This window comes from Lynx canadensis, chromosome A2 (assembly GCF_007474595.2).
Source record: "Lynx canadensis isolate LIC74 chromosome A2, mLynCan4.pri.v2, whole genome shotgun sequence".
In the NCBI taxonomy this organism is placed as follows: domain Eukaryota; kingdom Metazoa; phylum Chordata; class Mammalia; order Carnivora; family Felidae; genus Lynx; species Lynx canadensis.
This window is the reverse complement of record NC_044304.2, coordinates 52,493,146-53,069,861: the sequence shown is the minus strand read 5'-3', so window position 1 is coordinate 53,069,861 and position 576,716 is coordinate 52,493,146. Positions and strand designations below refer to the sequence as shown.

The 576,716-nt window shown below is 42.2% G+C and overlaps 4 protein-coding genes across 13 annotated transcripts; 2 read left to right on the top strand and 2 right to left on the bottom strand.

Moving 5' to 3' along the window:
- Positions 1–54,671: 54,671 nt before the first annotated feature.
- Positions 54,672–103,921, top strand: TAMM41 (TAM41 mitochondrial translocator assembly and maintenance homolog). 5 transcript variants are annotated; one of them, XM_030307422.1, is made up of 8 exons: positions 54,672–55,048; positions 57,589–57,771; positions 60,373–60,465; positions 67,580–67,730; positions 81,153–81,298; positions 91,050–91,215; positions 92,477–92,539; positions 103,785–103,921. In XM_030307422.1, exons 1-8 carry the CDS (start codon positions 54,914–54,916, stop codon positions 103,859–103,861), a joined length of 1,014 nt encoding a protein of 337 aa, XP_030163282.1. In that variant the 5' UTR covers positions 54,672–54,913; the 3' UTR covers positions 103,862–103,921. The 5 variants fall into 5 exon arrangements, with proteins under 5 accessions (XP_030163282.1, XP_030163280.1, XP_030163281.1 ...); XM_030307420.1 differs by having other exon boundaries at positions 54,672–55,102; XM_030307421.1 differs by lacking the exon at positions 103,785–103,921 and adding an exon at positions 96,016–96,728 and having other exon boundaries at positions 54,672–55,102.
- A 49,464-nt stretch (positions 103,922–153,385) lies between these two features.
- VGLL4 (vestigial like family member 4) lies at positions 153,386–321,953 on the top strand. Of its 3 annotated transcripts, none has more exons than XM_030307417.1 (6): positions 153,386–153,697; positions 168,488–168,564; positions 279,526–279,715; positions 313,382–313,604; positions 318,606–318,729; positions 319,148–321,953. In XM_030307417.1, exons 2-6 carry the CDS (start codon positions 168,501–168,503, stop codon positions 319,417–319,419), a joined length of 873 nt encoding a protein of 290 aa, XP_030163277.1. In that variant the 5' UTR covers positions 153,386–153,697; positions 168,488–168,500; the 3' UTR covers positions 319,420–321,953. The 3 variants fall into 3 exon arrangements, with proteins under 3 accessions (XP_030163277.1, XP_030163278.1, XP_030163276.1); XM_030307418.1 differs by lacking the exon at positions 153,386–153,697 and adding an exon at positions 154,723–154,772; XM_030307416.2 differs by lacking the exons at positions 153,386–153,697; positions 168,488–168,564 and adding an exon at positions 239,510–240,120.
- Positions 321,423–570,970, bottom strand: ATG7 (autophagy related 7). Of its 4 annotated transcripts, none has more exons than XM_030307412.1 (19): positions 570,911–570,970; positions 554,514–554,686; positions 553,708–553,762; positions 545,613–545,730; positions 543,660–543,737; positions 539,914–540,030; positions 538,143–538,292; positions 528,441–528,529; positions 526,459–526,580; positions 522,653–522,743; positions 521,801–521,945; positions 518,144–518,302; positions 511,089–511,283; positions 509,419–509,622; positions 507,629–507,744; positions 502,473–502,548; positions 489,095–489,175; positions 451,654–451,776; positions 321,423–322,999 (listed from the first exon to the last, which is right to left on the bottom strand). In XM_030307412.1, the coding sequence occupies exons 2-19, from the start codon at positions 554,671–554,673 to the stop codon at positions 322,967–322,969; spliced, it is 2,112 nt and encodes a 703-aa protein (XP_030163272.1). In that variant the 5' UTR covers positions 554,674–554,686; positions 570,911–570,970; the 3' UTR covers positions 321,423–322,966. The 4 variants fall into 4 exon arrangements, with proteins under 4 accessions (XP_030163272.1, XP_030163274.1, XP_030163275.1 ...); XM_030307414.2 differs by having other exon boundaries at positions 554,514–554,683; positions 570,911–570,958; XM_030307415.2 differs by having other exon boundaries at positions 539,888–540,030; positions 570,911–570,937.
- On the bottom strand, positions 377,209–416,465 carry LOC115527251. The gene is given in 3 exon segments (XM_030334757.1): positions 377,209–377,493; positions 377,495–377,680; positions 416,220–416,465. Coding segments are annotated over 3 exon segments (717 nt in total).
- Positions 570,971–576,716: the final 5,746 nt, after the last annotated feature.

Sequence of the window (576,716 nt, the reverse complement as noted above, 5' to 3'; positions counted from 1 at the left end):
TCAGGGTTGTGAGATCCAGTTCCATGTCTGGCTCTGTTCTGGGCATGGATCCTGCTTAAAATCCACTCTCTTGGGGTGCCGGCATGGCTCAGTTGGTTAAGCATCTTACTCTTTTTTTTTTAATGTTTTTAAATTAAATTATTTTTGAGAGAGAGGGAGACAGAATGAGAGTGGGGGAGGGACAGAGAGAGAGGGAGACACAGAATCTGAAGCAGGCTCCAGGCTCTGAGCTGTCAGCACAGAGCCCGACACAGGGCTCGGACCCACGAACTGTGAGATCATGACCTGAGCTGAAGTCAGTTGCTTAATCGACTGAGCCACCCAGGCACCCCAAGCATCCGACTCTTGATCTCAGCTCAGGTCATAATCTCAGAGTTCATGAGATGGAGTCTTACGTTGGGCTCTGCACTTTCAGTACAGAGCCTGCTTGGGATTCTCTTTCTCCTTCTCTCTCTCTGCCCCTCCTGTCTCTCTCTCTCTCTCTCTCTCTCTCTCTCTCTCTCTCTCTCTCTCAAAAATAAATAAATAAACTTTAAAAAATTCTGTCTCCCCTTCTCCTTCTGCCCCTCCCCTGCTCACATGCAGTCTCTCGAAGAAAAAAAAAACACTTTCTCCAAAGCCTTGCAAGCTTTCTCTGAATAGAACATCAGGATGGAGTTAAATCCTGCTCTACAAGAGCAGCTCTGATGGCAACTGGAATACCAATACCCCAGCTCTGTTCGCTTCTTGGGTGGGATAACTCTGAAGATGAGAGTTTTACACTCACTTTACCATTTTTTCCCCAGCAAGATAAGCCCCATTCACCCACAATGATAGCTGGCTTGACAAAACGTGCTCTTTACTGTCTACCTTCCTTTACTGTCTCACTTCCCCATTCTTCAATCTTTATCTCAGGGTCTGCTTCTGGTCAGATCTAAACTAAGGCAGCCCCCATTCCCAAATCTTTGAAACAGACAACTAATGCCTTCTCAAACGTATGTAAAGTGCTGTGCAAATGAAACTTCCAATTCTTTCTTTCAACTGGATTGCTGCCCATAAACATCTCATATAGAAATTCTGGAACTGCCACCACTTTGCTGGACAGATCTTGGTACCTCTCTTCCCCAACACACACATTTCCTTACCCAGAGCCCATCTTCAGTCTGTAAGCTTCCTCTAAGGCCCAGGGAAGGTCTACTTCAAAGCAGGAAACTTTCTAGTCATTGCTGGCTGGGCTCCATCCGATAGCCCAGAAGCAGATCAGCACTTTTTATTTCTGTTCATTGTCAATGTCAGGTCCTCTTGGCAGGCAGGATCATGCCCCTGTCTGTCAGTGGTGAGAGCTGTCTGAGCCCTCTGAGAAAAATGGATCACAACTTCCCACAGTATAAAGGGAGAGCAAAAGCAGAATTATGAATGTAGGAATTTGGAGCAAAATGACCCCAGGAGCAATGAGATCCGATTGGAGCCATACTAGAAGGAATCCCCACTGCCCAAAACTCTGTTCCCACAGACCACATTACATGTATGAAATCCCACTGATGAGGGAGCATAGGGCAAGCTGATATCCTGCAAACCACCCTCCTCCCAGGTAGGATACGTGTATATTCCTCAGGCACTCTAGGCTACCCAAGAACAAAGGAAAGGACAGAAAACAAATGGCTAAACTGATAGAGTCTCCAACAGTTTACAATTATTTCATCAATAGCCTAATCTCCAGGAACTCCCTACTATCTTAATATTGCTTTGCTAGAGGGAAAAACAATCTTAGCCTGCCAATACCTAGGCCTCCAGTAATCTGTAAATCCTCTTTAGCGTAGGAAAATCCGTTTAAAAAACTTTCTCTTGATTTTACCTCCCCCAACTCCACAGTATATAAGCAGTCACTCTGCACAACCCTGTGCAGCTCTTTCTGCCCGTGGGTCCTGTCCCCATGCTTTAATAAGTCACCTTTTTGCACCAAAGACATCTTCAAGAATTTTTTTTGGCCACCAGCTCCGAATCCCACCATCACCCCAAAACTCCATCCACACCATTAGAGAGTTGTGCCAGATTATGTTTTCCAAAGTCAGTTGCACTAATACATATCTGTCCCACAAGATCTTATAATATGACATTGGCATTCCTCCTTTGAGAAGTGGGGTCCATGTTACCATCCCTTGAAACTGAGTAGACTTTTGGTACCACCTCAATCAGTGAAATGAAGAAGAAACAACACTAGGTCATAAAAGGTAATATGCATTCTATCTTGTCTCTTTTGGGATACTTGCCCTGGGAACCCAGTTATTAAATTGAGAGGACATTCAGACTGCATGGATAGGCCAGAAGTAAATGTGCCAGCTGCCGCCAACCAACACCACCCACCAGATATGTGAGTACCTGTGTCTTCAGATGATTTCTGCCCTAGACTTTGAGTCTTGCAGCTGAGGACCAACACATCATGTAACAGAGTAAAGACTTCTCTCTGCCCTGAGTTCCAGATTCACAGAAATTGTGAGAGATAACAAATGATTATTATTGTATCAAGCCACTAAGTTTTAGGGTTATTTGTTATATAACAATAGATTACAAATATAGTTTACATTAGAGAACAACCTCTCTAAGTGCAAACACACTCAGATGGGGAAACATATGAAGCTAGGTATAGTCATTCACACATCAGTATGAATCACTCATACTTGGCACCATTCCCCCATCCCTACTGGAAAAGAGGTAAGATTGAAAATCTTAGGAAATGAGAGTTAGCATCAGGATCTAGGAAACTGAAGAAGCCAAAATAGTTATGGGATATTTTGTAGGAAGAAATCTGGACTTAAAGCCAACAGGACTGGGTTGTAGTCCTAATTATGCCCCTTTCTGACAGAATTTTTTCTTGTGTATACAATAGGCTCTGCTACTTATTAGCTATGTGACCCTGAGCACAACCTCAGTTACCTTATTTATAAAGCACCCTAAAATGAGCTTGGGTGGCTCAGTCAGTCAAGCGTCCGACTTCAGCTCAGGTCATGATCTCAAGAGTCCATGAGTTCAAGCCCCGAGTTGGGCTCTGTGCTGACAGCTTAGAGCCTGGAGCCTGCTTCGGATTCTGTGTCTCCCGCTCTCTCTGCCCCTCCCCCGCTCACACTCTGTCTCTCTCTCTCTCTCTCTCTCTCTCTCTCTCTCTGTCAAAAATAAATAAACATTAAAAAATGTTAAAAAAATAAAGCACTCCACAATAATACCTACCTATCTCCCAAGATTGCAACTGACTCTGGAAAACACAATAAGACAATTATTATGAAGGCAAATTGTCCACGTAACTTAAGAAAGCTGCAGGATGTGGTGGATCCAAGTGGGACTCAGCAGATTTGGGTTTTAGTTCAGGCTCCCCCAGTAATTCACTCTGCATCCTTGGCAAAGTCATTCCCTTCTCCGTTGTAGCCTCCACAAAGTTCATGCAAATGTAATACTCACCTCAAGACCCAAGCATCCCTGGTGCGAGGTCTTCAGCTATCAGAGCTAGCAGAGGGTTTCAGAGTCTCAAAGTCACCAGTCTAGTTACCAATGAAAGGTCAAGGGGCACCTGGGTGGCTCAGTCAGTTGAGCGACCAACTTCGGCTCAGGTCATGATCTCTCGGTTTGTGAGTTCGAGCCCTGTGTGGGGCTCTGTGCTAACAGCTTAGAGCATGGAGCCTTCTTCTGGTTCTGTGTCTCCCTCTCTCTCTGCCCCTCCCGCCCTCATGTTCTGTCTCTCTCTGTCTCAGAAATAAATAAAAACATTAAAAAAAAAAAAAAGAAAGGTCAAGGTCAAAGCAAGGTCAAGTCAGGGTCAAGTTAGCAAGGTACAAAGCCAATTATCAGACATGTTTAAGGGGGTTCAAGGTGAGTCCCATTGTCTAAATATACCTTTACAGCTATGAGAGACCAGGGATACAGCTCATAACTGGTAATGGGACCATCTATACCGTTCATGTATATTTATTAGATATATTATTTAATATTATAAATATTAATACATCAATATATTATGTATATAACATATATTATAGATATACAATTTAGGAACTTAGACTTTGGAGCCAAAACACCTGAGTTCCATATCCCAGTTCTCCTACCAAATAGCTATAGCAATCTTGGGCATTTTAGTTAACCTTTCCATGCCTCATCTGTAAAATGGAGGTGATAATTACAGCACTCTTGGTAGGGTTATTGAGAAGATTCCATGAGCATGGGAAGTAGGAGTTCTTTCACACCTAGGAAGCTATCCTTCAGTGCAGCAATTTTGGCTGATATTCCCCAAGTGAGGAAAATGATGGTTATAGAGACAATTTTAGGAGGCAAATTCACAGGTCCTTTAACTTAAAATCACATGTCCCCACCTTTCAAAAAAAATCACTTTTCAGTGCACTTTTGCACCCTCTTCAAAGCACCCTCTTCAATGCACCCACTTCAATGCACCTTCTGTCTAGACTAAGGGGAAAGTGTCAGTTTGGTGCTATAAAGTCTTTAACACCTCTCTAGTGCTTGCTAATTTTCTAATCTTCCTCTCTAACAATGCAAAGTTCAGGGCCTAGAGCTCAGAGCCTCCCCAGGTTACAGTGTGTAGCTACAATTTAATAACAATTTGCTTTTGTTATGGTTTATTATATTTATTTTTTTATAGTTACTTTCTTTTTTATGGGAGTGATTTATAGTAGTGACTTAAAGTTTTCTTTTAAACTTCACAGGTGCCTGGGTGGCTCAGTCAGTTGAGCGCCTAACTCTTGATTTCAGCTCAGGTCATGATCCCAGGATCATGGGGTCGAGCCCCACATCAGGCTCCATGCTGAGTGTGGAGCCTGCTTAAGATTCTCTTTCTCTCTCCTTCTGCCCCTCCCCCTAATCACACATGTGCATGCACTCTCTCAAAAAATAAAACAATAAAGTTTTCTTTTAAATTTCAAATGTATTTTTTAAAGTAAATCTATTTTTAAATATTAACTAGTATAGATGGTTCTTGGATATGGAAAATATCATGAAGGTGATACTGAAATGATTGAAGTTTGGAAAACATGGCATTACTCTGCAAAGGGCAGACATGGCATCTCCAGGAAACTATGTGGATCTACTAACAACTAAAGCACATCCTCTAGCCCCAATTTGTGTCCTCACAGTTTCCTGTTCTGTTTCCCAGGACCTCAGGGAGTTATGCTCTCTCCTATCTTTTCAAATGTCGCCAGGATGTAAATTGGTACAAACTTGGGATAATTTGGCAAGTACATCCTCTATAAATAGTGATTCCATTTCTAGGAATTTAATAAAATAACCATAGATGTGCTCAAAGATAGATGGTTGGGGATATTTGTGGCCATATTATTTATGATAGGAAAAAAATGGAAATCATCTAAAGGGCCAACAACAGGGAACCAGCTTAGCAAATTATAGTATCTTTTTTTAATGGACTGATCTAAAAACAGTCATATGACATTCTTACCAATTGCTCTCAAAGGACTTTAGATATGTTAGCTCATTTAATCCTCACTACAATTCTACAGGGTAGATGTTGTATTTATTAGCCCTGTTTTACAGGTGAGGAAACTGAAGCACAGAGAGATTGTCTTGCCTAAAGTCACACAAACTAGAAGGTGGCAGAGCTGACAGTTGAACCCAGGCCATCTAGATCCAGGGTCCATGCTCTTACCCACTATGCTCTACTCTTTTCATTGAAGCTAATGTTATAGATTAGAATATATTAACATGGAAAAGCATTCCCAAGGTATTAGTAAGTAAAAAAGCAGGCAGAGGGGCTCCTGGGTGGCTCAGTCAGTTGAGCATCTGGCTCTTGATCTTGGCTCAGGTCATGACCTCACAGTCTGTGAGTTGGAGCCCTGCATCAGGCTCTGCACTGACAGCCCAGAGCCTGCCTGAGACTCTCTCTCCCTCTTTCTCTGCCCCTTCTCTGCTCTTGTTCACTCTCTCTCTCTCTCTCTCTCTCTCTCAAATAAACATTAAAAAATTATTTTTAAAAAAAGCAGTCAGGAAAAAAAAGATCTGGAAAAACATATCATTCATCAAAAAAGATTATTTCTGGTTGGTGAGATTATACATTTTTGTTGTTTGGGTTTTTTCTTATATGTGTTTTCCAGGTTTTCTGTTTTGAATGCGTATTACCTTTATAACAGAAATGAAATTTACAAAAAGATGACTTTCTACTGATTTCTGCCATTCCTTGCTGTTTCTAAAAACAAAGCAATTGGTCCTTCATGATGACAATAAAACTGATGATGGTGATGATAATAGCCAATATTTAATGAGCTTTTTGTATGCTAGAGAATTGGTAACCATGGTTTCATTAACTCATCCTAGCCAGGACCACTGTGTCTAGGCTGTGCACTGCACAATTCCAGGGAATAGTACTCATATATCACCTGCATGGTGGACTATGGTCTGAATGGTGCTGCTTGGAGTTATACAACATGGCCACCCTGTCAACAACATTGAGAGGTAGATATTCTGATAATTCCCGTTTTGCAGAAGAGGAAATTGAGGCACCAAGAGGCTAATTAACTTCCCCCTTGTAACCCAGCTCCATGAGGGCAACCAGTATTGAAATTCAGGCAGTCTGACTTCAGGTCTATTCTCTTACTTTCAGTTACAGAGGGGAGATACACAGGGCATGATGACGAAGAAGACAAAATAAAATCTGGACATCTAGACAAAGATTACAGAAACAACAGAGGCATTATGGCAACTTCAAAAGAGCACTGGCCTGTGTGGCAGGACATCCACGTTCTAGTCCCTGCTCTGTCCCCATCTACCTATGTGACTTTAAGTAGGTTCCATTTTTCCCCCTGTGGGCTCAGCTTCCCCATCTGTAAAATGAAGGAATTATACAAGATGATCCTTAAGATCTCTTGCAGTTCCGAGAGTCTACAATTACAGATGGCATCCCAATATGGGCCCAGAATCGTGCCCTCCCACTCAGCATGGACCATTCTCCCTCCTGCTCGCTCAAGGCAGTGTCTCTCAAGCTGACCTACTTTGTGTGTGAGGGAGAGAAGGGCAGAGAGGAGGGTTAAGAGTGGGGTGAATAACCAAAGGTTTGCCCTCCTGCGAGGGTCAGGCTGCTCTCCAGCCAGTGCCCCATCTCACCTGCTTCTGAGGCCTCTCCCCCCTGCTCCACAGAATGCAGCAGGCTGAAAATATCTGACAGGGCGGTGGTGCTGTGTTAATGCACTGCTTTTAGTTTTTAATCATGTTAGTGATTCACCAGGGTGTTTTTCTGACTTTCCAAACGTGCTTTGTTAAAGTCATTATTGCAGGATCATCAGGATGTTTATTAAACAAAAAAGCAAAGTGCAAAACAGTGTGTATAGGGTGAGAAAAATAATTTAAATATACATTTGTGGAGAGAGAACAAAAATGAATAACCAGGAGGAAACCTGAGAGGCTGGTAACCACTTGCCTCCCAGGAGGGAAAACAGGTGGGGATGGAGGTGGGGTGCAGGTAGGAGGGAGGCTTCATGCTGTTTGAATGTGCATATATTATTACCTAGGTAATTTTTTGACAATCAACAAGAGACTTTCCTCCTCTATTCTGACTCTGCTTTTTCCAAGATATTCCTGGCTGTATTAGTTTGCTAGGCTGCTATAGCAAAGTACCAGAGACCAGGTGCCTTAAACAACAGAAATTTATTTTCTGACACTTCTAAAGGCCAGAAATCCAAGATTGAGCTGTCTGCAAGATTGGTTTCTTCTGAAGCCCCTCCACTTGGCTTGCAGATGGCCACCTTCTCTGTGTGTCCTCACGTGATCTTTCTTCCTTCCTGGGTCTTTGTATCCTAATCTCTTCTTAAAAGGACACCAGTCATATTGGATGACGGCCCACCCTAATGGTCTGATTTTAGCTTAATTACCTCTTTAAAGATCCTATCTCCAAATACAGTCACATTCTGCTGTACTGGAGAGTTAGGACTGCAATAAATGAATTGTGGAGGAAATAATTCAGCCCATAACACTGCCCTGCACCAGTGAACTCACCCCTTCAGATCAGTGGCCCTCTGAGGAACAGGTTTTTACATTCATTTAGAGTACAGGTTTTTACATTCATATAATTTTAATTGAGCATCTCTTGTGAGGGGAACACTGTTTTGGAGTTGGGGATAATATCAAATTGAGTTAGATTTCCTTCTTTCCTGAAGATAAATAGGGAGACAAGAAAGAATGCTAGATCCTGGCTACCTACCTCTTACTAGCTGAGTTAACCTGGACAAGATTTTTAGCCAACAGTTTTACCACGTGTAAAATGCAGGTCCTAATACATACCTCAAAGGGTTGTTGAGAGGACTGAAGGACAAAGGCATGTAAAGTACCTGGCCTAGAGTAAGTGTTTAGGATGTGGCATTTATAGTTTATCTCATCTCCCACCTGACCTGTGGGCTCAGGGAACAGGGCCCACAGCTTTTTCATCTTGTGGTTCTGGAGTGTAGCAGTGGACAGCTGAGAAGTTTCGCTGAAGCAATAGCCCAGACTGATTTGGGAGTCCATATGACCATACCCAAGAGGGACTTTTAGGAATATCTGAGGGGCCACGTTCACAAGCAATTTAAAAGAAAAAAAGTAGTAATGTTAATATGACCTTCTTGGGAACCACAGACTGATGTAAAAATGAGTAATTTGGGGGAGTTTTACTGACACTATCAAGAAAGAAGTGCTCTTTTTTCATCAGGGTTGCTAAACTGGAACTTCTAGTGGTTGCTTTGCCACTGAGAGGGGAAAACATACCTGGGATCCTGGTTACATTTTTAGAGTACCTGGATCCAGCCTTGCCTAAAGCCATTTGCCCTGAACATCTTGGTTATGTGAACCAATAAGCTTTCCTTTCTTTCTTCCTTCCTTCCTTTCTTTTTTCTTTTTCTTTCTTTCTTTCTTTCTTTCTTTCTTTCTTTCTTTCTTTCTTTTCTTTCTTTCTCTTTCTTTCTTTCTTTCTTTCTTTCTTTCTTTCTTTCTTTCTTTCTTTCTTTCTTTCTCTGTTCATTTCCCCTCCTCCACATCCTGGAAACCACCAGTTTATTCTTTATATTTGAGAGTCTGAGTTTGTTTGTTGTTTTTTAGATTCCACATATAGATGAAATCATATGATATTTGTCTTTCTCTGTCTGACTTATTTCATTTATCATAATACCCTCTAGGTTCATCCATGTTGTTGCAAATGGCAAGATCTCATTCTTTTTTATGGCTAAGTAATATTCCATTGTATATATATACACACATCTTCTTTATCATTCTTCAGTCGATGGTCACTTGAGTTGCTTCTAAGTCTCAGCTATTGTAAATAATACTGTAATAAAGATAGGGGCGCATATATCTTTCTGCATTAGCGATTTCATTTCTTTGGGTAAATATCGAGCAGTGGAATTACTATTTTTTAAATCTACTTTTTATTTTTTGAGGAAGCTCCATGCTGTGTTCCACAGTGGCTGCACCAATTTACATTCCCAATAACAGTGCATGAGGGTTCCTTTTCTCCACATCCTCACCAACACTTGTTATTTCTTGTCTTTTTGATACTAACCATCCATTCTGATTAGTGTGAGGTGATATCTCGTGGTTTTAATTTGCATTTCCCTGATGCTGAGTGATGTTGACTATCTTTTCATGTGTCCATTGACCATACGGATGTTTTCTTTGGAAAAATGTTTACTCGGGTTCTCTATTTTTTCATTGGATTATTTGGGAGGTTTTTTTGGTGATGAGTTTTATTAGTTCTTTACATATTTTGGATATTAACCTCTTACTAGATATATCATTTGCAAATATCTCGCCCCATTCAGTAGGTTGCCTTTTTGTTTTGTTGGTGGTTTCCTTTGCTGTGCAAAAGCTTTTTATTGGAGCACCTGGGTGGCTCAGTCAGTTAAGCATCTGACTTTGGCTCAGGTCATGATCTCATGGTTCATGAGTTCAAGCAAATACTTTTTAAAAAAATGTTATTTACTTATTTCTGAGAGAGAGAGCACGCAAGGGGGAAGGGGCAGAGAGGGAGAGAGAGAGGGAGACACAGAATCTGAAGCAGGATCCAGGCTCCAGGCTCTGAGCTGTCAGCCCAGAGCCCCACGTGGGCCTTGAACTCATGAACCATGAGATCATGACCCAAGCCAAAGTTGGACGCTTAACTGACTGAGCCACCCAAGCACCCCTAAAAAAAAAATTTTTTTAATTTTTTTATTTTGGCGTAGCCCCAATAGTTTATTTTTGCTTCTGTTTCCCTTGCCTGAGGAGACATTTCCATAAATACCTTGCTAAGTCCAATGTCCAAGGGATTACTGCCTGTGTTTTCTTTTAGGAGTTTCATGGTTTCAGTCTCACATTTATGTCTTCAATCCATATTGAGTTAATTTTTGTGTATGGTGTAAAAAAGTGGTCCAGTTTCATTCTTTTGCATATGGCTGTCCAATTTTCCTGGCACCATTTATGGAAAAAACTCTCTATTCTCCATTGTATATTCTTATCTCCTTTGTTGTAGATGAGTTGGCCATAAAAGCGGGGGAAGTGTTCCTTTCTACTTAAGTCAGTTGTGTTGGGTTTCTGTCACTTACCAAACTGAGGAATTACATGTACAGGATTAGTTCTCAATGACTTCTCTCCTCTTGTAACTCAAATCCTTTGTTCATAGGCTTAGAACTAATCACTACTAAAAATCAGTTCATCAAACAACTTACATGAGGATAGCCCTTTGGAGTTTACAAATTCCTTTCACATATCCAGGTGTGTGTTGTGTGTGTGTGTGTGTGTGTGTGTGTGTGTGTGTGTGTGGAGATAGACATTGAGGATGAAATGAGAAATTGAGAAATGTGTGGTAACTACTCCTGCCAGGTGTATCCACATGCTGATTCTGATTCAGCCAGGACACCTAGCTGCAAGGTGGCTGATTTTGGGCTCTGGGCCAGTGGTACACTGGAGCTGGCTTGTACCAACTAATAGGAAGATTTGTTAAATATCTGGGAATTATCTGCAAAATTTCTGCTTGTTGTTAAACTGTTGGTAGCCTGATGTTGGCCATGGTGAGAGTATTTATTCCATGAATATCACCAAACACTACAAATCAAGGGGGGAAATGTTTGGAGGGTCCATTTACTAGCAAACCACAGGCCCTGCCCTTGGTTCAACAGATCCCAAAGTGGCCAGTAAGAATGACTGCTTAACAACAAAGATACCTATATTCCACCTCATAGTACTTTCTCCTCCATAATCTCATCTGGTCCTTCTAGCAATGCTGTAAAGTAGAAATTATTATTCATATCCTACTCATAAGGAACCCAAGGGCTATCTTTCTTGTGATCAGGTAGCAGAGCTAAGAAGTGAACTCAGTTCTTTGGACTCCATGCCTAAGGTTGTTTCCCTAACACCCCAGTAGGAGGTGAATGAAATATCGAAACAGGGTATAAACAAGTAATTTGGTCACTGGTATGGAAAAGCTGTTACTACAAAAAGAGCCTTTTAACAATGTATTTCTGAACAGAGGTGGCCAATTAGCAAGGCAGTTGCCCAGGAGTTAGCAATAATACTACATATTTGATCTGCTGAGAAAACACAGCATCACTTCTAATAAATTATATACCTCACATTTGTGCAGAAGTTTTTGGTTTACAAAGCCCTTCCAAATATGTTGCCTCAGTAGATCAAATCCTTTAAAATTTGGGCCCCATGTGGCAGACTGATTAACCCACAGCCCACCACCAACACTCTTCTCCCTTAGCTGCTTCCACTAAAAAAAGTCTGGAAAAACTAAATAATCACTTTTTAAGTCTCCTTTAGAAACCTACAGTCTTGAGATCTAGTTCTGGCTATTGAGACTTATGCAGAAGTCTGCTTTCCTGATGAAAAGAATTGCCTTTCCCTCTTTTTCTTGCCTGAAATAAAGACATGGTATCTGGCTCTGCAACAGCCATATTGTAACCATGAGGTGACAAGACAAAAAGCTAAGCATAGTAGAACAAAAGTATGGGTCCTTGGTGTCATTATTGAGTTGACACCTAGCTGCTTCTTCTGAATCTTTTGTTATGTGAGAAAAATAAACCACTGTTATTCAGGTATTCTGTGCTTTTTTTGCAGGGCAAAATTCCTACTACGACTAGCAATTCTGCTTCTAGAAAATTATCATAAAAATTATCTACAACAGAAAAACTAGAGTCTAACTATCCAACAATAGGTTGGTGAAATAGATGGTGGGGTGGCCATATAATGTATAATATCCAGTTATTGAAAATTGCATTGAAAACAAGGGATTTTTAACCTTGTGTTCTTAAACAGGTACCCTTAAATTATACAGAGACATTTTTGTGTGGATGCATATGTGCATTTTTCCAGGTAAATAATTCTTATCATATTCTCAAAGGTTTCCAAAAACACTTTAAGAATCACTATTACAAATTAATATTTGTAGACATAGAAAGATGCTCATAGTATATTTGAGAAACAGACATTTACAAAATAATTTCTGCAATACTCTTCCAAATGGGAAAAATTACAATTACATTATAAATATAGGTATGTATGGTAGTGAGCTAAAAGCTACAAAATACATCCTTAGGTGTAAAAAAAAATAGCCTTATTTATTTCTTTAAACTGAACTTGTCTTAGGCTCCTAGCCCACATTCCTGCTGATTGTAGAAAACTTAACCTTGCGATTCATAGCAACTCAGACACTTCCTGATTTCAGGTGGGCAGTTCAAGATCCTCCCCATTTCCTGTTCCCTCCTGTTTCTCCACTTCTTCCATGGTCAGATGCCTTGCCCTGGAGTTCAGAGGAGTGGCATCTGGTCTTGTGCTACCCTCTGCTCTTCCCTGGCCTCTGCAGTTATCTTCCCTGGTCCTCGTTATCAAGTTCTGGCATCTGCTGCTAACGTCTATAGTTCTCTCCTGGCTGTTGGTTGAAAAGCCTACACACTCCTGGTCTACCTTTTCCCAATTTGTTCTCAGCCTGTTTGGTCCCATCACAGGGGGTCACTGGGGAACTCTTAGATGCTCTCCCTCATCTGAAGGGATGCCTTCGGCCCTGCCATCCCTGCTCAGCAACATCACCCCCTCAAGGTACTAGGTTTGAGATGGAGTGACTTTAATGAACTTACATCCTGGGAAGAGAGGCTCAGGTGCCTTCTGCTTTTTTATTCTCGTGAAACCCATTTAGAATTCCTAATACCCACTTCCAGTCTCAGGTGTGGGCCTGAGTTCTGAGCCCCTCCTCCAAATCCAGGTAATAGGTCAGTTCTGTTTTCATCCCTCCAATGCACCTTTTCTCCTCCAGATAGTCCAACCTATATCTTTTTTTTTTTTTTGCACCCTCATTCTTCTTCATTCTGGGGTTTATCCTCCAAACATTCATCTGAGGTTCCCAGGTTTGTTCTTTTATACATAAAGTCAGGCTGTTGCAAATCCAGAGGTAAACATTTTTTTTATTCCTGCCAAAAAACCCTGACTCTTTTGTATCAAAGGTACTTCCACTTCCAAACTTTTGTCTCTGCTATAGGTTTTTAAGTCCCCTTAGGATTGGCCAAGAATTTGGCTTTTTATTTTTCTAGAATCCTTATTTTCCCTCATGAGTAATGCCTGGAAAATGATCAAATGCTGGGCACAGAACACAAAAGGTACAGGTAGCATGTGTTAGGAGGGAACAACCTCTTAATAATTCAAAATAGTTTTCTGCTACATATACTTTGGAAAAAAATCTGAAAATATGCACACTGAGATGTTATTGGTTATGATCTCTGGATGCTAGGAGTGTATTAATGTAACAGTTATGATAGAAGTTACAGAGAATCCAACTAACAGTGGCTTAAAATAACAAGGGTTTATTCTTCTCACAAAAGAAGTCTGGTTGTAGGTGGATGCTAGCATTGGCTCAGCAACACAACATTGTCACGGGGTAGCATCTGTGCGGTTCTCTTGGCCTTTCCCTGTGGTCTCAAGATGGTTGCAACTCACACATTGCATTCCACACTCAAGAAAGAAGGGATGGCACAAATTCCATCTGTTCATCTGAGCTGGAAAAGCAAAGCCTGACACTTTCATCTCATTGGACGGAACTGGGTTGCATGCTACCTCACGTTCAAGGGAGACAGAAAAAAACGGGGCAGAGGCAGCGGTGGGGGGAGTGGTGAGGAGGGGGACGGGGCGGGGCAGGTTGGCTTCAGGTTAGCCAGCCCATGGTGCCTACCACAAAGGATATTTATGTTGTTTCTAATTCGTGCTTCTTTCTGTCTTCCAATTTTTCCGCCATTGACAAATGTGTTTATAATGAGTGCTATATTTTTTTTTTTAATTTTTTTTCAACGTTTATTTATTTTTGGGACAGAGAGAGACAGAGCATGAACGGGGGAGGGGCAGAGAGAGAGGGAGACACAGAATCGGAAACAGGCTCCAGGCTCTGAGCCATCAGCCCAGAGCCCGACGCGGGGCTCGAACTCACGGACCGCGAGATCGTGACCTGGCTGAAGTCGGACGCTTAACCGACCGCGCCACCCAGGCGCCCCATGAGTGCTATATTTAAATACAAATAAATAATACTTAGAAATCAAATACACTGCCTCATTTGTTTCTTAAAAATGTTTATTTATTTTGAGAGAGAGAGAGAGAGAGATCGTGAGCATGTGCAGGAGAGGGACCGAGAGAGAGGAGAGTGAGGGAGAATCCCAAGCAGGCTCCACACTGTCAGTGCAGAGCCCAACATAGGGTTTCATCCCATGAATCATGAGATCGTGACCTGAGCCGAAATCAAGAATCAGACACTTAGCCAACTGAACTACCCAGGCACCCCTGCACTGCCTCGTTTGATCCTCCCAACTCCCTGTCCTAGATAATCTTACCCTTGTTTTAAGAGAACATAAAACTCGGAAGTAAAATGACTTTTCCAAGGACGTATAGCAAATTACTCATAACAGTGAACAAAGAATTCAACTACCCAGATTCTAAATACTCTGATTTTTGCTATTAAAGATCAGGAAGTTTAGGGGCACTTGGGTGGTACAGTCAAACAACTGGCTCTTGATCTCGGCTCAAGTCATGATCTCACGGTTTGTAGGTTCAGACCCGCATTGGGCTCTGTGCTGGTGGTGTGGAGCCTGCTTGGGATTCTGTCTCTCCTTCTTTCTGCCTGTCCCCTACTTGTGTTCGTTCGTTCTCTCTCTCTCTCTCTCTCTCTCTCTCAATAAATAAATAAATAAGTAAATAAGATCAGGGAGTTTACACATGAAACTTCACGGTTACACTAACAAAGAGGCAAGTGAAGATTAATTAAGCACAACACAAAAGCCCGATTTCCCACCTTCCAAGCAACATTTAGTGGGGTTCCCATTAAGCCTATACTGACTTCCCATGCCTCTCTACCTGCATCCTGCCTCTCCTTTCCTCTCCGCTCCCTCCTCATATTCTCTGCCTAACCTTCCCAACTGCCATCCCCAGGAAAGTGTCTTCAGCTACATCTGAGTACAATTCCTGATTCCACCCCTTACAACCTATGACATCTTGAGCAAGTTATTCAACTCTCTGGGCCCCAAATTCTTCATTTGTTAAATGAAAATAGTATCACTTATCTCACAGGCTAGTTTAGTAATTTTACGAAACAGCATGAGTGAAAGCTTCTCGTGTGGTATCCGATGCTTAGTACATGCTCAATTAATCACAATAATAGTCATTCTTGCCATAATACAGAAGTTCAACAACTTTTGAAATCTCAACTGTGGGTAAGCATGTGCCAAAGTAGAAGGTCATCAACTCTGCTTTTTGTCAACAGAGCAGTTACTTGTATGATGGGCACCCCTCAGGACTTTAAGCAAGTGGATTTAGGAGCAGACTTTGAGAACTCAGTCTGCTAAGTAAAGGAATTTCTTAGTAGCATATAGTTTTGAACACAAATGGTTGAAATCATGGCTTGGACATTTAGAAGCTGTAGGTAGGAGTGCCTGGGTGGCTCAGTTGGTTAAGCGTCTGGCTTCAGCTCAGGTCATGATCTCACGGTTCGTGAATTCCAGCCCCGCAAAGGGCTCTGTGCTGACAGCTCAGAGCCTGGAGCCTGCTTCGGATTCTGGGTCTCCCTCTCACTCTGCACTTCCCCTGTTCGTGCTCTATCTCTCTCTGTCTCAAAAAAAAATTAAAAAAGTAAAAATAAATAAGTTAAAAAAAAAAGCTGTATGTCAAGTTACCTAATGTTTCTGTGCCACAGTTTGCTTGGGATAATAGTACTTAATCTTATAGGGTTGTGGTGAGGATTCAGTGGGTTAAAATATATAAAGCACCTAGAAGGGTGCCTGACACTTTGTAGGTGTTACATAACTCTTTGCTATTTATATTATTGTCATATTGTATTGAATAGCTACTATGTGTCCAGGGTGGTGAAGCCAGAATTTACACTCAGCACTGATTCCAAATCAGCACTCCTAACCACTAACCTGCCTTTTAGGGAGGAGCGTTCAGATTAATGGCAGGCGTTTTGTTTTGCTGAATGGAGATGTAAGTTTGAACCCAGAGCTGTTTTGCTTGGACAACAAAGAGACTATAAACTGCCAAGAGGAGTATTTGTTTTCATTGTTAACACTCAACAGCATTCAGCCTCTTCTCTAAATTCCCTTTACCAAATATTTGAGGAATAACATTTTGAAGTAATGCCAAATTATTAGCCTGCCTGAGATAGACATCACTTGTGTTCACCATTATCTGGCCTTGTTTTTCTCTTTCTGAGCACCCAACACAAGTGCACTATTCAGCCCCTTTGCAACTATGCAGGGCTACATGCCTAGTTCCAGACCACAGGCTATACGCATAGGCCACATATGTCACTTCTAGGCCGAAGCATCTACAAGTAGATGTACATTCTCCTTGGTTTTCTCTCCCCTTGCTATGACAAATAAAGAGGTCTTGTGTTGAGAGAAGGGAGCCACAAAACCAAAGTGGCCCGACTCAATGAGTGTTGTCACATGGAGAACACTGCCCTAGGGGGTTGGATGGGGTCTCAGTGAACTTTGACTAACGAAGAAATAAATTTTTCAGAATAGCCCAAAAGTAAAACAACCCAAATGTCCATCAAATGATAAATGGATAAATTAAATTTGGTATATCCATGCAATCAAATATCATTCAGCCATAAAAAGAAATACCAATACATGCGACAAGGTGAAAAAATCCGGAAAACATTATGCTAAGTGAAAAAGCCAGACACAGAAGGCCACATATTGTAGGATTCCATTTATCTGAAATGTCCAAAAGAGGCAAATCCACAAAGAAAATAGATAAGGGGTTGCCAGGGGCTGGGTTGGTAGAGGGAATAAGGAGAGACTGTTAATGGGTACAGTTTCTTCTTAAGGTGATAAAATGTTCTAAAATTAGATAAGGGGTCATGGTGGCACAACTCTGTAAATAGACTAAAAGCCTTTAATTGTGTGCTTTAAATGGGTGAATTTTATGATATACGAGTTTTATCTCAATATAGTTGTTAAAAAGAAATTTTGTTATGTTCAACCACAGAGATTCCATGGCTAATTTGTTACTACTAAAGCATAATCTGGTTAATTCTAAATAAAACACTGCCCAGGGTACCCACATGTCTGTAGTCAGCTTTGGCTGTAGCAAAGTATGAATAAAGTAGTACAGGAACAGAGAGCAGGGGTCAACTAACTCTACCTGGTGGCAAGATTTGAGCTCTGCATTGAATAACAAGTAAAATAGTCCTCTCCTCCCCCAAACTAGATGATGGATAGATGGATAGACAGATAGATGCCTGGTGGGTGGGTGGGTGGATGGATGGATGGTTGGATGGATGAATGGATGGATGTGAGTCACTTATGATAAGATACAGACTCACTGAAAGAAGATATTGAGGAAAAAATATGCAGGCTGTGAGACACATATCATCAAAGGGTCTTAAATTCCTGCCCAATATGTTAGGACTGGATCCAATCAGAGGGGTTTTTAACAGATGGTCGGAGTGGGAATATTTGTATTTTAGATCACTCTGGCTCCGGGGAAGACACTGGATTCATGTCAGTGAAACCCTGGGTCGGAAGTTGAGAGCTTGAGTTTGTCCGTCCCATGGACACGTCTTGCTATTGGGCCTACACACATGCTGGTACCTCTGCTGGGACACTGTCCCCTTGCCTCCTGGCCTGGTAACTCCTGCTCATCCTTCAAGCCTCAGCATCAAAGCCACTTCCTCCAGGAAGCCTGCCCTGGATCCAGAGTCTAGGGTCCCTTAGACTATGTGGGCCTTCCTGCACTTGTCCCAGTTATAATCAATTACCACTCGTGGGATTACCTGCAGATGGTTTGTCTCCCTCACTGAACTCTAAGCTCCAATGAGCCATGCTTGCCTTGTTCATGGCTATATCCCCACTGCCTGGCACAGTGTCTGGCCCATCTCTAGTGCTCAATAAATATCGGGTGAATAAACCAGCTGAGCAGGTACATGAACTGGTAGATGAATCTGGAATTCTAACAGCTGGCTTAAAGGTGAACTTTCTTCTTCTTGAAGCAAGAACGTTCGTGAATTGAACGTCCATGAAAGCAGGGAGTGGTGAAGAGATTGGGTTTTGGAGATAGCCTGGCTTAGTTGTGCCTCAGCTGTGCAACTTAGAGTAAGTCACTTTCCTTCTCTGAAATTCAGTTTCTTTCTCTATAAAATGGAGACAGTATTTGTCTCATTCAATAGAGTGTTCACAAAGCAGCTAGCACTGTGTCACACAATAGTAAACCCTCAATATATGACAATAATAACAAAAATAGAGCTTAATTTTCTCAGTCCTGACAATAGTACTTTGAGGATTATAATTCAGGGTTTCCCAAACTTGCCTGGTTATATAAGAATCACCTGAAGGGAACATGGTATTCATACAGATTCACTGACTCTCACCCTGGACATTCTGATTCAGGGGGACTGATGAGGTAGGGGTGAGGCCTAATGAATCTATATTTTCATCACACACTCCAGGTGACTCTTCTGATCAGGTAAGTTGGAGAAACACAATGGGTGCGTATAACCCCTATGTTACAGATGAGGAGAGCGAGACTTACAGGAGTGCTTCTCCCATGCACTTCAGTGCACAGGAGATTTGGTAGTCTGGGGTGAGGCCTGAAGTTCCCAGGTTTTAGCAACCTTGCAAGTGATGTCAACACAGCTGGTCTGAGGACCACACCAAGTGGAAGAGACTAGGCTGGAGAGTCAGCTTACCGGTCCTCAGAGAGCTGCATTAGAATTGCTAGAAATGCTCACTCCCAGGGTTCTGCCCCCACAGATTCTGATGCAATTAGTAAGCCTGGGTATTGGAATTTTCTTTTTTTTTTTTAACATAAATTCTTTTATGTTTATTTATCATTTTGAGAGAGAGAGAGAGAGAGAGAGAGAGAGTGTGTGTGTGTGTGTGTGCACGTGGGGTAGGGGCAGAGAGAATCCCCAGACAGGCTCCATCCACACTGTCAGCACAGAGCCCGATGTGGGGCTGGAACTCAGGAACTGTAAGATCATGACCTGAACCAAAATCAAGAGTCAGACGCTTAACCCACTGAGCCACCCAGGAGCCCCAGGCATTGGAATTTTCAGGACCTACCTAGATGATTCTACTGAATAGCAAAGTTTGAGAACCACTGATTTAGGTAAAAATCATAGTTTAAATTCATTGAGCTAATAAGTGGCCAGGGTAGGATGTGATCCCACAGCCAAGCATCTTGTGAAAAGAGTATACAAAATGGCAACTGATACTATTATCACTAATATTATCATTATTTGAGGGGGGGTTCCCAGAAATAGGGCACAAAGAGGTAGCATAGGCAGGGGCCCCAATCTTGAACTTGCAAGCAAGAAGTGGGCCAGGCCAGTAGCACAAGCAGGGTGTAGTCTAGGAGAGAGACACCTGCTCTTACTCCACCAGCTGTTGGCAGACAAAAGCAGACAAATGTGGATGTAGCCACTTCCCTCTCCCTCTGGCAACCTTCCAAATGGCACCAGCAGCTGAGGGCTGAACTCACCTCACACCCACACTTACAGTCTTTTGACGATGAAGACAAAAGCCAGGCTGCCCCAGCCCTGAGATGAGAGAGGCATGATTGGACAACCTTGAGAAAATTGTAGCAGCCCCTAACTCAATTTCTTGCTAATTATCCAGGCAAAATGTCTCCAAGGGACAGACGTCCTTGGCCTGATGAACTAGAATACCAGACCACCAGAGACAGACAAACATTCTAACCACAAAATTCATTTGGAAGACTCAAAGCAGAGAAGGGATGTCAAAGAAAGCCAGCTATAATTTCAGAAGCCATGAGAGGTACCACCTGACACGAATGATAAAAAGAAAAGCTGTTATTTTCCGATGGCTCGCTGTGTGCCGGGCCCCATGCTAAGTATTCTCCGCACGTTATCTCATTTAGTCCTCTCCACCACACTATGAAGTCGGTGCTCTTGGCCCCTCTGAACAAGTAAAGGGATTCAAGTTCACAGGCCGGGAGGTCACACAACTAGTAAGTGGCAGTGCTGGGGTTTGAACTTCATCCCAGCTCCTAGCCACTTTATATTTTCCTTCTCCTTCTTCAGAGCTGAGCTTGCTTCATAGATCACTGCCTGCTTTGGCCTTTACACAAAGAAAGACATATTCTTCCTCCAACTAAGCTGTGTAATAATTATCCCTGCTGAGTTGGGGAGACACAAAGTCCAGCTGTTCTCTGTTCTCTGTATAGAAGGATGTACCCAGAGTCACATCCATCTCTCCAAGAGTTTTTTCTCTAGTGAGGAAAGGGACAGACTTTGAGATGGCTTGAAGGTCCCAAAGAGAGAAACAAATGAATTCAGTACTCAGCTTTGAAGGGCTCCGGCACCAGAGAAAGAGAGATCCTTCAGGAGCCACTAGTCTTTGGTTTTTTATCAGAGCTTTCTGCTGTTTTAATATGCCCTGGGGATCTGGAAAGACAAGCCCTCTATTCTAAAGGCTTCATGCAGAAACAATTACAGGTGTGGTCATTTAATTTCCTATCTTAGAAAAAGGAAAGAAAAAAAAAAGACCAGGTGACTTTCTGAACCAGCTGGCAGGTTTTGGTTCTAAAGAACAGGGTTGTTACTCGTTCTTATTTTGTGCTCTCCACCGCAGGGCACGATATGGTCCTATGTCCTCTACCAAGGTGATTCCCAGGGTACAGCATTATCTACCTCCTATCTGATCTCTGAAGCCTGAAAACCCTTTCACTTGAGGACAAAAGGTTTTCTTCCATAATTAGAGACAAGGCCTTCAGGCAGATAGCCAGGAGAAAAACATGGTGAAGTCTTTCCAACCTGTCCACCACCAAAGACCTAGAATCATCACGAATCCTAAGTCTGCTTTTTAGCAACTCACAACTAAGAATGTTTTAGTAAAAGAAACTAAGCAAAAAGCTGGTAGCAGTCTTCAATTTTAGGCTGTTAGCTAGCTAACAAAATAGTGAGCAAAGACTTTGAATTGCCTTTTTTTTTTTTTTTTTAACTTGCAAGCTAATGAGGAAACGTCTTCCCTCAAATTCAGAGCTAGCTAACAAACCAGTGAATAACTGGAATCCTTGGTGGATTTCAAGCTCTTTTGTTGGCTCAGATGCATCTTGGTTTGGAAACTCTCCAGCTAGCAAGCATACAAGCAAATAGTTTGGGAGACCATCTTGATTCGTTGGTTTGTTGTTGTTGTTGTTGTTGTTGTTGTTGTTTTAGTCATTCTGGCTACAAAACCTAGATACTAAACTTCCCAGTTCCTCCCTAGTTATAAAGCTTCTCCTCACCAGCTTAGGCTGCAAATTGTCATATAATAGGAATAATAATAGCCAATTTTCATAGAATGCTTATAATTCACCAGAGATAGTTTTACGGGTTTTATATATATTAACTCATTTGCTCCTTGGGACAGTTCTATGAGGTAGGTACTATTTTCATTCCAAATTACATGTGAAGAAACTGGGACACAGGCATTAGGTTTTAACTTCTCTAAAGACACAGACAATAAGAGGCCAAGTCAGGATTTGAATCCAATCCATCTGATTCCAGAGCCCACACTCTTTTAAAAATTTAGTTGTAAATGGGGCGCCTGGGTGGCTCAGTCGGTTGAGCGTCCAACTTTGGCGCAGGTCATGATCTCGCTGCTCGTGAATTCGAGCCCTGTGTCAGGCTCTGTGCTGACAGCTCAGAGCCTGGAGCCTGCTTCGGATTCTGTGTCTCCCCCTCTGCCCCTCTCATGGTCTCTCTCTCTCTCTCTCTCTCTCTCTCTCTCTCTCTGTCTCTCTCAAAAATAAATAAACAGGGGGCGCCTGGGTGGCGCAGTCGGTTAAGCGTCCGACTTCAGCCAGGTCACGATCTCGCGGTCGGTGAGTTTGAGCCCCGCGTCAGGCTCTGGGCTGATGGCTCAGAGCCTGGAGCCTGTTTCCGATTCTGTGTCTCCCTCTCTCTCTCTGCCCCTCCCCCGTTCATGCTCTGTCTCTCTCTGTCCCAAAAATAAATAAACGTTGAAAAAAAAAAATAAATAAATAAACATTCAAAAAATTTTAATTGTAAACATTTTATAGAAGGATAACAGAAATTAGGAAAGTGCATGAGTCATAAGTGTACAGCTTCAAGAATTTTCACCAGGTGAATATTGCCTACTACCAAAACCCAGATAAAGAAACAGCCCAGAAGTGCCCTCCAGCTCAGTTTCAGTCTCTAACACCCACCCCAGGGTAACTTCTTTTCCCAGTGCCAACTATCTAACATCCTACCATCTTTGCCCCTTTTTGAACTTTATATAAATCTAGTCGTATAATATGTACCCTTTTGTGTCTAGCCTCATTCATTCCTCATGTTTGAAGAATGTAGTTAATGTAGCTATAATGTAGTTGCCTCTCTATCCCATTCTGTTGGTATATCCTTGGGCCAATGCCACACTGTCTTAATGACTATAAGCTTTATGTTACAACTTCACATCACACTAGTAACATAAAACTCTAGTAGGTAAGACAACATTGTTCTTCAAGATTGCTTTGGCTACTCTTTTTTTTTTTTTAATTTTTTTTTTCAACGTTTATTTATTTTTTTGGGGACAGAGAGAGACAGAGCATGAACGGGGGAGGGGCAGAGAGAGAGGGAGACACAGAATCGGAAACAGGCTCCAGGCTCTGAGCCATCAGCCCAGAGCCTGACGCGGGGCTCGAACCCACGGACCGCGAGATCGTGACCTGGCTGAAGTCGGACGCTTAACCAACTGCACCACCCAGGCGCCCCTCTACTCTTTTTTTTTTTTTTTTTTTTTTAATTTTTTTTTCAACGTTTATTTATTTTGAGACAGAGAGAGACAGAGCATGAACAGGGGAGGGGCAGAGAGAGAGGGAAACACAGAATCGGAAACAGGCTCCAGGCTCTGAGCCATCAGCCCAGAGCCCGACGCGGGGCTCGAACTCACGGACCGCGAGATCGTGACCTGGCTGAAGTCAGACGCTTAACCAACTGCGCCACCCAGGCGCCCCTCTACTCTTTTTTTTTAACAAATTTTTTTAATGTTTATTTATTTTTGAGAGAGAGAGAGAGCACAATCAGGGGAGGGACAGAGGGAGAGGGAGACACAGAATCCAAAGCAGGCTCCAGGCTCTGAGCTGTCAGCACAGAGCCCGACACGGGGTTCAAACTCACTGACTGTGAGATCATGATCTGAGCTGAAGTCGGACACTTAACTGACTGAGCCACCCAGGCACCTCTGCTTTGGCTATTCTTAATTCTTTGCCAAATTTGTCAATCTTCACCAAAATACCTGTTGGAATTTTTTAAAGTTGAGATTGCACTAAAATTATGAGTAAACGTAGTGAGAATTGTCATGTTTACAACAATGAGTCTTCCTAATGAAATATCCCTCGGGTTTTTTGTTTGTTTGTTTGTTTGTATGTTTGTTTAGATCTTCTTTAATTTCCCTCCATAATGTTTTGGGTTTATTTTTTGTTTTTCTTTTTAGATCTTATATATCTTTCATTGAATTTATTCCTAGATAGCTGGTGCCTTTTATGCTGTTATAAATCGATTTTTAAAAATTTCATTTTCAATGTGTTGCTAGAAATAAAATTATTTTTGTATATTGATCTTGTATCCAGTGATCTTGCTAAATTCACTTATTAATTTAATCATTTTGTGTAGATTCTTTTGGATTTTTTTTTTAATTTTTTTTTTCAATGTTTATTTATTTTTGGGACAGAGAGAGACAGAGCATGAACGGGGGAGGGGCAGAGAGAGAGGGAGACACAGAATCGGAAACAGGCTCCAGGCTCCGAGCCATCAGCCCAGAGCCTGACGCAGGGCTCGAACCCACGGACCGCGAGATCGTGACCTGGCTGAAGTCGGACGCTTAACCGACTGCGCCACCCAGGCGCCCCTCTTTTGGATTTTTTAATGTACACAATTATAATATCTAAAAATGATGATGTATTAGTTGCTTCCTTTCCAATAACTATGCTTTCATTCTTTTTTATTAAAAAAAAATTTTTTTAATGTTTATTTATTTTTGAGAGAGAGATAGAGCATGAGTGGAGGAGGGGGAAAGAGAGAGGGAGACACAGAATCTGAAGCAGGCACCAGGCTCCGAGCTGTCAGCACAGAGCCTGACGCGGGGCTTGAACTCACAAACCGCAAGATCATGACATGAGCTGGAGTCAGACACTTAACCAACTGAGCCACCCAGGTGCCCCTATGCTTTCATTCTTTATGTGTATTTATTTATCAAGTTAGGAATGCTTTCTGCCCCAAAGAACGGAAAACCTGACCTTTGTGGCATAAACAAATAGGAGGCTGTTTCATTTTGCTTTGTTTTGTATTGTTTTGTTTTGCCTGAGTCAGCTAATGGAGATTCTAAATAAATGGCTGCTGCAGCCCCAGCCATCAAAGCCACATTCATGCAGGAAGAAAAAGAAAGGGATCCATGTTTATACCCTGAACACTTTCCCAGATGTCCCCAGAGCAGATTGCCCCTAAAGGCACAGTGACCAGTATTAGGTCACATGCTCATTTCAACTTCAAGGGAGCCTGGGAAAGAGGGGCCATGCAATTATTATAATTGACTTAGCCCGGATCCATAATCTGGGCCAGACACATTGCCTCTTTGAACAAGATGGCAGTTCAGTTACCAAAGAAGAGGGAATGGTATTGGGTAGACAATTAGTAGTGTCTACTATAAGTTAGATAGACTTATCTCTACCATCACAGGCTTCTGCCTGCTCTCTCACACACCCACTGAGGATCTCTGAGTCCCCTCTGGACAACACCATCTTCTGCCACAACTGAAGCGTCCAGGAGGTCAGGCTGCCCTGTAATGTAGCAGACAAGTGGAGTGAACACTTCTCATCTCCTTTCGTGCTACCCTCTGTTAGAACTGTTGCAGAGTAATGCTGCTCATGCGCAAAACATCACAGACTTTTTAGTAAAACAGAGCAATTACAATCCTCTTCTTTGCAAGGACCTCAACACAAGTGTCTAGATCTGAACCCAGAACCAATTGAGACCCACCACACTCTACTCATGACCCTATCTGAAGAGCGTAATTTACTAGCGAGTCAAGCTCATTATGTTAGTTGCCTCCTCTCCTTAGGATGAGCTCTTTCCCAGGAAATACTGGTATGCTAGGGAGTCAGGATTTGCATCTGAATCCGCACTCAGGCTTGAGCTGGGACTTTGGCTACACACATGAGGAAGCTAAAACCTAGGAAACCATTTGGTTTTGCACACTTTTCAAACTGGATGACAAAGCAGTTTTGAATTTTTTTAGCTAGCTAGTAAGCTGAAAAAGCTGGAGTTTAGACCCAATCCCAGCACTACTTGGCATATTCAATCTGGTTTTTTTTAACCTTTTTAATGTTTGTTTTTATTTTTTTGAGAGAGAGAGAGAGAGAGAGAGAGAGAGAGAGAGAATGAGTGGGGGAGGGGCAGAGAAAGAGAGACACAGAACCCAAAGCAGGTTCTGCTCTGAGCTGTCAGCAGAGCCTGATGTGGGGCTCGAACTCACGAAACATGAGATCATGACCTGAGCCAAAGTCAGACACCCAACCACCTGAGCTACCCAGACACCCCAGCAAATTTAATCTTAAGCAATTTCTCTCCTCTCCCTGAGCTTCGGTTTCCACATCTGAAAACCTAAAGGAATCGGACCAGAGGACTCTCATGTTTAGCTCAGCTCAACTCTTTTTGGAGCCCACCCCACAGGAATGTGCTAAAGGAACCTGAATAACCTAGGAGGCAGCCCTAATATTATCCCCATATTAAAGATGAGGCAAACTGTGAGTCACCACAGTAAGGCAACTATCCCTTGATGGCACAGCTAGTAAGCGGCAGATCGGTATTGGAACCCAAGTTGGTCCAACTCCATCCTTACCTCTAGACCACTACAACATGCGACCTCTACCAACACTGGTCCCACACTCCCTGAGCATGGAGCCTCTGGAGTCACTGTGCAAAACCTTGGCTGCAGGAAAGACATTCTTGCTTCTGGGTGAGTTGAAACAGCTCCCAGGTGAGGGGGAGGGCTGCCATCCACCTACCCATCCTTCCTTTGCATTGTCTGCCTACATGATTACAATTTTCTGCTAAGCTTTCAGCTTTCATCTGCTTTCCCCTACCATGCGCTTTTTATTTTGTGATTTCAATATAAATGATTTCCTGACAGTTGTCATTCCCTAGCTTGCTCAGCCTGCTATAGAAATCAGACTGCCCAAATCCACCGCTAAGTTGAACAGAGGAAGCATACATACCCTTAGTTCTAAGGATCCAGAACTGAGGTAGCAGGCAGTCTACCACACTTGCCACCTGTGTCATCCACTTAGTGGTGCATCTTGGGGCCTGCCACACAGGAGGCCTGTAAACATATCCACGTGTGACTGTTCTCTTCCTGTAGTCTCCATTGGAGGCTATAGATACCTGCCGATAACTCCAGCTTGGAAACTTTTTGTGAGAACTTAGGTCGTATTTGTTGACCTGCCTCAGTTTTCCCAAAAGCAATCAACCTTTGGGAGGACAATAAGCAGAAAAGGCAAATGGGAGTATTCAGATTACTGCCCATTCTCTGAAGCAAAGGCAGCCAGGGTCTCAAACTTGAACTCACTGACTGCTGCAGTTTCCTAAGGGAGATTCGCAGAAATGTACGCAATACCCACTCCTTACACTGTTGACTCCTGTTCTAATCAGTTTGGTAGTCCACACAGGAGCAGAAGAACCTCCTTTTGGGGCACCTTGGTGACTCAGTTGATTAAGCATCTAACTTCGGCTTAGGTCATGATCTCACGGCTCATGGGTTCGAGCCCACGTCGGGCTCTGTTGCTGATAGCTCAGACCCTGGAGCCTGCTTCGGATTCTGTGTCTCCCTCTCTCTCTGCCCCTCTCCCACTCACTCTCTGTCTCTCTCAAAAATAAATAAACATTAAAAAATTAATTAAAAAAAAGGAAAAAACTCCTTTTGCCCCTTTCACCTGAAGCTCTCAGCCACTGCTTCTGAAAGACTCTTTGGTGAAGAACCATTTTTTCCCTTGATATGTCACGGACTAATAATTTTATAAAATGTAATAAAAGTGAATTATCTAGAGAAAAAATAAGAAGAAATACATCCAAAATAAAAGCCTGAGTGTTTTATTATTAGATTCAATAGATTCAATAAATTCAATAGATTCAATTAGATTCAATAGATTCAATAAAATTACTCTGTCAAATTGCGATGAAAAATTTTAAACACTTACTCTCAATTTCTGCTCTTACCTTGTCACAGACCAGTTTCTAGTAGCTTGCAGATGAGCTCTGGTCCATGGACCATGATTGGACAGCACTTAGTCAGATCACAGAGGGCAGATATTGGCACCAATTCCCTCTCCCACAACTGCAGCAGACATTGCTAATTGATCACAACCCTCATTCTTGAACTCAACCTCAGATTCCTTCTCAACACATTCATCTACTCCCCAAACAGATTGGGTGTGCAAAATGAGAACTGTTTGCCATCCCTGTTCTCTTTTTCCAGCCCCATGCTTTCACCCTGGCTCCTCTGACTCTGTGCAGAGCTGCTGTCCTGAGCCGTCTACTCTACCCCTATTTCCCACTATTCAGCATAGGTAGGTCTCCCAAGGGGCCAGAGCCTGCCTCTGGGACACGTGGCCCCAGCAGTGGATTCAGCAGAAGGAAGAGAGAGAAGTGCGATCCTGAAATTTCAAGGATAGGAAAAGTCCGGAGAATTCCTCCCCCATCCCCAGCTAGTTTTATTTATGATCACTTTACACCCCCCTAGCAGCATTTATTAATCATGTGCTTTGAATCTTTTACTAGAGATACCATCTGTAGAGCAATGTATCAGATGTTATTTTAGGCGGTTATTTTTGTTATCTCAATCCATCATACAAGATCCCTATGAAACAGCCATTATTATATCCCCTTTTTAAGAGTATGAAACTCAGAGATGGAGAGTGATGAAGTCATGCAGCTGTGACAGAGCTTAGATTCAAAGGTCTGTCGCATTCTGAGGTCTGTTTTCAGATTTCCTCTATCTTTTCACCTCCATCCAGACCCTGCTTTGGAGCTGGAGAAGACCAGCTTGAGCTCCTTGTAGAGGTGACACTGTGCAGCCCACGATCTTCCCCAAGTGGTACCACAAGGCATTACAGGCAGCACTTCCCCTCCCCACCCCTAGATGACAGTGGAGGGCAGACCAAGGCAAGCTGCCTTTACCTCAAAGATCACATATTGATGTGTATTGAGGAACTACAATGTCCACTCGTATAGTACGTGAGTGTTGTTAAGGCAGTTGATTAGACATTATTCATTTGCTTCTCTGGTTCCTGGAATCTTGACATTTTAAGGTGGGAGGCTACTGAGTGTCCAGCTCCAAAAAAGTGATGGAATGACTCAGTATTTTATCAAAAGCATTGGCTGGAGAATTCACCCATCTGGCCTCAGCAATCTGGCCTCCTAGACAAATGAGGAAATAAATAAAACAAAATAAGAAAATGGGAATAACAACTGCTACTATTTATTGAGCTCCATATGCTGAGCACTGTGATAAGCATATATATATATATGTATTCCTGTATATATATATATATATATATATATATATATATATATGTATTCCTGTGTGTGTATATATATATATATATATATATATATATATTCCTAAAATCCAAACAACATTCGTTTGCATTCCTTCAGTGAAGGGGAACTTTTTGTACTTTAGTAGAGTGATTTTTCAGAAGATCCTGAAATCGTGTGGTATAGAAACAGATGAATAAGGTGAATGATAGAAGTGAATCATTGCCGTATTTGACCCAAAATGAAGTGATAACTATGGAATAATACGATCAATTTCTTATGTGTCACAGAAACTAGCTCTTAAGACTGCTGCAGAGGGGGCCCTAGAAGATTCTGAACAGCAGCAGCCCTCCAAAAGAATATTTGTGGTCAAGGTGGCATTCTTTTCCCCTTTTAGAAAAAGCAGAATTTATTTGTTGCCCAAATTGTAAAGGCCATTTCCCTTTACTATAGAAAATAGAAAAGAAAGTCATCTGCAATTTCCTGTCATTGTTTTTGTTGTTTCCCATTTCGTTGTTACTAAAATTATGATGCAATTTTTGTATTAATATATTTTTTGCACATCCCTGATTATTTCCTTAATATAAATTTCTAGTTGTGGAATTTCTACATGAAAGAGTACATCTAGTTTTATTTTTATTTTAAAGTTCGTTTATTTTGAGAGAGAGGGAGAGAGAGCACACACACAAGCAGGGGAGGGGCAGAGAGAGAGGGAGGGAGGGAATCCCAAGCAGGCTCCGTGCCATCAGCACAGAGCCCGATGGGGGGCTTAAACTCACAAACCTGTGAGATCTTGACCCCAGCTAAAATCCAGAGTTGGACGCTTAACCGACTGAGCCACCCAGGCACCCCAGAGTCTGTATATTTTTAAAACTTTCAAAATTCATTGCCAAGTTGGTAATTGAACAATGTTATTTTGACTATTAATATGATGGAACTTTTTATAGGTTTATTTCTTATTTGTATTTGTCCTTTTGTGAGTTGCCTATTCATAATTTTTGATTAATTTCACATTGAAATATGTATCTCTTTCTTTTTCTTTTTGTTACACATACTTATGTACTAGGAAAGCCCACCCTTTTGGTGTCCTATAGTTCACTTTGCCTAATTTGTCACTTGCCTTTCAATCTTTAATGATTTTTAAATTACATTTTTCTGATGTTTCAATTTTTTTATTTTTGAGACGGGGGCAGGGAGGGGCAGAGAGAGAGGAAGACAGAATCCAAAGCAGGCTCCAGGCTCTGAGCTGTCAGCACAGAGCCTGACACAGGCTACATCAGATCTAAATGATATCTGTCTTTGCTTGCATACTCTAAGAGGCTTTTCCTATATGGAGATAAATATTCATTAAGGTGACTGCTTTGCAGGGAACATGTTTTTGGATTTATAAGCACTGGTATATTGTTTTTGAAGTCTCCATGCTTTATAGTCCCAATTTTTAACATATTCATTCAATCTTTTTTTTAAAACTACTATCAGATCAGCACCTTTACTTGCCAGGCTCTGTGATGACTGTTGGGGCTGCTGTGATGAATGTTTTAGGAGCTTGGAAATCACCCTCACCCCACTGTACTCTGGCCAGAGTCAAACTTGACAACCCAGGAAGCAGCAGGAAGAAGAAAATGGGGTGGCTCTCCTTGGCTTCTTCTCCTTGACATCAGTGTGTCTCTTAGATTCAGTGGTTCCTGGAGCTCCAATCTAGGTCTTTTTTTCTCACTCTCATGAGGTGCCTGGAATATCATCTCCAATGACTGTGGGGGTATGAGGACCTCCGTATTATCCTCCCAAGCATCAGAGCTCTATATGCTGTGTTCATCAACACCTGTGGTCCCACGGGGATCTCAGACTCAACACAACCCAAATAGAGCTCATTACCTTACCGATGAACCTCACCTCCCTCGTTCATCTCAGTTAATGGCCCCACTATGTACCCAAGTGTCAAGCAGCAACCTGGGCCACCCCTCATTCCTAGCCTCTCTATCTCCTGTTATCTGATCAATCACCAAATCCTGACAATTCTACCTCCTAGCATAGTTCATCTCTGTCCCCTTCTTTCAAACCCACTACCATGACCTTACTCTAAGCTCTCTCATCTCTCACCCAGGTAACTGGCCCAGCCTCCTAACCAAACTCCATGCTTCCCATCTGGTGCCCTCCCAACCTGTCTTTCACATAGCAGCCAGAGTGATCATTCCAAACAGCAACTCTGGCCATGTCATGTCCTCCTCCAGTTGGTTCTCAATGGCCTCAGGATAAAGTCCATCCCCTTAGCCTCCCCTACCAGACCTCCTCTGATGTGGCCCCTGACAACCTCTCTAAACTCATCTGTCACGTTCTTTGCCTATCCCTCCCTCCTCATTCCAACTACATAAACTGGTCCTAAATCCCTGAATGTACCAAGCAAAAGAAGGCCTCTAGGGCTTTTCAAATGCTATTTCCTCTGCTTGGAACTTTTTCTTCCCACATCTTCCCCCAGTTAACTTCCACTTTTCCACAGGGCTCAGTTTAAATTTTTTTGTTTTTTCAACGTTTTTTATTTATTTTTGGGACAGAGAGAGACAGAGCATGAACAGGGGAGGGGCAGAGAGAGGGGGAGACACAGAATCGGAAACAGGCTCCAGGCTCTGAGCCATCAGCCCAGAGCCCGACGCGGGGCTCGAACCCACGGACCGCGAGATCGTGACCTGGCTGAAGTCGGACGCCTAACCGACTGCGCCACCCAGGCGCCCCCACAGGGCTCAGTTTAGATATTAAGTGAAATCCACCCCCATGTCCAATGACTTGATTAAGTACCCCTCCTCTTGGCTTGCACAGTCTCCCTTCTTATTTATCTTAAATACTGTACCACAACTGCCTGTTTACTTGTTTGTCTTCCTGTCTAGACTGGGGCTGAGCAGCATGGGTTATACATTGCACAACTCATCAGACACAATGATGTAAGGAGTGACCCCTGAAGTTATGCAGTGTACATCCTATGGAACTGTATCTGGAAGCCCTACATGTGACCTCATGGAGGAGCAGAACTATATGTTGTTTACTCTTGTATGACACATGTGTTCCAAAGATAATTGTTGAATTAATGGATTGATGGATGATGAATGGGTTGATGAGAAGGTGGATGGATATAGAACTTGCTCCTTGGTCTTCGTGTCTCCTGGCCAGTGAAATCCACATCCTCTATTATCCTTGTCATCTCCTATCTGCTCTGCTTTCTTCTAACCAATCCACCATATCACCCTGCTTCTAAGCAAGCAAGTACCTTATTTATGGGAGTTAGTTCTTACATTGCCTAAAATCAAGACTCATTTCTCTTTATTGTTGCCCCAGGTCCTAAGAGTCTCCTGAAGGTTTAATCAGGAATGACTGATCACCTAGGTTTAAGTGGGTTTTTGTGTTTGACATTATGAAAAGTTAACCAGACTCTGTGCTGTGCTTCCTATGGCATAGAAGATTTAAAGAGGAAACAACTTAAATCTTCCTTCCCCACCTCTCCCCGCCCTCCGTCCTTTTTTTTTTTTTTTTTACTGTTTAAGGAGAAATTGCCTTTGGAAAATTACAGGGTTTTTTCCCTGCATCCTTGAAAAAAACAAAGAGTTTATGAGAATTATAATCAAGAGACTGTACCTAGGAAACATTTTAAGATGCACTATACAGATATGCAAAGTGAATTAAGCCAGACTCAAAATGCCAGATATCATACAATTCCATGCATATGACATTCTTGCAATGGCAAAACTATAAGGTCAGAAAGCAGAGTAGGAGATGCCAGAGGTTGAGAGTTTGGGAAATTTGGGTGGGGGATAGGGCTCTTCTATATCTTGATTATGGTGTAGTTACACAACTATATTTGTGACATTTGTCAATACTTAACAGAACTAAACACTACAAAGGTGAATTTTACTGCATGTAAATTATGCTTTAATCTTTTTAACTGAAGAAAGTTGTACCTTTAACAACAATGTAAATGTGAAGAAAACAGAAGGTAATGTACAGTAAATTCAGTTCTATGAGTCTCTACTTTTTACCTCTGGAAATCCACCAAGAATGTCATTCTAACTCATCCTTTTGATTATCCTCTCTCTACCCCTCCCTTTTTTCCAACTAATACAGACTTGGGTTTGCAGTTTGCATTGCCACTTGCCAGCAGATGAATCCTGGATAAATTGCTCAACCTCACTGAGCCTTGGTTTCTGGGTTTCCTTATCTGTAGACTGGGGATAATCATACCTATCTCTCAGGAAGTTTCAGTGGGTACTAAAAAAAAAAAAAAAAAAAAAAAGCCAACGTAAGCAAAAGCAGGTACCATGTCCTGGGAAAACCTGTGGTGTAGGTAGAGTGCTGCTGTATACATCCATCCATCCACCCACCCACCCATCCTCTACTGATCACTTCCAGATGAGAAGGGAAGAATCAGTAAACTCACTTTGTTGAGGATCTACTGGTACTGTGGAAAATACTTTCATGTAAAGTTTCTCACTCAGGGGCACCTGGATGGCTCAGTTGGTTAAGTGTCCAACTTCAGCTCAGGTGAGGATCTCAGAGTTTGTGAGTTTGAGCCTGCATCAGACTCTCCACTGTCAGCGCAGAGCCCACTTCAGACAGATCCTCTGTCCCTCTGTCTCTCTGCCCCTCCCCCACTCACACACAGGTTTTGTCTCTCAAAAATGAATAAACTTTGAAAAAAGTATTTTTAAATAATAAAAACAGTAACGTTTCTCACTCAGTTCTCCCAACCTCATGAAGAAATTCAGATTCTGAAACATCAGATTTCACATCCAGGAAAAGGAATCAACGGGATGCAATTTTTCTGAGTCCACTCACTCCTTCAGTGGTACATCTGAAGGCCATCTCAGAAGGATTAGGAGTGTCCATGGAAAAGCTAAGAGGAGTCATTGCCATAGTTACCCCATGTCCCGCACAATGCAGCTGGACAAGGACTGAGCAAAGTCTTGGGGGTGCAGGTAGGCACTACTCCCACAGGGCCCCTCTGGGTGCTGTTGAAAGAGGTCCTCATTCCTCACCAGCAAGAGACAGCAGAGCCCTTAAAACAGAGGTAGGGTAGCCCACAGACACTGATTCATTTCTCAAATTCTTCTGGTTGCAGGTAAGGGAGAGCATTCACACTGGTAGAAGCTGGATGGTGAGCAGAGGTTGGCTCAGCTCCTGTCCATGTGGTCCCTTCAGGTCCAAACCCACAAATTCTCTGCCTCCTCATGCCCTCTCTGTCCTTCTCCTCTCCTGGCACAGAAAATCATCCTGTAGTTTTGAGGACAAGAAGCCTTGGTCTGAATCCTCAAATTCTTCTCTCAAATGTGCTGAATATGCCCTGAGTTCTTTTCATTCTCTTGAAAGCCTAGGCTTTGGGAACTCAAAAGCCAGAAGCAGCACTCTTTCCTCTGCCAACGCATCCCTTTCCTAGGATAATTTGTCCCAGAATAATCTAGCTTGGTGGTTAGCATCAACCACATCAGCACTGTTACAAGTACAAATTCTCAGACCTTCTGAGGGGGAAGCTCTGGGAGTAGGGCTCAGCAATGTTTTAACTAGCCCTCCAAGCCATTCTGACACAGGATGTAATTTGAAAACAATTGCTTAGCTGATGGCTGAAGGGTGAGGTAAGGTAGGTTAAGAAAGGGTAGAGGAGTCATATGCTAGGGGTTTACCCAAGGGATACAGGAGTGCTGATGCATAGGGGCACTTGTACCCCAATGTTTATAGCAGCACTTTCAACAATAGCCAAATTATGGAAAGAGCCTAAATGTCCATCAACTGATGGATGGATAAAGAAGTTGTGGTTTATATACACAATGGAATACTATATGGCAATGAGAAAGAATGAAATATGGCCTTTTGTAGCAATGTGGATGGAACTGGAGAGTGTTATGCTAAGTGAAATAAGTCATACAGAGAAAGACAGATACCATATGTTTTCACTCTTATGGAGATCCTGAGAAACTTAACAGAAGACCATGGTGGGAGGGGAAGGGGAAAAAATGTTACAGAGAGGGAAGGAGGCAAATCATGAGAGACTCTTAAAAACTGAGAATAAACTTAGGGTTGATGGGAGGTGGGAGGGAGTGGAAAGTAGGTGATGGGCATTGAGGAGGGCACCTGTTCGGTTGAGCCCTTGGTGTTGTATGGAAACCAATTTGACAATAAATTTCATATTAAAATAATTAATTAATTAATTAATTTAAATTTTTTTTAATGTTTTATTTATTTTTGAGACAGAGAGAGACAGAGCATGAACGGGGGTGGGTCAGAGAGAGAGGGAGACACAGAATCTGAAACAGGCTCCAGGCTCTGAGCTGTCAGCACAGAGCCCAACTCGGGGCTCGAACCCACGGACCGTGAGATCATGACCTGAGCCGAAGTCGGACGCTCAACCGACTGAGCCACCCAGGCGCCCCAATTAATTAATTAATTTAAAAAAATAAACTCAAAAGAAAAGGGTCAAGGAGGAATTGAAAATACTAATGGCAACCAAAGAAGTTACTGTATGACATAGTGAAAGGGCGGGCCTATGCAGGCCGACTCCATCTTGTTCTGTGTCCTTCACCTTGACCACACCTCCTCCTCTTGAGTAATCCCCCACTCACCTGCCTAACAGGACTCGGACCCTTCCCCAGCCAATCGGCTGAGGCCACAGCCATTACCTCACCAACTGTGCCTAGGCCCCAATAAAACCTTTGTCCTTTTGAAACTCGCTCTCTCTCTCTCTGGTATCTCACCGCTGCATCCATGCAGGTAGGGGATTGAGCTGGAGCTAGGTCGAATAAAGGCTCTTTGCTTTTGCATCGGACTCGGCTCCCTGGTGGTCTTTGGGGATCACGAATTCTGGGCATAACAATAGGTTCTCCTCTTCTAATAATAACTAATAATTGTATTTGGGTTTTTTTTCTTTTTTTTTTATGTTTATTTATTTCTGAGACAGAGAGAGGCAGAGCATGAGTGGGGGAGGGGCAGAGAGAGTGGGAGACACAGAATCAGAAGCAGGCTCCAGGCTCCGAGCTGTGAGCACAGAGCCCGACGCGGGGCTCGCACTCACAAACCTCGAGATCATGACCTGAGCCGAAGTCGGTCACTCAACTGACTGAGCCACCCAGGCGCCCCTAATAATTGTATTTGTAAGGACAACTGTATTTGACTACTTATGATGTACCATGCACTAAAACAACAGATTTACCTACACTGCTCACAACATTGTGATGTAAGCACTATTATAACTTCCTTGCCAGGTGAGGAAACTGAGGCCTGGAGAGAGGATTAGGAATTTGCCTTTGGTTATACAGGAAGTAGTGGGGACAAGATTGGGGTCTTGTGGGTGGGGGTAGGGAAAACGGGTGAAGGTGGTCAAAAGTACAGACTTTCGATTATAAGATAAATAAGTTCTGGGGATGTCATACACAGCATGGTGACTATAGTTACTAATACTGTGTATTATATTTGAAAGTTGCAAAGAGAGTAGATTTTTTTTATATTTATTTTTTTGAGAGAAAGAGACAGAGAGAGAGCCCACAAATGGGAGAGAGGGGCACGGGGAGAGAGAGACGAATCTTAAGCAGGCTCCATGAGCAGCACAGAGTCCGACGACTCGGGGCTCTATCCCACAACCCTGGGGTCATGACCTGAGCCCAAACCAAGAATCAGAGGCTCAACCAACTGAACCACTAAGGCATCCCAAGAGGGTAGATCTTAAAATCTCTCATCACAACAACAAATCTGTAACTGTGTGGTAATGGATGTTAACTAAACTTATTCTGGTAAACACAACACATACGTAGAACATATCATTTATGGCTACAATGTTATATGTCGATTATATCTTAGTAAAAAAAAATTGGGATCTTGTAAATATGACTCAAGAGCTCCATTTTAGCACCAACTTAAAAAAAATTCAAGTTACAGGGGTGCCTGGGTGGCTTAGTTGGTTGAGCATCTGACTCTTGATTTCAGCTCAGGTCATGGTCTCTTTGTCATATCGGGCCCTGCATCAGGCTCTGCGCTGACAGCAGGAGCCTGCTTGGGATTCCCTCTCTCTCCTTCTCGCTCTGCCCCTTCCATGGGTGTGTTTGCTGTCTCTCTCTCAAAATAAATAAATAAATAAATAAATAAATAAATAAATAAATAAATAAATGTTTTTAAAAGGGTCATCTGAAATAAATAAATAAATAAAATATTAAAAAGTAATCTGTACATTATAGGTACCATATTGGTAAAATAAAACCTATAAAACATTATCTATAAATGCATATATATACTTTACATGAATATATTAGATCTATCAGTAGTTATTTATTCACAAGAGAAAAAACTAGAAGGCTCAGCATCCAAACGTTAGCAAGGATTATCTCTGTGGTGGAGATCTAAATGATTGTAATTTTCCTCTATTTGCTGCTCAGGACTCTCATATAATACCCATAAATTACTTTTGTAATCAGAAAAAGAATTATTTTAAAAATCTGAGGCTTTCTGACTCCAACACCAGAATTCTCTCATAGCAAACTGTCAGTGCTTATTTTAAAAAGCCTTTCTTTTTTCCTAGCTTTTACCAATAAGCCAGTCTTGTTTTTCTGTCACATGTATGACTAACCACTTAGCTCATTCCACATCATCCAAGAAGGAATCAAACCTTCCAACAAGGAGCCTCCTGCAAAGCTGCCAGATGATATCTCTGATTCAGATTTTGCCTGCAATCTTGTTGTTCTAAATAAAGACTAGAAACACACTTTGCCTTTCCCTGGATAATAGTTGAGCTCTAGTTAATTATGGAATGCTCCTCTCTACATTTTTGACTATAAGTACATGAGAGGTAATGTTCCCTCTCAGCTTCTTAAAGGATTATGGAAACACACAGACCTAGGTTCAAATTCTAACTATTTCCATTTCTTACCAACCCTTGCCTTGGGCAAAATGCTTAACTCCCCTAGGCTTTAGTTCTGTGCTAAAATTAGAGAAAGTGGGCCACCTGGATGGCTCAGTCAGTTAAGCATCTGACCCTTGATCTCAGCTCAGGTCTTGATCTCAGGGTCTTGAGTTCAAGTTCCACGTTGGGCTCTGCATTGAGCTCCACCTTGAGCTCTGTGTGGGGCATGAAGTCTACTTAAAAAAAAATTAGAGGCATCTGGGTGGCTCATTCGGTTGAGTGTCCGACTTTGGCTCAGGTCATGATCTCATGGTTTGTGAGTTCGAGCCCCTCGTTGGGCTCTGCGCTGACAGCTTGGAGCCCAGAGCCTGCTTTGGATTCTGTGTCTCCCTCTCTCTCTTTCTGCCCCTCTCCAGCTTGTGTTCTCTCTCTCTCTCAAAAATAAACAAACATTTAAAAATTATTTTAAAAAATTAAAGAAAGTAATGAATGGCGTTCAATATTATGAGGAACCAAGAGGAAATAAATGTGAAATTTCCTAAAGTGCCTCGCACAGAGTAACCCTCAATCTTAGTTTCCTTCTTTCTGGAAGATTCAGAGTTTGATTCTGCTAATTGCTATTGCAGGGCTGGTTACTTAGCCTTTTTCAGGCTCAGTTTTCTCATCTGTTAATGAGGATAAGACTTCTTTCACCTTTATGCTGAAGCAGTGAACACAGATGTGAGCTGTCCAGATGCCCCTTAAAAGAAGAACTTTTTGTCTCAGCTGACAGCTTCTGAGGGGTTGGCTTCAGGGGGTGTCCTCATCCAAAGATTAATTACAGTGGGGATTGGAGAGTGCGCTCATCTTAGCCCGCTGTGTTGTGGTCCTGGTAGGTCTGGCCAAGGCTCTCTTATGTCTGCATTACAGTTTGACTTCTCCCTCTGCTCAGTCTACCTCCTCCCTTTCCCTGCCACAGCCAGTGATCCCTATTAAATATCCTGCGTGCCAAGTCTTATCTCAGCAACCGCTTACAGAGAATCCAAATTGTGACAGTTGGGATCAGAATGAATCTCAGAAAACAGGCAATAGCTGAGGGGTTTAGCCTAAATCGCTCATCAATGAAGACCCCACCACTAATGGCAGGTGCAGTACAGACAGCCCCCAGCCCAAGGTGATAATAGCCCAATTGTTAAAACATTCACCTGTAGTGAATTGGGATGGCATGTACCACTGGCAACCACAAGCTGGTGTGATCTATCAGGTGTTCAGACGTATGGGCACGTAGTAGCTATGAGGACAATGGGATTGGGTGGGGGAATACTTTCCTAATGCTGTCATAACAAATTACCACAAACGTGGCATTTTCAAACAACAGAAATAGATTCCTTCACAGTTCTGGAGGCCAAATGCCCAAAATTGAAGGGTTAGCAGGGTTGGTTCCTTCTGGAGGCTCTGAGGGAGAATCCGTTGCATGCCTCTCTCCTCATGGCTGCTGGCAACTCATGGGGGCTTTGCAACTCCAAACTCTACCTCCATCTTCACACTGTACCTCCATCTTCTTCCTTCTGTACCAATGTGTCTCAAATATCCCTCTCCCTTCTCTTAAAATGAGCTATTAGATGTAGGGCATACCCTAAATCCAGGATGATCTCATCTCAAGATCCTTAACTTAATTACATCTGTAAAGACCCTGTTTCCAAGTAAGGCCACATTCTGAAGTTTGGGGTACACATATCTTTTGGGAGTCACACTTCAACCTACTATAGATGGTTATTACATAACACCATTGATGCCTTTCATAGAGATCATGAGAAGCTGCTGGATCAGTAGGCAATTGAAATCCACCTGTGAAAGCCAAGGGACCTCCTGATACCTTACAGAGGGGCTCTCATCTCCTCCCCCAGGAGGGCAGGAAGCCAAGCACCAGGCCCAAGACCTAATAGAGGCCCAAGTTCCAGGGAAGATTAACTGCTCAGTCAAGGCAGATATGTCAAGCCAAGGTCAGGGCCCAGGTTTGGAAAACATGGGCCCCTGACACTCAGGAAAGAAGTATCTGTTCTAGACCTCCTCTAGAAGCCCCGAGCCAGCATAAGTGGTCCACCCCTTCTTAGTAAGAGCACTCCCCTTGCCTCTTACTTGGAAACCATGGAGAGGCTTCTCTATAACAAGACAACAAGTACCTCCACTTAGGATCTGTCCCCACCTCCCATCCAGGCTATCAGGTCTATAGCTAGGTGACATGGTGGACTAGGTAGGGGAAGAAAAGGGCAACATCTCAAAAGAGCTGTAAGACCTAGCAAGCTTGTATTTCCAAAAGCTAGGGAAACACAGGTAGGATTGAATTCTAAGAATGTTTGATCAAGGGGGCTTATGATCAAGAACATAAGATTGGATTCCAGAGTATTTATTGATTGCCAAGCACTCTCCCCAGATACAGAAATTAACACCCTGGCAGAGAACTCCAGGAGATGGTGCAAATTCGCCCTGTAGATGGTTCCTGAAAGCATGGAAAAAGTGATGGCTCATGCTAAGTGAGGTTCCAATTGCCATGGCTGACCACAGAAGAGAATATTAAAATGCTCAGGGAAATGGATATACTATGACAGACCAAAGCCTTGCCAGAAGATTGTGTTTCATGGGAAGGCCCAGAGGATACATCATTTACCAAGACTTTAAGAATGGGTTGGTGAGGGGGACACTGGCATCACTAATAATTCAGTGATGAATGGCTCTCTTCCATAAGCCAGGACTGGCAGTAGGAAGGAAGGGTAAGAACTAGGCTCATTGATAGCAGCAGAGGTAATACGACCCCAAAATAGAGGCCAGGTGGTGGCATTTAATCGCCAGAAGCCAGGTGGATGCAATTATCATAGTGAACAGCAGGGTCGGAGTGGCAGCCAAGGGGCCTGACCCACAGAGCTGGTTAATAGTGCACAACATCCTTGGGCAAAATAGATGGGCAGCTTGTACAATCAGAGGAGATCAAGGGGGAATGATCTTAGGCTTAGGACAGTTGTCTCAAGAAAAAGCTTGATCCTTTGCCCAGTTCCAGACCTGAGCCAGTTTTTGGTCCTTGAATTTACTGACTGAATGGGAGGCTGGGTCCTCTGGAGGAAGGACCCTTGTAACACCACGGCCTGTATGCACAGTAATGATTCCCAGTCCTTTCCTAAAGGGATCTGCAGCCATTTACTCTGGTAACTGTTCTCTGGGAAAGGTGAATACACAAATATGTTGAGGACTGTTGAACACAGGGCCTGAGCTGACATTGTTAACTGTAGCCCTGAAGCGGCATTCTCCCCGATAGAGTTGGGGCACAGGGGGACAAGAGAATAAATAGAGTCCTGTCTCCAGAAACCAGAACAATGAGTCAGTATGCTTTCAGAAGTCCTTCATGATCTGGTTTCTGCTATCTCTCCAGACTTATCACTCGGCACTCATTCCACATAACTAAGCTACTCGCACTTCCTCAATATTTCATCTTCTATCCTCATATCTCTTTCAATCTCTGTCTCTGTGTCTCATCTCTCTTCTCTCTCTTCCACAACCCCGTTAAATGTCTCCTTCTGTCCTTGTCTCTCTGTTCTTTATCTCTTTTTATGTCCCTCATCAATCAGTCTCTCTCTGTCTCTGTCTCTCTCTGTCTCTCTCAGTCTTTCAGTCTCTCTGTCTCTGTCTGTCTGTCTGTCTCTCTCTCTCTCTCTCACACACACACACACACCAGGCTCTGTACACACGTATTCACTAGTCTCAAATGCTTCTCTCTCCCCCTGCCTTTCTTCTTGCTAACTTCTCTTTGTGCTTCAAACTCTTTTCAAGGATCACCTCTGAGACTCAGGGAAGCTGACTTCCTTATTCTCTCTGTGCTTGCCTCAACCACAACATAAACTAGACTCTGGAATAATTAGGACTCCCCAAATTCATCTGCATATTCAGTGCAATCCTTATCAAAATCTAAGCTGGTTTCTTGGCAGAAATTGAAGAGTTGATTCTAAAATTCATGTAGACATTCAAGGGATCCGGAATAGGCAATGCTATAGTAATCAAGATGGTGGGGTACTAGCCTAAGGATAGACATATAGATCAGTGGAATAAAAGTGACTGTCTGGAAATAAATCCTTACCTCTATGGTCATTGATTTGTGACAAGGGTGCTGAAATAATTCAAAGAATCTTTTCAACAAATGGTTCTGAAACAACTGGATAGCCACATGCAAAAGAATCGAGTTGAAACCCTACCTCATCATACACAAAAATTAATGCAAAATGGATCAAAGGAGCTTAAACTGTAAAACTCCTAGAAGAAAAACCTTGGATAAAATTTGAAACCCCTTCCCATCATGGAAATGCAAATCGAAACCAAAGTGAGATACCATTTCACACTTGCTAGGATGGCTGGAATCAAAAAGATATAATAAGTATGGCAATTCCTCAAAAAATTAAATAGAATTACCACATGATTTAGCAACTCTACTTCTGGGTGTATGCTCAAGAGCGTTGAAAGCAGGGACTCAAACAGATATTTGTACACCCATGTTCACTGCAGCGTTATTCCCAACATCCAAACAATGAGAGGAGGCAACCCAAGTGTCCATTGACAGATGAATGTGGTCCATACATACAATGGAATATTATTCAGTCTTAAAAAAGAAGGAGATTCTGACACATACTACAACATGGATGAACCTTGGACATTATGCTTAAGTGAAATAAGTCAGTCGCAAAAAGGTAAATGCCGTATGATTCCACTTATGTGAAGTACCTAGAGTAGTCCAATTCATAGAGATGGAAAATAAGATTGTGGTTTTCAGGGGTTAGGGGAGGAAGGAATGGAGAGTGAGTGTTTAGTGAGTACAGAGTTTCAGTCTGGAATGATGGAAACATTCTGGAGATGGCTGGTGGTGATGGTTGCACAACAATGTGAATGTACATAATGCCACTGAGCTGTGCACTTAAAAATGGTTAAAACGCTAAATTTTATGTTAGGTATATTTTATCACAATAACGAAAAAGAATGTTTAAAGTTGCCTACACTTACCACTGTGTTTTTAAAAAGATAGCAGGTTGATCATCTAAGGTCAAAATCCTATTCAAGACACGTTACTAAGTTTGGAGGCACTGGGAAGGTCCATGCACCTCCTTGAACATCATGGCTTCGCTCAAAAATAAGGTGGGGCGCCTGGGTGGCTCAGTCGGTTAAGCGTCGGACTTCGGCTCAGGTCATGATTTCACGGTCCGAGAGTTCGAGCCCCACATCGGGCTCTGTGCTGACAGCTCAGAGCCCGGAGCCTGTTTCAGATTCTGTGTCTCCCTCTCTCTCTGCCCCTCCCCCCGTTCATGCTCTCTGTCTCAAAAATAAATAAACGTTAAAAAAAATTAAAAAAAAAAAAAGGTGTGTAAAAAGCGCCTGGGTGGCTCAGTCGGTTAAGCATCTGACTTCTGCTCAGGTCACCATCTCGCAGTTCATGAGTTTGAGCTCCGTGTCGGGCTCTGTGCTGACAGCTCAGAGCCTGGAGTCTGCTTTGGATTCTGTGTCTCCTTCACTCTCTGCCCCTTCCCTGCTCACACTGTTTCTCTCTGTCTCTCTCTCTCTCAAAAATAAATAATAAAAACAGTAAAAAAAAAATTTTTTTTTAAATGAGGTGGGTAGGATTAGACCAGTGCTACTATTCTAGTTTAGAGCCTCAGGACCCCTGTGGACTCCAAATGCAATTTAAAAGATCCTCTGGTTACACTCAATATTTCAAAATAAAACCTAATAAAATTATTCTTTTACCTTCCGAAAGCCTGCCCAGAGCAATAAAAAACATCAGGCTTCACAGGTTATTAGTTATAATTTTTATAGAGGAGGGAGGGAAGGATTTAAGCTGCTTATGTAATGGTGCTACTGCTGCAGGGGGAGGGGACTGTCACCATGGAAGCTAACTGGAGAAGTATTTCAGAGCCAGCAAAGGGCACAGCAGTTTGAGCTCGGGCCACACCACCTACAGCTGGAGGAGAAGGGAAGGACGTCATGCCTTAATGGGCACAGGTACCTATGGCAGACAGAAACATCATCACAGATGAAGTAGTGTCTTCAGGTCCTGTGTCAACTGGAGTCAGGCTCAACAGCTGGGAGAGAAGAGGAATATGGCACCTGTTACAAGGCAGCTGGAAAGACCAGAGACACTGGTCTCTGACCACAGACACTGACACTCTTGATTCCCTAAATTAGCAGTTCTCAAACTGTAGCTTGCCACAGAATCACCTGGAGGGCTTGTTAAACCAAAAGGTGCTAGGTCCTGCCCATCCCCTCCACCCCCATATATTGTTACAATAGACATGGGGGGGGGGACCAGAGAATTAACATCTAACAAGGCCTTAGGGAATCCGGAAGCTGCTGGTTTGAGGACCACACTTTCAAAACTACTGCCCTACTGTATCCATCAGGATCCCGTATGCTATGCTATAGTACTAAATAACCCCCCAAATCTCAGGAGTTTAACACCATGAAAGTTTAGTTCTTGCTCATGTCTCAGTGCAGTGTGGTTTGGCTAGCCTTCTCCCCTATCATACTATGCCAACTTACCTACAGGGAAGAAAGAGTATGGGAAAGTGCATGAGATGCTTTTAAAGGGCAATGCCTAGGTGAGTTTCACATCACTCCTTCTGCCTCCTTCTGCGATTGGCCAGATCTCAATCATAAGACTCCAACCTCACTGAGAAGTGTAATCTTCCTGGGTGCCCAGAAGGAAGGAACAAGTGTGGTAAACACACAACATTATTTCTGCCAACCAACTGTCCATTCCCACTGTTCCTCCCCGCCTTCTTAGGTGCAGATTATTTTTTAATAGAGATATATTTAACATATAACAGTGTTTATTTTTTTTAATGTTTATTTATCTTTGAGAGAGAGAGAGACAGAGTGTGAGCAGGGGAGGGGCAGAGAGAGAGGGAGACACAGAATCTGAAGCAGGCTCCAGGCTCCGAACTGTCAGAACAGAGCCCGATGCAGGGCTCGAACTCACAAACTGTGAGATCATGACCTGAACCAAAGCTGGACGCTTAACCAACTGAGCCACCCAGGCGCCCCACATATAACATTGTTTAAATTTAAGGTGTACGCTTGTTGGTTTGATACATTTATGTATTTTAATATGATTGCCACTGTAGTGATAGCATTTCTATCATGTCACATAATTACCATTTCTTCTTTGTGATTGGAATAATTAATATCTACTTTCTTAGCATGTTTGATGATTATAATACAATATTTTTGTCTTTATTCACTGTATTGTGCATGAAGTCTCTAGGACTTATTTACTACTAGGTGCAGTTTGTACCCTTAAACACCATCTTTCTTATTCTCCTCCCAACCCTGGTAACCACCATTTTACTCTGTTTTTACAAGTTTGGCTTTGTATACTCCACATATAAGTGATACCATACAGTATTTGTCTTTCTCTGTCTGACTTATATCACTTAGTATAATGTCCTCAAGGTCCATCCATGAATGAACGGCTCTTTCTCATGAATGAATAATGTTCCATTATATGTATACACCACATCTTCTTTATCCACTCACCTGTTAACAGGCACTTAAGTTGCTTCCATATTTTGGCTATTGTGAATAATGCTGCAATAAACACAGGAGTGCATATATCTCTTCAATATTCTGTTTTCATTTCCTTTGGATATATACCCAGAAGTGGAGTTGCTGGATCCATACTAGCAGACTTTATTTCTATCCAAGGAATTTACCCCTTCTCCAGAAGGGGGGAAAGCTCCCTCAGCTCTAGGAGATTGTCTATTAGACTAAGATAATCCACCTTGCTCATGATTAATTCAGGTACTTAGACTCAAGCCAATGAGTGCATGTCAGTCTTTTGTCAACTGTTATTGGTCCAGGGGGTGAGCATGTGACCCAATCAGGCTAAAAGGAATAAGGAGGACAGAGAGAGACTTGGAATGAGGAAGCATGCTGCTTCAGTTGACACCCGCAACCATCTTGAAACCAAGAAGCCAAGCTAAGAAATAGAATCTAAAACAAGATGAGAAAAGTGGAGCCAGAGCCCTTTACTATACCTGAAGTCCACTTTACCTCTGAATTTATTTTAAGCCACTTTGAGGCCAGACCTACTGTGTGTAGCACAAATTAGCCAAATGAACACATCTCTCAAAGCATAAGAGTGGGAACAGAAATGTTTTGTTTGCTAATCCTGTGACCTTACTCTTACCCCAAGGGTTCTACAGATGAAGAAATGGGTTACACTTAATAAATGCATTTTGTGTGGTAGAAATTATTTCAAAAGGTAGATCCCACAGAGTATAGCTATAGCAGATTGTAAACTTTAAGGAGACAGAGACTAGGTCTCTTCTTTTCCCTTTTATAGACTCAGGGTCCAGCCAGTGCTTGGTGTGCACACACACACACACACACACACAAGCACACGCACACACACACACACACACACAAATCTATGTTGAATGAATACATCATGAGAAACTCATAAAAATGGGTCCTTGGTGGTGAGAAGGTTGGGAAATTATCTAAGCATTGTAAACACAGAAACAATGTAAGGTTTCAGTTAAATAAATGTGTGTAAAATGCCTACCACAGGGTCTGGCATCTAGTAAATAAATGGACATCGTCATTTATGTTACTGGAGTTAACTAAGCCATTCCATCTTGAAGGTTCCTTTCAATTCTATGTTATTCCAGGACACGTAGTTCAGTGATGAAAGAATATAGATTTTTAAGGGCACCTGGGTGGCTCAGTAGGTTAAGTATCTGATTTTTTATCTCAGCTCAGGTCTTGATCTCAGGGTCGTGAGTTCAAGCCCTGCATTGCGCTCTGTACTAGGTGTGAAGCCTACTTACAAGAAAAGAAAGAGAGAGAGAAAGAGAGAGAGAATATAGACTTTATTCATGATTTTCTAAAACTAGAACAACCCAATCCAAATTCCATCAGCAGGTGAATGGATAAATGAATTGTGGTCTAGCCATAAAACAATACCAATTGGCAATAAAAAAGAACAAAATTTTCTCTCTCTCTCTCTCTCTCTTTCTCTCTCTCTCTCTGTTACACACACACACACACACACACACACACACACACACATCATGGATGAATCTCAATAGCATTAATGTTAAATGAAAGAAGCCAGAGACAAAAACCTATATTCTATATGATTCCATTACATGGCATTATATAATATTTTTAAAAAGGCAACACTATAAAGACAGAAATCATATCGGTGGTTGACAAGAGCTGGTGATACAAGTAAGAGATAAACTAGAAAGGATCATGGTGGAGCTTTTTGGAGTAGTGATGAAAATATTTGATACATTAGTTATAGTGGTGTTTACACAACTATGTATTTGTCAAAACTCATTGAACAGTATACTTTTGAAAAGGTGACTTTTATTATAATTGAATTGTACCTCAATAAACTTGACTTTTTAAAAAATGTAGCATGTAGATTGTGTAGATTGTACTCATACAGATTCAGTTTCAAATTCTGGCTTCATCACTTGTGGTGTAACCTTAAAGATATTTCCTTAATCTCTGAGGGCCTGAGTTTCATCATCTAAATAATATCAGAGGGGCTTTTGTTCCAGTTAAGATGGAATTAGCACACTACCGTCTCTCACCCACTGAATGCAGCTATAAAACCTAAAAATGATGCTTGAAGCAAATATTTGAGGTCTCTGAAAAATAAATAGTAGCAAATTAGGAAAGAAGACTAGAATTTTGATTAAACTAAAAGACAGTTTGCCCCCCCCCCTTTTTTTTTTTGACAGAGAGAAGTCCTCTAGTTATGGCTCTAGGAGCAGGATAAGGGTGTCACCTGAGGGTTTTTCTTTTCTTTTTTTTTTTTTTTTCCTCATCTCCTTTGCACTAGTCTCCAAGCAACTGTGTAGCAATAGCAGTGACAGCAGTAGCAACAGGGACTCACAGGAACCTGAAACTCTGAGAGATGTGGGACACCTCCTTTCTGATCAGAAGAGATGTGGTCCTAGAGAGGTAAGGCACACCTACTTATTTTTCTCTTTCTTGACCCCAGATGTGGTGTACTAATTGAAAGTGAGCAGCAGAACAGGATAGATAAGTCCCCATCTTTCTGGTCTGTGCCAGAAAATATTTTAAGTGATAAAAGAAAGAAACTACTAAAGAAACATGAATAAATGGAGAGACTGACATACAATATTCATGGATTGGAAGACACAACATAGTAAAGAAGTCAATTCTTCCCATATTTATCTATAGATTTAGCATAATTCCAGTACAAATTCCAGTGGTATTTTTGCAAATATAGACAAGCTGATTCTAAAATGCAGGGAAAGGCAAAAGAATTAGAATACAAAATAATTTTTTAAAAAAAGAATAAAATTGAATGAATCACACTACCCAATTTTAAGACATTATAAACCTCCACTAATCAAGACAATGTGGCAATAGAGGAGGAACAGACATATAGATTAATGGAACAGAATGGAGAGTCCAGAAATACACCACATAAACCATAACCAATTGATTTTTCACAAAAGTGCAAAGGCAATTCAACAGAGAAAGAACAATCTTTTTAACAATTATTGCTGGGAAATTTATACACACCTACTTAAGAAAATAAACCTTGAGTTAAACTGCGCAATTTATAGAGAAATTAATTCAAAATGGATAAGATCTAATTGTATAACCTAAAATTCTAAAACAGTGAGAACAAAGTATGGAGAAAAAGCTTTTTGGTCTTAGGATTAAGCAGAGTTCTTAGATGTGACACCCAAAATACGGTTTTTAAAAGAAAAAATTATCACCTATTGATAAATCAGACTCAATGAAAAGTAAAACTTTTCAAAAGAATAACAAGATTAGTTACAAAGTAGGAGAAAGTATTTGCAAATCACATATCTGACAAAGAACTTGTAACCAGAACATATAAAGAACTTTCAAAACTCAACAGGAAGAAAACAAACAATTCAACAACAATAACAAAATAAGCAAAAGATTTGACCAGACACCTCACTGAGATGGATATAGAAATGGTGGTGAATACTACACAAAAAGATGTTTTGGGGGTGAGGGAACTGTTCTATATCTTAATTGTGGTTAAAATCTATAAATGTGTTACAATTCACAGAGCTATGCATCAACAAAAGGTCAAAAAGCCATGATACTTTTAAAAATAAAAGTAAAAGAAAAAATAACATCATACTACGAGTACTTTCCTCATTGGGCTTTGGTGTTTCATCCATGGAAGTAGTAATAAAGAGGTGTGTGGGCATTAGCTGTAGTATTTCTTCTTCAATCATTTCCATCCATGAGGAGCCCCAGATGATGCCCAAAGTAGTAATATACCAGGCAAAGGGTCACATGCTCAAACCCTGGAGATTTGGAGAGTAGCATCCTAAACAAGAAGATCATTCAAAGAATTTTGTCAGTTTGGAGTCTAAACAAAGACATCCTCAGAATAAAAGGCATAGATATTCTTGGGTTTTTACAACCACACATTACACCTGTAATTCATGCTTCTTCTTAGTTTCTCTCTTAGGTTACGGCATCCTCTTGTGCCTTCAGGCAAAAGAGGTCTTGATTGGTTTGGGACCATGATATGATTCTCTGGCAGCAAAGGAGTGCTTGGCACCAATGTTTCTAAATTGATGCCATGAAATACTAGTTCCAAAAGATGTTGAGAGAGGAGAGGGGGAAGGGAGAGGAGGAGGGAGGGGGACAAGAGGAAGACATAGTCTGGGAAACTGAAAAGTGCTATGTGCTCTGTTTTTCTTTTAGAGATTCACAATGCATATTGATCTATTAATGCTCTGAGAAATCCCACAGCAAAGAAATCTATTTGCTTCTATTTAATCCAGTTTCCCAAACTCAGCTGACCATGATTTTTTTTTCAAATAACTCTGAATAATAATAATTCAGTGAAAACCCACTTTGGGACATGCTGCTCTACACCAAATCTAGATTATAGACTTTGGTGGCTAAAGATAGACTTGGTATACAGTGATTAATTCTTTCTCCTCTAACTGGGGTCTTTGCCAACTCAGTTTCTCCCAAAATTTAGGGCCAGTTTTACAAAGAGATAAAGTAGACAGTTGCTGACTTGCTTAAATTTCAGGGACAATAGGTAATAATAATTAATAATAATGGCAAACACATACACAATATCCACTACATATCAGGTATTTTCCTAAGCACTTCATTTATGTTAACCACTTTAGCTGTTATGACAATCCTGTGAGGTAAGCACAATTACTCCCAGTTAGAAGGAGGTGCTATTTGAGCTAGGATTAAGAAATGAGGAAGATTTCAGTGAGAGAGTGAATGAGTGAATGAATGAATGAGTGAACAAATCCCTTAGGAAAATGAACAGTTTCTGTTATTTTTATGGTGCAAGAGGAAAAGGATTAGACTTGGATGCTGTATTGGCAGGGGCTGCTATTAGCTCTGTGCCTTCGGGCAAATCACTTCGTTTTCTACACTTCAGTTTATCCATCTGTAAAATTGGAATAATAACCATTCATTTCCCAGGATTTGTTTTAAGAATTAAATAAAATCATGTCCGGAAAAGTGCTTCATGTGAAATGCTAAATGTCATAAAGATGTTAGGTTTAACGACGCTTCTTAATTCCTCTTGTACATTGTCTCTTAAGAATTCAATGAGATGAGGGGCGCCTGGGTGGCTCAGTCGGTTAAGCGTCGGACTTCGGCTCAGGTCATGATCTCGAGGTCCGTGAGTTCGAGCCCCACGTCAGGCTCTGTGCTGACAGCTCAGAGCCTGGAGCCTGTTTCAGATTCTGTGTCTCCCTCTCTCTGACCCTCCCCCATTCATGCTCTGTCTCTCCCTGTCTCAAAAATAAATAAACGTTAAAAAAAAAAAAAGAATTCAATGAGATATTTGAGAGCTTACTCTGTGGCAGGCATTATTCTATGTACTTTCTGGATACCATTCATCCATTTACTGTCCCAACAATCCTATAATGTAGGTGTTATTACTATGGCCATTCTGTAAATGTGGAAATGAAGGCACAGAATGCTTCTCGGTTGTCTTGCCAACCATCACACCGCTATTAAATCTTAGGGCCAGATTCAAACTCAGGGGGTACATGAGCATCCCTGATGAGAGACTAAAGATAGTAAATGATGTCTTCAGTCTGAGCCAATTATTCTACATCAAAAATCAGCTGAGAATGGACAGATATGACAAGGTGAACTTCCTTTGATGGGCAGAGATCAAGACCCCTCTTCTTCACTTCCATCACCAGACAAATAATAAACGTGTGACTGATCATAAGAAACACAGAGCTTGGATTTTTCTCTCCCAAAATATTTTCTGTCCTTTACTTAAACCACTGATTAGACGAAAAACTAAGGTATAAAAATAATGAGATTTCACAAGGCCTTTTAAAAAATGGAAAAGGTGAGCCTTGTCCTAGTGAAACCCAACCTGACAAGGTCATTGTTAATGATACAAAACCAACAGCTGGATGATAAATCAGAAAAATGAGGCCCAACATTCAGTCAAATCAGGTGGCATTTATCTGCAGTGTAAAGGGCTCTCTAACATTTGTATTTCATTGGTATGAGAGTTCCAACAGAACCCTAAAGTGATTATATAGAACACCAAGGCTTTTTAAGAGTTTCTAACTTAGCAAGCCATGGTAATTTAAAAGGGAACGGATGAACTGCTAGAAGCGAGGAGCTTTCTGCTGAAGAATACAAATGTGTTCTCTGCTATTGCTTCTGCCTCTTTCTGGGGAAAAGCAAAACACACACAGGAATGTGATGGAACTTTCCAGCTGGTGGTTTTGCATTATCAGGAAGGAAAGTGTTTGTGAAAATGAAAATTACTGATAATTAGTTGTGAATGCCTGTAAGGGAGAAAAATGGAGAACATTGCAGAATCTTCATTTATATCAAGGGCTGACCCTCATGGGTGGCAGTGTGAATTGGTACAACCTTTCAGAGGGGGTTTTAGCAAGGCGCTGACACTTTGACCCAGCAATTCCACTTCCAAGAATCTACTTTATAGTGATATTTGCACATGTACACAAAGGTCCTTGTATGAGGATGTTCACCGTAGCATTGTTTGCATGTTTGAAAAATGGAAATGAGCTCTGTCAATATGAAAATGTTTAAACAAACGATGGCATATCCATAGTTTAGAAAAATTTGCTGCTAGTAAATGGGATGACATAGATCTATATATTTGACACAGAAAGATGTCCCCAGTATGTTAAGTGAAAAGGGCACATTGCAAAATACTATCTGTCATATGATTCCATTTAAACATGTTTTTAGTGTTGGGGCACCTGGGCAGCTCAGTCGGTTAAGCACCTGACTTCAGCTCAGGTTATGATCTCAAGGTTTGTGAGTTTGGAGCCCCGCGTCAGGCCCTGTGCTGACAGCTCAGAGCCTGGAGCCTGCTTTGGATTCTGTGTGTATCTCTCTCTGCCCCTCCCCCGCTCATGCTCGTGCACTCACTCTCTCCATTAGAAATAAAATAAACATTAAAACAATTTTTTTAATGTTTTTAATGTTAATATGTATGTAGAAAAATATCTGGAGGAATATGTACCAGAGATTACCAGTGGCTGTTTCTGAGGGATGGTATACATGTTTTTGTAATGTTTACATTTTTATTTGCAAAGAACGGGGAGGGGGGGAATACAAAACAAAGTTGAATTATTTCCTGGAGGGAATAACGAAAGAAACACAGCTGGTGGAGATTTATTCACTGTATTTGGGTGAAAGGTTTTAGTGTAATTCTGCAGTGAGTGTGTTTCAGATTCTGACAATCTGGGCAAGGGTGCTATTTAGTCCGAATGCTATTTAGTCCGGTGCTATTTAGTCCAAAATGGCTGTGCTCGCGCTGGGAGACTGAGACACACTGTGTCTCCCTTCCGCTGCCCTTATTCTGGTCTCTGGGTTGTACCTCTGGCTATTGCTGCTGCTCCTCAAAACCTTAGCTGACAGATTTCCCTTTTGCTTCTCTTGCCTCACAGGTCGGCCATTTTAGAAGGCACTAAAACATGATGGTAAACAGCTTGGCCTTTGGAGTTCCAGAGCCTTGGGTTCAAATCCCAACTTCTCCACTCTCCTAACCTTGTGACTTTGAGAAATTTGCTTCTCCTGTTAGGCTGTCTGTTTCCTCACGTGAAAAATGAGTTTAGAGAACCTGCCTACTGGGGTCTTTGGAATGATGAAAAGAGGTAAGTATAGAAAGCACTTGGGAATTTATCTTGATGAGCCCGCAGTAATATTTGGAACTGTTAAATCACCATAATGAACACCTGAAACTAATGTAACACGGAATGTTAACTACACCAGAATTAAAATTTTTAAAAAAGAAAGTGCTTGGGAATGATAAATAAATGAACAAATATTACCTATAATTATTGTCATCATGGCCTATCAGTCTCTTTGTAAAACTTCCTTTCATCTATCTTCTGCCTGATAAAATCCTACCCATTCTTCAAGCCCCCGCTCAGATGCCATCACTGCAAAATCTCCTCTGGTCTCTCCCCACAGAGCCAGAACTGATTAACGCTCCCATATCAGAGGTCTCGCCAGATGCTGGGTGCCCCAGCTTCATTACTGCATGTTACGAGTTCTGGATTTGCTTGTCCCTCCCCTTTATAGACCCTGAGATCCTACAGAGTTTGAATTCACATAATTACTTTTCAAATTAAATTAATCTCATCCTTGCCTCTATCATCCGCCAGGCATCTTTAGTTCCCAGTGAAACTATGGTAACAACATCCTAACTGCTCTCCCTCCCCCTGCTTACCCCGTTCTAATCTAAACTAACATTCAGCCCTGGATTTTAGCTCCCCTTTTGCCACAGGCTATTGTGATCCTAAGCACATTGCTTTCTCTCTCTAACATGTTAGCTTTCTCATCTGTAATGTGGAGATAGTAACTTCCTGCCATCCGGTAGTAGAGGGGACTCCTTGAAAACTGCATGTGAAAGGCATCAACATTACCTGAGTTCACCTATTACCACTTACACTTTTTGAAAGGCAATGTATGTCAGGGAAGAAGAAACAAGTATCTAAAAAGTCTATGTCCTGGAAGTTAAAGTACATCCTGAATGGCCCTGTGATTTTTATCAAGTTTCTCTAGTTATACATAAACAGGTGAGCTCTCACCTGGGGTCCTATTTCCTCCAGAAATTGCATTTGATGTGCCCTCTGTGAGCCCAATCCCAGAGGCAAAGGGGCAAAGGCTCTTCATCACCCTTAGAATGAAATACAAACCTCAGAGAACATTGGTGCAGTCCTTACCATGCATGAACACTTTCATACCCATCACTGGATTTGAAAAGAGCTTTAAGGGAGAAAGAAAAAAAAAAATCACAGCTAAATCTTAACAGTGATCATCTCTGGATGGTGGAAATGGACATGATTTTAATTTTATGTGTGATTTCCTAAACCCTCAAAATCTTCAATTTTGGAGCTGGGTAGAGACGATGGTAATACAACATTGTGATGTACTGCCACTGAATTGCACATAAAGTGTACACTTTTACGTTAGTTGTGTGAATTTCACCTCATTAAAAATATTCTTCAATACACATGCATGATTTTATAGCCATTTATTGAAATGTGTTTGAGATGAGAACGAACACGGATTCTTAAGGCTCAAAAGCAGTTCAAGTAGCTGACACTCTCCCGCACCCGTCTTTCCAAGTCACTTGCCTAGGCGGCTAGCCTGCAGCGCGCTCCTCCGACCACCAGGGGTCTCCGCGGAGCCCTCGCGTCCCCACCCGCGGAAGAGCGTCATCTCTTGCGCCTTTGAAGCGCGTGTGCTGCCGAGAGGCGTGGTCGGGTTTGGCAGGTCGGCCGGCCTGACCGCCGACCACCCGGACGACGCCCCGGCTCTTCTCGGTCCTGGGCTGGGGCTGGCCTGTAGCCCCGAGCCCTCGCCTGTCCCTCCACTTCCCACTCCCGGCTGCAGTCTTCTGCCGCTTCCAACTCCCCACCCTTAACTGCCTGCCCCGGTATCTGCCCCCCCCCCCCAGCAGCCCTCCGCCCTGCTCTGCCCCTCCAAGGGCCGTGTCTCTGAGCTCCGACCCCATGGCGCTTCAGGCGCTGCAGAGCTCGGGGGTGGCCTTCCGCAAGATCCTGTCTCACTTCCCCGAGGAGCTGAGCCTGGCTTTCGCCTACGGCTCCGGGGTGTACCGCCAGGTGGGGCCCAGTTCAGACCAGAAGGTGAGCCTGGCCCCGGGGCAGGCCCCACGTCGGGAATCGGCCTCATCTCACGAGGTGCCTTTTGCCTTGGATCCCTCCAGAGCCCTAGAGCTGCCTCTACTACGAGCACTCCACATATCAGCTAGCAAAGTGCAAACTGTGGGAAAGTGTTCCTGGTATAATGACATCATGAGCTGACTTTTGGAGGATAAGTAGGAGCCCACTTATCTCCGGTCTAGAACAGGAGATGCAGTTATGGGGAGGGGAAAGCTGATGCAGAGGCAAGATGGAAGGAAGGAAATATTTGCCTGGTGCTGGTTCAGCGTACTCAGCCTTGGCAGAACATTGGAGTTTTCCGAGAAACTTTAAAATGCTGATGCCTGGGTTCCACTTGCGGAGATTCTGATTTACTTGGTGTAGGCTCAGACCTGGGCTTCAGATATTTTAAAAAATACCCTGCTGATTCTGATAACGCAGCCAAATTTGAGAGTCACATGTATCGCTGTGGGAAAAAATACAATATGAGCCTCTTGACTTCAGGAAGCTGAAGGGCCAGGGCAGACTCAGGGAAGTTACCAGCAAAAGTTAGTGAGTGACCAGTATATTTACCAATGCTCAGAACATTTAACAAGAGTCTATTTAGAACTAGGAGTTGTTACTCTTTAAAGTTGGCTGAGCGCAACAGGAGTGAGGGTACGGTGTTCCTTGTGTTGCAGTCCCTCCCCCCCCCCCCACCCCTCGTAAATAAAATGGAAAAAAGTTTGCTTTCAAGGTGGAGACAAGATTCAAGACCTTGCAGCGAAGTGGCAGGCAAATATTTTCATTGAAATGGGGCTGTTAATGACTCTCTCCGCTAAGGCTTTAGAGCTTTTGCTGAATTAACATAAAAGGAAATGGAGTCTAAATAGAGATGTTGTCTGGTGAACTGGATTTTTACTTGTGGCAGTTCATGCACAGCCTAACAATTCACTGTCTTCTTTAATAAACTAAGGAAAAAGAAGTGTGCAGATTGTGATAGGGCCCCTCTTGGATTTGGACACCTGGCTCTAATCTGTCCTTAGGTTAAAGTTTGTTCACTTCCTGGTGGAGCCATCTATGCTGTTGCTTGGGTTTCCTTTTTCTCAACTATACTGTATTTAAGTGATACTTTGCTTTAAATTGACAATATGTGAAAAATTATAGATTGTAGGAAATTCTATAGATTATTATAGGCTAGTTATTTTTTCTAACCTGTATTAACATAATTATACATTTTTAAAAAACATGTCCACCCCAGATCTTCAGTTTCACCAGTGGTTTGTGGATTACATTTTGAAAAACTTAGAGCAGGCCTTAGCCTCCTGATTTAATAGCCACTTCTTCATTTTTGCATGAAGATTTTCCTTTGAGTAGACCTGGAATTTCCTCCAAGAACAGGCCCTTTCTTCCCTTTCCCTCACCCTCATTCCCTACAAGATAACAAGTCTTATAGATTCCAACAGGAAGTTTCAGATCAGTCCCTACCCTCAGTGCCTTACTTAGTATCTTTTTCATTTCTCACTGGGAATTTTGCAATTAACCGCCTGTGTGGTTTCCCGGCCTTTAGTCTGTCTACCTCCAGGGAGCTCTTCTGTAGGAAATTTTTTTAGCCTGGCAACCAGCCTCGGTCTCTGGTCTCATCACCGCCCCCAGCTTGTGTTCTATTCCAGCCACATCAAACTCAATGCAGCATCAGGAACATGGCCAGCTCTCATATCTACAAGAATGCTTTCCTTTAACAGGACTCCCTTCCCTTCCCCATCCTTCTAATATTTCCACCACGCCTGCTTAATTCTTGCACATTCTTCAGGACTCAGATTTATCAGAGTCTTGAAGAATATGATTTTATAGCAAGATTTCTGCTTCCTGTTCTGACCCCACTGTAAGTGAAATTAGTACATTTTGCATTCCTCTGTCAAGTTCATTTAGTGATAATTTGTCTCCTCCCCAGTAGACTTTTTTTAATCTCTACCCCCGGATCTATCAGAGCTCCTTGTAGGTGCTCAGTGAGTGGTTGGTGAATGGCTAAGAATTAAAATAACTTATTTCCCTTTCTATAATATTTTACAGAGCTTTGTCATACTGTGTTGTTTGATCCGGAAGAAGAGTGGGACACATTTAGATGAAAGGCCAGGTGGCATAAGGTTCAGCACAAAGAATTTGTAACCAGACTGTGTCTGCCACTCACTGGCTTTGTGTCCACAGGCATGGAACTTACTCTGTGCCTTGGTTTCTTTTTCTCTAAAATTAGGATGATAACAGTACCTATCTTGCAGGATTATTTTGAAGATAGAATGAATTATGGTGCATATAATTCAAAGTATTTGGAAGAGTACATGTTGGGCAGGACAGTACTGCTGTTACTATGTGTATTGATGAAAACAAGCTCAAACTGGTACCAGAGACTTGCTTACATTTTTGCTGACAGCTTCAGGTCTTCTATTTTATTACTCATAATGGCATAGAATGTTGGAGCTTTCCGCTCTATTTAGGTGCCTTTCTAGGAATCAAAACTAAAATCGTTCTCTTTTCTTCATTCCCAGAATGCCATGCTGGACTTTGTTTTCACAGTAGATGACCCTGTTGCATGGCATTCAAAGAACCTGAAAAAAAATTGGAATCATTACTCTTTCCTAAAAGTTTTGGGGCCCAAGATTATCACCACTGTACAGAATAACTATGGCGCTGGAGTCTACTATAATCCATTGATCATGTGTGATGGTAGGGTAAGTGACTTCGGACCTTTGTTGTAACTTGGGTGGTTATTAAATTAAATATTAGAATACCAGCTGAATATATATGTTCTTGCAATTAGGAACTGTTCGCATTCCTGCTGGGTAAAGGTGGTTGAGAGTAACTGTCTTTAAGTTTTGCCTTTGGCCAGTGGTTCTCAAATTTTAATGAGCATCAGACCCACTAGGGTGCCTCTTGGACACACAGATTGCAGTTCCCCATCTCCAGAGTTTCTGATTCAGTAGGTCTGGGGTAAGGTTTGAGAATTTGTATTTTTCTTTTCTTCTTTTCTTTTTTAAAAAAAATTTTTAATGTTTATTTTTGAGAGAGGGAGTAGGGGAGGGGCAGAGAGAGAGGGAGACAGAGAATCTGAAGCAGGTTCCAGGCTCTGAGCCGTCAGTACAGAGTCCAATGCGGGGCTCCAACTCATGAACCGCAAGATCATGACCTGAGCCAAAGTCGGAGGCTTAACCGACTGAGCCACCCAGGTGTCCCTGTATTTTTTCTATTGAGATATAGTTATATAGCATTGTGTTAGTTTTAGGTGTACAATGTAATAATTTGATATGTGTGTGTATTGCAGGATGATTACCACAATAAATTTAGCTAACATTCATCACCACACATAGTTACATTTTTTTTTCTTATGATAAGAACTTTTAAGATTACTGTCTTAATAATGAGGATTTGCATTTCAAACAAACTTCCAAATGATGCTGATGCTGCTGGTCTGGGAAACACTTTGAGAACCGCTAGTTTGGTCAGTGGGAGGAATAGGCAGGCCCATTAAGGATGAGTGTGAAGATTAGTCTTATCTATATGGAGGGACAGATACTCCCAGGAAGAAGTTGGAAGTGAAGAGGGTAATTGGGAGAATGTGGTGCCACATGATAGGAACCTCCTGGTGCCAGGAAGTGGGTGGAATTTGAGGATGCAGATAAGATGCACAGATCCCAGCAGAGTGTTGTCTGACAGCAGGAACCCTGCCAAAGGGTCTTTCACATGAAGGGGGCCAGTCTCTAAGAGAGCTCCCAAGACCTGGGCAGGACCGCAGCCTGAGAGGACCAATGGGGGACTATGTCACATCCCTCCCAGAGATTAGCTGGGCTACTGTTGACATACAGGTTCCACCAGCTATGTCAGTTCTGCTTCATGCTGCTGATTGCTTAGATCAATCCTGCTTTGATGTGCCCATAAATCATCCCTGAGGATCTCCTTGAAGTGCAGATTATGACTCACTTGGTCTGGAATGGAGCCTGAGATTCTGCATTTTTTGACAAGCTCCCAAGTGATGCTGATGCTGCTGGTCAATGGATCACACTTTGAAGGGCAGGAGGTTGGAGTATTGACCTGAGAAGGATTTTGAAGACCTGTCTGATCTTGGCGGGAATGGGCACTATGATTGGTGATGTCTGCATAGCCTCTGGGCTAGATGTATACTTTTCTGGTTGAGGTCTAATCCTGCTCCGCCTGCATTTTGCAGTTGAAAAGATGAAGGTTCAGAGAGTGAACATGGCTTTCATAAGGTCATGCGACTCGTTAGTGACAGTTAGTGACTTTCAGGTCAGTGGTGTTTCCATTACCTCCCAGCTGTTACATGCCTGCAGCAAGAAGGGCTTTTTCTGCAGTATTGCAGCCAGATCAGAGGGGAGATTGTTGCTCGGTGCAGCTTTTTGCGTCTGCTTCAGTCATGCCAAACGCATAGCTTTGTTCTTTCTCCATAATTAGTATTATGCTGAGCCTATCTCTAATTAGTGGTTTCAAACAATATTACAAGCTCCAGTAACCAAATGTTGGGGCATAATTATATGCCAAAGAGACTGTACTTTTTAATTGAAATTCTTTAGCTACTTTTTAGATATTCGTAGCCTGAGAAGGCTGTTTGGATACTGAAGTTTAGCAAAGTGAGTCTGAAGTTATTCATTGAAGCAAATGGGATTTTGTAACCTGGAACAACTACATTTAGGGTTTGTACAAATTGGTTTTGAAATGAGCTTAGCCATAATTCCATGTGTTTAGCTCTGATAAAGAGGTTTAATTTTTGGAGATGTGGCTTTGTAATTACAGTAGCAAAAGGGAAGTTCACCATGTAAAGGAATTTGGTGAAAACTTCTAAAGAAAATGTCTTGTATTCTGTGATGAAATGAATGTTGGAAGCCCAGACTGAAATTCAGGGACCTAGTTTTTACACTGCTACCATGGTTATGCCATTTATTAGGTTTCTTATTTCTCGGATGAGAACCATGAACTATATCTTGGCTTCTCACACTGTCTGTGGTACAGACTCAGTTTTTATTTCCAATCCAGGGAGGACCAATAGGTACTGGACAGCACCTAAGAGCTGTCGTGCCTTTAACATCACAAGAGCCTGAGTAAAGATAGTGGTTACTTCACCTCACATCACTGAGGGGACAGATCAGTCTTGGAAACTAATCCTTTGTGACAGACTTTGTATTTTCACAAGGTAGATCTTAAATGGCTTTGGAAATCTAGGTGCTACTCTGCTCAGAAATTTATTACCTTAGGTTTTGCATTTGCAAAAGCAATAGTATGGTATTTTGCCCTCCTTGATGCCCATTTCTCTTCTTTTCCAGCTTATCAAATATGGGGTCATTAGCACTAGTATTTTGATTGAAGATCTCCTCAACTGGAATAATTTATACATTGCTGGACGACTCCAGAAACCGGTGAGCAAGTTTTTATTGGCTGCCACAGTTAAGGATGTCTCTCCTCTCTGAACCTAACCCTGCTTTCGTCTTTGTGATTGCATTGAGATGGAACTCCAAGAAACAAAAATGCATTTCAGATTCCTTTAAGTCCTTATAGAATTCAGTGCCAAACAATATCCAGATATTACCCACACTACCCCTGCCCGCTCTCTAAAGATAGTCCAGTTGTCTGAATGGATCAGCCTCAGAGTCAGTACCTATAGATGGCAGTACCTTTGGATGGCAGAAGAGGTGCTCAGTGCCTCAATGGAGCCTCTATCAGCATGACCCAGATCACCATTTCGGAATGTAAGTGCCACAGGGCAGTTTTTGTCCACTGACGTATCCCATCAGTGCCTGGGACAATGCCTGGCACACAGTAAGCGTTCAGCAACCATTTGTTGAATAAAAGAATAAACCAGGTAGTCATTCAGAGGGGAGTAGATTCTGATCCACTTTCTTACTCTCCTCAGGCCAGTAGTGAGATCCTGCGATAAGTCCTTCCCTCATTTGGGATTCTACTAGAGGAGGCTATGGGGGGAAGGCTTCCCCCTGGGCATAGGAAAAAAGTGGAAAGGACTTGAACTTTTGACATGTATTTACATATTACATTTCTTCTTTTTTGCTGATATATAGCCTATTTTCCATGAAGGAGTCTTTTCATAGTTTAAGAACTGTGTGACATATTCACAGTTGCTAATGTCACAGCAAGGAACGGTTTTTGTGCTGTTAGAGAGTCTCAGGCCCCACAACAGGGTACATGGATTGTTCTCAAATGTTTCCCATAAGAGGGACTATGCTGCTCCCTTTTTTGTCATTTACGGCAAAAATTAAAGATTTATACAACCTTAGCTCACTTGGTTGTGCCATAAAAATCTCTCTTGATATACATGGGCAGTCACAATTCTCTTGCCTTGCTTCTGGGCTTAGAATTTAATAGTGCAGCTCATTAGAACATCCAGAACCACTTGATCAGGGCAATAGTTACATGGGTAAGTCTATATATGAAAATTTGTCAAGCTGTTCCCTTTAAACTTGTGCACTTCACTAAAAACATTTAAGTCCAGAAGCAATAGGCTTACTGAAATAACTTCATATTTATGTAGATGAATTTCTCATTTCTAAGCTGCATAATTAATAAAGACAATCTAGTAAAGCTGGATAATCAGTAAAATAATTGAACAAATAGATGTAATTGAAAATTTGTGTATGTTAATTTTCTTTCCATTTTTTCTTTTTTAATTTACAAAATGTGTAGCCTGATGGAAGAGTAATGCAAGTGGAATTAGAAGCCTTGGGTCTTATTCATTCATGCCACTTATTAGCTGTTTATGTGAACTTGGGAAACTTGTTTGATCTTTTTGAACCTCAGGTAATTTATCTAGGATAAATACAGTGCTTGTCCTGCCTGCCTCACGAAGGCAGTGACGAGTAGAAGCAGAACGGAAATGCTGGAAAGAACATGGGTATTTTAGACTCAGATCTAGGGCTTGGATCCCAGCTCTGACACTCCCCAGCTATGTGACCCTGCACCAATGACTTAATTTCCCTGAGTCTTGGGACATCCTCATCTGTGTATGAGGCTGACAGACACCAACCTTAAAAGGGATTTGAGAAATGCCTAAATCTAAAATGCCTGGCACTGGGCGCCTGGGTGGCTCAGTTGGTTAAGTGTCCAGCTGCGGCTCAGGTCATGGTCTTGCAGTTCATGAGTTTGAGCCCCACTTCAGGCTCTGTGCTGACAGCTCAGAGCCTGGAGCCTGCTTTGGATTCTGTGGCTCCCTCTCTCTCTGCCCCTCCTCTACTTGCACTCTATCTCTCTCTCTTTCAAAAATAAATAAACATTTGTTAAAAAAAAAAAAAATGTCTGGCACTTAGTAGATACTCAGGAAATGATCTTTACTTTCTCTTTGTCCTTGCCTATCTCAGTTATTTTGAGATAAAGTGAGATACTGAATGTGAAAATGTTGTATTATGCTCTGTACTATGATTTGTGCTTACAATATTTCCATTTTTTTTTAAATAAGCTTTAGAAAATGAAACACCATGAAATCTCAGAATTTAAGCCCTGAAATGACCTCAGATTTCATCTAAATGTCACATATCCTGGTAAAATAAAACCAGCAACTCAAGACAAGTAGTAGCTGCTACACCCATCTTGATAAAAATTGCATTTCTCATCTAACTTGAAAAAGAAAATGTTATCAAGAATGATGACTATTCTTCAGGCTTATTAAGTTTCTAACTCAAGAAAACTAGGCTATCTTAAGAATCACTTGAAAATAACACATGGTAAAAAATAAAATCAAAAATTATAAATGGGCAAATTAACTTTCACCCATTAGGCAGCTTCCCTATCACCTAGAAATCACTGCTAACCAGAGAATTCGGTGATAACTATCTTTAAACCAATGATTTTTGCCACTAGGTGGCAGCAAATAGTAATGAAACTTGAACAAATCTGATAAAAAGAGGGTTGATAGCATTGTGGACAAAAAAAAAATAATTGAAGATCTTAGAATTGTGAGAATACGAGTGCGAATTCTTTGCTTTTATGTATTTTCAAAGAAGTATTTATGTTAAATGATATTGTCTAAAGCTCTAAAATTGTGTTCCATATTGCAAATAGAACTTCTCAGTTCATGTCTTTAAAAGGAATATACAGAGGGTATGTGGGAATTCACTGTACTTTCCAGTCAGTTTTGCTATAACTCTAAAACTGCTATAAAAAATAAATTTTATTAATAATAATAAAAAAAGAAATATAGGAGCGCCTGGGTGGCTGAGTCAGTTGAGTGAATGGCTCTTGATTTCTCCTCAGGTCATGATCCCAGAGTTGTGGGACTGAGCCCAACAACAAGTTCTGTGTTGAGCGTGGAGCCTGCTTAAGATATTCTCTCTCTCTCTCTCTCTCTCTCTGTCTCTCCCCCCCCCTCTCTCCCCCTCTCCCCCCCTCCCTCCCTCCCTCTCCCTCTGTCCCTTTCCCCCACTTGTGTGCGTTCTCTCTCTAAAAATATATATATAAAAGAAATAAATATAAAATATAAAAAGATGGACATTTCTGGAAAAAATTGAGTGTAAATTAAATTTCTATTATACTTTACCATTAACTTACCTTGTAATTGAGGAGATGAACTATTTTTATTTCTAGGGCAGCTTTAAGTTTCCGAGTCATTTCCCAAGTCATATTTCTATGAAATATGAAATTTAAAGTATTTAACAGAATCTTGTGGCCAATCCTTTTTTAGGTCAAAAGAACTCTAAAGTAAAATTAAGTCATTCCCCTAATTTATTTAACCTAAGTCTGGGTTTTTGTATATCTATGTTTAGATAATTTGGCTTGAATTTTTAAAACATTCACATTGACATACAATGTCAATATTTTGCTAGTAATATAGCTTTTTTATAACAAATTATTGACATATAATTCATATATCATACAGTTCATCCACTTAAAGTGTTCAATTCAGTGGTTTTTAGTATATTCACAGTTTTGCAGTTATTACCATATTGTAAATTTATTGATTTGCTTTTTGCAGATAGAAAATTCCCAGTGGTATTAAAGATCCCTGAAAGAGAGTTGGAAAACCTGACTTACTGGTTTGGGCTCTGCCCAGTTGTGAGCAAATGTTTGCGTCCCTAGCCTTTGAAATGCAAAATTTGAGCCATTAATATACTTATTCAGACAACTAAGTTTTTTCTCTGTGGTTGCTAAAGGAATAAAAAAAATAATAACACCACATTGCTGACCCTGGAAAAGCCTGCAGTCCAACAGGCATATAATAAGGTTTCAACTAGCTCGAATGTTCAGTGTTTCTTCTTAGTCCTCAAGCAGTAACCATTTAGAAAAATTAGTCTTTCTGGTCATTTGGAATGGGAAACTTCTGTGAGAAGTGTCATTTGGTTGAGTGTTTGAACACTAGGTAGGGCTGTGTTCCTTGTGAACTGTAACTTCACTTTTTGCAATTCAAGGACTGTCTCCCTGTGACCGTATTATAGAGGAAACCACATGTGACTCTCTTTTTTTTCTGTTTTGAAAGGTACTCACAAATCTCTCCGAGTTGGGCTTTTGAAAGTCCCTTCAAGCATTGCCCCTTCCTCTTCCCAGTAAAGATTTTTCTCCTTGGCAGTAGTGCTAATGCTATCTGTGTGGTTCAGGTCGGGGCATTCCCAGTAAGATACAAACAGCTATTCACAAATCTGAGGACTTTCTTTTTTTCCCAGGCCTCTCTGGCAGCGTCCCAAGAGTTCGCTGGCTTTTCACTCTGAACCACAAATAACAGTGCTGCTGAGACAAGTTCCTAGGTCACCTTACACTGGAGAGCCAGATCAGCACAGTAGCAGAGTCTTCTGAATTGACATTTTTCCTTTGAGTAAGGATGCTTTTATTTTTACTCTCTTAACCTTAAACAGCAAACAGACTGCTTTTCTACAACCTAAGTAGAACAGCTTTCTTAGAGAACAAGTGTATTGCTTTGAATAGGAACGTTTTCCCCAAAGTTACTCTTTGCATCTGTGATTGGTTAGCATCTCAGAATAACCTCTGTTTTTATTTTCTGTAAAAGCCACCAAAAAGAGAGAGGATGAAGAATTATTGAGCAGGACCTGATGAATGAGGATGACAAATAGGGTTTTGGAAGTAAACCTGTGTCACAGGGTTGTAGAAAGAGCTCTGGATAAATCAGGGACCTATGTCCTCTCTTGGGGTGCTTCTCAAGGGGGAGTCTTTTAACCCTCCGGGCCTCAGTCTCCCCATTAGTAAGATAAGGAGGTTCCCCTTCTAGATCCATGATTCTATATGGAATACAAAGTTCATGAAAGTTATTCAAGGAATAAATATAGGTGTTATTATAGCACCCTAACATAGCTTTTAATCATCTTTTCAAGATAAATTAACCAGCACCAAAAAAAAAAAAAAAAAAAAAAAGTTAGCCAGAACAGATTCCTAACTAAATGCATGAGAATAATTCAAAATATTTAGAGCAGGATTTGCCAAGTATAAGGGTGTTACCCTGATTTTTGCCATCAACTCATTATGCAACCTTGGGCAAGTCAGGCTACTGGACTGCACCTTCGTTTTACTTTCTGCAGATGATTGCAATAATGCTAAACTCACCCAAGTGCTGAAAGGCTTAATTAAGGGCTATTAAGTGCTGTAATTACAAGGGAGGAGTTGGTAGTAGTGAATAAAGTGGCTTACCTACCATTTGAGACGTTTGGATGTTATAAATATGCCCTTAGAAAAAAAAGTAGGGACAAAAGGTGAAAGATAGAAGTGAGGTTCTTAAGTTTATAAAATAGTTATGTTTCATAATGCTGTTTTTTACAATTAAAAAAAGAAACTCTATTTTGAGACAGACATCCCTCCTTTATCCTTGCCGTCCAATAAAACTTCAGAGTTTCTCATAGTGTATGTCTTTTATGTGCCATCTTAATTTTTCTCAGAAATCATCTTCCTTTGACAAATAAAAGGCAACTTAAGCCCTATTCTCTAGAATGGGAGAAGATTTGGTGACAGCGCCACATTGTGTACGGAAAGCGAATCCATTTTGCTTGTGTGAGAGTCTTTATTAGGGACTTCTAGACCCCTGCCTTGTTTAGAAAATCAGTCCGAAGCAGCCTGATGGTTTATGGATCATGCTGGGAGTGTAAATTGGCACAGCCACTCCGAAGAGCAACTTGGCATTTCTGCTTCTAAGTATGTACTTGAGAGCAGTGGTTCTCAAAATGTGGTTCCTGGACCCGCAGCATTAACATTACTAGGGACTTGTTAGAAATGTACATTTTCAGGCCTGACCCAGGCCCACTGAATCAGAAACTCTGGGGGTGGACCTAATAATATGCATTTTCACAAGCTCTCCCAAGAGATTCTGGTGCTTATTAAAGGTGACAACCCCTCGCCCAGAGAAGCTCTTGAGTCACGCCGCAAGAAAGACCCAGAAGGAAGCTACGGGTCCATATGCAGTATCTCATGATCTAACCAACAACCTTATCAATTTGGTTCTGTTATTAACCCCATTTTACTGATAAGGGATTATGGCCATAGTCACAGAGCTAGTAAGAGGTGGAGCTGGGTCTTGAACACATTTTCTTTCTCTCCCCCCCCCCCCCGCCCATATTCCTTTTTCATTTATTTATTTATTTATTTTTAAAAAGCTGGCCAACCAATATCATCAGTTCCCATACTTTTTAATGTTTTCACACCTGTGAATACCCCAAACCTGGGCATCCCTGTCCTAGATCCCATTCCCAGCCCCCTGCCATCATAGCCTTGTTGAACACATTTTCTTGACTTTACAGTGCAGTCTTCAAAACAGAGAATCTCAGAACAGACTGGACCAATGTGTAGTTTAATGGACTTGGTGGAAGTCAAAGAGAGCAGCTTCTGGTGGGTGTATTCAGAAGAAAAATCCTTTTTATTGACCAAGTCACTCACTAGTACATGAGATAGTTTGCATTTATCATTTCATTCGATCTTTGAAACAATTCTTTGCTGCGTATTTATCCTCATGTTGTAGATGAGGACTTAAGTTCAGAGAAGTTAAATAATTTGCCCAAATTCACACAGCTAGTAAATCCCTAGACCAGAACCTACACCTATCCCCAAAGCCATCTGCTTCTACTGTCGCTAATTTTCTTTCCTTTTTCCTTAGTGAAGTTCAAAATAAAGCATGAAGTGCTTAGGTTATATATGGATAAGAACAAAGGTGAGTTCTAAATAAAGGAGTTAAACGCCTTTCTCTACCATGAAATTAAGTAAAGAAGACTGAGACTATAAAATTGTAAAATATAAAATTTCCCGAAGGACATGCATTCCTTTTATACTGACTTCTTTTTCAAAACCCATGGAGAGTTTATTCATTTGAGAGAAATTTTTCTTTCTTTTCTTTCTTGTATCTGATATCTTTGGTTTAGCATCAAATGCAAGCCTCTGGGATTGCTTATTAGAATAGCAATTATTTTGTGTTTGCTGGCCTAATCTTCTAAGATCTTTTGGGCTAAGGGTTTGGGACAGCTCCAGTACATGTGTAAACCCGTAGCTTGAGCAATACTCTACTGCAATTTTTCTTCTGAATGTTCTGTTTTTTTTCAGGTGAAAATCATAGCAATGAATGAGAATGTTGCTCTTAGGTCAGCCCTTGATAAAAATCTGAAGAGTGCTGTGACCACGGCTTTCCTCATGCTACCCGAAAGCTTTTCTGAAGAGGACCTCTTTATAGAGATTGCTGGACTGTCTTATTCAGGTTAGTAGATCTGGTGCTCACGTTTTCTGCAAGGAGATTTGTTGTGCAGACCAACATTCCACTCCTCACACTACACAGGAGGCATGGCACCCTTCGTCCTGGATCCCATCACTTCCCGTGCACGTTCCTGCAAGAACCCCCATGATTTGCCTCCAAGGTCTCTCCTTCCCACATCTGTATATAGATCACCCCAGGGTAATCTTGCTGTTGTTGTTGTTACTGTTCATTTTCATTTTGAAACAATTTCAAACTGACAGAAGAGTTTCAATAATGATATAAAAAACTCCCATATACCCTTTCCCCAGATTTGCCAATTTTAATGTTTCACCACATTTGTGTTGTCATTCTCTTTGTACCAGTGGTTTTCTGACTCTAGTGTGCATCAGAATCCCCTGGAGGGCTTGTAAAAACAGACTCCTGGGCCCACCCACACACAGCTGCTTTGGTAGGTCTGGGGGATGGAACCTAAGAATTTGTATTTCTGGAAAGTGGATGATGCCATTGCACCTCTATGGATCCCACTCAGAAAACCACTGCTCTCTCTGTATCTGCAAATACTGTATTATGGTTTTTTTTTCTGAACTATTTGAGAGTAGTTCATTCATATCCTGTCCCCATCAGGCCAAATGCTTCAGTATATGTTTCCCAAGAACAAGGATGTTCTCTTACGTAACCACAGTACAGTTACCAAATTCAGGAAGTTTATCACCAATACAGTACTTTTATCAAATTGAGGATCCATAGTCCATATGTTATTGCTGGTCACAGTGATGTCCTTTTTAGTGTTTTTTCCCCCCTCAAGTACATGATCCAGTCAAGGATCACATTTATTAAGATGTCCTCTCTCTTTTATCTTTTAATCTGAAACACTTCCTTAGCCTTTTTTTGTCTTTCATGATATTCACATTTTGAAGTCTCAGACCAGTGATGTTTGTGCCCTGACAAGCAGAGTTTTCTCTCTTCTAAGCAATCCATGGGGAGACATTTGAAGATCATGAATATATTCTGCTTCCTGTCAAACTTTCCTTCCTAGATTAAGCATTCAGTGAAGATTCTTGCTTGAACCAGTCTTTACTATGATGGTTACAAAGTGGTGACTTTCCAGCTCCACCTCTCCTTCCACATAAAGGAAAAGCTTTCCCTTCTTCCCCATTCATTACTTTCTTTATCAATCTTAACTTCCTTTCCCTTTCTCCTTAAACCAGTTGTGTTCCTCAGATATGTCAAGGGCCCCTTTCAGAGGGGAAGGGGAAAGCTGAGAAAATAAAGCCCCTGGCCCCTAGCCCCTGACCTGGCCACAACCTGAGGGGAGTCCCCCTTCCTGTTTATTGTAGTAAGGATCTATGTAAAACTTCATTTACAAAAGAGTAGTCTGCTACTTTTAAAATAGTTTGAAAACCACTGTCTTAAATAAATGTCTTCTTTCCCAGCTTTTAAGTGTGAGTCAAGGAACTATGCCCAAAACACTGCAAAAGCAGTTTACTCATTTTCTGAATCCCTGTACAGATAAGATTTCATGGAAATCTAATGCTGAAAGAGACCACTAAGGCCTGTTCTTCAGTCTTTTTTTTTTCCCCGAAAGGCAGCTTGCAGGACTACAGCTGCAGTTGCAATACTGGGGAGAAAGGAAGTGACAAAACCTCCGTCTTGGTCGCTTCCAGCTCCACGTGGCAGCAGCCCTGCCTTTCGGCAGAAAGTGGAGGAGCAAAGGCTGGTGCGGCTAAGTACCAGGATGAATGGGCCTGCACGCCACATGTGGGCAAAAGGGGCCCCCATGCTCCCCTGTGAAGAAAGATGGACCCAGAGCCTTTTTTGAAGGGCTAACTTGGTGGGAGAGGTGCAGAGCCGATTTCTGCTTTGCCCACATCACTGCCGCTCTTCCATTTTCTCCCCATAATCAACATCAGCAGAGTGTTGGCTGGATTCTAGGAGTTCCTATACATTCTGAGCATTGACTAAAGAAGTTTATCAAGTGACATAACTGCCTGCACCTATGAGCAGACTTTAAGTTAGCATTCAAGCTGCAATCAGTCTTCAGCTGACTTTTGCTTTGTCTCCTGGAAGGGCCGTGATTTATACCCCTCTCTTCTCCTGTACTGTGAAACAGGTACTGGGTGTTCAGTGAGTACTTGCTGACTCATAACAGTATCATTCTCTGTTTTTGCTTCTTTTATAATAATTATTATACAGCAGTATAGCAGTGCTATACCAGACACAGATAGGTAGGTGGGTAAGTAGACAGATGAGTAGGTAGGTGGGTCGAGGGGAGGTTAGTTATATAGAAAAGTCGATCATTTATTCCATCATTGAAACCTCACACAACAAGCCTGTTTGTTCAACAGACATTTCCAGTGTGCCTTCCATGTGGCACACACACTGCCCCAGGTCCTGGGTATACACTGGTGAGCATGACATGAGTGAGACTCCTCAAGGAGTTCATGTTCTCTTAGGTAGAGCCAGACAGTAAAGAAGCAGTAAGGTCATTTCAGAGAGTGGTAAGCGCAATGAAGAGAAGAAAATAACTCAAGATGAGGGCCACCGTAACGGTGGATAGTCAGGGAGGACCCTCTAAGGTAGTGATGTCTGAGCTCATATCTAATAGTGGCATGGAGCTTGCCCTGGGCTCCCAGGAGAAGGGCAGAGAGAGAGAGAGTGAAAGAGAACGTGCTTCCTATGAGGCAGGTCCTCACCTTGGTGTGCCTGGCTCCAACTTTCTCAGCTTCCACTTTTTCCCATTTCTTATCTGGTCTCCTCTTGCTCTCTTATCGTTATATTATTTATTGCTTAACCCAGATTTGGATCTGAGAATTTGACCAAGGATCCCACATTACTCATTTCACGGAGGTTGGCTTCTTTTTACTGCAAAATGTAGGACACAACCTTTGGCACATGTTCTCCAGAGGGAACTGAATCCAGCTTGGTGCGGTCCCTAGCTTATATGTGAGACACTCTGCAAAGAGCATTCTATTAGCCAGTTGTTAGAACTGGGAACATACTTTTCCATTAGGACAACATTATATGATGGTTGTTCCTAGGCCAGGACACAGCACAATTAATGGTTACCTACTCTATAATATAATGGAATTAAAGTGGAATAGTGAGGATAGGGAAGGATCTAGGCCCTGCAGGTAGATACCTTTCACAGGTATGAGACCTGCCTCAGGCCATGTGTTGAAAGGCAAGCTTTTCCTCTTGCCTTTCCTAGACTTCTGAGAACCCAGTATCCTTGAAATGATTGGATTCTAACCTTTCTGCAAATCACCTAAATCTCCCAAGCCCCCGGAATATTTCAAACTTTAAATTATCCACCAATCTCATTTTTATTTACAGCTTTGACATTTATTTTGCACCGTTTCCATGTGAGAGACAATATGTTGTTCCTAACCTGCGTAGGTCAGCATTTCTCCCTGGAAGGGGGTGGGGATGGGGAGACAGGAAACAGCATCTCTCCATATTATTGGGCAAGTTTCTGCCCGTAGTTACTAGCAGAGACAAGAGCTGTCTGTATTACTAGTAGTAATAATAACCCCTTACAATTTTATATAGTATTTAAGGATCACTTTGCCTTGGGGGTCGGTCTTGATGGCTTTGTTGTAAATGATGGTGAGAAAGGAGTAGGTGGAAGATGAGAGCCTGAAAATTGGGAAGGCGAAAGCTTTCTAATCCTTCACTTATTCTTAGAAGTCAGCATTTAAGTAAACAGAAAAGGAAAACCAAATGAGCTTTAAAGGGTCACCTTGACCTTTCTCATGTAAGTACAAACTATTAAAATGACTAATTTTACATAATGATCCTGGTTTAACATTTATCAAATGAATCAGCGTCCCATACCTCATGAAGAATTAAAGCTATAATTTCTGCTCTAAGGAACTTCACATTAATAAACATGCAGTCATAGTGAGTCAGTGATAGGCTTAAAAACAACACGTGTAAAAAAAGCAGGGAGTGTGAAAGAACACAGCTTGTTTAGGGAAGAAGGAATAGATAGATGTAACTGAAGTCCGTGGCTCATAGTAGGAGAAAACAGTAGTCATTATTATGTGCCAGGAACGACGCTCAATATTTTTGATTGAATAACTAGTTTAACCTTCACAATAACCCGTTCCTTTGACTGTGTGCTGATTTATTGCCCAATTTTAAGATTAGAAAACTGAGGGCCAAATCTGTCTAAGGTCATTTGTCTGGTAGGTTAGTAGGTAGTGGAGCTAGAATGTTATTTATTTATTTATTTATTTATTTATTTATTTATTTATTTTTAAATTTTTTTTAACCTTTATTTATTTTTGAGACAGAGAGACAGAGCATGAATGGGGGAGGGGCAGAGAGAGAGGGAGACACAGAATCGGAAGCAGGCTCTAGGCTCTGAGCCATCAGCCCAGAGCCCGACGTGGGGCTTGAACTCACGGACTGCGAGATCGTGACCTGAGCTGAAGTCAGATGCTTAACCGACTGAGCCACCCAGGCGCCCCTATTTATTTATTTTTTAAATGTTTATTTATCTTGAGAGAAAGAGAGAGTGAGGGAGGGGCAGAGAGAGAGAGAGAGAGAATCCCAAGCAGGCTCCACACTGTCAGTGCAGAACCCAACATGGGGCTTGAACTCACAAACCCTGAGATCATGACCTGAGCTGAAATCAAGAGTTAGATGCTTAGTAGGGGTGCCTGGGTGGCTCAGTCAGTTAGGCATCTGTCTTCAATTCAGGTCATAATCTCACAGTTCCTGAGTTCAAGCCCCATGTCCAGCTCTGTGCTGACAGCTCAGAGCCTGGAGCCTGCTTTGGATTCTGTGTCTCCCTCTCTCTCTCTGCCCCTCCCCTGCTTGTGCTCTGTCTCTCTCTCTCTCCGTCTCTCAAAAATAACTAAACGTTAAAAAAAAGAGTCAGATGTTTAACTGACTGATCCACCCAGGCTCCCCTGGAGCTACAATTTTAGCCCACACTCTTCACCATTGAACTTCACTGCCTCTCTGGTATTTTGGAGAAGAGGTTGTGCCCTGGCCAGGCCAGGCAAGGCATTGAATACAAAGGTAAATGAAAGTGGAATTTGACACCCTGTACACAAGCAGGAGCCACAGGTTTCAGGCATTGCAAGACGGTGGGAGATTCATTGCTGTGGAAAGATCATTTTGCCAGCACTGTGCAGGAGGCAGAGAGACTAAACCAGGAAAAAGTCTTACTCAACAAATAATGATGAGAGTCTCCTATGCCAAGCACTCTTTAAGCTCTGGGAATGAAGGAAGTAATTAAGGCAGGCATTGTCCCTGCCACTGTGGGGCTTTGATTCTGGTTGAAAAGTCAGTCAGCAAACACATGGCAGCACTAGAACAGGGGAGGGAGGCGAATGTGTACATGTTACATTAGTGTAACCAGGGAAGGCCTCTGGGGGAGATGGGGGATGACATCTGAACTGAGCACCACAGATGAGGACCCATGTGGAGGGCCCCCTCCCACCATGAGAGCCGTGCAGGCAGACAGCAAGATAGTTAGGACTGTGTTCGCATTTGGCCGGCCGTGCATCCCCAGCCTCTGGGACAATGCCATGGTACATAGTGGGCACCCTGCACATCTCTGTTGGGTGGATGGACAGGGCGTGAATGGTGATGAGGGCTGGAACTAGAGCAGCACCTCAGAGAAACGTACAAATTCAAATTAGTGTCAAGTCCTTAACTTCTTAAATCAAGTATCTTATTTTGTACCTTGCTTTTTTTTTTTTTTTTTGAAACATTGTATTACTTCACCGAAAGCAGAATTAGTGAAGCGTTTAAGAGCTGAGACTCTAGAGTCAGAGGCCTGGGTTCGAATCTCAGCTGCACTCTTAATTTTTTTGTTTTTAGGCAAGTTTCTTAGCACCTTGTGACTCAGTTTCTTCATTTCTAAAGAAGGGTTTTATATGGATTAAATTAAATCATACATGTAAATGTACTTAACACAGTGGTTGGCACACAGTAAATGCTCAGCCATTGTTATCTTAGATACGTGGTGTTTATAGATGCTAACACAGCCACTTGAGGTTGTAGACAAAAGAAAGAGAAAGATGGCAGTCAGTCCTGACTTTGAAGACTAGCTTTGTAGAAGTGCTTGAACCTCTCCGAGCCCATTTTCTTTTTGTAAAACAAAAAGAACTGTTCTATAATAAGGTTTTCAATGAGATAATATATATAAAAGTCCCAACATCATACCTCATTGATAGTTGGTTCTCAGAAAATGATTACTGTTATTATTCATTACTGTTATCGTGTATCATTGCTGGCCGCGTAAGTTTTTCTTAAGTTGAGACACCATTATTTGCTCGTTCAGTGGTAGATGGACACTCAGTTTGGCTCCATTTATCATTTTATTAATAATGACACTGCTGTGAATCACTTTGGAGAAATTACTTTGTAGGGGAAGGGGGCAGAGAGGGCCATGAACTTCCTTGGATATGTTCTCCAAAATGGAATTATATTGTTAGTTATAAGAATTACAAAACTTGTTACATGTTGCCAAATAGTGCTTGTCAAAATTAGGAGGCGTTAGAGTTCACTTACATCAAGTGGATTATTTGGCTCTTTCCTGTCCTTGAGAAGTAAAAAACACCTTTAAGCACTCTTGTGTAAAAGAGAGAATGGGTTTCTTTCAATGCCAGGTTGTCTGAATTCAGGCTCAGCTACTTCTAGGAATAAGACAAAGCAAGGAAGTTGCCAGTTGAGTGATTCTTGGAGGAAAAAAAAATTAGTAATGGGTGCCAGCCCTGTAAAGTGTGAGTAAACATCCTCATTTCTGGACCCTGGTAAGAGCCAGTGAAGAAACTTTCTCTGGAGTGAGAGTTATTAAGTTTTATTCTATGAAAGTCACACCATCTGAAACCTTGCAAGCAGTGTCACTGGATAACTTGCATATTAGAGATTGACTATTTGAGTAATTTGGAAGCATATTTCTCTCTGCTTGCCAAGCTTGAGCTTTTGCTGAAGCCTCAGTTGGAACTCTGTGCTTAGTCACTTGGTAATTTCTGAGAAAGCAGTACTCCAGAAGGGATATTAATTGTCAGTAATAGCTAATGTTTTTGGATTACTTACTGTGTGTCAGATACTGTTCTAAGTGTTTTACATGTATTAACTCATTTAATCCCTGAATCTTATAAACTAGCTACTATTATTGCTTCCATCTTACATTTGAGGTAGTGAAGCCCAGAGAAGCTAAGTAGCTTGTAAGCTTGGATTTAAACAAAAGTGGTCTGGCTCTAGAACCTTTGCTCTTCTACAAAGAATCTGTGGTGGCGGGTGTGATTCCTGGTTCATACGTGGGACAGTCTTCCCCCAGGCCTCAGGGCCCTGGATGTGGCTCCCCACCTCCCTCCCTCCCCCTCCCCCACACCCACCTTGTCGTCTTTTTCTGCTTGTGTTTTTTCCACAGCACTTCCTGTTGTCTGATACACTCGTTATTTTATTCACTTGTTGGTTTGTCTTTGGTCTCTGTTCCACTACTAGAATGTAAAGGGCAGAAATGTTTGTCTTTTTTGGCTCACTCTACCCCATGCTTATAATGGTACCTGACACATACTAGGTGAATGAACAGATAAATGGCTGTGATACTGGTGCCTTCCTGAACCAATATCGTAAACCCGATTCCTCCCTGTCTCTTTCTACAGTCAGCCATTTTGTGTTCACTCAAGTATGAAAAGAAAGTATGATTCAAATTTGTATCACCAAGTGCATCAGCTGTTTATTCTTATCTCATTCTCTTCCACATTATGAGTTAGTGGGATATGGTGCCTTTTCTGCCACCATGGAGATATTTTGGGAGTTGCAATTTGAATGGTGTGTTAGACCGCCTCCTAGACATGCTGTCTTAGTCATCTTAAAATAGGTATTATTTTGTACACATGCAAAAGAATGAAGTTGGACTCCTAACTCTTATTATGTAGAAGATTAACTCAAAATGGATCATGGATATAAGAGCTAAATCTATAAAGCTCTTAGAGTGACTTTGGGTTAGGTAGTGGTTTCCTAGATAGATACCAAAAGCACAAACAACAACAACAAAAAAATAGATAAATGGGAAAAATAGATAAATGGGAGAAGAGATTTACAAATCATGTATCTGATAAGGAACTAGTATAAAGAATTCTTGGAATGCAATAAAAAAACAAGTAACCCAGTATAAAAATGGGCAAAGAATTTGAATAGACATGTTTTCAAAGAAAGTATACAAATAGCAAGCAAGCACATGAAAAGATGCTTGGCATCATTAGTCATTAGAGGAATGCCAGTTAACGCCACAGAAACAGTGCTTCATACAATGGCTATAATCAAAAAGACAAGAACAAATGTGGATGAAGATGTGGAGAAGTTGAAACTTGCATGCATTGTTGGTGGGATTATAAAATGGTGAAGCTGCTTTGGAAAAACAGTTTGGCCGTTCCTGAAAATATTAAACATAGAGTTACCATATGGCCCAGAAATTCTACTCTTAAGTATCTACCTAAGAGAAATGAGAACACATATCCACACGAAAACTTGTACACAAATGTTCATAGCAGCATTATTCAAAAAAAAAAAAAAAAAAATAGCCCAAAAGTAGAAACAACCCAAATGTCCCTCAGCTGAGGAATGGATAAAAAAATGGGGTATATCTATCCAATGGACCATGATTTAGCCATGAACAGGAATGAGTATTAATACATGGTACAACATGACAAACTTTGAAAACATAACACTAAGTCATAAAAGACCATTTATTGTACAATTCTATTTACATAAAATGTGCAGAATGGGCAAATCTACACATACAGAAAGTAGATTCGTCTTTATCTAGGGCTGGGGTTGGAAGGGTGGAGGGAGACAGAGAATGGCTGCTAATGGGTACAGGGTTTCTTTTAGGGAGGCCAAAATGTTCTAAAATTCAATGTTATATAACCCTCTAATATATTCTAAAAATACTTAAAAAATTGAATTGTATATTTTACATGTGTGAATTGTATGGTATGTGAATTACATCTCAAAAAACGCTGTTAAAAAAAAGAATATTATTTTGCCATATCAACATCCAATTTGGGCTCCTTTTCTTAAACACTACCACATAAGAAATTCCACTTCCGTAACCCTCACTGAAATGATCTGTTTTCACAGCACTTGCTGCCTCAAGCAGGGCGTATATCTTTATATCTCTGATGTCTGGCACAGCTTCTGGTACTTACTAGCCACCCAAATATTTATTGAACTGAAATAGCGGCAGTGTTGCAGTTAGTTTAAGAGGGAAAAGTTAGCCAGTTATTATCTTCAAGGACTCAGGGCCTCCTCTGCCCTCTATCCTTTCCCCGTCCCAAATACATTATCACAGCAACAGTACTGTCTACTTTCCTATTTATGAAGCATTCTCTACTGCCTTAACTCACTTAAATCTAAAAAGGACTCTGTGTGGCACCTGGGTGGCTCATTTGACACTGACACCCAGTGAGTGTCCACCTCTTGATTTCAGCTCAGGTCACGATCTCAGGGTTGTGAGATCAAGCCCTGTGTCAGGCTCTGTGCTAAGCATGGGTCCTGCTTGGGATTCTCTTTCTCTCTCCCCACCACTGCACATGCTTGCACGTTCTCTCTCTGTCTCTCAAATAAAAAAATAAAAATAACCTTGTGAGGTCAGTATGATTGTTATAGCCATTTTACAGAGAAGAAACCGACTCGGAAAGGTTAATCTCCAGTCCCCCTGAGACCCTGCCAGACTTGAGAGCCAGGGCCTTACCACTGTATGCTGTAGCCTCTTACATCCCTACCTTGGTAATAAGGCCCCTGACCACTGGAGGCATGCTAGAATCACAGAGCAGGCTGACTGCAGATGCTTCACAAGTCTCTGGGTTTGTTTCATTTCAAAGTTGAAGAGAAATTATCCTTTTGGTTACCCATTGTTACTAGACTGGCAGTTCTCTGGCTGGAGCGGTCAAGATTTAAACTTATCAGTCGAGGTATAAAATAAAAGCAGTCGGTTTTTCTCAGTCCCTGTGTTTTGTTGCAAACGTCTCTGGAGGTAAGAAAACTTGATTCTTATGATCAAAGTGCTGGGTCATGCTGTGCCCACGATTTTATTCATGTTGTTCTGAAGAAGCAGGTCATAAGCCCATTCACTTGCTCTTCCCTGTGGCTGACCTAGTTGTGCTGCACGGCAGCTGGACAAATTCAGTTCAGCAGATATTTACTGATGGTGCCTTCCCTGTGCCAGGCAGCGCACAAGGAGCTGGAGATGCAGGGGTGGAGAAGCCCCAGTCCTTGCTCTCAGAGAGTCCCTAGTATTTTCCAGGTCTTTCCTTTAATCACGACATGCCATTGTTCTTTTGGCGAGGATTTGCATTAGTCGGCTTTTACATTTTAGTAAAATACAGCCACTCTTTCAGAAAGTTACTGTCTAACATACAAGAACACTTCTTGGAATGCACAGAAAGAGAAGAAATGACACAAATGTGTAGAACTCAGCAATGATGCAAACTGATGTTTCACTTCAGAGCCAGCCAGGTTGGATTCAGAGTTGGATGATGTCCTATCCCTTCAAAGATCGATAGAATCCATTTATAGGCTCTAAATAAAAGCATAAGGATTTACACAAAGGAAAGTTAACCCAGCTCCTCCCCATTCACATTTGCCAAGTTAGCACGTCAGCATCCCATGCATCTGCTTAAAAATGCTAGAGGTGCGCCTGGGTGGCTCAGTCGGTTAAGCATCCGACTTTGGCTTAGCTCACGATCTTGTGGTCTGTGAGTTTGAGCCCCGCGTACCGCTCTGTGCTGACAGCTCATAGCCTGGAGCCTGCTTCGGATTCTGTGTCTCCCTCTCTCTCTCTGCCCCTCCCCTGCTCGTGCTCTGTGTTTCTTGCTCTCAAAAATAAATAAAATATAAATTTTTTTAAATAAATAAATAAATAATAAAAATGCTAGAAGTAATGTGCCAACATTATAGAAGTGAGGGAAATGGAGGAAAATTGCAAAGTAGTGTAACACTAGTCACCTAAAATATCACTCCCCTGATACTGAGAGGTGGCTGGACCTTTGCACCTCAATCTCTTCATCTATAAAATTGGGAATACTTAGTACCTTCTTTAGAAGGCTTTGCCAGGACTAAACAAAGTAACAGTGCAAAGCACACACATACCACAATAAATGTGTACTTATTAGAGCAAAAAATAACATTTTTCTGTAATCTTTTTGTCTTGTTTTCCCTGTTTGTTTTTTACCAAGTTTTCTTGTACTTTTGTTTCTTAGTTTCTTGCTTATTATATGATCATTTTCCATCTCACTGTGTGTGACTACTGTAATTCTTTAATGGCCATATGCTTCTGTGGTAGGGTGTGGGTGTACCACTGTAATTTATCCATTCTCCTGCTGTTGGACATTTGGGCTGCTTCCAGTGTTTCGGTATTATAAATGGTGTCTCAGTGAACAGTTGTATGTATGTAGCATATTCACTTACTTACTGGGTCATTTCATCTCCGTCCTTGTTGCCCTGATGCTAAATGGGGTATAGAATACTATCTACCTGAGAGGATAGGGATGTGCGGATTGAACGAGGTAATACAGCAAAGCACTCGCAACAGTTCCTGGCCCTACCAGATGCTCAGCAGACATTACCACCTGACCTCTGTTTGGGTCTGTTTCTTTAGGCTCACTCTCCAGAGATGGGGTTGTCTCATTCCCTGCTTTCCGAAGGATTTTACCAGTTTATGAAGTCGATAATATTATATGAAAGGACCGATTTCTCTGCACTCTCTCTGGCAGTCATCCCAAGATGTAACTATGTTAACTCTCTTTCCCTTTAAAATAGTGAAAAAAATAAGTTTGTTCCTATTTGGGCAGCCTGTTATGACCGGAACGCATTTCTGCTCACCGCCCTGAACAGATCTGATGTGCCAAGATTGGGTTCCAGAGGCTGTTTCTAAGTCTGTTTTCATGAAGCTTGCAGTCCCCCGCTGCTTTCCATAAAATTGTAGCATAAATTGGTCTTCAGAAGCTTCAAAACCCAGCATATTTTATTCCTTACTGAAGTACATACTATTGGGTGTCTTTATTTTTTTCCAAAACAAAGCAAAAGTTTGCTCTAGGAATACCTGTAGTGGCCCATAAGAATTTCAATGATCCCTCCTCTCCTGTCTCCCCAGAGGAAATAAATTGGCAAGGTTCACCGTATGTTTGGGTTTGCCCAGTTTTTACTTATCCTAGTGTAATTATTCATCATGCCACCTTCACTCTCAGAAGCAACCTGGTTTGGATGATGAATTACACTGTCACCTCTTCCCCAGGAATTTCTCAGCAGCTGGGGTATCTCCCTACACTTGCTACCTCACCATTTACATGGAGGACTTTCTCCCTGTCCAACAAAAGCTTCAGCCACAGTGCTTTCTCCCAGGTAACTGGGAGGTCCTCACATGTGCCCAGCCTGTTTTGAATGCACATTAGCCCAGTAGGCGTTCCCTCAAGTTTTCACATTTTATCATCTCCCTCCCCTCCCCCATCTTGCTGATAATTGTCATAGGCAGGCCAGGGCACTTAAATTTATGTCAAAAGTAGTGTTATCCTTCAGAACTATATATTCTGCAGCTCAATTCATCCTCACATTTACCTTACATGTAGGTAAATGTAACATTCCTCATTCCTCACCAGTTGCAACTTAAAAAATGATACCTGCTTTCAAGAAGTTCATCTTAAATGTAAACCTCTTCTTACTAGAACTTTTAACAGTGCTCTTGCGCTCAAATATAAGGTCCTTTTATATTCATCAAGTATCTCAGAGGCACTCATGCAAACGCAGGAAAAAGGTTCAAGCTGAGTAAGCAGTAGCAAGTAGCAATAGCAAGGACGCATCTAAGGAGACACACAATCCCCAGCTCCATGATTGGTCCCAGGCAGAGTTTTGTTCACAGGATGAACCATCATAAGTATAGGACCTTCTACATTGGAAAAACAAAAACAGGGAAGCCTGGGTGGCCCAGTCGGTTGAACGTCCGGCTTTGGCTCAGGTCATGATCTCACGGTTCGTGAGTTCAAGTCCCGTGTTGGGCTCTGTGCTGACAGGTCAGAGCCTGGAGCCTGCTTCAGATTCTGTGTCTCCCTCTCTCTCTGCCCCTCCCCCACTCATGCTCTATTTCTGTCTCTCTGTCAAAAATAAACATTAAAAAATTTAAAAAAAAACAAGAACAAAAACAAATCCGCTTCTCAATGGTGATTACCTTTTGTGCTTAGGTAACCAGCATAAAGGGCTTTATGATTTGGAGGCTCTCTTTTCCCCTAACAAGCATCCGCATTCCTTGGGTAATGTATTCACGGCTTCAAAGAGGAAAAGCAAATGTTTTGAATGTGGGATGCTGCTATCTTGAGCTAGTGCAGGATGAATTTGGGGCTGTAGTTTATAGATTAGGATGTGGACTCTCAAGGAAAAATTTGTTTTTCCATTTGTTTTAACCAGGCGACTTTCGGATGGTGGTTGGAGAGGATAAGACAAAAGTGTTGAATATTGTGAAGCCCAACATAGCCCACTTTCGTGAGCTCTATGGCAGCATACTGCAGGAGAATCCCCAAGTGGTGTATAAAATCCAGCAAGGCAGACTGGAGGTAAACTGTGTGTGGGAAATAATTTACATTATTCCTAAGGCAAGAGCTATTTTAAGAGGAAGAAGTAAGGGTTAGAACAGTATGACTAGTGTGATAACATTTGCAGTTTAAAAAGTAAGTTTCATATGGAAACATACTCTTCTGTGTATTTGGAATAATGCTAAAAAGTAACACAAGAGACTAGTAATAAGAGGCCACCTTTGGGGAGAGGAACCAGGGCTGACATGGGAGAGGGACCTGTCTTCACCACGCTTATCTTTTTTTGCCATTTGAAATTCTTATTATGCATACTAATTACCAATCAAAAATGAGTGAAAATAAACTCTCAGATTTACCTTCTTTTCGTCCCCAATCCCATTTGTGTCCCCAGATGTAACCTTACTGACAGTTTGGCATATATTCTCCCAGATCTTTTGTGTGCATTTTTGTATTTATTTGTACATATACACCTGTATGAAGAAGTTTGGTCTTTGGTTTTGTTTTATATAAATGGACTCTTACTTACACATATTATTTTGATGCTTATTTTTTCCCCAGTTGTTATGTTTATTATGTCTTGGAACTTTCCTTTTGAAATATCAAATAAAACTTTCAGAGTATCTTTAAAAATTATATTATTAAGTATTTGAAAATAAGTGTTAAAGAACTTTCCTTTGAGGAAAGTGATTTGGATTTAAGGGTTTTTTTTTAAACTATAAAAAACACAGGTTTTTATTTTATGTTTAGCATAAAGAACACTGTATTTTACCTTTTTTTTTTTTAAGAGACAGAGAGGGACAGAGCACAAGCAGGGAAGGGGCAGAGAGAGAGGGAGACTCAGAATCCCAAGCAGGGTTCAGGCTTTGAGCTGTCAGCATAGAGCCCGATGCAGGGCTCAGACCCACGAAAGTGAGATCATGATGTGAGCCAAAGTCAGAAGCTCAACGACTGAACCACCCAGGCACCCCTGCATTTTACTTTTTTTTAAAAAAAATTTTTTAACATTTATTTATTATTGAGAGACAAGGAAAGATAGAGCATGAGCATGGGAGGGGCAGACAGAGGAGGAGACACAGAATCCGAAGCAGGCTCCAGGGTCTGAACTGTCAGCACAGAACCCGACTAGACCTCTCAAAGCTGAGATGATGACCTGAGTCGGTTGGATGCTTAACCTACTGAGCCACCCAGGCACTGCCCCCCACCCTGTATTTTACTTTTTTAATGCTCTTCCTCTTCCAAATAAAAGGGACACCTAATAAGGTTTTTTTTTTAATTTTTACTTTTGTCAACATAATGCATGCATATTTTTTTTTTTTAAGTCTACTTATTTATTTTGAGAGGGAGAGAAAGAATCCCAAGCAGACTCTGCACTAGCAGCACAGAGCCTGATGCAGGGCTCAAGCTCATGAACCACGATCATGACCTGAGCCGAAACCAAGAGTGGACACTTAACTGACTGAGCCACCCAGGCACCCAACATTCACGTGGTTTAAAAACCAAGTGGTACCTCACAGTTTATAATGAAAAGTAGCGGTTCCCTCCTGTGCACTTTCCTACTCCTCAGTGCTGCTTCCCAGAGGTGAGGGCTACCCTCTCGCTAGAAGGCCCGATGTTTACCTCCATGTCTCTAAACAATATGATTTGACTGTTATTTCTTGCTTTCCCCTCTTTTATGCTGCATTTTTGTCACCCGTCTATGAAAGAAGAGGATTTTTTTACTCTTATGCCACTCCCATCAACGTGCACTCACGCATGTGCGTACGCACCCCCACTGCCCCACACTTCCCTTGCCACCTCACTTCCTCTTGCTTCACATATAGTTATTTCATAATTTTTGGTTAGGTTAATATTCAATATTTATTATGAGAACTTATTTTTCTTCATTGCTGAGGTATACTACTATGAAACTTCCTTTCCTGAACAAATTTGTTTTTCTTGGAGTTAATAATTGTCTCATTTTCTTCATTTGCTTGGTTTTCTGTGTACCTATCACTAATTCATACCCTCTTATAAATCTTTATAGCTTCTCCCCTTATAGACAAACATCACGCATTTTCCGTTTCTTGTTTTTCTTGGGGACATTTCTTCCTGGAGCCCTGCGTACCCTGTCTTTTCTGGACTGGTTGTTTTCTAGGCTTGCTGCACAGCTCTTCTCCTGGAACGTCTTTTCATTATCACCCTGGGGATTTTTTCTGCCTCTCTTCTTTGGTAATTTTTTATTTTCTGCATCTTTTATCTTCCTCTTTCATGGTAACACTTTAATTTTGGTGAATTGTACCTTCTAGTACCTCTCTAACATCGGTTGCGAGGAAGGTAAATTTTTTGAGACTATGTACATCTGAAAATTCTACCCTTGCACTGACTGATGGGGTACATATCACATTCTAGGTTGGAAATAATTTTCCCGTAGACTTTTTAAGTCGTAGCTTCACTTCTTCTAGTTTCTGAGTGTTGTGTTAAAAAGTCCAGCGGCAGGGGTGCCTGGGTGGCTAAGTTGGTTAAGTGTCCAACTCTTGGTTTTAGCTCATGTCATGATCTCACAGTTCTTGGGATCAAGCCCTGCATCGTGATTCTCTCTCTCCCTGTCTCTCTGCCCCTCTCCTGTTCATGCACATTTTTTTCTCTCTCTTTCTCTCTCTCTCAAAAATAGATCAATAAACTTAAAAAAAAAGTCCAATGACATTCAGATTGCCTGTCCTTTAGATGTGACCTTTTTAGCTCTTGGACAGTGTTTAGGATCTTTTCCTTTTTTCTAATGTTCTTAAATTTCATGATGGTTTGTCTTTATATATGTGTTTTTCACTATTATTCTGGCATTTCATGAACCTTTTCATCTGGAAATTCATGAGCTCCAGTTCTAGGAAATTTTATTATTTCTATAATAATTTTCTTCATACCCATTTTCTTACTTTGTTCTTCCTGGAATTTCTGTTAACTGGTTGTCAGACCGCCTGGTTTGATCTTTTTTGTTTCTCTTTCCTCTTTCCTGTTTCTTTGGGGATTTTGTTCTGCTTTCCAGAAGGATTTTTCAAATTGATCTTGTAGCACTTCTATTGAATTTTTAATTTCCTCTGAATGTTCTTTTTTCTTATAGCATCCTGTTCTTGTTTTACAAATGCATTAGCTTTCCTCAGCCCTTTAGTAGTCTTTATTATAATTTTTGAAGTTCTATCTTTGTCCCTACATTGTCTCTGTTTCTCTTAGATACCTTTTTCATTTGATTCACCCTTGTCTGCTGTTAGAAGCTTTCCTCAAATGTTTGGATATCCTTTGTGTCCTGTTTTTAAAAAGAGAGGCACTCTCTGAAAATGCAGACTGGAAGTTCTTTGTGATGGACAGGGCTCGTCAGCTATGGGCTTCATTGCAGGATTATGGGGCAAGAGGGACCTGGCTGTTTCATTAGAGGACCCCAAGTATTGGTATCTGTAGGATTTATCCAAAGGGACATCATCTACTCCCTGATTCGGGATCAGGAATGATAACATGCCTACCTGCCAACTTTCAGGAAACTTTTGGGAAACTGAGCAAGGGGAAAGGGCTGGGAATTTTCTTTGACTGTGAATATAAACGTTTCCAAGTTCCTCACTATGGCCTGTGAAAGTCTGCATAATCTAAGTTCTCATTGTTCTCTTCGCCTGGGGAAACTTAAGGGGGTAAGATGAACTACAGTTCCCAGGCTGCATCTGGTCTGAAGCTGTAACTGACACCCACCCGCTCCGTCAGTTACTACCTATTCTAAATTCCCCTCACCCTCATCTGGCATTTGTGCTGGGCTCAACCTGGTGGCCCAGACCTTCATCCCTGAGGGGCCTGAGACCCGGTTACCGTGTCCATCTCAGGCTATGGTTGCTGCCCTTTCCATCTACCACCAACATTGGGCAAGCGATGCTGAGAGATTGTGCCAGCAGCCCTACCCCTGATGATGAGGATCTGTTACTTCTGCCAGTATGGTGACTCCTTTCAGTGTCTGCTGGCATGGGATCTGAAGGCAGTAGGTGGCAGTCCTAGCTTCAAGTTTAAAGTCCTAAAGTTATGGAGATGGGAAGCGCACATTTCCCAAGTGGGTCACTGGGAATGTTGGTAGGCAAGGCCGTCTGTTACACGCCTTGGTTCCCAGACCTGTGTATTCCATCAGTTGAGAACATAGTACTAGATAGCGGGCATTGCTTTAGGATGTGCACTGCACCCCGCATGCTCACAGAGTATCGTCTCCAAGCTGCTGCCTCAGCTGTTCTTCATTGTTCGGCCATAGCATTTTTTACCGGCAGCACTATTGGCATTTTAGGCTGGATGATTCTTTGTGATGTGGGCCCCAAGTTTCCCCTTTTTGAGAACTGCTCTATGAGTCTGGCAGCCTTGGTGCAGTGTTTGGTAGGAAGAGTGGAGCCATGGTCCTGTGCCATTGCTACATCTGTGTACCTCTTGTGCTCTAAAGTGGGTCCCCTAAGTGATGTTACACAGCACAACCATGTTGGGGAAGCAAGTATTCTGTAAGCCCTGGAATGGTGCTGGCTAGGTCCTGCGGGCAGGAAAGGCAAACCCATACTCAATATATGTGTTATTTCCAGCGGAGATGAATTGCTGCCCCTTCCCATGTGGAAGGGGTTCAATGTAGTCAGCCTCCACCAAGTGGCTGGTTATTCTCAAGAGATGGTCCTATTTTCAGGATCTCAGTGTTGGCTTCTGTTGCTGTCAGGATAGAGTTTCCAAAGCAGCAGTAGCTAAGTCAGCCTTAGGCCTAGGCAGAGCCTCTATCCCCATCACCATGGCTACTCTTTCGAGAAGCCAGATGCCAGCACTGGGATGACAAAGGCTGTTGAATCAACTGGCTGAGTTTTTCTTTTGGTTATTGTTGGTTCTTTTGTGAAGGATGCTCATGCTGGACATTAACATACAATACAAAGATCCTCACACCTTGTGCCCACCTCCAGTAGGTCCATCCACATGCCTCTTCTTCCCAGTTTTTTGTCTTCAGTCTTCCAATCTTTTTCCTTTTAGGTGCAACCAACCAATGAACCATGCTTTGGTCCCCATGAGTCTTTGTATATTCTTACCTGGGCCCACTTTTCCATGTTATGTGCATGACCAGGTACACTCCCTGAAGCATACCCATTTGGGAAGATTTTCCCTTAATGTCTTTCAGGGCCATCCCTGAGTGAGGCTGTAATGCATCATTTTTAGTTTGTACATGCCAAGTCAAATCCTCCATGAAGCAAGCTCATCCCTTATCTTCCCCCCAAATCCAATCACAAGGGAACCTCCCTGTAGCCATATGCATGACCCAATGGGAAAGTAGAACGGTATGCACTGGAACAACTGTGCTGTACTCTACGTTGTACAGCTGTACACAGTTGTGCCAGTGCACAGTAGATATTATGGGGGCCTAGGCTTCCTGTTTGTGGAGCTCACTACTTCTGGCCTTACTTCTGTCCAATGCTAGTATAGCCCTTTCATCCTCAGTGCAATACTGTTGAGCCTGCCTGACCTTAAGACTTGATGGATACAGGAGGTTCCAGCTCGTGATGGGCAGTTCTTGATGCATGGTGACTTGGTGACCCATGGTTAGGAGCTCCATCTCTCCATCTCTTGTATCTAGGAGCTGATTTCAAATGGTGTATGATTCTTCACTGCATATGGCAAGGCCTTGCCCCAGAACCCTAGCAGTCCACATTATGATCTCCTCAAGGGAGCCTACCACAAGCTTCCTGTGGCTTCTTTTTATACTGAAGATACACTTCATACTATAGAGTTTACAGGGTGTGTGGCCCAAGGGGTGGGGCCGCTTGCACTGCTGCCTGGATCTTTCGTAGAGCTCTTTTCTGCTCTGAGCCTCACCAACCTGACATCCTTTTATATCACTTGGTAAATGGGTCTGAGCATGACACCCAAGTGTGGAATATGCTGCCTCCAAAACCTGGAGGGCCTACCAGGCATCATGCTTCAATCTTAGCAGTGAGAGGTGCGAGATGCAAGAAACTGATCTTAACTTTGGGGAGGACGTCCCAGCATGCTTCACACCACTCAACGCCTAAACACTGATGTGTTTAAACTACTGATGTGGTAGGCTCCTGAAACTTCTACCCTCTGGAGTATGTCTATCTATCAAGGATTCCAGTGTGCTTACCCCTTGTTGTTTATCAGGTAACAGTAGCAACATACCATTGATGTAGTGGACCAGCATGAGATTATACAGAATGTCCAAATAGTCTGGTTTTCTTGGGCTATCTTATGACAGAGGATGGGAGAGTTAACATAGCCCTGAAGCAAACCATAAGAGATACTGTTGTCTGTCTCATGAATGTGAAGCTGCTTCTGATCCAACTGCCCAGTAAGAATGGAAAAGAATGCATTCCCCAGGTCTTGGCCCCATCCAGATACCTGCAGTTCTGTTGACTTGCTCTAGCAGACTTACCACATCTACAGGAGATGTAACAGGGACGTCTACTTGGTTGAGTTGTGGTAGTCTACTATAATCTTCCAGAACCCATTTGGCTTTTGTGAGGGCCAGACTTAATGGAAATATGATGGAGACCAATAGGGTTCTCCAAAGAAACAGAGCCAGTCTGTGTGTGTGTGTGTGTGTGTGTGTGTGTGTGTGTGTGTGTGTGTGTAGAGAGAGAGATTGAGATTTTAAGGAATTAAATTGTGGGGTCTGTCAAGTTTGAAATTTACAGGGAAGAGCCAGCAGGCTGGAGACCCGGGAAGAGTAGTTTTAAGTCTGAGGGCTATCTGGAGGCCGAATTCCTTCTTCCTCAGGAGACTTGAGTCTTTCTTCTTATAGGCCTTTGATTAGATGAGGCCCACCTGCATTCTAGAGTGTAATCTGCTTTACTCAGAGTCTACTGACTTAAATGTTAATTATGTTGGACCAAGCAACTGAGCACTATAGCCTAGCCAAGTGACACAAAATTAAACATCACACCCCTGCATCTTTAGGTTTACAGATGGCATTAATCTCTGCCTTTCCTCCTGAAATGTGTTGGGTTTTTTTAGTTACTCTGTTGGATAAGAGGTAAAAACGGCAGCTTCAGAGGCTTCCACTCGCTTCCATATTATGACAACTCCAGAATGCCATCATGGAATATGCTTTTTAGGACCATTCCTGGTACCTGTTGGTAGGATGGGAATTGAGTGGATCTGAAGCAAGCCCTCATCTGATCCTGTGGTGGCGCTGTAGAGCTAGATGGCCCTTCCTAGTTATCCTAGCTTGGGGAAGAGAGGCCAGTGGTACCCCTTCATCTTCTCATCTTGGGATCCAATAAGCTCCCTTTGGTTGAGGATAAGTCTGAGAGAGACTGTAAGAGAGGGATCCAGCCGATTTTCCCAGCAGCTAGTGGAATGAGTACCTTGGCTCTTTAGCTCATCTGCTTTTTTAAAATGTCAGTTGTATTGAGATGTAATTCACATACCATAAAATTCAGTGGTTTTTAGTATATTTACAGAGTTGTGCAACTGTCACTACAATCTAATTTGACAACATTTCCATCAGTCCAAAAACATCCTTGTTAGCAGTCCCTAGCTCCCGTTCCCCCCAGGCAACCCCTAATCTGTTTTCTGCTTCTGTGGATTTGTCTGTTCTGGACACTTCACATAAATGGAAACATACAGTATGTGGTCTTTTCCATATCTGTTTTTAAAATGCAGTTTGACTCTCACAATTTAGCTTAATGCTTTCACTACCATGTTTTAATGGAGAATCAAAGAGTAAAGATAATTACACAGAATTTAGCAATTTATTTGAACATGTCACCTAATATTTTGTCTCTTGACACATGCCTATAAGCAAAAATTCCAGTGCATTCTTTTCCTCAAGAGAAAGCAGTAGCAAATACTTTTTTTTTTTAATTAAAAAAAACGTTTTTATTTATTTTTGACAGAGAGCAAGAGAGAAAGAGCGCATGTGAGCCAGGGAGGGACAGAGAGAGAGGGAGACACAGAATCCAAAGGAAGGCTCCAGGCTCTGAGTTGTCAGCACAGAGCCTGATGTGGGATTGAACCATGAGATCATGACCTGGGCCCAAGTCAGATGTTTAACCGACTGAGCCACCCAGATGCCCTGCAAATACTATTTTTTAATTCCTCATATTACTCAAGCCATTTGGCATCTCTGAAATTCCTGAAAGTTTCATAGATAAACCCTTACAGAAATATAAGGTCTTTTTGGCTAATCTCAATTCTTAGCCCCAAAATATGAGTCCATAAATGTTATTTCTAGCAAATCTACAAAAGTGTCCACATTTTTTGTCCTTTGTCTAAGCAAAGCTAAACAGTGGTCAAATCCTGTGAATTTAGAACCATCTTAATGATGAATATGAAATATTCAGGTTAAAAAAAAAAACCTTTACTTTTACTGGAGCCACAAGATAATAGTATTTTCTTCTTATTTGCATTAATTTTATAGAAAACTAGAAAATCCAGGCATTAATACTCAATAAATGCTTGTGGAATGAAAAAAGGTGGTAGAATGAGTGAATTCTAATTGTTAAGATGTTAGTCATATCTGGAAAATCTGAATCTAAAATTGAATACATTTGTCTAATTTTTTTCTTATTGTTCTCTTAGTCAAAGTTAAAACCTAAACATTTGTTGAAAGAATACAAGATAGATTCTTACCTGGAAAATAATGGATGAGCTGTTGAGGGCAGGGTTACTGGTTCTCACCTTGGCAGGCAGTCAAATGTTTACATGATTTTGTAAAAACTTAGTTCCATGGAGCAAAGTATATTAAACTGGAGTTAGGGAAGCAAGGTGTGGCCTCGGCTCTGTGGCTAACTTTTGATTCAAAGTAAAGTCTGATGCATAGTTTTGTATGTTTTGTTTCTGTATTTGTCTTTCAACTTGATGTATTTAGAATTCTTGGGAATAGAAAACACTGGTTTCTATTTCTTACCTAATCCTAGGTAAGAAATAATGACAACTAAGTTTTATTGATGCAGGTATACATTCCTTTATTCAACCAATGTTTTTTGACTACCTCCTGTGTGCCGAGAGATTAAAAGTGAATAAGCTTAGTCCTTGTCATCAATTTATTCCTACAGCTTATGAAACACAGCATGGTAAGTCAAAGGCCCAGAAGGCAGGAGACATGAGGTTAGAGCACCTCTCTCTCCTACTGGCTGTATAATCCTGGATGTGTCACTCAGCGCCCTGCCCCTCTGTTTAAAATGGAGAGAGAGTTTGAGTGCCTGGATTTGCTGAACCTCAGTGAATGTTAACTGTAGCCTCACTTCCTTTAACTGCTGAATTTAAGACAAATAGAAATTTTAAAACTGAGAGTGAGAAATTGATCCTTGAAAGAGGCTTCTATTCTTTTCTCATGTAAAAATGGACTATGATAGGAAAAGAAGTGGCTTTTTTGAAGGAACATAGGATCTGAACTCTTAGGCATTCAGTTTCAGAAAAGGAGTAACTTGGGGCGCCTGGGTGGCGCAGTCGGTTAAGCGTCCGACTTCAGCCAGGTCACGATCTCGCGGTCCGTGAGTTCGAGCCCCGCGTCAGGCTCTGGGCTGATGGCTCGGAGCCTGGAGCCTGTTTCAGATTCTGTGTCTCCCTCTCTCTCTGCCCCTCCCCCGTTCATGCTCTGTCTCTCTCTGTCCCAAAAATAAATAAACGTTGAAAAAAAAAAAAAAAAAAAAAAAAGGAGTAACTCTCCTTAGTATGCCGCCCAGGGTATGGGTTCATGTATGTTTGTGTGACTTGAAAGCCATATGTCCTTGAATCTTTATAGAATTCAAAGAACTTACCATAGATATTATCTTTTTTTTTTTCTTAGATAGATAAAAGCCCAGAAGGACAATTCACTCAGCTAATGACATTGCCCAAAACCTTACAGCAACAAATAAATCATGTTATGGACCCTCCTGGAAAAAACAGAGATGTGGAAGAAACTTTATTACAAGTTGCTCATGATCCAGACTGTGGAGAGGTGGTGCGACAAGGTATGTTTATGAATTTGACGTTGAGGAAGTGCTGGCCGTGGGTAAAAAGCAAACTTTATGACGGAGACATATTCTTTATTCTTTTTTGCTTAATTGAGATCAAGAGACAGATTGTCCCAGGGAAGAAGAAAGCACTAACAATCTGGGGTTTTTCCAAATCTAAATTGTCATTTGTTTGAAGTAGGGTGGCGTAAGTACTTCTGTTTTCAGATTCCTGGGTCCTAAATCACTGTCAAAGGGGGAAACAATGTTTGTTTCGGTTCCAAGAGCATAACTTCTAGAAGTTATTCCAAAGACTCCTCTGTGTTCTTCACGGTGGTCTGAGAAGGAAGGAGACTGGTGACATTTTTAGTGCTTTTGTAACATCAGGAATACAGCTTTCATCAGCCAACTCCCCTTCGATGTGTCTCTGTGTGTTCACTAGATTCCCTCTGACGTGGCCCGTAATATGTTCCACATATTATCCCCAGGGCCTTCCTCATGTTTACCCAAAAATCTTATCTTCGGAGACCCACTTCCTTTTAGAGGTGTTAAAGATAATGTAGAAAGGCAGTCAGTAAAGAAATAGTTACGATTGAAAACAACTCCCTCCCCCACATACCATATTTTCCTGTTTTACTGAGTACATATTTTATGAGCTCCTCAAGGATGCGGGCTCCTGCGCTAGATGCTCTTGACCGTGATGGTACTGAGCGTTAACTCCAGTGGGCGGACCCACGTACTCTCTCGGGGACCTGCCCCAGGCTGTCAGAGCATGCATTCAGGTTACCATGTACCTATTCTGAAGATGAGTGAGGAGGCATATTGTTTGTTCTTTCCCACTTTAACATGATTCTGGTCGCAGGAGTCCTGTATATGTTTTCAGAATGAAAGCTCTTCTCCTAGGCAGAAACTTTGGGGTTTTTCTTTTAAGTCATTTCAAATCTTGGGGTTGAGAACCAGCAGCCTTAAGCAGATTTAAAGTCATAAAATGACCTCTGAGGGTGACTTAATCCACCCCTATTAATAAAGGTGAGGAGGACCAGGCCCAGAGGGGACCAGGCGTTTGCTTGTGCTCACAAGTTGGTGACATGGCCGGCGGCTCCGGGCTTCTGGCCCTCAATCCTGATACCCTTCCCACTGTCGTTCTGTGACACCAGGACAGAGATGGATTTGCTCATTTTATTGGATAACTGGAAAGAACATTTAGTTTTAGGTTTTAAAAGTGTTAAGATGACTAACATCTGGCTTTTTTGGCCTCCTTGTTGGTTTTTTCTCACAGGGCTTTCAGCAATTGTGAGACCTTCTAGTATGAAACAGAGCACCAAAGGCATTTTCACTGCCGGTAAGAACTTTGGAAAATCTATGCTTGATGTGCCTCCTGGATTGAGTGGCCTCAGCACTCCTGATTAAAACATAAAGCTTTATCTGTATCCTGCAAGTACTTCTGAAGTGCTAAATTTTGATGGGCATGAACTAGGACATAGCAATGGCGTACAGACAGACAAAACGGGACTGTCATCTGGTCTAGAGAAGTCAAACCATGGGAGGTGATGTTGGAAGCCTTGCTCCCCTCTCAGTTCTCTGAACAACTCCTCATATACAGCTTGTCCCCCGGCTTTTGGATTTCTGAAAGTTGCCTGTGCATATTGTTGCAAAAGCGGCAGTACCTTGCCCTTCCCCCCACTGCCCCTCTCCAGAGACCCGTAGTGGGTGCTTTGTCTGCCCTGCCCGTTTTCTCTGTAGTGGGTGCATGCTGCTGCCTCCCTCCGTTTCAGTTCCAGGCATCATCTGTTGACTGCTCGCTCTGGCAGGTTAGAATTTGGCTCTCGCACCCACCCTGCCCCACACACTCACCACTCCCATCCCTTGGTCCTAAGGTAGTTGCTTCGACGAAGTCAGTTGCCTGAGTTTACAGCATATGACTCTGCTATTGTGATTCATAGGTGAGCCACATCATACGCTTTGCTTTCCCTGCACCACTGTCTTTTCCCACGTAGATCATCTCCCATGTCTTGCAAGAGGGATCCCGTCTCCTGACTCTTGTGCCTTTTGTTTTTGCGGTGCCCGCTCTCATTTTGGGGAAGCACGCCATCCAGTCATTTCCTAAGAAAGGATGCAAGGAGGCAACTCTGGAGACCGTATACAACTCGAAATATCTTTAGCTTACCCTCACATGGAATTGACACTTAGGCTGGAGAGAGATAGAAATCATTTTTTAAAGAATTTCAATATTATTATTCCAATTGTCTTCCCACTTGAGGAGTGCTATCGAGGCCCAACGCCATCCTGCTTCTCAGTCCTTCATGTGTGTTCTTTCTGGAAGCCGATTAGGTCTTCTCTTGCCCCAGGGCTGTAACATTTCTCAGGGATATACTTTGATAATGAATCTGTTTTTATCTATTTTACTGGGTACTCATTGCCCTTTCATTTTGGAAACTCAGAAAAAAAGAATATAAGAAAATGTTCTTTTATTGTTGCTTTAAGTTCTCATCTGTTTTCTCTCTTCTCTTTCTGGAACTCCTTTTTTTCAGATATTGGACTCCTTTGGTTTTGAAGAGCCCTTTGGTTTTCTTTCATCTGTGTTTTTGTTTTTGTTTTTATCTCTTTATCTTTTTGCTCTGCTTTCTGGGAGATTTTCTCAACTGTAGTTTCCAACCCTTCTATTGAGGTTTTTGTTTGTGCTATTATATGTTTTAATTGCCAGGAGCTCTTTCTGTTTTGTTTTGTTTTGTTTTTTATTCTCTGAATGTACATTTAAAAACATTTTTTTTTTAAACATCCTGCTATTGTCTTATGGGCCTAAGCATTTGAACATAGCTTTGGATATTGCTACACTGCCCTCCAGAATGATTGTATCAATCTATAGTCCTACTAGCAGTAAAGGAGAGTTCTCATTCCCCCCCATTTTCTCCAGTACTTGGTATTGTCAAATGATGGACTTTCCTAGTTCAGTCTTTTGTGATGTGACCATCTACTGAGCCTCTCTCATGTGCTAGCCATGCAGGATACAGAAGTGAACACAACACCATCCTGCCTTCAAGGAGTTCATAAACTAGATGTGTACATTTGCAGTAACAAGGGATAGATGGCACAGAGCTAACCCAGAGAAGTGAGTAATCTTCCAGCCTGATTCTGATCCCTGGGCTGAGATTGCCAGGAAGCTGGTGTGGTCACACCTCTTAACCTCTCACCCCAGCTGCCTGGATACCCAGCACAGCGTTTGGCCTCGAGGACACAGTGTTGCCTTCCTGAATCTTTGGGAAGATTCAGCCAAAAATTCAACAAAGATTTAGTAGCACATGTGCCAAATCTACTCAGCTAAAGATTTTGCTACCACTCAGGAGTGTATAGCTTTGCATTTCTAATTAAGATATTTAATCTATGATCCTGCTGGCTTATCCTAGCAAGGTGAAGATGAGGTGTCTTTGTTTGCTTGGGTGGTTCAGGCTATTAATCTGTGATTTGCATGATTGCAGCTTCTTGGGTGGGGCTGAATGCTTTTTTTTTTTTTTTTTTTTTTTTTTGAGCCTCTGGTGCTTTAAAGAATTATTAGACTCATGGATTTTTTTTTTTTTTAGTTGTGATCATGTTTTAAAATTTTTCTTTTAGAAATTAAATTAAAATTTTTACAGATGAAAGGACAGGATGTCTGAGATTTGCTTCAAAATCAAACATGGTGGAGGGAAGTGGGTAAGGGGTAGATAACACCAGATTGGCCATGAGTTGATATATTGTTGAAGCTGGGTGAAGAAATGAGACATACTGTAATATTCTATTATAGTTTGAATTTTTCTCTAATAAAGCATTTTTCTAAATCCATCATCATCTTGAGCATCAACCTGAAATGAATCTTTGGTCCTCTTTCCACTCATTCTTTCCAGTGGCCAGCAGAGGGCAGTGGGTGACACCTAACAGAAGCCACAGCCCAGTGTTTCCTTGTGGCTGTCCTAGTGCCCAGTGCTGGTTCCGCTGAGTGCTCACTGCCTGCTTCCTTTTCCTTTCTAAAGATGCCTTATCGGGGGGCGCCTGGGTGGCGCAGTCGGTTAAGTGTCCGACTTCAGCCAGGTCACGATCTCGCGGTCCGTGAGTTCGAGCCCCGCGTCGGGCTCTGGGCTGATGGCTCAGAGCCTGGAGCCTGTTTCCGATTCTGTGTCTCCCTCTCTCTCTGCCCCTCCCCCGTTCATGCTCTGTCTCTCTCTGTCTCAAAAATAAATAAAACGTTAAAAAAAAAAATTTAAAAAGATGCCTTATCGGATTGTGGAAGCGCAGAGTAACAGAATGTATGCAGCCTGCTCTGAGGGTGCAGAAATTGTGAAGTGTTGAGCATCCCTTCAAGGTCTATGGGTTTACTGACCTCACACTCTGGCTTCTCTGGTTTTACGGTGGTTTGGGGCTGTGATGAAGGCAGCCCAGGCCAAGGGCAGGGGTTTATGAGCCCCAGAGACTAGGGTTCATATTCCAACTTAAGTACTGTGCCTTGGGCAAGTTACCTAATTTTTCTGAGTTTTAATTTCATAGAGATAATTATACCTGCCTCACCAGCTTGTTAAAATTACATCGTAGGATATATAAACACATCCAGCACTGTGCCTGGTCTTTCCCTTTTTGCTATTATCACCTAAAAGGTTTCGTGACCCCTCCTTAGAATATGCGTCTTTGCACTGTCATATTCAGATGGCATGAGCCCATCCATTAACCAGGTCTCCAGTGGGAGTAAACTACAAACAAAAGGGCCTGAGTGGCTGGTTTACTGTTTGTCTTCCCTCTCATTTCACATCAAGCTTCTGAACCTCTATGCTTCTGTACGTTGTTCTTTAGAAGTCCTTTTGTTGTGGTCATGGCTGTTGTTCTGCTTGCTGCACTAAGACAAAATCCACCAAGTCCTACCTGTGTTCAGTTTTTCAACTAGCTGGTGCATCATGTGCAGGTGAGAATCCCAGTGTATTTGATGGAGTTTGTATTCGTTATTAGCCATTCTCATGCCTCCCTTCGTAGCCTCCCACTGGGGGGAGGGGTGAAAAGGAAGGTTCAGACTTCCCCCTTAGCTAATGAATACCTTTTATATTGAAATATGCTTAGCTTCAGAGGTACATAGCTAACCAAGGAGCTAAGCTTCGGGTCAGAAGACCTGGACTTGTGTTGCAGTTATTCATTTGTTGCCTCTGTAACCTTGGTATGTTAATTAGCCCTTCTTCCTTGAAATGGAGGGGTTACTATACCCAGCTCAGTACATGTTCTGAGAGGGTCCAGTATGTACCTAGTAGGTGCTTTATAAACTTGGGTGAGTCTAGATCTAAATTTCACTCTATTCCTAGGAAAGATAGAGGCCAGGCATCTATAACCAGCCCAAAGGATTGCCTTTTCTAACAAACTGTTTGATAGCACGATTGCCTGTTCTCATGTGGTCTTACTACCTCCAAAGCCAAACACTGTTTTCCCCTTTTAGACTAACTCACCAGCAGCTCAGGAGAAGTGAAAGGCCATTTAGTCTCCTGATACTGGCCTGCTCCTCTTTTCATGGTGGCAGCAGATGGCATCACATCTCAGACTGGTCACAGAAGACCAGCTAAGCAATCTGTCATATTCTTTTTTTTTCTTTTTTTTTTTTTTTTTTTTTTTTGAGAGAGAGACAGAGCACAAGCAAGGAAGGGGCAGAGAGAGAGGGAGACACAGAACCCGAAGCAGGTTCCAGGCTCCAAGCTGTCAGCACAGAGCCTGATGCAGGGCTCGAACTCGTGAACCACAAGATCATGACCTAGGCCGAAGTCAGACGCTTAACCAAGTGAGCCACCCAGGCGCCCCACAATCTGTCATATGCTGATCAGCAGCAGCCTTCCCGTTAACAACCTGCTTCAGTATTCTGGTATGGGAATAAGAGAGAGATGGTGGAATATAGTGATGAGAAGTAAGCAGAAGCCAGTGAAGGGGGGCCTGAAAAGCCAGGCAGAGGAATTCAGAGTTTATTTTGAGGGCAGAGGGAAGCCACTGAAGGATTGTAGCAAGACCTCGATGGCTACAGAGAATAGAGAAGAGAGGGAAAGGAGATAAAGCTATTGCTCGGGAAACTGATTAGCTCTGGTTGCAGCCAGTCAGTGGAGGAGTTAGGCAGTCTGAACTCAGGTCATTGCAGGCAGAGAGGAGAGATGTACACAATATTGAGAGGGCAAGTTACCTGTTCCAGATGATTGGAGGGACATGGGAAGTGAAGGAGAGAGAGGAGTCAAACAGAACTCCCAGGTTTCTGGCTTGGAAAGCAATGGATGTTGCTGCCATTCTCAGAGGTGGGGGCAGTCAGGGAGGATGATGAGTTTAATTTCTGAAATCTTGCTTTATTTTTCCCCACCTCACTTCCTGGTCAGTCATAATTGACTCTGGAGACAGATACCTATTTACCTCTCTAGCTTCAAAGGATTCAACTGAATTAACAAAACAGGTTTAGTCTTGTTCCTAAAAAGTTTCTGACATACCTGAGGGGTTCCTTACCAGCCCTTTCCTGGAACACAATAGAATGATCATTGATTATCCTCTGCTTCTGATTTCTTATTACTAAAACACTTCTTCCATTTTTTGGTACCTACATATTATATAAGAAGAATGTATAATAGTTATGGGTTTTTTTTTTTCCAGCTTATTATTTAACCCAAGAGTCCTTAAAATAAGTTGTACTTCTGCTTCAAGAGATTTTCTTCGTAGATAAGGTCTATGATTGGAAAATAATTGGAAGACTGTTTGGGGGCTTGCTGATTTTCCCTCATAAATATCTGAAAAGTAGAATTATGGGAACGGAGAGACCTCTCACAACCTACTCCTGTTTCTGCCTCACATTGCTTCCTGGAGAACTGTGTCTGTCATCAGACCCGTCTTGTTTAAAGTCACATAGGGATTCATGGTCTTACATGTGAGTAACTTTGCTGCAGGTCACATGGAACAAGATAGAAATCAACAGAAGTAAAACTTTAGGAGCCATATGTTGAAGTAGATTTCTATATGCTTCCAAAACAGATCTGACTTTAGATACTAATCAAAATCCATAATGACTCACTTTAGGTAGATAAGAATCTGTCTAAAGACACGGTATCTAAAGAGATATTCCATCTTTATCCTTTGGAGAAGGAGCAAAGACAATGACGGTGGTTCTAAATGTCTTCCCCCAAGACACATTCTAAATACAGACTTCCTAAATCACCATCCTTTTCTATAGAAAGAGAGCAGAAACCAAAAGTAGGCTTAAGGTAAGCCAAATAGAATTCTGTGGATTGTAAAGTGTAAGAGCAGAAACCATAACTGTTATCCATACCAGTATTCCCAACAGCTAGCTCGGTGTCTAGTATTATATAGATGCTCAATAAATACTGGCTCAGTGTATTTCAGTGACCGAATAAATCAAAGATTCGAGGCTTTTGGTAGTAGAAAAAGAATCTCCATATGTACAGAAAATGCATATATCAGAAATTTGGTGAATTTTCACAAAGTGAACACTCATGAACCTAGACCCAGATGAAGAAATAGAACAGAACCATCCCCCAGACGGTGTGCCAGTCAAGGTCACTGTTCCTCCAGTAGTAACTAGTGTTTGACTTCCAATGCCTTGCTTCTGTTGTGCCCATTTTGAACTTTAAGCAAATATGTAGTCTTCTGTATCTTTCACTCCCCATTATATCAGTGAGATTCAACATGGTGGTGGGAGCAGCAATAGTTCATTTATCCTCATTGCCGCGAGCCCACTGTATGATTATACCACAGTTTACCCACTCTATGTTAATGGTTTCTTGGGTTGGTTCCACTCTGGGGCCATTATAGGTAGTGCCACTGTGAATGTTTCTGTACCTGCCTTTTGGTGAGCAAACCTGTGCATTTCTCCTGGGTGCATACTTAGGGGTGGAATTACAAGATCATAAAGTATGTGAATGTTCAACTTTGGTAATACTGCCTAATAGTTGTCCAAATTACACTCCCACTAACTGAGCTCCTGGTGCAGCTCCTCCTCACTTGATACTATGTCTTTTTCATTTTAGGCACCCTGATAGGTGAGTAGTGGTATCATATTGGAGTTTTAATTTACATTTTTCTGATGGCTAACGAAGCTCGGCATTTGTTCCATGTTTATTTGGATATCCTCTTTTGTGAAGTGCCTATTCTAGTTTTTTTGCTCATTTTTCTACTAAATTGTCTATCTTTTCGTGTTTTTCATTTTTTTTAATGTTTATTTTTGAGAGAGAGAGAGACAGAGACAGAGACAGAGAGACAGAGCACGAGCAGGGGAGGGGCAGAGAGAGAGGGAGACCCAGAATCCAAAGCAGGCTCCAGGCTCTGAGCTGTCAGCACAGACCTGGATGCGGGGCTCAAATTCACAAGCCGTGAGATCGTGACCTGAGCTGAAGTCAGATGCCCAACTGAGTGAGCCACCCAGGTGCCCCTGAATTGTCTACCTTTTCTTACTGAATTCTCTGTAAAGTCTGGATACAGGTCTTTTGTCTGATATGCATAGCGCAAAAGTCTCCCACTTGGTGGTTGTCACTTCACTATCTTGATGGTGTATTTTTTTTAATTTTATTTAAATCCAAGTTAATTGTATATAGTGTAGTAATAGTTTCAGGAATAGAATTTGGTGATTCATCACTTACATATAACATCCAGTGCTCATCCCAACAAGTGCCCTCCTTAATGCTTATCTCCCATTTAGCCCATGCCCCCCACCCACCGCCCCTCCAGCAGTCCTCAGTTCTCTGTATTGAAGAGTCTCTTATTGTTTGCCTCCCTCTCTGCTTATATCTTATTTTTCCTTCCTTTCTGTTTTATTTCTTAAATTCCACATATGAGTGAAATCATATGATATTTGTCTTTCTCTGACTGACTTATTGCTTAGCATAATACACTGTAGTTCCATCCACATTATTGCAAATGGCAAGATTTCATTCTGTTTGATTGCTGAGTAATATTCCATTGTATATATACAGAACAGTAAAACATGGCTACATGGTGATGCTCATGTACTTTAGGTATTCTTTATCCATCTTCTTTATCCATTCATCAGTCGATGGACTCTTGGGCTCTTTCCATACTTTGGCTATTATCAATAGTGCTGCTATAAACATTGGAGTACATGTGCCCCTTTCAATCAGCACTCCAGTATCCTTTGGATAAATACCTACTAGTGCAGTTACTGGGTCACAGGGTAACTCTATTTTTAATTTTTTTGATGAGCCTCCATACTGTTTTTCAGAGTGGCTGTACCAGTTTGCATTCCCACCAGCAGTGCAGAAGTATTCCCCTTTCTTCACATGCTCACCAACATCTGTTGCTTCCTGAGTTGTTCATTTTAGCCTTTCTGACAGATGTGGCGTGGTATCTCTTTGTGGTTTTAATTTGTATTTCCCTGATGATGAGAGATGCTGAGGATCTTTTCATGTCTGTTAGCTATCTGGATGACTTCTTTGGAAAAGTGTCTATTCATGTCTTTTGCCCATTTCTTCACTGGGTTATTTGTTTTTTGGGTGTTAAGATTGATAAGTTCTTTATAGATTTTGGGTACTAACCATTTATCTTATATGTCATTTGCAAAATATCTTCTCCCATTCTGTCAATTGCCTTTTAGTTTGTTGATTGTTTCCTTCACTGTGCAGAAACTTTTCATTTTGTTGAGATCCCAATTGTTCCTTTTTGCTTTTATTTCCCTTGCCTCCAGAGTCATGTCTAGTAAGAAGTTGCTGTGGCCAAAGTCAAAGAGGTTGTTGCCTATTTTCTCCTCTAGGATTTTCATTGTTTCTTGTCTTACATTTAGGTCTTTCATCCATTTTGGGTTTATTTTTGTGTATGGTGTAAGAAAGTTGTCCATGTTAATTCTTCTGCATGTTGCTGTCCAGTTTTCCTAACACCATTTGCTGAAGAAGCTGTCTTTTTTTCCATTTTCTTTCCTGCTTTGTCAAATGTTAGTTGGCCACACATTTATGGGTCCATTTCTGGGTTCTCTATTCTATTCCATTGATCTATGTGTCTCTTTTTGATTACAACTTTGTAATACAGCTTGAAGCCTGGAATTGTGATGCCTCCAGCTTTGGTTTTCTTTTTTAACATTACTTTGGCTATTTGGGGACTTTTCTGGTTCCATACAAATTTAGAATCATTTGTTCTAGCTCTGTGAGAATGCTGGTGTTATTTTGATAGGTATTATATTGAATGTGTAGATTGCTTTGAGTAGTATTGACATTTTAATAATATTTGTCCTTCCAATCCATGAGCATGGAATATTTTTCCATTTCTTTGTGTTTTCTTCAATTTCTTCTATAAGCTTTCTATAATTTTAAGTGTATAGATCCTTTACTCGATGGTATCTTTGGATGAAAAGATGCTCTTAATTTTTTTCAGTCCAGTTTATCAATGTCCTTTATGGGAGCAGCTTTTGTGCCCTGTTTAGGAAATGTTGCCCACTCCCAACCTCATGCACTGTTATTCTTCTACCTGAATTGCAGTTAGAATATTAAGGCCGAAAGAATTCTTTGTTCCAATCTGTTGGTTCTTAACCTTCTGCAAATCCTGGCTCCCTGTGAAAATCTGACAAAAACTGCACACTCTGCACAGAAGTGCACACGTGCACACACACAGCAAACTTTCCTACAGTTTCCTCCTCACTTTCCTACAGACTGACGTTGTTAGAGAACCCTGAACTAGTCCAACCAGTCTTTTTGCAGATGGGAAAGTCAAGTCGCAGAGAGAGTGAGTCACAAACTGTAAGTTTGTGGTCCAGCTGCAACTAGATTTCAGGTCTCTTGACTCCTATTCCAGTGCTCTTTCTAACACAGTTCCCTCCTGCAGTCTTTCTGAGACTCACTCTGTCAGAGCCATCAAAGGGAGAGACCATTTTCAACGAAGAGAGGTTTCTGTGCAGTAGCAGCAAACCATGGCTACATGGTGACGCTCATGTACTTTAGGTATTTACCTTAAATGTTATGCTCCAAGGAGTCTGTATGTAAGGTTTGTGAAGTTGCGCTGGGACTTATCATGGTTGATGCATCTTCCTCTAGCTGTGACTCAATGCCCTGGGGTTGCTATGTTGAACCTTACTGTATGCACCACCTGTGTTCTGCTTAGTGTCTTGATTGGCTCCGGCTGGAATATTAAAAAAAAGAACCTTACGTAATAAGTTTCCAGTCTCAATGCTCAACTGGGTGAGGTTCACCAAAGTGGTTGCTCCAGGGAGAAAATTAAAAGAGGTGGAGGCAGGGAAAGGAGCTCTCAGTTTCTTGACTACGCTATGTCAGTTTGCAAATAATCAGTAGAAAAGCTGGGCCAGAGTTTATAGAAGTATTCGCTAACAATTTTCCTGATATGCTGCCTTTTTACCCACCACTGCCTGCAGTAGCTTCTTCGAAAGTTCTGAGTGGACTGGGCAGCTTCCAGGTAATACGCCCAGGTATTTTCAAGAGACCACTCAAACCCCCATAGTAGGAGTCTCCAGAGTTAATCCTGTTACTCATCCACAAAGCTTAAGGTGCACTGCCAGAAGTGTGTGTTTCAGACTTGCAACACACACCACAATTTGTATCTCATGATGAAAAAGACTGTTGGGATCTTTGGGCCACACCCTGAAACACAGACTAAATGATCTCATCCTCAGCACAAAGGAAGTTGAGCCCATAATACCGTCTGCAAATTGGATCCTATTAGATCTGACAGACAAATAGCATCCCATTATTCTATCCCATTTTACTTCTGTCCCATTGGCCCCCAGAGAGCCTCTCCTCCGGTTTCATCAGGTACTTGTGATTAAGTAGGTGGGGAGCTAGAAGGTCACATATCTGGATGGGGTGCATCTGTCACATCATTTCAAAAGCGTTTGCCGAATACCTGCTATGTGCCAGGCACTGTACTAGATGATGGGGATACAGGGACAAATGAGGCATGCTCCCTGTCCTTAAGGAGCTCCCAGTCTAGGCAGAGGGACAGCTCAGTAAACTGACAAGCACCACGCAGTGTGGTAAGTGCTGTACACGTGGCCAGCACAGGTGCTGTGGGACCAGGAGGACCAGCATCTGAATCGGCCTGGGGCGTCCAGGAAGGCACTTCTGCAGAAGGAATCTGAAAGGGGGATGGAGCGAACAGATGGAGAGGGATGGAACTGATACCCGTTCTGGGCAGGCCGGTGGGGTACTCAGTGACACAGTGGCAGGGAGCTGGGGGTGGTTGGGATGCAGGCACTGGGAGTCAGAAGGGGGGCTGCGGATGTCCATTTACATGCAGAGTTTTGTCTTTGTTTTCCTTTCTCGTTTTTAAAAGAGCTACTGAAGTCAAAGGCTGACGATAGACTTGATAGGCTCGTAACTCGAAAGATTCACTTATCCCATTAACTCAGGTACCTTTGGCATTCATGTCACTGTGGCAGTAATGCCTAAATCAGAATCTCTCCCCCTTATGTTGACCATGGTGATCCTTAATCATCTTAGGCTCCCAGGTCTCCTGGGCCCCACCAATCAGCCCATCACTGCTGCCTTCCAAAGACAGGTCTCTGATGAGAATATCATGGAAGCTCTAGCAGAGTATCTGGTCATCAAGCCCCAACTTTCTAACCATCTCTTCTTTTTGTCTTTTAGGCATGAAGAAAACAGTGGTTTATAGTTCACTAAAACTACACAAAATGTGGAAAGGATGGCTGAGGAAAACATCCTGATTTTGCTTGCTTTTATATGTTATGTGTAGTTGAATAAAGTGATCCTTTTTGACAGAACAGCGTTTGTCACTTTGACCCCTTGCTTGAATTTGAAGATACCTTGGTTTGTATAATATTTGATTTTGAGGGGCGCCTGGGTGGCGCAGTCGGTTAAGCGTCCGGCTTCAGCCAGGTCACGATCTCGCGGTCCGTGAGTTCGAGCCCCGCGTCGGGCTCTGGGCTGATGGCTCAGAGCCTGGAGCCTGCTTCCGATTCTGTGTCTCCCTCTCTCTCTGCGCCTCCCCCGTTCATGCTCTGTCTCTCTCTGTCCCAAAAATAAATAAACGTTGAAAAACAAAAATTTAAATAAAAAAAAAAATTTGATTTTGAAACGTATGTGTTAGACATTTATCCAGGGGGGACCCAAATGCCTTTGAGGACTTACCATGAAAAGAGAAGAATCCTCTTTACATACAAAACCATCTGTGTCCTGCTCACATAGGAGCTTTAGCTGTGGTCTGCGTTTTGGTACGTGAGAGTCAGTGAACGGAGAAATTATGCGTACGGTTGTGGACATGCAGCCCACGGGTGACAAGCAGGGAAGTGTGGCTACCTCTGTCTCTCAAGTCTCCTCTTCACCTGGCTTTTTCCATTGAGAGCTCACAAGTGTCATGTCAACATTTTCCTAGACCTAGGCTTTTTACATTTCTCTTTGTTCTCCTAGAAGGTGTATGACAGTGACTTGTGGGTGAGGAACCTGTGACCATCCCTTGCAGAGCCTTCCCTATCATAACAGGAATGTTTGAGTAATAGGCAACCCACCGCAGAGGGCCTTGAACAACAAACAATACATTAGCTCAAAGAACTGAAAAGCTAACGGTGTGGTGGGCTTCAGGGTTGGTTTGATCCAGCAGGTTGACAGGATCGCTCAGGACTGTTTCTCTCCAACTCTTCTCTCTGCCTTTTGTGGTGTTGGCCTTATGCTGAGGCTGGCTCCCCCTCAGTTCTGAGACTGCTGGCAACAACTTCAAGGGCTATATGCTCCCCCATTTGCGTTTGGGGAGACAGAGCGGGTTCCCTTCAAACTTCCTCTTAGGAAAGCAAGAAAACTTTCCAGCAGCTCCCAGCAGGCCTCCGTCAGGTTTCATGGGCCCTAAGTGGGTCACTTGCCCATCCCTGAGCCAGTAAGTACAGAAGCATGGCTGATAAGCTTAGGCCTGAACCACTTGCTCCAACTCAAGAGCCAGCTGTCCCTCAAGCTCATGGGCTGTGGGGAAGGTGTGGACGCCTGGACCTTTCCTGATGAGGTGACCCAAATCCTCATTCCTGAAGGAGCTGTGTCCTTATTGGATTGTTCTAGTTAACTCTTGTTAACTTTTACTGTTGAGCATGGCTCCAGGTTTTACATATTGAACAGTGAGAATTTGATAGCGCTTACTATTCTGCAGAACATTTCTCATGACTCTTATCTTCATAGCAATACTATCAGTAGGCACTATTATCCAACTTATAAATGAGGAAACTGAAGCTCAGGTTAAGTAATTTTCCCAAAGTCACACTGCTAGTTAGATGGGAAAGCCAAGATTTCAAATCCAAACATTTGAATAGTCTGAATTGAGCTCAGTACTCTTAACCACTGTGCTATTCCACAACTGAGCACACAATAGGTGCTCACTAAAGGGTAGTGTTATTGTTGATATTACTTCCATTTGACTGATACCTGTCTTTTGGAGACTCTTTTATTCACTGCCCTGCAAAACTAACCAGTTAACTAAATAAAGCTTAAATAAAGAAATTTCTCTGATTTCTGTCCAGAATTCTTTAAAACACTGTTCCAAAATTTACAGTCATCTAATGAAAGGCCTGATCCCCAAAAGAGTGCTTCCTCACAAATTGAGAGTCATGGCTTCTAGTGATAACATTTCCCTTTATTACCCAGGTGACCTTGGAAAACGCTTTGGATTTGGTGACCATAGCCTCATGATCAGATTCCAGGTCAGCTGTACCACAAATCAGCCAGGTGACATTGGGCCCTCTCTGAAGGATTTGATGGTTGAGTGTTCACACTCCGCTCAAAGGTGAGCAGGCTTTGGGAGACTGGAGAAAACATAGTTGGCTAAGACCATAAATACAACAGTATCCAGCACTGGTGGGCTGCCTTGGCCCACAATCATATGTCAGAACCCAAGTGACCCCTAGATGAATGTCAAAATGTCCATGTGGTCAGAGATATTCCTTCATACTTTGTCACAGAACTTCTTAGTAATTCTGTAGCTCCCTGGGGGGTTGCTGAGGGGTCTCTAGGGCCAGAGTCTTGGATTGCACTACCAGCTCAATCATGAATTCCTTTTAGGTACTATGTGGCCGATGTGTCTTCAAGCCCCATGTCTCCCTCCTGAGCCTTGCCCTTCTGTTGTCCTGGAGCTGGCCGTCACCTTAACAACCAGATACCGCTGCATTAGACTCAGAGAAGATGCTCATTGCTCTAGACACTGTCCTACCAAAAAGTTACTGAGCTAGTCTAACCCACAGAAATTCCCATTCTCCAAATCCCAACTTGTGGTAAGGAGCAAATGAATTAGTTTTATAGGCACAAGTGGGTATCTGTGAAAGTACTTTTAACAAGTGAAGGATTGAATGGAACAGGGAAAATGACCTGACATTTCTTCAAGGCTGAAACACCAGGTGTGATACATGAACTGCTTCATTTAATCCTTAGGCTACTTCTACAACATAGATATGAGCCCCAGTTTTTTTACAACCAAGGAAACCCAGGGTAAAGTAGTTAAATATCAGGCCCACTGGCCCATGGCTCCATAACTAGTACATGGCTAAGTTGGGACTTGAATTCAGGTCTGTCCCACTTAAAAGACTATTCTCAAGTATCACATTCCACTTCAGGTCTTGCCTGTAAGCTGTGGATAATCCCTGGATTGTCCAGATTGTTTCTATGATTATTATCAGTTATCACTGGCCATGGAGCTAAAGACACCTGGTATGGTTTTTTTTACACCATTTCTCTTCTGTTTCTTCTGAGATCAAGTGGAACAACAGAAAATTCCTTCCTAGAATGAGCTGCTTCTGGAGAGATGATGCATGATATGTCAGAATTTATGGTGAACTTGGGAGACCATTTACTTCTTTCACTTTACAGGCGGGACAAGTAAGTCCCAGAGAGGCGGTGACTTCCAAGGTCACATATATTTGTCGACAGCCTACTAAAACTTGCCTCTCTACATCCTACTTAATTCCCCTTTCACTTAAGCCTGATGTTCCACCCACCCAGCATGTAGGTAAATTATAACAAGGCCTTGGATTTCAGTAGCTTTTACAAGATAATGAGGAACAAAATCTCTCAGCTCAATATTATTTTCAAAAATTACAGGACACCCCACCTAAATGTAACTTCTAACCCTTAACTTGAGTTTTATTGTCCTCAATCCCTTCTTGTATAACTAACCTACTCTAACAATTGGGCAACAGATACAGGAAAGTCTTTCCCTGGGATTTCAGGTTACAATGGGTTATGTGGAAATAGATTGGAGGTTATGGCAAGTGAAAAAGCAGGAAAAAGGCTTAAATCTCTCAGGGAGGAGAATTTAATTCAACTGGTATTAATTCAATATTGCTAAGCAATGTTGGGTTGGAGGGAGAAGGAATGTGCTGAGTTGACCATACTTATGATCCTGCCTTCAGTAAGCTTACGGTATATCAAGTAGGGAGGACAGAATTTATCCTCATAACACAAGATGAGAAGTGATCATTGCATGAAGACCATTTCATTCATTCATTAATTGAGTCATTTAACAAATACTGTGTGTCAGGAACTGAAGCACCAATAATGAATAAGACACTGTCCCAAATCTAAGGATCTTACAATGCAGTGAAGCAGTCAGGTAAGTAAATTGGGAATTATATTATCCAATAAATGCTTAACTATAGGGGTAACTATAGGGTGCTATGGAGATACATAAAAGTAACAGCAAATACCTGTTGAGCCCTTAGAATAGTGTCAGGCGCTATTTTAAACACTTGTCATAGATTTATTCATTTAATCCCCATCACAGCCTTATGTAATAGGGACTCTTCCTATTCCCTAATTTATGCCTGAGGAAACAGAGGCACAGAGGAATTAGGCCTTGCATGCCATTTCAAAGCTGGTAGATGACAGCCAGGATTCAAAACTGGGCCATCAGTTTGCAGAGTCCTGCCTCTTAATCTCTTTGCTAAACTATCTTTCAATCACTTAGTGTTCATCCAGTCTGAAGAGAAGGACTAAGTGGTGTTCAGCCCGTTGCTTTATGAACAAGTAGGAGTTACCCTGCAGAGAAGGAAAGACTATCCCGGGCACAGGGAAGTGCTCATCCAAAAGCCCTGAATGGAGACATCACAATGTGTTTAGGGAACTAAAGCTAGCTCAAGATGAATAAAATGCCAGGCAGATACTGTACAAAACTGAGGCTGGAGAAATAACAGAAGTCAGATCATAAAAGGTCTCCTAAGGCCTCTTAGTGTTATTAATCATTATCCCCGGAGCAGTGGAGAGCCAGTGGGGGACTGGAGAGTGGCCAAACTGGATTTGCATTTTATAAAAATCATTTTGTCTGCAACATGAAGAATGGATTAGAAGGGACAAGACCAATCATCCGAATGAGAGATAATGGCAACCTAGAGCAGACTCATTGAGAAGGGACCAAAAGGGACGAATTCAAGTGATGTTCAGGAAGTGGACTCAGTATAACTTGGTGGTTGAATATGAAGAAGGTGCCAGGGTTCTGGCTGGGGCAACTGGGATAATGGTGTGCTATTTCTCAAACTGGGGATTCAGGAGGAGGTGCAGATTTGGGGTGGCATGAAGACAGTGATAAATTCAGGTCTCGGCATGCTGAGTTTGGAATGTCTGTGGGAGATGTTCAGTAGACAGTTGGCCACACAGGTCAGAAGCTGGAAGTGTAACTAGGAGAGTTGGCAGGTAGTAGATTGTGGGAATGGACGAGATTCCCCTAGGAAGTCTATAGAGTATGAAGAGAAGAGAGCCAAGCTCACAACACTGGGAAACACCAACATGAAAGAGGCAGGGAAAGAAAGCTAAGGGGTAATGGACAGGTCAGAAGAACACCAAAAGAACAAGGTGTCGGGTCATACAGGGGACGGTGAGGAAGGATTAAATTGTATTACTGTTCCCCAGAATAATCCGTTTTCCTTCCCTGCAGTTCCCCACCCTATGGGAGGAGTAATTTTCTTCTCTCCAAGGACATCAGTTTGGCCTTATGACTTTTTTTTGGCTAATGAAGTGGGAATGGGAGTGATATGTGTCACTTCTGAGCAAAATTTTAAGAGCCAGCCCAGAATTTACCATGTCTCATTTTCCCTCTGCCACAGGACTGGCAGTGTTCCAGATAGAGGCTACTCCATCGGCCTGGGTCCTCATTCAGTTGGGAGGATCAAAAAAGGTTTCATGCATTCAGTTGATTTCTTAATTTTTGGCAAGGGCACCCAGACATAAATGAGGGAAAAATGATTTTTTTCAACAAACAGTGCTGGGACAAGTGGATATCCACATCAAGAGAATGAAGTTGAACCCTTACCTCCCACCATGTATGAAAATTATCTCAAATGGATCTAAGCCTGAATATAACAGCTAAAACTATAAAACTCTTAGAATAAAAGATGACTAAATCTTCATAACCTTGGATTAGTCCATGGCTTCTTAGACATGACACCAAAAGCACAAGCAACAAAAGAAAAAAAAATAGACAAATGGGATATCATCGAAATTTAAAACTTACGTGCTTCAAAGGACACCATCAAGAAGGTGAAAAGGCAATCCACAGAAAAATGAGAGAAAATATTTGCAAATCATATATTTGACGAGGTACTTGTACCTAGAATATATAGAAACACTTATAATTCAATAATAAAAAGATAAGTAACCATGTTTTAAAATGGGCAGAAGATCTGGATACACATTCCTGCAAAGAAGATACACAAATGGCCAGTAAGCACATGGAAAGATGCTTAACGTCAGTCATCAGGAAAATGCAAATTGAATCACAACGAGATACCACTGTATACCCACCAGGGTGGCTATAATCAAAAGATAGAAAATAGCAAGCATTGATGAAGGTGTGGAGAAATTGCAACCCTCATACATTGCTTGCAGGAATGTGAAATAGCACAGCTGCTGTGGAAAACAGGCTGGCAGTTCTTCAACTGGCTAAACATAGAGTTACCATATGATCCAACAATTCCACTTATAGCTATAAAGCCAAGAGAAACGAAAACATATGCCCACAAAAAACTTGTACAAGAATATGCATAGCACCATTATCCACAATAGCCAAGAAGTGGAAATAACCTAATATCCATCACTGATGAATGAATAAATAAAATATGGCATATCCCACACAATGGAATATTATTCAGCATTAAAAAAGATTGAAGGGGCACTGGGTGGCTCAGTCGGTCATAGGACTTTTGATCTCAGCTCAGGTCATGATCTCAGGGTTCATGAGGTTGAGCCCCACATCAGGCTCCGAGCTGACAGTGTGAAGCCTGCTTGAGATTCTCTCTCTCTCTCTCTCTCTCTCTCTCTCTCAAAATAAATAAATAAACATCTAAAAAAAAATAATGAAATACTGACAACATCCTACAACATGGATGAACCTTGAAAACATTATGCTACTATGGAGAGACAGAAATTAGATTAATAGTTACCCATGGCTGGAGGTGGGTAATGGAGGGCTTAGGAGTGACAGCTAAGGGATGCAGGGTACCTTTTTGAAAATGTTTTTGAAAATGTTCTACAAGAGGGGTGCCTGTATGGCTCAGTCAGTTAAGCGTTGACTCGGTTTCAGCTCAGGTCATGATCTCGTGGTTTCATGAGTTCAAGCCCCACATCAGGCTCTGTGCTGGCTGTGCAGAGCCTGCTTGGGATTCTCTCTCTCTCTCCCTCTCTCTCTCTGCCCCTCCTCTACTCATGCTGTCTATGTCTCTCTCAAAATAAATAAACTTAAAAAAAGAAAAAAAAACATTTTAGAAAATGTTCTAAAAGTGATTTTGGTGATGGATGGTTGCACAACTGTGAATATACCATAAACCATTGAATTGTACTTAAAATTCAATAGTTTAAATACATAAATGGTAAATAGAATGGTATGTGAATTATATATCAACCTTCAAAATAAAAGAAGGTTTCATGGAGGAGAAACCCTTTGAGATGGTCTTGAAGGAACGAGAGAAGTTGAGTGGATGGAGAAAGAGCAAGTAAGAACGAGCCTAAAGGCTGGAGAAGTAAGGAGGTGACAAAGAGCAGGTAGTAGGACATTTTTGGTTGTTTTTTTTTTTTGCTTGAGAATTTAGGGTTTTGTCTGAGGGTCTCCCACCAGAGCTGTGTGTCATCTTTTAAGCCAAGCTAGACTTCAGGACAAGGAGACAAATCAAAGGGTATCACATTCCCTTTGTTCCCTCTCCAATGCTATGCCAAAGATAACCTGGATGTTAGCTACACTGCTTACCGTCCTCTACCAGAAGATAGGATTCCTCAGCCTGTCCCTGGCCCAGGGTTGCTCTCAGAAAGGTTGTTGGGACCTTTGAATTGGGAATCTACAAACCTCACTGCATGAGGAAGCATGGCTAACAAGACGGGCCACGGTGACATCCACTCTTACTTACCTCATTTGTATGTTGAGTGGCAGGTGGCAGGTTTCTCCCTATTTTCTTTTTTTTACAGAAATTGGGGACCCAAGTATCGTTCCTAAAACCTGGAGCGACTTGTACCAGGGAACTTGCAGTGATTACATATTTTCCTCCTTTGTGCAGATAAATAGCCAATCATCTGACGAGAGGCCCACAGACTTCAGGGTCCTTGTGCAAGTATGACACAGAAAAATGTCAGTCTGTTAATACAGCTGCTGTCCTTATGAAGGGTAACCTAACACGGGGTAGAAGTGTTAGGAGGATTCCTCAGGAAACGGGCTCTGAGAAGGGAATCTGCCTGCAGGAGGAGTATGGAAGCATGCTCTCAAGAGTGATACCTGTAAGAAAGTGAGGGCAGAGGCATCTGGGTGGCTCAGTCGGTTAAGTGTCTGACTTTGGCTCAGGTCATGATCTCAGCATTTGCGAGTTCAAGACCCACATCTGGATCTCTGCAGTCAGCACAGAGCCTGCTTCAGATCCTTTGTCCCCCTCTCTCTCTGCCCCTCCCCAGCTCTCTCTCTCTCTCTTTCTCTCAAAAATAACAAACAGGGGCACCTGAGTGGCTCAGTCAGTTAAGCGTTCCACTCTTGATCTCGGCTCAGGTCATGATCTCACAGTTCATGTGTTTGAGCCCCACGTTGGGCTCTGCATTGACAGTGTGGAGCCTGCTTGGAGTTCTCTTTCCCTCTCTCTCTGCCCCTACCTCACTTGTGCTCTCTCTCTCTCTCTCTCAAAATAAATAAATAAACTTAAAAAAATTTTAATATAAAAATAAATAAATAATAATAACTAAACATTAAAAAAAAAAGTGAGGGCAGCAGGATCAGGCAGAGGGACGAGTTGAGCTGGGATGCAGCTGTAACAGGGGCCTCAGCCGTTCCTTCAGGAAGCTCTGGAGCTGGGTGGCTTTGCAGGGTGGTCCCAAACTGAGACAAGGCAGTCAGGACTTCTTACTAACGCAACAACAAGTTATTGGATGTGGGGCCTACCCTGATCAAGGCAACTTCCTTTGGCTGGTGGCAAAGCCCACAGAAAGACCCAACTGTGAACTGTCAGCTGGAGGAATGTTTGCTGTGTTTCTGGAGGGAATCTGAATGGTGCTGAAGTCAAAAGGGCCTTCCGGACCTTTTTCAGCTGATAAAACTTCAGAGCCCCCGTAATGTAGAAGAAACATTCAAACATTAAATGTTTATATGTTAACACTCTTTTATTTTTTTAAGCTGGCTCCACACCCAGTGTGGACCCCAATGTGGGGTTTTAACTCATGACCCTGAGATCAAGACCTGAGCTGAAATCAAGAGTCAGATGCTTTGGATGGAACTGGAGGGTATTATGCTAAGTGAAATAAGTCAGAGAAAGACAGGTATCATATGATTTCACTCATATGTGGAATTTGAGAAACTTAACATGACCATAGGGGAAGGAAAGGAAAAATAAGATACAAACAGGGAGGGAGGCAAACCATAAGAAAGTCTTAAATACAAAGGACAAACTCAAGGTTGATGAGGGTGGGGAAAATGGGTGATAGGTATTGAGGAGAGCACTGGTTGGGATGAGCACTGGGTGTTGTATGTAAGTGATGTATCACAGGTATCTACTCCTGAAGCCAAGACTACACCATAGGGTAGCTAACTTGACAATAAATTAAAAAAAAAAAAAAGAGTCAGACACTTAATTGACTGAGCCACCCAGGTACCCCATTTGTTAACATTTTTCTTGAGCACTTTTTTCTAGAGGTCTCATAGACCTCCTTTCCAATATGGTGGCCACCAAACACATGTAGCCATAGAGCCCTTGAAATATGACTGGTCCAAATTGAGGAGTGATGTAAGTATAGAGTATACACCACATTTCAAAGCCTTTGTATGACAAAAGGAATGTAAATGTCTCATTAATAATTTTTTTACATTTATTGCATATTGAAATAATTATTTTGAAAACATTAGCCAAAATATATATTTTTTTTAATTTTTTTTAAGGTTTATTTATTTTTGAGAGAGGGAGACAGAGTGTGAACGGACGAGGGGCAGAGAGAAAGGGAGACACAGAATCCGAAGCAGGCTCCAGGCTCCAAGCTGTCAGCACAGAGCCCAACACGGGGCTGGAACTCATGAACCGTGAGATCATGACCTGAGCGAAGTTGGACACTTAATTGACTGAGCCACCCACATGCCCCCAAAATATACTTTTAATGCTAATATTAATACCAATTTCACCTGTTCCTTTTTACTTTTTTTTTTTTTAACATGCTACTAAACAGTTGAAAATTAACATGTGTGCCTCCCATTGTATCTCCACTGGGCAGTGCCCTCATGGATGTTTTCTGACAGTCTATATACTGGCTTCTTTCTGCAGTGGGAAGAAGGCTCTTTCTCTCTTCATTTGATGGCTGGTAAGAACTCTATTCATCTCTTCCAGCCACCCATGCCTTGCCCATAGTAAACTCTCACAAAAGCTGGTTCAGGAAAATGATGAAGCAAGAACATCCCATTTTGTTTCACTTTTGTCTTTCAGATGCTGCTATGCAATTTTATTGGATTCTTAGCTTCGTCACAGATGGGAAAGAAGAAAGACGGGGTGTGTCAAGGGTGTGTGAAAGACAAGGGAGCTTATTAGGAGGTCATGATGTCCTTCAAAGAAAGCAAGTGGGCGAAGATCCCACAATAACAATGGTTACTATTTGTACAGAGACTTAACAGCGACAACCATGTCTCTGAATGCATTTTCGCGGCCATTATCTAATTTAATCCTAACAACAGTACTGTGAGATTTGTATTTTCATTACCTTCATCTTACAGGTGAGGGGAACCTGTCTCTCCAAACTCTGGTTTACATAACCTGCGTGACCCTGCGGGATTTGTGTTTTTGACCCCTGTTCCTTGTCCAATTACATGTTCTTTATATTGAAAAACTGTTTGGAACCAAGTGAGTAGGGTTCCAGTCTATGTCTTAGTTCAAAGACCTTGATGGGACTCTTTAATCAAATGCACTTAAATTGTAACTTTAATACTTATTTAGACCTGATTTGATCCCTGCAATAGAAGATTCCATATAAGTTTTTCTCTTGTAAGCACACTCGAGTTGTTTAACACAACCTTATTATGCATCTTTCTTAACTCAGAGTTAATTTTAAGGTTTCCTTTTTGGGAAGACCAGATGCTGCAAATTATTTGTGTTTTTTTTTTTTTTTTTTGAATTCTGGAGCTATTCCAGAATATGAAGCTAATGGAAGCAGATAACTGTGAATTCACTGGGAGATGACCCCTTTCCAATTCTGCAGGTCAGGGAGGGGTTTGAGGTCATCTTTTCACTATTTTCATTAGGAGTACAGTCACAGCTAGCACAAATGCCGCGATGTCAATGGTTTTATTTAACTAGAACAACAAACATATGTTTTCCAGATATTTTTATTCAAGACCAAAAAAGCAAAAGATCTTTTTTCCAACAAAAGAATGAGAATTTTAGAAATGTTTAACTCACTTATAAATGTAAAATACGTTTGTTTTTAAAATATGTACTAACCAGGCTGTTTTCATCAGGTTGGCATGTGAACCTTAAACTATGTGATTATTTTACACATGATTACATATGTCCATATGATTATGCAGCTAACACTCTTCTCTGTCTCCTTCCTCTTTATTTGCAAGACAGAAGAGAGTGCCTCCTTACTTTCCAATTCCCAAATATTTCCACACAGTATTAACTTATTAAAAGGAAATACGTAATTTTTCTATGAAAAGCTTCTTAACTCAGAAAGTCACCACATAGTTGAAAGGGAAAGATGTGGCCTCTCGGGATAGTCAGACCCAGGCTCAAATCCCAACCCTACTGCTTATCAGCTGAGTGGCCCTCCTTTATCCTCCAAAAAGTTGGGCTTCCTTTTCTGGAAAATGAGATAACTACCTTGCAAGGGTTGGCATGAGTCTCAGATTGACCAACTATGGTAGCATTTTATCTGCTGTAAGATTACAGGCATCTTCCCCAAAGAATCCCACTGATCACGAAGCAGCAAGGTAGAATGGCTCCAAATCTGAAGGACCACAGGAGAAAGAAGGTAACACTGCCTGAGTACCTCCTGCTCTCCTGCACTTCACCTAAGTACATCAATCTCTCTACAATAACCCTGCCAGGTAGGTGTTCATGTTCCCATTTGCACTCTGCCCTTCTCACTATGCTTCTTAGATTTAAGTTCAAGTTTCCATTATGCCAGTTAATCTATGGGTTTGAGGACAACATTTATTCTAATGCTCAGTTTCCTTATCTGTAAAACTGCATTAGTATTAATTTTGACCTCACATAGTAGCACCTCAGCCCCTTTAGGGAGACGCCCAAACACTTCATAGAGCTACATGAGCTCTGAATAAAAAAGCAAAAGCTCCATTGGTTACCTTTAGGATTGAATGGGACAACATGCATAGTAACACATAGCTCACAAGAGGAGCTCAGTAAATAATCATGACATCTGGATCTGAATTAAGTTACCTCCACTAGCATAGTGGCATGATTTTATTTTAAGACTTCTCTGGGGCACCTGGGTGGCTCAGTCGGTTAAGCGTCTGACTCTTTCAGCTCAGGTCGTGGGAGTTCAAGCCCCGCATCCGACTCCACACTGACAGCCCAGGACCTGCTTGGGATTCTATCTCTCTCTCCCTCTATTTCTGCCCCTCCCCTGCGCTCTCTCTCTCTCTCTCTCTCTCTCAAAATAAATAAATAAACTTAAAAAGAATTCTTGGGGCACCTGGCTGGCTTAGTCAACAGGGCATGAAACTCTTAATTCTCAGAGTTGTGAGTTCAAGCCCCACTTTGGGTGTAGAGATTACTTAAAAATAAAATCTTTTTAAAAAATAAAGAAAGAAATCTCCAGGATGGTGGCAGGGAATATGACAGAAAAGAAGATGGTGAGCAGGATTCTAAAGCCTGCAGGGAATGTAGGGGAGGTCATTTGGAGATAGTAATAAGAAAAGTATTCTGGCTCACCAGTTTGGACCTCAAAGGGCAAGAGGTAAGGTCCAGGGGCAGTCTTGGGAGCCAGGAGATTGCAGGCTCTGCCCTTGGGCCTGTGGTGTGTGGTTGCTTCGTGGAACATGCTCCTGCTTCTGCCCATTGCACAACTAGTCAGCCTGTGCTAGCCTGGCCATCTAGTTACTAGCCACTCTGGAACTCAATTACTGCTTTTTTTGGCAGGATGGGGAGCCTGCCTAGGTCAGCTTGGTTTGATAGGGAACTTTCCAGGTGCACATTTAAAGGGAAAGAATACTTTCTGATTCCCAGGGAAGAAAAGAAAACAACTGCCTGAGCTGGGATGGTAGCAAGAAGTGGCAGGAGAACTCTCCCTTGCTCTGTTTTGTCCAGGAAGTTTTCCTGTGCATACACAGAACATTCACAGAGTCAGAGGACAAGGGTGCTCAAACCTGTTTTAGGTGGCAGAGCACCTGCAAGGCAGCTTCCTTTGCAGAGGATGATGAAATACTGGCATTTCTGTGCCTCGTTATACAAATGATGACTTAGCTCCAAATACATTGGTGGATTTCGCTTGTAGGTCAGGCTAGAAACACCTGCTTAATTAATTGTGCAGACTGTTAGAGAATAAAATCACAGCCATAAGCGTACTGGCTCACAGGAGGAACAAGCTATTGAGCCACTCAGGGTCCAGTTTCCAAGTGTCTCCACGACATTCATTGCCAATATCCACTTGCCAGTAGGTTTGGATATTCTACTAGTACTTGATAGTAGTCATCAAAGGAAAATGTTGGGAGAAAAAAATTAACAAAGTACTAGCCTTTAGCTTTTTTTTTTTTTTAAAGCAAATTGGAAAGAAAAAAAAGATCACACGTAGGGTACTTTGGAGTCAGAGAGACCTGGGTTTAAATCAAGATTATTAGCTATGTGACAGTGGGCAAGTTACTTAATCTCTTGGAACTCACTTGCTTCCTCTTCTTTAAGAAGGAGATAATACCTCCTTGGCAGGATTGTTCTCAAGATTAGCATTCGTGTATGTGAAGTCCCTAGCACAGTGCCAGGCCCACAGTAGGAAGCTTAATATAGGGCAAGTATTGTTAGTGTTAATGGCATCAGAATGCTTCGTCCAGTTGCTAAAACATCATTGTTCCATCAGTGGGGAGAAACTAAGCTGGAAAAGGCCTAGAGACGATTGAGTTGTTTCCCCCCATGCAACAGATGAGGCGACAGAGACTCACAGAGGAGCCCAACGTCACACAGCAAGTGTGCCCTGAGCCAGGCATAGAATCCCAACTCCCAGTGGCCTCCCCGCCATGCTGTACTGTTCTCTTCTGCCAACCCAGAGCCTTTCTAAAATGCCCCACGTTGTCCCTGGAGGCCACCGGCTGTGGCATGTATTCTCTTCTGGTGGCCAGCCAAGAGGAGACAATGTGCAGTGACTCACCAGGTGAGCCAGTCCTCAGTCCCTAGTTACTGCTCGTGTTAAAGAAAACACTCCTGACGGCCCACATGTTTGTGTTTCTTGTTATGTGTATTCTTCCTGCTGTGGCTTGGCTGTTTGCAGAATTTGTCAAGGTAGGTGCCTTGTCCCCACACAAGGCCGCAGCTCAGGAAGCTGATATGGTGGCCACTTGGAGCAGGGAAGGGCCCAGGTCCTCTGGCTGGGCTGAGCTGAAGTGTGGGGGAAGCTGGCTGCCAGCCTAGGGGCTCCAGAGAGCAGATCTGGGCAGAGAGAAAGGGACCGGGAGTGGAGGGAGGCGTGTCAGCACTTGTCTGCAAGTCACTGGGGAGAGAGAGAGAGAGAGAGAGGAGAGAGAGAGAGAGAGACACCTGGTACAGGAGGAGCCCGAAGCAACACAAAAGAACCCACGTGCACTTTGGGGACCATACCCAGTTTTCACTACCTTGAAGACCCTCTTTATTATTTCAAAGACTGCTTGATGCCTTAAAAGATTTTGGTCGTTTCTCCCCCTCCCCTCCCCTCCTGCTCTTGTGATCCCATCCTGGACACATGCCACTCCTGTCCTCCACCTTCCTGATCTGAGGCTCAGCTGGGGTGGCTGGCCCGCCAATCATGTTCATGAATTTCTATTATGTCACTGGCAGCCAATCACAGTGGCTGATTAGTATGTGATAACCAGTGTTACTACCTTGGGTTGACATAATCCTAGCCGAGAGCAAAGAAGCTTGACAGTTTTTGTCAGCAGGCAGAACTTTGTAAACGGCTGTTTGAAAGCCTGCATATTTTTATAAGGCCACTCATAAACCTTCTCCGTGTCTCCACCCCATGCTGGCTATTGAGTCATCTGCACACCAGGGTGAAAAACGGATATGCAAAGCCTGCAGCAGACACTGAGAGACCAAGAGAGGCACTTGCTCCTAGCTTTGCAGCTCCTGGCTCAGTGTGAGTTCTAGGAGGTGCCCTGAACACACTCTTCTTTACTTAAATTAACTGGAATCAAGCCTTCCTGTCTCAGACCAAATGATGCTTTGCCAAGACTTTGTACCTTATTACCCGAGCTTCTCCTTGCCTGGGCTGTGGGTTCCTTGGGAGGACTGTCACTAGTATAGGCTCTGTATCTACCCCCTCCCTGACACAGGGCCTGCAGAGAACTCCAGTGGCCCAAATGAGTGTCGGGCTTTGGCGCCTGCCTGGTGTACTGCCTGGCCTTGTAAGAAACAATGGCTGGTGGGTGGGAAGCAGAGTTCTATTTTCCAGCCCAGCCCATATTGAGGCTTGACTCTTCTTGAAGTCTGAAGACATCCTCTGGCTCAGTTAAAAAATCATACTTCCTTTGCTCCATTTTGATTTTCACCACTAATGGGAGAACTTCTGGATAGTCTGGAGTCTACTTGCTCTCATTCTTCCCTTCGTCTAATCCGTGAGGCAATAAACCACAGCCCCCCAGACACATCCGTTCCTCCTCTTTTTAGCAATAAAGTTGTATTAGGACACAGCTAGGCTTATACATTTGGGTATTGTCTGTGGCTGCTTTCACGCCTCAAGAGCAGAGTTGAGAGGTTGTGACAAAGATCATATTTCGGCAAGGCTATGTGCTACTTGGCCCTTTACAGAGTTTGCAAACCTCTTAATTTATCTCGCTGGCTGTCCCCAGAGGGATCTCTCAAGCTTCAGATGTGATCATGCCATTCTTCTGCTTCAAAACAAAGACAAACATTTTCAAAACTGACAGAGCATAAGCAGAACTTATTGGTGTGGCTCTACACAACCCGCCCATGCTACCGTCCATCCCTCCTGTGCACCCTTCACCTCTGCTCTTGCTCGCCTCTGACATCACCAGTCATGCCTTTGTCCACGGTGTGCCTGATGCCTAAAATGACCTTCCACTTTCTCCATCTGCCAAACCTCTGAACATCCTTTCTTTTTTTAAATTTTTTTAACATTTATTCATTTCTGAGACACAGAGTGCAAGCAAGGGAGGGGCAGAGAGAGACAGGGAGACAAAGAATCTGAAGCAGGATCCAGGCTCTGAGCTGTCAGCACAGAGCCCAACATGGGGCTCGAACTCACGAACTGTGAGATCACGACCTGAACTGAAATCAGACGCCTAACTGACAGCCACCCAGGCGCCCCCTCTGAATATCCTTTAACACTAAATTCAAATGTCACCTCCCCTAAGCCCCCTTCCTACATACCAGCAGAATTAATTGCTCCTTCCTCTATGCTCCCACAGCTCTTTGGACAGATGACTGCCATTGTATTGACCAAATGGGATTGCGTGATGTGTTTATGTGTTTGTCTCCACCACTAGGCAGTGAGCTACTAGAGATCGGGGACCTTGTCTCATTGCCTTTCTGCCTCTGACAGGAACGAAGATGAATCATCTAGATGTTACAAGTAAGTCAGAAACAGACCTTTATAAAAGTACCAGGAACCTGACTGTAACGACTTATCTAATGCCATCACTCATGATTAACTCTCTGGTTTCTTCTCATCTCTGTACTTCCTGGTAGCCGGAATATCATAGGTGCTCAGAAAATGTCTTAATGAGTGAGTTTGTAAGTGTATACTATATATATATATATATATATATATATATATATATTCCTTCTATTCTAACATCAAAATGCACGAAACATATTGTCACATTCACTTTATCATCAAGTACATTCAGGACTTTTAAAAGTAGTGTACCTCCATCCTGGGCATGTGGGTGGCTCAGTCAGTTAAGCATCTGACTTCGGCTCAGGTCATGAACCCTCACTTGGTGAGCTCGAGCCCCATGTCGGGCTCTGTGCTGACAGCTCAGAGCCTGGAGCCTGCTTCAGATTCTGTGTCTCCCTCTCTCTCTGCCCCTCTCCCACTTGCACTCTGTCTCTCTCTCTCTCTCTCTCTCTCTCTCAAAAATAAATAAACCTTAAAAACAAACCTTAAAAAAAAGTAGTCTACCTCCATCCAAAGATATGCAAATGGCCAACAAACACATGAAAAGATGGTCAACCTCATTAGCCGTTAGGACAATGCAAATAAAAACTACAATGAGATACCACTTCCCAGCCACTGGAATGACTATAATAAAAAAGACAGATAATAGCAAGTGTTGATGAGGATGTGGAGTAGTTGGAACCGTGTACATTGCTGGTGGGAATGTGACATGGTATGTAGAATGTTGTAGAAAACAGTTTGACAGTTCCATAAGTTACCAAGTCACACAGCAATTCCACTCCCAAGCATATCCTCCAGAGGAATGAAAACATGCCTCCACACAAAAACATGCACAGCAATATTCATAGCAGCATTATTTATAATACATTTCATAGCAGCACTGCTTAAAATAGCAAAAATGTATACACAATGAAAATGTCCATTGACTGATGAATGGGTAAATAATATGTGGAATATTCCATACCATGAAATATTAGTCAACCTTAAAAATGAATGAAATTCTGATACATGCTACAAGATGTATGAACCTTGAAAACATTATGCTAAGAGAAGCCTGCCACAAAATGCCACGTAGTGTATAAACTGCCCTTGTATAGAATGTCCAGAATGAACAAAACCATAGAGACAGAAAACAGATTAGTGGTGGCCTGGGTTGAGTGCGGATGAGGGTGGGGAGGAGATAAGCAGTAACTGCTAATGGGTAGGGAGTTTCTTTTGGGGGTGATGAAAATGTTACGGAATTAGACAATGGTGATGCTTGTATAGCTCTGTGAACGTACTAACACCATTGAACTGTGCACTTTAAATGGGTTAATTTTATGGTAGTGGATTATACGATGTGGGTGTGGTTGTTTTTTTCAAGTACTCTGCATCAAGTGAGAACCAAAATTGGTGAATTCTATCAATTCAACATCCTGGTTGGGAAATTGTACTATAGTTTTGCAAGATGTTAGTTACCACTGGGAGAAACTGGGTAAGAGGTACATGGGATCTCTCTCTATTATTTCTTACAAGTGCATGTAAATCTACAATGATCTAAAAGTAAAAAATTAGGGGTGCCTGAGTGGCTCAGTCAGTTAAATGTTGGATTCTTGGTTTCAGCTCGGGTCATGATCTCACGGCTCTGAGATCAAGCCCCACATTGGGCTCCACGCTGAGCATGCTTGGGATTCTCCCTCTTTCTCCACCCTTCCCCCACTCATGCTTTCTCTGTCTCTCAAAATAAACAAATAAATAAACTTAAAAAACAAAACAAAACATATTCTACCTCTTTCCTATTTCTCTCCTCTCCAAATAAGAATTTCCTTAATGCTCCTTAAATGATGTTGCTATGGGATGGCATCTTTTACTTGTTAGGAACCACAGGCCTGGCTCACAGACCCTATGAATTTTTCAAAGTGTTGGAGGCAACAAAAATATTAATTAACTCCAAAAAGTGAAAAGAAAACCTAAAATCATTAATGAATGTTTAAATGGCTACCTAATATGATCTTACATCAAATAGTCAGCTGCAACTCCACTCGTTTATTTCTGTATGCCTGTGTGTGTGTGTGTGTGTGTGTGTATTATATACCCCTAATATTTAATGTGGGATATGAGAAGGATTCAAAAGCAGAGGTGACTTGGTTTTGAATCTTGTCTACCTCTTGTAGCTCTGTGGCTCTGGATAAAATTTTAACTTCTTTGAATCTCAATTTCATTTTCTGTAAAAAGAAAATTGTAGTATCTACTCCATAGAGTTGTTGTGAGGGTTAAAATTACACGAATAACCAATTCATGTAAAGGCTCAGTAGAGTACCTGCCCCAATGTAAGGGCTCAATAAACGGTAGTTATGATGATGATGATAATACCACGCATGGCGATGTGTGCACTGTTGTCCCTGCTGTATATCTGTAGGCGACTGGCCTGGTGGTAAGAACCCTAAGCCCAGGAGGTTCTCAGGCCCACTCGATAATGGGTTTGTATTTAACCAGAGCCAGAGAAAAGGCCTCTATTGTCAGTTGTGCTAGAGGATCAATAGGAAGAGGAGAGCAAAGGCCTGGTTACATTGGAGGCTCAAACTAATATTATTTTAAATGAAAGCCACAAAAGCTTGTGGGAAAAAACAGGAGGGGTGAGGCCAGCTAAGGTTTGCACCCTGAGGTCGGCGGGCGGTTGACTGAGTCACAAAGCAGTTCATACAAATCGTGATCTGATACTTTAACTGTATTTTCCTTGCTGAAACTCAGGATATGTATTCTAAAAAAGCTATTTTTTAGAAATGTGTGTGATTTGTGTTGTCTTCTATATGAAAAGGTTTGTATATGATTAAATCAAATGTGGCTAGACATCTACTTTTTATTGAAAAGTGTCAGATTATGTGACACAGGCACCTGCCTGGCACACGTGAGCTTTAAGGTTGTGTAAGATTGTGTGACCTTTAGGATAACTGTTTGGAGCATCTCTGCAAACATGCGTCAGGGCCTGGCACCTCACTCAGCACCAAGTTTGCAGAAGAGTCTGTGTCGTCTGTACATCCGGTACTGTACCTATAAAATGTAACAAACAACAGCAAAACCCACAGGAAAAAAACAGAGAGATCTGTAATAAATAAAAATCAGTGATTCTCCAAATGTTTTGTCTTAACAATCAAAGATAAGATTAAAACAAGAATGATAATGAAGGTCATCTTCACGTTTCTGGCGCTTTTGATGTGTTGTTTTAGAAAAACAATGTGACAGTAGAAATAGCGCTGATATTCTAGGCAATACAAAGATTAGAAATGAAAAGATCTGGGGGCACCTGGGTGGCTCAGTTGGTTAAGCGTCTGACTCCTGATTTCGGCTCAGGTCATGATCCCAGCGTTGTGGGGATTGAGCCCCATGTCGGGCTCTGTGCTGAGCGTGGAGCCTGCTTAAGATTCTCTCTCTCTCTCTCTCTCTCTCTCTCTCTCTCTCTCCCCCTCCCTCCCTTCCTCCCTCTCTCTCTCTCTCTCTCTTCCTCTGCCCCTCTCCCCAAATCATGCCTCCCCCACTCAAATAAAAGAAAAAAGAAAATAAATGAAAAGATCTGGGGTGTGGTACAGGTTCTGACCCTTACCTATTATGTGACTTGGCTAAAGTCACAAATAACCCAGGATCACAGAATTGTATTATTATTTTGTATTGTGTTGTTTCACATTTTAGGTCAAAATTAGAGCAGGAAGTAAAAATTCCAGAACAATGAAGGACATCACGGAATGAACTTAATTTACCAATTTTTTTGTGTTCTGTCTTTTCAGAGCTTTAAGAGCTTCAATTCATAGAAGAGAAATCTGTGTCCACATTGGGAGGCAAATGCTCATCAAATAATAGTGCCTGAAGTGCTAGGTAGGGAGGGGTCATGCAGCAAGGGCTGGGCAAGGTGAAAGGCCAGACTCAGGCAACCAGAAACTGCTAGACAGGGAAGGGGTGCAGCAGGGGCACTGGAAAAGTTGAGAGGATCCCCAGAATTCCCAAACACTATGAAGAAAATCAATGCGGAGGCACCTGGATGTTTCAGTCAGTGGAGCATACAGCTCTTGGTCTCAGGGTGATGGGTTCGAGCCCCATGTTGGGTGTAGAGATTACTTAAAAATAAAATCTTTAAAAAAAAAAAAAAGGAAAGAAAATCAATGCTAAAACACAGAGCCAAACAAAATCAACAACCAGGAGATTAATCTATTCCGGGTAAAATGGAAATAATAAAGCCACCTGAAGATGACTTTAAGATGATCATGTCTACAGTCCTCTAAGGGATAGAGGGAGAAACAGCATCTATTATTTGTAAAAGGACAAGACATTAAAAAATAAAAATGGAAGAAGTGAAAAAGTAGATACAAAAGAGAAGAAAATGCTGAAAATAAAAATAAAACCATTTATAATGAAGTATTAATAAAAAATAGGGGTGCCTGGGTGGCTCAGTTGGTTGAGCATCTGACTTTTGATTTGGGCTCAGGTTGTGATCCCAGGGTTGTGGGATCAAGCCCCACGTTGGGCTCTGCACTGAGTGTGGAGCCTGCTTAAGATTGTCTCCTTCTGCACCCTCTGCCCTCTCCCCAACTCACATTCTCTCTCTCTCTCTCTCTCTCTCTCTCTCAAAAAACAAGCAAACAAAAAGAATAGAAAAGGCAGCTCCTCAATCAGTGGTAGAATACCAGAGGAAATGCTGAGTTGCTTTAAGGACTATAGGTGCCACCAGGGAGGGAACTCCTTAACATGTTTTGGAATGTTATACTCACTAGCTCTTGGGTTGTCAGATAAGGCAGTAGGTTGGCTTCCTGGCTTTGGGGAGAAAAGTAGGCAATTGCTTGCATTACAGGGAAGAAAACAAGCTTTGTTTGACAAGGAAGTTATTTCCTTAAATTGAAAAGCTTCCTGAGAGGACAGCAACTTACCCATCCAGAATGACTATAATTGCATGTTCTGGAAATATTATTATTGGATCCGTCATCTTTTTAATTTTTTTATGTTTATTTATTTTTGAGAGAGAGAGAGACAGACAGACAGACAGACACAGAATGAGCAGGGGAGGGGCAGAGAAAGAGGGAGACACAGACTCCAAAACATGTTCCAGGCTCTGGGCTGTCAGCACAGAGCCTGATGAGGGGCTCGAACTCATGAACGGTGAGATCATGACCTGAGCTGAAGGCAGACATTTAACCAACTGCAGGCAGCTTGGACTGTGCTATCTCTTGCCCTTCAGATCCTGTTTTTTCCTTCCTGTGCAGATCTTATTCCTACGCAACCTTTAGACCTCAGTTAGGTATCAATTCTGCGGAGAAGCAGACTGGGTTGGAGCCTTTGTTGTATGCTCCCATAGTTCTCTGTACGCTGCCTTTAATAAACTCTAGTAAACTCTAGTTGCTTCCTAAATATCTTTCTTCCCAACTACACTCAGACCCTAACCAACTGGGACTATATCATTCTTCTTTTTTTTTTTTTTTAATGTTTGTTTATTTTGAGAGAGAGAGAAAGAGCACACCGTGAATGTGAGCAGGGGAAGGGAAGAAAGAGAGACAGGGAGAGAGAACCCCAAGCAGGCTCCATGCGGTCAGCACATGGGGTTCAATCTCATGATACCACGAGATCATAACCTGAGCCAAAATCAAGAGCCTGGCGCTTAACTGATTGAGCCACCCAGGCGCCCCAGGACTGTATCATTTTTATTCACTAACATATCCAGAGAACCTACTCAGTGACTAGACCTATGAGACACTCTCAGTGAATACATGTTCCCTGCATGAATGATTTGCACACTACCCTTAAGTGGTGACATACCCAGTGATTGAAGGGAAGTGACACAGAATTGCTTCTAAATCGCAGAATCAGAGCAAAGATTAAACGACCCCGTGATTTACTTCTACGTGACTTTTAGACAGAGAGCTCCTGATGGTCTGAAGAATAGGTTAAAAAGCATTGTCATTTTGCTGCCTGTAGCCGGCAGTTAATCAAACCCCAGTGGGGCCCGATTCCCCTGCGGGGAATAAACAAGGTGACATCATGGTGACACACTCCCGAGGGATTGTGCAAGTTGTCAGCTGTGCAAGTTGCTGGTTGGAAGAGGCTGTCCTTGCTGTCTTGGGCCGCTAATCATCTTTGGAAGGCTTATGATTCCGTGGGTCTCCAGAGATAGGTGACAAACTTGTGACCCTCCGGATCCAGCCTGTCCCTCTGGGGTGGTGCCCTCCACTGCACATGCAGAGACCAGGAGAACAGTGCCTCTGCTCACTGGTTTTCAAACCTGCATACACTCAGGACTTCCCCTCCCTTGAATTTCAATGTAACAGCTTACATCCTTTTAACAAATCTTCGTTGTTTGTCAGACTTTCCCACTTTCTCTCTGTCATTTGATCATGGATCTTATATTCATTGAAGAAAGAATACAGTTTGAAATTGCAGTATTCTGTGACATACTTTATATATACAAACAGACTCAGTTTCCTGATCTGGGCAAGTATTTTAACCTCCTTATACTTTATTTCTTCTCTGTGAAGTGGAATAGCAATAATGACTTCATAGGATGCATGCCAAGGTTAATTAAATTAATACATATACAGAGCTATAACCATAACCAGCACACAGGTAATCACTAAATGTTTAGCCATTTCTATTACTATTGTTATATTTCATGAAAGGAAATGTGGTCTATTTGAAAGAACATGGGCTCTGACATCCCGAAAATTGGATTTCTATCTTGGATCTATCAGTTACTGGCTGTGTGACTTCAGCGTAGGTATTTAATTTCTTGGAGCCGCGGTTTGGTCATATATAGGATAGTGATTAATACTACCAACCCCTGAAGAGTCTTTGTGAATATGAACCAAGAAACTAGCTGGAAAACGCCCAACAAAGGCCAGGCACAGGGCGGACGCCCAGTAAATGATCGCTCCTGCCTATGACTCCGCATGGAAAATGCATCACTTTCAATACATAATAAATGAGAATTGCATTGACGCTGACCAGTAAGAAGAAGTCAAGAAAGAAGGGAAAGGCAGTGCTGTCAGATACTGCTGGTAGCATCCTACAAATAGTAGCTCTCCAATGACTCTGAAATTAAAACCAACGTCTTTTGAGTATCTCAAGGGCAAGAAAGAGATTTAACATTTACTGAGTACCTCCTTTGTGCCAGGCACTTAAAAAATTTTTTTTAACATTTATTTATTTTTGAGAGACAGCATGAATGGAGGAGGGACAGAGACAGAGACACAGAATCTGAAACAGGCATCAGGCTCCAAGCTGTCAGCACAGAGCCCGATGCGGGGATGGAACCCACAAACCTCAAGGTCATGACCTGAGCCAAAGTCGGGTGCTTAACTGAGCCACCCAGGCACCCCTACTTGGTGCCAGGCACTTTATATAAGTCCATTTGAGCCTCAGAAAGACCTGCGAGGAAGGGATTATCACTCTATTTTGCTAATAATAAGACAGAACGGTTGCTAAGGTCTCAGTGAGTAAGCAGTAAAGCTGGAGTTCTAATCCAGGACCACGTGATGCCCAACACGGCCTTCTCCCCCCCCCCCCATTATAAAATACTCAAACATCTAATGTCCATCGTAAGGACAGATAGATAGTAGCGAGGAGATGGGCAAGAGAGTGTGTTTTATGCAGGTGGTGAGAACAGTGTGGCATATTAGAGAAGCACGAGCGAGCAAATGCTTTACAGGAATGGAGGTATCCGCCCAGGGAAGGTGAGAGAGGAGGAGTCAGGAGAGGTGTATGGGAGGATGGCAGGTCGTGAGGGTCTTTTGCAGCACCAGATCCCTTCACAGTGACAGAAGTGACACATCATCAAGCAGCCTTACCACGGGCCATTGAGTACACATTGGTCGCAAACACATGGGAAATGGTCCTTGTCTTCAAGTTCAAGCTCAACGTTCGCACCTGTTTCCTGAGTGCTCAGAGTGCTGGGGGCTGGTTCTCCTCGTCTCAGTTCGTTTTCGCAGCTCCTCCACAGGAATGTGTCCTCTGACACGGGTGCTTGGACCCCTGTGCAATCCCCTCACGGCCCCTGGTCCCTTAGCCCTTTCACATTCCCTCTCCAGGAGCCCACTCTTCCTAGTTTCTGCCTGGAGCCTCAGGATGGAGCAGCGAGTTGCCTTGGAGCCGTAGATCATGTCAGGGAGGTGCCTGCCAGTTCCAGACTTTCCACAAAACCATGAGAACGCCCCTCTCTGCCTATCTCTGATGTCCACATGTTGTTATGCTTCCTCCTCTCCTCTCTTTCTCTTCCCTCAATCCCTTTCCCAAGGTTTCCTTTTGTTATCCCAACCGAGGCATCTGCCAAGGCCTGGAAGGACAGTGCGGGGGAGGAAGGCAAAGAAAGTGGATCCCACCACCCCACGAGCAGTCAGACTTCCCCAATTGCATCCGGGGCAGACTCATGTGTTAGAGCAGGTTCACCCTGGCGGTCAGTGTGAAGAGCACATTTAAGAAGACTGCCGGGAGAGGGACTCATTAGGGGGCTGTTGCAGCCATCTATGGAAGAAGAGCTGTGGTCATCCAGTTTAGCACTGCCATCTGGATTAGGCGGGATAGTGAGGGAAAGAGACATGAAAAATATTTTGGAAGTTAAAAAAAATTGGTAATTGATCGGCTGGAGGACAGGTGGGAGAGGGAGTGAAACTCAAGTTTCTAGGTTGGGTGTCTGTGTAGCAGCAGTTAGTCATCACCTGGGCTGGAGAGACAGCACGTGGAGCAGATGGAAGAGGGTGCTGCAGGATGGCTTTGCACAAGTCAGAGGAGCCTGTGGGACAGACAGATGGAGGGTCCAGCCTGCGTTTGATACAAGAGTCCAAGGCCCAGGGTCCCCACCCACCCAGGTAGAATGAGAGCGGGGGCCAACGAAAGAAGCTGGGAGAATAGTAACACACAAGGCTCAGGTAGAGAAAAGGCAGTTCAGAAAACAACCATAGAGACATGCAGGAAATATATGAGGAGAACCTGAGGCTTCCCAGTGTGTTGAGAATAAATCTGAATTCCTTACTGCTGCCCACAGACCCCAGAGAGATCCTGCGCTGTCCACTTACCTCCTTGTCTTTTGCACTCCCTTCCTTGGATCAGACACTTGACCTTCCTCTTTATTTGGGTGTGTTAAGTACATTCCTGCTTTAGGTCTGCTCCTTCTGACATTCACCACCTTCTAAGGCAGTCTTAAAAGAATTTTTTTACTAAGGTGTGATTGACATGTAAAAAGCTTTACAGACTTAGTGTGTACAACTCAGTGAGTTTGGGAATAAGTGTACATCTGTGACCATTGCCACCATCAAAGCCATAAATATATTCATCACCTCCCGAAGCTTCCTCTGCTTCCCTTTATTATTTTTGTTTGTGGTAAGAACACCTAACATAAGATCTATCCTCTTACGTCCAGATGGCTAACAGGCACATGAAAAGATGCTCAATGTTACTCATCGTCAGGGAAATACAAATCAAAACCATGATGAGATACCACCTCACACCTGTCAGAATGGTTAAAATTAATGACACGGGGAATAACGGATGTTGGTGAGGATAAAGAGAAAGGGGAACCCTCTTGGACTGTTGGTGGGAATGCAAACTGGCGCAGCCACTCTGGAAAACAGTGTAGGGGTTCCTCAAAAAGTTAAAAAATAGAACTACCCTATGACCCAGCAATTGGACCATTAGATATTTACCCAAAGGATAAAAAAATACAGATTCAAACGGGCACATACACCCTGATGTTTTTAGCAGCACTATCAAGAATAGTCAAACTATGGGAAGAGCCCAAATGTCTATCAACTGTTGAATGGATAAAGAAGATGTGGTATACATGTACAATGGAATATTATTCAGCCTTCAAAAAGAATGGAACCTTGGCACTTGCAACAATGTGGATGGAACTAGAGTATATTATGCTAAGCGAAATAAGTCAGAGAAAGACAAATATGTGATTTCACTCATATGTGGAATTTAAGAAACAAAACAGATGAACATACAGAAAGGGAAAAAGAGAGAGAGAGGGAAACAAACCATAAAAGAGTTTTAATGATGGAGAACAAAGTCAGAGTATGAAGGAGAGAGGTGGGCAGGGGATGGGTCAAATGGGTGATGGGCATTAAGGAGGGCACCTGTTGTGATGAGCACTGGGTGTTATATGTAAGTGATGAATAATTCAATTCTACTTCTGAAGCCAATATTACACTATATGTTAACTAACTAGAATTTAAATAAAATTTTTTAAAGAAAGAAATAGAATATTAATAGTACCTTTGATGCCACTGTGTGCTTTCATTGGCTGCATGCTCCTCTTCCCTGTCCAAATGTAAGTGTGCCCTGAAGGCTGTATCATTAGTTTATTTGTTTTTACTTACATACTACAGGTCTGTATATATGCATATTCATACATATATAAAATCCATAAGCTGTATATTATTTACTTTTACTTGGTTTTGGCCTACATAAAAATTAAATCATTCAGGGAGCATGTGGGTGGCTCAGTCTGTTAAGCGTCTGACTTCAGCGCAGGTCATGATCTCACAATTTGTGAGTTCGAGCCCTGCATTGGTCTTTTTTGCTGTCACCATGGATCCTGCTTCAGATCCTCTGTCCCCACCCCTTCTGTCCCTCTCCCACTCTCTCTCTCTCTCAAAAATAAAAAAATTGAAAAAAATGAAATGATTCAGTGGGTACTCTTCAAAAAAAAAAATCTATCCTCTTAGCAAATTTTAAGTACACGCTATAGTACTGTTAGCTATAGGCACTATGCTGTATGGTAGGTCTCCAGAAATTATTGATCTTGCATAACTGAAAGCTTTGTACTCTCTTACCATCACTTCTGCCATTTCGTCCTCTCCCAGCCCCTGGCAACCACCACTCCAGTCTCTCCTTGTATTAGTTTGATTCTTTTTGATTCCCTATATCAATGGAATTACGCAGTATTTGTCTTCCTACATCTAGCTTATTTCACTTATTATAATGTCCTCCAGGTCCATCCACATTGGCACGAATGGCAGGATTTCCTTCTTTTTAAAGACTGAATAACATTCCATCATTTATATATATCACATTTTCTTTATCCATTCACCTGTCGATAGACATTTAGGTTGCCTCCATATCCTGGCTCCTATGAATAATGTAGGGCAGCCATTTTTGACCATCCTAATGCAAATCTTTATTCCTATAGCTTCCTCTTGATTTATTTCCTCTATAGCTCAAGGCACTGTCTGAAATCTTTGGAACATTTACTTGTTCATTTGCCTTTCTCCACATCTCCCATTAAAATAGAAGCTCCATAAGGACAATGAGCTTGTCTGCCATGTCTTAGCACCTACCTGAGTGTCTGGCACCTAGTACACACTCAATAAATTTCTGCAGAATGAATGAATGGACCAGAAGAGGGTGATGCCATAGGAGCCCAGGACAGTGGTTCTCAGTCAGGACTGTTTGCATCCAAGTCACCCACGAAGCCTTGTAAATGTACAGATGCCCGCCCCCTGTGCTAACCTCATACCCACAGAACTTGAATCCCTGAGCATTGATAAGCATAAAATTCTCCACTTTGATGTACTCCGATGAAAGCCAGGCTTGCGAACCTTTACAGTGAGGAATTTCAAGAAGGATCAACAGTGGCAAAGTCTACAAGGAGTTTCAGTGAGCAAAGGACTGAACAACATTCAGACTTGATGTGCCTTGGGGTTAAGCCAGTCAGTTCAAAGTGTAGAGGAAGCTGCTCAGGAGGAAATGTGCCGATTGCCTTCTAGGACCTACTTACCTATGCTGTCCTGATTGTCCTTTGGGGGATTCATTCTTCACTGTTCTTGACCATGTGGTTTGGTGGGTCTGACCCCACCAGAGCAAGGGCTTGCTGGTCACAGTGATGTGCTGCCTCGTGCAGCATTTGACTCAGGGCTCAACATATGACCAGATCACAGCCAAGTATGTCTAAGAAGATGCTTGCTTTTAGGCTTCTGAGTAAAAGTCTGTTCTGGAAACTCCTAGAAGAGACTCTTCCTCTTCCTCTGGATGTTGTGATATAAGAGTATACAACTCGGACCCGCAGTAGCCATTTTACTACTGCCAAATAGAATGTGGAGCCTGCAGATAAAACAGGTCCACAGAGAGAGAGCTGAGGAAGAGTGTAACTGGAGCCTCAGTGACAGGTGGGCTCTCTGGAAACAAGCCCCGTCTGGAGCCAGTTCCCTCTGAACGCTTCAGTTACAAGAGCAAATAAATTCTTCTCATGGGTGAAAAAGAGTCCTGACCAGTACGACTATTATGTCAGCCTGTGCATCTGGTGAGTTGAGAGTGAACTGGGCTTTAGTTTCTTTATGTTCAGACTCGGCAATAGATTTTATTGAAGTAGGATGTCAATCCAAGCCACAAGTCTTTAGTCATCAGAATGATTTGAGTGATCAGGACATCTGTCACAACTGGTCGATATTTTCAGAGGGTTAGAACATAGGTCTAAAAGGGTTGGAAGCCTACTGTGGACTTGATTCTGGAAAGGAGATCTTTTACAACTGCCTCGATACAGAGAAAGCTTTTTAGAAATAGACATTCCCTGAAGTCTTTGTTCACGTGGGCACAAACTGTTGCCAAGATGTTCCAGTATCCAATATGGCCACAGTAGTCTTAAAAGCCAAAGTCAATTTGGGGCCCCTGGGTGGCTTAGTCAGTTAAGCATCTGACTTTGGCTCAGGTTACAATCTCACAGTTCGTGAGTTCAAGCCCCACTTCGGGTGAGCACGAGCTCCACTTTGGGTAAAAACACGAGCCCTGCTTTGGGTGAGCTCCCCTTCTCTCTCTGTCTCTGTGTGCCCCCTGCTCACTTGTGCCTCCTCTCTCTCTCAAAAAAACAAAACAAAACAACCGCAACAACAAAAAACCCAAAGTCAATTCTTGCCATCCTCAGAAACCAAACTTAAACAAGCAGATCCAGCAGACCTCAAGTTACTTTGGGTGTGAATGAATACCCTACCTTGCTTCATATCTCAATGCTGTACATCCATTTTGGGTTGTGTGTTTATGTGTTTATGTTTTGATTCATAGCACTTCTCATGTTATGGAATTAGTTTGTGTTGAACACAACTGTAAATAGAAAGACATAAATGGCTGAAAGAGAAAAAACTGCCAACAGATCCTGACCAACTGTAGGAACCAATGGACTAGCTAGTCCATTGTCGCTGTGTCTTACCTATGTAGGTTGGAGTTACAGAGAATTCAGGGTCCCTCCTGGGGACCCTAGTCATTGTAAAGCAAAGGAAACAGGTTTGGGTGGTCAAGACTCAAGGTATATGAATATAGGATTCTGGTTTCCAGGTGTGTTGTCAAAAGAATATGAGGTTCAAGTCCTAGTTCAATTGCTTATTGGCTGTGTGACAAGTAAGTTATTTAGCAAATCTGAGCCTCTTTCCTCAATTCTAAGCATGGGTGAAATGAAATTTGCTTCCTAGGGTGTTAAGGGTCAAATGATAATATATGTGTGAAAGTGCCAAGCAGGACCCACCACCACAAGCTCTCATTGTAATATCAAAATAATTGTCATCGGTTCAAATCTCATGCTTTCCACTGTACCATCCAGATGACTCCTCTGATAACTCCCACTGAGAGAACTCTCAAAAAAAAATGTCAATCTCTATTTCTTTTCTTTCTCATTTTACTATTGCAAATAAAAGTACAAAAAACTTAACATTACTATGAGACACTCTTATTACTTTAAGGCTGAAGAGTTGGGATCTAGTGTTTGATATGTAAATACTGTGTCCCACTAACATTTTTAAACTTTATTGAAGTATCATCTACATCTATTTCAAGTGTATGGCTCAAGGACTTTTGACAAATGCATACACCTATGAAACCAGCAATCAAGATAGAAACTATTTCCGCCACTCCAGAAAGATCCCTCATGCCTCTTTGCAGTCATTCCCTCTGGCCTTATCCCTGGTAACCACTGAACTCTTTTCTATCACCATATATTAGATTTGTCTTTCTGGAATTTCATGTAGATGAAATCATACAGTATTTAGTCTTTTATATCTTGGGCTTTCTCAGCGTAACGTTTTGAGATTCTTCTATGTTGTTACACGTATTAGTGGTTCATTCTGTTTGTTGCTGAGGAGTATTCCATTGTATGGATATATTACAATTTGTTTTATATTTATTTACCTGTTGCTGGACATTTAACTTGTGTATGGTCTTTGACTATTATAATCAAAGCTGTTCTGACATTGTGTACAAGTCTTTGTAACATTTCATTTCTCAGGTATATATCTGGCTTTAGTTAGAATTGCAGGATCACATGATAAGTGTATGTTTACATTTTTAGATGTTTATAAAAAGGGTTAAACAGAGTATGAGAACTCTAATTGCTTTATATCTTTGCCAGCGCCTGATAATGTTTCAGCCATTCTAGTGGATATAAAGTGGTTAACTCATCGTAGTTTGTTACTCCTTATGGGGCGCCTGGGTGGCTCAGTCAGTTAAGCGCCCGACTCTTGGTTGTGGCTCAGGTCATGATCTCACGGCTCATGAGTTTGAGCCCCAAGTCGGGCTCTGCACCGATAGTGTGGAGCCTGCTTGGGATTCTCTCTCTCTCTGCCCCTCCCCGACTCTTACGTGTGTGTGTGTGTGTGTGTGTGTGCGCGCGCGCGCACACGTATCTTAAAAAAAAAAAGACAAACAAAATTTATATCTGAACTATTTTTTAAGTGTAAAGTTTTGTGGCATTAAGTACATTCATACTGTTGTGCACCATCACCACAATCCATCTTCAGAATACTTTTCATCTTGCAAAAATGAAACTCTTTCCCCATTAAACAATAACTCCCATTCCCTGGCAACCATGATTCTACTTTCGGTCTCTAAGAATTTGACTGCTCTAACTACCTCAAGTAGGTGAAATCATATAGTATCTGTCTCTTTTTTAATGCTTATTTACTTATTTTGAAGGGGGGGGCGGGGCAGAGAGAGAGGGAGAGAGAGAATCCCAAGCAGACTCTGCACTGTCAGTGCAGAGCTCAATGGGGCTGAAGTTGGATGCTTAACTGACTGAGCCACCTGAGCACCCTGGTATCTGTATTTTCGTGCTGGTTTATTTCACTTAGCATAGGGTCCTCAGGTTTCATCCACGTAGCATGTGTTAGAATTTCCTTCCTTTTTAAGTCTGATAATATTTCTTTGTATGCATACACCACATTGTGCTTGTCCATTCATCCTCCATGGACACTTAAGTTGCTTCCTTCTATCTTCTGGCTGTTGTGAATATTGCTGCTATAAACATGGGTGTACAAACATCTCTTTAAGACCCTCCTTTCAATTTGGGGGGATATATTACTGAACGTGGGATCTTTGGATCGTATGATCGTTCTATCTTTAATTTTTGGAGGATGGGGCACCTGGGTGGCTCAGTCGGTTGAGTGTCCGACTTCAGCTCAGGTCATGATCTCGCGGTCTGTGAGTTCGAGCCCCGCATCGGGGTCTGTGCTGGCAGCTCAGAGCCTGGAGCCTGCTTTCGATTCTGTGTCTCCCTCTCTCTCTGCCCCTCCCCTGCTTGTGCTCTGTCTCTCTCTCTGTCAAAAATAAATAAACATTAAAAAAAAAGTTTTAATTTTTGGAGGAAGCACCATATCGTTTTCCACAGGGGCTGTCCCACCTCACATTCTCACCAACAGTGCACAAGGGTTCCAATTTCTCCACATTATTTCCAACACTTGTGGTTTTCGGGGGGGGGGGGGGGTGTTGTTGTTGTTGTTGTGTTTTGGTAGCAGCCATCCTATTGAGTGTGACGTGGTAGTTCACTGTGGTTTTGATTTGCTTCTCCTTAATTATTAGTGATGTTGAACATCTTTTCATGTGTTTATTGGCCATTTATGTATCTTCTTTAGAAAGATACCTATGCAAGTGTCTTGCCCATTTTTAAATTGGATTGTTCTAAACTGTCCTTCTCTTAGTAATGTTACTCCATTTTATAGATAATGAAACTCTAGCTCAGAGTGGTGAAGTGACCATGACAGTACTGGTCACAGGCGTTGTTTTTACGTCATCAAAGATAAAGATAAGCAATCATTTGAATATTGGTTGAGCAAATCCTAAGGGCAGTAGAAGTGTGACAGAGGTTAGGGATGTGGGCATGGTTCTGAGAGAAACAGGTAAGTAAACAATCTTAATACAGTATGAGAAGCGCCATAAATGGGGAAGTACATGAAGCCAGTAAAGTATATTTGTGAAACTGGAAGTGGCATGTGTGGGATAGCTGGGGCACTTGGTGTAAGAAGTGACTGGCCAGAGAAGAGGCTAGAGAAGGAGGTTGGTTGGAGTTCTTAGTTGCAAACAATAGAATCTACCTAACCTTATTTAAGCAGAAAATAAATTTTTAAAAGAGTATTAGGTAGTTCGCCTCTCCATGAGGGGCATAGAGGGGGGCTGGGAGGCCAAGGGACCAGGGAAAAAATGCCCAAACCACCTCACAGGAGTTTCACCAAAGACACCACTGCCACCCCCCTTACTGGTATAGTCACTGCTGCTCACTGGCTGCAGTGATATGGACACCCAGACCTCCATAATTGCTTCCCTCCAAAAGCTGATTTCCACTTGTCTTACCCTAAAAGTCTCTGGAGTACCTGGGTCCTCACACAGCACACATGTGAACAAAATCTCATACGTGTCTGATGGATGGAGCCTAAGTACCTCAGATACAACTTGGGAAAAGGAGTCTTTCTGGCTTCTGTCTTCAGTAGTCAGGACTTATAAGGCAGGGAACATTTCAATCCTAGGAAGGGGTTCAAAAAGTAGTGGGCATGTTCACACACGAAGTTGTACAGGAATGTTCATAGGCATCTTTACTTGTGATAACCCCAAACTGGAAATAGCCCAGCTGTCCCTCAGTGGGGGAATGGTTAAACTGGTACTCATCACTCAGTGGTGAAAGGAAGGGAAAGATTGATACACAAAACAACTTAGGTAGCTCTCTGGAGGATATGCCAAGGGAAAAAAGCCAGTCTCCAAAAGTGTGGTACACTGTGTTAGTCCATCTCTAGAACATTTTCTTTATATATTTTTTGATTTTTTAATATGTATTTATTTTTGAGAGAGAGAGAGTGCACATGAACATGAGTGGGGGAGGGGCAGAGAAAGAGGGGGACAGAGGATCTGATCTGAAGCGGGCTCCATGCTGACAGCAGAGAGCCCAATGTGGGGCTCGAACTACAAACCATGAAATCATGACCTGACCTGAAGTCAGACTTTCAACCGACGTGAGTCACTCAGGCACCCCTTTTCTAGAACATTTTAAAATGACAAAATTTTACTCTCTCTCAAAAAACAAAAACAAAACAAAACGGGTACCTGGGTGTCAGTTGAGCGTCCGACTCTTGGTTTGGGCTGAGATTGTGATCCCCGGGGTCATGGGATTGAGCCTCTCCTTGTGGCTCTGTGCTGAGCATGGAGCCTACTTGGGATCCTCTCTCTTCTCTCTCTGCCCCTCCCTGCTATCTCTCTCTCTTTCTCTCTCTCTCTCTCTCTCTCAAAAATAAAGAAAGAAACTTAAAAAGTAAATAAAATGGCAAAATTTTAGAAATGGGGAATAGATTGGCGGTTGCCGAGGGTCTGGGATAGGGGGAGAGGGCACAGTGTTGGGGAGGTAAGTGCGGGGATAAAAGGATCCTCATGGTCATGGAAATATTCTGTGTCTTCACTGTGGAGGTGGATATGTGGATACCTACACATGATAAAATGGTAAAGAATTAAACACACACAAGTGCGTACAGGCAAAAAGTGGGGAGTGAATCAGAGTGGTGGACTGCATCAATGTCAATTTTCTGGTTACGATGTTGTACCGTATAGTTTGCGTTGGAGAAAAACCAGCAAAGGCGCATGAGATCTCTCTGTATTATTTATTACAATCACATAGGAATCCACAGTTATCACCACAGAAATTTTTAAAAGTGAAAAATCAAATAACACTAGGGACTTCAGACTTTAAGAGCTGTGGGGAACTGTTGAAGGATTTGAAGCAGGAGTGACGCATGGCTTCATTTAGCACCCATGCTCTGTCCAATGGTAGGATAATGTTATCCTGCTTTAAGTTGCAACTGTGACATTTAAAAAATTTTTTCTTAACATTTATTTTTTGAGAGACAGAGAGAGCATGAGCCGGGGAGGGGCAGAGAGATAGATGGAGACACAGAATCCACTCCAGGCTCTGAGCTGCCAGCACAGAGCCCGATGCAGGGCTCGAACTCAGAAGCCGTGAGATCATGACCTGAGCCGAAGTCGGATGCTTAATCAACTGAGCCACGCAGGCGCCCCCAAAACTGTGACATTTTAATTTAAAATAAAATTTAAAAGACTTTTCTTTACTTTTAACCTGATGTGGTTTCCCAGTGTCCAGAAAGGCAACTGTAGGCCCAATATGCAAGCTCTGGTTCCTTCTGCAACAGAAATAATAAGGATTTATTCTTTCCTTCCTTCCTCAAGCATTTATCAAGCATCTGCTATGGGTCAGGCTCTGTGCCAGGCACATAGATTCAGCAATGAGTAAGACGGTCCTGCCTTTGAGACACCATGTTGTTAGACTCAGGGAGAAAAGTGGCTCCAACAAGAAAGGGATTGAAAGAAAGAAAGAAAGAAAGAAAGAAAGAAAGAAAAGGATTTATTTGAATATCGTGTGAACTGAAGCCAGGGGACAAAGGTCCAGGGACTGTGCAGTGGCCTCACAATGTCACCAACGTCCAGGCTGCTGCTGTGTTTTTTTCCCTGCCATCCTTAGCATGCATCTCCCAGCCTCAAGCTTACCCATGGCTGCAAGCTGGGCAATGCAGCCTGGCTGGTATAAGCAGGAAGGGAGAGCAGCAGACTGCCTGTCAGCCCAATCATCAAGCACCCCCAAAGCCCATCAGCCTCTGTTTGCATCTCATTGACTACTCCTGTTGGCAAGGGAGCTGGGAAATCCCCGCTTTCTTGTTGGGACAAGGGGAAAATGGAGAATGACTGGTAACTAGCCTTCTCAGGAACTAATTAAGAGACAATACAGTGTGACAACCGCCTGTGTGTGTAATAGAAATGTGACATAAAGGCTGCAGAGCCACACTTCCAGCCTTGAAGCAATCAGGGGAAGCTGCACAGAGGATGAGACTTTTTGAAGAAATGCCCAGTAGGGGGGCCGCACTGCATGTACCGAGGCATCAGAGGGCCTGTCACGTTTAAGACGGAAAGTAGGGACACATGGGTGGTTCAGTCGGTTGGGCGTCCAACTCTTGATTTCGGCTCTGGTCATGATCTCATGGTTTGTGAGATGGAGCCCCGCATTGGGCTCTGCACTGATAGCGTGGAGCCTGCTTGAGATTCTCTCTCTCTCTCTCTCTCTCTATCTGTCTCTCTCAAAATAAATAAATAAACATTTTTAAAAAAAAGACAGAGAGTGAAGTCTGATGGTGCTAGAGCATAAGGTATTTTCAGGAGTGTTAGGAAAAGAGGCTAGGAAAGTAGCCTGGGACCAGAACAGGAAGAGCCGTGAATGTTGTGCTAAGGAAGTTTGGACTTGGTCCTATAAAGCAGTAGTTTTTAAACTTTAGCTTGTTTCGAGATCACCCTAGGGGGCTTGTTGAAATACCGATTCCTGGGCCACACCACCAGAGTTTCAGCAGGAGTATGTCTGGGGTGGGGCCTGAGAATTTGCATTTACTTTTCTAACAAATCCCTGTTGATCAGGGGACCCAATGAACCACAGGTATAAACAACAGGAAATGGACAGTTTCTAAGTAGGGGAATGATGTGATCAGGTTTTTTGTTTATTTCTTTGTTTTTTGTGTTTTTTTTTTAAATGATCATCAGTGAAATTAACCTGGAATGAGTAGTTTCCTGCAGAGTGTAAATCTCGCAGACACAACAACTCCCTATGAACACGGCCCTAAAAGGTAGGCAGATGTCCCTAGGGGCCTCACACTGCTCAGCACAGGTGCTTTTAAAAGCAAAGGGTAACATGTTGAGAGGATCTGAGCTAGGTCTGTCTCTGGGACCAACTGGTATGAAGTGGGGCAAATATTCCAATTTGAATGTCAGGACACCTATAACAATGAGCATCATTTATGATTGTTACACAATCATCTTGTTTAACACAACTGTCCTGAAAGATAGGTATTATTGTTCCATTTTACAGGTAAGAAAATTAAGGCTCAGCTTACAACTTGCTCACAATTCCAAGACTATTAAAGGATTCAGAACCAGAATTTCTTTTAACTCAAAGCTTATGCTCCTTGACTACTTTGCCATGGGATTTCTGAAACTTAGGTTTGCAAATGTATTCTTGGGAATTGATGAGAATTTTGTAAGAGAATTTTTAAAATTTAGTATTCTTGAGGTTAACCTTTAAAACATTGATATAAGCAAATATTGGGTTATTTGGAGGATCCTTCTAGCTGATTGAGCCCCTGCATTTGTGGTTACGTTTGCAATGGCATTATGGCCAAGTAGAATAATTTTAATGGTTCCAGCCAAAGAACCAAAGAACATCAGCAGTCTTCATTAGCAAATGGTGCACCCATGCAAAAAAAAAAAAAAAAAATATAGCAAATGACCTCAAGATAAGCTATATGAATGAAGTGCTCACAGTGGTTTGAATGGAGAAAAGAGGTAGAATTAAGTCATCAAGTGGCCCATGGTAGTAACAAAATGAGAACACATGAGCCCAGATCAGTCAGTTCCATTTTCACATTACTAATAGCCATTTAGTTTCATAAAACAGCACCATCTGTCATATTAGGTCAATGCTGTTAATTTCAGCATTGGTGATTTTGCAGCATTGCTTGTATTTACCTTGCTAATGTGTTTGTGTTCTCTAGTTGCTTAAGAACTAGCTCCAAGCCTCTAAGGAGTTTATGCTTGGTTTTATGGTGTACATATTTGAGTGACATGAGAGCAAAAATAATGCACATCAACTCTGGGTGTCCAGAATTTTTGTTCTTTATTGGGGTCTGCAAATTATTTAGTATTAAGCCAGGGCTCTAGCTTACAGTGAACAGAAATGGTCTCTGGTAATATAAGCAGAAACGGAGTTTACCAAGTGGGGTATTGGGTGGCTGAAAGCCAGGTGGGACAGACTCAGAACGTGGTAAAAGCCAAAAAGGGTGGGCAGGTCTTCCTTGAGGCAGTGGGGCCAAAAGCACCTCTGACTCTCGCAGCAGTGGATTCACCACTTTGCCTGGGCACTACCATTCCAGGACTCATGACATTGCCACCCACCAAGATCCCCCATGTTCCCCAGGAACATCCGGTTGGCTGAGCCTAGACCTCGCCCTGGCATCTGCTCACCTCCTGGCTGCCAAGGAGGGGCCATGGGGCACCCTTTGACTTCCATAGTCCCAGCCAATGTAGAATTTCCCCCAAATAGGAGGGACCTCTAGATGCTGGGGAGCCAAAACCTAGTCGATAGCCACAACTCACATTTTCCTATAAAAAAGAGAAAATGGGACCAATTCCAGGGATGTCAGCATTAACTAAGACGACCTCATGAACATCAACTGTAGAGCCCTGCCCACACGTTTGTGGTCACTGCTGAGCACTGTCCAGCGAGTCCCTCCATGATTAAAAGCAGTTCCGAAAGGCCCAGACTCCACCGTGGGTATTTCTGTTTCGTGGCTCTCACCACAGTGGGCAGATCAAAAGGGAGCCACGCAAGGTAACTTAACAAGCCTGAGAAACTTCCCCACGAGAAAAGGTGTCTTTTTTTTCACTTACGCCAGCTTCTTCTAATGTTATAAAAACCCGCTGATAAAAGGCTTCTGGCTCAGTTTCTGGAGTATTCAGAAAACAAAGTATTTATCATTGCAGGATTTTAAGGTTCCCATCCTCCTGAGCTAATCACACAACTGGTCGTGCTCTGAGCACCAGGGATGGGAAGTGTTTGCTCAGGTCTCTCTGATGGCGCTTGCTAAAAATGCTTCCCGGTGGGCACACTTCACATGTGGCTGCAATTAACTGTGAAGTAAACCTGCTGTAAGCGGAAACACTGAGCAGTCTATGCTCCATGTTGTGAAACTGTAACCCTTACTTACTTTGGTTGCAAATACTCCACTTTGAAAGTGTTTCATTTTGGGGGTTGCACAGGAAGTTATTGCTTGCGTGTTGCTTTCCTTGCAAAGATTTCTGCACTAGGAAACAGGTTTGTTTTTCTCCCTCCTTCTCCAGTTACATGAAGGTGTAGGGAAGAAACCAGTTACATGGCCGGCCAACCCCCCCACCTCTCTGACCTCATCCTCTACCGCTCTTCTCTGTTCCCACCTACTCCAGCCATACCGGCCTCATGGCTGGTTTTGGAACATGCCAGGTACTTAACTCTTCTGCCTCTGGGCCTTTGCATTTGCTCTGCCCTCACCTGGCACCATCTTCCCCCACACAGACACATAGTTTGCTCCCTGACCTTCCCTCAGGTTTCTGCTCAAGTGCTCCTTTGTATAGAAGTCTCTCTGCTTCTAGTAACTCCAGGGCCTGACTTCCCTGGTACTTTCTCATTTACCCCACCTATCATTCTCTAGGGCAGGTGTACTTCCCTGTTTATGATTTTCTCCTACTAGAATGGCATCTTCATGAGGCACGGACTATTTGCGAACCACCAGTATCCAGCACACACTAGACACTCAATAAACTACGTGTTGAATGAGTGAATGCACGTAATAGTAACAGCTATCATTTCATGGGTAATAAAATTACAATGATCTCTAAAGAGGGGTGAAGTTGTGCTATTGCAGTTAATGCTTTGAGTGTCAAGTGTAACGAGGGGCCCATACCTGTATGAGGAGGTGTTAGAATCAGAAGCCACTGGGTAAAGGGGAAATGCAACACTTAAATCTTTAGTCTTGACCCTTCCTTTGAAGCCCAGACTCACATACCCAGCTGCCTTTTTCAACATTTCCTTTTGGATGTTTCAAGGCAACTCATACTACATATGTCCAAAATGGGTCTCTTGATATCTCCTGCCCCTAGTATAAATCTGCTCCTCCCCCAACTTCCCTTGTCAGTTAATGACCACCTTCCACCTTTGCTCAGGCCAAAAGCTAATGAGTCATCCTGGGGGCCTCACTTTCTTTCAACCCCTGTATGTAACCCACCAGAAAAATTGCCAACTCTACCATGACAGAAATGGCCACTTGAACACCAAGGATCTATGTTCCTTTCCAGTAGTGTGGAACTGTTGACCAGAAGTGGCTGCCTACACGGGGACCACATTTCTTGGCTCCCCATCATTGAGGTGAGGCCATGTGACTGGTTCTCACCATTAGGATTATGTGGGAGTGATCTGTGCGTAGGCCCCTGAAGAAGCAAGCTTGCCCTCTCTGTGCTCTCTTTCTCCATCTGCTGGACGAAGAAGACCCTGCAAAGGATTCTGAGGTCCTAGGGCTACAGAATCATAAGACTGAGAGAGATCCTGGATCCCTGAGTCACAACTTGCAGAACAGCCACTTGTTCTTCTAGAACACCGTTTGGACTTTGTGTAAAAAACCACTCAGCTTTTGGGTCAAATGTTATAATAGCTGACATTGCCTTAACTGATACATCTATCAACAAAATATATCTCAAATTTGTTCCCCTGCCTTCCTCAATCTCGTTTCGTTTTGAAACACCATCCCCTTTCATCTGAAAGATTGTGAAAGTCTCCTAACTCATCTCCTTGTTTCTATCTCCCTGCCAGCTAGAGACTGTGTGTTTGTCCCCCTGCAGATTCACATGCTGAAACCTCATCCCCATGTGATCGTGTTAGGAGGTGGGGCTTGTAGGAAGGTGATGAAGTCATGACAGCAGAGTCCTCATGAATGGGTTTAGTGCCCTTATACAAGACCTCGGAGAGCCCCCTTGCCCCTTCTACCATGTGAAGACACAGCAAAAAAATGCCCACCTAAGAACCAGGAAGCTGGTACTCACCAGACACTGAATATATTGGACACCTTGATCTTGGACTTCCCAGCCTCCGGAACTGTGAGAAATAAAAGTTTGTTGTTTAAGCTCCCTCATCTATGGTATTTTTGTTATACAACCCAAAAGGACTATTCTCCACATAACCATCAGAGAGGTCTTTTTAGAACTCAAACTTGTATTACCCCTTTCCCTAAACCCCCTCAAATGGCTTCCTTTTGCATTAGAATACAGTCTGAACTCCTTGCTATAGCCTGTCTACTTTTAAGTTAAGTTAACTTATGTGACTTAAATTATGCTTCCTGGCTAGTTGTGTCTCTTTCTGCCTTCTCCTCAACACCTCCCCATTTAGAACATAAGCTTCTTCAGGGCAGGACCTTGTCTGTTTCAATGATAGCCACAGCTTTAATACCTAGAATGGTAAGTGGCAAACCGAAGGTGCTTACACAGAAGGAATGGAGGGAGTGAACAAGCTTCCTGTTCTTTGGAAAGCTCCCACTCTGGAAGGGGAAAAAACACCCTTGCCCTTTTTTCCTTCTGTGCAGAAATCGTGTCTATTTTGGACCCAAACCCATTTCCCCCACTGCCAAACAGCACTGGAAAGATTATGGTGCCTCTTCATATATGTAATTCAGAAGAATATTAAACTGTAAACATAATATAATCAAGACATAGTTTGCCCAAGATGACTATTTATTTATATATATCAAATTCTTTAAAAAATAGTTTTGTACATTGTGGTGCCCTAAATACAAACACAGTCTGCTTCCAGGGGATTTCAGCACTATATGCAGTAGAAGCACATTAGACTTGGAACTGGAGCCACTTTCATTGCATCTGTGACTGTTCTAAAGTATACAAATACATTAAAAAATATACATATATACAAGCAGGGTGCCTGGCTGAATCAGTCAGTAGACTGTACAACTCTTGATCTCGGGGTTGTGAGTTTGAGCCCCATGTTGGCTGTCAAAATTACTTAAAAAATAAAAGCTTAAAGAAATATATACATTAAATATAGATAATATATAAATTATACATATAAATATCTACAACATATAAATAAATACATATGTGTATATGCCCACCTAAGAATATTTATATTCTTATGTATATATTTATATATACACAAGCTCATAGAAATTCATCAGCTCAAGGAGGCTTGACTTGGATTTTAAAGCTGTCTTACATAATCATAGGGTCAAACAGATGAATGAGGAAGTGGAAAAACAGCCACTAAGTAATTTCACTATTTTTAAAAGTACTTAATAATGCTTTAAAACAAATAACCCTGAATCTTTTTTTTTTCCAGTTAGGGCTTCTTTTTTTCTCCAGTTTTATGGTGGTATAATTGACACACAGCACTGTCTCCCATAATGACTTGACTTACACACACATATTGTGAAATAATTACCACAATATTTAGTTGACATTCATCATCTCATATAGATACAAAAAAAAAAAGAAAGAGAAAAAATTGTTTTTTTCCCCCTGTTTTTCTTGTGATGAGAACTCTTAGGATTTACTGTCTTCACAACTTTTAAGTACATACCATACGACCGTGCTAGCAATGGTCATCAAGTCAGGCATCCCTAGTGCTTATCTTATGACTGGAAGTTTGCATCTTTTGGCCCCCTTACTCTGATCATTCCCCAATTCTGTCTCTGGCTGTCACAAATATGTTCTCTTTTTCTAGGAGTTTGGTTTCTGTTTCTTTCTTTCTTTCTTTTCTTTCTTTCTTTCTTTCTTTCTTTTTTTAAATTGTTTTCCTTCCTTCCTTCCTTCCTTCCTTCCTTCCTTCCTTCCTATTCCACGTATAACTGAGATCACACAGTATTTGCCTATTAGTACTTGTCTTTTTTTTTTAATTTTTAAAATTTATTTTGAGAGAGGCAGAGACAGTGCCAGTGGGGGAGGGGCAGAGAGAGAGGAAGAGAGAGAATCCCAAGCAGGTTCCACACTGTCAGTGCAGAGCCCGATGCGGGACTCGAACTCACAAAACCATGAGATTGTGACCTGAGTTGAAACCAAGAGTCCGATGCTTAACCGACTGAACCACCCAGGCGCCCCTGTCAGTGCTTGTCTTATCAACACCTTTCTAAGTAGGAATGTATAGGAGAGGAGAGAAAGATGGTGGGACTGAGGTTTGAACTCTGGTCTGGCTGACGCTGGTGTCTCAGCAATTATCATGTGCCAAGTGTTTTTCCATCCTTTGACAAACAATGTCAAAAATGATGCTAGAACTTCAGTAAATTTCAGTTCCATATTGTAGCCCATAGGGGATGGCCCACCAAGAGGAGATATTTCCCTTCAGAGGTGAAGTGTTGGTTTACAAGAGTAGATATAATAGTTTACCTAGAGAATCTTGAAAGGGTCTTTTCTGGGAGAACTTAGTGGTATCATTGAAAGGTTGTTGAATCAGAATCAGGACAGCTGGTTCGAATCCTGGCTCTGCACTACTGAGGCAAATGTTGTGTCCTCTCTGAGGCCCCATTGTTTCATCTGTAGAATGGGGTCACTAACATCTTCCTCACAGGATCAAATTGCACTAAATGGGAATGCTCAGCAACGTGGCTGGCACGTAGTTGTCATCCAGGAATGTTATCTCCTTCCTTCCTTGTTTACTTTCTCCCTGCCTATATATAGCACATGCTTGTAAGAGTTGAATGCAAAGGAAGAATTGGAGGCAAGAGAGACAAGTCAATCTTGGTTGGAAGAATTTCCCTCCTAGGTGGTGGTGTCCTCCGAGTGATTCTACACTCAGAGGAAAACCACACGCTCATTTCTTTTTTTTTTTAAGTTTATTTATTTATTTTGAGAGAGAGAGAGAGCACGCAAGTTCGAGAGTCGGGGAGAGGCAAAGAGAGAGGCAGAGGGAGAGAGAGAATCCCAAGCAGGCTTTGCACCACCAGTGCATAGCCCGACGCGGGGTGCGAACTCACGGACCGCAAGATCATTCCCTGAGCCGAAATCAAGAGTCAGACGCTTAACGGAATGAACCACCCAGGAGCCCCAACACATGCTTATTTCTGGTAAGTTCCCCAACTCTCAGACTCTCTCTGTCTGAGAGTTCGCTAGTTACCAGTGGTCAGACTCTCGACGACCTTGAATCCAGCATCTACAACATTCTTTTCTCAGGAAAATGGCTTTTATTATCTCCTGCTCCGGCCCACTGGTTTGTCTCTAAGAAAGATGGCAAGCATCTATTGGCAAGATGAATTGTTTCTACAGTATTTGAAGGAAAATTCCTTGTGTGAGGATAATTCCCGTCTTTGGATCAGTTAAGACAGATATCACTCAGAGATCCGAAGTCTGAGCAGTTGTTCTGGCACAAATCTTGTGGTGCTTCAGGGTACTCCTTCAGAACCATGCTGTGAAAAGAGCTGACATTCAGAAAAATGCTCACCACTGACTCCTTGCAGGTTTCAAATGGTACCTCCCCGAACCTTGGAACATTGCCCTCACTGAATTCCACAAGCAGTTTGAGGCTCGGGTTACTACCACTCAAAATGGTCCCATCACTGGACTCCATCCAGTTGGGTGAAGGGTAAAATTCATGTTGGGTCATGGTGGTGGTGAGGGTCACTTCTGGGCTCGCAGGTGGTTGCAAGAAAAGAAAGAAAGGGAATTCACTGAGTGCTTATTTTGCGCCTGGCCCTGTTAGATGCTTTCATATATATATCTGCCTAGAAATTCTGCAAATGTGTTAACCATTCGTAGCTCTGTTATTTACCACATTCTGATCCTGTGACCATAGCCCCAAAATCTGAGCAGTAGAGGACTTAGCAAGCCAGATCTTGGTTTGAATTCTTACTGCCTTCACTAGAGTGACAGCTCAGTGAGCAATGTTTGTTCACTGCTGTGTCCCCAGTGCCTGCACATAGTAGGACCTCAATGCTTATTTGCAAAGTTGGGATGCTTAGCCTTTTTAAACCTTTTGTTTTCTCAACAATCAAAGTAGGAAAAGTAAAACCTACATCATAGGATTGTTTAATTATACTTTTTATTTTGAGATAATTATAGATTTGCATGTAATTGTAAGAGGTAATACAGAGAGATCATATGTATCCTTTCCCCAAGTGGTAACATCTTGCAAAACTACAATATAATATCACAACCAGAATATTGACCTTGATCAATCTATTGATCTTGTAGGATTTCCCTTCTAGGATTTTTATGTGAATTAAATGCAATTATATAGGCATAATGCTTAGCACAGAACATGCATATTGTAAACATTTAATCATGGTAGCTAATCTCTTCCTGGGAGACAATATGGTGTAGACCATGCTTCTTAAAGGGTGATGTGAATATGAATCATCTGAGGAGTTTGTTGAAATGCAGATTCTAATTCAGTAGGTCTGGTTGGGGTCTAAGAATCTGCATTACCAGCAGGCTCCCAGGGGATGTCTGATGTGGAGTGACAAGCCAACCACATGGACTCCATAATTAGGTTGCCAGGTTCCATTCTAGTTGCACCGTTATTATCTTTAAGAACTTGGACCAAGTTATTTAACATCTCTATGCTTCAGTTTCTTCATTTGCTTAAATATGGGGATATTTACAGCCCTTACCTCAAAAGGCTGTTGTGGGCAGATAATTGTCTTAAAGGCACTTAGAACAGTGTCCAGATCATAGCCAGTGCTCATTAAATGTTAGGTATCATTATTAACTTTATTTATTTATTTGTTTATTTTAATGTTTATTTATTTTTGAGAGAGAGAGTGCAAGCAGGGGAGGGGCAGAGAGAGAGAGAGAGGGAGAAATAGAATCTGAAGCAGGCTCCAGGCTCTGAGCTGTCAGCACAGAGCCCGATGTGGGGCTTGAACTCACGAACCGTGAGATCATGACCTGAGCTGAAGTCGGACACTCAAATGACTGACCCACCCAGGTGGCCCCAGGTATCATTATTACTTTAGATAATTTCTTATTCTGTATTCTTGCACTGAAATAAGATCATTTGAGTTTTCCACTGGTTACTTTGGCCTCTGGAAAAGTAGAAATTTACCTGTTCACACTCTATGAGTAAAGGGAAGTTATGGCTAGAAGGGATTTTTAGAGCTCTTCTAGATCAGAAATGGCAAACATTCCAACACCAGTTCCCATTCCCACATGTCCACAGCAGACATCACTAATCAATCTTGACACTCTTCTTTCATTAAACCTCAATTGTGGCTTCAGAGTCCTTCTCAAGAGAGGACTCCAGACAGAGCTGGTGCTCAAGATAACACCTGTTTGCCAAACCTGATCTGATCTAAGCTCTTCATAGATGTGGAGACTTAGACCCATAGGTATAAAATGACTTTCATGGGCTCACACTGTCACCTAGAGAACACAAACCTTCTGAACAAGAACGCAGGTCTTCTGTCTCCTCGGTGCTCTTCGTGGAACAATTTGGACTGAAGAGAAGAAAAGAACAGGAGAAATTCATGTGAGCACATTATAAGCAATGGGCCATGGGGTAGTAAAAGACATTCTTCCTCGTTAGGTTAATGCATCGAGAAGAAGAATGAGTCTATCTGCACTATGAGCATTTCAGATTAGCAGCCATTGCTGTTTCCCCAATTCCCCCTTGGAAGTATGACATGGGAGGACAAATTGGAAAATAAATTACTTATTGGTAATTTGGTGTGAAAAACCCCATGTTTTTATAATACTGAGTAATTGGAGAGCCTTCACAAGTCATAAGGAGCACATGGAAAACAAAGACCTTATTCTCATTTAAATGAACTCCTGAGGGTCTTTCAAAGTTGCCTTGGTAAGAGACTTGGTGCTGCCCTCCCCCCTCCGCCTGCTAGCAGCTCTGTTATATACCCTGTAGTTCCCACTCTCCCTGCCCTATCCTTTCTCCTGCTGGACCATGCCTGACTTCACGGACTTTCATGGACCCTCATGGACAACACACTTCAACATAGATTAGATTGATGCCATTTTTTTTTAAAGTTTATTTATTTATTTAGAGACAGAGAGAGAGAGAGAGAGAGAGAGCAGAGTAGAGGCAGAGAGACACGAAAAGAGAGATCCCAAGCAGGCTTTGCACTGTCAGCACGGAGCTGGATGGGGGGCTCAAACTCATGAACTGCAAGATCATGACCTGAGCTGAAATCAAGAGTTGGACACAACCAAATGAGCCACCCAGGCACCCCAGATTGATGCTGTTTCTATGGATTAGTAGAAAGAAGAATCAGATCATCTCTGAACAATTTGAACTCTGAAGATACAAAGGGATTCCACTACCAGGGAAGCAAAAGCCAAAAGGACCTATACGGAGTCAAAGTGATAAGGAAGTTCCTTGGTGGAGGGGTGAGAAGGAATTAAACACAGGAGGCAGCACAGAGAAACAGAGGAAGACTGACCAATGACACTGTGGCCTGTTGAAGAAGCAGGATAATGGTCCATAGAGGTTCTTCTGGTTCTTGGCACTTTCTTTTCCTTTTAATTCTTTACTGTTTTAATATAATAATTTCAAACACATACAAGAGTAGACAGAACAGTATAACAACACTCTCCCCTGTACCCATCACTTGGCTCCAGCTAAGATCAACTCAGGGCTGATTTTGTTTCTCCTCAATCTCCACTCACCCACACTCTTGATTATTTTCATTCTCTTTTTTAAAAAAATAAATTTCTAGGGGACACCTGGCTGGCTCAGTCGGTAGAGCATGAGACTCTTGAGCTCGGGGTTGTGAGTTCAAGCCCCATGTTGGGTACAGAACTTACTGAAAAAAATAGATTTCTGTAGTGTTTATAAAATCCTTGATTTGAAACACATTCTCATTTAGTGGTCAATGTACAACCTATCTTTGTTTTTCAGGTAGCAACTCAGCAATTTTTGTTTTGTTTTTGTTTTTAGAAATTTGTTTTTCCTATAGCTCCTTTTTTTTTATTATGGTACAATACAGATAACAAATTTTACTATTTTAACCATTTTTATATGTCTGGTGCAGTGGCATTCACATTGTTGTGCAATCATCATTTAAGTAGTTATTTTTCCTAGTGAACCTGTGTACCCACAGCCCAAAGGTAAGAACTTGACAATAACCTCCATTTAGGCAATGGTTCGCTCCCACCCCTACCATCCAGTCTCTTCCCTAGGTAATTACCATTCTGAATCCTTGGATCATCATCCTCTTACTTCCTTTGTATTAGTTTTATTGCAGGTGTATATATTCCTACAATTATTTTTCATTTTATTTATAACATTACAAATAGGATATTATGCTGCGTACGATCTTTTGGAACTTACTTTTTTTTCACATAATATTGTCCAGATTTATCCCTATTGTTACAGGTCGGTGAAAGTCATTTGTTTAGGGTGTTAATATCCCATTATGTGAATATTCTATGTACCTGACATGTTCCAGGTCCAGTCCACCTATATCTTGATGGCACACCCCCTTTTTCTTAGGATACTGAGTGTGTCCTTCTTCTGTACAACTAAAACAGCCAGACTAAAACAACCATGCTTAGATGTTGCCAGAGGGAAGTCACACTAATGCTGATGTAAGGGAAGCAGTGAGATTAATTCGTGGAAAGGTCGAAGACTGGTCACATCCATGAGAAAAGGCCCTCTGTCCCCATGATTTATCTGCAGAGTAAGGTTTGCTCTGAGCAGTGATGGAAATTAAAAAGGCAGCTTTAGGACCTCCACACTGACCCCAAATGGAAATCATTTAGCAGCATACAAATGGCAGGATTGTCATAAAAATCAAATGAGATAATGATATGTGGGAACACTTTGTAAACCCCACAGCCATTTTATAAATGTGCAGTTGCATTATTACTGCTATCATCATTCATTTGCATTCATTCTCTGGGCAAATCATTTTTCTATCCCTGGATGTGAAGGTGGGTGTCTGTTTATAGGGTGCCACAGCAGGACTGGATTTAAGGTAGGAAGAGAGAAGGAGGGAGATGTGAATATTCATCAAATATTTGGCCTAGTCCTTGGTCCCTAGGCCTTGGATGTCCAAGGTAAGCATTATTATCTCTGTTTTACAGATGAGAAAATTGCACTTGATCACATGCCCAAAGTCCTGCAACTAACAGAGGTACAGTTTGGATTCAAATCCAGGTCTTTCCAAATCCAAATCCCTCTTTCTGTCTTGCCACGCTTCCTGAAATCTGCCCAAGGAGCCCTCACTCTTTTCTCATGCCCTGCCCTAACTTGGCAGGGTGAAAACCTCCTCTTTATGATCTTTTCAGGTTTTTTCCCCCCCTACTCTGAGACTACTGATGTACTAACATGGAGTCGAAGTAAAAGTATCCTTGGGAAGACTGGGAGCCTTCCCAGCTTAAATCTGTGAATTTTAATCTGGGAACTGGGAAACCCGGGGCAGCCATGCTTCTGAGACTGCCTTGTCACTTGGGCTGTCCATTTGCAGTGGTCCTGTGTGGCCTGGAGGAGAGTGTATTTCACAAGGGGCCATAAGCCCCAGGCTCTGGTACACCTCTGTCTGCTTCAGGTAAAACATTTAATCTGGCAGTAGCGAACCATTAATACCTGTCCTGCTTTCCAACAGGGGCTAAGATCAAATGAGGAAATATGCTGTGAGGTAATAGATGGGAAAACAGTGTGAAAACTAGAGCAGCCCGTCTCCCCCATCATTAATGTCAGCTGGTATTTGTTTTTACTGTTATCTTTGCCTCTCAGCGGAGCCTTCTCCCAGAGAAAGCCCTATAGTAGGAGCTCCAAATAACGACTAAGGTTTGAAAACAGCCAGGAGGCGAGCAACATGAAGCCATTTAAAGCAAACCAGAGGAAGTCCAGTCTCTGGCTATTTATTTTATGAAGTTAGCGGCTGGATATGTTAAGCAAATGTTTTCTTAATTGTGGCAGTATGAGAAAACAATGGGGCAAGGGCTGCCGGGGACCGGAGTATTAGGCCTCCACCCCTCCTACCCCCCACCACCAAATCTCTAGAGAATGACAGGAAAAAATTAAAGACAGGGCTTTTCTTTTCGTGGTCACATGTCTACGCTGCTGCTGTAATAAGAACCTGCACCAATTAGAAATGTTTCACCTCCTCCCCTCTGCCCCTCCCCGGGCGCATTTCAGAACAGCCTGGGTTGTGGACTCCAGGAGTTTGCCAAACACAGCAAACACTGCTGTGTGAGCGGCTGGAGGGGGCTCTTTCCACCCCGACCTCCCTCCCTTCCTCCTCTGCTCCCTCCCTTCCACACTGTTTTCATTTACTAGGACTTCCTCCTCCGGGCGAGGGAGGGGGAGGAAAGACGCTGCCGAGCGCCTGGGGCGTGAGTGTGTGTGCGTGCGTGTGTGTGTGTGAAGTGGAGAGTGAGTGGAGGAGTGTAAAATGCTGTAATGGGAGGAAACCGAGCCGCGTCAGAGTGCCCCGGACTGCAGCGGCCGTTCTGATCGCAGTGGCACCTGAGTATACACTTCCCCAAGCAAGTGCGACCTGTACCTGCAGGTACGTGTGGCCGCCGGCCTGTCTGGGCAGTGTGGCTGGGGTGTGTGGGTAACGAGAAAGTGAGGCAGCGGTCCAGGTCCGCGTCCCGGGGACGGGAGTCCCCCGCGTGCGCTGAGGTCTCGCGGGCGAGCCGGGTGTGAGCGCCGACCTCCGGGCGCTGGAGAAGTCGTACACCCTTCCAGAGGCTGCCGCTGGAGGAAGGGGAAGCGTGTGGGTCTGAAGCCGAGCACCGCGTAGGTGCTGCGGGTCTGGCTCAAATACTCTGGCACTTGCTGGCTGTGCGTGGCGGGGAAGGGGCAGCAGACCCAGTGGGTGTGGAGTAAAGCTAGACCGTGGATGTCGGTGTCACGTGTACTGTGTGCACTGGGTGCGTGGGCCCACTGTGTGCGTGTGGGGAACGTGCCTGGCCCAGAGCAGCAGGCACCTGGGCGCCACGAAAGGTTCGTTGGTGCGTGTACACCGAAGGTGAGTTCCCACTGGCTGGGCCTTTCGGGGGTAGAGATATGCGTGAGATGCCGGGTCCTCGCGCCCTCGGGAACTGGCGCCTCCTCCGGGGGCCCAGCGCCGCTCCAGGCCTGCAGCTGGCGTCCCCCGCCGGAGCGCGTCGGCGCCCGCCGGGTAGGTGCGAGCGGCCGCGGGGCGTGCGGCGGGAGGGGGGAGGGGAAACAAGCCTCTCCCTGGCGCGCGGGGCCCCGCCCCCGCTACCTAGCCGGCTCACCTGGGCTCGGCCGCCCACCTGCTCGGTAGGAGGGGCGTGTCCGGGGGGCGTGTTCTGGCGGGCCAGGCGGAGCCCGGCGGAGCGGGGCTGAGGGCGGGCGGGCGGCGCCTCATTCCAGGGATTCCTCGCGCTTCCGCGCTCGCGTCCGCCGCGGAGTCGGCCTGGCGCGCGCCGCCCGCGTGTGCGTGTGGGCGTGCAGCGGGGGAGTCGGTGCGGGAGCGCGGGCGCGAGCGCGCCTGTGCGTCGGCGCGCCTCCGGAGTGCGCCCCGCGCGCTCGGCCGTCCCGCCTCCACGCCCGCCCCCGCCCCCCACGGGGCCCGGCCGGCCCGAGGCGGGCGAGCCCAGAGCCGCCCGGCGGTGAGTGCGGGAGAACCGGGCCCGCGAGGGGCCGGCCTGCGGGGGGACTCCCGGGTGGGGTGACTTGGAGCTGCCCTGAGGGCGTCCTCCGGGAGGGAGGAGGCGGCTGGTTCTCGCGGGGCAACTTGAGGCTCCCGGTGGGGAGCCGAAGCTCCAGGGCTCTCAAAGGGAGGTCCGGCTCCTGGAGGGGTCCCGAGAGGAAGGCGTCCTGGGAATGCGAGGCACGGGGCCGGGAAGGGGGCCCGGAGCCCTGTAGACCCTTGGTCCTGGCCAGCGGCACCGGAGGGCTGGGTGTACGACTGCGGGAAGAGGCTGAGGATGGGCCGCTGGGATGGGTCTCGCTTTTCTCTTCCTATATTCCCTGCCCCTCCTCAAAACAAAACGGCACACTCTTCCAGCACCGAGTGCAGGCCTCGCCGAAAAGCAAAGGTCTTTCCTTTTTTTTTTTTTTTTTTTTTTGCTTAAAGTGTCCTTTGATTCCTGACACTGAGACATTGAAATGTCTTAGGTTAGGATGACAGTGCTTGTTGGCGCTAGTCTATGCATTTTATTGACATATTCGTCTATTTAAGCTAGATAATTAAAAAAAAAATCGGTTTCACTTTGATCATTGTGCTGTATGTTTTTGCTGGTTGTATTTCCTTCTCTGTGGTTAATAAGAACCAGCAGCCCGGGGGCGGGGAGTGGAGGCTGCTCTTCTAGTTTTTATCAGCAGCTGGTTGCTCTCTCTGAAAGGTGCTGTCTCTCAGTTTGCAGATTTTACAAATCTGTTTCTAAACCCCAGCCTACCTTGACTATTTGTTTCCTCTGAACGTTCAAAGACAAAACTAAAATGATAGTTTTCCTATTAGTTAGTATTCGAAGGTTAGTTTTGCATGCCATTTTAACATACCACACTTTAACTCTTTGCTCTACCCCACTACCTTGAGATGTTCATTCTTTTTCCTCCTTGCTGCGCAGCACTGTGAAGGGTAGCGTGTGTAGTTGAAAGAGCTTTAGGGTCAGTGCCTTAAGGCTGTACTGATGACGCGATCTTGGAACAAGTTTATTATCGTCTCTAAATCTTAATGCCTTAACTTTAATGGGTTTAGAAATATTTTAGAAGTTTGTTGTGTACTCAAGACACGATTTTGTGTTTGTTTTCTTCTGTGTGTTTCCTCTTACATCTGGCTGAAAATCATCTCCCCCATGGTTGAAATGATGTAAACCTCTCAAATTGTTATTTAATTTTGGCAAAATATTAATCCCAGGCTGATTTCCCCTGCCACTGGTTTTGTCACACTCTGGGGCAGCTTGCTTTTTGCTTTCCATTTGGAAGGGGAATGCAAACTAATTTTTATGTTGACCAAAACACAATACAATTAAGATAATTCTGTTATAAATAACCATGGACTACATTCGCAAACTGTGAATGTTGTAGTGAAAACAGCTCTTGCTTATTTCTGGAGACATGACTTTAAGTCCAATCTGTGTCACCTAAGTCACCTAAGTTTGTGACCAGAAAAAGTTACCTCTACTTAACCTTTGTATTTGATTCTCCTCTGTAAGAGGGTAATAGTATCTGATCCAATACATCACAGAGGTTCAGGAATTACAGGAAATAATATGCCTTGAAAAGTAGTTGGTATTATGTTATTTACAAAAGTCTTTGAGGATTTCAGAGAGCTTCTTAACCACAGTGGTTGCCACTTCCCCCAGCTGATTTAGAACTGTGAGTTTACCTGACTAGTTAGTTCGCTTACAAACTTGATCATTGTGAAACCAAAACTTTTACTTTCAGATGTTCTGTTTTATGAGTTCTGTAATGGGAAATTCCTTTTAACTGCTTATGGAGTCAGCCTTGTTGCCAGCCTCTGATGGTTGCCAGAACAAATCCAGAGGAAGATTTTACTTTGTGTCTTTTCTAGGTTCCTTCCTGGATAGTTTTGCTGTGCAGCTTCTAGTTTGCCTTATTAAAATGATAAGTAAAAGGGACACCTGGGTGGCTCAGTCGGTTAAGCATCCAACTTCGGCTCAGGTCATGAACTCACAGTTCAGGAGCTCGGCCTGTGTCAGGCTCTGTGCTGACAGCTCAGAGCCTGGAGCCTGCAGCCTGCTTTAGGGTTCAATGTTTCCCTCTTTCTCTGCCCCTCCCCCACTCATGCTCTCTTTCTCTTGAAAATAAACAAACGTGGAAAAAAATTAAAAATAAAATGATTTTGACTCACATATTACATTAAGAAATACAAATAACATTAAAAAATTATTCTTAATGTTTATTTTTTGAGAGAGAGTGCGTGTGCACAAGCGGGGGAGGGACAGAGAGGGAGACACAGAATCTGAAGCAGGCTCCAGGCTCTGAGTTGTCAGCAGAGAGCCATATGTGGGACTGGAACCCACGAACCACAAGATCATGACCTGAGTGGAAGTCGAAAGCTTAACCCACTGAGCCACCCAGGCACCCCACAAATAACATTTTTAATGAATGGAAATGTACACTTAATTAACTGCTCTTTGAGAGCAGGGACAGCCATGTGGGGACAAGCACTGCACCAGATCTGGGTTCTGCAGTTGGTTCTTCTGTGTGATTCCGAGCTAAGCCACTTAGCCTCTCCACATCTCTTTTTGCTCTTCTGCATAAGGCCAGAATCACACCTGCATTCCTGCCTCATAATGACCTCAGATGTTCATTTATGAAAGCTCACATAAGACAGTGGCTGCAAAAGCACGGGGAAGAAAGCCTCTGAGTAAGACTGGTGATGAAAACAGCCAGATACACAAGCAGCTGACTTCGGCTCAGGTCATGATCTCACAGCTTGTGTGCTAACAGCTCAGAGCCTGCTTGTGATTCTGTGTCTCCCTCTTTTTCTGCCTCTCCCCCCCCCCTTCAAAAATACATAAACATTAAAAAAAATAAGTAAAATAGCTATCTTAAAAGTTGTTTTGCACCTTTGAGTATGACGTAATAAAACAATAAGAGTTGTAAATTCAGGAGGTAAAAGTCACATACATTGGGAAATATTTAATGTGACTAAAATTATGACAGTGTGGCATCTTAACATATCAAGTCTGGATTTTGGCGTATGTTAGTTAGATAAGCTGTTGCAGAACCTGGTGAAAGGAAGTTTTTTTTGTGTGTGTGTTAAGTTTGTGCAAGTTGTGTTAACTGAAGCTCATTTGTGATTGTTTTAGGGATCCCATCTAAAGGTAATGACGTTGATATGTGAGATCCTAATAGACAAGAAAAGAGAATGAATGCTGCCAACAGTCTGTAGCCATTTAGAATATGTACACGTTAAAATGACGATAGCAACAACAACTGCTTAGCAGTTGGGACTGCCGGGGTGCCTGGGTGGCTCAGTTGGTTGAGCTGGTTGAGTATCTGGACTCTAGGTTTCAGCTCAGGTCATGAGCCTTGTGTTGGGCTCAGCACTGTCAGTGAGGAGCCTGCTTGGGATTCTCTCTCTTTTCCTCTTTGTCTGCCCCTGCGCACTCTTTCACTCTCTCTCAAAGTAAATAAATAAACTTTGAAAGAAAGAAAGAAATTGGACTGCCAAATTTTGATAGTATAAATTGCCAAGGTAGGAAAGGCGGAGTGTAAGTAGGAGGTGCTGAAACCAGAAAAATTCTTGCTACCTGGGATGCAGTATGACAGTTCCTTTGCAAAGGAGGAGAATCTTACGGAATATACTCTGTCTCATACCTCAGGTCCAATAACCAGATACAGCCCATCCTCGAATTTGTGAGTTTATCTACTCACTAAAAGTTATTTGTAACCTCAAATTCGAACTTGCAGCACTGTCTCTGTCATCCATGCACATGCACAGAGTGGTGAAAAATTTGAGTCTCCCCAAGTGTGCATCCCCAGGTGAGGTCAAACAAGGCAAGACTCTGACTTGTTTCAGCTCTCATACTGTACTCTTACTTGTGGTCTCTTTTGTTACCCATGTTTCTCATTTGGGGGCTTTCTGTTGGTGTTTTTGCTGCTTATAATGGCCCCCAAGCATAGTGCTGAAGTGCTGTCCAGGGTTCCCAAGAGCCAGAAGGCTGTGATGTGCCTTCAGGAAAAATGTGTGTGGAAATGTGTGCATTAGATAAGCTTCCTTCAGGCATGAATTGTAGTGCTGTTGGCCATGAACTCAATGTTAATGAATCGATAATAGATCTCAAATAAGATGTCTTTAAACAGAATTTCCTTATTTCATATGCAGTGCTATAGAAGGCTGAGGACTTGGGAATGAAGAGACAGATTCACAAGAGCCTAAACATGAGAAAGAAAAGGATAGTTCAGTTTTATTTGACAGCAGTGTCGAAAAATGGTGGGAATTGGTCATCTGAACGAAATGTCCACACTTGAATTTTCTTATCTTTTCCTGACAACAGTGGTGTTAATGTGGGCCCACCATACAGTTTCTAGGGGACCCTTGAGAGAGATGCGTGAACTTCAGCCAGCAGTGAGAATTTTACCCCAGCATCAGGCAGCCTCGCATAAAAGGAAATATGCTGTAACCTAAGTTTAGTTTTGCAGCATTAGGCTTACGTAGCTGGCCCTCAGCGGGCACATGGTCAGCTTTCATACTGCCTGTGCATGGCTGACATTGATACCAAACTGTAGAACAGGAACTGAGGATCTAGTTACTGCACAGTAGCAGTGTTTGTTAGCTTGTGTTGCTGGGTCATCAGGATGACTGAATAGCACATCCCTAACACACCACACCCCTGGGGGAGGGGTAGTTAAGGAGGTCCATAGAGTCAAGACTTGGGTCATTTTAGTATCGGAAGACCAGAGGTGGTTGAGTCGAGCATTCATTTGGGAGTTTCCATCCAGAGTGGTACCTTTTATTCCACCTAAGCTGGCTGGGATTTCATTCCCCTGGGAAACGATCAGAGGTGGTGATGAGCAGTAGGCAGGGCCGAACTGATGGCGCGCACCTGGGATTACTTAATTCCAACATCTCACAAATCCTACTTTGGAGGATGAGAGATGGACGGCTGCCCAACCTACAGACTGTCTCCTTTCACAGGAGGGGCATGATGTCATTCATTATGGGAAGGGTACAGAACTGTCCCAACTTAGCAAGTTTTATAGCTTTCTAGGACACTGGAAGGACTGCCACCAGCTGACTCTTATATTCTGGGGGTTATGCTTGAGGTCGGCAAGCACCTGAAAGCAGCCTAACTAGGGATTTTATGCACATATATTTTCAATTCTCTGGAAGTGGTCATAGAGCATGTAAGTATATTCAGATTTAATACATTTGGCCTTCAGATACATTTTCAGGAGAGGGTATGTGTAGAAGTGAGTTGTATGTAAGCAGAGGGCGGCCACGTCCTGACATTGTACTTAGTATGGAGTATGGATCGAGTATTCATGCCAGGGATATGCCTCGGTAAGGAACGCTGGCCTAGCACAGGATCCATCTGTTCATGCTCTTTCAGTAGTATGACTTTTGAAAGAGTATTTTGAATAAGGGCTGGCCTCTATTTAGTAATGTGGTGTACCATTCAAGGTGGTGAGAAACACAAACAATTAGGTGAACATTTGAAAATACCATTCACTGATCCCTAACCGTTATCCATCGTAACTCAGACAACAGGTTTTCTTGAGCGTGACTGAGTAGAAGCCATCCTTCCTAATACTGAGCCTGTTCTTGGAGCCTGAAGGTTTGAGGGCCTATGTTTACAGGCCGTGTTGCATTGGCCCCAGGAACCTACGGCTGCAGCTATTGACAGTGTTGCTTTGCTCTACTTTCAGAACATCTTCTGCGAGCATTTTCTCACCTGGCTTGGTTACTATTCGCGTGACTCCGTGCTCAGCTCTGTTCAAAGAAAGTATAATATGGCAGCGTTTTCGCGTTTGCAAGAGGGGAGGATTTGTTTCCCTTTGCTTACTTGAGAAACTGTCAGGTTATTGCCTGATGTATCTCAAGGTGTAGGGAAAGAACATAGACTACAAGTCTTGCCTTGGTTGATGATGGAAGGTTTTTTGGGCGGGGGTGGGGGGAAGGGATGTAACTTAAACTAAAAATAAGTAACTGCTTTTCTTCAAAAGTCTTTATGAAAATCAGCTTAAGTGGAGTAAAAATAGCATTGGATGGTGAGTCAGGGGACTTGGATTCTAGTCTTAGCTTCTTCTGGAAGTCACTTAGATTCTTGGCACTTTGGGTTTTCATCTGTAGGAGAATATGAATAATCTTGTTTGGCCAAGTTGCAGTGAGAATCCAATGAAGTAATTTACATGAGTGTGCTTTGGAAAAGTGTGTGCCCTACAACCTTAAGATGGTGGTGGCTGTTTGAGGCTGACATATATTTCTCAATTGAATTTACAGGGCATTTTCAGTAACGTTGTATCCTTGAATCCACACGCCAAGTCTGTGACCATATGCAGGAAGCAACATTACTGCTATTCTAAGTGAGGAAACTTGAGCCTGGAGAGGTGAAATGGCCCACACAATTAGTGTTAGCTCTGTAGAGCAGAGCCTAGAAGGAAGCTGACTGAGTGGAAGTGTTAAAGTAGGGCTCGAACTTAGGTTTTGTGCCACTAAAGTTCTGGCTGTATTGATGTAACAGATGGCAAAGTGTTGAGAAGAAAAAAAAAGGATTACACAAATGAGAGATATTTTCAGCAAGAACATAGAGGGATGGTCTGAGAATTGGATGTTAACAGGAAGATTATGTGTTGCAAGAAGCTGGGGTGGGGGGCATCAATTGGACACACTGTGGAGAAGAATCAGAAGGGGAATGCTCACCTTCTTGATGTGCCCAAAGCCGTGCTTGCCCGTGGCTGTCTGGATCTGGTGATAATTTGGTCTGAAATTTCATTTCGGTTATCCTTCCTACTGGACAGACTGCTCATCAGATCGACCACAGTGTGATATTGCTTCAGGGCAGTGAGGTGCCTTTTCCTTTTCTGTAATGTCTGTATATAGTTCTAACGGAAATAGGAGAGACTCAAAGCCTCTAAATTCTTGATGGGCGAAAGGGTCACATACCTCGTGCTGTGGTGTGAGAGTTCATGCTTGTAGGCTTGTGCTCCAGTTGTACTTTATTAGCCAAGGCTGGTTTAGATTGTCCCAGGAAGTGGCTCTGATTGCAGGGGATAGAGGGGTGGAACAGGGCCAACAGGAATTAGAGATACTGAATAGTGTGCATCTGGAAACTGGAGATGCCATCAGTACCCAGGATAGTGCTGTCTTCCTGTTTCTGTTTTTTTTGGGCAAGTGACAGTGTGGCAGGAACATCAGGAGGTTTGAATGTGCTTCTTCCCACCTCTACTGGCTTCCACCCCTAGCCAGGACAGTTGCTTCATGTTCTCATACTCTTTCCTCAATTATACTGTAGTTAGGCCACTGTTCCTGGAAGAACCATGGAGTGAGATAGTCCTGGTGCTGTAACTTTCACCTGGGAAATCTCCTTAGAACATTCGCATAACATATCTTGAAATTCTGTTCTTTTGCCTGGAAAAAAAATTTGAATACATCTTGTAATTCTATTTCTTTAATTTTTTTTTAAAGTTTATTTATTTTGAGAGAGAGACAGCATGAATGGCGGGAGGGCAGAGAGAGAGGGAGACAGAATCCCAAGCAGGCTCTCTGCTATCAGCACAGAGCTGGACGTGGGGCTCGACCCCATGAAACTGTGAGATTGTGACCTGAGACGAAACCAAGAGTTGGATGCTTAACTGACTGAGCCACCCGTGTGCCCCATAATTCTGTTTCTGAGACAGGTGCTTTTGTCCTCTTGTTGATCAAAAAGGGACAGTTCTTTGTGGACGTCCAAAATAATGGCATTCAAATTTATAGCTGAGCTTGTCATTAGCACTGAATGTCCCTAAATTTTAGTAGCTTTAGAATTGATACCTCTTATTCTCTAATTCTGCACCTTAAGCTATTTGTAAGAGCGTTATTATTGGTGATAAGGGAGTCCAAAGAAAAGAATATGGGTCAGAAAATACCGTTGCTTGTAAAACGAAACAAAATGTATGTTCTATTCATGATGACTTATGTTCATATTTGTCAAAAATCCCCAATGAAGGTGAATGGATAGACCAGAAGTGGATTGCAGTAGAGTAGAATACCTTTACAGGTGCAGTTGAAGTCTTTTTTCAGAACCATCTTCTTCTCACCTTAATGGGGTTACATTTCAGGCCTGAGCATTTCAAGTGATTATATTTTTGCTTATCATGATTTTATAGTGTAAAAACTGTCACAGAAAGGAGGACCTGTTATTGAGATGTACTTAGCTTTATTTTCCAGATGCTGCATAATCTTTGGCAAAAGGGAGCAGATGATTTTTGGTTCATAAAGGATACAGAATAAACCAGGAATTTCTCTCCCCTGTTTCAAACCATTCAGACTATTCAAGGGCTTTGCACTGACGAAGAATAAATCTCAGCTTTGTCACACCCTGCAGAGTATGCTTGATCTGCCCTTGCCCAGTTCCCTGCCACCACCTCCTGTCCTCTCCCCCTTGTTTCCTGCCCTGAGGTCATTCCCTCCACATCTCCATGCCCAGCGTGGGTCTGTCTTGGGTATTTTGCAAATGCTCTTTGTCTCCTCCCTGCCTGCCATGCTTCACAAGGCTAATTCCTCTCCTTCAGGTGTCAGCTTTCATCCATCTTAGAGGCATCGCCATGTAAAGTTGTGGTCAGTACCCTTTTTTCAATATGTTTACCATCATTTGCAGTTTATTTAATATGTTTGCAAAAGTTTTGACAAATATTAATACATATAAAGGCCATCCATTTCTCATAACACCCTATGAGGGGAGTAATATTAATTCATATCCCCATTTTACAGGTGAGGAAACAGACACACAGAGGTAAAGTCATTTTCCAGGGATACACAGATAGGAAGTGGCTGAGCCCAATTCAAACTCAGCCAGGTTGGTGTCCAAAGATCATCCTCTTAAATAACCAATCTGCTAATTTGCCTCTCAGTGTTGTGTGGCCCTCCATCAAATACTGTAATCATTGTTTCCCCCCAGCTCCCCTTACTTTTTACTAACATGTTTTATTGGTTTTTTGGGGGGGGGGGTTGTGGATATTGTACAAGGTGTAAAATTCAGAAGTTTTTTTTCCATAAGTTTTTTTTTTATTTTATTACTGTTATCTTCCACCTTTATTTGCTTAGGTTTTTTTTGTGGCTAGATAATGCCTAGTTGCTGGACCTCATCTCCCACCTTTACTGAACCAGCCCCTACTGCCCTTATCTCACACCTGGTTCCTGGAGGAGCCTCCTGACTGATCTGCTTCCAGTGACTTCTCACTTGACTTCATCAAGTCAGACCATCCTCCCCAGAACTGCTAAATGAAAATCTCATTAACATCAGATCACCAGCTCGCTCAGGGACTAATAGTTGCTGCCTGTTTCCTGCTATGTTCAGTGTGAACCTGGTTGGCTAGCCTTCTGCTTTTTCCTCTGTCCACCCACATCATGTTTACCCTGCTTAGATTCTACTGCTCCTTATCCAAGATTCTCCATTGTGAGAATGTCTCGGGTTTTCATTCTGCCTCTGTGCCTTTCCTGAGACTTTTGATCCAACATGACTGTAACATGTAAGGATAAGATAGAGTCCTTGCACCCAGGACATATTCCAACGGTGTGATCTGGTAAATAAGAGAAGTCAGAGAGGAGCCTGACAGCCTGAGGGAGAGAAACTAGGGAAGGGAATCTTTGAAGTGGCTTTTAGAGGCACACATATGTGCACACCAACCAAAGAATAGATGTTCGCAAGGTATACGCTTTGAGCTGATGCTCATCTCTGTTTTATCACACAGTACACATTTTGGTTTTAAATTATATATTGTCTTTTATTATGCTCTTTTAAATTTGTTTGTTATCCTAGTCCCTTAAAAGATTTGTCTGTTATCTTATTCCTTATACTTAATGTTCACAAACAAGAACGTAACTCCTTGAAAGCAGAGATCTTATCTTCTGTTTCTTTTTTCTTCTCTTGAGTACTTCCCTGAACTCAGAATAATTGTGTAATAAAAATTGATGGGTTTCATTAATAAGGTTGCAGCAGATGGCAGGTGCCTTGCAGGTGAACCTTAAACACCTAATCTCTTATCTGCCTACTTTGAACATTAAGTGCTTGGAGGTTTGGAATTCATAGTATCTGAATACATTTAAATATGTAATCTCCTAGATGCTAAAATTCTGCATCTACTTCTTTGTGTTATTTGATGTTTTTATGCTTTGATATTTTGCTTCTATGCACAACACTTGTAATTTGCATAACTTAAGGCATGTGTTGTTAATGGATATCTATTTGGGTTTAGAATTTTCACGTTGCTGGCGGAGAGTCAAGAGTGTGTGATCAGGAAGGCAAGGTCATTCAGAACTTCAATTTCATGGGGAAATTAAGGAATTTGAGTCTAAATTCTGTATTATGGAGTAGAATGCTTATCAGCATTTACTTAATCCAAATAAAAGGCTTTAAGCCCAAATCTTGCCTGAATAGGAAACTGGCTTAGATAAAGACGGTAAGACGGAGTTCTTGGGAGTTCAGCAAACCTTTCTTCTTTGAACAAGTTCAAAAATCCTTACTCTCAGGAGGTGATCTTTTCTATCTTACCAAGACGATTATGAATGTGAATGCCATTACATTTTCTTTTGTTCTTCTGATTTTACTCCTCTTCCCTTGTCTCTGAAAAAGAAGAAATGAACTCTGGTTTATGACGTCACTGCTCTTGCAGTGACTGACAACCCCCATTTCTGGTGTTGATGAGCAATTGATTTATTTTTGTCGACCACTTTCACCTATCTCCTCCTTACCCCACCCTGTAACCAGCAAACTGTTCTCTGTCTCGATTAATTTGTTTTTCTTCTAGATTTCACATACAAGAAACTAAACAGTATTTGTCTTTGTCTCCTCTCACATTTCGAGACCTTCCAAACCCTGTCAGTTTGTCTCTGGTTTTCTCCTGTCCCCACAGCTCCCTTAACAGTGCCCCTCATTACCTTCTGCATAGCTTTTTGATATTGTTTACCCTGTCTTTAGCTTCCCATTCTGTAGAATGGGACTACATGGTCCTATCAGAATAATTTTCATTGAATATGTGGATGACCAAGTCAGTTCTCTGCTCAGAGGTTGCAGTGGATCCCTAACACGTACACAGTCAAACCCAACTTTTGTCAGAGCCCTCAGTCCTTCCATAATATGGCCCCGATCGAAACTCCCATCCCTGTCTCCTACTTCCTATTCCCGTTTTATTCTTGTCTTGTAGCTGATTGGGGCAACTTGTTCCTGAATAGATTGTCCTTTTGTTCTTCCATTCTGGACGAACTTTTCTATCCATTCTTCAGAGGTTCAGCTCATGGTTCTGTTTTCTCTACAGTCTTTCAGAATTCATCTGTATTTCTATAGGATTTTGTTTATACCACTGTTGTGGCACTTAGCACACTTTACCTTAATCCATTATTTCCCTAAGTGTTCCCTAAGAGATGTTTCAGGTTAAATGAATGGCCAGTGAAATTCGAGAGATTTCATCTATCCAGAGGTAAATACCCCCACTGCCTGAGCCTCTGCAGGAGGAATACCTAGCAGTATATTCCAAGCACAGGAAGCTGCTTAATTCGGTTTACTTCAGTGTTTCCTGAACTTATTTCTAGAAAAATTTTTTCTTGTAAAATATGAACATATAGTGCAAAACACTTTAGAAAACACTGCCTTAAACTACTTTCTTGTAGGCACGTCTGCTGTACAGATTGAAAGCTCTTTGAAAACAACTACTGGCCTTTGATTTTTTTTTTTTTCCTACCTTGGCAGCACCTAGTAGATAATTTTTTTTTTTAATGTTTATTTATTTTTGAGAGAAAGCGAGAATGAGCAGGGGAGGGGCAGAGAGAGAGAGGGAGACGGGATCCGAAGTGGGCTCTGTGGGCAGAGAGCCCTACGTGGGGCTCAGGCTCAGAAGCCAACAGTGAGATCATGACCTGAGCTGCTGTTGGACTCTTAACTGACTGAGCCACCCAGGCGTCCCCATAGTTCACGCTTGTTGAATGAAATTACGTTGCCAGTCAAGACTTGCTGTTTCTTTGGGGACCTGAAATACGAATATTATAAAGCAAGCTGATCCACCATGTCTTGTAACTGGCACATACCTAGTAGTTCCTCAGTAAATGTTGAAGAAGTCTGATTAAATGCTGAGTGTCTTTTTTAATTAATTTATCTTTTTGAGAGAGTGTGGGCATGTGAGCGGGGTAGGAGCAGAGGGAGAGGGAGGGAGAGAATCCCAAGCAGGTGTTCCATTGCTGTCTTTAAAGGGTATAGTTAAGAAGATATTTCTCTCAGTTGAACTAATAGAGTATGTCTGTTTTCCCAGTAATTGTGTATGGGTGCCTGTGTATGCGTGTGTGTGTGTGTGTAAGTAATCTGGAAAAGAAAAATTGGGCGAGGTGGCCTGATTTTCTAGGTTTTCCACCCACCATCTTTAAATGTTCTGCAGTCTTTGCTTTTATATGTATGCTGTAATTTAAGAAAACAGAATTAAAAATAAAACCCAGGCTTATTAGAAAACATGGCACTAGATAAATTGGTGATGGGTGGTGGTGATAGTGGGTACTTACAAAACATATTTAAAATGTTTTTTTAACGTTTATTTATTTTTGAGAAAGAGAGAATGCGAGCAGGGGAGGGTTAGAGAGAGGGAGACACAAAATCTGAAGCAGGCTCCGGGCTCCTAGCCGTCAGCACAGAGCCCAGTGTGGGGCTCGAATTCACGAACTGTGAGATCATGACCTGAGCTGAAGTCAGATGCTTAACCGACTGAGCCACCCAGGCTCCCCAAAACATATTTTAAAATAAAGATACACAGGGGCGCCTGGGTGGCTCAGTCTGTTTGCATCCGACTTCGGCTCAGGTCATGATCTGACGGTCCATGAGTTTGAGCCCCGCGTCGGGCTCTGTGCTGACGGCTCGGAGCCCAGAGCCTGCTTCAGATTCTGTGTTTCCCTCTCCCTCTCTCTCTCTCTCTCTGCCCCTCCCGCACTCATGCTCTCGCTCTCTCTCTCTGTCTCTGTCTCTCTGTCAAAAATAAACATAAAAAAAATTTTAAAGAAAGAGAAACATATTGGCCTTAGAATACTACTTAAGTTAAAATGCCATTTTACTCATTTTAAAATAAAGATTCTTATTGGACTTCAAATACCATTTAACTCTCCCCTGGAATTCACAGACCTTTCACTAGTACATTGAGTATATTAAGTGACAAGGTCACAAAGAGTCTCTCAGCTAAGTAGGTGAATGAACAGAATGGTTCGAGCTTAGTCATTTTTGTTAAAACTAATAAACCAACAACCACCACCACCACAACAGAAATCTCAGACTGGTAGTACCACTACGTTCATAGAGTAGCCTTTGTTCCAAAGCTGTTTTTTACTTGGTCTGTCTGAATGGGCATGTTTTTATGCACGCACATAAACATTTATAAGCACAAATAACATGGGCATGAATATTCACAATATCCCTTCTTTTAGTTCTAACACTAGCTGTTTCCTGGAATCTGCAAGGTTTAGCTTAGTACACAGAATGGAATTTAACCCTTTCCTCTATTTGTGCCTGAACCAAATCCACTGCATTTCTTCACAGATTGGGAAGATTTTCATCCTCAGGATTGTGATTTGCATTTCATGGGGGAATCATTCTAATTGTTAACTACCAGAATTCTTAAGGAGTCCTTTGAATTCTCTTTAAATTCTATTCTTTGTCTCTCTTTTTTTTTTTCTGTCTAGGCTCCAACCAGGAATGGAGACGCCATTGGATGTTTTGTCAAGGGCAGCGTCTCTTGTGCATGCTGATGATGAAAAACGTAAGTCATGAACCTGTTTTAAAGCACTTTTTACCCGTGTCCCCTTGTCTCCTGCATTATCATAGACTCACGTGTTTCTCCACACAGTTTGATGGTTTTGTGCAGTTAACTTTGGTTGTTCTCAGAACAACTTAGTATTCTCCTTTTCATTTTCAAGTGCTAGAACATGTAAGTCTTGTAAATGTCATCTTTGGATACCACAGCTCCAAGGGTTAACTCGAGGAAGTCCTGTCCTTCCTGGCTTCCCAGCTCTTGAGTAGAGATAGTCCTTAAGAGACACTTAGGGACTCTGGAAGTTTACATAAATACGTGTTGTTTGACAGACAAATTGACCAGGAGAGAAGTAGAGGTGGAAAAAATCATCCAAGAGCATTTCTGTCATAGGTAGCACGTATGTATGTGATGGAAAATAGTCTTAAAATTCCATTTGTGTGAGCGAGAAACAGCAAATATTGGGGGGAAAATTCACTAATGTGGTGGGGGACAGGTGAAAGGAAAAAGAACATGACATTGTTCTCCATGAGGTTATTCCACAATGTGTTAAAGTGGTTTTCCTGCTCATCCTAGGGTTTTTAGTAAGTTTTTATTTAAGTTTTTAAATAAGTTCTTTTTCAAAGTTAAAATTGCTTGCTGAACAGTATTTGCAAGGGTGACTGTTTTATGTGGGAACCAGGTTTTCTTTTTCTAAGCACTAAAATGCTAAAAACAAAAAAATTTCTAAGGTTGAGCTTTTATACACTCTAAATTCTTTTTTTATTTAATTTTTATTTTTTTATTGAAATCCAAGTTAACATATAGTGTAATAATGGTTTCAGGAGTAGAATTTAGTGATTTGTCACTTATGTATGGTACCCATTGCTCATCCCAACAAGTGCCCTCCTTATTGCCCATCTCCCATTTAGTCCATCCCCCCACTAACATCACTCCAGCAGCCCCGTTTTCTGTATTTAAGATTCTCTTATGGTTTGCCTCCCTGTTTTTATCTTATTTTTCCTTCCTTTCTGTTTTGTTTCTTAAATTCCACATATAAGTGAAATCATATGATATTTGTCTTTCTCTGATGGACTTATTTTGCTTAGCATACATTCTAGTTTCATCCATATTGTTGCAAATGGCAACATTTATTTCTTTTTGATTGCTGAGTAATATTCCATTATGTACACATACATGCACACACACACACTATATCTTCTTTATCCATTCATCAGTTGATGGACATTTGGGCTCTTTCCATACTTTGGTTATTATTGATAGAGCTGCTGTAAACATTGGGGTATATGTGCCCCTTCAAATCAGCATTTTCGTATTTCTGTATCCTTTGGATAAAAACTAGTATTGCAATTGCTGGGTCATAGGGTAGTTCTATTTTTAATTTTTTGAGGAACCTCCGTACTGTTCTTCAGAGTGGCTGCACCAGTTTGCATTCCCACCAGTAATGCAAAAGGGTTCCCCTTTCTCCGCATCCTCACCAACATCTGTTGTTTCCTGAGTTGATAATCTTAGCCATTCAGACCAATGTGAGGTGGTGTCCACTGTGGTTTTGATTTGTATTTTCCTGATAATGAGTGATGTTGAGATCTTTTCATCTGTTAGTCATCTGGATGTCTTCTTTGGAAAAGTGTCTGTTCATGTCTTTTGCCAATTTCTTCACTGGATTATTTGCTTTTTGGGTATTGAGTTTGATAAGTTCTTTATAGATTTTTAAAAAATATAATGTATTGTCAAGTTGGCTAGCATACAGTATACACTATAAATTCTTAAAGATGAACTACTTTACAATTTAAGTCTTAATGAATAGGCAGACTGGAAAGTGCATATCCTTAAAATGTAAGCTCTGCCTTTTTACTGTCTAGGACTTTTATTTTTCTAAGCCTCAATTTCCTCATTCCTAACATGAAATAACACTTACAAAGTATTTGTGAGGATTAAATGGGCTATTGTATAGATAGTGCCTATCTTAGCTCTTGGCTCCTGGTGGGGATTGCCATAATCTGTTCACTTTGGGCAGTTTTGTTGGCTTGTGGTCGGGCTTATTCTATTCCTGTGTATTATCAGTGTGCCTGGGTCTTCCCACCCTCTCCTAACACCAACACTCACACGAGGTTATCTTTAAACTAGTGATTGGATGAGGTAACAATTAGAGGGTTGTTTTTTTTTTTTAAACCTCTTGCATAATTTACATTTATTTAGGTTTTGGATTGTTGGGGGGGGGGATATAACTATCCATTGGTGTAGTATAATTATCCCTTCCTAAAGAAATTGAAACTCAGGGATGTTATGTATCATTCCTAGGGACGCTAAGTTAGGGAGAGGCAACTCAGGTTGTGGGCTTTTATCTAAGATTGCTGAAAAGCATGAAAAGCTCCTTTATGTCTCTAAGATTGCAGTACATGTTGCTGACTTGAATAGCTAGTTACAAGCTTCATTAAGTATGAATATAGTTAATTTAGAAGTTTTTATACTTTATTAGACAGTATTACAAAACTTTTTTTAATGTTTATTCATTTTTGAGAGAGAGAGAGAGAGAGAGCGCGCGCCCAGTAGTGAGTGGGGGAAGGGCAGAGCGAGAGGGAGACACAGAAACTGAAGTAGGCTCTAGGCTCTGAGGTGTTAGCATCGAGCCCAAGGCAGGACTTGAACCCATGACCTGTGAGATCATGACCTGAGGTGAAGTCGAATGCTTAACCAACTGAGCCACTCAGGTGCCCCTAGATAGTATTTTTAATTTCTGTTGTATAATGCCCGCATTTAGTTAGGATCAGTAAAACAGGATAGTGTTCATACAAATGAAAAATGGAAGTAATGACCTTGAGGCTGCCCTTCGTGTCCTGGATGTAGAGAGTAAAAGTGTCTTCTCTTTTTCTCCTACCTTCTCAGGTTCGATTCTGGAGCCCAGCTTCAGGGTCACTGTGTTCAGGCAGGAGACCTGTATAGTTACCAGTTCAATGAACAAGGGTTGAATTCTTATGTAAAAGGGGCACACATAGATGAACAAGGGACAGCCACTGCCTTTATGGAGCTTATGAATGTAGACACTTGCAGCTATAAAATGCATAGAAGAGGGAGACTGGGCATACTTGGTGATAGAAATAGAACGATAATGCCAAGGGAGAGAGGAATTCTTACTTTCTTCCTGTGTTCAACACATCTGTTAATGATTTGCAGAGAAGGATATATGCGTATACAAGGCCAGAACGATTACAGAGTAGCCTTCATTCTGGAATATTCTTCTTTGGACTCTGGCATGATTCTGGAATCCCTCTGGAATGACTTCAGTTTCTCAGGATCATTTTTTACGTTTAAAGAAGAGGGAAAAAGTCCAAAGATGTCTATAGTCATTATTATTAACATCAGGCAACATTTTTGAGAAACTTTTTTGCTATGATGCTCTGTGCATCATCACCCACAGGAGCACAGAGCTCAAAAACCAGGCATTCATTGTATTTTCTATTATCTAGTCATGTAAGTATGTGAAAATTTATTCTATTTATAGGCAAAGTTGAGCATTAAGTTCAGAGTCTTCCAGTAGATTTCTTAAGACCTACTTGGGCTTGTTCAGCCTGAATCAGCTTTCTCTGTCCCAGATTAGTTCTATTTTAGCTTTTGTTGTAAATTGCTCTTACATTTAGCATTCTCCTCAACATTTAAAAAAGTCTTGTGTATGTAATCTGATTTGGGTGTCTTATTACAAACAGAAAAATGTTCTACTACTTGAGATCGGTTTCCCGACTCCTGTAGGTGACCTAAATGATTCTCTTTTCTTTTGCTCATGGAGAACTGAAAACTTAGGCATTTTTGAAGATGTTATTGTTTGAGTATTTTGAAGAGAACAGTACCTATTAGGACTTGGATCTGTAATACCTGATAGCCTTAAGGCTTCATTATGTCTACTAGCAGAGAATAGAAGAAATATCTCAATGGTACACTGTAGAGCTGAAGTCAATAGTGAAATGGTGGTTTTGTAGTCACACAATAGTCACTTATCTGGATGGCCTAGAAGGAATACATTTACTTAAAATAATCATTCCACCGCTCATGAGACATTGATTTAATCAGCATCCAGGGTAATCCTGGAAGGTACTTAATGAGAATACAACATGAGATTGCCCATTTTTCCCTGTGCTGCAGGAATCTCTTCTTTCAGTCGTAATTAATGCTGGTGCTGGGACGACCCCAACCTTTTTCCAGGCTTATTTTTAGTAGTCAAAATTGAACAAAATTTGAGGATAAGACACATTAGCACTGATGTTTAGAACAACACCTTGGTGCGTCTTTTTTTTTTTTTTTTAAATTTATGTATTTTTTTTTTTAATGTTTTGCTTTATTTTTGAGAGAGAGAGTGAGCAAGTGAGCAAGCAGGGGAGGGGCAGAGAGATAGGGAGACACAGAATCTGAAACAGGCTCCGGGCTGTCAGCACAGAACCCGATGTGGGGCTCTAACTTACCAACCGTGAGATCATGACCTGAGCCGAAGTCAGACGCTTAACCCACCAAGCTACCCAGGCGCCCCCACTTTGGTGCGTCTTTAACATACTTTACTTTATTGTGATTTTTACAAAATATTTTTGGTAATTTTGTTCATGTGGCTTCTGATGAGAAGATCTTGTATCTGCTGACGTCTTCACTTAGAATAAAATAATTTTGAGGGGCACCTGGGTGCTTCAGTTAGTTGAGTGTCTCACCTTGGCTCAGGTCATGATCTTGCTGTTAGTGAGTTCAGGCCCACATTGGGCTTGCTGCTGTCAGGGCGGAGCCTGCTTTCAATCCTCTGTCCCTCTCTGTCCCTCCCCTGCTTGTGCGTGCTCTCTCTCTCTCATAAATAAACATTAAAAAAATAATTTTAAGAACTGTGAAATTTTGGTTTTGAGGATTTTGGTGGAGGAGATAGCACTTTGGATTCGCTCTGATGAGCATGCATACGATCAGGAAAAATGGGATAAAGTTGGTGTGATTGAAGTGGGGAGAACAGGAACACAAGCCAGTCTTTGTAGGGGTTGCTGCTGCACCCACTTGCTCCTAGAAATTCACGAAATCCTCACTTGGTGAAGTTCACTGCAAGTTGACTGAATGATGAAGTGTAAATTACCATAATCCTTCCAAGTAAAGAATGGCCAGGAATACAAACTTTTCTTATTAGAGGGGACTGATGCCTCCCCGATACATGGGATATTTTCATGTATATAGGTTGTAGTCTATTTTGCCTTAAAAAGGAAAAAAAGCTTGTCTGATTAATTATAACATGATGATCAGTTCCACTCGTGTCCTGTTTTCACAGGTAAATTTCCTTCCTGCAAGATCCTGACCAGCCTCTGCATCAGTATAGTAACTGGCTGCTGTTGTGCACAGGTTACAGGGGCTTTAGCCACCACTTTGCTTTGAGCATATTGGCTGGATCTGCTCCTGTCTCTTTCTTCCTCTATCCTCTTAGTCTCTTGTTTTTCCTCCCAGCGTCTGTTAGGGTACCTTTCAAACATTTCTGACCATGGCACAGGGTAGAAAAGCATTTATATTGTACTGATATATTGACATAAATGATACAAAAGCTTCATGAAGCAGAAATTACCCTGAGTGCATGGAGATGTGCCTGTTCTGTTCTTTATATTCTGCTTTGTTTTTATGAAAGTTGGGTCATGACTCATTAAATAGACTTTAGGATTCACTAATGAATGAACTTGAAAAAACATGATTTGCTTTATATCTCTTTTGTTGGATAAACTTGCTGCTGGCTCCTCCATTTAGGTGCTGGGAAGACTTGACTAACACATGGGTCATGAAAATACAGTGAGCCAGAGGATTCAGACATGCTGGAATATATCGGTGACTAGACAGGAATGACATCATCAGTTCCTTTCAAGAGGACGGGAGGTCTTGGCACACCAGTTGTGAGCAAACGTGACTGTTTAGACACACTTCTTCCATGTTCTCAGGCTATATTGTTCCCACATTTTAGAGTCAGGGCTCAAATTCTGGTTACTCCCCTTCGGTTAAATCTAATTAGCTCCATCTTGTTTCCTAAAGTGTGCTCCTAACTGTACCTTGACACTGTTGAGCCTACCCAATAGGCACTGATGGAGAGGATACCCATCTGATCATTTGTAGCCCAATTTGATGGTTTTGTTTTATTGCATTAGTTATTTTTATTCTTGGTATCTTAAAACACCTGAGAGGGATACCACGCATTTCCATCCATGACAGTAGCTTACTGTGGCAATGATTCCCAAAGAGAGGAAGAACGGGTGTTTGTAAGCATTCTGAAAATGCCTGACTCGGTGATTCTGATGGTGGGTCCCTCTTCCCAGCTGAGAGTCATTGGTCTAATAATATTCTTTGGGGAATTCTGGATCTGGATCTTTAAGGAGGGGCTAGATCCCCCTAAGTGTCAGGTGCTGTAATTCCTTGGCTATCATGTATTCTTTAACCAAATTAGCCATTTATATTTTGTACCATTTCCTTTGACACTGTCTCTCTCATGTATATGTGCATATATTTACATATACATATGTGTATATATATACATATGTATTTTACATATATATATGTATATATATACATATTATTTTTCCTGAAACACCTGAGAGTAGGAGGTATCATGCCTCTTTACTCCTAAGTAATATGTTTCCTACAAATGAGAATACTGTCTTGCATAATCACAAAATGCTTATCTTTATTAAAATGTTACTTAAATATATAAGCGTAATGGTAGGTGTAAAACCTTTATGCATTAGTTTGTGTACAATGTCATAACCAGAATATGAATTTATAATTTAAATATAGCCATAAAAGTTAGGCATGATACAGTAGATAGTAATGGGCTACAACTAAAGCCTCTTCCACTAGTATGATACCGCTGCCATGCTGGGGTTGATTCTTCAATGTCAGGGTGCCTGTACTGCTGTGTGTCCTCTGATACAGTTTCCTCCCCACTTTTATCTTTGCACACTCTTGTAAGAAGATACGTCATTGCACAGATGGTGGTGATGTTTTTCCTAGTGCAGATGTTTCAATTTCATATTAGACTTAATTTCTGTCATTTTCTCATTAGACTAGGAAGAAATGCAAACATCTCTGAAATCATGTGCCAGTATACCTGGTTGTATCGTAGATGTCTGATTCAGAATATGGTTATGTCAGATTTCTCTTCCCCCAACCCCAGATTTTCTTTTTTTTAAAGTAAACGCTAGGTCTGGTGTGGGACTTGAACTCATGACTTGGAGAGTAAGAGTCACATGTTTCTACCCAACTGAGCCACCCACGCGGTCCTGCTTATGTCAGATTTTTAAAAAGATTCTGTTTGAAATAACAACACAAGTAAAAATTGTCACAGACCTCTGAGCTTTGTCTGTGGATCTCAGTTTAATCACTGTATTACCTCATTTTGTTCTCATGAAAACCTTGTTAAGTAGGTGTTTTAATGAGTCCCATTTTCTAGAGAAGGGAACTGAGGCTTACATACTTTAAGTAATTTGAATACTAATTACAGTACTTGATTATACTAATAAATAAGGATCCTTAAGTGGTGTGGCAGTGCTGAGATTTGAAGTCAAGTAGCTGGACTCTGAAACTTAAGCCCTTAATTTTTCTCTGTATGTCTTCTCAGAGGGAGGGCATTGAAGACTTGACTGCTGAATGATTGAAAGTGTATATATACATACATACATACAAAACTTCTGTTTTACTACCTCCAGTAATAAGTTAGCAAAGAGGTTTTTCTTTGGAAAATGTTTCCCAACCAGTGAAATAGCATTTCATAAGTATTAAGTAGCTATAATCAGTGAAATATTTAGGATGTGTGGTAGCACGTATTTAGGAACCACAGGAACTGTTCTTTCTCTTGTGTGTCCATGACTCAGATGCCCACTGCCACAGAACTTTTTTTTTTTTAAGTTTACTTATGTATTTTGAGAGAGAGTGAGAGAGCACCGGCATGAATGGGGGAGGGTTAGAGAGAGGGACAGAGAGAATCCCAGGTAGGCTCCACGCTGTCAGTGCAGAGCCGTCTGCAGGGCTCCATCTCAAACCATGAGATCATGACCTGAGCCGAAATCAAGAGTCGTACGCTTAACCAGCTGAGCCACCGAGGGGCCCCACAGAACTTCTCTTTATATGGGACTTTCTTTTCTAGTAAATGTCTTTCAGTTAAGAGGGTCTGATGGCATGGGTGGCCTCACTGAGTAACAGATCCCTTATTGCTAAAGTGTTCAAGCGGAGAAGAGATAACCACTGTTTAGTCATTGTAGAAGAGAGTTGGCAGCGGGTGGGTGGCCACACTCTCTGACCTAAGGTTCTTTGAGTCTGTTAGATCCTAGACTTGATCAAGGCAAGGGTCCTGTTCCGCACCACTTCATATTCCAAGCACGTGCCATTTGAGGCATGTGGTTGGCATTTTATAAACCTCTGTTGGTAGTAAAGCAACTGCTGTAGTAAAAGGCTCGTCTCTAAGGAATTAATTTTTTTTTTTCTTTTAAATTTTTTTTTTCAACGTTTATTTATTTTTGGGACAGAGAGAGACAGAGCATGAACGGGGGAGGGGCAGAGAGAGAGGGAGACACAGAATCAGAAACAGGCTCCAGGCTCTGAGCCATCAGCCCAGAGCCCGACTCGGGGCTCGAACTCACGGACCGTGAGATCGTGACCTGGCTGAAGTCAGACGCTTAACCGACTGCGCCACCCAGGCGCCCCAGGAATTAATTTTTTTAACACTAGCAAAAATGACTCATTACAATGGTCACTATTACTACTAATAATGTACAAACCAAAAGGAGTACTGTATTCCACTTGATAATAATAGTTTGCCAAACATTTTCATCTGATGGTTATAACAAGAACTTTTGCAGTAGGCTGAGTGGGAGGTGTCAGAGAAAAAATTAAGCTTGGAAAAGTTGGATGCCGAATTCAAGATTAAAGTGTAAAAAACTGAAAGAAAACAAAACACTTGCCCTATGTCTCTCCTTTCTGTGCCTTCGTATGCAGTCCCACGCCAGGATTGTCAGAGGCGCAGTTAATAACTGAGTGGCAGCTGTTGCTGGGGTGGGGAGTGCAACATTCTCCAGGGCAGGGAATCACGTGGTCTTGGGGAGCTGCCTCCTCTGACTCCGTGTTCCCAAGCCTTTTGATTTTCAAAATAAGGACTGAATTTACTGCCCTTTTTAAAGGTTGGATTCACTAATAATATGCTTTGTGCTTTCAATTATTTCCCTTTTCTGAACAGTGGCATTGAAAATACCATCTCCCAAAAGTTTATTTTACTTTTAAAAGGTTCATAAAACATAAGGCGGGATAGTATTTATGTGCTAACTTAAGACACTCTAGGTGTGGTCAGCCGCTTTAATCAAAGGTTGCCTCCCAGGGTCAGCACCTGGCATATAGTCAGAAGGGCTGCCCTCCAGAGATAGCTACTACAAATGTCTCTGCTAGTTTTTGTGCTTTTATATCAACTCAAATTAGCATACTACATGTTAGAAATGGATCTCCGCCGGTGAAAATAATGGCTTGCTAATTAGGATAATGGATGTTGGAAATAGATTCTTCCACTGAATAGCTCTTTAGCCACTTGAGGATGGTTTATTATGTTTCTTTTAACCCAATATTTCTCAGTCTTTAGAAATCCACACTTTTCCTTTAATACACATGAAAATATAATGAGCTAATTTTAATGTCGGTTGCAATTCAATTTAAAATGTCAGAGTTGAGACTCCTTGGATGAACTACTTATTTTTTCATTTGATGCCCATCTTCCTCAGTGTCCCCTTTGCTTCCCAGCATGTTCCTCCCTCCTGGGGGGTTCTCTCTTTCCCTCTCTGCATCTGGAGAATCGCTGCCCTAATCAGGATCTTCTCCGCACATCCCCCACACCTGCAGCCATTTGTTGAGTTGAGTATGTCTTCTAAACTCACCTTTGGGAGTCACTGTCTTCTCTGCCACCCCTGGCTCCTCAGTGCGGGGCTTGAACTCACGAACCTTGAGATCATGACTTGAGCTAAAATCGGACATGTAACTGACTGACCCATTTGGTGCCCTGGGACCTAAGCAATGATTTTTGTGTGTGATCTGGGTATAGTGTACCTGGTACTGCCACCAGCTTTGATCTGGAGTTCTTTGGGGTGGAGGGAATAGCAGGGGGTGGGAGGGCAGACTGGTGCCAAGTGCACGAAGCTGCCAAGTGTAAGACCTTAGGGAGGAGGGAATCCTGGAGAACACAGCTCTTGACCCCTTTCCAGGAGGCAGCCATCATCTAGCTGCAGTCACTGTCAGAGCTGGCTCCTGAGAGCCAGCTGTGTGCATCTCAGCTGGGACCTCATGTTGGACACTTGTCCTCAGCCACGGTGGGGGTATTTACACCATGGCAAAAGCCACAGATGTGGGCTTTTTTGGTTTTTCCTCCCAACACAGCCACTTGTTACCATTTACTAGCATGCCACTGGCTCCTGGTTTCTGCTTTCACATGGGACTATGGGGCTGGATTTGTCAAATTTTCTGATTGTTTAAGACAAACTGAATCCTGGGTTTTTATGTAAAATGTCTAGATTTTTAAAATTTCATGTGAGCCAAACAAGCATTTCCTTGCCAAGATTGTCTTGTAAGTATCTAGTATATGCTTTTTGGTCTAGTTTCAATACTTCTATTAACATAACCTATAATAATAGGTTTTTTATTTTTTTTATTTTTTTATTTTTTATTTATTTTTTTAATAATAGGTTTTTTAAAAAAGCAATTTACTTTAGCTTCTCTCCCTTCTCTCATTGTGTTTGGGAATGACTATAGCAGTTCTTTTCTTTTTTCTTTTCTTTTTTTTGGTAATGTTTATTTTTGAAAGAAACAGAGTGTGAGCGAGGGAGGGGCAGAGAGAGAGGACACACAGAATCTGAAACAGGCTGCAGGCTCTGACCTGTCAGCACAGAGCCAGACGCGGGAGTCGAACCCACAAACGGTGAGATCATGACTTGAACCAAAGTCGGATGCTTAACTGACTGAGCCACCCAGGTGCCCCATGACTATGGTAATTCTTTAAGAGCTGAAGAGGTGATATTTAATATTAAACTCTCTCCTAGTATCTATCATTAACTTGATATGGAAATTAATTTGGATTAATTTTTCTTCTTATTTAGATTTTCTGTTGTTTAAGGACAGGCCACATGTTGTCTTCATCTGCTTTTGCTTTCTTTAAAAAAATTTTTTTTTTAATATTTCTTTATTTTTGAGAGACCCACACAGACAGAGTGTGAATGCGGGAGGGGCAGAGAGAGAGGGAGACATGGAATCTGAAGCAGGCTGCAGGCTCTGAGCTGTCAGCACAGAGCCCAACACGGGGCTTGAACTCATGAACCACGAGATCATGACCTGAGCTAAAGTCAGAAACTTAACCGACTGAGCCACCCAGGTGCCCCTGCTTTGCTTTCTTTAAAGATTTATGTTACACACTTATGAAATACTTATTGAATTGATATTTGATGTGGGTGTAATTTGCAGAAGCAATACGTTTGGGTTTTCACTTTTAGGGGAAATAGAGCCAAGTTTGAAATATCAAACTGCTATATCCTTAGTGGTTTTAGATTTATTGTAACTGCCTATTTATTGGATCAAACTCTTGATCCCTTGTAAATGAAATGAATAAATCTTTCCATTTGAAATCTGAAGTTACCATTTCTTTCTCTAGGACTGCCTTTCTCATCAGATTTTATATGTGTGTGTGTGTGTGTGTGTGTGTGTGTGTGTGTGTGTGTGTGTGTGTGTTTCTCCCTCTGAAAAATATTAAATGTTTCTTTCATGGAACTTGCCATGTTTAACTGGATTGTAGTCACTTTTTTAATGAACTTGAAAAAGCAGAAATCTGTTTTGTTCAGCAGTAAGCAAGGGTTGAGAAGAGTGATTTTTCTTTTCCTTAGCAAAGTGTTAGTTGGGATGCTTTGAATAAAAGAGTTTAAATTACAAAGGAATATTTCATTTAGGAACTTTGTAAAACAAACTGGACTTTGGGGATAAAATGTCAGCCTGAATATATGCCTTTAGCTCCCCTCTTACCAAAAATCCTTTAAAATAACAAAATACAGACATTAAAAGAAAATCTGTTATACTGTTAGAAAACCAGAAAATGTACCTACCTTTAGTAGACCAAAAGTTAAGAAAAATTCCTGGAAAATTGGAAACAGATGGGGTTAGATTGACAAAAGGAAATAAAAATTAAAAAATCATAACCCAAAACACAGGTGCAAAAGAAAATGGAATTAAAAGCAGAGCTTACGGTGACTAACCTAACCGCTACTGACAGGAAGGGGCCCTAGAGCCAAATTCGAGAAACTACAGTATTCCATTTATAACTGTGACCCTCCGGCTAAGAGCTGAGACCTGTACTGTGAAAAATGTGAATGCTCTCTCTTGGGAGGACTCCTCAGGTGGGTGTAGGGATCTGAGAGAGAAGCAGAGTGGAACTTAACATTAGGGTGGTCACCCCCAACAAAAAGCAGGGTGGGCAAGACAATGTAAGCCTTCCTTCCCATAGGCAGTGTCCACAAAAATCCTTCCCCACTAGAGGAAACTTTCTTATCTAGGCAGTTTTGTGTATTTGTCTCCCAGCCTATTTTCTTGCTTGTTTCCCACTCATACACCCCAAAGCAAAGCCCGTCACTGGACACCTCTTCTACTCTTACATAGAGCCGAATGGGGACTCTCCCCAAGGAAAGACCTGCCGCTAGCCCCGACATGCATTAGCTGCCCTTGTTGATTGACCTCGTCTTTTATTCTGAAGTGTGAATGAATGTCAAAGGGTCATCCAGCATTCATGGAAAACACATAGGATGAAAGAAAGACCCAGAGTAAGCAGAATTTGGGGAATATAGGAGAAGCTGAAAACATATTAGTTGGTATCTTCAAAAAGATGTGAGATGTGAGATGGTGAATATGTTAGAAAATAGCCTGGTATGAAAAAAGATTATGCAATAAAGTTCATGGAAATTTAAACTAGTATTATTGAACTTAAAAGGTTAAGCACATCTGCTTGAGAATTAGGCAGATGTGATTAAAGACAAATTTGGTAATCTGGAAGATAGGCAACAAAATTTTGTTGAGTATCCAAAATTTTGGAGAATATCACAAGGAAATTAGGAAGTAATAGAGATCTTAAACATCCATCAGATGGAAGTTCTCGTGGGATGAGGCCAAAGAAGTATTGAGAAAATGCATTTATTAGAAAAATAGGAAATTAATGGGCCCAGTGAACAACCAAAATATTGATAGTAATAGTAGTAGTAATAATAGCACCAGAGTAGAAAGAAAATAATTGATCTCTGCTTTTATTTTTGTAAATAAAAATTAGTAAATCTAAACAAAATAAAAAACTGTTTTGTTTTTTAAATAGGCCAACAAATGACAAATTCTTTGGTGAATTTGATTAGGGAAATGAGAATATATACAATTACAGAACATTAGAGATGATAAGAGTGGCATAATCATGAGTACAGATAGATATAACAAAGGGTGAAAAATGTAGGTGAAACGGATGCTTTAATGTGAATCATTGAGAGGTAGAAGATTTAAATTGGTCAATGATTATGGGAAAAATTGAAAAAGTAGTCTGAGATATGAGGCCCAGATGGCTTAATAAGTGAATTTTACCAAATCTTCAACAAAAAAATTTCCCTATAACACTTTTCTGGTGTGTAGAGAGCACTTTCTGACTCCTTCTGTAAGGGTAATATCACTATGATACCAAAATGTACAAAGAAGGCACAAAGCATATGTATATAAGTCAGTTTCACTTATAACATAGACATGAGAATCCTAAATTAAATGTTACAAAAATCAGTCTAGCAGTGTAGTAAAAAAGTAACATATTACGTGTTCAAGTAAGTTGTTCGCATCACCGGAATGCAAGGACAGTTCAGTAACAGGAATCTTATAATGTAATACATTATTTGTATTACCTTAGTAGATTAAAAGAAGAAAAATCTATATAACATTCATGACAGAAATCCAAAAAGTATTTGATGAAATTCAGTATCAATTTACGACAAAAACTTAGCATGATGTGATTCAAAAGAAATTTTCTTACATTGATAAAAGTTACCTTTTAGAAACCTATAATCAATATGTTTAATGGTGAAACAGTTTAAGTCAGGGGCAGGACAACTCAAATAGCATTGATCTTCAGGTTCTACCTAGTTAATTTTTTTTTCAAGTTTTAATTTTATTTTAGTTCTGTTATAGTTAACATACAGTGTTACATTAGTTTCAAGTGTACAATATAGTGATTCAGCAGTTATTTACATTACTCAGTGCTCATCATGGTAAGGGTCCTCTTTAATCCCCATCACGTATTTTACCCATCCTCTCTCCCATCTCCCCTATGGTAACCATCAGTTCTCTATTAAGAGTCTTTTTTGGTTTGTCTTTTTTTTTTTTTTTCCTCCTTTGCTCATTTGTTTCTTAAATTCAATATATGACCAAAATCATATGGGGTCTTTGTCTTATTTCACTTAGCAGTATACTCTCTAGCTCCGTCTATGTTGTTACAAATGGCAGGATTTCATTCTTTATTATGGCTGAATAATGTTCTATCATACATATAGTGTGTGTGTGAATTTATGTATGTATATATGTATATACATGCATTCACACACACACACACACACACACACTCTGTATCTTCTTTATCCATTTATCTGTCTGTGGAGACTTAGGCAGTTTCCATATTTGGCTATTATAATTAATGATGCATAAATAATGATGCATGTATCCCTTTGAATTAGTGTTTTTTTATTTTTTTATTTTTTTAATGTTTATTTTTGAGAGAGAGACAGAGCGTGAGCAGGGGAGGAGCAGAGAAAGAGGGAGACACAGAATCCGAAGCAGGCTCAGGCTTTGGGCTGTCGGCACAGATCCCGATGCAGGGCTCGAACCCACAGATCATGAGATCACAACCTGAGCTGAAGTCAGATGCCCAACTGACGGAGCCACCCAGGAGGCGCCCCTGTCTTTTTTTGGTAAATACCCAGTAGTGCAACTACTGGATTATAGGGTAGTTCTATTTTTAACTTTTTGAGGAAGCTTCATACTGTTTTCCACAAATACAGTTTGCATTTCCACCAACAGTGTACGAGGGTTCTTTTTTCTCCACATCCTTGCCAACACTTGTTATTTCTTGTGTTTTTGATTTTAGCCATTCAGACCCATGTGAGGTGATATCTCATTGTAGTTTTGATTTGCATTTCCCTGGTGATGAATGATGTTGAGCATCTTTTCATGTGTCTCTTGATATGGATGTCTTTGGAGAAATGTCTTTTCATGTTTTCTGCGTGTTTTTTAATTGGATTGTTTGTTTTTCTGATAAGTTTTATATAAGTTCTCTCTATATTTTGGATACTAACTATTGGATATGCTATTTGCAACTATCTTTATCCATTCAGTTGGCTGTCTTTTAGTTTTGTTAATTGTTTCTTTGCTGTGCAGAAGTTTTTAAGTTTGATGTAGTCCCAGTAGTTTATTTTAGCTTTTTTATTTCCCTTGTCTCAGTAATCATATCTGGAAAAATGTTACTACCACTGACGTCAGAGAAATTATTAACTGTGCTCTCTTCTAGGAATTTTATGGTTTCAGGTCTTTACATTTAGGTCTTTAATCCATTTTGAGTTTATTTTTGTGTATGATGTAAGAAAGTCATCTGGCTTCATTCTTTTCAATGTAGCTGTCCAGTTTTCCCAACACTATTTGTTGAAGAGACTTTTTCCCATTGTATATTCTTGCCTCCTTTGTCAGAGATTAATTGACCATATAATTGTGGGTTTATTTCTGGGTTTTCTTTTCTTTCCCATTGATCTCTGTGTCTCTTTTTGTGCCAGTCCCATACTGTTTTGATTACAGCAGTTTTGTAATGTAACTTGAAGTCTGGAATTTTGACACCTCCAGTTTTGTTTTTCTTTTTCAGGATTGCTTGGGCTATTCGGGATCTTTTGTGGTTCCATATAAATTTTAGGATTGTTTGTTCTAGTTCTGGAAAAATGCTGCTGTTATTTTGATAGGGATTGAATTCTAGCTAGTGATTTTTTAAAAACTGAGAAGGTATAGTCAAACTATAATTTTCAGATGTTTATAAGTAGTCTATTAGAAAAATCATAATTTCCCTGTGTATTGTAATGGGAATAAACTACCAGGACTAATAAAAGACTCAAGGTGGCTGGTTATAACAGTAGCATTTAAAAAATCAATTATCAGGGGCGCCTGGGTGGCGTAGTCAGTTAAGCGTCCGACTTCAGCCAGGTCACGATCTCGCGGTCCGTGAGTTCGAGCCCCACGTCGGGCTCTGGGCTGATGGCTCAGAGCCTGGAGCCTGTTTCCGATTCTGTGTCTCCCTCTCTCTCTGCCCCTCCCCCGTTCATGCTCTGTCTCTCTCTGTCCCAAAAATAAATAAACGTTGAAAAAAGAATTAAAAAAAAAATCAATTATCTTTGGGGTACCTGAATGGTGACTCTTGATTTTGGCTCAGGTCATGATCTCGCAGTTGTGAGATTGAGCCTGGTGTTGGGCCCTGTGCTAGGTGTGGAGCATGCTAAGATTCTCTCTCTCCCTCTGCTCCTCCCCCACTTATTTTCTCTTTCTCTCTCTCAAAAAAAAAAAAAAAATATTAAGAAAAAAAATTAATATTATCCTTACTCACTTGGTAATAACCAGTTAGAAATTATCTCTAAAAAAAGTCTCATTCACATATTAACCATAGATATAAAATATTTAGGAAAACACATAACAAGAAACACATAAGACCTATGTGAATAAATCATGAAATTGTTGAATGGCAGAGCACCTGGGTGGCTTAGTCAGTTAAGTGTCTGACTGTTGATATTGGCTCAGGTCATGATCTTGCAGTCGTGAGATCAAGCCCTGAGTTGGGCTCCACGCTGGGCATGGGGCCCATTTAAGATTCTCTCTCCCACTCTCTCTGCCCCTCTCCTGCTCATGGTCGCTCTCTTTCAAAATAAATAAACATTAAAAAACAAACAAAAAAGCCCCTGTTAAAAAAAAACAAAACAAAAAACTGTTGAGTAGCATAAAGATGATCTGAATGAAAGAAAATACCATATTTTGATTCAATCAAATAAAGATGTCAGTTACATTCATATTCTATGTAATTCTAATCAAATTCAATAATTCAGTATAATCATCAGAATATCAAATGTAATTTTTAACTTGATAAGCCAATTCTAAAGTTTATGTCAAATTTTGTTTTAATTTTTTTTTAAATGTTTATTTATTTTTGAGACAGAGACAGAGCATGAGCAGGGAAGGGTCAGAGAGAGAGGGAGACACAGAATGTGAAGCAGGGTCCAGGCTCTGAGCTGTCAGCACAGAACCCGACGCGGGGCTCAAACTCATGAACTGTGAGATCATGACCTGAGCCGAAGTCGGACGCTTAACTGACTGAGCCACCCAAGCGCCCTCAAAATTTTTGAAAAATAAAGGGTGGGGAGGAAAGGGACTTGCTATATCAGGTATTAAAGATCTCCAACATGCATTACTATACAGTGATTAAAATGGGGTAATATTGAAATCAGGATAACTAGAGCAGTATTTATTAAACGTTTTAAAAACTACAATCCTATCACTTCTTGGCCTTTTGGCTAAGATCAAGTGTAAAAACTACAATCCATAGCTGGGTGCCTGGGTGGCTTAGTCTGTTAAGCATCCGACTTCAGATGGCTCAGGTCTCACAGTTCGTGGGTTTAAGCCCCATGTTGGGCTCTGTGCTGACAGCTCAGAATCTGGAGCCTGCTTTGGATTCTGTGTCTCTCTCTCTCTCCCTGCCCCTCCCCGACTTGTGTGCGTGCTTGCTCACTCGCTCTCTCAAAAATAAACATTACAAACAATAACAAAAAACTACAGTCCATAGCAACAAAAGCATTTTACAATTAAATCAAGTTTTATGGAGTAGATGGAGATAGTGTGCAGGAAGTTGGTTGGAGGCGTGCTGTCAGGATGGTCCCTGTGGGGGAAGGGAACGGCACAGGAGCAGAAGTTGTTGAGCTGTCATGCAGTCACAACAAGGTCCTGCCAGTATCTCTGTTTCAGTCTGTTTTCTGGTGAACCCAGCTTGTAGCAGACCTCTGCTTCCCTATGATGACTTCTGTGCAAACATATGTAGGATTACAGGGATGGACAGGACCTTGGTTATTCTCTTATTCAGTCTTCTTTCTGATGCAGAGGTGCTGTCTGCAATATTCCTGATGTTCGGCTCTCTGTCCTCTGCTTGAATCTAAGAGATGGAGAATTTATAACTTCACTACACCCTCAGTGTTGAACACTGAGGAGTTAGAGCAATTTTATTATTGAGTGAAAATCTACATCCTTGTAACTTTCTTTCCTTAGACACACTTCTCCTAGCTACTCAGAATATCTCTTCCAATCCTTGGAATTGTTCCAGTTTCCATCCTTAGGACTAAGTTGAAGAAAGTAGTCACATTTCCTTAAGTCTCTTCTTTAGATTCTATTGAAATGCCTCATTGTCTCACCTATTTTCTTTCCTTTCCTTTCCTTTTTCCTTTTTCCTTTCCTTTCCTTTCTGTTTATTTATTTATTTCGAGAAGGGGAAGATAGGGAGAGAGAATCCCAAGTAGGCTCTGTGTTGTTAGCACGGAGCCTGATGCAGGGCTCAATCTTACCAACCGTGAGATCATGACCTGAGCTGAAGTCAAGTCAGACGCTTACCTGACTGAGCCACCCAGGCACCCCTCACCTATTTCTTATGTGATCTCCTTTCTCTTTTTTTCTGCAGATTTATTGAGGTATAATTGACAAACAAAATTGTATATGCTCATGATGTGCAGCCTGATGGTTTGATATACATATACAGTGTAAATGATTACCACAATCAAACTAATACATTCATTACCTCACATTAGCAAATTTTTTGTGTGTATGTGGAGTGAACGCTTAAGATCTACTCCATCAGCAAATTTCAAGTATAAAATACAGTATTTTTACCTGTAGTTACCATACTGTACATTAGATCCTCAGAACTTATTTATCTATTAACTGAACGTTTATGCCCTTTAACCAACGTCTCCCCATTTCTCCCACCACCGGCAACCCCTGGTAATTACTTTTCTACTGTCTGTTTCTATGAGTTTGACTTTTTTAGATTTCATGTATAAGAGAGATTGTACAGTATTTGTCTTTGGTTTATTTCAGTTAACATGTCCTCCAGATTCATTCATGTTGTCGCAAATGGCAGGATTTCTTTCTTTGTGAGTGTATGTGTGTGTGTGAATAATACTCCATTGTGTACGTATACACACAACATTTTCTTTATCCAGTCATCCATTAATAGGTTCTTTCTGTATCTTAGCTATTTGTGAATAAGGCTGCAATGAACATGGGAGTGCACATATCTCCTCCAGATGCTATTTTCATTTCCTTTTTGTATATACCTACAAGTGGGATTGCTGGATCATACGGTAGCTCTATTTTTAATTTTTTGAGGAAACTCCTTGCTGTTTTCCACAGAGGCCATACCAATTTACATTCCAGGTAACAGTTTTACAAGGGTTTCCTTTTCTCTGTGTCCTTGCCAACGTTTGTTATCTTGTCTTTTTGATAATAGTCATCCTAACACATGTGAAGTGATTATTTCGTTGTGGTTTTGATTTGCATTTCCCTGATGATTCGTTGATGTTTAGCACCTTTTCATATATCTGTTGGCTATTTGTATGTTTGTTTTGGAAAAATGTCTATTCAAATCCTTCACCATTTTTTGATCAGGTAATTTGCTTTTTTGCTATTGAGTTGTATGAATTCCTTATGTATTTTGAATATCAACTCCTTATCAGATACATAGTTTGCAAATTTTTTCCCTATTCTGTGGGTTGCCTTTTGATTTTGCTGATTTTTCTTTTGCTGTGCAGAAACTTAGTTTGATGCAGTTCTGTTTATTTTTGCTTTTATTTCTTGTGCTTTTGGTATCATATCCAAAAAATCATTGCTAGAATTAGTATCAAAGATCATACCCCCTGTGTTTTTTTTTAAGGAGTTCTGTGGTTTCAGTTCTTACATTAAGTCTTTAATCCATTTCAAGTTGATTTTTGTTTATGGTGTATGGCTTTCTCGAGCCTGTATTCTTGGCACTCCTGTAATAGTTTAGTTGACTATATGTCTGTATGTTTATTTTTGGGTTCTCAATTGTGTTTCATTGGTCTATGTGTCTGTTTTTATGTAGACATAAAAACTTACTGTTTTGATTACTATGGCTTTCTAATATAGTTTGAAATCAAGAAGTATGATGCCTACAGCTTTGTTCTTCTTTCTGAAAATCGCTTTGGCTATTTAGGGTCTTTTATGATTCCATACAAATTTTGAGATTTTTTTTTCTATTTCTGTGAAAAATGCCATTGGAATTTTGATAGAGATTGCATTGAATCTGTAGACTGCTTTGAAGAGTATGAACATTTTAATTATTATTATTATTATTATTTTCAATTATTTATTTATTTTTAAACTTAACATCCAAATTAGTTAGCATGTAGTACAACAAAGATTTCATTAGATTCCTAATGCCCCTTACCCATTTTGCCCATCCCACCTCCCACAACCCCTCCAGTAACCCTGTTTGTTCTCCATATTTAAGAGTCTCTTCATGTTTTGTCCCCCTCCCTGTTTTTATATTATTTTTTGCTTCCCTTCCCTTATGTGCATGTTTTGTATCTTAAATTCCTCATATGAGTGAAGTCATGTGATAATTGTCTTTCTCTAATTTCACTTAGCATAATACCCTCTAGTTCCATTCACGTAGTTGCAAATGGCAAGATTTCATTCTTTTTGATTGCCGCGTAATACTTGGCAATATTGTGGTGTATATACCACATCTTTATCCATTCATCCAACGATGGACATTTGGGCTCTTTCCATACTTTGGCTATTGTTGATAGTGCTGCTATAAACATTGGGGGGGTCCCTTCAAAACAGCATACCTGTATCCCTCGGGTAAATACCTAGTAGTGCAATTCCTAGGTCATAGGGTAGTTCTATTTTTAATTTTTTAAGGAACCTCCACACTGTTTTCCAGAGTGGCTGCCCCAGTTTGCATTCCCACCATCAGTCCCAAAGAGATCCTCTTTCTCCACATCCTCGCCAACATCTGTTGTTGCCTGAGTTGTTAATGTTAGCCATTCTGACAGGTGTGAGGTGGTCTCTCATTGTGGTTTTGATTTGTATTTATTTCCCTGATGATGAGTGATGTTGAGCATTTTTTCATGTGTCATTTGGCCATCTGGATGTCTTCTTTTGGAAATGGTGGAATCTTTAGGGTTTTCCATATAGAGTATCATGTCATCTGCAAAGAGTGAAAGTTTGACCTCCTCCTGGCCAATTTGGATGCCTTTTATTTCTTTGTGTTGTCTGATTGCTAAGGCTAAGACTTCCAGTACTATGTTGAATAACAGTGGTGAGAGTGGACATCCTGTCTTGTTCCTGACCTTAGGAGAACTCAGTTTTTCTCCATTGAGGATGATATTAGCGTTGGGTCTTTCATATATGGCTTTTATGATCATGGCGTATGATGGTTCTCTCCCTACTTTCTTGAGGGTTTTTATCAAGAAAGGATGCTGTATTTTGTCAAATGCTTTCTCTGCATCTATTGAGAGGATCATGTGGTTCTTGTCCTTTGTTTTATTGATGTGATGTATCACATTCATTGTTTTGCAGATATTGAATGAGCCCTGCATCCCAGGTGTAAATCCCACTTGATCATGGTGAATAATTTTTTTAATGTAAGGTTGTTGGATTCTGTTGGCTAATATCTTGTTGAGGATTTTTGCATCCATGTTCATCAGGGAAATTGGTGTGTAGTTCTCCTTTTTAGTGGGGTCTTGTCTGGTTTTGGAATCAAGGTAATGCTGGCTTCATACAAAGAGTTTGGAAATTTTCCTTCCATTACTATTTTTTGGAACAGCTTCAAGAGAATAGGTGTTAACTCTTCTTTAAATGCTTGGTAGAATTCCCCTGGAAAGTCATCTGGCTCTGGACCCTTGTTTTTTGGGTGTTATTTATTATTTTAAAAATAAATATTTTTAGATTGTATGTGAGTGGGGGAGGAGGAGAGAGTCTCAGGCAGGTTCCATGTTCAGCGCGGAGCCCTATGTGGGGCTCAGTCCCACAACCCGGGGATCATGACCCAAGCTGAAATCAAGAGTCAGATGCTCAACTGACTGAGTTGCCGCAGGTGCCCCTGGACATTTTAATAATAGTAATTCTTCTAGTCCATGAACAGGAGATATCTGTCCATTTTTTTTGTGTGTCATCAATTTCTTTCATTGATGTCTTACAGTTTTTTGTGTACAGAACTTTTGCCTCCATGGTTAAATTTCTAAATCCCTTAGCATTATTAATTTTATTCCAAGTTGTCTTTATACTTTTTAGAGGTGGTTCAAACAAGGCCATTGTCATAGTACTACCTTTCCCATACATACTATTAGCTTTTAAGCCATTTTTAGGACCTTTGTTCCAGCTACTGTAACTGAAATACTCTTCTCCTAAATCTGAATTGCTGGCTCCTTCTTTATATTTGGTCCTCAGCATGAATGTCTCCTAGGGCCACAGTATGACTTTCATGAGTCTGAGGCACTTTTGCCTTTGTCGGTGACTTTTTTCATAAAAAAAGTTTCAAAAATTGTGTTTTATGACTGCATTAGTATAAAGATGACTATATTAATATTACTTATTAAAACATTCTGTTCAGCCTAAAATTTCATTGTTCTCTTCTGATTTTGAAACATTTTCATAGGTCCCCCAAAATGTTGTAGGCCCTGGGTACTATGCCTTCCTTAGGGCAATGTCATGCTGTGTTGCATGATCTTATGGTACGTATTGTTTACTGCTGTATTCTTATTGTCTAGAGCAGAGCCAGACTCATGAATAAATGAAGAAAGAAAGATATACTGGGCTCCAGGTGAAGAATTCTGTTCTGACTAAAATGCATGAGAATTGCATGTTCCTAGAATGTTGAAACATTTATTAAATTTTTACTATACAAATAATACCTGCTCAGTGAAGAAAGTCTGATAAATACAGAAAAGTAGGAAGAAAAAACTCATAATCCTACCATCCAGAACATCACAATTACTATTTTGCTCTATTTCTATAATTTTTTCCATGTAATTATTATTTCATGTTATCACTTACTGTTTGTTGGATATACTTAATATCCTTTTAACTTAAGAGATTGTGAACATTTTTAATGTTAGGAAATGTTTTCAAATACTTTAATGGTTGTATAATATACCGTCCAGTGCCTGGGGCACAACAGAGGTTCCTTTCATTTTGGTGTTGTCTCATGAGTTTCTTGCTGCTTCTGTTTCCCCTGCCTGAGGAGACATATCCGTAAATGTGTTGTTGAGGCTGATGTCCAAGAGATTATTGCCTATTTTTTTTTTTTTAAAGAGTTTCATGGTTTCAAGACTCACATTTAGGTCTTTAATTCATTTTGAATTTATTTTGGTGTGTGGTGTATGAAAGTGGTCCAGTTTGATTCTTTTGCATATATCTGTCCATTTTTCCCAAGGCCACTTGATGAAGAAACTGTCTTATCCTCATTGTATATTCTTGCCTCCTTTGTCATAGATTAATTGACCATATAAACGTGGGTTTATTTCTGGTATTTTTTATCCTGTTTTGTTGATCTGTGTGTTTATTTTTGTACTGGTACTGTACTGTTTTGATTATTACAGCATTATAGTATATCTTGAAATCTGGGATTGTGATGCTTCATCTTTGTTCTTCTTTCTCAAGATTGCTTTGGCTATTTGAGGTCTTTGGTGGTTCCATTTACATTAAACGATTGTTTATTTGGGTTCTGTGAAAAATACTCTTGGTATTTTGATAGGGATAACACTGAATCTCTAGATTGCTTTAGGTAGTATGGGCATTTTAATAATATTCTTCCAACCCATGAGCGGGGAATATTTTTCCATTTGTTGTATTGTCTTCAATTTCTTTCTCAGTTCTTTATAGTTTTCAGAGTATAGCTCTTTCATCTTTTTGATTAGATAAAAATCTTTTGCACAACGAAGGAAACTGTTGACAAAATTAAAAGGCAATCTACTGAATAGGTGAGGATATTGGCAAATAATTTATCCAGTGAGGAGTTAATGTCCCCAAAATATAAAGAACTTACACAGCGCAACACAAAAAATAAATAATATGATTAAAAATGGGCAGAGGACATGAATAGATATTTCAGAGAAGACATAGAGATGACCAACAGGCATATGAAAAGATGCTCAACATCACTAATCATCAGGGAAACACAAATCAAAATTACAATGAGATATCACCCCTCACCAGTCCGAAAGGTTAGTACCGAAAGGACAAGAAATAACAAGTGTTGGCAAGGATGTGGAGGAAGAGGAACTCTCATGCACTCTTGGTGAGAATACAAATTGATACAGCCCTTGTGGAAAACATTATGGAGGTTCTTCAAAAAATTAAAAATAGAACTACCCTATAATCCAGTAATTCCACTTGTGGGTATTTACCTAGAGAAAATGAAAACACACATTTGAAAAAATATATGCACCCATATCTTCATTCTGGCATTATTTACAATGAATAGCTAAGATATGGAAGCAACCTAAGTGTATGTCTAGAGATGAACAGATAAAGAATATGTGGTGTGTATTTATATACATATATGTATACATATACATACAATGGGATATTAGCCATAAAAAGATAATGAAATCTTGCCATTTGCAACAACATGGATGGACCTAGAGGATATTATGCTAAGTGAAATAAAAGAAAGACAAATACCATATGATTTCACTTACATGTGGAATCTTAAAAACAAAACAAATGAATAAACAACCCCCACCACAAACAGACTCATAAATGCAGAAAATAAAACTGGTTGCCAGAGTGAAGGCGGGTGGGCAGGTAGATGAAATAGGTTAAGGGGATTAAGAAGTACAAAATTCTAGTCATAAAATAAGTAAGTCATGGGGATAAAAAGTACAGCATAGGGCATTGAGGAGGGCACTTGTTGGGATGAGCACTGTGTGTTGTATGGAAACCAATTTGACAGTAAGTTACATTAAAAAAAAAAAAAAGATTAGCCAAATACAGCTCAGATGAGCTGAACTCCCTTAATGCTCAAAAGTAAATAAATGGTTGTTACTATATGCAAAAAAAAAAAAAAAAACCCATAAAACAAAACAAAAGTACAGCCTAGAGAATATAGTCAGTAATATTATACTAACGTCGTATGGTGACAGATGGTGACTACACTTGATTGACTTACTGTGGTGAGCGTTGAATAATGTATAGAATTGTCAAATCACTATGTTGTGCACCTGAAACAACTATAACATTGTATGTCAACTGTACTTTGGTAATAAAAACTGAAAGAAACCAGATACTCCTTTACTGTTCAGTTTTAAAGTTATTTCTGATTTTTCCTGTTTTATGCATGATACTACAATGAACATCTTTTGTTTAAATAACTTTTCATCTCCTTCTCCCCTTTAGGGTTATTTCTTTATGATGAGTTTCCAGACATGAATTACTAGTTCCAAACTTGTGTGTAAACTTCTATCATGGCTGTCCTGTAGTCTTTAAAACAAACAAACAAACAAACAAAAAACCAGAGAAAAACTATTCTCTGGTTCTTACTTTTATCACATATAGTTGAATTTTCAGTTAAGTAACTTTTAGATACATGGAATGAACAGCTTGCTATTTTCTATTTTGCATGTTGTTAGTTTATTATTTACAAGTAGGTATAAAGTTATTTTTTATTTATATTAAAAAATTTTTTTAACGTTTATTCATTTTTGAGAGAGAGAGAGACAGAGCATGAGCGGGGAAGGGACAGAGAGAGGGAGACACAGAATCTGAAGCAGGCTCCAGGCTCTGAGCTGTCAGCACAGAGCCTCACTCAGGGCTTGAACCCACGAATGTGAAATCATGACCTGAGCTGAAGTTGGACGCTCAACCTACTGAGCCACCCAGGTGCCCCTCGGTATAAAATTATTGAAGGTGGGATTCTGCATTTTCAGCCCAGCACAGAATAGAACTCATGGTAGATACTTAGTTTTGGTTGCTTCGTTGAGGAAAAAAAAGAAGTTTAGAAGGGGAGCTAATTTGGAGGAAAAGATGACAAAACATTATTGATATCTGGTCAGATTATCATTTCTAGAAATGTGAATTTGGAATTTATTCCAGAAAGAATAACAGTCGATTCCATGGAAAGATATCCTCTGTGAGGGACAGAAACCCACAGCAGATGTGGGACAGAAGGGAAGTAGGTAGGATAAGGCAGCTGCCATTTACCAAGTACCTATTATAATGGTGCGAGAATTTCCGCATGTAATCCTCAAAGTGATTCCACCTCTCCATCCATTCAACAAACATGTATTGAATGCTTCTGGCATGTCAGATGCCATGCTAAGTAATGACATACAGGTATCATCTGCTTTGGTAGATTGGAACTGTTGTCAGTCATCCTCATAGCCAGTTAGTGGCAGAGATGGGTAGGAAATCAGACTTGACTGTCTTTATAGTGCATATCCTTTCCACTATGCTGTTTTGGTTGTAGGTGAACATTGAATTGACCATTGGGAATTAATCATGCACATTTTATTTAGAGTTATGTTAAGGGACTTGGCATAAGTGCTGTCCATGAGAAAAAAGTGGTATTTACCAACGCAGCCCATGTCATCCAACTATTCTCCCCACTGCCCGTCTGCAGTCAATCTTAGTATATTATGGGACCCTGTATTTTAGTATAGTCTGCCTTGTTTTCGAATTATTACTGGTCAGTCTGTTTCTCCCACACATTTTTTAAAAAATTTTTAACGCTTATTTATTATTGAGAGACAGACACAGAGCATGAGCAGGGGAGGGGTAGAGAGAGGGGAGACACAGAATCTGAAGTAGGCTCGAGGCTCTGAGCTGTCAGCACAGAGCCTGACGCGGTGCTTGAACTCATGAACTGTGAAATCATGATCTGAGCCAAAGTCGGTCACCTAACCAATGGAGCCACCCAGGTGCCCTGTCCCACACATTTTGACCTCCCAAAGTATCTTTGTGTAGTACTTCAAGCAAAATAGTTATTTCATTTAAAATTGAATATTATTTCTCTTAGTAGGAATGAATTTGGTAGTGTGTTGGGATACTTGATTATCATACTGCTGTGGGAAATAGCACATGGTTGTAATAATAGGAAATATTTAAAAATGTGATGGCCTTTCTTAGGAATATCTCTTGGCTCTGATTTTTAAAATATGAATATACTTGTTTTATGAAATATTTACAACATAAACAATTAGGGGGAAGTTATAATGGGCTCTCTTATGGTTTCAGTTGTATTAGGATGATATGTTGAGGGCACAGCTAAACAAAAACCAGTTTAAAAGGAATTCAACATTGTGACCAGGAGTGGCATTCCTGCTAGAAGATAATTAGTATGTAGGTCAGAATAACACTCTCTTATCTCTGGAGTGAAAAATACCATGGAAATAAGAATTTAGCTATGGGTCTGAGGTATATTATTTGGTATGAATCTTTAAGGATTCTGTTCTTGTGAAAAGAGCACTGAGAATAATAGTTTTCATTGAAGCTAGCCCATGAAATTAGTAATTTAAATTGTGAAGCAATACGGCTGTAACATTAAATGAAATTTTAAAAAATAAGATTACTTGTGTGTTCTCTTCTCCTGTTTGTTCACATATATTCTCTTCATTATAGCACTTTTTAAAATTTGCACTCTGCTTTTTAAAAAAATCCAACAACTCAGAGGCGCCTGGGTGGCTCAGTCGGTTGGGCGTCTGACTTCAGCTCAGGTCATGATCTCATGGTCCGTGAGTTTGAGCCCCGCATCGGACTCTGTGCTGACGGCTCAGAGCCTGGAGCCTGCTTCAGATTATGTGTCTCCTTCTGTCTCTGCCCCTTCTCCCACTCATGCTCTGTCTCTCAAAAATGAACAAACATTAAAAAAAAAAATTAAAAAAAAATCCAACAACTCATATTCATTCTCACTGATTGGGAGTACAAATGAGTAGACTCTCCATACTTAACTAATTTAGTAATTCTTCCAGGGATTTATCCTAAGAAAGTAACCTGAGACTTACACAGTGGTGCTTATTGTGGCGTTGTAAAACTATTAATATTATAAAATATTAAAAACAATGTAAATTCTTAACAAAATTACTCGTATGGTATGACACTAATTGTGCCAAAAATGTGTTTGTGTCACTTAGGAGAAAGCATGTGTCAATTTTAGCTGTAGTAATCCCTTAGTGGTAGAATTATGATTGGTTTATATGTCCTTATTTGATTTTTTTATTGTTTTCAAAAAATTTAATGGGTTAAATGTAAAATTATCAAATGTTTAACCTATTTCGTAGTGCTCTTACGGAGTTGGTAGGACATAATTTACTTATTCATCATTCCCTCTTTTATTAAATGGTTTGCTTGTAAATAGTTACTGTAGCTAGTGACTGTTTTCTTACTGCATTTTTTTTTTTCTTAGTTATTTCCTGGCTTCAGGTCAGTTATTTCCTAGTTCCACCAAGATCACTGGGTCAAAGAATATAATTTTTTTTCTATAAAGCTTTCTAAAAAGTTTGTACCAATTTTTTTGTGACACAAAATAGTTATATCAATTTCACCTGTATTAGATACTGGCTTTTTTTTTTTTTTAATGTTTATTTATTTTTGAGAGAGAAGGAGAGAGAGAGCTTGAGCAGGGGCAGAGAAAGAGAGAGAGAGAGAGAGAGAGAGGGAGATAAGACTCCCAGCCAGGCTCCATGCTGTCAGCGCACAGCCTGATATGGGGCTTGAACTCACTAGCCGTGAGATCATTACCATTGCCTGAGTTGAGATCGAAAGTTGGATGCTTTTTTCTTTTTTTAATGAATATAATTTATTGTCAGATTGGCTTACAAACAACACCCAGCGCTCATCCCATCAAGTGCCCTCCTCAGTGCCCATCACCCACTTTCCCCTCTCCCCTATTTCCCCATCTCCCAATCCACCCTGAGTTTGTTCTCTGTATTTAAAAGTCTCTTGTGGTTTGCTTCCCTCCCTCTCTGTAACTTAACCAACTGAGCCACTCAAGCACCCTGGGCCTCTTTTTCTTTTTTCAAAGTTTGTGATTCAGTAGACAAAATGTTGTACTTCAATGCCACATTCTTTTGGATTTCTTTGATTATTCACTGAGATGAATAATAGCCCAGAATTGTTCTAAAATTAATATTTTATTTTTTTACAGTAGGCTTGATGCCCAGTGCAGAGCCTAATGCAGGGCTTGACTCACGGCCCTGAGATCAAGATCTGAGCTGAGATCAAGAGTCTTAACCAACTGAGCTACCCTGGGCCCCCGTCTATTCATTCATTCATTCATTCATTCATTCATTCATTTACTTACTTACTAAAACTATTTTTTAATTGCACAAATCCATGAGGATTTTTGAATTGCTCATAGTTCTTCGTTTTCTGTTTTTTTGGAGATTACATGGGAAGAGTAGCTGTTAAGAGAGAATGAGAGTAAAGAATACATGTGATAAAATAAATTAGGTTCTCTTGAAGGCAAAGTATATATTTATGGAAGTTAAGCATACATTATTGTATGAGAATAAAATCAAAGGAAAACACCCAAATCAAGTCAGACCTCTGTTACTGACTCCAACATGAACCTAGTTAATTTAGCAGTTAGTTTTATTGAGTGGGGGTTTTCAAGCCTATTGAATATAGTATACAAGACTTTTGCTTTAGTTGAAAATTATTAACCGAATGATGTATTTTGCCTAGTCTCTTTAAGAAAGGAATCTAAAAATGATTAAGTGTGCCTGTTATTAGATTTTCTGACCTGTTGCATTTTGATGAAATCTGAAAAGGTGAGTTGAAGGAATATGGGATCCTGTTGGATGTGATTACTTAGTAATGGATTGGACCCAATGTCACTTGAATTATGATGTGCCATTAAAGACTGTACTTTTTGAAGTCCTGACTGAGCATGTCATTCCAATTGTATTTCTTAATGCTATGTCTTTTTCCTATTTCTTTCCATTTTCCCCTTCACTTGCCACTTTCCTCTCTCCCCCTTCCTTCATCTGTTTCCTCTTTGTTTTTTTAATTTGGAAAAGTTGTTGAAATCAGAAAATAAATACATAACAGTGTTACCCATGAATGGTAGTCTCTTTCTTTATATCTTGTTGCATGTACCTGTCCTCTTTGCTTTCTTATCCTTGTTTCCTTTCCCTCCTCCTTCAGGTTTCCAAATGTCTGTTCTATCTCACAGTATCCTATAGTGGTCACAAGCACAGGTGTAAAAGGCTAACAGGTTTGGGTGTGAATTTTCAACTCTGCCACTCACAGCCATGTGACATTTGGGGAAATGAATCTGTCTGAACCTCAGTTTTCTCATGTACAAAAGAGCCATAATGACAGTTAATAGTAGCTCGTCTCACAGGATTACTATAGAATTTAAATGAGATGATGCACATTAATTGCTGAACATAGTGCCAGAACAGAGAATGCCCACAGGGACAGGGTGCACACTCTATAGGTGCTGGTCGTCTGGATGGTTGCCCGGGGTCGAGGACACACAGGAGTCATGCTGGGATCCCTCTTCACGTTCATCTGTGGATTCCTTCACATTTCTTCTGTGTCCTGTGTCTCTTGTATTTCTCTTTCCAGACCGACTCTCATATTTTGGAAGAGCTTATCCTGAGGAAGAGTGTGTGGAAGGTTTTGAGATCTTGCAGAAGACACCTTTATTCTACATCCACATTGGATGAATAGTTTGAGTATAGAGTTCTCAGTTGGAAATTTTCCTCTAGAATTTTGGAGGCAAGCTCCATTGCCTTCTGGCATTGTCTTACTGTTAGGAAGTCTGAAGCCATTTTGATTTCTTACGTGTTAATATGTGGCCAGTTTTTTTCTCTGAGGGAATTTTTGGAATTGTCTTTTTGTCCCCAAATGTGGTGAAATTTGGCAGTGCTGTGACTTGCTCTGGGTTTCTTTTGATTCATTTTATTGGAGACTCAGGGAACTCCTTGTATTTGGAAACTCATTCCTGGGAAAATTTCTGAAGTGATTTTATTGATGATTTTTCTTACCTGCTTTCTTTCTTCTCTCCTTCAGGCAAATTTTTCAGATGTTGGATTTCCTGGACCGTTCTTCTAATCTTTTCACCCTTCTCTTCCTTTCTTCTTTCTTGATTTTTTATTCTACTTTGTGGAAGATTTTTCTTAACTATATTTTCCCATCCTTCTACTGATTATTTTTAAGACTTCTATCATTATTTTAATTTTGTGGAGCTCTTTTTTAAAAGTCATACTCTCTTTCATCAGTGTTATATTTCTCTGAGGTGATTGATACATGAAAGTGTTTTCCTTCTTGCATAGTCTTTGGTTTGCTTGATTTGCTTTTTTTTTTTTTTGGTTTGATGTGGTCTCTTTCTTGCATGTGAGTAGCTTTTCTCAAATATCTGCTTGTCTACTCATGATTAAGTTAAGGGAAGAAATGACTGAGTTCAGGAATAGGGGGAAGAAAGCTTGTACTCTGAACCCCACTATAGGTGATCTCTTAGGACCATCTGTTGGGGAACGTCCATTGTCAATATTGTGGGTCTTTTTATCTTGAGTTGGTCAGTTTATCAGAGCTCCCTAGAGTCCAGAAGCCTGTCTGCCGGCATTCTGGGTACCAGATGAGGATGTATAATCAATCTGCCATCTTCACTTGGGGAGGGGTTTAAAGTAGCACAGAATCGTGAAGTTCAGTACCCAACTCCACTGATAAGCTGCGTTTTACTTTTGTATTTTTTGAGAGAGTGCATGCGTGCGTGTGCGCGTGTGCATGTGCAGGGGAGGAGCAGAGGGAGAGAGAAAGAGAATCTTAAGCTCCATGTTCAGCGCCAAGCTTGATGCAGGCAGGGCCCAGTCTCAGGACTGTGAGGTCATCACCCGAGATGAAATGAAGAGTTGGACACTTGACTGACTGAGCCACTCAGGTGCCCCATAAGCTGCATTTTAAAAACAGATAGGCCACACCGCTGACCACCTTAAAGTGTATGGTTCATTGGTGGTTAGTACGCTTACGGAGTAGCGTATTTGTAGTGTTGTGTAACCTGCATTTCTTTTTTTAATTGAAATATATTTGGCATATGACATTGCATAAATACAAGATGCACAACATGTTGATTTGATGCAGGTGTGTTTTGTAATATGATTGCCACTGTAGCAGTAGTTACTACCTCTATCATGTTACATAATTATCATTTTTTTGTGGCTTGGAATAATTGAAATCCAGTCTCTTAGCAAGTCTGATGATTATAATATACTATCTTTGTATTCACTATGCTGTGCATTTATTTACTGGTTGCAAGTTTGTACCTTTAAACAACACTTCTGTTCCAGTACCTCCCAGCCCCTGGTAAACATTTTACTCTGTTTTTATGAGTTTGGCCTTTGCAGATTCCTCTTATAAGTGAAGCCTGCATTTCTTTTTATAGCACTTGTTATTTCCTGGTATTATATCATGTATTTGTCCTTCACTGGAAAGTAAGCTCTGGGAGGGCTGAGAATGTGTCTTGTTCATTGCTGAAGCCGCGGCATCTAGAACAGTGCCCCATGTGTGACAGGCTTCCAACAAGTGTTTGTTTGCATGGAGTTGCACTTGGGATGCTTATCTGGGCTTCCTTCCCTTTGCAAACCCCTCTTTCACTGTCCTCTTTTGTAAGTGATTGTGAGGGTGTTTGTTGAAGTGGAAAAACATTGAGCTAATGATATTTGAAGCTAAATATATGTTTTGGAGACCTGTTTTTTTTTTAGCCCTTGCTTTGGCAAGAACTGTGTTGTTTATTTAAGCTTTTTGTATTCCATTTTTCTTAGTGAAACTAATACCTGCCCTGTCTGCTTCGGGTGAGGCTCCCATGAGATGTCTTGTCACAGTGTTAAAAGTGTAAAAAATATACAGTGCTCTTATTACACAGAAGATTTTAAAATTAGGAACATGAGATATCACCTTGCACCTGACAGAATGGTATTTCTCAAAAAGACAAGAAACAACAAGTGCTGGCAAGGATGTAGAGAAAAGGGAGCCCTGGTGCCCTGTGGATAGGAATGTAAATTGGTGCAGCCACTGCGGAAAACAGGTGGAGGTTTCTCAAAAAAATTAAAATCGAACTACCATATGATCCAGCAGTCCTTTTTTTTTGTGTGTGTGTTTATTAATTTTTGAGAGAGAGCACATGAGCAGGGGGGAGGGCAGAGAGAGAGTGGGACAGAAGATCCGAGGCAGGCTTTGTGCTAACAGCAGCTAGCCTGATGCAAGATTTGAACTCAGGAACCCTGAGGTCATGACCTGAGCCGAAGTCAGACACTTAACCGACTGAGCCACCCAGGTCCCCAGCAATCCTACTTCTGGGTGTTTATCTGAAGGAAACAAAAATAGGATATTGAAGAGATAGATGCACTTGCATGTTCATTGGAGCACTATTCACATTAGTTAAGACCTGGAGGCAATCTAAATGTCAATCAGGGGATGAACGGATAAAGAAAATGTGGTGTATTTGTTTACAGTGGAATACTACTCAGCTATAAAAAAAAGAAGGAACTCTTGTCATTTGCAACAGTATGGATGGACCTTGAGGGCATCCTGCTAAGTGGAATAAGCCAGAGAAAGACAAATGCCATAGGGCCTCACTTATATGTGGAATCTTAAAATGAAGAAGACTCATACATACAGAGAAGAGATTGGTGGTTGCCAGAGGCAGGGAGGGGCATGGTGGGTGAAATGGGTAAAGGGTGTCAAAAGGTACACATTTCTAGTTATAAAATAAATAAGACCTGGGATGTAACCTACAGCATGGTGACTATAGTTAACAATACTGTATTGTGTATTTGAATGTTGCTTAATGTAGATCTTTAAAGTTCTCATCAGAAGAAATTGTAACTATATGTGGTGTTAGATGTTAACTAGACCTATTGTGACAATTTCACAATATATACAATATTGAATCATTACATTGTCCACCTGAAACTAACATAGTTACATCTCAATTATATTTCAGTTAAAAATAAATGAATGAATGAATGATTGAATGTAGTTAGAATCAGGATAACTGAAGATCTCTTTAGAGAAAGCAAAAAAAAAAAAAATACAAAACCCTAAAACCCACAATCCCACCTGCAAAAAAAAAAAAACCAAAAAAAAAAAACCAAAAAAAAAAACCGGGGTGCCTGTGTGGGTCAGTCAGTTAAGCTTCCAACTCTTGATTCTCAGCTCAGGTTTTGATCTCATGGTCAGGAGTTCAAGCCCCGCGTTGGACTCCATGCTGAGTTGTGAAGCCAACTTAGCAAAACAAAACAAAACAAAAACAAAAAAACCCTTATTTATTTATAACTTAACTTATTTTCAAGCTCTTAACTCTTGAAAGTCGGTATTATTATTTATGGTATACAATTAGCTCTTAGGGGTGCCTGGGGTGGCTGAGCCAGTTGGGCATCTGACTTCAGCTCAGGTCATGATCTCATGGTTTGTGGGTTCGAGCCCTGCGTTGCACTCTGTGCTCACAGCTGGAGCCTGGAGCCTGGAGCCTGCTTCAGATTCTGTGTCTCCCTCCCTCTCTCACTGTCCCTCCCCTGCTCACACTGCCTTACTCTCTCTCAAAAATAAATAAAAACATTAAAAAAAAAAAAAAAGAATTAGCCTGTAAGATAATTAGATTTAGTAATATATAAACTGAGTTCATGAGTAAGAGCAGAATCTCTTATGTAATGCTTTCTTGGAGGTCAGAGCTTGTGATAGAGGGAATATTATGATAATACAACATTAGAATGGTGATAATACAGTATTTGCAGAAAATACTATGTTTATGTTCTGGATGTTTAAAAAAAAACTCTCATGTATCCAAATTTGCGTGGCTTACTAGTGACAACTGGCTGAGGAAATAGTACCATGTTGTTTTTGGTATCTATCTTGCTGTAGTATTATTTGTTTTCATCCTCTGGTTAGTTTGGGTTAATCTGAAAATGCACACTTTTTTTTTTTTTTTTAAGATGGGATATAGGTAAATGGGATTCTAAGATTCCTTCTTTCCAAACTAGTAATTATTATTTGGAATTGCCTGTTTAATTATTCTTACTGACAAATATTTGTCAATAAGTGGGGGACTGAGAACCTAAAGGTAGGCATTGTCCCCACAGCTTGTTTTTTGAGGCCTCTGAAGGTAGAGGAGTCAGTTGCTAATGCCTAAAGGTTAAGCATTCTTCTCTATCCCTGCCTTTTCCTATTTCTCCCAAGGTTTTCTCTCTTTTCCTTGGCTGAACCTCAAGTCATGGCTTATTATCTGTCATTGATCCATATGAAGTCCAGCTCTGGTTTATCTGTTTATTACACTGTATCCCCATTTCCCATCCCATAAACAGCCACCCCGGTGGATTTAATGTATCTCTCTGTGCCCTGTAGCTTTCTTCTCTTTTTCCCTTTCCCCCTTGGAGTCATTCATTCACTTGTATGTGGAGCACCTGCTCCGTGTTTGTCACTCTTCTGGGCCCTGGAACATAGCCACGAACACTCCAGAAACCCTGCTCTCATGGAGTTACATGGGGCTTTCAACGTTCTTCAATCTGGAATGCTTCTTTTTTTAAAAAGTCTTTTTAATTACACTTTCTGATAAATATTTGTCAGTGTTTTGAGAGGAGTAGAGAGGGTGCACATGCACATGAGCAGGTGAGGGGCAGAGAGAGAGGGAGAGAGGGAGAATCCCCAGCAAGCTCTACCCTGTCAGCGTGGAGCCCGATGTGGGGCTCAAACTCACAAACTGTGAGATCATGACCTGAGCTGAAATCAAGAGTGGGATGCCCAACCGACTGAGCCAGTGAGGCACCCCTGAGATGCCTCTTTTAATTTCCTCCAATATAAAATAAAAGTATAGTGGTGCTTGGGTGGCTCAGTTGGTTGAACATCCCACTCGATTTAGTCTCAGATCGCTATCCCAGAGTTGTGGGATCGAGGCCCACATTGGGGTCCCTGCTGAGAGCCTAGAGCCTGTTTAAGATTCTCTCTCTCTCTCTCTCTCTCTCCCTCTCCCTCTCCCTCTCCCTCTCCCTCTCCCTCTCCCTCTCCCTCTCCCTCTCCCTCTCCCTCTCCCTCTCCCTCTCCCTCTCTCCCCACCCCCTTTACCCCCACCCTCTCTCTCTCTCTCTCAAATAAAATAAAATAGAAGTATATCATTAAATAATACATGAATGTCTTAACTAAGGTTCAGTGGTCTTTGTTCATATTTTTAGCAGTTGCATAGTCTAAATTTTTCTGAGAACTGAACTTGAATTCTTGTAGTTACAAGTGATCCTTCACTGATTGTCTTTTGCTCTGCTTGTACTCGGTTGTACTCAATAAAAACGGATTTCCTTCCTTTGCTGAACAGCAGAGATTTGCTGTGGAACCTGGCCTGGTAGAATAGATGAGGGGGAAGTTGCTGTTCTAAATTCAGTTCTGTGAGTAGCTGGCCCCAAATATTCAGTGTGACGTCTGCCCTTTCTTTTTCAGTCTTTGTCCTTGTCATAGAATTTCTTGTTGTTGGTAACTTCTAAGGTAAATGTTTATGAATGGCTTTTATTTCTCAAAATTGGCTGCCTCAGCCTGCCTGTGGAAAATTTAAAACTGCACAGATGAGAAAACCAGGAGACCCAGTTTCAGTAGCGGAATAGCTTTGAGGGAGTCCATTAACCTCACCTATAAAATGAAGAGCCTGGAGAAAGCTGTTTGAAAGTCTCTCTTGCTGCGCTTAAGAATTTTAACAAAGTCTCAGCAAGGGAATGATGATGAATAGAGCTCAGGATGCATATGTCATTACCTTACAGAAGTTCAACAGGTGGTGTTTGCACAGGTTTTGACTTGCCAACCTGTTCCTGTGCTGGAATACTCATGGGCAATTGTGAAGAATTTGTCAAGGATACTGCTCCCAGAGATAGTGAATGTGAGAGAGAATGAAAATGGTTTTTAAAGTAAGAAAATAATAGGAAGGTAGAATTTTGAACAAGGAAAAAAGCCCACTAAACCCTAAAGAAAGCATATGCTTTCTTCTTGAGCTATTAAAAAAAAAAAATTAAAAAAAATTTTTTTTAATGTTTATTTTTTGAGAGAGAGTGGGGCAGGGACACAGAGGGAGACACAGAATCTTAAGCAGACTCCAGGCTCTGAGCTGTCAGCACAGAGCCTGAAGCGGGGCTTGAACCCACAGACTGTGAGATCATGACCTGTGCCCAAGTCGGGCACTCAACTGACTGAGCCACCCAGGCGCCCCTTCTGGAGTCATTTTAATACTGAGAGTACAGTCTTCGAAAATCAATTTACTGCCTGGTTGTCTGAAAATATCTTTGCATCCTGAATTCTTTTGAAGTTGACCTTCTGTACTTAAATTCTAGTTTTTGTTGTTAAATAGTTTTTACTTTGCAAAGAAGACTCCTAATTGCCCTCTCTTTGGGATGATGATTTGAAGTTACCGTGAACTTTCAGAAAGTCCAAAAGTGCTTGGTTTCCTGATTCCATTACTCCCTGGCATGATATTTTGTGCCATTGGGAATCTTAAAGAATTTAGAAAGAGGGAGAGGTTGGTAAAAGGGTTCCAACTTTCAGCTATTAGGTGAATAAGGTCTGAGACTGTAATGCAGAACGTGGTGATAACACTGCATTGTCAAATTGAATTTGCTAAGACAACTTAAATGTTCTACGTAAGTAAATAAATGAACAAACAAGTAAGTACAGTGGTGCACATGTTAATTAACTAGATGGGGGAGATCCTCTCATAATGTAGATGTATATTGAGGCACCATGGTGTATGCTTAAAATAGTTCATAATATTATATGTTAGGTATACCTGAGTAAAGCTGAAATAAAAAACAAACAAACAAAAACAAAAGAATTTAGAAAACTTGCCAGGAAAAAAGTCTTCCTTTGCTTTGTAGGAGACAAGCAGATGGCAGAAGGGATTTCGTCTACCTGGCGAGCAAGAGCAGTAGAGATTTCTCAGTTTTGTGACACATTTTATTATTTTTTTTTTTTTAAAAATTTTTTTTTTCAACGTTTATTTATTTATTTATTTTTTTTTTTGGGACAGAGAGAGACAGAGCATGAACGGGGGAGGGGCAGAGAGAGAGGGAGACACAGAATCAGAAACAGGCTCCAGGCTCTGAGTCATCAGCCCAGAGCCTGATGCGGGGCTCGAACTCACGGACCGCGAGATCGTGACCTGGCTGAAGTCGGACGCTTAACCGACTGCGCCACCCAGGCGCCCCATATTTTAATGACAGGGTAGAGCGGGAAGTGAAAACTGAAATAAGGATGAAGTTAATAAAAAAAAAAATAATTGGACCGTTATCAAGAACTTTGCTAGAATTTTAGCCAAATATCCTATTCTTTTTTTGAAAAAATGCTAGGCATTTTGAAAACCTATTTTTAAGAGGCGTGTGGCTGGGATCCTGGGCTTTGAGCCAGGGTCTGGCTTTGTGCAGTTTTCCCAGTTGAAATAAAAACAACAACAAAAACAAACAAAAAACCCACAGTGAATTTTTAGATTATATATTCTCAAAATGAGCCCCTTTAGGAAGCATATTGGTACAGAGAATATATTCTCTACCTTTTGCTGCTCCAAGGTGGTCCACGGTGTCACCTGGGGACTGGTCCTCAGAACAGAAGTACTGATGGAGAAGATGCCTTGGGGCCAGATCCCCAGGTGAGTCCTGTGCACTCTCCAATTTGAGAAGCACAGCTCCACACGTGGTAAAAACGTTCTCTGTATTTTTATATTTTCTTTCTTTTTTGAGAGGGAGGAGGCTCCATTTTGCCCTCCAGCTCTATTGAGCTATAATTGGCAAATATAGTTGTACATATTTAAAGCGTATAATCTTCTTCAGGGCAGGGACTCCTGCTACTTGTCTTCCCCCCCCCGCCCCCCCCCCCCCCCACCAGCACTGTGTCCTTCACGTGGTTGGGCCTGCTTCTCTATATCGGTGCCAGACTCCACTCGCCTCCCAGTCATTGGGCACCAGAGGCAATGGTCCAAGTCACTATAGAAGTTCTTTTTATATTTATTTTTAGCTGAAAGAGAAAGTGAAATTTTATAGATTTTGACATTATATATAATTTAGAAATGAATATACGTATTTGAGGTATGAATGTTGGAAAGCATTTAATGATAGTTCCTTGATTAAGTGGAATTCAGGTAGTAACCATGTGTATGCACCCTGAAAGAGCCCCTGGGATTCAGGTAAATTATTACATGCTCTGTCTCCAGCATTGAAGATGTTTGAAAATGATAGCATTTTCGGAACCTAAGCTTTATTTTAGGTACGAAGAAACTGAGGCCCACACAGTACTTTTCCAAGGCCCTAATATTAGGGATCAGGACAAATCCCCATGTTATACTTCAGTTTTCTTTTTATTGGTCCTTTGTGTTCTGAATGTTTCCTGGAGAATCTAGGGGTTCTGTGTGGGGGGTGCCTCAGAGGCTGATAGTTTTGCTTTTATCTGGTAAAAGAAATAAAGAGGTTCCTGCTTTTACATGTAATGCCTTCCTGAAAATGTGGTCTTCCTAACAGAAGTCTTACCTTCTGGAAGTGGGATTCTATTTAGTTTTAAAGAAGTGTGCCAGAATTGATATATTCCAAAGAATGTTCTAACCGTTACTCTAGGATAAAAATGTTACAGTGATACTGTCATGACTCAAGACATTTGTTTTTAAGTGTTTATTTATTATTTTGAGAGAGAGAGGGAGGGAGGGAACACATGAGCAGGGGAGGGGCAGAGAGAGAGGGAGAATCCCAAACAGGTGTGTGCTTTGGAGCCAGATGCAGGCCTCCATCCCAGTAACTGTGAGATCATGACCTGAGCTAAAACCAAGAGTCAGACAAGTCACCTGACTGAGCCACCTAGGTGCCCTGGTTCAAGATATCTTTGGAGTTGCCTTAGGGAGGAGTTTATGAAATGGACCCAAATAATCACTTTCATTAACATTTAAGCTTTGTTTCAGAATAGCAGTTGTATTACCTATCTTAATTACCTCTTTCATTTACAGTCACTTATTTAAATGACTAGATGTTTCCTAAAATTCTAATTACATCTTCAAATAATATTTTCCATCATTTAGGGGCGCCTGGGTGGGTCAGCCGGTTAAGACTCCGACTTCGGCTCAGCTCATGATCTTGCGGTTCGTGGGTTCGAGCCCCGCATTGGGCTCTGCGCTGACAGCTCGGAGCCTGGAGCCTGCTTCGGGTTCTGTGTCTCTGTCTCTCTCTGCCCCTCCCCCACTTGTGCTCTGTCTCTTCTCTATCAAAAATAAATAAAAAATGTAAAAAAAATATTTTCCATCATTTAAAATAATGTCATTTTGAAAAAAAGACAAAAAAAGATCATTTTGAAAAAAAGATCTAGAGGAAAAGACCATATTTGTCTCCGAGTTGCATTTTGGAAAACATTTAATTGTTTTTTAATTCCAAGCCATGTGCTAGGTGCCAAGGCTACAAAGATGAATAATATGTGGTCCTGACCTTGAGGTGCACACATCACCCAGTGGAGCAGAAAGAGATATTTAAATATGAATCACAATTTAAGGGTGCAACCCTCACTGTGTTAGAGGATAAATGGGAGCCCAGAGAAAGGAGAGAGTATGTCAGCCTGGTTGGTATTTAGTCAGGGACAGGCCACGGGATGTGTGGAAGTGGTTTTATTGGTGGTCTTTGAGTTGAAAGGAGTTTTTAAGGTATAAAAGAAATTCTGGATAAAGGGAACAGTGTGAACCCTGGCATGAAGTCAGTAAAGTGCATGGATACAATTGGAAAAGGGTGAATGGGTAGGGTGACCAGAGCACAGGTGATGAGGCAGAGTTTACCCCACTGGGAGGAAGCTCCATGAGAGCAGGGACATGAGGTACATCCTTGCTACCTGCGAAAGTGCCTGCTATATATCGGGCGGTCAGCATGTGTTTATTGATTTAATGGGAAGACAGTTGCAGTTATGTAATGAAGACCCTTCACTTTCTGCTAAGATGTTTGGATTTTATCTTGTGGTCATTGATGGTTTTTGATGAGAGAACGACATTTTGAGGACTGTTTTCAAAATGTAACTCTGGCACTGGGACAGAGCTGTCCTTCCACTGTTTGACCTGAAGAGCTTGTCTGCTTCAGTAGCTTGGGGAGGGCCCTTCGGTCTGCTTTTCTGACCAGTTGCTGGTGTTGCTGGTACTGTTGGTGGCCTCACTTTCAGTAGCAAGGGAAGAATGGATTTGATCATTTTAATAAGGAAATTGCATGGTGTATATAGAAATCTGAGAGGGTATATTTTGGATTTAGAAGATGAGAATAAAGCTGTTTTGATGTTTAAAAATCTGTCCTCAGAATAGACTCTTAAGGTTGGTTTGTTTGCTCATGTTTTTTTTTTTTGTTTTTTTCATTTGTTTTTGTTTATATTTTGAAGAAATGCATTGCTTCCTGTGGCTAAAGGTAGGAATTCAAGGCCCTCATGAAGTATGTCAGAAAGGCTCTTTATTTGTAAGTAGTCTTGGTTAATTGCAGAATGAAGAAAGTGCCATCCAAGTGGTAATGGTATTTAGAGAGTTTAAAAGGAAGTGCCTTTTGACAAAATTATTAATGAGCTGGCTTTGATGTTTGGTTACTTCCCACCGTCTTTTACATTTGTTTCTTTTTCTTTAAATTTTTTTAATGTTTATTTGTTTTTGAAAGAGAGAAACAGAGACAGAGAGACAGAGAGCGAGCTGAGGAGGGGCAGAGAGAGAGATGGAGACACAGAATCTGGAGCAGGCTTCAGGCTCCGAGCTGTCTGCACAGAGCCCAACGCGGGTCTCGAACTCATGAACCCCAAGATCATGACCTGAGCTGAAGTCAGACACTTAACTGACTGAGCCACCCAGGCGCCCCTGCATTTGTTTCTGATACAGCAAATATTGTGGCCCTTCTGTGTGCAAAATTTGGTGCACAAAGTCTGTGTGCACTGGTACTATGCAGAAGTTATATAAACTGAATCATATAGGTCCTAAATGATTATATGGTCTAATAGAGAAGTTAAAGCAATCTAAAGCAATCAGATTGATGGTAAATAGTATATATCATAGTAAATGTATATAGAGTATATATATATAGATATATAAATAGGCTATGTCACTTTTTATCTTTAGATCAGGTAGAGTGTAACATTATACTGTGACAGACAACATGTTATGTAAATTCAGAGGGAAAGATATCAGGAAACTCTCCAGTCTTATATTGTTCCATATTAGCTATCAAAGTAAGTCCAAGCTGTCTTTCAAAGTTATGCTCCCTTCTCTTTAGCCAATGAGAACAAGTGAAGATTAGAACCTTAGTTTAGGACTCAGTGAATTTGAGAGGCTTCAGGATATAAAGCACATTTGTCGAGGATGCCACTTGAAATAGCAAACTATGGTCCAAAGAGAGTCAAGCTAGAGATGGAAATCTGTGTGCTCTTTCAAGGGATTGTTGCGTGAAGTGATTTAAAATTGTTGAGCGAAAGGCTGTTGAGACAGAAGAAAAAATAAAGGAGGATAGAACTTTGCAAAAGATCAGCATCAAGGTGTGTTGAATGAGAAAGTGCAATCAGGGAAGGAATCAGGAAGGCAGGAGTACCCGCAGAGCAGTGCAGAGAACTTCTCCAAGGAAGGGGAGTTCATTGTGGCTGCAGAGAAGTTACTAAGAGTGAGAACTAAAGAATGTATTATTAGTGATTTATGAGAACAAACACATTTCTTAAAAATGTGTAAGTACCTCTGCAAAGACGCGAGTGGGAGTGAGTAAAACTAGGTCAGCATTAACATTTTCTAAGTGACTAGCTATTGCAGTGAGTTTATTTGTAAGTTGGGTGTTTCATGGAGTCTTAGAAGCCTATAGGTTTACAGGTCCCTGTAGAGGACCTTTTATAGCTTACAGTCCCCTTGGCCCTGGATTTCCAAGCCAGTTTTCAGCGTTTCAGCAGTAGTTATACCCAAATACACATTAAAATGTTTTATGTGGAGGCCAAAACCCTTAGAGTCCTCCTTGACTGTCTTCTTCTCACGTCCTACAGACTACCCACCAGCAAATTGTGTTGCATCTACCTTCAAACATATCCCCAATCTGACCACTTTTCACCATCATCATTGCTACCACCCCAGACCTCAGACACCTCTTTGCCTGGATTACTACAGAAACTTCTCAGCTGCTGTCAACTGCTAACTATCCCTTTTCAGTCTGTTCTCAAGGCTGTTGCTACAGTAATCCTTTAAAAATGTGTATCAGAGGTGCCTGGGGCTCAGTTGGTTAAGTGTCCCTCGGACTCTTGATTTCAGCTCAGCTCATCATCTCCCTGTTTGTGGGTTTGAGCCCCATGTTGGGCTCCATGCTGACAGCATGGAGCCTACTTGGGATCCTCTCTTGGTCCCTACACTGCTCATTCTCTCTCTCAAGGAAAATAAACCTAAAAAAAAAGTAAATAAAAAAAAAGGTAAATCATTTTGGGGTGCCTGGGTGGCTCACTCCCTGGGTCATTAGTTCAAACCCCATGTTGGGTGATGGGCATAGAGCTTACTTAAAAAAAAAAAAATGTAAATCAGGGGCACCTGGGTGGCTCAATTGGTTGGTTGTCTCACTTTGGCTCAGGTCATGATCTCACAGTTCTCGGGTTCAAGCCCGGCATCGGGCTCTGTGCTGACAGCTCTGAGCCTGGAGCCTGCTTCAGATTCTATGTCTCCCTCTCTCTCTGCCCCTCCCTCACTCGCAGTGTGTCCCTCTTTCTCTCTCAAAAATAAACATTAAAACAAAAAAATTTTTTTAATGTAAATCAGATTATGTCACTCCTCTGTTCAAAAACCTTCTAGTGGCTTTCCCTCTCAAGCTGAGATTCAAGCTGATGTCCTTCTATAACCTCTGAGGCAAGAGGGCCTCCTCACTGCTATGGGAAGTATGTCCTCCCTCACCTCCTGCCTCAGGACCTTTGCACTTGCTGTTCTGTCAGCATAGAATGATCTTCCTTCAGATATCCTCATGGGTTATTGCTTCCTTTCCTTCATATCTTCACTCAAGTGCACCTTCTCAGAGCAACCTTCCTTGTCCCCTGCCTTGTTCCCATCTGTGACTTGACTGCACATTTCTGCTTTATTTTCATCGAACTTGTCTCTCACATACATTAGAATGTATGATCAATGAGACCAGGATTTTTGTCTTGTTTTATGTATTACAGAATCTCCACTGCCTAGAATGGTGCCTGGCATGTGGGAGGCGATCAATAAATATGTGCTGAATGAAGGAATACCATCTCATCTTTCCCCAAACTGGTGGTATTCTGGTGTAGAGTTAGTCAGTCACCTGCATGCATGGACAGGACTTGGTTTTCTTTATAGGAGAGTGATCTGGTAAGGGATCTCCTTCCTCCGCAGCTGCTCGGCCAGCTCCCTCTGCCCACTCAGAAGTTACTCATTCTCTAGGTTGTGGGCCGGCAGTATGGTATAAATTGGCTTTGGCAAAGTTATGGGTGCATGAAGGCATGTTGGGATTTGAATATGGTGAAATTTTTAGAGTAAGTGAAGACATTAAAATTTTTTCATCTTGGTAAGCAACATTTGGAACTGTATTTTGGAACTCATCAAATTTATCAAAAAACTTAACTAGAGACATTAAAGGAAACCCCCTGTAGTCACTACAGAATCTCCAAAAAGTGCTACGTATGTCCTGTAAGAAATGTGGGAAGATGCTGCCTTAGAGGAAAAAGAGAATGAGAATTCACTTTGGCTAATTGAGTGGTCAGTTTTATTTTCTGAGAGAGAATTCTGTGAGTTGTAGGCATTTGGGGCTGGGAGAGTTTCAACCAAGAAAAGGCCCATTTTGGACAAATCTCAAAGGTTAAATATCTATTCTGATTTCTGGTGAGATGTTTAGTTCCAGAACTATATTCTCTTTGAGGAAATTGTTTCCAGTAATAACTCTTGACAAGTCTGCCTCTCTCACCAAAGTCTAGACTAGTGTCTCTTTTATGTGGAAAGCATTTTACCTCTGGGGCATATCAGAAACCCTTGGAATGGCTTTTTACAAATGACTCTGTGTGTGTGTGTGTGTGTGTAGATATATGGAGGTATATATATCTTCAGAGATTTTAATGCAGTTAACTTCTTTTTTTTTTAATTTTTTTTTTTTCAACGTTTATTTATTTTTGGGACAGAGAGAGACAGAGCATGAACGGGGGAGGGGCAGAGAGAGAGGGAGACACAGAATCAGAAACAGGCTCCAGGCTCCGAGCCGTCAGCCCAGAGCCTGACGCGGGGCTCGAACTCCCGGACCGCGAGATCGTGACCTGGCTGAAGTCGGACGCTTAACCGACTGCGCCACCCAGGCGCCCCTAATGCAGTTAACTTCTATGACTCCTAAGAAACAAATGACAGAAAATAAACCATTAGTAGATATTTAAAAAATGCTACAAGCTTTTTGTCATTTGCTTTTTGCTTATTTGTTAAAAATTGGAAAATATATACAAAGCAATAACAAAAACTACCTGAAGTCCTTCCTTCTGCCTATAAGATGATTTACTAGTTTTGGTGTATAGGCTTCAAACCTTTTTCTGTGAAAGTGTATACTAAATATAAAAAAATAGAATTATATCTAATATAATATTTATGTATTGTTAGCTAGATATACACTATTTTATTTTATTTTTTATTTTAAATGTTTATTTTTTGAGGGGGGAGAGGCAGAGAGAGAGAGGGAGAGAAAGAATCCCAAGCAGGCTCCATCAAGCTGTCAACACTGAGCCCGACATGGGGACCGAACCCACGAACCGTGAGATCATGACCTGAGCTGAAATCAAGAGTCAGACGTTTAACTGAGCCATCCAGGGGCCCCTACATCATCTTTGTAGATGCTTACATTATGTAGATGTTCTGTAATTTATTTTGTTAGTTTATTAGGTTGTTTTCAGTTTTTTTAAATTATAAATAATGTGGTCATGTGTATTTTTGTATATATATGTGTTTCTGTGTTAGGGAGGTTTTTAAGGTGGTTTGCTAGTTGTGGGACAGTTATAATAATTTTTCTTCAGATACTAGGACATGTTGCAGTTTTGTTTTGATTTGTGAGTATGTCATATAGGTATTATCACTAAGGTAGAGAATTACTAAGGCAGAGAATCTACGTCTATTTAACTGTATTTAAAAAAATTTTTTTTAATGTTTATTATTAAGAGACAGAGACACACAGAGCATGAGCATGGGAGGGGCAGAGAGAGGGAGAGATACAGAATCTGAAGCAGGTTCCAGGCTCTGAGCTGTCAGCACAGAGCCTGACACGGGGCTTGAACCCACAAGCTGCGAGATCATGACCTGAGCCGAAGTCAGACGTTTTAGTGACTGAGCCACCCAGGCTCCCCTGTTTAACTGTATTTTAAAAGAATTGCCTATATTGGAAAAAAAAAATACGTAAAGTTGGGATTGTCTTAGAAAACTGGGATAGATGGTCACCAATTACTGGTATGTTGGTGTGAGCTCATTCCCTGCTTTGTACGTAACCCTGGGCTGAGATCATTGATTTTCTTAGTTAGAACCTGGCTTAAAGCATTCAGGAACATCGGAGGAAGGCTGAGTTGTGGTTCTACGTGCACTCTGCTCTGAGTGTTTATGTAAAGAGCTGTTCTGTGATTGTCTTCCAAGTAATTGAAAATTAATTATTTATAAGGAGTAACCGACTTAACCAGAGCTTTTAATTAATATTCTGTTTCTCCCAAACAAATAGGAGTGCACTGCGATTGCTTCTTGTAACTACCCTGGGTAGTTTAGCCTGTGTGTGCCTATGTCATTGAGTTTAGATAGTTAGGTATTTTAAATTGACAACAAGTTAAAATGTTTATCTTGATGAGATAATAGCAATTTAAAGGAGTCTGTTTCCAACTGTGATCATACCATAGTTTTACTTGGCAAAATTCCACAAGCAAATAGAATTTCAATTATCAGGTAATTTACTCTCTGGATTCTTATGCATAGAATTTCTCTGTTTAGACAGCCCCTGCCACCGCCCCCCCCGCCCCATTCTAATTTTTCTCAACTACCTTTTGAAACTTACCTAGTAAATAGTATTCAGTGCTGTGTGGTATCTTTATTTTGTTTTTGCATTGTTTTGGTTTATTTCAATTGCTCCTGGAGCAAGGAACATAAAGGAGGGAATTAAGTTACATAATCTAAAACAGAAGAAGCAGAAGAAAGTAGAGACTCAATAGTGTAGAAATATCAGATCATAGGAATAAGTAATCCGTTCTGTTGGCCAGCTGTCTCCTGAAATACCGTGTTCACCTGTATACCATTTTTAAAAGAGGGTCAGTAACATGGGGCGCCTGGGTGGCTCAGTTGGTTGAGCATCCAATATCAGCTCAGGTCATGATCTCCCGGTTTGAGCCCAGTGTCAGGCTCTGTGCTGACAGCTCAGAGCCTGGAGCCTGCTTCGGATTCTGTGTCTCCCTCTCTCTCTGCCCCTCCCCTGCCCTCCCCTCCCCTCCCCTCCCCTCCCCTCCCCTCCCCTCCCCTCCCCTCCCCGCTCACGGTCTGTCTCTCTCTGTCTCTCAATAATAAATAAATGTTAAAAAAAAAAAAGAATTAAAAAAAAAAAGAGGGTCAGTAACAAACTCCATTCACACGAAGAAGGAAGTGGAATAGAATGATGCAGGGTTAGAACTGAGATAAGAGTAGGGGTGCCTGGGTGACTCAGTCAGTTGAGCATCTAACTCTTGATTTCGGCTCAGGTCATGATCTTGTGGTTTGTGGGATCAAGCCCCACATTGGGCTCTGCACTGACAGCACAGAGCCTGTTTGGGATTCCCTCTCTCTGGCCCTCATCCCACTCGTACTCTCTCTCTCTCTCAAAAACAAACAAACAAAAAACTGAGATAAGAATTGAAGGAACTAGGGATAGAAATAGGAGAGCTGATTTCTAAATGACAGATATTCTTGTTTTAGCTGAGGGAATAGGTTTATCCAGTGTTGTTCCAGTGGGTCTAACTGGGATCTGGGAATTGTAAAATCCTGTAAAATCAATGACAGGAATTGATTTTAGTTCATTGGAAAGAAGGAATGTCTAACAGTAAAAGTTGTCTAGTAATGGAATTACAAGCTCCCAGATGAGATGCTAAGCCCCCAATAGCTGGAGCTGAAGGGGGCCACCATCCACTCATGGGTCTTTTGTGCGGTGATTTCTTCAACTCTAAGGAGGTGGTGAGATACAGATAACCCTCAGAGCCTTTCCAACTCTCAGATGCTTTGTTTGTTTGTTTGTTTGTTTATTTATTTATTTTTTAATGTTTATTGTTGAGAGACAGAGAGAGACAGAGCATGAGCATGGGAGGGGCAGAGAGAGAGGGAGACACAGAATCTGAAGCAGGCTCCAGGCTCCAAGCTGTCAGCACAGAGCCTGATGCGGGGCTCAAACTCACAAATCGCAAGACCACGACCTGAGCAGAGGTCTGATGGACGCCCAACTGACTGAGCCACCCAGGCGCCCCTCAGATGCTTTGGTTTTTATACATTGGTCAATGAAATGCTCAAATCAAATGCTTAGCCATTTAAGTCTACTTCCTGACATTTAGTTAAAAAGATTTTAAATGCTTTTCTGTTGAGACTTCTGATGGCCATGCAGCCACAGCCTGGCTGCATCCTGCTATGACTCATCCCCTTGCCTTACCATGGGTTGCATCTCAGTGCTATAAACATCCTTCTTCAATCAAAAAACTAATAAAAAAAATCTTTAGTAAGGTACTTGAAGATGTAGATTTACAAAAGAGAATGTCTCAGTGTAAAATTTCTATCAATGCATTAACTTAATTAACAATGAAAAAGTCAGTCCATTTCTAAGACACTGATGGTATAGAGAAAGCACCAACTGAAAGACTGAGTGCATAATTTCTGCAATTTATCTAACTGACCTTTTTACCTAAAGGCATTAGAATTCATTTATGAGATATTCATCGCAGCATTGTGTGTAAAAGCAAAAAATATGATAAAGAATAACATTCTTCAGTAGGTATTTTTTTCAATTGTGGGAAACAATAGTCAACACGCAACCTACCCTCTTAACGCATTTTTAAGTACACACAACAGGATTGTTAAGTGTAGACACCACATTGTACACCAGAGCTCTGGAACTTACCTTGTAGAGCTGACGCTGTGTAACTGTTGAACAGTAACTCCCCATTGCCCCCTTCCCCTGGCACCCAGCCTTCTACTCTTTCCATGAATTTGACTGCCTTAGATTCCTCATGTAAGGGGAATCATACGGTATTTGTCCTTCTGTGATTGGCTTCTCTCACTTAGCTCCAGGTCCATCCATCTCGTTGCATATGGCAGGATTTCCTCCCTTTTCAAGGCTGAAAAATACCCGTTACATGCATATACCATGTTTTCTTACTGTATTAAAGAAATAGAAGAGAAGGAGCTCGTATAATAAATGAAAATCCTTTATACATTAAGATGGTTGTATTCTGAGTAAATTTTTACTCTTTGTAATATCAAGCTATTAATACATTTTTTTCAAAAGCCTTATAATTTTTTTTAATTTTTTTTAAACCTTTATTTATTTTTGAGACAGAGAGAGACAGAGCATGAATGGGGGAGGGGCAGAGAGAGAGGGAGACACAGAATCGGAAGCAGGCTCCAGGCTCTGAGCCGCGGGGCTCGAACCCACGGACTGCGAGATGGTGACCTGAGCTGAAGTCGGACGCTTAACCGACTGAGCCACCCAGGCGTCTCAAAAGCCTTATAATTTTTAATGTTTATTTATTTTAGAGAGAGAGAGAGAATGTGAGCATGCGTGAGCAGGGAGGGGCAAAGAGAGAGAGAAAGGGAGACACAGAATCTGAAATAGGCTCCATTCTCTGAGCTCTCAGCACAGAGCCCAATGTGGGGCTCGAACTCTGAACAGCGAGATCATGACCTCAGCCAAAGTTGGATGCTTAATCGACCACCCAGGAGCCACCCAGGTGCCTCTCAGAAGCCTTATATATATTATGGATGATATACTTTCTGGTAGCTATTAAGATCTCCATATTCAAGGTACATAGGAACTTGGATCATACAGGTTCCTGAGGGTAGGACTTCTTCAATATTCAAGAAGTTTTATATAGCTGATTGGAGTGATGCATGTTCGGGGTGTCAGTGGTAACCTTTTACTACCTGTCTCTGTTGTTCAATTCTAGCTCTGGAGTTCTGGACCCAGGTTCTCAGTTGCCATTACTGCCAGCTCTAAGGCGAAACTATTCATAAAGTTTCACAGTTAAGAGAATTATAGCACACTTTTAGTCTAACTCCTTTGTTTTATAGATGAGTGCCAAGCTTCAGAAAGAGGGGGTGGCTTGTCCAAGACCATGCAGGGAACTAGAAGTAGACTTGAAACCAGAACCCAAGTCTTCAGATTCCTAACTGCATGCTCTTTTATGATCTCTCTGCAAATGTAGTAGATCGGACTATAGTTGCCTTCCTTCTAGGCATTGGTCTGTCTAGAAGCTGCTCTCCTTTGTGGAGCTATTTAGATGGAATTTATACTTCCGGTATAATGGAAAAAGAAATGGCAAATGTATTCTCTTACATTAATGTTTAGCACAGAGAAATTAAATCCATCATTTTGCTAATGTCAGAAATGATGATAGGGGCATCTGGGTGGCTCAGTCAGTTAAGTGTCTGACTCTTGGTTTCAGCTCAGGTCATGATCTCTCGATCCATGGGATCAAGCCCCTCATTGGGCTCTGTGCTGATATCTCAGAGCCTGCTTGGGATTCTCTCTGTCCCTCCCCTGCTTGCTCACTCGCCCTCAAAAAAAAAAAAAAAAAAGAGAGAAAGAAAAAGAAATAATGATATATAAATAGTGCATAATGACAGAGCTGTCCAAATTCTTCAACATAATGCACCAACATAATTTTTTTTTTTATCAGGTATTGCTAATTTAATTTTGAAACCTGGGAATTAAGTGGGATGAATTAGTTGTGATTTCCACCTCCTTTTCCTTTTGCTTCTTTCCCAGCTTATTCTGTATCCCAGACTGATATTCAGACACTGTTTTTATTATATCACTGCCTTCCTCTCCCTAAAAGGAACCAATAGCTGTTCTTGACTATTTTATGTTGCTGTACAGAGTCGTGTCCTGGTCCTCATCCTCTGGCCCCTTTTATCTTTTCAGGTATATTTTCTGTTGCTTTTCACTACCCCAAACCCTTTGCTTTGGTAAACTCAGTGGCTCATGTCATTTTTGTAGCCTGAATATTGTTTCCCCTTGCTATTTTGCTTACCCAACTTTTACTTGTCCCTTGTCTAAAACCTCTTAACTACTTTGTGGGACCCTTCATAATCTCTCCTCCTGTAGTTACCAAATAATTCTTATTTTATCAGTTTTGGTTATAAAATGTTTAGAGAAAAAAAGTCAGCCAGTGAGAAAGTCTTTCCCATCTCAAGTTCCTACTTTTTCTTGGGTAACCACTATTAAGTTTCTTTTGTAGCTATTTGCTTTATGGTCACAAAATGGCTGCCTTATCTCCAGGTATCACATGTGCATTCCAGATAGTCAGGAAAGGCAGAAAAAAACAGTATAACGAGCCCAGACTGACCTTTTTATTAGGAAAAACAAAAACTTTTCTAGAAGCCAAAGCAGACTTATGTTTACGTCTCATTGGTGAGGCCTGTATTCCCTAGCTACTCCTAGCTATGAGAACTCTGGAATATTCAGTTTTCCTAGCTCCTCTAGTGGAGGTAATAAGGGGGAAGGGAGTTGGGAGTGTATTGTGAGTTAGCCATCACATTGTGTCTACCACACGCCAAGTATTATTAACTTTTTAAAAAAATTTATTTATTTCGAGAGAGAAGGAGAGCTTGAGTGGGGAGGGGCAGAGAGGGAGAGAGAGAATCCCACTGTCAGCACAGAGCCCGACGCAGGGCTCGATCCCATGAACTGTGAGATCATGACCTGAGCTGAAATCAAGAATTAGACACTTAAGTGACAGCTACCCAAGTGCCCCCAAAAATTATTATTATTATTATTTTTTAACATTTATTTTTGAGACAGGGAGAGACAGAGCATGAACGAGGGAGGGTCAGAGAGAGTGAGACACAGAATCTGAAACAGGCTCCAGGCTCTGAGCTGTCAGCACAGAGCCCGACGTGGGGCTCAAACTCACTGACCATGAGATCATGACCTGAGCCGAAGTCAGCGGCTCAACCGACTGAGCCACCCAGGCGCCCCCAAAAATTTTTATACTGGATTTTTATAAGTTAACTTTACAACAAGCCACTTTACTACCTTCTCCTATTGTTTTCAATACTTTTTCCAACATTTCCCGCTCCCCCCCCCTTTTGGCTTCCCAGTGTATTATTTTATTTTATTTTTTTTTTTTAAATTTTTTTTTTTTCAACGTTTATTTATTTTTGGGACAGAGAGAGACAGAGCATGAACGGGCGAGGGGCAGAGAGAGAGGGAGACACAGAATCAGAAACAGGCTCCAGGCTCTGAGCCATCAGCCCAGAGCCCGACGCGGGGCTCGAACTCACGGACCGCGAGATCGTGACCTGGCTGAAGTCGGACGCTTAACCGACTGCGCCACCCAGGCGCCCCCCCAGTGTATTATTTTAAAATTATGAAAAATTTGCCTTTTCTATTTCAGTTGTTTTTCCATCCGATCAAGAAGCTTTCAGTTCCAAGTAATGGAAAACTGAATCAAATGATTTAAAAAATAAAAGGAACTTATTAATTCACGTAGCTGAAAAGTCCAGAGGTAGGATGGGCTTCAGGGGCAGTGAGATTCAAAGGATCCTGGTGTTACCAGGTTCTGGCTTCATTTACCTGTGATTTTCTTGGGTATGTGGCTTTGTCCAGCAGCATGGCTACATTGTATAAGCCAGAGGAGACTGTCTCTTCCAGTCTCTTAGGCTTCTTTCTAGAAAATCTACAGCAAACATGTGCAAATCTTGTACTTACCCTTGAACCAACCACTGTGATTTCTTGCAGCCTGTCCTCTGTATACCCAGTGGCGTTTTTATTCACGTCTGTTTCTTTTATTGCTTTTAATGCAGCATCCATTTCCGTCACAGACTACTTTTTTTCTATTTCTTTCCTGAACTCTGCTGGCTATCTTTTCATCTCCCCGTGTTGTCATCCTGTTTCTTAAAAATAGAGCTCTTACTTCAGAGAGGTTATGCCTTTTCTTCTTCTTTTTTTGGTATATATCACAGAGATATATTGGTTCATAACTTTCAAAATTCTGTGCACCGTAATTTCCCTGGTGTGTTTTAACACCTTGTTACTTTTCTTTCCTTCTTTTATCTTGCATCATTTGGTGATAGTTCGTTTCTCATTATTACTCAAAAAATTTTTTTTGATGTTTATCTATTTTGAGAAAGAGAGAAAAGGTGAGTAGGGGAGGGGAAGAGAGAGAGGGAGAGAGAGAATCCCTAGCAGGCTCCATACTCAACGTGGAGCACGACTCAGGACTTGATCTCTCACGAGCATGAGATCATGACCTGAGCCAAAATCGAGAGTCAGAAACTTAACTGACTGAGCCACCGAGGCACCCCTCATTCATATCTAGTTTTAAATGGGGCTTGTTCCTTCTGTGGTAGCAATTTGCTGAATGTTGGTGATTGGGGAGCGTTTGGGAAAAGTGCTGGTGCCGTTAGCTCGCAGCGCTTTGTTATCGGCACTCCATCCTGAGGGTGTTCCTCCTTCCCAGCAGAGCAGGAATTTGGGCTGCCCCACAAAATAGGTATACCCAGGTCCTTCTTACTCAGTGCTTGCATAAACAAACAAGCCAGGTGTATGTTTTCATTTGTGTGAAGACATTCGTGTATGATAGCTTAGCTGTTTTGTCCCACAGCTACTCTGATGAAACAGAACCATGCAGTGGACTGTTTGTGATGCTGTTTGGTGTTCTGTGTTCTTGATCTATTACGGAAGCAGAGCTGAAATGAAAGTTCCATTAAAATAAAGCTTGAGTCTTAGAATGTCAAAGTTTTTTAATTTTAAGAATTCAATGTAAATGATTTTTCACCAGCATTTCATATGCCCAGGTCCCCAAAGAGACAGATAACATTTTTTAAACCTATGGCACTAATTGCACAAAAAAATCCTACTGGACTAGAGATACGCTAAAGTGTGCAAGATGAAACTCAGATTTTGAAATTGGGATTGTTTCAGAATTTGAAGAACAGTCTATAGTACAAAGGCAGGAATTTTCATAGTGAATAGAAATCCAGTAGAAAGAGAATTTGGCATGTATTGGGCGCCTACTGGTGCTAGATTTTTTTTTATCAGATTTTTATTTTATTTTATTTATTTTATTTTATTTTATTTTATTTTATTTTATTTTATTTTATATGAAATTTATTTCATATAAAAATGGTTTCCATACAACACCCAGTGCTCATCCCAACAGGTGCCCCTCTCAATGCCCATCACCCACCGTCCCCTCCCTCCCACCCCCCATCAACCCTCAGTTTGTTCTCAGTTTTTAAGAGTCTCCTATGGTTTGGCTCCTTCCCTCTCTTTTTTTTTTTTTTTTCCTTCCCCTCCCCCATGGTCTTCTGTTAAGTTTCTCAGTTTCTCAGGATCCAGTGAGATAAGTCATACAGAGAAAGACAGATACCATATGTTTTCACTCTTATGTGGATCCTCAGATTTTTTTTTGTAAATGTTTTAATTTTATTTATTTTTTTTATTTTTTTATTTTTTTATTTTTTTTTTTCAACGTTTATTTATTTTTGGGACAGAGAGAGACAGAGCATGAACGGGCGAGGGGCAGAGAGAGAGGGAGACACAGAATCGGAAACAGGCTCCAGGCTCTGAGCCATCAGCCCAGAGCCCGACGCGGGGCTCGAACTCCCGGACCGCGAGATCGTGACCTGGCTGAAGTCGGACGCTTAACCGACTGCGCCACCCAGGCGCCCCTTAATTTTATTTTTGAGAGAGAGAGAGACAGAGTGCAAGTGGGAAAGGGGCAGAGAGAGGGAGACACAGAATCTGAAGCAGGCTCCAGGCTCTGAGCTGCTGGCACAGAGCCAGACACGGGGCTCGAACCTACAAACTATGAGATCATGACCTGAGCCGAAGTCAGCCGCTTAGCCAACTGAGCCACCCAGGCACTCCTGGGCTATTTCAGAGTTAATAAGCAAAGAGGTTGACTCTCAGGGACCTCTTGGTCTGTAGGGAAGATAAAGCCATGTATGATTATAACAGACTGTATTAAATAGCATGTTAGAAGCGGTGGCATCCAAGGAGAATGATTAGTCTTTTTTTAAATGTTTATTTTTGAGAGAGAGAGAGAGAGAGAGAGAGAGAGACAGGGTGAGTGGGGGAGCAGCAGAGAGAGAGGGAGACGCAGAATCTGAAGCAGGCTCCAGGCTCTGGGCTGTCAGCACAGAGCCCTATGCGGGGCTCGAACTCACCAATGGTGAGATCAAGACCTGAGCAGAAGTAGGATGCTTAACCGATGGAGCCACCCATAGAAAGATCAGTCTTTTGAGCGTGTTAGCATTCTCCCCATTTTTCAAAGATGGAGAGCCAGATCCAAGGCATTACATAATACATGTGTACTCACATAGCTGTTCTGGGACAGATCCAAGATTGGAACCTGCTTTTGACTAGCTCCTGGCCTCTTAGGATTGCACATTTTAAGTATTTCAATATTTGAAGTTACTTTTGCCCTGAGTAATGCCTGAAAGTTCACTTAATATGCCTCTGGAAATCTCATTGAGCTGTATCAAATATTTTATTTTGTTGATGTCTTAGGAAATACTGTTGGGAACGCTTTGACCCTCAAGCCTTCTTTGAAACTCTGTTCTTGTGAGGGTGCAGACAAATGCCACTCTCTTTATGAAGCCATACCTACGTCTCTTCAGAAATAGGATCTCTCCCCCCTTTGCTTCCTATTGTTTGTCTGTAGTTCTTGTTGTCTGTCTTCAGTTGGAAGCTCTTCAAGGACAGGGACTATACCTTATTTATGTTTGGGCCCCAGTCTCTTCTGGGCTGGTGAAGCGTTGTGAGCATTAACATGGCACTCTAGTGGTATTGTGTATGGATGTCTTGCTTGCCGTTTGTTTAGGGTCCCAAAGACAAGTGAACTGTGCTTGGAGCCACGAACGTTGTACCTGTGCTGGGTGGATTTTTACCTCTACTGTGATCCTGGGCAGGATCACTTTGTACCTGAGGCTTGGAGGGTAGGGGTCAGTTTGTATGGGTAGTGTTGTAGGATGGATGTCTCTAATTCTAGAGCTCAGCAACACTCTTTTATCAACAATAGAAATGCTATATAGTGTCTTCTAGCAACAGCCAAATAGAACTTTTCAGGTCTTCAGAATATTTTCACCTTCATGTACTCGGTGCACATAGTGGGCGTTTAAGTATTTTATAACTGCATGTTAGGCAAGTTATTCCCACTCTCTTATCTTTTGTTGCTTGCTGACTAAATGTGCATTTACAAGTGAGAATAGAAGGCTTGATTTTTCTTTCATGGAGATGAGTGGGCCACGTGCCAGGTGTTAAAAGAAAGGTCTAGAAAGAGTTCATGTGTTTCTTTTCTGGCCTTCCCAGTTTATTAAAATGGGCAGCTGGTTCTTTAATTAATCATGATATTCGATCAGTGAACACGCTGCAGTGCTCTGCCATAGGATGATTGGAAGGTTTGATTAAACACGAGAAGGAAAGCGTTTTTTTTTTTTTTTTCAACGTGTCAGCCTTCCAAAGGAAAATGTATTGGGGTACCTTTCCTTGGTGGTTCCAGGCCAAACTAGAAGTATTTTAGCCTGCTCTTTGGAAGCAGATGTATTTTTAGAGCATCTGTAAATAAAATACGGTCATTTGGTTATTTGTGCGGGAAATGGCACTCAGTGTGCAGGTGCAAAGCTGTGTTTTCTCATGTTTCTCCTTCTCTTTTTAAAACTTGTTTTACTGGGAAAATGGAGAAGAAAGAGCAGGAAGAATCGTTTGTTTTGATGCCATGTAAATTGGCATTAGTGCAACAAGGATCATAATTTTCTTCTTGGCAGCGTGTACCGCGGGGCTGTTAGCACAGATATTCTGTAACAGGAATCCTTGAACAAGTAGAATTTCAAAGAACACTGAGAGCCATTCAAAAGTAATAGGATTATATGTGAAACGTTTAGGGGTGGTTAGGCTGCTTAACCCTCTAGTAACTAGCCTTACCTGGAACTAAAGACAACCAGGAATTTTAGATCTTTTCGTTTTTTAAAAGTTTGTTTATTTGAGAGAGAGAGAGAGAGAGAAAGGGAGAGCAAGAATGAGTGGGCGGAGGGGCAGAGGGAGAGGGAGACACAGAATCTGAAGCAGGCTCCCGGCTCGAGCTGTCAGCACAGAGCCCAAACACATGAACTAGGAGATCATGACCTGAGATAAAGTCAGCTGCTTAACTCACTGAGCCACCAGGGCGCCCCTAGATCTTTTCATTCTTATTGAGCTGAAAAGCCAGATCTCCTCTAGGTAGTGGTGGCTTGGCTCGCCTTCGTGTTCTCCCCAAGAAATGTAGAACTTTTGGTTACTTTAAGCCCTCTTGCCCTTTGTTACTATTGTTAATTCAAACTACCAGGAAATGATCTAAACAATATCTTCATGTCCTTTGTTAGGGTAAAAGTGTGTGTGTGTGTGTCCTCTTTTTTTTTTTTTTTTTTCCCTGGGAAGTATAGCACACACACTCTCTCCACATGCCTTCACGTCGGAAAAACCTAAGAAAAACCTCCATAAACTCAGCAGCAACAGCCATCTCTAAGTAATAATTACTGCCATTTATTATCCAAAACATGAAATTCTGTCTTGAGATTGCAAATGAACGTGGCAGCCTAAGGTTGGGTATGGATGAAGGGCAAAAGGGAACAGAGGAATTACCCAGAACCTTAGAATTTTAAGGCTGATGGATGCACCATAGAGGTTGAAGGAAGAATGTTGTTTATTGAAGGGGGATGTATGGTGCATTAGAAAGAAGAAATGAGGCTTGGGGAAATATGTAAGTAAAGGAAGTACATTTGTGTGAGGTCAGCTGAGTAAATCCGCTGTGGTGTCAGATCCCTGTTTTTAAGGCAGTCTGCAGGAGAAGCTTTTGTTCCATTTAAATAATGGAGAAGTAGTCGCTGTGATTTTTAAATATTTGACAGCTTTTAGGGTAAGGTTGCTAAATTTAACTGAACATGCATCAAGGTCATATTTTTAAAGTTAAAAAAGATGTGTGCGGATTCCTTTGGGTGTGCAGATTCCTTTGCAGATCCACAGCTGTCTTAAATTACTTTTCCGTCCTCAGGATGCACAGAAGAGGTATGTGGCAGGGGCATTCCTGGACTCTCAGAAATCCACATAGGTCTAATTAAGCATAAGGAAACTGCTAACCAGCAAAAAGTCGACCTTTGTTCCCGCGTTTTTATAGATGTTTCTGTTTGAAGTTCTTTGGGAGTCGGGAGTGGGCAGGGCAGTCTAATGTCTGAACAGGCTCTGCTTCTCCTCACGGGATACCAAGAAACCTCATCATCTGTGGAAAGAATGGCAGTAATTATTCACTCCATTTGTATGTGCTTTGTAATTCATGCATCGCTGTAATAGCTGTCCTTCCCTGGGTCCTTGGCTGCCCTATGTAATGGGCAAGTGAAGTTTTATCATCCTTCTTTTGCAGATCAGGAAATTGAGGCTGGAAGAAGGAAAATTCTCTAGGGGATAGGAACCTAACTTTTCTGACTGACTCTAGTGCTTTTTTCCTACTGGAATGCCAGTCTGAGATTGCATAGTGCAAGGGGTAAGCTTATCATGGCTATCAGCTTCCAGTTTTACCTTCTTTCTCCTCTTTTGCCTCCCCATTCCTGGCTTCCTCTGTGGATGGCCCTATTCCCCTACAGCCCTTCCTCCTTGGATTAGCCCTTAATTCCTAGGCCCTCTTCTCCCTTTCCTTAGGGTCTGTCTCCCCTCCCCCCCCTCCCTCCAGGGCTGTGGTTTACTCTTCCTGGGTCCACAGTACTCACTGATTCCTCAGGAGGCTGGAGTATCGCTAGTCTTCTAAGTCTGGTTAGAAACCTAGTTCTATATTGATCACCTACCAGGTGCCAGACAGTGTGTAATGGACTGGGGAAACAGTGATAAGATAGATATTAATCAGAGGACCATACCAGTGTGACATTACAGCTGTCTAAGTCCTCTGAAGGGAGATTCATGGTGCTCTAAGTCACTAAAAATTCACCATCACCAGCCTTGACTAGACATACACACTGTGGAAATGCTACTCTGCTCCACCAGTAAATGCCCTGTCTTGTTTCCAGGACCCCTCACACACTACACACCCTTACCCACGTGAGGATAAGTAGGAAAGCCTGGTGTATGCATTTCAGGTCTCAAAACAGTTGAATATTGGCGGTTTATAAATTTCTGGTTTTATTCTGGCTACTGAACGTCAGTGGTTGAAGAAGGCTGAGAATGCGGGGGCTCAGTTGTCTCTTACACTGTGTAAAGTCAAATTATGGGGTTCACAGTCCAGCTTCTCAGTGGAAACGAGGTTGAGCTGTGTCTAAAGTTGGCTCACATCGCCCCCTAGTCCTGTCCAGGAGTAACTCATTGGGATGCCCTTGAACTCTGGAGGGTGTGAATGGCAAGGGGTTTCCTCAGCGTGATGCTCTTTTACTAATTTCAACTCAACATCCCCAGTGCAGAACTCCTGAACCTCAGGGGGACGGGCCACATGTGAGAATTATATGGGGAGCTATTTTTAAACTGTACTGAGCACAGCTGTTTCCTGGGTGTAAATTCAAAATACATCTTTCAGGGCCCCACTGTGTCCTTCCCCAGATTTATTAAATCACCTTCCAGATATGGCTTTCAGAGCCTCCTGGGTGATGTGTATCCAGGATTGGAAACTGCTCTTCTGGCCAGTGGATTTCTGGTGGCCCTAAGACTGTAACGCCCTCTCAGATAGAAGCATCAGTGAAAACGTTGAAGGATGGTTGACAGGGCAATGCATGTAAATCCATCCTTGGAAAAATTGAATTGTTTGTGTTGTGAAGAGAATTTGATGTTATTGACTGTTATTTGACTTAATTGAATATTTGCAATCAAAACCTCTTTATTCTACTTGATACTAAATATAGTTGACTGGGTGAAAAAAATACAGTCTGAACCATCTGCTCGCTTTATGAGGACTCTTGTTTTCCCTCACTGGGGTTTTAGGTCACTAATCCAGGGAACTTTAAATGCCTACTCCTGTAGGAGTTTAGGAGTATGTTTAGGCATACCCAGCAAGAAATAAGACATGACCTAACTTCAGAGAGCTCACAGTGTTGTGGGGAAGATGTATTTGTTTAAAAATTTTAAGGTACAGTTCTTACAGGTGCGTGTTAATCTTAACATTGCCAATGATTTATTTTTTAGACCCAGTTTTTATTCAGTGGCATTTTGCAAAGCTAATGTGAAACTCATCCCTTGCAAGTCAACAATCCTTGTGGACTTAAAAAACTCTCCTTATTTTTAGTAAACGTAAGACCTTCGGTGTAGTGAAAAAGCACAGCTTCAGATCCAGACCTACCACTGTTGTGTGAGTTTGGACAAGACACTTAGCCTCTCTGATACCTGTTTCCTCATCCTCTAAAACTGTGATAGTACCTACCTAGTAGCATGGTTGTGAGGATTAAAAAAGAAACAAGGTATGCGAAAGAAGGTAATGCTGCGCCTTCGACCATGCCCAACATGCAGCATGTGTCCTTTGTCTTCTGTCCCTTCAACTTTAGGGAGAAAATAACCTATTGAGAAAATAAGAAATTGGCTTCTTGAGCTGTACCAGCCGTTGATTGTATGGCTAAGGAGAAAAATTCTAATAATTGTTTGCTTAAACCAGGGTTTTTTGATAATGACATCATTGCCATTTTGGCCTAGCTAATTCTTCGTTGTGGGGGCTGCCCTCTGTATTGTAGCATGTTTGGCAGTGTCCTTGGCCTCCATCTGTTAGGTGCCAGTAAGCGCTCCCAAGTTATGACAACCAGGCATCGCCCAGTGTCCCCCAGGTGGGGGGCAGCACAACTGCCTGGTTAAGAGGCACTGGCTTAGACTCTTTCCCTCTGTCCGTGTGGTGAATCCTGTCCTTCTGCCTCGTACGAGCATTTAGGAGTTTTACTATCGGGCAGGGAAGCGCAAAGTAAAACCGCAGTGTGGCTGGTCCACACTTAGCAGAGTAGTGGGAATGAAAAGGTGGAAAAGCAAGGATGTGGAGCACCCTAAAGTCCCTACGCTCCGGCAGGTGTATGTATTGGTACAACTGCTGCGTTGTCACTGTGTCCAACTACACTTGTGCGTCAACATGGTGTGTCAACTATACTTCAGTGGAAAAGATTTAAAAAATGTAAAGCTGTAAAAAAAATAAAGTGGGAAGACATATATTAATCTGATTTCAGTTCTCACCAGAAACAAACAAACAAACAAAACCCAAGGCAGCCGTACGCTCACCAAAGACATGTGCTAAGAATATTGGTGGCAAACATAATTAGAATAGCCCCCAAATAGAAACTGCCGAGATGCCCATCAACAGTGAACTGGAAGAAGTGTCGTCTCTTAGGGCAACAGAATGCTATACAGCAGTGAAGAGGAATGAGTTTTCAGCCACATATAGAAATAAAGGCACCACTCATAAACAAGTTGAGAGAATCCAATCACAGAAGCGTACATGGCACACATAGAAGAGTACATGGTTCTATTTGTATGAAGTGGTCCAACTAATTTACACTGTTAAAGCTTAGGATAATGATTACCTTATGGAGGTAGTTACTAGAAGGGGGCACAGGCAGGGAAGCATTAAAATTCTCTTTTAAAATGCCTGGTGTGGGATCTGTGTTCTAGACTGGATCCTGACTGGGTGCATGGGTGATTTTGGAGGTGGAAAAATGCTGTGTACTAAAGCACTGTGAAGGCATATTGAACTGTTAATTGAAGATTGGGTCACATATTGGGACTATCAGTGATTTTAGTCCTTCGTATGTTAAATACCTGGGACTTTTCCTTCATTGGATTTCTTCTCTGATTTTTACCATGGAAAGCAGTTCTAGCCAACTGTGAAGGGATACATCTATGGGTGATTAGGATTTGTGAGAATGTGAATATCAGAATAATATTTTATTTGTGAGGGTCCTTTGGATGGGATTTACTGAACCTACGTTGTTGTTAGTAATGAAAACATCTAAAATAATAATAAAATGTTACAAGAAAACATTTGTGTCGTTAAGCATATAAGGTACTAGTTGTAAAACTAATGTTATGGTGTTTTGCAAGAGGTTTCTCCTTCCTTAAATGCTAATTGATTCAATTCCTTCTCCCAGTACTGATTTATTCTGATTTAAGACATAAGTCAAAGATGTTAGCTAAGTTTATCATGGTGATCACTTGGCAATGTATATATATATATATATGTATATGTGTGTATGTGTGTGCATGTAGATATATATATTGATTCACTATGTTGTACACCTGAAACCAATATAGTATATGTCAATTGCACTTCAATATATATATATATGTATATAAAATAGTGCTTTTAAATACTACTTATATCTTAAATCATGTTAATAAAGCAGAGTTCCTATTCAGTCATTTGAGAACAATTGAACTAGTTTTGTTGGTATTTTAATTTTTGCAGAGTTTAGTGACAGTTCAACTGTTTGCTAAAAGATATTTGCTGTGACTTTTAAATAAAATGGGAGGCTCATTGTGTGACTTTTAAATAAAATAGGCTCACTGTGTTTGAAATATAATGTATATCAGGTGAGAATGGCCCAAATTGTGCAGTTTGCCTTCTCAAAATTATCTTTTCATTTTAAAATTCACCCCTAGAGGGTGCTGTTGTATTGAAAGTTTAAATCTTTGTTTTGAAGAACCATTTTAAAGTTATTTTTAGAGTACTGTACATATATTTGTGTTAAAGTACTACTATATTACAGCAAATAATCTACTAATACTTAATTGAAGTTGAGAGTGTTTTGGGGAGCCTGAACTCTCTCAGTCAATGGAGCGTGCAGTGATCTTGGGTCGTGAATTTGAGCCTCATGTTGGGTATAGAGATTACTTTAAAAATAAAATCTTAAAGTTGAGAGTGTTTTAACTTAGAAATGGCACTATTTTATTCACAATAAAAGTCAAGACATATAGCTTAATGGTTTTTGCTTTTGTGAAAAATTTGACAAAATACTGTTTATTTTTCATCATTTCACTGTGAGCAGCTCCAAGTTAGAGAAATAAACAATATTTTACTGTATACTTAGGAAGTCTTTCCTTGAAAGGAAATTCAGTGATCTAGGAAGCCTAATAGATATGTAGGTTCACCTCATGGATACTTGAGGCATTTGAAAATTGTTTTGTTTTGGTATCTCCTTCAGCTCAACAGCTATGTTTTTGAAGACCTACTGTGTGCAAAGCAGCCTTTATAAACTGGTTGGGGAGAGATACATAAATTATCTCATAGTCTCCCTTGTTTTAGAATTAAGCGCAGTATATCTAAAATAAGGTGGAATGATACAGATTAATCTGAGCTAATGGGGTTCTTAGAGAAGTTGGGATTGTAGCTAGGCCTTTAATGAGCCACAGAACTTTACATTCTAAATAATAGTTAACAGAAAAGAAAGTTTGGTTTCTTAAGTCTTCTTTCTTCACACGCAGTCTAGGTTCATTTAAGACTTTTGATTTTAAGACATTTTAAGACTAGGTTCATTAAGACCTTTGTCTTAGTAATTACTATAATTAGATAAAAAAGGGAAAGTGCCTTGACCAAGGAAGTGTTGTGCAAGCATCAGCATCATCTTTACTCTTGCTGCTGTCGTATTATTTTGAGGAATGTACCCATAAATGGCAGTGGATTCTAGAGATGCTTTGAAATATTTTTAGACAGCCAACTTCTTGTTCAACTGATACATTAAGTCAAGGTATAGTCAAGCTTCCTTTCTTCTTTTGGTTAGGTCTGTTGTGATTGTTATATATCAGGCTACAGTGATTTGAAGAGAATAAATGCTCAGTAAAGAGAATACTTTAAAATAAAAACACTAGCTAAGTATCTAACTTAGAATCCTGGGAAGAAGAGAGCAGTTAAATCCTCTGGAGGAGCCAAATAACGCAGTAGGGTTATTTATATTTCCCAGTGTCTTTGAAGAGATTATTGTTAGACTTAACATTAAAATATTCCCTTCTCCATACATGTCCCCTGATGCTTATAACAGCATTGTCTACAATAGCCAAATTATGGAAGCGGATTAAGTGTCCGTCGATGGATGAATGGATAAAGATGACGGGGTGTATGTGCACAGTGGAATAAAAGAGGATGTAAACTTGCCATTTGCCACAACATGGATGGAGCTAGAGAATATTATGCTAAGTGAAGTAAGTCAGTCAGAAAAAGACAAATATCATATGATTGTGCTCATATGTGAAATTTAAGAAAGAAAACAAATGATTATAGGGAAAAAAAAGAGCAAGAGAGGCAAACCAAGAAACAGACTCTTAACTATACAGAGAACAAACTGATGGTATTAGAGGGGAGTTGGGTGGGGGATGGGTTAGATAGGTGATGGGGGACTAAGGAGGGCACTTGTTGTGATGAGCACTGGGTGTTGTATGAAAGTGTTGAATCACATATACACCTGGAACTAATACTACTCTGTATGTTAACTAACTGGAATTTAAATATAAAAACTTAAAAAAATCCAAATGAAAAAAAAGTTCCCTCTCTCTACATGTTCTAACGACAGCATTTTGTTTTTAAAAAAAGTGTCTGGAGAGTGAATTTGATCTCCCAGCTTTTATTAAGCAGCTCCCAGTTTTGGTGATTCTATTCTGAATTGGTAATCCACTCTGTAGCAAATCCAGCGATTTAACCTAGTAACCAGCCTGGGCTGCTGTCACCATTTGGCCATCATTTTCCCACTAAGATGTTGAGATGCTGCCATGGTGAATACTTAGGGAGCGCTTAGTGTATGCTGTGGGGAGCTTTATACCAAAAACTGAAGTTCCATTTTTTCTCTCCAGAAGCTTAGGGTCTGTTTGGGGAATCGATACTAATACATGAAATAACTAGTAAACAACAGAAGACAGAAAGTATATGCACACATGTCTACGTGTTCTGAAAGTTGAAAGTACAGGGAATTTCTCTTTTTTAAAAAAATTTTTTAATGTTTAGTTATTTTTGAGAAAGAGAGAGAGAGACTACGAGCAGGGGAAGGGCACAGACAGAGGGAGACACGGAATCCGAAGCAGACTCCAGGCTCCGAGCTGTCAGCACAGAGCCTGACGTGGGGCTTGAACTCATGGAGTGTGAGATCATGACCTGAGCTGAAGTCAGATGCCCACCTGACCGAGCCACCCAGGCACCCCAGTACAGGGAGTTTCTTTTTAGTTTCTTTAGGACATCTTTGAATAAACATCTTAAACGTCTTTGAATCTTACAAAGGTCTCATGTTTGGCATCTTTAGTTGTTAAATCTAAATTAAAAGGGTGTATTGTGTTGTTAAACAAACAAACAAACATATGATTCACCACTTAGGCCTCACCAGGGCATGTTTTCTCATTATGCACCTGCTTTTTAATAAGTGGGGAACCTGCACCCTCACCTTGATTCTGTATGGAAATATACTCTTTGTAGGTAAATTAGAAATACAGAAAAATGTCAAAAATGCCCGTCACTCAAAGACAGGCACTGTTATTTTGATACTCTTTACTGTCTCTTTAAGACATACACTTTTTCTCTATGTATGTGTATATATTCATTAATATAGAAGCAAAATTGGTGTCCAGAATACACACTGCTTTTATATCCTATTTTGATGGTATTCAGTTAACCTATGTAGTACTGTTATACAGTACATAGTATAGCACTTCCTCGTGTCATTCTATTTTTTTTTTCTAATTTTTTTTAACCTTTTATTTATTTTTGAGACAGGGAGAGACAGAGCATGAACAGGGGAGGGTCAGAGAGAGGGAGACACAGAATCTGAAGCAGGCTCCAGGCTCTGAGCTGTCAGCACAGAGCCCGACGCAGGGCTCGAACTCACGGACTGTGAGATCATGACCTGAGCCGAAGTCAACTGCTCAACTGACTGAGCCACCCAGGCGCCCCTCGTGTCATTCTATTTTTGAAGGAATTATAGCCGCATAATATTCTGTCGTTAGTATCCGTAGCTTGATATGATGTCAGACTGCTTTGTAGAAAGGCATTTTCTGTTTATATTTCAGTAGCAGTAAACACAAATTCTGGCATCTCACCTCACCAGCATGAAATAAGATGCAAAAGTCTTTTTTGTTGAATTAGGCAGATACAAAATCACTTGATTTTTAAAAATGTATTTCTTTATGAATAAGGTTGAATAGTTTTCAAAAATGTATTGGTTATTCATTTCTTTCTTTTGTTCTTTGCTCATTTAAAAAATATTTAGATTCTTTTGTTAACTTGTTTTAAGTGTTCTTTATGGAGTGCCTGGGTCGCTCAGTCGGTTAAGCGTCCGACTTTGGCTCAGATCATGGTCTCACAGTTCGTGAGTTCAAGCCCTGCATCGGGCTCTGTGCTGACAGCTCAGAGCCTGGATCCTGCTTTGGATTCTGTGTCTCCCTCTTTCTCTGCTCCTCCCCCGCTCATGCTCTGTTTCTCTCTCCTTCAAAAATAAATAAAAACATTAAAAAAAATTTTTTTAAATGTTATTTATGAAAAACATTGATCCTTCATCTACCATGATATACGTTACAAATGTATTCTTCTGTTTTGTTGTTTTACTTCATTTTATGGTTTTCAAATGTACAAAAACCTAATAAACTTTGTATATTCAAATTCTTCAATATTTTCCTCTGTAATCTCTTTCTTTGATTTAAGGTGTTTTTGTTTCAGGCTTAGAAATTGTTTCCCTGTTCCAAATTAGATAGTCTGAACATATTGTTACTGTTTTTTTTGTATTAAAAAATTTTTTTTTAATGTTTATTTATTATTGAGAGAGAGACACAGAGCGTGAGCAGGGGAGGGGTAGAGAGAGGGAAGACACAGAATCTGAAGCAGGCTCCAGGCTCTGAGCTGTCAGCACAGAGCCCGATGCAGGGCTCGAACTCAAAAACTGTGAGATTATGACCTGAGCCGGAGTGAGTCGCTCAACCAACTGAGCCACCCAGGCTCCCCTATTCTTACTGTTTTTAAAGTTTTTCAGCAAAAACTTTATTGCATTATCAGTATAGTGCTACTTATTCTGTACCAGGATCACCCCCAAAATGTTCTTTGCTTTATATTTTAAATATCTAATAGATCAAATTTCTTTAGTGTTTAAAAAAAAAAAAGGTAGACCTTCTTACCTGGCTTTTTTGTGGGTAAAATTTACAACCATCTTTCCAGTTTCCTTAAAAACAATTCTGTTGGTACTTCAATTATGAGTATATTATTAGCCTGCAAATGAGCTTGAGAAGCATTGACATTTTCCAGTATTTGGATTGCAACCTGAAGTGCATTAAGAATCTCGATGAGTGTTCCTCAAATGTCAGAACTTGTGGCACCAAAAGATATCGACAGAATCCAGTTTGGGAAACCTTGTTAGGTAATACAGTGTGTGCTGGGGTGGGCGGTTGGATGGGGAATCTACCTGTGAATCCTACTGTGTAACCTTACTGATTTTATTCAACAAGTGTTCATTGATGGCCTACCATGTGGCAGGTTTATGCTAGACCTTGAAGAAGCGAAGAAGCCATAGTTCTTGCTCTTGAAGTCTAGACGTGGTTAGAAGTATATACCTGGTAGGATGATAGGGGCAGGGAGTGAGGACATGGAAGGAAGGGGTTCCCATTGGATGAGAGGGGCGTATGCCAAGTCTTAAGAGAAGAATGGGTGTGTTTGCTGGGTAGACAGGCCAGAAAAGTCTTGGACAAAGAGAGAACATATGCACTGAGAAGTGAAACAGTGTGATTTTAAAGTAGGCAATTCAGTGTGCTTCAAGCACGAGGTGAAAGATGTGTGAAGCTGGGCTGAAGGCCGTCGCTGTGGAGGGAGTTCACTGTGCTGCAGTCTGGCCGTTGTAAGTAGCCAGCCATCTGCACAGGGCTTCTCACACCCTCTGGGTGGAAAACTAGGGTTTTCGTTTTTTGTTTTTTTTTTCCTGCCAGGCTTTATTGATACTTTGTAAAATACAACGAAACTCAATAACTAGAAATATGGAAAAAATAAACCCTCATTTAAAAATTTTTATTTAAAAAAATTTTTTTTAAATGTTTATTTATTTTTGAGACAGAGAGAGACAGAGCATGAAGGGGGAGGGGCAGAGTGAGAGGGAGACACAGAATCCAAAGCAGGCTCCAGGCTCCAAGCTGTCAGCACAGAGCCCGACGCGGGGCTCGAACTCACGGACTGTAAGATCATGACCTGAGCCGAAGTTGGATGCTTAACTGACTGAGCCACCCAGGCGCCCCTAAAAAAATTTTTTAAAGTAATCTCTGTACCCAATGTGGGGCTCGAATTTACAACCCCAAGATCAGGAGTCGCATGTTCTATCTACTGAATCAACCAGGCGCCCCAGCGCTCATTTTTTAAAATGAAGATTTAAGAGACATAAAATTACTCTGTCAAACTGCTATAAAAATTTGGAAATGTGCACTCTCCATTTCTGTATCTCTCTCTTACGGATAGTAGCATCCATTTCTTGAACCCCTCTGTGGACCACTCGTGAGTAGCACCACACTGGCTTCCTACATGAGTAGGGAAGATGGGTCTGGGTGCTGGGAATTTTGCCACAGATCATTCTGAACACAAATCAAGGTACACTTATGGAACCCACTCAGGCTGAGAGAATCCCATTGTAAGTGACACAGGGTCATTTAGGGGAAGTTACTAAGTACTCCTATCTTTACAACTGTTTTTGTTTAAATCTGGTTAAAGCACTATATTTTAAGTTTATTTTTGAGAGAGACAGAGACAGTGTGAGTGGGGAGGGGCAGAGAGAGAGGGAGAGAGAATCCCCAGCAGGCTCTGCACTGTTAGAACATGGTGTGGGGCTCAAACTCACAAACCATGAGATCATGACTTGAGCCGAACCAAGAGTCGGATGCTTAACCGAATGAGCCACCCAGGAGCTCCTAAAACCACTATATTTTTAAAAAAGAAAACCTTCTCAGAAGAAGGGTTTAAAATGAAGTATCGTAAGGGGGGTAATTTTTTTTCCCCCTCAGATAAAAGCAGTGGTTTTCAACCTTGATTGCATATTAGAATCACCCAGGACTCTTCAGAAATGATACAGACCATGGGTCTCACCTCCTCAGATTAGTTTGGGATGCCACCTCAGCACTAGGATTTTTTTAAAGTCCACATTAATTCTAATACGCAGCCAGCTTTCTCCCATAGGGGACAGGCTAATGACTCATCATGTTTTTTGATTGAGACCTTATGTCAAAGAACAGCACAGTGATTGTACTCTACAACTATCATTTGAATTTGATCTGATGCTTAAAGATATTGAGATTGTTTGAAATGCAATAATCTGTGTATAGTAGATGCTCTAAGAGCTTTTTTCTGACCCTCCCTGCCAAATGCCGTTTTAATTATAATTGATAGTATATGTATCTTTTCAGCATAGCTTATTCAGACTCTAGGATATGTAACCTAGTGTTAATAAATACCCTTATAAATTAAAGCTTCATTTTTCTGTTGTCTGCTTCACCTACAGCTCTCCAGTTATGGCAGTAGTATTGGGTGTTGTATGAATCTCCTGATAAGACTTGATTAGAACAACTTGCTGTGTGCATGCCTATTATCCAAAATGCAACTGTCGCTGGATTTTTTAACATATAAGCCCTTGAAATTATTTATTCAACTCTTATTTTAGCATATTAAAATTTCAGGTCTTGGTCTACAGTATAACACATTCCTTGATATTTTCTAAGTCTCCAAATAGCATACAATAATATCAACATATGAACACTTCCTTTGGTGAATTATTATTCTATTTGTGGGGCCAAGAGCTAGCTACAGTCTGCAAAGATAAAACTATTTTTCTTCCTATTTGCTGGTGTGCTCTTCATGTGCCAAAGGCTCTGAACGTTCAGTGATTTACTCATTCAGTAAACAGCTTTTGGGTACCTGCTTGTGCTAGATATTGGAGATATGCAAAGTTTAAGGCTCCGGTCCTTCCAGTAAGGAACAGCATAGCAGCATGCTACTAGCCACGAATACACAGATGGAACAGCTTTCATATGTACAAAATGAAAATAATTTTATTCTGCCCCACACCCCATAATTTCAAGTAGGCATTTGGTTTTGGGTATATCAGTCTTACTTGCTTAATCGCCCCTCTCTCTCTGTTTCTTCTTTCTCTCTCTTTCCCTCCTTGTTTTTTTTTTGTTTTTTTTTGAAAAGTTATTAGGGGAAAAAAAATCCTAAAACTAGTTCTACCAACTATTTTGGGGTCATGGGCCAGTTATTTAATCCCTCTGAGCTTCAGTTTCTTCTGCTGTAAAAAGGTGATACCATCCCTGCCCTGTTCATGTGAGTTGTTATGAAGATTATGAGAGAAGTTACATGTTAACATTAACATCAAAATTTGAAACACTGTTAAAGTAAAAATGGATATTATAAAACAGTTTTGAAAGAAAAAAGGAGCCTTACAAATATGGGTGGAATATATCCCACAGCAAAACCACTGTGGGTTTCTGAACCCCAACAGGAAGGTACAGCAAAGTTAAGTTCCACGGACGTTTGCTTCCATGATGGATTTTTTACTTTTTACTCAGCTCCTGAAAAAGAAACTTCCTGGGTTTTCTTTCTCCTCCTCCGGTTGTGCAGTGGCAAGCCTGCTTCCCGTCAAGAGCAGCTCTGCACGGCCCCTCTGTGCAGGCTCTCCACCTCCTCTTTCTCTTTCTTTCAAACACTTAATACATTTAGAGACTGATCTTGTGCAGAAAATATCCCTGACATTTGAGGAGCTCCAGGGATTCAGTGAGCATGCTCCGTGCTCCCTCCCGCTGGGAAGAGGAAGCTCGTTTACATACGAGTCATACCAAGCATAGCCAGCATGTCAGCGCAGTTAACTTGCAGCGGGCTGTGAGGAAAGCGAGCGTGGCTTTGTCCTAGGAAATGTGCTTCGTGTTTTTCGTTTCCACTCCTTTTTTATTTCGAAGAAAGACTCGTAAAGACTTCAGAAACGGCTTCTAAGTGCTTGATTGAGGATACAAAACATAGACCATCTACAAATAAACCCTTGAAGGGTTTTGTGCGAGTTTGATTTTTTTTGTGCGTGTGTTTTTTTCCCCCCTCTTTTTTCGTTTTTCTTTTCTTTTTCTTTTCTTTCTTTCTTTTTTTTTTTTTTTTTTTAACTTTTACATACTTTGTTTTGATCATCTGAGGCTGGGCCTCCCGTCTTTGTGAAGTTTAAGAGAAAGCCAGGAGCTACTCAGCAGTAACTGATTTTTGAAACGTACTCTTTTGGGGCGAAAGCAGAGAGCTGGTTTTCTGTGCTAGCCCAATAAATGCTATTTATGAAGATGGATCTGTTGAACTACCAGTACTTGGACAAGATGAACAACAATATCGGCATCCTGTGCTATGAAGGTAGAGGTTCTGTTCTAGAAATTGCTCTTCCATTGCTTTTGTCAAGGCCACTCCTCCTTTAGGGTTCTGAATGCCTTCTGTGTATTTTGTTCTCTTTCTTTGGATTTCAGGGGGCTTTGAAAGGCGAGTGTCTGTTATGTACTATTTTCAATACAAAGTTTGTTGTTCCCTATCTTAGCCTTCAGGGTTACGGTGGGGGAGGGAAGGCGGTGAAATATAAACTGTTAAAAGTTTGCTTTTTGCTTGCAACATATTAACTCTTCAAATTTTTAACTCTTGATTATATGATTATTTTTTATTTCTGTTGCTGTTTTCTTTAGAGGAAGAACTTCCAGGACCCAGTAAAAGTTAAACGTGTTGGGGTTTTTTTTTTTTTTTTCTTTCTTTCTTTCTTTCCCTGCTTTGATACTTATTTTAAACCTACACTGTGGACAGTATTTATACTGTATTGCCGTCAGTGCTTTGGATTTTCATGGAGAGGGGAACGGAAAGTTACAGTGAGTTTTTGTTTTCAGGAGTGATTGTCCCAAACAATGAAGAATTTTTCTGTTCAGTTTAGGGGACTGGAAGGGCACCCATGTCACAAAGCACAGACTGGCTCTTTGTCTGACTTCCCATTTCCTGTACAGCGCTGAGAGAGTTCTGACATTGAAGGATGTTCCCTCCACACTCCAGTCCCTTGTGGAAGTGATTGCACAATGCACTAACCAGAAAGCTAAATTGAAAGAAAGAAAGAAAGAACCTACGCTAAATTCTTATTGTTTATTGCCTCCTGCTAATCCATGAGGTGTTTCCCCACTGGCTTGTAGTGTTTCAAGCTGTCTCTGTTAGTAGGAAGAAGAGAAAAAGTGATTTCTTAATCTGTTGGAACATTATCTACGTGCGATTTGAAAAAGTGGTAATGGCCAGGGTTTGAGTGGCCGGAGAGGCATCTCCGGGGGAATTCAGCTTGGCAGGAGGAGTGTTTTTTGTTGTAACCACATACAAATCGAGGAGGAGACATCTCCTTTCTGATTCAGGACGGGTAGTTTCCATGTTTTCTCTTAATAGTGAACTGAATGTTTCTTTTGAAAAAGAAAACATTGAAGAAACTTGAATTTTTCATGTAAAAATTGCAGGCCTGTTGTCTAATCAATTGAAAACTAACCCTTTCCCCTTCAAGGAAAATAAAATCTCATTCATACTGTTTTTTACTTAACTCTGTGGATAAAGATCTCATACTTAAGAATTTTTTTTAAGGTATATATTTTTAAACTCCTGCTTGTTCCATTAAAGAGATTTTTGGTGAATTGCTTTCTTTGAATCTGCTTCTTTGAGTAGCCTGTTGCTTCTGAAGTCACTCATTTAAAAGGCAGACACTCCTTTAAAATGTTGCTTGTGAAATTAACATACTGTAGTTTTTTAAACTTTTCTTTTTCTCAGTGAACAGGAAATCAAAACTTTCAAGGCAATATCTGTTGGCTTGTCTTTGTCGTTGAGTAATATGATATTTTCAAAACAGAACGTAATGATCAGCCTGAGAGAGGAGTATAGGGATTGCGAGGAAATTGATACCACATTAATTTTTTATATCTCCAGTTGGGGGTAGTGAGGAAAAGCTTATGGAAAACTTGTCCACGTTGATTTGTTGTTCCGTAGTGTGCAATGATACTCGAAAGTAGTCTGCTTGCAGCCCCCTGTCTATTTGGGAGGAAGAAACTTTGATTTTGAAAGTTGAGTAGATATGTAGAATGATTTGCTATAGTCTGTTTGGTTTAAACATCTGCTGCTATTTTCCTTACTACGAAAGTTAACATTATTTTAACACCAAAATAAATACACAGGAAATGAAGAAAAGCACAGCAAAATTTGAGTGGTGTTTATAGTGGGTAGTTTATGCCCTGGTGGTTTTCTTAGTATAAACACTGCACACATCTGCTCTGAACTCAAAGGGTGTTTTTGAAGATGAACATAAATCTCAGATGGGATTTTTTTTTTTTTTTTTTTTTTTTTGGTAAGAAAAGTAGGAACCTTTACTATTATTGTAAATCCAGTACTTTGGAAATGTTCGTATTAAACATAGCAGCTCACCAGCATTCCAGGGAAGTTATTTGGAAAATGGAACGTACAGTTGTAGGCAGCATTTGATTTCACTTAGGACACAGGCAAGTTTTCCATCTCTTAAGAATAAGGGACAATTTAATTTTCTGAAGTTTTGGTTTTAAAAATCAAGATGTTGATGGTTGTTCTTATTCTCTAGGTCAATTATACCATATTCCTGTGTATTGTACTTGGCTCTACTCTGCTAAATAAACCATGTGTCTGCACTGTCTTTCTTCAGCCTCTGTGGCAGTGTTCCCACAACTAGATCTTTTTTAGCCAATTATCTTGTAGCATACAAGGCCTTTCTAAAATCCCACATGGAAAGCGACTCCAGTGGCTCAGATGTGGACTCTGCTCGGTGACTGCTTTCTGTTCGGCGACTGCTGCTTTCACCTTAGTAGTCTGTAAGCATAATTGAAAAAAAAAATAAAGGAAGAAGGTTTGGGGTGGGGCCCACTGGTAGGAGAAGGAGAAGATTGGCAAAGGACAGAAAGAATCTAATTTCTGGAAACCAATTACCTTCATTGGTAATGGGCAAATTAGCAGAACTCTGCTTGTGTTAATGTGTCTCTTCAAAACCTTTATGGTTTGTTTCCACGACCCTCAATAGTTAACTTATGACCCTATTGAATGTTCAAATTATACCCACGTGAACCCCAATTTTGCCTCTCTCTCCGTGAAGAGGTCATAGGCCAACCTCAGCCTTCGTTTTTCCCCTGTGAACTCCTGAGAATAATCCACTAGTAGACTGGAAAGCTTCATGAAGGCAGGACAGTCTTTCTTGGGCACTACTGCATCCTGGAGTCCTGGCACGGTGCCCGATTTGGCTCTCAGTAAGTGGCTGACTCAAAAAATCCATGAAATCTCTCCACTGGTGGTGTAGTCCCTACTGTACAATTTAGCACTTCATTATAAAAATCTTGTATTCTCTAATTATCTCATAATTGCAGAGCTGTACAGGGCCTCTTAGATAGATCTTAGACATTTGACTTTTTTTTTTTTTTTTTTTTTTGGCCAAGGAAACTGAAGCCCAGAGAGGTAAGTTGTCCATTCAAGTGTATTCAGAAAGTTTGTGGCAGAAATGAGCTGTGGTGGGGATTCAGTGGTTTTGATTAGTCTCTGATTTTTCTACAGCATTCCTGCCTCCAAGATTATTTTACGTCTTGTCTTCTTAATTAATAGCCCCTCTATGATAGGGACTGTGCTTGGTCCTGGGGGTGCTCCCAGCTCCCAGCCACAGGGGTGGCATCTTGGATTACAACACACAGCGAACCTGTCCTGGAGTCCTCATTGCTCTGAAGCCAGTTGCTGGTCTGGGTTTTCAGGCTGTTGTGATGTTCAGGAAAGAGTCATGAGGACTCTGGGTGACCAGCCTTGTTGGAATTTGTGCTGCTTCTGCTCTGGTGCTTAGGTTTGCTTACTTTTTTTCTGACTGTGCAGAGCAGGAGGCCCTGTGTAATGCCACTTTACCAAGAGTGTTTTCCCAAGGGAGCAGGGAACTGGTTAGACCATTGATTTTTCTCAAGATGGCTGACGGTTATATTTACATAATTACGTGGTGCTGAAAACATAGGTCCTAATAAATGTGCTCATGGTTGGCCGTGGCTTTAAGCTGCTGTTAGTGATACTTTAATTATGGGTTAAGAGCCATTAGTGTGTAATTTGGTAGAAGAATTCTCCCCTTTTAATTTAATAGTGCGATTTATATTGGGAGAAAGTAAGAATAAATTGTATATTGCAATCATCGGAAAGCTTAAGATTCTGAGTTCCTCAGATTTTGAGCTGTTCATTGTTTTAGAACATAATTATCACTTATTTCATCACAGGCTGAACTTAAATTAATTTTCTGGAATCGAAAGGAAAATGCACACAAGAGTTGTGGCCTGAGACTCTGCCAGGGATACGAGGTTAGGTGAGGGATTTCTTTTGTTTTCTGCCTGTCTAACCGGCAGCAGTTTAGTGTCCTTTGTCTAATGAGTTCAGAGGCATCAGGAAAACTTAGAGCATTGGGTACTGTCGAGGTGAAAAGGCCACAGAGCGGAGCCATTTGAACCCCCCTCTGTTCCCCAGGCCTGCGTATCAAGTGACCAGCTCTTGATCCAGAGGTGTATTCCGAAGTAGAACATCTGCAACTATTTTGCTGTGGAAATTGGTTTTACTTTACCATTTTATTTGCAGGAGAGGGTCAGGAGTGAGGAGAGAGAGAGGGAGAGAGTGGGAGAGGAAGAGGGACAGGGAGAGGGGGAAGGGGAGGGGAGGAGACCCGAAGGAGAAGGCAGAGGAGAGGAAGGCTGAAAGGAGCTTGGTTAGTACAACATGCCCAGGTGAGCCCAAGAGATCTCCTGCGAGAGATCTGGCCAGTTTGTATTTCTTCAAATTACAGTTTGTGAAGGGAAGGTGTGATTATAGCCTCCTTCCTTCTAGCTCTCTGCCCTCGTTTCTCTACTCTCCTCTGGAAGGATTATTTTACTTGGCTGTTTATCTCTTGGAGCCTACACATGGCTTTGTTTTGGAAGGCAGATTTCTCTTCCTTCCTTCCTCCTTCCCTTCCCTATTGTCTGCATGGACTTCTATTCCTAGCGTGTTTGGATTTGTTGCTGTAAAGATTTTTTTTAAACATGCCATAAGATACAAAAAAATCCCCCTCAGCATGCGGGAAGATTCCAGACCTCTCAGTACAGCCTTGTTCTGCTCAATTGTGAGGCTGTTGCAGAAAACTTGATTTTGTCTGAAGAAATTGGATCCAGACTTAGCACTTACGCATGTATACAAATCTATAAAACCAGTCTTACCAGGGATTGTTTCTGGCTAGATTTGTTTTATCTCCTTATCTGAGCATTTATTCAATGACTGTTTATGTTTAGTGGGATCTCTGTAGTGCATACTGAGCTCATTGGAAGTATTTTCTAGTCTTGCTCAGCCATATCAGTTTGTTCTACAAAATAGTCCCTCTCCCTGTTATATTTTTTAATCAACTCATATCGGCCACCCCCTATGCCCCCCTCCCCCCAAAAACTTCAGCCACGGACACTTAATTTTAAAAGTAGAGTCTGAAAACGATTTTACGTTCTCCATTTGTTCTCTCTTTGCCTTCCTGAATGTTATGTGTTCTGCTAAATTCTAAGGAATTATTTCCTTCAGTTTGCTTTGTTATCTTGCCGCCTTTGCTGCACTTCCCACCACCCCTTTTAAAAAAAATACTATAGATTGTTTTAGTTTCAGGGTATTATATCCAGATTATGTTTAAATCCTAACAATGTGAATTACTACTAGTTGAAAGACTGTTTATTTCCCTTAAGTAAAATAGCAAATCTATTCTTTTTTTTTTTTTTTAATTTTTTTTCAACGTTTATTTATTTTTGGGACAGAGAGAGACAGAGCATGAACGGGGGAGGGGCAGAGAGAGAGGGAGACACAGAATCGGAAACAGGCTCCAGGCTCTGAGCCATCAGCCCAGAGCCCGATGCGGGGCTCGAACTCCCGGACCTCGAGATCATGACCTGGCTGAAGTCGGACGCTCAACCGACTGCGCCACCCAGGCGCCCCTAGAAAATCTATTCTTAAAGTTATCTTTAATTTGTGGCCATTTAAATGATCTTTCTGAACTCTTTAATATTTTACTTGTTTGTTTGCAAAGAAGTCTCTAAACATAACAAACTGAGGTATATTTAGTAAGTGATTGCAGAAAACAGTTCTGTCCTTTTCCCACCCAGTATCCATTCTCTTAAATGTATATGGAATGCCTCTGCTCTGCTGGTATGTATTAAGTCTTGGGTTATCTCTCTCTCTCTCTCTCCCTCTCTCTCTCTCTCAACATTTTTTATTATGAAATGTGTTGTATGTACATAAACATGCATAAAACATATGTGTAGTTTAAAAAGGAACAACCTTATAATCACTACCATGTCAGGAAATAATCAATCACCTCCCTCAAGTATTCTCTCCCTGTCATATTCCTCTCAGCCCCAAGAGGTCATCACAAAGTTTTGTCTGTTTTTGTTTTTGTTTTGTTTATTTTTTAGCCCTGTATAATCAGAATTATTTTCTATGTCTTCTTTTGTGTCTTACTTATGAGACTTTTTACAGTGGAGATGTCTTTGTCTTTTCCATATGAAGCCAGCTTATCTTCAGGTGTGGAGAATCTTGGCTGTGGAACATGTGTGGATGCCCCATCATCCTTCTTGCTCACCTGCTGGTCACTTTTAAACAGAGCTGGTGGACTCTTTGGTCCAAACTTTGTTTTCAGCCAGTGTTTTGTTCACAGTCTTCATCACCTGTCAAAGCCTTCTGTTATCCAGGCTGTAATGGGAAATGGTGCGTTTGAGAAATTTCTGCCCAGTTTTGGTGAATGCAGAGTTGGGGGACACTTGAGAAACATACCTTAATTAGGATCTGAACAACGACTTTCGTTCTGCATTAATAAGCAATTTGCTTAAAGGCTGAGACTTGTTACAAGTCAACTTTGTTGCAGTGCCAGATTTTTTTGGATGTTAATCCAGGGACTTTTAGATACACAGAAAAAGCTTGGGTTGTTCCAGTATTCAAACAATACTCTACATTGTAGAGAGATGGCTGTCCGAGGGCAACAAAGATCTGAAACAATAGTCTGCATTATGCACCATCTAAAATTATGAATGAAAAAGAATCATCCATATGTATTGCTCTTGATTTTTATTTTATATCTGTTTTGCATGAAAATAGTTGCCTGTTAATTGTTCTTGGCTAATGATTTGATTTTAATAGAGTGAATTCTAGAATTTAATGATTTGTTGCAGATACGTTCTGCCAAGCAATTTAGCAAAGTTGTTTACACTACCCCAAGTCCAGCTGGACAGAGTAAGCCTGTGCTTCTTCCCTGATAACAGTTAAGGGAGTGATGAGTGCAAATTTCTGGACACTTTTCCCCCTTTGAAAACAAACACACATCTTCCATTATGTGGCAGCACTATTAAAGTGACAAGGGATTAATTTAAAATTTTAATTTAATGTCAACAGCTCTTTCCGGTACCCATTTTCTCCCATTCTTACTATGTGTGTCCTTTTAAACGATTGTTGTTGCTTTTTTTTTTTTTTTTTCTGATGAGCAGCTGATAAACTATTGGCTGACCCCAAAGAGAACTCTTGTTTTATTTTCCTGATGAAAAGCTATGACCTTTTTGCCAATGCATAAAATCACCCATGAGAGGGCTTTGAGTAGCTTTCTTTAAAGGAATACACAGTAACAGCTATACCAGGCTCTCTACGTTCTACTGAGCAGAGGGCACAAGAAATGGAAAATAGTAGTCATTCTCAGGATAAAACCTATAAAAAGTTTTCTAGCACTGCTCTACTGAATTCAGATTTGGGAATAGTTACCCAGTTTCTGGAGACCATGATGGGAGCCCTTTTTCTCTGATAGGCTTTACACCAGTAAAGGATGGCTGACGTTGGTAGGGGAAGAGGCGGACTAGAATTCTAGAACCAGTAGCAGACATCAAACATCGCTCTTGGTGTCCGATAAATATTATATACATGCTGTACTTGGTTCTGTATTTTGTACGACACAGAGTGGGAAAAGGCCTCTTACAGAGCTGGAAGAACCCTTATATATCCTTTAAGAAGAAACCAGAAGAACCACCACATCGTCCTTTTCCACCTGCAGACTCTTCTGAATCTAACTCCATGTTTCTTCCCTTTCCCTTAGGATCAGCAAAAGGCTAATTTCAATTCTTTGATTGGTGGCTCACTGGTCCCAGCTCTTCTGGCGTCAGGGACTTTATGATCTGTTTCTTTTCTGATTTCCCCCTTCTTCCTCTCCTGGTTCTTTCTCTTCATCATGTGTTTATGCACACAGGTCTCTCCCAACTTCAAAACAAAACGAAACTCACCCCTAAATCTTTTGCCGCCCCCCCCCCCCCCCCCCCCCCCCCCCCCCCCCCCGCTGCAGCTATTAGACTCTTTTCTTTGCCATCCAGGTTTTTGGAAGAATGTGGTCAACCTATTCCTGGTTCCCTTCTGCCCAGTCTCTCCTCAATCCACTGTTGTCTGATTTCTGTTCCCACAACTCCACCAAAGTTGTTCTGGACAAGGACACTAAATGATATCCTTCATGGTAGCTTGAGTGGGCACTTTTTAGCCCTTACCTGTTGAACCTTTTAGTACCATTTGGTGTTGATTCCTTCCAAAATCTTAAAATTCTTATATCCCTTGGCTCAAACACTTTTTTGAGTGTTCACTCCATTGGGAGTGAGGTGCTGGCAAGCATATAGTGAGTAACATCAGCAGGGGCTTTCTAGAGCTTCTGGGGTTGGTAGGAGGGTATTAAAGAGTGAGGCAGGCTGATAAACATTCAAAATGAGCAAACTGTGGTTACAACTTGAGAACAGATTGGAAGGGAAGAAGGAGGGAATAAAGAAATAGAGAATGTAAACCTGTTGCAGTGGTTTAGGCAAGAGATGGTAGAAACCCAAACTGTGGTGGTGGTCGTGGAAAAGGAGAGTAGTAGACAAACTAAGACTGTTTAGAGAGGAGACTGACAGGAAGGACATGGTGAGAGATTAGAGCAGGGGAAGATGTTGAGGGTGCCTCCTAGGTTTCCAGCTTGTCCACATGAGTGGAGTGTGCTGCCATTTGCAGAGATGGGAAACCAAGGGAGAGGACTGGGTTCTGGGATGAGGTCATGAGTTTACTTTTGGATACGTTGAGTTTGAAAGACCTTTGAAATTTCAAAGAAGAGCTAAATATTTTAAGGTTGGGTATATAGGTCTAGAGTGATAGGAGTTTGGGGTAGAGAATAAGTGAAGCTGTGGGCAAGAATGGTCACTGAGGAACAAAGAAGACAATCAGAAGTGGAAGAGGTTCTAGGAGCTCTTCTTCTAGTTAGGGCTCCATCAGTTTTCTTTTTTATTCCTAAAATAACCCTGCAACTAACCCTTACCTGCAGTACTGTTCCCGTCTAGGCTTTTATTCATTATATTACCAGAATGCCATCCCTTATGTACTGTTCCAGCCTTAATCTTCAATTATTCCTTCACCCACACCCTATAGCCCAGATACATCAAACTACAGTTGACCGTCAAGCAACATGAGGATTAGGGGTGCCTAGCCACCCTCCCCCCGCCACCTCCCATGCACTTGAAAACATGCATGTAACTTTTGACTTCTCCAAAACTTGACTACTAATAGCCTACTGTTGACTGGAAGCCTTACTGATACTATAACATAAACAGTAATTAATGTATATTTTGTATGTTGTGTGCGTTATATACTATATTTTTATAATCAAGTAAGCTAGAGAAAAGGAAATGTTAATAAAAAATCATAAGGAAGAGGAAGTACATGTACAGAACTGTACTGTATTTACTGGAAAAGAAAACCAAAACACGTAAGGGGACCAGAGCACTTCCAACCCACGTTGTTCAAGGGTTAGCTGTATTTCCTTTGGATGAACCATTGCCTCTCTCTGAAATCCCCCCTGCTCTTTGTCTTGGATTTTATTAGTCTCTCAAGTGCGGAGTCTTCTAGAAAGTGACCCTCCTCACCTCTGCCTTTTTAGCTGGGTTTTGTGTTGTGTTTGTGTTTTCATGGCATGCCATTCATGCTTTTGTCAGAGAATTTATCTCTCTTTGTTAAATACTCCTCTGTCTGCCTCACTATAATCTCGGGACAGCTAGAACTTGGTCTTTCACCTCTGTTCTTAGCACCAAGCACCATGGTGTCTACTTAGGTATGAATCTCCTCCAGTGTCTTTTTGTTAAAGAGAGAAACATTGAAATTGTGTGATTAACCCAAGGATACTCCATTATTTGGTAACACAAGAGAGTTGGTTAACTCTTAGAATGTCCTTCTTAGAGGAAGGAATGGCAGCTGGGAAAGGAGGGTTGAAAAGGAGAGGGGAAGAAAGAAAACTCTTTGAGGCTCAGTTTCTGTATAGAAACATTGCAAATGGGCTGGTTGGTTGTAAATAACTGCTCCTATTCTTGTTTCCTAGTTTCTGCACTGTGGATAGTCTAGTAGATAACTGATCATTTATGGGAAAATACTTAATGCCTATTGTGTGCTAGGCACTGTTTTATGTGTGGGGGGTATAGCTGTTAAGAAAACAGGTAGTGATATCCCTGGATTTTTGGAGCTCCATTCTGGCAGGGGAGATACCGTGAACAGGTACATAAACAAGATAATTACAGATTATGAATAGGTCATTATTATAGGTTGGCGTCTATTAGCTGATTTACTGTTTGGAATAGTTACAGCCATACTTAAAAAAGTGACTGCTCTTATTGTTAAACTTCAAAATATAGATTTGAGTGGATGATCTATTTCCCTCATGATGCTGTGAAGGATTTAAAAGTATTTTGAGGAGGGGTGCCTGGCTAGATCAGTTGGAAGGGTGTGCGACTCTTAATCTTGGGGTTCTGAGTTTGAGCCCCACATGAGGTGTAGAGATTACATTAATTAATTAATTAATTAAATGTATATTGAGGAAACTTTTAGAAAATTTCCTTTGGAATTTTAGAAGTTGGATCTTTTACTTGGCTTTTAAACTATGGTCGGAGAGGGGCGCCTGGGTGGCGCAGTCGGTTAAGCGTCCGACATCAGCCAGGTCACGATCTCGCGGTCCGTGAGTTCGAGCCCCGCGTCAGGCTCTGGGCTGATGGCTCGGAGCCTGGAGCCTGTTTCCGATTCTGTGTCTCCCTCTCTCTCTGCCCCTCCCCCGTTCATGCTCTGTCTCTCTCTGTCCCAAAAATAAATAAACGTTGGAAAAAAAAAATTAAAAAAAATAAACTATGGTCGGAGAGTCAGACTGCATCACTCCATTTTACATTGAGAACTAACATTTATTGTACTATTACCAAATTTTTCGTTAAAATTTTTTTAATATTTATTTATTTTTGAGAGAAAGAGAGAGAGACACGGAACGGGAGCGGGGGGTTAGGGCAGAGAGAGAGAGGGAGACACAGAATCTGAAGCAGGGTCCAGGCTCTGAGCCATCCGCACAGAGCCTGGTGGGGCGGGGTTTGAACTCACCCTGAAATCATGACCTGAGCTGAAGTCAGGACGGTTAACTGACTGAGCCACCCAGGTGCCCCTCAACTTTTTCTTAAAAAAAAAAAAAAAAAAAAAGTCAAATTTTTTTTGGGTCCTAAGAGGAATAAAATATATTTGGAATTTAAAAAATTCAGTGAATTTCTAAACGGCTCAAGGCATCAATTGTATGTTCTTCTTAAACTTTTCCGATCAGACCTTTAAAGTTCTTGCCCTGAACAGAATAGATCTTCCAACACCCCAGGGGGAATTTTTATTGTGTGCTCTTTATTTTGTGATAAGGGTATTTGGGAAGGGCTGGATAAAATGTAAACCTTGGACTTCACATGTGTAATAGACTACTGGGATGTTCCACCTGTTCAATTTTTGTTTTTGTTTTTATTGACGCATAATTGATTATGGTGAAATCTTAAGGGCATGGCTTATAATGAATTTTTTTCCCCTATAATTATTACCTTTTGGAAGAACCCAGATCAAGATATAGAACATTTCCATTACCCCAGAGTGTTCCTTCATGTTTCCTTGGACAGACCATACACCTCCCCCAACAAAGAGAACCACTATTTTGACCTTCCCTAGTCCTGGATTAGTTTTGTCTACTTTTGAGCTTCATATAAATAGAATCATTTGATTCCAACTTTTTGTGCTCAACACAGTATTTTTGAGATTCACCCATGTTGTTGTATGGATCAGTACTTTATTCTTTTGTATTGCTGTGATAACGTCCATTATGTGAGTATGTCACAATTTGCTTATCTGTTCTAAGGTTGGTAGACCTTTGCATTGCTTCTAGTTTGAAATTGCTGTAAACATTTTTTTTTTGTGGTAAAATAAACATACACTAAAATTTGTCATCTTAACCATTATTAGGTGTACAACTCTGGTATGAAATTCATTCACTTTGTGGTACAACCTCGACGTTTTTGTGCAGGCCTTTTTGTGGACATACACACTCCTTTCTTTTGGATAAATACTTACGTGTAGAATTTCTGGGTCATTTGGGTATGTTTAACTTTGTATTAGAAACTCTCATCCGTTTTCCAAGCGATCATACTGTCTTACTCTCCTACTAGTGTTGTAGAAGGGTTCCAGGAACTGTACATCCTCACCAGTACTTGGGTTAGCCCGTCTTCTACATTTTAGCTTTGCTGGAGGTTTATGGACAATATTAAGGTGTTTTTCATTGTTAACTTAAAATTCATTACTTGTTTTCCATTGCTGTTTGGTATTATGTGCGAAAAGACATATTCTTAACTTTTGATGGGTTGATCATCTCAGAGGCTGGAATATGTGTATATTTCTTGTCTAATTTCAGACAGAGGTAGTGATTTTGGTATTGTCAAAGGAGGGGTTGTTTTTCCAAATGGGTAAATCCAAGCCATGGAAACCAGCAAGCAGCTAGATTGAGGGATGTGAACAAACACCAACGTGGCACAGAGGACTCTTTTTTTGGGAACACTTTTCCTTTAGCGTAGTGTTGCTTTATTTCTTACTTGGTAATGATTCATCCAACCACTGGCCTGTTAAAATTAAAGCTCAGGGAATAAGCTCTCTTAGCTCCACAGTTTGATTTATCTTCTGGTTTGTCTACCATTCCCTCTGTAGACAATTTTAATTTCCCCCCAGTTTGGAATGTTCTTCCTGCTCCTTTCCAGCTATGTGAATTCTGTATATCCTTCAGGGTGTAGCTGAGCCTCCCTCTGTGAAACTTTATCTGAAACTTTTTGTTGGCAGGGATTGTACTGTGTGCAACCTTTCAAATCCTCCATGGCTAACAAGATGCCTTGTCTTCTTTCATGTATGACGATGTTTATATCCTCCTCTTTTGAATTTCTGTAGGGTTTATAGCCTGTAATATTCATTTGGCAGTTATATCACCTTGTATTTTGTTATCTTTAATGTAAATAAAGTGTGACATTAAAAGCAAACAAATGTAATAACTTACACATCTAAATAAGTAAGGTGTTCAAACTTGTCTTCACAGTAATTACCTTGGAAAATTACACATTTAACCTAACATTGTGGTGATCTCATTCCCAGAACATTGTTGGGTTTGTTTTTTTTTTTTTTTGAACTTGCCTTCAAGGTCTGAGGTATAGTCTTTGGAATATTTTATATGGTGGTTAGTGACTGTATACGTATGTGTACATGAATGTATATACACATATGTATTATATGTTATATATGTGTTTGTGTGTGTGTATACACACACACACACACACACACACACAGATATATACAAGACACTTCGGATATATATGACACTTGTAGAGTACTTACTGTTGGCCAGGCACAGTTCTGTGTAAGTATGCCTATAAAATGATGAGCTAGTAGTTTTTTTCTGTAATTTCAAAGCCAGTTCCACACGTGGAGTGACAGTTTTAGAGTGAGTGTTCTTTGGAACACATCATTCTAGAGTGAGTACTTTGAAAATAACAAGACACCTTTGAATGTTTAACAAAAACTTTTAAATTCAATTTCACTGCCATCTAGATAGGAAACCACTACATTTAAAGTGTAAGTTACTTGAGGGAAGGGAGTCTGGTGTCCTTTGTATATTCTCTGCCAGTAGCACTTGTCATTGTTTGTGACCATGGTAGGCACTAAGTAAATGTGTGATGATCTGAGATCATAGAGCCCCCCTTTTTTTTCTTTTTAAAGTTTATTTATTTATTTTGAGAGAGAGAGTGCGCCTATGAGCGGGAGATGGGCAGAGAGAGAATCTTAAGCAGGTTCTGTGTTGTTGGCACAGAGCCCGATGTGGGGCTCGATCACACAAGCTGTGAGACCATGACTTGAGCCAAGATCAAAGAATTGGATGCTTAACCAACCCAAGGAGCCACCCAGGCACCCCTGTAGAGCCCTTCTTTTATAGGGGGTAGAGATAATTTGATCGTTAAACTGGATAGACCGAGGGTTTCTGGCTTTGTCTTTATTCTGTTCAGCTTTGCTCCCTGATTGTATTTCGTGCAGTCATGCTATTGGTGGCCTTCTAGCAACCTGTTTCACTTTATGAAAGATGTGAATGCCACTTAGTTTATCTGTAAGTGAGTTTTTGTAGAATGAACCTTCCTTTCCCATTAAAGAGGTGGGATAATCACAGCTCATAGCTATCACAGTGGTGTCTAGAGGGAAATGGTGTCTAGGGTGGGAAATACGCATGGCACCTTAAAATATGTTACTACCTTGTTAAGGTTATGAAATCTCCAAATATGCTAGATCTGATGTGTCATGAGGAAACAAAACTTCAAATTCCTTCCTTTCCCAGGGGCTTATCTTTTAAGTAACAAGAGGAGAATGAGAGGACACCTCAGTACTCATCCACCCATACAGCAACTCCTGTTATTTTGATTTTGTGTCGTATGTATGTAGGGTGTTTTTATTCTTTTGCACATTTTTTTTCTTTGTGTTCAGGATTTCCCTACCATGTTTGATTTGCCTCATTTTATTTTTAAAGTATTTTTATTTTGAGAGAGAGAGAGAGAGAGAGAAAGAGAAAGAATGAATATGAATCCCAAGCAGACTCTGTGCTGTCAGTACAGAGCCCAATGCAGGGCTTGATTTCACTAACAGAACAGTGAGATCATGACCTGAGCTGAAATCAAGAGTCAAGCCAACCGAGCCCCCCAGGCGCCTGATTTACCTCATTTTAGGTATCGTTGCAGCTGTAGCAGTTGCTTAACTAGCTCTTACAATGCCTAGGGCTCCCTGAGAATCTTGGAAAGATAAAGAGCTACCATATTTACTCACCTCATTGTTGGTTCTGTTTCTGCTATAGGTTTTTAAAGGTGATAGTTATTTTAAAATTTAATATTTTTAAACAAAATTCACCCCTGTAAAGTGTTACAACTCTGTGGTTTTAATATATTCACAGTTGGGCAACCATCACCATGATCTAAGTCAAGAGCATTTTCATCACCTTCCAAAGAAACCTTATACTTGTTAGTGATCACTCTCCACTTCCTTCTCCTTCCAGACCCTGGTAACCCCAAGTCTACCTTCTGTCTCTACAGATCTGCTTATTCTGAACATTTCATATAAATGGAATCATACAATATTATGGTCCTTTGTGACTGAGCATGATGAAAGGTTCACTTATGTTGGAGCATGTATCGGTACTTAATTCCTTTTTATTGCTGAATACAGCCCCTTGTATGGGTATACCACATTTTATTTATCCAAGAGATAATATATTTCAAGAAGCAGCAACAGCTCCTGGGTAAAGGTTGGGCTGAGCAGTTATACAGACTACAATGCCTTCCTCACTCTTCTTCAGCTATGAAAAAGCAAGAGAAAAACAAGCCATTTTGTTTGCTGATTTGTACCCGCACTCCGGCAAAGATGTCATGGGCCCATCCCAGTGGTATAAGTTCTCTAGAGCAATAGTGTGGTTTATTTTTAGTACCTGAGTGATAATTTCTGGTTACAGGTAGGCTGACAATCTCTGGCTTTGTCTTTATTGCATTTGGCTTCACTCCCCTGTTGACACGGTGCACAGGGCAGTAGCTATTTGTGAAGTTGGTAGACTCCTGGCTCTCGGGTAATTTACACTTTAGATGTGGTGATTTTGTGTAGATACATAAAATTTTATGTATTCGCGTGTGTGTGTGTGTATGGCAGTGAAATTGGCTTTTTATTTTAGATCTGTAATTTCACGTGGATTATTTATCGATAGATATCTATATCCATACATTATACATAAATTTGAAAATATATACCTACATCCGTATCCATATCTACCTGTATGGATATAGATAGATAGTTGGTCTTGGACATTTTCAAGCCTGTACTTTGAACCAAATGAACCAAATGTCATTCAGCCTACACCAGAATGGGTTGTAAACCAAGTGTTGTGTAGTTTTGCTCTCAGTTGTCATGGGGTCGGAGAAGATAGAATGTCAAATGCTTGTAGGATTTAAAAGAAATGTGCTGCCACAGATGAATGATCCAACACAAATGGCAGCACACGGCTCTCCTGAGCGATACCTTCTGTCCCGAAGTAGCACTGAGAAACAATCTGGGCCAAAAGGAAAAAGCTTCTGGTACTTCTGAAGTTTTGAAAAGAGAAAGAGAAACTTTAGAAGTTAGCATGTGATTTTTTTCTAAATTATTTTATTATTTTATTTCTCATTATTTTTACTTTATTTCTTTTTTTTTTTTTTTTTTTCAACGTTTATTTATTTTTGGGACAGAGAGAGACAGAGCATGAACGGGGGAGGGGCAGAGAGAGAGGGAGACACAGAATCGGAAACAGGCTCCAGGCTCCGAGCCATCAGCCCAGAGCCTGACGCGGGGCTCGAACTCGCGGACCGCGACATCGTGACCTGGCTGAAGTCGGACGCTTAACCGACTGCGCCACCCAGGCGCCCCTACTTTATTTCTTATATTCTCCAAGTATTTACAGAATGACGTGTTACAAGGCAGATCCACCAGAGAATTTTGATCTCTCCCTCCACTGACACCAGTCACGCTGAACGGGTCTTCATGCCGTCCTCAGTTTACCTGCTCTGACCTCTCAGAGAGTGATCATGGTGGCTTTGTAGCTGGCCTCAATTTAATCATGAGGAGTTAGTTGGGAAAATGTGAGCAGTTTCCCACTGAGCAAGTTACAACAAGTTCCTGGAGTTAAAGTAGAAATTTCTCTTTGCTCCCTTCCCTGTTCCTTTTGTTTTTCTGGGCTTTGAGAAATTGATGAATTGGACCTAGAATCTATTAGGCTTTTATTGAATATCTCAAGGCTTTTATTGCACAATTGAAAGCTTTTGGGGGCCTGAGTTCTTTTGTTATGCAAAAGACATGTAGGAAATATATGGCAGTATACACATTAAAGAGAATATAAGGCAGCAGATGGCATACCCATTTTCTGTGTAAAGAAACTGAGGCACCAGTGAGGGTCACTTAATTGCAGATTCTAGCCTCTAAAGAAGTGAACATAAAAAAAAAATAGAGAAATACATCTTTGTTTGAAAACAGAGGTGAGCTCTTCTAAAGGCTGTCTTTAGCGATTTCACCTGCTATTGTTGGCTAGTGGTAATGGGGAGAGCCTAAACTCTATTTCTGAACCCCAGCTCTTCAGTCATTTCTTGATTGAATGCTTGAGCATTAAGATACTCAGCCATCAGTTTTCCCTTCCACCAATCACTGCTCCAATACCCCTTAGGCAGTTGGAAATGTTTGATTGATCATAGTATTGATTGATGGCACTATTGATCAGTTTGGAGACTGGATGGGGCCCAAGAGAAGATACAAGCAAAATGCAGGGAACCTCCTGGGGAACATGCTAAAATTATAGATTTTTAGGGTCCCTGGACAACTTTTTCATGAGGACTGGGGTCGGGCTTAGGAAAATGCATCTTAAATAAGCGTCTCAGGTGGTTCTGATGCAGGTGCTCCAGAGACCACACTTTGAAAAGCATTGTACCAAGTGGAGAATAGGAGTAGCTGAATGAGAAACAATAAGGAAAATTTCCATAGATTGATAAAAATGAATGGGAACTACTTTTGCTCTAACTAGGAGCTCAGTAGATCAAGATCATACTTAACCAAAAGTTAATTTATTCCCAAATTTCCAGTAATGCATTTGTCACATGGAGTCAGTTTCATTTGAGTAGCCATAGAAATATTCATTAGCCACTTACAGAAAATCCTGCTATAAAAATAGAATGTCTCTTTTGTATGACACCTGTTTTTAACTCTTTGCTAATACAAGAGCCTTTACTGCTTTTCCTTCATGGATTCCTTCTTCTTTTCCCTTCCAGAAAGTCTACAGTGCCTTGATATTATTCCAGTAGGTAATGTGCTGTCCCAGTGAGGGGACCTGATTATGTGTGGGCTGATGTGGAAGCTAGGATTTGGATATGTAGGAGGTGATGTCACTTTCTCCACCTGGAATTATCACCTCTGTGCTTTCAGCCATGCTTGGGATCCGTACTGGTCTAATGTGAGCATCTTCCATGAATATCCACCCACCTTTGGCAAGAAAGGCAGAAACACTAGCCATTTAAGATGTTTGCAGAACTACCCAGCGCTTAAGTACATGGGCCATCCGGTGTCTGAACAGCCCTGAACGATAGAAAATGTGAGAGTCTCTCAGGCCTTAGTTTTCAATGCGACAGATGGAAACCTCTCAATTACATGAGCTCACATCTGTCTCTCTGATCTGACCGGGTCTGTGCCATAATGTGCTGTGGAATTACTGATTCTGTAATCCTTAGAATGCATGGTTGAAGTGAGATTGACAAAGAGCTAGACCCTAAAGGTTAATGGCACAGAGAGAATGAGGACTCTGGAGAACTAAGAGTGAAATATGAATGTCAGTGGTTGCAACCACTCATCCATCTAATTTGCCAAAAGTTTAATATAGTCTAGGAGGCCCCAAATTACAATGTTTCAGTTTGGTTTTATTTCTTCATTAGTCTAATTCCCATTGACCTCATGTCAAGGCTAAAATAGTTAAGGAGCATTCTAGCATGGGAGCAGTTTTAACAATCGTTGTCAACACGGTTTTTTTTTTTTTTTTTTTTTTTTAATTTTTTTTTTTCAACGTTTATTTATTTTTGGGACAGAGAGAGACAGAGCATGAACGGGGGAGGGGCAGAGAGAGAGGGAGACACAGAATCGGAAACAGGCTCCAGGCTCTGAGCCATCAGCCCAGAGCCCGACGCGGGGCTCGAACTCACAGACCGCGAGATCGTGACCTGGCTGAAGTCGGACGCTTAACCGACTGCGCCACCCAGGCGCCCCTATCAACACGGTTTTAAAGAAAATAGGCTGGCAAGACACATGTAGGTTCTGCAGTCTATTAATAGCATGACATTATATTTCTTTATTTTGTAAAACCATTAAAGCATGGCTTTGGGAAGATGGATGGAATTTCTAAAACGGGCAGAATGTCTATGGTGAATGTCACTGTTGTTTATTTTCCTGGAGTTTGCCACCTAGGTGGATGTGGTGGGCATTTAGCCATGGCTGGGCCCTTGGTGTTCAACACAGGCTGGGCTATCAGGAAACAGGATGGGAAGATAATGGCTCTTAGAAGAGCATTTGTTATAACATTCCCATGCCTTGTAAGAGATAAGAATAAGAGTCAGATTTTGTGTGAGGGGTCTTTTTTTTGTTCCTAAATCTGAAGGCCATAGGTAATGGTAATAATAGATTTGAATGAAAGCACAATCCACAGGATGGAAGAACATTTATACAAATCATATATCTGGTAAGGGGTTTGTATCCAGAACATATGAAGAACTCTTACACCTCAACAATACATGGACAGTAACCCAATTTAAAATTGGACAGGGATACCTAGGTGGCTCAGTCAGTTGAGCGTTCAACTGTGGCTCAGGTCATGATCTCAAAGTTCATGGGTTCAGGTCCCATGTTGGGCTCTGTGTTCACAGCTCAGAGCCTGGAGCCTGCTTTGGATTCTGTGTCTCCCTCTCTCTGTCTCTCCCCCACTCATGCTCTGTCTCTCTTGCTCTCAAAAATAAGTAAACATAAAATTTTTTTTAATTGAACAAAGGATTTGAATAGACGTTTCTCCAAAGAAGATATACTAATAGTCAATGAGCACATGAAAAGAAGCCTCAATATCATTAGTCACTAGGAAAGTGCAAATTGAAACTACAGTGAAATACAACTTCACACCCGCTAAGATGGCTAAAATTAAAAAAAAAAAAAAAGACTGTAACAAGGGCTGATGAGGGTATAAAGAGATTGGAACTCTCATACATTGCTGGTGGGATTGTAAATTTTAGGCACAGCCACTTAGGGAAACAGTTTGGTAGTTCCTCAGAATGTTAAACTTGGGTTGCCATTTGACCCAGCAATTCCATTCCTGGATATACACCCAAAAGAATGGAAAACACGGCCTCACACTGACATCCATAGCAGCATTATTCATAATAGCCAAACAGTAGGATCAGTGTGAATATCCATCAGCTGATGAATGGATAAGTATGTTGTGTTATAGCCCATACAATGGAGTATTATTTGTCATTAAAAAGTAACACAGTATCCATGCATATTACAACATGGATGTACCTTGAAAACATTATGTTATATGAAGGAAACCAGACACAAAAGACTACAATATGATTCTATTTATATGAAATGTCTAGAAGAGATAAATATATAGAGACAGAAAATAGGGTAGTATTGCCAGGGGCTGGAGAGAGGGGGTACAGTGTGGGTACTGACTGCTAATTTTTTGGGGGAAGAACTATTCTAAAATTAGATGGTAGTGATTGTTGGAGTGCCTGGCTGGCCCAGTTGGCAGAGCATGTGATTCGATCTCGGGGTCATAAGTTCAGCCTCCATGTTGGGTGTAGATTACTTAAACATAAAATCTTAAAAAAGATTGTGGTGATTGTGGCATGACCTTAGGCATATACTAAAACACATTGAATTGGACACTTTAAAGGGGTGAATTGTGTAGTATATGAATTATATCTTAATAAAACTATGATACAGTTTGGAGATTTGAAGGGAAGGCTATTGTTTGCATTGATACTCCTTTAATTTATTCTTGAAGTTCTGCACATACCATTCGCTTCCATGAAAACATTTTGCAAAGTATTACCAGTTAGGTGATGAGCCTTATTAATGGCACCTAGAGGGCCATCCAGTGAATATTTGAGCACCAGGCTTTGTGTCCAGTGCTCTTCTCAAGGAGCTGACAGCCTAGTGTCAGGCTTTCTTTCTGATCAGTACTAGTCATTATATAAGAAACAAGTTGGCATCATGCATGTTGTAAAGTAAGATAATCTTTAGAAAGTAAGTTGTGGGTGGGGGTGTTTGGTGATGATGAGCAGAATATGGGGATGGAATTCTAGGTGAATCCAGTCAACAAGGGCAGATGTGCAGATGGCCACGTATATATGGGGGTATGTCACTTTCCAGGTTGAAGGTCATCATTGGCTGCTCCCCATTGCCTGCAAAATACAGTCCAAACTTGCTTGAGCATGGCCCAGTAGAAAAGGCTACTGCAGAATTTCCATGCAGGAGAACTCCAGTGACAGCAGTCTGATTGGAAGTGGAAGGAAGCAGGGCTCATGGTCTTGTCTTGAACTTGTCTGCATAGCAAACTAACTGCTTGTAATGAGTATTTATTTGAGGGGGGCTTCTAGCCACTAAAGCCTTTAGATAGCCTAAGCCCAAGGTGTCCCCCAGCATCACTGTTAATGGGCCTTTCTCTGCCTGTCTCTTTAATGCACTTTCACTTTGCCATGTATATTCCAGTGGCTGGGTTGTCCATGCTTTTTCCCACCATCCTTCACTGAGTGCTTGTCTGGTCTGCAGGATATTTTTCTCTGACAAACTCCTGCTCATCCTTCAAGACCCAGCCGGAGTACCATCTGCTCCATTAAACGTCTCTGAATGGCATGTGACCTTGGGCAACTTGATATGCCACCTTTTTGCTTCTGTTTCCTCCTCTGTAAAATGAGACTCAATAAGAATACCTACTTCATAGGTAATTAGAAGGATGAAGTGAATTCGTGTATATAAGCTTTGCAACACCAAGTAAATGCTCCTCAGCGTTCCCTATCATCCTGATTATTAACTTTGGGTAGAATAGGTGGCTATCTGTGCTTCCTCTGCACGTACATGCACTTCTGTTACTAACCATAAATTACAGTGTGGGAGGGCCTTGCAAATTCGGTGAAAAGTCTCCAGGATGGTCAAAACTACATAGATAAGGTTGCTTATGTGTTAAAGGAGGTGAAGTAGTGAGTGCACATTTCCCCCATTTTATAGTCATTCCAGGGAGTCTATCTTGGGATGGAGATTAGACTAGATGACTTAGGGTCCTCCTTCTAATGTAAAATCTTTCCTGCCTGAAGGAGTCTCTGTGTGTGGAAATACTGTGAATGGGTGGGAAGTCGGGGTCTGGGGAAGGGACAGGATAGGATGAGGGAACTGTAGTGACATCCTAAATCCACCTGACTTTCCTGCCCCTGCTCCCTAGCCCTGTCTGGTTCTAGACCAGCTCTATTCCCCCCCTGTAGACTCCAGCAAGTCTGGATGGCCTTCTGCATGAACACACTGAGTACCCTGCATTAAATTGCTGGGGAAGTGGACCTGCTGCTTCGTCCCAGACCTCTCAGAATGAAGATTTGTTTCCTTACACGCATGAAAGCCCAGGGAGAAACTTGGCTTCGGTGTAACTGCATGCTGTTTCAGAAAGCCACCTTTGGCAGCTGCCCTGGAGCCCCATCAACTTTCCTCATTTTCATTTCTGCAGTGAGGTTTGCCCCTTGATATTTTGGGGAAACCCACCCCTCTGTACATTCAGGAGGAAACCATTGGAGTTTCTTTTTTACGGAGCGGGGACACAGCAGCTTGAGGAATGTCTGCACCGCGGATCCAGGGGCTCCCACTGTCAGCTCACGAAGGCTCCTCTGTACCTTTGAAGTGGAGGGCAAGCCTTTCATCTTCCCTCATTTTCACTTAATGACAGCCCAGCCTTTGATCAGCTCAGTTTTCCTCTTTCTTTTGCTTCCTAATGAGTCACTTGGAGGTAAGGAGAGACCTGAAGTGTAGGCCCTGAACCGGCCACAACTTTTATGAGCCCAGTGGTTGTTTGACCTTCATATCTTAAGTAAATACACCAGAGGACTCAGTCCTTCCTGGCCTTTCATTGATAAAATTTGCTCGCTGGCTAATGTAAACTTTAAAAGAAAGGTGGAGGGGGGTAGACAGGATGGAGAGAAGTAGAGATGAAATGTAAGTAGCATCCCCTCCCCTAATATTTGAAGTTGTTTAATTTGGGGAACCCCCTTCATGTTCACACTTGCCTATAAAACTCTGCATCATGGGGGGGATGCATTGTTTTTGAGAAACACATCAAATTCTGCATGCTAGTGGAATATTTGTTTTCAAATTAGCTGTTACAAGTTTTTAGTTTGTATTTAACAGTATCTTTTCTTGGCACTTGATAAGGATACAAAAAGTGCTTGGGGCACCTGGGTGGCTCAGTTGGTTGAGTGTCCAATTCTTGATTTTGGCTCAGTTCATGATCTCTGGTTTGTGGGTTCAAGCCCCATGTTGGGATCTGTGCTGACAGTAAGGAGCCTGCTTGGGGTTCTCTTTCTGTGCCTGTTTCTCTGCCCCTTCCCCACTCCCCTGCTCTCTGAAAATAAATATAAATAAACTTTAAAAAAATATAAGCAGGAGGACAAAAACCATAATTGTTTAAAAAGACTTCTCTCTCTCTCTCTCTCTGCCTCTTTCCCCTGCTCACGTACTCTCTCTAAAGTAAAAAATATGTATATAAAAAATAAAGTTTTCCTTGATGTAATACACTTTTTTGCATAAAGATCTTAAGATTTCCAATTAATGTTAAAACCTAGGAAACAAATCTGCAATAGTCCCTTCACAAAGCTACTCTCAGATTCGCATAGTCTTTGGTGATGCTGTATGCTATTACCATACCTCTGTTTGTAATGTAAAACAAAAATACATTTTGGTATTAAATACTGTTATCGATAGATGAAATTAACTATTTGCCTCTCCAGTAAATCTGCAATAAATGGTTTAATACTCTCTCGGGCTAGTTAGTGTACTTTTAGACTTCAAGTACAATAGTGTTTTAGTTTTTGGTTGGGGAATGCAAACATTTTTCAGTCATAGCTTATGTAAACTATAATTACTGAGTAAAATTTTTCCATAAAAGGACTCCAAAATATACTGCATGCTATGAAAAAAAAACTAACATAACTGCATATTAGCTTGACACTAATTTAATGAAGGATGTTATATTATAATTGTTTAGGATTGGTTTATTTCAACATAGGGTGGATTTCATTTGAGTCTTTTTTTTTTTTTATTTATTCTTTTTTTAAATTTTTTTTTTTTAACGTTTATTTATTTTTGGGACAGAGAGAGACAGAGCATGAACGGGGGAGGGGCAGAGAAAGAGGGAGATACAGAATCGGAAGCAGGCTCCAGGCTCTGAGCCATTAGCCCAGAGCCCGACGCGGGGCTCGAACTCACGGACCGTGAGATCGTGACCTGAGCTGAAGTCGGGCGCTTAACCCACTGAGCCACCCAGGCGCCCCATTTGAGTCTGTTTTAAATCACTGTTAAGAATTTTTATTTTATAAGTATGTATTATTGAGATACTTGATATTTGTTCTTTACAACTCAGATGTTACCCGGGAAACACCTATGAAATGAATTTTATTTTATTTTATTTTATTTTATTTTATTTTATTTTATTTTATTTTATTTTATTATTTTATTTTATTTTATTTTATTTTATTTATTTTATTTATTTATTTTTTTTTTTACATTTATTCACTTTTGAGAGACAGAGAGAGACAGAGCACAAGTGGGGGGGGGGACAGAGAGAGAGGGAGACACAGAATCCAAAGCAGGCTCCAGGCGACGAGCTTCAGCACAGAGTCTGACACAGGGCTCGAACTCACAAACCACGAGATCATGACCTGAGTCATGATGAAACGTAAGTAGCATTACTTACATTGGACGCTTAACTGACTGAGCCACCCAGGCACCCCTGTGAAATGAGTTTTGATTATTCACCGACAGTTGGAAAATCTTAGCATACTTCCTGCAACTAAAACAATAGATATCTCTATTATTTTATTTAAAGAAAATGAGTTTTGGCATACTGAACTTTTTCTCCAGCAATAAAAAGAATTTCATTAGAATATTAAAAATGTCATAACAAAAATGTGGATGTAGAAAGCTCATTAGCCTTTGTTAGATCACTTTGAAGAACCTAAAATATAGACTCACACTGCTAACTCAATCTTTATTTTTCCTCTTTTATCTTGATAAGGTAGAAAAAGAGTATAGCTTTCAGCTTTTTCAGTTTGCATGGTTTCTCAGTTTATAAAGATCTTTCCTTAAAGCATCTCTTGGACTTGCCTCTTCACTACCCTCATAGATGTGAACGTTGTTGACCCCTACACCTTACACGTGCGTAACTGCCCTACCCCTGCGCTCAGGTGTGTCCATCCCAGAAGTCCTAGGCATAGCGCCTGAAGATTTGCCTTTGCCGTGTCAACACTTATGTGGCTCCCTATCAGTTGCTTGTCATACCTAAACACTCTGTCTGTGTTATCTGACCCATCTATCTATTTAGCTTTAACTCTTTACCATTAGAAGGAATGAGCCCTTCGTAACAGTTAGATTGACCTTGTGCACACGTGCACACATATGACGTCATCCTTGCTCTCTCCATTTACTCATGCAGCTGTCCCCTCCTGGAATGCCCGTACCCATCATTTCAGGTGTCCAAATCCTTATTTTTCAAATCCTTATTCTTAACTGGTACAGCTAAAATTAATGCCTTCCTTTTCCAAGATGCCCATAGCTGCTGCTTCTTTTTTTGATGTGCTAAGTTTATCTTCAAATTAATATTTGAACATTTTCTTCATTTTAATTCCTAATATAGGAATTGTTGATAGGTAGAACCTATATAATCAAAAGTGCTTTGTGATCCTCTATTATTATTATTATTATTATTATTAATTTTTAAGTTTATTATCTTGAGAGAGTGAGAAAGAGAGAGCATGGGAGGGGCAGAGATAGAGGGGGAGAGAGAGAATCCCAAGCAGGCTCCACACTGTCAGTGCAGAGCCAGGTGTGGGGCTCGAACTCAAAAATGGTGAGATTGTGACCTCAGCTGAAATCAAGAGTCAGATGCTTAACTGACTGAGCCACCCAACTGCCTCCTACAAGTTACTTTATAAAAGACTATAGCAGTTATAGCAAAAAAAAAAAGTGAGTATAGATAAAACACTGACAGGATGCTTATGCTAGGTGAATCTAGGTATAGGAAGTGGGATATTCATTGTCCATTCAACTTTCAGTAGCTTAACATTTTTTTTTTTTGAAATAAAAAGTTGGGAAAAAATTACTCCTGTATTTAACTCTTTCACTAATAAAGTTTACAGCATGTTACTTTGGCTCATTTTATTACAGTCTTCATGGTTATTAGGCACTTGAATTATGTCCATGCCTGAGTTCTTAATGTTGCTGTCACTCTCTCAGTATCGTGTGCCACTCTCTCAGTATTTGAACTTTGTGTCCTATTTTAATCCTTGGAAAATTCACTCAGTGACTTCTGAAACCAGCATGTTTCATGATAAGTAATACAGTGAGTTAATGCATCTCTGTGGGATAGCAGAATATTTGACTTAGGGTATTTGTTACATCCTAGCTACCTGCCTGCTTTAGCTCTGTTGAGGGAGTTTGGAGCTGATAATGAGATTTCATGTTTGGAATAGGTAGGCCTGTATGTGACCATCAACAGTCCGTATGCCAGTTTGTGTAAGAATTTTGTATCGGTTCCTGGGAGCCTGCTCTTACTCCTCAGGGTCTGGACTAGAATATATTGCAGAGAACAAGACTGCCTGTTTATCTTGGGAGACCGTAGCAAACATGGTGATATTGGTCAAAAATCTGTACCTTTTGGGGGCACCTGGGTGGCTTAGTCAGTTAAGCGTCCAACTCTTGATTTTATCTCAGGTTGTAATCTCACGGTTTTGGGGATTGAGGCCGTGTTGGGCTCTGTGCTGACAGCACGGAAGCTGCTTGGGATTTTCTCTCTCCCTCTCTCTCTCTCTCTCTCTGCCCCTCCCCTCCTCGTGCTCCCTCTCTCTCCAAAATAAATAAAGAAACTTAAAAAAAAAAAATCTGTAGCTCTTGAGTTGGAGGCAAACAGTACTAGAATGTCACTCAGGACAGCCGTGTCAGCTCTACCAGATGGTGTCAGAACAGATATTCTTGGGGCTGGGGGTGGCAGGGTGCCTGTGGGTTGGGTTTTGAAAGTGGAGATGAATATGAATTGGTCCAGAGGAATTCTGAATGCCTCTTAGTGGGGAGAAATGTGCATGGAAGCAAGCATACTGAGTTGAGAGTGTGCCTGGGAAGGAAGAGGTGCTATTTTACTGAGCACCAACTATGTGTTAGGCACTGTACCAGGTTTCTTGTTTAATCTTTGAAATAGCTCAGGGTCCACGTGTAGGTTCATACAGGCGTTTTCACACATATGGAAACAGTCGTAGGAAGTCAGGTAGCTGCCCCAGGATCATCTGCTGGCTCCTGGTGGGGCAGATTGGGAATGCTCACACACCCATGCTCCTTGACACGGTGTCTCCTGACCTTCTCAGTTAGTTAGTGGAAACTATATGTGCTAACTTGATGAGAAGAGAGGAGTTCTCATGAATAGTGAGAGTGACGTTTGGAGAAGTTTCCTTTTCCCCCACCATCCCATCCTTTAAATGGGACTGTCAACTGATGGAATTAGACACATAGTATAATACATGGCCTCTTCTGGACTGGAAACCTTCTTTAAGTTTTCAGTGCTTCTGACAACAATCTCTCAAGGTAGATGAAGAAATGGGGGTTCACCTCTTGCACTGTTGGTGGGAATGCAAATTGGTGCAGCCACTCTGGAAAACAGTGTAGAGGCTCCTCAGAAAATTAAAAATAGACCTACCCTATGACCCAGCAATAGCACTGCTAGGAATTTACCCAAGGGATACAGGAGTACTGATGCATAGGGGCACTTGTACCCCAATGTTTATAGATGCACTCTCAACAATAGCCAAATTATGGAAAGAGCCTAAATGTCCATCAACTGATGAATGGATAAAGAAATTGTGGTTTATACACAATGGAGTACTACGTGGCAAGGAGAAAGAATGAAATATGGCCCTTTGTAGCAACGTGGATGGAACTGGAGAGTGTGATGCTGAGTGAAATAAGTCATACAGAGACTCTTTCACTCTTATGTGGATCCTGAGAAACTTAACAGAAACCCATGGGGGAGGGGAAGGAAAAAAAAAAAAAGGTTAGAGTGGGAGAGAGCCAAAGCATAAGAGACTGTTAAAAACTGAGAACAAACTGAGGGTTGATGGGGGGTGGGAGGGAGGGGAGGGTGGGTGATGGGTATTGAGGAGGGCACCTGTTGGGATGAGCACTGGGTGTTGTATGGAAACCAATTTGACAATAAATTTCATATATTGAAAAAAAAAAAAAAGAAATGGGGGTTCAAGAGAAGTGAAGAGACATTGCTAAGATCATACCTTTTTCTGATTCCAAAGCCCACTTCTACTGAGTCTCTCTGCACATGGCTAGTGTGGTCAGGGGTACAGACAGGAAGAAGCGAGACACTCGTGGCCCTGTGCTTGGTGTTGCAAAGAGAGCTGGGCATGAGTAAACTCTTCTATAGGCAGACTGTGATGAGTCCATTCCAAAGATTATGGGAAATCAGAGGAAGCACAAGTTTAATTTTCCAGTCCCACCTTTCCCTCCCAGAATTGTCTTTTTTTTTTTTTTTTCCTTCCTTAGTGGTCAGTGACTGATTCTAAGACTTAACCCTCCCAGAACCCCTGCCCCAGTCAAACCCTCCAGAATTCCCTTCAAGTAAAGAATGTTTTGAAAATGCAGATATTAACATACTATCTTCGGTGTTTAACCTGTTGCATTTTAAAGGGCTTAAAGAGAGAGTTTCTTTGGGAATTTTTACCCGCTTACATTAACCACTTATGTTTACTATTTTCCCACAGCTTAATTTCTCTATTTTAATGCACGTCCCTCATGAGGCAGTTCAACTGTTGAAGAGGTTAGAACAAGCCTTTAAAAAATTTTTTTTAATGTTTATTTATTTTTGAGAGAGAGAGAGAGAGAGAGAGAGAGAGAGAGAGACGGAGGGAGGGAGGGAGAGGGGCAGAGAGAGCGGGAGACACAATCTGAAGCAGGCTCCATACTCCAAGCTGTCAGCACAGAGCCCGACGCAGGGCTTGAACCCACAGACTCATGGGCTGTAAATTCATGACCTGAGGCAAAGTCGGCCGCCTGCACAACCAACCGAGCCACCCAGGTGCCGCAGAGCAAGCCTTTTTTTGCTTTACTTTGTTCAGCGATTCCTTCTAAGCATGTATGAGCTCTACCATGGAGGAAATTGAGCCTGATTCTAATACCATCTGTAAAAACTTTACTTCCATAATTCTCCTCATTAACAGTAACATGTCACCAAAGTGGATTTTCTGGTAAATACAGTGAAGAATATCTGCTGTTAAAAACAGGGCCTTTTCCATTAGGAGGGTTCTGTATGCCTGGCACTAAAAGTTTCTTGAGCTGCCTCTGGGGTCATGTGTTGGTGCCAGGACCTCAGATAGGGATTTGTGAGGACACGTGACACATTGTATCGATGTTCTAATATCCGGGCAGACACAGCCCTTCCGGCTTCACCGGTACAGGAAAGCAGGGCTCACGCTCTGAAACTCAGCTTCCTGATTGACTCTGGACTCCCTGCAGAGCCGTAGCCTAGGATTGGAGGACCAAGAGTAGAAGCTGGTGTGGTCATTGGTCTGGCTCAGGAAACGGAGGACTTGGTCAATTGTTTGATCTTTTTGAGTCCCAATTATGATTTAGAAAGCCAAAACCCAACTTGGAACTGAGATCTGCTGATCTTCCCTAATTATGTCATTGTTAGATAACTGAGTTTTTCTTTGAGCTGAAGTGACATGTATAATAAGACATTAATTTCACTTCTCTTACTTTGAGATAATTTCCCCCAGGTTCCAGTATTGCGTAATCCATGAAGAAGGTACAGTTAACTTGTAAATTGAATTCAGTAGAGCAAATGATAGTGCATGGGTTTTCTTTCTTTTCTTTTTTTTTTTTTAACAACAAACACAACAAAATTAATTTAAGTGGTATAAAACTTGTTAAATGAATAGCAACATATGGGTGTGAATATAATAATTTTTAATTGACTTTAATATATCTTCAGCTAGTTAGTACTTTTTGATATTTAGATTAACCTTTCCTAAACATTTTATTGTCTGTTCAGAATGGAGATTGAGAATTCCAGACATTTTACTATTCCCCTGGGGTTCTTTTTTTAACCCTTTTTGCTCTAATCCCTATGGAATTACAGATGTTTAAAACCATTAAGGATTGTAGGGGAGCTTGGGTGGCTCAATTGGTTGAGTGTCCCACTCTTGATTTTGGCTCAGGTCATGATCCCAGGGTGGAGGGATTGAGCCCTATGTAGGGCTCCTCACTGAGCATGGAGTCTGCCTAAGATTCTCTTTCTCTCTCCCTCTCCCTCCCTTTCCTCCTTACCTGTACTCATGCCTCTCTCTAAAATAAAAATTAAAATAGTAAAGTGAAATAAAATAAAATAATAAAACCATTAAGATTTGTGGACATCCTCCACCCTGATATACCAGCCACACTGGCATTGTCTGGGAGCAGGTGCCAGCCAGACTTGGTGAATTGTAATCTGGGTGAACCCCCCACCTGCTCTGCAGGGACTCTCTCCTTTACCTGTCTTCTTCCCACTTCTTTTCCTTAACCTGTAAAGAATCCTGCACTTCTAAAAAGAATATGAAAATGGGGGAATCTGAATGCCTGGCTTATCCTTCCAGCTTTTCTGTGGATCAGCTTTATGACCTAAGCAATTCACTTAATTCTTGACACATTACTCTCCTTAGCTGCAGTTAGGGAATCATTCTTAACCTTCTTCCGTTATGGGACCGTAGTGAGGAAAAACCGGAATAATCACATTTTTAAATGCTTTAAAAATAAAATATACTTGGCATAAGATACAGGAAACCTCTGACAAAGTGTAACATTTACAGGATTATTTGAAATTCTGATTACGAAGGCGTATGTATGTTGCAACGCCACATTTTACTATGTTTTGTTAATCCTTAGTTATATTATTAGCAGTCAGTAATATGCTGTAAGGGTTTTTTCTTTCTTTCTTTTTTTTTCTTTTTTCCTCAACAATCTCCTTGTTGCCCTAAAGAAAAGCCCAGAGCCTCTCAAATGATGCTCAGCTGGGGGTCTGCACTCACACGGCCTCCCCCGCCTGGCTGGCTGCATCCAAGTAACCTTTTGCTGAGGTTTGGCCTCCAGATGTGACATGGGGCTCTGCAAGTCTCCAGCTGCGGCTCTGGGCTGCTGAGAGCGGCTGTGGGAAAGGGGTGGGGGCGAGGGGGCGTGGTCACTGCCCTGTAGAATCGCTGGTAATCCTTGCACCGCTGGCAGACGCTACGTCACGTCTTTTATCTCTTCTGGCTCGCCCGGGTTTCATCATGTTGCCTAACAGCCCTCCTTTAAAAAAGAAAAAAGGGAACCAGAATGGGGAGAGCCACCAGTTGAACTGTGTGAAAGAGGTTGACTTCACTGTCTTCTCTCCAGCTGCTGGTCCCTGAGACAAAGAAGTATTATTTGAAAGAAAATGAATATGCCGCGGCCGCTGCCCTGCACGGTCCTGAGCGTGAGGGGAGAGCAGTTTTTTTATCTGGGTGGCTCTCGCCAGTAGGGTGATGTCAGTCTGCTCCCCCTGGGCTGTGGTCAGACAGGAGACGGTCCCACGTAGCTGAGAGGCTTTTGGTGGGGGGTGGGAACCAAGCTGTGGTTTTTTTTTTTTTTGATTTAGGTTCAAACATGATAAAAGGGATGGGGAAGGGAGTAGAACCTAAAGTCTTAAACACAGCGACGATTTAAATTGTGGAAGAAAGGTTTTGAGTATGGAAGGCAATACAGATTTTTGTGGAAAATCTGCCCTTTTTAAGGGTAAGGGCAAGATAACTTTTTTTAGTACACTCATACCTTCCCCTTCTCCGTAAACACAAAGACACTGTCATTTCAGCCTTGTGCTGTTTGACTAATCTCCATAAAATGATAGTCAGTACCATGATTTTCATGAATTCCTCGTGAGGCAGGCCACAGTCTTGAATGCAGTCACAAATCCTCGTGTGGCGATTGGCTCACAGAGCTGGTGAAGCGATGCGGTGACCAGGAGCTGAGGGACCCGGGTTCCAAAGCTGCCTCTGCTTTTCCCTGGAATCCCTTATGGTCACTGAACCAAATTAGTTGTCTCACCTCCATGTTGAAGACCTTGGCCTTCATCATCCCATTGTATGAGGGTCGAATCTGCATTTTGTGGACTAGGTGATAGTTATTTCCAGTTTCAGCGTACTTACAGTTTTCTTAGGGTATTTGAATACGTGAGTGAAACTTGAACACTGAGAATTGGAAGTCTCCTTGATTTTTAATCACATCCTCTTCAAGGATGAGGTAAATTAGTTAAGCACACATAGTGGAATCACTTTTTTCTTCTATTGTGTAAGGTGTGTCCTATAAAAGTTGAGTATTTCTTCATCGGCAGCTAAACTATGACTTAACATTGGAAAATAGCCCTTACGTAAAATGGAGGAGACATTTAGAGCAGAAGTTAAGCCATTAAGGTGGTATAATCAAATCACTTAAGTTTACAAATGAAGAAACAGACTAATGAGACCAGTGCTGTTTTGAAGGCCCTCCAGTTTGGTTCCATATTGTATCCAGTCTAAGACCAACCATTATTTCACGTCCCACTAAGAAAGAAACTGTCTCGCTTTTGAAAATATGCTAATTGAATGTAAGACAAACTTTAATCTCAGCTATATTAAAATGTAGCAAGTAAGGAGTCTTAGAATCTGTGCAGGATTCTGAAACTAGGCCACATGTCCCTGGGTCTTGTCCCCATGCCTTGCTTTCCCTCCACCGTATTCTGACTAGAAAGCAGAATTTTCTTCTGATATTTCACCAGAATCATTATATGGCACATCATAAAGCTAAGCGGTTTTCTTTATCTTTCTGTTCAACTCTTTTTTTTTCCCATTGAAATGAATAGATGCTGATTTTTATGAAATTTTGGGCCAAAAATCTTTGCTCATCTCCAGTTGGAAGACATATTTAAGGAATATTTTTTATCCCTATGTTAGAACTGCTACCAGGACTGAGAACAGCAGTTATGTAATCTTTGCATGTGTTGGGCATTTTCTTAGTAACCCATCCCTATATAAAGAGGCCAAATGCATTTTAAAAACTAAACTTCCTTTGTTACATTCATATATATATATTTTTAAAGTTGACAATCCTAGTGAGACCAGCTTGAGAAACTTAAAACACTGAGTTCCTTGGATCTCCTTTCTCCTGTTTATTTCTGAAAAAGATACTTTTTTTTTCAGTTACCAAATCATTGTGAAATTTAGAATATACACTAATTCAAGTGCAAAAAGTCTTTTACACCTCAGATTAAGTTCCTTTTGTTGTGTATTCTTTCCTTCCCTGCATGTGGTCAGAGTCTGTTAGGTCATTTGCTTTTTCACAGCACTTGCCCTCAGCATGCAAGGGGGGCTCACACACGGTCTGATTAAAAGCTGAGCTGGACCTTAATAGAACCCTTGGTGAAGGGTTCCCTTGGTGAATCCAAGTGCCTACCTGACCTGTTTTTGCTTAAATTAATAGTTTTTTTAAAAATTACCCAACTTTAACATTGTAGAGAGCTGTAGCTATAATAACACAAGGTTTATTTTCATTCCAGGGAAAATTAATGGATGCTTGTTCTCATTGAACAGTTCAGTGTGAAAAACTTGAGATAGGAAAGGAACTAATGATACTGGAGTCTTTTGTCATCTACTTATAAATATTTTTTTATTTTTTAGTGGTGAGGGTAACAGCTTTAGTAGAGATATTCACATGCCAATACAATTCACCCATTTAGCATATACAGCCCAGTGGTTTTGAGTATATTCACAGATTGTGCAACTTTCACCACAATCCATTTTAGAGTATTTTTTAAAACGTCTATTTATTTATTTTTGAGAGAAAGTGGGCAGGGGGGCAGCGAGAGGGAGACACAGAATCTGAAGTGCAGGCTCCAGGCTCTGAGCTGTCAGCACAGCTGGGTGCAGGACTCGAACCCACGAATCGTGAGATCATAACCTGAGCCGAAGTGGATGCTTAACGGACTGAGCCACCCAGCCCCCGCCCCCCCCCCATCCATGTTAGAACATTTTCATCACTCCCAAAAGAAACCCTCCACTCCCTGGCAGTCACTTCCCATTGCTCCTCCTTGCAGCCTCCAGCACTAATCTATTTTTTGTGTCTCTAATTTGCCTATTTTGGACACTTCATGTAAATGGAATCAGTAGCAGCCCTTTGTGTCTGGCTGCCTTCACTGAACGTACTGTTTTCTAGGTTCATCCATGTTGCAGCATGAATCCATACTTCATTGCTTTTTATGGCTGAATAATGTTCCATCTTCTGGATAGACATGTTTTCTGTACCTACTTGTCAGTTGGGGGACATTTGGGTTTTTGGCTATTGTGAATAATGCTGTGAACATTCATGTATAAGTGTTTATATGAATATATGTTTTAATTTCTCCTGGTTGTATGCCTCCGAGTGAAATTGCTGGGTCATGCGGTAACTCGATGTTTAACCATTTGGGGAACTGCCCAAAATTGTTTTCCATGGCAGTCGCACCATTTTATGTTCATACCAGCAGTGCACAAAGGTTCCAAACGCCCCACGTTCTTGTCAACACTTGTTCTTTTCTGTCTTCTGATGAGCCCTCCTGGTGTGTGTATAGTGGTGTCTCATTGTGGTTTTTATTTGTATTTGATTTGTGATGGCTAATGATAGCCATCTTTCTTTGAGGTGATAGATATCTTTCTTTGAGAAATGTCTATTTAGGTCTTTTCCTATTTTTATTTTTTAATTTTTTTAATGTTTATTTATTTTTGAGACATAGAGCACAAATGGGGGAGGGGCAGAGAGAGAGGGAGACATAGAATTCCAAGCAGGCTCCAGGCTCCTGAGCTGTCAGGACAGAGCCTGACGCAGGGCTTGAACTCATCAACTGCGAGATCATGACCCGAGCCAGAGTCGAATGCTCAACTGACTGAGCCACCCTGGTGCCCCATAGATCTTTTCCTATTTTTAAATTGAGTTCTTTTTATTGCTGAGTTCTGAGAGTTTTTTTTTAAAATAATTTATTCTTAACTAAAACTTTTAATGTTCTTTATTCTCACAACTTTGATCTGTAACATATCCTATACCTCTCTCACCTGGGCACCCCATTGCCATGCCTCATTTATTCATTCAGTCAATGTTTACCATCCATTTACTATGTGGAAGGTATTGTGCTCTGCATTCTTGAGTACATGAAATGAATTAAATGTCTCCTGCTTCCAGGAGCATAAAACAAGGTAGGAAGGGAAGTATCATAGGGATAAATTTCTGTGGGTATTCAGAAGAAGAGATGACTTTATTTTTATTTCAGAGAGAGGTGTGTGTGTGTGTGTGTGTGTGTGTGTGCGCGCACGCGTGCGTGCATGCACGCACGTGCACACATGAGAGCCAGGGATGGGCAGAGAGAGAGAGAGAGAGAGAGAGAGAGAGAGAGAGAGAATCTTAAGCAAGGTCCTTGCTCAACATGGAGCCCGACTTGAGGCTTGATCCCACAACCCTGGGATCATGACCTGAGCTGAAATCAAGAGCTGAATGCTCAACCCAAGAGACATAGCTTTAAGATTGAGGAGTCAAGGAAGACAGTCTGCAGGAGGAGGCATTTTAAGTGGCCTTTGCCGGATACATAGGATTTAAATGTAAGAAGAAGATTGGAGGAACAAGCCCTGGGATTAGAGAGTGAGGTCTTCGTGCTGTGGTGTCCAGTCTAGTTTAACCTCTAGGGCTGACATTTCCAGAGTTCACAAAGGGGGATACTAGGAGCAAAGGCCGAGAGGGTCATGGGACCACTTGTTGGTTATAAATGGAGAAGCAGCCTGCAGGGTATCTCATCAGTGACTGGCAAGTCCCCGCCGTTTCGGGTTACAGTGGGTTGAGCTAGCCAGAACGCTGCTATGGGAGACTGAGTTTACAGAAATATGTAGGAGCATGGGGGTGGGGGTGAGTAAAATCAGCACAGCCGTGTTTCTGGCTTGGAGACAGACAAGTGCTTTAGAGGACACAGAGGTCTTGGGGCGCCTGGGTGGCTCAGTCGGTTGGGCATCTGACTTCGGCTCAGGTCATGATCTCACAGTCCATGAGTTCGAGCCCCGCGTCGGGCTCTGGGCTGATGGCTCAGAGCCTGGAGCCTGCTTCCGATTCTGTGTCTCCTTCTCTCTCTGCCCCTCCCCCATTCATGCTCTGTCTCTCTCTGTCTCAAAAATAAATAAAAACGTTAAAAAAAAAATTTAGAGGACACAGAGGTCTGTAGTGAAGAAATTTGTGTGAACTTTGTTTAATCTTGTGGTTTCCAAGTTGAGTTGACTATGGGTTCGCTTTTTAGTTTTTTAAACCTATGGCACCTGAGACACACACTGTGCCTTTTGCTGCCTTGGTTTGGTGTTAAACAAGGAGTAATCACTTAGTAAATGTTGGCTGGTTCGTACTTGATCCATTACAGGGCTGTGGATCAGAGTTGGGTCGCTAATTCGGAGGGCTGCAGGAGAGTTGGGTGTTAGCTAGTCCAGCCCCTTGTTGGAGGCAGGACTTCGAGGGGAAGCGTGTGCCCATATTCTCCCGGTTCTAAATAAAGTGACAGTGTCCTGCCAGTGTCTTGACTCTCAGACTATGTGTTCTCCTCGATTTTACTAAAATTATTTTAACCTTCCTTTGCCACTTATACAATAATAGTAGCAAATCCTACTTTATAATAAAAGGAGTCGGACTAGCGTCCTTGAGTGGGGGCCCAAAAATGAATGAAGGTGTCTCACTGACCAGACCTGTTTCTGCACTTCTAACTGTGGATTCCTTCCCTTATACCCTCAGTTCCTCTGCTGTAAGCCACATGTGGGCCTTGCACAGCATTTACAAGGAGATGTCATTCTGATAGGCCGAGGGCACGGGTTCTTGTTTGCACTAAGCCTGTTAACCCTGGGTAGTTCCCTGCATGTCTGGGCACACAGTTTTCTCTGTCCATTGAGGCAATCCAAGTGTACAAGGCCCCTCCTAGCACTAACAGCATGCATGTCCCCATTGTCTCTAGGGGGTTTGGTATAGTTTCGTCACAGCCCCTCGGGGGAAGAACCACCCGTGGTTCCTCTGTGGGTCCTTCATCCTCCAGGTTAGAAATCCCAGTTTTCAAGGGATTCCTGTAGACTTTCTTCTCTCTGTGTCAGACACCAGCGATTTCGGTCTTAAAGATAAGCGGGGCATTCGTTGGATGAATGTAGACTGCCAACAAACACAAACAAGCTTATGTTAAGATGGAAATTGGGGAGTAGAGTGGGAACGTTGTTCTTACTGCAAGAGTTTTGCTTTTTGCTTAGCAGTGTATTCTAGTGTTGTGATGAGTGGCTTTTTTTGGCGGGGGGGGGGATTTGAATTTGTTGCTGTGGTGGTAGGTTTCCATGGCAACTGCTGTCGTTCCACATCTGGCATCTGATAAAATGGTTCCCAAAGCCCAGGGGTCCACACAGAGCCGGACTACTCCTCCCCACAGAACCTGCCAAGGATGTGGAGAAACACAGGGTGGCGGGCATGGTGGCTCTCTGTGCCATGTTGAGGAGACTTGATTTGCAATTGCTGAGTTCCTGGGGGTTGTCATCAGGGCTGCTCCGAAAGTTAGCTGGGCTACTGACGTTTTACATTGGAAATTCCCCTTCCCTTTCTGTGGAGGAGGAGGGTACAAGAGAGGGGGGTGTATTTGGAAAGAATATTTTCTGATTTATCACAGTATAAATATTAGTTAGCATGGCTTTTTTGTTTGCTTTGTAAAATTTTTTATTTTTTTTATTTTAGAGAGTGAGCGAGCACAAGTGAGGGGAGAGAGGCAGAGGGGAAGAGGGAGAGAGAGAATCTTAAGCAGGCTCCACACTTAGTGCAGAGCCTGATGTGGGGCTCAGTCTCACAACCCTGGGATCATGATCTGAGCCAAAATCAAGAGTTGGATGCTCAACCAACCGAGCCACCCAGGCTCCCCTGTTTGCTTGCTCCTTTCAATCAAAAATTCATAAATAGGAAGTAGAGGACAAACAAAATCCTGCTGAATGTCTGAATGTGTCAGGGAAGCCTATGGCCTGTTTTTAGCTATTTCTTTAAAATGGAAAGTTCCAGTTTGCTTTGGGGCCAAAATCCCTAAAAGAAATCCTGCCTGGAGGCGTGTTATGGGGTCACTGTATATTTGCTAGTTTATATCTTGCTGACTCAATTGGCAAAAGTTTTATTTTTCCTGGTAAACATTCAGGAGGTTTTTCCCTCACTCCTTTCCCTAACAAAATCATATTTGTCATATGTGTATGAAGCAAACGACTGTTAAGCCTGTGCACACATCTGTGATGATATGAAAATTAGTGGTGGCAAACAAAGGTTTCCTGTCTTAGGTACCACAAGGTTTCAGATGAAGTTGACTTTATCCTAATATTTCTCTCAAATTGTGACCAAGTGGAAACAAAATTGGTCAGGCCTTAGAGACCAATAAGAATAGCACAACAAAAGGGTTATTATTTGTGAAAATCTTAGGTCCCCCCCTCACCCATATGACTTAGAAAACTTGAAATTTTCTCTTCAAGTAATTATTACTCTTGTTTATAAACGTTAGAAGATATAAAACCTTTATTATAATAAAGGGTCATGCTTATTTTAGTTAATAATGAAGCACAGAGTTACTGCCTGCTGCAAAGCCTTTGTAATTACAGGAATGAAAAACACCAAGATTTGGAGTCAGGTCACAATGTGATTTCTAATTTGAGTGTTCAGCTTTGAAAATGTGTGAGAACTGCACCTGTGCAGGTCAAATCCTATGCAGGAACTTTGTGCTGATAATAGCCAAAACATATTTAATGTGCCATTTTTAGTGTTCTGTAAGAACGAAATGTTTATTTTTCATTAAACAATGTGTTTTTATTTCTTTTAACTTTTGGGGCGAATATGTGAATTATGAACCTATAAATTTTCCTCATTCTTAAAAAAAAAATAACATACCAAAAATGTAATAAAAATGTAACAGGCAAGAAAAGTGAGTTTCTACTCAGGTTCTAATGAAGCCTGTGTTAGGTCATTCTCTTACAGGTACGGGGTTGAAAAGACCTTTATTGTTTTAAATTAACTTTTGAGATGGTTTGTGGTCAATACTTTTACCGTTCTGTTACTTTATTTGTTACTTTTAATTTTAAACTCTACCCTAAAGAGTTATTGAAGAAATGGTCATTATGTGACATGATGGAGGGGTTAGCAATATATAAGTGTATCAAATCAACACCTTGTACACCTTAAACTGGCAGTGTTGTATGTCAGTTACATCTCAGTAAAGCTGGGAGAGGGGAATGAGTTATTGTGTAGAAAACCACATTTATGTAAAATGCCTTGTGCTTGGCAGCTAACCTTGCACTCAGGCCGTGTTCTGAGAATGGCAGGCAGCCTGTCATGTGCCAAAACTTTCCACGGGAGTCTTTTTGCAAGGGGTGGGCGGGGAAGCGGGGCGCTGCGGTGGGGCGTTTTTTCTGCTCATTGATGACGACGACCTCTCTCTTTGCGTAGGTGAAGCTGCTCTCAGGGGAGAACCCAGGATGCAGACCCTCCCTGTGGCATCTGCCCTCACCAGTCACCGCACAGGCCCCCCGCCCATCAGTCCCAGCAAGAGGAAGTTCAGCCTGGAGCAAGGGGACGATGGCCTGGACTGTGAAAACGACCATGCTTCCAAGATGAGTCGCATCTTCAACCCCCATCTGTAAGTTCCCTCTTTCTGAAGCGAGGGTCTTCTGGGGTTGGCTTCCGTGCGTTCTGTGCTGGGGCCATGTTTCTCTGGCAACTTTGTGCCAGCTGTGAAGTGACAGATGAGCGATGCTTACCTGCCAGGCAGGAGATGAACTGATTGTAACCACTTGTGGAGAGGTGACCTTTTCTTTCCTTCCTCCTGACCCTGTGTGTGTGCTCCCGCGGATGTTAGCTTTCTCCTCCGGCATCTTGGGGGTGGTTGACTGAAGACTGCCTTGTCTGGCCTGTACCAATGATGGTTGTTAGGAGAATCAATCTTTGGTGAATGTCTTATGGGCCGGGAAATGGAAGGAAAGGTTAGCGCCTAGACAGGCTTATGTAACATGTTTTGCTTGGGAGTCTAGAATTGTATGTGAAAAAGTACGGTAGTCCCCCCTCATCTGCAGGGTATATGTTCCAAGACTCCCCGTGGATGCCTGATATGCAGACAGTACCAGACCCTGCATATGCTCTGTTTTTTCCTAGACATACATATCTATGAGCAAGTTTAATTGATAAATTAGGCACAGTAAGAGATTGGTGACAGTCACTAATAATGGAACAGTTATAACCGTAAGCTGTAATAAAAGTTGTGTGAGTGTGCTCTCTCTCTCTCAGAATATCTATTGCATAGTACTCACCCTTCTTCTTGTGATGATGTGAGATGCTAAATGAATGAGACACGGTAAGGTGAATGACGTAGGCATTGGGAGGTCGTGTTAAGCTGCTGTTGACTTCTTGACAGTATATGTATTAATTCTCACCTTGTGTGCTCACGGTAAAAACGTAAGACCTTCCTAAGGTGGGAAAGATGGCTTTTTGTGTTTGTGATAACGTGCTGCTCATCACTTCTGGCGTGTGAGCCTGTTGTAGCTGTTTGAGCACCAGTCCTCCGTCAGCCACCATCACTGTTTATGATCATCACATGAGCTGCTTCAACTCTCTGGGCCTCAGTTTCCTGACTTGTAACACAGAGGGGTTGAAATGAAAGTTCTCTGAATGTGTGCAGCGTGACCACATTCACATTAGGAAAACAGCTATGCTTCTGTGCGCCTTGTTGTGGGTTCCTCTTTGCCCTTTCTTCTTACTACGCATGCCCCACAAAGGGGGTCGAATGCTTTTTCACATGTTTTCAGGACTTGGAGACACCAGCCAGCTGCCTGCAGAGTCTGCTCTGGCAACTGTGTAGCCGTTAGGCGTTATCAGAGTGTGGGAGCTTGTCAGAGGGGGAGGTAGGCCTGATTATTAGAAGGCGTAGCTTTGTATATCCAGGTAAAAAGATCCTCCTCGTCCCCCGCCTTCCCTGGGCGTGAATTAATGTTACATAATTATTCAAAATGCTTGGCTTCCCCAGTTCTGATTTCTGAGGATGCTGCTGTTTCTGGCAGGAACATGAGTGCTCAGAGAGTTCCTGTTTTCTCATTGGAGGAGACCTTGCGCAGTGAGAGGTAGCCGATAAGGCCAGCAGCCCTCTGCTGCCTCAGCGCCAGCAGCCCTGGGCATTCCATGCATTCCATCCCGCTTGGACTGTTGTGTTCAGTCATAAGACACACTGACAGAGGTATTTATCCTCAAATAAATCACTGTAGTGTTAGTCAGAGGCTGAGCTGCAGTCTGGAGCCCTGGAATTTGCTACAATCAGGAATCCAGAGACAAGGCACTCACTGCAAAACAATGAGCTCTCCCAGATAGGGAGAGGCTGGTCATTTAGGTCCTGGGTGCTCAACTGTTTGTTCCTTCTTTTGTTACGAGGAATTTCTTCTTCTCCTTGTCCTCTTTCCTAAAACCCAAATAGACATTTGGGTTTTTTTTTGTTTGTTTTTGTTTTTGTTTTTGGACAGAAAGGGGAAGTGGCCCTGAAACGGTATATATATTGTGAGCAAACATGCCTTGGTTTAAATTTCAATTTCTGCCACTTCCTTGGACCGTCACTTAATTTACCTGGGCCCAATATCCTTCTTTGTAAAATGGCAATGATATCAGTTCATGTGAGGGCTGCTGTGAGCTCGAGAACCACCATGTGCAAGGAGTCTGGTGCAGTGCGACACTCAGTTGATAGTAGCTATTACTCTTGCTATTAATAAGTCACTTATTCTGATATTGATAACAGCAATAGAGAATAAAAATACTGTTGTGGTGAATTTAATGTCTGAGTGTGTGTGAATTTCAGTCAGAATGTCTTGGACTTAAATTTCAGGTTCTTTATCTTTCAGTGGAAGTAATGGTAGTTGTTCCCTCACCGGACGGTTGTAAATGCAGCGCGGGGCCAGTGGGGAGCACCCCCTGCCTGAGTCATCAGTAATATTATTATTACAGTGTTAAGGCAGTTAGAAAATGACTTCGTGATTCCTTGGGTCTTTGCACATATGAGCTTGAAGTATAGGTGACTATAAATAATTCATACTATGTTATAATTACATTGAGGACACTACAGATAATTTAAAGTGTAAATAGACGGAGCCTGGAGCCTGTTTCCGATTCTGTGTCTCCCTCTCTCTCTGCCCCTCCCCCGTTCATGCTCTGTCTCTCTCTGTCCCAAAAATAAATAAAAAAAAAGTTGAAGAAAAAAAAAATTTTTAAAGTGTAAATAGAATTGCTAGATTTCATGTGCAACTCAACAGTTGATGTCATCATGCAGAGTTTCAGGAATATAGAAATAGCAGCAGCCCCATGGGCCATCCTCCCTAGACTTATGGAAGAAAGGTGGTCAGTGTACGATCAGTTAATTCTGGCCTCTCTGTTCACCTGTGATAATTGTTTGTTTCAGCAATAGTAACAATGTTTCTGTTTGTATCCTCCAAGAGCCGAATGACAGATTTTGTACACAGATTGGAAAGATGCTGTATCTATTACTTCTTCATGTTGTAGGATATTTACTATTATTGTTTGATTTGGTGAAACATTTTCTCTTGGAGCTATGGCCTGTTCCCTCCTTTTTATTTAATATACCTAAGAAATTTTTTTTATAATAAATTACAAACTGATACCTGTTTGGAGAAGAATGGTCTAGTATATTTGTCTCTTTAAGGAGATTACAAAATGATTTTTGCTTTCTGTCTTCTCAGTACGTGTTAATGTTGTGTAGTGAAAATGTGTTTTGTTTACTTTATCACTAAAGAAATCACAGTAATTCTGGGCATGGAGTGTAGTGTTGTTGAAAAACAGTTTTGACAGCTAGTAAGAGCGTTTCAAAGACGCAAGCTTGGCTACATTTCATTACAACCATCATACTGAGATATTTTCCAGTAGAAAGGAGGAGATTAAGTGTCTCTGAGCCAGAGTAGAAAGCTACAGAGAATGACTAAATTTCATCTGATTTGATTCAGGGAAGAGGAGGAGAGAGAAGAGAGTTTCCTTAGTCTCTGGAACTTGGAAATTGAGAATTCCTGGGCTCCTATTCTAACCCTTGATACTCATTTGAACTCATTAATTTTCTTGTTGATGTGGTGACTCAGAGAAATAAATAAATAAATAGTCTCTTAAGTGTTAAGAATATGAATGTCTTATTTGAAAGATACCGCATCTCTTAGAAAGGAAGTGGATTAAGTAAGGTATAGGGGCATGGCTATTGGGATTCCTTTCATGGAAATGCCAAGAAGTAATTCTTTTCCAGGATCCTGATATTCAAGTGTGATCTGCTAAGGAAGAGCTCCCTTTTCCCTTCTCTCTTACCCATATGGACTCTTGGATTCCTGTTTTATAGCTGTGAATGTGGTGAATAAAGCACTTTGTTATTTTCTGGCAAACATGATCCTCTTGTAACCTACCTGTGCCAGCCATGGAATCAACCATTTCTCCAGGGGACCCTGGTTCCTTTTAGTGGAGAATAGGATTTAGAAGCCACAGTCTGGGTGCTAGGTATTAGTATGGTGTCATTGCCTTTAGATTTGAGTTGTCTAATATCATAGACACCAGCTGCTCTTGGCAATTCAAATGTAAAATTAAATAAAAATTAAAATTTCAGTTTTTCTGTTACACTGGCCATATTTCAAACTCAGCAGCCACATGTGGCTAGCTGCTACCATATTGGACAGCCCAGACATAGAATATTTCTACTATTACAGAAAGTTCTTTTGAACAGCACTCTTTCTAGACCCTTTCAGGGGAAACAGCTAGGAAATCATCAGTTATTATTAATACTCCCAATTCTAATCCAATTCCACAGATTTCTTCCTCACCCTCCCCCATTCCATATTTGCATCTCCCTTCTTCCCAGCAACACATTTATTTATTGTTCATTCCTATAGTTCACATAAAATAGTTTCAGAATTGCTGTGCCCATACCAATTAGAAAAATAAACCTAATAAGAGTTAAAGATTTGTTGGCAGTTCTTTTTTTGTTCTGTGCTGAGGGTAAACCAAAATACTTACAACTTTGTAGTCCATTACATACCCTCCCACGCCCCCCAGTATTGAGTTAACTAAAATATATAGTTGGATTCACTCATTTCTGTTTGCATTCAGCTGTAGATTTTTTTCCACCCTTGTTGATTTCATTTTATTTTTTCGACATGTATACCATTAGCATACTTCTAAAAGTCAAAGCTGTATTAAAAAGTATTTGAAAGTGTGAGGAGCGTCACTCTGTGCCGTCTCCTTCCTTCCTTTTGCTCCTTCTGTAGGGTGTTAACCTTTTTGTGTTTCTTTTGCTAAAGTAAGCAGATAGGTGAATGGTTTCTCAATTTCCCTTCCTTCTCTTACATATAAGGAAACACTTTATGCTCGTTTGAACTCTGGTATTTTCATTCAACCATATCCCGCGGAGGTGTTTTCTTGCCACTTCTGCATCCTTATTTCCAGCCGCATAGCATTCCACTGCCTGCATGTGCCAGAATTCATGTAACCAATCCCCTCTCTTTGGGGTATTTAGGTAATTTCCAATGTTTTACAATACTGATAATGCTTCAGTAGATAATCTTGTGCATTTTTAAAAAAATTTTTTTAAATGTTGATTTATTTTTGAGAGAGAGGCAGAGTGTGAGTGGGGGAGGGGCAGAGAGAGAGAGGGAGACACAGAATCCAAAGCAGGCTCCAGGCTCTGAGCTGTCAGCACAGAGCCTGACGCGGGGCTTGAACTAACAAGCCCTGAGATCATGACCTGAGCTAAAGTCGGATGCTTAACCCACTGAGCCACCCAGGCGCCCCATGATAATCTTGTGCATTTCTAATAGCTTGTGTATCAGTATAGTAAAAATTCTTGAAGGCACACAATTGATGCATTATAACAGCAGGCTAAACTCATATTGGTTTTGAGACTTGTTTTGGGCTGCTTGACCGATAACTTCTGTGCTGAAGAGTACAGTCTAAGATGATTTTTGGATATGAAGCAGTTTTCATCTCTGTGTGTGTATGAAAGTATGTGGTAGGGTTTGTGTGTGTTGAAGGTTTGCTGTTGAACTGTTCAGTCAGTCACCTGTGAGAGGAAGGGAACATTTATTGAGTGCTTACTGTATACTTATCCTAGACACTTTAACTATATTATCTCACTTAACTCTCGTAATAAATGTGACTCTTTAAGGTGTGTGCATGTGTATAAGAGCTCTGTTACTTACAGAAGCAGAAACTGAGGCTCTGAGAAGATCGTGTGTTCAAAGTAGTGGAGGTGGGATTAACCCTGTTGTGTGTGACACAAAACCAAAGATCCTTTGATTATGCCATAGCTGTTTCTTACCTGAGACAGGATTACATGCATCTTAAAAGATGGACATCGTATATTTATGACACTTCACCAGTCCAATGTCCAGTATATGGTAGGTACTAAATAATTTCTGTGTTGAATTGAATTAGACCCACTTTCAAGAGACTGCTCTCTGAGCTCATGTTCCAACTGGGGCAGGCATCCTCTTTTGATCAATGCTCCACAGTTGCAAAGTAGTTGCCCCTGGCCTCAGATGGGCCAAAACCCATAAGCTCATGCTGGGATCAAAGCCATGGTCACTAGCCCTGTGCTCTAACCAGCTGAGTTTGCCACAGACCAAGTTAGCAATCCACACTGAGGAAGGGCTAGTGAAAGAAAACAGTGCCTCTCCTCAGGGGTGGCGCTCCTTTGAAATACTGTCCTGGTGTGAAATGTGTCCATTGTTGTTGTCTTTGCTTCTGTGACCACTCTTTTGAAGTTTTTTCTCAAGCCTAATGTAGCCAATTCTGCTTTATCCTTGATTGCGGATCCAGTCTCTGGGCTTCTCTCTTTTCTCCTTGTGCCTAGCTTTCTCCTCCCCTCCACTCCATATTCTTACTCCCTTCCCCCCCACCCCATGGCCCAAGTTAGTTCACTCTTCCCTCCATAAGCATGAATAGAAAAGAGGGAAAAACTGACAAACTCAAAACCAGTACTTCTGTCAGCTTAAGAAAAAGTTGGAGGCAGCGTTTGATATCAAGTGCTGGTCATAGAATAGAAACTCAGTAAAAAAAAAAAAAACAACAACAAAAAAAACCAAAACACCTTATTGATTACTAGCTCAAATGGGTTTTGGGGTTTTCCTGTGGACTTTGTTTACTTTTGTGCAGTGGAGTTGATTGTGTAAATGGTACCTCAAATGTTCTGGAGTATTTATAGTTTGTGATGTCTGTGTATAAAATGCTTGGCAACGTAATCACACTGTGTTTCTTGTATCTCCTGAGTATGTTTAGTGCCTTTAGTTCCTGTAGTACCTTTAGGATACATATGGACACACTCTACCAAGAGACTATTCCTCAAACTTCATGAAAGTAAAGGAAGCAATTCCTCATTTCATATTAACTCTAGACCCAGAGGAAATGGGAGAGTTAGGGTTATTTTAGTACCTTGACCCTACTGACAACTGGGACTTTGTAAGGTAAAATAATACATATTTATAGACAGCATGTTACAGATGTGTGTGAGTCTTCATAAGCCTTCCAGAGAGGCAAACTTTATCACTGAGCATGGAGAGAGGTCAGCATTGCCAGCGTCCAGAGAATCAGGAGAGCCTTTACATCAGGGCTTATTAATAACAGTGACTGTTGACTCTTTATTGTGTATCGAGAGCACTGTGCTGAGTGCTTCATGGGCATAATCTCATTCCATCCTCACAGCCCTGTGATGTGGATACTATGATTATCACCACTTACAGATGGTAAAAATGAGGCCCAGAGAGGTTCTGTAACTTGGTCAAGGTTGCACGGCTAGCTAGTAGGTCACAGGGACAGGAATCAAAACCCAGGCTGTCTGATCCTAAAGCCAGTGCTCTAAGTGAGCAGGTTACATTTATATTAATAGCTTGGTTATCCAGCCTCTATGAATCATTTGTCAAAGGACCCTAAAGCCTTATAGTTTTGAACGATCTTCTATTTAAGCACTCTCAAAACACAACTGATAATGCTTTGGGGATGAGAGGTGGAGACATTGCTTCAGCAGGAACCAGGGACCTAAGGTGATGAAGGGCTGTCAGCCCTTAAAACTTCCATGAGGCAAAGCCTCCCAAGCAGTGCTTGCCCTGTCAGAGATGCTGAGCTGCCACTTAGCTTCTGTTGAAGAGGCTGGAAACGGTGTGTCTGTGCAGGTGAGGACCCCTGCAAGAAGAAACAAGCGGGTTGGTTGGTTTATGCCCAGGAAAGTGCTTTTTAAATTGTTTTAATTCTTATTTAAAATTTCTAACCCAATTTTAAGTTAGTGGCGCACAGGCCAATAGTAACCTTAGTCTAACAGATTCACACTGGAGCAGTTTAAAATTGGTTTTAAGTCTACAGAGACACATCCTTCCCCCACCCCCCCACCCCTGCTCCAGATTTCATAAATCAGAGGCTCTTGAAATAGAATCCCTCAAACTACGTACCCTCTTTTCTCCCACATCCTTCTTGGCGTCATTCAAACTTGGGACATTTTAGCCTTGAAATTCTGTATTTTTCTGTACATCTACACACAGTATTTTGGCATTCCCAAAAGTGTTCTGAGGGATTCAGGAGGCTGTTTTATAGCCTTATTTTAGTTATCCTAAATAACTAACTTAGAAACTGAGATAATGTTAAACAAGATTTTTTAAAAAAAACTCTCCTCTCACGTGCAGCAAATATGTGTATTTACTTTAAAAAAAATAAATGAGGGAGCCTGGGTCTAATAAATGTTTCACATTAGGGAAGTATAATCTGAGAACTGTTTAGTGTGAGACTGTGCCCCTAACACCATAGCCAGAGCTGTGGGTCAGCCTTAACAGGGATGGAAACGAAGCTGGGTTTTTTTATGGCCGCTCCTGCTCCCGTGTGGCGTTAAAGGCGCATCTGTGAGTTCCATGCAAGTGTTTTGCTAATGAAGTGTGGTACCTTTAAATAAAGGTCACAGGCCTGACCTGTGTTGTGTGGGTTGCTTGTTTGTCAGGCTAGAGGCATTTTCTCATTTTCACAGTTCAGCTGAAAACAAAGACCTCCTTATCCGAGCAGGGAGCTGTGCTTTTAAGAGCTGACATCAGCCTTTTCCCAGCAGGCATCACTTCTGCCTTAAGAGTCTTTGCAGAGAGCTGGAAAGGGAGATACCCATCCTGCTACTGGTGTTCTTCTGCCAAATAACACACAGAGTAAAGAAATGCCAGGAGTGCCAAGAAGCAAAGAAGTAGAGAAAACAGGGCTATCATCGTTTGCCTTCTGGTCTGCTATGGGGACCTCTGTGGTGCTTGCTTATCTTTGTCACAAAGAATGTAAAAGTGGGAATAGAACCTTGAGAAGGAAGGACTTTTTTCCTAGAGAGGAATTAAAGAACATTAGGGATATATCAGAAAACTTCCATTAGGATGAGTAAAGTCACTTTTTAAAGTGGCACATTAAAATAGAAAAAAGGACTTTTTATTTACAGAGGAAGGTCAGAGGCATTTGTTCAGAAGTTGAGGAAAGAAAACAACACAGGATTTGGCTGTTTCTCCCTCCCACTCTGATTCTCTGTGCTCCAAAGCTCTTTTTGGAGTGCCATTGTCTTGAAGATGCTTCTGCCCTGGGAACACAATGGCAGCTATTTTTATACATAGAGGATTAATCTTGATGTTGCTTTATGACCACACAAACCTCTTATTGCCATACAAAGCCAGTTTGTCCAAGTATATGAAGTGCTGTCATTTGAGTAGATTTGACCAAGGACCAGAAAGAAGAAAGCTAAGAAACATGGTATGTGTGTGAGTGCTGATGGTTCTTTTATTTTCCTCTAGGATCTTGCTTATAAACCCACCATTTGCCTGTGCTATCTGTAGCTCACACATAGTGAGGTTATTTACAAGCCCAGCATTCTGTGTCTGGTGTCGTTTTTATTTGATAAGTGCCACCACTTGGTCTCTATCTTCTTTGCTAAATCTCTGCATAAAGCAGCCCTCTTCCTCCTTCCCTCTCCATTTTGAAAATTCTTCACAAATTGTCTCCAAAGCATAATTAGAGAACTTAATGTTGCAGTAGTGTTCTGAATCTGGCAGTAGCTGGAAACCTTGCCAAACAAGGGATCTGAAGTCTGGATCCAAGCCTTCATGGCCCCAAGAGAGGCAACATGTACTGCAGAAAAGAAGGAAACAAATTTCACCAGCATACTCTCCTCAAAATTATCCTACCTCTTGCCTTCCCTTCCTTGAAGAGATCTAAGAAATGCAGCTAATGCGTCCACATAGAAACCAGCTCCAGAAACTGGCTGAAGGTCGAGTGGAAGGAACAAACCAACTCTTAACTATGTTGGGTCACTTGAGAAGCAAGTCTGAGAACTGAAACCTCTTTGCCTCCCTAAATTTGTCTCTGTCATTGAGCCCATCAAGGAGTGGTTGTGGGGTTTTCTAACACATCAGGAGTGATTTCCTGCACGTGACTGCTGAAGTAACACTCCTTAGGGAATCAAGGCACCATTGCCCATAGATGGTCTCAGAATGCTCTTGCCTCCAGATGCTCTAAGGAAAAAGGTGTTCCCTGGCGTAAGTTTGGGAAGTACTTAACCCAGTCTTCTGGGTCTGGTCGTGCATGGTAGCACATTTCAGGCTTTGAGAAGTCCGATGTACAGAAACATCGTTTAGCCCAGGGTTAATCACGTGTGACTGGCCATGGATTCTTTATCCCTTTCTAATGAGACCTATTAGGAATATTCCAGGGAACCTACTTGCCTAACAAAAAGAACATTTTATTTGGTTTCAAAATTCCATTATGAACTTTCAGACTCTCAAAGGTCTGGTGCTGTACTGTTGTACCAACTGTTGCAATGAAATGACTATGTAATTCCTGGATTTGGGACTGTTGGCTGCCATCTTTCCTGCCTGGGGCTCTCCGGGAAGTTCCGTGAGTCCAGAGAAGTTGAGCAAAGCCCGAGGTCCTCCCTCCCTTGAACTTATGTCCCTCATCTTCCATCCCTAGTTCTCTCCTCCCCTCGGGGCTGTTTCTAGGGAGCAGATCATCTCTACTTCCATATCCACTTCCCAGTCCAGTGCCTTGATCTCTGCTAGCAGTTTTAATGAGACTTCTCTCCCTCATTCACTGGGGACCCACTCATTGCCAGATCTAGAAGGAAACCTGCAATTCCTTATCTTATTGGACTTCCTCTTCCTTGTAAGTCTCTTTTCCCTTGGTTCCCATGGCCCTTTCTTGCTTTCTTTGGTTCCCCTCCTACTTCTGTGCCCACTCCACCCAGGATCTTTCAAAGACTAGGCATTATTGCCATTCTGCAGGGCTGCATCCTTCTTACTGTGCAGATCCTTCTGAAGAAGTCACATGCCAACAACTCAGGGCTTGAATTACCTACCTCTCCAGGTAGAGGCTTCCCAAATCTTTATGTCTCGCTGAGTCCTACCCTTCACCCCCACCAGAGCCACCTGCCTCCTGGATACTGTGTGTTCTCCTCAGGTCAGCGATGCTTGGCTGGAATTGATTTTAGTAGCTCCTTTCTTCGACACGTCTGTCCCCTGCCTTCATGATGGAACGGCTGTCTTTCCACTTGGCTTGGAAGTCGCCTCCTCTCTGATGTCGAACCCACTGGTGCACAGCCTGCTGCATCAGTCTACTAACTGTTGTCCATGTCAGTACTGGCCTGGGCCATAGTTTAGAACCCCATTTCCATGACAGTGCTCTCTTTACTGGTCTTGCCACTTCAGAAGGTTTCTGAAGTCTTACTCTCTTCTTGGAATCTTTCATGACTCCCAGTCAGCTCCAGAAAACACTGAACAGACGTCTGCATTTGGGGGCTTCTGCCCGTGTGCTCCTGCCTTGCCGAGGTGAGCCCATGTGCCTTCTTCACTCCTTCCTGGTACACTTTCCTTGCCTCCCTCTCTTGGCAAATGATGGTTCATTTTGCTTTGCGATGAACGTCTCTTTGTATAAAATGATAACATTTTGCTGTGATGGTGTGTCCATCTGTCTGCTCCACTTCCCAGACTGCAGGGCCCTCCAGGGAGGGAGCGTAGTCTTACTCCTGTCGGTTCCACTAACACCCAGCACAATGTCCACTTGCTAGGTGCTAAATAAGTGTTTGAATGAAGAACAAGTCACTATGAGAGCACTGTCAAAATTTCCCTTTGGGGAAGATTTTAAGAATTGCTTTCAAATATGTAATAAACTCTGAGTGGTACCACTTACTCTGTTTCCATGTTTTCCTTGTAGGCTCAATGTTTTAGTTCAGGGAACATTCTGGAACAGAGGGAACCCCACCATCACTACCTCCACTGCCTTCCTTTCCCTACCCCTTGTTTCCCCAAGACAGGAAAGTGCAACTCCCGAGGACCTGGGCCGTTGCAGTTTACAGTCTGAATCACTAGTCCTGCTTGTGATGCTTGTTTTGGATCAAATGATCTTTTCCTGATGTTGACTCTGAGTTAATAAGCCTTCAGAGTTTATTGTGTGAATGAAATGTGGTGCCCCCCCCCCCCCCCCCCCGCAACTCCTCTATTTATATTTCTTCTTACGCTTTGTGTTCTGACTCCCGTGTGCACATAAGGTATGTGGGAATGAGAAGTTCACTTCAGCTTGGGTGCACCTCGCAGTTCAGAGGGATGGCCAGACATTTCTTCCGGGTGGAAATCAATCCAAAGAGTAAATCTGTTCTTACTAGAACAGCAAACAAATCTCTGCCTAAGTGTTTTACTACTTTTGGTGTTGTTTCCAGTCTACCTAAAAAGTTCTCAAAGCGGAAGTGTTTATTTGGCTATTCTAAAAGATTCATTGTGTTTATTTCAGTTGTGTGTGATAGCTTCGGGCTTGCATCACTAGCAGCCCCATTTCCCTGTGTGTTGGGTTTGAATGATCCTGCATCATTTTGTGTTAGACTTTTAGCTTTACAGCAAGTTATATCCACCGATGGAAACAGCTTTCTCTAGGAGCTGTGAATCGTAGATAAAGCTTGGGAATGGAGATCTTGCTGAAAGGGGCTGATGGCTGCATAGTGTCCTAGTCGGCACGTATTCCTGAGAGCCTATTTGAAGGATGAGACAAAGTTTATTCGTGGGCGGTAGCTCTGACTTCTTTTTGGCAAGATAAAATCCAAGTTCTTCAGGGTGACTTTCAAGGATTATGGTGATCTGTCCCAAACTCCCTTTTCCCACTTCTCACTAGAGGGCCTTCTTGGACTATGGATCATTGAATACTCCTTAACCGTGGTTAAATTTTAAAATAATGTATAGGCAAGCTACACAGAAGGTGGGAAGCAGCTCATGGGCCATTTGGATTATCCAACCTGCCTCATGACTTTCCTTTTGAGGTGGTATTTGAAGCCAACATTTTCTTTGCCCATGGCATCTTAATGTGTATGGCATCTCTCCATCACACAGCTTCCTTCCCATATCCCTGTGTCAGCTCTTCTGTAAGACCATTCAAGGGTCCCCAACATCCCACTTCGCCTGTACTTGGTTAGATCATTCTAGACATACCATTCAAAGTTGGCGATCATCTGACCTGGCAATCTTCTTTCCCTCCATCGTATCCCACCCCAGTTTTTTATTTTGGAAAGAGTTCAGATCTCTAGAAACATTCAACAACTAGTTAAATGAGCACCCTTCACTAGATTCACCAGTTGTTAATATTTTGCCAGATTTGCTTTCTTTTTTATGTGTGTTTTAACAATGATGTGATCCAATTTACTAATATATTCACATTGACTAATGTCCTTTATAGTTGTGTTCTCTTTAATTCGGGATTCAATTACAAAGTACACTTTGCATTTAATCTAGATTTTCCCATTTTTGCAGGGTGGGTGTGGTGATTGGTGTTTTGGTGGCTAAGGGGAAGGGGGACCTGGACCGGGACATGAGGTCTCCCTCGGGATACCAGTTGGACCTCTGGCAGGGAGATGGTTTGTCTGGGAGCCCTGGGAGGGATGCCATTGTACATGATAAATAAAGGCGGTATTAGGATATGTGTGTGGTTGTTACGTGGTGGGAAGTGCAAGTTCAGAAACCGGGGAGGAGGGAAAGGGACAGAAGTCATGGTGAAGGAGGCAGCAAGGGGTCTGGAACACAAGATGGATGAGTACATGGAACAAATTAAAATTTTCATGCCTGGGGGAGCCTGAGTGGCTCAGTTGGTTAAGTGTCTGATTCTTGATCTTGGCTCAGGTCTTGATCCCAGGTCGTGAGTTTGGACCTTGCACTGGGCCCTGCACTGGGTGTGAAGCGTACTTAAAAAAAAAAATTCCATGCCTGCTTTCTAAGTTAGCTTAAATCACCTTTTTCATAGATTTTTATTACTGCCCAAAAGGTTCATTTCAATTTCTAGCCCATAATTCCAACAGTTTTACTTAAAAGAAAAAAAATTCTAGTACCTTCACTTAATTCATGGCAAAGATAGAGCATTCTCTGTTCCTTTGTCCCCCAAATCTACAGAACTCCAGCAAAACCACATATATTGCTTCCTGTGTGATCTTACTGACAATTTCTTACTGACAAGTAATTCATTTGAAGCTCAGGTGAAATCTCTTGACTGAAAACTGGTGCCGTGTGTGTGTGTGTGTGTGTGTGTGTGTGTGTGTGTGTGTGTGTAGGTGTCTTCTAATTTTCAGCAGCATGTATGGTATCTAATAAAAACAGTCCCGGAATTCTTAAGACTTGATGGCAGTAATTGCTCACTGGTGCTGTGATGGGATGTGGGTGTCTGTGTAGGACCTGGAAAGGTGACTGTGGCGTTACCCTGGTGACTGAGCGGTAAGACCTGGAACTGTTGGCAGTGGTGCCTCCCAGCCAAGCGTCTTGCCCGGTGCTGAGCTCCAGGCAGCAGCTGCCGTGGCTCACAGGAGCTCCATGCTCCTTCCCCCTCCTATTGCCGAGGTCCTGGGACTGCCTCCTTTTTTTCCTTTTCCAGGATTGGTTGTTTAACTCTTCTTTCATTTCCAAGAAATGTAGCACAGTATCCTTCCAGTAAATTCCCCTTCAACTAGCTAGCCTTGTTTTATGTTGCTTATAACCCAAAGAACTTGTTAGCAAATGCAGATCCTTGGGTTGTTTACAGTGTTTTACTGTTATTTGTGAAACTTGTGGGATGATGTGTGTATATACATCCTTGTTCATATGCCATATTTCCCATTTTTCTTGAGATGGAATTTCAGGGTCAGAGGGCACCCATTTCTACTTTGGCTGGTTTATTTTGCCAGCTTGGTCTCTACCAGGTTCACTGATACACATTCCCGCTAGTCACTGTGTGCATGTCCTGTCTCCCTGCATCATCACACAGGTGACTGTTACCATGTATTTAATTTTTGCAAGATTCATAGGGGAATCATTGTGGTAATTTGCCCTTTTTCCCCCCTCTCTGCTGTTAGGGAACTTGAATGATCTTTTCATATGCTTATTGGCCATTTGGATTTCTTTTGTGACTGTATCTTTGTCCTTTTTTTTTTTTTTTTTTTTTTTTTTCCCCATTAGGGCATTCATCTTCTTTCTCTTAATGTGTTAGCACTTTTCACGTAAAGGATCCTTCATCAGATGTGTTAGGAAAATAATTTCCTAATTTGTCGTTTGCTTTTCAACATTAATGTGGTTTTGAAATAGAGATGTTTAAAATTTGGAAGTGGTTGAATCAATCTTTTCTTTAATGGAAAAGGCTTCTAGAGTGTTCTGGAAGGGACTGCAGTGTGTTGGTTAGTACCTTGTAACACATATATCTGTGCTGTTTTGATGGTAGGATCATTGTGTCTGCTAAATACATGTTAGCTGTAAACTGGAGAGAAGCGTATCGTTTGTGTATTACTTCACTAGTTCATTTTACCCAGCATTTCCCAAGTGCCTACTTTGTGGGTGGCATGGGGGATGTGGGTGTGCAGGGAAGGAGTCAGCTCTGGCTAGGGGAGGGGACCTAGCTGTGCCTGAAGAAGTGCCGGGTGGTGGTGTGAGGGCAGGGGCACCGCCTGCCTTTTCCTGACTTGTCTGCTTTCTCCCTCCCTTGCCCCTCAAGGACATCTTTCACCGTCATTCAGCACTGTGAATGGCCAGAGTGCTTTCGGTATTTGTTTTAATAGCCTCTTGTTGGGTACCATAAGTAAGCTCTGAAATCAGAAGTTTAAATTCTGTTTTTATTTAACCATTTTACCAGATGTTTCCTGTGGTTTGACAGATGTACCATTTACTCGAAAGTTACACTCCTGAGATTTTGAATGTTATGGACACTGTTGCTATAGACAATGATTCTGTCAGGACAGGATTTGGAAGACAACTTTCGAATCATTTTTGAGTTGAAGATGTGTGTTTACCCAGAACAGAAATGCCGGTCTTCATAATCCGCTTTTCCTTTCTCTGTTAGCATCCTGATCTCCGGTTTATGAAAGACTGTAAGCTATTAATTAGAGTTTGTTCCAATAAACACTGTTGTGCCTCAGTGGGGATTACTTTCTGAAAGCAGCCGGACTCCGGTACCTCCAGGTTTTGTTTGCAAAACTCACCTGGGTCAAAACGAACTCAGATGGTGGGCAGGAGATGATTCAAAGTGGGTTGAAAATCTGGCTTGATGCCCCTGTTGGTGGGCCCCTTGACGCTGGGGTACTGTCGATGGAGACGGCTGCAGACATGGTAGTTTTTTGCACCCACTGAATGCCTGTGAAGAGAAAAGCAAGTACTGCTGGGGTACCTTTGCCTCCCCCCTGCCCACAGTCAGCGTTTCTCTGCAGCCCGAGTCCTAACAGAAAAGAGCCTCTGATCCAGGATTCTGCTGGTGGGAGGAAAGCAGAGGGAAGTTGGTTCCTACGAAACACAAGTGAGACCAAGTTGTGGCTGCAGCGCAGGAAAAATGGGGATTTCTGACATTCCTTCACTGAGGGCCCAGATGCAAGGGGTGCCATGGAGGTGCATGCATGGTGCCGTCAGGGCTGGCTCCCTTCTCCAGCAACCTTCCTCTCCTGTGTTTTGTTTAGCCTTATTTAGAGTTTTATAAAAGCCTTATGCTATGGAAGATGGAGAAACAAAGAAAGAGGAAATCGCATGCTATAATTCTGACAGCACATCTATTTGCGCACGAAATGGAACTGTAACGATGCATGTAACGTTTTGGCAAGACCCCCTCTGTAAATAAACCCTCCCAGGAGTTACTAACCTATCCCAGGACCCACAGGAAACTTTTCCTTGCAGTGTGGGGGCAGGCAGGCCCCTTACCTTGCAACTCTCCTCCTAGACGGGGACTCTTATTCTGACAGGCGATCTGCCTACCCACTTTTGTGCCTGGGCCTGCTTGCCAAGTTTGTGAGGCCCAAGGCTTTCTTGTGGGAGGACGCGGGGCTGTCTTCATGCTCTTTGGCAATGATTAAAGTGAGGTTAGTACCAAAAACCCTTTCATTTTATTCCCTTATCCTTGCTTTTTCAAACCAGATGGCAACCCTGTATTTTCAGCTGTAATTAATTTAAACTATGAGGCAGCGAGTCCTGGGAGAGGTAGAGTTGACTGTGCTCAGAAGGGACAGCAGTGATTTTCCTGCTCAGCCCTCTCCCCTCACCAGATGGCACCTCGTCCCAATCAGAGCCGTGTCCCCGGTGCTGCTTCTGAGAGGACCTGGCAGGAGAGAGAGGGCTGTTAATGGGGCTGCTGGGCTGGCCACCGGTGACTCGTGTGAGCTGTAAGGGTTAATGCACACTAGTAATTGTTGCCTTAATGGATTGGAAGTAACCAGGTTCCAGGTGATGGCTGACGTGTTATTGCCAGGCCGGGCTATCATGTGACTGCCTCCAGACAATGGTGCATAGTTTGAGTGGCTGCTGATTCATGGAGTACAGGGTGCTTTTTCTTCCTATTCCCTTCAGCTGCCAGGTTGGCCTCCAAAAGGGGGTATGTTTTAGGTTTAACATTTATTCTTAAAGAAAATTACAAGGGAAATAAAAGCCCTTGACCACAATTGCAGTCTGGAGGTTTTGACCTCAGCTATTTGACCACTTCCCTCCGTGGAAATTCTCCTTGTGTCCCCTGTCTGTAAGTTGTTCTAGATGCAGGGTCAATTAGTGACCAAGAGATCCTTCACATTTAATAGAAAGTGAGCACTTTGGTTTCATCTCTCAGTAACCCGTCAAATAACTCCACAGAGCGGCCTCCTACCCCCCTACCCTCTTCTCGCCTCCTTGCTCTGAACTGACCACCTGAGAGCTGGGCGTCCAGGCGCTCCCACCTGCCCACACAGGTAGGCACAGCGGGGTTTTCGTTTCATCGTTTGAGAAACACATTTTCAGGGCAGTTGCCGAGGAATTGTAGACTGAAGAAGATTTGTTAACGATAATATATGTGCAAAACACTGTGTAAAACTGTATGCTAATGTTATACAAGTGGTAGTTATTACTATTATTAACATTAGCCATCCTTGGATGACCTGAACTAATTTTTAAAGGCCCACAGTGAGAAATGAGAACCACAAGTATGTAGCTTGTGAGTCTCCCAGAATGCTCACTGGTGATTACAGCATCATTGACTGCGGTCCGTGTGTGTGCCTGAGTTTGCTGACTTTGGTGAGCTGGGTGATGGATGTTCTTTGTTTATTTAATTTTTATGTCAAATATTTACATTATTCATGAGTATTTCTCTCATGGGCCACTTGGGCTGTGTTTACCAAGACTTGCGTTTTTGTTGTTGTTGTGAGCCAAGACCCATCGTTTTGGAAACCTTTTATTTTTCTCTAGTAGAGAGGGACAGACATGTAGATGATTTGTCAAGGCTTGTAAGGACGAACAGTTTCACATAGAATAACCATATGGTCCAGCAAGTCTGCTTACTGGCATGTGCCCCAAGGAAGTGAAAGCAGGGACTCAAACCAGTTTTTGCACATCTTTGTTCATAGCACCATTATTCACATTATTCACCCCCAAGAAGGGGGCGAACAACCCAAACGTCCATCACTGGATGAATAGATACACAAAATATGTGTGCACACAATGGAGTGTTTATTCAGCCTTGAAAAGAGAACACAACTCTGATACACGCTGTAACGTGGATGAACCTTGAAGACCTTCTGCCAAGTGAAGTGTACCAGTCACAAAAGATGAAATCATATGCAATTCCGTTTATGCGAGGAGGGTGGCTGTCAGGTGAAGGGGGAGGGGAGAATGGGGAGTTCGTGTTTCATGGGGACAGAGTTTCATTTTGGGAAGATGAACATTCTGGAGATGGTGGTGATGCTGCACAGCAGTGTGAATATTTAAGGCCACTCAGTGGTGTCCTTAAAAATGACTAAAATGGGGCGCCTAGGTGGCGCAGTCGGTTAAGCGTCCGACTTCAGCCAGGTCACGATCTCGTGGTCTGTGAGTTCGAGCCCCGCGTCGGGCTCTGGGCTGATGGCTCAGAGCCTGGAGCCTGTTTCCGATTCTGTGTCTCCCTCTCTCTCTGCCCCTCCCCCGTTCATGCTCTGTCTCTCTCTGTCCCAAAAATAAATAAACGTTGGAAAAAAAAAATTAAAAAAAAAATGACTAAAATGGCAAATTTTTTGTGTATTTTACCACAGTAAAAAAATATATATATATATATATATATATATATATATATATATTCACTTCAGTTCACTTAAATAGACAATAATGAATCTATCATGTGTTCCATACTCCGTTGAGATGAGTGGTGTGTAGGGAGGAGGTAAGTGGTTTGGAAGACAGCAGAAGACCAGCCCCCGAGGATTTGATATTTGGTGCCTAATAATAGAGAATCACAGTGTGAGGACTCTGGGGGTGGTGATTTTAATTTAAAGGGCAGGTAGGATTAACCATTACCATTTGGTTTTGAACTCCTCAAGAGAAGGAGAGGGGTGTGTCACTGGGGTATTGGGGGACAGACTCTAGAGGTTCTCCAAAGGGTCTGGAATCATCGACTCAAGATTTTGGGGAAAATGCCATCTCAGCGTTGAACAGAATCATCAAGTTCCCTGAGGTTCCTTTGCCCATTTCTTTTCCGGGTTTCAGGTTTCGGATACGGACGTGATTTTTAATAGCCCAGGGGATGGCTCTTAGACGTTAGTCACGTAAAACAAAGCTAAGCAGACACTTAGAGATAGTTCTGAATTTTATGAAGTTTGCAAATGAGAATATTTGTAAAGCATTGCAACTTTAGGGATGCCTCATGGCTCAGTTGGTTAAGCATCTGACTCTTGCTTCAAGTTCAGATCATGATCTCACGGTTTGTGAATTTGAGTCCCACATCAGGCTCTGTGCTGACAACTCAGAGCCTGCTTGGGATCTCTCTCCCCTCTCTTTCTCCGCCCCTTCCCCACTCGTTCTCTCTCTCAAAATAAATAAATAAAACTTAAAAAAAAAATAAATGCAACTTTATAACTCATACAAAAATGAGATAGGCCATCTCTGTTGTTTTTTTCAGATCCCTTGGGAACTTTGCTTTAAGAATAGAGATTGATGAGTGATTTCCCTATCAATTGTTAGTATATAATAGCCTTTCCAAGCATATGAGGGTCCTCAAAACAATCTTTAATTCATATCTTGTTCCTATCTTGTAATGTTTAAAAAAAAAAGGCCAATTTTTTCTCTAGTCTTTGAAAGATGGGGTTCCGACCGGACTGCCTGGATGCCCAGAGGGAATTAATGGACTAAATGCCTAGCATTAATGTACTCCATAATTTGCTCTCAGAAGGTCTTTGAGGTTCTTTATTACTATTTTAAAGAATATTGGGTAGAGCCCTCATTGTATTTTATTAGATGAATATTTAATCAGTTTATATATACAATACTTAAATTTTCAAACTTTTTAGTACAGTTACATATAGTAATTTAACTCAGTAATTTTGCCCACAAAGTTTCTGATGTCAGTCAGTCAAGGTAGGTGGGTGGTTTCGAGAGAAAAATTGGCTTTCTAATTTTTGTTTAGTGTTGAATAAATGCACCAAATTAGAGGTTATCCTCTAATATCAAGAAGTCACGAGATCACTGGGAGCTAGTGGCCACCGGCGTCGAGTGTGGGAAGGCGGCCTGCGGGTGTGCGTAGGGAAGAGGGAGTAGTGGCAAAGCCTATGGTGCGGCAAGGCGTTGGCCAGTCTGTCTCCGATGTGCAGCACATGTGATGTGAATGTGGAGTAACCCATTTGTAATTCTTGCCAAGGTTCGGTCACAAATATAGCTGAATTTAAAGGGAAAAAAATAGTGCGAGGAATTCAGATGACCACACACCTCCTATGTGACACGGGTCCTGGAGTGACTGACTGTTGGCATCTTGGGTAATGCCGTTAAAAGTGTAGTTCCAGGTGACTGAGGCTGTTGAAATAATCCTGATTTTGAGCGTTCTGTTAACCTTAGTTTTTATTAGACCTCATGTGCTGATGTTTGGTTCAGAAATAGGCTACCATACATTGAAAGGGATGCTCTTTTCCTGCATGCCCTGTGTTAGATCACATCTGGAGTATTAGGTTTAGTTCTGGGCACCACACTCAAAGATGAATGTTAATTTGTAAGGCAGGTGGAGGTGGGTGTCAAGATGGTAAGGGGGTCCGGTACAATTTGCAGCAGTTTTTTGCTGAAGAGAAATTTGGGCATGGCAGGGCTGACGGCAGTTTCCAGGGCTTGAAAGAGGAAAGAGGCTCCATTGAGTTTTTCCAACGGTTTTCCAAAGGTTCAAACCTTTGACCCAAGAATTGAACTGGAAAGCAGATTTCATTCATTTGGAGGAAGAATCTTTCATTGAGTGAATTGCCTGAAGAGAAAGTAAGTGCCCATCCCCGGAAGTGTTTAAGAAGTAGCCACCCTCCAGTTAGGGAATGAATGAGTCACTGGGGTGAAAGGCACAGCATAGGGAATATAGTCAGTGGTACTGTCAGAGGGTTGCGTGGGGACAGATGGTAGCTACACTCGTGGTGAGGACAGCGTATGTATAGAAGTATTGGATCACTGTTGTCTACCTGAAACTAATGTAACATTGTGCATCGACTACACTTTAACTTAAAAAAAAGGAGTGGTATGGCCATCTTCAGGAGGCCATGGTTGCTCATTCTCTCCTTTGTTTACAGCCATCTTACCATGAAGCTCTCTTCCTTTGGGTAGGACAATGCACCCAAATCTTTTTGTGAGACAGCTTTATAATATAGTCCAGTGATTTGCTGCAAAATGCAGAGTAAAAACTAAGAGTGAGCCTTCAGAAGAAATTGAATGGAATTACGAAAGGTGGCTTGGTACCAACCTGGAAGAACGGAAGCAGAAATGATGATGGAAGGTGTTTTCAGACCACTTTTTACTATGGGGTTTGCGGTGGCTGGAGTTGGCTCTCCTGTCACCAGCTTCATGAGCTCCTCGGACTTGTTCAGACCAGTTTGGGCTGGGTTTTCCCTAAGAGTTCATGTGCCCTTTGGTTGGTTGCTCCAGAAGTTCGTTACTGTGTGCCAGGCACTGTTCTGCATACGGGTGATGGACTCTTGGGAACAGCGCACCATGCACGAAAGTCACTCTGCCTAGTTTGCTTCACTCCAGCTGTGTGCGGAGGGACCTTTCTTCTCTCTGGGTCTCAGGTCTGTGGACAGCTAAGAAGTGGGGTGCTTCCGCCCTCCTCCTCCCTGAGGAGGGGAGTGTAAAGCAGCGGGTCCCACACTCTACTTTTCTAGTATAAGTAAGGTGTTGTCTGTGGAGTTTAAAATCAGACTGGGGGGTGGGGGTGGGGGATGGGACACAGCAGGGAGAGCTGAGCATCTGGGTTGACCCCAGTTAAGCCGGGGCTGGCACCGGACAGTCTCGGTGGGCAGATCCCTTTGCCCCCGCTTTCTCCTATCCTTGTCCCAGCTGTCGCAAGCATTCCCTAAATTAGGACAGTGGAGCAAAACGTCACCATATTGATGCCTCTGTTGTGAAGGGAGGTAGATGGTCTTTTCTAGGCTTTGGTCTGCCTCAGACATTACCGCTTAGTTACAGAAGAGGAGACATAATGTTTTCCATCCTGTCTCTGGTACAAGGGCTCCCATTAATACCAAAAATACGATAGTGGGTGTATTTTTTAAAATACCCTTCATTGAGAGAATACATAACGACAAAGCTACTACCAATTTAGTAGCAGTAGGAATTTTAAATTAATTTAAATTTTATTTATCTCAGCTACATCTCCATCCACTTGAAAGCTCTTGAGTGTACACGTGTGGGACACGTGATCCGTTCAGGGGTAAGCAGCGCACACAGATCCCGGTTCCGGCAGTGCTAAGTCCCCGGGGCCCTGGCTCGCAGGTGGAGGCCCACTGCCTTGGTGGCAGTTGTGACCAACATGGGGGGAGGGAGGAGATGCTTTAAAGTCATGTTCTCGGGGTTTTTACCTCTTTTCTCAGACATTAGTTTTTCCTCTGATCTCAGCTAATGATGGAAAACATGTGTAGACAGTTCCAGTCAAAGAAAACCAGTACCTTATTTACATAGGGTTGAGCTGTTTGGAAATGTGGCTGGAGTCTCTCCGCTATCTGTGAGGGCTCTGCCCTGCCCGCTAACATCTCTGAGAGTCTTGCCTCCCGTGGGTGACAGGTCTGGAAAGCTCTTCCTTTGTGCAGCAGGTTGGGTGTCTGCATGCTGGAGCCGTGCACGGGGTGGGTGGGGTGCCGTGGTGCATCCTGCACTCACTCAGGGCCTGTGTACTCTTACTTTACACATTGTTCTAGCAAACCCACTTAGTGGCTTCCTGGCCCAGCACAAGGAGAAGGGAGAGAGAAGCGCTCCCCGTGGTGGCAGGCACACTTATTCAGGAGGAAACCGGCACACGGCTTCCAGGAAAGGAAAGAAGTGAGTTCTAGGATGTTTCAGACAGGTTTCTAACTAAAATAGTTAAAAAATGTTTTCTTGCTTAGGACTTACATTTCAGTTTTATGTAGAAGCTTTACCTAAGTGGCTGTGATGGGTAAGTGCAACTGCATGGCTCCAGGTGACCTCAGTCAGGCTTCTTGGGTGCCCTGGAGTCCCTCGTGCAGATCTGCATAGTAACTGTGCTTGAGGAAAAGAGAGACCCCCTTTCCCCCAGAGATCCTTCTAGTCCCCTGCAGAAAGAAGGGCAGGAGTTCACAAAATGCTCACTAGGGCTGACCTGCTGGAGGAACAAGAGGGATGTCTGAGGAATCTCGAAGGCTCAAGAAATATGGAGATGTTGTTATGCTGATTTAGTGCCTCCCCTTTTTGAGAAGGCTTTGATTGGAAACCCTTGACTCCTTTATACAGAGAGTCCACATCAATGATCTCAGAAATGTCACTTAGATACGTAGTTGTTCTTACACTGTCCGCTGCTTGTGATTCCCCTACACGCCAGCATTAGAGAAATGTGCTATTTCTGAAACCCTTGCAGGCAGTTTCAGCAGAAGAGGCAAGGTTGGCCTCATCTGAGTCCCTGCCCCACCTCCTACCAGCTGTTCCACCTCTGAACGCCAGTTCCCTCCATGCTCCAAGGGAACAGCGGCGGATGACCCAGAGGGCAGGCACAAGCAGTGAATGCAAGCGGGGGACAGTGTACAGCTGGCCCGTGGGCTCGAGGGTTTGGTTATCGATGGGCCCATCGGTGTAGGAATGATGGAAAGATCTGGTGGGTCGTCCATGCCTTCATCTGTCCAAAATGTTACTGAGCCACAAGGTTTTGGATTATAATTTGGCTGATGAGCTTCTTCCCTTGTTTGTGGGGGTAGATGGGGTTGCCTTTTCCTGGCTTCCTCAATTGCTCTTGGAGGTGAAGTCAGGGGGCAGCTTCTTATTGGCAGGTCTGGCCTCACACACACAGTCTCGGCTTGTGCTGTCATTTCTTGGTGCTCATTAAATATGCCTCATAATGACAGGCTTGCATGACAAGGTCCAATGGATCTTATGAACCTATTTGAAAATGAAGATATAAAACATTCGTGGTGTGTGTGTGTGTGTGTGTGTGTATCATAGATGAAGCAGAAGAAACCATGCCTGTGGAGAATATCTAAAGAAGCATAAAGTAATGGCAGGGAAAGGCTGTGGAAGTTGTATTTGTTTCCTAAGAACACCCTGACAAAGCACCACGAAGTAGGGGGCTTAAACAGCAGAATCGTGTTGTCTCACAGTTCTGGACAGAGGCTACAAAGTCTAAGATCAAGGTGTCAGCAAGGTTGGTTCCTTCTTGAGAGCTGTGACTATGAACCTGCTCTTGCCTCTCTCCTTGCTTCTGGTGGCCTCCAGCGTTCCTTGGCTTGTAGATGGCATTCTCCGTGTACCTTCACGTTGTTTCCCCCCCTTATGGGTTTATCACTTGGTTCAAATTACCCCCTGTGTATAAGGACTCCAGTCGTGTTGGATTAGGGCCCGCTCTCATGACCTCATCTTAACTAGATTATCTGCAAAGACTCTTTCCAAGTGACATCACATTTACAGGTCCTGGAGGTTAGGACTTGAGCATCTTTTGGGGGAAGCACAATTCAACCTGTAACAAATTAAAAGCCAAGGAGGTAGGGGCGCCTGGGTGGCGCAGTCGGTTAAGCGTCCGACTTCAGCCAGGTCACGATCTCGCGGTCCGTGAGTTCGAGCCCCGCGTCAGGCTCCGGGCTGATGGCTCGGAGCCTGGAGCCTGTTTCTGATTCTGTGTCTCCCTCTCTCTCTGCCCCTCCCCCGTTCATGCTCTGTCTCTCTCTGTCCCAAAAATAAATAAACATTGAAAAAAAAATTAAAAAAAAAATAAAATAAAATAAAAAAAATAAAAGCCAAGGAGGTAGAATGACCAATACATATATGAAAATAGGCTCACCTGCGCTGGCAACTAGAGAAATGCAAGTTAAAACAGCCAGGAGGACTGACTCCACACCGCGAGAATGACAGAGATCCGCAGACTGCCAAAGCTGGATGCCACAGAGGATGCACGTTGGTAGGGACGGTGATGTCCAGCTGGCAAAGGCAGGTACAGACAGAGTGGATGGCCACATCGTAAAGGGTTTTGGCAACATCTGTGTGAGCACTGCAACCCAGCAGTGTACTTTAGATATCTTCCTGAGAGATCCTGAGAGACCCCCACACCCAGGCACAAAGGGACGTGCAGAGATGGAAACACCATGGGGTTATTTATAATGAGGGAAAACCAGGGATGGTCCAGATGCCTGTCAGTAGAGAAATGGATAAATACATTATGGTGTGTTCCTATGAAGGAATACCACACAGCAGGTAAATTACTAGATCTCTAGGTTGGAACGTGGGGAGAGCCCCAAAGCCACGTGAGGGAGGAAAGCATGACTGCAAAGCAGTATGTACAGTGTGATTGATACCATGATGTAAATTTAAAACGTGCTAATGGGGCGCCCAGGGGGCTCAGTCGATTGAGTGTTCGACTCTTGATTTCAGCTCAGGTCGTGATCTCATTGTTTGTGAGTTCGAGCCGCTCATCGGGCACAGAGCCTGCTTGGGATTCTCTTCTCTTCTCTTCTCTTCTCTTCTCTTCTCTTCTCTTCTCTCTCCTCTCCTCTCCTCTCCTCTCCTCTCCTCTCCTCTCCTCTCCTCTCCTCTCCTCTCCTCTCCTCTCCTCTCCTCTCCTCTCCTCTCCCCTCCCCTCCCCTCCCCTCCCCTCCCCTCCCCTCCCCTCCCCTCCCCTCCCCTCCCCTCCCCTCCCCTCCCCTCCCCTCCCCTCCCCTCCCCAATAAATAAATAAATAAAACAAATTTTTTAAAAAGTGTGCTACATACTGTTTACAGATCTACTCCTATGTGGTGAGAGTTCATAAACACGAATAGGAAGATTGCCCAAATACAGGACAGCGGTGCATCCAGAGCTGAAGAGGGGGAACGAGCCTGGGGGGCGATCACAGAGGAAGGGTTTCAGCTGAGTCTGCCCTGTTCTCCTGTACTGATGGCTGCCAGCGTTTCCTAGAAGAGGAAAGAAAAGGTCTGAAGCAAATACAATATGTAATTTCATTTGTTAGTCTTGGATGGTAGGTTCATAGGTGTTGGTAGGTTTCTCTACCACTCTCCCCCTCGCTTGAGAGGGAAAGATGAAAAGGAAAGGCTTTGGAACCAGTCAAATAGAAATTAGAATCCTTGTACGGTTCTGGTTTTGCAGCTTTAGATGAACTACTTGACCTCTCTGAACCTGTTTACTCCTCTATAAAATGGGCATGATGATACTTACTGTGTAGCATAGTGAGAGATTGAATAACACATTACGGTCTAGGATATGACCTGGCATGTAGCATTCAATAAGTGATAGTTCACGATAATAAAGATACTGTCTTTATTTGTGACTGCAGGTCACAAATGTCATGCGATAGAGCAAGTGGGGAGTGTGTGGCTTGGTTCTGTGTCATCGTTTTCTGAAATCTGAATTATCAGTGGGGGACGCTACCTTTGTCGGGGAGTCATGGGGGAAAAGTTACATGGGTGGATAGATGTGGCAACCCTGTAAGTCACCAGTTGTAGTGCCCTTCAGGCACAGGTTGGATTCCCTTGAACCTCTGAGGGTGGCAGGGCTCTGGCTTTTGTCTTGATTGTTAAGTGATGTTGAGGGATGATAGTTGTCGTGTGCAACACATATCTCTCCCTAGAGTTCAAGTCAAAGGCAGTCTCCATCCGCTTTCCACTGCTGGCCAGGACATGTTCGTGACCAAAGCAGAGGTCCCAGATTGTTCTCTGTCTTTGGGACACCGTGAATGGCAACATTTCCCAACTTTTCTTGCCTGTGACACGCAGCTCATCAGTTTGCACCCAGGAGGGTGTCTCTGCCTTCCCTCTGTACAGCAGTGCCCTGGCAGTGTCACCGCCCCCTCTGCTTCCTGTCTGTAGTTGGTACTAAGGAGGGACAGGCTTGACCAGGATGCTTGGGGACACATCTGGAAGCATGTCGGGAAGATGTGAGTTACCCTGCTCACAAGGAGAAAGCAAGAGGGGGTATGTGAGGTTTGGATGCCCTAGGGGAGGATGGGGGGGATGGTAGAAAATGGGGAAGGTATCTTCACTACTGCTTATTCTCCATATTTAAATGCTCCCTGAATTCTGCTCTTTAAGAAAGTCTCTCCTGCTAGGAATTGTCCCTGAAATTTCCTTAATTCCCTTTTCATTTACCACAGATGCTGTTCACTGGACACGCACGTAATGTAGGTACTTAAATAATTCACTTATTCACCGTGTGCTCAGCTCTGCGCAGGGCATTGGGGAGACAGCAGAGCATAGGGGTGCAGGGCCCTCTGGAGCGCCCCGTGGAGCTGGCTGACTGGAGAGCAAGGCCTACAGGACCAGGCCTACAGGGTCTCCCAGCAGCATGGAGCAAGCAGGAGGTGGTGAAGGGCTGTTGTAGCAACCCAGGGGGAGGATGGCTCATGCCCTGCCTCCCCCTCTGTCCTTGGCTAAGTGTTCATCTCTACCATCCTGCTCCTCTTTCCTGCACGACTGAGACGGCACCACCTACACAGTCACAAACCCAGGGGGATCCCAGTAAGTGGTGGCTGTGGGATGCTTTTTGTTTTTGAGAAAATCATTAATTTTAATTCTGGTAAAGCATATTTACCATACAGTGTACCATTCTAGCCATGTTTTTAAAAGTGTAGTGTTACTTTTTTAGTAATCCCTACACCCAGTGTGGGGCTGGAACTCATGACCGTGAGATCAAGAGTCACATGCTCAGGGCACCTGGGTGGCTCACTCAGTTGAGCATCCGACTGTTGATTTTGTCTCAGATCATGATCCCAGGGTTGTGGGATTGAGCCCCACATCAGGCTCTGTGCTGATCGTGGAGCCTGCCTGAGATATTCATTTTCTCTCTCTCTCTCTCTCTCTCCCCCTCTCCCTCTTCCTCTCCCTCTCCCTCCGTCTCTCTCTTCGTCTCTCTCTTCCTCTGGCTTTCTGTCCCTGCCCGTCCCTCGTCCCTCGTTCATGCTTGCTTTCTCACTTGAGTTCTCATTAAAAAAAAAAAAAAAAAAGTCACATGCCCTTCTGACTGAGCCAGGCAGGCACCCCTTTAGCCATTAAAAAAAATTTTTTTTTAATGTTTATTTATTTTTGAGAGCCAGAGAGACCGAGCCCGAGCAGGGGAGGGACAGAGAGAGAAGGAGACAGAATTCAAAGCAGGCTTCAGGTTCTGAGCTGTTGGCCCAGAGCCCGACACGGGGCTTGAACTCATGAACCACGAGAACCTGAGCCAAAGTCGGATGCTTAACCGACAGCCACCCAGGCGCCCCTAGCCATTTTTAAAAAACATTTATTTTTGAGAGAGAGGGAGAACCTGCACACAAGTGGGGGAGGGGCGGAAAGAGAAGGAGGGGAGACAGAGGATCCAAAGTGGGCTCTGTGCTGACTGTCCACTGCAGGGCTGGAACCATGAGATCATGACCTGAGACTGATGCTTAACTGACTGAGCCACTCATGGGCTCCCCCACCCGCCCACCCCCAGCCATTTTTAGTGTTCCATTCAGTGGCATTAAGTATGTTGTCTTGAGGAAGCTTTTTTTAAAACCAAAGCTGCTCTACTGAGCTGATTGTTTGTGCTAGACTGTGAACATTTGTTTGTTCACGAACTGTGAACTGTCTTGTTCGTTCGCAGAGGGCGACCATTCCTGTGAGGAGTGAAATGGGAGCAGGAGCACTATGCCGAGGAGAGGACTGCATCTTGGCTGTGACCCTCACCCCATGGGCTCCTCCCCCCACCTCACCCCTGCTCCTGGGTCCTTAGTGCTTTGTCTGCACTAAGCCCTCGTGCACCAGTGGAGGCTGCCACAGACCCTCACTTCACCCCCACCAGGACTGGGCTGGTGCCCCACCCCGCAGGGCACTCTGTCACTTCAGGGATGTTCTCTGTGTCACCAGGACCTGGGCCTGGGGTCTGAGTGGGCCCCACCACACCCACCTGGGCCGAGAGACCTGCAGCATGGGGGCCTTCGGGGCCCAGAATATTTCCTCGAAAGCAACACCTACATTGTCTTATACACAGATCCCTTCCCCTGCTGGAGGAATTCGGACTCACATTGGTTTATTTAATGGCCGTCAGTAGTTAATGGAATTCAGTCAGGGCCCAAGAATATCAAGTAGTACCTTCCCAAGGGTTTGGTTTCAGGTCCAAGCTCCTGTTTAAGGGCAGGAAAATCCCATTTTAATGAGAATACAAATGGACACGGTGCACTTTCTTCACGTGATTCTTTCACAGTCTCAGTGCTTGGAATCCAGCTTACTTTTCCCCAAGCACAGTAGACACTTCTGATTTCTCAGCTCAGAGAGGGCAGAGGGAGCATGTGGTGTCCGTTCCCCGGAATGCTTTGTCCTGGAAAAAGTGTAATAGGCATCTTCTTTTTTACCACCTCTTTACCCTTGCTCCCCCCCCCCCCCCCCGACGGACACACACCCACCCGCCTTTCCTTTTTCTCTCCTGAAACAGTTGGCACTGGCAATCCCGCCCCAGGATGAGTGTGGGTTCTCAGGAAGGGGGCCGGGTGCATCGGAGGCAGCAGCCCGGCCGTGGCATCAAGGCACCTGGGAGCCCTTTAGGCTCTGATGGGGCTGCAGTGGGTTTTTCCTGAGCAAACTTTGTCTTTAACTACGACGGGGGCGACTTGGATCTGGCAGGCAGGAAGCATGCGGTTTGTCTGCTGTCCGTGAGAGCACATGATGCTCTGGGAAGCAGTGGAGCCTTGGGTATGATTCACTGGAGGAGGGGGAAACATGGAAAACAGTGTCTGTCGTTAAGCTCCGGGAACCAGGAAAGTGAGCTGGAAATGTGAGTAATGTATAATTTTACTAAAATTAAATGCCAGGTACTTTAGACGTTTTCTTTCTGTTTTCAGTGTCTTGTCTGATCTGTGATGTCCCACTGTGTCATGTTTGCAGCTGATCAGTTTTCTGGTTAGCTTTCCCAGAGTTCTCGTCTCCTGCTCCCCAGGGCGATGTGGGTGCAGAGCGGGTTTCGGGGGCACACTTTGTGGATATGGCATTGCCCTGTTAGCCAGATGCCTTTAGACCATTCACTACTGCCTTGGGGCATCCCTTTCCCCTATAACGTGGTTTACTAATCCCCGCGCTTCAGTTGACTGTCCGGAGGCCCGGCTGGGTTGATAAACCTCACTGCGCCTTGTCAGTATTGAAGTGCCACTTGGGCATGAGACTCGGATGATCACCGGTGCTGTAGTAGGTCTGTGCTGGTGACTCTGACATTGGATGGATGGTCACAGGTACGTACGGCCTGAGCTTCAGGCTGCTTCTTCCCGCCAGCCTGGGCGACTCTTCATCCTTTGGCTCTTTCCCGCATTCTCCCCTGTCTGTGATGTGGCACGTGCTGGCTTCCCCGGGGCTGTAGCTGTCATGTGTGAGCCTGGCCCCTCCCCAGGCCTCTCTGCTGTAGCCAGGTCATGAGCCTGTGAAAAGGCAGGGATGTGCCTTACTTTCTGTGGCCTTCACAGGATAGGGGCTCAGTCAACTTTGCTTGATAAAACTGGAGTCTGAATTGGACAGAGGCAGATTCGGACTGGGAAACTCATCATTCCGTCCGGAGTTTCTGGAGTGTGTTCGGTAGGCTCCAGGAACCTCATTTTGGCAGGCAGGGAGAAGATAGTCTCAGGGAAGCAGTTCACGCACCTTATCAAGCATTACGTCTTATCCAGATTGAGAAGAAAACCTGATACTGAAGAGGAGTATTGTGACAATGTAGTTTTTCCCCAGTCTGATAAATTGTGTGTTTAGCGATAAATTTCCATTTAGGTAAAGTCCAGTTTATCTCGGGTTCGACTGGCTGGAAGTCTGTCCAGCGAAACGGCCTATGCTGTGTGATTATGGCTGTTTGCTTTCATAGCCCCGGAGGCGTTCGTTGGGAAGCCCTGTAATGTCTTCTGAATCATCACAGGAAAATGGAATTGTGGACAGGCCAGTTTCAAAATTAAGGTTTTTTTGTTTGGTTTGGTTTTTGTAATTCTTCGAAAATTGTTGGGGTATATGTGGCATATATGGAACTGTTTGACCAGAACATATTCTCCTGTGATTGCCTTAATAGGCTGAAAATTTATTCTCGAACTGCTTTTAAGTCATTCTATATAGTCAACCCAGAGGATAAGAGGGAGAAAAATCACCCATAAATGAAAAGCTGTGGCTTACACAGTGAATTACTTAGGCTTACAGCTGATGTGTCCCTCCACGTTCACTGCTCACTTGCCCTGTGCTAGTAAGATTATTGGGTCTGTATTATGTCCAGTCCCTATTTAAACCCCTCCGAGGCATATTGTACTGTGACACATGGTAGATGAGGGCACTGGGCTGAGCGGCTTGCCTGTGAGATGGTGAGTGGAACTAAAGCTTGGGGCTGGAGTTTGCCACGTCTACTGCTCTTTCCACCTAGCCCCTGATGGTGTACTGATCCCGGCACACAATCCACCTGAAAGGTGTGAGCATACTCGCAAGCGGCCCCTCTGCCCTCACTCCTTCACGATTCTGCCCATCCTTCGTTCCATGGTTGTGGGGCCTGCCTTTCCTTCCCCCGTCACCCGTGTACGGCTTCCTTTTTGTTCACTCACGGTCCTGACCGTGGGCCTACCATGCTGGGTAGCGTGCCGGGCAGTGAGGGTACAGGATGAGCAGGGCTTGGTGTGGTTCTAGAAGCCCCTGGAGAGGTGGGGAGGGGGCACAGGTGAGGACGTTGTTAATATTGGTGTGATGAGCTTTTTATTAAAGGTTTGCTTGGGCACTTGGGGATCCAGAGCACAGCTCCTAAAGCTGCAGGCATGGTTAGCAGTGAGTGCTGTGTGTGTGTGTGTGTGTGTGTGTGTGTGTGTGTGTGTGTGTGTGTTGGGGGGGCACACACATACACCATTAGCCACAGAAAGTGGCACATCTTACCTGAAGAATGGCAAGTAGACTGTCGGAACTGCAGAGCACAACGCTTGGGGGCGTGAGGATGGGAAGGTGGTCGGCCTTCGGGACTCTGGCGAGAAGGCGGTGCCAAGCTGCTGAAAATTGTAACTAAGGGCGTGATGTGGTCGGATCTGCGTTATACAGAGCTCACGCTGGGATGAAAACAAGTAAAGCAGGACACCTGCATCAGACGGGCTCAGATTGAGTGTGGGTAGCCTGGGTGTGGTGCCATCCTACGTCACCATGGGGGAAGCAGGGCAAAGGGTATATGGGATCGCCGTGTGTTCATTTCCTACAACTGCCTGTGAGTCTGCAGTGGGAGAAGGCATGCCTGGGTGCATAAAATACTAGCTTACCTTTCATCTGATTCAGGTGGAGAGGCGGGCTGTGACTGTTGATTTCTCTGGGTTTCTCAGTGCACGAGCCCAAGCTTCTCTGCTGTGAAACAGGCTGCCCCCTGAGGCGGATGGATGGTGGCTGTGGACTCTGAGAATAATTTGCATCCCTTAAAGAAAAGTCATTGAAATTACCCACCACATTTCTAGTTAAAAGACTTCTCATTTGTTACAAAAAAAAAAAGATTGTCCTGGCAGTAAAGAACATGGTGGACTGTGGGGGCTGAGACCCAAGGCAGAAAGAACCCCAGGAATAAACAGGGGAGGAGGGACCTGGACTGAGCCCACAATGGTGTTCCTGGTCTTTTATCGGCTGTGCCTTGCCAGTCACCCATGCTGTAGCATTCTCTAAAGATGCAATATAGGATGCTGCCTTTGGACTGGGTCACTCAGGTTGCAGGTGGGGGTGGTGTTTATAGCCCCACCCATGTTCCACACAGCTGAGGGCTTTGGGAGTGTCCGTTGAGGGACTTCCCTCAAGTGGACTGCTGTGGTCGGTATGTTCTGGATGGTAGAGCTGCATGCTTGGAGCCGGGGCAGACGGCACCAGTTCTCAGCCAGTGTGGCACCACAGCCCTGAGTCTCGGTTCTGTCACGTGGAAAGAAAGTAGTTGCGGCGCCTCCTTCGTGCTGTGGGGAAGATCCAGAGAGCTAATGCTGCTGGAGTAAGCTTAGAACACGATCCGCCACGTTGGAGGCATCTGGTGACTTTGGATTATGCTGAGTGGCAGATCCTTGTCAAACCAAGCCGGCCTGGAGCACGCAGGCGAGTTCTCCAGGCTCCGAGCAAGCGGAGTTTATTATGGAAGGGCTCTGCAAGCACGTCCCCGAGCAGGGGTAGGGTGCTGAGCCGAGGGGTGGCGTCTTCGCTTGGATGGCCCCACACGGCCGACCTCAGACCCTGGGGCTCTGGCGTCACACCGACCTGGGTGAGCACGGGGGTTCCTCGCCTTACTGGAGCTCTTTGGCCTGAGCCTTGGCAAATGGAGATGACGATGGTGATGAGATATTTCTCCCTAGTGCGGTGAGGAATTAAATAATCAGCATGAGGCGCCCGGCGCAAGGCCGGTCTCCCCTTCGCCATTCAGAGCGTGCCAGGGTTTCCATCCAAGTGCTCATTCCTCTTTTTCAGGAACAAGACTGCCAACGGAGACTGCCGAAAAGACCCCCGGGAGCGCAGCCGCAGCCCCATTGAGCGTGCCGTGGCCCCCACCATGAGCCTTCACGGCAACCACCTGTACACGTCCCTCCCCAGCCTCAGCATGGAGCAGCCCCTGGCGCTGACCAAGAACAGCATGGACGCCAGCAGGCCGGCTGGCATCGCGCCCACGCTGACCCCTGCGGAGCGGCAGCAGGTATGCCTTTGTCCAGGAGGGCTCAGGTTGGCAGCCGGTCGTCGGTCCAGGGGCGTGGGGACTGCGGCCCCGGTGGAGACCACGGGGCAGAGGACCGGGAGGGAGGCGGCGGCCTGTTACAAGGTCACACTGTGACAAAGTTAAATGTCAGGTTGCTTTGCTTTGGGTTGGAATTCTATAAAGTCAGTGGTCAGAGGGGTTATTAGCTCATGCTGGTGAGAAATCTGTGATTGGCAGATAGGAATGTTTTTTATTAAAGGAAAATAAGGAAATTAAATTATTATTTAATAAACAGAGTTCGCTTGATTAAAAAACCCAATATTTCAAAAATGGGGCTCCTGGGGAAATACGAAAGGAAGCATTGGCATTGAGGTTTGGAATCCCTGCATGAGCCCATGGTGTTTCTCTCTGAACCGCTAGGGCCTTGTGACCTAATAGGTCCTGCTGTCAGCGTTTGCTTAAGATCGACTGGCAGTGAGTGGAGGAAGGTGCCGGGTCCTGAGGAGATGCTGCGTGCAGCTGGAGGCCCGGGCTCTGCTTCTGGGCTCCCCTCTGCTTTCCTGCAGCCCCCCACCGAAGTGCCTGTCGCTGGGCTTCCGGCCACCCTGCCTGACACAGCTGGCCCAGCACGCCTGGCGCCAGTCTCTGATCTAGTCTGTAGTAACTGCTGTCGGCAGGGCCTTGGCATCAGACGAAGTCATGCCAGTGCCTGTGAATCCAGTAAGGCCGACGAACGGTTGCATTTCCCACGGGGGAGCCAGACATCTGCATCCCGTTTGTTTCGTTCATTCATGTAACAGAACGGGGTAGATACCTACCATGTACGAGGATGCTAGAAGCTGGGCAGGCAAGATAAGGGCACTCATGGTTTTAGCATAGAGGAGACTGGTTATCAAATAACTATATTAATGTATCTGTAGACAGCCACTTACTGCACACTTACTAGTACTGCCTGTGCCTCGGGCACTCGGCAAAGCTCTGGAGGTACAGAGACACATGAGTGGAATACGTTTCCAGCCTGGAAGGAGCTTGCAGTCTAGTCAGGGGAGTGGGTGCGTGCAAAGAGGATTGCACTCAGAGCCCACAGTAGAGGTGTTTTAGGCATCAGAGAATTTGATTCTAGGAACAGGGAATTCAGCCCTCTGGCTGCAGCCACTGCCTTGGGGAGTCCCTTGGCAAGGTGGGGGTGGGATTCCACTGGGAAGATCAGTCTCTAAGCCCATGGTGGCTTGGGGGAAGAGGCTCCCTGGAGCCCCTGGAGCCATGTCTGCCCAGAACAGCTGTCTCTGAAGCTTTAGTGTTTCTTGGATCATGGGTTTCCATGACTTTGAGGGTCTTCTGGTTGGTTTGGGTCACATTTGCTGTGTGAGAAGTATGCTGCTGGACACAGTGACTTGGCTCTTTTACCGTGGTCTCCCTGACCCTACGGTAAAACGTGCCTGGCTGCCCCCCGCCCCCCAGCAGGAAGGTCCCTGGCCTGTCCGATGTGCTGTGCAGCTGTGGAGCAGGCTTTCTAGGACTGAGAACCTTGAATTCCCACCTGAGTTCTTAGGGGATCCCTGGATGGAGAACAAAGCCATGGCTGTGGGGCAGGCTGACAGCTTTTGTGGGAAGCCTTTGGCTTCCCCGACGTGGTGGCCACACCCCTAAGCTTTCATTTAACGTTGGGGGTGGTGATGAAGCAAAGGTTATCATTCATGTGTGTTTCATTCATGGGGTAACCGCTCAATGAGCTCCCTCCTTTGTCAGTGTGGTGTGGTGTGGCCAGTCACTAGAACCTGAGCTACTGCTCAGACATTACCGAGTTCTGTGCCCAGTACTCTGCTGACCACACAGAGGTGAGCAACACGGTCAGCTCAGAGGCTGTTTGCTGGGGTTCTGTTTTATTTGTGAGCGGTCAGGGTGGCTCCTGTGGGGAAGTGAGTTTGCTGTCCCGCAGCTCTGAGCAAGGGAGAGGACTGGGTGGGGGCTTCCTGGAGCAGCGGCACAGCTGTGTGCGGTGGGCAGGCAGGACAGGCGGTGCAGGGCGGCCAGGGGAAGCCTTCCTCTGTTGGGTGGAAAATGTGACTCACATCTCCGGGAACCAGAAAAGGAAAGTTCCTGGAGAGGCATGTCTGGGGAGGCTGCAGAAAATGTCACCCCACTTCGTGTTCTTGTGATGGCGGCTCCGAGGGGATCGTGTGTCCTAAAGGAAGCTCCAGAAGAGACCGCGAGAGGGGCTTTGACAGCAAATGGGGAGATGCAGGCTAAGGTTAAATACTAACCCGGGGGATAGCGTCCATCGGGATGGTTCTCACGTGGTCGGTCTTTCTCCAGGGCAGCGTCGGTTCCACATGCAGCCAATGTGGGTGGGGAGAGGAGTGAGTGGAGTGTGAGTGACACATTCTCAGCCTGGCCCTGCTGCTGGTTTGCTGTGGAGGCTCCAGCAGGTTACTCATTTCAGGCCTTTGGTTTCTCTATCTGGAAAACTAGGGTGTTGGGGGAGGAGTTTGCATCCCGTGAGCTCACAGTCTGTTCCAGGTGGGTTTGTGGCGCTGAAGCACAGCGTGCATTTGGCCAGAGTTGGGGAGATGGGCCTGAGCTCGGAACAGGAGGGTGGTGGTGTGGCCTGTACTGGGAGCCCTCTGCCAGGTGGGTTGGGGGGAAGGGGGGGAGGAGGTGAGGCTGCCCCCTGCTGTCCATGTGCACAGCCACCGTGTTCCCTCCATCTCGGGAGGTGCCCTAGAGATGACCTGCTGTCAGGACTGAAGTTAGAATGTCTTCACAGCATCCCCTTGTTCATCGGTGGTTCTGTGTTGCTGGCCCCTGCTAGGCGGCCATATTCTGTCCGGGAGTGGCTGAAATAAAGGCCGCACGTTGACTTTATTCTTCTAGCTTTATTCCAAGCTTCTCTAAATTCATTCTAGGATGCTTTACATTTCTTTGCCTTCTGTGACCATCTCTCCAAAACATGTCCCCACTTTGCGACATTGCGTCAGTCAGGACTCCAGTTCCAAGGAACAAAAACCAGCCTGAGCTGACGTAAGCACAAGAGGAAGGGAGTTTTATTGGGAGGACCCCGGGCCGTCTCCTGGAGCCCAGGGTCATGGGTACAGCAGTTATCAGGAAGGAAGGGCCGGCCCTTGCCTGGGAGAGCTGGTGAGGAAGCCAGGCTCTCCCTCCCCTGGCTCTGCGCCAGCCCGGATCTCTGCTGCTCACCCACCTAGCCAGCTTGGCACAGCCATCCCATGGCTCTTGAGACCAATCTCAGTCTCCTACTGAGTCTCGCTTAGTAGCTGGCCCCGTGCCTGGGTCAGATTTCCAGCTTGGCCTACGGGGCAAGGTCACTTTGGCTACGGCTATCTTAGTCCTGCCTCGTGGATGGAGGTCAGGAGGTGGGGAGAACACAGGCTCAGCATTAAAAAGACCCTTCGGAAGGTGGCCTTCAAGCTGCAGGCTATCCTCCATGGGCAGCATGACCAGCCCCTGAAGGGCAGGACTCCCCTGTCACCACGGGCTTGGCCCCCAACCCCTCACCTCAGGTGGTCCTCCAACCCCTTTGCAGCTGCTCCTCTTCCTTTCTCACACGTGGAGAAATGGAGGCTAGAGGGGTGCGGCTACTGCCTGATGAGTGGAGGGCTGGCATTCACCGCAGGTCTACTTGTTCCTCTCGGCCTTGTTCTCGTGGCGCCATTTTTGCCCATACCGGGATGGGTCGCACTCACTACATCCCCATTGCTGATGTGTTGAGCTAATAAATGAAACTCCCTACTTTTCCTTAATGTGCTGCTGCTAAGCCACATCTTCCCCCAGCTTGGATGTGAGTAATTTCATGTTAGATCCAAGCATGTCCTGGCTCATCCTTGTAGGTCCAGATCTTTATCACAGAACGTGTTTTTCACTCCTGTTCATTTCCCATCATGGGAAGGTTTGCTGTGCAAGCTTTTTGTATCTTTATCCTGGCTACTGGTTGAAATCTTTAAAGGGAAGGCCAGGGGTGGACGAGCCCTGATCCCCCTCACATTGACATTGCCCTCCCCCCTGGGCCCTCTGGGTGGCCCTTCAACCAGCTGTCTTCCAGTTGTCTTGCAATTCAGGGCACATCCTTCTCCATCTTGTCTTCTGCACCATCAGGAGAGGTCTTTCCTGGCTGGAACCTTAGGCAGCTATTTAATTCACAGACCTTCTCTGTCCTGGATACCAGGCCAAGGTCTGGGGATCCAGAAACACTTCCTGGTCCTTGCTCTCAAGTGTGCCTGGGCTAGAGGAGCCAGGTGCCGGTGTCTTCTGGGTGCACTTAGAAGGGGTGATTGACTTGCTGAACGTGCAGGTGGCCATAAAAGTCTTCACAGAGAGGATAGGTGAATGGGGTTTTAAAGGATGAGCAGAGTTTACCAGGCAGACAGTATTGATGTTCTTGGGGCAGGGGAGAGTGTCGGCAGAGCAGAGGGGGTGAGGGGTGGGATACATCCTGTATTTCTGCCTCCATCGTGATTTGTGTGGTCATAGTAGAAACCGACTGGAGCTGTCTCTAGCTTAAGCAGAAACCGGGAGTATGTCGGAAGGGTCCTGAGATGGCTTAGAGCACCCTGAGGGGTACAGGGCACACCGTGAGAGAGGCAGGGACTGGGCTGCTCTGGGGACTTGACTGGAGGGACTGTGAAGGCTTCTCACTTACCCACCGAGGCCCCACTCACTGTGGTTTAGCAGGTTCTCTTCAGTTTTGAAGTCAGAGGCAGCAGACGGGCTGGGCTTCACTTTGTCTGTCATCAGGAAGGGCTGCGGGACACGCTCATGGCAGAGGAGGGGAGGGTGCTGATGAGGGCCTTGCGCGGAGTAGCTGCGTTCCCTGCAGGCAGGATGGGTGCCCGTCCACGGTGGCGGAGGGACATGGAGACGCGTCCTCCCTCGCAGCTGCGCCGCGTGTGGAAGGACTGGGGTCCCGGCTGGGGCGAGCAAGCGACGCCGCTCCCTGTCGGCCTGCCGAAGCCGCAGCTGACCCCAGCCTCCTTTTCTCCCCAGAACCGGCCTTCGGTGATCACGTGCGCCTCGGCCAGCACCCGCAACTGTAACCTCTCGCACTGCCCCATCGCGCACAGCGGCTGCGTGGCGGCCGGGCCAGCCAGCTACCGGAGGGCCCCGAGCTGTAAGTCACCCTGTGTGTGGGGCGGGAGGCAGCCGGGCGGGGGCTTGGGCTTCCTCGTTGGGTAGGATTCAAGTGGAGTGTTTGCAGTTCGGCATCGTGCCGTGGACGGAACAACTAACCCCTGGAGCTTGTTTTATAGAGGTCGAAAAAGTGTGGGTTGTTTTTGAGCCCACAGGCACCCAGCATTGTGTCTGGCTTGAGTGGGACAGAGGAAAGAAACCTCCAGGATCCCACTGTAGTGGGACAAGATCTACAATTACTTAAGAACCACGCACTCTCTCTCTGAACTCACACCTAGTCCAGGGTGGCACGTTGCCGTGTTCAGAGAAGCGACCTGCCCAAATGCCCAGCTAGGGCGGGTGGAGATGGGCCCTCTGTCCCCAGAGCCCTGACCGACTGCTGTCCTACCCCCCAACAGCCACCACCACCTGTGACCCCGTGGTGGAGGAGCACTTCCGCAGGAGCCTGGGCAAGAACTACAAGGAGCCCGAGCCGGCGCCCAACTCGGTGTCCATCACGGGCTCCGTGGACGACCACTTTGCCAAAGCCCTGGGTGATACGTGGCTTCAGATCAAGGCGGCCAAGGACGGCGCATCCAGCAGCCCCGAGTCAGCCTCGCGCAGGGGCCAGCCCTCCAGCCCCTCGGCGCACATGGTCAGCCACAGTCACTCTCCCTCCGTGGTCTCGTGAAGGGAGCACACCACCCTTGAACAAGATGTCAATCTGCATGGTTTGCCTGAGCTTTGAACAGTCAGTGCTTAAAACAGAAAAAAAAAAAAAAATTTGTGGGGGGGTGGGGTAGGGGGAAGGGTAGGGAAGGGATGGTTTATTCGCAAAAACCATGTCGTTGGGATTTTTGTTCTGTTTTGTACTTGCTTGGTATTCGTACCTGGGGGCCCTCCGACACGAGAGCAGGAGCTGCACGTGGAGCATCCGATGTAGCGTCCTACCTTCCTGCCTCAGTTACCAAAGAGACCTCTGATGCAGGTCCGCTGCCCTGACGGGGGCCAGGACTCCACGGCGCACGCTTTCTCAGTCACAGGCCATGACGTTGGTGACTCAAATGCTTTGTGCTTTTTATTTGCTTCTCGAGACCAGGGTGTGTGTGGCTTAGCTTCCATTGCGTGTTTGGTCCGGCCCGCGCGTGCGCGCGCGTCTACTTGAAGAGAACAGAGAACTGTCGCGTCTGATTTGCACTATTGGAGGAGGGCTAAAGTTGCCTGCCTGACAACTTTATGTGAGATGCTAGTACTCTGAGGGCAAACTGCTGAAAAACAAAGGGTTTAAGGATGACATTTCTGACCATTTGTGTTTTTTTTGTTGTTTTTTTTTGTTTTGTTTTAATTTAGACAAAACAGCTTTGGAAGGGGAAGTCTCATACAGGTTATAGGTCTTTCTCTCTAGATTTCAGGTGCTCGCAACTGGACTGCAGACTCTACCAATCACGGGCATTTTTACCTTTCCTAAACACTGCAGTTTGTTAGACTAGAGCTGAGGTTGGACGATTCTATAGTGCTTTCAACGTGATGCATGTTTTAATGGAGAAAAATAGCTGGTTTCTATTAATTGTATAGATAGTAAACAAGAACCTTAATACTTACTAGCTTCTTTTCAGAATTAGTTTATTTTTGTCAGTTACAGTCCTAGATATACTTACTGCTGGTACAGTTGTACTCTGAGATTTGTGTTTGGTTGTCACACTACTCCTGAGCAGCGCGGGGCCGCCCGGCCCTGGAGACGGGCAGTCGAGTCGTTGGTCAGCCGCGGTGCAGGATGCTGGAGTTTTTGCTGCCGGCTGACATTTATTTTTTGCATCCCTGTCTGCTTATTACTAGTGCCCAGGGGAGTTGGGATTTGTGTCTTCCAACTTCCCTCCATGCAGAAACTGTTCCCTTTCAACCCTTTTGGCTGAACAGCAGATTACTGACAATCTGTGATATGGTATTTTGTGTGCTTCCTCGTACGCTGGGGCCAAGGCAGTATACATTCCTCTGACTTTATACAGTTATTACTGCATTTATTATTGTTTGCTATAGTAATAGCTACTAACTAGAAATTAGGCAAAGAAGAAAGCATGACGGACACAGCTGTGGATGTTCAACAGCTGCTCCTCTTTTTTGTGTTAAACGTACATTTCTATCCCCCCACCCCTCCACCTTGCGACATTCCAGCCTCACCCACCAGAGGGCTTAAGAAGACACCTGCCCTGGTGACACAGGCGTGACTGCCTCCCCTCCCCGCCCCCGTGAGGCACCGTGGACTCGCGGGAGCCCTCCAGGCTGGTTTTCAGTGTAAGAAAAATACAAGTTAGCTGGTTAATTTTGAAAATGGTCACTGGGAAAAAAAGGTCAGCGGATTGGCTCTTGCTGTGGTCACAGGGTGGCCGCAGGTCTTTCAAAAGGCGAAAGAAAAGCCCTTCTCCTCTTGCCCCTGCACACATTTCACTCCCACTTACTGGGCTTCCAGGCTTTCGCGTTCAGGCCCCTATATTTTCTGTAGGAAGAAATCAGTGAGAACACTTTTTTTATATAGGTAACTTTAAGACCATCATTACGCTGTGCGTAAAGAATGTACAGAGAAATTTGTAGGTATTTTTTGAAGAACAATTAATTTGTTAATGATATGTAGCTATTTAATTTTCCCCTTTCCTATTGTAATCATTTTTTTTTTTGGTTTGGAAAAAAAAGTTGATCTTTTTTTTTTTTTTTTGTCGTAGATTTGTCTGTAAAAGTGCAGGAACACAGTTATTCTATGAGAACACTGCATCTGCCTTAATAGCCACTAGTTTGTTATTGCTACAGGCTACTGAGCGTTCACAGGAAAACAACCCCACTGCCGGTGGGCTCTGTGAAGAGCAGGCTCCTGGGACAGCCATCTAGTCTGTCCCCAAGCGAGGCCGTTGCTTTGGGAGGAACGGCCCCGGGGCGCTGGCCTATCTGGGATAGGCGGTACCCTGGAGGGGCACTGGCAAGTGGGGAAGCAGAAAACCAAACATTTCACTGGGAAAGGACACACTCCCTGGCCTCGGGAGGAGCACAGTGAGTTCTTCACAGAGCCACGCCGTTGCAGTGAGTTCTGACCGTTCTCTCCATGTTTGTAAATCTGTAATATACCATTCTCTGTGGCCTGTTTTCCTGGAAGAAAAAAAAAAAGGTTTGGCAGGCCATCTTTTTTTTTGTACTTAAAAGTAGCCTTAAGAACAATAATAAAGTGCTCTTAAACCACAGGCTGTGTGTGTGACCCGCGGGCCCCGGGGAGGGCTCAATGGCCCTGCATCAACAGATCCCACACGGGCGGGAACACCGCTGACAACCTGGCCTGCAGAATCCCCACTCCTGTAAGAGCCAGCCTCAGACTCCACTCTAGCCTGGGTCCTGGGCCTGAGACAGTAGAGGGCACCCCTGGGTGGGGCAGGCATCCCCCTCACTTGGCTGCAGGAGAGTGGGCTTGGGTGCCGAGGCGTCCTCTCCGAGGCAGGAGGGGCAGCTGCCCAGGCGGCAGTGGCAACTTCTTTCCTCCCCTGAGCAGGGACGGACAGATGCTCTGCCCACACATGAGGACAGGCCAAGCGGCGGAGGAGCCGTCTGGGTCGCCGTCTGTCCATAGTGGAGTTCTGAGTTCACTGGGACGAGTGTGGGCCCTTCTGTTCCACATGGAGGTCAGCTCTCCTGCCCTCCCTCTCCAGCAGACCAGGCTGACAGACCTCACAGGCACATCAGCCCTCGCTGGTGCCCATAGGCCCCTCTCGGGTTTGCATCGTGGCCCAGGGACCCTGGTGCTGCCCCCACAGTGGCTGCCGGAAGGAGCTGGTTTCTCATTTCCCCATTGGCTGTGTGTAGGGCTGACTTCTTCCCTGTCCTCATTGCTGCCCCAGCCGGGGCCAAGGTAGGAAGGATCCTGGGAGTTTTTACTATCAAACACTTGACCAGAAGAAGAAGAAGAAAAAAGAACTCGTGGAGGGAACCAAGTCCAAGATCAGTGGCAATGCCAAAGCCAAGGTTATTATTCAGCTCAGAACTAGCGGGATCATGAATCAGGAGAAATGGAGAACCCCAGAAGCTCCTGGGCAGTGGAGAGGGGGCCCTGGTCCTCAAGGTATGCAGAGGAGGGGACCAGAAAGATGGGAGGGGCGCAGGGCCCAGAGTCACCTATCCTGGAGGTGGCAGTCGCATTCAGGCAACAGAGAAGTCCTCCACAGGCAGCCAGGGAGAAGCCAGCCACACGAGGGTGGGCCGCATCAGACCGTCTCGTCATCGCTCATGTCCCAGATCTGTGTAGAGAAGGGGAGACGTTCAGTGTTCAGCCGGCCGGTGGTGCCCGCTGATGTGGGCTCAAACCTGCGCTGGGTGATGACAAGAAGAATGATGGCTCCCACCTGCAGATGACTCACTGCGCGCCTCAAGACACCCTTGGCACTAAGGACAGACACCCTATTTCTTGTATAGTAAGAGCAAATCCCAGAGAAGGGAGGTCATTTACCTGAGGCCTCACTGCTGAGTGAGTGAACCAGTGGCTAGCCTGGGGGCGGGGGTGCTGAGATTTGAACGGGGAGCGTGAACACCCCTCACCTCCACCGTCCACCGCACAGCAGCCATCCCTGCCCCGACCGGCCCCGCTGCCTCGTTTCTGCAGCACCGACCACCATCCCAAATCATCCTCTCCAACCGCCTCGCTGTGCGCTGTCTGCCCTCACTGAGCGCAGGATCTCTGGCTCATGTGCTTGCTCTGAGGGGACCCAGCCTGCCTGCGCACACACTTCCCAACGTGGCAGGTTCCCACTCTCGGGCGGCATGTCAGCTGCGGTCCAGGTGCCAAATGCACTACAGATGGCACACGTGAACAAGCACTGACGAGCTGTCTGTCCCTTGTGAGTAAGCTCTCTGCCCACCAGCCCCAGGGGAGACAGCCAGATCCTCCCTCTGTCCCTCCTTGTGTGTCTCTGGTGAACCCCAAACTTCTGGAGCCAACCTTCATGGGGACAGCGGGGCTTCCTCAGCCGTGCTGCTGTGAGACGAGGGAGCAGGCCTGGAGGCCCGTCTAGCTGACCCCCAGAGGTCTATTTTGCTGCAGCTATCTGCAGGAATCCCTGGGAGGGAGCCCGAGGCCAGAACGGAGGCCCCCCCCCCCCCCAGGGCTCCTCACACCCTGGGATCCCTGGGGGGGCTGGTCCCTGAACTTACGCCTCAGACTTTCAAAATTCCTAGAATTGGTTGCAAAAGGCCACCTCAACCCTAGCAGAGCTGAGAAGGAACATCATGTTTACACGAGGCTGGCCCAGGGAGATGGGGAGGCCCGGCCAAGGTAAATATCAACACCAGCTTGGCTTTCAAAGTCAAGGATGTGGAAAATAAATACAGAGAGAAGGAAATTTCCTTTATCCTGACGTCCCAGTTGCCTGGGCCGAGCGCTGGTGGTGGCTGTGCCTCTCACACCCATCCCCCTTTCTACATACACCCTACTGTCCTGAGATACCAAGATGGGATGTGCAAGCCAAGATCCGGATGCCGGCAGGAGCAGGGACGGGTGGGGAGAAGCTCGGTCTGGGGTCCGGCCACCTGAATGAGGCCAGGCAGGCCCTGCCTTTCTCTGGGTCCAGCTCCCCACCCAGCAGATCCACAGTACGACTTGAAATAGACTCTGGGGCCTGGGCCCTCGATGGGATTTGGTGGTGGTGGGGGCTGGGGGTGGCTGCATCTCGAACCAAGGGTGCACTAAGGAGCCCACGTTTGTGATAATCCTCTGGTTCAGACCCCCTGACTGGGAAACCAGCCACCAGAGGGTTCGCTGGTGAGGTTCATCCATTCTTTTCACTCAGTCATTCAATAAACATGTTTGTGGAGCCCCTTCCTGTGCTACAGCTGCATAGACCTGGTGCAAATACTCCCTCCTCCACTCCTCACAATAGCCTGGGAGGTGTGGATGGAAACACATTCAGGGAGGTAAGACGGCTTGCCCTGGATTACACAGACAGCAAGGTGTGGAGCTGGGAGCACAGGCGTGTGGGAAGAAGTATGTGAACAACCGGGGCTGCCCAGGGCAGGCCGCACAGAGGAAGGGGCCGTGGCCTGTGGGCTGTAGCCTGCCAGAGGTGGGAGGGATGCTAACCAGGGCCCGGGAGGTCTGTGTCAACAGGCAGTGCCCTCTGTGAATAGATGGGGTTTCTCATAGGACACTGGGGGGCCAGGCCCAGGGTAGGTCTTTACGGGAAAGCAGGAGCTCCAGGGAGCTTCCATCCACTTTATCACCCGTTTGGTTGCATCTCAGCTATGGGGAAGGGTCCTCAGCACCCAGCCCTGCCTTTGCACACAGTGGGGGGGGGGGGGGGAGGGGCAGGAGAGGTGCAGGCTCTGGCCCTGGCTCCTGGAGCACCCAGGTGGTGCAGGGCATCAAGTGAGGCATCCAGAGGGCTTATGACGCCAGGACTCCCCAGAGGGGGGGCGGGGGGTAATGGGTTTTACATAACTGCTGGGGGATTTTCCAGGAGTTCCCTGGGCCTGAAGAGGGTTTCTCCACTAGGGTAGCCAGTCCTTTTCCCATCCTCTGGGCTCAGGAAAGCTTAACTGTAAGCTTCTAGAAACTTAAGGCTCCACAACCCATTACGATCTCACTTCTGGGTAGAATCCAAAAAAGCTGAACTCAGAGAACCAGAGAGCAGAAGGTTGGTTGCCAGGGGCTGGGGGGAAATGAGATGTGGGGCAAAGGGTACAAACTTTGCGTTATAAGAGGAGTAGGTTCTGGAGGTCCCGCATACAGAGCACGGCAACTACAGCGAAAAATACTATCTACTTGAAACTGGCCGAGGGAATAGATCTTAAGTGTTCTCGACACACACACACACACACACACACACACACACACCACAATAACCATGTGAGGTGATGGCTATGGTAGTTAACTTAATAGTGGCAATCATTTCATAATGTATATGAAATCACCACTTTGTAAAACCTAAATTTATACAATTTGTGTCAGTCACTGCTCCGTAAAGCTGGGGAGGAAAAAACAAACGACAGCGTCCTCTCACTCTAGAATAAGGACTTGAGAGTGGGGGCGCCAGGATCAGTCTGTTCCCCGCTGTGTCCTCAGCCTCCCTCACAGCACCTGGTGTAGAAGGGGCCCTGTGGATGTCCTCTTCAGGATGAATGAAGGTTGTATTAAACCGGCAAAGATTTAAAATGTGTTGATACTCAGTGCTGGCAAGGGAGTGGCAAAACACTTCCAGAAGGAACATAAATTGGTACCATATTTTTTAACAGAAGAGATCTGGCAATATATAATGCAAAGCTTTAACAACATTCAGGGGCGCCTGGGTGGCTCAGTCGGTTAAGCTCCCGACTCTTGATTTCAGCTCAGGTCACGATATGGTTTGTGGGTTCGAGCCCCGTGTTGGGCTCTGCGCTGTCAGCACAGAGCTTGGGATTCTCTCTCTCCATGTCTCTCTGTCTCAAAATAAACATAAAAAAATAAAAATACACATACTCTAAGGAAGAGATAAATGATCTCCTTTTTGCAGATGATATTCAAGTACACCTAGAAAACCCAAGAAAATAAAAGCTAATATGAATAAAGACAATAAAGTGTTCAGTAAGAGGGCAAGGTATAAAATTACCAACAACAAATTCTAGCCTCCATATATGCAAACAGTATCCAGTTGGCAAAGAGTGAGAGAGAAGAGCCCATTATAAGCGATGCAAGGGCTCCAACTCGGAATGAACCTACACTAAATGTCTGACATCCACATTGAGAAAGCCCTCCCACACAGTCCTGCAGGGGTCCTCCCGAGAGTCTTATGGAAAGGAAACTGAAACGAATGGGGGAAATGTTCCTTGTTTGTGCACACGGTGATTCAACAGCAATAAACATGTCAACTTCACCCAAGTTCATAGATTTACCACACTTTCAATTTTAAAAAATCAACAAGTATCTTTTCTGGAGCTAGACAAGCTAGTTCTAAGGCTTATGAGGAAAAACAAATAAGCAAGAGTATCTAGGAAAACCTTGGCAAAGACAAGCAATGAGGAGGTTCTGTATGTTCAAACATGTCATAAAGTCTCCAATTTAGAGAAGGTTACATCACCATGGGAACAGACAGATGGGCCAATGGAACAAAATGAGTCCAGAAACAACAGAACAGTATGTCCAAGTACATATGGAAATTTAGTATCTTAATGATAAAGGTCTGGGGAATATGATCTCAAATCACTACCAAAAGATGGACTTTTTAATAGAGGATATGGGGACAACCAGACAGTCATTTGCAAAAAGATAAAACTGGGGCGCCTGGGTGACTCAGTCGGTTAAGCATCTGACTCTTGGTTGCGGCTCAGGTCATGATCTCATGATTCTGCACTGACGGTGTGGAGCCTGCTTAGGATTCTCTCTCTGCCTCTCCCCCTGCCCCCACCTCAAAATATATAAACTTAAAAAAAAGATAAAACTGATTCCATGTCTCATTGTATACCAGAATCTACTCCAAATGGGACAGGTCTAAATGTACAACAGCAAAATCATACAAATACTAGAGGGTACATGTGGGTAAGCTCCTTTATAACCTGGGAGTGGGGAGCCTATAGCTTAAAATCTTTAAGCAATAAAACAGATACACTGGATTATGTGAAAACACACGTGTGCAATTATACATAGAAAAATCACTATATGCAAAGTTGAAAAGACAACCAAGTGGGAGAAAACACTGCATAAAGGGCTAATCTCCCTAAAATACAGATAGCTCTTAAAAATCAAGAAGAGAAGGGACGCCTGGGTGGCTTGGTTGGTTAAGTGACTGACTTCAGCTCGGGTCATGATCTTGTGGTCTGTGGGTTCAATCCTCACGTCAGGCTCTGTACTGACAGCTGAGAGCCTGGAGCCTGCTTCAGATTCTGTGTCTCCCTCTCTCACTGCCCCTCCCCTGCTCATGCTCTCTGTCTCAAAAATAAAACATTTAAAAAAAAATAAAAATAATCAAGATGAGAAAGACCAATAAACTTATTCTTTTTTTTTTTTTTTTTTAACGTTATTCATTTTTGAGAGAGACAGAGCTTGAGTGGGAGAGGAGCAGAAAGAGCAGGAGACACAGAATCCGAAGCAGGCTCTGGGCTCTGAGCTCTCAGCACAAAGCTCTATGTGGGACCTCGAACCCATGAACCTTGAGATCATGACCTGAGCTGAAGTTGGCCCGACTGAGCCACCCAGGCGCCCCTTTTTAAAAAATGTTTTTATTATTCATTTTTGAGAGAGACAGAGTGAGAGTGGGGGAGGGGCAGAAAGAGAGGGACATATAGAATTTGAAGCAGGCTCCAGGCTCTGAGATGTCAGCACAGAACCTGAGGCAGGGCTCGAACCCACGAACCGCAAGATCATGACCTGAGCCCAAGTCGATGCTTAACTGACTGGGCCACCCAGGCGCCCCTAAATTGATTCTTTCTTAAATAAACCAAGGACATTGGCAGGTCACAGAAAAAATGGAAAATAGCCTTTAAACATAAGAAAAGGGGTTCAACTGCTCAGAATAAGAGAAATGCTAAAATTTCATAGGATACAAAAAATGCTAACCAGAAAGAATATTGAGTCTTCACAAAAATCAAAACTTCTCATCTTTATTCCACTAGAAAGAAAAATATCCATAGTGTATATAAAAAGGACTTGTAACCAGAATATATAAAGAACTCCTACTGCTCAATAGTAGACAGATAACCTGTTTTTTTTGTTTGTTTTGTTTTGTTCTTATGGGCAAAAGATGTGAATAGACACTTCACAATGAAGGAAATATAATGGCCAGTAAGAACCTGAAGAGGTGCTCAGTATCCTTAGTCCTCAGGGAAATGCAAACCAGAAAGAGGCACCACACTGTACCTTCTAGAACCGCCAAAATGAAACTAGGCCGGTAACAACAAAATTGTGTCAGGCTGTGGAGCAACAGGAAGTCTCGCACAGCTGCGGGCAGGGGCAGAAACTGGCAAAACCACTTGGGAGCAAGGTCTGGTGACTTGTACAGTGAAACATCCACACGATGCAGCCACTCCACTCCTATGTACCCCAAAGGCACGAGAACACGTGTCCACAAAAAGACTGCTGCAAGTATACTCACAGCACAACTGGAATCAACCCAGATGACTCTTGCCAGGCAAACAGAGAAACAAACAGAGGTACATCCATACAGTGGGTACTACTCACCCTCAAAGGAACAAACTACAAATGCACGCAAGCGACGCGTATGCATCTCAGAGTCATTATGTGGAGTCAAAGAAGCCTGGCACAAAAGATCCATATGTACCATACGGACCCATGTATCTAAAATTCTCGACGTGGCCAAACTAATTTATGGAGACAGAAAGTAGATGGCCTGTCAGAACTCACCAAACCATGCGCTTTAAATGGATGCATTTTATTGTACACAAATTATACACCTTAATAAAGTTGACTTTTTTTTTTTTAAACTACACAGAACGTTTTCTCACCTATCCGATGGGCAAAAATCCCAAAGCTTGGCATTACATTCCGCGAATCTGTGGGAAAACGGCACTCCCCTTCGATGCTGGTGGGACATAAACGGCAAGGCCCCTGTGGAGTATCCAACAGAACTACCTGTCTCAAAGTTTGACCCAGCGGGCTTACTGTTAGGAGTCTGTCCTAAAGATACACCTCCACAAACACACAAGGACATGATTCGTTGCCCCATGGGTTGTTACAGGCAAAGACTGGAAACAACCCAAGTGACCCTCAGTGGGGAACCAGCTAGCTGAGCCTTTCATTCGCTGCACGTGCCCCTCCCCCCATCAGGGACCAGTGTGGCCCCGAAACACGGCGAGGAAGTTCAACGAAGAGTAGGGTGCCATCTCCAGGATTTACTTAGCGAGAGAAAGACAAATGGGGGAAGAGATGGAAGAGGAAATATGAACAGTTTTATATTCCTTTATTTTTGCAAAAAATAAAAACACAAATGATAAACTGGAAATTCATTTTAATGGCTACTGATGGTGGGGGAATGGACGTGAGGCTGATCTGAGCATACTTTAAAAAAAATTTTTTTCTTAACGTTTATTCATTTTTGAGACGAGCATACCTTTGCACTGGAGCATCAGGTAAGTGTTTCTATATTCAAAATATTAAATCAAGAAGAAAAACAACTGAAAGCACAGCAAGCAGGACAAAACAACAGGTGCACTGGACTTCATCAAAATTTACAAAATGTGTGCTTCAAAGGACATTATTAGGAAAGTGAAAATACAACCCACAGAAATGGGAGAAGATACGTGCAAATCATAGATCTGATAAGGGGCTTGTTTCTAGACCATTTGCAACTCAGTAGCAAAGACAACCTAATTTATGAACAGGCAAAGGAGCTGAGTAGACATTTCTCCAAGAAAGACAAATGGCTCGGAAGAACATGAAAGATACTTGAACGTCATTAGGAAAATGCAAATCAGAACCACAAGGAGATGCCACGTCGTACCCACGAGGACGGCTTTCATCAAAAAGTCAGATAATAGGTGCTGGCGAGGATGTGGAGGAACTGGAATCCCCAGACGCTGCTAGGGAAAATGGGACATGGTGCAGCCACTGTGGACAACAGTCTGGCTGTTCGATGGCCCAGCAATTCCACTGGTGGGTGTGTACCCAAGAGAACGGAAAACCTATGACCACACAAAAACCTGTACACGAGCCTTCACAGCATTATTCGTAATAGTCCCAAAGTAGAAACAACACTGATGGCCACGAACTGACGCGTGGAGGTGTGGTCTGTCAGGACGGTGTAGTACCATCCGGCCAAACGCACGCCTGCGCTCAGTCTTCTCAGGAGCCCGAGTACAGTGCTGCGACCATTTACAAAACAGGCAACTGACCCAGAGGAAATGATGTAACTCGTCAAGGAGGCCAAGCTGGTAAGGGGGAGAACAGAGGCTGTTTCCACTTGATCTCACCACTTCCTTATTGTTAAACACAATTCTTTCTAAAAAAAACGATGAAGGACAGTCTCTGAACCTGCTTCCTGGACCGACCCTCTGTCATGCTGACACACAATGAGAGGCCCTGCGGCCAACAGCACCCACAGGAACCATGGGGAAACCCAGGGTTCGCGACGGGCCAGGCCAGCCTCCGAACTGTCCCGGCTGCCGGGGTCCCCCCACCTGTCTTCTGCCCCCGCCCCCCCCGGTCAGGAGGGGAGCCCCAGCTCCTACCCTGAGGACTGTGCTGCTCCTGACTGGCCAAGGGCCTGGCCCCTGTGGTCACGGCCTGACAGAGCCTCTCTGTCCTTGGCCCCTGGCGGCCCTGCAGCAGGGGGAGGAGCTCTGGCTCTTCAAGCCAGTGTAGGCGTGAGGACAGCGGGGCTGGGGCCACTGCTATGAGTCAGGGGGACCTTCCAACATTGGGACTCATCATGAGAGGCCGGACAGAATGGGTAGCTGGACCGCACACGTCCAAAGGGCCCTAAGGTTTCACTTTTTCGCTCTCTCCAAATGAGACAGGCACATTTTCCTTAAAGCCGTCCATCATCCAATTCCAAACTTGGGTCCCCTTTCTGGACCACACTGCCTGGAGCCTGCCATGAACCAAGGTTTTTCTTTTATAAACACTGTAATTACCCTGTGAATGGCACGATTATATTTGTGTGTGTGTGTTAACAGTGTTCATTTGTTAAATGTAAACATTTAAAATACATTACAGTTTCTGAAACCCGGTTTTGGCGTTTCTTTATTTTTTAATGTAAATATGGAAATGTCCAGATCTCTCTGGGCCTCTGAGCAGCCCTGCTCCCCACACCTCCTCTCTGGGATCCTCACAGGTATGTGTCTTTCTGTGGGAAGGACAGAGACCAGAGGGGTCTAGGCGGTGGCATTGGCCAGGGACCAGATGAGGACATCAGACTGGGCTTCCCAACAGACTTCCCGGCCAGGGTTCTGTCCACTTGGGAAAGAATGAAGCCTCCATCATGTTTCCAAATGCATCACACACATAACCATTCGTTCATTCACTCATGTATAATCACCCACCAAAGAACATTCACTGGGTAGGCAGCACTAGGTGAAGGGTGAGGGATGTCCTTCATTTCTTGCCATCCAGGTGGTCAGTACCTTTCTCTAAACTGTGGGAAACCAGTGGAGGGCATTAAGCCCCTTTTCATCTGAGGGACAGGGGTCTGGTTGTCTGTGAGCTCCTTCAGAGTACCTGTGAGGGACCATGGGGACCAGCGGAGGAGGAGGACAGCAGGCATCCAGAAGATAGCACCAAAAAGATTTTGGAGGGCAGCCAGCCAGAGACACATGCCACTGGAGGGCCAAGCCAGGCAGGGCTGCCCAGGACAGGGGACCAATCACAGCCAAGACCCAGAGATAGGACAGGGATTGTAGGGCTCCCAGCAGATGGTGGACCTGCCCTTGGTCCCTGACATCCTAGGTCAGGTTCATGGACAGGAAGGGAGGGGAGGAGGTGGCCTGGCAGGGGGAGCAAAGAGTGGGGAGGAACAGATGGCAGACTGCAGGCCAGAGTCTGGCAAAACCCCTGCCCCACCCCACCACAGGGGCGTCCTGCAGGTCTTTGCCACAGCCCCTGGGGGAGATACGCTGACAGCCTGAGGAGGGAGGCAGGCTATTTCCGGGGTCACTCTGTAGACTCTGGATGCCCACCAGAGTACAGGATCTGTTGTCCTCAGGTGTCATTGCCTCCTGGTCGCTCCCCCTGGGTCTCCACAGTCCCTGAGTGCCATTCACAGGGAGAGTGCGATCCATAGTTGTTTCTGTGCCACCAGGCCCCATGCCCAGCCCTGTCCACCTCCACAAGCTCACCTCCCAGGACTCCTCACTCAATGCTTCCAGCCACCTGAGCTCGAGAGCTTCTCCCTTGTGCGGGGTTCTCACACACGCTTCCCTTAGCCACGGAAGATCCTCCCCATGACCACCTTGCCTGGCTGGCTCCTGCCTGCATATGGCTGCTGGTGTCTTCCCTGGTCACCCATCTGAAACAGCCTTCCCTCATTCTCTGGTGCAAACAGCCCATTTGGTTCCTCCGGTGCCCCTACCATAATTTGCCACTACATCCTAGTCTGTGCATCTGCCTGACTCCCTCTGGGAATGTGAACCACCTGAGGGTTGGGCCCAGACTGAGTTCAATGCTGTGCCTCCGGCTCTGGCACAGAGTCTGGCCCCATGCACAGCCTTTGAATGAACAGTGATTTGGAACCTTCTGCTCTATATATGATACCACAGTGGAGAAAGGAAAGAGGGACTTTTGGTGCGAACGTAATACCCAAGAATCAAACAGTAAAGATAAGTGTTCCTCAGTCTAGATGGTTGCTGGGGACTCCAACAAGTCAATCCCTGCCCTCCAAACCCCAAAGGATGGTAGGGCAAGGCTGCGGGTAGGGCAAGGAGCCCACGGAGTAAGCAGGCAGCAGAGCCAACTTTCCAAGGGAGGCCCAGGCTCCAGACCACAGAGACCCTTATTGTCCTTCCTGGGCCCCACCATCAGGTCCCAAACCAGGCCAAGGCAATGCACAGTGGTGGCCATTTCTTGCTTCTAGATTCTAAGGGCCCCAGTGCAGGATGCTCTGTATGTAGTAGGAGGGGAGCCTCCCTAGATGGTGGGCCTTTCAGGCTATCCTGTGACCATGCCCAACCCAGGTCTACTCCTGCAGTGTGGGCCTGGGGAGGGCCACCTGAGGTGCCACTGGGTAAAGGACCAGGTTCTGACTTCCCAGTTCCCAGATTCCCACCTGGAGCTCACACCACACCATGGGGACGAGGGCCAACTCAGAAGTGACAGTAAGTCCAGAATGCGAGAGGACAGCCTGTGTGCCCCAGCATCCATGTCTGTACCATGGGATCTGAAAACTTCCAGATCCTTCTGCCTTTCTACTAAGGCAAGGGTAGCTGATGTGAACTGGCTAGGCCTGCTGGTATAAGCAGGTGATGGCCATAAGGGACGAACAAGAGAGAAGAGAAAGGGCAGAGTCTGCACCAGGAAGTGTGGAGGAGATGGCTAGGGCCACCCTGGTGATCGAACACCCACACCCTGCAGGGGACTTCTAGGTGCCCTGTCACCAGCACCCAGGGTCCCTTGCTCACACTCCATCCACAGACCCTTTTCACCCTCCTTCAGTGGAGATGAAACGATTCCTTCCCCATCCCATCCCCAGGGCTCTGCAATTTTTCTTATACATGACTGCCCTGGTACCTTCCTTTTTCCAGATGCCTGCTTGCTCTTCCAACTTTGGGCCCTAAACATTCACTACCTCCTCCAGCCTAGCCTCTCCTGGGCACCTAATTTGAGAGAGGGATTATGACCCAGCCCTTCTCATGGAAAACCCAGCCCCAAACTCAGCAGCCTCTCAGATACCAGGCAGCTGATGGCTGCAGAAGGGAAGAGGCTGGGAGGTAGCTAAAACTCTTGGGGCAACTTCTAGCACAAGAGTCCTCTGGTGGAGACGTCACCAGCCTTCCCCATTTCCACCCCCACTGTTGCCAATACAGGGCGCCAGTGTGCGCTGCCCTATGACCCATTGCTCCAGGGGGTCCCGAACAAGGTTAAGGTTTTACTAGAAAGAAAAAGTTGTGGCCAAGTCAGCTGGTAAGATGCAAATAATGAGTTATACAAAGCACACTCGTGAGCCAATGGTGAGGGAAGACAAAGGAGAAAGGAAATGTTTCATGCTGGCGGCAGGATGGGGTGCCTCTCCCCCTGCAGTGGGGTGGGAAAGATGCCTCTGTCTGGCTGCACAACTGATCAAAGACACATCGAGAGAGGAGGCGCGGCCCGGGCCTGTGCACACATGCGGCTTGCACGCTACCTTCGAGGGGCCTCTGTCCCCAATCCTCACCCACGGCTCCCCCAGCAGAGATGCTCTGGGCTGCGAATGACAAGAGGGAGTCTGAAAAAGTGGCCTCCTATATCAAAACCTAGATCCAGACAAAAAGACAGGCCAACACACCTGGCCCACACTCAGAAGTGCTGGGGAGGCACTCAGCAGTTCAGAAGTTCGCTGGCCCGGGTACTGAGAAAACACAGCTTACACCTGAAACACCAAGACAGGGGACAGGACGCTCTGGGGAGGGATGCCCGGAAGGTGGTCATCTTGAAGCGCAGGAGGAAAGCAGCAGAGAACAGCTAGTAGGCCAGCGGGAGGAAAAAGAATAAGGTCAAGGTTGTGGCTCCCCTCCATCTGGGGAGGCACAGACCTCAGGTGACAATACCCAGTGGGTGGCAGGGAGGCTCTGTGACCATCCACCTGAGGAAGGGCTGATTGTTTCCACCTTCCCACCAGGGGCTGAGTGGGTCTCCAAGGCCAGAACAGAAGGATGCAGAGGGAGAAGGTATGTCTCATGGAGGACAGGAGTCTCAAGCCATCCCTTGGGGCAGAAGAGAGAAACCGGGATCCCTGTCATCACACCAGGGGAGACTGAGCGGGAGAGCTTGGCCTACGTACAGGATGAGTACTGGGCAGGCAATTAACATGTTTTCAAGCAAGTTCCAATGATACAAGAAAACTGTCAGAAACGTATACGTTAAAAGAGAAAACAAAACCTTATGCTCCGGTCACTTACACCCATGGTTACAAAAAAACCTAGAAGGAAAAAGCAAAACCGAACAATAACCTCCAAGGGGTGGGGTCATGGGTGCCAATTTTATTCTTTATTTTAGGTTTTTCTCTGACGCTCACATGCCTCTTTTGGGATCAGAAGACGATGTGGTATGGAGCTGGGTGGGGGTGAGGGTGCTGCCACCCCGTGCGGACCCTGGGAGCCAGCGCACCAGCTACGGAAGTGCCCAGCCGCCCACGGGGCAGAGGCATCCCGCTGTTACTTTCTGCTCTCCCTCCCACGAAGTGGCGAGAAGCAAAATAAGAAACCTTGGGCCTGGGTGGAGATGCCGCCATTTTGACCATGGACTCGGACCCTGGAATTCCCAGCCCCCAGCACAGGCTGCCCAGTGTCTCCCCATTTGATTAGTCTGGAAATGGGCCTTGGGACCCTGCTATATTTAGCACCCTCCCTCTGGACCTGTCCTTAAACGAGCACCAGTATCTGAGCGCTCTAACGAGTGTTTGTTGCCTAAGGACGAGGGTGCGACTGAGGCCTGAGAGGGGTCAGTCGAGTCCAAGGACCATGGGGAGCAGCCTGGGTTTTGGGCTCTCAACTCCTCATTACCAAGCGACATTCAAAGGCGAAGGCTCCAAAATAGCAGCGGCAGTCCCAGAGAAGGACTAACAACAGGGTGTGTGTTACGTGCTTCAGCTTCTCTACTTACTTTGGGGAGTAGTGTGGATTTATTTTGGGGACAGAGGGAAGGAAGGGGACGTGTAGGAGAAGGGCAGCCGGGCCCCAGGCTTGTTTGCTTTCTTCTCAGCTTCAAAACACATTTTTCAAATTAGGTGGTAAGAATACAGGGCAATTTCTGTGGCACCAACATACTTTCTTTCAAGATATGATTTATATGTTTGGCCCACATTTTAAATGAAATGGTTATTGAGATAAATGGCCGTGCTGGAGGCTGCAAAATGGTTTCCATTATGTAGTTCTTCTTTTCAGTGCCTTAGAAAACTTTCTGAAAAGTGCCCCCTGTAAAAAGGCGGACACTTTGGCATCTTTGTTCTCTACCTCAAAGGCCTTCTGGGGTCAATACTGGAGAGAGGGAGAAGGGAAAGGAGAAAAGCGGGAGGGCTGAGAGCTCTAGAGTGAGGTGAGAACGGGATATAAACATACAGAGACTTCACTTGGTAAGAGAGAATTTTGAAACTTTAAATAACGCAAAGGCGGGTGACCTGGAATATCACGAGAGGGCCCTGATTCAGTCCCTGGCAGACATTCAAGACAATGTTTGGTATCCTTGCACGGAGCCCTGAGGGTGCTGCCTCTGGGCGCCACCAGCAGAGATCATGGGATGACACAGACACCGGCCCCTGACCTTATGTATAAAGCTGCAGGAATCAGACGGTGAGACACTGAAATAAAGACAGAGAAGAGGAGAGAGGCAGAAATAGACCCACACGTATATGGGGTCGACCGACTTTCAACAAAGGTGCCACAGTAATTCACTAAGGAAAAGAGAGTCTTTTCAACAAATGATGCGGGCATAATTAGATATTCATATGGAGAAAAACAAACCTCAATGCTTACTTCAAGCCATATACAGAAATTAACTTGAAATGAAACATGGAAGTATATATAAAAGCTCAAAGTATAAGACTTGTAAAAAAAAAAAAAGAACATAAAAAAATTAATGAGACTCTGGGGCAGGCAAAGAATTCTTAAGATACTACAAGTATGAACCATAAAAAAATGAATAAACTCGACTTTGTTAAATAATCAGAACTTTTTTGTTCTTAAAGACATTAAGAAAATGAAAAGGCAAGCCAAAGATATGGAGAAAATATATGCAGTGCGTGTATCGGAAAAAGGACCTACGTCTGGAAAATATAAAGAATTCTTGTAACCCAATAATGAGGTAAATAACCCCATGGAAACTGTGGCAAAAGGTTTGAAAGAGACGTCACGAAAAGAAGACACACAGATGGCAGGCATCCACTGTCACCAGAGGACTGACATCAAAACCACAAGCTACCACCATATACCCAGCCACCCAGCGACAAGGGAAGACCGCCGGGCCCTACGTTCTGACCAGGAGGCAGAGCAACCAGAACTCCCAGATGTTAGTGGCGGCAACAGCAAGCGGTGCAGCTACTTTACAAACCAGTTTGATAGTTTCTTAAGAGATCAAACGTATACTTCCATTTAAACCCAGCAATTCCAGTCCTAGGAAATCGATTAAAAGAAATGAGAGTACGTTTCCACACAAAGACTTGTACGTAAACACACACTGGAGCTTCATTTACGACAGTCCCAAAGTGGAAACAATCCAAATACTCATCAGTAAGTGAGTGAAGGAACAATTTGATATATTCATAAAATAGGATACTATTCGGCAGTAAAAAGGGACCAACTACCGAGACACAACAACAGGGATGGATCTCAACAATATGCTGGCCCAAAGAAGCCAGACAAAATAGGACTTAACATGGGATTCAAAAAAATAATCCAAAAAATGTATATGGAACCACAAAAGACCCCAAACAGTCAAAGCAATCCTGAGAAAGAAGAACAGAGCTGGAAAGATCAAGCTTCCTGTGTTTTTTTGTTTGTTTGTTTGTTTTTAGTTTTATTTATTTAAATAACCTCTACATCCAATGTGGGACTTGACCCTGAGGTCAAGAGCTGAATGCTCTTCTACTGAGCCAGCAGGTGTCCCAACACCATGCTTCCTGACCTCAAATTATATTGCAAATCTATAGTAATTAAACCAGTATGGTACTGGCATAAAAAGAGAGACCTAGACCAACAGAATAGAACTGCAAACCCAGGAATAAACACCCATTTTTTACAGTCAACTGATTTTTGCCAAGGGTGTCAACAACACTTAGTGGCGAGGGGTGCCTGGGTGGCTCAGTTGGTTGGGCATCCGACTTCAGCTCAGGTCATGATCTCACAGCTCATGAGTTCGAGCCCCACATTGGGCTCTGTGCTGACAGCTAAGCATAGAGCCTGCTCAGATTCTGTGCCTTCATCTCTCTCTCTGCCCCTCCCCAGCTTGGGCTCTCTCTCTCTCTCAAAAATAAGTAAACATAAAAAAAAAAAAAAAAGAACACTTAGTGGGGAAAGGGAAGTCTCTTCAACAAACAGTGCTGAGAGAACTAGATCATCACATGCAAAACAATGAAGCTGGACCCCTATGTGACACTGCTCACAAAACTTAACTTGAAGTGGATTAAAGACTTAAACATAAGACCTCCCACTGTAAAACTCCTGCAAGAAAACATAGGAAAGAAGCTCCTTGATGCTGGTCTTGGCAATGATTTTTTAAACATTTTTTAATGTTTTTATTTATTTTTGAGAGAGAGAGAGAGAGAGAGAGAGAGAGAGAGGCAGAGAGAGAGGGAGACACAGAATCCAAAGCAGGCTCCAGGCTCTAAGCTGTCAGCACAGAGCCTGATGCAGGGCTCAAACCTACAAACCGTGAGATCATGATCTGAGCTGAAGTCAGACGCTTAACCAACTGAGCCACCCAGGCATTCCGGCAATGATTTTTTTTAGACACTACACGAAAAGCACAAAAGTGGCAAAAGCAAAATTCAACAAGTAGAACCAGAAAGCTTCTGCAAGGCAAACCCACCAAAACACAATAACCACCACCACCACCCATAAAATGAAAAGGTAACCTATGGAATGGGAGAAAATGTCTGCAAACCATGTATAAGTTAAGAGGTTAATATCCAAAATACATAAAGAACTCATACAACTCAATAACAAAAAAAGAAAATAAACAATCTGATGACAAAATGGACAGAGGAACTAAGTAGACATTTTTCCAAAGAAAACACCTAAATGGCTAACGGGTCCATGAAAGTGTGTTCAGTATCACTAACCATAAGGTAAATGCAAATTGGAGTGAGATATCACCTCACACCCGTTAGGACAACTATTGTCAGGAAGGTAAGAGAAGTTTTGGTGAGGATGTAGAGAAAAGGGAACCCTTCTACACTGCTGGTGGGAACTGGTTCAGCCACTATGGAAAACAGTAGGAAGACTCCTTTAAAAATTAAAAATAGGACCACTATATGATCCAGCAATTCCACTCCTGGGTATATATCCAAAGGGCATGAAAACGTGACATCAAAGAGACTGATGCACCCACCCCCATGTTCCCTGTGATATCATTCACAATAGCCAAGCTATGGAAACAATCTAAGTGTCCATCAACAGATGAATGGATAAAGAAGATGTGTTATATAAACACAATCGAATTATTATTCAGCCATGAGAAAAAGGAAATCCTGCCATTTGTGACAACATGGATGGTCCTTGAGGGCATTACTCTAAGTGAGATAAATCAGAGAAATACAAACACTGTACGATACCAAGGATATGTGGAATCTAAAAGAGGTGAACTCATAAACAGAGAATAGAATGGTGGTTACCACGAGCTAGGGATGGTGGTGAGAAAATTCGGGAAATGTGGTTTAAGGGTACAAACTGGCCACCAGTAGATGAATAAGTCTAGAGATCTAATGCACAGCAGAGTGATTAGAGTCAACAACACTTTATTATATACATCAAGGCTGCTATGAGACTAGATCTTAATTTTTCCCACCACAGAAAAGAAGTAACTGTAACTTGGTAGAGGGATTAGCCAACACTAACGTGGTAATCTGGCAATCATGCTGCCATATATAAAAGTATCAGATCAACACTGGATACCTTAAACTTACACAAGGTTGTATGTGAATTATGTCTTGACAAAAATAAATTTAAAAAGTAAAAAGAAAAAGAAACACAAAATATAGTTCCATTTGTACAGAACCTTGGAAAATACAAGTGGAATCTGTAATGATGGAAAGCAGACCCTTGGTTGTCTGGGGCTGGGTGTGATCTGACTATATAGGGCCTCGGGGAAAGTTTTACCTTTTGGGGTGATAGAAATTGTCCCTATTTTGCTTGTGGTGGTGGTTATACACAGATGTGTAAGTTTGTCAAAACTCATAGAAATGTACACATTTACATTCATGAATTACACCTCAATAAATCTGATCTTTTAAAAATTCAGCAAAAAAAAATATTCAGCAAAAAAAGAAACATAGCTAAAAGGGAGAGTTCACAGAACAGAAACACATAATTATAATAGTTTCCAAAAGTATAAAAGAGGAATACTGTCCTTTCTAAAATGGCAGAGGGTGGGCAATCCTAAAGACAGACCCCATTTCTACCCTTTTCTTACCAACACTGGCTCCCAAACATTTTATCTAGAAGTCTCATTTCTAATCGTTTTAGGCAGAAGAGAATCATTATGATCCAGGGTTCCCATACTTCTTCAGCTAAATGGTCCTCCTCTCACCCTGCGTCCTGCATGGAACTCCCCTTTGGTCACCAAACGACACCAAATCACGTAGCCCAGGAGCTAAGAGCTTCTCAGACTCTGAAGTCAGACTTCCCAGACTATGTCCCTGCTCTGCCATTTACTTGCTGGCTGTGTGACCTTGGGCAACTTTCTTAATCTCTCCGTGCCTCCATTTTTCTCATCTGAAAAACAAAGCCCTAACTGTATCTTCCTTATGGGGCTGTTGTGACAATTAAAGGGAATACAAAGTGCTCAAATAGTGGCTGACAGGGTAGAGACAGGAGTGTGTACTGTTATTTGTTTCATATCAGTGAGCACACAACTTTACAACCTGAAGAAATGAATCTCTGTTCCTATCATTAATATTTATTGATAAGCTCTTCTAAGTTGTGAGTAATCCATTTCATATTTAGCCCAATTAAAGTTTTTCATGCTGAAAATAACACAAAGCTATTTCCTCTTTTCTGTTGTCCCTTCAGGATGAGGGCATCTTAGATGTGATTTCTTCACGCACTCACTCAGGCACAAGAATTAGGAAGTATTGACTCTGCATCATATTAAAACAGAGAGGGCAGATGCCTTGGCCAGGTTCACATAGCTTGTATATAGCAGAGCTGAGGTTCAAACCCAGGTCTTTCTGGTTGCATGCCTTGTGTTCTCTTCTCCACTGCAGCTTCTGGCAAATAGGCCTATTTTGAGGCTCCATGTGGATGTCCTACCAAGAGAACTATTCTTTGAAGGGCAGGCTCTGTGCTGGCCTTCAGAAAGGCCTTCCTCAAGCAGCTGACAGGTTACTGCTGAGGGGCCAGCATCACCCAGCCCATCCCCTAGGCTTTATCACTAGCCCTAACACAACCCCCATGCTCTCTATGACAACAGGTCTCTAGAAATCCCAAGACCTTACCTCAGGTTCCCCTGACACTCAGGGATGCCAGAACTGGGCTGCAAGTTTCTCCTAGCTAGGTGGACAATAAAGGCCACCTGAAGTCACACACAATGCCGGCTCTGGCTCCACCATTCCTGGGCTCCTGCCATGTTCAGGGCCACAGCTTGGCTCGGTGGCATGGGGCGTGAAGGAAACAGCACCGGACCTGGGGCAAGGCTCTACCACTTACTAGCTCTGCGATCTCAGGCAAGGTTACTTAATCTCCGAGACCTGGCCTCTATCATCGACCTCACAAAGGTCACCAAGGGTAAATAAAATAATGACTGGAAAACACTAACCCTTAGGAAATCACACTGGCGGAATCTGGTCCAACTGTGCAGAGGCTGCGGGAACAAACAGCAGAGTGGGGAGTAAAAACACGGCTCGGCTACTAACGGCTTCACAACAGACATTTGGTTTGCTTTATAATCTCCCTTTTGCTACATCCAGATCGTAGAGGGAAAATGGGGCCTGAGCAGTCAGGAGGAAAAACGGGAGCTCTTTATGGAGGGGTATCCATCCATTCAACCGTGCGTCCATTTAACAAACATTTATGGAACACCTGCTGCGTAGCAGGCACTGTGCGAGGCTCTGGGTGTTCAGTAGTGATGGGGACTGATAAGGAAAGCCCTCACTCTTGGAGGTCCCCACTTGTGTGAAGCCCACATTCTAGTGCAGGCAAACAAGAGACTAACACACCACCAGACCCAAGAAAATGGCTTCAAGACATTTACCGACCGTGACGGAAAATAAACACGGAGTGAGAGGTAGAATAACAGAGGAACATTACTATAGACACGGATTTTGAGTCAGGCCTCTAGGAGGTGACATTTAAGCCGAGATCTGAAAGATGGGAAGGAGTCAGCCCATTAAGGGGCGGAGGGAGGGCGGCTTTTTGGTGGACAGAATAGCAGGTACGAGAGGAGCAGGCAGGAGAGGGCGTGGCTTGCCCCAAGGCTGACAGCAGTTCCTGCAGTCCGGGTGGGAAAAGCCCCAGGCAGACGCTTGGCAAATCTGTCATCAGAGTCCGTGGTAAAGAGTCTGAGCTTATTCTATACCACTGCAGTGACAGGATCATGGTCAGTGCCAGGAGAAATGGAGAGCAGTGTGCATACCTGAAGTGTATTTTGGAGGGATGATCAACATTTTCATAAATACTTATGATCAGAATCCTAAAATGTCAGAGCTAGAAATGATCTTACATGTGTTTAGTCCCCACTGTTACAGAAGGGGAAACCGAAGCCCAGAGAGGGTACATGGCCTAAGCAAGGTCATAAGCAGAGCTTAGGTCTACCAGGGTGGTCCTTGGCTCTCCTGGGTCAGGACCTCAGGCTCAGGCTAGGTGCACGCCTGTGGAAACAGAGGCGAGAGCGTCCCCTCTCCACAGACTCCCCCTTTTGGAGTGCACTCACACAAAAGTTTACTCTGAAAACAAGGGCAGTGACCTCAAAGGAACACAAACATCCTCCCTAGGTGTGCGTGAAACTCTGCACTTTGCTTGGGAAAAGGAAGTTTTGGCTTTCTTCCTCTGTAGTTCCTGCGAAGGTCCTGGGAAGGCACTGACCTATCCTGAAACCTAGGCTCCCTGGGCAGGACGGAACAAAAGGAGTCCGTGATGATGGTTGATGCTGATGGAACAGGGCCGGCACGCTTCCTGGAGCCCACAGGGGGGAGGGGCTGAGTGGGCCAGCTGAGGGCTACCCTCACTAAGAACAGTCGTTAAAGACGTTTCTTTTGCTACCTAATTTGTCCCAAATGAGCTATTTCAAACCCACTGAAGCCTCTCAGTTCCGCCCCAGTCCTGCTCCCGTGGGCCCTGGGGCAGCCCTTCCAAACTCCCCCTACTGGCTTGGCTGGCCCTAACCTGCTAAGTGGAGAAGGGAAATCTCTTATCTCCACTGGCCAGGTGTGAAGCCCCATCCTGAACCTGTGAATGGAGGCCCATCCTGAGGCCAGGCCTGACAGTGGTTTGGCAGGGGGCTCTGTCCATCCCATATGGAACTGCTTTTTGCCCCTCTGAAGGTAAGGTAAACTTTGGGGTTCATTTTCAGTGGGGTCAAAAAGCACTGATGTGTCTTACCAGGAGAGTGGGGGTACAAGGCCAGTGGGAGCCCTGGGTCCCGGAGAGTTCCAAAGGGCTCTAGAAGGCATGGCAGAGCACACTCCACTGCTCTCCCAGAAGCCAGAGCCTGGCATCATCCTGGGCTCCCCCAACCTCTGTGCCAAAGAGCCTGGACCTGGATATTTGAAAACTGATAGGTCCCAACCCTCCTCTGAGGAAGCCTGGACCTCAAATGCCATATCCACCCGAATGGCTGGTCCTCCCGTTGGGTTTACAGCCATCATCTCAGAGGGCCCCCCAGCAAGCCCATGAAGTCACATCATTTCCTCCCCAAGCCTGTGAAAGGAGGCTTGCTGTGAACCTCCTCTTGTTATGCACATGCTCTTCTACCTGCTCTGGGAGGGGCTGATGCAGGAGACTTTCAGGCTGATACAAGTTGGGGTTCCATGCTAGGGCCATGGGCACTGTGGTAGATGTTACTAGGGACACAAAAAGGACTAACAGAGGATGCCCCCATCCCAGGCAGCCTTTAGTCTGCCCAGAAAAAGATAAGGCACACCTTGGATAACATTAGACAAGGTTTCTGATAGATGGTCCTAGCTAGAGGGAACATAGGGCTGGAAACTAAGCTGAGGCTCTGCATGGGATGGTCTCATTCTAGAACTCGAAGGATGGAACATTCCAGAAGGAATGCCAGCATGGCCAAGAGGGAGGCCTCTAAGCAAGGTATCCAAGGACGAAATCATTCTGCCCTTTACAGAAGGCTTCCTGGAGCAGGTGAAAGTGAATGAGGGTGTGAACTGGTAGGAGAGTTGGACAATACAAGGAAACAAAGACACTGGGTGAGGTGGTTCAGGAAGAGGACTGAAGGCCAGCTGGAATGGAGGCCCCTGTCAGGAAGTAAGGAAAGGATAGGCACAGGAGACTTTTGGGGTAGGAGTCCCAAACTGGGAAAAGCATCTGGGCTGCCAGGTGGCTAAAGCCTGCTGAATCTACAGTGAGGTTGCTTGAGCTGAGCCACTGTGGGATGTGAGGGACACTAAGGAGGTCCCAAGGCAGCCAGGTATGTGATGGCAAGCAGTGACTGGGGCTCCATCCCCCAGGTGCTCCACAACACAGAAGACCAAGCCAGGAGAGAGCAGCTCCCCTATGTGGGTTGAAGAACACTGGCTTTTGAGAGATGACGATCTACCGGGCATGGCTGGGTCATTCAGGGTGTGACTGCCAGGCTGCTAACAAAGAGTGTGCAGCGGCTCCCTTAAGGACAGGACAGCAAATAGGAACCACAGTGTCCAGTCCCTGCCTGGCAGCACGTAGCCACCCAGCATGAAGGACAGTCATTCAGGAAGGGCTCTGTTGCCTTCCAAATTGCCTGGGCTTTGGGCAGAGGCCTTCTCCTCCTTGAGAGCGCTTAACCCCCAGGGCAACACAGGGCCTCTGTTCCAAGACAAAAAGCATGCTGAGGTGACACCGACCATGCCTTTCTTTACCTTGGCAATCTCATGCCCACACCTAAATATAGATGCTGGTGCAGAACATCTGCCCACTGCCACAGAATCGGTAAAGTCCGACTTACAACAGAAGGGCATGGTGTTAAGACTCTCGAAGCTTTTCACTAGGCGTTGTTAGGATCCCAAGTTCCTTTTTCGTTCAGATTGAACATCCTCAGCTACAGGTGAAGATGGCACGTGGCCTGGCGGCGGGAGACAGCCATGCAAACTGGACAGACATGTAGCTTCTCACCAGGAGGGAGGAAGAGGCGTTGAGCCCCAGGGCCCCAGCCTGAGGCTTCCCTCTGGTCAGTACTTTTCCAGCCCAGACCGTTCACAGGTACCATAATTCTAGAGTCTTCCTTTGTGGCTACACATTTCTGATAGTGGGAAACCTGGGCCTGAAGATGCACTGCAAGTTTTTAAAAATTGCCAAAACTTTGAAAGAGCTTAAAGTTTTAAGAGCAGAAAAGAAGGGGAGTTCAATTTCTTCATAAACACATTAAAAAAAAATCCACTTTATAAGCAATTCAGTGTTTCCTGCTTTTAGTTTCTTTCGTTTTTCTCTTTTTATTGTTGTTGATAATCAGCAGGCACTAAGTTCAGAAGGCTGCGCTTTGGTTAACAAAGAACAAATGAACAGCCGTGACTTCAAGAACTAAAATCCTTAAAGAATCAGTATTCCTTCCCATCTTTTCTCTCTTCTCAGAAAGCAGTTTTTTAATGACAGTTTTCAGTCTTTTCAGAAAAGAGTTTCTGCTTCAATGTATTTCTGTAATGGGTGACTATTTTCACAGAATGGGACTTCTCTCAGTGGCTCCAAACTACCCTGAGAAGGAGGTAAATCAAAGTTCACGCTGGAAACATCAAACCCAAGCAGAAGAATAACACAGAGCAAGATCGTGGATGGTCCTAGCTCTTTAAAATCACACTTAAAAATCACTTTATCTTTCTTAATAAATTATTGCAAGCTGAACTAGGAAAAAAGTCACTCTAGAGAAGGTTTACAATATAAATAACCGCTAAGAGATCATTTTCTTTGTTTTCATTGGCATATGTCCTGCTGAGTTTAAATGCACATGCACCATGATGATTAAAGGGGCTGGAAGAGTGGGGCTGGGGGAAGAGACTACTCCAGGCAGACCATGCCCCCAGGTGGCACTGGGGGGAGGGGGGCATGAGGTCAGGGACTCCTGGGGTACAGAGCCCTGAGCCCGCACCCTCCCTCTCTGCTCTGCACAAAGGCACCCCTCCAGGCTGTTCCTGTCTTGAGGCCCTTCCTCCAGCCCTCCTCTCTCAGGCTGGGGCGTGCTCCTCTTCTCCACCCTCCTGGGAAACCCTCCAGCTTAGCACTTGGGTACCCAGCTGGTAGGCTAGGGGATGGCATACAGACAAATGAATAAAACTCAGGGCCTCTGTCAGAGCCCTTTTACTCTATTAACAACAAAGCTCATTTTTCCAGCTTGCTGGATACTGTGGTAAACACCACTCCTATGTTACTTACGTCCACTGTCACCCTATAGGGAGATGGTGCGATTGGTGACTTGGGGAGAGAGGCCTGTGTTCTCAACCACCTGTTCCATCTCCCTTCTTGGTATCTCCGACTCACCCTTCCAGACCCAGCCCTCTGCCCTCCTCCTCTCTTGGGCGGCCAGCACAGGGCACCTCTGGTTTGCTAATTGCAGATGATGCGCTCCAGGCCAGGGGCTGCGCCTAAGCTTTGTGCCTGCAGAATCTCACTTAGAGCCAGTAACTGCTCAATAAATTATAAACCATGCATAAATCATAAGTCAGCCTCAACAAATGCTTGTGCAATGAAGGAATTAAAGAATAAGCCACATCCTACAAATTCTCTTCTCACCATTTGGAATCTCAAGCACCCTCATGGCAACACTGACCCCCAACCAGTGTCTGCAGGCCTGCACACTGCCTAGCACCAGAGGCTTAGGGACAGACTCGGCTGTCTGTCGGCATGAAATACAATCTTTTCATTTCTAAGTCTTAACAAGTTGTCACTTTCCAAACAATGCTTCTAGGGAAAATCAAATAATTAGAATTGATGATTAAATTAAAATTGATTGATGGAATTGGATGCCAGCAAAGTGTTTACTTAGAACACTGCTTGGCATACAACAGGCACTCAATAAATGTTAGGTGCTGTTACGACTATTATTATTAGGCCTGTTTTTAGCTATTTAAGAAGCAAAATGCTATGCAGTCAGGGTGAAAGCTGACACACAGATTTGTACACCATTTATTTGACTGTTCCTTGGGCTTAAGGATGATTACAAAAGGGTGACACTCTTAGTGCCATCTGGCAAAGGCTTGGTGCAAGGGAGTGGGGTGTCCCTGAGGGTAAGGTGTTTGCCTCCCCAGGCAGGTTTACATAGAGGCTGAGAGGTAAGTAACTGCCAAGCATGAAGTGACAGTGAAGTCCCCTTCTGTCCCCAGGTCCTCCCACCTCTCCAGCTTGTGGCTAGGACAGTAGGTCCCCACCCTCACACTCTTGCTCCCCGCTTTCCCCAGGACCCTAGCATTGGCTGAGGACCATGCACAGTCCCTGCTCCCCCCCTCCCTCCCCCGGGTGCCAGGCCTGGATTGGGACAAGTGGATTTTAGTCTTGACTCTGTAACTTATTAACTGAGACCACTGGGCTGAGGGAGGTGAAGCTGGCTCTACCTTATTACACACTCCTATGGGGAGGGGACAGTCACCTGGTCACCACAGGGAGGAAGGCAGTCCTCATTTTAAAGAATAAAGCAAACGAGTACAGAGAATTGGAGAGAGAAAGATCATGGCTAAATGAAGGTCACCAGCCGAGGGAGGAGTCGGGAAGGCAAAGGAGGGGGCACATTTCATGATGAGGTCCAGGTTGGGTACTGGTTGAAAAGAATTTGGATTTTTCTTGTATTTCTGTTTCAGCTAAAGCAAATCATCACTTCCCACTTCAGCATCCAAGTTTCTCAGAAAACCAACCAAAGGAGTTCCGGAAGCAACTTGTGGGCCAAGGCATAGCCCAGGTCACCATGGCTCTTTACATTCAAAGGGCTGCACTTCCTTCAAAGTTTATCTTAGCGTGTTCAACATGGGCTGGCCACACTCTCAACAGAAGGAAGTGTCTGCAGACACACACCCAGGACTGTTGCTGTGGAGAACGTGTCACCGCTTGCAAGGCCTCGCTCGCCCTGTGAGCTGCTCTGACAAACGGATTAATTGTTCAAAGCAGACGGTTTGTTTAGTCATGTCTGCTGAGGTGGGGAGGATGTTGCAATGCCTCTGCACCGGCTCGCTCTGCGTGGGTCATGCAGTCTGCACGCCTGCCTCTAACCCAACACCCTCCAGCCAGAGCGAGAGGCATGGCCACAAATGCCAGTGACGCACCTGTTCCACCGCTTTCAAATTAAAAAGGAGTGAGTGTGAGAGAAAGGCTGTAGGCTCCTCCTCTCTCCTCAGTCACTGTGAGGGTAAGAACAGGGCAAAGAGCAGGGGAGAGAACCAGTGCCTGCAGGTGACAATGTCGCAGAGCCATATGTGCCCCAGCGCCCTCGGGGGGAGAAACAAACCCAGGCTGGCTTTTGACTGTCCCAGAACGTGACCCTTGGGCTCTTAACTCCTAGTCCTTCCTCCCAACCCTTTCATGTGCCCTCTTATCTAGCTACACTGGACGGTTCCCGCTGTCACCTGCATGTACCATCCCTTGCTGTCAACCATGCTATCCAGGCAATATTTTTCTCACCAAAACGTCCCCCCAGGCCCACGTTTGCAACTCCTATCCCTTTTGCAGAAAGTCTTCTCCCACCTTTCTTGGCCCCACTGACAACCCAACTGCTTATGTAGTTATGGGAGTTCAACAACATTCTATTTATGACTTCCCTTGTGTCCTTCAATTGTGACCTTACTCTTGTAATGTTGCTTTTAACTTAAAAAAAAATTTTTTTTAAAAATTTATTCCTTTTTGAAAGGCAGAGAGAGACAGAGCGTGAATGGGGGAGGGGCAGAGAGAGAGGGAGACACAGAAACAGAAGCAGGCTCCAGGCTCTGAGCTGTCAGCACAGAGCCCGAAACGGGGCTCGAACCCATGAACCGCGAGATCATGACCGAGCCGATGTTGGACGCTTAACCGACTGAGCCACCCAGGCACCCCAACTTTTGACTTTTGTTAAAAAGAAATAACAGATCTGAAATGGAGTCACCTGTACTAAGCCGCACTTCAGCAAACCAAGACCTATTACCCAACCCAAGTGCAGTTACAACTTTCCCCTAAATGTGACTTTTAATCAGCATGAGGAGGTAATCTGCTGAGAGACCCCTTTGGTTCTCCTTAAGAGGGCATCCTTGACTGAAACAATGCATTCTTTCCTAATAATTTCCTTTTTTTTTCTGTTCCCTCTCTGCCTTTAAGAACCTTTCCTTTGCTGCAATTTAATGCAATTCCTTTCTTTTTTTTTTTAATTTTTTTTTTTCAACGTTTATTTATTTTTGGGACAGAGAGAGACAGAGCATGAATGGGGGAGGGGCAGAGAGAGAGGGAGACACAGAATCGGAAACAGGCTCCAGGCTCTGAGCCATCAGCCCAGAGCCCGACGCGGGGCTCGAACTCACGGACCACGAGATCATGACCTGGCTGAAGTCGGACGCTTAACCGACTGCACCACCCAGGCGCCCCAATGCAGTTCCTTTCTATTGCTAGATGGGAGTCTGCCCAATTCATGAATCATTCGATAAAGGCAATCAGATCTTTAAAATGTATTCACTTGCATTTTTGTTACTTTACATTTTCTAGGTATACTTTGCATTGTCCCTCCTATGGACATGATGTTATTAGACTGTGATGTCAGAGACCAGCCTTTCGTACTGTAGTCTTCTTAAGGTCTCTGATGGTGAATGGCACAAAAAAGGTACACGGCCATCTGGCTCGCTAGATATTAGTGATAATAAATGACTGACTCTAAGCCCTCTGAAGGCAGGAGAGAGGATTTATACTTCTGTAAGGTGTGTGCCATTGTGACTTTGATATACCTGGACACTTGAGCAGGGGCTGACACTTGCTGATTTAACAACAGCAGCTCAATAGATGCTGGTTGAAATGGACTCAACATTCTTGTGGGCTGAAAACAGGGTTCAGTATAGAAAACCTTCTCTTGTGAAACTAGAATGGCAAACAGAACCTTACTTCATTCATGTGTTTATTTCCTTTGCTGCATAGACTCCCGTGGTCCCCCAAATGCAAAGGTGATAGCAAGTCCACAAGTGAAACAGAAATGACTGCATGGGTGACCTTCAAGCAGCAGGCAAAGTGGGGAAGATTTAATGATTCAAACCAATAGGCATGGAAACAGGATAAATACCAAATCAGGTCCCTGTTGAATTTCTGCATAGATAAGGGTAATAAATCTTAAAGTAGAAAGGTAGTATACTGTTTCCAATGCAGTTAAAGTCTTTTCTAGGATACAAGTTTCTCAAACTTTGATATGTTTGCTTCTCAAAGTCTTTGGGGTCTACACAAATGTGCCTACAAGCACAGGCCTACAATGACTGTGTTCCTTCCCACCTGACCCTGATACACACTGATAAATGTTGTGAGGCATTTGCATAATATGAAAAATAATCCAGTGTCACTGATAACCCAGGAGTTCCCAGGAATGCATATTCTTAACTATAGGAGATAATCATTTGGGGACAGGTACAGGGGAATGATAGTATCTCAGGAATGCAAAGATAGTTCAACATAAAACAAACAAACAAACAAATATATATATATAGTATCTTAATATATACCATTCTACTCATTTTTATAAAAGGATAAAAAATTTAAACATCTTAATAGATCAGGAGAAGATAACATTATCTCACAATTTTAGCAAAACATCAAATCCGTAACAAAGGAAGATTCCTTAATCTAATAAAATCTACAATGAATATCATGAAAATGTTAAAACTTTAGAAGCATTGTCAGTAAAGTCAGGAACAGTTCAAGGAACATTCAAGGAATCTGCTATTAGTACTTTGATTCACCATATTTTGGATTAGCCTTAGCTAATGAAACAAAATAAGAAAAAGCAAGGGTGTATATGAATTGGATAAGAAGAGCCCAAACTATTGTTAACTGAAAAAAGATATGACAGTCTACATGGAAAATCTAAAGGGATTTTCAGAGGCACCCGGGTGGCTCGGTCAATGGAGCGTGCGACTCTTGATCTCGGGGTAGTGAGTTTGAGCCCCACGTTGGATGTAGAGGTTAGTTACAAATAAAATCTTTAAAAGTAAATAAATAAAAAAAAAATAAAAGGGTTTTCAGACAAACTATGAAAACTAATGAGGTAAGTCAACAATGTTTTTGGACACATAGGCAATGTACCACAATAGTTCTGCTTATATATCAATAATAACCAATTTGAAAAATGTAACAAAAGGAATCAGAGGCATTATTGACAATCTCCTTGTTTAGAAGCTGGCAATTTAAAAACAAAGTCAAAATTCTACCATGGCAAGGATTTCTGAGGGAAGGTTACTGCCCAAGGTTACAGAATCTCATACTCTGCCTGTAAATTTGAAAAACAGAGCAGCAATCATCACATCTATATCAGCACAGCATTTTACAGTTTACTGAGTGCAATATTATTGTGTACACTAAGAAATGCACTGATAAAGGAAAGACGAGTTGAGTGGCTGCCAAAAGAAATGGCATTTCTTTTCGGGGTGATGAAAATGTTCTAAAATTGATTGTGGTGATGTTTGCACAAGTCTGTAAAAATACTAAAAACTGTTCAAATGTATACTTCAGGCGGATAAATTATATGATTGTGAATTGTATCTCAATAAAGCTGGTACTAAAAAACAATAAATAAACCAAAAGACAAAACAAAACAAGAATTTCTCCAGGCAAACACATCTTAGAACTGACAGTAAAATGTCACCCACTTGGTAAATTTTTCCTAAAGGTATAAAACCTTTTTTTTAAAATTCTGCTTTAACCCTGTGAGAACCTTTGGAAATATAGTTAGGTCCCTTTGGGCTTTATTTTATGTTGGAGAAATTGAAATACAGAGCCTCACTTGGTCTGGGAAAGCTTCACGGAGAAAGTTGCTTGCCCTAGAAAGTTTTGGGGAATCTAAAGAAGAAAATAGTTCTGGAGGATAAAAGTAGACTGCTTAATAAAAGAAGGAAACACATGAATGAGATGATCAGGCTAGAAACTCCCTGAAGGCAAGAATTTTCTTTCCTCTGTGTCCTTAGTACCTAGTCAGAGTCTTGGCCAAAGGAATGATTCAGTAAACATTGAACACATAAACAAATGGATAAATATGGATAAACATCACCACCAACAAAAAGATATATGTATTTTGGTCTTTGTCTGTGGCTCCTGGCCAGAGCTCCTAAAACCTTTGGAATTCTGGATGACAGGAGCATTTTTTGTTCTAATGAGGTGAGTCTGGGTGGGCTCCTGGATGGCTTCAGGATGGCAGCTGGTCCCCAGAAAGACCGAGTCACGTGAGAAGCCTGGAACTCTTAACCCCACCTACCACCCTTGGGGGAGGGGAGAGGAGCTGGAGATTTAGTTATCAATCAACCATGCCTACATGATGAATCCTTCATCAAAATCCCCCGAAGGATGGAGTTTGGAGAGCTTCCGGGTTGAACACAGGGAGGTGGGGAGAAGGTGGCAGAGGACATGGACACTCCACACCCCTTCTTCCCTCATACCTTGCTTATGGCATCTCTTTTGCCTGGCTGTTCCTGAGTTGTATCTTTTTATAATGAACCGGAAACCGGTAAGTAAACTGTTCTCCTGAGTTCTATGAGTTGCTCTTAGCAAATCACTGAATCTGAGCAGGCGGTAGCGGGAGTCCCTCATTTGTAGTCAGGTGAGACAGAGGCTGCGGGAAACCTGGGGACCTACTACGAGCAAGTGCCATCTTTTTTTCAAAATTAAAATTTTTTAAATGTCTATTTACTTTTGAGAGAGAGAGAGAGAGAGAGAGAGAAACAGAGTGTGAGCAGGGGAGGGGCAGAGAGAGAGGAAGATACAGATCCGAAGCAGGTTCCAGGGTCCGAGCTGTTAGCACAGAGGCCAACCCGAAGCTCAAACCCACAAACCGTGAGATCATGACCTGAGCTGAAGTCGGACGCTGAACCAACTGAGCCACCCAGGTGCCCCGCAAGTGGCATCTTAAGTGGGGGGGTTGGGGGGGTGGGTAGTCCTGTGAGACTGTGAGCTCTTAACCTGTGGGATCTGATACCACCTCCAGGTAGACAGTGTCAGAATCAAATTAAATTGCAGGACATGCAGGCAGTGTCTGTAGAGGACTGGAGAACTGTTTGGTGTGAACATCCATAAATTTGAAGTAGAGACATTCTATGAGTAGGGACAAACAGTTGTACCTTTCAATGAGTCTAGTCAACCAGCACAGTAACATTTTAGATCCTCAAAATCATCTTGTGAGACAGGTGAATCTGTTTTGTATGTGAGAAAATAAAGGCTACAAAGTTTCTCAGTTCCTGGTCCTTTGATTTAAAAAAGCAAACAAAAAAAAAAGGTCTATAACTAGATATTTGTACTGGATACATTAAAGATGCTCAATCAACTAACAAGTGAGTACCTATCAAACACCAGGGCAAGACAGTAAAAAAACCCTACCGAGGATTTACTGCAAATCTCTTATGCATAAAGTCAATCACTCAGAGCAAAGAGGAGGGACACTTTCTTCTACTCCTCGGGAAATAGCTAATGTGGGATTTGAGCACATTAAGATAAATGTCCTTAAGTCCCATCCTAAATCCTGAAGCAGCTGGGGACAACACAGAATATGTGGGTTTGTTGCTGTGTCATTTTAAGCATCTGTTCACTGATAAAGAGTTGTGTTCTTACGGCCCCTCACCTGGAAGATGACAGGATAATGGGGGTCCTGCTATAGACTTGGAATGCATGGTATTTATTTATTTATTTTTTTTTTAATTTTTTTTTTCAACGTTTTTATTTATTTTTGGGACAGAGAGAGACAGAGCATGAACGGGGGAGGGGCAGAGAGAGAAGGAGACACAGAATCGGAAACAGGCTCCAGGCTCTGAGCCATCAGCCCAGAGCCTGACGCGGGGCTCGAACTCACGGACCGCGAGATCGTGACCTGGATGAAGTCGGACGCTTAACCGACTGCGCCACCCAGGCGCCCCTGCATGGTATTTATTAATAGCATTAAAAACAGACTATATGTTCATTATTAGAACACTTCTGCTTTCTTGAGAAATGTGTACCAGCTGCCACCATTTTATACAATGACACTTTTCTGTTTCTCTAACATGCCACAGTCAGGGAAACCCCAAATCCCATTTTTCAGCTTTCCAATGCAGATTTCCAGCAGCGGAATGGGCTGCCCTGTCAGTAGCTGGGAGGAAATGCCTGCCTTCATCTTGCGCTCTTCAAATTCAGCTTAACTAAACCACAGTTAACCCAGGGGAGCCAGTTAACTGGGTCAGTCAGCTAACCTGGGGGAGCCTGCCAGACAGACAATCAGAGAGAGGTATGGCACACTGAATTGTGGAGAGGTGTGGGGGTTCCTTTTGATGGGGACACTCAGGTGAGAAAAACAGAGGATGTTTCAGACTGCTTTTGAACAGAGACTTTTACCAACTGTTTTGCCTGTTTTAGCCCGGGGCTGCATACTTGAAATGATAAAAGCAGTTCTTTCAGCTCAATCATAAGAGTTCCCACAGCCAGTGTCAACATGCAGAGCTTAGGGCTACAGAAAACAAAGGGGTGGGGGCCTGGGCCGGGGGCCACCAGGTATTCCAGTTAGCAACAGACAAATGGAAATACAAGATTGTGTGTCTGACCAAGGCCCCCTTCTCCATCCCTTGCCACGGGTTTGGTTGAAATTTCCCCTTCTTGTCCAGTTTTTCCATGTTAGCTGGATTTAGCAACTGTTGTGTTGGCTGAAATCAGAGATTGAGTGTGGTATAATTATTCTAACATCACAAGGTGCAGTTTCATTTCCAGAACCGACATTTTAAAACCGCTGCCAATATTACCAGAGCACTTCCTTTAGAGTATGTGAAAGGAAATCAGTACCAGGGTGATGCAGTAAATCAGGTTTCACCGAAACCCCTGCCCTCCCAAAGGCAAATCAACATTTAGGACTCCCAGAGGACAGGCAGGGCAGATTTCCCCATTACTCTAAATCAAACACTTTGGAGTACTTCACCTCTGCCAAAAGGTAGATTGGGAATGAGTCTTGCATACGGTACAAATTAAAAAGCATTCTCCCCGCTGCTCTCTCTAGGCCTAGGGACAAGCTACATGGATATGTCTTGCATGTAATGGGTCACCAGGATAGAGGGTAAAATCACTGTTGGGTAAGAATTTTTGGAAGATCATTTTAACAGAATTGAACATCCCCTCCCTCCCCCACAGCCCTCCGCAAAGAATGAGGAGGGAAAGATACTAAGTTTAGTTTACAGGCCAAACATTCACAAACCATTTACAAAACCATCATCATGATTTCAGGTCGATCCTTACACTTTGGGGATGTTCTCAAGAGGGATGTGCATTGGGTGTTACAAGGACCGGAGGAAGCATTTCCTATATGACACAAAATTACATCACCACATTTACCAGGTACTTTACAAAGTGTGATCACACAATTTCATTAGCCCCTCTGACAAAGCCCTAAGAGGTCTCAATATGTCCATTTTACAGGTGGGAAAACAAGGTGGAGAGAGGAACAGCAAGTGGCTTGAGGCCATATGGCTGGTGGGTGGCTGGCTGGGACTTGAACTCCACTCTGTTTGATTCTAGATCCAGAGCTGTCTATTAGCTTGTGAAAAGCAGCTTTCAAACACTAAATCAAAGCAGCGCGGATGCTCACCGCCTGCCCACGTCTCCCGGCAGCCCTGCCACTGACTGACGTGGCCGTGCTTGAATGCGGACATGTCAGGCTCAGAGGAGAGGACACACAGTGAGCATTCAACAGGCTGGTCTGAAGGCTGAGGTTTGTTTGAATTTGTTATTCAGTCCCTTGGAACTGGCCAGCAAATACTTTTAAAATTGGGTGGACCATTTTGACAGAATTTAGTCTAAATTCCATTAATATCATGTCTGTTGCCTTGGGGCATGACTGCTTCTGTTCCAAGCCCCTCCCAGCCCTGTGCAGACACTTCACAGAAGAGGTGTATCGTGGCCTTGCCCACCCCTGCTGATTCACTTGACCGACCTGCAGAGCTGTGAACTGTGTGAGGCTCTTAGCTCCTCTGATTAGCAAGCCCTGAGTTTATTCAGGAATTCCTTAGTGTCTCCTAGCACAGGGTCACATTCCAAATTACTGCAAACCCACCTGTAGTTAGGAGAGTAGCCAACACACAAAAGGGTGGCAAGTTCCAAAGATACTCGACTCCTGGCTTTAGGATGTTAGGGTTCCCTGACACTCCACCAAAAGATTTGCCGTCTCTGCTATGGTTCAATTCTTCATCGGGGAAGGTCTCAAACAGAAGTAGATAAAAGGAAGTGAATGGGCTTGGGAGGCATAAAAGTCTCCTCCTCTCAAGACGAACCTTGTACTGCTAGGTTAAGGGCTCGTGCTGTGGAGATGGACAGCTGTGCAGGGGAACTCTGGCTTGGCCACTTATTAGCTAATGACCTGGGGGCAAGTCACATAAACTCTGTGCCCCTCAGTGTCCCTTTCTATACAATGAGGATAACAATGGTAGCTACCTCATGTGGTCATGGTGAAGACCAAGGACATAAAGGGTTAGTACAATACCAGTAGCACTCAAACATTTACCTACTCTGTTCCTGTTGTCAGCAGCAAGCAATCTAGAATCATTAAGCACATGGAAAATTCCCCACAAAGCTTCCTGGGAGGGCCATGCAAAGCCGATACCCTGGCAGGCCCTGGCAGCAGATTAGACAGAGATTGTTTGGGTGCGGAGTCTCGCATTAGAGGGTCTCCACTGACCCTTAGGCGGCTTGCTCCTTCTCACTATCCCGCTACTCTGTGTGCCTTTCCTCCCACCTAGAATGTGTGCCTGTTCTTCTCCCTGACAGTATGCCCATAGTCTCCGGGATTGAGTCACCACATCTGTGATGCTGTTCTCAGCCACCCTTTCCCAGGCTGGTGCCAGCCACTCTGATTTCCGTTAGTACTTTGTCAGCACATGGTGTGAACAGAGGCATTCTTGTCCATTCAGCTGTTTCATGGGTTCCTGGCCTTCCTACCTCATCCTTACTAACGGCAACTAACTTCTGCTAGTGCTTTACAGATCCCAAGTGCATTACACCTATTGTGTCATGACTGATGGTGTGTCAGGGTGATCCCTCCAACACCTCTGTTAGGCAGACATTTTTACCGTCATCCCCATGTTACCAAAAAGACAACAGTGAACATGATGGTCTATAGCTGTCCATTCCACTATTCTTCCTCTCAAATCCCCACGTGTGGCCTGAAACAATAGCTACCTGGAGTTATGCTAACATGGCAGCCTTCGTGCTAGGAAACGCTCGAGTGTTTGCAGGGTATTAGTCCCCTGGAGAGGACTCGAAGCTGACTGTGCCTCGTTCTCAGGGGTGAGTGAGATGTGAGGCAGAGGAGAGTGAGGGATCCTACCAAATAGCGACTTTTTAAATAGGGAGGAGCCACATCTGAAACACACTGCTGACATCCTGACAAGCCGAGGGCCGGACCCACAGTGGTTTCCAGAACCATGCTTGTCAGGTCATTGTAATTTCCTCTGTGAGGCAAGAAGGCAGGCTCAGAGGTGCAGTCTTTGCTGAGGTCCTGCTTTCACTATATGTGTGTTATTTGTTTGGGGGCCGTTTCTTCCGCTGGGCTTGAGCTCTTCCCGGGCAGGGACACGACTTCCTCACGTCTGTTTCTCCAGCCCATCTGGGATGGTGCCAGGCACAGCAGCCAGGAGTAGTGGCCATAAGGGCTCCTGTTCAGCAGGTACTTCCTGCTGAGTTGTAAGCCAAAATGCTTACGGGGATTGTATCTCTTTAATCCTCGAAAGGTCCCAGTGAGGGAGGTGGATATAGCACTTCCACTTGTTTAGTGAATGAACAAACAAGAGGAAGGCAGTAGATTTCAGACATGCTAGTTCTCTACTAGAATACTGGCAGAAAAGGCATTGTAACCATGGGTGCCCGTCATGGTAAAGCAGCATGCTTAGCAGAAGAGAATTGGGCGGGGGGGGGGGGGGGGCAGCGGAGGTGGTCTGCTCGACGTGGGTTCAAATCCCAGCTCAGCACCTTCTTAGCCGTGTGACTCTGGGTAAGTTTACTGAATTTTGCTGAGCCTCAGCATCTGGGTCTTACTAGATTCTTCCGGAAATTAAGTAAGTTTGTGTGCAGGGTCTCAAGCACAGAGCTGCCATTTGGGTATAGCTGTCAGGGACAGCACAGCCTCAACCTGTATGAATGTGGTCCCAAACAATATCCATTCTACAATGCCAAATTAAAAGTGTCATTATCTGAGAGTGGGGAAAGCAAGGAGAAAGTGAAGACAACAGGGGATGAAAAAACATTGCAGGTTGTACGAAAACTCTAACAGACTTCACCGACAACAAAGAATACCGGGAGCTGGAATGGAAGACGACTTGCGTGCGCTGTATCCCTCCGCACTGACAAAGAGGGCTGGTTGCCATCATCAGAACAAAATCTTGAGTGAGAGTCACTACCCAGATCTGTTCCACCAAGGAAGCACGGGGTCTGAAATAATTACCCTCATCTATTTATTTCTTCATCATTAAAACGGGGGCTGTTTGTAAAACATGTCTGATTATATTCTGCTTTAAACGCCCCCCCACCCCCAAATGTATGTGCTGTTGAGGGCTAATCTGTAGTTCTTCAGGCTGGCAGGGAAAACCCTGTAGATATGACTTCTGTCTGAGAAGCTTCATCTCCTACATCTCGCTCACGTGAACGCTTTGCTCTGGCCAAATTGATCATCTCACTGACCCAAACCTTTCTTCTGTGTCCTCCCCCTGCGTCTCTTGTGGACGGCTCTGATACTCTGACTACCCAGGTCTTAGATGCTGGTAGACCGGGGCCACTGTGCTGTCTCTTTACCTGTATACATGTCTTATACCAACCAGATTAGAAATTCCTGGAGATCAGGGACCAAATCTTAAGATTTGTTTTCCCTAAGGGAACAGCTATTTACCTTGATGGATACGAGGCTTCATCAGACTATTCCGGTACATTCAGAAGAACTCTGAGTACAAGTGTTTTTCAACCTTGCGTGTACATCAGAACTGTGGAGCTTTTCTTTTTCTAAAATTCATATGCCGGGTGCCTAGACTTGGTGATTTCCTTGTGTTACATCTCAGGTAAGATCCATGCATCTTTAGTTTTCAAACCTCCCTCCTGGCACCCCCCCCCCCCCCGCCCCACACCCCCAGTGATTCTGATGCATCTTAGAGGTTAGCAATTACTGCTACCTTCACCCCCACCCCCAAAAGGACACACAGACTTCCCTAAGTCCTCATTCGCTCCTGAGGTACAGTAGGAAGTCTCCTGACTTTGGTACAGGTGCCATCTCTCTGGCACTATACTCTGGACCTCTTCATCTGTAAAATGTGGATATCACCTGCTTCATAGTTTTGCCATGAAGATCAAATGAGACAGTGCAAGTTAAAGCACTTCGTACAGTGTAAAACACAAAATATTACTTCTGCTAATGCTACTGCTTATAATTAGCCCAGATGGGCAATGTGAAATGGGCTTGATGGAGGCAGAGGCTGTTAAGCAGGGTGCTTATTCAGCCTGAAGCAAAGGCAGTGGGAGCCTGAGGTTCCCCAAGACTACAAGACACTTCTCACTGGTACTTACCCTGCCTCTGTGCATTTCCTCATACCAGAGTGGTCCTCAATTTATATGTGAGGTTCTCAGCAGGAGTTGGATCCTGACTGTTCTCCAAAAAAAGTATCATTCCCTTTGCACCTGGCCATTCCCCATGACGCTGCCTGCTGTGGCAATAATTAGGAATGACTTCTTCATTTTTAGCTAACTACATGGTGGCAACAAGAGGGAAGGATCTCTCTCACCAGCCACAGTGTGGGGGCATTAGGGGACCAGGAAAAAATGCCTGGCAACCAAATCCCCACTCAGCCTTGAGTGGAAGAAGAGAGGTATTCCTAAATCCTTCCTCACTCCAACACTTTCCTACACAGCCGCTGGGCCAAGCTCACAGCCTTGGAAAACACTTGCAGGTAACCTAGTAAGGCTTCAACTTCCCAAGTGACACAGATGCTTACTGTAAGATCAAGGCCTAAAACATGAACAAAGATGTAAAACCAAGATACTGTGTCTGTTTCTGGCCAGGAGACATGGGGAATGTGTAGTTTAAATACACATTTTACTTAGTGGTTGATGAAGACAAGAGTATTTACAACTGAAATGCCCCACACTCGTGCTCACTGCAGTGAGAACAGCATGACAGAGTGATCAGAGCATGTGCGCCAGAGCCGAACCCCCACATCTTGAACCCTGGCTCTGCTATTCACTGAGTGTAAGCTCAGGCAAGTCACTTCACCACTTTCTGCCTCAGTTTCCTCATCTGTAAAGTGAGGAAGATAACACACCTACTCACATCATATGGCCGTGAGGATTAAGGAGTATGTAAAATTAGTTATCACGAACAAAAAATGAGGATTATAACTGCGCCTGGGTTCCTTATAGGACGCAAGATTGTTGTAAGGCTTTCCTAGCATTAGTATCAGGAAGTTTACTGCTGGAAACATGGAACTTCCCCTCCCCCCTTCTTCTTTCCTCCCTTCCCCCCTTTCCTCCCTCAGTCAGAGCTTCAGAGGTTACAGTATTTTCAAACAATAACAGCATACTGGTCAGAAGATTTACACTCTGGGAAATCTGACAAGATGGAGTTTCAACATTAAAATTTTGGATTAAAAAATGTTTGAGGCTCAATAAGGGAGAGCTCTATGTTTATTCACATAGAGGTTTTTTTTTAAAAAAAAAACCTTGATGAAAAATTTTATTAGGCTAGAATTTCAGAGCTGGAAGGGAACTTTGAGATCAACAGGTCTGTTTCCCTCATTTACCAGATGAGAAAACTGGGGTCAAGAAAGATTAAGGTTGTTTCTACTGTTTACCTTACCATCTGAATTCAATACTTCAAGAAATAATTGTTAAAATTTAATAAAAGCTATTCTCTTTTAATTAACTACATTGGCTTTGAGGCTCATATCAAGTTTTTCTCCAGGCAAGCTCCCGATTGTCAGTTTGGGTATGGGCCACTTTGGGAATGCAAAGGCTGTCAAATGTTTATTCTAGAGTCTAACAATTCCCAGATGTCCATCTATATTCCAGGGTCTGGCTGAAGTCTGATGTTACCAAAGAAGAGAGCAGTAACAAAACAGCGACTTGCAGTGAGGCTGTGTCTTCCCTGGGCTTCCCTTACCTAGTGTTCACGTTGGCAAACAGCACTGTTCTAATCCCCCTTTCTAGCCTATTCCCCAACCCTCCTCTCCCTGATCCTCATCCTCCTTTGTGGATCCCGCACCCCCTGCTCCCGCCACCACTGGCTGTCTAAACCAGAACCAGAGCCCAGAGAGGTACCAGAGTCCTTCCTCTCTCTTACTCACCACCCAACCAATCACCAGCATCTGCAGATTCTACTTTCTCAACTCATCCACGTCTTTCTGGCCTGCTCTTAGCCAAGCCACTGTCCTCCTCGAGCCAGCCTATCATCTGCAATCTGTTCTCCACTCTGTGGCCATCTTTCTGAAGCAGGGATCTTTCTGATCATGTCATCCTGCTCAAAACCCCGTGGTTCTCCCCACAGCTCTAAACATGAAGTTCGTGTACTTGTGTGCCTCAGCAAGCCTCACACAGCCCGGCCCATCCGGGCATCAGCCTCCCTGTCTGTCCTTCCCAGCTTTGCTGAGCGGCTCTTATGTCACAGATGGTTTCTCTTCCTCTCTCTCTCATCTCTAGGCCTTTGCATGTGAAGTTTCTGTGGCCTAGAATATTCTTCCTTTCTCTCTTTGCAGCTCTTTCTAGTCACACCTAAGATGTATCTCTTCCCCTAGAAAACCTCTAGCGAAGCCCCCTATGGCCAGTCAGTTCCTTTCTCTGGCTTCTTCTGGGTACTTCCTCTACCTCCCTCTGATCTGGGGGGTCTGTGTCCCCCAGCTAGCCCAGACATCCTTGAGAACAGGGATAGGGTTTTTTTCCCACTGCCTAAAACTCCTCTATGCTCTGCCTACTTGTTTTCTCACCTACCCCCCACCAGCCCTTGGCAACCACGGATCTTTTCCTGCCTCCATTGTTTTCCCTTTCCAGACTGTCACATAGTGGGAGTCATACCATACGTGGCCTTTTCAGACTGGCTTCTTTCACTTAGTAATATGCACTGAAGTTTCTTCTGTGTCTTTCCATGGCTTGATGGCTCATTTCTTTTTAGCACTGAATAATATTCCATTGTCTGGATGTATCATAGTTTATTCACCTACTGAAGGACATCTTGGAGCCTCCAAGTTTTGGCAATTACGAATAAAGTTGCTATAAATATATGTGTGCAGATTTTTGTGTGGACTTAAGCTTTCAACTCACTTGGGTAAATACCAAGGAGTAGGATTGCTGGATGGATTCTAAGACTATGTTTAGCTTTGTACGAAACTGTCTCACTGTCTTCCAAAGTGGCTGTACCATTTTGCATTCCCACCAGCAGTGAATGAGGGCTCCTGTTGCTCCGTATCTTTGCCAGCATTTGTTGTTGTCAGTGTTTTGGATTTGGGCCACCTTAACAGGTCTGTAGTGGAGTCTCATCACTGCTTTAATTTGCAATCCCCCAATGACAGATGATATAGAGCATCTTTTCATACGCTGTTCTGCCATCTGTATATCTTCTCTGGTGAGGTGGAAATGCAGATGAGGACTCATCTCGGAATCCCCAGTACTCTGTTGGCACAGAGTGGGTGCTCAACAAATACCAGCTTAGGAATTATGTCGTATGTTAAACACACACACAGACACAGACACACACACACACACCCCAAAGAGAATGTGAGCTGTTTCAAAACACACCTCCCTGCTCCCATGCCTTTATTCTGGCAGTTTCTCACTCCCAGATCTCGCTGCATATGCCACGCACTGTCAGAATGGTTTGGGTTTCCCCAGCCAGCAGTGCTCTGTGCTGGCTTCAAGCCCCCACAATGTTCTTCTGTTCAACCTCTGTTGTCACACACTACATTACCTAAGGAAGACAGTTTCCTCTTTTTTTTTTTTTTTTTAATTTTTAAAAGTTTATTTGAGAGAGAGAGAGAGAGAGAGAGAGGAGGGGAGGGGCAGAGAGAGAAAGACAGAATCCCAAGCAGGCTCCACACTGTAAGTATGGAGCCTGATGTGGGACTCGAACCCACAAACCATGAGATTATGACCTGAGCCAAAATCAAGAGTTGGACACTTAACCAACTGAGCGACCCAGGTGCCCTGACAGTTTACTATCTCGTCTTTCATTAAGCTATAAGCTGTTGGAGGGGAAGGATTAACCTTATGCACTTAAAAATAATCATTTAAAAATCTACATATGGTAATAAACTGACTTTTTGGGGTGAACAGTTCTGAGGTTAAAAAAATTTTTTGTTTTTACATTTATTTTATTTTATTTTATTTTTTTTCAACGTTTATTTATTTTTGGGACAGAGAGAGACAGAGCACGAACGGGGGAGGGGCAGAGAGAGAGGGAGACACAGAATCGGAAACAGGCTCCAGGCTCTGAGCCATCAGCCCAGAGCCCGACGCGGGGCTTGAACTCACGGACTGCGAGATCGTGACCTGGCTGAAGTCGGACGCTTAACCGACTGCGCCACCCAGGCGCCCCGATTTATTTTATTTTTGATAGAGACAGAGCACAAGTGGGGGAGGGGCAGAGAGAGGGCGACACAGAATAGGAAGCAGGCTCCAGTCTCCGAGCTGTCAGCACAGAGCCTGACATGGGGCTTGAACTCACAAACCGTGAGATCATGACCTGAGCCAAAGTCGGACGCTTAAACGACTGAGCCACCCAGGCGCCCCAACAATTCTGTGAGTTTTAACACACACATATGTCTATGTAGCCACCACCACTATAATCTTCCTTACTGCCCTTCAATTCCCTTACTGACAGTTACAGGTTTTGTAAGCATACACTTAGACATGTTGAGCAGAATTACACGATTTCTCAGTTAAGACATAAACACTCTGAAAAGTGGCAAGTTTTAATATGTGCCTTTTCTTGAATTAAGATTAAAACCCAATTTATATAAAATGCTTCCAGGAACAAAGCGTTTTGAGATCTTGACCAGATACGCCTGGCTGTTTCTCATATCTGGAACATTCTTCGCTCTCCTTGCCATTCTACCCATATGCGCCAGCAACCAGATCAAACTCTCATGGAGGCTTCCCCTTCTCTGAATTTTCCCGGTGGATGCACTTCTTTCGACACTGCCAATTATACACACACTGATTAGTCACAATGCCTGTCCTGTCTTTGCTACAGGATGGCGACCCCACACAGGAACCAAGCCTTTTATGTCTCATCCTCCTGTGGCTAACCATGTGCTATGCCAGGGCTTGATGAACTCACCTGCCCAAAGGTTCTTACAAGTAGAGCAGGCCTAAATGCCCTACTCAATCCACTGTCAACCACAGAAACAGAAATGCAGGGAGCACTGTCTGAGCCTTAGTCATCTTGACAGCTAGTGGCTTACACAACAGAGTCATCATTGAGTTGGCTAATGTATCGTCAGTGCACTGGGGTGGTGCAGTGTGGGTGACAAGAGTGGGTGGCATTTTCTGGAACAGACAGACACATCTCATGTCTCCCTCTCCCAGTGGGAAAACCACTGAGTTCCTTCTGCTCCGGAAATAAGGCCTAAGCACAAGAAACTTGCTTGTTGACTCGAAAATGGAGGGTAAAATACATATCCCAAACAAAATGCTGTAAATTCCCACCTCTGAAGTTAATTATGTTTCTCTTACCAATCCTGAAATGGGAAGGGAAATATTCTACTTAATAGATGAGAGCGTAGGCCTTAAATTCACCCTGACCAGACTCAAATTTTGACTCTACCACTTTCTCTAGGTATGGCATCCTGACCAGTAACTTCATCTTTTTGAGCCTCACTTTCCCTTTTCTATAAAACGGGCATATTAATACTTTCAAAGAGTAGTTGTCAGGAGTAAATGAGACAGTTCCCATAAAGCACTAAACAAAGTACCTGGGACACAAGAGATGCCCATAAAATAGTACCCACTATTTTTTATTCTTGCTGTTATCTTTCTACCTTTCATAAAGTATTTCAAGTATTAATACCTTATTTGATCTTCATAGTTATCCTGAGATGGGACATTAATCCCAGGCAGAGGCAGAACCAAAGCTCAGGGAATGGATGGACTGACTGGTGACCTGGTTTTGTGGTCCCTTTGGCCAGACTGCAGCACCAGGCTCTGGGGCCCTTGACCCTGGGGTGGAACTCAGAGACTGAAACAATCTCTTTTACTTCCAGTACTTGGCCCAAGAAGTAAGAAAGATCTCCAGCCCTCAGAGCTGACTGGGGGGTGGGAGGGAGGGGGCAGGGCTCCAAGAGGCAAGCCAGTTGTGAAGTTAAAGAGACACTCAAGGCCACTGGGTGGGAGAAGCCACAGATGCTGGTAAATTATCCAGGGGAGCTAAGGCTACACATGGCATACTGCCGACCAATTTAACTTATTACACTTGAAGCTATCAATTCTACCCCCAAGCCTAGAAGCTTGAGTGCCAAGAACAGCATGGTGAAAAACACAGGATGAAAAAGAGTAGGATCAATTTTTGCTTCATGTTGAGAATGTGTTGTTTTCAGCATGAAAACCTGGGGAAAGGATGCAAAGAGAGGGTGGCACCCCAAGGCGAGCCTCTCCTGGCTGACAGCACATGTACTGTGTGTGTGTGTGTGTGTGTGTGTGTGTGTGTGTGTGTGGTGGGGGGGGAGGGGTACCTCACAAGGAGGAAAGAGAGCTCTGGAGACCTGGGGCCAAGACATCCTCAGGGAAGGCCTGAGCAGGCACTCTAGAGTCTGTACCACCCGGGGCAGGGGTGTTGGCCACACATACAGTTGGGGTTACCTCAAATGAGACTGTCTGGTTCATCAACAGTAACTCTACTGAGCGTTTTGGGTGTTTTTTCCCCCCAACTTGGGGCAGGGGCAAGTCCACAAAGACAAATAAAAGGTAATATTGTAAAATATACATTCAGGTATGAATGTAGGGAATTGTCCTGCCTGAGAGCCATTGGGTATCTATTTCAGACAAGGCGGCTAGTCCCACAGATCCTGTGGCCTGATGGGCGGGGTGGGTGCCATTCTTGGGCCGGATGAAAGAAAGATGATACTGAGAGGGGGTGAAGATATAGGATTTCAGGCAACTCTGTGTCAAACACGTATCTTCCTTCTGATTTCTGCAGACACCAGCTGGCTGGAGGAGGTGTAAAGACAGGCCCGCAGAAAAGAGGATCTCCCCAGTGGCAGAGGAAAACAGGGGAAGCCAGAGGGAGAAAGTCATTCTGGGTTCAAAGAAATCAACTTCGAAAGCTTCCCTTATAAAAATAGCCATTGGCAAATCCTAGACTATTTATATCACCCGACCAAGATCACTATCAGATCCTGGGCTGAATCACAAGACCCTGTAAATAATCCTCACAAGTATGGGGCACTGGCTGCCTGATATAATGGGAAGACATTTGAAACACCACAGGAGCAACTGAGTCAGGGAAAATTTGAGTGCTGGCACCAAATGGTACACTTGCGAGTGGATCTCACTTTACAGAAATACACAGGTTCCTGAAAAGTTGGCTCTAAAATTAATTCAATTAATGGAGTCATATTTTCCTGGTGAATCATATTTTTAAACTGGCGATGGACTGGGGGGAAGGGTGGCCAAACAAATAAAACAATGGTGACCCTAAGACTAAATAAAAACCACACTTCATTCAGCAAACTTTAAAATGGCACTTATTTAAAAGGCCATTATAAATGCTCATAAAATAGAAGCGATTTGTCAGCAAACATATGTCTAGCGCCTGTGATGTACAGGGAATTGCACCAGCATTTGGGGGGGGCTAGGAAGACCCCAGTGCCTGCCCCTTGGGAGCTCACAATCAGGAACTTTAAAGTAAATAATACTGAGTATTCATGTTCCACCAGAACCCCCCAGGATGGAGACGAGAGGTGTGCATGAGGGGTTGCCTGGCCCTTTAAGTGCTCTCGGGGCTTGGACCAGCTCGGCCTCACTCCTGCCAGAAGCCAACCGGGCTCGCCTGTAAGTATGCCTTTTCAGATTCTTCATTTATAAGCTAAAAGCTGTTGGCCATGTGGTGCTGAATCAAAACTGCTATTTATTTAACTAAGTTAAAAAAAAATAACGAAAACCCCCCATGATCTGGGTACTTTAATAAAATAAGAAGAGTTAAGGTACTTCAAGCTCTCTAAAAAGTTAAAGGCCTGTACAACCCAAAGAGTTGTTATTTTAAACTTTAAAGGGCATTTGCTCAAGGAATGTTTGTTTGGAAAAAGCCTGCCTCCTACTTTTTATGCTCTCTTGCACATAGACTACTGGTCACTGGTGACAGGAGTAGATGCCTAATTTGTTATTGCTTCCCTCAGTACAGATAATGGCATACTGAGTCTGCTGTGAGCATGAACACATACACTCTGAGAGGGGTGAAACTGTTGTCTGTGAACTAATAACAAGGTTGCCAGCAGATGCACAGAATTGGGGAACATCAGCTCCAAATTTGTTACATCCCTTAGACACTGTATACCTCAGGAACTGGTGACACTGTGGGAGCCCGTCCACAGTTAGTAAGAGTGAAATTCTTTCTCACATTTCTGACTTAGACCTGAAGAGTGCACAAACTACTAGGAAAAAAAGAGCCATTTTTTAAAAGTAAAAACAAATTTTTTGTTTTAATTCCATACTGAAGAACCAAGCTGAGACTGCTATTTATCCTAATACCGCTTCTTCCCTTTTTCCTTTTACTAACAGAACTCCTCCAAGCTTTTTAATAGCAAGGTAAAAGGCTACCCTCAAGACTACATTTCCCAGCCTGCCTTATACTACAGGTGGTCATGTGACTGCCTGCTGGCCAATGGGATGGGAACAACTTCCAGGTCATGTCCTTTAAAAGAGAAATTATTTACTCTCCCCTTCCCACATTCTAGAGTATAGACCTGGCATTGCCAAGCCAGCTTTGACATCACCCAGCAGGGCTCCTTAACCCTGGATTCCACACCCCCCCCAAGGGGTCCATAAATAGAAATGTTAGTTTGTAAACTTGGATGGGAAGAAAACTATATAACTTTATTTTTACTAGCCTCTATCTGAAACTTAGCATTTCCTTCAGTTAATATGTAGGGAACAAACCATAGTAGTATTTGCCATATCCATGACTGTCACTAACTGAAAAATACAGATATGTACATATTACATTATACTTGTTGTGGATTATCTTGAAAAATCACACACACTCATCAATACTATGAAATTACAGTAGCCATTAGATTTGCCACTAGATCATTACTTGGTGTATTAATAAAGCACAGACTACTATATCATGAGTTTATTTTTTTATACTTTGACAATTATATTTCAACATAATTAATTGCCATTGTAATTCTATGCATTTTATCTTATACATTTAAAAATATTACTCTGTGAGGTAGTCTGTAGGCTTTATCATAATGCCAAAGGGACTAAAGGCACCAAAAATGTGTTGTGAAGTCTTACTAGAGGATGGCAGGGCAAAAGTATTCATGAAACTCAGGTCCATGGATGACCTTGTATAGCAAAGCTACCCTTGAAGTTTTGGACCGCTCCTCTAGGTCAGGGCTGCCCAACAGAACTTTCCGTGATGAGGGAAGTGTTCTCTATGTGCTGTTCAATACAACAGCCTCTAGTCAACTGGCTACTAGGTGTTTGAAATGTGGCCAGCGCAACTGAGGAACTGAATTTTAAATTTTATTTAATTGTAATTGTTTAAATGTAAATAGCCACATGTACCTAGTGGCTACCATATTGGATAGCATAGCTCTAGACCGTTATATGAGAGAGAAACAGATTTCTGTCTTGTTTGAACTGCCATATTTTTGGATCTCCCTATTAACAGTACTTTAACCTATACCTTAACTAATACACAAGCCTACCTGGAGTCAATAATATTAATATACCAGGGATAGAAGGTACATTTGTACAGACAAACTCAACACATAAAGGAACTAATTGAAACCAATACTTGTAATAGGAATATTCTAGTTACAAAGCATTCCCATATACATTATTCTGCCTGATACCTATTATCACCCTGTGATTATTAGTGCCCCTATCTTATTCTCAAAGAGGTTAGGTGACTTTGATAGTAGAGCCAGGAGTCAATTCCAGATCTTACCATCACCACACCATGTGCTTTCCAGCATTCTGAATGCTTTGAAAGTCAGTCTCACCCCGTAATTTCTGGGGAAATGGAGATTGAATCAATAACCAAAGACCAATGATTTAATTAATCATTCCTATATAACGAAGGCGCCATAAAAACTCAAAAGGATGAGGTTCAGAGAGCTTCCACATTGGTGAACTAGAACACTCCTTTGTGCTACTGTGCTGGGCCCCAAACTCTAAAAGGACAGAAGCTCCTTTGTTGTTCACCCTATGTATCTCTTCATCTGGCTGTTGATTCGTATACTTTAATATCCTTTGTAAAAAGTCAGTAATCTAGTAAGATGGTTTCCTGAGTTCTGTGAGCCATGAGCAAATTAACTGAGCCCAAGGAGGGGGTCATGGGAACTGCTGATTTATAGTCCACTGGTCAGAAGTACAGATAATAACATGGACTTGTGACTGGCACCTGAAGCGGAGGGCAATCCTGTGGGATTAAGCTTTAACCAGTGCAAGCTGACATTAGCTCTGGGTAGATAGTGCCAGAATTGAGTTGAATTGTAGGACACTCAGCTGTGTCAAAGAATTGTGTGGTGTGTGGGGAACCCCCCTCCTCCTGAAATAGGAATTGGGTACAAAATCTTTAATGTCTATATTGTTACTTCTTGAGTTCATGATTTTCCTCCCTCAGGTTTAAGCTTTAGGTATCTATTTCCCATTTGGTAGATGAGGATTTAGCTATCTTCTACTAAATGCTCCCTCACCCCCGCAATCACAAACTCTTACCTACCCCTCCTTTTATCTTGTCAATATAATTATAATTCCATTTTGATCAGTATCCAAGTGTTATATCAAGGTGAGCTGTGTAATATGCTAGGATTACTTTTACATTTCTTCTGCAACGTTGTTTTCCCTGGACTTAACAACTGTCTTTTTTGTTTTACTGTGTTCTTAAGTAATTTACCCATAATTCAATCCCAAACTTTCTGCCAACTGTCTAAATCTCCTAAACAAATGCTCAGACACATTAGGTATTTAAGCAATTTCACTTTCTTAACAAAATGTGTTGGAGCCTTCCACCCTGATCTAATCTGTTTTAGTTGCTTTTACTGCTTCAGGTCTGTCATTCTGAGATTTCCCTTCACTATTATTCTGAGGATTCCTCTGACTCTCTCCCTCTTGTGTACCATCCCCCCATTCCCATTTTCCATGTCTTTCTCTTTCTTGGTTTATTCTTGTTTTTCCAGAATTTGTCCTTCGGTGGTTTCCTCAAAAAGAGTGAATAAAACATAAATTTTTTGAGATCTTGTGTATCTGAAAATATGTTTATTCTAGCTTCATATTCAATTAACATTTTGGCTGGATAAAGAATTGTAGATTAGAAATAATTTTCCTTCATGGTTTGAAGGCACTGTTTCATTGGCTTCTGGTTTCCAGGGTAGTTATTGAGAAGTCGAAAACCATTCTGATTTTTGGTTCTTTATATATGACCCTATTTTTTCCTCTCTTTAAGTGGTAGGAATTTTTTTACCCAGTGTTCTGAAATTTCATTATGATGGGCCTTGGTGTTGGGTTATTGCCATTCACTGCTCTGGGCAGTAAGTAGACCCTTCTAATCTAGAATCTCAAGTCTTTTGGGGCACCTGGGTGGCTCAGGGGGTTAAGTGGCCAACTTTGGCTCGCGTCATGATCTCGTGGTTCATGGGTTTGAGTTCTGTGCTGGGCTCTGTGCTGACAGCACTGAATGTTACAATCTTGAGTCTTCCAATTTTGGGAAATTTTCTTTAACTCCTTCTATATTTTTTTCTGATGTGTCTTCTGTTTTTCTTTCTGCAACTTCTGTCATCGGATGTTGGCACTCCTACCCTGATCCACTACTTTGCTTATCTTTTCTCTCCTATTTTTCATTTCTTTGTCCTTTTGTCTTAGTTTCTAGAAGACACTCTGAATTTTATTATTTAACCCTGCTGAATTTTAAAATTACTAAGTATTAAAAAATTTTTAATGTTTTATTTTTGAGAGAGAGAGAGAGAGAGGGAGGGAGGGAGAGGGAGAGAGAGATCGAGAACAAGCAGGGGAGGGGCATACAGAGAAGAAAACACAGATCTGAAGCAGGCACCAGGCTCCGAGCTGTCAGCACAGAGGCTTGAACTCGTGAACCACGAAATCATGACCTAAGCTGAAGTCAGATGCTTAAATGATTGAGCCACCCTGGCGCCCCGAAATTATTATATTTTTAATGTCTGAGAGTTCTTTTTCATTATCTGAATATCACTTTTCATGGCCCTTTGTTGTTTCATGAATTTAATATCTTTGACTCATTGAGAACATAAATAATAGAGAAAATTTTTCGACTATCTAAAATGTTCTCTTGACACAGTATATTTCCTTCAAATTTAGTTTAGTCTCTGTCTTTCAAGTTAGATGCCTGGCAATACTTGGTTTCTGCTCCTATTTAATGAGTTACTCAAAAGCTGTTTGAGGTCTACTGTGGATTTCCCTGTATGGTCATCTGGCTGAGCTGTCATGTCACAGAGCTCTTGACATTTTCTCTTCAGGGTGGTCAGATTCCGGAGACAGAGAATCCTCTCTCCTGTCTTGGAGGTACTTAAGCTTGACGACCTAGCTGTGGTAGCCGGGTGTGGGCAGAAGGTCTGGTCTCTCTGTATTTGATATGTAAACATTTGTTTAATCTCGTGTTTTCAGTGCTGCATACCCTAATTTCAACTCTGCTATGGCCTTGTCCAGAAACTCTGTTTTATTCTCACCAGAAAGTAAAATTTCAGTTTCCTACCTGGAGTTGGGGTGGGGGTGGGCAGGTGTCCTACTGTGCAGAGCTAGCATGAAAGGCTAGGGATCTAACTGCCTCTTAAGTCAGACTTTCAAACAACCCTGTTTTAAGTCTCATTTTCAGATGCATCTACTGTCCCCAACTCCCAAGCCTTCAGGTAGCTCTGTGGAAACAACTGGCTCTCTATTGGCTGGCTTAGAATTTAACTTCCTTGCTGTCCATCTGTCTTAGTTTGGGCTGCTATATCAAAACACCACAGGCTTGGTAATTTAAGCAATAATCATTTATTTTTCATAGTTCTGGAGGCTGAGAAGTCCAAGACCAAAGTGCCTGCAGATTTGGTGTCTGGTGACATTCTGCTTCCTAGATCATAGATGACCACCTTCTCACTGTGTCCTCACATGGTGAAAGGGGCAAGGGACCTCTTTGTGGTCTGCTTCATAAAGTTACTAATGCCATCATGACCTAGTCACCTCCCAAAGGCCCCACATCTCCAACTACCATCACATTGGTGATCAGCATTTGAATTTTAGTGGGACACAAGCATTCAGTCTACAGTGCCATCTTTCCAGACTCCAATTTTTTTGTTGCCATTGTTTGCTCTCCTATTTTTATTATCTTTGAGGGTTTAAAAATAATATCCCTTGGGGTGCCTGGGCGGCTCAGTCAGTTACACATCTGACTTCGGCTCAGGTGATGATTTTGCAGTCCTGGTGTTTGAGCCCCATGTTGGGCTCTGTGCTGATTCTGTGCCTCCCTCTCTCTCTCTGCCCCTCCCCTCCTTGCACTCTGTCTGTCTCAAAAATAAATAAACATTAAAAATATTTTTAAATAATAATAATATCCTTTTACTCTCAGGATGTTATAGGAAGGATAAAAAATAAACATGCTTGATTTTTTTTTTTTTTTGAGAGTAACATATTTAGATGGTTCAAGTTTCAGGAGGAGAAGAGATTACATAATGAAGTCTCTCTCCCATCCTTAATGCCCAGCCACTCAAAAGCCCCCCTAGGAAGAAACCAATGTTGCTGATTTCTGGCATATCTCCAGCCTACCTTAATCATTTTAGATTTTACTCTTTATTATCACCCTATTTGTATCATTTTATTCTTTATTTGAGAGATAGAGAAAGAGAGTGAGCAGGGGAGAGAATCTTAAGCAGGCTCCAAGCTCAGTGCAGAGGCCTGACATGGGGCTCGATCCTACAACCCTGGCATCATGACCTGATCTGAAATCAAGAGTCAGATGCTCAATTGACTGAGCCACCCAAGTGCCCCTATTTGTATAACTTTAGACTTTGCTTTATTGCCATAGTTCCTGTCACAATGCACTAAGAACTTCTTGAGGAAACAGATAAAACAACTGAAGGAGCCTAGCTCCATGGGAAGGGTTAAAACAATGATAAGATTTATCTTTTTTATCCCTTCTATTTTATGTACACTTTCCCGCCTTGTATGTCCCTGTTCACTGCTTCAGACACCAAGGAGTTTACTACAAAAGTTTCTCCCCAGCTACTATTAAACCAGGTCTATAAGAAGGGATCTGATAAATTGTTTTCATATGAATGACTAATACAGCCTACTCTGCCATTCTTCCCCTGAAGTGGCTGAATTTTCACAGGAGATAAAACTTAAGGCCAAAGATATTAAACTCTAATGGCTGCCATTTTGGGAGTCACCCAGGACAACAGGTCCATTTTGCCAAGATGTGCTGTTACTGGGACTATGCTTACCAGGAAATTGGGTCAAGCCAGAGCAGATTCTCAACACTAGACAATTTTCAAACCAAGCAAATGTCAAAGAAGCTATCTCTTAATACAGTGAGCACCAAAGCTGAAGAGGCTAATTGAAACCTTCATACATTAATAAAGATGAAGCTAAAAAATAGTCATTTCCCATCTAAATAGCAATGTTGGGAAATGTTACTGAATAATAGTTACCCTGAAGTAAATTTAAAATAAAAATTATCCATATATCACACCTTTAAAAATGGGTGTCTAAAAACATGTAACTAAAACCAAGATAGCAAAATGCTACCTTCTATTTCTATGATAAAGTAGATGGTGTCAGTCTCATGTTCCTGCCATCAACAATAAAAACTTGACAAATATATAAAATAACAGTTACCAGGCTCAAAGAGCAACCAACACACAAACTCCAGCAGGGATTTGATAGACGGGTGAGGCAGAAATGTAAGTTCAATGTCACTAAGATGGCTGAGGTTTGGGGAGCCAGGTGGTAGAAATGGTTGAACATGAGGGACTGAACCCAGAAATCTACATGGAAATTGCTCTTGGCTCCTTGGCTGATTCTCAGGCTACTGAGTGATGGCTGAGACTTGTAAAAGTCTGGGAAGAAAGTATGTGCTGTGAAGCTGAGAACTGTGAGTGAATGGAATTAGGTATTAAACACTATTGGAAAGATGTTGGATTTGGGGCCAAGGCAGAGTAGAAGACATAGGTGAGCGTACCAAACATTTACTTACAACTCAGAAAAGCCACCCATAAGATTATCAATCATACTGAGCAGTAAGGGGACACGGAAATAGATCTTCCCTAAATAAGGTCTCAAAAGAATCAAACTGGTCTTCTAGTAACTTAGCTGACTGAACAAATTTAAATATTCTATAGAATACTACAACACAATCTGGAGTAAATCTATCATTTACAGTGTTTAGCATATAATAAATATTTACTAAATATTCTCTCCCACCCTGGAAAACTGTAAAAGCCCCAATTATCAAGAGATAAAACAGTGATTAAAAGCAGAGTTGATCCACATATTTGATTTAGCAATGATTTCAAAATAACTTTCAAAAGAAAAAGGACAGAAAGACTGGATGAAAAGATAGATTATTTGAATGCAGGATCTACAAAAATAAAAAAATCCAAAAAACTTTCTACAACTTCCAAAAACAGTATCAGAGATTAAGAACTCACTGGATGGGTTTAACAGTGGACTAGATACAGCAGCAGACAGGATTAGTGAATCAGTAGATAGGTCAATACTATATGCCCAAAATAAAGCACAAAAGAAAAGCAAATAGAAAGTAATATAGATTTGACACATGGTCAGAATGTCTAACAAGCATGTAATAGGACTCTCAGTAGGTAGAAAAAAATTTTGAGAATGGAAAAGAAGACAAATTTGAAAAAATGGCAAATAATGTTCAAAATGTGAGGACATATCTTCCCCACAGATTGAAGAAGCTCAGGGATCCTCAGGTAAGATAATAAAGAGAGCCTACAAATTGATAAAAAGCAAAGATAAAAAGTAAATCTTAAAAGTAGCCACAAAAAAAAAAAAAGACACATTGCCTTCCAGGAATCAACAATAAGAATAAATGTTGGGGCATCTGGCTGGTTCAACTGGTTAAGGGGCTGACTCTTGGTTTTGGTTCAGGTCATGGTCTCACAGTTTAATGAGTTCAAGCCCCATGTTGGGCTCTGCTCTGGCAGTACAGTGCCTGCTTGGGGCTCTCTTCCTCCTCTCTCTCGGACCTTACCCCACTTGTAAATAAATAAACCTAAAAAAATTTTTTTTTAAGAATGAATGTTGATGGAGGTTAAAAACACGCTACTAGGGGCACCTGGGAGGCTCAGTTGGTTAAGCATCCAAGTCTTGATTTCAAATCAAGTAATGATCTCATGATTTGTGAGATACAGCCCCGTGTCAGGCTCTGCACTGACACTGCATGTCCTGCTTGGTATTCTCTGTCTCCCTCTCTCTCTGCCCCTCCCCCACTTACATGCATACTCTCTCTCTCTTTCTCTAAATTAATAATAAACATTAAAAACAAACAAAAATGCTACTAAGCAATGAATGGGTCAACCAAGAAATCAAAGAGGAAATCAAAATTAAATACAGAGACAAATGAAAATGAAAACACAATGGTCCAAAATCTTTGGGATGCAACAAAAGTGGTTCTAAGATGGAAATTTACAGCAATATAGGCCTACCTCAAGAAGCAAGAAAAATCTCACACAAACAACCTAACCTTACACCTAAAAGATTTAGAAAATGAACAAACAAAACCCCAAATCAGTAGGAGAAAGAAAATGATAAAGATTAAAGTAGAAATAAATAAACTAGAACCAAAAAAACCCACAGTAGAACCGATCAATGAAACCAGAGGCTGGTTCTTTGAAAAGATCAACAAAATTGACAAATCTTTAGCCAGACTCATTGAAAGAGAGAGAGAGAGAGAGAGAGAGAGAGAGAGAGAGAGAGAGAGAGAGAGGAGAGAGAGAGAGAGAGAGAGAGAGAGGAGAGGAGAGGAGAGGAGAGGAGGGGAGAGGAGAGGAGAAAAGAGAAGAGATGGAGGAGGATGGAGGGGGAGGGGGAAGGAGAGAGAAAGAGAGGACTCAAAATCAGGTATGAAAGAGTAATAAACCAATACCACAGAAATACAAAGGATTATACGAGAATATTATGGAAAATTATATGCCAATAAACTGGACAACCTAATGGATAAATTCTTAGAAACATGTAACCTCCCAAAATCGAAGCAGGGATTAATAAAAAATTTGAATAGATCGATTACCAGGAATAAAAAAAATCCCAGCAAACAAAAGTCCAGGACCAGATGGCTTCATAGGTGAATTCTACCAAATCTTTTTTTTTTTCTTTACTACTTGGAGTTTATTTTAGACTTGGTGCAAGGCACACTATTACAGGGTGTCATGAAGGCTTGAATGTGGCTTGGATAGTAAAGAGTGGGGTTCTCTTAACTTCCTTTTTGGTGTTTTGCTGTTTTGATACAAAAGATACCAACTGCTTCTGCTTGTTGCAGCCTCTAGTCTATGAGGAGGGGAGGGGAAGGGAGAGGAGGGAAGAGGAAGAAAGGGGGGGTAAGGGAGAGGAGGAAAGGGGAGGGGAGGGGAGTGGCTCTGATGAACCTAGGACCTCATGAAGCCTGGTGGCTTGTGGTGGCCACTCAGGATGGGGGCCCGGTGTTGGCTTTGCCAGGCTGGCCATGAGGCTGCTTCTTCATGGCTTCCAGAGCCAAATCACAGGTGACTGTGCCACTGGAGGCCTGGGGAGATTCCAAGTGTTTTAGGGACTCCAATACTGTAGCCATAAATAGGAGTGTAGACTTCCCAAAAAAGAAGCCTGCCCACCAGTGACCCAGGTTGGCCTTGGGGAGACCAGGGTGGTGGGGGATGGCATCCCCAGGATACTCTGCACTTCTGTTACTAGAAGTGGAATCCAGGTGGTGCTGGATAATAGTTGTGGGTGGCCATAAATGAGACACTGGAGGGGATGGTTGCCACACTGTTGCTTGTGGGCTGGTGGAAACCTTGGTGGTGACTCCTCAGGGGCCTTGGCCTGTGATCACAGGTGGCAGGGATGAGGATGCCAGGCCATAGAGCCCATTTGCAGAGAAGGCCGCCAAAGGCTGTTCTACGCTACGACAGAGGCATGGGCAGAGTTTCTGACAAACATTTTTTTTTTTTAATGTTTATTTTTGAGAGAGAGAGAGAGAGAAAGAGCGTGATCAGGGGAGGGCAGAGAGAGAGGGAGACATAGAATCTAAAGCAGGCTCCAGGTTCTGAGCTGTCAGCACAAAACCCGACATGGGGCTCGAACCCACAAACCGCGGGGTCATGACCTGACTGAAGTTGGCTGCTTAACTAACTGAGCCACCCAGGCACCCCTCTAACAAACATTTACAGAAGAGTTAATATACCTATTTTTCTGAAACTATTCCAAAAAGCAGAAGAGGAAGGAAAGCTTCCAAATTTATTCTGAGGCCAGCATTACCCTAATACAAAAGTCAGATGAAAATACTACAAACAAAAAGAGAACTACAGACCAGTATCTCTGATGAACATAGATGCAAACAAAATATTAGCAAACTGACCCAACAATACACTAATACAAATCATTCACCATGATCAAGTGGGTTTTATTCCTTGGATGCAAGAGTGGTTCAATATTTACAAGTCAATCAGTGTGATAAATCACATCAATAAGAGAAAGGATAAAAACCACAGGATCATTTTAATATAGGCAAAAAAAAAAGTGCATTTTATAAAGTATAACACCCATTCATGATAAAAACTCTCAACAAAGTAGGTTTAGAGGGAACAAACCTCAACATAATAAAGACCATCTATGAAAAATTCACAGCTAACATCCTTACTGGGGCAAAACTGAGGAAAACGTTTTCCCCCAAAGCAGGGGACACAAACATGTCCACTCTCACCACTTTTATTTAGCATAGTACTAGAAGTCCTAACCACAGTAATCAGATAAGAAAAAGGAATAAAAGGAATCCAAACTGATAAGGAAGAAGTAAAACTTTCACTATTTGCAGATGACATAGTACTATATATAAAAAGCCCCCAAGACTCCATCAAAAAACTACTAGAATTGATAAATAAATTCAGTAAGGTCTCAGGATAAAAAAATGATATAGAGAAATCCACTGCATTTCTGTACACTAATAATTAAGTATCAGAAAGAGAAATTAAGAAAACAATCTCATTTACAATTTCACCAAAAATGATTAAATACCTGGGAATACACTTAACCAAAGAGTTAAAAGACCTGTACTCTGAAAATTATAAAACACTGATGAAAGAAATTCAAGATGATAGAAACAAATGGAAATATATTCCTTTCACATGGATTGGAAGAACAAATTTAATGTAATTCCTATCAAAATATCAACAGCATTTTTCATAGAACTAGAACAAATAATCCTAAAATTTGCATGGAACCACAAAAGACCCCAAATAACTAAAGCAATTCTTAAAGGAAAAAAAAAAAAGAAAAAAGAACAAAACTGGAGGTACCATAATCCTAGATTTCAAGATACACTACAAAGCTGTAATAATCATAAAGTATGTTACTGGCACAAAAATAGATACATAGATCAATGAAAAAGAAATAAACCCACAATTATATGGTCAATTAATCTTTAACCAAGGAGGCAAGAACATGCAATGGGAAAAAGACAGTCCTTTCGACAAATGGTATTGAGAAAACTGGATGGCTACATGCAAAAAAATGAAACTGGACCATTTTATTACACCACACACTAAAAATTAACTCTAAGTGGATTAAGGACCTAAATGTGAGACCTGAAGCCATAAAAATCCTAGAAGAGAGCATAGGCAATAACGTCTCCGACATGGAACATAGCAACATTTTTCTAGATATGTCTCCTGAGGCAAGGGAAACAAAAGCAAAAATAAACTGTTGAGACTATATCAAAATTAAAAACTTCTGTGCATCAAAGGAAACAATCAACAAAACTGAAAGGCAACCTACTGAATGGGAGAAGATATTTGCAAATGACATATAAAGGGTTATCATTTAAAATATATAAAGAATTTATATAACTCAACACCAAAAAATAAAATAACCTAGTTTAAAAATGGGCAGAAGATATGAACAGACAATGCTCCAAAGAAGACATCCAGATGGCCAACAGACTCATGAAAAGATATTCAACACCACTCACTGTCAGGGAAATGTATATCGAAACCACAATGAGGTTATCACTTCACATCTGTCAGAATGGCTAAAATAAAAAACACAAGAAACAACAAATGTTGGCAAGGATGTAGAGAAAAGGTACCCTCCTGCACTGTTGGTGGGAATGCAAAACTGGTACAGCCACTGTGGAAAACAGTTTGGAGGTTCCTTAAAAAATTAAAAATAGAATTACCATATGATCCAGTAATTCTACTAATGGGTATTTACCCAAAGAATATGAAAACACTAAATCAAAGGGATAAATGCACTCCTATGTTTATAGCAGCATTATTTACAGTCGCCAAATTATGACATCATTCATCAATAGATGAATGAATAAGAAGATGTGGCACACACACACACGTGCACGTGCACACAAACACACACAGGAATATTACTCAGCCATAAAAAAAAAATGAAGCCTTGCCATTTGCAACAATATGGATGGATCCAGAGGGTATAATGCTAAGTGAAATAAGTCAGAGAAAGACAAATGCCATATGATTTCACTCGTATGTGGAATTTAAGAAACCAAACAAGGAGAAAGACAGACAAACAAAAACAGACTCTATTGAAAACTGATGGTCACCAGAGGGGAAATGGGTGGGGGAATGGATGAAATAGGTGAAGGGGATTAAGAGTACACTTAGTGGAGTGCCTGGGTGGCTCAGTCGGTTAAGCACCCAAACTCTTGATTTCAGCTCAGGTCATGATCTCACGTTTAGTGAGTTCGAGGCCTGCATTGGGCTCCGCACTGACATTGCAGAGCCTGCTTGGGATTCTTTCTCTCTCCTTCTCTCTGCCCCTTCCCTACTTATGCACTCTCTTTCTCTCTTAATATAAACTTTAAAAAAAATTTTTTTTAAAGAGCACACTTATCATGATGAGCACTGAGTCATGTCTAGATGTACAGAACTTGTGAATCACTATATTGAGATACCTGAAACTAATAGAATACTATATGTTAGTGATACTGGAATTTTTTAAAAAAGTGAAAAAAAAAAAGAATGTTGGCTTCTTAAGAAAAAATACACAAAGTAAAAAATTTTTAAAGTTCTGAAGGAAAAAAAGTCAACCAAAAATTCTATACCCAAGGAGGATGCCCTTTAGAAAGAAATGTGAAGTAAAGATGCTCTCAGAAGAACAAAAAAACAAGTGTTCATTTCTTGTAGAGAATTGCTCTACAAGTAATACTAAAGGATATGATGAATATATGGTGGAATGTTTTTCAGGCTCAAGGGCAAAAGCTCTGATATGGAAGCATACAATTTTAAGAAAGAATCAGTAGCTACAAAATGTAAATATATAGGTAAATATAAAGACAACTGACCATTAAAACAACAACAATAATAATGGTTTGTGCGGTTTATCCCTTACATAGAAATAAAATATATGGCACGTATAACAAAAAGTTGGTAAGGAGAAAATGGAATACACTGTTTTAAGTTTCTTGCTTACTTGAGCAATGGTGAGGGAAACTGTAATAGATTAATTTGGAAATTTCATGAGCTTGAGCTCCATGTTAGGGGTAGAGTTTACTTAAAAAAAAGAATAAAAAAGAAAAATATTTAAAATAAATAAGTAAAATAAAGGCAAAGAAAAACAAGCAAAGGAGAAAACAAACAGAGCAGATAAAACAAATGACAAGAGAATTAAACCTAACTAAACCAGTAGTTACATGTAAATGGCACAACCAACCTAATTAAAAGACAAAAACTATTACATTGGACTTTAAGAAACACAGATACAACTACAAAAACCTAGCAATTCACTTTTGATTTTATACCATGCAAATAACAAAAAGAAGTTCTGTTACATCAATATTAGATAAACAGATATTAAAGTAAGAGTTATCACAAGGGAGAACTAGAGACATTTCACAATGATAAAAGGGTCAATCCCACAGAAAGATATCACTGCCCTAAACATTTATGCATCAAATAACGTAGCTTATAAGTTCTTGAAGAAAAAACAAAGCTGAGAATAAGAAAAAGGTACAGACAAATCTACAGTCACCACCGGAAATTTTAACACACCTCTCACTAACAGAATCAGCAGACAAAAAATCAGCAAGGATACAGAAGATTTGAACACGACTAATCCACTCAATTTAACTGACAAACATAGAATTATATAGGCAACAACTGCAGGATATAGATTCTTTTCAAGTGCACATGGCACATTTACCCAAATAGATTATATTCTTAACCATAGAGTAGATCTCAACAAGTGTCAAAGGATTAAAATCATGTTTTCTGACCACTGTGGAAATGAATTAAAGTACGAGAACAGAAAGACAAGAAAAACCTCCAAATGCCTGGAAATTAAGCAACACATGTCTAAGTAACCCGCAGGTCCAAGGAGAAGTCACAATATGAACTAGAATTAAGGTCTAAAAGCTAATAGGGCATGTCTAGGGCAATCAGGCAAGAAAAAGAGACTGGAAGATATTAGGTCTGGAAGGGATACTGGGGCAACAGACAAATCCTGTTTTATGATGGAAGGGACTGCAGTCTTAGAAAGGTCAACTGGCTTGCACAAGGTCTCAAAGACAGTCAAGAAGCAGGGCAGGGACACTAAATGCTGGCTTCCTGATTCCAAATGCAGAAGACTTCTCCCCTTTCCTGTCTTGAGCATGTGCAGAAATCAATACATGATAGTTAAAACACGTGGAATGGTTCTACTTTTAACTAATGCTCATTTCTTTCATGCACCTCAAACTCTGGTCCTTATTTAGATATTTATACGATCACTTCCATGTTATACTCCATTTTGTTGTCTCTTGTTTTCATAGTTGGTCTCTCCATCAATCTACATTTTGCTCATTCATGACAGAGTAGCTGTCTTCAAATTCATCCTTTCCTTCCTTTTTTCTATTGTTACTGCCTCCTCTTATCTCCTGATCAGACCTCTAGCTGTCCCTTTCCAATTCAAGTCTTTCCTGGCTGCCAAAGGCATTTTTCTAACAGTGCTTACTGTGTCTCTTCTCTGCTTAACAGGATTCAATGGGTCCCCCATCATGAGGAATGATGGGTCCCTCATCATGATGAATGAAGTCCATTCAAAATGCTTCTCAGTCTAGTCTCAACCTACCTACCTTACTACCTTTCAACCTTCACCTTTCTGCATCATCCCTACCTGCACCCTACTCTCCAGTTACTTAAAAAAGGTAACATCTGTGCCTTTGAACCTGCTATTCTTATTGTTCATCTTCTCTGTTAGCCCTTTTAGATAAAGCTGAAATGGTCCCTCTTCCATGAAGTCTTTCCCTGTCCCCAAACTGGAATCATTTCCCTCTTTGACACTCTATACCCGTCCCTTGTACATATCAAGTGGCCTATATAAGGTGTTACAATTCTAAATGCATGTGCCTAAAGCCTTTAGCACCAGAATGCAATCTTACTGAAAGCAGGGCTATGATCCCTATTATCTAGTTTGATACTAGAATAAGTGATTGCCCCAGTATCTGGGGTTACAGAGGATGAGCCTTTTCTAACACAGACAAAATACAAATCAGCCAACCTGCCATAAATACAGGTGCCTAAAAGGGATGATATGGATGGAAGTCAAATGGTATCACCAGCAGGCCAGGACTGCACCACAGTGGTGTCTGATGATCACAATGGGTACTCGGCTGAAAGGTCATTTCCTCTCACAGGGTCTGCCCACTTTCTTGAGCACCATAACCAGAGTCTAGTGAGATATGTGTGTGGGTGTGTAGACTGCCTAAGTACAGCTGGGTGGTAAATCAGTGGAGGGCTTCAGTCATTAGGAGCTTCTCCAAAGGAGCTTTTCTTCCCCACAGAGACATTTCAACTTCAGTAGGTCTGTGGTAAAGACCTGAGTTAATTTGGAGGAAAAAAAAAAAATTCCCAGGTGATTTAATACAGCATTCTCCAAATTAAAACCCTGAGGTAAATCAAAGTGCTGTCTCTCAGAGAAACACCCACTTTCTTGAATCATGAATTTTTTTTAATGTTTAGTTTTGAGAGAGAGAGAGACAGAGTGCTAGTGGGGGAGGGGCAGAAAGAGAGGGAGACACGGAATCTGAAGCAGGCTCCAGGTTCTGATCTGTTTCCACAGAGCCTGATGCCGGGCTCGAACCAACAAACTGTGAGATCATGACTTGAGCCAAAGTCAGACACTTAACCAACTAAGCCACCCAGGCACCCTTGAATCATGAATTTCTCAAAAAAGGGACAGAACCATTTGTTCTTTGTGTAGATCAATGAAGGATACAGCAATAGTGAGAAAAGGTGAATGCTGTGTGCACAAGGAACAAGTGCAAAGGTGTTTGTTGGGCCATTGTTTGAATCGAAGGTTGAAAACAACCTAAATGGTTAAAACAGAAGAATGGATATGTTTGCAAATATGTGATCAATAAAATGCTCTGCCCTGGTGAAAATGGCTGAACTGGGGCTACACGCAGCAGTATGGATGAATCTCAAAAACATACTCTTAATTTTATTTTTTATTTTTTAAAATTTATATCCAAATTAGTTAGCATATAGTGCAACAATGATTTCAGGAGTAGATTCCTTAATGCCCCTTACCCATTTAGCTCATTCCCCCTCCCACAACCCCTCCTGTAACCCTCAGTTTGTTCTCCATATTTATGAGTCTCTTCTGTTTTGTGCCCCTCCCTGTTTTTATAGTATTTTTGCTTCCCTTCCCTTATGTTCATCTGTTTTGTCTCTTAAAGTCCTCATTTGAGTGAACTCATATGATTTTTGTCTTTCTCTAATTTCACTTAGCATAGTACCCTCTAGTTCCATCCACGTAATTGCAAATAGTAAGATTTCATTCTTTTTGATTGCTGAGTAATACTCCATTGTGTATATATATACCACATCTTCTTTATCCATTCACCCATCGATGGACATTTGGGCTCTTTACATATTTTAGTTATTGTTGATAGTGCTGCTATAAACACAGGGGTGCATGTGTCCCTTCGAAACAGCACACCTGTATCCCGTGGATAAATGCCTAGTAGTGCAATTGCTGGGTCGTAGGGTAGTTCTATTTTTAGTTTTTTGAGGAACCTCCATACTGTTTTCCAGAGTGGCTGCACCAGCTTGCCTTCCCACCAACAATGCAAAAGAGAGCCTCCTTCTCCACATCCTCGCCAACATCTGTTGTTGCCTGAGTTGTTAATGTTAGCCATTCTGACAGGTGTAAGGTGGTATCTCATTGTGGTTTTGATTTGTATTTTCCTGATGATGCGTAATGTTGAGCATTTTTTCATGTGTCGGTTGGCCATCTGGAAGTCTTCTTTGGAGAAGTGTCTATTCATGTCTTTAACCCATTTCTTCACTGGATTATTTGTTTTTTGGGTGTTGAGTTTGATAAGTTCTTTATAGATTTTGGATACTAACCCTTTATCTGATATGTAGTTTGCAAATATCTTCTCCCATTCTGTTGGTTGTCTTTTAGTTTTGCTGATTGTTTCCTTCGTTGTGCAGAAGCTTTTTATTTTGATGAGGTCCCCGTAGTTCATTTTTACTTTTGTTTCTCTTGCCTCTGGAGATGTGTTGAGTAAGAAGTTGCTGTGGCCAAGGTCAAAGAGGTGTTTGCCTGCTTTCTCCTCGAGGATTTTGATGGCTTCCTGTCTTACATTGAGGTCTTTCATACATTTTGAGTTTATTTTTGTGTATGGTGTAAGAAAGTAGTCCAGGTTCATTCTTCTGCATGTCGCTGTCCAGTTTTCCCAGCACCACTTGCTGAAGAGACTGTCTTTATTCCATTTGATATTCTTTCCTGCTTTGTCAAAGATTAGTTGGCCATACGTTTGTGGGTCCATTTCTGGGTTCTCTGTTCTGTTCCATTGATCTGAGTGTCTGTTCTTGTGCCAGTACCATACTGTCTTGATAATTACAGCTTTATAGTATAGATTGAAGTCTGGGATTGTGATGACTCCTGCTTTGGTTTTCTTTTTCAAGATCGCTTTGGCTATTTGGGGTCTTTTGTGGTTCTATACAAATTTTAGGATTATTTGTTTTAGCTCTGTGAAGAATGGTGTTATTTTGATAGGGATTTCATTGAATATGTAGATTGCTTTGGGTAGTATCGACATTTTAACAATATCTGTTCTTCCTATCCAGGAGCATGGAATCTTTTTCCATTTTTTTGTATCTTCTTCAAATTCTTTCATAGGCTTTCTATAGTTTTCAGCATATAGATTTTTCACCTCTTTGGTTAGATTTATTCCTAGGTATTTGCAATTGTAAATGGGATTGATTCCTTCATTTCTCTTTCTGTTGCTTCACTGTTGGTGTATAGGAATGCAACTGACTTCTGTGCATTAATTTTATATCCTGCCACTTTGCTGAATTCATGGATCAGTTCTAGCAGTTTTTTGGTGGAATCTTTTGGGTTCTCCATATAGCGTATCATGTCATCTGTGGAGTGAAAGTTTGACCTCCTCCTGGCCAATTTGGATGCCTGTTATTTCTTTGTTATCTGATTGCTGAGGCTAAGACTTCCAGTACTATGTTGAATAACAGTGGTGAGAGTGGACATCCCTGTCATGTTCCTGGCCTTGAGGGAAAAGTTCTCAGTTTTTCCCCATAGAGGATGATATCAGCATTGGGTCTTTCATATATGGCTTTTATGATCTCAAGGTATGATCCTTCTATTCCTATTTTCTTAAGGGTTTTTTTTATCAAGAAAGGATGCTGTATCTTGTCAAATGCTTTCTCTGCATCCATTGAGAGGATCATGTGGTTCTTGTCCTTTCTTTTATTGATGTGATGAATCACATTGATTGTTTTGCGAATATTGAACCAGCAGCCCTGCATCCCAGGTATAAATCCCATTTGGTCATGGTGAATAATTTTTTAAATGTATTGTTGGATCCGGTTGGCTAATATCTTGTTGAGAATTTTTGCATCCATGTTCAGCAGGGAAATGGGTCTATAGTTCTCCTTTTTAGTGGGGTCTCTGTCTGGTTTTGGAATCAAGGTAATGCTGGCTTCATAGAAAGAGTTTGGAAGTTTTCCTTCCATTTCTATTGTTTGGAACAGCTTAAAGAAAAGGTGTTAACTCTTCTTTAAATGTTTGGTAGAATTCCCCTGGAAAGCCATCTGGCCCTGGACTCTTGTGTTTTGGCAGATTTTTGATTACTAATTCGATTTCATTACTGGTTATGGGTCTGTTCGAAGTTTCTATTTCTTCCTGTTTCAGTTTTGGTAGTGTATATGTTTCTAGGAATTTGTCCATTTCTTCCAGATTGCCCATTTTATTGGCATATAATTGCTCATAATATTCTCTTATTATTGTTTTCATTTCTGCTGTGCTGGTTGTGATCTCTCCTCTTTCATTCTTGATTTTATTTGGGTCATTTCCTTTTTCTTTTTGATCAAACTGGCTAGTGGTTTATCAATTTTGTTAATGCTTTCAAAGAACCAGCTTCTGGTTTAATTGATCTGTTCTACCGTTTTTTTGGTTTCGACAGCATTAATTTCTGCTCTAATCTTTATTATTTCCTGTCTTCTGCTGGTTTGGGGTTTTATTTGATGTTCTTTTTCCAGCTCCTTAAGGTGTAAGGTTAGGTTGTGTATCTGAGACCTTTCTTCCTTTAGGAAGGCCAGGATTGCTATATACTTTCCTCTTATGACCGCCTTTGCTGCGACCCAGAGGTTTTGGGTTGTAGTGTCATAATTTTCATTGACTTCCATATAGTTTTTAATTTCCTCTTTAACTGCTTGATTAGCCCATTCATTCTTTAGTAGGATGTTCTTCAGTCTCCAAGTATTTGTTACCTTTCCAAATTTTTTCTTGTGGCTGATTTCGAGTTTCATAGCGTTGTGGTCTGAAAATATGCATGGTATGATCTCAATCTTTTTGTACTTACTTAGGGCTGATTTGTGTCCCAGTATATGGTCTATTCTGGAGAACGCTCCATGTGCACTGGAGAAGAACGTACATTCTGCTGCTTTAGGATGAAATGTTCTGAATATATCTGTTACGTCCATCTGGTCCAGTGTGTCATTCAAAGCCATTGTTTCCTTGTTGATTTTTTGATTAGATGATCTGTCCATTGCTGTGAGTGGGGTGTTGAAGTCTCCTACTATTATGGTATTACTATAGATGAGTTTATGTTTGTGATTAATTGATTTATATATTTGGGTGCTCTCACTTGACACATAGATGTTTACAACTGTTAAGTCTTCTTGGTCTGTAGACCCCTTGATTATGATATAATGCCCTTCTGCATCTCTTGATACAATCTTTATTTTAAAGTCTAGATTGTCTGATATAAGTATAGCTACTTTGGCTTTCTTTTGTTGACCATTAGCATGATAGATGGTTCTCCATCCCCTTATTTTCAATCTGAAGGTGTCTTTAGGTCTAAAGTGGGTCTCTTATTAACAGCATATAGATGGATCTTGTTTTCTTATCCATTCTGTTACCCTATGTCTTTTGATTGTAGCATTGAGTGCATTGGCATTTAGAGTGAGTACTGAAAGATATGAATTTATTGCCATTATGATGCCTGTAGAGTTGGAGTTTCTGGTGGTGTTCTCTGGGCCTTTCTAATCTTTTTTGCTTTTGGTGTGTGTGTGTGTGTGTGTGTGTGTGTGTGTGTGTGTGTGTGTGTTATCTTTTCTCCCCTCAGAGAGAATTTCTTAAAATTTCTTGCAGGGCTGGTTTAGTGGTCACACACTCCTTTAACTTTTGTTTGTCTGGGAAACCTTTTATCTCTCCTTCTATTTTGAATGACAGCCTTGCTGGATAAAGAATTCTTGGCTGCATATTTTTCTGATTCAGCACACTGAATATATCCTGCCACTCCTTTCGGGCCTGCCAAGTTTCTGTGGATAGTCTGCTGCAAACCTGATCTGTCTTCCCTTGTAGGTTAGGGACTTTTTTTCCCTTGCTGCTTTCATGATTCTCTCCTTGCCTGAGTATTTTGTGAATTTGACTATGATATGCCTTGTTGATGGCTGGTTTTTGTTGAATCTTATGGGAGTCCTCTGTGCTTCCTGGGTTTTGATATGGGTGTCTTTCCCAGGTTAGGAAAGTTTTCTGCTATGATTTGCTCACATAACCCTTCTACCCCTTTTTCTCTCTCTTCATCTTCTGAGACCCCCTATGATTCTGATGTCGTTCCTTTTTAATGAGTCACTGATTTCTTTAATTCTTAAATCATGCTCTTTGGCTTTAATCTCCCCCTCTTTTTTTCTGCTTCATTATTCTCTATAAGTTTGTCCTCTATATCGCTGATTCTGCCTCATCCATCCTTGCTGCCACTGCATCCATCCATGATTGCAGCTCAGTTATAGCATTTTTTATTTCATTCTATTTTTTACTTCTTTATCTCTGCAGAAAAGGATTCTACTCTATTTTTGACTCCAGCTAGTATTCTTATTATGTGATTCTAAATTCTGGTTCAGACATCTTGTTGTATCTGTGTTGGTTAAATCCCTGGCTGTCATTTCTTTGTGCTCTTTCTTTTGGGGTGAATTCCTGCTGAATTCTGTGGTTCAGGTTGTGCAGATTGTTGTGTTAAACCTCGAATCAGTTTTCTAGGTGCGTAGGATGGTTTAGTGTTGGTCTGGCTGTATTTCATGGATGCGAGACACACAAAAAACTTCCATGCTGTTCCACCATCTTGGCTCCTCCTCAAAAATATACTCTTGAGTGGAAAAAGATAATAGTGGAAGGATATGTACAACATGACACCCTCTCTATGACGTTTTATGGAAAACAAGGTGATACCTTATCTAGGGAGACATCACACATGCAGTCAGGGTATAAAGGCACACAGAGCAATGATAAGTACTATATTAAGGGCGGGGCTTACGTCTCGGGGAGGGGAGAGGGGAGGCCTGTGATCAGTAAATGGGCCGGGGCTTCAACTAAATAGCCCATGTCCTGCTTTGGCTGAGTGTAGTATGTAAGTTTTCATTATACTCACTAAGTCTTTTTTGCATGTCTGAAGTATTTCCTTATTTTTTTTTGTTTATTTATTTATTTTGAGAAAGACAGAGTGCATGATTAGGAGAGGGGCAGAGAGAATTCCAAGCAGGCCCCGCATTGTCAGTGCAGAGCCTGTCTTGGGGCTCAAACTCATGAACCACGAGATCATGACCTGAGCCAAAACCAAGAGGCAGATGCTTAACTGACTGAGCCACCCCGGTGCCCCCTGAGGTATTTCTTTTTTCTTTTTTAAAATTTTTGTTTTTAATGTTTATTTTTGACAGAGAGAGAGAGAGAGAGAGAGAGAGAGAGAGAGAGACAGAGCATGAGCAGGGGAGGGGCAGAGAGAGAGGGAGACACAGAATCCGAAGCAGGCTCCAGGCTCTGAGCTGTCAGCACAGAGCCCAACACGGGGCTTGATCTCACGAACCTCAAGATCATGACCTGAGCTGAAGTCAGATGCTTAACCGACTGAGCCACCTAGGCGCCCCTGAAGTATTTCTTTAAAAAAAAATTTTTTTTTTGTTTTAATGTTTTTATTTATTTTTGAGAGAGAGACAGAGTGTGAGTGGGGGAGGAGCAGAGAGAGAGGGAGACACAGAATCCGAAGCAGGCCCCAGGCTCTGAGCTGTCAGCACAGAGCCTGATGTGGGGCTCAAACTCACGAACCATGAGATCATGACCTGAGCTGAAGCCAGACGTCTACTGACTGAGCCACCCAGGAGTCCCCTGAAGTCTTTCTAATAAAGTTAATAGTGAAAAAAAAGTTCTCAAATATTCTATGTAAAGTCTTCAGTGTTAGTAGTTTAATACTCTGAGGGCAAAGGATAAAATCCTCCCAAGTTTATCAGTCTCTTTCAAGTAAGAGGTGTATTGGGTTCCCTGTGAGACCTTGCATGGACAAAATAACGGTTTTTAGTAAACCGTGCCTTCTTTCTCATCCCCCTCTCCCTCCCTGACCTTTAGGCCACACTGCACTGCACCCTTCTCTTTTGAGAGAAAGTAAGCATCTGTCCAGTGTAATGAGTTTAAGGCCTGCCCCAGAATCCCCAGCCTCTCAGGCGGCTGCAGGGTCATGGAAAGAACCCTGCAGAGATAGCTCAGGGGACGTATGGTTGGTTACCGGCTGTGCCACTCGTCCAAGTCAATGGACCTCTCCTGGCCTCAGGGGCTTCATTTATAAAGTGGATAGTTTGGATCTCTCAGGTATATCCCTTCCAGCTCCGAAATCACTGGCACCACAAGCCACATCCAAAAGACTTTCAGTTCTGGTTTTCACCAAGAAGAAGCCTAGAGGATCAGGTGCCTCTTGTCCTGAACTCTGGCACTGGGGAGTCTCACTTGTCAGGGTGAGCAAGTTATTTATTAAGAGTGTTGAACAGAAATGCTCTCCCACATGTCTGAGTCACAGCAAAAACAGGAAGCCCACACCTTTGCCTCTGAGGACCGTCCCATTTGCCCACCACCTTCCACCAGCTGTGAAAACGTCTTCATGAAACCCCCACAGAGCCAAAGTCAAAGGGTGCTGTGTGCGGAAGGGGGCCGGATGCTGGGGCAGGAGGCATTCAGGCTGCTGGCCCACAGGAAACCCGCAGCAGACTCCCAACAGAGCAAGGAGGGAACCATCCAAGAAATTTGCACAGAGTGAAGGCACTTCGTAAGTAGTCTTTGCCCCACCCTGGGCATAAATTATTTCATTTATACAGTGATGGCACAACAGTGAAACTGAGCACAGTACATAGGGTTTAAAAAAAAACAAAAAACATTACAATAGCTTTATTTTTCCCATTAAGATAGAAAATGGAAGCATACAGTACAAATTTAAAAGCTAAGTTTCCTTCCAGTCCTGTCCCCAGCCAACCAATTCCTTTCCCCAGTAGCAATCACTCAATTTCTGGTATATCCCTTAGAGTTCATGCATTGTACAAGCATGTAGACATATAAACACACACACACATACACACATATGGTTCTTAAAAAACACGCTACACATGTCCTATACCTTGGTTTTTGGTAATATCTTTTTTATCTTTTGCAAAGCTTCAAACTTAGAGAAAGCTTGAATCAACACCTTGATCCTATTCACATAAATGTATTAATATTTTCCCACATTTTTCTCTTCATCTATGTTTATTTTTTATCGAATCACTGAAAAGTATACAACAGACATCATGATACTTCTGAATGCACCAGCATGTGTCCTGTAAGAATAAGGGCACCCTCCTGCACACCCATAATGACATCATACTCATGAAAATTAACATTAATTCAATACTATCAATCATCTAATATGGAGTCCATATTCCACCTTCCCCAGCTATCTCAAAAGTGAGCCTTGCTTTTCAAATTTAGTACTATATCCAGGAGAGTTTTCTGTACCATTCAAATAGAAACTCCTCAATTTTTGTGACAGGTAAATAATAATAATGGCTAGCATCTATTAAGTGCTTACTGTGTCGGAGGTACTTTTCTAAGATTTTTCTTCTGCCATCTGTGGGTTAATTTTTTTATAATGTCCTAAGTTTGATGCACCATTTCTCTAATTTTCATTCATTTTTGTTATTCATAAGAGAACTTAGGTTGGTAAATTTTCCTAAGTATTATATTAGTGTGTCAAAAAATATTTATGTGTAGCATGTTCACATTATTTCTAGATAATCTACCATTTTCATTCTGATTTCCTCACTGACCCAACAGGAGTTTTTAAAACTCCCAGTGGCATTTTATTCTCATGTGTTCATTTTTCTTAATTTGTATTTTTTTAGTTGTATTATAGATGATCAGATTTTTTTTTGTGTATGCTACTTCTACTTTTCTGATATGTACTGCGGTTTTCTCAGTGTCCTCCTATATGGCCAATTTCTGTGGCAACTGAAAGAAAAACGGTTTATCAATGAATCTACCTTATTAATTAAGGAAACAGCGGCTTTATGTCTCTACCTCCATATCAAATTTAGCAAGTTAGAATTCAAATATTTTTATATTTTTTGCCTAGGGGTTTGAGATGTTTCATCCTTAAACTTAACACTCTTGTCATGCCGTTGTGCTTATGTCGATCCTCTATGACATATGGCTTCTACTGAATTAAAGAACCTTACCAGTGGAATGGAATTTAAAGGACACTTAAGCCAACCTCCATTTAGTATAGGAATTTCCTTTACACATTCCCCCAAAAGATACTGAAATGGACTTAACTTGAATTATTGCCATGCCAGAGAACTCAACGCACTGCTGATTTTGTGATGCTTATGGCCTCTATCAGACGGTCAAGGATTAAAATCCTCATAAAGTATTAATTGGCTACCACTATGAGGATTGCATTGCTCAATGCACTTTGGGGAACACACAAGAGAAGCATGGGAGATATTACACCAGAGGTGTGGTTCCCAAAGCGTGTGCCTCAGTGCCTCGGGGCACTGCAGTGAATTTGTACCGTGGGATGGGATATTTTAAAAATTTCAGGAAAACATGATACACAGTATCTGCCAGGCACTGCAGAAACTACCAAATCAAGGTAGTTTACAGCTTCAACATTTTAGTTTGTGCTATATTCTTTTTGATGATCTCGTATCTTTGCAAAACTGGGTTTTGGGCAGTCGTATTATAAAAGTATTATGTGAAAACATAGAACATGAAAGGAATGTGTCAGTGTCCCATCTGATTCCAAGCTTTGGGAAGCTGTGCAGTACCCAACAGGAACCTATAACCTATTAGTAAATAATTGTGTTTATTTCAGAATAAAACAGTGATGTTTTCTTTCCATTTGTGTGCAGTATTTTTTCAAAGAGCTATTCAACTGTTAGGACAGGACTACTTATTGAGTCCTAAATGCTTCATAAATGAAACCTCCCTGTATTTCTTTTGGCCCAGTGGCTCTGTGAAATAATCCCTGAGACTCTGAGAGCACTGTGAACTGAGAAAGTCTGAGAACTTCTCTGGGAGCTCATAGCTGAGTTTCAGAGACCAGAGCTCAGGACAGTGATGCAATCAGGATGTCAACGGCTGCAGTTGTACACTCTCATAGAATCGGCACACATTTCAGGAGATCAGCCTGAGGGATGTACAGCCAGGCTGCAGCACGGCCTAGGACAGAGTCAAACAAGTGGGACTGGCCGGGTTCCTGCAGGGTGGGCATGCCTGAACCAAAGACAGGAGGAGAGCTTTTACAAGAGTAAAGAAGATTGGGAATCAATGTGGCCTGTTCTGGAGACGGTGAGGACAGTGGTCTGGCAGGGGGCAGGAGGGGGCTGGAGAAGCAGCTGAAGAGTTTGGAGCTTTGATCAGAGGAAGGTGTTTGGTCACAGCAGTGATCAGTAACAACCAGTGTTTGAGGAAGATTAATCCAAGCGGGGTAGTAGATGGAGGGTGAGAAGGTAAGAAATGATACCACCTGAGACAGCAAAGCACCTATGTAGGACAAGCCTGATAGAATACACAGTAGGTGTTAGGCCCCTCCCTCAGCAGCCACAGTGCACAGGAGTCTACACTGCAAAGTTCCCAAAGCTATAATCCTGAGAACAGGAATCATAGCCCTTGATTGCATGCTTGGAAAATTGCTGTTTTAGGATTCTTTTAACTGGGGCATGCTGGAATTGAGTTTACAGAAATTCCACTTGGAGATCATAGCCTTGCTTCTAGGAAAGTATACAAAAAGAGGGGTTAAACATAGGAGAGAAAAATACTGGATTGAGAGCCAGGATACTTGGAACTCAATGTCATCTTGACCAAAAACTCACCAAAGAGTAGTCCTAGATCTCCACTTCTTCGCTCTTAAAATGAGGGCACTACGATGTGAGACATGAAGAAATCCTAAATTGCCAACAAGGGCTCATTTCTATCTGAGGAATCAGGTCCAATCTTTTTGTATACTGATAAGTAGAGCCAAAATTGCGGTTTTAATATTTCATTCCAATTTGCATGAAGCATTTATACCAACAAAGGGCTCTATATTATTAAAATATCATAATCTGGGCTTCTGTAAACTATTATTACGATAATAGCAGTGAATGTATACAACAGGCCGGAATATTGGCAGAGACTTCCAGGGAACAAAGATCAGCCTCATGTACCAAAGCTGCCCCATGATGACGACTCACAGACAACATTGAAAATATAAATTAAGCAAATGATCTGCTTTGTGTCTTGAGGGAACAAACAAGCTCTGTACAACCTGCATGAAGACAGAGTAGGAGCATCTGAGTATGACAAGGAGAAGACGATGGAAAATCAAGGGAAATCATGGAGCAGAATGACGGACTTAGAACTTGACACAATTACAAACACAAGAAACACCCAGTAAAGGCCACATCAGAAAGGACGTTAGGAAAGTCCTATGGGTTTGTGTTTATTTTGTTTTAATTCAAGCAATAACAGCTTTATTTTTCCTAACTTCAGAAGGAATGATAATGCATCCTATGCAATCAGCCTGTAAAGCCCTCCTGATTCTTTATTCAAACTGGGTAGAAGATCAAATGAGACAGTATTTGGGACCCCCTAGGGTGATGGGATTATTGAATATCAGGACTTGGTGATGAGTCACAGAACATGTCTCTGGCTTTTTAAATGGCCCCCGGATATTGCAGTCTCTTTGATAGCCCTGAAATGTCTTTTTAGAGGCACTGGACTAGTGGGGGGCACAAAACCTCAGTAGCCTCCAAAGAAGACCAAGATAAACACGGCCACAGCAGGCCTCTGAACGTAGCTCTGGGTTACAGTTTTTGCTCGGGTAGGGAGGCTGAGGTTGTTTTACAGTGGAACAGGAGGGGGAGTGGCAACAGAGGGAGAAGAAAAAAACATTCCCTCATCCTTGGGAAATTTGCAGAATGACTTCCTTCGATGGGTTTGTGCAAGTGAAATCTCCACCTCCCATCCTTGCCTACAGGTCAGCGAACCCATTCACAGATTAGGAAGTGACCCGCAAGCACCCGAGTGAGGACAGGGGCGTGGTGGTGGAAACACTGGGAGAGAATGCTGTATCCTGTTTAACTTGGCCTTGCCAACGCCAAACCCTTTCTCTGTAATGTTTCTTTAAAGAGCAAAAATGTCCCACCTCCAATGGCCTTTCCATTCGTAAAATGGGCTGTTCTCCACATTAACTAAACTACTCTCCCCACTTCAGTTCACCTCTCCTGCATTAATATCATCATCTGCAAGATGGGGAATGAGCCCTAACTTACTCACGTCGTAGGGCCATTGTGCAGAAAATGCCTGGAAATACAACTGTGATGTGTTTGCAAAAGGTAACACGATGCAGTGCAAGTCCTTACAGTGCAAATGAACTGAGTCAATATCCCCTGAATACACTCTGCATCTTGCTGTTAGCTGTTCAGTTAAGAGAAAATAAAGGGTGAATGTTGGAAATAAAACTAGATAAAGTGTTTTACCTACAGAAGGGCTCTCTCAAGCCTCATTTATGAACAAAGGCAAAACAGAAACTTGGTTAGAATGACGGCCTCTGGGAATGACAACCTGAAGCTTTGGAAAGTTTAGAAACATAGCATTGGTACAAATGCAAAACCTCCACTGAGGCTGCAGGTGCATAAGCCTTGCTGATCATGTCCTGACAAGGTGCCTTTCCCCCATGGCCTTTAGGAAACTGGCTGTGGGGGCGCCTGGGTGGCTCATTTGGTTAAGCAACTGACTCTTGATTTCAGCTCAGGTCATGATCTCATGGTTTGTGGGTTTAAGCCCTGCATCAGGCTCTGTGTGCTGGGATTTTGTCTTTCCTCCTCTGTCTCTGCCCCTTCCCCACTTGTGAGCATGTGTTCTCTCAAAATAAATGAATAAACATGAAAAGAGAGAGAGAGAGAGAGAGAGAGAGAGAGAGAAAGAGGAAACTGACTGTGACCCTTCTGTACTAGAAATAAGTTTTGAGTGGTTTGGTCTGGACACCCCCACTGCCTAACAACCAACAAAACAGGGAACTGCTAATATCACCAAGGTTGTGGGGTTGGGGTCTGTGTCACCCTGTGTCCTTGTAGGAGACCACGTGAGAACAAGGGTGCCCAAATCTCCATCCTCTAGGGTTTCTCACTCTATTGTTCCACCCTATCGACCCAAACTTCTCTTGCATTGTCTCCCAACACACCCCTCACACCCCATGCCTGTCTACCTTCGCCTTGTACTCCTCAATTCTGTCACACTTCAAGATGCATGTCAGCTCCTGCCTCCTTCCCCAGATGTTCTAGCCCATGGCCATCTTACTGGAGGTCACCCGACCCTGCACTGTGCGCTGAGGTCACACGTGCACACAAACAACCATAGGGAATCAGGGTCGGATGAGGCCTGTTCCAAACCTACAGGGCACACAGATCTCTTCCACAATCCCTCTGACAAGTGGCCACCGGGGCCCTTCAACTGGTATGAAGTCCATCCCCCATAAATGTGAGTCCTCCACACCCACACACAGTCATGAGGTCGCCTATTCCTTCTGTTCAGCAGCTTCGAGTGTGTGTAATGGAATTTTGAGAAGCGTGAGTTCACAGTGCAGAAGCTACTGTTACGCCTCTTCATACTACTGCTTCACCCACGCTGTGCCTGCAAGCGTCCACAACCTCTTCTCCCAAGTGCTGATGTTTTTGTATCTCCCCCACTCAATACTCAGGGAAGCTTTGTAAAAAATGATCTAAGGACTTACACTTGTGCCTGCTGTATTTCAACTTTCTAGGTTCAGCCCCCCGTCTGTCATGATCTCTTTAGGGCTTGATTTTCAGTCTCTTCCAGGTTTAGCATCACCCATGAATCAGCTACATGTGCCAATTTTGTCCTAATCTAAATCATGGATAAAAATGTTAAAAAAGACAGTTTTGGGGTGCCTGGGTGGCTCCGTTGGTTAAACATCTGACTTTGGCTCAGGTCTCTGATCTCTGGTTCATGAGTTCGAGCCCTGTGTCGGGCTCTGTGCTGCCAGCTCAGAGTCTGCAGCCTGCTTCAGATTCTGTCTCCTTCTCTCTGTGCCCCTCCCCTCATCATGCTCTATCTCTCTCTCAAAAATAAATAAACATTAAAAAAAATTTAAAAAGACAGTTTTGAGGACTTACTCCTTTTGACATATTACCTTCCCTTTGGGCTGCAAACTGCTTTAGGCAATTCTGTGCATATAATAAGTGCTTACATACATTGTTGAATTATACCAAAATCTACCCCATATTAAAGAATGTTATAATTATATTTTCATGGTAATGATGGAATCGATCTCAATTCTTTCTTGCTGTTCATTTCTCTCTAAGCCTCCTTCTCACTTTCGCCCTCAGAACTCTGGGAACACAATGTAGTCTGCAAAGCCCAAGAAATACACATTATGTCAATAACATGTTCCTTAAATCCTTTTGTGGAGTCTATCCTGATTGGCTACAAAGTCAGTGTGTAGAAAACCCACTGCATTAAAGCAGATAACATCTGTGAATCCTGTGATTTCCTGTTTGGCTCCAATGTCAATATAATAATAGCTTCTTGTATGTATTTTTACTGTAGGATAAACAGACTAAGCTCCATTTTAAATATAAGGATTTGAGTATGGCAGTACATGCCAAAATGGGGGCTTCTGTGTACCTCCTATAAAATCATCTTCTCATAATACTCCCCAGTACAAACAGTTCAAGATGGTCAACATTAACATGCTGAAAGGGGAGTGTGATGGTGATATTCTTCATCAAATGCATTCCTCATTCCTGAGGAAACTGAAAACATAATCAGGGGAAAGATAAACCTACTTTGACAGAAAAAGGAAAACAGGAATCTGAGTATGTTGGAAGCTCAATGGGTATCTGATGATTCTAAGAACCACACTCTTGTTCAGCTTAGAAAGTACTGTACCTTGAGGTTTGGGCACCAGGAAAACAGGACTAAGGTCCCAGAGCTTCTGTTTCTATTCCTTTTCGGACTCTGGGACAGAGCATAACTGACCAGAAAGGGTGGGGATCTCACCTCCCTGACCATGACCTGGTTGATGGGGCTGGTGGGGGCAGAGGGCACATTAGAATGTTTGTAGGTGGGGGGACGCCTGGGTGGCTTGGTCGGTTAAGCGTCCGACTGCGGCTCAGGTCATGAGCTCATGGTCTGTGAGTTCGAGCCCCGCGTCAGGCTCTGTGCTGACCGCTCAGAGCCTGGAGCCTGTTTCAGATTCTGTGTCTCCCTCTCTCTCTGCCCCTCCCCTGTTCATGCTCTGTCTCTGTCTCAAAAATAAATAAACGTTTAAAAAAAAAAAAAAAGAATGTTTGTAGGTGGGGAGGGCAGAAGAAGCATTTCTAAAATGACCACTACTTTGTTTCTTTTCGGTCACAACAGGCAATAACCAATTTCAAATTCTTAAATGATATTAAATAGAAAATTGGGATTTAAGGGTGGGAGTAGGTGCAGAGAAGACGAGAACCCAATCCAATCTAAAATGATAGAGATTGGAGCAGTAGTTGCCTTTGTGGGGGTACTGACAGGAAGGGGTTCCAAGGCTCTGGAGTACAGGGAATGTTCTGAATCTCAGTCTGGGTAGTATTGATACAGATGCGCAGATCATAAAAATTCATTGAGATGTATACTGAAGATCTGTACACAATTAAGATTTAATTGTATATAAATTACACAATTTTGAATTAAAAAGTTAAAAACAATAATAAAAGGGTTGAAACCACAAACTTGGTAGCCTGGCACTAGCTTGCAGTGCTGGTATGGAAGCGGTGCCCAGCTCTTTATCACCCAGATGTTTATCAGTCAGATGTCGTGAACCTGGGGAAGCTGATAATTTATGCCACCCATCAAAGTACTTTAATCTTCAACAAACTGAATTCTAGGTCTTGGTGAGGTCTGATACAAGGCCGGGCTGTCCTCTGGAGCCAGAGGAACAGCGTGGATCCACAAGGAAGGAAGGGTAACAGTTCCCAGGTACAGCTTTGCAGACCTGCACGAAGAGGGAGTGCTGGGGCCAAGTTACCAGACTAAAAGACACAGGTCTGGGGTAACAGGTACCTTCCTTTGCTCCTAGCTCCCAACTGAGGGACAAGAGGTCACAGGAAACCAAGGGGAAGAAATTTGAACCCTAGGGAAGGGTACTGGGTCTGAGAAGCGAGACAGTGAGGCCTTGGGCTCATGAAAGAGCAGGAGACCCAACACCAAAAGACACGGAGCACTGCTGTGCTTCCACAGCTGCTGGTGGCGTGGGGCCAGGGGCGGGCCATTTCCCCTCTCACACAACATCAATATATTGGCATCATGAACTTCCCAGTTCAAAGGCAGGCAGAGCAGGAGAGCAGAGTTTAGAGAATGACTGGAGAGGAGACCTGGGTATCAGCAGAGGGACAAAAGATTTTCAGGAGGAGGCTCACATACTCCCCACATGTGGGATGAAGGGCGCTCTGGAGGCTGTCTCAGACACCCACTGCATTGGGATCCTTTGTCACAAAAGCCTCAGGGGCAAGGGAGATGGCACTGACTTACCACCTGTTATGCCCCCAGCCCAGCACTAAGTGTTTTCACAAGTGTCTGCATGTTTACTCCCAACAGCCTGCATGGAGGGCATCTTCACTCCCATTTTACAGATTAGGACACAGCAGCCCATGAAGATGAGATGGCTTGCCCACACTTGTAGCACTGGCCAAAGGCAGAGGCAGGAACCAGAGCCTGAAGGCCAGGGCTTTCTCCACTTTAGCAGGCCCCAAGACAGGATCCGATTCTCTGTTCCCCAAGCTCAACAAAGCTCTGGCCATTTTGGGGCCCTGTGGTATGGACGTTAAGTAGAAGGCCTGACTCAGTGGTTCGTTTTACAATGCAATTGCTGAGACTCTTCACTGTGATCGCAGAGGATAATCATTTGTTAACTTAAATATGACCTTATATAGTATTCTGACAATAGGAGAAATCAGTGAAATAATGACCTCAGTACTTGCTATGTGAAATACAAGAAATGTAGAATTCTAGATTTTTGTGGTTAGTCCCACACACTTTTATTTTGCTGGATATAGGATAGGATATATGTGGAACTGACATCTTACAACAAATAATTAATCTTTACTGAAAAAAAAAGTTTAAGACCTCTAATTTACTCTGTGCTAAAAATATTTAAGAAAATCTACCATTTTAGCCATTTTAAAATGTACAGTTCAATGGCATTAAGTACATTCACACTGTTGTACAACCACCACCACCATCTATCACCAGAACTTTTTCATCTTTCTGGACTGAAACTCTGTCCCCACTAAACACGAACTCCCTTAACTGTTCTCAAGAGTAGCAGCTTGCACAGTACTTTGCCCAGAGCACATGCTTAGGAAATGCTTGTTAAAGAAAAGTGAGATTTATAGTCATATGAGAAGACCAACTATTATATTATATAAATAAAAGAGATTAAAGTGAGTATATTTTTCCATCACTAAAGACTAACAGCATCCATAGCCAAGAAGAATTAAGAGTAATTTATGACTTGTTTACACTTCTGGCATCAACTCTAATCATCTGTTGTGACCAAGACCTCTTGCTCCTTTTAGATGCATTAGCAGGTGGTAGTGAAGTCTAATGAAGGGGGTGGGAAAGACGAGAGGGCTGGCCAGCAAGCACTCGAGGATGGTTGTTGAGCCAACACTCTGAGGACAGGGACTCGGTGCTCTCCTAGACAAGCCTTCTTTGACAGATTTATGTGACTTGGCAGAGACCCTCTGATGGAAATTCACTGAAGAACATGGATCTCAAGTCCTGGTCAGCAAGGCTTTCAGAGGGCTTCTGCGTATAGAAGCAGCATAGGCAGAAGGCAAGTCTCCCCCAGCACCCTTTGGGTAAAATTGGGGAAGCAGAGAAGCACGGATCACAAGGCTTTTTACTGATTCCAAGGTACCACCGAAGCATGCAAAGCCTGAACAAGCAGCCCCTTTGCTTCAGAATGATCCAATCTGGTAAAGGCATACTGCTCTAAGTGGAGAGGGTTGGAGGTAGGCATTTTGCTGGGAACAAGTTAGCTGGATTTTCAAAAACTGACTAAGGGACCAGATATGCATACAGCCACAGCCCCTGGGCCATTGGTTGGCCTCCCTTGTCTTTCTTTGGTTAAAAATAAAAAAGAAAGAAAGAAATTTTGCTAGAGGAAAAAAAAAATGCTCACTTGGACAGTGCTAATGTCTGTGGTTTTTGATTCATCTGACAGTTGTTGTTCAGTAACTTTTCCTTTCCTTCCCGGCGAACGTGCCTTCCCCATAGCTTCATACTCAAAACCCTGGGCTAGGAAGGTGATTCTGAGCTGGCAGATTTGGTCTAGCTGAGAGATGCTCTGTTCCAAGAGAGGGGACGGATAATTATCGGGGCTTTGGAAGTAACTTTATGATGTTTGGATTTTGTGCTGGCACCAGCCTCTGGGTTTTTAAGCACTCTGCTGTCATATGGCATGCAGCCTTTCCAAGAAAAACTCTATAAAATGAAAATACTTTATTGCCGCGGCCTTTGACTTTTTGAAAGTCACACAAATACTGTAATCTCTTGCAACATTTAATTTAATTTAAACTCAGTTCACCTAGAGAAAAAATTAGTTCTGAATCTGCCCATTTCACTTCTTAAAAAGCACTAGTCTTCTCTATGGTGTCACTGTTTTGTTTGCTATGTGCCAAACTGTTATTTCACATATGTGAAAAGAAAATTGGCATGAGGTCCCTATGAACTCAACTACTGGCAGAGGCAATGCTGGAGCTTGCCATTGAGAAGATTAGATTCCCAAGAAACTCCTCTAGCACTGTCCAATATCCACAAACTAAAAAAGTGTGTGTGTGTAAATACACATGCACTTACTTGATTTGAAGAAGTGGATTCCTTGCCCCCCACTCCAGAGTTCAGGTAGGGTAGTATTTCATTAGTGGTTTAAGTTGCGCTGAACTTAAATATCTCAGTTGTACAAATAAGTACATAACAAAAATAAATGTGCATTGGTTAATAAGATAAATAGGAAATTGAGAATTTATTTTTATTCAAGTTTGAGCTTGGACAATTTGATTATCTTCCTTATATGCTTAATAAATAGCATGATTCATACTTCCCTTATTGATTAGATCATGTTCAGTTGGTGAAGGGGAGGGGTAGGAAAAGCACTTTTAAATTTTCATCGAATGTTTTCTTTCACTTTAAAGGTCTTTTGCTGGGCACCACCATCAGATGAGCAGTTGCTCTCAGTTAAGCATCTGACTTTGGCTCAGGTCATGATCTCATGGCTTGTGGGTTCGAGCCCTGCATTGGGCTCTCTGTTGTCAGCTCAGAGCCCCGTTTCAGATCCTCTGTCTCCCTCTCTCTCTGCCCTTCCCCCTTTCAGACATGTATTCTCTCTTTCAAAATAAACATTAAAAAAATAATAAAAATAAAGGCCTTTTGCTCTTTAAGTCTGCCATTTTGCAGACTGTTTAGCCTTTGCCCTCACAGGTTCAAATGTGGAACTAAACCAAGAGAAAAATGGAGATTTTTATTATCCAGAACTGTGGTTAAGTGGTTTGATACTCTGAGGCAGTAGTCGAAAACTGTGTTCCCTGGAACTCCTGACCCTTAGTCCCTTGTAATAGCGCAGCTACGGTGGCCATGCCATCTTTATTTCTGCCTGTTCCATCTCGTCAGGACCCTGTCCTCGGATCACACTATTCAGGGCTCAAGAATGACTGCAGAGGAGTGCCTGGGTGGCTGAGTCGGTTAAGTGGCCGACTTCAGCTCAGGTCATGATCTCGTGGTCTGTGCGTTTGAGCCCCAAGTCAGGCTCTGTGCTGGCAGCTCAGAGCCTGGAGCCTGCTTCTGATTCTGTGTCTCCCTCTCTCTCTGCCCCTCCCCTGCTTGCTCCCTCTCTCTCTCTTAAATAATAAACATTAAAATTTTTTTTTTTAAAAAAGGATGACTGCAGATAAAGTTAGGCAATCATGTGAAACTTAGATGGACACTTTTATAACTCAGTCTTACAAAGGTGGAATACTTCTAAAAGAAAGAAGGAGATCCATTTTGGGAAAACACGTAGAGTACATTTTTAGGTTTGGATAATTCAGATTTTCACATTCATTCTCTAAAATAATCATTGTGTTTTTCTTAGTCATTGGTGAACCACCTATGGGGACACATCAAGGTCTCTGATAGGACGGTCAATCACAGACTCCATCTTCCTTACCCTACTCCCAGGGACGACATGTGGTCCAGGCTTGGCCAATCGTTTTTTTTTAAGTTTATTTATTTTGAAAGAGAGAGACAGAGAGTGAGCTAGTGGGGGAGGGGCAGAGAGAGGGAGAGACAGAATCCCAAGTAGGCCCTGTGCTGTCAGTGCAGAGCCCAACGTGGGGCACATCCTCACAAACCTTGAGATCATGACCTGAGCCAGATCGAGAGTGAGACGCTGAACTGACTAAGCCATGCAGGTACCCCTAGGCTTGGCCAATCATATGTGTCATTTCCTTGGCTTGGTAACAATAATTAGTTCACTGGGTGGTGTATGACCCAGGTATGGCCAATCAGAAGTACTGTGATTCCTTGAGACAGGTTTATGAGAGACGGAAGATACATGTTGCCACTGGAGTTGCTCAGCAAGGAAGATCAGAATCTGGGGCTACTAATGGCCATGTTCCCTGCCATAGGGAAAGGCCTAGAAGCCCATCCTCAGAACAAGGCCAAACACAGATAGGCTCAGCTGAGAGGTGAACAGAAAGTGAGTCTTGAGAGGGACTGGGTCCCAGTTCCTAACCCTGAGCCCTGGTTCATGCAGCTCTTCCTTTAGTCCTAATAGCGGTTCCAATAACATTCCAGCTACATAAGCCAAGAAATGTCTTCTTTGCTAAGGTTGGTTAGGATTAGATGTTTGTCACGCTCAAAGAATTCTGAATCATGCAGTGGACTATCTTAACTTGGGAATCACGTTGTTACTAACTTCTTTAGTGATTAATGGCTTTCCAGGTGTGGTGTGAATGCCACTCATCTTTTATGCCAACTTTTTGCTAGTGGCATCCCATAGCCATTTATAGGTCATGAAAGAAATGCTGAAATGCCTAGATCAGAGTGGGAAAAAATGTTTGTGTTTAAAAAGGCAGACTTATATAAATATACTTCTATGCATTCAGCATTTCTCAGCACATGGAGCAAATTTATATTTGTTACTGAATGTATTGATTGATTCAGGAGTTTGTAGCACAAAAATTCTTACCCGCATCATATTTGATCACTATTGTTCACCCACCTTATGGAAGAAAGAGGCCAAGAACCAGATTGGGGAAGAAGAAAAGAAAAGCTTCCATTCATAGAAGTGCTTGATTCTTCCTGTTCATATGTTTAGATTCTGCTTCTTTCCCTAATCCAGAGCTGAAGATCTCAAAGATGCTGGCAGGTACCAACATGCTCCCTTTTAATTACACCACCAAATTGCTGCAATAACTGATTGCCAGTTAAATAATTATAATCAAGTGCCCATTGTGCATAACAATCATTTAATGACTGCCATCCAAAAACACTATAATAAAGAGAGCTTTAATGAAGAAAACTGGAAAAGAGCCAAGGTTTTATGGCGGTTTGCTTAAAGGGAAAGAGAGTCATAATCTGTATTTAAGATTAAAAGAAGCCTTTAATCCAGATGCTCAACATTAAACAAGAGAGTGGAGTCATGTTCTGATCAAAAGTTACTGCATGCATAAAAGAAAGTAATGTAAATGTTCTTTAAAAAAAAAAAAAGCTCCAGTAAATTATATTAAGTAAGTGTTTGTAACCATTTGCTTTGGAAAAAAAAATGAAAAAGAAGAAAAACATCTGATTTTCATTTTGGACAATAATACTTAACTAAAATAAAATACAAGGGAATAGGATTTTATTTGATTTGTATAATATCATTGAAAAGTAAGTGAGTTGCCATTCAACCTACCTGGTATCAGTAATCATTCCCCTTCTACCGATGTTATTTACTTTTTGTCCTCACTTTCCTAGGCCAGACCTGTATCTTTGGGAGCTATAATTATATTCTCACACAAAGACCTAAATTGAAATGGTTTTGATGATCTCAGTGCTAGCAAACAGTAGTTCTCATCTGAGGGGGGAAAACAAAAAACAAAAAAAATCTCATCACATAAAACTCAGATCAACTGACAGCTACTACCCCTGCTGATGCATGGAGTATTTGGCTAACAAGTTAAGTTCAGTTCCTAGAACTGCTTTTCTACCAACTGATACTGAGCCTGGCCAATGATAAACACGTTTTGCTAAAATGAATGCTGGGAGCAAATTAAGAGCAACACAGGAAGAAGAAAGGAATGCAAAAATAAAACCAAAAATGGTTCCTAAACGTAAGAGCAGATTGGACTCCAACAGCTTTCCTGGTACCTCAAGGTACAAACGGGCAGGACCCAACCCTTATTAGGTGCCTACATAAGCACCTGGTCCTCAGGAGGTCATGATGATGTCTTGGGGCTGCGAAAAGGCCCTGAGCACTTGAGGGAAACATATCACCAACTGGGGGATCATTTGTGTCCCAAGGTGAACACACAGGACAGAATAAGCTACCCTGGAACTCCTGAGATGCCCCAGAAAGCCCAGTTCCTGGCATGCGTATGTGTGCGTGTGACGGCGGGGGGCGGGGAGGGGGGCGGGGACAGAGAGAGAGAAAGAGACAAAGGACCAAGATGAACTGGGGGCAGACGACACAGACAGGTCAGGACAGATTTTCCAAGACCATGCTAGCTTAAAACTGACCTTGGAGAAGGTGCAGGAATTCAGTGAAGACACCAGGACTTTTTCTGACATTTTAAGTTAAGTATATCAACAAATTCTCCTTCCAGAAGTTGGATCTACTTTCTAGTTTGCACTAGAGGCGCCTCTAATTACCTGAACTGTTAAGTGCCAGCATCAGCATCCATTTCATCTAAGACTCTCCCACAGCACTGGCCACAGTGGTTGGCACAGTGAAGGTTGCCCTTGGATGTGTGCTCCTAACACAGGTTCTTCACCATCACCAGGACTGACTCTTCTCTGCACCTCAAAGTCACCGCCAAACTCCAGTGTACTTACTGACAGTCTCCCAGCCCCCTTCCAGGAGTTCGGTGCCTGGCCATCATGCCATTCCTGCTCCCTCTCCTCACTAAAGAGCGGTCAGTATCCAGGGTCTCCCCATTTCAGTTGCTTCCTTTATAAAAAGTGACATCGATAATAAACTCAGTTTATAAGGTTCTTCGTGTGTGTGAGGACTTGATGAGAAATGCACGGTAAACCATGTGACTGGCACTGATAAATGTTCAATAAGTAGGAGCTATTATTGACACACATCATTGCCTCTAGGAGAAAACCCCAATTCAAATTTCTCCACCAGGTATAGGACAACATCAATAATTATAAGAACATAACTCATCTTGTTCAGCCGCTCACACCAAACATTCTTGTTCCTACCTTTTCACACCCTGATCCATTCCCCACATAGCAGTCAAGGCTTTAAAAAATATGCAAATCACTCCCTGTCACTCTCATGCTTAAAACACAACACTAGCTCCTTCTCATGGCCTATGAGAGCCCCTGTTGCTTGCTCCCTGCCTGTGTCTCCAACCTCACTTCCTACCACTCGCCTCCCACTCCCTGTGTTTTCATCATGCTGGCTACATTTCCTTCGTTTCTTAGGTTGAACAACCTTGTTCCTAGCCTACGTCTTTGTACAGGATGCTTCCCTGCCCACAGGCTCTTCCCCCAGACCCTCACAGGTCTGGCTCCCTTCTCTACTCAGATGCTGCCTTCTCAGAAGAGCCTGTACTCACCTGCTAGAATAAACTGTCCAACTCCTGACCTCTATTTTCTCTTCCTCCATTCCCAAACCAATTCAATTGATCCCAACACTCTGTTTTGTTTTCATCTTTGTGCTCAACATGAGCAGAAAGCACCTTCTGTTTGCTTGTTTACGAAGCTCCATGAAAATAGAGACCTTGCCCTGTGTGTCACAACCACCAGTGCTTCCAAGGGGCCTGACAACAGACACTGAATGAACAAGCTGTACTCCTACACAGGGCCCTGCACACCAGCTGCCACTGACTAGGCACTCAGTAGGCCTCTGCTGAACTGAGCTGCACTGAGTTCAACCAAGTTGCAGACATCCAGGGCAGAGATAAAAACCTCCCGTTGGCTACAGTCTTGCCAAATCAGGTGTGCAAAGGAGAGCTCCTAACTGTGACCTGTGCTTATCAAAGAGCTCATGAAACTTGAAAGGCAATGGACACAAGGGTGAACATGTGTAAAGACACTTAGGGCTCACAAATGTTTCTGGGTTTGACAGAAGGGTGAGGAGACATAGCGTCTCAATTTACGGTGCATCGTAAACAAAGTGGTGAATGAGTATACTGTGCAACAAGGGCTGGGGTAACATTTAAAATAAACTCTTGATTAAATATTTATAAATATGCCCAGTCAGGTTCAGACAGCAGTAGAGTGGGATTGGGAGGCAGAATTCACCATTTCTTGAACAGTCAACTCTACCATATCACATGGCACTTAGAAGCGACCCTACCTTAAATTCACTTTCGTTTCAAATGTGTCAGTCTTATCCCTCTGACTTCAGGTCAGAAGTTGGACCTTATACTATTCCAGTATCTTAGAGTTCCTAGCCTAATTCTTGGAGAAAGGGCTTTGAGGTTTAGCAGACTCGGAACTGAATCCCATATCTTCCACCAGTTGTAGGACGTTGGGCAAATTATTTATCCTCACTTAGCCTTTTTTTTTTTTTTAATTTTTTTTTCAACGTTTATTTATTTTTGGGACAGAGAGAGACAGAGCATGAACGGGGGGAGGGGCAGAGAGAGAGGGAGACACAGAATCGGAAACAGGCTCTAGGCTCTGAGCCATCAGCCCAGAGCCCGACGACACTTAGCCTCTTTTAAGTGGTGATGATGATACGCATCCCATAAAGCTTTGCTAAGAGAAAGCAATGGCATGATTTTCATAAAAGGCCTACTGATATCATTAACAGAATCAGGTACTCCGTAATTTACAATTTCTGTCCTGGTAGGTGGTAGGAGTTCAAAAAAAAAAATAAAAATTGCTAGGTAGCAGCCAAATTGGGATGGAAAGCATGCTGGGAAACAAGTATAGGAAGTGTAATGGGAAAAAAAAGAAACTATCAGTTGGAAGAAATAAAACAAGGGCCAAAGTGCTGTAAAGTTTTATTATTACTCCCCATTTAAGAAGGATCCACTGGGGCACCTAAGTGGCTCAGTCGTTAAGCGTCCAACTTCAGCTCAGGTCATGATCTCATGGTTCGTGGGTTCGAGCCCCACATCCGGCTCTGTGCTGACAGCTCAGAGGGCAGAGCCTGCTTCAGATTCTGTCTCTCCCTCTTTCTGTGCCCCTACCCTGCTCACATTCTCTCTCCCTCTCTCAAAAAATGAATAAACATTAAAAAAAAATAAAAAAGGATCTACCAATATTGGTATTTTGTGGCTTGGTCATGGTGACAAGTGGCAGTCAGAAGCACTGAAGATCAACTACACTAGTAAACTACACTAGTAAACTACAGAAAGAAAGTAGAGGGAGAGCACGTTCCTGAGAACAGTATTTGCTTTAAATCTATATGGTAGCAGAGAACTTATGGCAGGATTCCAATTAAAAACCCCTGGGAATTTAACTGTGCCTTGATCTTATCAAGAAACACAAGTCCTCAGGAAAAACTGTGGTATTCAAATCCGTGCATTTGGTATTCCGTGGCTCTCGCACAATGGAGCTGTTGGACCAATCACAAAGGCTAGGACAAGAAGTAAGTCAGAGAAAGCAGTCAGCTGACTGTTTTTAACAAACCTGGGGGCAGGGGGTCAGTTGTTTACAGAAAAAGGACAAGACAAGCCACCTGCTTGGGGTCTATCACACCATTTAGCTCTAGGAAATAAGAGAACCATTAGCAACAGAAAAGAAAGGTAACCTCGAAGGATGTCTGCCACTCAGTTTGCTCAGCCTGCTGCATCATTATCTCTAGGATAACCACACCAGTTTCCTAATTTTTCACAACTTCTCCGTGACTCTCAGGTCATGTGATTTTGGTGGGCTGTCTACCCCATCACCACCAGAGATGGGAACATATCTCAGCTCCGACAAGTGGGAGTTACCCACCTGCCCCCATCATGGTAACTGGGTCACTAGCAACCGGTGGAACAGGACCTCAGCGCCGATAGGGACAAGACTCTCTTTCCACGGCTGCTGCTAAGCCTGGGGATGTAAGCCTGAAGCCACCAGTGCCATCTTGTTCTCACGAGGCGAGAGCCTGCCCAAGAATGAAGCAGTGCAGAGAAAAGCCAGGCAAGAGAAGGAGATAGGAAGGTCACCATGGACATTTTTTGAACACCTGGATCTAGCAGTTCCTAAAGCCAGAACTACCCATGAATTTTTCAGTTACCTGGACATAAGAAACCTCACATTTGCTCAAATTTCTTTGAGTTAGTGTCTAACTTCCAAACCAAAGAGTCGGACTGATACAGAGTTTAATCCTAAAAGAGTTATCTTAAAAAGCAGTCCATAAAGCCCTTTTCTGAGTTCTCCTAAAAGAGAGAGAGAGAGAGAGAGGGAGAGAGAGAGAGAGGGAGGGAGAGAAAGAGAATAAGTGAAATGCTGGGAAAGCATCTATATTTCTCATACCAGCAATTCCATCAGACCCAATGCATATATGTATGAGATACAAATATACATATACATGAGACAACAGCACTGTGAGATTACTGTAGACAGAAGGAGACCTTCTCTTTATTATGTCCCTGATCTCTCACCTTCACCTCCCCATTAGAGTCAAACATTCATTCTTTCAAAATTGTTCTTAGTAAGTGGTGCGCATATGTCAGGTATATGTTAGGTAATGAAAATATAAAGGTAATTAAGACACTGTTCTTATTCTCAAGAAACTAACAATGATGATCCAGTATGACAAGGGTGAGAAGAGACCCAGGGGAACCTTCTGAAATGATGAAAGGTTGAAGGATGAGCATGCAGTTGCCAGGTAGAGACAGTAAGTGCCAGGGGACAGGGAGAAGTCCAGGGTGGCGGGGACTGACAAGTCTGAGAACTGGTGTGGAGTCTGCTGTGCACGGGAGCTGGCTGTGACTGCCACACCGAGGGGGCCAATCTTCTCCCAAGGTAAAGTTTAGCCTCCTAGTCCCTGAGGAACACGCTCAGATCCATGTGACAGAAAGGAAGCCTGGTGGCCGCTGGAAGGTGGACTGGAGGGGACAGGGACTGAAGGCAGGACTCACCGGGGGCCTGTGCTTGTCAATGGGAGGTGGCTGTGAGACTTTGATGGAGGGAAGCCAGACCAGACTAACAGGCAAGTGTCTATAGTTCTTTTTTTTTAAAATTTTTTTTTTCAACATTTATTTATTTTTTGGGACAGAGAGAGACAGAGCATGAACGGGGGAGGGGCAGAGAGAGAGGGAGACACAGAATTGGAAACAGGCTCCAGGCTCTGAGCCATCAGCCCAGAGCCTGACGCAGGGCTCGAACTCACGGACCGCGAGATCGTGACCTAGCTGAAGTCGGACGCTTAACCGACTGCGCCACCCAGGCGCCCCATATAGTTCTAATTCAGAAAACAACGAATACTAATTCCATACAGATGATGAGAATTCTGGTCAAGGTGATTATCTGCATCTTAAATGACAAAGACCAAACAAGAGTAATATAGGGAGATGGTAATAAGTGTCTGTGCTTTCCTCAGACTCCGGGTCTCAGCTCTTTTTCCAAACTAAATTTCATCTACCCTGTGACTCAGCTTCAGGATAGGGCCTCTGCTTCATATCTGCTGGTGGCCCTTGGGTCCTCCTATGCTATGGCACCTTTACACTTTTTGTATACCTGATCACCGACTATACCTCTCTGAACCTCAACTTGCTCATCTGTAAAATGGGAATACTGACATTTGCCTCAGGATAAGGACTGAATGAGACAAATGTTATAGAGTACTGCACAGAGCCTAGCATGTGATAAACACTCAATACATAGAAGCTGCCATACTCCTGCTGAAGATGAAGTATTCAAGTAACAAAGACACAGGGGTGCCTGGGTGGCTCAGTTTGGTTAAGCGTCCCAGGCTCAGGACATGATCTCGCGGTTCTTGAGTTTGAGCCCTGCGTCAGGTTCTCTGCTGTTGTCACGGAGCCTGCTTTGGATCCTTTCTCTCCCTCTCTCTGTGCACCCCCACCCCTCCGCCCCAAACATGCATGCACACATATGCTCTCTCTCTCTCAAAAATAAATAAACATTAAAAAAAAAAAAAAAAAAGGAACACTCACACCTAGCAGCAGCTTTTCGCTTCCAGACCTTACAGTTAATAGACTTTTGTGATAAGAGCAAGGCAGAAGCACTTGGCTGGGTAGTTAAAACATGGACTAACTCTGAAGGCCTGTAAGAAATCTAGTCAGGCCGCAGTGGAGGGTGCTGGGCAGAAGGGGAATGAGTGTTCGTGCTTCTGGATGCAGAAACGCAGGGCTCATCCTGCGCTTCGTCAGTGAAAAGCTTGTTCTACTGTCGCCCCTCCGCTAAGAGTATGAGAACGGTGGGGAATGTTTTGTGACTAAAGAAACTGAGGGGACTAATACGTTTCTTGATGACGTGGCTTTATCTTATTCCTCACGCCAAATTTACAGAGACATCTTGGGACAGATGTTATAGAATTTCCTACTATCCTCTTCAACCAAACCCTGTGTGGACAAGTCAGGACTTGGCTGCCAATGGGCCTGGCTTAATTGTTCGTGCAAATGAGCAAAGTCAGGAAGAGATGAGATAGCTATAATGCAAAACCCCAACAAGATTGGGCAGCTGTACATCTTTGACCCACCCACACAGAGCTTTGGGTGCCAGAGAGCAAAGCTGCAGAGTTTGCAAACACTAAAAAAAAAAAAAAATATATATATATATATAAATATAAAAAATATATAAATATATAATATATAAATATATATATATAAAAAATATATAAAAAATATAAAAATATATAAAATATTAGGTCCCCTTAGGCTAGGGGTTCCAAACCTACTTTAGACCAAAGATACCTCTGGAGAATTGAAAGGCATTGAGCCTCCACCTATATAGCACACATACATGCAATCTTTTGTGTACAACCCCTGGGTGTTCGGGAACCATCCTTGCCTTGCCTGCAGGCCCAGGTTGGTCCCACAAGAATTAGAGGAACCAGTTCACAGGGCTTGGAAGAACGAGGTAGGAGAGTCAAGAGCTCCTCTTCTCAGGACTCGGTTTTCACTGGGAGACAAGGCAGTATCAAATTTGGCAGTGTAGACAGAAAGGAGTGACTGTTGTGCATACAGTTCACTGCCATGAATGCCACCTCTTCCCAGGGAGAGGGCTAATGAGTGAGGTTGAAACTCAGGCCAAACATATTCTGTCTGCAGTGTGCCTAACTCTTAGTGGTTGTGGAGCACCTTGGAGTCTTAGTGGTGTCCAATGTGCTAGGTCTATTCAAGTCAAAGAAGATGCTCTGGGGATGTGAGGTGGGGAGGGAGCCAGGCCCTGGGTTCCCCTGGGAAGCAGCAGGGAAGGCTGTTCTCTCCCCCTCAGCTACACCTAGTCCTTCCGTTCTCATTCTTCACTTACGCACAGACAGCAGATTCCTCTGGTGATCTGTACCAAATCCAAATGGTTAAAAATAATTTGCTAAATACCTTCCTAGATGCACTGAAATCCAAGACCTTTTTGAGCCCTGTCCAGCCATCCCTCAAAGAGTGAGCGGGGCTGAAAGTCATGCTCTTTCCTAGCTCAGTCCCTGAGTCAGACTTCTGTCTGTCAATCCTCTGATGTCACAAGTCAAACTGTGCCATTGAAGGCTGAGTAAGCATCTTCAGGAAATAGAAACTCAACTGTAAGAACACAGGTATTTCCAAATACAAAACACCTCTGCCTGGTTTCTAACTCAGCTACTGTATATAAATTTAGTCATGATACTGGGAGGGGAATTTTTTAAAAAACAGAAGTCAAAGGTGAAAAGAATGACAATAATGTACCAGTCACTATCTTAGGCAAGACATGTAAAGTGGTAAACAATACATATAAAGTCTTTGCCCTTATGGGGATCTGAGTGGGGGATGGAGTAGAAGGCAGGAAATCAACACAAATAATTTCAGATAGCGATAAGTGCCATACAGAGAATAAAATAGGACAACGGGATAAACAATGGTTGAGGTACTACCTTTTTTTAAAGGTTTTAAGTTTATTTATTTAGAGAGAGACAGAGACATCGTGAGCAGGGGAGGGGCAGAGAGGGAGGGAGAAGAGAGAATCCCAAGTAGGCTCTGTACCATCAGCACAGAGCCCGAATTGGGGCTCGAATCCATGAAACTGTGAGATCTTGATCTGAGCCAAAACTGAGAGTCGGATGCTCAACTCACTGAGCCACCTAGGCAGCCCAGTTGAGGTACTATTTTATATCCATTTTACAGATGGGGAAACTAAGGTAACAGACGTCAAGTGAATTGTTCAATGCTTCACGGCTAGCAAGTAGTGAATTTAAACTTAGGTCTGTCTGATTCCAAAGCTGTTCCTAACCACTATCCCATGCTATCTCTTCAGCTTCCAGAGAAACCAAAGAATCTGGAGAATAGATAAGATGACAGATAATCCTTATTTTTTAACTCCCTCCCTTTAGGATATCAGCAAAATTCTGAGATCTATGAACTCACATGTGTGTACTACAGGCTGACATTTTGATGCTAATGCAACTAACGTTTGAGATTTCCTACATGATACTTAACATACTTTAATCCTCAACGCCACCCTCTGAGATGGGAATTACTATCCCTGTATTTGACAAAAGGACACTAAGGCTCAGAGAGTTTAAGTAACCTGTTGAAAATCACAGCACTTAGGAGTGCAGAAGCTGCAATCCAGGCCTCGTGCCTCTGAGTGCATTGCTTTTTCCATTACACCATGCTGCCTTACAGAAGACTCCCTAAGGAGCTACATTTTTCTCCCAGTGGGAGACAGGGCAGTAACTAACTTGGCAGTGCAGACAGAAAGGAGTGACTGTTTTGCATCTCTGCCAAGCAAGCATTCATGCCCTTTGCAATATGACTTGGACATGATACCCAACCAATCTTTAGCAGCTAAGCATTCTAGAATTTGCTGAAGAATTTTCTCACCTTCTCCATATGGGGTCCAGAATTAAGGGGGAAAAACATATTTATGTCTCATTCAGAATTCAAAAACCAATAAATCCTTCAAGGCTCTGGCAAGTTTCTCTAATCCGCTGTAATCATGTTTCCTTGTATAACAAGTCTTGTGATGTCTGTAGCACTGTCTCGCTATAGTAACGGCAGCCTGAATGTTGGAGTTCTTCTTCTTGTGCCTGGGGGATTATTCCATTTTCCACATTAGGAATAAGCCGCAGACTTTAGGTTCTAAAACAGAGCCAGAAATGCTGACTAGAATCCAGATGCCCGAAATATACTTAGAACTAAATTTTGCTGCCCTCTGTGAAAAACACAAATGAAAATAAAGTACCAACTTCTAGAATACTGGTCCAGAAAGCAGAGTTATGAATAGAGCCAACATGGCTTCTGCTGCAACTCAGATGCTCCTTAAAGCTACATGAAGACTTTCTAATTATCTCCCCTGCTTTCAGATTTTTTCCCCTGGCTTAACCATTTAAAAAAAATTTTTTTTTTTTATAAAAACCAAACATACTTGGGAAGGAGGATGGACTTGCTACAGACTCATCCTAATAAGTCAGGTTTTCATGTATCTCTAGAACTTTTTGGAGGTTTCCTTTTATATTAAAAAAATTAATGGTTAATTAATTTTAATTAATTTGCTCTATGGTTAAGCAATCACCTCTGATTGTTATTAAAAGAAGTAAGTTTATTAAATTCTTTAATAGAAATAAAATCCTCTCATTATACCATTTAACATAAGACTAGGTGTGAAACAGTGTCAATATATGTGTCTCCCTTCAAGTAGTGGCTGTTAATAATAATTATAATAAAGATGATGATGATGATACAAGATCTCTCATTTGTCGCCTGCTTCCTATGTGCCAAAAAATGTGTTCAGTGCTTTAAATACATCATCTTGCTTAATCCTAACAGTTCCCCCAAAGAAGTTACTGTTTCCATTTTACAATAAAGGACTAAGTCTCAAGATGCTGCTGCTACTGCCCAAGGTAACACAGCTAGAATTTCAATACAGGGGATGAGACTCCAGAACCTCTTCTGAACAAAAGGTAAAACCCTCTCCCCCACTGCAGAAGAGCCATTGCTTTTAGCTGCTGGCTGTCCTCAAATCTTTCTGCATCAAACTTGATTTTCTTAACTTCCTTTTTGCATTGTTTTTTCATTAGGAGGATACTTCATTAAACAGTGTAATTACAAGTCCATCTGGCGTTCCCAGGTTTTGGAAGGCATACCCCTCAACTGGTGGGAGCAGAAATGTGCAGGTGTTCTAGAAACCAGACTAGTATTTGGAAGCATCCAGCCTCTGCTGGTACCAGATAATGCTTTAACAAGAGAGTGCACAGTTAATTAATCAGGAGAGTCAATTAAGGGAAAATTGGTTAGGAAAGCTTTATTGAATATATAGTATTTTTTAAAAAGCATATTATGCCTCTTGTTTTCCAACCTGCTCTGAGTCATTCCTCTTGTGAGGGACTCCCAGGTTTGTATCAGACACCTTTAGTTTTGAAAGCCCAGCTTCCTTGGGGTTTCTGGTAACAGCAAACACCTTCTGATGGGGACTGCCTCTTTCCCCCATGCTAACCACGCTCCAGACCCTGCCTCTCTGGCCCAACTTGACTAGCCCCCCAAAAAGCAAGAGACCCAAGCTGGGCTCTCGGTTCTGAATCTGGGACATGAGAGGCAAATCCATGTTGGGGTGACTGTAGCTATGAATTAGGAGGCCCTTGAGCTGCCAGCAGCCATGTTTCCTGTCTCACGGAAGAAGCCTGTCTGCAGGGAGAACCTCAGTTCCTGTTACTCCTGAACTGCGGCTTTTCCCAAAGTGTGCCTGATTAACCTTTCTTTCAGTTGTGTGCAATGCTCCAGTATTTCTGTTTGTCTCTGGTAATTCAAGTTGGGTCTATTTCACTTGAAACCAACAGGGTCATGAATAATTCAGAAACGGTACCAGGAATGGGGAGCTGGAAGTGAGCAAGTCTAAATGCAGAAAAGCAAGAGATGAGGTGGGAGGTGAGGCCATAAGAAACCCCCCATCTCAGGCAGAAAAATTCCCAATTGCTGCTACAGGCGGTAAAATAATCGGTTTAGTGAGGCCAAAGGTTTAGGGGACTTAGGGAAGCATCAGATTATTGGAGGCACTGTCTACTTCTTACGACCTTTCATAAGGGGCAAGAAAGAGATACTTCAGTGCAAGGTGAAGCAGACGGAAGCAGATAAGGGCGTAGAACTAGTACATAACACCTTAAAGGGAGACCTTATGCTTTCAGTCAGCAATCTGAGTCTTTTTGAACTGCAAAAGCTGATTTTTTGTTGTTGCAAGCTGAAGTTAGCAGTTGTAACAGAAATGGTGGGACTCTGATAAATGGACAGAAATCTATGGGTGGGGTCAGGGCTCTTAACAACTGTGACAGGAAGGCCCTGAACCCAGATGGAAACTGAGGGCAGGGACCCAGCAGAAGTCCTTAAATTGAGTCCCAGAAGGAGAAGCAGAGGCTCATAAACAGCTCTTGAAGGCAGTGGCTTCCAGTCAGAAACAGAAACCATGAGGACTGAGTAGGTTTTAATGGCTGGACCCTTCAAGTTCCTGGGAGATGTCCCCTGGATTCAGATTCCACATCTTGGAACAAGAGCATTGGATAAGATTAACTCTAAAGTGTCTTCTTAGTTTTAATCTTTTGCTTTTTGATGATTAAATACAATATAAAGCTTTATTATTTTCTTAAAACCACCATTCTAAGCATTAAATTTAAAGGCAAATGTGGGGGTAAGAGAGAGGAAGCACTCGCTTGTGAGTCTTTGCTCAATCACTGTGTAATCTCACACCACAAATTCAACTTCCTCACCTGCAAGTGGGGATTTTATGTACCTGTCTTCACAAGGCACTGAGAAGGGAAACGTGAAAGCCTTGTGACTTCTCTTAAGGGAACAGGCTACAGAAATCCTAAACAGGATTAGGGCAAAGCTCTTTCTAAATACAAAGATTAGCTCCAAAATGACTTTGGGGCTTTTCAGCCCCAGTGATGCCATTTCTGACCCCAACCACTGTTCCCCGTAGTTTCCATATGTCTGCAGAGAACGGATTTCCCAATGGACACAGAACTGGCCTGGGAGAAAATGCCAATGCTGACTCATCCCTGGCATTCCTGATTTTTCCTTTTAGTGTCCTATTTCACCTGTTCAGTACTGACTCCTTGTTTCCCTGGCTTCATGTTACCCAAAGGTCATACTCAGAGCTATACTTGTAAAATACTGACCCAACCTGATGGATTAGTTTAAAAAAAAAAAAAATTTATTAACGTTTATTCATTTTTGAGAGCACAGAGAGACAGAGCATGAGCAGGGAAGGGGCAGAGAGAGAGAGGGAGACACAGAATCCGAAGCAGGCTCCAGCCTCTGTGCAGTTAGCACAGAGCCCGATGTGGGGCTCAAACCCAAGAACTGCGAGATCATGACCTGAGCTGAAGTCGGACGCTCAACCAACTGAGCCACCCAGGCGCTCCCTTGATGAATTAGTTTCATCCTCTCTTCCTGGGTGTTCCACTGCATTGCGACTCAAAAGAAATGCCTTACTAATGGGGGTGGTGTATGTATTCTGAATATGATAGTAACAAAAACAATGGGGGATATTGCTGATGCCAGGTGGCTCTCAAAACACACTCCCTTCCAGGCTCATACATGGGGACTAAGTTAGGATTTAGATTAACTGGCACCTTCTCTGGGAAACCTGTCCGCCCTTCCCGGGCATGGACAGCAGCTCTTTCCTTTGTGCTCCAACAGTACTTTCTAAGAATGCTTATTATCTCACTGTATAGAAACTGCTAAAATTTATAGATCTCTGGAAGAAAATTTGTGGAGATAGAAACTTTGACTTATTCATCTTTCTAATGTGTGTCTTGTACAAAGCAGGACTTAATAAATTTTTGTAGGATGAATTAATGAATTAGGTGAATCACTACAGCCTGTTCTCCTCTTGAAGGAAAAATAACCTCAGAAGCCACACAGTTCGGAGGGAACCTCTGATCCTGAACTGGATCGTGGATGGCAAAGACATACACTTGTGCTTGCCCATGGCAGATGTTACTATTCAGTCATGAACCTTTCTCTCATCACATCTGAACCAGGCCTGCAAACCCTTCTCAACACAGTTTTCCAGGCAGCTACCTCCTCTGCTCCAGCTCAGCTGGAGCTGGCTGATTTAGCAAGCCTGATGTAGACTAAAGATACCTGACAATGAGAAGACACATGGCTGACGTACAGTGCTCTGCACCCCAGTAATGAGATGGACAAAGGAATGCTCAAGAAAGCCTACACTGCTCTCTGGAATTCAAGATGCCACCTTAAAACAATGTGAAAAGACCCAGTTAACTCAGAGAGCAAACCAGTTATGAAGCACTGCAACTGTCTACTTTGTAAGTGATTACTGCTGCTGTAAATGAAACATTCTGAGCTGAGACGGCTCATCCCTGGGGAGCTGAGCTGTGTAACCAGTGGTGAGTTAAATCTCCACATGATTTCAGATATGGGAGAGGCAGTATGCTGCAGTGGTTAAGATCACAGATCTCAAAGCACTGTTCCTAACTCACATGGCTACTGGAAGAATTTCATATATTAATATAGGTAAGGTACTTAGAACAGTGTCTAGCACATAAGCACCGGAAGAGTAAGCATCAGCTACTAAATATGCGGCCCAGCTACAGTCTGATAAACAACCAGAGAAGTAAGGCTTGGTCTATGTTGGCACTCTTGTTCACATTTCGGTAGTTTCTTTATTAACTGATAGCTACTGCTTTGATAAGAGGCTATTAGAACAAGCATGGAAGGATAACAAATTGTGCTTGCAGTCTCCTTTTTTTCTCCAAAGCCAATTACCCTGGCTATTGTCAGATAAGGAGAACAAGGTAGCCCATTACCTCCCTCTTTGCTCTGACAGGAACGAGGAAGTTACATTTCATGTTCAACTTTGGAAGCTTTCCTTAGTTTAAGTTTCCTAAAATAATGGCTTAAAAACAACAACAACAACAACAACAACAACAACAACAACAAAACAACTTTGCTCTTGTTCTTTCTCATTCTAAAGGTTTTTAGGCTTAATTATTTCTTTTTAAATTTTTTTTTAACGTTTATTTATTTAAAATTTTTTTTAATCTGTATTTATTTTTGAGAGAGGGACAAAGAGCGCGAGAAGGGGAGGAGCAGAGAAAGAGGGGGACGCAATTTCTGAAGCAGGCTCCAGGTTCTGAGCTGTCAGCACAGAGCCTGATACAGGCCTGAATTCATGAAAGCGAGTTCATGACCTGAGCCAAAGTTGGACGCTTAACCGACTGAGCTACCCAGGCGCCCCAATGTTTATTTATTTTTGAGAGCGAGAGAGACAGAGCATGAGTGGGGGAGGGGCAGAGAGAGAGGGAGACAAAGAATCTGAAGCAGGCTCCAGGCTCTGAGCTGTCAGCACAGAGCCCAGTGAAGGGCGTGAACTCACAGACTGTGAGATCATTACCTGCGCCAAAGTTGGCGGCTTAACCTACAGAGCCAGAGAGGTGCCCCTAGGATTCATTATTTCTATGGTATTGAGCATAACTTTCTTAAATCTTTTTTTTTTTTTTGAATCAGGCAGGATATATATAAATACAAAAACATTTATTTGTCAGATCCTTGGTGAATGTCAGCCAAGACATTTGTCTGAGATGATACATTTTATTTTTATGCAACACATGCACCATAATCATCTTGGAATATAGGGCAAATCTCATGTAACATTCTGCAGAGACATCAGATAAGGCTTTCATTATGTGGACCCTTCACTGTAGTGATCATCGTTAAAAATGTCATCCCCCCTCCTTACCCTAAGATCATTGCTCTTAGGACAGAAAGGAAAGCTGAAATCAGAGAAGCAAATCAGCTAGGCTGAAGAGAGTAAGATAATCTTGTTGAAACTCCCTTTCTTCTTCATCTTCTATCCTGATTCACAGAATCAAAGAGCTCACGGACTTCAATTGTCTAATGTTTTGGAGGGCAAAATAAGACCCAAAATGGAGAAGTGACTGGCTTATGGTCACGTAGTATGTTCATGGCTGAGCTGTAAGTAAAACCCAAATCTGAATTCTAGCCTGGTATTCTTTCTAAAATACCAAGATGCCTCTTTAGGCCACTGAAATGGAAAATGAGGAAATTTGTTTCGAGTAGCCAATTTAAATGGAAACCTTTTGAAATGTATTGTTTCATTGTAGCAAAATGGAAAGCTGTTTTGAAAACATCAAGGCAAGAGCTCCATGAAAATTAAAGTTCTCTGGGAAATATCTCTGTTGCAAAAAATTCATTTACTGTTAAGGCATTTAACATGTGTCATTTACTGAGAATTATGGGCCAATTCCAAAACTAGGAAATCAAATCACTTATTCAACCAGTACATCCCTACTGCCGACTTCCTATAAGCCAGGTTCTGAGACTAGACAGACCGTCCTGGTTATCGAGGAGCTCAAGGTCTAGGGCAACTATTCAACACACATGCTACTTCTTAATCTCTTAGGTATTCACTACAGACACCACTAATTCAATATATGACCATATTTCCTGCTGAGCCTGAAATTGGCCTAAAAAATCCTTCCCAACACAGTCTTCCATGTGGCCATAAGCAATTGATAAGTGAGGCACACAAATTACATTTATCTGTCATCTCTGGACTAGTATAGTTTTCTATTGGTGTTGCCTTAACTTCGGGGTAGAGATCAATTCTTTCAGGCACTGTAAGAACTCTTGATCATGGCTCACGAAAGACCAATTAGGTCCCAATGAGATGCATTTCTCTTTGACTTGCACTTTGTCTTTCAGACTGGGAAGTGCAGCCTTCAGCCTTCTGCCTTCTTCCGATCATCACCCACAGCTGCCATCTGCTGCTAGACAACCAGATAGAATTGTTGCCCCACTGGCTCCAGACCAGCTGCTTAACACACCCAGTGATTTCACCAACTGAGAAAACAACCAGTTACCCACAAGGCCGTCTAGTATAGTTCTTCCTGCCGGCAAAAGTTTGGGAAAATACACTTCCGGTCTTAGCCCCTCATGGTGGACCCAAAGACAGACGTAGGGCCTCTGTTTTATAAACTTGGCACCCTTCCTCTCCTTTACTAAAGTTGTTTTCATAGGGTTTGATCAAGGGAGAAAAAAGCAGGAAGGTATTTTTTCCTTTTAATGGCTTTTATCATGTCTTCACATGTTTTAATTATTGGCAAGAGACACGCAGAAAGACCTTGTGAAGCCCTGCTTCGTGGAGGTACCTTATTACTCCACACAAGCGGACCTTTCTCAGCAGCAGAGAACAGTGCTGTCTGCAAGGAGACAGGTTGGAAGCTTCCTTGTGTGCCCCAAAGCACATTTCCCTCAAAACGTGCAGACCTCTGGGGTGCTGTACACTGACCATCTGCAGGTAGTTCACCTCCACTACCCGGACCTCCAGGAGACGAAATACTTTAGAGAAGAATAGAGATGCAGCAGTCACAGAAAAGGGGGACATAAATTAGGATCAAACAAGGAAGAGAATGTCACAAGTCTCTACTCCTTTCCAACACATTTTCATGTCCTAACAGTGACTGTGTTTTGTTGTTATTGTTATTGTTAGGTGAACATGATGGTAGGTACTGGGTGGAATAAATAAAAAAAGAAAAAATAAGGCTTTTCTTTCCCTGCCCTCAAAGGTTTAAATTTCCTAAGGAAGGCAAAATGTAATAATGATAAACTAAATACCACAGGATTTAAGTATCAGAATCTATCATGCTGTCCCTAAAAAGGTAAAAAACACAGAATTACCATATAACCCAACAATTTTATTCCTACGTGTATAATCAAGAGACATGAAAATGTATGTTCACCTAAAAACTGGTACACAAATGTTCACAGTATAATTGTTCATAACAGCCCCCAAATGGAAACAACCCAGATGCCCATCAAATGAGTGGCTCAACAAAATGTGGTCCATCCATATAATGGAAAATTACCTGACTTAAAAAAGGAATGAAGTATTGACACACAGTACAACATGGATGATCCTTGAAAACATTATGCTAAGTGGAGGAAGCCAGTCACAGAAGACCACACGTTGTAGGATTCCATTTAATTTTTTTTTTCAACGTTTTTTTTATTTATTTTTGGGACAGAGAGAGACAGAGCATGAACGGGGGAGGGGCAGAGAGAGAGGGAGACACAGAATCGGAAACAGGCTCCAGGCTCTGAGCCATCAGCCCAGAGCCTGACGCGGGGCTCGAACTCCCGGACCGCGAGATCGTGACCTGGCTGAAGTCGGACGCTTAACCGACTGCACCACCCAGGCGCCCCTGTAGGATTCCATTTATATGACATGTCCAGAAAGGGCAAATCTATAGACACAGAAAGTAGATTTGTCATTGCCTAGGGCTGGGGGTTGGGAGTAAGGGAGCATGGAGGAAATGAGGTGAGGACTGACTGCTGAAGAGTACAGGGTTTCTTTTTGGGGGTAATGAAAATATTCTATATAGATCATGGTGACAATTGTACAACTGTGAATATTAAAAAAATTTTTTTTAATGTTTTTATTTATTTTTGAGACAGAGAGAGCATGAGCGGGGGAGGGGCAGAGAGAGGGGGCGACACAGAATCTGAAGCAGGCTCCAGGCTCTGAGCTGTCAGCACAGAGCCCGATGTGGGGCTTGAACTCACGGAGTGTGAGATCATGACCTGAGCTGAAGTCGGACACTCAACGGACTGAGCCACCCAGGCGCCCCTACAACTCTGAATATTTTTTAAAAAAACATTGAATTGTTTTGTTTTGTTTTGTTTTAAGGGTGAATTGAAGGCTACAGGAATTACATCTCAATAAAGCTGTTTTAAAAAAAACAATAGTACAGACAATACCGCAGAGGCTCAAAGGAGGGATAAAGAATTTCTGGGTTGGGTGGATTGAAAGAGGTATTTAAGTTTTGAGGAGAAATCCTTAACTGGAGGTAGGGCGGATAGATAGGAATGCAGTACAAGCCAAAGGACACAGATGCTCTAGGACTTTGAGTAAACTGGTTTGGTTAAGGTGGGAGACTTCACTGGGGGAATTAAAGACATGAGGCTGAAGATATGGTTGTGGCCAGCATGGGTGAAATCAGAGGGGTGGACAAGAGCCCCTGGTGAGGGCAGAATCCGTTCAGCTCTGTGAGTGCTGCTGGCTTCCAGGTTAACAACGAACAGTATGCTAACAACCTCTCTGTCAGTCTCTCCCACAGCTGTTAGGAGAAATGGAGGCCCCCGGAGTCGGGAACTATGGAGAGGCCACTTCCGCATCTCTTCAAAATGAGTACTGCAGAAGTCAGAATATGTATGCTTCAGGCACCCTACTCTGAGGGAGAGGGTGGTGAACTGGATGTGGGACATCAAAGAGCAGAAGAGGCTCACCGGATGTCTGGAAGCCGCCTGCCAGAAACTGATTACTCTGGACCAGGCTATTTTAGCATCACCATCGTTATGGCTTGGCACATGCAAATCTTACTGGGTAAAGAGAAGGAACGAACTCTGTGAGAAATTTGAGGACTTTACTACTCAAGTGACATTCCACTTAAAAATCAATGACTTATTTCCTGAAAAGTCTCCAAAAGTCAACAAGGCATTTTAAGTACCTTCGGGTTTCAGGTCCAGTAAATGCTCGTTCCTCTTGCATGAAAGAACATTTATGTATACCTCATTTTGTATAATGTGTGGCTCTATATGGTAATTTTTTTCATCACACTACTACATTAGAATTTATACGTAATTATACGTGAGAGAAATAAAGCTGGTCTTTCATAAATCACTCTTTTCAATAGGTCAGACTATTGTTCTGTACATTGTGCTATTGATTATTTCAAAACAAACATCTGCAATGTTTCCTGGAAATATAGTTTCCTGGAAGCATGGTCTGAGTCTTATGTATGTTTGTATTCTCTACAATACTGCTGTCCAATAGAACTTTCTGCAATGATGGAAATGCCTGTATCTGCACTGTCCAAAAGAGGAGCACTGAGCACTTGCAGTGTGGATAGTGTGATTTAGGAACTGAAGTTTTAATTTTATTTGTCATTAATTTAATTTACTATTTTTTATTTAACTTTTTTTTAATGTTTATTCATTTTTGAGAGACAGAGAGAGACAGAATGTGAAACAGGCTCTGGGCTCTGAGCTGTAAGCACAGAGCCTGATGTGGGGCTCAAACCCACGAACTGTGAGATCATGACCTGAGGCGAAGTCAGACGCTCAACTGACTAAGCCAACCAGGTGTCCCTATATATATTTTTTTTACATGTTTATTTACTTTTGAGAGAGAGATAGAGTACACGAGAGTGGGGGGTAGGGCAGAGAGAGGGGGAAAGAGGATCCAAAGTGGGCTCTGTGTTGACAATAGCAAGCCCACCACGGGGCTCAAACTCACAAACCATGAGATTGTGACCTGAGCTAAAGTCAGACGCTTAACCAACTGAGCTCCCCGGGCACCCCTAATTGTCATTAACTTAAATTTTAAAAGGCACATATGGCTTGTGGCTGCCATTTTGGACAGTGCAGTCCTATAGGATCCAGAACAATACATTTGTCCCTCATAAGTGTTCAGTAAACATCTGTTCAACTGAAAGAAAATCTGTGCATAAATAAACACATACTGAGCTTCCTCTACATGCCAGACACTCTGCTAGATGTTGGGTATGAGTGAAACAGTGCCCCTGAATGAGTTAAAACTCATGCAAGTGACAGCAAACTTGACCCTGATTAACTCAAGCCAAACAGGAACTTTTTGGCTCACATGCCTGGAAAGACCAGGATAATGGTGCTTTCAGGGCAGCTTGGCGAAAGGCTTAGAGGATAACACCATGACCGTCCTTGTCCTCGCCCTCTCCCTCCTCAGTTAGACTCGGCTCTCTTCCATGTGTGGTCTCCAAGCTCAAACTGGCTCTCCACTCATAATCACTAGAGAGCTGCCCCCCCCCCCCCCCCAGAGCTCACACTGGCAAAGCTCCAAGCCCTGACCCCAGCCTTCTAGCCAAAGTCTCCTTAGATCTCATTGGTAATGACTGGGTCACATGCCCATTTCTGCACCAATCATCATGGCCAGGGGAAAATGATGTATTGACTGACTTGGGCCACAATTACCTGAGCCAAAGGGGGAGCCAACTCCACCAGAAAAGCACCTACATAGTCTCATAATAAAACCAAGATGATTATTAGGGAAGAAGAAATTTTGCTAGGCAGCAAACACAAAAGGGACCCATTGTACTCTCTAAAGAGCTCAGAGTCTCCCTAGGGAAATCTTAAAGAAAAATGCTGGTTGGTCAGATCTGCTGGCCAGAGAGTAAAGAAAATACTACCTAAAAGGAAAAGCTCAATTTGCAAGATCCAGGTTTAAATGACAGTAATATTTATTTATACAGAATTTCCTCTGATGTTTACTTTTTCACAGATAATTCCTATAAAATCCTTGTGGAGAGAGTAACATCTATGAAATCTAGAAACTTTTAGGAGGGAGCAGTCAGCTGACCAGGCACTGTTGTCTGCAGACTTCCCTCCTTGCCTCCATCTGGGAGTCCAGATGTCTCCTTCTGTGCCCCCCTGTCACTGAGCACACCGAGGGCGTGCTAGACCTTAGAAGTCCTGACATGTGTGGATGCACACAGAGCAGACACACTGTGGCCCACCCAGGGAAGGGACACACAACTGCCAATTCACACAATGCAATGTGAATTGTCTATTTTCATAAGGGCTACTCCAAGAGAGATTATTTGTGGGCAGCATGACTCATGAGAGAGACAAATGAATTCGCCCCACAGAGAAGACAAAGAGCTTGGAACATCACTGAAATGAGAAAAATTAGCCAAAACAGCTGCAGCACTTTAGGGCCTTTTAAATAGCCTCCTTCTGTCTACTTCTCCGCCCCTTTCTAGCTGTTCCCTCTCTCTCATTAAATACTGATGAGGCTTTGCTTTTGTTGGCTCCAAGGGCCAGCCGAAGCTGGGAAATAGTGTTTTTAGCAAGCATATCTTTTTATCCCTCTGAGTTTTCTGGTATTATCTTTTGTGAAGATGATTCTGGATTACTCTGAAACTTCTTGGCTTGTTTCTAGGTGGGAAAAAAGTCAATAAAGCTGTGGACAGGACTTTCTGCACTTCAGGGACATTCAGTGCTCAGGCCCCATGGCAAGAAGGCCCATGACTCTCTATGCTCTCCCCCGGGAATCCTGAGACCTCTCAGCCCCCTCAACATCAAACTGACCACCCTCCTTCCACTGTACAGTGAATCTTCTCATTGCAGTGTGGCTCTCTTTAGGCATGTTGGACAGAGCTGCAGATACTCTATGCTTGGTAAGAAAGGAGGGGCTGTTTGCAATATCCTTTCTGGGTTTTACCAGATCGCTTAGTTCAGCAGTCAGTGGGCCTATCCCTACCAGAATGGAACTGTGCCTGCAGGGCCCGGAGACCGTGCACATTTCATGCACAAGAACTGAGCCTCCCAGGTTTTGCCAGCTGGCACAAAGTAGGTGCTTATTGAATGCTGGTGAACTGTGGAATATTATTGGAAACTAAGAGATTTACTGTCCACAAAAAAATACTAAACAGAATGGGTCTGAACACTAGTATCTGCAATACTTGCTGTTCTAGAAAAGTGTTCAGCTCTACCCAGTAAACCTCAGCCCTCCAATCTTAACAAGTTCTCAACTCTAAGGTGATTCAACTTTAAAATGCTCTTTATTATGGATCTCAAGCCTGTGTAAGCTAGTCAACTGGTTCTCCAGTCCTCAAGGGCTAACTTCCAAAGGACTCTAGTTGTAGCTCAAACTGGCATGAGATAATTTCCTTTTCAGAATGCCCCTAGTCTTTTCCCTACCATAGTACGCTTGATGTCTAGTGGGCTTTTTTTGTTTCACCTTCTCATTCACTTTTAAATGAAATTTATTGAGATATAATTCACAAAACATACAATTTGCCTGTTTAAAGTATGCAATTCAGTGATTTTAGTATACTCGCAGAGTTGTGCAACCATTATCACAATATAATTCCAGAGCATTTCACCATCCTCAAAAGAAGCCTAGTATCTATTAGCAGTTATTATCTGATCTTCCCCCAACTCTCCCTCCACCCCTAACTCACCACCAACTGCGCCCACCCCCCGCCTCCAGCTCCTGGCAATTACCAATCTAATTTATGTCTCTGTAGATTTTCCTATTCTGGATATTTTATATAAATTGAATATCATTCATTTTTTTTTAAAGACCCTTTAGTGTATTTTCTATGTATGAGCTCTCACTCCAGGTGCTGCAATCACAAACTTAAGTAAAATCTACTGTCTGCCTTCCAGTTACCCACAGTCCAACAATAAACACGCTGAGTGCAGAATTCTCAGTGTTTCCTCTTGGGCATAACAGCCACATGCATATTAGCTAGCAGAGGCCCTTTGTACCAGTGGGATATTCAGGCCAAAAGGCTCATCATTTCCCTTTGGGTTCAACTCTATTGGGTAGATGCTACCCAGTGCTCCATCCCATGTGCTGATCAGACCTACAAATGTCTACCTTTACTCCTATTTGATCAAGCACCTATACCTGACCTGCCCTTTTCAAAAGATTCTGTCTTTGGTTAACGACTCAGAAGTCTTGGGTTGTTTTTAAATACACCCAGCTTGTCTTCTTCTTTACATTAAAATCAAAGGAACAGAGAAAAAACTGATGGCTGAGGGGGTGGAGGGTTAGGTTAAATAGGTGATGGGGATTAAAGAGCACACTTGTGGTGATGAGCAACAGGTGATGTATGGTAATATTGAATCACTACGTTGTACACCTGAAACTGGTATTACATGTTAACTATACTGGAACACACACACACACACACACACACACACACAAATCAGAGGAATATTTTTCTCAGGTTTCTAACAAGGTATTTGGTATTTTCCTATGTGATAATAACTATTTAGCATATCAGAGGGGGGATACACTGAGTTCTCTCTGAAGATCTTGAACGTAAGGTTAAGCTTGCAGAATGGAATGAGTAAGAACTCATGTGCCCTGAAGGACTTTAGCCATGTGTGGAAGTTAGTCATCTGAAGAGACTGTAGAAAAGCAGTTAAAGGGATTGGGAATTTCCATCTGCAAAGTGACAAAGGAGGGATCTCAGGAGATATATTTAAAAAAAATACAACCTATGTAAATAACTCTACAAGACTGTTTATAGATAGTAACAGAGTCCATGTTAAGTTTGAAAAAGTCTCAGAATTTGTGAAAAAATTTGTTACTGTCTCTGCGGCTGTCCAGAAATTAGCCAGGTGATCTTACTGGAAAGCAGACCCCTGTAGTACTTGGGGTACCACAGCTCCAATGGGGCAATCGTAACATCTTCTGATCACCAACTGTCTCCCCATGTATGTATGGGGAGTGGTAGAATAAATTAAACAGCCTCACTTATACTTCAATCTCTTAGGAGATCAGCTGTTGGGAATTAGACCCAGAGAGGCTTCATGTTCTGGCAAGACCCAGTTTCTGACTTGAAAGGCAGGGCCCATAGACCATGATGATTTACCCAAGCACAAATCTGTAGGACAGAAGTGTGGACAATGTGAGAGCCATGGCCAAACATACAAAGGCCTGCCGTTTAGAGGAGGAAGTCAACCTGCTATACGTAGGCCCAACAAATAAAGGCACTACAAAGCAGTAGTTAAGAACACAGCCTCTGGAGCCAAACTACTTGGCTCTGACACTTACTAGCTACATGAACTTGAATAACTTAGCCTGTATGCACCTCAATTTCCTCATCTATCAAATAATGGGCTTGCGAAAATTAAATGAGATAACCCGAATAAATATTGAGCATGACATCTGGAGCACAGCAAGTCCTCAGAAGTCAGCCATCACATCATCACTGTCCAAAGAAGACAGACCACCCTGTGGGATGGGGAGCCCCCACAGCTCAAGTCAAGGCAGAGATTTGTTAACTGAGGGTCAAATACAAACTTGATGCTGCTGAACTAATTTCAAGCCCAGGACTTCCAATTAGCTCCTATGCCCCCTCAAACTCCTACATACAATTCAAATAAAAAATGCTGTCTCAGTAGCTCATGTGTTGCTCAGGTAAAACTGGTTTTTCTCTTTTGGCATTTAACCCACATATACCTTGTGTGCAAAGCAGCTGTTAGCCAATAACAATAAGGAAGAAATGTGGTCCTTGCCTTCAAGAAGCTGAATATCTAACTGAAAAGAGAGGAGCAGAGAACCACAAAGTGATGCAAACATGCATGCTGGATTTAGGCCAACCACATGTTTGGCGCTTAACTTTTTATTAAAGAACCATGACCAAGAGAAGGCTCAGGGAACTCACTCTAGTCTACAAAACATGAGAAGCTTGTTAGTATACTAAACTAAAATCAATCACATTCTCCCTCCCTCTCTCAGTCTCCATCTCTCTTTCTCCCCTTTCCATTCCCTTCAAGCTATAGCATGATGGTTTTGGGACCTTCCAGTCTCAAATTCTCAGGCTCACGTGCTGGCCGGCCTATGGCAATAGTCAATGAAGATGGACAAGCTGCTTCCGTGTTGCAAGTTCACATAGGACTCCTCCACAGGACACTGAAGGCTATTTTTTATTGTACCTACTGCTTGAATGCCCTTGTGTCTCTCATCCGTAAGTTCAGTAAAGAGAAGGAAAGTGGGCTTTCTTCATCACGTAGCACAGGCCAGCTCTCACCTATTTACTAACTGAGGCAGGTTCATCCTATGGCTACTACAAGTAACATCTGTAAGAAAAACTGATCCTTCTTCTCTGAAAACATCCCCCTCCCCCCAACCACAACACTTTTGTGTGTGTGTGTTTGTGTGTGTGTGTGTGTGTGTGTGTGACATTCCAGCCACAGTTTCCAGGCTTCTTTTACGTTCCACAGGATCTGGTTGCTACATTTTAAGTATTGAACTCTCCTGTAAAATGTCAGGTAGGGGAGAGAGGCCCCTGGGGCTGCCTTGCATTTTGTGGACAAACACCCAGGACCAGGGAACACCAGGAGGCTCCATTCATGCTGGAACACTCACCACTTCACTGATTGCTCTGTTGCCTCAAGAAATTCATAGCACCTTCGGGCAAGAGAACAACAGTGTGGTGTTTATTGAAATCTACATCTGGTAGCAATTTGTCCAACAGCAACCAGCTTTCCCCCCTCCTTTTCTTCAGTCAAATAATCCACAGGGGCCCATAATACCCCACAACCGTTCATTTGTGCGAGGCCTGTATTGTGTCATTTATGTTCCTAATTACAGATCTGGGTTTATCAACAAGTTTCAGCATGGTAAGTAATTTTTGAGACTGCAGAGGAGACTAAAGGCCCATGTCTTGAGGCAGTGACACTGTTACTGACCATCACTGTCTCGACCGAAGGATGAAGCCACACATTGGCCCCTGTCCTCCACTCCCCTGCCCACACTTGGTCAGCAGAGGCCACCAGAGCACACCCCTTCCCCACCCTAAGAGGTGTGGCCTCGCCATGGTGTGGGATCTTGGGAAAAGGGATAGCTGAGTCTTGACCTAGAATTAGAGATTTGTGTACTGTAGAGAAAGTACAATCTGAGAGAAAATCCTTTCTCCCTTTGGGGCTGGTTGTGAAGGAGATTGAACAGTTAGTTTGCTAAGGACTCAATGAATAAAGAGCTCTTTTTTTTTTAAATTTATTTATTTACTGAGTAATCTCTAAACCCCACATGGGGCTTGAACTCACGACCCCGATATCAAGAGTTGTGTGCTCCTCCAACTAAACTAGCAAGGTGCCCCAATGAATACAGAGCTCTTAATGGTACCCGTGATTAGGTGAAAAGATGAGGTAAATTCAGAAAGCAGAGTAAGTCAAGCTTGGGAGCAAATCTGGGGAATGGATTTCAAAATTTACATGAAAAGTCCTTAATTTGAAATTGCTAATAGAAAACTAGAACTGTTTAGTGGGGAGAAGAATACACAGAGGAGCAGTCTTAACAATAGAATCGACATCTCTCTGTTTGCCCAGCACCCATCCACCCACATCAGCTCCTCAGAGGGGTTCATGCCCCTCTCACCCTAACCACATGGTTCTGAGGGGGCTGCCAATCACCACACCCTGCCTGTGGCCCAAGCTGGCCAATCACGGCAGCCCAACCCTGTCTACTGCCAGTGGTCCAGAGAAGGCATGTGACTCAGGCCTGGTCAATCATATGTGTCCTGGGGTTTTCCTTTTGGAGCCACCAGGGAAGAAGCTCCTAAAGGAAGAAAGATTTTGGAACTGCCTGAGGCAGTGTTTTTTGCTCAACAAGAAAGAGAACGTGTTTGTAGTGAGAGAAAATGAGGGGACAAAGACGAGCAATAAAGACAAAGATAGTTGTCACATTAAGCCCCTCTATGTAGAATCCCTGGAGCCAAGACTCCATGGCCTAGTTACAAATTTATTTATGTTAAATCCAGTTTGAGCTTTCGGTTTCTGCCATCATAACCAGGGTCTACAGGACTACAAAAGGCTTTTCCCTGAAAATGATTGCTATGATGACCAACTGAGTAAATGCAAGTAAACTCAAGTTTGAAAAATACAAGTGCTGCACAAGGGTCAGATATTGATCGCATGCAATCACCTATGTTATGAAAGGCAGGTGAGCACAAGAAAACACAGCTGACTCAACACCAGGAGAGTGGTTTCTTAAAAACCTTTTCATTCTGGGGACTTCTGAAGACTTATGAAGAGGTACATGGAATGGTATTAATGCCCTCTCGTAGTACCCCTCCCCAGCCCCAATAACCACTGACCTACAGCGCTGTCCAGGAGAGCCGTGGTTTTGACTAACTCTTCCCGGAGCACAGCTAGTTCACTTTGTGCCTTGGTTCTGGGCCTGAGCAGCCCTTTGTCTGAATGGAACTGAAGATCCGGCTTCTGGCAATGGGATAGAATCTTATAGCAAGAAGCCAAATGTCAGGAATTCATGAGTTCAGCCTTGTCAGGCTGTACTTGGCCCGGACACCATAATCTGACATATGCCTCATTCATTCTCAATGATGATAACTTAGCGTGGTCTTTGGATGTATGTTTTGTCATGACAGGTGTCAATGAAAGAAAACCCTATCAGTGTTCAAAGTAAATCAGCTACAAAAGAAGTTTTTTGAATGCTGATACCATCTTTCCTCCATGGACTAAATTAAGGAGACTCCTCTTCTTCAAAAACAAATTATAGTCCTACAGAGAAGTAGTCCCCTGACATACGTAATGTAGGATACATACAAGGAGGATAATTCAAAGCATGGAACCTAGGTGTCAAAAGACTTATTCTATCAATATCATTGAATCTTCGGTTGGGAGGGATATAGAAATCTCTAATCCAATTGAATCAAACTTTATTTTTAGTATAGAAGTATCCTCTAAACATATATCTTTTTGCAAAGACAATTCTAAGAGGCAGCCAGGGTTGAGAACCACCCCTCTCCCCCAGCCAATACCTTTATTTAGTATATGACATGAAGTTCCATAGGGGAGGTGATAAAGCAAAAAAAAAAAAAAAAAAAAAAAAAAAAAAAGATTAGGAACGCTGACCTAGAGAAATGCTGCATTACAATAACACTCCAATCCACACTCTTTATTACAGCTCCAAACTGGAAGGGCTACAAGTATCCATCTACAGTAGAATAGGTAAACTGCAGCCTACGTAAACTATACAGTACTATACAGCAATGAAAAGGAGCAAACTTCAGCTGCACACAACAACATGAATAACCTTCCTAATGTTGAGCAAAAGAAACAAGACACAAAAGATCATACAGGACTTATTACTTCCATTTATAAAGTTCAAAGTCAGGCCAAGTGAATTATGTTGCTCATATACCTGACAGAAACTGTCAAGAAAGGCAGGGAAATAACTATCACAGGAGTCAGTAGGGTATTTACCTGGAAGGTTGCGATCCAGGAAGCCAAACATGAGAGGGGTGAAAGGAAATGCTGTATTTTTTTTTTATCTGTGTGTTAACATGATAGTTATTCTCTTACATTATACATAATGTATAAGATTTCTGGCTTATGTGAGAGCTCATGTGAAAACATCAAGATATAAAAGAAAAAAGCAGGGGGAAAAATCTCTTGATCTTTGCCATCTGTATTTCCCTAAAGCATTGTTTGGATCAAGCTATTCCTCTGCTCCCAAGTAATAATACAAATTGCCCTAAATGTGCATGGTGCTTTTGGGTTTTCATTTACAGAATCTCATCTGTACCTCAGCCTCAGTGGGAAGGAGAGAGTCAGAAAGCACTTCTCAGAAGAGGCTGGTACGTGAATTAGAAAGGCCAGCAGAAGTAACAAGCAGACCCCACAGGGGAAGAAACAGAGCTTGATGGGAAGGACTAGGTCCACTCAGTCTGGAGTGGGGAGAGGATGGGGCAGTGGTACGGAAGTACTTGCGACAGAGCTGGAGAGAACATAAGGGGGCACTCTAGAGACACATCTATTCAGCTGTCCTTTTGAGCCATTCATTTCAGAATAGGTGAGAATGTTCTTTTATTTTTTTTAATATGAAATTTATTGTCAAATTGGTTTCCATACAACACCCAGTGCTCATCCCAACAGGTGCCCCCCTCAATACCCATCACCCACTTTCCCCTCCCTCCCACCCCCCATCAACCCTCAGTTTATTCCCAGTTTTTAAGAGTCTCTTATGGTTTTGCCTTCCTCCCTCTCTTTTTTTTTTCCCCTTCCCCTCCCCCATGGTCTTCTGTTAAGTTTCTCAGGATCCACCTAAGAGTGAAAACATATGGTATCTGTCTTTCTCTGTATGGCTTATTTCACTTCTTTTAAAGATCACGATTAACTAAAAACTTGCAATTGAAGTTAATGTGTATTCTTATACCTGGACTAGAATCAAGTAGTTTTCTATAGGTTCTTCTACAACAAAACTATCTATTGCTCATCTCTTTGACACTCAAAATCCATTTAAACAAATTATTTTAAGGGTTAATGATTGTTTACACTTTAATTCAAGACACTTATGTTCAGAGGTTTAATGGTATATGAAGAAAAAAATTATTTTAAAAACTATGGCAGTTTTTCACTTGGTTCATTTGCATTTAGCTTACAAGAAGTGATGTTTACATTATACTTCTAAGATTTCAGAGCACATTATAATGCCAACTTTGTGGGGGTAGGTATCATATCCCATTTTACACATGAAGCCCAGGCAAGAGGAAGTCAGGAACAAATCCTTACTCTTCAAGACTCAAAACCTGTATTTCCTTCCATGAGAATACTCTGTTTCTAGGCCCATGCCATTAAGGGCTGAAGGGAGTTAGGCTTAATATCATTTCAATCTAGTTTTCACGGTATTAAAGTATAAAGTTTTATTTCCACTGGTCATCACTGAGAGGAAGAGAAAGGGGAAGGAGGGAGCAGAGGATAAATAAACCAATCAGTACTAGAACAATGAAACTTGAAATAGTTATCTCTAAAGAGTTGGTACTAAACTGGTGTTTTTAATTTATTTTTATTTTTTAATGTTTATTTATCTTTGAGACAGAGAGACAGAGCACAAGTGGGGTTGGGACAGGGACAGAGATGGAGACACAGAATCCAAAGGAGGCTCCAGGCTCCAAGCTGTCAGCACAGAGTCCCATGTGGGGCTCGAACTCATGAACCGTGAGATCATAACCTGAGCCGAAGTCGGACGCTCAACCAACTGAACCACCCAGGCACCCCATGAACTGGTGTTTTAAAACATCAATTCAATGCTTAGAACTGGAAGTTTGACAAAGTGTATCATCAGTGTTACATGTGTGTGTGTCCTGTATGAAAATGAAATATCTTAAAAATCTTTTTTAAAGTAAAGTTTGTTTCCTTCTAATAAAATGCTAAGCAGAACTAGGTATGGCCTAAGATTACAGTAAGGAAAATGCAAGACCTTAAGTTTAGTAGCATAATTAAACACAAACCAACCCACAGCAGTTTACTGTGCTTGCAATTAGAAACTCAATGCTTTGTTTGCAACAATAAGATGTAAATATTTCCAGTTTAGCACTGTTTATTTATTTTTTTAACCAGATGGTTGAATAAAGACAAATGGGGGCAAGCTCTTAATTTCTCTTTACAATTTAGGAAAAAGAAAAGGCCAGGAAGAAACAAGGTGTTTCTTATCTGCCCCTTCCCCATTGGTAAAGTGTGGAGATGGAATCATGAATGAGTACAACCTCATTCCCATGGATTTTAAGATGCCAGTCTGTTCCTAAAGACAGTTCAAGAACAAGAAAGCACAGGCTGACCAGGCTCCAGGATGGGACAGTGAAATATATCATGCTATTCAAGAATACAGTTGGAAAGAAACAAAGAGCAAATTGCTTTTTGAAACTGCTCGGTGTGGAAGCAGAGGCACTCCCTGTAAGGCAGAACGCATCCAGACCTTCCTGTCTGCTCTCAGGCACATAAGCGTATTGTAAACCTCGAGATGTAGACTAACACTGCAAAGTTAAGGTTAACAGTGTCCAGTCAAGGTAGCAAATCAATTCACTTCTCTGAGCTGTAAAATGTAATGTCGACCTCACAAGACTGGTATGGCACCAAAAGTCTACGTATGAAAGCTCCAGGAAAATTGCAGATAATGTAATCAACATTAGTTGCTAGGTCTCTCTTGGCAATCTTCATCAGGGATCTCGGATGTTCCCATGCCACAGGCCATTCTGGAATGCCTTCTCTCCTTCTCCTCTGCTACACCTGTAGCGCCCACCTTTCAGGACCAGTTCAAAATCTAACTCTTGCCAGGAGCCCTCTCTGTATCCTATGCTCCTGAAATCCTGCAGGACTTACCACACCATGTGTCCAGCTCTTCATGCTCACATACTGCCCTGCAGACTCGGTTACTCATCTGTTTACTGCCCTAACTATGCCATGTCAGCTTCCTGAAGGCTTGGCATGTATGTATTCTTTGAATTCCCCCACCACCATGAACTTGACCAGGGGTCACCATTTGTTGATTGACAGAAGCCATGATCCCCCCACCACCATGAACTTGACAAAGGGTCAACATTTGTTGATTGACAGAAGCCATGATTAAACATGAAAAATATTTAATTTAAACACAATATACACCTCAGAATCTCTCACATCCCTTTCCTCCTTGCCCTCCTACAGCTAATGGCAAAGCAAGACGGATCAAAACTAAGATTTCAAACCAAGAGTCAATTTAATTTTACAGTATCAAAACATGGAAGCCCCCCAAATTCAACATAGCAGCTGTTATGTTTGCAAATGAGAAGGGTCAGCTGTGCAAATATAGCCCCTGGAATAACGGTCACAGGGCACACTGCAGTCACATCTCCCTGGGACCCTCTATTGCTGGTGCAGGCGGAAAGTCAGGGCCAGTGGCCTTCTTCCTAACCCCTACTCTCTCTCTCTCTCAGACTACATCTTAAAAAATCCCTCCTACCCAACAAAATGTACTACTTTATCTTACTGTTTTTATAATTCAAAGGCATGCATAACGGTCAGCGAGAGCTTCTGACTGGATCAGGCTAAGCAGTATTCCATTCCACTCTTGAGACAACAGAATTCAGAAAAACCAACCTGATAGTTTAGTTGATAAATGTAACCTCATGTCTTAAATGTTTTGTTGCTGTTTGGCTTTACAATGTAACGAAAACAGTCTTCACAGTCCCATTTCTACCTCCTCAACAGCCTCAGGCACTGGATACCCCCACAGGAGGGTAAGAAGGAACCTAGTGCTCTGGGCTGGGTGGCTATGAGGTTGCCTCAATCAGACCAAGATGCCCAGGTGATACCTTGAGATACCTCACCTGGAAGAAGCCTGTCTGAGTAGTGGGAGTTCTGGGGTGTGCTTCCTAATAGGGTAGCTGTGTCTCCGTACTTAGAAATCAGGATGTTAAGAGCTAAGAGATAAGATCAAGTTTATATACCAAGTGATTGATGTTTAATTTTTATTTCTTTTTAACAACTTTTTAAATATAAACTTACAAACCTGAGGAAAAAAAGCAAACAGTGGTTTAAAAGGTGCTTTTAAAATTTTGTGGACTACTGAGAAAATAGGAATACATACTGGATTTTAGATGCCATGGTGAAATTATCGTTCATTATTCTGTGACAGTAATGGTATTCTGCCGACACAAGAGAATATCTGTATTCTTAGGAGATTCATGCTAAAAATTTAGGGGTGACGTGTCATCGTATGTGGAACTTGCTTTCAGGTGGTTCAGAAAAAGAGAAAATGTGTGAGTTTGTTTGTGATGTGTTGGTGTGTAGGTGCTAGGCATAGTGCAAGAAAGGGTGAAATGAGCTGAGCAGAGACTAAGGCTTTGAAAACACTGAGGCACAATAAAAATGGGGAAAAATATCACTATCACATCTACACAAACTTCATTTCTACATATAATAAGCTAACATGCTCTGACAGCCCATCACAACAGAAAGTCAACACTACTGTCCTTAGAAGCCAGACAGAAAAGTTAAGGATAAAGAAGCACACTGAGTCCCAGCTATGTGCACTGGGGCTACATGCTTTCTTTTCTCTTGCTCAAACATCTTTATTGAGATATAATTCACATACCATACAATTCACCCACTTAAAGTGGACACAGTGGTTTTAGTATATTCATAGCCGTGCAGCCATCACAATCTAAGATTAGGACATCGCCTCCAGAAAAAAAAACCTTATCATACAGTTATTCCTCATTTCTTCCCCAGCCCCTACCCCCATTCCCTGGCAACCTTGAACCTACTGTCTGCCTCCAGGTTTTTTTAAATTCTGGACATTTCATATAAATGAAATCCTGTAATGTGTAGCCTTTGGTGACCAGCTTTTTTCACTTGAGCAGGTTCACCTGTTACAGTATGTGTCAGTAGTTCTTTCCTTTTTATTGCCATATAATATTCCAGTATTTTCCAGTGTAACACCCACATTTCATTGATCCATTCACTAGATGGACCTCTGGGTTGTTTCTACCTTGGGGCTATTATAAATAAAGAATGTGATCAACAACAGTATACATGTTTTTGTATGAACATATGTTTTCATGTCTCTGGGTTATATACCTTTGGGTGGAATTGCTGAGCCAAATGGTAACTCTGTGCTTAACTTTTTGAGAAACTACAGCACTGTTTACCACAGTGGCTGCACCATTTTACATTCCCACCAGCAACATATGAGGGTTCCAGTTTCTTCACATCCTCGGAAACTCTTTTTATTGTCTTTTTGATTATAGCCACCTCAGTAGGTATGAAGTGGTATCTCAGTGGTTTTGATTTTCATTTTCTTGATGGCTGATGATACTGGGCATCTTTTCATGTACTTATTGGACATATGTATATCCTTTTTTGAGATATGTCTATTTAAATCTGTTGCCCAATTTTTAATTGGGTTTATGCCTTTTTATTTTTGAGCTACAAGAATTTCTGATATATTCTGGATACCACTTCCTGATAAGATATGACTTGCAGGGGCGCCTGGGTGGCGCAGTCGGTTAAGCGTCCGACTTCAGCCAGGTCACGATCTCGCGGTCCGGGAATTCGAGCCCCGCGTCAGGCTCTGGGCTGATGGCTCGGAGCCTGGAGCCTGTTTCTGATTCTGTGTCTCCCTCTCTCTCTGCCCCTCCCCCGTTCATGCTCTGTCTCTCTCTGTCCCAAAAATAAATAAACGTTGAAAAAAAAAATTAAAAAAAAAAAAAAAAGATATGACTTGCAAAAAACTATTTAAAGCATAAAGTTTTAAATTTTGATGTACTCCAATTTGTCTTTTCTTTTGTTAGGTACTTTCTTATTTAATGCTCACAGTGGTTGTAAGGAGTAGGAGTTACCAATCCGATTATACAAATGAAGAAAAAAAACGCAATGTAACTAGGTAGATGACCCAAGGTCTCACACAGGGCTGCTGCACATGGCTGTGCCCTGCACAATGTAGATAGTTGAAAGGCAGCAGCAGTCTTGGGACTGGAGCTCCTTGCTGGAGCTGGTATGTGGATTCAGGCCTTCTGACCATGCCAGGGTTCGGGCTACTCATTCACTCTAAGTATTATAATGCAATATGCTTATTTTTAAAGAAAATTCTTGGATATTATGCATTCAACATTCTAAAGATGCTGCCATTACTTAAGGCTTTAGAGTTCATCTCTAAAAGCTATACCAAGAGGCCAGGAGTGGCAGATTTAGGGAACATACTCAATTATGGTGTGGGAAGACTTTAAAAAAAAAGCCAAAAGTCCAGGGCATCAAGACTGGACCAATGATGTAAGTTATTATGCTGGCTTATACCATATTGGATTTATATATTCTGCTATTCACACCAACAATAAAGCATGAGAAATGTAATTTTATGGCTCAAAGTAGATCTAAATCTCAAAAGAACGTAAAACATGTTTTTAGCCATGACAACCCAGATAGGATAGATATCAAAGAATAGTTATAAAATATATAAAAAGTAATCATCTTGATACATTTTAAAACATTCTGACATAAAAATTGGCTATCTTTTTACTTCTTGGCCATACCAGCTAAATTTGAAACAAAACCACTGAATTATTAGAGCTAAAAACAGGATTTCACAAATGGTTCAATCTCTTTATTTTAAGTGGGGAAGCTGATGTACAAAATGTTGAAGTTATTCACCCAAGTACTTGGGAGAACACTAGCAGAACAAGGTCTAAAATTTAAGAAGGATGCAGCAACCATGTTCTATTTCTTACTTAATATTAACTGTTTTAACTCTGCTTTTACCATGTATGATCCTCTTCTCTCTCCTGTAGACCTCCAAGTGGATTATACCATCCAAGACTGCTCTTTGGGAGGGGAGGGATTCTGGCCAAACTTCATTATTTATCCTCCAATTGGATCCTTCCTCAACACCAACTTATCTAAACATCTCAAATCCATGTAGATAACTCTGACAGCAAATAAAAGGGATTCATTTTATAAAGTGAGTTCTGAAGGGATGCTGCCAAGCCTTATTTCAAAAACCAGGCTCCAGTTTCCAATCTAAGAATTAAATGGCTTTCTGCCTGCTGTTTCTGCCTTTCCCCCTCAATTAGGAGAGAAGGCCAAGGCTGTGTCTCGAGGGATTGCTGCGTAAGGAAAAATCAAGGCAGGATACAGTCTCAGGATGGGTCAGTGTAGGCTGGAAGTGGGCTTGTAGAAGGCTTTGTGAAAAGAGAACTGGATTCATGAGCAGGCTAGGTCAGTCTGCACAGTGATTTCTCTCCATTGGAAACAGGTCTAAGTGCTGACACGGGGGTTTCCCACAGCTTCTACTGGCCTCCAAAGGCATATTTGTCATCAGAGTCTCTTGATGAAGCTGTACATAAATATCTGATTGTTGTTAAATACAAAACAAAACAAAAAAAAATATTCCACGGGAACCAAATCAAAACCATCTGTGAGGGGGAGAGGCCAAAAACTCAGTCTAAGTGTAAAAGGCCCAGCAGAAACACTTGTTAATTGTGTTATTTACTTTGCTGAATAGTAAACTGTCATGCCAATGAAGTCATATCACATGACTATAATGTTTTTCATATGACTTTCCTGCTATGAGAGAAATGGGCACTTTATTTTCTAGAATTCCAAATTCTGTAGTAGATGAGTCAGAATCTGAGTTTTAATTCAGAGTCAACCCTTTGGCTCAGCCTTGTTTATTTCTGTCAGCCTGTTTGTGATTGTACATCTTAAACTTCTTACATTGAAGTTTATTTTTTTAAGAATCATTCATTAATCCTGATTCTGCAGAACATAGTTCTGCTTAGCAAACACTCGATAAACACGCAAATTATCTTAATGAAGTGTTTTAACTGCATTCCTGAAATCATAACTGCATGACACAGCATCACATACTGATGATATAGTCAAGGCAAAGGAAGAAAACATAGCCTAAAATTAATCTGGGAATCACAGAACTTGCAAACCTTCAAAAATGAGAATGAAGTGTTTCAGGAAAATTAGGTTGTGGAATTTTGTTATTTGAATTTCTCAAGGATATAGCTTGCTTTATTAACTGTGTTATGAATCAGTCTTTTCTCTCTTAGACCAGATTTGAAAATTATTTGGCATTTTCTTTTTTTTTTATTTGGCATTTTCCACAGAAGATAAATCACAGCAAATTTTATGAAAAGATGGCTAAGTCATTTGCATGTTTGATTTAGACTGAGCCTTTCTTCAACAAATTCAGCAATTTTAAAAGCATTTGGTAAGCACTTTAACAGCTTCATGACTTAGACATCTTGTGCTTCATCAATTTTAAGGCCATTTCCTTTTGTTCCAACTGGGATAAATAGACAAGGATGAGCATTAGGGACTAGGATCAATCTCTAAGTACCCAAATCCATTTTCAAAAAGGCTCTTGAAAGTAAAGATCAGAACTTTGCATATTTGCAAATAATATATCCAATAAAGGGTTAGTATCCAAAATCTATACAGAGCTTCTCAAACTCAACATCTAAAAAACAAGTAAACCAGTGAAGAAACAGGCAAAAGACATGAACAACACTTTTTAAAAGAAGACATCCAAATGGCTAACAGACACATGAAAAGATGTGTCTTTTCAACATCACTCCTTATCAGGGAAATACAAATCAAAACCATGATGAGATACCACTTTACACCTGTCAGAATGGCTAATATCAACAACTCAGGAAATGACAGATATTGGTGAGGATGAGGAGAAAGGGTAACACTTTTGCACTATTGGTGGGAATGAAAACTAGGCAGCCACTCTGGAAGACAGTATGGAGGTTCCTCAAAAAACTAAAAATAGAACAACCCTACAACCCAGCAATTGCACTTCTAGGTATTTATCCCAGGGATACAGGTGTGCTGTTTCAAAGGGACACATGCACCCCCATGTTTATAGCAGCACTATCAACAATAGCCAAATTATGGAGAGAGTCCAAATGTCCATCGACTGATGAATGGATATAGAAGGTGTGGGGAAGGAGAAATAATATAAAAACAGAATGGGAGGCAAACGATAAGAAACTCTTAAATACAGAGAACAAACTGAGGGCTGCTGGAAGGGTGTGGGGTAGGGGGATGGGCTAATTGAGTGATGGGCATTAAGGAGGACACTTGTTGGGATGAGCACGGGGTGTTATATATAAGTGATGAATCACTAAATTTTACTCCTGAAACCATTATTACACTCTATGTTAACTAACCTGGATTTAAATTATATATATACATATATATATGTGTATATACATACACACACACACACACACACATATATATATATATATTTATATTTATATATATATATAAATAAAGAACAGAACTTCACGCAAAATTCCCTATTTGGACGGCAACATGTTAAGAAGGCAAAAAGCTGAGTGGAGGGCTTTCCTCCATGGAGCCTTCTAATACCTCACGGGTAGAATGTAACTATAATTTGGCAGCTAGATGGGCTACAAAGGACATGGTCTCTGTCCAAGACCCCTTCATTAGGAAACATAACACTGCAAAAACATTTATGAGGGGGGTATTTTTAACGTTGCAACTCAAGATAAAATTAATATACCACACATATTTCTCATTTAAACATCTTTTTACTGCAGCCCAGTCTTCCTCTTGTTCTCCAAGATCTATCACCATCCTAACTCTAATACCATTCAATCATTTCCACTCATTTATTCCATTACCTCAAAATCACCCCGAAGCAAACTCATTTTGTAAGTCTGATCTGTCTGCCCCTCGCTCCCATCACCACTATCCAGTCCCCACTCTGCACCTTGCACCTCAACCACTTCTCCAACAGAAAACAAACTGGTGATTTGTCTGTTAATCTCAATCTCAACAGCACTATGATTACACTAGTAACCTAGACTGGCATTCATCTGGGGCTATTTCATGATGGAAGAAAAATGGGTGCAAACAATTGGGTTGCATTAGCCAATCTCACTAAATCTGGGTGAATCTGTCTTGAATGTATCTTCTAATCCATTACTTCTCTGTTCCCTTTTATGAAAAGAAAGGGATTTGTGGTCTCAGGTAGGATCAGCTTTGCACTCTTCCTTCATAAAGGGTCTGTATTTTGGGAGACAGACCACAGATGTTAAAAGGTTAGGAGACTGTTTAATAGCATCAAAACTTTTCTTTCTTTAAGAAAGGAGAATTATCTTGCTACAACATAGATGAGCCTTGAAAACATCAGGCCAAGTTAAAGACAGCAGACACAAAATGCCCCATATCGTTTGATTTCATTTACATGACATGTCCAGAATAGGCAAATCCATGCAGAGAGTACTGTAGCGGTTGCCAGGCCTGGAAGGAAGGGGGAATGAGGAGTGGAGTAACTGTTGAGTGAGTACGAAGTTTGTTTCTGGGTGATGAAAATGTTCTAAACTTAGTAGTAAGAGTAGCACAACAAGTCTGAATGCACTAAAAACCACTGAATTGTACATTTTTTTAAAAAGGTAAAGTTCATGGTATATAAATTACAACTCAATAAAGCAGTTATTTAAAAAAGAACACCTTGGGGCGCCTGGGTGGCTCCGTCAGTTAAGCATCCGACTTCGGCTCAGGTCATGATCTCGCGGTCCGTGAGTTCGAGCCCCGCGTCGGGCTCTGTGCTGACAGCTCAGAGCCTGGAACCTGCTTCAGATTCTGTGTCTCCCTCTCTCTCTCACCCTCCCCCGTTCATGCTCTGTCTCTCTTTGTCTCAAAAATAAATAAACATTAAAAAAATTTTTTTTTAATTTAAAAAAGAACACCTCATCTGATTTCAGATAATTCTGGCTCCAACTGCATGCTCATGATTCTGAGTAACACACTAAAGACTCTTAGCCTCTGAGACCTTTATTCAGCCTAGAATGCCCTCCTCCACTTCCCTTCTCTTTCCCTACTCATTTTATTTTATTTTACTTTATTTTTATTTTTATTTTATTTTATGTATTTATTTATTTTGGGGAGAACACAGCGGGCAAGGGGCAGAGAGAGGGGGACAGAAAATCCAAAGCAGGCTCTGCGCTGACATGCTGACAGCAGTGGGTCCAATGTAGGGGTCAAATCCACCAACCACAAGATCATGACCTGAGCCAAAGTCAGATGTTCAACTGACTGAGCCAGCAGGTGCCCCATCCCTACCCATTTTTATTTTTAAAGATAGCCTACTCATCCTTTAAAATAACTGGTGATGTAGTACCAAAATCTATAAAGAACTTATCAAACTCAACACCCAAAAAACAAATAACCCAGTGAAGAAATGGGCAGAAGACATGAATAGACACTTTTCCAAAGAAGACATCCGGATGGCTAACATGAAAAGATGCTCAACATCACTCATCAGCAGGAAAGTACAAATAAAAGCCAATAAGACTCCACCTCATACCTGTCAGAATCGTTAAAAGTAACAACACCAGAAACAACAGGTATTGACACAGGATGCAGAGAAAGGGGAACCCACTTGTACTGTTGTGGAAAGGCAAACTGGTACAGCCACTCTGGAGAACAGTATGGAGGTTCCTCAAAAAACCAAAAATAAAACTACCCTATGATCCAGCAATTGTACTACTTGGTATTTACCCAAAGGATACAAAAATTCAGATTCAAAGGGGTACATGCACCCCAATGTTTATAGCAGCATTGTCAACAATAGCCAAACTATGGAGAGAACCCAAATGTCCATCGACTGATGAATGGATAAGGAGGTATATATGTGGTACATATATAAAGTAGAATATTAATTAGCCAGCAAAAAGAATGAAATCTTGCTACTTGCAATGACACAGATGGAACTAGAAAGTATTATGCTAAGCAAAATAAGTCACTCAGAGAAAGAAAAATACCTTATGATTTCACTCATATGGGGAATTTAAAAAACAAAAGAGGTGAACATATAGGAAGGGGAAAGGAACCACAAGAGATTTAATGATAGATAACAAACTATGAGCTGACAGAGGGAGGTGGGTGGGAAATAGGCTAGATAGGTGATAGGTACTAAGGAGGGCACTTGTTGTGATAAGCACTGGGTGATGTATTTAAGTGGTGAGTCCTGACTTCTACTCCTAAAACTAATATTGCACGGTATGTTAACTAAAATTTAAGTGAAAAAAATTATAAAAAGCCAGATGAGAAAAAAAAAACTAAAAAAAACCCCTAACTGGTGATGGATGTTAACTAGAATTATTGTGGTGATCATTTTGGAATATATACAAATATCAAATCATAACATTGAACACCTGACACTAATATAATGTTGTATGTCAATTATCGCTCAATAAAAAATTAAATTAAAAAAATAATTAAATTTTAAAATTTAACTGCAAACTTGTTTCCTTATGTATAAAGCTTTCCTTGGCGTGCTACTCCCCAGGCAGGAGTAACTGCTCTCTGAGCACTTAATATATATAAATGGCTAAAATACTTGTGATGATATTAGAATGCACTATTTACATCTGTTTCTTATATTAGACTATGAGTTCATCTCATTAACTTTTGTATTCAGTTACCAGCACAGGGCTTTCCTATCAAATTTTTTAAAGATGTTCAGTAATTCTTGTCATAAAAAACAGTATTTGTACAAACACATATTTTATAAACAATATATAAAAGTATACAATCATATATAATTATCTGGTTGAATCTTTTGCAATTTGAGTGTTGAGGTATAAAAACAGCCCAAGATGAGAACTGAGCATTCTTGATTGCATTGCTAAAATAAATAAATTGGGACGTTTTCATACAGGATGCAGAATTTTGTATTTTCATTACTCAATACCTGTTAATGCACTGGGAATCAAATATATAAATCAAAACTCTACCTCCACACAGATATGTATATATTTTTTGATATATATGTTTATTTACACATACATATTTTTCACAATAATGTAAAATAATGTAAGGCAATGAGTTTTCTTGTTATGAGGTCCTCTGCTGAGCACTACCTTAAAACACAGTCCTATTTAGAAGAGTGAAATACATAAAACACTTAATAACAAACATAAAGGAAATAATCCATAGTAATAGTAGTCGACTTGAACACCCCACTTACACTGATGGACAGATGATCCAAACAGGAAGTCAACAAGGTAACAATGGCTTTGAATGACACACTGGACCAGAAGGATCTAACAGACATATTCAGAACATACAATCTTAAGACAGCAAAATATGCATTCTTTTCAAGTGCACATGGACCATTCTCCAGAACAGATCACATATCAGGCCACAAAACAAGTCTCAACAAATTAAAAAAAAATAGAAGTCATACCATACATCTTTTCTGACCACAATGTTATGAAACCAGAAATCAGTCACAAGAAAGAAATCTGGAAAGAGCATGAACGCATGGCTTTAAATAACATGTTACTAAACAATGAATGGGTCAACCAAGAAATCAAAGAAGAAATTGAAAATTACATGGAAACAAGTAAAAATGAAAACAACAGTCGAAATCTTTGGGATATAGCAAAAGTGGTTCTTTTTTTTTTTTATGTTTATTTATTTTTGAGAGACAGAGACACATCATGGACAGGGGAGGGAGACACAGAATTGGAAGCAGGCTCCAGGCTCTGAACTGTCAGCACAGAGCCTGATGCGGGGCTCAAACCCACAAACCATGAGATCATGACCTGAGCCAAAGTCGGGTGCTTAACCGACTGAGCCACCCAGGCGTCCCCAGCAAAAGTGGTTATAAGAGGGAAGTTCACAGCAATACAGACCTACATCAGGAAGCAAGAAAAATCTCAAATAAACAACCTAAACTAACACCTAAGCTAGAAAAAGAACAAACAAAACCTAAACCCAGCAAAAGGAAGAAAATAATAAAGATTAGAGCAAAAATCAATGATAAAGAAACTAAAAAAACAATAGACGAAGTCAATGAAACCAGGAGCAGTTTCTTTGAAAAGATCAACAAAATTGATACATTTCTAGTCAGACTCATTAAAAAGAGAGGGAGAAAGAGAACCCCATTAAACAAAATCACCAGTGAAAGAGGAGAAACAACCACCACACCACAGAAATATAAACAACTGTAAAAGAATATCGTGAAAACCTGTATGCCAACAAATTGGACAACTCAGAAGAAATGGATAAATTCCTAGAAACACAGAACCTCCCAAAACGGAAGCAAGAATAAACAGGAAATTTGAACAGACTGATTACCAGCCATTGAAATAGTAATCAAAAACCTCCTAACAAAAAAATACAGGACTTCACAGGTAAATTCTACCCAACATTTAAAGAAGAGTTAATACTTATTCTCAAACTATTCCAAAATAAAAAAGAGGAAGGAAAACAACCAAATTCACTCTATGAGGCCAGTATCACCCTGATACCACGACCAGAAAAAGATGCTACGAGAAGAAAATTGCAGCCAAATATCTTTCATGGATATAAATACAAAAATCCCCAACAAAATATTAGAAAACTGAATCCAATACATTAAAAAAAAAATCATACACCACAATTAAGTGGGATTTATTCCCAGATGCAAGGGTAGTTCAATATTCACAAAACAATCCACATGATACATCACATCAATAAGAGAAAAGATAAAAACCATATCATCATTTTAATAGATGCAGAAAAAGCATTTGATGAAGTATAACATCCATTCATGATAAAAACAAAAACAAAACCCTCTGCAGAGTAGGTCTACAGGAAACATATCTCAACCTAATAAAGGTCTCCTATTAAAAGCTCACAGCCAACATCATACTCACTGGTGAAAAAACCAGAGCTTTTCCCTTAAGGTCAGGAACAAGACAAGGATGCCCACTCTCACCACTTTTATTCAACATAGTACTGGAAGTCCTAGCCGCAGCAATTAGACAACATAAAGAAATAAAGGCATCCAAATTGGTAAAAAAGAAGTAAAACTCTATTTGTAGATGATACGATATTCTATGTAAGAAACCCAAAAGATTCCACAAAAAAAACTACTAGAATAAATGAGTTCAGTAAAGTTGCAGGACACACAATCAATGTACAGAAATCTGTTGCATTCTTACACACTAATAACGAAGCAGCATAAAGAGAAAATAAGAAAACAATCCCATTTACAATTGCACCCAAAACAATAAAATCTCTAGGAATTAACTTCACCAAGGAGGTGAAAGACTCTGAGAACTATAAAACATTGATGAAAGAAATTCAAGATGATGCAAAGAAGTGGAAAGACATTCCATGCTCATGGGTTGGAAGAACAAATAGTTAAAATGTCTACACTACACAGAGAAATCTATAGATTTAGTGCAATCCCTTTCAAAATACCAACATCATTTTTCACAGAACTAGAGCAAACAATCCTAAAATTTATATGAAACCAGAAAAGTTTGCAAATAGCCAAACAATCTTGAAAAGAAAAGCAAAACTGGAGGTACTACAATTCTATATTTCAAGTTCTATTACAAAGTGCTAGTAATTAAAGCAATATGGTACTGGCATAAAAATAGACATGAAGATCAATGGAACAGAACATAAACCCCAGAAATGAACCACTATATGGTCAATTGGTCTTTGACAAAGGAGGCAAGAATATACAACGGGAAAAAGACAGTCTCTTCAACAAATGGTGCCAGGAAAACTGGAGAGCTACATGCAAAAGAATGAAACTAGACCACTTTCTTTCATCACACACAAGAATAAACTCAAAATGGATTACAGAACTAAATACAAGACCTGAAACATAAAATCCTTGAACAGAACATAACCAGTAATCTCTCTAAGATGGGATGTAGCAACATTTTTCTAGATATGTCTCTTGGGGCAAAGGAAATAATAGCAAAAATAAACTGTTGGGACTACATCAATATAAAAAGCTACTGCACAGCGAAGGAAACAATCTACAAAACTAAAAGACAACCTAATGAATGGAAGGATTCCAAATTCCAAGATAATGATTCCAAATTCCAATACTGGAAGGGTCATTAGCTCAAGAGCATCATTTAAATGGAGACTATCACCTAGAAAATACCTTTGGGCAAAAACCAACAACAGTGTTTGTCTCTAGGAAGGAAAATGGGTGGTAAGGAACAAGTGCAGAAGATTTCCTTTTCATGCAGAATAAATTTCATATAAAGTACATTATTTAACTATAAAATTTGTATCCTGATTCCTGCTAACCATCACTATTAAGAAATGCAGGCCTCGGCACACCAGATCTGATTTTTCAAAGAAGTTAGAAATGGGAAAATTCAGATTTTTATGTAAAACTCACAAGTTTTAAATGTTGAGTTTATTCAGGATTTAACACACAGGGCAAGCCAAACAAAACACACCTGCAAGCCATATCTGGCTCACAAGCCAAACAGTCTACCATCTCTAATCAAAAATTTGATGTGTGGCTTATGATTCCAAACCTATAAATATAATTTAATGGAGGAAAACTTCAAAAAGCAATCTCAGGCTTGTGGATGAAACCATGTCCCCTGCTGTCCCACCATCTATTTCGTCACTATTGCTCTCTTAAACTTCCCCTTCTCTTCCTTCTTTGAAAGGCTATTAATGCAACTCAAATGCAAAACAAGCCAGATTTTATCAAGGAATCTGTCCATTATCCTAGCATCTGCTCTGTTTTAAAAGGTGAGATTTGGGGTCGATTTCAAGTTGCAATTCATCTAGCCAACAAAAGAGAAGTGTATGAATTGTTTCTATCTGGGAAGAAATATTCCCCCAGCCAACTAGTCAAACAATTGCATGGTGGAAAAAACCTGTAAGTTACTTTTCCCTTATCATCAGGCAGTACAGTGCTGCTCAAAGAATAATACAGTGGCCATGACCACCATAACATTCTGAACCCTCTGGGAACCAATCACAGTTCTGGGGAAAATCTCAAAGTCTCTTAAAGTTCAGCAAAGATTCCATTCATCTTCTGAGACTGAAGCTGAGAGACTCTGTGTGGGTCTAACTATTGGCTGTAAGTTGGATACTGTATCTACTGACCGCCCAGAGGATACCATGGCGAGCAGTGCTCAAACTCAGGACCCCCAGATTGAGTCACGTGCTCTTCCAACTAAGCCAGCCAGGTACCCCAGAACTGATTTCAGTGTTAAAAGTTGTATTAGAGATGTACTATCTTGCCTCTCGGGTGTGCCTACAACTCTCACCTCAGTCTGCTGAGAGTGTCAAAGGATTGGACTCTGGCAGTTCCACCCTTACTCAAGGCTAGCCCCAGTCTGCCCAACAGCAGCTTTAGTTTGCCATCAGCTAGTCCAGTACTGGGCCTGAATGTCTACTCAGTGACCACTAGGGCCTGTCCCAACAGTGAAGACACACAACCCCGGGCAAGGGTGGGAATGGGGTGGTAATCAATAAATAGGACTATAGGACTAAAGGCCTCTTTGCAAGTGTTCCACTCCTGCAGGACACAGGCACACAAGGTTTTCCTTATGTAGCTTGTGGAAATGCTAAGACAGGCCATTTTTCCTAAGAACTTCTTCACAGGAAATTAAGATTTGCAATACATTCTAATTGACAAGCAAAGCATAACTATCTCAGGTTGTGACCGGAGAAGCCATTCATGGTAGGGTTTGGTGGCCTAAGAAGATGCATCCAATCATGAAATAAAAGCCAGGCATATTCTCTCTGAACATGGCCAGAACCCAGTCTTCCCTGTCTTACATTTTGAGCTATGGACATTAGAGCCAACTCTCCAATGGCTACAGGCATGGTGTTCTTCAGAAAGGACCAGAGGTGCCTGAAAATCAGTAAGCTATACTCCCTTTAATTATGTACATTGGGCACCTACTATACAACAATCTGCACACATGAACATACAGCAATTTCCGAAGGTCCATTCTCCTCTGATAACTAGCAGACTTATTTAGTGATGTTTGTTCTAAGGGAAAAAAAATCCTAATTAACCACTTCCTTACTTTTCCATAAATCTGAACATCAAGTAGGTTTCAAACACATCAGTCCTCAGTACAGAAAGCTTGCTTTATTCTTACCTCAGCAGCTTGGGTCTCTTGATGCAGCAATGTGAGACCGGTCAAGTCTTCTAAGAAGGAATGTGAAGAATTAAACACCTTCGCTAGAAAATTAAATCCTTCTCGTTCATATTGATCAAGAACCTGTAAAACATTAATTTTTTTTAAAAAGGGTGTTGTAGGATTTAAAAGCGTATTATAAAATTTTCACTTCTACAAGCACCTATCAAGAATGAAACTAAAACTAGAAATTAGATGTGAGGATAATAATGCAATCTGGTGGGCAGACATTGGGAGGGCTTAGTATTTACCATTTTCCCCTTTTTGGAAAGAATGACAATATCATCTTCCAATTCAGATGATAATTTTTCTCAAATAAAATGTAAGTTTCATGCAAACTTACTAAAAATTCTAGAAAAGCTACGGTTACCTGATTCTAAATTTCACTTCTTAGGAAAAAAAATTACAGGCCAGAGAAGAGCCAAGAAAAAAATTAAAAGGGATAAAGGAAAAGAGGGACCAATGGATGGGAAATGTGATCTACTGGCTAGCCATATGTTTTTAAATAACAGAATAGTTTAAAAAGGTAAAAATAAATTTCACCAGGCATGTCACAACAGAGGATATCCAAATGGCCAATAAACATATGAAAAGTTGCTTAACATTACAAGTGATTAGGGAAACGAAAACTAAAACCACAAGGAATTTCTACTTTAACCCACCAAAATGGCTAAAATTAAAAAGAAGTTACCAAGTACTGGCAAGAATGTAGAACAACCAGGATTTTCACAGGAATGCAAAATGGGAGAGCTACTTTAGAGTCTTTAACACTTACATGCCCTATGATCAAGCAATTATATTCCTAGATATATGTACCAATAACAAAATGTATTCAGGTATGCATCAGAAGACCCAAAGTGTCTACAGTAGCACTATTTATGATAGTCCAAACTAGATCCTACTCAAACGTCCATCAATAGTAGAATGAATGAACAAACTGGTATATTTATGCAATGGAATACTACTTAGCAATGAAAACAACCATATCTACATGCAACAACAGAAATAACTCTCACAAACATAATGTTAAACAAAAGAAGAGGGAAGCAATATGTACTGTATGGTTACATTTATATATATAAACTTAAAAAAAAAAGAACAGGCAAAAAATGAATCTAAGTCAGGAGAGTGGTTACCCACGGAGGAACTATACATAGAAGGGGCACAAGGAATACTATTTGTTTCTTTATCTGGATGTTGGTGTACTTTGTAAAAAGCCACCAAGTACCTTTTTGTATATACATTTTTCTTCAATAATAAGATTAAAGGCCCGCAATCTTGACAGGAGAACAATATGAGTTCTTAGAAGGAAAAAAAATGATTATCATATTTAAAAATTCAAAGATCACAGGAATTGTGAAAATTAGAAAGGAAACAGTAAAGCCGAATATCTCAGAAACTGTATCAAAACTCAGAGGAAATAAAGAGATGAATGTATCAAAAAGATAGCAGACACTGAAGAGAAATCCGAGAAATCAGTTACACATGAATAGAAAGGCTGAAAAAGCAGTAATACTAGAAACAGAAAAATGGGAGAGGGGGGAAGAATAGATATATACCAATCATTATATTTTCACTACCCTAAAAATCCCCTGTGCTCTGCGTAGTCATCTCCCACCCACCCCAGCCTAACAACCACTGACCCTTTTACTGTTTCCATAATGGTGCCTTTTCCAGACTGTCATACAGTTTGTGGCCCTTTCAAATGGGCTTCTTTCACTTAGTCACATGCATTTAAGGTTCTGCCATGTCTGTGCATGACTCAATAGCTCCTTTTTTTTTTTTTTTTAGTGGTAAGTAATATTCTTTTGTTGTATGTACCACAGTTTGTTTATCCATTCACCCACTGAAAGACATGTTGGTTGCTTCTAAGCTTTGGCAGTTGTGAACAAAGCTGCCATAATTAATTAATTAGTTAATTAATTAAGTTTACAAATTCATCCACTCAGAAATAAAAATGTATAAACTCTTCGATCCAGCAATTCCACTTCAAAGACCTTTCACACAGATACAGTTGTCCATGGGCAAAAAAAAAAAAAAAAAAAAAAAAAAAAAAAAAAAATCAGCGTGTAATGATGCTCACTGAAACATTGCAGCAACAAAAGATGAGAAGCAATGACTCTTTAATAGGGGGCTGATTAACAAAATTATGGTGTATTTACAATCAAGGGCATAGTCTAGATCCATTAAAAGAACGGAGTAGCTCTAGAGTATTGATATAAACCTATTTCCAAGACATACAGATATATTAAAAGCAATGTACAGACCAAGCATCTAGTATTAAAGTTTTTGAAATAAAGGTAGAGGAGGAAAGACGAAGAAAGGGAAGTGTGACCTGTGTGTATGCTTGTTCATGCATATAAGATCTCTGGAAGAATACACACATACAACTGGCGTCAAGTAGTTGCCCCTGTAAATTCTTTTATACCGCTTGAATTTTTAAAACCAGGGGCATGCGTGACTTATTTAAATAATAGTAAAATCTCTATTTCCCCCCTAATGCTGGAGGAAGGTCGTGCAAGAGGAAGAAGAACTCTAAAGCCTGATGAAGTTGGAGCAAAGAGGGGAGACCTCCTTCAGCCACAGGAAGCAAAGCAGCTGTAGTGGTGAGTTAGGAGAGTAGGGAACTGGGGGCTGACAAGTTCTGGAGTCTGACAGAAGGCAGCACGGTCATCCGCTGCCAGAGAAGGGGATGAGGTAGACCACAGAGCTTGAGGAGGGTGGTGATGGTCTGGCACAGCTGCGTGGGGAATGTGAGAAAGGAAGTGGAGGCCCCTGCTCAGGACAGAAAATAGAAGTTTGGGGGGGAAATATGGTTAAGGACCTATGTAAGCTTGGGGACAGGACAAAGGTACCACAGACGTCAAGGAAACCAAGGGGCTGCTGAATACCTATGAAAGAAGCCAAGGAAGGTTAACCTAAGACCTGCAGGGAAGAGGTACACAGGGATTACGGAGGAGCAAGGGGTGACCAGAATGCCTCAAGGCACACAAAGCTGAGCCTTTGGCTGATTAGCTCCAGTAAATTAATCTGACCACCCAATGCCTGGGTAAAAAGGCACTTGGTAACTGAATCCCTCAGAATAAAGAGACTGCTTACAAACCAGAATTTTATCTTAGGAAAAATGCATGAAAATTAAGTGATCTTTTTCAAAATGATAAATACTGTGTGCTTAGTGATCACTTATTTCTAAACGACTAAGCTCACCAACTAGGTATTTTGTGCCAGGTGTGCAGTAAGGTAAAAGAAGAACAGGTTGGAAAAATGGACAAAAACTTTGAAAAAAAAACTGGAATAATTCCAGAGACGATACTATGTTGGACCTTAATTAACCTTTCAGATTTCAAGCCCATGTTTCCACAGATAATTCGCAGTGCTACAAATCTGAAAAGCAGAAAAACTAACAGCAAGAGCAGTAGGAGTGAAAGCCTCCCCCATAATCAGGATGTACAGAAAGTTAAATGCTGAAACGTTATTCATAGCTCTGGCTTCAAAAATATGTGGAAAAACTTAATCCTCCGGGGGCATATTTAATCATGCAAGGGTTTTCTAGTATTCCCTTTATGTGCTGGGAAGTTAATCTGTATTACGAGTATAAGCAGCTTATAAAAGGTACAAGGATATTTTCCCCTACAAACAATTTGACCTTCTTAAAGGATTTGAAAATGTGTTTTAAATTACCCCCACCCCCAAAAAGATACCATCACAATGAATTTGAGCACTGCAACAAACTACATAAAGCATATTGCACCTTCTAAGTAAGAATACAGGGTCCTGAGAAGTGTACACATTACATTTTGATAGGTTATAAATACTGTAAAGGTGCTGGGGGAGTTTGCTAAATAGAGAAATAAGAAAGACTTTTTAAATATACAGATATGGATCCTTCCCTGATAAACATGATTATCCTCACCTAACTGTTTTACAAGGCTAGGTTAACTTTACTGGTGACATGCAGACAACTGGACAAAGATGGTACAATCTTTTTTTTAATTCATGTATTTATTTTGAGATAGAGAGCACGAGTGGGGAGGGGCAAAGGGGGGGGGGGAGAGAAATCCTAAGCAGGTTCTGTGCTATCAGCACAGAGCCCAATGCGGGGCTCGAACTCACAAACTGCGAGATCATAACCTGAGCTGAAATCAAGAGTCAGATGCTTCATCAACTGAGCCTCCCAGGCACCCCAAAGATGGTAGAATCTCCTCTTAAGACATGGTTTTAGGGGCGCCTGGGTGGCGCAGTCGGTTAAGCGTCCGACTTCAGCCAGGTCACGATCTCGCGGTCTGTGAGTTCGAGCCCCGCGTCAGGCTCTGGGCTGATGGCTCAGAGCCTGGAGCCTGTTTCCGATTCTGTGTCTCCCTCTCTCTCTGCCCCTCCCCCGTTCATGCTCTGTCTCTCTCTGTCCCAAAAATAAATAAACGTTGAAAAAAAAAAAAATTTAAAAAAAAAAAAAAAAAAAAAAAAAAAAATGGTTTTAGGAGTATCTGTTCTCTTGCTGAGATTTTCTGTCAACTCTTTACTAGACCAAACCCATACCCCCTAGCTAGGCACTTAAGTTTCTCCAGAACACTCCAATTTGGAACAACTCTAGAGAATGCCTTTCATAGGGTCTAAGATCTGACAACACCATGCAACGGTTTACATTTCATGAGAAGAAGAGATTCATGGCTTACAACTCTTGTCTATTCTTAAATAAGGATATGAGGAACTAAGTACCTGACCCCCCAAAAATAGCTTATGTAAATCACTTATTTAAAGTCTCTGTTGTTTAGAAACTATACTTACTCTAAAAGATTTTAAAATATACATGTGTCCTGGGGTGCCTGAGTGGCTCAGTCAGTTGAGCGTCTGACTTGGGCTCAGGTCATGATCTCACAGTTTGTGGGTTCAAGCCCCGCATCTAGCTCTGTGCTGACAGCTCAGAGCCTGGATTCTGCTTTGGATTCTGTCTCTATCTCTCTTTCTCTCTCTCTCTTAAAAATAAATAAATGTTAAAAAAAAAAAAAAGAATATACATGTGTCCTGATTTCTCAAATACTCAGGGAAAGCTAGCCCAATATTCCAGACAGGGTAATAAAAGAGTATGGCTGGGAGCCACCAAGACTTTTAATTCCCATCCTATGAGAATCTATAAAAGAAGGGTCAAAACACTCCCCTCTGACGTTCAGTCACCCAATAGTCTGCAGGGGCTTTGCTCCAAGTTGAGGGCAAAACCTTCTGTTTTCCAGTTCTGTTGCTAAGAGGGCCCTTCCAGCGCAGAGAAGCCTCACTTTAGATAATGAGCTGGAAGCATCACTAAATAAGACCAGGAAACCCCCTCATCAGTTTCTGTCTCTTGATGTCTGGGATTCCTGTCATAATAATAAAAAAGAATCAAAGAAGAGGGAAAAAAAAGTTCCGGTTTCAGCAGACCTTAAAGCTGCTGTCCCACCCTCACTGCTCCCAGCTCCTTTCTGGTTCCCTCTTGGTGCTACCCACTGAGAGTGACCTCCTGTCTTCCCCATCAAGGGAGATCTTTCACTTCCATCAAAGTTCAGCTCAAGTACTAGCTCCTGCAGCAAGTCTTGCCTGATCAATTCCACTCTCTAGGATCTTTTCTTCCCTTTTATATTCTGACCTCACTCTCCAGGACACACTAAGTTGCCAAAGGGATTGAAGGAAATGCTCTGTTTCACTATCCCTGGTAATCAAGAGTTGATGGCATTTCCAACTATCGGCCACATGTTCAGTAACTTTGTTTCTGTTTCTATATATGTCAGTGATATAGAGCAAATGACGGGTGAGAAACAGCTTCATATGGAAACATGTAGCTATCAATCTAACTGAATTTGTTGCTGTTAACTTCCACTTTCTCTATTGGACACAGGCAGGATTTAGAAGGCCAAACTTCAAAAAAAGAAAGATCTGAGTTCAAGATATGTAATTGTATTACTGGAATACCAAAAATATAGAACAAGTCTCTATCTCTTTCCTTAAAGTCACTGTACAGTGTACAATCTTAGGCATCCAAATGCAAAATGGGGACAACTATAATTTAGAGGATGTGGGAGAGTTCAGGTCAAAACAGCAAATAGTATCAACATCGAGATAACCGATTATGGAATAGAAGTCCCAACACTTTATTATTTTAATTAAACTTCTTATGGTATAACACATAACTGCATTTAAAAAATCAAATATTACAGGGACGCCTGGGTGGCTCAGTCAGTTAAGCAGCCGACTCTTGATTTTTGGCTCAGGTCATAATCTCACATTTCTTGAGTTCAAGCCCCACATCGGGCTCTGCATTGATAGTGAGGAGGCTGCTTGGGATTCTCTCTCTCTCCCTCTCTCTGTTACTCCCCCACCTGTGCTCTTTCTCTCTCTCTCTCTATCTCTCTCTCTCTCTCTCTCTCAAAATAAATAAATAAACTAAAAAAAAAATCAAATACTGGAACACTTGAGTGGCTCAGTCATTTGAGCGTCTGACTCTTGATTTCAGCTCAGGTCACAAGCCCAGGGTTGTGGGATCAATCCCCGCATTGGGCTCTGCACTAAGCATGGAGCCTGTTTAAGCTTAAGATTCTTTCTCTCTCTCTGCCCCTCTCCCCCACTCGTGCCCTCTAACATTAAAAAAAAAATTATAAAACCAAATATTATATCTTGTTTTTTTTTTCCACATACCAAAATCACAATTCTGCTCGAGTCAACTGGGCAGAAGAAACTAATAACTGGGAATTAACACATAACTGGGAGTAATTTGGAAACACTGGGCAAAACACTTCACCTTTTTGAGCCTGTTTGCTCATCTCTAAAATGGGGATGCCACTCCATGCCTGTTTCCCTACGTGCTGAGATACAAAAAGGATTTCATGATGCCAATTACTGACAGAGAATGCTTTATGAAGAGAAACAGAAATGCTACGCATTTATTACTTTAACAATGTCATTATTGCCAAATAAGGCTTGATAAATATAGAAAATATGTGACAGGAAGACACATAGAGATGTCATTGATGATAGCAGAGTAAGGACCTCTATAAATCCTCTCTTCCAGGAGAGAAAAGAGAACGGTGACAAAGTCTGGGAAGTCTTTATTCAAGAAAACATCTGAATCTCTGTAAAAACAATGGGCTTTGAGGCTTTTAACATGCTCCATTCCCATCCCCATTCCCCCTCCAGCTCGACTGTAGCCTTGAAGCCTGTAGCCTTCAGAATTACAGTGAAAACCAGCCTGGCAGCCACTGGAGGGGGTAGACTGGGGCTGAAGCTCCTTCAAAGTTTTTTTTTTTTTACAGAAAATGGCCACCTGTTTGGAGGTTCCCAAGGACATCCTGCCTGCATGTTGTTTTTATTTGACCTGACTCAGAACTCATGCTGTGTGAAAGCCTTTCTCCCAGGGCTAGTTGTTGAAAAGTATCAGGAACAACTGTTTAACATCCTGATCTCCTGAGATGGTGGATAAGAGTTGCTGCAACAGTAAGCTAACCAAAGAGCTTAAAACAAAAATCTGGGGAATACCATAAGAGACTTTGAAAAGCTCCAACATATTTTTGGGAATCTATAAGACCGTGCCCAGGCACAGGGTGAGGTATATGCCTGAAGTTGTGCACATGCTCAGGAAAGATCTGAGAAGGCCCTAAGCTCTCACCTCTAGCTGGCCCTGAGTATTTGTGCAAGCAGGAGATGAGAGGTAAGGCAAAGCTCTTAACTGCCTGGCTCAGCAGTGAAGGCACTCCCCAATACATACACAGAGCACCTCAGCAAAGACTGATTTAGCAGTTCCAGGATGTTAAGAAAAATCTCTCTCTAATCACTAGATGACCACCAAGCTAACCAAGGAGAAACTTCATGGTCACACAGGACAAAGAACACCAACTTAATGAAAGTAGTTCAGAAAAGTAACTAACAAACAACAACAGCAGCAGCAAAGAACAACAATAAACCATGGCAGGGGAGAGAATCTGATTTCCAGAGTTAACACATTGTATTATTTAACATGTCCAATTCTCAACAAAAATTACTGGATATGCAAAGAAACCAGACAGTATGTCCCATACACAGAAACCAAAACAAATCAAAAACATTCAACAGAAATCATTCCTGAGGAACTTACTAAACAAAGACTTTAAAACTGCTATTTTAAGTAAATTCAAAGAACTGAAAGAAACCATGTCTAAGTATCTAAAAATAAGCATGAAAATGATGCCTCACCTAAATAGAGAATATCAATAGGGAGAAATTATAAAGAAGAGCCAAAGAGAGAGGCACCTGGTGGCTCAGTCGGTTGAGTGTCCGACTTCGGCTCAGATCATGATCTCACAGCTCGTGAGTTTGAGCCCCGCGTCGGGCTCTGTGCTGACAGCTCAGAGCCTGGAGCCTGCTTCGGATTCTGTGTCTCCCTCTCTCTCTGCCCCTAACCCACTCACATTCTGTCTCTGTCTCTCTCAAAAATAAATAAACACTACAAAAAAATTTTTAATTAAAAAAAAAAAAGAGCCAAAGAGAAATTCTGGAGTTGGAAAATACAACTGAAAAATTCACTAGAGAGACTGAAATCAGTTTCAGGCATGGTAAAGAAAGAATCAGTGAATTTGAAGATAGGTTAATTGAAAGTATCCAGAGGCACCTGTGGCTCAGTAAGTTAAGCATCCAAATCTTGGCTTCAGCTCAGGTCATCATCGTACAGTTCGTGGGACTGAGCCCTGCATCGGGCTCTGCATTCTCAGCACGGAGCCTGCTTGGGATTCTCTCTCTCCCTTTCTCTCTGTCCCTCCCTCCCTCTCTATTTCAAAATAAATAAACTTTTTAAAAAGAAAGTATCCAGTCTGAGGGACAAAGAAAAATGAACAAAACCTCAGAGACCCATATGACATCATCAAGCATACAAACATGTGCCTAAAAGGAGTTCCAGAAGAGAAGGGCAGAAAGAATATTTGAGGAAATAATGGCAAAAAACTTCCCAAATTTGATAAAAAACAGTAATCTACATATCGAAGAATGTATAAACCATGGAAGAATATGTAAATGTAAGTCACCTCCAAGTAGCATAAACTCAAAGAAATCCATATCTAGACACATCATAAACTGTCAAAAGACAAAGAGATGACCTTGCAAATCCAAGAGAGAAATAACCTATCATGTAAAGAGGATCATTAATAGCCAATTTCTCATCAGAACTAAAGGAATCAAAAGTAATGGGATGAAACACTCAAAGTGTTGAAAGCATAGGACTGTCAACCAAAAATTCCATGTCCAGCAAAACTAACCTTCAAAAGTGAAGGAGAAATTAACACATTCCCAGATAAACAAAAACAAGATAAACAAAACACATTCCCAGAAAAACAAAATTCATCACCAGCAAACCTGCCCTGTAAGAAATGCTAAAGTGAATACTTCAGGTTGAAATGAGAGGTCACTAAATAGTAACTCAGATCCACAAGAAGAAATAAAGAACACAGGTAAAGGAAACTACATAGATAAATATAAAAGACAACAAATGCATTTTTCTTTGTAATTATTTCTTTCTTCTATGTGATTTAAAATACAAATAATGCAGGGGCGCCTGGGTGGCTCAGTCAAATGTCTGACTTCGGCTCAGGTCACAATCTCACAGTTTGTAAGTTCGAGCCCCACGTCAGGCTCTGTGCTGACAGCTCACAGCCTGGAGACTGCTTTGGATTCTGTGTCTCCCTCTCTCTCTCTGCCCCTCCCCTTGCTCACACTCTGTCTCTCTCACTCTCTCAAAAATAAATAAATGTTAAAAAAATTTTTTTTAACACAAATGCATAAAAAAATAAAATACAAATGCAAAAAGCAGTAATTATACATCTGTGTTGTCATATAAAGTATAAAGATTTAATCTGTGTGATAATAAGCCCAAAGGAAGGGGAGGCAAACCAAGGTACAATGGAGCAAAGTTTTTATCTATTATTCAAATTAAGGTGATGTTAAACCAAAACACATGGTTATAAGTTAGTATTTATTTGTAATCTCTGGAGCAGCCACTGAAAGAAAAACTTAAAAAAAGTGTGTATGTATATGAGAGAGAGAGAGAACACGGGAATTAAAATGGCACATTAGAAAAGATCTATTTTGGGGTGCCTGGTCCGTTAAGTGTTTGACCCCTGATTGCAGCTCAGTTCTTGATCTCAGGGTTGTGAGTTCAAGCCCCTTGTATTGGGCTTCGTGCTGGGCATGGAGCATACTTAAAAAGAAAAAAAAGTAAAATGTCTATTTAACACAAAAAAAGGTGGAATACAGAAAAATAGAGGAATTCAGAAAGAAAGAAAGAAAAAAAGGCATAAGACACATAAAAACCAAAGATCAAAATTGCAGACATAAATTCGATTTCATCAGTAATTACATTAAATGTAAATGAATTAAACCCGCCAACTAAAAGGCAGACACAGCAGAATGGATAAAAGAAAAAACATCATGCAACTATATGCTGTCTATAAGAGATTCATCTTTAGATGCAAAGACATGAATAGGTTGAGAGTAAAACAATAGAAAAAATATTCCACACAGTTTCAATTATGCACTATAAATAAGTTTTGAAGATATAATGTACAGTATGGTGATGATAGTTAATAATACCATATTGCATACCTGAAATTTTCTAAGAGGATAGATCTTATATTAAACTTCTCAACACACACACACACACACACACACACACACACACACACACTGGCAACTATGTATAGGTGATGGATATGTTAACTAGCTTAGTTGTGGTAATCATTTCAACACACACACGGCAAGTCATACACCTTAAATATGTACAATTTTTATATGTTAATAATATCTCAAAAAAGGTGTTTAAAAAAGAACCCAAAAGACCGTTAACTGGAGAGACTATACTAACATCAAACAAAAGACACTTTTTTTTTTTTTTTTTTCCACGTTTATTTATTTTTGGGACAGAGAGAGACAGAGCATGAACGGGGGAGGGGCAGAGAGAGAGGGAGACACAGAATCGGAAACCGGCTCCGGGCTCCGAGCCGTCAGCCCAGAGCCCGACGCGGGGCTCGAACTCCCGGACCGCGAGATCGTGACCTGGCTGAAGTCGGACGCTTAACCGACTGCGCCACCCAGGCGCCCCACAAAAGACACTTTAAGACAAAAATTGTTACTAGCAACAAAGAAGGGCATAAAATATGATAAAAGGGTCAATATATTGAGAAGATACAATAATTAAAATCTTATGTTATCTATCAACACAGCCCCAAAATACATTATGCAAAAAACAGAATTGAAGGTAAAAATACATAATTAAACAATAATAGAGACTTCAATACTGCACTTTCAATAATGGATATAACTAGAAAGATCACGAAACAAACAGAAGACTTGAACATTATATACCAACTAAATCTGATTAGCATCTACAGAACACTACATCCAGTAACAGCAGAAAATATATTCTCACAAAGGCTCATGGAACATTCTCCAGGATACACCATGTGTTAACACCATAAAACATGACTCAATAAGTAAAATAAGGTGAAATCATAAAATTATGTTCTCTGATCACAATGGAATGAAATTGGGTATCAATAACAAAAGAAATTTGGGAAACTCACAGATACGTGGATATTAAACAACACACCCTTAAAGAAATGGATCAAATAAGAAATCACAGGGGAAATTAAAAAATACTTTGAGATGAATGAAAATTAAAAAAAAATAAGACACGTAACATACCAAAAGTTATAAGATGCACTGAATGCAGTGCTCAGAGGGAAATTTAAAGCTATAAATGCCGATATTAAAGAAGAGTGATTTCAAATCAATAACCTAACTTTCCAACCTAAGAACAAAACAAAAAAGCGATGTAAACACAAAGCAAGCATAAAGAAAAAAATACAAATAATTGAGAAGAAATAAAATCTTTTCAGAAGACAAACAAAATTGACAAAACTTTTATCCAGACTGACCAAATATTGAAGGGAGATGATTTAAATTACCATACCATCAATGAGAGAGGGGATATTACTGTCAATCTTACAGAAATAAAAATTATATGGAAATACTGTAAACAACTGTATGCCAATACATTAGATAATCTAGATAAAAATGGAAAATTTTTGACAAAGTCACTAAGTACTGAAATGACTAAAAAAAAAAAAAATGAAAATCCTAATAGACTCACGAAAACTGAAGAGACTGAATTACTAATCACAAACTTCCCACAAAGAAAAGCTCAGAAGTAGAGGGATCTGCTGATAAATTTTACCAGACATTTAAAGAATTAACCAATCTTTCACAAATACCCCTGAACAACAGAAAAGGAAGAAACATGCCTCAACTCATTTTGAGACCAGAGTTATCCTAAAAAATTTTTTTTCTAACGTTTATTTATTTTTGAGAAGAGAGAGACAGAGCATAAGTGGGGGAGGAGAGAGAAAGAGAGAGACACAGAATCTGAAACAGGCTCTAGGCTCTGATCTGTCAGAACAGAGCCCAACGTGGGGCTTGAACTCACAGACTGCGAGATCATGACCTGAGCCGAAGTCGGACGCTTAACCGACTGAGCCATCCAGGAGCCCCCTAAAAATTTTTAATGTGTATTTATTTTTGAGAAAGCCAGAGACAGAGAAAGGGAGACAAAGAATCCAAAGCAGGGTCTAGACTCCAAGCTGTCAGCACAGAGCCTGAAGTGGGGCTCAAACCCATGAACTGTGAGATCATGACCTGAGCCAAAATGAACCACCTAGGTGCCCCCAGACCAGTATCATCTTGATACAGAACCAGACAGAGACATCACAATTAAAACCAAAGACCAATGTCCCTTATGAATATAAATGCAAGCATCTTTAGCAAAATATTAGCAAACTGGGGTGCCTAGCTGGCTCAGTCAGAAAAGCATGCGACTCTTGATCTTGATTGTGACTTTGAGCCCCACATTGGGTGTGGGGACTACTTAAATAAATAAAGCTTAAAAAAATTTTTTTTTTAATTAGCAAACTGAATCTCCAGAAACATATAAAAAGGATTATAGGGCATGAAAAAGTGAGATTTATCCCTGGAAAGCAAGCCTGGTTCAACATGTGAAAATCAATGTAATTCATATTAATAAAGAACAAAAACCACACCATCATCTAAATAGACACAGAAAAAGCATTTAACAAAATCCAACACCCTTTTATATAAATAATAAGCTTGTAATAGAGAATTTCCTCAACTTCCTAAAGGGCATTAATAAGCATCAATATTATACTTAATTGTGAGAGATTGAAAGCTTTCCCACTAACATCAGGAAAAGACAAAGATTCCCACTTTTGCCACTTCTATTCAACACTGTATTGTAAGTTCTAGTCATGGTAATAGGCAAGAAAAAGAAATAAAAGCATCTGTCTAGATTCGATCTGGACTGGAAAGGAAGAAGTAATACTCTATTTTCAGAAGACATGACCTTGTACATGGAAAAGCATAAGGAATCCATAAACACTCTTAGAGCAAATAAGTACATCAAGCACTCCTCCTCTTGAAGAGTTCATTCTACTCTGGTAGGATACAAGAGCCATATACAAAAATCAATTTTATTTCTACACACCAGCCATGAATTATTCAAAGAAGAAATTAAGAAAACAACGCCACTGATAACAGCATCAAAGGAATAAAATATCTAGGAATAAACTTAATAAAATAAGTGTAATACATGTACACTGAAAACTACATTGCAAAAAGTTCTTAATACAAAGATATCCCAAGTTCACCGATTACAAGATGTAATTTTGGTAAGATGGCAATATACCCTAAATTAATCTAACGTTCAGTGTGATCCCAGCTGGCTTTTAGTAGATGGGGACAGATCAGTATCTGATCCTAAAATTCATATGGAAACCTAAGGGACCTAGAATAGCCAAAATAATCTTGAAAAAAGAACAAAGTTGGAGATCTCACATTTCATGATTTCAAAACTTACTAGAAAGATACAATAATCAATACTTGATGGTACCAGCAGAAGGACAGACATATAAATCAATGGAATAGAGTCCAAAACTAAACCCTTCCATTTGTGCCAAGAACAACAAGATAACAGGGGTAGGAAAAATACTTTTTAACAAATAGTACTGGAAAAATTAAGTATCCACTACATGGAAAAGAATAAAGTTTAACCCTTACCACATACAATATACAAAAATTAACTGAAAATGGATTATTGATCCAAATGTAAGCGCTATAACAATTACACTCAAAGAAGAAATCACTAAATCCTTATGAGCTTGGGTCGGAAAAGAGTTAGATGTGGCAACAAAATCATATTCAACCCACCTATGCCCTCCCCAAATTAGGATGTCATTAATATTAAAACATATTGTGCTTCAAAGGATACATCAAGAAAGTATCTGCAAATTACATATCTGATGAGGGTTTGATATAAAGAACTCTTATGATGTCTCAATTAAAAGGCATAAATAACTTTTTTTTTTAATGGACAAAGGGAGTGAATAGACATGTCCCCCCAAAAAGATAAACCAATGTCCAACAAGCACATGAATAGATACTCAACATCACTGGTCATTAGGGAAATGCAAATCAAAACCACACTGAAATACACCACTTCACACCCAGTAAGATAGTTACAATAAAAAAGAGAAAATAACAAATGTTGACAAGAAGATGGAGAACAAAATCCTCCCACACTAATGGGAATTTAAAATGGTACAGCTGTTGTGGAAAACAGTTTGGCAGTTTTATAAAATGTTAAACAGAGTTACCATATGACCCAATAATTATACTCCTAGGTATACAGCCAGGAGAACTGAGAATATATGTTCACGCAAAAGCTTACACACAAATGTTTGTAGCAGCATTATTCATAGGCGCTCCAAATGGAAACAACCCAAATATTCATCAGTTGATGAATGGATAAAAAAAATGTGGTATATCCATATAATGGAATATTTTTTAGCCTTAAAAAGAAATGAAGTGCTGACATATGCTACATTATGGATGAACCTTGAAAGCATTATGCTAAACGAAAGAGGCTCTTTGCAAAAGGCTACATGTATGGTTCCATTTATATGAGATGTCCAGGATAGGAAAATCCATAGAGACAGATAGTAGATAAGTGCTTGCCAGGGCGTAGAGGAGGCTGAAAATGGGTGGAATGACTACTAATGGGTACTGGGATTATGAGGTTGGTTTGGGGGTGATGAAAATACTCTGTAGTTAGTGTGATGGTTGCACAAACTTGTGAATATACTTAAAAACCAAAGAACTGTATACTTTAAATCAAAGTGGTGAATTTTATAATATGTGAATTGTGTTTAATAATAATAAAAAAGATTTATAATGAGCTGTTAGTATGAGGATCCAGTGTAAGGTATCTGTAAAGCAGCTTGAGTAATTAAAAACACTATCTGAAGTGAGGGATGGAGGGGTGGATTGATGGACAGATGGACAGATGCACTTAACCTCTCCCTTACCAATCTGTGGACTACTTCTTAAAAATATGTCGTTTCCAATTAGAGTTGTTTGGAACTAAGTAAGTACCAAGTCTGGTTTATCATCTTAAAAGATCAATAATACTTCTGAAGATTCTTGTAAAGATAAAGAAATATATATAAATGAGGAGAAAGAGAAGAAAAAGGAAGCTTTCCTTAGAAGGTTTCACAACCTTAAAGAGGATCCCTTTTGTACTGCTGGTGGGAATGCAAACTGGCGCAGCCACTCTGGAAAACAGTATGGAGGTTCCTCAAAAAACTAAAAATAGAACTACCCTACCACCCAGCAATTGCACTACTAGGCATTTACCCAAGGGATACAGGTGTGCTGTTTCGAAGGGATACATGCACCCTCGTGTTTATAGCAGCACTATCGACAATAGCCAAAGTATGGAAAGAGCCCAAATGCCCATCGACGGATGAATGGATAAAGAAGAAGTGGTATATATGTGTGTATGTATATATATATATATATATATATATATATATATATATATATGTGTGTGTGTGTGTATATATGTGTGTGTGTGTACACACACACACACACACACACACACACACACAATGGAGTATTACTCAGCAATCAAAAAGAATGAAATCTTGCCATTTGCAACTACATGGATGGAACTGGAGAGTATTATGCTAAGTGAAGTTAGTCAGTCAGAGAAAAGCAAATACCCTATCACTTCACTCATATGAGGACTTTAAGAGACAAAACAGATGAACATAAAGGAAGGGAAGCAAAAATAATATAAAAACAGGGAGGGGGACAAAAACATAAGAGACTCTTAAATACACAGAACAAACTGAGGGTTACTGGAGGGGTTGTGGGAGGGGGCATGGGCTAAATGGTAAGGGGCATTAAGGAATCTACTGCTGAAATCATTGTTGCACTATATGCTAACTTAAAAAAAAAAAGGTTTCACAACCTTCAAGTTTTGGGGAGTGGTAAAAGATCAAAGAACTACTGCAGACCCTTTGTGGAAAAGCTAATTTGCCCAACCTCCCTGCCTCCAAAAAAAAAAAAAGCTAACCTGCCACAAACAACTTTCTCTAAATCTAAATCTAAAATAGCTCTCTTTTTATCTCTATCATAAAAGCAATATAAGGTTGTCTCAAATAATTCGACTTTACAAATTTGAATTGCTTAATGACCATGATATTATAATGATCGAAATATTTATAAATGGATGCTCTAACCAACTAATCTACTTTTTAGACTTACACCATTGCATAGTGTAAATCTGAGGAGGGCTTATTTTAAATACAGACAGAAGTCAACGAGGCAAACTGGAGAAATGAAAACAAAAAGCCACTCTAAGAATAATTATAGCCCAAGCCACTCAATACATTCATTTGAGTATTTACAGAGCCTGCTCTAGATTACAGGCATCTTGGGGAAATTCTGTATGTTTCTGTATAAAAAATACCATCTTTTATTTTTTCCCAGTTTGTTGTTGTGGTAGTGGTGGTGGTGGTGGTAAAATAAACAAAAACTTTACTATCTTAAATATTAAAAAAAAAATTTTTACGTTTATTTATGTAGTTTGAGAGAGACAGAGTGAGCAGGGGAGGGGCAGAGAGAGGGAGTGAGAAAGAACCCCAAGCAGAGTCTGTGCTGACAGCGTGGAGTCTGATGCGTGAGCTTGAACTCACGAACCATGAACCAGAGCCAAAACCAAGAGTAGGACACTTAACTGAGCCACCCAGGCGCCCCATCCTAAATATTTTGAAGTGTGTAGTTCAGTGGCATTAAGTACATTAACAATGTTGCACAACCATCACCACCACCATCCATCTCCAGAATTCTTGTCATCTTGCAAAACCGAAACTCTACACCCATTAAACACTAACTCACCATTCTCCTCCAGCCCCTGGTAATCATTCTACTTCCCGTCTCTGTGAATCTGACTACCCTAAATACCTTATTTAAGTGGAGTCATGCATTGTTTGTCTTTTTGTGACTGACTTAGCACAATATCCTCAAGGTTCCTCTGTGTTGTAGAGTATATGAGAACTTCCTTCCCTTTGGAGGTTGAATAATATTCCATTATATGTACAGACCACATTCTGTTTATTGATTTTTCTCTAGATGGACACGGGTGTTTCCATGTTTTAGCTATCGTGAATAATACTGCTACGAACAGAAGCGTACAGGGGTACTAACTTTTGTCAAGGAGACAACCAAATATCTACCATAATGTACAACTCATGCAGAACTATTTTTACACTTGTGAGATTCATTCTTTGGTCTCAGGCTTGCTTATACACTAACGCTTTGTTGGTTTGTTTTTATTTTATCGTTTCATTTCTATTTACAAAACCAAGTTAGGGAAAAGGAACTGGACTATCTTACCTACCTGAGTATTAATTAACACTAAAATGTAAAAGGAAGACTTTTCACCCCAACTAAATGCAGGTAACTCACAGAGAAAAAAAAATCCTAAAAAAAATATGTAAGTTAAATGTCTATCTAGGTACAAGTTGTGTTTCTTAAGTAACCTCCTCTCATCCTTCATTATCTAAACAGAAGGAATCAGACAAGAACTATCCCCACCTCTCTATATTCTCATCTGAACACAGAGCTGAAATGCCCACCATCTTAAAAAATATAATTGCTGTTGATAATCCCGTTGTCTTACTACCTTCTCCCCAGTACCCTTAACAGTAAAAAAAAAAAAAAAAAAAAAAAAAAAAATCCTTGAAAAATGTATCTATTTCATCATATGAATGGGGGATAAGGAAAGCAAAGAAAGTATACAAATCTTTACTATAAAATGAAATTTTTAGGGCTATAACTTTTCCTGCTCATTTTTAACCCAAATCATATTTTTTCTTGACTACAACAAACTGAAGATATTCTTTGAAGGATCATTTGGAGGATGCCAAAACATTAACAAGTTATACTTGAAACCTTAATATAACAAAGTACAGCTTTCTAAAGTCATTCTTCAAAATAAGTCACAAAGCACAAAAACTATTGAGCCAAGGTTCTCAGACCAGAGCATACATCAGAATCCCCCAAGGGCGTGTTAAAACAGAAAGCTGAGCCACATCCCCAGTTTCTCATTAATTAAGTCTAGGGTGGGGTCAAAAAATTTGCATTTCTAGCTAGTTCCCAAAAGACAGGATGCTGGGGGTCTTAGGACCACGCTTTGAAAACAGCCCCCTTTATTTAAGCGGAACACCTTCTCTTACACTCAACCCGTGAAGAAGCATGTATATTTCCTTAACTTTAAAAACTCATCTTTAGCTGTTCCTCCTAAAAGAAATAAATTACTGTGTGATATTACTGTTTATTTAGCAGTTTTGGTCAAACAGTTTGATAAATTCTGTATGATAAAAAAAGTTTTTAGTTCCCCTGCACAGAGAGCCAGCTCTCCTTAAGAAAATTATTATCCCAGGTGACTTTTGTAATGTGTGAATTTTGGTTCAGTGAGTTTCCTTTAATTTTGGAGCTGAGAATTATACAAGCACACATTTGGCAGGCAACGTCCACTGAGAAAAACTAGGCATTTGATTATATTATTTTATACATTATTCTCTATCTCCCTCTGTACGGCCCTTGATGTCACTGCCATAAACTAATAGTGCTTGCCTGGAAATATCCCAGACACAGGTTTGATTTGATTCATGGCATATCTGGGGGAAAACATATTCTTGAATTAACACTTAAAAATCAAATGCTTTGACTTTAAAATTCAAATTTCCATTTACTCTTAAAACAAACAAACAACAGAAGGTCTGGCAACATTACTCCGAAATTTCCACAAGTCGGTGATCTGTCATAGTTGGGCTCAAGCTGCCCCTCAGAGAGAACCTGAGCTCCAGCGGCCATTGTCCCCCATTTGTTTCCTGTCCTTTTGAAACTAGTTTGCTCCCCTCGTGTGTTTACCAGCCTGCTTTGTAAGCTTGTGTGTTTGGGTGCCTAACATAACAGGGAACACATGGGAGAGTCTCAATTTCAAAAAATATAAATACACTGGCTTACATTAACTACGGTGTAGGTAAGTTCCTTCGGACTCAGCCCCTTATGGCCTAAGTTACTGGGTTGTGTGATCTACCGATAGGCTGCCTCTACTCTTGTGTTAGAAACCTTCAGGCTAGGATGAGCATTCTCTTAAAAAGCAGTTTGTTGGGTTGAGACCCTTTTGTGTATGGCTAAAATTAATGTAAATGTAAATTTACATTTGTAAATGTAAATTATGGGTGAGAATGAGCAGCAGAATGCTTATTCATTATTTTAACCTTTTTGTTGTGAAATAATACAGATATAAAACACTACAGCTTAAAAAACTGTAGAATGAGCCCCTATATTACTATCAAGAACAGGAGGGGCACCTGGGTGGCTTGGTCAGTTGAGCATCTGACTTTTGATTTCAGCTCAGGTCCTGATCCCAGGGTCATGGGATCAAGCCCCAAGTCGGGTTCCACACTGAGCGTGAAGCCTGCTTAAGATTCATTCTCTTTCTCTCTCTCTCTGTCTCTCTCTCTCCCTCTGTCTCACCCTCTCTCTAAAATAATTTGAAAAAATGTTAAAAAAAAGTTCTTTAAAAAAATAAATACAATAAAAATTCAATACTCTGTTCTTAAGATACACATTAATTGTGTTTTCTGTGCCCTCTTGGTTGGCCTCACCAGAGGTTTCCCAATTTTATAGATGCTTCTACACTCCTGGCTTTGTTCATCTTCTTTCTATTCTTCTTTTTAGTTTCTGTCTTCTGTTTGTTTGTATTTGTTATGCTTTTTTTGACTTCTTAACATAAATATTTGCTCATTAATTTTAGGCCTTTTTTTTCTTTTAAGGATACCCATTTTTCTATTAGGTACTCCTTTATCTGCACCCTATACATTTTTACAAGAAATACTTATTCATTTAAAATATTTCTTAATTTGCATTCTATCTTCTTTAATTCATAACTTTTTTAGGCCTATATACTTGAATTTCCAAATAAAGACATGGAGATGATTTTCTAGTCTGTCTCTGATTTCTAGCATAATTACATTGGGATAAAAGTATACATTCTGTATAGTTTCAATCTTTGAAATTTGTGGGACTTGCTCAGTGATCCAGTCTATGGTAAATTCTTGTAAACCATTGTCTTGTGTGCTTGACAAGAATGTGCTTCACACTTTGGTGCAGTGTGTTCACCAGAATAGATTTCTTAATCATGTTGATCAGATTTTTTAACAACCATCACTAACTTTTTTTTTGTATGCTTCTGTGAGACAACAGAAAAAATATTATATTGGTCTCTGCCCCCAGTCCCCAGCATAGAGCTCCTTAAACCATTGTAATTTACTCAGTGATAAGAGCATTCTTATCTTCTCTTTTAAATTTCCCATTGTTCTACCTCTCCGTGCTTTACCTTGAACAGTTTCTTCTAACCTATGCTTTCAGTTTATAGATTTGCTCTTTGCTGTGTCTAACTGCCTATAAACCCATTCACTTTGATTTTGTATTTTAGTTGTAGAATTTATTTGAATTTTTTTTTTTTTAATGTACAAAGCCACATTTTAGAATTTTCAGTCTCTGCTGAAACTCAAGTTTGGCTTTTCTTTCTTTCAATCCTATAACTGTAGTATTTTATCATCTGCTTCTGGTAAGTCCAATACCTAGAGTCTCTGTGTGTCTATTTCTGTTGCATGTTGCTTCTGCTGGTTCATATGCTTGGTGTCTTCTTTCTTTGTGTGCCTGGTTACCTCTGATTGTGGCTGGATACTGTAATGGAAAAATTATTTGCAGAAGGAATTTGAGGATTAGGATCGTGATATCCTCCTCTACTAAAGATATCATTTCTTTCGACCTGGCACCTATGGGCATTAGCTACAGGCATTCATCTTAATCCAAGTAAACCTTAAAGTTTGTGGGCCACTCAGATAATATGAAACAGACCTGCAGCCAGTCTGAGAGTTGGTTCACTTCCAATTACCATTACTCCTAAGTGTATCTCTTAGGGGTGTCCAACTCAAAGGGGGGAAGTGGTTTACCAGGTTTCCTAAGCTTGACAAGACCCCGACTATAATTTTTAACCCCGAAAGGACACCAAAGGTGAGCTCAGGCTCTCAGCTTCCTTTTCTTGATCAGCAAATGCCCTTAAGACAAAGGTGGCCCCAATGTTAGGCTCACTCCTCTGTGTCACACACTCTCCCAAATCTCAACTCAATAATTCCTCACAATTTATTAGTTCTCAATGTTTAAGAAGATTACAAAGGAATGATTTATCTACTTTCTTTAGATGACTTCAGTAAAAGAACTGGTTTGAATTATATGGCTTACCACAAGTTAAACTACTAATCTCCCAACATTCTTTTATGTATCATATCTTTAGCACACGGCCTTACCTTGCCCACACCTGCCCCAAAGTGAAAGTGCTATTGGATTCTTTGAGGAATCATGATCGCTCTCCTCAGTAGCAATTTACTCTTACAGTGCAGAGGAACTATAAAGAACAAAAGTTCAAGTTACAGTTCCTATAATTTGCTCTATGACTGTGCACAAAGATTTCTCTGCAAATTGCATGGAAGATACTTCCACACATGTTAGAAGATTAGATGGAGGCATGTGCAAGAGCTTGAAAAAGCCTACAAAACTGATTCTCTTTTTCTGTCCCACAAGCGAACCATTCATCCATGGCTCTGATTAACTCATCATAGCAGGCCAGTGGTCAACTGACATTTCAGGTCACTCATCAGTGGCTGACAACATTACATAAGACACAGTATTCCAGGTGCAAATAAAGGAATGCTTAGAGTACTATCTATATTTTAAAATAGTTCAGCATACATAGTGTGTACACGTATGACGTGCACCACACACTCTGTCGTTCCTAGGGGTATCTACTTTGTATCTGAGGCACCCAAATCAGGACTACATAATATACATGCGGCTGGTTCTCATTCGAAAGACTAAGTAGAAGAAATCCAACCTCCCAAATCAGAGTGTATCAACTGTAGCTACCTAAATCTACACTGGAGGGTTTCCCTCATGAGAATAAAGGAGGGGGTGGGGGAATGATTTTTCGGATGAAAGGAACAGTGCTCAGGATATATGGGTTGGTTGGAAACAGAACCTTATGTATACATGTGGATTATAAGAGTCTGGCAGACCAGGCAGCCTACCACTCTTTGCAGGGGCACTCTGGGCCTAAGCTTCCTGTCCTGGGTCTGGACAGTTAACGGAAGCTTCCAACCAAAAGGTTAGACATGTCCTTTAAAAAGGATACATTTATGTGTGTCTCTACTGAATAGCTGATGTGAGATACATATGAAAAGGACGAGGTTGGGCTTATTCAGTCTCCAAGAACAAGCTGAATGACCAACTTTCGCATCTGCTTGCTAACAAATGTTCACATGTGTGGCAAAATGTGGTCTGAGACTTGACTTCATTGTTACAAACCACACGGCAGCAAGATAACCTGTAATTACTGGAAGCTACTGATTTCTACCAACAGGATTAAAATGCAGTTCAGTCTGCAACAACTGTGGTGCATCAAATTTCCCAAATGGATCCTGTTGGGAAATAACCTCAAAGCAGGAATATCGTGCTGATCAAGCTAATGTACAAACTTGCCATCCTAACTTGGACCATCCAACAGAAAGGCTGTTTCTCTTCAGTGGGAAAACCACAGGAAGCTACAGAGACAGCCTTGGGGTGTGGGTTTTGCTGGGCCTGGAAGCCTGCCAGAAATACCATCATTCTGTCTCTTGGCCCCTGGAATGCAGTGATACCCAAGTGTTGTAGGTTTCTTTGTTTTGTTTTAACTTTTTCCCACTGATTTCCCCCAAACCACCTGGACACTGTATTTTACTCAAAATGGTATCATTTAAACAGTATCTGTATTCACAGGAATAGATGGGAGGCAACTTCCTTAAGTAAATGCAAAACAGAAGCATTTGTATTTTCAAAAACAGTCCTGTCTTGGATTCTTAGCAGCTGCATGTCCGTACCTTCCAAATGTTTTAAAAAATATTTAAGCCGAAAATTAACCAAAAAGTCTAGTGAACTATGTTTGTCATAAACAATTTTTAAAAAGCATTTAATGTTTATTTTTGAGAGAAAGAGACAGACAGAGCATGAGCGGGGAAGGGGCAGAGAGAGAGGGAGACGCAGAATCCGAAGCAGGCTCCAGGCTCCGAGCTGTCAGCACAGAACCAGACGCGGGGCTCGAACTTTCGAACGATGAGACCGTGCTTAACTGACTGAGCCACCCAGGCGCCCCAGTCATAAACAATTTCTTGAGGAAAAACTTTGAAACTCTCATCCCCATCCCATGCACCTGTGCTGGAGGGCACATAGAAGTTGCCCTAGTCCCCACAATGTTCCTGATATCACAGTAGGAAAATGATACATTCTTCTGGGTGTTGGGATTCTCCTTTAAAAGGACAAGTCCCCCAAGGATAACCAAATGGTTCACCATGGAGCTTAACTAACCAGTCCTAAATACTGCTAAACTTTCTTTCTTTCTTTTTTTAGGTTTATTTATTCAATGGGGTGCCTGAGTGGCTCAATAGGTTAAGCATCCGTCTTTGGCTCAGGTCACAATCTTACAGTTCGAGTTCGAGCCCCACATCAGGCTCAGATGCGTTGATGGCTCAGAGCCTGAAGCCTGCTTTAGACTCTGTGTCTCCTTCTCTCTCTGACCCTCCCCTGCTCATGCTCTGTCTCTGTCTCGTTCTCAAAAATAAGCATTAAAAATTAAAAGAAAATTAAGTTTATTCAAAAGAGAGAGAGCAAGAGAACGCATGAGCAGGGGAGAGGCAAAGAGACAGGGGAGAGAATTCCAAGCAGACCCCTCACTGTCAGTGTGGGCCCAACACGGGGCTTGATCTCACGAACCATGAGACCAGGCCTGAGCCAAAACCAGGAGCCGGATGCTTAACCAACTGAGTCACCCAGGCACCCCTGCTAAAACTTTTAAATGGAAGCTTCCCCCTCACACTCCCCCAAGGACAGTACATAAGGATTCTGTGAGTGTTAGTCTTGCCACATCACTGTCAGAGAGATGTTTAACATGGTAGGTAAGTGAACTGAGAGTGCTGGAAATCCTGGACTTCCATGTCATTTCTCCTAGCTTAGTGAACTCTTGACCTGATAGATTGGGTAGCCTTCTTGCTAGCCACTTCCTGGAAAGCTTGAAAAGGACATTGGGAAGACATCCATAACATGTGCCCAAAAAGAGGGAAACACTGCAGCAGTTAACATGATGAAGCCAAGGCAGCTGGCCCTCCCTGTGAGTGTTGCTCTGGCCTCCAACCTCACTCAGAGCCGTGGCAAGGAAAGCCAAGATGCTTGAGGCTAGAGAAAGGCTTCTGAGGAGCAGTGTGGGACAGGGGCAGGAACATGGACTGCAGGAGGCCTGGTGTTGTCACAGAACTACCATCCTGAGTCCCTTACATCCCTGCCCTCTAAGAACACACAGGTATTCAGAATTCAGAGGGAACATAGCCAAGATGTCTTTCTTAAGGTTCATACCCGCTCCTCTGGAATTGTGGGCCTGACACTGGTCACAGATACCTGCACAGTAACTTCAGCAAATATGAAGATTCGCCTCCTCCCCTAGCACACATTCCTGGGAACATTAAACCTCAGCTTCATTTTGGTTAATAATGAAAACGCTGGATTAAGATTAACTGCCAACTAGAAAAGAAAAGTGAAAAGGAGAGAAAAAGACACAGAATGTAATAACCTACACATTAATATTTGCTCACCTCTTGAGGCCATGCCCTTTCAAAAGAAATGCTCATCCTTTTGGTTTCCTTCCCTTTTCAACCTCTAAGGATAGAAAGACTTTATGGCTATAATTATGAAGTGAGTCCACTTAGGAAAGGAGATGAGAATTGCACCTGATTTCTGCTTTAAAGAACGAACAATTAAACACACTTACAGTACCAATCATATAGGACAGTGGCACACAAGCTCTCGTTTAATCTTCACTGCCCCTAAAAAGGTATCTTAACTTTTTTCCACCCAAGTGAAGCACAGAAAGTTTGAGATACTTGTCATTGGTGACACAGTTAGTGGGTAGTGTCGTCTCTGAAGCCAGTGCTCATTTCTTTCTTTAAGGTTTTTTTAAAAATCTTTAGAGAGCGAGCGAGCATCCAAGCAGGGGAGGGGGCAGAGAGAGAGAGCAGCTTCTATGTTTAGCCAGGAGCCTGACACAGGGTTTGATCCCACAACCCTGGGATCGTGAACTGAGCCGAAATCAAGAGTTGGATGCCCAAGCCAGTGCCCTTTCTATGGCACAAACCGTATCAAAAAGTCCTGTTATCTCTCAGCCAGCTCTGAGCTCCCTTGAACTGGTGCGCATGCTTAATCAGACCCCACAAACTGTCTGAAGCTGTTGCAGTGCTGTTTTTTTTCTTTCTAATTTTAAAGTTTTTCTTGCAAACTGCTTGTTCCCTTGATTCACAACATGCAGCTTCAAATTACTTCTAGCCTTTCCAAAAAATCAAACCCACCCTCAAAGGTCAAGAACTCACCACTGCTGAGGCTATTAAGAGGAAAATATTGTGAGATCTGAAGCAATTTCCCCAGAAGAACTTGTCAAGTGTCCTGAGCCTGCACGGCAGAGCCGAAGCAAGCACACCATCTCCCCCAGGGACCTTGGGAGATGGCCCTCTTCTTGGGACTTGCAGTTCTTTTGCACAGAGGGTGCTAGGGTGTCACAGGCCTCATTTTTCAGGTATTAAGTGCCTACTGGAATATTCTCAATAATAGGAAACAGTAAGCGATTAGGCAACAAACAGCAGATGTTAGGAAATACAACTCTTACTCCTCCAGTAGAGCCAAGTGACGCGTGCATGTTTTTGTTTTCTTTGGTACACACGTTACTCTACTGGTAAATCGGTTTGCACTTGTTTATTTTTTAAAGCCTGCTTGCATTATGATTGGAGTCAAGTCTGCCGGGTCAAATTGAACTAACAGAAAATCTAGATAGTGGCCCATAAAGAGCAATACTGGGCTCATGTCCCACGTCTGGGATATGTGAGAGGTATTAACACAACAATAAATAACTTGCCTCAATTCCCACTTTTGTTACCATTTCCCCCTTCAGGGTCCTTCATGAGAGAGCGGATATAAAAGGGAAATGTCAAGTACAACTGAGAACTGGGAGAAACCCAAATTTTCTCTCCCACCTTTATAAATAACATGAAAATATATGCTTTTGCATGGACTTCTATCCCAAGTGGGAGTGCTGACAAAGGTCTTTAAAGTATCCAAATGCTCTACGGAATCCAGAGTCAACTACAAAGACACCAAGGCTGTCTAGAGTCATGAGGACAGGTAAGTTCTGACTACAGGCAATGGGACTATTCAGAACAGTCCTCATGGGAGGCGGGTCAGTTATCCCACATATACTGCCATTCCTCAAGACCCTGCTGGATACACACACATGCAAGTACACGGTTCCTCTGATTTGCAAAAACTCGCTACATCTATTCTCCCACTGAGTGCTTACATTTGGCACACTTGCAGCCGTTTCAGGATCACAGACAAAAGGATCACTAAAATTTTCCCATTTTAGTCGGATGGCTATGAAGTCAAGATGTCAAACTTTGGTGTGCACTTTAATCAGCCACTAGAAATTCTAGAAATGAGAAGCATGCAGTCTTTTCTTCCTTGTGAAGAAAAAAACAACTTTGGGGCACCTGGGTGGCTCAGTTGGTTAAATGTCCAACTTCGGCTCAGGTCATGATCTCATGGTTCGTGGGTTCGAGCCCCGCGTTGGGCTCTGTGATGACAGCTCAGAGCCTGGAGCCTGCTTCGGATTCTGTGTTTCCCTCTCTCTCTGCCCTTCTCCTGCTTGTACTCTGTCTCTCTCTGTCTCTCTGTCTCTCTGTCTCTCAATAATAAACAAACATTAAAAAAAAAACTTAAAGAAAAAAACTTTAATTTCTATGATAAAAACTTATTTAAAACTAGGGAAGACCAGGGGCACCTGGCTGGCTCAGTTCGCAGAGCACACAACTCTTGATCTCAGGGTCATAAGTTCGAACCCCATGTGCAGTACAGAGTTTACTTAAACACACACACACACACACACCCCAAAACAAAAAACAAACAAAAAAACTAGGGAGGGCCAGACACTCCAGAATTTATCATCACATAAAATATTTTATAAGTTATAATGACAGCAGCTTTAAGAATAGGATGTTCTCAAACAGTTCTTTCCACATCTTCTATGGCAAAAAAGGCTATGGTGGTAAGTACTTTTAGAAATACCTGGACAGGGTATTGGAAGGCTTTTTAGAAAAAATAAAATGGAGACTCTTAAAAATCCTGCAGGAGAGCAAGCAAAACCCTTCAAAGAACTCATTGCCAAAATGTGTCCTTTAATAAAATGTTAGGTCATCTTTGATGAATCCCAAAGGCCCCTTGTTTTAATATCCTCTAAAAATGATCTTCCAATCTAATAACAAATCAGCGAAAGCATCAACTAAAGCAAAGGAGACAGTAAAAGCTGAAAAAGAAGATCAGCTGAATAAATATTCGGAACACTGAAACGTAACATTCAGTGATAGCCACCACTTATGGCATTTATGGCATAAGGATAAATCACACCTTGGCGCTAACAGGCAAAGGGCATCCTGCTGCTGAGCCCTAGCCACCTGTCTGATTGAGTTCCTGCAGGGCAGAGCTATCTTCTTTCTTCCTTCTCCGGTTCTGCTGTTCATCTGTTCACCTACTGAATCGTTACTTTTTTCTGCCATTCAAAACATCTACCTGATCATTTCCTACCATTTACTAAAAACTAGTTACCCCTTCCAAGATAGGAACATTTCTTGAGTAAAGATGTTTATATAATTCAAGTATAGCAAGTTATATTGAATCATGTAAGGTAAGTTTACTATCTTGTCCAGAAGGACATCATCAGAAACTTCAGAGGCTTTTATTCACCTCTGTGTCCTTCAAAAATGTATCATGAATTAGGAGCTTTAATGTCTGCTCACGTGAACTATTATGCCAAGAGTCATTAAAATAAACTCACATAAATATATATCTGGGTGTTTTTAGTATTCAGTGTAAACAGTTAGTTATATGTTGTATACAACTTGTCCATGTACAAGCACATACATCCATAAAAAGCTCCCCAAGTTGATGGCTCCCTTATTTCAAAAACCCAGCAGTAACTACCATGATCCGCCCTGCCCCCCCCTTACTTCCAAAGCTACTGAGGATGGAGAGAGAAGGGAAGATGTCTCATGAATATCATATATAAATATTTTATGAATATAAATGAATGTATGAAGTATGAACATAAATATAAATTATAAAATACACATATATCTTTATATGAAAAAGGAAGGAACATGAACAGATGATAGTTGGGGCTCTTTGTCCATCAGGAGTCAAATCAGTGCACCACCAGAGATGCGAGAACTCTCAGAGCTCTGAGCAGGGTATCTTCCCTGTCCTAAACATAGTTGGGCCTGAAGAAATGGTGATCAAGAGACCGCACAATCTCAGAGTCATAAAACAAAATCCAGTGGTAAATGAGCTCCTGAATCTCCCTTTACTACAGCTGAGGAAAATGAGTCCCCAGAGAGAGATGGCAACTTTCCAAAGCCATACAAGAGGTCATGGTGGGGCTACTTGCAACATTCATTCCCCAGCGTCTCACCCAGGACAGCTTGGGAATGGCCGCAAAGAAAAACTCATAGTACAAGGGTGCTTTCCTAGGATCCACAGGCATGTTTCTGGGACTTCATTGAGTCACTGAAATTGTCTGTAAAACTGTGTGTGGCTTTGCATTTTTTATTTTTATTTTTATTTTTTTCCCCAGAGAAGCAGGGTCTACTGCTCTGGTCACTCTGCACAAGGTCCAGGACTTAATGTTAAGAACCACTCTGTCAAGAGATGGGCTTAGGGTGGGGGAGGGGAAAAGAGCCCAAAAGTGAGTGAGATTAATTCCAAACTAATAGGAACCCAGATTTTCAACAATCTGAAGATTATGCTTGGGCCGGGCAGCCAGTGGAACCATGTAAGAACACAGTACTAAACTTTCTGGTCTGGATCATAAAAGGATCCTGTAAGAAAAAAATGTGTTCAAGCAAACTAGGCATGCCTTTGTGACCTCAGGTGACAGGGAGAGGAGTAAGCAGTACAAGCTTTAACTACCAATTAGGACGTCTCAGAAGACCACTGGTCAGAGGTAGAAAGCAAGGCGCAGTTCTCTGGACTCGAGGAGAAGGTTTTGGCAGTACTTGTCATGAGTCATGATGGAAGGTTTCTCAGCCTCTCAAAGCCAGGGCAGCCTTGACCTTCAGTCAGGGCTCTCATTGTACCTGCTTGTACAGTGAGCCCAGAGAGGGTTCCACACACCCCGGGTGACCTATTTCAATCACAGGGGTCTTTGTTTTCTCATTTCTGATGTCAACACCAGTCCCAGGAGTGGGCAAAGGCCTTGGTACTTGGTCACAGGGAACTGGATACACGTCAGCCATTGCAATTTCCCTGGGAAACAGAAAATATTTTCCCCACTCTATGGATGAGGAAATTGAAGCAAAGGGAGAAATGTCCAAGGTTTTTCAAGGAGGTGAAGAGCCAAGAGCTCCAAGGTTAGAGCTTGCAGTTACATACTCCATACTGCTTCTGGCTGGATATTCTGTCTCCATTAGGGAACCAAGCAGCTCTGGAGACTGGGAAACACTAGTTGCTAAGCACAAGATGTGGGATACAGCTTATACAACACAACCATGCACATGGAATCCATCACACATTACAACAGAAGACTGGAGGCCTCACTGGGTAAATGAGATAGGGAAAGGGAACCTGGGGGTTACTCATCATTTTCCAAATCAGAGATTTATGTCCCTTTTGGACAGGAGAAGGAAAAGCTGGCTGCAGCCCAGTTTTGAGTAATATTTGCCACTGAGAAGCTGTATGCAAAAATTCCTGGCACAAACTTTGGAGAGCTCTTCCGACTGGGCTCTGGCCAGTCCTTATAAATGACTGAGATTTAAAACCCTATCAAATCAGAGAAGCAGGGAGTATCCTTGATGAAGCACCATAAATCCATCTCTTGAAAGCTAATTTCAGACATACAATAGGAATGTTCAGAGAGAAAAATTATCTATACATACCTCTATACATAGCAATTGTCTTTCTTAAGTCAAGAAGGGCAGAGATCAATGGCTAACTGTGGTCTGAGTGGCTGGAATATGGTTGATTATCCTGTTTAACCTTAAATATATTTTCTGATTTTTCTATAATTAAAATAGATTGCTGTGGAATAAAGAATAAAATTAAGAAAGGAAAATATAAGAGCTACTAACTTTGAGTGAGCCAAAGCTTTTCTCATCTGACTGACTCATTTAACAAAAGAAGTAAAGGAGGTGGACAGAGCAGGGAGCACCTTGCTTGTGGTCACTCAGGCAGCCAGCAAGGGACTCAGAGCCAAGACCCTGGAAATCCCCTGAATGACTTCCTGGCCTCTACACCACCCTGTTGCAGCTGCTGGACTCCTTAGGCTAGGAAACTCCCTATGATTGGTGCTAGATGAGAAACCATTTTAAATGGAATTGTAAAATTCAAAATGGCAGCCTCAAATGCTAGACCAAGTCCACCAGATTCCAACTCAAGAAGAGCTGAAATTGAAATAGCACTCACAAACAGGACAGTCTGTACGGACCTGGGTGTCCAGTGCTCTGTCACAACTGCTATACTGAACAGCTTCATAAATGTGCCATGTTTTCTTTCTTGTGGCTATTATTCATGCAACCCCCCCCCCCCCGTCTACAATGCCTTCATCTTGTTCTATCTCCCACGTGTTTCTAGAAATTCCCACTCATCCTTTAACATCAACTCAGAAGTCACTTTCTGCAAGACCACCCCGTTCTCTCCTGTTTGAAAAATGAGTAGGAATATGACACCACCACAAGAGGATGTACCTTGACTGCAGAGCATATCATGATATGGTTTATATATCACTGCTGGTTTATAGGTCAGTCTCATCCTCTAGATAGCATTCCTTAAAGGCAGTGGCTATTTTTATCATCTTTGTCCACTGCAGGGACTCAAATGGCAGTTGAATAAAATGAATACCAGCTAACAGCCATACAGCAAAACTTTAACCTCTCTTTGCATATCTATGACTTGTCTTTTTTTTTTTTAATTTTTTTCTTTAACATTTATTTATTATTGAGAGACAGAGAGACACAGAGCATGAGCAGGGGAGGGGTAGAGAGAGGGGGAGACACAGAATCTGAAGTAGGCTCCAGGCTCTAAGCTGTCAGCACAGAGCCCAACGTGGGGCTTGAACTCACAGACCTGAGATCATGACCTGAGCCAAAGTCGGTTGCTTAACCAACTGAGCCACCCAGGCACCCCTATGACTTGTCTTTCTATCCTCTAAAGGGTGCATTTGTAGAATCTCAGGCACCAGACTGCTCAGGGACAGTTTTCTTCTTATACAAAGCTTAAATAGCTAAGCTGAGTACTGTTATCTCATGCTTTTTAAGTAACAAGGAAATATGATAGAAGAAAGTTAGGATTATATAATACAAAAAAAAAATCGAATGGTTGGCTAGGAGAAAGGCAAAAACAAACAAACAAACAAACAAAAACATATAATTTATTCTATGAGGATACCAGCTAACATGTATTATTCCTACACCCCTATCGTTCCTCAAGACACAGAACACAGATGCACACAAAAGGTTAACAGCAATCACTTTGGGAAGTTTAATCATAACCCATCAACAGAAGAGCCTGTGGCAGAGTAAACACCAAAGGTATTATTAGGGTTGCTAATTGCTAATTAAAATCCCAAGATCAGGTTTCTGGGCACATCTTGCTACATCTGTGCAGTGGGCAAGTCCCAGATGGTATGAAAACAAAGAATGGGGCCTGCTTCTTCCTAAAAGGCTATTCCTGCAGTATCACAAAGGTTGTGGGTGGCAGACTGTGCAATAACCACACGAATATCCACATGCAGTTGCCTCAGGCACAGCGCTGCTCTGGACTACTGATCCGCGACAAGTTTCTAGTCAACTTCTGGGTCCCAGGAATTGGGCTATGGTTGCATAAAATACCAGAAGGTGCTCAGCTTTCTCCTTATAGGCAAAGATAATGGTCATAATATTCAACATACTGTCCCCCTTCCTCGAGACAGACCGGAAAGTAGGACAAGGGGACTTTCTGAGCTGAAGGAAAACAGTCTATATCTTGATTGAAACGTGGGTTACATACATGTGTACATTTGTCAAAACATAAAGAAGTGTTCTCTCTTAAGATTCATGCATTCCACTGTATATAAATTCTACCTAGGAAATAAGAACCATGCACAAAAATCGAACTCTAATTAGTAGGTTTATTTTCTGCAGTAGTATGGGCTAGCAGTTTTGAACTCCCTTTCTATGGGGCGCCTGGGTGGCTCAGTTGGTTGAGTGTCTGACTCTTGATTTCAGCTCAGGTCATGATCTCAAAGTTTGTGGGATCAAGCCACACATCGGGCTCTGTGCTGACAGTGAGAAGCCTGCTTGGGCTCTTCTCTCTCTTTCTCTCTCTCTTCCCACCCCCCCCCCAACCTCCCCTGCTCTCTCTCAGAATAAACAAACATAAACACATTAAAAAAAAAAAACAAACAACTACTTTCTATGTATTCCAGACTTGAGCAAGTGAGTAAATACATCCAGGATAATGACAGCCAGGTTTCTCATCATTGGGGAAGGTAGTTACAAATATAGGAAGGGGAAAATTAGCATCACCAAAGGAGATAAAATACATTATGTGCCTCCTGACACAAAGATATATCATCACATCTTTGGTACCTCTACCAAAAATTCATAACCTGACTCTAATCATAGGGAAACATTAGACAAACCCAAAATGAGAGAAATGCTACAAAATAACTGGCAAAAATATCAAAATATTGAGGTTAAGAAAAACAAAGAAAGGCTAAGGAACTTTTCCAGATTGATATGATAACTAAATTCATGCTCGATCCTGAATTAGATCCTGAATTGGACTGGGAGAAAAAAACAATAAAGAACATTTCTGGTACAAATAACAACATTTGAAATACAGACTGGATTAGATTAGTATTGTGGCAACATTAAACTGCCTGAAACTCCTTTTTCTTAGGAAAATTCACACTGAAGTACAGTGTTTAGTTGGAAAGAACCACAAGGTCTCCAACTTACTCTCAAATTTTCAAGAAAAAGAGAAAGGTGGGGAGGAAGAAGAGAGAAGGGAGGGAGGGTAGTGGGCACATACACGAATGGGGCAAAATAGAAACAATTGGTCAATCTGGGTATAATATAAGGAGGTTCCCTGCACTATTCTTCCAACTTTTCTGTAAGTGTAAAATTATATCAAAATAGAAACTTACCCCCCCACAAAGACCCTAATCTTCCCCCCAAAATATTTAGGTGAAAGTTCATAATAACTAATTCAATGTATTATGAGAAATTCTTTTAAGAACATTGGTTTTAAAATTCTATTTTTCCCTCAGGTAGCAATCTACAAAACTTGACTTGGTTCTAAATTCCTTTTTAGAACTAAAAACAACTTGTATAGCTTCAAATACGATTTTTTGAAATTCCAGTGGCAGACATCGTCATTTTAGAAAGTCTTATGATATACGGAAATTGGAACAAAAGCGCCTTTTCACTACCCTCTCCCTCCAGATTCTTCAGTAATTTTTCTGTAAGTTTGAACAGTGCCAAGTTAAAACCAAACAAGATAAGAAATGATTTATATGTAGATGATTCAGCCTTCCCAGTCACAGAGAAGTATATTTTTCCCCACCTCAGGCCTTATAAAAGGTCTATACATGTATATAAACACGGTAATCAACAGAGCATTATTACTCAGCACTGAGAGCTTATTCTATCTCCCCCCATCTTTCTGCCTGCATTTGTATTAAATTAAGACACAAGTGAGGCCTTGGTCCTGGAGGGGGAGGGGGGGAAGCAAAAATATCAAAAACTACCACAGGAAAAAATTACTTCATGGATATCAAAGGAGAATTTTTAAAAAGTCATTTTTAGCCCCAAAGAATCTTTCTGAAACAATAACAACTATGATATGACTCAGTATAAAAATATTATGCTAAGTATGCATTAAGAAAAATTCACATGCACAGAGATGAAACTGTAATTGGATTTGTCATTTCAAAGTATTAATGTTGGGTTTGCAGATAATAGAGAATGACATTCTCCTAAGCGAATAAAGAAGTTCGCCAAGTAAGTAAAGGCCGTGTTTCTACTGTAAGGAAATACGTGCGCCAGTGAAGCAACCTTTTCAGCACAAAAGAAATTTAATACCCAGACCACATGAAAAGTGATCGCTATGGGAATAGCACAGCTGTTAAAATCCAAGGCAGTTTGTATTAAATCGTCCAACATGTTTATGTAAAGCAGGACTCTCAGAATGACCACCAAGAAGAATTAAGTTTGCTAGCAAAAAAGTGATACCTATATTTAATGTAATGCTTACAATAAGTGTGAAAGAAAAATGCAAAGCGATTCTTTCTCAAAGAAAATAAGGGACCTTGGTATGCTTGTGATTCTTCACAAACAGTATCTCCAGGACTAACTCAATTACGAAAGTCAACAAGAAGGAATCGGAGTGCTTGCATTTCACTTACAAAACCCAATTATCTTTATTTCATTGACTAGTCTAATCTGCATAAAGCCACAGAAAATCTTTGGGCACCTGTGCCAAATGATTTCAGTATGAAAATTAATACTGCCAAGTTATTTTGAGACCAATTAACTGAGCCATTCAAAGAAAACAAAATGTGCTCACTGTAAAGCATATAATCTTAAACTTGCATTTCTGAAGACAGAAATGCATGTAGACATCCTTGAGGCCTTGACTTGAACAGATAGAAGATATCTCAAAGAGATGACAAAAAGAATTAACTTATGAGTAACTAGTAACCAAGTGGTAAGCTTTAAATCTCAACACGGACACTTGGGATGCATAATAATAACACTGCTTAGTTTACTTCATTTTTTATTCTTTTTTAAATTATGGCTCATAATTTAATTTTTTACTTTTTTTCATATTTATTTATTTTGAGAGGGAGAGAAAGAGCACTTGTGCACAAGCAGGGGAGGGAAAGAGAGAGAGAGAGACAGAGAGAGAGAGAGAGAGAGAGAGAGAGAGAATCCCAAGCAGGCTCCAGTGCTGTCAGTGCAGAGTCCAATACAGGGCTTGAACTCATGAACCATGAGATCATGACTTGAGCTGAAATCACGAGCTGGGTGCTTAACCGACTGAGCCACCCAGGCAGGCGCCCCTATTTTTTGAATTTTTTTTTTTTTTTTTTACTGTTTATTCATTCTTGAGAGAGAGACAGAGCATGAGCATGGGAGGGGCACAGAGTAAGGGAGAAACAGAATCCGAAGCAGGCTCCAGGCTCTGAGCTGTCAGCAAAGAACCCGATGCGGGGCTCGAACTCGTGAACTGTGAGATCATGACCTGAGCCAAAGTTAGACACTTGACTGACTGAGCCACCCAGGTACCCCAGTTTACTTTTTGAAGAAAAAAACTGCTCTAAATGTTTAAGCAACAAAAATTAACCAAATTTATCAACATTCTCAAATCTGAGTTAAGCTGTTAGAGAACCTGGTTAGGATTGTGCTTCTCATAGGATATGACCCAAGTGAAGTTTTTTTATTTTTACTTTTGTTATTTTTTTATTTATTTTTGTGAGAGGGACAAAGACAAAGTGTGAGTGGGGAAGGGGCAGAGAGAGAAGGAGACACAGAATCTGAAGCAGGCTCCAGGCTCCAAGCTGCAGCACAGAGCCCAATGTGGGGCTCAAACCCACAAACCTTGAGATTATGACCTGCGCTGAAGTTGAACCCTTAACCGACTGAGCCACCCAGGTGCCCCAAAGTTTTTGTTTTTGTTTTTTAAACCTTATCAACTCAGAGTGGAGGGAATTTCCCTAGAATTCAATCCCTTCCATACTGCCAAATGTAGGCTACGTGGCAAAGAAGTCCTGAATTAGAACTGAGAGGCCAGAGTTTGGGATTAACGATCCCAACTCTATTTTGCATAATGCTTGAACATGAAAGCCTTGTCAATAAGCTTGGGTTTTAAAAACCCAGGTTATATCACTGAGCATCAGAAGGCTTAAAGGCATACAAAAGAAAATTAGCTATAACACACGGTATACAGGCACAGCTAACTTAGACTATATCTAGACCTATTAAAAAATGAGATGTGTGGCACGTGGGTGGCTCAGTCGGTTAAGTGTCCAACTTCGGCTCAGGTCATGATCTCGCAGTTTGTGAGTTTGAGCCCCGCGTCGGGCTCCGCTGACAGCTCGGAGCCTGGAGCCTGATTCAGATTCTGTGTCTCCTCCTCTCTCTGCCCCTCCCCTGCTCATGCTCTGTCTCTGTCTCTCAATAATAAATAAACGTTAAAACAATTAAAAAAAAAATGAGATGTCATCACTGTAGTTTTGAGATACATCAGCCGTTTCCCATTACAATGGAGGACATACCAGCTCTATTTTTAGAGCCTCTGGAAAGATCAAAGCTGAAGGGGCCCTTTGATGGGCTCCCTATCCAGGCCCCTAATCTCTGTTTATTTTTTGTCATTATGTAGATCTCCAAAAGACACACCACCAGGACTGCCTAGTATCCCCCCCTTGTCTGAGTAACACTTAAAAATTGCTCTATGATGGTCCATGCAAAGGAGGAACCTCAGGGGAAGAACAAAACCTACTGAAGTTCATATTCAAGCCGAAAATTAACATGATGCAAGTATCGATACAGAACTGTATTATCTAATTCAGTCTCTCTTTGTACACTATCAAACTTTCTCAGGCTGGTTTCTCTGTGAGAATGAATACAGGTAAGCAACACCTAGAAAATCCTTTCCAGTTTTTTAGACCCCACCCCTCCCTGCCGAAAAGTTCTCAGTTGGTTTCAGTGCCTCTGGCTGGTACAGTGATGGGCTCAGTTTTAAAACCAAGTCCCTCAAATGCAGAGTGACTTACTTTGGAAGAACAAGCTGTACATTTGTCAAATGCCAGGCTGACAGGAAGGACATTATCAAATCGTGACAGAAATCCCCGGATCTAAAAACAAAACAAAACAAAACAATTCACATCAAGCTCAGAACGCCCATACCTGTGAAACGTATTTGTAGTTTCTGACAAGAAGTGGCAAACAATATGGTGGTCCTGATACAGATTACTAGCAAAAATAAAGTTCGGCATAGAGATTTTCCCCTGTACCACAATCAGTTTGAGGAAGAACTGTATCATGTCCTTTATTACATTAGGAGCCGGGGCCTACAACCTTTTCATGTATGTGAGACCTAAAAACACCAAAATACAAAATGAAAGCAGTAAACTGTAAAGTATTGTTGTAAGAAATGTCTTAAAAAATTTAACAGATCAACTAGTTTAATGACAGCTCACCTCTCACATGCAAGTTATAGTGAATATTGGTAAACTTGAGTATCTAGGGTATGATAGTGGGTGGGGTGTCACAGGTGAGAAGGCCTGGGGACTATCCGAGGCAGAGAAGGTGTTAAATATATATCCAGTTATTTGCTTGACTTGAAACAGACAGGGATTTAAAAAAAAAAAAAAAAAATCACCAAATTTATGGGGAAACAGTGCCACCTTGAGCATAAACTTCTAGACTACAACTGGCTGCCATTTTAAAGGATATCCACTATAAGTAACCAGGTTCCACAAACTATGATTTAAGTCATTTATTGAGAACATTATACCTCTCTAGAACTATACTTACACCAAAAGGAGAGTTTTAAACTGTTGTGTATATCATTAACATATTATTACAAAAAACATGAATGGTAAACTCTGAAGTGTCCACAGGACTCAGCATTTATAATAAGACAGACAACATGAATCCTCTCATGAGTTAATTTGTTTCATCTTCCCAACTGCCCCCATTTTATGTTGATAAAACTCAGGCTCAGAAAGGTGAAGCAACTTGGCTCAGGAAAACAGAAAGTGGCAGAGCTAAGATTCAAAAGTAGGAGTCTTGACTCCAAACGTGGCCCTGACCCTCCCTCCTGCCCCCTACTCTCCTACCTCACCCCCTCCCTCCCTTTCTCTCAGGGTATCACAGGTTTGTTTTCGATATTAGGTCTCAACACAAATCAACAGTGTCACCTGAAAAGAGCAAAAGGACCAAGCCTCACCTTTCCTGCCTTTAGCCACCCTACCCACACTCACCCCAAAAGAAAAATAAACAAAACCTGACAAACTCTTTAAACAAACAGGCTTCCTGCTGCAATGTGATAACTCCACCTTCATGCCCACACTGCACCTGTCTAATTTCATGTTCATACTGGAAAATCGAAATGGCCATGGCAATCTTTCAAATACCTTTAATGATGCAATCCAAGATCAAAAGACCATTTGGTAGAAATGATAAATTAGATAGCTGAAATTAGTTAGATGGCCTCATTGTGAACCTGTGAAAATGTGACAATCTTCTAGTTCTTTCAGTCTCAGGAATGTGGGTGACCATTTCACCATACAGGACTGGAGGCACAATTGGGGTCTTAAGTTTGCTATTCAGGATACCAAAACAGGAGACATGAAACTTCTAGAAAAGACTTTTGAAGTAGGTCATAAATGGGAATGCTGAGATCCTATGAGATCAGCAAGTTACAGGCTTAAAAGAATTCTCATAGTGAGCCTTCTCACACCTCAATTCCTTTTATATTAAATTCACTTAAGGAAAAATGTTATCATATTTTGCATATTTTCCATTAAAGTATTCACTGATATAGCCTATATTACTGCCTCCATATGCGCTTCATGAAAAGATTTTCTTCATTCTTTTTTCTCCTACAACTAATATCTAGTTTTACATTGTACAAAGAAATATTGGCAATTTTCTCTGCTAAACTGTCTCATGATTGCAGATGGAAGGTGAAAGCTTTGAAGGTAAGAGAGACAGAAGACCAAGCAGGAAGGAAGGCAGGAAAGGAAAAAATAAAAACAAAAAACACAGGTGGTGAGTAACAGAAGAAAAAGAAACCAAAATGAATGGACTGGCCAAGCATGGGCCCACACACTATTGTTTAGCACCCCCAGACAGCTCTTTACTAGGAAACTGTGATTCATTTTCTCAGGAAATGAAGTAAAAATAACATCTGTGTATGAGGCCTTTCAAATTCACCAAGTTGGTATCAGAAGGCCCAGGGCTCGATCAATTAGTTTCAGGTAATTTTTAAAAGGAAAACCTTCTCAAACCAATTGCATCAGACTCCTAATGGTTATCTCCACAGGTGAGCTCTCTCCCTTCCATTTAATGCAACATTCTGCCATTGATTAATTTTTCCAATACACAGCTCCAAGACGTGTCACTTTTTATTAATTTTCTACAGCAGAAAATTCCTTATGCTGGCATTCAAGATTCCACCCCCACCCCACTCATCTGTCCCATCCTGCCTTTCCAGTTATGTCTTAAATTGAAACTTCTCACTGGCCCCGTATAACTACCAAGCTGAACTTCCAAAGACATTCCTGAGTTTCTGACCTCATCTTAGGCTGAATTCTGTGACTCAGAACTCTTCCTTTTGGAAACAGCTACATAGCCAAGTCTTCATCTTCCTTAAAAGCCACTCAATGCAAACACACCTCTTTCATAAATTCTCAATCTACCTACACCAGGCATAGAGACAATGTTCCATCATCTGGAATCCTTCCTTTTGATATTTACCACTAAATACCTTCCGTTAGTGATTAAAAACAAAAACAAAAACAAAAAACAGGTTTCCCCAGGAAACCACTAATCTACTTTCTATTTCTACTTGATTTGTCTATTTTGCTTATTTCCTAGAAAGGGATCATACAAGACTGGCTTCTTGTTCTTAGCATGTTCTCATGCATTTTACATCAAGTATCTGTACGTCATTCCTATTTATTGCCAAATAGTATTCTGTTAAATAGATACACCATATTTTGTTTATCCATTCATCAGTTGAACATTTCTTTTGGGTATCTACAAAATTGGGCAGATACAATAACTCCAATTATCTTAGGAATTAATGAATCACATGGTAACTATATGTTTAACATTTTAAGGAACTGCCAAACTCTTCCCAAGTGACTGTACCATATTACATTTCTGACTTCAGGGTCAACACTTCATACGGTCTCTTTGAGTACAGCCATCCCAGTGAGTCTGAAATGGCAGCTCATTGAGGTTTGGTCTGCATTTCTGTAATGACTGATAATGTTGAACATATTTCCATGTGCTTCTTGACCATGTATATAGCTTCTTTGGAGAAAAGACCATTCAAATTCTTAGCCAAATTTTAAACCGGATTTTTTTATTGTTGAATTTTAAGAGTTTTTTTTTTTTTTAATATATTCTGGATAGAAGTTTCTTTTCACATAAGATTTGCAAATATTTTCTCCCCTTCTGTGGGTCATCTTTTCACTTTCTTGATGGTGTCCTGTGAAGCACAAGACTTTTTATTTTCATGAAGTCCTATTTATTTTTTCTTTGGCTGCTTTGTCTTATGGTGTCATATACAAGAGGCCATTGTCTGACCCAAGGTCATGAGGATTATTAAGTTTTCTTCCAGTTTTACAGTTTTAGCTGTTATATTTATGTCTATGATCATTTAGAGTTAACTTTTGTACATTAAGGGTCCAAATTCATTCCTCTGCATGTACAAATCCAGTTGTCCCGGCATTTCATTGACAAGACTCTTCTTCCCCAGTTGAAAGGTCATCAAATGACCATACGTGTAAAGGTTCATTTCTGGACTCTCAATTCTATTCTGTTGGTCTATAAATCTATCCTTATGATAGTACAACACTGTCTTGATTATAGTAGCTTTGTCATCAGTTTTAAAATTGGGGAAGTGCAAGTCTTCTAATTTTGTTCTTCTTATTCAAGATTATTTTGGCTATTCTGGGTCATTTGTCTTTCTCTGAGTTTTAGAATCAGCTTGTGTGCTACTATTACTTAAAAATATTTTATTTCTCTTGCTTTTAGAGGGCAAGACACAGGTTGAACTATATACATTTGCCCATGGTGCAGTGATATGCTTATAAGAGAGACTGCATATCATTATGAAATGAATGACAAAAACACAAAAATCCCAAAGCCTATCAAATTATTCATATCTGAACTATACACAGAAAACAAGTCCCAGACAGACCACAAGAAAAACTCCAACTTAGCACCATTTACATTTTCCAGGCAATTTGAAGCCCTTCCCCATCAACAATGCTTTAAATCCCCAGTATTAAAAATGCACTGAGCTTCCACAATATGCTCTGCATTCCCTCAAGCTTACAAGAAATGTGTAAAATTTAAAGAGCAGAGGTTGCTACTTAAAATTTTAGCCCCTTCCTTAGACATGCACAGAAATCGCAGAGAAATCTAAAATCCAGGTACCCTAGGCAAAATCCTTATAAATATTTTCACACCTATTTAAGAGGCCAGTCCTCAATTCACAATCCAAGAAGTTTATAAGGATTTGTCCTTTGCTTAGGCAGAGAAAAACTCACCATCACCTTCCTACTTAGAAGTGTGCCTACTTAGAAGGTATAGGAAGCATTATGCTCATTCAGCATTTTTCTGAATTTGCCTGAATTTGATAAGAAGAATCCCCTGGAACTTGATTCAAAAGGCCTGGGGTAAGGCCTGAGGATCAGTATGCTTAACAAGAGCCCCCAGGTGATTCTCATCAGGCAAGCATGTGAAACAGGGGCTTTCGGTTACCAACCTTATTCACACCTTCCTGTGGTTGGCTCTAAACACTCAACATCTCCTGTTAGATGTCAGAAAACAGATGGAAGCATTTAGCAAACCTCTCATTCTTTCCATGTTTTCTAAAGATAGCACCACCACACCTCATTTTGCCCACATCCCAAATAATGTTCAAATGAAAAGGCTTTATAAAATGATATTAAAGTCATTTCCCCATCCACATGGGAACTAATAAGTAAGGCCTCCCGACACTGCTCAAGGTAAGTTCTCTAACTTTGGGGACGACACACAGTTTACTGTCACCTCTTAGTCTATTATTAGTATTTGCTGTCAATCTTTCCTTATGCGGGTGGGGCAGGCATTAAAGAACTATTTTTAAAGATTTAACTCTACCTATAAATAAAAACAATGAGCCCATGACAGAAAACAGAAGAGCAAACAACAACAAAAAATAACCCATACTCCAACAGGATATTTACTCCCATTTTCGTATTTAAACAAAATATTTAAATATTTAACTTCCTTTTAAATCACCTCTGAATACTGAGGGGAAAAGTGCTAATTTTACAAACACACATAGGCCTCTCCACCTAGCTTTCAGGCTAGTAAGAGCAATTCCTTAGAGGGGCCAAACCTTGCCTGCTTCCCTGCACATTTTATTTTTTAAGTTTATATTGTTTTTTTCCTCTCAACACAGAAAAGAATAAGGAAAACATTTAAATGGCCCATATGGTAAGGGATCTGTGGATGCCTAGGACTGAGGGTGGGGATATTAGCCAAGTAAAGGCACAAAGCAAATTCTGGGGGTGATTGGGAATGTTCTGTATCTCACTTGGAGTGGTAGTGGTTATATACGAGTGGAGTGTATGCACTCAAAATTCATTAAAATGCACACTTAAATGAGCATACATAAATTATACCTCAAGGAGCGCCTAGGTGGCTCAGTTGGTTGGGCGTCCGACTTCGGCTCAGGTCATGATCTCACAACTCATGAGTTTTAGCCCCGAGTTGGGCTCTGTGCTGACAGCTCAGAGCCTGGAGCCTGCTTAGGATTATGTATGTATGTATGTATGTATGTATGTATGTCTCTCTCTCTGCCCCTCCCCCACTCACACAGTCTCTCTCTCAAAAATAATAAACATTAAAAAAATAAATTATACCTCAAAAGGGTAAATTAAAAAAAAAAACTGTTTATAATCTTAACATTTTCAGAACAGTTCAGAAAGGCACAAAGGAAAATTATAAGTCCGTATTGCCCCCCAGTCTCCCATCCTCAAAATAATCTCCAGCTTCAGTTTTCTGCATTGGCTTCTAGGAAAAAAAAAAAAAAAAAAAAAATCACACACAAACCAGCTCTAAGAGGTATCACTGCTACCCCCTGAATCCTTAAAGGCCCACCTGGGAATGACAGAACCTAGAAGAAACACAATCCACTGTGGTTTCTTGGCTCCCTTAGTTCTCATGGCCCACAGGCCCCAACAAGGGTGAAAGCAGCCTGAGGTGAAATTCCCCAGGTCAAATCCTAGTGAGGCGCTTGGTGGTGTTTGCATTTGGCTGACAGTGCCTAGTGAGCAGGACAGGCTCCCCTCATTAGCAGGAGTAAAAACCCGGCAGGAGATATGCAAAAGCCTCAGAGCAGGGCCTTTAAACTCTCTTTGGCCTCCCTCCTGGGCGGTCCCAGCAGCACAGTGGGTGATCGCAGCCCAAATCATTAGGCACACCTGTGCATGCCTAATTAGCTCCATAGGCTCACAGGCAGAACACATGCTTAGGCTGGAGGTGTGTGCTAGGGACAAGGTGTCAAGGGTCCTTCTGGAAACCGAACTCACGATGGGAGCACAAAACTCAAAGTCATGTTCAAAGAGCAGGATTTGGTCTGTGTTAACTTGACGAGAATTGTGTTTTGTCCCATAGGATGACACCGAGAAGCCATTTATTTTTAATAGACTGAAGCTGTGGTTCTCAAATGCCTAACGTCTCTGGAGACTGTCACTCAGTGGATCTGGAAGGGGGCCGGGAAATGTAATTCTGAAATGGCTCCCAAGGTGACTCTGAGGCACAGCTGGACATGGGAACCCCTGGATTAGGCAGTCTTCCACATAAAGGCCAGCTAATATATATACAGTGTATGTATGCATGTGTGTGTGTATATATATGTATATACATGTATATATATACACATATACATATATGTAGTGTATATATATATACATACATACATATATGTGTATATATATATGGCTAGTCTATACCCAGACCCACTTAGATCTCCTCCAGTCCATTCTCCAGGCAGCAGCCAAATCTTACCATGGTATATCCAGCTCATGACTTTCCACTGTTTTGGGGTGAGAGTCCAGGCCTTTCAAATGGCCCAGCGGATCCCTGACTGCTTCCCCTCAACCTTATTTACTGTGCTTTCCTAGCTCTGTTACTGGCACGCCCGCGGCCCTGCAGGGCCTCAAACTCACCAAGCATCTTTCTCACCCATCTTCTCTGCCTCTCCTGTCCCTCCCCTACAGTGCTTAACCCCTCTCCTTTCTCTCTTCCACGAAAACAGCTGCTCCCTCTCCACCTTGCAAGCTGTGCGGGAAGGCATGTCCTGGAATAACATGGAAAACAGGAAGAGAGGGAATACCATCCCTGTGCCCTGTGCTCTTGGGTGTTTTTGCACACTTATCTCAATGTACCCTTACAACTTTCTCGGGGAAGTAGCATCACTTGCCCAAGGTTCCACAACCACTAAATGGCAAAGCCAGGATTCGGAGTTCTGTTCCTTCTGGCTCCAAAGCTTGGGGAAGACAGCTGCAGAGCATGGGGGAGGTAAAAAAAAAAAAAAAAAAAAAAAAAAAAGGAAGAAGGAAAAAGGAAAAAGAAGGCCATAGGAATTAAAACAAACAAACAGTCCTACAAAACCCAAAAACACAATACCTAGATAGGGGCTATCAGGGCCTGGGTAAATGAAATTATCTTCAGTCGTTTATGCCCAGTTGGCTACAAAGTCAGTAGATCAGGAGAAGAAAGGGGCCCCTTCCATTCTGGGCTACCACTGGCAGTGTGTATACCAAAACTGAGTGAAATCAGCCTGAGCTCCAAGCCCACCTTGCCTCGATGGGGAGCAGGGACCCAACGCCCACAGACAAATAGCCACTCTGAGGAGGCGCAGCACAGCCACAACGGAACCTGCTGCCTTGACTTCACACCAGTTTCCGGCAAGCCTGGCAGTACTTCTAGAGCTTGGAGTTTGAATAAATAAAAATGAACTCCAAACTCCAAGAGCTCACTCTTGGATGCTGAAAAGAGTCTTAATCAAAATAAATGTCAAAATGGGGAGTTGAGCAATTGCAAAACCCCAGGCACAGCACAGTCATCTTCATTTCAGACAATGGCGTTGGCGACTCCCAAAGATCCACCTCTCCTTATCAAACTGGAGTCACCGAGGGACAGAAGAACTGAGCTGGAAACGAGCCAGCATCATTCTTAGAAAAATCCTGCAGAATGGAGCTGGCCAGTCTTTGCAACCCTTCCCAACACACTCATTGCTTCCAGAGTTTTATGAAGATTCTTTGTAACTTCCTTTTTAGCAGAGCACAGAAGCTCCCATTTTACCATTTTAATTAAAAGCGAAAGAGAAAGATAAAACCAACATTTACAAGTGTCCCTGATGTGCCCGGAACTGTGCTTGATAAATGTGATGTAATCTGTATGTTAATTCCAGGAGTATATTATATAATTATCCCCATTTTTTTTTTAAACATTGAAGTGACAATCATGTTTTTAAGTTTATTTATTTATTTTGAGTGAGAGAGAGAGAGAGAGAGAGAGCGCAAGGGAAGGGCAGAGAGAGAGGGGAGAGAGAATCCCAAGCAGGTTCTACACTGTCAGCATAGAGCCCAACACGGGGCTCAAACTCATGAACTGTGAGATCATGACCTGAGCTGAAATCAGGAGTGGGACGCTCAACCAACTGAGCCACCCAGGTGCCCCATGATTCTCCCCATTTTACTGGTATAAAATATGAAATTCAGAGAGGATTGGTAACCTGTCCAAGGCCACATAGTAACAAGTGATGAGAGCTGCCTCAAATCCTTTTGTAATAGGAGCTAAAGAATGGATGGATGAAAATGAAATTAAGACGCAAACGCAGGATTCTAATCGGATCTATATGATCACAAAGCCTTTGGGCTGCCTCCCACGTGGGACCTCTCAAACAGGACGGCTTCATCAGGTGAGCAAAACTCATAGGGCACAAATAACATCCTTGAACTGGTAAACTTATGCCCCAGTCCTCTGGGACAAGAGATGGTAAGGCACATCTGAGCTCTGGCACCAGGTGTACTTCATCCCCTCCGTCATGCACCAAGTAAGGCCAATCCCCGTCTCTTCTTCTAGGGCCCCACACAGAAAGCACGGATATTGTCAGACCTTGTACCAGATCCCTCTTTCTATTCAGGGGCCTCCAGCTGGAACCAGGTCCTACCACATCCAAATAGTGTAGGGTATATCCACAACCTTAGAGGACTCCAAAAGCAAAAGGGGATAAACACTGGGTGACCTTGTGCCAGTTACTGAACTTCTGTGAACATCATGGTGCCTGGCACAGTGTTTGGAAATCATCTGCTGATGGGAGAGCTGAATGGAAGGGGGTCTGGGAGGATGGATAGGTCACAAACCACAACATCTGATATAGAGAAACACCAGACATTTAGACTGTCCCTTCTTCCTGCCATTCCCATTATCATCAATCGGACGGGTAAAGAAACAGTGGGGGAAGGAGACTCCCTTTCTTGGGCTACCTCTCAGGAAATGGGCTTTTATTGCTTATCTTCTTAATCTCTTTCTTCAGCAGTCAGTCCATCCATATCCCCAGAGGCACACTGCAATAAGCATTTCCGAGCAAAGGGAGCTTATTAAAAGCTAAAGGCCTGAGGATTTGTGGGGGCACAGCCTGTGCAGACAGGCCAAATAACTAGCAGCCCAAGGCATAGCTAGCGACCCCAGCTCTCTATCACACTTGTCTCCGAGATTTCCCAGGCCAGGTCTCTCCCAGGGTCCTGCCCTAGTTTGGGCTTTGTTCTGCTTTTCTGAAAGTAATTAAAAGAAAGAATTCAAGAGCCCAAGAGAACCATGGGCTTGGCAAGTCCAAACCCCTAGGAAGGGCATACATATTCACGGTCTTTATTCATCAGTACTTGAGAGCCAAGAGTACATTCACCCAAAGACAAAAAGTGTGAACTGCCTGGTCCACAAGTGGGATAAGAGCTGACTGCTATATTAATGACTGTGGTGTTTGGACGACTACTGGACTGCCACCTTGTTTTTCATTTTCTGACAGAGGTCCAGTCAAATGATCAGCAGCTCCACAGGCCGCCAATTTCTGTCACTTCCCGGAGATATCAGGAGTGGCCTATACCTTTTTTTAACTTTTTAATAACTCAGCTACCACCCAGGAGCCAGGAAAAGACAACTTTTTTTTGTTTGTTTGTTTTTAAGATCCCACTTGATGGGAAGCAAAAGGAATAATACTATGCTAAGATCTGCAATGAAAAAGTTTTCTCTACAAAAGAAGCCAGGCTCCAAAGAGGACACTATACTACATTATTTCTTTTACAGAAAGTCCAAAATTAGACAAACGTGTCCCATGGTGTTAAGAGTCAAGAGATGCTTGCCTGTGTGTAAGAAGGATGCAATAATAATTGGAAGAAGCACAAAGGGGGCTTTGGGGATGCTTGATAACATTTTATTTTGATCTTTGTGCTGGGTACATAAATGGTGCTTACTTTGTGATAATCCAAGCTGTATACTTAATGATTTGTATGAGTTGATGCATTTTATACATCAATAAAATGATGATCTAAATTGCCAAAATCATTGTCTTTACAGACAGAAAGAGGGCTACACTTATTGCTGGCTGCGTGCAGAATCCCGTTCATGTACACTGGGCCAGACACTTTTAAAAAAGAATAAACCCATAAGCCTATTTTCTTACCTTCAAATGGTTTTCTCATGGTTTTCAAAATCAATCAGGGGGTCCCCCCCCCCCCCCCAGGCTGACTACCACTCCATGTCAGAGCCTAATCAAGCCTTTTCCTGCACTTGGCCAATCTCTGGCTGGGCCAAATTCTGCCTGTGGTCCCACGGGCAGATCAACTAAGTAATCCTCATGCCTCCCCAGTCTGACATGGAGAGCAGAGACACAGAGCCCACAGGCTAAGTTAAGCAACTTTCTCCAGATTACACAATGAGCTGCTGGTGGGGGGCCCTTGTGATTCCTGTCCAAGGGCTATCACTTTTCTACTACAGCTCCTTCCACAGGGGCCAATTAGCACACACTCTCCTTTGGGGAACAAAAAAAGGAGCCCAGGGAACTCACGGGTTGTTCTTTGTATGCAAAGCACACAAAAGGGGTTTACTAAGTTCCTATCCAAGAGGAAATCTGAAGAGCCAGGAAAAGGAGGAGGGAAGTGCTGAGTCTGCAGCAGGGCATTGCAACACAGCCCAGTGTTTTTGTGGAAACGATGTTCTCCTAATCAAAACACAGTTGCATAAATGGACTTACTCCACTTAAAAAAAAAAGAAGAAGAAATTTAAAGCCTATAAATAGGAACCACACAACCCTGATTAATTTTAAAGTTCTTTCTCCACTGTCTTTTTTAGATAGTAGCTAAAAATAAAGGCTTGAAACTTGAAATAATGTAAGCAACTAATCACCCACAAGCACTGGGCTTTTTCCATATATGGCTGGGTTATTCTTCAGCCTTTGAAAAGACCAAATGAAGAGATGGCCAACAACCAAAATAATCCTTCAGACATTTGAAAACGAGGAGAAAGAACTAGAAGAGTCGGTGAATGACAAACAATTGTGAGGCTCAATGGGGGTAAATGACACTGAGAGGGATTAGTTGCCATAGTACTTTAAAAACATGGGCACATGCATTTTGACGCTGGACCCCTTCAATAAAGGGACTGTTTTGCCCTCTGGCCTCAGCACTGAGAAAACTACAACCACCGTGATTTAACATAAAGGACTTAAAGAAGGAAAGAAGTGCAGGGGCATGACTGAAAATTTAATTAAGGCCCTTCTCAGTACGAGATCTACAAAGGAGATGAGGGCACATCTCAAGGTCAGAAGAAAGGGACTGGAGACGTGTGAAGAGGGGAAGTGGGTGGGGATTCGAAGGCGATTCGAGAGCATAAATACAGGGGTTGGCTCTGAAGGGCGGCTTCCTTCTGATGGAGGGTTACTACAGCGTCTTTTGGGTCCTACCCGAAATGTCTCTCTAGAAAGATTAACACATTCATGTCAAATAAATGGCACCTTGTGTGAGGCAGACTGGAAAAGCTGCATTTGCACTGCTTTATGGTTTACAAAGCCCCATAACAGACATAATCCTGGACACGAGGTAAAGCACTTGCTTTTACTGATATGGAAACTGAAGCTCGGGGAGGGTCAGTGACCTAACACAAGGTGTCTGATGGATGTCTTAGTGCAGGAGGGCTGGAGGAGTGACCTGAAGGGAACGCTCCCATCGGGCAGGCCAGGGAAGTTTCACTCACAAAACCTCACGAAGGACACCAGTAGGAGTGCAAGTTTAGGTGTGGGTTTTGGCTCATCCACTGCCTGTGTCTGTGGCTTTGGGCAAATAATGTCCTCTCTTCTGATTCAAATCCTCAAATGGAAAATGACAGGGCTGTCCTAGAGGACAGGAGGCAGGTGGTGGGGAGGCAGGCGGAGACAAATGTGGGCTCAGTGGGCTGCTCTCACCCTCAGCTCTGAGCCTGTCCTCACACCCCAAGACAGGACTGTGGGGTGCCATCACCCCTTCACAGGGGTCAGCCTTCCTCTTACACACTGAAATACACGTACGGTGCCTAGAGAAATGACTTCCAAAAAGTGAGATTGGAATACGTCTTCATTCTTCCAAAAAACACAGTAACAAAACTACTGGCGAGGCAACGTGAATTTGAGTTTTCGTTCCACTACTTTTTTTCTCTTTCCCTCTCTATGCGATGGATCTTCTTTCATGATACTTCAGATTCTTTTTCTGAAAAGAAACCCGATTTTTTGACACCTCTAATGGTTTTCCCATGCATACCCAGAAGGCTTTTTATGTAGCTAGGGAGTCAATAATATTAACAAATGACAGCAACAAAAATAGCAAGCACCCTTCACTGAGGGCCTGTGACATGCCAGCGCCACTGTTGAGCCCTCTGCAGACCATCTCTGGTCTCTGCAACTACCACGTGAGGTCAGTATGACTGTCTCCATTTTATACATGGGAAAACTGGGACTCAGACAAGTTTAGGGATTTGGCCAAGGAAGGCCGTCTTAGTAACTGTAGGGCTGGGATTTAAACTGCCGTCTGGCCAGCTCCGAAGTCTGTTCTTGCTTCTCCATTATGAGACCTTTGGTCAACATGCTAAATGCATCAAAGGCTCGATGCTGCTGCTTGTTCATGAATTCTCCTCACGGCCATCCTACAGAATGGGATACCTTGTAGGTGGTCTTAAAGTGAACCCACTGAAACTCAAGGGCAGCTAGAGGATAAGAAGTGTGGAAAAGTGGTGGGCTGAGCTAACGGTGTGGTCAAGTGACCCCAAATGCATTCCCTCTGAGTGCTGGGACCGGATCCAGAATTATGCCTTCATTTCCAGATCACTAACCTGGTGAGGCACAAGGCCGAGAGAGGTTGGCGGTTCATTCATGCGGTCATCACTGCTGCTGGCAATGGCGTAGCCCCTGAGAAAAGAAAAACAATTAGAGCCACTCATTTAATGAAAGTTTATGTTTGACACCTGTGAGGACGATTTGGCCAGGAGGAGAGCTAACGAAAACCTAATTTCTGGGGTGCCTGGGTGGCGTAGTCGGTTAAGCGTCCGACTTCAGCCAGGTCACGATCTCGCGGTCCGTGAGTTCGAGCCCCGCGTCGGGCTCTGGGCTGATGGCTCGGAGCCTGGAGCCTGTTTCCGATTCTGTGTCTCCCTCTCTCTCTCTGCCCCTCCCCCGTTCATGCTCTGTCTCTCTCTGTCCCAAAAATAAATAAACGTTGAAAAAAAAAATTAAAAAAAAAAACAAAACCTAATTTCTGCTGCAGGGAAGGAGGAAAAAGAGGGGAGAAGAATAAAAAAAAGGCAGCATGAATTTTTGGAGTCAGAAAGGCCAAAGCTTGTGACCCCAGACAAGCTGCTTAACTTCTCTGTGCTCTGGGTCCATTAACTGCATTAACTATAAAATAGGAACAAGACAGTTATGAGGACTAAATCAGGAATAAGTTGGAAAAACTGCCAAGTGCGATGCTTGGCATATGATAAGTCGATTAAGGTCAACTCCCTGACTCTGAGAGAGAGTCTTATCAAAAACCGTGGCACCTTTCTGTACTGAAATTTTGAAATGGAAAACTTTCCCACCTTAATTAACTGAGGTGATATGAATGCTACTGTGAGGCAGAACAGTGAGAGATTATTTGGGAAGGAGAATGAATGCACTCCTTCCCGAACAACAGTGAGATGTTTCCTTACGATACAGAAGACACGCGACATAGGACCTGGTTTTGTCCTACAACCAGAGTGAACGCCGGAGAGAGAGGGGTCGCGTCAAGGAATCGTGGAATCGTCTCTCCAAGATTTGGTCCCAGATATGCCCCGTCAGGAGGCCCAACGACACTGAGAAGGCAGGGGTAGCCCAGGGGGATGACGGAGATGAGAGGAAGTAAAAAAAAGCTGTTTATTTTCGCTTAACTCTGTTGCACCCAGACTAGCCACGTATGCCGCCAACACTGTACACAGGTCGTCTTTTTGATTTTGCATAGAAAAAAAAAAACACCCTTGAGTCATGAAATCAATAGAATATTCAAGTTAATTTCTGAGAATTGGAAAAACAAATCTTTTGAAAATTCAATTCTCTCCTGCCTGTGTTACAAACAGTATAGCAGGGTGATTAAAAACAGAGTTTGGAGCCAAACTGGCTGAGTGAAAGGCCCGTTTCACCACTTACCAGCTATGTAAGTTTCAACAATTTAGCCTCCCCGTGCCTCAATTTTCCCATCAAAAACAGGTCAGATAATAGTTCTTTCCTAATAGGTTTGCTAATAGGATTAAATGAGTTACTCCTGCAAAGTGACCGGAACAGTGCCTAGAACAAAGCAAGCACTATATGAGTACCTGACAAATAAAACAAATTACAGTGTATTTGTCAGATAGGCAGGTGTAAACGTCCTTTTGGCTTCAGTCAGCCTTCATTAGCCTACACGTGGCAGCAGAGCCTTAGACAGTTATGGAGAGAATCTTCAAGTGTTTAATCATTTATTTTCTTTTTTGTTTCCTTCCCTTTTCTTTCCTCCATCCCTTTCTCCTCTTTTCCCTCCTTCCTTCTTTCTTTCTTAAAATTACTGATTTGGGGCACCTGGGTGGCTCAGTCGGTTAAGGGTCTGACTTCGGCTCAGGTCATGATCTCATGGTTTATGGTTCAAGCCCCATGTCAGACTCTGTGCTGACACAGAGCCTGGAACCCACTTCAGATTCTGTGTCCCCCCCCCACCTCTCTAACCCTCCCCCACTTGTGCTCTGTCTCTGTCTCTCTCTCTCTCAAAAATAAATAAACCTTAAAACAGTTACTGATTCTATTTTTTTAATTAATCTAATTTTGTCTCACTTCTATTTATTACAAGATGAATCTACTGTTTGTAGGTCATAAAGCAAGGTCTTCTTGCCTGGAGCAGATCACAATTGTGCCAAGTTTTGTATCTTTAATATAGCATATATACAGTATGGTAAACATACAGACTACTAAAAAGCCAAGGTCAAGTTGAAGCAAAACACACCAGCCTGCTCATTTCTCTATGCTCACATGCAAGCTTACTACACTATGAGTGTTTAATAAATCAAAAAAATATATTTTTAAAAAATGGTATGGCATTGGTAGACCAGGTTGTCACAATAGCAGAATAGCAGAGCCAAGATCTGTGAGAGGAGAGAAGCCCACGAGGTAAACAAGGCATTTGCAAAGGGGAGCTTTCTGCCATAGAGTGATTGCCAACTCCAAAAGCAGTGGCTATAGGATCAGAGGCTGAAGAGTTATATGTTTGTTTGTCATAAAGTCCATAGACAAATGGACTGGAAGGAAAAACGAGAGTTTGGGGTCTGACAATAAGGAGAAATTATGGAAAATATGCCAGGCTTTGGGCTGGGAACAAGGTGGGCTACATCCTAGGGAATGAATCAGAAATAGAGAAGCCCTAATTCTAGTTCTAGTACTGCTAATCCACTTTGCCTAGCAGTTTGCCAGAAGGAAATGTAAATCACATCATCTCTGTAATTTTTCATAAAAAATGTCCAGTAGTCATTCAAAAATAACCAAGCAAAACAACAACAACAACAACAACAAGCAGATTCGAGAAACTGAGGTAAACTAAAAACTAACTGGATATGAGGTAATATGAAAGCATCACTTTTAATTTGTCTTTATATGTAAAATAGTAGGGACACTATATCATAAGGTATTATAAAAAGATAAATGCTATGTCTTGGATTTGCTTTAAAATAAGCCAGTGGGAAGAGAAAAAATGTGGATAGCTGTATAGATAAATAATGCCTGGCCATATGTCGGTAACTGTTGAGGCTGGATGGTATGTATATATAATGGCATTTATTATTTTCTGTATGTTTTTTCTTTCATGCATGTTTGAGTTTTCCATAATACAAAGGTTTTGTTTAAAAACAAAAACAAAAAAAAAAAAAAAAGAAAGAAAAGAAAAAATACCAGGTATTGGAGGAGATAATAGATAACCAAAAGTCAAAAAACAAATAAACAACCCAAAAACCAATAGACAAGAGGAACAGACTTACAGGAGATCCAGATAATGGGGGTATCTGATTAAGGACTTAAAAACACAATTAAGTGTTTTCAAGTAATGAAAAAGATCAAAGTCACAATTTCAGTACAGATCAGGAAATGTATAAAATAAGATCAAATGGAAATTTTAGAACTGAAACATAAAATAATTAAATTAAAACTCAGGGTTGCCTGGGTGGCTCAGTCAGCTGAGCTTCTGACTTCAGTTCAGGTCATGATTTCACAGCTCGTTGAGTTCGAGCCCTGCGTCAGGCTCCATGCTGAAGCTCAGAGCCTGCAGCCTGCTTCGAATTCTGTGTCTCCCTCTCTCTCTGCTCCCCATACCCCCATTCATGCTCTGTCTCTCTCAAAAATAAATAAACAATAAAAAAAAAAAACCAACTCAGTGGATGGCTTGACACATATTAGATACAGAAGAAATAGGAATTAGGAAACTGGAAGCCAAAAGCAAATGGGCAGACTAAAGCAAGGAAAGACAAAGTACTGGAAAATACAGAAAAGGGCATAGGTTAATTCTGATACGTAATCAAAGACTCAAAAGGAAAGAAGACAGAAAGGGGCACAAGTCATATTTTAAAGAGATAATGGCTGAGAATTTTACACAACAGATGAAAAGCATCGAGCCACGGATTCAAGAAGCACTAGAAAACACAACCAGAATAAATACAGAAGTAGGTATATGATAGTCCAACTTCTGAAAACCAGAGACAATAAGAAAACCTTAAAAGCAACTCAGGGCAGGGAAAGAGGGAGAGAAACAAACTGTATCAAAGGAGCAGCAGTGAGATAAACACCAAACTGCTCAACAACAAAAGCAGCCAGAAACACTAGTTTTTTACTCTAAATGTGCTGAAAGAAAATTACCACCAATCTAGAATTCTACACTCAGCACAAATATCTTCTAAGAATGAAGATAAAGACATTCTCAGACTGACAAAAATTGAAATATCTTGTTCATAGCATTCCTGAAGTTAATAATAAAAGGCATTCTTCCATCAGAAGAGTAATAGCCTTGGCTGGAAGCTCGAAGATGCAAAAGGAAATGAAAAGTAACAAAAAAGGAAAATGTTAGCCAAACATAATGAATACCAACTATATAATAATCTCTCCTGGGGCTTAAAATATATGCATAATTTAAAAAAATGAGTGAGCAGACACTGCTGTTTGCCTATCCAATACCCTTCTCCATGTCTATCTTACCACAACTTTTTTTGGAGAGGTAATATGCCCAAACAAAACAATCGTATTTGTCAGTCTTCCCTGCAGCAAAGGGTGGCCATGTGATACAGGGGTTAGAATCAATGGGTGAGTCTTCCAGGAAAGCTCTTTACAAGAGGGGAACCTCAGCTAAGCTGACATGTGTTCTTAACTTTAACACAGAAGCAACACTGGAGGTGAAGCAGTCATCTGGTGGCCACAAGGTGACAAGCATAAGGAAGAAAGCTAAGAGTGGCTGAGTGAATGATATAAGAAGGAACTTGAGTCCCTGATGGCATAACAAAGCCTTTGTAGCAGCTACGGACTGCCTGCCTCTAGGCTTCTTGCTGCGTAAGCAAAATAAAGTCCCATTTGGCCGTATCACTGAAGATGTCACATACAGCCCAGTGCAATTTCTATCACATGGGATTCATGCATTGTCTTACAAAATGTTCACAGTTAAGATTAAAACCTACTAACAGAATAAAAGCATGAAGGTCCCAAAGGCCCCCACCAAAATGTTTATTTTTCCTTATCATCAGTTACCAAATAATTCCAGGAGAGGTCAATTCCAGAAGGATGCAGAGATGTAGCCCCAAAGATCACATGACAAGCTCCCCCCAGGCCAATGAATCAGACCAGGGTTTTCAGTCTTGTGTTTTTGAGGACAGAAAGAACAACACAATGCTCAGAAGAGTCAGGCCAAGAAAAGGCCAAGGGAGACACGAAAGCTTTCTTTGTTTAAATAACCATGTCTAAACAGTAAACTCACCCGTCTGGATGCTGCAAAACAGAAACCATCAATTCCACTGCCAAGGCTCCTGCAATCATGGCCAGTCCTGGACGACTCACAGTGCACTGCTGGTCCAAGGTCCGGTCTCTGGTTGACTACAGAGAAAGAATCATTGATGTGTGCTCAAAGTTCTAGTCCACTCAACTGTCGCTGTTTGTTTGAAGCATGAAACTCATCCGTGATAAAGAGATACAACATAACCAGATACTCACTCACTGTGGGCAAAGAACATTCAGCCTCAAATAACATCATCTCTTGTCAGTACCAAGAAAAACAAAACACATAACTTAGGTAACTAAATGAGGTAATATGCTAAAAAGGAGTAATAGTTATGAACAAATTAAAGATTAGGGGCCTAACTGCCTCATACATGGAGTTGCACCATATGCTCTTTTAACTGATTCAAATTCAATCCTACTGTGCTTGATAGCTGAGAAACAGACATGGAGAGGAATAATCATTTGAATAGCACAAATGATTCTGCCCTGCCACTGTAACTGAGCCAATGCCTCAGAGTGCCTGTGAGGCAGGACAATAAATAACATGCCTTTCCTGCAGTCCTCAGTTCCTGTGTGCCTCTCACAGTGTGGGCATTGTGTCCCCCTGAATGTGACCCCTGGGCTGAAATACAAATAGTTTTGCTATGACAGGGCTTCAAACACAAATCGTCTTTAGTTGCAACTAAAGAAATTCTGATCTTCCACCTTTAGGCAAATTAAGAGGTTGTTAGGGATAATTTTGAGTCTGAAATTTTCACCTTATGAACAACTTTACTCGACCCATAATCCTACTTGTTGATAATGAGGAAATAATGGGACCAGCTGTATAATACCACTGATGAAGATCATAAAGTCAGCCTTCTTCACATGGAGAATATTTATCTTTTTTTCTTTATACTGGGAGGCCATAAAAACCAGTCATCCAAAAGAGGTAGGAGTTATTCAGGAACAAGTTTTAAAAGAAGGGGAAAATGAAGAGGAGGGTAGAGAGATACCTATGCTTTGCTCCACTGTGAATGATGATCTGTTCTGGTAAGAGACCATTCCTACAGACTGTGCCTTGTGTGGAGGCACTAACACTATAGGTAGAATCTTACATTTGAACAGTGTAGTGCTTACTGTTCAGAGCACTTTCACTTTTGACCCACCTTGCACTATGAGTAGTCAGGGAAAGTATTCTTCCCTCCCTTACTGGGGTTGGCAGATAAAACACAAGATGCCCAGATAAATTTGAACTTCAGATAGACAAGAAATATTTTTTTAGTATGAGCAGGTCTTGAATATTGCATGGGACAAATTTATACTAAAATATTGTTTACCTGAGATTCCAAGTTAACTGGGAAGCCCATATATTTTCACTTGCTAAATCTAACAAGGGGCCCAGCCCGATTCTGCAGAAGCAAAGAAAGCGTAAGAGCCTTATTTGGAATCACCCCATGAGGCAGTGTCCAAGTCTTCAGACCCCTTACTTAATGCTCTCTTCAAAGGAGACAGTGCTTCCAGGGACCAGTCTATCCTGCCGTTTCCCTGCTGGGCTTTCTACAAAAGTGGTTGGTCACTACGTTTATATTAGTGAACAAGGAACAGCTGTGCACAGTTGACGACGCCAATCAAGGCTCATGGTGGGATAATGTCACCCCCCAAATTGGAGAATTCTTCTCTTTGTTAAAAGACAGTATTTAAATAGTCATAAAAGAGAGTCGGGCCTCTTTGTCCCAGTGGACAAGACAGTTGTAGGAAATATTTGGAAGCACAGAGAAATCCACTTACATCTCCTGGGGCCACCACATCATTGCAGAAATAGCAGCCAAGTTTGTAGCCGGGTATGTTGGCAAAAAGCGATGAGCCCAGGAGGTCGGCAGGTGCCACAAGGTGGCCAGGACACAAGTCCCCAGCTCCTTGCTGCTTAGGTTTCTTCAAGCCATGTCTCATGACAACAAATGTGTCAAACCCCAAGGCAGCATTGATGACAAGCTGTGGATTTCAAGGAATAAAAGTCTAGAGTTAAGAGACACTTATATTTTAAGCCGTGGCTAATTTCATACTTGGTCAACTTTCAGAATTTATTTTATAAGTAATTGCGTATGAGTATAATTAGAGTCTTGGAAGCCAATACTAGTAAAAGCTACCCAATATTGAGGATTTATTAAGTGCACACACACACACAAAAAACCCTTGACCAGTAATTAACAATAATTATCTCATTTGGTTTCATTTAAAACTCCCAGCACACATTTCCAATTACAGATGAGGATCCTGAAAGTCAGACAGAGCAGTCAGCTCGCTAACATGCCCAAGGTCACTTAGCTGGTAAGAGGTAAATGCATCAAACCAAGTCTAGAGAGTTCTCAACCTCATTCTTTCCACCATATGCTATCATCTGACATGCCTACATAGATTTTCTTTTTTTTATAACAGCTTCACTGAGATATGATTCACACACTATGCAGATTTTTAAGGACGATTGTTTTCTCATTTGTACTAGAAGAACTTCTCTTACTTATAACTTATTCTCTGAAATTTCTGGTTATAAAGGAAGTTGGAAAATAAAGAAAAACTGTAACAGAAAAAAAATCACAATCTCATGGCTCAAACACTTATTACTAATAATTTGGGGGTATTTCTTCCCATTGTTTTCTCCCGATCTCTCTTTCCCTCCCTTCCTTTCTCCCTTCTTGCCTCCCCTCCCGACCTCCTCGCTCAAACAGATACAAATGTGTATGTGTTTATATAAACAACTTATATTAAATATATACAATATCATATCTTGCTTATTTAACATAATGTGGTATGTTCCATGTTATTAAAGTTTTTGAAAACACGTTGTGCATGGCTGCATGTTATTCCATCACATTTATGTACTAGGATTTATTTAACCATTCACTACTGTTGGCCCTTGAATGTGTCACTGACCAAAGAGTAAATAAGAGCGTCTTTGTCCTCTTGGAGCTTATGTTTAAAAAAAGATTTTTTTTAAATGTTTATTTATTTTTGAGAGAGAGAGAGAGACAAAGCATGAGCAGGGGAGGGGCAGAGAGAAGGAGACACAGAATCTGAAGCAGGCTCCAGGCTCTGAGCTGACGAAGGGCTCAAACTCTCAAGCCAGGAGATCATCATGACCTGAGCCAAAGTTGAATGCCCAATCAAGGGAGCCACCCAGGTGGCTTACGTTTTAATGTAAGTAGAATATCCCTTTGAGATACAGTGTCTCAAAAGGTTCCTATGAAAATTAAATAGTAAAGAATAACTATTATACTGGACGGTGGTGCGTGAGGCAAAGACAGCACGTACCAGCGGAAGCCCTTTGGCACCATGTCACTGGGTCACACACAGCACATCTCTCTTCTGGAAGGAAGGCAGACAGAGGACACCTCTCCCTCCAGGGTGATGGTCCATTAAGTCACAACCAGAAACAAGAGCCCAGGATCCACACACTCTACCTTTCTTTTGCTCGCAGCAATGACGGCAGGGAGCCAGCGGCTCTCTCTGGTGTCCATCAACAGGAACACGACATCATGGCTTTCGATGAGCTGCTCCAGGTGCTCCACGTCTTTGCGGGCCTGCTCCAAGGTGACGCTGGAAAAGTTCACTGGGTGTCCAGGCATGGGGATGCTCATGTTGAACCCTCTGGCATTCTAGGGAAAAACCCAGATATACAGATGTCTGAAGCAAACACAGGTGGTATCTTAGAGCCTGTGTCTCCCCATAGCTACGAACATGTAAGTGTGGTCAGTTGCAACCAGAAATTTCTCTGTGCACGATCATGCTGCTTGTTCCTTTTGCTACCCGTGCCCTGACCTTCTTCACCTCTACATCCTAGACTATCTTATCCTGTCATTCCCAGGTCTCTGAGCCTGGATATATATAGCAGCAAGTAGAGACATACGGATCCTAGTTCCAAAGGAGGGAGGCATGTCCATCTGAGCCAAGGAGGACACTGAAGAAAATGGTGCCTTTGACTTTTTCCTATAATCTGAGGCCAGGAACCTCTATCAAAATGCCCTGTGTCTGCCCAAGTCCCCTCTGTCTAGCTGAGTTGTTTCTCCCTACTTCTTCCCAAATTGCCCCCCCACCCCGCTGATTTTCTTAGTGCATAACATCTCCAAATAGGATATTATAACAGAAAACATTTGATTTAATAAATTTATATAAGATTAGTATGACTGACTGTGTTAATCTTCTTAGGGGTATATGCATTTTTAAAAAACCTCTCTAAACCAAAAACTGTACTTGCTAACTTACAATCAGAAAATCTACTTAGGAGTGTGCAGATATTTGTTTGAGAGGGAAAGGGACAGGGGCTGAGCTGTAGCAGAGTGTGGTACTGAAGTGAAGCTTCATTCCTTGTCCAAAGAAGTTACCTGGTGGCCTGGGTTCTCCTCAGGGGCTTTAGGACAGCTCTGTAATTTACTATTTGTCCCCTGCTGGCCCCACAGTGTCTTGGCAGATTAACAGTGAGTCACATATGGGTGTCAGTGAAGTCAGGGACATTAACTGTCCACAGAAAAGAAAGTGTTGTAGAGTCACAAACTGCATACACCCTTAATCCCCTGCATAGTGCTGGCCACAAGGAGGAGTGTGAAAACATCAACTTTCTCGTTCATTTGCCAAAACCCGTCACCTACTAGAAAAACAGCTCAGGGGGCAGAATAAGTAGGTCCTTTTACAAAGGAAAATTCTATTTTGTGGATTGTAGCCATTTTCTCCTTATCTTAAACTTTGAACCTAATCTCTGGAATTCAAGAAAGTGACAGTGGTAGCAAAGGCAACAATATTTAAAAGAATGAAAAAAAAAATGTTGCAAGCAAAGCAGGAAAAGACACCAAGCAGAAAGGACTTCAGAAAGAGCGTTCAAAACAAGTCCAATTTGGCAATGAAAACATTACAAAGACAACTATCTGGACCTCATTAAGGAATTCACTCATTAAGTATCATGTATATACTCAATACTGTGGTAAACAATAAGCAAAGACCACAGCAATGTTAATACCTTACTGTTGTATTACAATTGACAAAGCATTTGAGAAGATGGTACCTTGATCTTGGTATTATTTAGGTACATTAGTGACACCAAAGCATAATTAATCAACGCCAATTCTGACCTTTTCAGTAATACAGATCCATACCCACTTTACTAACCTAAATCGTTCTCTGCTTGCTAAAATTGCAGCCAGCAAGCCTCTGTAGGACTGGCTCTCAGCCCACCATTTGGTCCACACGCCTGAGGCCGGAATTTGGCAAGTTTCAACACAGCAGTTTTCAACCTTGGCTGTGCGTTAGAACCACCCAAAGAGTTTTGAAAATTCCTGATGCCCAGGCTTCTCCCCAGACTATCTCAACTGGAATTTCTGAGAGGGGACCCTGCCATCAATATTTTCTCAAACTACCCCCATGATTCATATGTGTAGTCAGGTGAAGTATAGTTTACAGAAGAGTGTAATACATTGATTTTAAGTGTACAGTTGGCTGTGTTTCAACAAACTGCAGGTGAACCACTGCATATACCTTAAGACACAGGACATTTTCATCACCCCAGAATGTGCTCGTGTGCCCCTTCCCAGTCAATCCCCACTACTCCTCACCGCCACTGGGACAACCATTGATGCAACCACCTTTTAAACCCTAGATTAGTTTTTGCCTATTCTAGAACCTCATATAAATGATATCCTATGGTATACATCTGTTGGTGTTTGGCTTCTTTTGCTCAGCATAATGCTTCTGAGGTGTGCCCATATTGTTAAGTACCAAGAGCATGCTCCTTTTTGCATTGTGAAAATACCTCGATTTGTTTATTCAATCTCTGACAGCTATTTGGGTTATTTCTAAATTTTGGCCATTAGGAACAAAGCTGCTATGGACATTCTTCCATAAGTGTTTTAGGGTATATATGTTTTCGTTTCTTTTAGGTAAACATCCACGAGTGGGATTTCTGGGTAATTAGGTAGGTGTAGTTTCATGAGAACCTGTTGAGCTGATTTACAAAGTGGTTGTTTTAGTAGCAGACTGAGTTCTGGTTGCTCCACAGCCTGACAACATTCAGCCTTGTCAGTCTTTTTTTTTTTTTTTTTTTAATGTTTATTTTTGAGAGAGACACAGAGTGTGAGTGGGGGAGGGGCAAAGAGAACGGGACACACAGAATCCGAGGCAGGCTCCAGGCTCCGAGCTGTCAGCACAGAGACCGATGCAGGGCTTGAACTCACAAACTGTGAGATCATGACCTGAGCCAAAGTCGGACGCTCAACCGACTGAGCCACCCAGGTGCCCCCCGTCAGTCTTTTTAACTTGACCCACTGCAGTGGGTGGATAGTGATAGATCTCCATGGTGTTAACTCATATTTTCCTGAGACTACAAAAGTTGAGCGTTTTTATGTGTGCCCTGGCCATTTATAGATCTTCACTATGAAATCAGTACCTCCACAATCTGTCCCCCTTAAAAAAAGACTTGTCTGTCCTTTTATTACTGAGTGGTAGGGGTTGTTTATGGATTCTGGGGAACAGCTTCTTGCCAAATAGACCTACCCTGTGTATTTTCTGGGTTTTGGCCACCTTTTTCATTCTGTTAATGGCACCTTTTGAGAAGCAGATGTTTTAGGTTTTGTGTGTGTGTGTGTGTGTGTGTGTGTGTGTGTGTGTTTTATGTTTATTTTGAGAGAGAGGGAAAGAGACAGAATGAGAGAGAGAGAGGCAAAGAAGAGGGAGACAGAGAATCCTAAGTATCTCACAGAATAGAGCCCAACTCAGGGCTTGATCGCATAAACTGTGAGATCATGACCTGAGCCAAAATCAAGAGTCAGATGCTTAACCAACTGAGCCATGCATGCGCCCCTGAAAATTTTAGGTTTTGATGAGATCCACGCTACCCATTTTTCCACTTATGGTCAGTATTTGCTGGGTCCTAGATAATCTCTGTTTATCACGAGAGCACTATGCTGCTTTCTGCTGGAAGCTCTGTGGTTCAGCTTTTATGTGTAGTTCTGACCTTACTGGGGTGTCACCTAAGGGCTCAGGGTGTTCAATAAGGGAGCTCCATTCTGGATAGGTGGGTCTCCAATGTCTCATGGCCTTGGGATAGCTCTGAAGTCTCCATTCCACTCACAACAGATGGTAGTGCTTTTTTGCCCGGCTTTACAGAGTCATGCCCTGAACACACGTGACTTGAACTGGTCAAAGGCTCAAGATGCTATCCAGACTCCTCCTCTGCCCAGCTCCTGCATGTCTGATACTCTGTCCTGCATGTTTCAGCCCCCTTAGCTGCTCTGAACTCAGATCTCAGTTTCCTCAGCTCATCAAACCCAAGAACATCTCCTTGGGCTCCTCATGGGCTCTAGCAAAGGCCAGAAAGTACCTCCATGCAATGGGCTGGGACAAACATTCCTTCTTTCCCTTCTGTCTAGGACCATGGCCTTTCACTACTCCACTGCCTGGAGAGAGTCATTTTATATATTTTACCTGGCTGTGTAATTGTTTATGATAGAAGAGCTGGTCCAATACCAGTTACTCATCAGGGTTGTAAACAGATGTCCAGAGTTGGGTTTTAAAACCTCTGGTGTGGTTCCACAATCCTACATTGCCTTGTATTTAAAAAAAAAACAAAAACAAAAATGGTGATCTCAAATATTTATTTGATTTTTTAAAGGTTACTTTGTTTCCGACTCAATTAATTCAACCCCGGGATTAGACAGGGTATTTGTAGCAGAGCAGTTCTTTTCACATCTTGTTCACTTAGGACTAGCCTGTGTCTGTGGCCTGGTGTAAGGGGATGAGTAAGTATCTGCTGAATGAAAAAACTACACCAAACTGAACATACAAAGAAAATGCTGTAAGTCTGGGTAATTGGCAGGTGAAATAGTTTCACAAGTACTTTGCAGGAAATTGATGGATTACACTAGTACTTTAATGGATTCTGTACATTATCTATTATTGCTTACAAGGCAGGAAGGATGAAAGTATAAAAACCCTGGCTCCTGGCCTCCAGGACTGAATAACCCAGTAGGGAAAACACAGTAGCACAATGTAAGTGCTGAAGAGGAGGTTCGACCCTGGTAAGCTAATGGTTTCAAGAAAAGGTGAACTTGATCTCAAACGCCCAGAGTGACCCGGCCCTTGCTTCTGCCCTAGCCCCTTCTCTGTCTTCCTTGACGTCAGTGCTCCCCTTCCTGGTTTTCCTTCAGTTCCACAGAAGCACCATGCTGTCTCCTGCCTCAGGCGTTTGCAGACAGCTCTGCTACCCTTCATCTAGCTGACTCCCACTCACTCATCCTTCAGGACTTAGCTTCCTCAAGGGAGTCTAGCTTAGGTCAGGCTGCCTGGTAAATGCCCTCACAGAAACCAGCTCCTTTTTCATGCACTTAACAATTACAACTGTTTACAAAATTAGGTGTTAGGGACCATGTACCCCTCTGGACTATAGAAGCTCCATGGAGAGGAGAGAGAACTTTTCCTGCTTGTGCCCCAGTCCCTAACATACGGAAGACCTGAAATATTTAATAAGTAACAGAACAGCTGTACAAATAAATAGGGGGGACTGCATTGGGTCACAGACCATTTGGGCAAGGAAAAATTTCAGGCAACTAGAAAGTAGCTGAATTCAGATTCAAAGCCAGGTCTGTCTCGGCCCTGAGGGGAGCTCACTCTCCAGTGACAGACTGGATTATTCTTCCCAACTATGCACTGCCTCCTACTAATAGAATGTCTTTGCCCTTTGCCAGATGACTTTGCAGGACCTCCCACTAGAAAGGCAGAGTATTCTGACAAACCCCACTGACTTTGCGCTTGGCCCTGTGACTGGCTTGGGCATATAAATGGAAGATGCTACACTGTGTCACTGGTGAGCTGAGGTTTTAGAGGTATAATAAGTTTTCATCAATCCTTTTACACTCCAACCTTCTACCAGAAGAAGAGCATGACCCAGACTGTTGCTCTCTAAGCCCAGATTTTAAAACAATGACTTACAGAGCAAATTGGAACCTGACTTAAAGCCTGGAGTCCAGCCTAGCCCAGCAGCTAAGCTACAGTCAATCTGCAGACCTGGGAGCCTGAGATAAATGCTTATAATAATAAGGCAGGGAGGGGCGCCTGGGTGGCGCAGTCGGTTAAGCGTCCGACTTCAGCCAGGTCACGATCTCGCGGTCCGTGAGTTCGAGCCCCGCGTCAGGCTCTGGGCTGATGGCTCAGAGCCTGGAGCCTGTTTCCAATTCTGTGTCTCCCTCTCTCTCTGCCCCTCCCCCATTCATGCTCTGCCTCTCTCTGTCCCAAAAATAAATAAACGTTGAAAAAAAAAAAAATAATAAGGCAGGGAGAGGTTAGGACTGTGTGATATGCAATAATGTGGCAGAAAGCTAACTAATACACCTCCTCAATTGACAGGGTTGTAACATTTTTATTTCTTTTTGGCCTCTAGCACTTAACTGGATACACAGTGGGCGCTTAATCATTAGTGTTGAATTAAACCCAATAAACCATGCTCCTCAAGATTGCTGGTGAAATGAACAAAACCATCAACGTTGCTTCTTTTCAAGCAAAAGATTCTGAAATAAATGAATATAATACTGAGTGATTACACAGAAAAACTTTGAGAAAGTGGGCTATCTTTTAGCTGAGGCCGAGAGCCTCTTGTGGCACTAAGTGGTAGCAGATGCTTCGGAGATATCTAATCTAACTTCTGTCAGACCAACTGATTAAGTGTGCAAGTTGCAGATTCTCTTTTGTGGATGACCTCAAAAAAAAAAAAAAAAAATCTTGCCAGATTTTGAATCAAATGAGTTGAATGACTTGTCTCTTATTATCTAGTGTGTTTTTAAAGGGAACAGTCTGATTCAAATACAAGCAGCTCAGGTAGCCACGTCATCCTTCTGTGTGGACTTACATCCAATTTAATTTCATAAACCTGTATTCAGTAACTATTGAGTATTTTGGTGATGAAGGAAAAATAACATCCTGTATCTGAGCTATCATAAATCCCTTTCGGGGCACCTAAGTGGCTCAGTTGGTTAAATATCCGACTTCAGCTCAGGTCATGATCTCACAGTTCGAGCCCCACGTCGGGCTCTGTGCTGACAGCTCAGGGCCTGGAGCCTGCTTCGGATTCTGTGTCTCCCTCTCTTTCTCTATCCCTTCCCCACTCATGCTCTGTCTCTCAAAAATAAATAAACATTAAAAAAATTAAAAAAAAAATAAATCCCTTTCAAACAAAGCTGGATATAAGTATATGCATACTCCCAAATTCCTCAACTTAAACTCAGGTAATACTTTGCCACTCACAAAAACATTTTCTCACTCTTCAATTTATTTTCACAATAATAAACACGAGTTTTGTTTTGTTTTTTAATCCCCATCTCTGAGATGAGGAGAGGCTTAGCCATATGATGAAGGCCCAGGTAGTAAGTGACAAACATCTGACTCTCTTTTACCAATACCACAGGCCCTCATTCCCCAAGATTAAGCACGGAAAGCTACAGGAGAAAACCTCCAACATTCCCGAATAGCATCAACATACCACTCCGGGGAATATTTTCTGGAGCCGCTCTGCTGCAGCCAGGGCCTTGGGCTTACCACCTGCTAGGCAATCTTCAAATTCATAGAGAGGCTGCCTCACAGGATTGGAGTAGGAGATGTTGGCATTGTCCACAAATGTGATGTGTCTGACACCCCAACCCTGCATGGAAACAAGAGATCATGGTGTGTTTCTGATGAACATTTCACAGGGTGTCTCTCTTGCAACCTATAAAGAGGTTTAGTTTTGGAATAGCTTGGGAATCTCAAAATACAGGAAACTTTAGAAACTGAATTGTGCAAATTCAGTTTTTGATTAACAGAGGGCCAGCTTCCTTTAAAAGACAAAAATAATTATATACCCGGTGCCTAGTTTCCTGCAGTAATGAATCTAAGAAATGTCAGAGTGGGTCTAATAAGTCATTATTTTTGACAGTGGCACCAGAGAAAGAGTTGGAGGTGAGTCCCATGAGAATTGTCTATGTTGCTGTCTTAAAAGAATTAGCGATAAGCCCCCAAATGTACTTGCTTTCCCTTAATGAGTAATTAAATATAAGTAACAGCTCACATTAAAACTCACTTAAAGCCTGAATTAATGCCTCAGAAAAATGACTTACAAGTTATTTTCTGTTGTATAACATCGCAGAAGATTTTGTACTACTGAAGACGTAAAGGGCTTGTTAATATTCAGTAATACAGGGGACAATTCTATATTCTCTCAAATAGTTTGTATGATTTCATACACTTTAATTATAATTCCTTCAAAGTATTATAGAACCACACAATTTTAAACTGAGATGGCATCTCTAACATCCTTAGTCCAACTGTTTTGTTTCACAGATATGCAAAGTGTAGCCCAGAAATCACTGAAGGTCATAGATCTGGTTAATGGTGGGAAGGGCTGAGATCCTGAGAGTTGCAACCAAATAGAGATGACTGCTTTCTGGAGGGTGGGGTGTAGTGTGTGCATTTCAGCATATCATAAATAGGCACAGTGATCGAAGAGAAGCCCCTGCCATGATTGGCTACAAAGCTAATTCTGCTCTCTCTCTTATTTCAATAGCCTTCCATTAGGGACTCTGAAATTCAATTAAACTGACGGTTCCCAGGGGACAGTCAACTAGTACCCAAGATTCATTTTCAGGGTTGAGAATGAAAGGACAGAATCCATCCTTTCAAAAGCATAGTTTTTACATTATTGGTTTTGAAAGCCCACTGGTAAACTCAGATCTACTCATCCAGTTTTGTAAGTGACTTTCATCAGCTAAGCAACCTACTGTGGAGGTGGAATAAAGACAAGGACAACCCAAAAGTCTCTTGTGCTTGGTTTGAGGACATTTACTTCTCAAGTGTTTTTACATTCCTTAAAGCAATGCTGAGAGGACTGCAAGGAAGGCAGTCTGGGAACATACTGGGCAGTGGGAAGAAAGCCAAATAAATTACAAACATACTATGGGTTAGCCACATGTGAGTGCGGGTTTGCACTTAACTTTTGGCTTCCTGGGATGCTACACGGTTTAAATGGCTAATCTGTAAAGATTAAAGGAAATGATAATACTCATTGAAGAAAATGATAATACTCAGTGCTGGTGAGGATGTGGAGATGAAAAAACTATTGCACGGGTTGAGAATGTAAACTGATCTAATTTTTCTGGAAAGCAATTTGGCAATATGTGTCTAGAATCTTTCAAATGTTCGTATCTTTCAACCTACTTGTAGCAATATATCCTAAGAAAATACTTACAGCAATCTATCCTAGGAAGTAATCTGAAATATGAACAAAAATGCTCCACAACATAATTTATAGTTATAAAATATTGGGAACATATTAATGCCTACCATTAGGGGAGTGTCTCAGTACATTATATTCATCATAGAAGAAGGCATATTCTAGTCATTAAAAATGCTTTATAAGCATCATTTCTAATGACATGAGAAAGTGTTTACAAGGGTAACAGATAAATTAGCAAGGAGCATTATTATAAATCAAATAAAAATTTTAAATATGTATTTAACAAACATTGAAAGGAAATAAGTGAAAAAGTGGTAGGAAAATGGGTATCTTCTTTTCCTGCTTCGTAACTTTTATACTTTACAAATTTTCTATAGTGGGTCTCTACTGACTTTATCATTTTTAAAAATATTAAGAAAACCTAAGCACCTAATTATGGAAGCCAGAAAAAGAATAATAAAATAAATTCCACAAAGAGAGGAAGATTATTAATGAAAATAAAAATAGATGTTAATGAATCTGAAAGCAATACAAAACAAAAACAAAAACTATAGAACTAAAAAATAAATCAAGGACTTAGCCCTCCAAAAAGACTGATACAGTAGACAAGGCTCTCTGGCAAGTCTGAATAAGAGAAAAAAAGAGAAAACATACACATGCAACATTAGGAATGAGGAAAGATTTTTAAAAAGATAAAGAGAGTTTTAAAAGATGCTAAGAGAATACCATATGTATTTTGTGTCAATTAATTATAAAATCACATGAATAGAATAAAATTCACAAAGGAAACAAAATTAAAGACTCACCCTCACTAGTAAAAGAAAAGCAAATTAAAAAGTCATATATGTTTCTAAAAGTACAGGCTCGTAAAATGTTTTGGGAAGGTGATTTAGTTTGAAAAAAACCCATATATACGTATTGTATATAGTATATATATATAGTATATATAGTATATAGTATATAATATATATGTTATAGTATATATATAGTATATATTGTGTATAGTATATATATATACATATGTATGTATGTATGTGTGTATATACTATACATATATATACACAGTATACACACATATACATATAGCATACATATAATACATCCTCTCTAACATAATAATTCTACTTATAGGGATTTCTGCCTAAACAAATAATCCCATAGATATGTAAAGATCTAAAAATGTTCATTTCAACAGTATCTCAAAAAAATAGGCTGAAATCGAAATAAAGTGAGGGCAGAGTCATACAACAAAATACTACATATCCCAAATATAGAACATACAGAGAGCCACAATTATTTTTCTATTGAGTTAAGAATAAAAACCTGTTACAGACAGTATGCTATGATCCAATTTTTGCAAATATAAATAAATGACAGCAAAGGTGACAAATGTCCCTCTCTTTATTTGCAAGTACCTATGAAAACGTCAGGGAAGGACATACTGTGTACTAATCTAGGAAGTCTGCTGAATTCTGGGAAGTGGGACGAGAGGAGGGTGGAGAAAGACCTTCTGTTTCTACTTTGTGATAAAAGTATGAATTCCTTTTATAATTAAAAAGATAACTGGGGCGCCTGGGTGGCGCAGTCAGTTAAACGTCCGACTTCAGCCAGGTCACGATCTCGCGCTCTGTGAGTTCGAGCCCCGCGTCGGGCTCTGGGCTGATGGCTCAGAGCCTGGAGCCTGTTTCCGATTCTGTGTCTCCCTCTCTCTCTGCCCCTCCCCCGTTCATGCTCTGTCTCTCTCTGTCCCAAAAATAAATAAACGTTGAAAAAAAAAAAAAAAGATAACTGACAAAAGAAAAAAGAAAGGGAAGAAGGAAGGATGGGAGGGAAAGAGGAGTAGGTAACTCTGGGAGGAGGAAAGCAATCTGGTATATTAAGAGGAGAAGCCACAGCTTCAGAGGTACCATTTGGCCCCCACAAACTTACCATCAGCGTCCTAGCGACATTACAACCCAAGGTGCCGGCTCCAAGCAGCAGACACTTGACAGACACAACCTTGTCTAAGTCCAGAGTAGGGACCAATCTCCAACACATCAATTTGAGATTTAAATCCACTGATGACTCAGCTAACCTAGAAAACGACAGAATTATTTATCCATTCAGTCACTCATTTATGCCCCAGTCTTGTCTTAAAAAAGATAGAAAACATCTGAATATGAAAATGAGGACCAAATCCTAACTAAGCAAAATGAGATCACAGGGAAAATAAGATGAAGCTTGAGGGCAACAGCGAGAAGCAACAGCACAGCACGTGTGCCGTGTGGATCTCCGTAACTGCTACTGACAGGCCACAAATCTGATACCGAGTCCCTAGCAGCCAAAGTGAAAATGGAAGCATGACCATTTAGAGGAGTCACTGGCCCCTCAAAAAAGGGTGCACTTTTATCCCTTAAACACAACACTAATTTCTATGAAATATTTCTTATAACGTCCTTCAATGTAGGCTAATAAGATGAAATTAAAAGGCCACAAATAAGGACTACAAGGTAGCACGTATCTGTAACTAACTAGTTTGAGAGACTCAGATCAAAGCAAGAACAAAATTTATAATGTCTAGAAGACCAGATGAACTGTGTGCCCCTCAGGACCTCCATCAGGTGGTTAATTCTCACAACCACACTTAAATCAAGTCAGGCAGCAAAGAGTGGAGTAACACTCATTGTCAATGTGAATGGTACCCCCTGCACTGATGTGAGCGATGTGGTTGGCCTGACAGAACCTGCTGTGTGTCCTCATTACCAACGGTCCCCTTGGGAGAAAACAGCTTCCAAAATATACCTTTTAGGGTCCATACATTCACTGAGGTTCACCATCCTCGGTCCCATGCCGCCTTTCTGGTTTTTTTCCCATCCGACTGCTTTGGGACAATCTTAAGGCAAATAAAATAGTATGTTTAATGAAGGAGGGACGAATAAAAACATGTAAGTCAAGTGGCAAGATGGCGCACACATTAAGAAGCTTTCAGTTCACTTCTTTCTCAAAGCGGCTCAGGGACCTGAATTTGCATGTACTTGAAGCAGTTGCTCAACACCTTCCTGTACTACCAGGACCCTCGCTGAGAGATCACCAGGGTTTTCCTGCAGAGGGGCTTCTGAAATAGCCCTGGACTCTGGCCTGAGCCGCCTCAACTTCTGCAGTTCCTGGGAGCTGCTCGAAAAAAGACAACCCAACTTGGGATAGGTATAACCTGGTGCAAGGCTCTCTTATCTGCGGAAGACCAGCCAGCATGACTGCAGCACACTTTCTGCTGAGCTTCCCATCAGGATTTGAACCTCTATGTTCAGTGCATCCTTTCCGTTCCTCATCCTTACCGCAGCACTCTGCTCCGCCTCTCAACCCTGTCTCCGCGCACCTATCCTGTCCCTTTGTTAAGCTGCCCTCTCCTTTAAGCTCATCCTTATCTAGTCAGTCTTTCCCCTTCCCTGATTTCTCTCTTCTCTACCAACTTCTTTTAATCTCTGCAGTCGGTGCCTCTGAATTTCCAATCCCAGTTCTTGAAGTGTGCTACAGGCAATGCTGTGTAGCAGCATTGGAGGATAAGGATCCTGTGGCTGCTCTATTCTATTATTACAAAATCCTCTTAAAAGTCTCACTTTCTTACCTTAATGGTAACCTGACTTCCTTGCTGGCAATCTGCTAATGGGGGGGCCATTCACTCTATTACCCTCTTCACATCTTAGGACCTCTGTTACTCTCCCTTTCTCACCAAGTACCTGAGATTCACAAGAAAGCCTCTACTCTGTAACAGGGAATTCACTCAGTCACAATCTACCCTGCCAGCATGCCCTCCAGTATCTGCCTTAAGTAACAGTCTTTGAAGGAACAGAAACTCCTGGACTTAAAGATGTACAGGACTACTGGGAAGAAGTCTATGTTTCTAATTTGTATTCTGGTGTTCTTTGGCCATTCTCCTACTTTTAGATGGCTGTCAACACTTCTATTTTCCTTTCCTTGGGAACTTTTCCACGTTTGACCTTAGTTTTTAAAAATAGTATTGCTCAATATAATTATGGGACCTAGAAGGTGTAGATTTCCTTGACACAATCTTTCCTTTCTGCGATAGGATGACCAAGGGAAAACCTTGGGGCCAACTATCCTCAAAAGCTACTTGGGCCCCAGTATGGCTGGACATATCATTCACAGTGAGGAGCCAGAAAACAAATGTCCCTTCCCATTATAACTCAGGTACTCTGATGCACGCACGTGTGTCTTTTTTTAATATAACAAAAAATTAGAACTGATGTAATAGATTTGAGTTCTTAAAAAAGGTTAAGAGTTCAAAATTCTTTTTTCTGGGGAAGGAGTTCAGACATGCTACTAATTCATATTTTGTCTGCTTTTCTCACTAGTCTTACATTTAATTTCAAAAAAAAAAAAATGCATCCCTAACATATAGCCAAAAACTTGAAAAGAACTTCAAACCACACAGTCTAGTTCTGCAATTAATAACCCTGGCCTAAGCTTTCTCCTGTTACAGATAAGAAGTCATGGTACAAATAAAATCTCATTTCAAGTGAAAACATCTCTGTTCTCAAAATGTTACAGCCATTTCTAAGAAAATTAGACATACCTTAAGCTTATTAATAATGAAAAAAATATACTTGATCTATCCTGTCTGCCTCTATATAAATCAAATCCATAAGACATGCCCCAAATTAATAGAAAAACATTTTTTTTAGGGGAAAATTAGGTCTTGTTTTCTCACAGGTGAACAATCAGGAGGAGAACATCAAGGACGTGAAATGAAGGATCTCCCACTCTCTGCAGAGTCTGCTGCCTCCTTCTGCCGGCTACCAGAATAATTTTTCTATCAGCAGTGGACAGTGGGCTTGGCTGTACCACGAGGAGCCAAAGATGACAGAGGATATTTAAAACCATACTTCTCATACCAGTGCCATTGCAACTATAGGATGTCTTTGAAATAGCATAAACTACTACTATATCAATACCTTCAGTTCACGTTACGCTATAGAATAACTCTTTACAAAGTTTTATTTAAGGTTTTATTTGTAGCTAAGAGGGATAATATTAATTTACATGAAAAAAGAAAGAAAACTTGCCTTTCCTAAATTACATAATCTACACTCAGTATCAAGCATAAAAAAAATGTAGCAGAGGCATTACTGGATGACAAACAACATCTTTTTCAAAAGGAAATGTGCAATGTTTCTGGAGTTTGCCAGCTTCACCACGTATCAGCAAGATAATTGGGAATGGGGAGGAAGAATCATCCAATGACTTTATCATAAAAATGCAAACAAAAGTACCTCCTCTGTAGGGTGGCTGGCAAGATTGAGTGAGTTAGTATGGAAGGCATCTAGTGGCCTGTGGGGCATAGACCAGACACATATTACTTGTTAGTTAACTCACCCATTCCCCTAGAACTATCTACAAATTGCAGTTTAATAACAAAGGTATGGCACCTAAGTTGAGTCCATGGAAGCTATTTTAGAATGTGCCAGAAGAGGGTGCTAAATCAAATGCAACTATCTAAAGACAGCAGGGAAGCAGTGAATTTCTTAGGGCTCTGAACTTACAACTTACAGCCTTCTCCTCTGCTTGACCAAGCCGAGTCCACCCTCAATCTTTCTGAGAAATCTATTTAAGACACTTATCAGTGCTGCGGCAAAAACTCACCAATAAAATGCTGTCAGAGTCAATCCTAAAGCCTTCTGACTTCTGCACTCCAGAAATGACATCTCAGAAGAGATGTTACCACTGCCCTCCCTGACACACACACTCTTAAGCACATGACCCCAGACTATAAAGAAAGCAATGTGTCTTGAACAACGCAGATGTGGTGAAAAGCAGATTAAACAACATATGTAAAGGTACCCTGGAAAGCATGAAAGTCAAAGAAATCTGAGGGATCGTTTTGGAGAGTGCTGGGATTGGCGTAAGATAATAAATTAACATAAATTAGCATTTATTAAATACCTACACCAGACATTGCATATCTTTTACACAGGACCCAGATCTGCCCTAGGGTATATTCCATGAGGTGGGTATTATCATCTTTATTTTACTCGAAGTTGAGTATGTATTCTATCTTTGTGACATGTATATAAACACATAAACATATGCGTACACACACATCTATAAAATACCTGTGAGCCCAAGTTTCCTAACTTATGATATCTACTACACAGGATCTTACAAAGAATATTAAACACGGAAGGAGAAATGGCACTTTTGCTAACTGGTTTACTATGTGGAGAACAGGATCACACATAACTTTATGTAACAAATCTGTAAGTAACATTCTTCCTCTAAGAAAGGTCAGGAATAAAGATTTTATATGAAACAAAAACTAGGAAGGGAGAAAAAAAAAATCCTCAAGTCTGAAAAGAAAAAAAAAAAAAAGGCCTGGAGGAAATTTCCTGAGGACAATCTTTGCCTTTGTTGCTTTCTGAATAGCAGAGCAGTGCCCTCTGTTCAAGAGAGGTGTTCCCATGGGCAAAGAGGTAAGAACTGTACTTTTCTCTACCTTCTTCTGCCATTGTGAAGGGATGAAAGGAAAGTTAAACTTGCTGAGGTTTCTGATAAATGATAATTATATGCATTCTCAACGACCGGCAAATTACCTGGGCTAAATGCCATTTCTGGAAGCTTCACTTCGAAGACGATGCTGTGGGCGATGTCTCTCACCCCCTGCATGGTGCGGTCTCGGAAGCAGAGGACTTCAACAGACTGGAAACTGCTACTCCTGATGTCAGGTGCCAGGTTTTAATTAATTCATTTTTTTTTTAAGGAAGGAAAAGAGAGAGCTCTCATAAGAGCTTCAGCAAAACCAGTTGGAGTATTCAAAGCATTGTAATTATGCCTCCCTGACACCCCTGGGGCATGGTTTTAACCTCTGAGAGATTTTGTTTTTTTTTTTAAATTTTTTTTTTTCAACATTTATTTATTTTTGGGACAGAGAGAGACAGAGCATGATCGGGGGAGGGGCAGAGAGAGAGGGAGACACAGAATCGGAAACAGGCTACAGGCTCTGAGCCATCAGCCCAGAGCCTGACGCGGGGCTCGAACTCACGGACCGCGAGATCGTGACCTGGCTGAAGTCGGAAGCTTAACCGACTGCGCCACCCAGGCGCCCCTTACCTCTGAGAGATTTTGAATGCATACACGTATGCTCTCCTTTGTCCAAATGTTTAGAGGCTGAGCAGTGAGTTGGCTGTGATTGCTTTCTAAGTGAATTTTATATAACAATCATGTTGCAAATAAATAATTCTAACAAATGAATCATCAATGCAGGGGAAAAGAGATTGCAAGATGTTAAAAAGAACCTCTAAGACATACATGGTTTCTTCTGGGCCTCCCTCTCACTCCCTGAATTCATATTCTGTGAAACAGCACCTCAGTCAGTACTAGTTAGGAGGCCTGTGTGCACTCTACAGACTCACCACCTGGATAAGCAAGTGTAACCATTCTCCCTCTGGGGAAAATCTATAATTTAGCTATCTTCATTTGTTTTAAGCACTTTTATGTAAGTAAAACAGATACAAAGACAAGTACACAAATCTTAAATATAAAGGTGCTCATCTCATGCCTTCTCCCAGTCACTGCCCACCCCCCTTCAAGAGTAACTACTACTCTATTGTCCACGTCCATTCCTGGGTTTTGTCTGGTCTCATCTTTACCTAGAAGGAATCACAGAGTACATATTCTCCTAGGTCCAGCCTGTTTTACTCAACATTAGGTCATCCGTGTTGATACATGTATCAGTATTTCACTCAGATTCGCTACAACATCACATTCCATCACAATGAATACACCACAATTTCTTATCCATTTCATTGTTGAAGGACATCCAGGTTATTTCCGGTGTTTGATTATTAAGAATACTGCCGCTATAAAAATTCTTGCACATGTGTTTGCTTGTATCTATCTGAGTACACATTTCTGTGCATTATGTACCTGAGAAAGAAATCACTGAGCCACAGATAGTTTTAACTTTGGGGGATGCTGCCAGTTTCCTAGCAGTGTTTGAGGGCTCCAACTGATTCACATCTTTGACAACACTTGGTATTGCCATCTTTTTAAGTCATTCGGTAGGTATGTAGTAGTATCTCAGCATGGTACCTCGTTATCTCTAATACTGAGTAGTATCTCATTATATTTTATGTCCACTGAATAATGATGTTGAGCATCTTTTCAAATGTATACTGACCTCTTAGATACCCTGTTTTCATTATTTTAGGGCTAGGAGGAAAGGAAGATGGTAACAGTAGGAAAATCCGATCTGAGAGTGACCCAGACAGGTGGAGGGAGGGGCTGGAGAATTTGGGGACTGGGACCTCTGGGTGATTGCCCCTACTCTGAAATATCTTCACTGCAGTATGGTCAGAATCTGCAGCTCCATAACACACCTACTTAGGGGTTCATCATTGATGGAAATTGGATCATGACTGACTTATGGATTTATTATCTGGTTTCCATGCCAGAAATGAAAACATGCATTTGGGGGAAAAAAGAGACAGATACAGGCAGGCACAATGTCCAAAATAGGTAGACTGAGACACACAGACAGACACAGACAGAGACACAGACACACACATGTAAATACCATCGGTGGGCTGCTAGGACCAAAAGATTCCTCAAAGGCCATCCAGGGTGCTGGGCTAAGTTACAGGGATCATATACACCAATCGTTATCTGTGAACAGAAAAGACTGTGAGTGAGTCAAGCATTGTGTCAGTTTCACAGTACAGACACTGCTAATACTTCCTCTTGCCTTTATAGGCTGTTCTGCAAAAGCACTAAGAATTAGACACTTGATGAAGGGCTAGAGGGAAGAGAAGAAAGCAAAAGGATCTCACACCAGACCCCAGAACTTCTGGATGGGGGGGCTATAAAATTCTTCTCTGCACCACCCCAATGCCTTGCAGTAGGCCTGGCAGAGTAGGAACTAGGTACATGTAAAAAGAAGAAAGATTGCATGGGAAAACGGGGTGAGAAGACAGTCAACTGTCAAGGCTCACATAGAGACCATCCTCTAATAAAAAGGTAACAATCTGTGAAGATTGCTAATGTTTATGTACTGAGAAAATAAAAGAAGGGCCACTGCCATTATAAGTCTACAGTCAGACGCTCTTGATACTGCTAACATATATTCCTTTCTACTCCTTCCCCCCTCCAACTCCCTCAACCCTGACTTCTGTCTGGAAAACTCTATTCAACTTCAAATACATTTCTTCAGTGATGACTCCCTTTAGTGGGAACAGTCACTCTGTCCGTTGTGCTTCCATAGCAATTTGTACATTACACATACCATTTTTCATTTTCTCTTCTTCCTTTCAAAAGACAATGAGCATGCAGCACCCAGATCTTAATTTCTAAATACCATCCTCCAATAAAAGGAATCAGGGCTCCTTGAATGCATGGCTAATTCTAGGGCTGGAACAGGGAAAACACAAGAAGAGACTGTAGCATCTTGTATACCAGAGAGTAAGGAAGGGGGTGCAGGTGGCATAGTCAGCTAAGTGTCTGACTCTTGAGCTTGACTCATGAGATCAGGTCATGATCTCACAGTTTGTGAGTTCAAGCCCCACATTGGGCTCTGTGCTGATAGCATAGAACCTGCTTGGGATTCTGCCTCTCCCTTTCTCTCCCCCTCCCAGCTTGTGTGTGTGCATGCAGTCTCTCTCTCAAAATAAATAAACTAAAAAAAAAAAAAAGTAAGGAAGTGCTCAACAAACAAAAGCATGGGGGCACATCAAGGGGACACAAGAACCAACAGAAACAGCATTCGATGGCCAAGGCTGGAACCATCTGAGCAACAAAATAAATAACGTGGTATTGGATTATAATGCAAAGTATTAAATAAATACCTAGGAGTCCACACTGATACAAATAAATGATGGGATAAACAAATATATGAAGGTGAAGAGACAAGTCTTCCTTACAGAAGATTTCCAAACAATATATACAGATACTGCCTCCTCCAGGAGTAGAGCTTAATCCTTCTCCTCCTTGACAGTGGGCCAGACTTAGTGACCCACTTCCAAAGAAAAAAACAGTAACCACACAATGGAGAAACCTGGCAAAGACTACCTTAACCAAGTGGTCAAGTTTAACATCATCAGGGATGCCATGTGAGTAGCAGGTACCCCTGATATGATGTGATGACCAGGGTATTTCACCTTAGTGGCACTCTTTCTCAAAACCCGTAACCCTAATCATACAAAAACATCAGACAAACCAAAATTAAGGGGCATTCTATCAAAATAACTATCCAATACTCTTTGAAACTGTCAAGGTGATCAAAAACAAGGAAAGCCTGAGAAACTGCTACAGACCAGAGGAGACAAAAGAGCCATGACAACAAAATGCAATGTGGTCTCCTGGAATGGCTCCTGAAACAGAAGGAAGATGTGAGAAAAACGGGTAAAGGCTGAATAATGTCTAGAGTTTAGGTAATAGTAACCTACTAATGCCAGTTTCTCAGTTTTGACAAAGGTACCATGCTAATGTATGGTGGTAACATTACAGAAAACTGAAGCTGGGAGAGGGTATATGGGAACCCTCCCTCTACTGTATTTTCAAATTCTTATAAATCTAAAGTTACTCCAAAATGAAAAGTGTATCTAAAAAAAAGAAGCAGCGAGCATCTAGAGAGCAGGGAGTATCTTTTTCATCTCCCAATGATCAGTTCATATATACACAGCAGATACTTAGTGAATGCATGCTGAATGATGAAAAGATGGATGGATGGATGGATGGATGGATGGAGGGAAGGAAAAGGGTGAGTGAGTGAAAGGAGAGAGAAAGTCAGGAAGGGAAGAAAGATAGCTGGGAGAGAACCATAAATCAACCCACAGGTTTCCTTTATGGGTGTATTTTTGGGTTAAATAAAAACACGGCAGAATTTTGGTTATTCTAGATCCAGTTAGTTTTATAAGAATGGGATCAGTCCAAACAATTCCATTTATTTACTGAAATGCTTAATATGTTAAATACAAAGCAGAATCTTAACCCATATTCAGAGAAAGGAAAGAAAGGAAACAAAAGATAGGGAGGAAGGAAGGAAGGCCTCTAAGATCACCATCCAGAGAAAACCAACATTAACACCTTGGTGTGTAACCTCCCATAACTTTATCTTTGAATAAATATACTTTATTAGTATAACTTTTGTACAATTATTTTAGTATATAATTTTTATTGCTAAAGAAAAATTATATCATGCTATACATACTGTTTTATATCTCTTATTCTATTGTGAATTCTCTTCTCTGCCAATAAATATCAGTCTACAATCACTGTCAATAGTGGCTGAAGAGCATTTCATTGTTTTGGTGTACAGTAACTTTTTTCTATTTCCTATTGAAGGACAATTAATTAGCCTTCATCTGTGCTCAGTAAAAATATCTGAAAATGAATTTTACTATTGTCTTATCAGACAATTATTGTATTATTTGAAGGATATTCTGTTTTTGCTACCCTCCCTGTATGAAATGTTCTTACTCCTAACACTAAACATTTTTGCCTAGATCCATTTCATGTCTTTAACGCACACAGACAGATTCATATTTAATTCAATGCAGATTCAAATATATGACCATCATCTCAGGAAATACAGAATATCTTTATTTGAGATTTCCTCTTCCACAGGAGATGAAACATCAGCATCCAGGAAGCTTTTACAAATAGAGTTTGCAGAGACTATTCTGAGTACTGTCCCCTACTACATGAGTGGCCTAGGGCAAATGAGTCAAATTCTTCAGGCCTCAGCTTTTAAAATCTGAATCAAAGCATGCACCTATTTCACAGAGAGGTAGTGAGGATTAGAGTGTGATACTGACATGAAACCCCCACCCGTGTAGTGCTGCTAATATTATTATCGGTGCCTTCAAATCCCCAGTCATGAGCCTCGCCTAAGTAATTCTGATGCAGTTGGACCTGTCCACAGACTTACTCTGCAAACCATTACAGAAGGTGGTCTTGTAGACAAAAGAAAAAAAGCCTGGGGGGCCATTTTTCATTACCTTGAAAAGTCTGGATTGGCTCTATGTCTTTCCATTCTCTGTAAAATGTGGTCCATGCACCAGCAGAGCATCACCTGGGAATCTGTCAGAAATGCAGAATCTCAGGGGTGCCCGGGTGACTCAGTCAGTTAAGCGTCCAACTTTGGCTCAGGTCATGATCTCACAGTTCATGAGTTCAAGCCGAGTGTCGGACTCCGTGCTGACAGCTCAGAGCCTGGAGCCTACTTCAGATTCTGCGTCTCCCCCTCTCTCTGCCCCTTCCCTGCTCACACTCTGTTTCTTTCTCTCTCTCAAAAATAAATAAACATTTTTTAAAAATGCAGAATCTCAGACTCCCTGTCTCCAGCCTTGCTGGATCGGAATCTGCATTTTAACAAGGACCCAGGTGATCTGCAGTGAGTAGGGAGCACTACTCTGCCCCTCAACCCTCTCCAGCCTTGGTCTTCACATGTGAATGTGCAGGAGAATCACTTGGGAAGCTTTCAAAATTCCTGTTGCCTGGGTCCCATCTCCAGAAGTTCTCATTCATTGGTCTGGCACGTGGCTTGAGCATTAGTTGTTTTATTTAAAAGCACCCCAGGTGATTCTAAAGTACAGCCAAGTTACAAAGACCTCTTGAGAGTCTGTAGCGATTTCTCAAAGTACGGTCCACCACACACACACTCCCTCGGTACCATTACCCACGTGCTTTGTGACCTCCTCTGGTGATTCTTGTGTGCACCATCATTTTGGCACTAGCCACCTCAGGTCTAGGATTGCTTAAAATGGAGTTCATTGCATCCTATATTTTTCCCACGGTAGTTGTGATTATTTGTTAAACCAGGGTATTTTCTTGATTCAAAGGCACCACAGATTATAAAATCCACTCTCAAACTGTACAGAAAAGGAAATGTCACGACATCAAAGATACAATACAACTGCAAGAAATTCCTGACTTTAGAAAAATTAAAATGTGAGGAAGAAAGCATTTTAGAATGGAGGTCATACAGGATGCATTTCACATCTGTTTCTCTTGCTGGCCTCTAAGCTCTGTGAGTGTTGGAGCAAGGTCGTCTATCATATGCATCTTTCCATCCCTGGTGCCTGGCATGGTACTGGCTAGTCAGCAAACTGTGCCGAACAAATGACAGAACCGGCCAGTTTCTCCATGCCCCGCTATATGGAAAGCTCCGTCTCTCATGCCCCATCTTCAGGCAGGGATCCTGGGGGGCGGCTGGAGGGAGGTGATGGCTGAAGTTCACATCGAGGACCATGGTGCAGCATCTCAGCTGGCTCCTTTCCCTCCCCTGTCCTTTCTCAACAGCACAGGTTCTCCCTCCAGTGACATTTTGACCCTGGGATTCTCCTGGGTAAGAATGTGACAGTTTAATCTCACAGGGTTTGCTCTGAGAAGCGAGAGAACTCGAAGAATGATGTTTCCCCACCCAGGGCTCCCTATGAACAAAGAAGCTGTCTGCCTTGAATTCTTCTGGTCCCGTTTGCTACCACCACCACCTGGGACACTTTTGTTGCCTGCTGTCAATCATGACAGAAGGCATCTGCTGGACAAACTACATTTATTGATCATCGCTTCAACTTCAAATTTTTAAAAATTCATCAAAGACATGTACAACTCTATTATCCAGCAAGAAAAGGGGGAGAGGGGAGACACCTGCATTCTACTTCTGTGACATTTCAAGCAGCTTAGAAGAAAATGACCTGATGTGGTGAAAAAAGCTGATGTGGAGGTCAGCAGGCATGCGTCCTAATTCTACAGCTACCTGATTTTCAGCCTTGGGGTGTGAGCAGGCAGGCATACAAGTGTAGGGGGAAAACAGACCTTGGAGAAGGGCTTTCCTCACCTATAAAATGGAGACGTTGTATCATTTCATCTCAAAGGATTCCTTCTAGCTTCAGAATTACAGAACTTTAAAGAACATTAAAGAGAAAAAAAATCCTACATAGGTTATAAGACAATATAAATTTCTTAGGTTCAATCTTACTGGGTGTCTAAAGGCTACTTAAGTTTTATTTGGGAAGAATCCAGATAGTATCAATTCAGAGAATACTTTTTGTATAGAGATTCTTGAGTTTCAAACTTTCAAATGTGACTCAATAAACCTGGAATCTTATCCAATGTCCTGAGTCACCTACTCTCATATGACCTCTCTATGCCAGGTTTCTCACCTTTGGAGAACTCTGTCTGGACACAGACACTGGAAACAAGGCAAGCACTTAATGATGTGAACTATAACAGCAATGTAAATAAACTCTATTGTAGTAACTTCACTGACCTCTCTGTTCAGTTCAATCTTACTGTTACATAGTTCTCTACCTTCAGTCTCAAGGTTCTCTTTTCCTAACCCGCAGAGAAAACAAGGGGATAAATTCCAGTTTATCAAATATTTTCTACATTTAGGTGTTATCATCTATAAATGCAGAGTTGGAAGTAAGTGAATTTATTTATTTATTTTGAGGGAGAGAGAGAGAGTGTATGTGTGTGAGCAGGGGAGGGGCAGAGAGAGAGAGAGAGAGGGAGAGAGAGAATCCCAAGCAGCCTCCACACTCAGTGGAGAGCCCGATGCGGGGCTCAACTTCATGACCGTGAGATCACAAATGCAGGATCATGACCTGAGCCTATATCAAGAGTTGGACGTTTAACTGACTGAGCCACCTGGATGCCTCAGAACTAAGTGAATTTAAATTATAGAAGTTAGACTATCATATTAGATACTACAGGTGGGTGCCTAATTTCAAAGAATGAGCATATTTCTGACACTAAATACAAAGGCCATGAGGTAGGAAGGCAATAAGAAAAAAAAAAAAGAAATCTTTTTCTGAGTAGGAAAAAACAGGAGTAAGTTTCTTGGAGCAACCTGACCTAAGAGGAGCTACAGGGCTGGAATGAACTGCTAAAGAGAAATCTATCACCCATAAAGGGAGGTCGACGTGGAGATGCTTCAGAGTAACTCTCTTACCCACGTGAGGCATGCATGAGTACAAAAAGCAAGCATCCAGACAGGAAAATGACGGAACACATTTGACATGAGGCTGAACGTCATTTAGTATTTCTTTGATGATGCAAAAGTGATTTCAAAATCTTTAAATGCTTTCAGAACCAAATCAGGTACCTCAATCATTGTAGGAATTATTAGTCAGCACAATGCTAGGTAGGCCAGCTAAACTGTTTGGGTAAATAGATTTTTTTTGTCTGGTGGTAGCAGCAGTCGGAAATAACCATGGGATAGGAGTTCTGCGTTCTCCAATTGGCTTTGCCACAAAGTCATTCTGTGAAGCTAGGCAAATCACTTCCTTTTATCACACAAATCAGTAGAAAAAAACAAAATGTAATTGGAAAAAAAAAAAAACCTTGTTTATAAGGCTGACGAAATAAATGCTCCTTTCTACTTGGCTGAGAGCACACAATTCACTGAAGTGGTTCAGTCATGTTCTGGCTATGGTCCACCCAGCTATTTGCTGAAAAAATTCAATGTGAGAAAGAAAAGAGGGTGAAATTGTCAACTTGAGTACCCTGGGCTAGAGAAATTTCCACACTGATCCCATAAAACACACTTCCCTGACAAATGGACATCTATTACTCAAACACTTGATGTAACAGGAAATGCGCAAAGGTGATTACATGTTTTAAAAGTACAGGACAAAAATTCAAGTATCTAATGCACAGCGATGTCACAGACAGCTGCCAAGATGTGGAGTTTGCTAAGTGAAGAAATAGCCCCGCTAATAGCATACCAATTGCTGCTCCTTGGCCATCACTCTTGTCCGAAGATTTTTAAAACCCTAGAATTAAAGGCTAATGTTGTTAAAATTACAAAATGTATCCCAAACATCCAATCTTCAACGACTACTCTGAAGAAAGCAGAAGACCCAAGCAAGCTTTCCTAAAAGACTGGCAACAGAACAGTGATATGGGCTGTTTTTGATGGAATCACAAGCAGTGGCTTGAAAGACAACTAATTGTTGGTGATGCAGCGTCACCGTGACCAGTGTGGAATAACATTTCGCTGAGGGAAATAAGAACTTAAACAAGGCCAGTCTTTAACCGATGCAGATGTGTAAAATGTGTAACATCCCAATGCTGGTAAAAGGTGCATGGCTGGCAGGAGGGCAAACTGCACAGTGTGTGAGTCCCAGTTATAATAAGCAATGGTGAGCCAGAGCTGGCTGGAACAGAAAGGGGAGAGCCAGCTGTTACCAACTCTCCCCATCTCTTGCGCTCTGGGACCTCACACTGGTAGCCTGATGCTGGCCACAGCGGGAGTACTGGAACCCCAGGAAGAAGCAAACGCTACACGGTCAGGGTTTTGCCCCACCTGAGAGCTAGCTGTCAAACACTTAGCAGGACACTACCGATCGGACACCTTCAAGTGTCCAAACTCTTTAACCCAGTCATTCTGTATCTATAAACTCTTCCTTCCCAAGAAATAATTCAAGGTGAGTGGGGGGATGGCAGGAATTTGATGCACAAGGAGACTCCTAATATGGAAGACGTATGAGAAAACTATAAGTCAAAAATGTCACGTTATCTATCTATCAGAAAGGATGTTGACACAGACTGTGACAGTATTATGCTAAAATCTACAATAAAAGAGAATATAGTATAATCTTAGTCTTTGAAAAACAGGAAAAGATTAGTAGGAGATATACAAAATGCTTACTTAAGAAACAAAAACTTAAAATGATAGTTGAATGGCTTTGTGAGAATTTAAAAGCAGAAAGATGCAGCTGGAAATGAAAATAACGAATGGAACCATACTTAGTGTAGTTCATTTATCTGACAGTATTCTCAAACTTGGCACACAACATTGTCCAAACTACAGTGATGACCCATTTTGGAGTCCAAATCACTTAGTGGATCACAACTGGTATTTTTCAAAAAGACAGAAAAGAAGAGGATAGAAAATAGAGTGCAAAGCACTGAAGAAAGTATTATTTTGTGAAGGAAAATGCTAATGTAAATGGGGAAAAAATGTACTTAAAGAAAGTATCTTAAGTTCAGGCTAAGGAATAATAAGGACATCAGTTAGAGGTCTCTCTTTTCTCAACTCTGATATGTCTACATGGCTAGTGAAATTATCCTACTTGATTTCACGACTTCATAAAATTCATTAATTTTTTATTTTTAATTTACAATCTCTTATATGGCTGAGATAGCTTACTACATATCTCATTACTTCTAAAAGACACTCACAGTACTTTTTGATTCATTCAGAAGAATTTTTATTGAGGACCTAAGACAAGTGCTAGACACTATGGAGATGCAGATACATAAGACACAGTCCTGCCCTTGGGAGCTTACTATCTAGTATGGAACAAAAGTTATTTGACAAGGGAACAGAACAGTAAATGAAGAACAGGGAATAAATGTAGTGAGATCAGAAAAGGGAAGATCTATGAGAAGGCTTTACTGTGGAGCTAGGATCCCAACAAGGAGAGTTTCTTAAGATCTTCACAGGTAGAGATTTCAGATGACACAATGCAAGGTCAAAGAGAGATATAGAAAAAGTCCTAGGTAGACTTGATTAGTCGGTGGTGGTGGTGGGGTTGTCTAGTTAAAAACAGGAAAACCTGGGGGGCGCTTGGGAGGCTCAGTTGGTTAAGTGTCTGACTTTGGCTCAGGTCATGATCTCACGGTTTGTGAGTTCAAGCCCTGCTTCAAGCTCTCTGCACTGCCAGCGCAGAGCCTACTTTGGATCGTCCATCTTGCTCTCTCTGTTGCCCCCTCTCAAAAATAAAAATAAACATTAAAAAAAAAACCAACAACAACAGGAAAACTTGGTTGGAACAATGGTTTATGAGGAAAACAGTGGAAGAATGAGGCAGGAAAGGTGGCTTGGAGCCAGAAGGAAGACACCATTAACTTGTGATCATTGAAAGATAGGGTGGATGTGAGCAGTTTAAAGCAGATTCTTCTATTGTGGTGGTGTGCAAGACGGAAGCAAAAAGACTAACTGTCCAGGAGAGAGGTAAGCAGGGCTTGAAATACGTGGTAACTCTAGAAATAAGTTAAAATATAGATGCAAAATATAGTGCAACAAAAACTGAAATAACTTTATCACTAATAGGAAGTGAGGAACCCAATAGGAGGTGAGCTAGGAAAATGGAGGAGAAAGTGATCTGGGAATGGCAGGGGGTGGGAAAGGGTGAAGACAAAGAAACGTTGTACAACATTCTTTGGAGGGCCAAAGAAATCTGAGTTTGAATTGTGTAGTAGTCTATCATAACATGAACATCAGATTTTTTTTTTTAATGGATGATAAAATGAAACTCAGAGTTTCTCTGACCTTTGTCCTTTGGTCTTGGAAGAAATCACCGTAGTGTTTAAGCAGGGAAACCAGCACCACGTTCTCATCATACTTGATTAAGAAGTAAGGTAGCGCTGGGACTCCTTCTGTTTGACAAAGATCATCATATGCACGCTCAAGGGCTTGAATCTAAGAACAGGAAACATTGAGTTATTCTCCAATCACATATCTAATTCTGAGCTAAAAATTAACATAAAAGGTATTTTCAAGCCAGAAGACTGGAAGTGACTGAGCATACCCCTGTTACTCTTTTGCAGCAAATGAACACAGAAGTGCCCCCCAAATAATACCACTTCACTTCTGTGTAACACTTCCCATGTGCATGGTGGTGTCTTAGGAGCACAAGGAGACATTTTTATGGTGCAGCATGGTGGTTCCCTAAGATGTTAACCACAAAGGTGTACAGAGAGAGCTCCAAACATTATTTAGCTCCTGTAATAACCAAGCACTGAATCCATCACTGATTAATTTTACCCTGAACCTCTCCACAAAATAACAGCATTATTGAGACACACCTCACTTATTATATAATTCACCCACATAAAATACATAATTAAGTGTGTTTTAAGCATGTTCACAGGATTATGTAACCATCAACTAATTTTAAAGTTACCTTTTTTTTTTTTTTTAAGTAATCTCTATACTCAATGTGGGGCTTGAACTCATGACCGTGAGATCAAGAGTCAGATGCTTTTCCAACTGAGCCAACTGGGAGCCCCATCAACATAACGATTTTACAACATGTATGTCGCTCTTAAAAGAAATTCCATATCCATCAGCAGTCAGTCCTCGTGGTGTAATCCTTTTCCTCTACTTACACTTATTCTTGGGAAACTAGTTCCACAAAACCACAACCTTTGATTTATACTAAACAAAATTACTAATTTTTGATCAATAAGGGTTTCTCCCTGTTGTTAGAATCCTTGGTTTTTTTTTTTTAATTTTTTTTTTTCAACGTTTATTTATTTTTGGGACAGAGAGAGACAGAGCATGAACGGGGGAGGGGCAGAGAGAGAGGGAGACACAGAATCCGAAGCAGGCTCCAGGCTCTGAGCCATCAGCCCAGAGCCCGACGCGGGGCTCGAACTCACGGACCGCAAGATCGTGACCTGGCTGAAGTCGGACGCTTAACCGACTGTGCCACCCAGGCGCCCCTAGAATCCTTGGTTTAATGACTGACATGCTTCATGAATCCAAATCATCTTGCCACTCAAACCTTGCCTCAATGACAATCAGAATATCTGGTTGAGGGTCTGTGTTGTACTAGTTTGATTATTTTCATTGCCCTCCTTCAGACCACCTCTTTCTTATGGTCTTCCTTAGACCACAAAGACTACCTTTGTGTGTACCATTCCTGATGTAGAAGTTCCACAACTTGGTGTGAGGGTAGTGGAATGTCTTCTATTTGGTTTCAAAGACTCTCTTCCCAAAGTATACTAGTACCTTGGGATCTTCTACAATGAAAGTGAAAACCACATTTTGGCAAATTCTTGCAGACTTTCAACATGTTCCTATAGCTCCTCTACTGGCTCAGCCTTTCACCAAATGTCACTGAATACCTGGAAAAGTATCTTGGACTACTCCTTTGGAATGATTCTACAAACATTTTGTAAATAAGTCTGCTCCTAGTGCCACCTTTGGAGGATTCCACAGTGACCAACTCTTCATTCAGACAACTGCCTGCCTTTAGATAAAGTACTCAAGCTCATTAAGTCCAATTTTACCTGCATTTTGCTTTATTTGTTGATACCTGTTTTGGTGAAAACCTTTGATCCAAGCCCACTGGCCCCTGAATGAGGGGTAGACTCTCTGGAAGGCAGAGAGCAGGGAAGCAAAACCAATAATAGAAGTGGTACTTCTTTAGATCCTAGAAGAAAGAATATAAGAGGATTATAACCAATGATGAAACTGAAATGCATTCATTGATGTAATTCCCCAACACCACTTAGACACATTGAGGCGCACAACATAGAATCACCTGGTCAGAAAGTCTTATCTCCAACAGAACTCAGGATAGAATACAGAATTTCTGTCTTTCTCCTAAAATATACCCACACACCAAACAATAATATATCATGATAAACATATTTATCATCTACTTGCTAAAGAAAGTGTTGACAATTATCATCATCACTGTGTAATACACAAAACCATCCCAAGAGGTAACTATTATCCCATTTTACAGACAGAAAACTGAAGCTTATGGGGGGGGGGGTGAAGGAAAGAACTTCAGCCAAACAAAGATATTGATTAGTGGAGAGGGAAGCAGAATTCCATCTCCAAAATATCAGCTTCCTCCGCAGAACCACACATACTCAATGACCCTTCTGGGGAGGCACAGCCACCAAACATGGTTATCGCTCTTCACAGTCAAATGAATTAGCATGGTATTGAAGAAGCTGTGCTATCCATAACCTATATATGCCTGAGATAATAAAATGCTGCTTTCAGAAATACTTTGTTGGTGAAATTCAGGTCAACAATTATTAGGCACTTGCTATGTACAAGGTAATACATTAGACACTCTGACAATAAGAAGATAAATAAAACCCAGTCCAGCCCTTGGGCAGCTCACTCTCTATACAGGCAGAGATAAAGTGAGTCATGAGTCACAGAAGAGGTTCTAAGAGCAAAGGAGCATCAGCGATATGAGATTACATCTTCAGGGGTATATTTGATGGCTCCCCCACCAGGGGAAGTGAGGCAGGGGCAATGACTCATGAAGCTGTTCTCTAGATAACTGTTTCCACCCAGGTTGGATGCTTTTGCCCTGAACTCTTGCAGCCTTTGTGGCCTGAATCACTCATATTATGGGATCTCACAGTTATCTCAGTGTCTGACAGCTTCTCCATCAGTCTGTTTATTTGGCTAATCAATGTTTCTTCTTTAATCTTACTAAGAATAAACAATAGATAGTTGTTTGATGACTTTTTGAGACAAAATTCATATACCATAAAATTTACCATGTTAAAATATACACCTGAATGTTTGTCTGGGGGTACTGACAAGGTTGTACCACCATCACTCAATTGCAGAACATTTTCATTGCCCCAAAAAGAAAACTCCAATAGTAGAAACTCTCATTAGTTTATTAGTTAGAAATACCCATTCACAGAATTCCCCATTCCCCCTTCTCCCCAACCCCTAGGAACCACTAATCTATTTTCTGTCTCAATGAATTTGACTATTCTGAGATTTTCATATAAATGAAATCATACTAGATAACTTTTTAAATAAATATAAATGTATACATAAATGTGTGTCTAGATGAGAAAGCCTAGTCATTATAGATTCCAGTCTCTAATTCTGCCATTAATTGATCAACTGACAACAAATTCCCTTTTGACAACAGCAAAACAAACTACAAAATAGAAATTAATGAAGTGCCTGTTCCTTTGAATCCTAAAAACAGCAGAAAGAAAAGCAAAAGTACCTCCAGAGATTATACTCTCTTCTTTGTATTTAAATGATTTGTCATAACTGATCTTTAGTCAAAGGTTAAACAATTCAAGATGAAGGACTTCATAATTTCTAAGAAGCTTTATCAGATCATCTTCAAAAGCCAAAAGGCTTGAATTTCTTAGAATTCTTTTCAGGATACAAAGGATCTTGATAAAATTAAACACAAAGCCCTTTGTATTTGAAGATTTTAAAAGACAGAGACTTAATTTTTTTTTTTAAGGTAGGCTAAGAATGGTCAGTAAAAAGGGCAACAGGGCCAACACACGCGCTAACTCTAGGAAATGCCTTAAGACTTTAACTAAGAGCTAATGTTATTTTTCTTATTAAATGCAAATTGTCGATTCTACTAACTAGAATTCTTGGTACAGAAAATATATTGATGTTAAAATAACAAACCCAGAAATCTTTAACTAGCACCACTTATCTCTCTCTTAGTGGCAGATCTACAAAACTGCTCAAATTTACAGACAAATTATTAATGCCAAATTGCAGCTAGTAATCTCATGAAGAATTTAAACATTTTTCTATCTCCCCCACTATTACACAGAAAGCATTATAACTCGTTAGGAAATGTGCTCCTTATAGATAGCCAGCCTTTGGCATGACCTTCAGTATGACTTTTATCATTCTCTCCTTTGCCTTGGGCAGCAAATCAGGCAGCATTCAGAAGAAACAGGATTAGTTCAGGGGGCAGGAAGAAAGGTAAGACCTATAACTTGGTGAAAGAAAGAGGTTAGTGGAGGAGAGGGGGGAGGGGAGGATGAAGGGGAGGGAAGGGAAGGGAAGGGAAGAGGAAAAGAAGAAAATAAAAGAAAGGAAGGAAGGAAGGAAGGAGGAAGATAGACAGATGTGGGGAAGAAGATTAATATTCAAAGCTGATGAAGCTGGTAAAACAGTACACTTAATACACATCAACGTCGATACGTTTATATGCCTTCTCTAGAGAATTTATCCTAAAGAAATAAAATGAACAGGAAAAAAAAATCAGTATGGCCAATATTGTTCACTGCAGCATTTTACAAAATAGTGAATATTAGAAACAACCTAGATGTACAAAAACCTATAGAACATACACTTGACAGAATATTATATAGTCAACCTAATTATAAAGGCTAAATTCATTTCATATGTAGATATATAGAGACATACACTCATGTACATATATGTGTACATACACCTGCGTGTATGTGTGTTAAGTGTGTGTGTGTGTGTGGGGCTCATATCTCTATCATCAACCCTTTCATTTCCCCATATCACCCATCACCAAGACCAGGTCCTTCCCCCTACTTCCCTAGGCATTAGATGTTACATTTACACAAAACATTTTTCTTTCTTAAAAAACCACAACTGTTGGGGCACCTGGGTGGCTCAGTCGGTTAAGCGTCCGACTTCTTCTCGGGTCATGATCTCACGGCTGGTGAGTTCAAGCCCCACATCGGGCTCTGTGCTGACAGCTCGGAGCCTGGAGCCTGCTTCTGATTCTGTGTCTCCTTCTCTCTCTGCCCCTCCCCCACTTGTGCTCTGTCTCTATCAAAAATAAATAAATGTAAAAAAAATGTTTTAATAAAAAAAAAAAAAAAACACAACTGTGTGGACAAACTATGTAGAGCAGTGTGAACTCCTCTAGTCCAGAAGCTGCTGGAGGATAGCTGGGATCCCCAAGATGTCATCTTTTTCTTATGGTGATGGACCCAGCAACTGAGCCCCACAGACTATACTGAATAAAGACTTTAGCAACAAAGAACCACTACTCCCTGAAGCTGATTTTATTGTGTCCTGAATGACAAGACTTGCATCACTGTGTTACATAAACCATGCAGTATGTAAGATCAGTAAGAATGAATTAATTTTGCACCGGTGATAAGTGCCAGCGCCTTCGGGCCACTAATCAAATGAGTGTTTCTTGACCAGCTCTGATTTAAATAACACCAGGTAATAGCTTCAGTGAGAAGTACACAGACTGCCCTATTGGCACCCAGGGCTCGGCCAGGGCATCTCAGCAGTCTAAATGTGACCGAGATTCTATTTACTTACTGCAAATGTCAAGAGGAGGAACTTGTTGAGGAGGACAGGGTTTTCGAGGGCAGCGCCCGATTTTACGGCTTCCCAAATCTGCCAGAAGAAAGAGAAGTGTCAAGGCAGGTTCTCAGGCCTCTCTGAGTTTCTCACTCTCAAGACAAGCACAGAGGTGAAGAGCACCAGGGCCCAGCACCACTCATCCCAGGCAATAAAGTGGGTTGTTACCTCACTCTGGCCACTTTGCACGGCCTCTCCACCAGCCACACTCCATGAGGGGCCTGGGGAAACTGAGAGAACGCAGAGTGTTCCTCTCAGTGAGTCTCAGCATCCAAGGAGGCAACCAGGACATTTTCACGCCTTCATTATTTCCTCCAACAAATATTTACTAACTGCCTATTATCTACCAGGCACATCAGGATTACAGAATAAAAGACACAGTCCCTACCCTCAAGAAGCTTTGGGTCCCAGGAGGGAGACAGGCATAATTGTCTGAATGCACCACCAGGTAGGATGTGCTACCTCAAAAAGATGTGGAAATCTTGGGAGGAGCTCCGAACTGGGCTGGGGAGGTGGGAGGGAAAGGAAGCAGGAAGGGGTTCCAGGAAGCAGTGATTTGAACTAGGTACAGGGGATTTCTGGAAGTGCTGTTTGGGATTATCTTGCCCTGAGACAGGAAGGTAAGACAATGAGGAGTTGATGCATACTCAGCAAGTACTGTGGCCAGAAGCAGAAGCTGGCACTGGGCTGCAGCTGTTGATCACAAGATGTTTTAGTAGCTAAGATTAGCTGCTATACTTTGTGTTACTAAACAAGACAAACGGTTGCACCCACAGGAGCCACTGGGTGGAAGAGGGAAATTAGCAAAGAGAAGTTCCTGCTATTGACATGATCACCTTGGAGGAGCTAGACCAGAGAAGAGCAGGCCCCACTTCTGATAAACTGAGAGGGTGGGAACTGCTGGGGAGTGTGGACAGGGGTGAAGGCTGAGCCCCAGCACAAGGGGTGGGATTTCTGTGGGAAGCAATCTGTGATTTTTGATGGTGGATGAGGACCTGACCCAACTCTTTGGAGACAGCCTTTTAAATGTGCAGCCACAGCAGGAGCCCAGGAGCAGTTGAGTGGCAGGCCAAGGACAACCATCATCACCTGGGTCACAAGCTACATGCATCTCGAGGGATGTAAGGGATACCAAAGGCAGAAGACTTCCTTCTCTGACCATGGCACCCACATAAATAAGACTCTTTCGTTCAAGACTAGTGCGAAGACCACTCGATTAAGTGCGTTAGAGGGGATTGGGATAAACTGTCCTACCATTTTAATTCCTCACACTAACTCAGATATGAACAAGTTAAGGGAAAGACACTCCCGGCAGAGAGAACACCATGTCCCAAGGACAGAGGTGAGAACCAAAGTAGGTGGAGTAATTATAAGTGATTTGCTGTGACAGGGTCAGAGAAGGTGAGGGCAAGAGTGACAGGAGAGAAAAGCCACAGAGACCACAGAGGCCAGGCCACAGGTGCCTTGTAAATCAGATGGAATAGTTTATATTTAGCCCGAAGTATACTGGAGAGACTATGCGATCATTTCAGAGAGCATTACAGTGCTCAGGACTGGACTGGAAAGCCAAGGAGCACAAAGAACAGAGAACCCAAGGCCATGCAAACACAGGAATAGAACTCTCAGGGACAGGTCAAGCTGCTTCAAAATGCTAATTAGAGAGCAACAGCAAAGCTTTCACAACTGCCCTGCGATGAAACTCCTGCCTATGCCCAGCTGAGAGCCTGAATATCTTCTCCCTGACTTTCCCGCCAACACAGGAGAGCTGGGGAAATAAACCAAAGCCCACGACTATCTTCAAGTACCCACTATATGCTAGTTTCCATGACAGACGCATGCACCTGATCAGAGACACTGCACCTACCGAGACCACGGAAAACAGAATACATACATCATCTTTTCCCAGCTAACCTCGTCTGCTGCTTGTTCCAAAAGTAGCTTCTTATCTGCGGCCTTGAAAGCCTCGAGTGTGTTGGTGTTAAAGAGCGTTCCAATAGCCGGACAGCAGTGGGCTGGGGTGGGAGCACTCCTGGACACAGGAGAAACATGGTTAGGCAGGCACAGCCAGGACAGCAGTGGGAGACAAAAGACAGTGCTCTGTAGGGCAAAGAGAAGATCAACCACACATTTCTTTGGGAAAAGATGAATATCCTCGCTTAGGAACTAAAAATAGGCACTGCACACACACACACACGCGCACACACACACACACACACACACACACAAAGCCTCTATATTCCCTTTACCCTAATCTCTTGGCATGTTGTTCTTCCACTGCCCCTCCTCCAGTATAAGTTGATTTCCTAGTTTTTACTCTTTCCCATCTTTAACCTGAAAGGGAAGCATCATTTATTGAACTTCCACTGTGCCAAGAACTACACAATGTTTGAATTTTCTTAACAGCTTTTTCTTTCAGTTAAAGTTTTAAGTAACTTGCCTAAGGTCACAAAAAATAGGCAGAGCTGGAATCTAAAGCCAGAACTAGCCCACTCCAAGGTACTGGGCTGCCTACTGCCTACTCCCCACTCAAACCCTCCCAGGCTTCAAGGCCCTGCTCCAAACCCTCTCTTTCCAGGAGGCCCCTCCCATTTCCTCTGGTAATGGCTGGCACAGGAAACTGAGCGTCCCATTTTAGACTGTCGTATACACCTAACTAGAGGACAGCAAGCTCCCTGCAGGCAGGGAACTTGTCTCCTTCTTCTGGCTGTCCCCAGACCTCCCCAGCCCAAACAGGTTTCATGCAGAGCTGCTGCTAAGCAAACTCCTGGTGGTCGTCTGAGTCATACAGACAATATGTGTCATACCTGGGCTACCTACCAATCTGTTGTGTCACATGTGTGTCGCACTCTACACTGTCCCCTTATAGTCAAAATCAGGGGAGCAGAAGATGAGTTACTTCGAATACAAATTCAGATGTGGAAACATCTGGTCTCTTCTCTGAAATGACTGATTTGTGTTTCAGAGGTTACATACGCCTAATATTGTTGTCAATTACAACTACTGCAGAGAGAATATATATTTTTAATGACTGCACTGATGGGAGCTGTATGGTTTCAAAGACCTTGTGTCTCTTCACTTGGAGTCTGTGTAAAACTGGGTCCACAAGGGCTGCAAGCAGAAGATCAAAACCTAGAAGAGGTGTGGAGGGGTGCAATGGGGGCAGAGGGCTCTGCCAAATGCTGTCTGTGGGGCTCAAATACCAAGTCCTGGGGAAAAAGTAACTTTACATGGTCAGAGCCTTCCCTTGGAGGGTGACAAGTCAGCAAACAGGTTGCTTCTCACAATGCTACTCTAATAAAATATTTTTCAGCCATGTGATAGGAGGACATCAAAGACAGTCTTAAGGAGAAAGAGACATCAAAAAGGGGCGAAACTCAGCCTAGAGGGAGGAGGAAGGAAGCACAGTGGTTGGCACATTAGGCCTTCTACATTCAGACTCGGCTTCAAGAAATTACTGCTGAAACAGAAGGAGCAAACCTCTGAGCTAATCTGATACTAGCACAAGAGGAAGGTACCCTTCTTCCTAAGTGCCCGAATGTCCCAGGTGTGTGAATGCAGTATCAAAGTGTCATCACAAGAATTTGAGCAACTGCCAGCACACCGGCCAGGCTCCTAGAACATCAGTACTCATGCAAGTTAATCAGTGTGGACAACCGAAGTCTCAAAGGAGAAGAACTTTTCATGAGTAAAGCTCTACCAGGGGATGTGGCCAAGGAAATAAATTTAAAGGGTGATAGTGGGAAGGAAAGCCATTCTGCCAATCTCTCCAAGTTCAAGTTCACTTGTTCTGCACAGAAGTGGCTCGGATGAGGAGTGGAAAGAGCCCTGGACTTGGAAACAAGAGAATTTGGTCCAAATCCTGGATCCTAGATACATATTAGTTTAGTTTCCTACAACTCCATTGATATGAAATGTCCAGAATAATCAAATCCATACACAGAAAGCAGATTGTGGTTGCCAGGCTAGGGGGAGGGGGCGGGGGACAGGGGTGGGAGAAGGGAAGAAGGGAGAGTAACTGCTAATGGGGTTAGGCTTTCTTTCCAGAATGATGAAAATGTTCTGAAATTGGTGATGGCAGCAGCTCAACCTGGTGAATACACTAAAAACTGCTGAATTACACATTTTAAAAGGGTGAATTTTGTGGTATATATATCTAAATAAAGCTGCTAGGAGATCAGAATTAGAAATCTTTGCCATATAGTAAAGCCAACAGTGAATTCACAATGATATATAGACTAACCAGGTAAAGAATTGATCTTAGAAAGGCCTCTAGCTTGGGCCTGCTTGGGGATGCTACTTCTAGAAACTTGGCCTTCACTTCACTCAGTCTCACGGTGCTTACCGTGGAAAGTACTGAAGCTGGTTTGCACCTGTTATTTACACCTGGCCAAAGGCAGGCATGTGGCCAGAGCTTCCAGAACACACAGGCAGGGTGGTGGCCAGGACAGGATAAATCCCCCAAAAGAAAGACAGAGGCTGTTCTTCACACCTGGAGGAACCTTTGCTTCACAGGCACAGCTCTGCATGCCCTAGGAACCTAGGAAGTCATACTCAGCCTGGGGGCATGTGCCAGTATCTCTGCTTTCCCTAATAATCTGTGAGTTTCTGTTTGCAACATTTTCTAACAGAGTCCACCGGTGTCTCTCGACCACCCACACCACATCCCATTTTGACAGCCATGCATTTAGACTGCTTTCAAGATTTCAAGGTATTTGAGCAACTAGCACACATCAGACGTGTTAGGGGCTAAGGAGTTAACGGAGACTAAGAGCCTGTGTTCCAGATGATTTTGCCGACGAGTCTTACATTCCTTAACTATTTTTTTTAAGTTTTTTTTTTTTTTTTTTTTTTTTTTTGGGCAAAGGTTATGCCCTAATCAAGTCCAACTTGAGGCTTAGAAAATACTTCTTATGACTACAAAGATAAATGTTCCTCAAGGGAAAGCCCAGAGAAACAAAAACTTTTTTTAATAAGTCAGTTTCACATTTATGCCGAGAATGTCCACCAAAATCTATTCTTTTCTTTTTAAACAGATATAGTGTACATATGTGCAGCTTGTAGCTGGGCACCATGTTTCCCAGTCTTCCTTATAAGACAGGTAAGCCCTCACGCTCCTACCAATTAACCTAAGTGAAGGGAAGCATGTCTCTACCCGGCAAGGTAAAGTGACAATTCAGTTTTTTGGTTTGTTTTTTTTTACTTTTTTTTTTTTAATGTTTATTTATTTTTGAGAGAGAGAGACAGAGACAGAGTGTGAGCAGGGGCAGAGGAGGGGCAGAGAGAGGGAGACACTGAACTCGAAGCGGGCTCCAGGCTCCACGTTGTCAGCACAGAGCCCAACATGGGGCTCAAACTCACGAATTATGAGATCATGAGCTGAGCTGAAATTGGACACTTAACCAACTGAGTCACCCAGGCGCCCCGTCATTTTTCTTTTTTTTTTTAAGTAGGCTCCACACCCAATGTGAGGCTTGAACTCACGACCCTGAGATCAAGAGTCGCACACTCCACTGAGCCAACGAGGTGCCCCTGACAATTCAGTTGCAAGCAAGCCCTCCAGAATGAGGCAGCCATAGTCCAGAACACCGGACTATTAAGTGGGCAAGAAATAAACCTCCTTTGTGTTTGGGCCATTACATTTGTGGGACTGGTTCAGCAGTACACCCTACCCAAAGACAGCAATCTCCAGTGAAAGACAGTTGATGCCTGACAAAATACTACTTCACCACTAACTGAGCCTAATACATGTACGGAGGAGGATCTTATGGTGCTAACTGCTGGCAGAGAGTCCCCATTAGGCTTCCGGGGACTCCAAGGATAAGGGATTGATCTGGGGCTACGTGAAGCTGAGATATGCCTGGCATCTATAAACGAGTACTAGGACTGAGAGCTTTTCAGCTGTGTCTTATTCTTCTCTGCATGCCCAGTGCCTACCACGTTCTATTGTTACAACACAGAGGAAGCAATCAATAAGTATTTCCGAAATAACGATTACCTCTTCACATGTATTACAGCACAGAGCACACTACAATGCAAATATTTGTTTTCTACCTCTATCCAGAGCTCTGTGTTTCCTAAGTCTTTGTGTTCCTAACACCTACACATCCTGCACTTATGAGACATTCAGTGTCTGATGAATAAATTTATAAAGATTTGCCCTACAAACCAAGCCAATGTACAGCAATAAAAACAAAGGAAGATTAATAATGAAAATAATTTGGATACAAAGAACTCCTTTCTTCTGTGGAGCTCCAAGCACTTTCATTAAACTCCCTAGCTGCCTTAGTCTGTTTGGTCTGCTGCAACAAAATGCCACCGACCAGGTGGCTTATTAACAACAGAAATTTATTTCTCATAGTTCTAGAGGCTGGAGGTCAAGATCAAGGTGCCAGCATGGTCAGGTTCTGGTGAAAGCCCTGTTCCAGTCACAGACTGCCCAAGTCTCCCTCAAGGGGTGGAAGGGGCTCCTAAAGGCCCCACCTCCTGATACCATCACCTTGGGCATTAGGTTTTCAACATATGAATTTGGGCAGGGACACAAATACTAACTAAGACCAAAGCACCAATCATCCTAAGACAGAGAGATTCAGAAAATCACAGACTTTTAAAAGCAGAAGGAACATCAGAAGCCAAGAGCTTGAGATGAGGAAACTGAAGAGGAAGAAACTAAAAAGACTTATCCTAGGTAACAGAGTTAATCCAATGTAGATACAGGCCTTCCAGGTCCAGCTCCACCACTGGGGCCGTGTCTCATTCCTGCTCATCCCTGCAAGGGCTCACCACACAGCCTTGCACACTGTGAGTATTCAACAGCACAATGAAAAAATATGACCAAATAGAGCAATTTATGTAGAAGTCATACCTGCACGATCACAGATTTTCTTATCTCCTTCAACCAAAATTTCTGGATCACTCAAGTGTAAGATGTTTGGATTTTGTTATCTGATCAAACCTAACATCTGTGAACAGCTTTTTCTATAGTTGATTGTTCCAAAGGATAAAACTATTAAAATCTTCATTAAAACCAATCTAGTGTCAGAATAAAGGTGGGAGCAAGTCTAGCTTGCAAGGAATGTTAGATTCTCCAGATCACATTAAAACTACACTGTTGATATACTCCCTTGATCATCTTCAGATAATTTAATGCTTGTACTCTGCTGGTTCTTTTCCTTATTATCTTGCAATTGCTTCAAAGGTAACTTAGTCTCTACCAAAACAAGAGATCGATTACTAGGATTTGATTTGTTCTGACAAGCAATCACAAGGAATTTATTACAGAGCAAGAAACCTCTGAAGAGAACAAGAAACACCAACACATACCTTTTAAAGGTGTAAAGACTAATATATTTTTATCAAGACTGCATTTTATTTATCCTAAGCCATTCTTTCCCCTCAAAGTATGGGGTATTATTTATCTCATATCAAATCTCTGACTTACCTGCTATAGAGGAAAGGGCTAATATCATTTTGGATTTATGTTATGCAATTAAATTTTGCAATTTGATATACAGGAATCAAATGCATTGGCTTTTGGAGAGATTTAAAAAATACATTCTAAGGCTAAAATCAACAACATAAACAACAGGTGTTGTGAAGGATATGGAGAAAAGGAATCCTCATGCCCTGCTGGTGGGAATGTAAACTGGTACAGCCACTGTGGAAAACAGTATGGAGGGTCCTCAAAAAGTTAAAAATAGAACTACCCTACCATCTACCAATCACACTACTGGGTATTTACCCAAAGAATACAAAAACACTGTTTCAAAGGGATACATGCACCCCTATGTTTACAGCAGCATTATTTACAATAGCCAAATTATGGAAGCAGCCCAAGTGTCCATCAATTGACTTGTGTGTGTGTGTGCACGCGTGTGTGTGTGTGTGTGTGTGTGTATAATTGGATATAATGGATAAGGAAGATGTGGTGTGTATATATAATATATATGATGGAATATTATTTAGCCATAAAAAAGAATGAAATCTTGCCATCTGCAATGACATGGATAAAGCTAAAGAGTATAATGGGAGGTGAAATAGAGAAAGACAAATACCATATGACTTCACTCATATGTGGCACTTAAGAAAGAAAATTAATGAGCAAAGGGGATAAAAAAGAGAGAGAGAGAGAGAGAGACATCAAGAAACAGACTCTTAATTATAGAAAACAAACTGATGATTGCCAGAGGGGCAGGGGATAAGGGCATGGGCTAAATAGGTGATGGGGACTGGGGAGTACACTTGGCACGGTGAGCACCAGGTTGACTCACTACATCGTATATCTGAAACTAATACAACACTGTACGTTAACTAACTGGAATTAAAAAAAAAACAACAAAACTTAAAAATCCAAAAATAAACAAATAAATAAAAATAAAAGATATATTCTAGGGATACTTTACTCGGAACACCCTAATCTTTGACTACTGCTACTCTGAAAAGCCAAGCAGTACTTACAAAGACCACTTGGCCTTCCCCACATCCTGCAACTTGATACTGCTAATGTGGAGAAAGCAAAAAACGTTGACCACTCGGAAGCTTTCCATTCTTCAACCTTTAATTGTCTTATAGCCCCTCAACACGGTTTCTGCTCCACCCTTCTGTGTAAAATTCACTTTGGGAAACAATTCTCAAGAACTGCAAAGGGCCTAATCAACAAATCCAATGACCCTTGCACTGAACTCTGACCTTTCTGTTTCTGATATTGTTGATCATCTCTTTCCTTCCTGAAAGCATACATCTTTGGTTTCTGTAATGCTTTTCTGGTTCTTCCTCTGCGACAGTTCTTGCCTACTCTGCTAGTTCCGTGTCTTCCTTTGCAGACTCCCCAATCAGATCCATTCACTGTTCTGGTCCTTTGTTCTTCTTACACAACAGTCTTCGTCTCATGGCCTCACGACTCCTCTACCTGGATGACTCTTCCTCCTTGACTCCAGTGCCTCCAGGGCATTTCTACCAGATGATGTCATCTCAAACTCAACAGGTTCTACAAGCTTACCTCTTTTTTTTTTTTTTTTTCAACGTTTATTTATTTTTGGGACAGAGAGAGACAGAGCATGAACGGGGGAGGGGCAGAGAGAGAGGGAGACACAGAATCGGAAACAGGCTCCAGGCTCCGAGCCATCAGCCCAGAGCCTGACGCGGGGCTCGAACTCACGGACCGCGAGATCGTGAGCTGGCTGAAGTCGGACGCTTAACCGACTGCGCCACCCAGGCGCCCCGCTTACCTCTTCTTAAAATTGTATCCACTTCCTGGTCTATCTCTGTAGAAGATAATAAAATGCCCCCAGCTACTAAGACTACAACCTCAGAAATATACTTCACTTTTCTCTCATCCCTGCTTCCTAAATTTAGCCACATGTGACCTTGGGCAAGCCACTTTACCTTCTGACCCATTGTTTCCTTGTCTGAAAAAATAGAGATTATTCACATCTGGCAGGTCTGAAAAGGATTATGTATGTGAAAACACCCACATAATTAAGTTAATGAATGTCTGTCTTCTCTCCAGCACTCCCTGTGGCCTTCAACCAGGGGAAAAAGACTCTTTGAGGGGATATGTCATATTTCTTTGAGTATTCCCATAATATAATGCCTTACACAGTGGCTTGTATACAGAAGTAGTCTAATAAATATGTTCACTGATGCCCATGGATAGGCATCTAAAGGAGTAAGTCAAGAAGTACCAATAAAGGATCACAAAATACTAACTAAAATCAAAAGCAGGTGGGATATTATCTAAATCTCAATTAATCTAGATGATACTTGGACCTAACAGGCTATGATAATTACCTGCTGAAAATAATATATCTGATAGTCCTAAGCATCTAACACTTGTCTCTGTGCTATAATGGGGACAAAAGAATCAAGGACCTGGCCCTGCTCCCAGAGGCTCCCCCAGTTCTCCCTGTGGTCCACCTATGTGCAAAGTTAAGAATGCTCATTCCTCACAAAAAGCAAACACTTTTAGATTTTAAGCAAAAAAAAAAAAAAAAAAAAAAAAAAAACTCACATGTCAAAAGCACTGAACTCCAATGTTAAGCGAGCTGGAAGCCCAGCAGAATCACCTGGACAGAAGCATTATCACATTTTCCATTATGAGTCAGTAATAGCAGCATTCATAACTAAAACGTTTGTGAATAATTTTGTTCTTTTTCTTGAGCCCAAACTGCCCTGTGCAATTCTGGTCATCCATACTCAACAGGGACTTAGCAGAAGATGCCACAGCTTTTCTGAATCTCAGAAATTTGTCAAGAATAAAAAAAAAAAAAAAAAAAGAAAGAAAGAAAGATTCACTGGGGGAAATGATTTCTAATCTCCTCCCCCAGCAATTCTAAGTAATCAGTATTCATTCTTTGGATTAATTAACTGGGGTCTCGCTACTCCCTTTCTTTTCCCCACAACAGAGGGAAAGAAGTGAAAATGAACTTGGGTCAAAAGTCAGGAAGTAAAAGGGGGATAAAAGGTGCAGCATAGGGAATACAGTCAACGTCACTGTAATCGTGTTGTATGGTGACAGACGGTAGCTACAGTTGTGGTGAGCACAGCATAACGTACAAACTTGTTGAATTGCTATGTTGTAAGCCTGAAACTAACGTAACATTGTGGCTGAACTACATTCAAATAAAAATAAGCAAATAAACAAATTTAAAGAATGAACGAACGAAAGAAATTAAGACAAGAAGTAAAAATAGAAAACAGTGAAGATCATTAATTATACAAGACAAGAGTGTCCCTTTCTAAAGGAAAGCTGACCCTATTCTAGAGGGCAGAGAAGGTGACAGAAGATGATGACATACAGAGTGAACTGTCTCCTACCATTGTAGTAATATCCCTTAATGTCCTTGGGAGCTTCATCCAGCCGATATTCATTCAGTTTCCTCTGGGTCAACTCGTGCCAGAATCCAACATCCAAGGCACTGCTAAAGGGAGCAAACTGCAATTTGGAGAGCCCAGGATCCCCCGTAGCTGCTGCCATTATTTCTCGCCTACTAATAAACAAAACGGAACACAGCAAAATGGCATCAAACATGGTGAGAAAGAAAAAAAAAACATTTATAATAAGGCATAATCAAAACAAACAAAAAATGATGGGAGCTATGCAGGCTACCTGAAGACATAACTGAAAACCACCCTGAGTAATGTGCCCGTGTTGCCAAGTTTAGCCTCCTGGCAACACAACTGATTTTCTAAGTGAAGTCCTTTTTCTAAGGCCTTTCTGGCCTTCACCTCTGTGCATCTTCCTTTCTTGATCAAGTCGGTCTGACTGGTGTACAAGTGCTACTACTCCTTCTTCGACATAATCATAGTCTCAGAAATTTGTGCCCTCCTGTGTGATCCTGGAGAACTTCACAAGTAAAAAACCCAGGCCCAGCTGGTCAGAAACACAAAGCCCTGTCACAGCTTTGAATGAAAGCACTTGAGCACCCCCCACCTGAGGAGAACAAAGAAGTTTCTGGCCCACCTAACCACAGTACCCGAATTTTTTTTTTGACATCTCATCTTTTATCTTTTAAATGCATGGAAACTTTGCATCTTACTCTACTATATATGTATTTTAATATTTCCCCTCCTAAAATTTCCCCTCCTGAAATCTCCCTCCCCCAGCAATCAGGCATGCACACACTATAACTCCCCTACCCCTGCACACACTCTCAGGGATACACCTCCTCCAGCACAACACTAGAGAACTTGATATTTCCGAAAAGCAGAAGTGGGGGAGGTCTCTTCATGTTCCATCCTGTCCATCACTGTCCATCCCTGACAGAGCAATATTTATACAGCAGAAGGTATGAAGAGTCACACTATGACTATCATTCACATCTACTGCCTGAGTTTTGAGCCAAGATTATTACCTAGCTTTCAGTTTTCCCAACTTGGCTGATTTTGGAATTAAGAGAAATATATATAATTTGTAGTTAAGTTTTGGGGGAGTCAGAAGTTATACATGGATTTGAGGGAGTCAAAAGTTGGCATGGATAGGGATCAGCACCCTGTTCCTCAAGTTGTTCAAGGGCCAACTGTATAAGTGAGTTTAAAGCCAGGACTTACCATCAACTGATGAATGGATAAAGAAGATGTGGTTTATATATACAATGGAATACTACTTGGCAATGAGAAAAAATGAAATGTGGCCATTGCAGCAACGTGGATGGAACTGGAGGGTGTTATGCTAAGTGAAGTCAGTCAGTCAGAGAAAGATAGATACCTTATGTTTTCACTCATATGTGGATCTTGAGAACCTTAACAGAAGACCATGGGGGAAAGGAAGAGGAAAAAAAAGTTACAGAGAGGGAGGAAGGCAAACCAAAGGAGACTCTTAAATACAGAGAACAAACTGAGGGGAAGGGGAGATGGGGGAAGGAGAGAGGGGAAAGTGGGTGATGGGCATTGAGGAGGGCACTTGTTGGGATGAGCAATGGGTGTTGTAGGGAAGCCAATTTGACAATAAATTTAAATAAATAAATAAATAAATAAATAAATAAATAAATAAATAAGGCAGGCAGGCAGTCAGGCAAGCAAGCCAGGACTTGGATGTGCTCGCTTTAGCAACACGTATACTAAAGCCAGGACTTGGATTTCTCAGAGACGTCTCAAGTTTGACAAATCCAAACTAAACATTTCTTTTTGCAAAATTCTGCCCGTTTTCCTGCATGTCCTAGTTTACATAATAGTACCACCTACATCCAAGGTCGAAACCTCAAAGTCATCTTCAATTTTCCTCTCTCTCACATTCAATAAATCACTAATTGCTAGAGGTTCAACCTTAAACGGGCCGCCGGAATGAGATGAAGATGACAGCGACAGCTACTCAGCATTAACCGGGACCAGGCACCACAGCAGGGTGTGCACCTGAATTTACTCCTCCAGAAAGCCCTAGGAAGTGACAGTGCCAATTTTAAAGAGGAAGAAACTGAGGTTGAGAGAGGTAAGAAGTCCACAGAAGGACATACAGGTAGGAAAGTGGAAGAGGGAAGAGGACAAGGACCCAAAGTCCATATTCCAAACATGTGATTTCGTGCTTCCTGTCCAAGTCAGCTTCTCTTCTCTCCGTCCTCCCCACCACACATCAGGCCCACCATCTCACACCTTGGCTCCTGCAGTAACATGCTCACAGGTCACTGCCTTCTGTCCCTGTCTTCTCCAAACAAGTTGTCACGTTGCCACCAGATCTGATCTGTGCAGGGGGCTCCCTTGTTTAAATTTTTTTTTTTTTCAACGTTTATTTATTTTTGGGACAGAGAGAGACAGAGCATGAACGGGGGAGGGGCAGAGAGAGAGGGAGACACAGAATCGGAAACAGGCTCCAGGCTCCGAGCCATCAGCCCAGAGCCCGACGCGGGGCTCGAACTCACGGACCGCGAGATCGTGGCCTGGCTGAAGTCGGACGCTTAACCGACTGCGCCACCCAGGCGCCCCGGGGCTCCCTTGTTTAAACAAACAAAATCTTACTGGCTTTACTCCACAGAGAGTTTCCCAGTCTTTCACCTTTCCCTAGGAGACCTCACCCCCTCTCTACCAGGGAAATTCCTCTCATCTACTAAGACTCTTGATGAAGCTCTCATTAATGCCCACAGTCAGTGGGCATCAATGGCCCCCTTCTCTGTAATGACAGATGAAAACTTCCATTACAGGATTTGCCATCATGAATCATACTTACTTTTTTGATCATACCTTTTAAAAAACTTTTTAAATAACAGCAGCAGTAGTAACTGTTCTAATTGAATGTTTATTCTGTGCCAAGCACTAAACATTCTACATATTATCTGATGACAACCCCAAAGTGGTTGCATTGTGCCTACTTTACAGAACAGAAATGGAGACACTGAAATATCAAGTCACTTGCCCAAAGTCACTCAGTTAGGGAGTAGAAGAGCTGAGATTATAACCCAGGTTGACTGGCAGCAAAGCCCCAACTCTCATCACTATAGTGTATCGCCTTGAAAGAAGACACCCCTTTTCAGAGCCTGAATATTACCCATCAGCCCCACATATGCTAAAAACAATAACCATTTTGAAAAACATTTACATACTAACCTCCTCTCCAACAGGGTCAGAAGAAAAAGGTCATGGCCAGAGTAATCGTCCAATATGGAAGGAAATCAACACAGTGCAGACAGTGGTACAAATGGATCTCTGAGATCCTCCACGGGATGGGTCATCAGGTCCCTAAATGCTTTAGTCATCCACAACTTACTCTTAAAGGTTAACAGGAACTCACCATCATCTTGATGACCTACTGAGGTCATCAAGATGGAATTTTACCAGCACCAGAAACAAAAGAGAAAACTCTTCTGTACAGCACTTCAGTAGCTGAGAAAAAGTGATTCAGGAAGACCACTTAGAAGATAACCGACAGGCATACTAAGACAGTAACCTACATAAAAGGCACATCCTTCAAACATTTTCTGACTTATTTGATCTTTGAGAAATTTCAAACAGAACCCAAGAGCCTATTTCACAAGAGGATGTGGTTGGTATTCAGCTGCTGAACTCCTGCTTGACAGGCTCAGAAAACAGAAGGGTCCTATGCAGCAGCAGCAGCAACACGTGATGGGGAATTTGCTGGAAACATCTAAATATGATATGCAAGTATAAATGTATCACTTAGGAACCTATACATCTATGTCATACTGCTATCTTCCTTAAGCTGGAAGGGAAGATTTAAGAGGAAATGATCAGAATAGAAATCTGGAGGGAGCAGTAAGTTACAGGTGCAAAGTCATTTATGTGTAACTAACCTATATCCAAACATCACCTGCTTCATGAAAATTAAGGCTTGCCTATATATCCCAAGGTCAGAATTCTAGCTTCTGCTTAGCTTAGAAAGTTAAAATATGACTTTCATCATACCTCAACACTACATACGGACATATTCCAGGAAAGAAACTGACAGAGGCATCAATATAAGTGTGGGTTAACTTTATTTCAGACTATTTCTATCATATCCGGGATGTGAAACCCAGGAGTTACACAAGATGGGATTGTGTCACTTCCACTGAAAGAGGAAAGGATTTGATGAAGATTCAATGCTGTAATGGAAAAGAATCCCAGCAGTAACCAAAACATCCAGCCAAGGTTAAACTGAAATCGCAGATGGGTGGTTAAGCAATACAAACCCTTTTGGGGCTGTGTCTACCACCCAAAAGTGGTGCAAACTTTAGGCTTTTATGAAAATAAAACTAAGTCACACTCAGCAAATTACATAAGGACAAGCTCAAAAAATACCACTGTCTGAATATTTACCAAAAGTTTCTGTCCAAATGGTCCTAAACCTTGGGTAGTGCTATTCTTCAAAGTCAAATCCCCACAGGAAATGGGTAATAGTGCTTGCCTCCCAAGAAAGAAGCTATGGAGTTGGGAGACAGGGGTGTGGAGAGAGTTATTTTAAACTGTCTGGCCCTATTCCCTTTGAATTTTGTGTTCAGACTTCAATGAATTTTGTGTTCAAAATACAATGAATTTTGTGTATGTAGAACAACAATACAGAAATAAATACAATAATTAAAGAAAAAAGTCCTAACCCAATGGCAAGATGGGGAATGAAGGAGACATAAGACTACCAGCACAACTGCTTTGGTCCCAGGAAATAACACCTGAGAGATCTCTGATGCAACAATCATGTCTTATTCATCTTTCTTCAGCACTTACCACACTGCCTAGAATATATTAGGAGCTCAGTAAATGTTGACATGAAATATTAGTTCCCTTCCCCTCAAAAAGGGCCACTACATGGAGGCAATAATGAGACAAATTACAGCAGACTTTACAAATTACTAATAGCCTGAATTGTCCAAATAAGAAACAGATTGGCCGGAGAGATAATGAATTTTCCATTAGTGGAAGTGTTCAAGCATATATTAAGATGATTATTTGCCAAGTCATATTGTACAAAGGTTTACTGTATCAGGCAGTCAGACGAGCCCACGGTTTGGCAGGCTTTTTCTGACAAGGGCCAGACAGTAAATATTTTAGTCATTTCATGCCAAAACAGTTTCTGTCATAGTTTCTTCTTCTTTTTTACAACTCTTGAAAAATGTACAAACAATCCTTAGCTTATGGACTATGCGCACACACACACACACACACACAAACACACACACACAAGGTGTGGGTCAGGATCTGACCTGCAGGCTGTAGTTTGCAGACCCTCAGACTAGATGATCTTCCAAATCTGTTATGTGGATGAAGCAGGTTGCAAGGTTACAGTTGCTGGTCCATGAGAGAAACCTTGTGATGCTGCAAATACATCTTTATGAACTGGAAAACGTAGTCTATATGAACACTTACACACGCATATATCAGCATCAGTAAGCTACCGTGAAGTTCAGTTAACATTTACTGAAGCTCATAATATGCAAGGAGATGGCATTAGTGGCAATGCACATGCAAAATAGGCATGTTACCACACCTCTGATGGTTTCCTTCCTACTTTTTCCTTGACCCCTGATACTGCCTCCCAACTTTTCCGGGGCCACCCTGGTGGCCCCGCCACTCTTCACCTCTGACTTGATGCTGAAGAAACATCCAGCTGCTTGGTGCCCCTCTAACACACCTGTTGTCCTGCCTCCACAACCCTGAACAAACAGCTCCCTGTGTCTGATAGGCATCCCTGCTCCTGTGACTGGCACTTTTCAAAATCCAGCTCATAGGTTATTTGCTCCATAAAGCCTTCCCAGAGCTCCCTTTCACTCTCTTTACCCATTGCTTTCTCTTCTCCCTTGGCTTTGGTTAACCACTTCTGTCTCTAAACTACCTCTACATTTAGTATTACTGTTCAGCTCTTTGCTGATCTGTCTACCTCCATCAACCTGATTGTAAATTCTACAGATACAGATCCTGGCTCATATCCCTCTCAATACACCATAATCACTTGCAGAACGGCTCCCAAATGTTACTAAGATGAGTTCTAGAAACCTTTTATGGGTACCTTCCCATAAAAGAAGCAAGAGAAAGAAATAACCCAGGCTTCTATGACTGGAAAGACAAACTCCAAGCTTATTACAATGGAATATGGAGATTAGAGCAAGCAATCATGAAGAACACTTGGAAATATGCCATATGACTTAGAAATAAATCTGTTATCGTTTTTTAGGACTAAGATCTTAGTGGATAAGAGATATGCATGTACAAATCAACTGAAATGAAATCTCACCCAACCAAGTATAAAGTTAGTATAGATCTTTCTTCCTGAAAGTATTGCCATCGGTACAGAAGTCAAAGGCCTACATCCACAGTCTCAAAGTATCTCTCCACCAAAACAAAAACAAAAACAAAAACAAAAACAAAAAAACAACTATTAATTTCAAAGGAGAGAAAAAGTAACTCTACAGTGACAAAATCTGGCAGACACCATCTTAATGCAGGGATTGAAGTCAACACCAGCAGCAATGGGACACAGATACATATGCTATCTGATAGAATGCAGTGAAAAGCACAAACATCCATACCACTCCTCTGAAAGCAAATGACGTGGGTCTCATTGAGAAGAAACGTTAGGTAAACCCAAACTGGAAAACATTGTACAAAATGACTGAGACTGGCTTACAATCTTCAAAAGTGTCAAGATCTTGGGGCACCTGGGTGGCTCAGTCGGTTAAGCGTTCGACTTCGGCTCAGATCATGATCTCTTGGTTCATGAGTTTGAGCCCATGATGGACTCTGTGCTGACAGCTCAGAACCTGGAGCCTGCTTCGGATTCTGTGTCTCCCTCTCTCTGTCTCTCTCTCTGTCCCTTCCCTGCTCACATTCTGTCTCTCTCTCTCTCAAAAATAAATAAACATTAAAAAAAAAAAAAGTGTCAAGGTCAAGGGAAGACTAGGGAATTGTTCCAGAGTAAAAGAGAAAGACACAATGACCGGGGGCAACATGTGATGCTGGCTTGACACTCTGCTTTCATAAAGGGTGCTACTGGGACAAAATCTGCCTGGAATCTCTGGAGAAGGGTATATGAGAGGTCTGTCTTATTCTTGTAAGGTTTCTGCAAATTTGAAACTGTTCCAAAATAAAATATGAAGACAATTTTAGCGCCTGCACACACCCAGCCTATGCTATACTGAACAGGCAAAACCAATTACGTGAAAGAAGTTAGAATAGTAATTACAGGGTGGGGTGGGGCTACTGACTGGAAAGGGGCAGTAAGAAGCCTCCTGGAGAGCTGGAAACATTCCATTTTCCTTGAGCTGGGAGGTGGTTTCAGAGCACATACACATGCAAAAATACATGAGCTATATATTTACGATTAATGTACTTTACCATATGCAGACTATACCTGAACAAAAAAAGTAAAACCGAAAGCCCTATATTCAAGCTATAATGATCCTACACAGAACCTTCCTGTATTCACTTAATAGTTAACAGATGACCTATTTAAAATCTAGCTTTGGTGAAAAGAAACTCATTGCTCTAAATAAGTATAAAAGAAATATCATTTCCATAAATTTTTCTGGCATTTGTTATTAAAGATACTGAAGACGGAAGTATTTTGGCTTTACTGCTTATGTAATTAATTGGACCGGGAATGCTCCCTGGTGAGTCTGTCCAACTGGTCTCCCTCCAAGGGAGGGTAGGCAATAGGATTGGATGCAGCAGATATTACAGGGTAGGATTTCTGGAAATGAAGAAGTCAACTGGTAGAAAATGAACAAAAATCACAGTGATGAAACAAACAAACCTGTCTTCAGGGAAACTAAACCCTTGGAGGGACAGCAGAGAAACAGACTAGCCTAACTGTTCTAATAAAAATGCCTTGCTCTGACTTTTCCCTGTATGTTGTTGGGGTTTTGTTTTTTTTGTTTGTTTGTTTGTTGTTTGGGGAGGGCAGGGGAACTTCCAGTCGTTCAGAGAAAGGATGCTAATGTGACAGTGGGGAGCCCGGTCTTCAGAGAGACCCAAGCATGAGTGCCCAATTCCACCTCTCACTGGCTGAGGAGCCTTGGGCGGGTAACTTCATTCCCTGTGCCTTGATTTCCTCATCTGTAAAATAAGGATAATTCCAGCCAACCCGTGAGGTTGTTGGGAGAGCTAAATGAGAAAGGGCGTGATGTGCCTGTTCAGGGGCCTGGCGCAGTCAGCCTAAGTGGCAGTGCCCTCAGATTGTCAACACATGCCCCGTACCTTACATTAGCCAACGCTGCCTGCCTAATGCAGCTGCCCTTCTCTGTGCTCACTGTGAAAACTTTCTCCATCTCAAAAGTGCCTTGTGTAAGCCTCACCTCCCTCAAAGGAGCACTGCAGTCACAGCAGAGGTTTAATTAAAATGAAACGGATGGTCTCCTGCTATAGGTCATCAAGGGCAAGTCCAGAGGAACAAGTGCTAAGGGTTAGGAGCACTTTGTGTTCAATTTCTCGCAGGCCACGTGGGGCCATTCACTTAGCAGAAGCACCAGAACAACCGCAATTTGGCCCTGAAGTGCCGTCTCTGGGCCAAAATGGAGCACATAGAGCAGACTTCTGTTCTCATTTTCCCAGCTGCGGGGCTGTGAGCTCTGGCAGTCATTAAAATAAGCACCAAACCACATGGCCAAGTCCTGCTGACAAACAGAGTATGTAAGCTGATGGGTTAAAAAAAAAAAAAAAAAAAAAAAAAGGGGGAGATGGCCAGGAGTGGGGAGGGGGCCTCTTTGGCCTACGAAGCCAATGCACATTTTGCCGGCTAATGACGTCCTGCAACTTCACGAGTTTTGGAAATAATGTGCAAGGCTGCCAAACAGGCCCTCCCTTCCAAAAGGAGGGGGGCAAAGTTCCAAACTTCGAAGACAGATTAGGCTTTACTGGAAGATGAAAACTCAGGACTCCGACAGGGGAACCAGCTGGGTTCGGAAGTCTCAATTCCCTTTAAAAATCGCATTACAGTCAAGATGCCCCTGGGCCAAACTGAGGTCTCCACAAGACACCGAGTCATCGAAAGTGGCTTTTTTGTGTGTGTGACTGTACTGATAGGTGGCCGCAGCTGATCACATAAGCAGGCAGGATAGCTGCTATTATGGACGGGTTGTCTCCCTCACCTCCATGCATGCCACCTTGGTCAATGAGAGAACTGGCAGTCACCTCCACTGTCTTCAAACTGTAACCTTCATTCTCACTGGTTACTCCTGGGAGTTTTTCCTTTGTTTTCCTTCTGCTATGATAACCTTAACCTTCACATACAACGTGCTGTTGTTCAGCCTGTTTTTGAGAATGGACGCACTGGATACCAGTGTTGTGGGGCGTGGCAAGCCCACGAGGGAGGGATAGTAAAAGCTGAGAGAGCCTGTGAGAGAGGAGAAAGACAACACAAGGAACATGGAAACAGCATGCCTGCTTCAGAGTCCTTTTTGTTAACTGCACCAATCAACAGTGTCATGTTGCTTCATTCTATATACAAGGGACAGCCACCTGGATTCACCAGGATCACTAGAGAGGCCTCATGTCAACCAACAGGTAAAATCTGGCATGGTTTCCTAAAAGCTGGCTGAGTTATGGAGTCTAGCTTCTGAGTAACAGAGGCTCTGTGGTTTCATTTCTGGTGATATCTAAGAAGTCCTGGAAAAGGAAGAGGTGCTGAAAAATTGGGCCAACCCAACACATGTTACCAGATTTCCAAAATATCTGATTTCCAAAGATAAGAATAAGGATGGATTCTACAGCCTAGTGGACAGAGGTTTTGCTCAGGAAAGGTGGCATGTGGGCCATTCCAGACCACATGTCACTTCTGTGCAATTAGAAAACTATACCCCCTCCTGGAGACATTTTACTTCCTTTCCTTAGAAAATTGTTGTAATACATTGATTAGGTTGACCCAAGACATTTTACCTTTGTCTGCCAGAAAATTGTCACTACAAAAGTAAATTCATGATGCCTATGATCCAAACAAAAACCCCCTCAGATGTGGCCTCTTGGGCAGCGCACAACCTGCACAACTGTATATGGCAGTCTTGAGTATTAATCCTAAGAGGCCACTATGGTTTAAGAAGGAGTCGTGAGAGTAACTGCTTTTCTTCCTTGATCAAAGAAGAACCAGATATAGGATATAGGATATCTGGACCTAGGAAGGCCTCTGAAAAGACCACTCCAAATATCCTGGTAGACAAGATGAAGCTGTCATAATTGGATTCCAACATAATCAGAGAGACTACAAACTGGTAAAATAATCTTATCTGAAGAATGCTGGTTACGATATGAACTGGTGTTAATAAGAAAGGAACTAATAGGGGCATCTGGGTGGCTCAGTTGGTTAAACATCCAACTCTTGATCTCTGCTCAGGAAATGATCTCATGGTTTGTGAGATCGAGCCCTGCATTGGGCTCTGTGCCGACAGCATGGAGCCTGCTTGGGATTCCCTCCCAAAAATAAATCTTAATAATAAGTAGTATAATAAATACAATTATATGTATAAACAAAAATATACATATATATAAAAGAAAGGGGCTAACTGTGATAAGTCATTGGTTCAGTCTTTGGTCCTAATCTATTTATTTTTATTTATCTACATGAATGAATATTCATCAATATTTACTAAGTGTTTGATGTGTGCTGAACATTGTGTTAGGGGCTTAGAGCAGGGAAAAAGACACATAAACCACATAAACAAATATATTCAAAAAGGTATACTTACTACATTTACCAGTGACTTTGATGATTGATATAGGTTTGCTTATCAATTCTATACATGACACGAAGCAGGAAGGAATAGGCAATATGATGGATAACAAAACTTCACAATACAAAAGATTCTGACCATCTGGAATAACAGGCCTATTTTAACAAGACTAAAAATTTCAGAGATAAATACAGGGTCTTAAATCTCAGTCCAAAAAAACAGCTGGACAACAGTGCAGGCACTGAAGGCAGTATGATAATGGAAGGACACAGCTTCATGAGCCAGAGAGACTGGAGTTAAAATCCCACCTCTGAGGGGTGTGTGGGTGGCTCAGTCCATGAAGCATCCAACTCAGGTCATGATCTCACAGTTTGTGGGGTCAAGCCCCGTGTACGGCTCTGTGCTGACATCTTGGAGCCTGGAGCCTGCTTCAGATTCTGTGTCTCCCTCTCTCTCTCTCAAAAAATGAATAAACATTAAAAAAATAAAAATAAATAAAAATTAAAAAAAACCGACATCTGCTACATCTAGCCACACAACCTCGGGCAAGTCATTTAACTTTTCTGAGCCTTCTTCCCCACCTGTAAGATGGGACACTACCTGCTGTAGAATTATTGTGAGGATTCGATTAGAAAATGCATGTACCTGAGGGGCACCTGGGTGGCTCAGTCAGTTAAGCATCTGACTTTGGCTCAGGTCATGATGTTGTGGTCCATGAATTTGAGCCCCACATCGGGCTCTGGCTGACAGCTCAGCATATTGTGCCTCCCTCTATCTCTGCCCCTCCCTCACTTGTGCACGAGCTCTCTCTCTCTCTCAGAATAATAAACACTTAAAAATTTAAAAAAAAGAAAATGCATGTATCTGATACAGAAGTCATTCAAAAATAGGACTGACGTTATCAACAAAACATGTGTGAAAGACATGGGGATTTCCATTTAGTTATCCCTTCAACAAACATTATGTTATGTACAGTTCCCGTGCTGTATTTCAGCACTCAATGGCAAAAGAGACTAAGGTCTCTGCCTTTCAGGACCTAAGTTTTGAGGGTTATACATACCAGGAATGACAGTATAGCAATCTGTGGATAAAACAAGTACCATATGGTATAGTATAAGTGTTTGTACAGGGTGTTATGGGAGGACGGAGGGGTATCTAAATTGGACTGAAGAAGCAGGGATTTGTATTTTAGCAAAGATCTGTATTTTAGGAATGATACTCCAGTACCAGTGAGCACCAGACAGGACAAGCAGCTCAGTGGTTGTGCAGGAATACAGGCAAGAAGCAAGAAGAGCCTAAAGTAATGGGAGAAGGTAATGGGAGAAGCAATGGAGGAGAAAATGTGTCAGGAGACATCAAGGAAGGAGAATCTGTAGAACTCTGATGACTGCCTGGGATGGGAGAAGAGGGAAAAGGCCAAGACAACTGCAGTGCTCTGATGTGAATGACTAAATGGAAGAAGGGGAATGAGTCAGAGGAAAGGATGTAGAAAGAAGGGCAGCTTTGGAGGGAAGCTGATGAGATTAATTTTGGGCTCACTGAGTCTGAGGCCTGGCCTGCAGGAGAGATCTCAGCTCAACATACAAAATAGGGGTCCTTGGCACATAAGTGGGAGTTGAAGTTGTGGGTGAGAAGAGCACAGAGTATAAGGCAGAACCTTGGAGAAAACTAGCATTTAATGAACAAAAGGAGGGGGGTTGACCCACAATGGAAGCTGAGGGGGAAATGGCCAGACAGATAACACAAAGGAATATCAGCAATATGAAATGTGCTCAGAATTCAAAAGGTAAGGGAAAACTTTCAGGGGTTCGGGCAACGTGAAGGTCTGAAGACGAGGAAGGGCAATTTTGGAGGACAGGTGGGACAGAAGAAGGATTTTAGCAAATGATGACTTCAGGAAGTCAACAAACGTGGATGGGAAGAGATGATGTGATGTGATGTGATGTGATGTGATGTGATGTGATGTGATGTGATGTGATGTGATGTGATGTGAAGGTGTTTCGTCTTTTCCAGATATTTAAATGAGAAGAGATGGTTAAACAGGAAAGAAACAGAACAATGGAACCTCAGCACAAGTAAAAGAATCAGCCTTAAACACATTTCTTTCACAGAGGTGAAGTGATACAGTCAGCTGGAGACAAGTCAGTAAGTGACAGAAGCTGAGGAGCCTTCATTGATGGCTGCAACTTAGTGAAGTCAAAGTCCAGGTTAGGAGGCTGGGAGAGGAATGGAAATCTGAAAGACAAGGAGAAGATGGGCAAGAGAGCTGTCCAAACACAAGGGGGAGTGTCAAGCAGTGCTGGGAGCCCACAGCATGACAGTGTCAAGGGCAGGTGTGTCTACAACAAAGACAGGGGGCCTCAGGTCTCCACAAAAAAAGTACAGTCCTGCTCCCTCTGGTCAGACTCCTAGAGAAAAGAGGCCTTCCTTTCTATACTACACACTCAAGGAGAGACTGTCAAACAGGAACAAGTTCAAAGGAAAGTAATCACAACAAAGAAGGTGAGAAAAGCCCAAAGGTGATCATGGTTGGGGTGGTGGGGTGGGGGGTTGCAGAGGCTGGAATGAGACTGAGCTGTTACCCAGTCTGCCAATTCCACAGAGATGCATACTCCCTACTGGGTAACAAAGCAGCATCTAATTATTCTTCCTTGAATACACAACCAGGCCTTACTTATACTGGAGATAGGTAGAAGGATCAGGAAACAAAAAAAGGAGGAGGAAGGCAGTCCTGAACTTCATTTCCCAAAGGTAAAAGTGGATAAAACAGGCCATTTGGATTTCCAAATAAAACCTCCGAGGAAGTGAGGGATAACCAATCAAGGGCCACTAATCAAAAGAATTTTCTTACTTATGTCCACACACAGGATCCATCCCTCAGCACCCTGTGTCCCAATTCACCTTCCTCCTCTCCCCAGGTGGTGTTATCCAGCTACCAGTCCAGCACCTCCTTTACCCCTTAAACCCACCCATCTTTCTCCCTTGGCTTAGCCACTGCCTTGGTTCAGGCCTTCCTCCTCCACTACCTGGACCACAGAACAGTGCCCTGACTGGTCTTCCTGCTGGGTCTGCCCTGTCCAGTGTAGTCACCATGGGAGAGCCTGAGTAATTTAAAACAGAAGAGAGCAGGGGAGCCTGGGTGTCTCAGTCGGTTGAGTCCGACTTCAGCTCAGGTCATGATCTCACAGCTCATGGGTTCGAGCCCCGCGTCGGGCTCTGTGCTGACAGCTCAGAGCCTGGAGTCCGCTTCGGATTCTGTGTCTCCCCCCTCTCTCGGCCCCTCCCCTGCTGGCTCTCTGTCTCTCTGTCTCTCAAAAATAAATAAATATTTAAAAAATTTAAAATAGATGAGAGCACATCACACCCCTTCTTCAACTTTCACTGCAACTCTCTGACACCACACTTTCAAAATAAAGTGCAAACTTCTTTGCACGGTAATATTAACTGCTACTATTGATCATTTACCATCTAGCAAGTGGGTAACATATACTATTCAATCCTCACAGCAACCCTGGGAGGATGGCTTACAGATAAGGAAACTGAAGTTTAGAAAGGGAGTGACCAGCCCCAGGTAGCAAAACTAGTTCAATGGCAAAGCCAGCATGTAACTTACAGTCCAAATTCTGTGCTCCTAATTATATATCATATATTAGATTATACAACCTTATATTGCCCGCAAGGTCCTTTGTGATCTGCCTCCTGCTTACCTTTCCACAGTCACTTCTTAGCCGAGGTGAACGATGCAAGTTACCTACAGCCCTCCCCACTCCCAATGTCTGCAATGTCATCCCACCTCCCATGCCTCTTCACCTGACTAATCTTGCTCATCCTTCAGGCCTTGAGTAAAGCGATGCCTCCTCACAGAAAACTTCTCTGATGCCTCAGCCTGACTTGTGATCACCCTAAGTCCTCCTCTGGCAAATCTCTACAATAGCTGCATTCCACAGTGCTGTTGTCTATGTCCTTGACTTAAAAAATAATTAATTCCTCGAGGACAGGGATGGGCATCTTGAACAAGAGCCCGGTACACGACTCCTTTAAGAATTTCACAATCTTGTCACATGAGGGGCAGGGAGGAGTTGGCCAAGAAAAATGGGAGGGCGAAGGGGAGATCTTTTTTTTTTTAAATTTTTTTTTTTCAACGTTTATTTATTTTTGGGACAGAGAGAGACAGAGCATGAACGGGGGAGGGGCAGAGAGAGAGGGAGACACAGAATCGGAAACAGGCTCCAGGCTCTGAGCCACCAGCCCAGAGCCCGACGCGGGGCCCGAACCCACGGCCCACGAGATCGTGACCTGGCTGAAGTCGGACGCTTAACCGACTGCGCCACCCAGGCGCCCCTGAACAGGATACTAACAGGATCTGAAACACCTACCGCCCACTAAAAGCTCTGTATTATTGGCAATCACCACAACTGCCACCACCAGGATCAAAAAGTAGGCTCCCTGAAATCTGAAATCGGTCTAATTTTAGCCCCCCCCCATTACCAGTACTTATGGTAATGCCTGGCACATCACAAAATTTTTGGTTGTTATGGAGTTTACTACAGGTAAATATATTAAATGTGCTCAGCCTGGAGAAGAAATGGTGTGAAGAGGAAAACAAACCAGCAGCCTTCAAGGATGTGTGGGCAATAAATTGGAAGGGAGATCCGAAGAGTCTGAAGGAGGGACAATGAGCCGAGATTATGGTATAGACTTAAGTCAGAGTTAGGGGAAATCCAAACAAGAATAACCAGAAATAGTTTTCTGCCACCAAAGAAATTTAACCAGTGGGCAGGGGTGTCACAGAAGAAATGCAAGTATGCAATGGGAAAGGCAGACTGGGACCCAGAGGTCTGAAGGTCTGGAACTGGCAATCACAGATACACCTGGTTTCATTCACAGAATTAAAAAAAAATTTTTTTTAATTAGCGTTGAAAAAAACTGTAGTCGTCAGTGTTTAAAAATCAAGAGATTACACGCGTGCAACACAAAAGTTTTGTTTTCACTTCTCCAATTTCATAAATGTTAGTAAATGTTAGTACTGTGCTTGCTTATAAAACTCAACTCAGTAAAAATATAAGTTTGACTTTTTCTGACATGGAAATTCCTTACACCTACATTTATACTTTACCTGATGGAATAAGCACTAAAGTTTGTAATCCCTGGACCAAATTGAAGAGTCGAAAACCTTAGCTTAGAAAGCCCTGAGAAAGAAGTGACTTCATTTAACACCCTGGCTTCACAAATGACGTTATTATCACTCCCATTTAACAGATGAGGGAAGAGAGGCTCACAAAGAGGTGACATGCCAGAGTCACACAGCAAATCCCAGGCAAAGCCAGGATGAGAACTGGCGTCCTATCTCTGGTGTCCCAACATCGAAGGTTGAGAACCATCCCTGCCAGACGCCAGGAGGGACTGACTTAGAACATCAGGAGGTTTCTAGTCAGAAGACCCCGGGCTGAAACCAGTCCGACGGGACGCGGCAGGAGGAGGGCGAGAGCTGGAGTCAGTGACTCCCTGGAGGAGGGAGGAACCTGAATTCTGCCACGACCCTCGCCCTCACAGCCGAGCTCGCCCCTTCCCGCCAGGCCTCCAAAACCCAGCCCGCAGGACCCCACTACTCCCTCCGCAGCGCGGCTCACTTACCGCCACTCAACTTCCGGCAACCACAGCGTCGGCCGCAGCGCGCGCCCCGATGACGCAATTGTCCCCGCCCCGTCCGCCTGCGGTCAGTGGTGCGCATGCGCACACGGAGGCGCGAGCCAACCTGGTAAATGAGCCCCTAGCACCGGCCTGAGTGGGAGGATCTTGAGTTGCCGGGAAGGCGGAGCATCAGCAGGTGGGCGAGGCCCTCTGATAAGGGCTGAGCTTCGGGTGATAAGCCACTTTATTGGCTATGGGAATGCGTCTATGCCTGTCATGCTTTGAAAAAAACTCCTCCGCTTTCTCTCGATTTCAGAGGATGACAGGAATTACGGTCATTTCCATTTTCCAAGAGAGGCGGCATTAAACGTATCCCAGGTGTCAGTGAGGAGGCAAGTGTGAAGACAGATGAGAATTTTAATAGGTAAAAGCCCGTGAAGGTCGCCAGTGATTAACCTGCTCTTTCTAAACTAGGCATTATTCTCATAGCTCCCCGCTGTCAGTGGGATAAAGGCAGTCATGCCAAATTATTTATTGAGCATATACTGTGTGCCAAGCATTGGTCAGGTACTGAAGACACAATAATGAGTACAAACTTAATGTGACACATAAGGGCATTCGTTCATAAGGAATGAAAGTGACTCTGATGTGGCTCAAAAGACTCAATAGCAACAGTAATGACTACTATTAACTACTATGTTTCCAGGCTGTCATATCTTCTAATCGCCACAAAGGCCCTGAAACGTATCATATTCTCCCCCATCTTACACATGAACAGAGACTAGGAAAAGTTAAGTGTCTTGCTGAAGGTTAAAGAGCTTTGGGGATAGGATTCTAATGCAAGTGTGTTTGACTCTGCCAAATAAGAAAACAAATCCAGATTTAGTAAGGAGATACTTTATTCGAAAGGATTATTGCAAGGGGGAGGGGGAAAGGGAGGGAAGGGACTATTGCAATGGAGAGCCACTCTGACCTAAAGATCTGCAAGTGTCTTAAGGGCTAGGCAAAAAGGATTTTTCCTTCAAAAGGAAGAATGAAGAAGGCTAGAAAGAACTGGGTGTGGGAAAGTGGGAGGAAAGGGTGGCTTGATTGGATAGTAGTAGATCAGAGAATATTTTACCTTGACGTCAACCTATTCTCTGGAGGGGTCGTATGCTGGCTCAGGCTAAGGGTAAGTCAAAAATAAGGAACCTGAAGGGTATGGGAGAAGCTTAACTAAAGTTGGTTAATAAAGCATTTTGTTTTGATTGATCAGTGGATACAAGTAGCTCAGCTAAACATTTTAAGGCAACGATTAGTTCAGAAGGATTGTCTTGCCTTGTCGCAGGTAAACAAGTATCCATGAGTCTTACCTAAGTCATAAGGGAATGGATATTTCTTTGCCATAAATTCTTTCTGGAGCACAAAAAAAAGTGGAAGGAGGGTGTTGAAAAGCCATAGCTTCAGGAGTGCAAGGCTCAGGTCAAATTCAACATTGCAAATTCTTTCCCTATAGCAGTCTCCGCTCCTGCCACTGCCTCCTCAGACTGCATGCTTGGGTCACATCAAATTAATTCTGGTGTTTTAAGCACTCTCTGCTCTTTTATATCTCCATCCCTGCAATAGCCTCATACTTCCTCTGTTTGTGTAACCCTTTCTGTCTTCAAAACCCAGTTGATGCACCAAAAAGAATACTTAGGAATAAATTTAACCAAGGAGGTGAAATACATATATTCTGAAAACTATAAGACATTGATGAAAGAAATTGAAGATGACACAAATGGAAAGATGTTCCATGGTCATGGATTGGAAGAATATTGTTAAAATGTCCATACTTCCCAGAGCAATCTACAGATTCATTGCAATTCTTATCAAAATACCAATAGAATTTTTCATAGAACTAGAACAAATACTCCTAAAATTTGTATGGAACCAAAAAAGACCCCAAATAGCCAAAGCGATCTTGAGAAAGAAGAGTAAAGCTGGAGGTATAATCTCAGATTTCAAGATATACTACAAAGATGTAGTAATAACAGTATGAGACTGGCAGAAAAATAGATACATCGATCAGTGGAACAGGTCAGAGAGCCCAGAAATAAACCCACATTTATATGGTCAATTAATTTACTACAAAGAAGGCAAGAATATACAATGAAGATAAGACAGTCTCTTCAATAAATGGTGCTGGGGAAACAGGACAGCCACATGAAAAAGAATGAACCTGGAGCACTTTCGTACACCACACACAATAAACCCAAAATGGATTAAAAACCTAAGTGACCTGAAACCATAAAACCCCTACAAGAAAGCATAGGCAGTAATCCCTTGGACATTGGCCTTAGCAATGTATTTATGGATATGTCTCCTCAGGCAAGGGAAACAAAAGCAAAAATAAACTATTGGGACTACAGCAAAATAAAAAGCTTTTGCACATCATAAATCACCAACAAAACAAAACAAAAAAAAACCTAGTGAATGGGAGAAGGTAGTTGCAAACGGTATATCTGATAAGGAATTAATATCCAAAACATATAAAGAATTTATACAACTCAACACACACACACACACACACACACACACACACACACACACTAATAATCCCATTAAAAATGGGCAGAGGGGGGCGCCTGGGTGGCGCAGTCGGTTAAGCCTCCGACTTCAGCCAGGTCACGATCTCGCGGTCCGTGAGTTCGAGCCCCGCGTCAGGCTCTGGGCTGATGGCTCAGAGCCTGGAGCCTGGAGCCTGTTTCCGATTCTGTGTCTCCCTCTCTCTCTGCCCCTCCCCCGTTCATGCTCTGTCTCTCTCTGTCCCAAAAATAAATAAACGTTGAAAAAAAATTTTTTTAAAATAAAAAAAAAAAATGGGCAGAGGACTTGAGTAGACATTTCTCCAAAGACTTAAAGAAGGCTAACAGACGCATGAAAAGAGGCTCAATGTCCACTAATTATCAGGGAAATGCAAATAAAAACTACAGTAATATCTTACAGTAATATCCCCTCACAGCTGTCAGAATGGCTAGAATGAAAAAAGACAAGAAATAACAAGTGTTGGCAAAGGCATGGAGGAAAGGGAACTTTTGTGCACTGTTGGGAATATAAATTGGTGAAACCACTGTGGAAAACAGAGTGGAGGTCCCTCAAAAAATTAAAAATAGAAATACCATATGATCCAGTAATTCCACTATTGGGTATTTACCCAAAGAAAACAAAAACACTAACTTTGAAAGATTTACGCACCCCTCTGTTTGCTGCAGCATTATTTACAATAGCCAAGATACAGAAGCAGCCCAAGTGTCAATCAATAGATGAAAAGATAAAGAAGTTATTACACACACACACACACACACACACACACACACTTTGGAATATTACTCAGCCATAAGCAAGGAATGAAATCTTGCTATTTGCAACAACAAGGAAGGGCCTGTGAAAGACCTATGAAGCTAAGTAAGTCAGATAAAGTCAAATACTATATTATTTCACTTATATGTGGAATCTAAACAACAAACCAAATGAACAAACAAAACAGACACATAGATCCATGGAACAGAATAGAGAACCCAGAAATGGACCCACAAATGTGTGGCCAACTAATCATCGACAAAGCAGGAAAGAGTATCCAATGGAAAAAAGCCTTTTTAGCAAATGGTGCTGGGAAAAACTGGACGGTGACCTGTAGAAGAATGAAACTGGACCACTTTCTTATACCATACAGAAAAATAAATGCAAAGGGGCTGACAGACCTAAATGTTGGACGGGAAACCATCAAAACGCTACAGGAGAAAACAGCAGCAAACTTTTTGACTTTGGCGACAGTAACTTCTTACTAGACATCTCTGGAGGCAGGAGAAATAAAAAAATGAACTACTGGGACCTCATCAAGACAAAAAGATTCTGCACAGTGAAGGAAACAATCAACAACACTAAAAGACAACTGACAGAATGGGAGAAGATATTTGCAAACAACATATCTGATAAAGGGTTATTACCCAAAATGTATAAAGAACTTATCAAATTCAATACCCAAAAAACAAACTGGGCTGGAGGGGCGGTGGGGGGGGATGGGCTAAATGGGTGATGGGCATTAAGGAGGCACTTGTTGGGATGAGCACTGGGTGTCATATGTAAGTGATGAATCACTGGGTTCTACAGCCAAAACCAATACTACACTGTATGTTAACTAACTTGAATTTAAGTAAATAAATTTAAAAAAAGAAACAGACTTATAAATACAGAGACAAACTGGTGGTTGCCAGAAGGGAGGGGGGTGGGGTGGTGGGCAAAATAGGTGAAAGGGATTAAGAGGTACAAAATTCCTGTTGTAAAATAAGTAAATCGTGGAGATGAAAAGTACAGCATAGAGAATACGGTCAGTAATATTATAATCACGTTGTATGGTGACTACACTTACTGTGGTGAGCAGTGAGTAATGTATAAAATTGTCAAATCACTACAGGTACACTGCAAACTAATATAACACTGTCAACTATACTTTAATAACATTAATAATAATAATAAACCTGATTGAAAGGTGGGTGAATCTTAGACAAAATGGAAAAAAAGAATACATACAATTCCATTTATGCAAAGTTACAGAATCAGCCAAACTAATCTATAGTGTTTAAAAGTCAGATCACTGGTTGCCTGGAGCATAGAGGGAGCATGAGGAACTTGCTGGGATGATGGAAATGTTCTATATCTTGACTGAAATGGGGATGACATGGGTGTGTACATCTGTCAAGATTCATTGACCTCTACATTATAAATGGGTAAATTTTACTGTATATTTTGAATGTAACCAACTTGATTAAAAAAAAAAAAACAGTAGGATGACACCCATCCACCTCTAGGCTTCACTCTGTATGAGCCTGGGTTGAGTTAGTTCTTTAAAAGCTTGTTTCCTCTGCTAGACTTCAAGATTCTTATAGTTAACACCTTTTGGAGTTTCAACCCAGCTCACAATGATTCCACTTCTCTAGGAACTGTTGGTCCTTCAGCCATGTTTGTACCACATGTCCCACCTGACCCCCAATCTCCTTCAGAGTTGATTGCAGCAAAGGTAGACACAGGATGATTCTTTAAGCTTTGGACTTTGGAACTGATGCTCATGCCTTGGGGCACCAAGATGATGGAGCATCATGAAAGAGGCCAGACAAGGACACAGAAAAAGGCAGAGAATGTTCTTGGACACAGCAAGGCAATGAGGCCCATGACCTTTATTCAAGACCACAGAGATTCAGGTCAATCCACCTTCATCATTTGTCTTGCAGCTCAATGGGAACCATATGCTGCACAGCCTAGGCGTTGAAAGCCCAAAACACTGTGGAATGACATATTGGCAAATTAGATCTTAAAAGCATTATTTATTTAGGGAACTTAGAATGCATCTCAGCCAGCAGCCTTTTCACCCTGTATTGACTTAAATCTCCTCTGGAAGGCCCATCTTAAAAAGAGAGACCAGCAATTTTCTGCAAGCCAAGTAGCCAAATGACCAAATCATCAAATGGCCAATCTGCAGACTAATGGCTTTTCTGAATGAACACTTTTATTAACATGACCAGCTTCTACGATTTATAGCAATTTCTATTAGGTGGCATGGTTTCACAAGCTTTTAAAGATTTATGTGATGCAGTAATTGACCGGTTTTCACATGACCTTAAGAGAATCATTTGAAGGAATTTCTACTTATCAAAAGCTAAGGATGGTTTATTTTCCCTTTGAATATATTTAACTTATGAATACATTAATGAAGAATATGTTTTTGAATGTAGATTTTTCTTGAGTGCATGAATATTATGCCATTTGGTTTATGCTCTTTCTGTCCCCCACT

What these genes read in the sequence shown, in the direction of transcription:
- VGLL4 (XM_030307416.2), top strand. Translation starts at nt 240,039, where the DNA reads ATGCTATTTATGAAGATGGATCTGTTGAACTACCAGTACTTGGACAAG. An exon ending in CGCATCTTCAACCCCCATCT is followed by an intron (nt 279,716 to 313,381) that starts GTAAGTTCCCTC and finishes CCTCTTTTTCAG; the next exon opens with GAACAAGACTGCCAACGGAG. An exon ending in CTACCGGAGGGCCCCGAGCT is followed by an intron (nt 318,730 to 319,147) that starts GTAAGTCACCCT and finishes ACCCCCCAACAG; the next exon opens with CCACCACCACCTGTGACCCC.
- TAMM41 (XM_030307420.1), top strand. Translation starts at nt 54,914, where the DNA reads ATGGCGCTTCAGGCGCTGCAGAGCTCGGGGGTGGCCTTCCGCAAGATC. An exon ending in TGATCATGTGTGATGGTAGG is followed by an intron (nt 57,772 to 60,372) that starts GTAAGTGACTTC and finishes CTTCTTTTCCAG; the next exon opens with CTTATCAAATATGGGGTCAT. An exon ending in TCCAGCAAGGCAGACTGGAG is followed by an intron (nt 81,299 to 91,049) that starts GTAAACTGTGTG and finishes TTTTTTTCTTAG; the next exon opens with ATAGATAAAAGCCCAGAAGG.
- ATG7 (XM_030307412.1), bottom strand. Translation starts at nt 554,673, where the DNA reads ATGGCAGCAGCTACGGGGGATCCTGGGCTCTCCAAATTGCAGTTTGCT. An exon ending in TCCTCCTCTTGACATTTGCA is followed by an intron (nt 540,031 to 543,659) that starts GTAAGTAAATAG and finishes TCTTTCTTCTAG; the next exon opens with GATCTAAAGAAGTACCACTT. An exon ending in GTCCTAGCAGCCCACCGATG is followed by an intron (nt 526,581 to 528,440) that starts GTATTTACATGT and finishes ACCTGACATCAG; the next exon opens with GAGTAGCAGTTTCCAGTCTG.